At 41.1% G+C, this 576,716-nt stretch overlaps 29 protein-coding genes across 52 annotated transcripts; 12 read left to right on the top strand and 17 right to left on the bottom strand.

Annotated features, from left to right (window-relative positions):
- Positions 1–8,376: 8,376 nt before the first annotated feature.
- Positions 8,377–11,088, bottom strand: edn1 (endothelin 1). Its single transcript, XM_054606229.1, has 5 exons — positions 10,926–11,088; positions 10,534–10,705; positions 10,094–10,243; positions 9,728–9,832; positions 8,377–9,149 (listed from the first exon to the last, which is right to left on the bottom strand). The coding sequence occupies exons 1-5, from the start codon at positions 11,065–11,067 to the stop codon at positions 9,011–9,013; spliced, it is 708 nt and encodes a 235-aa protein (XP_054462204.1). The 5' UTR covers positions 11,068–11,088; the 3' UTR covers positions 8,377–9,010.
- Positions 11,089–19,199: 8,111 nt separating this feature from the next.
- On the bottom strand, positions 19,200–86,797 carry hivep1 (HIVEP zinc finger 1). 6 transcript variants are annotated; one of them, XM_054605808.1, is made up of 10 exons: positions 86,705–86,797; positions 80,892–81,001; positions 69,573–69,699; positions 32,331–32,384; positions 23,795–29,574; positions 23,559–23,692; positions 23,270–23,445; positions 22,398–22,499; positions 21,176–21,708; positions 19,200–20,916 (listed from the first exon to the last, which is right to left on the bottom strand). In XM_054605808.1, exons 3-10 carry the CDS (start codon positions 69,610–69,612, stop codon positions 19,792–19,794), a joined length of 7,944 nt encoding a protein of 2,647 aa, XP_054461783.1. In that variant the 5' UTR covers positions 69,613–69,699; positions 80,892–81,001; positions 86,705–86,797; the 3' UTR covers positions 19,200–19,791. The 6 variants fall into 6 exon arrangements, with proteins under 6 accessions (XP_054461783.1, XP_054461788.1, XP_054461784.1 ...); XM_054605813.1 differs by lacking the exons at positions 80,892–81,001; positions 86,705–86,797 and adding an exon at positions 73,112–73,173; XM_054605809.1 differs by lacking the exons at positions 80,892–81,001; positions 86,705–86,797 and adding an exon at positions 72,126–72,270.
- Positions 86,798–97,672: 10,875 nt separating this feature from the next.
- On the bottom strand, positions 97,673–113,254 carry tmem170b (transmembrane protein 170B). The gene is made up of 3 exons (XM_054606430.1): positions 112,766–113,254; positions 105,085–105,255; positions 97,673–101,707 (listed from the first exon to the last, which is right to left on the bottom strand). Exons 1-3 carry the CDS (start codon positions 112,926–112,928, stop codon positions 101,577–101,579), a joined length of 465 nt encoding a protein of 154 aa, XP_054462405.1. The 5' UTR covers positions 112,929–113,254; the 3' UTR covers positions 97,673–101,576.
- A 46,424-nt stretch (positions 113,255–159,678) lies between these two features.
- nedd9 (neural precursor cell expressed, developmentally down-regulated 9) lies at positions 159,679–187,861 on the top strand. Its single transcript, XM_054605855.1, is given in 9 exon segments — positions 159,679–159,884; positions 172,236–172,649; positions 182,595–182,693; positions 183,792–183,917; positions 185,025–185,133; positions 185,136–185,178; positions 185,180–186,200; positions 186,499–186,588; positions 186,882–187,861. Coding segments are annotated over 9 exon segments (2,481 nt in total). The 5' UTR covers positions 159,679–159,872; the 3' UTR covers positions 187,449–187,861.
- A 5,589-nt stretch (positions 187,862–193,450) lies between these two features.
- smim13 (small integral membrane protein 13) lies at positions 193,451–196,631 on the bottom strand. Its single transcript, XM_054606427.1, has 2 exons — positions 196,105–196,631; positions 193,451–194,773 (listed from the first exon to the last, which is right to left on the bottom strand). Exons 1-2 carry the CDS (start codon positions 196,178–196,180, stop codon positions 194,583–194,585), a joined length of 267 nt encoding a protein of 88 aa, XP_054462402.1. The 5' UTR covers positions 196,181–196,631; the 3' UTR covers positions 193,451–194,582.
- Positions 196,632–200,850: 4,219 nt separating this feature from the next.
- zc3h12ab (zinc finger CCCH-type containing 12Ab) lies at positions 200,851–210,659 on the bottom strand. Its single transcript, XM_054606377.1, has 6 exons — positions 210,594–210,659; positions 207,924–208,465; positions 204,890–205,029; positions 203,310–203,544; positions 203,125–203,225; positions 200,851–202,592 (listed from the first exon to the last, which is right to left on the bottom strand). The coding sequence occupies exons 2-6, from the start codon at positions 208,445–208,447 to the stop codon at positions 201,625–201,627; spliced, it is 1,968 nt and encodes a 655-aa protein (XP_054462352.1). The 5' UTR covers positions 208,448–208,465; positions 210,594–210,659; the 3' UTR covers positions 200,851–201,624.
- Positions 210,660–218,919: 8,260 nt separating this feature from the next.
- On the bottom strand, positions 218,920–220,993 carry LOC129097666 (1-phosphatidylinositol phosphodiesterase-like). Its single transcript, XM_054606574.1, has 4 exons — positions 220,947–220,993; positions 219,557–219,906; positions 219,080–219,256; positions 218,920–218,936 (listed from the first exon to the last, which is right to left on the bottom strand). Exons 1-4 carry the CDS (start codon positions 220,991–220,993, stop codon positions 218,920–218,922), a joined length of 591 nt encoding a protein of 196 aa, XP_054462549.1.
- Positions 220,994–221,173: 180 nt separating this feature from the next.
- oscp1a (organic solute carrier partner 1a) lies at positions 221,174–226,949 on the top strand. Of its 2 annotated transcripts, XM_054606495.1 has the most exons (11): positions 221,174–221,285; positions 221,464–221,493; positions 223,054–223,208; positions 223,536–223,703; positions 223,905–223,985; positions 224,109–224,212; positions 225,242–225,370; positions 225,482–225,536; positions 226,241–226,386; positions 226,476–226,536; positions 226,827–226,949. In XM_054606495.1, exons 1-11 carry the CDS (start codon positions 221,174–221,176, stop codon positions 226,947–226,949), a joined length of 1,164 nt encoding a protein of 387 aa, XP_054462470.1. The 2 variants fall into 2 exon arrangements, with proteins under 2 accessions (XP_054462470.1, XP_054462471.1); XM_054606496.1 differs by lacking the exon at positions 221,464–221,493.
- Positions 226,950–227,985: 1,036 nt separating this feature from the next.
- Positions 227,986–230,383, top strand: lsm10 (LSM10, U7 small nuclear RNA associated). Its single transcript, XM_054606459.1, has 2 exons — positions 227,986–228,153; positions 228,985–230,383. The coding sequence occupies exon 2, from the start codon at positions 229,024–229,026 to the stop codon at positions 229,438–229,440; it is 417 nt and encodes a 138-aa protein (XP_054462434.1). The 5' UTR covers positions 227,986–228,153; positions 228,985–229,023; the 3' UTR covers positions 229,441–230,383.
- Positions 230,384–232,354: 1,971 nt separating this feature from the next.
- On the top strand, positions 232,355–239,865 carry eva1bb (eva-1 homolog Bb (C. elegans)). The gene is made up of 3 exons (XM_054606423.1): positions 232,355–232,584; positions 236,463–236,609; positions 237,357–239,865. The coding sequence occupies exons 2-3, from the start codon at positions 236,543–236,545 to the stop codon at positions 237,791–237,793; spliced, it is 504 nt and encodes a 167-aa protein (XP_054462398.1). The 5' UTR covers positions 232,355–232,584; positions 236,463–236,542; the 3' UTR covers positions 237,794–239,865.
- Positions 239,866–240,378: 513 nt separating this feature from the next.
- Positions 240,379–257,699, bottom strand: thrap3b (thyroid hormone receptor associated protein 3b). The gene is given in 12 exon segments (XM_054606392.1): positions 240,379–241,987; positions 242,267–242,416; positions 242,913–243,141; positions 244,111–244,286; positions 244,944–245,019; positions 245,177–245,288; positions 245,483–245,649; positions 246,150–246,767; positions 247,306–247,958; positions 247,961–248,138; positions 253,755–253,909; positions 257,240–257,699. Coding segments are annotated over 11 exon segments (2,709 nt in total). The 5' UTR covers positions 253,877–253,909; positions 257,240–257,699; the 3' UTR covers positions 240,379–241,759.
- Positions 253,393–495,841, top strand: cldn35 (claudin 35). Of its 2 annotated transcripts, XM_054606418.1 has the most exons (2): positions 253,393–253,456; positions 495,165–495,841. In XM_054606418.1, the coding sequence occupies exon 2, from the start codon at positions 495,167–495,169 to the stop codon at positions 495,839–495,841; it is 675 nt and encodes a 224-aa protein (XP_054462393.1). In that variant the 5' UTR covers positions 253,393–253,456; positions 495,165–495,166. The 2 variants fall into 2 exon arrangements, with proteins under 2 accessions (XP_054462393.1, XP_054462392.1); XM_054606417.1 differs by lacking the exon at positions 253,393–253,456 and having other exon boundaries at positions 495,152–495,841.
- LOC129097516 (MAP7 domain-containing protein 1-like) lies at positions 265,453–305,767 on the bottom strand. Of its 5 annotated transcripts, XM_054606406.1 has the most exons (18): positions 305,424–305,767; positions 289,829–290,044; positions 286,411–286,479; positions 286,164–286,184; positions 283,564–283,727; positions 282,029–282,137; positions 281,137–281,241; positions 275,719–275,838; positions 274,991–275,139; positions 273,871–274,013; positions 273,119–273,360; positions 271,672–272,026; positions 270,946–271,126; positions 267,245–267,349; positions 267,085–267,135; positions 266,934–266,988; positions 266,605–266,856; positions 265,453–266,022 (listed from the first exon to the last, which is right to left on the bottom strand). In XM_054606406.1, the coding sequence occupies exons 1-18, from the start codon at positions 305,488–305,490 to the stop codon at positions 266,012–266,014; spliced, it is 2,415 nt and encodes an 804-aa protein (XP_054462381.1). In that variant the 5' UTR covers positions 305,491–305,767; the 3' UTR covers positions 265,453–266,011. The 5 variants fall into 5 exon arrangements, with proteins under 5 accessions (XP_054462381.1, XP_054462377.1, XP_054462378.1 ...); XM_054606402.1 differs by lacking the exon at positions 281,137–281,241; XM_054606403.1 differs by lacking the exon at positions 281,137–281,241 and having other exon boundaries at positions 266,605–266,853.
- On the bottom strand, positions 311,393–314,771 carry stpg1 (sperm-tail PG-rich repeat containing 1). Its single transcript, XM_054606411.1, has 8 exons — positions 314,684–314,771; positions 314,478–314,602; positions 314,295–314,396; positions 313,795–313,974; positions 313,590–313,698; positions 313,324–313,492; positions 313,034–313,224; positions 311,393–311,619 (listed from the first exon to the last, which is right to left on the bottom strand). Exons 1-8 carry the CDS (start codon positions 314,712–314,714, stop codon positions 311,546–311,548), a joined length of 981 nt encoding a protein of 326 aa, XP_054462386.1. The 5' UTR covers positions 314,715–314,771; the 3' UTR covers positions 311,393–311,545.
- Positions 314,862–321,992, top strand: meaf6 (MYST/Esa1-associated factor 6). 2 transcript variants are annotated; one of them, XM_054606421.1, is made up of 7 exons: positions 314,862–315,017; positions 315,769–315,884; positions 316,651–316,738; positions 316,843–316,888; positions 316,992–317,184; positions 321,130–321,163; positions 321,535–321,992. In XM_054606421.1, exons 1-7 carry the CDS (start codon positions 314,928–314,930, stop codon positions 321,547–321,549), a joined length of 582 nt encoding a protein of 193 aa, XP_054462396.1. In that variant the 5' UTR covers positions 314,862–314,927; the 3' UTR covers positions 321,550–321,992. The 2 variants fall into 2 exon arrangements, with proteins under 2 accessions (XP_054462396.1, XP_054462397.1); XM_054606422.1 differs by having other exon boundaries at positions 316,992–317,197; positions 321,535–321,986.
- Positions 328,733–346,097, bottom strand: LOC129097523 (four and a half LIM domains protein 3-like). 2 transcript variants are annotated; one of them, XM_054606414.1, is made up of 6 exons: positions 345,963–346,097; positions 334,484–334,655; positions 332,770–332,944; positions 331,728–331,897; positions 330,707–330,893; positions 328,733–329,378 (listed from the first exon to the last, which is right to left on the bottom strand). In XM_054606414.1, exons 2-6 carry the CDS (start codon positions 334,637–334,639, stop codon positions 329,227–329,229), a joined length of 840 nt encoding a protein of 279 aa, XP_054462389.1. In that variant the 5' UTR covers positions 334,640–334,655; positions 345,963–346,097; the 3' UTR covers positions 328,733–329,226. The 2 variants fall into 2 exon arrangements, with proteins under 2 accessions (XP_054462389.1, XP_054462390.1); XM_054606415.1 differs by lacking the exon at positions 345,963–346,097 and having other exon boundaries at positions 334,484–334,671.
- On the bottom strand, positions 348,624–353,102 carry rragcb (Ras-related GTP binding Cb). The gene is made up of 7 exons (XM_054606410.1): positions 352,921–353,102; positions 351,553–351,756; positions 351,257–351,456; positions 350,394–350,508; positions 350,165–350,307; positions 349,928–350,076; positions 348,624–349,592 (listed from the first exon to the last, which is right to left on the bottom strand). The coding sequence occupies exons 1-7, from the start codon at positions 353,098–353,100 to the stop codon at positions 349,450–349,452; spliced, it is 1,134 nt and encodes a 377-aa protein (XP_054462385.1). The 5' UTR covers positions 353,101–353,102; the 3' UTR covers positions 348,624–349,449.
- ppt1 (palmitoyl-protein thioesterase 1 (ceroid-lipofuscinosis, neuronal 1, infantile)) lies at positions 353,441–359,581 on the top strand. The gene is made up of 10 exons (XM_054606412.1): positions 353,441–353,525; positions 354,744–354,866; positions 355,687–355,796; positions 356,760–356,887; positions 357,162–357,232; positions 357,717–357,819; positions 357,925–358,015; positions 358,420–358,518; positions 358,606–358,677; positions 359,099–359,581. Exons 2-10 carry the CDS (start codon positions 354,752–354,754, stop codon positions 359,219–359,221), a joined length of 912 nt encoding a protein of 303 aa, XP_054462387.1. The 5' UTR covers positions 353,441–353,525; positions 354,744–354,751; the 3' UTR covers positions 359,222–359,581.
- Positions 359,967–374,264, bottom strand: cap1 (CAP, adenylate cyclase-associated protein 1 (yeast)). Its single transcript, XM_054606407.1, has 13 exons — positions 374,145–374,264; positions 368,810–368,914; positions 368,379–368,479; positions 367,815–367,892; positions 366,677–366,820; positions 365,737–365,822; positions 364,885–364,990; positions 363,720–363,909; positions 363,170–363,351; positions 362,912–363,035; positions 362,197–362,279; positions 361,799–361,942; positions 359,967–360,873 (listed from the first exon to the last, which is right to left on the bottom strand). The coding sequence occupies exons 2-13, from the start codon at positions 368,910–368,912 to the stop codon at positions 360,790–360,792; spliced, it is 1,425 nt and encodes a 474-aa protein (XP_054462382.1). The 5' UTR covers positions 368,913–368,914; positions 374,145–374,264; the 3' UTR covers positions 359,967–360,789.
- kiaa0319l (KIAA0319-like ortholog) lies at positions 375,636–398,309 on the bottom strand. 3 transcript variants are annotated; one of them, XM_054606389.1, is made up of 27 exons: positions 398,233–398,309; positions 398,054–398,111; positions 397,700–397,844; positions 395,862–396,480; positions 393,738–393,917; positions 392,738–392,851; positions 389,869–390,137; positions 389,658–389,747; positions 389,079–389,316; positions 387,558–387,656; positions 387,015–387,112; positions 386,744–386,831; positions 384,891–384,983; positions 384,590–384,722; positions 384,145–384,250; positions 383,853–383,975; positions 383,620–383,743; positions 382,050–382,182; positions 381,668–381,816; positions 381,058–381,209; positions 380,778–380,916; positions 380,160–380,319; positions 379,808–379,950; positions 379,162–379,284; positions 378,881–378,971; positions 378,415–378,506; positions 375,636–378,052 (listed from the first exon to the last, which is right to left on the bottom strand). In XM_054606389.1, exons 6-27 carry the CDS (start codon positions 392,829–392,831, stop codon positions 377,856–377,858), a joined length of 2,934 nt encoding a protein of 977 aa, XP_054462364.1. In that variant the 5' UTR covers positions 392,832–392,851; positions 393,738–393,917; positions 395,862–396,480; positions 397,700–397,844; positions 398,054–398,111; positions 398,233–398,309; the 3' UTR covers positions 375,636–377,855. The 3 variants fall into 3 exon arrangements, with proteins under 3 accessions (XP_054462364.1, XP_054462365.1, XP_054462366.1); XM_054606390.1 differs by lacking the exon at positions 398,233–398,309 and having other exon boundaries at positions 398,054–398,211; XM_054606391.1 differs by lacking the exon at positions 398,233–398,309 and having other exon boundaries at positions 398,037–398,072.
- ncdn (neurochondrin) lies at positions 398,369–403,413 on the top strand. 2 transcript variants are annotated; one of them, XM_054606400.1, is made up of 8 exons: positions 398,369–398,431; positions 398,643–398,860; positions 399,392–400,460; positions 400,696–400,865; positions 401,668–401,906; positions 402,019–402,234; positions 402,348–402,490; positions 402,918–403,413. In XM_054606400.1, exons 2-8 carry the CDS (start codon positions 398,654–398,656, stop codon positions 403,334–403,336), a joined length of 2,463 nt encoding a protein of 820 aa, XP_054462375.1. In that variant the 5' UTR covers positions 398,369–398,431; positions 398,643–398,653; the 3' UTR covers positions 403,337–403,413. The 2 variants fall into 2 exon arrangements, with proteins under 2 accessions (XP_054462375.1, XP_054462376.1); XM_054606401.1 differs by lacking the exon at positions 398,369–398,431 and adding an exon at positions 398,485–398,557.
- Positions 404,920–416,319, top strand: tfap2e (transcription factor AP-2 epsilon). 2 transcript variants are annotated; one of them, XM_054606408.1, is made up of 7 exons: positions 404,920–404,958; positions 407,194–407,634; positions 409,697–409,751; positions 412,762–412,993; positions 414,456–414,574; positions 415,078–415,216; positions 416,058–416,319. In XM_054606408.1, the coding sequence occupies exons 1-7, from the start codon at positions 404,920–404,922 to the stop codon at positions 416,317–416,319; spliced, it is 1,287 nt and encodes a 428-aa protein (XP_054462383.1). The 2 variants fall into 2 exon arrangements, with proteins under 2 accessions (XP_054462383.1, XP_054462384.1); XM_054606409.1 differs by lacking the exon at positions 404,920–404,958 and adding an exon at positions 405,821–405,847.
- On the bottom strand, positions 420,722–431,566 carry psmb2 (proteasome 20S subunit beta 2). The gene is made up of 6 exons (XM_054606420.1): positions 431,356–431,566; positions 430,681–430,803; positions 430,448–430,518; positions 422,280–422,442; positions 421,711–421,760; positions 420,722–420,947 (listed from the first exon to the last, which is right to left on the bottom strand). The coding sequence occupies exons 1-6, from the start codon at positions 431,444–431,446 to the stop codon at positions 420,846–420,848; spliced, it is 600 nt and encodes a 199-aa protein (XP_054462395.1). The 5' UTR covers positions 431,447–431,566; the 3' UTR covers positions 420,722–420,845.
- cdca5 (cell division cycle associated 5) lies at positions 431,706–433,316 on the top strand. The gene has a single exon (XM_054606416.1). It carries the CDS (start codon positions 431,729–431,731, stop codon positions 432,527–432,529), a length of 801 nt encoding a protein of 266 aa, XP_054462391.1. The 5' UTR covers positions 431,706–431,728; the 3' UTR covers positions 432,530–433,316.
- On the bottom strand, positions 445,529–448,540 carry LOC129097531 (uncharacterized). Its single transcript, XM_054606424.1, is given in 3 exon segments — positions 445,529–446,408; positions 446,410–447,046; positions 448,438–448,540. Coding segments are annotated over 3 exon segments (1,107 nt in total). The 5' UTR covers positions 448,443–448,540; the 3' UTR covers positions 445,529–445,943.
- Positions 454,677–466,311, bottom strand: LOC129097510 (claspin). The gene is given in 25 exon segments (XM_054606388.1): positions 454,677–455,229; positions 456,002–456,163; positions 456,426–456,502; positions 457,307–457,436; positions 457,631–457,761; positions 458,190–458,311; positions 458,438–458,599; positions 458,709–458,854; positions 458,938–459,037; positions 459,230–459,263; positions 459,376–459,907; positions 460,312–460,511; positions 460,696–460,757; positions 460,992–461,066; positions 461,068–461,174; positions 461,270–461,433; positions 461,566–461,754; positions 461,845–462,428; positions 462,735–462,837; positions 462,996–463,068; positions 463,163–463,228; positions 463,463–463,609; positions 464,054–464,475; positions 465,005–465,122; positions 466,060–466,311. Coding segments are annotated over 25 exon segments (4,059 nt in total). The 5' UTR covers positions 466,087–466,311; the 3' UTR covers positions 454,677–455,103.
- Positions 467,657–491,844, top strand: ago4 (argonaute RISC component 4). 7 transcript variants are annotated; one of them, XM_054606399.1, is made up of 19 exons: positions 467,657–467,846; positions 474,216–474,387; positions 474,668–474,788; positions 475,788–475,969; positions 477,023–477,159; positions 478,082–478,216; positions 479,044–479,131; positions 479,355–479,502; positions 479,692–479,811; positions 480,241–480,369; positions 482,928–483,061; positions 484,406–484,590; positions 484,692–484,851; positions 485,276–485,447; positions 485,658–485,801; positions 486,115–486,249; positions 486,358–486,459; positions 487,238–487,437; positions 487,688–491,844. In XM_054606399.1, exons 1-19 carry the CDS (start codon positions 467,828–467,830, stop codon positions 487,794–487,796), a joined length of 2,592 nt encoding a protein of 863 aa, XP_054462374.1. In that variant the 5' UTR covers positions 467,657–467,827; the 3' UTR covers positions 487,797–491,844. The 7 variants fall into 7 exon arrangements, with proteins under 7 accessions (XP_054462374.1, XP_054462373.1, XP_054462371.1 ...); XM_054606398.1 differs by having other exon boundaries at positions 485,634–485,801; XM_054606396.1 differs by having other exon boundaries at positions 482,913–483,061; positions 485,634–485,801.
- A 739-nt stretch (positions 495,842–496,580) lies between the features above and the next one.
- On the bottom strand, positions 496,581–498,403 carry c19h1orf109 (c19h1orf109 homolog (H. sapiens)). Its single transcript, XM_054606419.1, has 4 exons — positions 497,954–498,403; positions 497,331–497,510; positions 497,106–497,224; positions 496,581–496,668 (listed from the first exon to the last, which is right to left on the bottom strand). Exons 1-4 carry the CDS (start codon positions 498,220–498,222, stop codon positions 496,628–496,630), a joined length of 609 nt encoding a protein of 202 aa, XP_054462394.1. The 5' UTR covers positions 498,223–498,403; the 3' UTR covers positions 496,581–496,627.
- Positions 498,404–498,482: 79 nt separating this feature from the next.
- cdca8 (cell division cycle associated 8) lies at positions 498,483–503,064 on the top strand. Its single transcript, XM_054606376.1, has 11 exons — positions 498,483–498,604; positions 498,902–498,994; positions 499,579–499,707; positions 499,850–499,890; positions 500,030–500,105; positions 500,848–500,915; positions 501,079–501,161; positions 501,250–501,348; positions 501,883–502,012; positions 502,125–502,211; positions 502,341–503,064. Exons 2-11 carry the CDS (start codon positions 498,904–498,906, stop codon positions 502,374–502,376), a joined length of 840 nt encoding a protein of 279 aa, XP_054462351.1. The 5' UTR covers positions 498,483–498,604; positions 498,902–498,903; the 3' UTR covers positions 502,377–503,064.
- Positions 503,065–576,716: the final 73,652 nt, after the last annotated feature.

Here is a 576,716-nt window from a genome sequence, read left to right as displayed (position 1 = left end):
AAAGTTTTGATTGTAAAAAACGTGTTAAGTGGAATTTAGACCCTGGAGTTCCTCCTTAAAATATTTTGACATATCTTTTACGTGATAGTGCGAGTAAACGGACTGAAATTAATTTTGTTGCTTAAAGGGTTTCATTTTATAAGGTCTTTGGGCTTACTTGCTTTTTCTTAAATGTGTGTTTGCCGCTAGTTATAGGCCATTATGTGTTTTTGCCTTTGCTGTAATTGCTCCACACTGTACCAAACACACTCTGTGATCCACAATCTCTCACGTGATGGGGCCACCGGACCTGTCAGAGCACCGGTGCAGACTGTGCAGCTGCACTGGAGACTCAGTCTGGTGGACATGAGGGGCCTCAGTGCGGACTGACAGATGCTTTGGGAAATGGGACAAAGTCTTGCAGAAGATGTGTCTGGAATGTGTTCCAGCAACAAGGAGAGAAAAAAAAGAGTGATAACTTTAATAACCAAACCAAATGAAGGTTACGGTAACAGTGCGGTAATCTCACAGTTTATCAGTGATGTAAGCGTTTAACCCCTCAGCCTTGGAGATAATTTTCAAGGATATTGGCCAAGCTATGGATATCATTTACCTCAGTATGTGTGGTAATTTAGTTTAGTAATTTACTTAAGGTAACTGGGATCAAGGTTATGGGTCATGTCTTCTTCATAAACATCCTCATATGTGGTAAAGAATTATGTGAGCTCAATTACAATTACATTTTTTTGTGGCAAATTGATAAACATAAAGTAACAGTTTTCTTTGATTGATTTGTATTTCAAAAGGTAAGGAGGTCAAGAAGTAGTTCATTTTTGTATTCATAGTAATTGCAGATGTAAAATAGTGACTATCAATATGATATCTGTAATACAAAATTATTGAGCATTTAGACTATTGTCTTAACCTAACTTACTATACTTTTTTCTCGTCTTGATCTTCTTATAAAACTCTCTCTATGGGTTATTTGCATTAAGGGGGTCACAAGCTAAAAAGGTTGGTAACAACTGGTGTAAAAGACCATATTTTTACATGACCTTTATAATTTTAAGGGAATACTCTCCAAATAGGACCAGAAATCCACCATGCACAGCAGATCACCTTGGACACTACCAAACTGAGTGTCGGCCATGGCTCTTTGCACAGACCTGTCGGCCTGCGCTGCTCTGCACTTTGAAGAATAAGAATGTTTACATCCCATGTTGCATCCCATGTAGTACCAGTGCACACATGTCAACAGTCCTCTCATTCCTGTGAGCTCCCGTATTTATAGACGACATTCTGCAGCTCGTCCCGTATTGTTGTTACTCCCTTATTTCCCGCCTCGAGATGGGATTAAATCTCTGAACTTCCACTGAACTACATCAATCCAATTTAACACAAGAAACACGATACATGTTGAAGGCTGCAGCAGCCAGCTGATTTGTTCGGTTAATTCTACTTCAAACATTGCAGCAAACCTGTGATGGTAAAATAAAGTCGCTACCTGTTGCAACATAGGCTTGGAGAAACTTCAGACTCTTTCAAACATCATTAATTACAAGCAAAAATGTCAGTATGTTATGTAATCTGATCGGCCCAGTCACTCCTTGAAAAATGATTGAATGATGATTGTTTCCATTTTAACTGATTTTCATGAGACTAGATCAACAGAAATGTGAAAAAACACTACTGTATTCATGAGGTTATAAAAATATCTTCAGAGATATTAGTGATATGAGTGCAGAGTTGAATCATATTGGGCAGCAGCATGTTTTATTGTTTCGGCTGTGACTGCGGTCAGATCAAGCCACATTTTTTTCTATTGTGTTGACAATAGAAAGGAATGTAAAATTCCAATCCTCGACATGAACAATTGTCCTGGCACGACCGTATACAATGAAAGGCTGAGATAAAGATGACGATGATGGAGCATATAAAAAGACTTGACACAATGAGTCAAACCCAGAAGTTTATTATTACTTCGCAGTCATCCTGTCAAAACAGCAACCCGGACTCTTGGTGCTGGTGTCCCAGCCCAGGTTGGCTGCTTACTGGCAGCTAGACGGCAGAGAGGCGCTTGATACTCGCCCGGTCATTCATGTTTTAACAGACTAGGTTAGGTGTGTTTAGGGGGAGTGTGAGCCATATTGGCACTGCGAGATTGAAGGAATAGCTCTAACATTTTAGGAGATCCAATTATTTCAATGTCTGTGGGTACAGTGCGGAAGTCAGGACGTGTTTAGCCTAGCTAGCATTATGACTGTAAACGGGTGGAAACAGTCGACCTTGCTTTGTCCAAAGTCAAAAAAATATAAGATAAAACAAAAAAGCACAACACAACAACGAATTTGCTTCCTTTCTGAGAGTCAGATGAGAAGATATAATTCTCATGTCTGTTCACTACATTTGGAGCTAAAGTCATGGCGTGTTAAGCCTAGCCTAGCATTAAGACTGGAAGCAGCAGGAAACCATTGGCCTGGTTGGTAAAGAAAATACAGCAAAAAATATATAATTATTTTTGTTTTAACATGACTGATTGTGTACAGATTAAAGAAGCAATGTAACAGTTTGTTAATTAGTCAGCTTTAATGGGTTTTAGTAGGTGTTTTTATTTCACTTTAAACTGAGCCGGAATAGCTAAACGCTGGAAACCATGGAAAACAAGTGGTGTCCAAGGGTTAAAAAAATTGCACAAGTTTCCTAATTAACACGTTAAATCATACATATCTAAATAAAAAAAAAGACTATTGTGGACTCTCTTTTTGGCCAGGAGCAAGCAGTGACCAAGCTAAGCTGTAGCTAATCATCCCTCCAGCTCCCGCTTTATACTTAACGTACAGGTATTGTTCTTATCTTATCTTATTCTGCTTATGAAATTGTATAACTATTACTTTAAAACAACATGGCTACTGTATATTAGTTGCATTATTATCAAGGTTTTTACCCCAGGTGTCTAACTCAGATTCTGGTGCTTTTTGTGATTTAAGTTTCCCAGTTACATGTTATATGCTAGGTTGAACCTATTGTATTTCCAACATGTTGGAACCCGAAGCTATTTACTGCACAGTAACCTATAGAATTTTAAAAGAACGTTGGCTTTTTACAGTCAGGATGTGTTATGAAACGGTTTGTGTGCTAATGGATAAGCTGCTCCAGATAAAATTGCTTGAACAACTCAAACATTTAACACTCAAAAAAACATTGTTGTTTCAAACTCACTTATTCTAAAGACTGATGCATTGCTTTGATATTTTACATGCATTAACAAATGCAAACTGAGATACTGGCAATGATCTCTGATGAAATGGCCTTTTTTGAAGTGATTTGCACACAAAGGAAAAGGCTTCCCTGCTTCATACACACCGTCAATGTCTATCAACATTGACCTTATGCATCCTTCAGAAAGGATTTTCATCCCGTGTTGATGGAGGCTGAGCAAGAAAAAAAAGAGAGTGAAAGAATAAGAGCTTAATCTCCTAGCAATGTAAACAAACACAGTGTTAAGAAAAGCAAAACAGACAGGAATATTCTTATTAACATGTGTTACCTTGCATGCTGCTGTAATTAAGAGTCCCCATTTCTTATCTATTTTTACTTGAATTTTATCCTTGGAAACCCAAAGCAGATTGATATCTGTCTGTTGGCTTAGAATGTTTTTTTCAGATACTGTAATGTTTATTTTTGGTCAAATATATCAGCACATATTTTGTTGACAATTATAGTAGTGAGAAAATATGGGTCAAAAATCTTCAAGCAGAAAGGGACATTCATATCAGTGGTACTTTATCACTGGACTAAGATAGCCTTGAGCAGTTTGATTCTATATAAAATTAAGCCTCAGGACAAAGAGACAAAGAGTCTACAGCCACGCTAGGCTGTACTTGGACACAGTGGTGCTTTGAGCCAAAAACTGCATGATCACAATAACAAGCCAACATGTTTATGTTTAGCAGCTGTAATGTTTACCAATTTTCAATATCTTGGTTTGGCGTATTAGCACGCTAACATATGGTTATTATCAGCACTAAATACAAAGTACAGCTGAGGCTGATTGGGAATATGGTTTGTTTAGAAGTTATTGAAAACAAAAATAGTGGACAATTTTCTTTTTCATTTTATGATAATGCTAGATATAAAAGAGAGCCAACAAGTCATTAGGATTTATCCTCTGCGGACTTTGGATATCTTTAGCAAATCTAATGGAAGTCCATCCGATGGTTGACAAGGTATTTCACCCTGAGCCACACTTTGTTGCTAAAAGAGAATTATGTTCTTGTGGCAATCCATCTAATGATTGTTGAGATGTTTCATCACCAAAACGGTGGAATGAATGACCAACATTACCATCCTTAGAGAAACACTGCTAGCATGACTAAAAATAGAAGTTAATAAAGCTGTTTTAAAGCTTTGACTGAGGTTAAACTGTACTCCTTCATAACACACCCGCAGGCCTTTTCCCGTCAGACGTTGATGAATGTTCGACAGGGTGAATTACTCCATCTGGAATGCTCTAAGACTAACACCTGTTAGGCGCTTCAACAAAAATGCAAATAATTACATCAAGTTCCAAATAGATGCATTCTTCCCCATGCTTTTATTATGTGTGTACATCAAGTGTATATAGTTGGCATGTAACGTGTTTACATTTGACCGAGTTAATTTTGGACCATAGAGTTCAAACTGTGACCTGTTCCTGAAACTTGGTGTATAATTCTTTCTTCTCTGCATTCTGAACATTCCCTCCAAAATGTGCATATTTTCTCACTCTCTTTGACTTCACACTTCAAACTGCAGCAATGTTAAATAAAGCCAGGGAAGAGCAGAAGCATTCATGTCTGCCAGCAAAGCATTTTTGAAATATCTCGGGGATAATTCCTGTAATGTGTTTGAGTATTTGTTGTGCTCCTGGCAGGCAGGCAGGGAGTTACTGGGTTGGGTTGGACTAAAAGCGGGATTACAGGCTGACAAAGTGCTGAGAGATACCTGCAGATTCCCATAATAAGCTCTCTGAGAAGTGTGTCATCCCCTCTCGCCCAAATGTTATGACAAATCAAATTCAACCACAAAGGAGAGTCTCTCAAGTTGCCAGTCTTGACTTTCTCTTGCAAAACTCAACACTAACAGGGCAACCTCCTCCAACCCAACCAACCCAACCCCCCACCACTCCTCAGGTGAACCTCCCTAACAAGTTCCCCCGTGGTGCTCAATCCTTCAGCTGACTCCTGGTGATATTTTTCAGCCAAATCCTGAGTTTGACTCGGGCTGCCACTTGAATCATTCCCCCCTGGGTCGAGTTGCAAAAGGGTTTCGTGACATGCTTTGGCACAGCAAGTGTTGGTTGGGTTACAGGGCGTGTGGAGGTAGAGTCGAGCATGCTCCAGTCCGCCCCGCCCAGATGTTCCTCTCAGCGTCCTATTGTTCGACTCCTGAGCTGGAGAATTCCTGTTAAGTTGTGGAGATTCCTCGCTGCGTATGGGGTATTATGTTCGCGCTCACACTATTCAATAGACTAATGAGTTATTCCAAAACTAATGCCACAGGGGAGTTCCTTGCGTAGATGCTGCATAGTTTAGAAGGTTAGTGCCATTGTGTTTGGTCCTGGGCCCGGCTGCATGCTGTTAACCTCTTCAGTGTGCAGGTACATGAAGGCCTCTCCTTTCCAGCAACGATACTGCGGCACTGAGAGCTTAATAAAGCCACGGCTGGCTCGTGACGTAAAGGGCATGGGATGAGTTTGAAGATAAGAGTGAAAGAGCCATGTCACAGAGGCAAACATGCAGCAGACGTTTTGATAAAGGTGATCTGATAAACTATGGAGTCAGTGTGCTAATAGGGCTGTAGTGATATGGATTTTCAATAGAAGTTGGGTAGAATAATAATGTGAGAGGTGGAAAGCACAATTTGGTACCCCCGTATAATAACATCAATCAGTATTATTGCTCTTTTTGTTTTCCTTATTTAGCAAAATGGGACTATCACTGGATTTTGTTGCGCAACCGTGTTGTACAATGACAATAAATTAATCTTGAACCTACCTTCTACTTTAATATTTACATTAAATACCACTTTATACTTCTACTCCACTACATTTCAGACATAGATATTGTTGTTTTTTTACTCAATTGCAGTTATTTGAAAGCTTTAACTACTTTTAAGATTCTGATTTTACATTAAAAAAGCATATGATGAGCTTATAGAACATGCATTTTATCATTTAAACTACTCAACAGTATATAGAATGCTTCTAGTTAACTCTTTTGGATCAATTCTAACATTAAAATGCTGCTTTGGTAACAAAATCCAATATATAACACATAATATGATAGGTTAGGGTTATGGATCATTCTTCTGCATAATGAGTACTTTTACTTTTGATCCTTTAACAACATTTTGCTGACAATATTTGCATTTTACATGTACAGGAGTATTTACAGTGGCATTGTCAGCTTTTACTTAATAATCTGATTACTTTTGGTCTCAAACATGTTGTGAGTCATCTTAACATCATGCATCGTGTTCTTAAACCTGAGAGAGAAATATATGTAGAGAAATGTTGTAATACAGCCTCTTTTAAATTGGAAAGCCTCCCTTTTGTGGCTCAGTTTAACTTGTAATGTAACATGCTGTGGACCAATAACTTTAAGCATTATGCTGACTCCTTTTTGAGTCAATGTCCTTTCCAACCCCAAGAGAGCAGATTTGCCTGCACGAACAGGCTGTTTGTTTGGCTTCAAAGACTGTACCTGCATCGCAGGGTTTAAATCCACAACACATTTCTTACGCATCAAAATTAACTTTCTCTCTGTTGTTCTCAAATTGTCTGCAGTCCTGACTGTCTTCAATTTGTTTTGCAAGCAAAAAGTATGTCCTGTCTGGAAAATATGACGACATTATTATTATTATGATTGGACTCTGCACGCAGGAGGACACAACTTATTTTCTTTCAATAAGCCCGAGGCACAGAATCCACCGTGGATTTGTTTGCTAAATGGGCTGTATAGATAAGTCTCTCCAACCCATTTGCATTGGATTGTTCAGCGCTGCCAGAACAAGCAGCTCTGCGATGAGTGATGGAGGCGACGTTTAGGCGCTCCGATGTTTGAACTGAATCCAAGAACAACTTGTCTGACATTCATATTTACAGCCGAGAGGGGACAGTACTTTAATCTCCTCTTGGTTTTTAAAAAAGTGCTAGTGATGGTAAAAACTTTAAAGAATACCTACTTTAATCGCTGATCCTCAGAGTTTAAGTTAAGTCTTATTTTCTAATCCATGCTCACTGATGAGTTGTATTAAAAGATTTTTGAGAGAAATTAATTTTTTTACATGGATTACATGCCTGTCTATAAGTAAAGTTGGCATTTTCCTTATATAAGGTTTTCTTTTTGACAGCAGCTGAATTATCCTGATGAGTAATTTACTGAAATGAAAGTTGATTTATGAGCCGAGATTACATTAATCTCGTTAGCTCCAGAAGGATTGGTTTCAGGAGAAAAACAGATGCAAAGGCTGGAGGAGTGGTGAAGGGTGATTACGGGACAGCAGCTGTAAATAGCGGCCTTTATCTGCAATAACCGTCAGAGGTGAGCCGAGAGGCCAGGACAGGTGGTTAAGAGCATAACATAAGAGTGACTCAGGCTTTGTTGAATTCTGCTGAGTCACTTCTCGGTTGTAAAAGCTCAGTTTGAAGGGTGATGGATATCTAAGGAGATCATAACAGAGCTGAAAACAAACTGTGCTGGATGTGTCTTTGAAATCTAAGCTGCTGAAAGAAACCTTAAATCTACTTCAGCTGATTCAGTGTATTCTCTGGTTTGGCAGCAGGGTTAGTGGGGTTTTATTGCTCTTTGCCTCGTTGTCTTCCACAGCAACACTCTCTTGTTATCACATCTGAGTCTGTCTCTCTCTTCATCCCCATCTCTCACACTTTGACTTACTCCTTTCTCTTTCACTTTTAGAGTTTATTTACCAATTTAAAATCGTCTTTTGGTACTAAATGTCATTGTTCACAGAAGATTTGTGGCGTCAGTTCCCTCTATTCCAGATTATCTTCAAATTCAGATAGATAAACAGCTTTTTCTCACGTCAGGGATCTACTTTAGCTTCAGAGATCCACTTCACTGCACATAAAACAATAACGATGGAGTTGATCTGTTGTTCTTTTAAATAAGGGTATACAAATTTTATTTCAGTTTGGCCAAACTTTGGCACCTCGGTGACAAAACATTTCATAGAAATGACAAACTCAAATATGTGACGGACCAATATGGCCATCAAATAACAATGTGAACAAAATAAATAAATAAAACACGTAAATAGCATATTAAGTGGAAAATTATTAAATTATGACACATGCAGAGAATTATGTGATAACATCAGCATGACAAAACTCCTAGCAGCTACTGTACAGCATAGCTACAATGACTTCACATACAAGACAAGCTTTTAGGTAAAATGTAGCAAATATTTTCAGTCGGTTGGAAAAAAGTCTTGTGTAGAACAGTGACATAAGGCACATGATCCACTCTATAACACAGTATATCTTGTATAACAGTCTGCTTATGCAGCTGTATAATGCCATTTTGAAATTTTGAAATACAATAAGCAGGACTGCCTTCTTCCATATACGGCAGTGATTTTTATTTTCTGTAACAGAGGGATTTATGTGAAATCCTTCCAGTAATATCAAGTTTTTGAAATGCTATTTGTTGTTTTTCTTCTGAGTCCAAAGGCTCTGACCGTGACACCTGCAAGATGAATGTCTTGATAGTGCAGACTGAGGCCAAGTCCTCCGTTCAGCTTATCTCCCTTCACCTGAACTCCCTCTATTGTCTTTGACTCCGTTCGTCTGTCTCATGAAGTGCGACACAGTCCAGCTCTGACGCCGCAGCCACAGAGCCGACACGGAGGACGCTGGCCAAGCTCATTTGGGCTCTCCATTGTCCTTCCACGGGGCTCCCCACTGGCTTCTAGAGAAGGGCTAATGAAACCCCCCTTCAGCATAACAAGGTGCGAAGCTCATCTGTCATCTTTAGGAGGCCTTGCTCTCGCCCTCCCAAGCTCTTGCCCTGTGGTGCTGCCTCGCCCTCCACTTCTTGAGCAGCAGACGGGTTCTTAAGGCAGCCCTGATTGCTAGAGGTGACACCCGTTTCTTGTTGCTGTTCCTCACCCTGTACACAAAGACGGAAAACAATTAGTCACCCAAACCATCGATTTCACAAGTTATGCAAAATGCAAGCCTATGTAGCTGAGTGGACATCAGCTGTCAGTCACTCACATTTAAACGGCTAAGCATGTCAAGTGTCACACAGAACACCCTTTTAAGTGGTTTCAGCAGATTGTTGTGTATTTTTCCTATTATTAATGTGTCAAAGTGCAGACGAAGGGCGCCGCAGCTTTGAGAGGTGTTGCCACACTCATGTACCATCATGTTTCAGAGAGGAGCTCTAATGCCCACATTACTCTCACTCCTAAGTGATGGAAAGTGATGCACTGATTTCTCTACAATCTTAGAGGTTTTATAGAAGTCATTATGGCTCAGTCCTCGTGAAGGGATTTCCTTGCTTGAGGGTAATTCCTGAAATTCCTCATGCTGCCTGTTTTTTTTTTGTTTTTTTATCTCTCTGGCTAACCATGCAAAATAATATGTATCCTGAGATAGCCTCAGTGTTGCGTGAGTTTATAATTACCATGTCCATTTATTTTTGCAAACACACTTTGAGATATTGAGTGTAAGCGGTCGTCTTACCTGTTAATCGTGCCCGTGTCTGCTGCCGGCTTGTGTTTGCACTGCGCCTCGGCACAGCCGTCGCCCTCGGCGGAGCGGATCACCGTGTCTGGGGACGTTTCATACCTGAGAGCGCATAAAACAAAACACACGGTGAGAAGCGGGATCACATTTCATTGGCAGGTCAAACAGTTTCGACGCCATCACGGGACATTTAAGAAGCGTGTTCTCACATGAGGTGGAAACGCGCACAAGAATTTACAGACTCGGGCGATTCCTAGTATCGCTGACAGTAAATGATACGTGATGTGTGGATTATAATTGTTATTGCCTGTGCACGAGATGTTATGGAAGCTGTTGTGAAAAATGCAAGTTGCTTATAGTTACCTGAGGTGGTTTTCCAGCCGGCAGAAGTTTCGACATGCGTTGTCGTTTTGGCGGAGACACTGGCAGCGAGGATCGCTGCTGGTTGCCATGGAGTCCGAGGCCGCGCGCTTCGTTCTGGGAGCGTTGCCCAGTCCGTACGAGACCACGCGCCTGGAATGCAAAAGTGACATAATTCAGGTTAAAAACGTTATGAACGAATGGAGACCGATTGTTTGATTTTCAACCCTTGATAAAATAAGCAAACTGTAGGATATTTAAAAAAAACAACAACAGATTGCGTCCAATCTCCTCAAAATCTCAACCTTTAATATATGCTAATTAAACTTTTATCCAATACATCTAAAAAAGTAATCAATTTTTTAATTTTGCCCCAAATGAAGTGTCCTATTCACTATGAGGACTTCTGTAGAAAAGTATGTAATCTGTTGACGTTGACTTACTCGGGAGTGTTGACCCATATGATGTCCAGGTGGCAGAAGTAGACGCACTCATTGTCCTCGAAAGACGCGCAGGAGCAGCGTTTGTTCCGCACATGGCGCAGCGGCTTGGTGTCGGTGGAGGCAGTGGATGTCTCTCCAGCAGTGGATGTCTCTCCAGCTGGCGCCGATAGCACTGTAATTAAAACATCGTTATCAAAACACCGCTTATCATGTCAGCATAATTGCAGCAAGAGTTTGTTTTGATACTTTGCAGGTAAAATAATTGAAGTAATACAGATATTACAATATTATTAGTATGTGCCTACAATGCATTGGACTTGAGAAATGCAGAGGTTAAATAGGTAAAAAAAATCAATTGTTTGTCTGTTGGAGAAAGAACATGCGAAATTTACCTGTGCACATAAACCAGGAGAGCATCACTGACAACGCGGAAATCAAAATGTATATATCCATAACTCCAGGCTCTTCTAATTCGAAAAAGAAATTTTGCTCAAGAAAAATGATTAATCCTCCAGTAGTGGACAAAATAACCATCCAGTGTATCAGTCCTATACGCAAAATGTTTCGGTGATTGTCCTCAAGAGATTCACGCAGGAGCGCAGATGCGTTAGTCTGGAGTCTCTCTGTCAATGTGGCCCCACATGTGCAGCCCTCTGACTTTATACATGAGCTTCCCTCCTCCTCCTCCTCCTCCTCCTCCTCCTCCTGCAGCGACGCGAGGTTTTATCATCTTGGCTTGTACCCAGACACTGGTGTTTGTTAGTGGTTGGCCGCTGACAATCAGCCGTGTAGACCAAGCTGAGGACTTAGATTTAGCCTTGGTTCCGAGTTTGTGGATGGAGGAGACGCCGGGTGATTGAATAAAACCTGCGCTCTTGTTGGATTTTGTTGGATGAGTTGCGCTTCTGAGTCAGCAGGTGGCAGTCACGCGATAGGATTAATGTCCCCGTTTGACTGAAGAGCACTGGAACTCTCAATGGAAATGATTGTATATGTTCAATGTAAAGCAGCAGCGTAGAAAGTATAGATATTAAGTGCTTGACTGAATTACTACTCAATAAGTGCTGAAAACTACTCAAGGGAAGTTTTGATTTCGAATAACCCAGTATGGCTGGAATATTTTTCAAGGAAGACAAACCATATCGTAGATAGAACAATACAAAAACATTGATAACAATGAGGCAACAAAAAAACAGGGCAATTTAACAAAGCAGTCACTTACGGTAAGATTTACAGTATTGAGTTTGTACAGGAATACCACATTCCTTGATTTAAAAGCTTAAATCAGATCAGAGAGGAGGTAGGAATATATATAATATTTTTCTCATTTAATTTTTTTTTTATATAAATATATTTTTTTATCACATTGTGCTAACAAATACATTTAGTGGAGTAAATGTACAATATCTGCTTCTGAATTGTAGTGGAGTAGAAGTATACAGTGTACAAGTAGCAGAGAACTGAAGCACTTAAATTGTACTTATGTACAATACTTGAGTAAATGTATAAGCTACCTTCCACCAGAAGTAGTATTTCTTTTCTTTACGTGATAAAACTGGGTCCAAAGCAAACTGAAATAGCACAAGTTGTTTGTCGTCTGTTATTCTTGCTTTATGAAAACAGAGTACCGTATTTTCCGCACTATAAGGCGCACTTAAAAGCCTTTAATTTTCTCAAAAAACGACAGTGCGCCTTATAATCCGGAGCGCCTTATATATGGATTAATTCTGGTTGTGATTACTGACCTCGAAGCGATTTTGTGTGGTACACGGCGCTCTGTCAAAATGTTTTAGTAGACTTAGTAAAGTACAAAGTCGCACCGCAGCAGCATCACGGCCACCGTAGTCAGGAGCGTCGCGGAGTAATACATACTGTGCTTCACCATAATATTACAGTGTGTGTATATAAGGACCAACATGGCTCCTGTCAAGAGACACGCTTACGACGCGGACTTCAAACTCAAGGCTGTCAGTCACGCAGTAGAACATGGGAATAGAGCAGCTGCGAGAGAATTCAACATTAATGAATCAATGGTACGGAAGTGGAGGAAGTTTGACTGACTGACTGTTTTGTTTCGCTTAATGCGCCTTATAGTCCGGTGCGCCTTATATATGAAAAAAGATCGAAAATAGACCATTCATTGACAGTGCGCCTTATAATCCAGTGCGCCCTATAGTGCGGAAAATACGGTACCTTACTTCAATATGAACATCAAATATGTGCTGAAGTGAAACCTTGTACATTTTCTTGATTACATCAATTAAGGTACTTCTCATAAGATATTTCCATTCGAAGGCAGCAATCCCGTGTCGGATATTGAACTTTGAGATTCAGTCAACTCCGCGTACATACACTGCTGCAGACAAAGTAGTCCCCTGGGAGAAGGGGATTTTGCCCTTTGAATTTTTTATTCTAACTCTCCAGTCCAGATAATGAAAAGTTTTCCTTTTGGAGATTAAATATTTCAACAGGTTATTAAAAACCACCAGCCATTGCTTGAACTACAGATGTGTATGTATAACAATCTATATTTATAGTGTAGGATGTGAACAGTTTTACTGATTTTGTGTTGTCTTACATCATCCGTGGGCCATGAATATAAGGTCCTGTTTGCGCTGTACCTTGTGCTCCTCAACCACTGTTTTATTAAATGGTGAATAATTACAGACGAAGTACGTCCCAAAGAGTGTTAATCTAGTGGTTTTTGTGGAAACAAAAGGGGCTAATCAACTTCCCTAAATTACATATTTAGAGAAACTTTGCTGTTAGGCAGTGTGCTATAGAATTTACCTTGTTTGTGTGCGTGCATGCATGCTCAAAGTGGAAAAGTCATGGGTAAAGTATGCTGACATTCTGCAGGTCTGAGGCCCCTAATCAGAGGCTGGTGTGACAGAGTTTCCACTGGTCAGAGGAATAGCTTGTGCTAATGGCAGGAGGAGAAATAAACAACTAGTATAATAGGATTAGAGGCGGGACACTCGAGTTTAGCCAGTTTAATCATGTAGCTGCTGTGATGTTACCTTACAGAGATTTCTTCTGAGTTGTACATTGTTTTCTCAGCACCAGCAGAATATGACCTCTAGGGGTCTCTGTTTGCTTTGCTATAGCTTCCCCCTACAGGTTTCAGTCAGACCTGCGCAAGGAGGGGATAAAATGATGGGGTCTGTTCTATACTGTAAATGGATGAGTCACCTTCTGAATGGGGTGGAACAAGGAGGATGTCTCTGTAAAGCCTCTGGAGATGAGTGAGAAGTTTCCATCATTGATGGCCAGATTATGTTTGGTCCTGGTCTTTTGAGAGCTCTTTCTCTTTCATTTATTTATCAAGTGCCTCTGGTTTGAGTGGCAACTAGTGGCTTTTAATTAGGTGATATCATTATGATTATGAGAGGGTCACAAGCTTTTCTTCTAATGAGGATTTAATATCAGAAAGATCTCATAAAAAGTATAGTTTATTATAAAAGATGTCATAGTTTAATTTGTATTAAAAGTCATGATAAAGTGTGTTATAAAAAAATCATAGTATAGTATTCCAGAAAATGTCATAGCATATGTCAGAAAAATGTCATAATATAGAATATTAAAAAAAAGTAATTTTATAGTTTGTCATTAAGTCATGAGGTATTTTAATGGTAGAGAAAATGACGTTGAGTCGTAGCCTGACTGCTGCACACCCGTCTCCACTCCTGCATTTCAACACAGACACAAGCAAGTGAGAGAGTCTGCAGCCTAACTGGAGACATGGTGGAAGAAGCGGTTGTTACCATCATAGTTTAGTATGTCATAAATGTCAATAAAAAACGTATAGTATAGTGTGTTGAAAAAAGGCATAAAAAAAGTCAGAATAGAATGTCATAACAAGTTATTCATTAGTCTGCCATAAAAATGTCATAAAGTCATATGTCATTGAGAAGCATAAGTTAAGTATCTCATAAAAACTGTCATAGCAGTCTGTCATAGAAAAGTATGTAGAATAAAGTAAAGTTACAATATAGTATACCCTAAAAATCTCAATAATTTAGTTTAAGTATAGTACGCATTGTCTAGCAGCAGGTCACTTTGTCCGACTCTTGTGAATATTAAAATATGTTTGTTCACCTTCTGTTTTTGCAGCTCCATTCAAAGAGCATCTTGATCTTAATTGTGCTGTACGGTTTATAATGTTATTTATCCTCAATCTCTTTGTCATTCTTAAATGTTTCTCCAGGTGTCAGAATTGACAGGTTGCAGGGTGGAGATTGATTTGCTGGTTGGGAATACACTTCAGAACCGGTCAGTATGGAACATGTTTATAACCCCAAAAATATGTAAGTTGTATTAGTGAGCCATGTAGTTGCCTACATTCTTTTCTTTGTTTTGCAGGATCTGGCTTGCGTCACGAGCCACACCTGAGCCCAGTGTGGTTACGGATTTTAAAGCTCACCACCTTTCAACGGAGTCATCATCTTTTGTGCGGCTATTGTTTTGTTTGCTGCAGACATTTTTACACAACCATGCTCACATGAAGGATTAACCACTGATGTTTGATCTGTTCATTACTTTGTAAATAGACATGTTCATTTCTTACTTCTAAACTCATCTGGTCTCCCATTTCTGAGGCAGCCGAAGAGCCAAGTGGTTATGGAATCATAGCAGTGACATAATAAAGAGGAATAAATACATTAACAAAAAAAGGAAATATGAAGAGAACAATTAAGAGAATAAATGCATTTGTAAACAAAGACAAATTACAAACTATTAAAAAATAAGCATAAGCATTTCCATTGAATTATGTTAGAGAAGGGTCTCTACAGTTTTGCATGTAACATGACACGACACCTGAGATAACCTCCGGGATTGACATACTTAATGCATCTAAAAAGTAAAAAAAAAAAAAATCATAGTCAAAAAAATGTTCAAAGCATAGTAATTTAAAATTAAAAGGTCAGGTTTTTCCTGTTTTAATTTAATTTGCCAATTGTCTGTAAGTCTTTCTATGTTGCTCTTTAGAGTTTCTGTTATCTCATTATTCTACCTGCTTGTTAATTTCCTGCCTTCTGGACTGTTTTCTGAGTGTTTTGAAATTAAAGTGTCTTCATTGCTTCAGCCTAACTCTGAATTTGTATTTGGGTCCATCTCATCTGTTCTGCTTAAGCAAAAAAAAAAGTCATAGTATACTATGTCCAAGAAAGTTCATAGTATAGTTTGTTGAAAAAAGGTCATGGTATAGAATGTCAAAGTAAAAAAAGTCAAAGGCATAGTATGACGAAAAAAAGTCAGTATAGCAAATAAAAAAATAAATAAAAAAACAGTGATGGTAAAGGATGTTGCACATAAGGTAAAATAATTATAATATAGTATGTCCAAATGAATCATGAAAGTCTTAGTATTGTATGTCAAAAAAGTCATAGCATCGCATGTCAGAAAAATAAATTATATGTTGACCAAAGTCATAGTAAAGTATGTAAAAAATTATAATAAATAAATAAAAATATAGTACGTCGAAATTAATCTAATAAAGTATGACATAAAAAGTCATTTAAAAAACCCATAGCATAGTATGTCAAAAATAAACCATGGTCATAGTATTAAATGTCATAAAAAAAGTCATAGTATGGTATGTTAAAAAAAAGTTTTAAAAAGTCATTGAATAGTCTGTCCAAAAAAAGTCATAATATAGGATACCAAAAAAGTCATTGTATAATATGTCAAAATGAATCATAAAAGGCATAGTACAGCATGTCGAAAAAACTAAATCATAGTACAGTACGTCTAAATCAATCAACTAAGTCATAGAATAGCAGGTCTAAAAAAGTCTAAGAAAGTCATAGAATAGCATATCGATAAAATATATAGTATAGTATGTCAAAAAAAATGTTTAAGTTATCAACCCAACAACCCAGTGAGCACTAGACGGGATTTCAACGTTGAAATCTGTTTGAAAACTGGGTGAAATTGGGTCTAAACGTCTATAGATGTTATTTCGCCGTCTTTTCAACCGGCTAAAACACGGTTACAACTTCAACACGTAAGGCTGTAAGAGAGACGATATTAACATATTATATATATTATAGTATTTATGTAAAGTATTCAACTGGCGAAATGTGGTCTACATGTAGACGTGATTTAAACGCTTTTAATGTTTCACATAAAAAGGCATAAATACGTAACTATAAACGTTTTGCTGCCAACAAGATTCTCACAGGACAATCTTAACAGAGCAGTTTACATTGTGTCTGTACATTCATGTAAAATACGAGTGAGCGCCTACTGCTGGAACACACATGCGCAGGAACTTAGGCTCAGACTGCGTCTCCAACTTTGAAAGTAGCACCGGGCGGGAGACTCGGCCGAAAAAACCACCGAACTGATGCATAAAGAAAGAAAGAAATCGCCTTCACAGATGGCCCGCAAACTCTGAGAACGAACAAAGGTGTTTATGCTCAACACGCTGTTCATTATTCTCCGAAACGCTAGCGGGCTTACAAACAAAACGTACTTTGGAGACGCTACCGACAACGTGCCAAAAACGATCTTTGTTAAATCCCCTGAGATGTCAATAGAGCTTTTATCAGTTGACAGTTTTTGACAGTTACGTCAGAAAAGCCTGGATCAGGCTTAAGGTGCCTTCGCATCGGGCATTATAACGTTATTTCTGCTATGCACACCTTAAGCTGGCCTCACTACACTTTAAGCTTAGTTTAATATCACCGCAGTGAAGCTGGTGCGAAGTGCGTGTGCATAAAAATTAGGTAATCACAGCCTGCAAGTTTAAATTAAGCGTGCTCGAAGGCTTAGCAAGTGGTTGAGGCGCCTTGTTGTGCACTTTCAAACTTCTGAAACTAGGCAGGCACATTTTGAAAGCCATATCAAATTGTTTACAAAACATTCAACCTTAGTTTCTTTAAAATGCATGAAATGCTTGACTTCTTTCTTTAGAGGGCTTCTACAAAGGAAACGAACTAGTCCATGAATAAGATATACCAGTTTACAGTTCCTGACAATGCCCCCTCAGCATTAAGGCGGTTGATTTATGTCGCCTTGTCGGTTACACGCTGTCCTCCTGCCTGTTGACAGTACAGTTTGTTCGTACGCCCCCTGGCGTTTTGGAAAAAGATTGCAAGGAACAGGGCGTTGAGCGTGAACGTCTTATTGCGTGCTCGGAGCTAGCGCGCGCCATTTGCGCTACTTTGACACGTTCGAGTAGACTCAAAGCTAATGTTAAACTCGCGTGCACGGTGAAGCACCCAAACCTGGTAACCTACCTGCAGCCTCGGACGTCAGCGCTAACACCGGGGGCGACAAGGAATGGCCGAGCCCCCAAACGTCAAGGCCCGGCGAAGAGACTGCAACAAAACAGGGAGACAAACGAGCTAGACTAAGAAAAACTATTTATATGCAGAAACATACGTTAGACAACGCGAAAGTTATCAGGAATGAAGTGCATGTATGGGTGTGTGGCGGTGTGTAGGAAGAAACGGTGTCATGCCGGTGGGCAGAAGGATCTCCACCAGAGAGCGAGGCTTCAGAAAGACGGAGCAACACCGGCTCAGGTGTGGCTCGTGCAGCTGATGACACTCCATCCAGGTCTGCAACAGACAGCCAAAAGCAAAGCAACAGGGACACCCAGTGTATGGGAGGAGGAGGGGTCGTCTCAATAGTGTGTAAAAAAATATATAAGTATAGTATGTCAACATTTAGTTAAAAGATAAGATGTAGAATGTCAAAAAGTCATAAAAGTGTCATAGTTTTTTTTTGTCGGAAAAGTCATTCTAGTATGTTGTGTGTGATAAAAATTCCGTGGTATAGTATGTCTAAAAAGTAATGAAAAATTCAAAATGTCATAAAATACCTATAGTTTATAGTGTTCTAAAGTCATAAAATAGTCGTAGTGTATCATCAAATTCATTAAACATACATAGAATAATATGTCGAAAAAGCTATAGTACAGTATGTCTTAAAACAAGTCATAAAGTTATAGTATAGTGTGTCTTAAAAGTAATAGTAGAATATAATTAAAAAGTCAAAGTATATAGTATGGCTAAAAGTCATAGAGAGTCATAGTAACGTAAGTTTAAAAAGTCATTAAAATTTTATTTTACAAATTTAGTTAGTTCTGCAACTAACCATTACTTTTACTATGGATTAATCTACCTAGTGCTGGCTTGATCAATGATTTCTTTTGGGGTCTGTAAAATGTCAGCAAATTGTACAAAAAATTATGCCTATCACAATTTACCAGAGCTCAGGTTGATGTTTTCAAATATTTGATTAGTCAAACCAACACCAAATATATTCTGTTTATCATTATATATGACCTTCGCCCACTGACAGCTGAGATCGGCACCCCTGTGACCCTTAACTGGATAAGCAGGTTACGGAAAATGGATGGATGGATGAATAAAGAAACCAGAAAAACATTTGAAGCTGAACCAGGGAAGGTTTGCCATTTTTTATCAAAAATGTTGGCAATTAATTTTCTGTTGATTGATTATTTGTCTCAGGTCAAATTCTAATGTTTTGATTTGGAAAATGTGACACCAACGTAATTAAATGTGTAATAAACGGCAGAATAGATAATAAACAGATGTTTCAGATGGACATACTAAACAGGATCGACCTTAGTCCACCTTAAAATATGTAGCGTTTAACTGACAAAAATACAGTCACACCAATTTAATGTTTGTAAACAAATTTTTACTGATACAGTTAAGAATATTGATACAGCAATGTAAAGCTACCATAATGCACATACCTATGGACTTATGAATCATAATGGGCACTAGATGGATTATAATAAATAGTTGAACACAACATCTGTACACAGAAACATTGCCCAATAATCCATAGAAATGTACATATACCAGTACAACATTTATAATTCCATAAATTTAATTTACGAATGACAAATCCTCCAAAATTAAATTGATATCCTCCATTTGTATGCCTCTCTTTACTTCTATTTTTTGAAATAAACACAAGCAATTACTGAATTTATAAGGAATTATGTACAGGTTCCTAAACAAGAAACTCCATAAAGGCACAATTGTCTATACAACATTTACAAAAAAAGAAATTGTCTGGAGCTGACAAAAAAAGTAAAAATAAAAATGATTGGTCATTATTATAATTTTTATGATTGCACATACAATATGAATGTCAGCATCTGTGCTTTGAAAGGTGATTTGCAACAAAACAAACCCCCTGTAAAGTGTTTTCAGTCTTACAAAGTGACAAGAATTACAAAAAGAGAACAAGAAGAGCTTCCGTGTGGGGTTTTCAGGTGGCAATGACCAGTCTGTCTTCATCATCACTGGATACCTCATTATAGTCATCATTTACCCTTTGCCAGCTGGTCACTGGCGGTGGTCTACGAGGTGCAGGATCACTAGCTCCTTCAACCGGTGACTCCTTAGCACAGTCTGCTCTTCTCTCAGGGGCCGGTGATCGATGCTGCCGCGGGGATTTATCCCTTTCTTGCCTCTCAATGGTCTGTGTGAGCTCTGCTCTGCTGCTAACCCCAGGGCTAGCTCGGCTGCCTGAGGTCACTTCTGGACAGCTGCTGACCTTAAAAGGGCTGGGCGGTGAGGCAGACATGCAGCTCCGTAAATGACCAAGCCAATGTTCACTTTGAGAAGGCTGAGGTCCAGGAGCTTCAGGGCTGCCCTGCCTCTCTGACAGCCCAGGGAGAGGACTAAGGGTGGAGAGAGGACTGAGAGAAGGAATGATGGCCGGCAGGGCGATGTTAACTATCTGCAGACCTGGGACGTGTGTCTGGTGGCCGGTGCTGCTTTGGGAGGTGGGGTTGGCAGTTAACACCTGCAGCCCGAGGGTGGCATTGAGGGTGAGCCCTTGCTGGGGCAGCAGCTGGGTGGATGCCAGGCCTGTGTTGGTGAGCCCCATGAGGTTTAGTGTCTCCAGACCCACTTGTTGTATTGTTTGAGCCTGCAGGCCACTGACCTGCCCTAAGGGGAAGCAGGGCACAACACTACTGATTGGTTCCTGGACCACGAGTGGCTGGGTTTGCAACCTGTCTGGATGGGGTGGAGTGTTGGGCGCTGGTAAAGGGCTTGTGTTTCTGTGAATGACGCTCACTGCCGGGATGGTGAGCTGGACGGGGCCAGCCTGGATCGGTACAAAGGTGGAGTAAGCTGCCAGGCCAGCGGGCACCAGCTGGATTCCCCCAACCGGGACCATGCTGTAAGAGGAGCGAGATGGCTGCTGGGAGTGCAGGGGCAGGTGACTGAACAGGTGCGTCTGGGTCTCTGTTCCTGATGTTTGGGATAGACCCTGTGAGGGAAAGTGCACGAAGCCTTGAGAAGCATAAGAGGAAGTCTGAGTGCTGCGGTTCACGGGTACGCCCGATTCGCTGGTTGCCACAGCAGGAGGTGCAGAGGAGGTTTCCTATGGAAAGAGAGAAAATTCAATATTCAGTCTTATTTCTTGAGGCCCAGAACTTTTTAAGAGGTTAAAGTGAAATGTCATCAACCATCAATCCTTATCAGAATCAACAAGACTATTCACCTTTTTTTCCCCAGAGCATTCACAGAAGCTTTGTGGAAGTGCTTCTCATGCAGGATTCAAAGTAAGGGTATTGATAGGAAAGGAAAGAGGCAGACAGGGATGGGTGGAAAAAGACACAACGAGAATACATGGCTCTCACCTGGACTAGCTTGGAGCCCCTGCTTGGCACCGGGGGACTAGGGGGCACATCAAAGTCAGGGTAGTCGATGGACATCTGCCTGCAAGGAGACACTGGGCTCATCATGTGCACGGACTCTGTGTCTGAGGTGTAGGAGTCTGATGTGGCGGCAACAGGCGGAGGAGAGTAAGGGAGGGGCATTGAGCTGCAGCAGGACCCAGAGATGGATATCTGCTTGCTCAGGGACACGGGGCTCATCATGGGGACGGATTCGGAGTATAATGCGTAGGACTCAGAGGCAGGAGGCCGGGAGAGAGGTAGGGAGACTGAGCAGATGGACATCTTGGCTAGGAGGGCGCTAGGAGGGACTTCAGTCTCTTTGGAAGGGATGTGCTGAGGGCTGGCAGAGACAGAAGGGTTGGTAGACAGTCCAGACTCTGCCTGGCTGTCCTCCTCTTCCTCCTCGTTGTCGTCATTCTCCTCATCATCAGGGCCATCGGAGTCGTCACCATCTGAATCTTGGCGGTCAGCACTGCCCACCTGACTCGGGTCTCCTGTAGATGATAGAATATGTAAGAAGTAAGTCTATTCTTGGTATTCTGCAGAACAAATGAGTCACCAGATCTGATATGAAAATGTGTGTTGCACCACTTTTATTCATTAAAGATCTTCTGTTATCATGTAGGTTTCTTCCACACAGTGAGAAAACCCACCACTAAGAATACAATTGGGTGACGTTTTTTGCTGCTGCAGTGTTTCACACCCCGGACCCCCACACGCCCCTGAGCTCTATCACACGCAGAGGAGGAAAAACAAATATGCTCTTAAGAGACCGGGACACAGAATGCTTTCAGGGAGGTTCTCTCTCTCTCTCTCTTTTTTCTAAAATTAGACACAGCAATTTCCTCTTTCTAAACGCTGTGCATGCCGCCCACACGTGCTTTGAGTTAACAGAGGAAGAAGCTGCATTTAGAATTTCTAATTAGAACATGGCAAAGCTATTGATCGACATAGCAACAGAGCACAAGTGGGGACAATCTGTGTTTTATATCTCATGACACGAACAGGAGAATTATTCAATGAAGGGCGATTGTGTCGTTGGAAACCAAATCAAATGGGGAAGACAAGACATATCTGTATTAAGTAACTTTCTTACTGTAAATAAAACCTTAAATTTAAGCTTTTGAGCACACAGCGATTGATCTGTTTCTTCCTCTTGGCTAAGACCAGTGAAGCACTGTACCTGAGTCCTCGGCATCCTGATCCTCAATGAAACCCTCAGGAACCCCCATCTCCAGGCACTTCTTACTGTGGGCCTTGGATTTCATGTGCTTGGTCAGATTCCCTGCAAGAAGAGAGCCAGTGAGGTTTTTACGGGTGGGTAGAGCTCGAACAATAGCACAGAAGGAGTTTATGTAAGAGTATGCGGTCTTTGGGCAAGCTGTATGTAGAGGGTGAGTAACTGATAAAGACATTTTTAAATGAACGTGGGTTGCTCTGACACCAAGTACTGTTCTGCAGTGTGCCGTGGGTAGGCAAGTTCGATAAAGAGTAGTGAATCATACTGTCTTGGTTTAAGAGATGGTGAAACAACATCTTCAATTTTATAAAAAAGAAGATGTTGAACTGTAGAAGTTCAAGGATATTTAAAATATGAATCGTGGTAAAAACTAAGTGTATGTTCAGATATGAGATTAGTGTCCGTAAATGTTATTAACATGTTAGGTACCTTATTCATCATGGTGTATATGTATTCAGTAACATATAACCACATACAGCGCAGTATGTTAAAAGACAACGCAATTCAATGAATTGTAATGAAACATTACTTTTTGAGAAATCACATAGATGGTTAACCTCTGGATCATTATATGTACTATATTTACATGACCTTCTAGAATGTTTTTTAATGTATTGGTTTTTTTTTATGTTGTAGAATTGATAATGTGAAGGTCCAGACACTTCACTGTATTCAAACAAGTTCAAACTTCCCAGTTGATGGAAAAATGTATTAAAAAAAACATCTCTAACCATGTCATGACATATGTACACAAGTAAACGATCAGTGGCTTTAGATTTGTAGATTCAAACACTCATCAACTACTGAGCACTAACCTTTTGTCTTGAAAGAGAAGTTGCAGTGGACACAGTGGTATGGCCGGACATCTGAGTGGGTGCGGATGTGTTTGCGTAGCATGCTTGGCTTCTTGCAGCGGATCCCACATTCCTCACAGATGTATTTACCGCGTCCACGTCCGCGTACGTAAATATACTCCTCATTAGATTTGTATCTGTGGGGTTGCAATAGAACCATGAAGGACAAATGAGACAAACATAAAACCAAGCATATACGATTTATTTATTGTAATATAATATAAAATAAATTAAACGTTCAGAATCATACCCGCCATCGAATATTTTGACCCTTCTTGGTTCTGTCTTAGATGCCATGTCCTTGTCTGACTCGTTGCTGGCCTGAGTTTCTGGTTGCACTTTACTTCTGCTTTCAACTGATATAGAATTCTGGGTAATTGGCACCTGCAGAGAGAAGAGGTGATTGATGTGTTTATTGATTTCATTTAAGTAAAAAGTCAACAGTATATGAGAAACATAAAAATATCAATTTTTATTAGATCTTACCTTGGGCATGACATCTTTCAGCTTGCCTGAGTAAGACAAGATGTCAGATTTCCCGTTAGTTGTTATGGCTGAAGTGTAGTGTATTTTCTTCGAGTTCTGCTTGGAGTCAAACAGAGACATGACCACCTTGGTGGGTAACCCAAGCAGGTTATGGTTGTTGGGGCTGACAGTCCAGACGGCATAGGCTGAAGTCTTCAGGTCAGTCTGTGGAACATGAAGAGGTTTCCTTTTCATCAGAAAACACCATGTGAAAGTGGTGGCAGTCTTCAAGCTGGGGAAAGACAGGCGGTGACTGTCTCTGGTGTTAACCACAGACACAGATGTGGTCAGTTTCACCTGACCACCGTGGAAGCTGGAGGGCCTAATAGGAGATTTGGCAGGAGTCCATCTCTGTTCCTCAGCTTTCTCTTGGGGTTTCAGAGTGTTATTAGCTGGCATGGAGGTGCCCTGGCTACCAGGTGTATTGTTAAGGGCAGGGCCTACTTCCTCATGAATAACAGTGCTTGTGTCTTTATTTAGCCCAGCACTGTCAGGTGACATGGGCTTAACGTCATCAGTAGCCTGTGAGTCCTTCTCCCCATCTGTTTTAACCTGCGGCAGAGGTGGGGCCTCAGTTTCAATGGGACTGTCCACTGGTTCAGTTGTGCAAACCTGCCTAACAAGAGTTAACTTCCGCTGTCGGGTAACCTCTGACATCTTAGAATTAAGATAATTGACTGATCTGCCGTCAGTAAGACAGGCCACGCCATGCTCATCTTTAGCCCGTTTTTGGTGCTTTTCCATATAGATGTCCAAGCTGTTGGCAGGTGACAGCATTCGTTTACTTGAAGCGGTGGGTTCCTGCTGTGGGCATAGAGTCACTGATGCCAGTTTCTGTGTGCAATGTAAAGACCCAAGAGAAGGTGCTTGTTCCCCAGTTTGGTTATGAGTGCTAACTGTTTGAGTCCTGTCCTTCCTTGTAGTTGGTACAGCATGAGTATCACTCTCTACACTGTGAGTGGATGAGGGGCTATTTTTATTGGACACAGAGGGAGCAGGGTGCATCTGCTCATGAGTGATTAGGATCTGTGGCAATGGTATAACACCCGCTTGGGTCTGATCAAATTGGTCCCTTCGCTGTTGACTTGACGAAACAACAGTATGTTTCTTAATCTCAGAGGCCTGTTGATTGGGTTGACCAACATATACGTTTTGGAGTACGTCTGACGTGCTCAAAATTGGATTAGCAATAGGTATTGTTAAAACTGGCAAGGCTATCTTTGTGCCCTGTGTGCTGGAGAATGAAAATGTTTGGCTTGCTCTCAGAGCGGGACACTGCAGTTGGTATTTGGGCACAAAACTTCTTTCTTTCTTTTCTTCAGTGTCGGCTGGTTTGTTTTGGACATTCTCACGACAAACTAAGATCTGGCTCAGAGGTGGTTGCATCTTTTGGCATATTTGAACCCTTGATGTTTGATGCCAAGGGTGTGGAAGGCCATGGACTTGAGGCTGCTGAGTTGGGCTACCCAAATGAATGCTTTGCACAACCTGCTCATTCTTTTGCAAAGGTGCGTCTCCAGTGTGCAGGATAAAAGGTTGAGCCATGTTGCGCCTATTGGCAATATGAATCTGTTGGGATCTATTCTGAGTTAAAGAGCTAACATTTGTAATGGAAGGTTTATCTAGAGGAATGACAGCTTTCCGAATAGGTTGCTGATTCTCGGGGCTTATCTTTAAAGACATTTGAGGAACTAATGGCCCCCGCCTTCTTTCAATAAGTGGCACCTGGGAAACTTGGGGGATTTGTCCACTTTTTGGCTGGCCAGCAGGGGACAGAGATCTGCTGGGGGAAACGTTGCCACAGTCAAAGGACTTGCTACGGTAGTCGCATGAAATCTCCACAGATGGCTGAGTGCAAGTGATCTGTTCAGATGCAGCACGCCTCATCATACCAGGCACACCAAGGGTGTTGAAGGCTGCTGGCAAACCTTTAGGCTCTGGAACTTTGCTGACACACTCCCCTCTGGAAGGACTCTCTGACCTAGATGGCTCATCTCTGTCAAAAGAGGCTGAGATGCTGGAACAACGAGAAAGACTACTGTCCCTGCTGAGGCTTCGCGAGAGGCTGGACTCAAAACTGGATTCACCTGATGAGTGATCCATCTGAGCAAGACGAATTCTTTTCTTTTTTGGTGGAAGTTTCTCTGCTGGTAACTTTGACAAGCTCTCACTTCTCTGAGGCCAGCTGAACTGATCTGCAGGCTTATCTGATTGCTCAGTAGTCTGTGTTTCATGTTCTCTGTCGGAATCCTCTGTGACCAAAATCTCAGGAACTTGGATGTTATTTTGACGGACCAGACGAGACTGATGGACAGGAGTAGAGTTGTCGCCAACTGCTGCTACTGTGCCATCAGTACATTGTTCCTTCCTTTCTTTTCCATAGTCAGCATTCTTGGGTTGGGACATTTTTTCATGGTAGCTGTCAGCTGAGATATTTACTATTGCATCAGTTTTGAGTTTGTTGAGGGGATCCTTGTCTAAAATATCAACAGGAGAAGCCCTGTCAAAAGATTCAGTTTCAAATGAATTGGGTCTGCTGAGAGAGTTGGTGTGTCTGATGACTGAAGTGCCACTGCCTTGCCTTTGCAAGTCTCCTTTAGGAGGGGTGCTGATCTGGGTCTCTCGTATTGGTGAGAGTCTGGAATCTGAAGTATTAATACCTCTGGCTAATAGCTGAATCTGAGGTAGCTTTGACTGATTGTTTTTTGGCTGTACATCTACTATTACAGCATGCTGAGAAAAAGTCTGACTTGCCAAAGCTGTCGGTAGCTCAAAACTAACTGAACAAGGTGGATTGGTGTCAGTTGGAGATTGATCATCCTCATCTCCAACACTTTTCATTTTCCTTCTCTTCCTAATTGATGTCTGCTGATCAAGTATTCCTGAGCCAATAGTTGATCTAGGGACTATGGGCTGCGTTATGTTAACGTGAAAAACATCTTGATCAGTTTCTTTGACTGCGATTGGCTTGTTTTTTGGACCATGAAGCTCAGAGCAATAGAATTTCTTGTGAGTTTCAAAATTTTCTAACTTTCTGTACCGATTACGACAAGTTTCACACTCATACATCGTGCCTTTGTTCTGCTGAGGCTTTCTGTTTCTATCCTGACTGTGCTCAAAAGATCTGCTTCTTTGCATCAGCTCTGTGGAACTGCTTGGACCATGATAGCCCTCATCCATGGAGCGAACAGTAGGGAGGCCATGCCCCTCACTTGTGGTAAAGTCTTCCACTGCTTTTTGTCTGACTAAGGTACGAGAATGTATTGCTGGATTTGGGGTTGATGGGGCTGATGAAAACACATCATCATTATACAAACTCATTTTGTCATCAAATGACTGACAAATTCGCAGAGGGTGGGGGAGGGGGGCAACATTAAGAGGAAGGGCAGAGTGTCCTGGTGTTGTAGGCATAGAGTTACTTCTTGTTATTGGTAAACAATCCATTGGTGGGTATTGAGAAGGTACAGAGAGAAGAAATACTGGCTTTGATTTATCTGTAGGAGTGAATGGGGACTTGGGGATGTCGGAGCTGGAACTTGACCTTCTTCCTATTGGTTTAAGATCAAATTGAAAGGAGTCTTTGAATATGTATGATTTAGGAGAGTCTATGCTCCCTCTCCTTGAGAGAGATGTCCTCCTGGGCTTTACACTGTCCAGCTGCTTGTTGTCAACTACTGCTTCATTATCAGATATCAACTTTGAAATCCTTTCTTCCAGAGAGAGTGCTTTGGCTTCTAATGGTGGACGCATCTGTCCTTCTGTGGCTCGTTGCTTTTGCTCAGATGCTACATGCATTACTGTTGCAACCACAGGAGGGACATTGGGAAGGGTATTCTTTGCAATGTCAATATCCGGTGGAGTTATCTTAACAAATGGGCTGGGTGGACTCATTGCCTGGTCAGCACTTTCAGAACGTGAGAAGTAGCCGGAATCTGTACTTCCCAAACTCCGAGGGCTTAGTAGACACTTGACCTGCTGCTGTTGAGAAAAGTCTGTTGCTTGTTGCCTCTGAAGCTGAGCGTGTCCACCTAACAGTGGAGACTTGCACTGTTGGTCTTCATCTTCACTAACAGTATCTAGTGAGGGATTTGTACCATCCACTTCTTTAAGAGACGACAGGACTGTGATGCTTGATCTCATATTAGCCGTCTGGAACTCTCGTTGCCGTTGTGCAGCTGCTTGCTCAGGTGCTGCACATGTAACTCTTGGGCTATCTGCCCTTAGAGGGGAGACATTAACTGGGTATACAACAACTTTTGGAAGTGCCGCTGTCACTTTGGGCTCATGCGCCCTCTGACCTGGAGCTGGTTTAATTGACTCAAACACAGCTAATGAGTCGGCTTCCCCTTGGCTTGCTTGGGTTGTACCTACACTCTGTAAACTATTTTCAGACAAAGCTGCCACGCTACTCTGTGATGAGTCAGGGTCCAGGTCTGCAGTGCTACCATCCTCATCACTGTCACCACTCTCCTCGGCCTCTGAATGTGTTCCTAGGGCTTTGTCCGATTCTTGAGAGAGTGAGCCCCCTCCAGATTCAGAGCGTGCAATGAGACCCAGTTTTATAGCATGAGCATGTGATTTCTTATGCTTGTACAAGTTGCTCTTGGTTTTGAATGAGAAGCCACAAGTAACACAGGGGTATGGTCTTTCTCCTGTGTGAGACCTGATGTGTTTGAGCAGCACGCTGGGTTTTGCACATGCCCGCTTGCAGTATTCACAAACGTACTTCCCAGGCTTCTTAGACTTTTGGTCCTTTGAAGCCTGATCGCTACCAAAATTCATTACAGAGGTCATCTGAACTTGGTTGCTGCAAGGTGTAACTGGGACCTGAATGGTGCTAGGAACACTGGCTGAGAGGGACTGGCATGTGTGCACAACTGGTGGTTGGCTTTGTGGCAAAGCATTGGAGCCTGAGGGAATAGGTGCATGGGTTATAGTTGATGGTCCAGTATTAAAGCTCATGTGCAAGCTAGGCTTTTCTGGCATAAAATGTGGTGTAGCAAGTGGAGAGGACTGCATGGGGGTACCCTGTGTTGATGTCTGCACATTTCCCTGTAGTGGTGCTGCAATGCCAATGAAGTTGCCTTGCTTGTCAATATAATAAGTCTGCATATGGGAAGATTGGTTGTGGAGACCAATATTGACAGCTGGCATTGTTGTTAATTCGCAGCTAGATTGAGCATTAAGGGTGGAAGCTGTTTTTCCGATGGCTGCGACCTGTGAGGAGTTTTTCCTCTCGGCCAGTGTACTAAAGTCAGGCTCCATGGCCTTAAGTAGAACATCAAGTGAAGCACTGCTGTGGTAAGGATCTCCCTCAAAGCTGGGTTCTCTGCTCTTGCTCTCTTTAGACTGAGACACTTTAATCAATGAGCCCTCCTCGCCAGCAGTGGGCTCAAGTGATGGTGGCCTAGAAGTCGTTTCTTCCTGCTTCAGCCTTTCAGCGTCGGTGGAAGGTGACCCCTTGTGAGGGGATGGTGCAACTGGTTGGGCATATTGTGGGTCTCCTTTCCCACTGGGTGATGTTGAAGGATTGTGGGAAGGACGGTTGGAGGAGGGGCGACAAATAGAAGGTGTAGTTTCCTTGGACGCTGCTCTCTGGAGTGTAGTTTCAGATGTTTTCAACTGAAGGGGCTTCTTCACCGGTGATTTCGGAATTTTCTCAAGCCGATTCTCTGCAACAACCTTTTTCCTCTTCAGGCCTTTTATGTTATCTGCATTTCTCCGACTGCTTTCAGATATCCCTATGGGAGAAGGAAACAGAAAAGCACAGTTGGTACAACAACACCATCTTTCTCCAAACTTTCCCCAACACTCCACCATATGGGCAGAGTGAGCTCAAAAGTCCCCTCTGAGAAAATTAATTCTATTTCATTCATTAAATTATTGAAATGAAGAACATTTCATTGGCTCATGAAACTAATGGCAGTTAATAAAACCCTAGAGAGTGTAGATAATTCTTGCATATTATATTAAATTGAGGGATCAGAATTTCTTTTCATTTAGTTATTTGGTTTAAAAGTAATGCTTATTTTCAAATTGGTAAATAAGTGGAGAAGTGAGATCGCACCAAAACCCAAAGCTTTGGCACTTGTGTTTTTCTGACTAGTCAATTACATAACTGTCATTTAAACATCAGTGATATTCAATTTTCATTCCTAATTTGATTCATTACAGTTTAGCACGTGAAAGAAAACAATGGTTGCAGTTTATTTCCCAGATAATGAATAAACAACATTTGATTTTATCTGCCATTCATGTGTAATTTCTATACTGCTTTCTCACCTTTTTCTTCATACATTACATATCTTTGTTAGACCAAAAAACAAAAGGTATTAATTAAATTACTACAGTATTTGCCTCCTATTAGACTACCTTCATTTTACTCCTCACTTACTTGAATATTTTTAATAAGAATTCTCCTCCATGTAAACTGTGCCACCTCTGGTGACCATTAGAGGTTTACACTGCTGATCTTTCAGACTGAATCAAAACTAATATTTATGTTTGAGGGCTTTGTTATAGAGCCATGCAGTCATACTGGAAACCAGCGAAGAGCAAACAATTATGGAGCAAAACAATTACATCATTGATGTTTAACATGCATAACTGTTATATAAAGCAAGAACTTGTACTCAACAGTCAACACTGAAGTGTTTTAACTCAAAAGATACAGAGCATAACCTTTAACATTCAGTTTCTGAAAAGCTTTCACTAAAGCGTAACCCTTTTATATTAATTCATTGTTTTTATCCATAACTTCTTTTGTTGAAATTGGATGGGGAAATTTCATTTTTATAATTTAAACAAATCAGCCATACTTGTATTTAATTTCCTGTGTGAGTAATACCACAGAGGCCCACGCTTCATAACATAAGACCGTCGACAAACAGAGGCTTGGGTGATCAGAAAATGCAAGTGCTTTCAAAACTGCATTCCAATAATAAAGCAGCACTGTTTTTAAAAGGGCACACCCATACCATGCAGTCCCATAATTTGTCGAGCGGTGATTCAGCCGTGTGTTTTTTAGGACATGTTGCATAAGATTAGCAGTGCCCTGTCACAGTTTCCTGGCCTGTGTAGGTATTTCCCAAGATGAGGTCACGGTTCCTTCAAGGTCTCTAGTATAATTAGATTGAGGAACGCCTTGTCTTTACATAAGTTAATCCATTCTCCACACAAACATGCAAACATTTCAAAGCTGCACACAACCAATGTGACACGCTCTCAAAGCAAACCCTGTGATCTTAAATAACTTGCCAGAAACCCATTTGTATCAACTGCTACTGAAAGACATGGGAAAAGGATTAGTTCTTGCTACCCACGACTAGGACAAGTCTGCTGAAGAGATTCTATGACTTCACAACAACTTTTCCATCATAAAAAAAAAAGTACTTTGCAAACAAACAACATTTGTCACTGTCTGTCATCAACTGTAACTCAGAAAATGTTAAGGCTTATCGTCGGAAAAAATAATATTTCAACCGATCAGCCAATTCTGTCGGTTCTCATGTCATTTTCTTTCCCTCTCTATTTATTCGATAACCGTGTGAAGTTTATGATTTTTATATACGATAAAGACAGTGGCTGAATGATCCACGTGTGAAAGAGCTTCTGACAGAATTAAGGTAATTTTAAAGGTGGTTGTCAAAGGGATTAATGCTTGACTGGCCGGCACAGACATCAGTACCTGCTGTACATTGAGAGGGGGATTGAGATATTCTTATTTGGACTCTTTCTATTTAGTGTCTCCACCTAATCTCAATCACAGTGGATGATTCGATCAAAGCTTGCATGTCCCGCAAATAAGATGGGTGTTTTTTAAAAAGGACAATGCCATGGTGTTGAGTTAAGCTCGGCTTAAACAGATACCTTGAAGCCGCTTCGGCTCAAACAAACTGGCTTTTCTATTTGAATGCAGTTACACAACGACCCACTTAAAAGAAGAAAATGTTCCTCACGTGTTGTTATAATGTCATTGCTGTAGTATTCTCTTTATGCAAAGATTGCTGTGTATATACTGTTTCTCAATATTATAAAATACAAAGGGATAAAAAAAAAATTCTGGATAAAGATTGCTTTCTGTGAAGCAAAACATTTAACTGTAGCGGTATCATTTAACTTTCTGCAGCATTTTTTAGTCAAAAATAGAATTATGACAGGTCACTGTTAAATATTCACTCTGGAATGGAGAAGCCAAATAAACTTATATATTGCAAATAGTGTCATTAAATTACAACCAAATAAAAAGAAAAACTATACTGCAAAGATAAACAGACCATATACTGCGTACTTTATGCACCACTAATAAAAAAAACACTTTACATTCCAGACCAGTGAATTAATTATTTTGAGCTTTTAGTGAAAAACCCAAAGCAGGTGATTTATAGATTTTGAACCAGCATATGTTGAACACGAAAACAAAACAACAAAAACAAACTTTCTTAAATGAATGTCATTATTTAGTTCTCATTCAAAGTCTTGATAAAACACCTCTTACCTTTCTGTGAGCCTTTGGGGTCTTTAAGCTCTTTCTGTGCCTCTTCGATTTTATCTGCAAGACAAGAACAGAAACATTTTCAGCACAAATGCACGCGGACTCTCGCTCCACAGAGAAAGGCAGTGCAGAATGTAACTAATGGAGACTGGGGATGCTTCCCACACGGCTGTAGCAGGACGAAGGTCTTTCAAATGAAAAACAGATATTCTTCCATAGCTGAGAGAGAGAGAGAGAGAGAGAGAGAGAGAGAGAGAGAGAGAGAGAGAGAGAGAGAGAGAGAGAACAAACTATTCCATTATGGAAACTACTGTAATTATGAAGGGGGGCAAGCCCTGTGTGCACACACAATAACACAACCATGCAAGCACACCCACTTACAGCGTTGAGTATGTATGATGCACGGGTTAAGTTTGCAAACAAGTCAATGTGGTGGGTTCGTTCTCATAATCACAGAGCGAGCCCTAACCCACGGACCAATTTGCATATTTAAATACCATTGACACCCCTCTGGGAAGTTCTTCTACGTCAAAATCATCACCCACAATCCAGCAGGTGAGGGACCTGTTTCTGTACAACCATATGGATGTGTGGGAGGTGATGCGGTATTAAGTTTGTGTTACTTTAATCAATATTAATTACATACGCTGGCTCGTGGCGTGTAATGTGGCGTGAATGGCTTATACACAGTGGAATAGAGGGGATCACTACTACAGGCTGTGGGAGTGTGGACATCGCGAGTGTGCAAGTGCATGTCCAAGGCTCATTTGTTTCAGTCTTTAATAGAAAAATATATATCTTTTTAGTTAAAACAACAGGCAGAGTTGTGACTGTTACAAATACCTCGGTTATAAAAATAATATTTCAGTGCAAACTTTTGTTTTAACGGTTTGTCTTTTTATTATTTGAGGGAAATCTGGTGCACCATTGTTGTATTTTCTTCCTATTTTTATCTTGACTTTCTATTATGTGAAACATATTCTGGGACGTGCATTTCTGCGAGACAGAGCAAAGTGTGACTGTGCAAAATCCCAAAAGCTACGTGTAAATTAGTTTAAACCAACCTGCTTTTTTGTGTTAATGAGGGAAAAACAAAAACGGTGAGCATTCGGTAACTAGATGAAAAAAAACGAAAAACTCCGTAGCTCCTGTGCCCTGTGCATGTTATTACTGTGTGAGACGAATCCTCGAAGACCAATGCTAAAAAAATTGCCCTAGATTGCACAGAGGGTGAAAAAGGATGTTCTTCTGTGGTTCCCAAAAATCGCAGTGCTATGCCGGGAACACTCGGAGGAGGGGGGTTGGACACAAGCGGGCCACAGAAGAGGTCAGTGGATTATGTCATCATATATGTGTGTGTGTGTGTGTGTGTGTGTGTGTGTGTGTGTGTGTGTGTGTGTGTGTGTGTGTGTGTGTGTGTGTGTGTGTGTGTGTGTGTGTGTTACTATAGACACACCCTTCTCCATCTCTCTCTCTGTATCCAAGGCACACGCCACAGATTACATAATGCGTCCCCACCCCGCAAAACAAAGGCACCCTGCCAGCAGAAACACGGCAACCGAGGCTCATGAGGAGAGAGGGCAGAGTGTTTGTGTGTGTCTTTGACAGAGAGGTATGTGTTTGTGTGTTTTGATCTATTTACATATGAATGACCATGTGAACGCCCTCCTACAAAAAGGAATCAGGTAGGTTGTGTTTTTCCTGGCGGCGACGCAGAGAGGACCCAGTAGCTTCCCTCGTGGGTTGCCTAAGCTCGACCTCACAGCTTCCTCAAGCAAACGCCTGTTATTGCAAAACCAATTTCGGATAATAAATGCTTATTTTAGTGGTTAGAAGACTTGGAGTTTTGTTTTTTTTGCGAGCATTTTAGCATGCTTCTTTGTTTGCTCAGCCTGATACATATGTCTCGCATTAGACCGCACTGGCAAACGGAGGCGCAAATGATTACTGCCCAACAAAAATCTTATTAGTGGTTGTGTATGGTAGGAGACCATACAGTGTAAGCCACTAAAGATCGGATTGCATTTCTTACATAACTAGCCACAGAGAAGACCCCTGGTGCTGAATGACACTGATGAAGTGAAGATCTGGAGCATGGAAAAGAACAGGAAACACCCAAATCAGTGGAAAGGGACGAGGCAGTGTTGGCCTCCAAAAAATATTCCATGCGCAGCGCCCGAGTTATTAAGACAGCAGGGAATGATTACAGGGTCGCTCATATTTCCCTCATTATGGCTGTTGGGGTTGCCGAGGTGGTCTGGGTGACATTGCACTACATATTTCACTGTGAGGCTTTGAGACTGTCATCATGCCGTCTCATAATCTGTGTAATTGTCCTGTAACCACGGGAAAACAATAGGAGGAATGTACACACATGTCTCCAGTGATGAAAAGCAGAGCACATTGATGAAAACATCGAACTCGTAATCTGAGGGGAAACACAGATTGAGGGTTCCAAACACATAAAAAAAAGACCCGCTTAATAATATTAATAACTAAACTGTGTGATATCAAACAAAACAGAAAAATATGAACAATACTGTGCTTTACATTCTACAGATAAGCTTGATCCAACCAATACATGTCGTGAACATTCACCAAGAATCTGCAAAGCACATTGACGGGTTTAAGTGGGCTGTAAGCAAAAAATTAATTTGTGAAGCATCTGACTGTCTTTCATAATTCAGTAGAAGACGAGTCAATACACTTGAACATGTGGCTGTGATGTTACATCTTCATCTACAGCTGACACATCTTGTTGAGCCATCTTTCCTTCCTTTATCTACCCACTGAACTCCCTAATAACTCTCATAACGCAGCGCTGTTAGAGTCCTACAAATGTGGGACCGGTATGGCCGATTACATCTGAAATGCAGATCGAGGTTTGTCGGTCTCAAAGTGTCAGACTTGTGATCTTTGATCTGAGCAACGTGACGTCTTATGGATATGCGAGGATCGGGCTGCGAGGGGCCGCAGCGGGAGGGTATGTCAATTAAGCAGCAGTTTGTGGGCGAGGGAGTCGGCCTCCTCGCTGGTCGCTGTCAAGACAACCACGAATCTTTGATGCAACAACCCCCCCAGCATCTCCTCCTCTCTCTGCGCTGTCGAATGGGAAATGTGATTACTTGCGCCCGGAGGAGGCCAGAGTGACGTCGACGCACAGGAAACGTGCACGCTTTTGGATCCGGAAGCCCACCTGATGTTAATTCACAAACCGTCAGCTGTGGCCTGGGGGGGGCGCACAGTGGGAGGGGAAGCCCATCTCAAGTCCATTAAGGCGTCTGACAGACAATTATCAGTGAAGACGTGGTCGCGGATACAAACACATGCTAATGAGCTGGAGCGCCGACTCGCCTCTAAATGGAAAATGGACCCAATAAACCGAACTTCTGTGCCGAACTAGACCGCTGCCTGTCTGATGAATAACAATATTACATTACAGCAAAGTCGCCACCCCCACCCACCCGGAGCAGCCCAGGCACAACTGCACCGGATCCCCCCCCGATAGCCCCCTTCTGCCTGTTGGCCGACAAATAACCAGCAGGCTCCACACAGCCTCCGACCCCCCCCCTCTATCACTGCCAGCCTGCAACACATCCGTATTTTGCTCGACAGCCTGCCCTGCTGGGCCTCCACATGCCAAATGGCGGCCATCAACGCAGCTTTTCACAGAGTCCATATGCACGGTGTTCACGTCTTTCAGATGGACCCGACGGCTTGGCTCCAGCTCTCCCTGCTAGCATCAAAGATATATATTTCAGGGCGGGGGGAGGTTGTTTTGGAAAACATGGCATCTGTGAGGGTTTTGGTGTCATCAGTATGCGTGACACAACACCAGTCTACCAGCAACAAGCCAGAGCAATGCCAACACTGCCACAAATCACTTTATCTCACCATTTAAAAATATTTGAAGACAAACGGCAGTGTAAAAAGGTCGTGTGCCTGTTAGTGTGGAGCAAGCTGTCAATTAAACACACAACATACACCGATAGCAGGTTGATGTCTGGGTGCACCGCCAGCTGGATGCTGCACAGGGTGGCAAAGCAAACAAATGCAGTGTTTGGAGGGGAAGAGGGAGAGGAGGAGGAGGAGGAGGAGGAGGAGGAGGAGATGCCTCAGCAGGCTCAAGATGACGAGATGGGAGTCGGCAGCTGCCCCCTTCTTCCCCGTCACTGTGCGGGAGGGTGGATGGAGATGGAGATTATGTAACTGGAGCACCTCCACTAGCACGTCGTGCACATCCCGGCCGAGTGCAAACACACACACGTCAAACACGCACACGTCTCAAAATGTTTTCTGATATTGTGTAGCTCAGCAGATAATAGATAGTAGATATAAATGTTAATAGCAGCCCCCTAAAAATGTTGTTTAAGACCTTAAAATGAATCTGCAACAATTCTGACATGGAAAAAAATGCAATGCTATTGTTGGTTTTATATTATAATAAGTTGTATAACTGTTGCTAAGGCAAAACATAAAGTATGAAGGCAAGAATTTATTTTCTAGCCCAAATAATGAATTAATCCAATATTTGGCATCATTTAATCATTATAAAAAAATAGGACAGAACAGGTAGTCAGACAATTAATTGCTGTTGGTGGAGCTGAAAACTCAACATTAGAGCAGACACGATTCGTCAGATAATTGTTCACTAAATCAACAGAAAATTAATCTGCAACAGTTTTGTTGTTGATTAATGGTAAAAGTTATTTATCATCCAAAAATCTGCTGCTTCCAACCTCTCCAATGTAAAGAATTATTGCTGTACTTTGTCTTAAATTACAGTAAACGGAGGTTTTGAACCGTTGTTCTGACAAAACAGGCGTTCTGAAGATATCATGTTGAGCTCTGGGAACTTGTGATGGGCATTTTATAGATACAATCTATTAATTATAGTATAGTACTAAAGGCTTCTTCTGTATAATTACATCAGTATCACTCCCTGAAAGAAAATGCAAAACAGGCTTCATAAGACAATAACTCTATTCTTAAACCTCTCCCTCTTATAATGATGACAACAACAGCTGGGCGATGCGTGAGCTTGGCAGAATTCACTGTCACCTTTCAAAGGATGTGTGTTGATCTTATCTCAGCTTTTTTCTCCTTTCCTGCGGCCTGCGGAGGAGACGCAGCGTTTCTGCAGCTCTCAGCAGCTGACCCATGCAATAAGCGGCCATAAGGGTCACAGTCAGCATCTGACACATTCTTTATCGTCACGGACACGCCCGCACAGAGAGAGACGGCCTTGAGGGAGACAAACCGGTCTGAAAGCAGAGCCCAGACTGAGAGACTCACAAGCGCTACAGGAAGTGCTCCCAGACGATGATGCGCAGCAGAGGAATCCCCCCCACCAACGTCCATACCGAGAGTGTCCCATTACCCTGCAGTCCATCATCATCAGCTGGCTTAGAGGGGAGCACAAAGTGACTTCCCTCCCTCTCCCGCCTCACATTAGCCGGACCGAGAGCAGGAGTGGCTCGCTCTATCAAATGTAATCGACACGAAAATGGACAGAGATAGAGAAGATGAAAGACGGAGACCAAGGAGACGGGTGTAGAGGCAAAGATGGAGCTGGAAATCAAGGCTCGAGACAACAGAAATGTGCTCATAGTGGTGCTAAACCAAGGGGATTTTCATAATCAATTAGTTGTTGAACTCTGTGTTCGTGTTATATTGGTATAAATCGTATTTACGAAGAAAAGCGAGTATGAAAACATTTCACACGAGCCTCCTGGTTGTAACTTTCTGACAGCAATAATATCTCCAACAGCAAAATGGCTTCACACGGGTTTGTTTGTAGCTGGTTACAATTCTTAATAAACAGATTCCAGATATTTCAGCCAAAAAAGGAGTTAATTTAGGATATTTAAATGAAGTAACTAAAAGGTTAGGAAAGTATTTTATCAGGAAAAATATTTCAAGTTTCTCCAATGTGAAGATTTTTTAACGGTTTCTTGTTGTTGTAAATTGAATATATTAGAGTTTTGGATGAAAAAGAATCCACCACATTTGAAAACATCATCTTGGACAGTTTTAGATAAAGGGTTACAAAATAATTAATAATTTCTTTACGTCCAATGAGATGTATTTTAACGTCTTTCTTTTGTCTGATCAACAGTCCACAGAAAACTACATATTCAGCTTGAGAGACTGAAACTAGCAAATATTTAGCATATTTGCTTGATAAGTGACTTGAAACAATGAATCAATTATCAAAATAGCTGTCAAATTTGGTCCTGCACTGGCAGGCTTTAAGGACTCTTCTTGGTCGTTGGAGGAGTGAGACAAAGCTTGTTTTTGATGAATTATTCATTATCATTGAAGGACATTTACTCTTTTGAATCTTTAATTTCAAAGATTAATAATTTACCAAGGGATGTTTTATGACGTCTGGTCTCGTTTACATATATAAACAGAGAAAGATAACAGAATGAAAATATTCCTATACTTTTGTTTATCGTTATGGAAAACTTCAGACCGTTTCTGATTTGAATACAACATTTTAAACTGTATTTTATAAACCTGTTCTTTTGGAGCTCCTTCTGCTCAGACAACATTTAACAATTAAGAAAAATGAAAAAACATTTATGAAAACATAATTATATTAAGGTGAGGTACACACAGGTATTGCATCTGCACAAGAAACAATTATTTTAACGTGATACCCGTCCTTCAATACAGATAAAGAGCAACAAGGTAACAGGAGGAGGAAGAGGAGGGTTTGGTATGTCTGAAAAACAAGCCTAAAACAAAGCATTCAAGCACATCCAGCTCTCTCTGCAGCCTGGAGATCAGCTGCTGACTGCTGAGCATCCAGGTGGAGGGAGGGAGGGAGGCAGCGGTCGAGCCTCCCTCAACTGGTGGAGATGTTAAATGAGAATGACGGAGCCAGAGGCAGGTATGAGTTAAAAAACACACCGCCTTAACTAGAGCTTCAGGCGGGCAACATCAATAATGCATGTCTATAAAAAAAGAGGAAGAAATGCTGATCTTGTACACAAACAAGGTGTTCAGCTATAAGCAGAAATGTGGCTTTACTTGTTCCTGTTGCCCGTCCCGTTTTCTCAAATAAAAACAACAATTATTAGAGGACAAGTACTCGTTACTCCTTCACTCGTAATACTTCGAGACGAGGCTGCGAACGTGCAGCAAACAAATGAAATATTTATCTCACACTCGCGTACACACACACACACACACAGACAAAGACAGTGGTTTGGTATCTGCACAGCGCTGCTGCCCCCGCAGGAAACTGTAGGTGGAAGAAGCAGCAGACTGGAGGCCACTGATTATTGGGACTGCGTGGGCACCCTTGTGAAAAATTGATATAACGAGAACTCCGCTGGGTGGGTAGAAAAGTGTACGTGTGTCTGTGTGTAAGGAAGGGGTGTGAATGGTGCAGGCGGGGAGGAACGTGAATATTACCCCTTTTTTACTCTTTTCAGTCCACACCCATACACACACACACACACACAAACACTTAAACCCCCCCCAAAAAAAAAATCTGCCCGCACCGAAATAGACAAGAAAGAGCCAGTCTCCAAACACAATGCAGCGAGAAAGCGCCAAGGAACACTAAATAATGAGTTCCTTCCCTCGCAGTCCCAAATCATGGAAGGTGTACAGTCTGTTTTATTCAGAATGTAGTGAAATAAAATCACAAACTGAAGAATCTGCAACTACTGTCATTGTCATAATCTCATAATCTCTAATAGTCTTTTATCAATTCATTATTTAACCTGCTATCTTCTTACAAATTACCGGGGTAATTTTTTATGATAATTCAAAGAAATACAGGAAGTGTAAAAAAAATAAAATCACTCTTAGGTTAAACTTGTTATAATTACTCGAAATATGCATTATGAATGATATCGAGCCAAAAGGGTTAGGATATACTGATTTAGTCAACACGGGGTCAGAAAAGGTAAAATTGCTTCACATAATTTCCCAGAATCCAAAGTGACTTCTTCTATGTGTTTTTTTTTTTATCTGATTAAGCGGTCCAGAAACCCAAGGACGTTCAGTGAACTAGCATTTTAAACAGAGCTAAGTGGTATTCAGATCCTTTACTTAAGTATAAGTACACATGCCACATACCGCAAAATACTCCACTACATGATAAAGTTTTGCATTAAAAATGTAATGTTAGCTAAAGTAAAAATACTCAATAGTTCTGGTGAGGGTTATGCTATTATATTATATTATCAGAATGTCATTACTGATGGGTTAATGTTTAAGTAGCATTTTACAGTCATTTTATATTTTTTGATATAGGGCTGTAACCAATGAGTATTGTCACTATATAATTATATGTAGATTGTTTTTTTCATCAATTCAATATTTCTTTGGTTTGTAAGACATCAGAAAATAATGAAAAATGCCCCAAATGATTCAATTGACTGTAATTGAATACCAAAAAAGCCGCTTATTTTAACATTTAAAGATATACGACTTATCAAAATAGATGAAATGTAGTGGGGTGGATGTATAAAGTAGAGGATGATGAAACTTCCCAAGTGAAGTAAAGTACTACTGCTTACTGTTTCAGATAAGATGTGAAACGACGTCATTGAAATTCAGCAGCGAGTCCCTCGACTGTACACAAACGCCTACTTCTTTCTTTCTGTCTTTGCAGAGGCAAAATAAAAAGGAAGTAAAACAAGCTGCATGTCAAACTTCATCCAGTCAGCGTCTCGAGTTCCCCCTCTGGGTTGTGAGGTGCTGTGACACAGAACTAACCGAGCTCAGCGACTGACGGCCGGTGTGTGAACGGGCCTCATGGGACAGGAAGCACGTTTCGTTTTTATTTCAGAGCGAAAGACTCATTTTGCACACATACACTAAGCTCCGTGTGTCAGCTGAAGAATATTAAGGAGAAAAAGTCGGTCTCAACAATTTTACCACCCAATTTTACTTTTAATATACTTATTTATGTTTTATGTTTCTTGACTGTAATGACTTGGATACTCTATGAAACTCGCTAAATACTACTTCATTCATGTTTATTTGGCTGTTTTAAAAAAAAAATTATAAATAAGATTTGTTCTACAGTTCTATGACAACTGGATAATTCTATTTGCTGAGGAAAACATTGGGATACTGTTAAAAGCTCCAGAACACTGAATGGACATCGATGTTGATTTGCCAGCTACTTCTTTCCAAGGTCAAGAAGGACTTTCAATCTCCATCAGAGTGATTAGCTTTGGAGTTCGACCAACAAACTAGCAATTTTAAAGGAATAGTTTGACATTTTGGGAAACTTTCAAGTGGGAGTTAGAAGAAAAATATTGACACCGCTCTCATATGTACAGATAATGTGGAGCGACTTAACTTAGCATAAAGACTGGAAACAGGTGGAAAAAGCTAGCATGACTCCGTCTAAAGGTAGGAAAACACACAGTCTGCCAGCAGCTTTAAAGCTCAGTAATTACCATGTTAAATCTTGTTTGTTTGTAGGGCGATTTCTTTGGCGGGAGCAGTTGCCAAGCAACCAGCAGAGACTCGAGGAAGTAACTAGTCCCAATGAGGACACTTTGTTTTTTAACAGATTAAAGTAACAGGACATAACACGTTAATTAGTGAGTTTAGGAGGTGCTGATTTTTATACCTCTAGACAGCGCCAGGCTAGTTGTTTCTATCTCTTTCCAGTCTTTATGCTAAGCTAAGCTAATCACTGTTGGCTCCAGCTTCCTATTTACACGACTCTCGGCAATAAAGTGAGTAAGTATTTCTCAGAATGTCAAACTATTCTTTAAATAGAAGTCACCTTGAACAAAACTATTAATAGAATGTTCTTAAGAAAACAATTTGTAGATTAAAAAGGACAATGAAAGTAATTGTTAGTTGCAGCCTAGTTAATTAATAAACTATTTGCCCTAAGGTTGCCATACACACAAAAGTTAAGCACTTAAAGGTGCAAGAACTGAGAATTGGAGCATCGGTTGCATCTCAACGGCTATCGACAGGTTGACGGTGAACCGGCAGCTTATAGCTAACAGTGCTAACTACGACGAAAGAGCTGACAGAGCAAATAATGTTTACATGATGTTTCTGCACCTAAGCTATAGTTATTTGCTGCTATACTGATGTTAAATAGAAAGTTAAATGCAGCTCTCTTAACAGCTACAACAACCACACAGTCTCAGAGAATGGAGAGCTCTACAGTAACAAATAACAGTAAAAATCAAACTTCATCACAAACTTAAACCCAGGACTTATACGTCAGTCTGTTTTCAACAGAGCAGCCTGGCTCCCCGAAGGTCCTGTCAAATCAAAATCGAAAGCTGCCCTCAGTTGAAAGAACTTGTTGGTTACCGCGGCGCTACGGCTGAGTGACAGCACACTGACTGCTTCCTGTCTTTGTCGAGAGCCGTCTCACTCTCTACAAAGTGAAGGTGGTGTTTTGCTGTGGATTTTTATTATATTCGAATAACACCACACACAAACAGAACTCCTGCGGCACACACATCTGACCTCACTCTGACACAGACGTCCCATTCAGCCACTTTATAACGGTAAATAATGCAGGATATGTCACAGGTTCTAAGTGCTTCACAACAGCCTATAGGACAAAATGTTCATCTCTTACCCTGCTGATGTTTCGTGGAACAAACACTCAGACGCTCCTTTTGTTCGGGGGAACAAAAGAAAACATGGAGAAAGAACAACAAGTGCACACACTCACTCATACACACTCGCTCCAGTGTCAACACAAGTAGTCACAAGTCTGTGTTTCCGCCCTATCAGCTGTGACTTTGCAGCGGTGTAGGGCGGTTTCCTACGAATAATGTGACGAGGAGGGGAATTCCTGTAAGGCCCAGAAAGAGGGGGGGGGGGGAGGTTGAGGAGAGGTGAGGAGAAGGGGGGGAGGGGAGGGGAGGGCCTGCCCAAACAGAACAGGCCGGGTGACGTCACTTAAACCGGCTTTGGCAAACTTCAGGGGATCCTTCTCTCTCGCTCTCCCTCCCTCTTTCTGTTTGTGCTGGGGAGGAATCCAATGTGCCCTGCCAAATATTGGTTGCCCAACAGCTTACTCACAGGGTGAGGAAGATTATATATATATATATATATATATATATATATATATATATATATATATATAAAAAAAATCTTATATATAAAATCTTCCTCACCCTGTGAGTAAGTTATGTATATATATTGTTATTAATTTCCTTCCTTAATTGGATTGATTCGAATTTGATCTAATCCAAAACCCATGGCCTGTCCTATAGAGTTTCCCATGTCTGGCCTTAAAAGCAGCAAACCACTTATGTTCTTCATCTCTACCGAGGAAATACGTGGAAAACGGAGACACCCAGCAGCAATATTGTTCTTCTTTATAACTCCAAAGAAGAAAAATATTTATGTGAGTGGGCGAAAACAAAACAACAGTCAGGAAGTGACTATGAAAACTGCAGAATTTCTTTAAAGTCAACAATAAATTGTGCTACTTATTTGAAGCTCTTGGGGGGGGGGGGGGGGGGGGCTAAATTACATAAGCATTTCTCTGAGTGAGGCTCGACTGTAAGTTTGACCTCGCTGCACTGGGAAAAAAAGGAAGCTCTGTCAGCTTTGTTTTTCGATTAGTCATTTTTGGGAATTCTGAGGGTTTTACAGTTTGGCCGCAAAAGAGGTTCTGAAAATCAGATGAATATTTACACAGGGGCCAGGTTCAACAAACAGCGTGACCAAGCAGTTTCTGCAGTGTCATTGCCGGGGTACAGATGGTAAATACTTCACAGGCAAAGACTCTCAAGAATCAACATCACGCTCTGTAATTAGACCGGCCAACGAAACAGCATAGAGTTGGTGTTGGCGGAAAAAATAAGCGCAGAGTCACTGAGACAGCCTCTACTGTTCTTAAAAATGACCTAAGGAAGGGATCACTGTGCCAACGCTGCCCATGTAAGTGTTGGTGTCGGTGCGGGGAGCGGTGGAGGACGCACCGCCTCGTCCCTGTGGGAACAATCTGAGTTAATGACAGCTTAGCCCGTGATAATGCAACAGAGCCTGAATGAAGTAATCCAGCTAGTAACCTCTAATGCTCTGCCCTCTTTGCGTGCCGGGTGTCCATTGGGTTAAAGATGTCTGCAAACACACACATCCTGTGTTGTCAGCTTGAAAACAGTTGTGAATTGGAAAAAATCTATCCTCTATGCATACAACCAGACGCCCACGCTGACCCCTTCATACCCTGAATACCAAACTGAAACCAATCTTTTCACTTGGCTTTATCTTGAAAAATGAAAGCGTACAGTCGCGATCTGAACCGCATTAAGCTGCACTCAAAGGCCACATTCACATGTCCCTTTGTTCATCGGAAATGAGAGATTTTGGGGTGAAAAAAGACTGTCAAGCTGCAGTCTGAAACTGGTGCGGTTGGGATGCTTGCACTTTTGAGTAGTTCCATTTTAAGGCTACTTTAAACTTCTACTCCACCATATTTAAATCAGTACATAGTAAAGTAAACAGAAAGTAAATGGTAACTTTTCAAATTAAGATTTCACAAAGAAACAGCTGCAACAGTTAAATGCTGTTTGCACATTGATTCATCAGTAGTAATCTAATAATGTCATATATAGAAGAATATATCAGTCCAATGTGTACTGATACTTAAGTTTCAAAAGAAGCCTCCATTCCACTGATAATACTTGTGTACTTTTACTTCAGCACGATATTGACAGCAGGAATTTCTACTTGTTGAATATTTTTCCATAAAAGTATTAGTACTTTAACTTAAGTAAAGGATCTGAATACTTGTTCCACAGCTGCTAAAATTCCAGAGAAGCCGGGACGCGACCACTTACCATCAGAGACACATTTATAGCTCACATGCATTGACGCAACCGTGAGTCCAATCAGAGGAATCTCACACATATCTGGCCAATAAGTTTCATCCGGTTGACAGATGTTGCTCTTGAATCTCAGAATCTAATCACAGCGCCATCCTCGCTACAGTTGGGGGACACTATTGCAGCCGCCAAGCGTTCTAGGAAAAGAGACAACTCTTAATTAGATCTGGAGCTTATGAGGCTGAGCGCAGCAACAGGCAGCGGGTGTAACAAAAGGCAGTGAGCCTGCACAGGAAATAAGGATCGAAACGGTATGTGAGGTCATTGATCATGTTATAAAACAGCAGTGGTATCCTGCTCAGGATCAGCTTCTATGTCTTGGCTGCCTCTCACCCATTCTCTTCCTCCGTCTCCCTCCTCCTTTCTGCTGGTTTGGTTGCAAAACAGCCATCAGCCTCCCCATCCGCTGCCTCCCACTGCTCACTCCTTAAGGGGAGGAGCTGAGATGTTAATGAAGGCTGTTGTGATGTCAGTCTAGTCTAAGTGTTCATGGAAACACGTGAGACACGTCGACAGAATGAATCCATTATGATTTCATCCAAACAAATGTCCTTTTTTGTCTTGTCTTAATTGTGAATTGAAGACATAATTGTTATTTCAGGCTGCAGCCGGTTTAGAGATGAAATCATTAATTCATTAGTCAAAAAGCAGGTACTTTGATAGTCGATTAATAACTGTACAGTGTGCTGAATTGTGTTTCTGCCATACAGTGTAATAACAGTGTATTGTTACAGTGTGTTTCTGCCATACAGTGTAATAACAGTGTATTGATACAGTGTGTTTCTGCCATACAGTGTAATAACAGTGTATTGTTAGTGTGGTTCGGCCATACAGTGTTGTTACAGTGTGTTGTTGCAGTGTGTTTCTGCCACACAGTACTGTTACGGTGTGTTGTTACATTGTGGTTCTGCCATACAGTGTGTTGTTACAGTATGTTGTTACAGTGTGTTGTTACAGTATGTTGTTACAGTGTGTTGTTACAGTGGATTGTTACAGTGTTGTTACAATGTTTTGTAAAAGTGTGTTTCTGCCATAAAGTGTTATTACAGCATATTGTTACTGTGTGTCGTCACAGTGTGGTTCTGCCATACAGTGAACAGTTTGGTTTTGCAGTGTGTTTCTGTAATGCAGTGTGTTGTTGCAGCACGTTTCTTCATATGATGTGTTGTTACAGTGTATTTCTGCCATACAGTGTGTGCTGTGTTTTGTTGCAGGGTGTTTCTGCCTTACAGTGTTGTTACAGTGCGTTTCTGCCATGAATTGCGTTGTTACAATGTGTTTCTCTCATGCAGTGTGTTGTTACAGTGCGTTGTTACAGTGCGTTGTTACAGTGTGTTGTTACAGTATGCAGTTGGCTTGCCTGCAGAGACCGGTGGCCGGCTCTGCAGACTCCCACAGGGCTCTCCTGCAGCTGCTCTGAGGCTCTCTCTGGTTTCTCTCTCTGTGGATGCCGCCAGACAACCATCTGCTTTTAAAGCTCATTTAGCACATACACGCTCTCGTATATGCATGGCTGGTACAGCATGTAAACACAGAGGGACATGTTTCAACAGTGGTCATAACAGACAGCCATGTGTATGTCAACCAGTGAAGCGTTAAGTGTCAGAAATTAACCCTTTGAGGGACTCAACCTGTGAAAAAACAACCAAAACATTGAATTCTTACGGAAACACATCACTAAGCAATATTGCCTTTTACAGAAACAAGCCTGAATGTCTGTAGGTGGCGAGCATGGTCTACAAAAACTGTAAAATAAGCCATTATACTGTCATCATCTTACAGTTACCAAAGTTACCGTCTTAATCAATTCATTGTTTGGTCAATAGAATGTAAAATGCCTTGCAGAATTAACTAAATCTAAAATTGATGTCCCTGAATAACTGGCTTTGACCAATCTCCAGTCCAAAACCTCCAATCAATTGATTTACTACCACAACTTAAATATAAAAAAGCAGGTTTTGACTGTCTGTCGAACCACAAACATTCTGCGTATTACAGAAACGTAAAAGCAACTTTTGACCTTTGATATAGTTCTGATGGATACGGTTGCAGCGTCTTCTTCTGTGGTGTTATGTTGCCACCCACCTCCTCGCCATTCCCTGCTGTTACTCTGTGCTTTCCTCTGCCATCATCAGTGGGCAGGAGGTAACATTACATAACCACACGGAGCTCGAGAGACATGGCGTTCCCTCACTGTCTTTTTATGTTCCTCCTCCTCCTCCTCCTCCTCCTCTAAATCCCCAATTTCCCCACCTAGACTTCCCGTTCTCCTCCCTCCCTTCTGCCACTTCCCATCAACCTCATCCCCCGATTTAAAATGTTCTCCCTCACAGTCTCTTTCCTGCTTCTACTTCCCACCCCCCTCTCCTCCGATACGATCACATCAGAGTTTAAAAACAGAACAAGGACGAGGAAACCAACAACATGTCTGTGTCTTATAAAACCAAACTGTTCTACTCACATCTATTTGAGCATGAGAATACCACTGTCTGTCCTAATTACAGCTGCAACTAACTATCATTTTTATTATGATCATTTTATTAATCATTAAGCCAATAAAACACACCTCACAACTTCCTTGAGCCCAAGATAACCTCCTAAAATAGCTTGTTTTGTTGTAAGACCAATAGAAGCAACCAAGCTCCACATTTAAGACACTGGAACCATGACATGATGAGTAAATGGTTAAACGATAGTAAAAATAGTTGCAGCTCTGACAACATTGTTTTTCTCCAAGATAATGATCAAGTTTCCGAACAAATTTCCAGAAAATCTACAAAAACAAAAAGGACTGGTTATGTCAATATTGGGAGTTGGTTCATCGAGATAAACAGCTGGGGACGCTAATTCTCCACTTGGACAATCGGAGAAGTAGAATAGGATGCAACGAGAAGCCGAATCTAAAAGATGGAATGGAAATTTGGCCTTTGTTTTTGTTTCATTTACTAATTTGAGGAACATCAAGGTCTCCTGATTGCTCCACACAGATCTGATGTGTTTGGCTCGTCACTGGATTTTTAAGTCACATGCATCATGTACGTCAAAATGCCTGTTCCCATTTTTATTGATACGTCAACTTTTCAACCTTGGCTGAGCATGAAAACAATATATTTTATATATATATATATATATAAAATATATATATATATAAAAATATATATATATATAAAATATATTTTATATATATATATATATAAATATATTTTATATATATATATAAAAAATATATTTTATATATATATATATATATATATAAAAAATATATATATATAAAAATATTTTATTTTATATATATATATATATATAATATATATTTTTACTCTTAATTTCTGCTGTTTTAACGCTGTTTGTTTAAAGTGCAAATCGAAAATACCCTAAATAACAGTGGAAACTTAATGAGCAAATGCGTCAAACAGGGAATCCCGCACCACTGGAAGATTAACGGAGGCCGCTATTAGGGACGTTTCCAGGAGAGCTAATGAGATGATGCACTTAAAAGAGCCTAATGAAATTAGGGCGGAATTTAAAAGGAAAGCAAATTAACAAAAGGATGTTTTCAAATGAATAGTTTGCTCAGGATGAGTTCATTTATCGGCACTCATAGCTGACCTCACTGTGTTCCTCCTCTATAATAGCTACATCTATTCTTACATGAGGCTGTCCAGCGTTGGGGGGTAGGGGGGGAGCTAAGTGAGTCTGATGATCTCATGGTGTGTTGAAGAACAAGTCAGAAGTGTCTAAATTCTGCTCTGCTCTATCTCTGGGCCGAGCTGTTGCGTAACACCGGCAGCTCATCCACAGGCTTATCCTGTCCTCATGTTGTACGTCAGCTGCTGCAGCCTAGACGCCGCGGAACTACACGCCGCCGCAGATGAGCGCATGTTGGTGCTGGAGGGGTTTTAGGAGCCCTGAACCCCCCTGACCGTAGTCACATCTCAGAGGAGATGTAAATAAAAAAGACGAAGGACAGGCAGCCGGAAATGTTTTGGGCTGGTGTGGAATGCAATTCTGCTTTTTGACAAAAAAAAAAAGAATAACCTTCAGAAACTGAAGAACCTAGTAGTATAACTCAGATTATTTTCTGCTAAATATAAACTGTAAAATAAACACAGCTGATGCAATTAGTTTGTTTAATTGATTAGTCGATTGTTTTGATAAGGGTTTGAAGGGAAAAATGCCAACCATTTCATGGTTCCAGCTTCTCAAATGTGAGTTTTTAGCTCGTCTTACATTAAAGTTAACTGCATAAATATATACGTATCTTTTTGATATGTCTTGTACAAGCACACTGAATTTAAGAGACACTATTTTCTGACTTTAAAGACTCTTATTTGTATTAATAAATTGTCAGAGTAATCAATGATCAAAACAATAGTTTGTTTCAGCCCTACAGTAAGTGAAAAATTCTGGTCAATATAAATACAAGTTTCCCATCACAGCAGGGTCAACCCCTCATAAAAAACAACGCAAACAGCGAGGCAGGAAGGGGAACACTAACAAAAAATGAAGGAGAACTGAAACGAGGTAATGACATAAGAACGAGAAAAAGAGGAGGAAGATATTTTCAGACCGTATGACTGAGCGAAAAAGCAACAAAGCAAAAACGCCTGCATCGAGGGATAAAACACAACCCCCCCCCCGAGCTCTCGCAGCACACAATACCTGTTAGCAGGGAGAAGTCGAACCAAAGAAAGTCGACACTTTCTCAGAAAGAGTAGCTGCTGGTTTTCCCTCCCGGAGTCAGTTGTGCTTACAGGAGGAGGGGGGAACACCTGACATTCCCGACCCAGACAGACAGACACTTTCCCAACTAATAACCGCTGACATTCCTCTGCCTCTCTTGTCTCCCGGAGAAAAAAAAAGAAAAAAGTAAAAAGACTAGTGAAATGCCACAGCCGAGTGTCTGGCCGCAGTCTGTCCTCACACACACACACACACACGTTAACTACACAGCTGTGGCGCTGTGCTTTCACTTCTCACTTCTGCCTGCTTTTCTCCACTGTCAGTGTAGCAACCACGCTTCTTCCTCCTCCCTGCCTGCCTTTGTGTTCCTTCTCGGCCCCCCCTCCTCTCCTCTCCTCCCTCCTCTTCCTTTTTTTTTCTTTCCTTCTTTTAAAAATCCCTACCCTTAAATCAGGGAAAGCCCTCCCTGCCGAGCAGCAGGGCTCTCTCTCTCCAATAAAAAAAAAAGGAAAAGAAAATCAAAACAAAGCAGGATAGATCTAAAAAAAACGGCACTAATTCCTCTGTAACTCACACACGCGCTGTCAACATCAGATTAGCAGCTAACCTACTTGTGGCGTACAACCTCCCACGCCCCCGCAGAGGCTATAAATACTCCTCTATCCGTATCTGTGCATTGATCCCATCGGAGCAGGGCCAGCCGCGACGGCGGGACTAATGAGGGCGCTAATGGGAAGAAGGTGTGTGGAGCGACCTGCACCGCCGCCACATCAGCACTGCGAGAGAGGGACTGCATGGATGCAAGTCATGATTATGTTTATATTTTAACTTTCATTATTACTTAATCTGCATTATTTTTTATAAAGCAACAGCCCAAAACACAAAGACACATATGAAAAAAAAAATGCCACCTCACTGCTAGAAATAAAAATGAATTTACCAAATCATTAAACTGACCGAAAAATGTATAGTTTCCCCTCTAGTGTACACAAGGCGTCCACTTTATCAGGTACACCTGCACCATCTACTACGTCATATTGAAAAGTCATGTGAATCCAACAGCAACATTGCCAACAATAGACAAAAACAACTTGAAATAGTTAAAGTAAGGCAGCTTTGGTATTGACAAAATCCCAAAATCTGATGACCGCTGAGACCTCCATGTTAGTCATGCCTTGCACATGAAAAAAAAGAAATAATAATAATAATGGGCTGTTCTAAACAATGCCTGGATTTCATTTTACAAGGCACACCTGAACCAGAGACTGAGTCACGCATCGACGCCCTGCAGGTTCTCACACACACACGCACACGCATTCTGACTCTCTCACACAGTTTCACTTGGCGGTGGCTTCCTTATTATTCATTTTAAAATGTGTTTTTGGGGGTAGCCGGCAGCTTTGTTTAGCGCTTCGACTGAAATCAACCAGAATGCGAGGTCTAAAAATATCAACGGTGGATTTTTTTTTAACTCGCTCTCTCCTCTGTTGGAGGAGGAAAGTCGCGGCTAAGAATCCCCCAGAGTCCCTCCCACCCGTGAGGCATCGTGGAGCTCAGAACCCCCCGTTCCCTCCCCTCCCCTCCCAACATCTCTCCCCATGGCAACAGCGGCTAAAGGAAGAGATGGCCCGCGTTACGCAAGAGGATGAAGCTCTGCCAGCAGGCAGGCACCCCTTCCTCCTTCTCCTCCTTCTCCTCCTTCTCCTCCTCCTCCCTCTCACACATATTTTCACAGCCTCCCTATTAACCCTCTTTACGTTTGCCCCTATAATCGCTCTCCCAACCCTGACATCATTCCCCCCTCTCTTTCACGCTCCCTTTCACACCCTCAACTCTGGCGCTCAGCCAGCTTCCCCTTCCCCATCCTTGACCGCCGGTTTGCCCCCCTTCACATTTTCTCTCTGTCTCTCTTCACCCTCTCTCCTCCAGTCTTCTTCCGAGGCATTTATTTTGATCCGTGGCTGCAGAAACACTGTGAAGCTGCTGCTGCGGCACGGCTGATCTGCTTTCCATTAAAAAAAAAAAAAAAAAAAAAAAAAAAAATAGCTATTTCTACGGTCAACTGAACTGCTTTGTTTGATGGAGGCTTGATGTGACCGCCTGACCCTGCTGAGGGGAGCGCAGTTTCCCCATCATAAGGCCGTCCTCACGTTTTCAGGGTTTCTGCAAGGTTCACCAAGTTTAAAACTTTGAATATCTTTTATAATACAACATATCGTGAAATGTAATATACTTTGTAACTCTAGAAGTGATACTTTAATTAATAGAAAATTTTTCCTTCAAAACGTATTTGCTGTTGCTGAACATAAAAGGTATTTGGAAGACACAGGGTTGCCTCGGACAACTCATCGACTCCTCACACCTGACTGCAACTTGTCACTCCGCTCCTGCAACAAGCCAAAAGGTGACGGCCGACAACCTCCTGACCTCGCTCTAAATATCTGTGTGCGTACGTCTTTAAAATATTGACACGACCTCGCCCCCCGATGACTCACACTCTGTTCAGGGAGCTTTCAATCTTTCACCATCGACCCGTCAGAATCCATGGGGTCGTTGGGCAGCCAAGGACGAACTCCTCACCCCCCCCCCCCCCTTTTCCACCTGACACCGACGGACACTTCTGGCCGTGCAGCGCTCACTCCCTACCACTCCCCCTCCTCATACCTCGCTCGATACATTAGTAAACACACAAAGATGAAACAAACATGTTTCCCGCCAATGGCGAGCAGCGAAAAAACAAAGAGAGTTTATGAATGAACAGGCTTTGTGACAGAAGGCTGGGCCCCTTCTGTTTTTTTTTAAGAGGCCCTACAGAGGGAAGTTGTTTACAGACATGCGAAGGGTCGGCTGATTCCTTTAAAAGGCCAACAGTCTAAAGTTAAATTGCTTTCAACTCCATCATTCAGCATCCCGCCTTCTGCTCACAGACTACTGGAGACTGTGTGTCCTCACGCTGAGTTTACATGAATGGATGCAGGAGTCGCTTATTCTCTGACAAGATAGTCCAAGATTCCATTGAAAATTCAATTTAGGCCATATTTTCTTCAGACAAAGTTTTTGAAAGACAGCATTCAAGGATTTTTTTAGTTAAATTTTGTAAAAAATTTTGGGGGGTAATTGTTTACTGTTTAAGTCATATATCAAGTAGAGACAGCCTAACATCAGCTGGTTTCAGCTTCTCAAATGTGAAGATTTGGTTTTTTTTTCTGTTTTATAACATTGTAAATTGATTATTTAGGAGTTTTGGGCCAATGGTCGAACAAAATCAAACATTTGAAGATGTCCCTTGGACTCTGGGAAACAATCAGAGATGGTTTTTTTCTGACATTTTACAACAAAAAAATATAGTTGGTTAGTGAAAAAATAATGATATAAAAAAAAGTACTTAAAAAATGTGGGTCAAGTACAGACCTTGAGTCACAACATGGTAAGCTTAGCTTATCATAAAGTCTGGAAGCAAGGGGAAACAACTAGCCTTGTTCTGTCCAAAACGCTTACAAACATTTCTCAATTTCACACTCAACTATCACGTCTGTAAGTAAGAGCCGACAAGATGTTTTCGTAGCACCGCCATCAGAAACTATTGTCTCAGCAGTGTTGTGTCAACAAACACACAGTATCCGCCACTGCACGCCACAAAAAGGCGCGCTGCAATTTTCTCTAATCATTTCAAATTGCTTGTTTTGCAGCTAAACGGGCAGCGCTTCTTCAAGTTTCCCCTCCGAGCTTCTCCACAGATCACTGAGTGTTTAAGAGGGGAGGAGGACGGCCTGATCTCTACAGAGTGCTGTGTGGAGACTTTTAAGACAGTAAAGTAACATGTTGAATGGTGCCACAGAGAAGATGGCGGGCGTCCCACGTGGCAGAGAAACTGCAACTGTCAGTGCTGATAAATGCAGCCCACGGCCTGACCTTAAGGGAACCACACAGCTAACCTCTAACCTTCTCACCCATCTGCCCACCTGCCCTCCACATCTGGTGGGCACAGCCGCAGAGGACTCTCATGAAGGTCCCCTGAAGGCTGACTAGACTCTACAAACCGAAACTTAAATGGAATTTATACCCTTAAATCTGGCGGAATGTGTGTAATCAGTGAAGAAAGTACATGTCCCAGATGCCGTGAGCAGAATTAAGACGCTGACATTGAATTAATTATGAGCTGTTGTGTCGCTGCGGCAAAACTGCTTCCGCTCATGCTAATAGCGGAGCGGCTTCATGAGCGTGAGGGGAAATCGGAGTCAGCAGCTCTCCTGACGATGGACGGCCTTATGAATCAATGCATGATCTGAGCGCAGCCCCAGACTGGACGCCGACTTTGAAAAGAGAGCAGAGAGGGGGATTCACAGAGGAGGTTTTGTACCAGTAGGAATGTCTGAGTGTTCCTTCAGGGCTTTGTCACCCGGAGGACGGGAGGGGAAACACCAGATCTGAAGTGACGTCGGCACATTTCCACCATTTTCTCCCTCAAACCTCACCGCCCAGCTCTCTGCCTGATACTCGGGTTGAATTGACAGTATGGCTGCCATCTCTTCTTCTTAAAGCGACTTATTTTTATTTCCGGTCAAACCTTCTCTGACAACATGATTGTGACATCAGTCGTCAACTTTGAAACCCTTTTTAGACGTGTGACATCGCTGGCTTCTTCTATCTGTTGAGGTGCTGGCTTTCTGTCATTTAGACATACGCGTCTTAAACGTTTATGAAACACTTGGTCAAGTTGGTAAAGTTGGTGCAAGTACAACGGAAACAAACTTAGCGTATACATCAAGACGTACATGAAGAATGCGATATAAACATCGACTAAAAATGACCAAAAATGTCTTGGTTGTGCGCCTCCGCCAACCAGTCAAGTTGCATTTTACATCCATGTCAGTCCAAAAATGTCATGACTGCATCATTTCCTATTAGACATTTGAGCAGATCAGTAATAATAAGCATATGAATTCGTAATTTGTTGGAATTTGTTTGACTGGATCTTTTTGATTACGTCATCTCTTTGCGTCATCTTCTAGCTGTTTATCGCTCCAAATCTGATGCAATTTCGCGTTGATTTTTTCATTTATCAGTGAGAGATTTCTGCTGCCCATTTCATTAACAACATGCACGAGCACTGAAATGACAGGACGTTAAATTGTCAGTCACGTTTCATTTATATCAGCTCTCATGCCGTTATGTTGCCTGAGGTTTTATTTGTAAAAAAGTTAGTAAGAAACCTTCCCAGAGCCCAAAGGTGACTTATTCAAAATATATTCTGTTGACAATTATATGAGATGAAAAAGAAGCAGCAAATCCTCACATTTAAGAGGCTGGAAATGGAGAATGTTTTCACAATTTTTTGAGTAATAGTTTCCACTTATTTTCCTAATTGATTAATCAACTAATCGTTTCAGCTGGAGGGGAAAACTTGTCTCTGTACTATAATAATAATCCCAACTTTCCCTGCTCTTTACTATTCGCTGTGCATTTGCATCTGCTCGTCTTTTTTTACCAGTCTCCCTGAGCTTTTCTCCCCCCCCCAGAATGCTCCTCTGCCCTCCTCCGTCTTGTTACCCCTCCCTGCACATTCGTGGGAGGTTCCAGCAGTAGGACACAAGGAACAGCACCTGCAGACCGAGACTCATGCTGCTCTGTTTCCCTGGCAACCCCTACATCGGGCTTTGCGTGTGCAAACCATTAAGCAATGCCAGCTCTGCACACACACACACACACACACGCACACGCACACACACACGCACACACACACACGCAGCTGCTTGCACACACACACACACACACACACACACACACACACTGAAAAGCGCCCCCACACAACAAACCTTTAAAGGGTTTCCGGCTAACAGACGTTCCCCTATTCTTTTTTTTTTTTTTTTTTTTTTTTTATATATTTGAGTTTTTCCAGAGCTTTTTTAAAATTCTATGTTTTTTTTAACTCCTGCAGCTTAACTGGCGTCACCTTTTTTCCCCACAATCATAAAAAACCGGCCCCCTGAGTTTCAGCAGCCCCTCGTCCAAACAGAGGCAGGTTTGTCGGGGCACCACTCTGCAGATGACATACATCCTCCGTGCGTATAGCAGCTCTCCGCCCACGTCTGTGTGTCGTGAGCACATCTCCGAAATAATGTGACGTCCGGCCTCGCCAGCGCCGGGAGAATTTCTTCCACTATCCTGGGTCCCTGCGCTGACGTGGGCAGAGGCAAATCCTGCAGGCCCCCACCCTGTTTTCCCCCTCCCATAACTCGTCACTCCCGCTCAGACACTCACACCTCCCCGAGTAGTAAACATCAATGCCGCTCAACAAAGTTTCCAGGAAGTGGCTCTGCGGGGGGGGGGGGTCACTGTTCGTTAGCTCCAATTTAACTCGGCTTCTCTGAACCCTTCACTAATGCTTTGCTCTGAGAAGTTTAAGCCCAATAATTTGATTTATTGGGCAGCAGAGGAAGACACACACACAAGAAGGCCGTAAACAGCCGGGTCATCTGTCTCCAGGGGGTCGTACGTAAAAGGCCGAGTGGGTGACGACACACACAAACACACTCACACAAACACACACACACACACACACAAAAACACACACCTGCTGCAGCTGTGGAAGTCGGAGCAGCGACAGGTAAACAGGCCTTGCCAGGCTGTTAATGAATGACACCCCGATCATTCGTAGGACATTTTGTCTCGCATGGAAGTGCATCTCTGCCTCCACAGAGAGACGCTCGCAGCACAAGATGAGAAGGTGCACGACTTAACGAAGGGAGAAACTCACACAGGCGCCAACGCACATTCACAAGACCTTCTCTGCACAAGCAGGCGGGTGGTGTTGGCTGTGGTATTAGTCACCAGCGTCTGATAAAAGAGGCAGAGTTTGACAGACATTCAAACTGAGAGTCTGCACACAGCGAATGGTTTTGGGTGAGGTGGGAGGAAGAAACACCAAAGTGGGAGGGAATTCAAATCATGTCTTTGTTTCGTGTGAAAGTAAACTGTAGATCTTATGGTCTGAAAAATTTTTGTTTTGTCAGACCGACAGTCTAAACTCAAAATGCAAAAAATTGCATCGCTTGGTCACCACACAGAGGCTCACGAGTGAAAATGAATGAATCAAAGGGCTAAAAGTGAATTATGACTTTATATTTGATGGAAAATGGTTTGAATAGTGATCATTTATTCAGTTACAGTCACATTAGGATTAACTGGATGACCTTTGCAGTGCAGAAAATAAAGGACCCCATTAGGATTAACAGATTCTTCAATATTCGGACTTTGGTTCAACACTTTTTAGGGTTGGGAGACAAATGTCAGCTCACAACAGAGGAAAAACATAGAAGAGTACTGTGGTGGATTTTCATTTAAATAAATGTCATGTTATTACTATCACTGAAGGAGGTAACACAATGGTGACCCACTGATGAAAAGCATTGCAATAGTTATATGTTTGCAGTACTATGAGCTGAGTGTCTGTGGTGGCATTCCCGTGGAAAAATGCTGTATAACAGTTTTTGTTACACACAAAAGAATTAATCAATTCTGAAAAACAGCATGTTACTATGGAATATCAGTCACAGCCCAAGAAGACTCCAGGCGGCTAAACTCAAAGCCCATTTCATTTGCTTTAAGTCAAATACAAACTCTGGAAGAAAGACTAGAATCAAGGAAACACTTATTAAAAATGAAATGTCTGGCAGTGCTACTCAACTAAAACATGCACACTCCTGGTGGGGATACAACTTACGACTATCAATGAATGCTGATTATTATCATCAACTAATCGATTCATTGATTTGTCTACAAAACACAGAGAAGAAGTACTCAAGTATTTCACTTGAGTAGAAGTAAATAAAGTCTAATAAAAGTTTAACTCATGCATTGAAAATCTAACTGAAATAAAAGTACATAGGTGGTAACATCAAAATGTACTTAAAGAACCAAAACAATAAAAATTACTTCATTAATTGTAACTTAGTTTTCCATTGATCAAATAATTGACTAATTGTAGCGGCTTTGGTTTCCTATAATTCATTCGGGGAACAAGTACAAGGTGTGTTGTCTCGCCAGCTAATTAGGTGATTAAATGATTCCAATAATAAAATGTAAATATTTCTTAATTAATTTCTCCTCAACAACTTATATTTCTTAATTTACAGCGAGCGGCACATTGTAAAAGCTTTAGTCATTAGTTAGCCTTATCAACAGGTTGCCGTCTGAAAATCCTCACAAATTAGCCAACTCACAAATTGGTTTCCTCTAAACCAGATGTTGCCAGGTGTTGGGGCAGTTCCTCTCTCACCTACTGCGGTAAACTTGTTAACCCGAGGGGCTGATTTGTCACGGGGCGACCGCTGTTCACTTAGAAATCTTGCATGTTGATGAAAAACACCCCCACTTGTGAGATACACCTCACAATTAAGAGTTCACGCAACATAAAAGAGAAAGGGCACGAACTCCTGAAAATCATCGATAATGTATTTTGCAGAATGTCTGACCGATTGAAACCAGTGCACACAGGGAAAAAGGATTAAAGCTTATGCTTTTATTCCTCCATTGACAAGAGGGAATAGACATTATCACAAATTTCAGGATGGCAAAGTGAGCCATTTCTTTCACCATATTCAATTTCATTCGCACAAAAAATGGCCATAAAAGTTCCTCCCTACCCGTCACCAGAGCCGCCTCTCTGTCAAAGGGAAAGCCTCTCCGTTGGTTACCAATAACTCAAACAGACATCCCTGAACTAGTTTCGGCCCGTCTGTTGTAGTTACTGTTGCTAAAACCCGGGTTTATTCCTGCCTCTGGGAGAGAAGTTCCCTTTGTGTGAGCCTCGCTGCGTTCAAACACACTGTAATTTGAAGGGACCGTACGGAAACACTGGTTTGGCTGCCTGAGCATGACACAACATGTAAAAATCCATTCGACCGGGCCAAGGCGTTAACTCTTTCTCTGCACCTCTGAGGCTTTTACTTAACACAAATGTGTTTTTTATTAGTATTAACCAGTGATACTCAACTCACGGCATGGTGGGTTTCCCACCAACAACTTCATAATTCAAAATGAAAGGAAATGGATTCATAATGGGAAATGTTTTTTATACTTTTTATGAAAATAAGATGCCAGAGTGCATACAAAAGCATGGAAATAAACTCAAACTTGTTTATATTTAAAAAAAAAAAATAAAAAAAAAAGATTAACTGTCCACTGTCATTTCTGCCAAAGTGTCCCCTGAGCAGGGCAAAGCCGGTTGAGTATCTATGATCTAAACAGCACAGTAGAGTCACGCTGAAAGGATAGAAGCACCTTTGGACATATTTGTATAAACATTCTAAGTTTCAGGGCGTATTCCACGGCAACGGTACACTGTGTTTCTAGGAAATGAGGAACCTACCAAGCTAGGCTAACTAGCTTACACACTGAAAGTTGGTGGACTACTCAGATTTTTTACCTTATAAGTAGAAAGACCCCAGTGCAGCAATACAAGTAAAAGTCCTGCATTTAAAATGTTACTTGACAGGGATCTGTATGACATTCACAACATTGATACAGCAGCAGACATCTATCTGCTATATATATATATATATATATATATATATATATATATATATATACAGTGGGTACAGTGGGGAAAGTATTCAGACCCCTTTAAATTTTTCACCCTTTGTTTCATTGCAGCCATTTGCTAAAATCGAAAAAGTTCTTCTTTTTTTTTCTTATTAATGTACACTCAGCAACCCATCTTGACAGAAAAAAACAGAAATGTAGAAATTTTTGCAAATTTATTAAAAAAGAAAAACTGAAATATCACATGGTGATATTCAGACCCTTTGCTCAGTATTGAGTAGAAGCACCCTTTTGAGCTAGTACAGCCATGAGTCTTCTTGGGAATGATGCAACAAGTTTCTCACACCTGGATTTGGGGATCCTCTGCCATTCTTCCTTGCAGAACCTCTCCAGTTCTGTCAGGTTGGATGGTGAACGTTGGTGGACAGCCATTTTCAGGTCTCTCCAGAGATGCTCAATTGGGTTTAGGTCAGGGCTCTGGCTGGGCCAGTCAAGAATGGTCACAGACTTGTTCCGAAGCCACTCCTTTGTTATTTTAGCTGTGTGCTTCGGGTCATTGTCTTGTTGGAAGGTGAACCTTCGGCCCAGTCTGAGGTCCTGAGCACTCTGGAGGAGGTTTTCTTCCAGGATATCTCTGTACTTGGCCGCATTCATCTTTCCTTCAATTGCAACCAGTCGTCCTGTCCCTGCAGCTGAAAAACACCCCCATAGCATGATGCTGCCACCACCATGTTTCACTGTTGGGATTGTATTGGGCAGGTGATGAGCAGTGCCTGGTTTTCTCCACACATACCGCTTAGAATTAACGCCAAAAAGTTCAATCTTGGTCTCATCAGACCAGAGAATCTTATTTCTCATAGTTTGGGAGTCCTCCATGTGTTTTTTGGCAAACTATGCGGGCTTTCATATGTCTTGCACTGAGGAGAGGCTTCCGTCGGGCCACTCTGCCATAAAGCCCCGACTGGTGGAGGGCTGCAGTGATAGTTGACTTTGTGGAACTTTCTCCCATCTCCCTACTGCATCTCTGGAGCTCAGCCACAGTGATCTTTGGGTTCTTCTTTACCTCTCTCACCAAGACTCTTCTCCCACTATTGCTCAGTTTGGCTGGACGGCCAGGTCTAGGAAGAGTTCTGGTCATCCCATACTTCTTCCATTTAAGGATTATGGAGGCCACTGTGCTCTTAGGAACCTTGAGTGCTGCAGAAATTCTTTTGTAACCTTGGCCAGATCTGTGCCTTGCCACAATTCTGTCTCTGAGCTCCTTGGGCAGTTCCTTCGACCTCATGATTCTCATTTGTTCTGACATGCACTGTGAGCTGTAAGGTCTTATATAGACAGGTGTGTGCCTTTCCTAATCAAGTCCAATCAGTTTAATTAAACACAGCTGGACTCCAATGAAGGAGTAGAACCATCTCAAGGAGGATCAGAAGAAATGGACAGCATGTGAGTTAAATATGAGTGTCACAGCAAAGGGTCTGAATACTTATGACCATGTGATATTTCAGTTTTTCTTTTTTAATAAATTTGCAAAAATTTCTACATTTCTGTTTTTTCCTGTCAAGATGGGTTGCTGAGTGTACATTAATGCGAAAAAAAATGAACTTTTTCGATTTTAGCAAATGGCTGCAATGAAACAAAGAGTGAAAAATTTAAAGGGGTCTGAATACTTTCCGTACCCACTGTATATATATAAAAATGAGGACTTTTTCGATATACACACAAACAGCGTATATATATAGTAATACAACATGTATTACTGTCGTAAATATATAGTAATATAACATGTATTACTGTCGTAAATATATAGTAATACAACATGTATTACTATATATTTCCTAATTTTTTGTGCGTTTCAAGTGTCGATTTTCCGCTTGTTGAATGCATACGGTCTTTCTAAAATAAACTTCCTTCTTTACAGGAAACAGCGTAGTTAGGTTTCAGCAACAAAAGTACTTGGTTAGGATTGTGGTTTGAGTAAAAATAACTACAGAAGAGATGGTGGTGTGCTGGGTGAAAGAATATTTTTTTGTTTGAAGAAACGTACCAAGTCACTGACAGATAAACGGACAATGTAACATATGTTAAGTAGACAGCGTGAAGGTCACAGATGGGACAAACAACAGCATCGGCTGGTCAACCATCTGTGTGTCAGCTAGAATTAAGGTGGCATTACGGCCATTGCTTTCATGCAGGAACAGACATTACACCAGTCAAAATGAATATAATAGTCCAAACATAAACTTTAGGGTACTTTAGGGTGCCTGCAGAAAAGTTAAATATGCCAATTTCTTAGCATGAATACATTTTGAATAGGGCTCATGATGTACAGTGTGTTTTCTACAAAGCCAAAGGTTGCTGCAGCAGAGGTGTGATATGCAGGAGACCCTGACTGAGGGTCCGACGGTGGGATTAAAAGGGATTGGAAAGGAACTTCATAGCAGGTTGAAGACAAAGCACAAGGCCGTGCTGACAGAAGAGCTGTCACAAACCTTTCTGACCTTCATTTTTGAGACACTTTGAGGGGTCAAATGAAGCTCAAAACCAGTGTCAGAGAAGCCTGACTCACAATGCTGCTTTAAAAGCAACAAACAAACAGCTCCGTGTCCGGCGTTAAGGCCATCTCCGGGTTATCGGATAACTCGGACTAGTGCAGTTCATTCTGACCCTGGATGTTTAACCAAGGCACAGTCGATCATTAACAGGAAACTGTTGTCTCTTTGCTGTAAATTACCGAGGCGGTGAAGAAAGCAACATGGAAATTTGTCCTGTCAAATTGTGGCTCGAGAAGGCAATTTTGCGCCTGCTAAGAGCACAATGAAACCCAACACAGCCAGTGTTGATGCAATAAAACGCGCAAACTTTATTTCTGTGCATAAACATCCTCGTCAGTTGTCAAGGATGTCGGGGGGGATCTCCGTCTCCATGTATCGGCTTTATGGGTGTAAACATTTTCCACCTTGTTAAACGTACCCCCCCACACACACACACACACACACACACACACACACACACACACACACACACACACACACACACACACACACACACACACACACACACACACACACACACACACACACACACACACACACACACACACACACACCTTTCACTGCAGTTGTTCACCATTTATCACGCAGCATGTTCTCCACTAAAGACCTGTTGGGCTCTGGTTCGAGGAGCCTTTTTATAAAGACAGGAGGAATGCAAGAGTCAGTTCTATAAACACTGGTGTTGCTAACAAGTCTAGGCATTTTCAGGGGCACGCTGAAACGCCAACGCCACAGACGCATGACAAACACCACGTACAGTCTCGGTGGAGACACCGGTATGGAAGAAGTATCCAGATCCTTCTCACACACTGAAAATACTCCAGCACAAGTAAAATTAAGGAACAACACTGCTGCATTAACGTGTATGTTGCAAATTAACTCCTTTATATACTGTTTGATTTACAGGTATTCATCATATTCTATAAGATCATCAAATTTATGTATCGTTGCTGTCCCTGTGAGAACAACGTATCTCTAAAAAGAAAAACTGTCCTCAGCCCAAACCCTGTCCTCAGCTCTGTGACGATGTGTTTTTTAGCGGAACCAAGATGCTTTTAAAAGAGTTTATTTAGCTGAAGAGGTTAGAGATCTGGAGATACAGGGTTTTACCAGACAGGAAGGAGATGAAATACTGTCATCTTAAAACAAACTAAATCTGTCAGACAAATGTAGTGGAGTAAAAAATGTACAATATTTACGTTTGAGATGTAGTCGAGTAAAAAGTGCAATATTTAAATCTGAGACGTAGTCCAGTAAAAAGTGCAATATTTAAATCTGAGATGTAGTTGAGTAAAAAGTACAATATTTACCTCTGAGATGTAGTACAGTTAAAAGTACAATATTTACCTCGGAGATGTAGAGGAGCATGAGTATAAAAATGTATAAAACCTGTAAGTACCTCAAATATGTACTTAAGTGCATTATTTAAGTACTTATTTTCTTTCAATCAGGGGAAGACACTACGAGCAGGAGGAGAGAGAGAAACTACAGTCACTGAATGTGTACAGACGGAGAGTGAAAGCAGCAGAGAGGTTCATGAACTGCACTCATTTTGAAAGCGGTGGGTTTTAACTGCGGGTCACATTTTTCCGTTGTGACTAACTAACTAACCAGGCCACACATCCTACAGCATGCTGCACAACAACCACTATGCAGATTTAAAGCACTTGAGAAGTGAGCTCCAGGTGTGCACCACAGGAGAAATAATTATTTAATGTATTACACTTATCTTGACTTCTGCTTGCTTTGCCCAACCAATGGTACAAATCTCAAAATTATTAAAAGCAGGGAAAAAAATCTTCACATTTGGGAAGCTGGCACTAAGAGATGTTTGGCATTTTCGCCTGAAAAATTACTAAAACAATTGTAAAGATGTTGCAAATTCATTTTCAAGTACAGACAGATCTACTCACTTAGAAACACAGAGAGTCCTGTCAGAGGAACTCCACTGTTCAGTGTGAATAAACTAACTTTTTTTTGTTGGTTTTACACTTTCTACTGTGTTCCATTAAGAAACCCTAATATTTTATGACCTCACAGTTTGCCTGGGAGCTTATTATAAGAAGAGTATTATGAGAGTAGGAGAGTATTGTGTGTCTTTCTGCTGCTGTCCACAGAGAGAGACTGAGTATGTCTGAAGGGGAAACTACTGTGTGTCTCTGCTTAGAGACCAGCTGTGGGACAAAAGTAAGCAGGGACTGGGAGGGGGTGGGGGGGGGGGGGGGGGGGGGGAGTTCCTAACTTCCTGCATTGCTGCTCACAAACTGCGTCATAGGACATGCAAACACCAGGAGCTCATGAGCTGTATGATGACAGCTCCAAGGCGGGTTAGAAATTGGTGTCAGTGTTAGCTGCAAAAATGTTTGCAGCACACGCCAAATTTGAAGAAATTCCCAACATGAAAAAAGAGAGCCCATAACAACGCATTTCTTTTGTTTCTCTGTTAACAGTGTGTGGTGGTTTATTATCTTTCAGAATTAGAATACAGCCAAAATGTTCTCCCAAAGCAGCCCCCAAAGATTCATCAAAACAGACTCAAAGTTCCTTCCTCTCTGCCCTTTGTATTGATCCGTTCATGTTATTTCTGCATTGGAAAACAGAGTATTTCTTGTTAGGGCAGGTGATAAATCAATTTTATGATTGGGCAACTTTTTAGCAGAATCACATTGTGATGACAGCATCACAATTAAGCTTTCTAAAAATAATAATTCCTGGCAAGTTGTAATTATAAGCTGTTTTTGGTTATAATTGTGCTTATTCAATGAACTTCAAATAATAAAAAAAAAAGGAAAAGAAAGCCACCATGAAACTCACCATGAAACTATTGTTGAATAGTTTTGAATATCCGTTTCCTTTCACTACTAATCTGGCCTTAAATACAACTCTAATAACTAATTATGTTTTTTTTGCTTATTGATCAACAGCTCTCTTCCACAATGCCAACAGAAACCAATCATTAAAAGCTTCTTAATGTCAAAGTTTATTGCTGTTGTATTGGATAATATAAGATTGTAACTACTGATCAGAGGATTTACTTTTTGTATTCAATAAAGTTCACACTGGCTTTTTTGGAAATGCTGGTTTAAAATGATATGTTGTATAATATGAAATAATATTCAAAGTGCAAATATACACTCTGAGCAAAAGTGAAGACAAAATCTTATCATAAAAGTTCTCAGACTGCAGCTTTCCAGACAGCATGCTTGTACTCGTACCCTCCTACGCCTGCAAGAACGCAGCGCCGCCTTAAATTCACCTGATAGCCGGGTCGGGACCGTGTCAATAAAACAACTCGTTCTTTGTGTCCCCCGACAGGACCAAGTGTGTCAAGTCAAGTTTCAGACGGCCGAGAGGGAAAAATGTTAATGTGGTTTCTTTTATACCAGCGTCAGACTGCTGCCAAGCCTCTGAGGCAGAAAGGCCCGAGAAGAGCTGAGGCTTCCCATCATCCAGCCAAAACTGTGTGCTGAGGTAAAAACAGCGTTTACGTCGGTGCTGAGATTAATTGCTGCTATAAAGCGAAAAAAATACAATGTTAAAGTCTCATTTGGCTTCAAGTGCAGAGATTTTTTTTAAATCTATCCTCAGGCATTGAGCTTGATTAGCCAATGAGAGGGCTTTAGGGCAGTCTGATGAGAGTTCCCAGGAAAAAAAACATTCTCTATAGCAGGGTCCAAGCATGTGATAGCATGCAAAGCAATGATCACTTCCTGTCTGATGAAGGAAAAGCCTTGAGTTCAGTACGGGGAGGAGAGGTGATCAACTGGGTCAAAGGGAAAAACAAGAAGCCAAACAAATACCTCAGCAAGTTATCAGAAGATGAGGAAGTGAACTGGGTACTCCCCACAACATGTTGAGTAATTTCTCCAGAACTGGAGACGGCAAGTTACATCAAGATTGAGCTAGCACCTCTAAGACACTGTGCTGTGTTTGAATGAGAGACAGTTGCTGCTTCTACTGCCTTTAGATTTAATTATTTACACAATTTAAAACAATGTAAATGAAGGCGGGGGGAGGCCTCAAAGAGAGACAAATTGATGACAAAAAGACGCAACAAGATGCTAAAGAGACACAGCATGAACATAAAGAGACAAAAACAACCACAAAGTGACCCAAAAGGGCAACAGAGACAAACAAAACGACCACAAAGAGGCACAACACAACGACAAAGAGACTTAAAATGACTACAAAGAGACACAAAAAGCACAATAACAAACTACCATAAAGAGACACAAAACATCCACCAAGACAAACAGAACAACTAAAAAACACACTGGAAAAACAACCAAGAGTAAAAAAAGACAAAAAACAACCACAAAGGGATGCAATACGGCTACAAAGAGACACAAAACAACTAAAAGAGGGGCAAAATGGCTACAATTAGACACATAATGCACAACCACCACAAAGAGACACAACACAACCACAGAGATACGTAAACCCACAACAACAGATACACAAAAAGCACCATGATAAAAAACACTCATAAATAGACACAAAACGACCACAAATGATGAGGTTGATTTGTGTCTCTCTGTATCGGGGGTCTTTAACCTATGTTGGAGGGGCGGGGCTTCTACATGTCTCTGCTCAGGGGCGTGTTGTCTCATAATCTGTCTGTAGCTGTATTTCATTTATTTGTCATTCATCTATTACACTGAATAAACAATGTCACTATGAATAAAGTACAGTTTATTATTGCAGAGAACCAGGGTTTTCAATATCAGCACACTTAGACAAATTTTACAAATGCCACCTTCTTTAAAAGTCTCAAAACCAGCCCCTGAATTTAGGATCTTCAACCCCAATCACATTACTGTTGATTATACTCCTTTCACGTCCACATCTTTTACCCTCAAGTATAAAAATCCCAAAACACTGCAGCAGCTGCAGCTCCATTGTCTGCACCACGAGAGAAGAGGGAACAGGCACCAATAAAAATAGAATCACGTTTTATTTTGACGCTGTTTCTATCGTCCTCTGTCGGGCGATGTAATGCACTGTTCTAAAACTTAATTATTTATGTTGTTTGGCCAGTGAAAATAAAAGCACAGGAAGTGTTTATATGATGAATAAACAGAGGGACTCTGGCCGGCCGCTCACAGACATGAGGAAATCTGTCGTGTGGATCTGCTGCTGGGGAATGGCAGTGATGCACATTTTCACACCCAGCGTGTAACGCTGCAAATTCGTGGATCTGTGAACTGCAAACGTCTGTTGACACGTAAATCTGTCAATTCTCAACATAACACGAAATCCCTCAAGCCAGTTGGTCGACTGTGTTAGCATGGGGAGATGCTGGAGCTTCACCATGTCAGCCTTGTTATATTCAATATGTTGTTCTACTGCATTTTGTTATGTTTTGCAGTTGATTTCCAAGCGTCTTCTGCTGCACGACAATACGTCTTGTCTCAAAACTGTCTTTTTTTAGAAAAAGGAATATGATGATATTCTATGAGAATAAAAAAGAAAACCACCTATCCTATATTAAAAGACCCATGCCCACACAACACTCTTACTTTACTATGAATAACAATTAGTGCTCAATATGATTTTTCAACAGAAAGTGAAATTACATCGACTCCTTCTCACTCATTGAAAAATAAGAATCATAATCTATCCAAATGCAAGTTGAATTTCTGAAAACAAGATGTCTTACGTTAGAGACACTACCTTGCCATCAGTGGATGAACATGAAAACATCCTTCTGGTGTCACACTACACTGGCATCATTCTGCACAGTGAAGGTCAAACATCAAGGAGACATAACATCAAGGATTCACACGTTTTCAGGTGGAGAAAAAGTATCTCCACCTAGTCTCTGGATAATGTTGGAATTTGCCCTGTTACTGTTCCTCTTCACAAACTTAAAGCCTTTACCTTTTAATCAGGGAAACAATCAAAACTGAACCATTTTCACACACTAAATCAAAATAAAAAGCAGCTAAATTGAGAGCAAATGGTCCAACCGTGTTTGTGAGACTGAATCTATTCTCATATCGAGTTTTATTTAAAAGTTTAAATGCAAAGATTCGTTGCAGACGGTGGTTTATATTTTTGATTAGATCAGATGAGATTTTGTTTAAATCAGATTACAACACTGCTAGATAGGCAGTGCCTTCGGGAGCCATTTGGGGCTCAGTCAGGCCCCGACACATTCTCTCTGTTGTTGTCAAAAGAAGTCAGATTGAATAGATGTCTATGAGAGAATGACCCTATCTCTCACTTGATTTATTACCTCATTAAACATTGTAAACATGAGTTTATGGTCTCAATCTCTAGTTTCAAGTCTTCTTCAATACAACATGATGTTCATTTAGTAAAATATGGTCCATTGAGAGTCAATAGACCATAAAGCAGGGAATGCTTTCAGACGGCTACCTTGTGATGGTCAGGTAGCTACCATGGCGTTTTCCAATCTGGTCAACTTTAACCCTTACACATTGGGTTATCAGTTCATGTTACATTTAACATTTTGGGATGTCTAAATCCTTGTACAGTTGTACTTTGCTGAACTTACTCGTGTCACTTCTTGTTGCAAAAAGTCAAGATGGCAAAGGCAAAAATGCAGAACTTGAGGGCTTTAAAAAAACAGCAGCCCACAAACCAATGGGGGATGTCACGGTGACTACGTCCTCTTCTTATATGTAGTCTACGGGTTCAGTGTCTTGCATAAGGAGACTTTGACAGGCGTTCTGGAGGAGCCAGGAACGGGAACACAGATCTTCAGATTAGTGGACGACCTGCTCTACCTCCTGAGCCTAAGCCACCCATTCTGATTATTGGTGGTATGTTCTTAATGTTATACAAGTTTATCTAAAATTTGATTCTAAAAATAGCAAAATATCAACTCCGCTAACAGTATTGCAACAACCTTGTGTTATATTGAATTGTAACCTCTGTATGATGAGCATTGTATCGCCAGATACAGTCCGATCAACAAGGCATAGTAAAATGTAGGCAGTGTAGGTGTAACGCTCCATAAGAACTCCGATCTCAAGCCCAACTGGTTTAGTATAGAGAAAGCCAAAATTCACAAGATCTTCGTTGTCCTGTGAAAAGCTGGCATCTCCAAAAAGAAAAACAGCTCTGTAAAGATAATCTATTGGATCTTTCATTTCTTTTCGTTGTGGGTAGGTTACAAATTATGATTTCTCTCCTAACGCATAAAAAGGCAGTTAATGTGAAACATTAAAAATCACCAAATTAAGAGCAACATCACTGGACAGCATCATGACGTGTGGTCCAAAAACAAACAGACAAACTACAACTGGCAGGGCCGAGCATCAGCATACCAGTGTTGGCAAGTAGTTTATCATAGTTGGCATGAATAAATCCTGCAATATGTGGCATAATTTAAAAAAGAAAAGAAATCACCCACCACAACGACAGAGACCGTAACCGCCTGCTCTTACAAAAAGTCTTCCCGTAACCGTATTTCAGGACACGTAGGAAGGAAACGATCACACTATTTCTAAGATAAACATCTCAGACCAACAAGATGAAATGACCTCATCACTTTGCTGTCAGAAGAGATGACTGAGCAGTTCCTCTTTAGGCCGACCAACAAATCCACCAGCTGACAGGAAACGCAGGACGCAGCAGAATTAACTCACCTTTTAAGTTCTTCGGGTTGTTCTGTTTGGTGCGCGGCATCTTTCCGCCCTCAGTTCACAGGTGCATCTTGGGGAACCTCTGACGTTGGACCTCGAGAAGAGTTGCCTCCTGAGCCTCAGGGTTCATCTCCAGAGAAAAGACACACACATATGTATATGTTAAGTCAGAATCAGCTAAACATGAACTCCCACAGATCAATAAGGTACTAATGCTGGCCTCGCGGCATGTGGAGCCCTCTGCTCTCACTCGGCAGCAGTCTGGGAGTCCACGACGGAGTCGCTGATGCAGTTTATTCCCCAAACAGGTGTCACAAAACAAGGTTTCATTTCAAGCCTCTGCTCTCTGAGCAATAACGTGCAGTGCAGCTCGGGCTACTGTCCGTGGGAGGAGGTGTGAATATGTCTCCCCCCATATCAATATAACCTCTGCAGCAGCTGCCATCTGCCACTCTGATCTCGAACAAAAGGCGAAGGATCGACCGTTGTTTACGACTGATGTGACATGTCAGTGGTTGTTACAGGGGTGCCCACTCTCCACTTTCACGAATGTTTGGTGAGGATGACGGAGGATGCAAACGATGAGGCCCCTTGTGCTGGTGACAAATGCTTTAGGGGTGGAGGGGGCAGCTGAGGTGGCCAATCTGAGGTTACTATCTGAGAGAGAGAAACCTCCCTGTTGAAGCTCACTGCAGAGAGAGGCAGAGCGTCAAAAGACTGAACCCACCTGTCACTGGGGGGGTTGTTTGCACTCAGATGGCCTTTAGCAAAAAGGAGAGATCAGAACCTCAATGTAAGTTTCATGGAAATTCTGAATGGCAAAAAAAAAGGGGTGGGTTGTTGAAGTGAAATGTTACCAACATGTCAAAAGCCTACAGAGCTACAGCAGCACCAGCGCAGTGACAGAACAAAAAGCTCAACTCTGCATAGACAGATGATCACAACATCACCAGTAAAAATCTGATATAATCATATTTTGCATCACCTCCACCATGTCCCCCAATAAATACACCTCTACCTCGCGCCTGGAGCGATGCACGTTGCAGAAAGATTCAGGGATCAGCCTTTGTCCCCCCCTCTCACCATTATTACATAACACTTACAACCGGATGATGATTTTTTTTTTGCTCCATACAGTTGGTACATGTGGCGCTATGGCAATGACATCACCTCACGGCGGATTTCGGTATATAGAGTCGCGAGCGTGCGTGCGCGTGTATGTGTGCACGGCGGCTGCAGCAGGTCCCAACGAAAAACACATCCAGGTCACACGATTAGAAACGCGCGTCTCACCTGTGATGCGCAATTCGGTTGCGGTTCAGGGATCGACGACGCGGATGATGAGGCGGAGGCGGAGGAGGAGGAGGAGAGAGACGTGCACATGTTTTTTTCTCTCTGGCGCGTCTGTCAGTCGGTCTGCAAGTCTGTCTGTGTATTTGCGCGCGCGCGTGCATGTGCGCGCACCGATATTTGAGGAAACACCCTGATACCGACGCGAGGATATAAAGGAAAACAATAACATACCGGTGACTCAATGCTGCGCTGTAACGCTATGTCCTAACACGGGCAGGCTGGAATGCACTTACAGGTGACTAATGAGGATCCTCGTTCACACCTGAGGATCGACCAGAGCCATATTATGTTAAAAGAAAAAAAAGAAAGCTGGGCAGCAGCAGCGGGCGGGAACGCCAGCACAGTCACGCATTGTCTTGCAGTGTGTGATATAAGCAATAAGATTAAATAGCAGAAAATAGAAATATAGAGTGATGCTGCACAGATTTTGTTTTTTATTCAGTAAAGTGAGATGAGCGCCTGGGTTCATCTGGTGCGAACGTGACAGTAACAGCAGGAGGAAAATAAATAATAGGGATTTAACCTCCTGCAATGAAGTCAGCAAAAACAACGCGTGGGAATAGCGTATTCTGTGCCTGTTGCAACACGTGAACGCCCTGTGCGAGAGGGAGGAGTCAGGGAAAACCCCTCGCTGGCTCTGCAACGGCCGCTCGAATGGGACACTTCCACCGTATCCAAACAAACACCCGCCGCGGCAGAAAAGACCTTTCCGCCGCCGCGAACACATGCACAGTTTTGTCACAAGCAACTGGGGATGACAGTGACCACGCAAACACACTAGAGGGGGGGGGACGGGACAGAAATAGCTCGTGGCTTACCTAAGGTGCAAATAAAAAAAATTGAGCAACAAAGAGCGACCGTGTAGAGAAGCACCACCGCCGGGGAGCTCAAGTTGCCTCCTCAAGAGCACTGTTTGCTGCAGAAGTCCAAAACAACACTGCGCCAAAAAAAAAAAAAGGCGCCGGCTTCCTACGTGAACAAACTACACTTCACAGACGCGTTAAAGTTCACAGCAGGCTACACACCGGACGAGTCACACACAGCGGACACCGATAAAAGCATGTCCGACTTCTCTCGGGCTGCAGCTACCGACAGCGACCTATATCACATTGACAGAACCCCGCCACCGGGCAGCGGCTCCCGGCTCCAAAAAACACAGAAAAACAAATCAAGCGCACTCAAACTGGATTTATTAATACTCACAGGTGCAGGGTTGTAACACACCTTTTAGTGTAAGGAGGAGGTGGGGGGGTTACGGCTCAGTATTTTCTCCCTTCACCTTCTCTCTCACTTTCTATTGCAGGAAACAGACAGGCCCACTGACGTCAACGGGGGTCCCGTCTCCGCCTCCCAGCCACGGGGGTGTCCTCTGCGAGCAGCAGGGGGCTCCCGACGGCCGGTGCGCCACAGCAAGGCCTATGACACTAGAGCCAACATTTCACCCGCGTGTTTTCTTCTGTATTCGTTAAGCTACAGCTCCTCCTTCCCTCGCGGCAGCACTGTATTAATCGTCTCGTGTCGCTTCTAGAGGAGCCGCAGGTCTTGTCGTTTGTCGTAACGCCCCCTGGCGGACCCCTACCCGCTCTCTCTTCTGCGCATACTTTAGGACTGACGGTTTTCCCGGAGGTTCCTTGTTGTCAGGTCACGTTGTGCCCCTCCGCCACTACCGACCGGGCTTTCCCATGCACAAACCCGCAGCAGACTCACAACAGTGGGTCCTTTTTGCAACGGGGCCGGTGCCCGCGGGGATAAATAAGAAAACAAGGATGACCTCTTTGACCTACATTGGTGCTAAACCACTTAAACTACTGCAACTCACGTCCTTGACCAGTTCATTTTTACCAGCTTGGCCTTATTTGCAATAAGGGTGATTAAGAAAGGTAAACTCAGGTGTATTTGATTTGAGTTTCCCTGGTAGTCTTACAACCCAGGCACATTTATGGAATAGTATTAGTTTAATTCTAATAAGGGGAAGTAACTAACCAGTAGAATTAGATCTACTAGTGTAATTAAAAGTACATTGCACAGTTCATTTTGTACTTAAAAAAATGTAAATATAGCATATTGTATTGTTTTTCAAGAGACCAAAAATAAATAGAAGACACAAAAACATCAAACATAAAAACGGAGGCGTGTGGAGGCAATAGAAATGCTCTGAATTTCGAATTTAGCACCTTTAAGATACACACCTTTCTGAGACATGTGTAAGGTCGCATTACTTTATTGTCCCCTGATTCTCTGCAGAATAAACCGTGGACCTCCACTCTGTCTGCTGTGCTTGCTACCCTGCCTCTGCTATACTAGTACCAGCTGGTTTTCCATTATCAATCCACCTACATTTACAGCCAATCAGAACACTTCATTTTAGACTTAATTTGCATAAAACGGTAACATGTATGGTACTGTATATCTGTGTGAAGGAATAATTGACTGTCACAAACCAGTCTCACGCACAGACAAAACACCATGGACTGAAATTACTGTAAACATATATTAAATTTAAAAAACTTTAAAAAACTTTAAAAAAACTATCAAACAAATTTCCATAAGAAAAGTGTGCTAGCTAATGTCACCTTTGCATGTTAGCTAGCTATGAGCTAAGCTAGCTACTGTAAGTAGCACACAAACAAATAAGACACACTGGGAACAGCTTACAAACATAGCTACAAGTTTTAGGTTTGATTGTTTCATGTGCTGAAAAGTGTTTTTCAGTTTCACTGCCAATATTACACAAAAGCAAGTTTGTTTGTGAGCCCATCCCTGAAGAGGCTAGGAGGCATTGATTCTTTGTTTTATGAACAAAATAATAGAAGTTTAAAAATAACAAATGCTTATTTACATTAGCCAAAAAAGGAAAATTAATTTGAATACCTTACCTTTTGTTGACAGCTCTCAAATTGAGTGGCAGGTGATTTCAGCTTATGTTTCCCAAATATGCTAAGGCTGCCATCAGTAATGTTTTGTATTATACCCCACTATTTTTGTATTTTGATCAGAATCGACAAGCCGATAGGTCTAACTCTATTTAAGATAAGATAAGATAATCCTTTATTAGTCCCGTAGCGGGGAAATTTGCAACTTTGAGTAGGCTACACATAGAGTCAAATGACCTTTGTGAATTCACACTCACAGTTACACTTGTGTTTCCCCCACATTAACTCATATTTTCCACAGTAGCTTTATCTTAGTAAGCCGTTTAGGCCGTTGGCTCAGCGCTAGCAAAGAGCAAATGAGGGAAATTTAACTTCTTGCCCAGTTTCACCATGCTTCCAATAAACATGTGAATATACCATGAAACAAGGTTGCCCCACAATGAAACATGTTTTCACAACCCACAGTCGAAGAGAAGTCTTTAAAAAAAAGACAATTTCCCATTTAAACATCTGGAATAGTTTGATTATACTCTTATATATATCTTATCATATTCAATTTTCTTGATACCTTCATGTCACTGGCAGCAGAAGAAACCAGTTGCCTGGGTGAGGACACCGTGTTGTTATTTTTATCCCCTTGTCTGTAGTCCTCTAATCACCGTCAGCGTGAGTTGGTCCAGCAACGATGACACGTCACGGAGACGAAAAAGGTCATGCTATTTTTTGCACACATAGTCAGAAATAGCTCTCAAACAAATGCTTGAATGAATCTAAAGATTTCACCCAGCAACCATGTTCCTTGTAAAGAAATGTGTACGCAGAGCATGTGCATGAGAAAAGCATTGCAGTATAATTAGCATACACTTGACAGGCCATTTTAATTAAAAACAGGCTCATTTTATTGATTGAATGTTTCGGTGTGAGATGAGACGACCAATTGGACTGGACACGCATTTTTTAAAAGGTGCAAATATTTCACATGAAGCGGCAGTTGCTGCAAAAGCGGTCTCCGAGAGACACAACTGCTGCAGTGAGGCAGATCTACCCATTAATAAGTGATTGTGTGACATCCTCCCACCTTCATATCACAGGCTTCCTGCTGACTTCCTGCTTTATGACTCACCTGTTTCAACTGCAACAACTTAAAATGGCAGATTTGAATAGTGGAACTTTATTTTTGCAAGTAGAGCCAGCGATCTGAACATTGATGCAGCATTTCTGCCTGTTTGGGGATTTATTTTTTGTATACACAAGCACAGGGTGTTGATGTGCATGTAAAGTATTTTTTTTCTCAAATACAACAAAGCTTTCTGGCAATTAAAATGATCTAAAATGGCAATGAGACATTGCTCTGTGCGTTCACTGCTGTCTGTACGCCCACATAAAAATTGAGATGTTTTAGTTTTTTTCAGCACAGGATGAAAAAGGCAAAGGAGGGGGAGGGAGTGTGTGTGTGTGTGTGTGTGTGTGTGTGTGTGTGTGTGTGTGTGTGTGTGTGTGTGTGTGTGTGTGTGTGTGTGTGTTTGATGTGAAAACCTTTTTACATAACTACTTTTTTCCTGAGAAGACAACTTGTTTGGTTTGACCTAATGCAATGCAGAAAGTAGAACAACTGCTTCATCCCTCAGCTGCCACTCTGTTAGCCAAAGTCAATGCGAGTACCGATGAGATCTGAGTTTTTTGTGGTTGGAGCTGGACTAGATCCATTTATGTCTTTAGGGTTCAGCAGAAATGCGGTTTTGCTCTGGAAGTGTTTGTAGATTTATTGTAATGAGGTCTGGAGGGGATGAAGAGGTGCTGCGCTTCTCTTCTAATATTTCACCTCTTGGAGAAAATATCTGGCTTTCCATTTCTGCATGGCACATTTCGCAGTTTGCAATAATAACAAAGGCAGATAACACTTAAAATTTGTGGTAATTTCTGAAACAATTGATCTTTGATTTCAAACCAAAGTCGACAGAAGCAGGCTTCTTATTGCTTGGCAAGCGGCAACCTCCGGTTCTAAAAATACCTTATATCGTTCTCTTGAATACCTATGTTGAATACACTTCCTGTAAGTCGCTTTGGATAAAAGCGTCTGCTAAATGACTGTAATGTAATGTAAAAAGTGTAGCCAATGCAGAAGTGCCTTAAACTTGCATTCTTTCTATTGGCCATCAGGAGGAGACTCCTCCGGTTGTAAAAGAAGTCTGATTGTATATAACCCTATAAGAAAATTACTCTACTTTATCTGTTAACTTAGAAAACATTGTGAACATGAGTTCATGGTCTCAATCTCTAGTTTCAAGTACTCTCCATTACAGTAATGCATACAGGTCTCTACCGCGGTGTCGTCCGGTCCAGGAGTTGTCATTGTATGCGTCTTACAACTTTAACCCTTTCACAGTGTGGTTTCAATAAATGAAAGTTGAAAGTAACATACTGTTTGCTGAAAAAGTGTCTGATTCAGCAAATGCTTTTAGCTCCACCCTCTTTTGTCACTTCTGGTTGCAAAAAAACAAGATGTCAACAGCCAAAAGCTGAATTCAAGGCTTCAAAACGTCACGGTGACATCATCCACGTCTTATATTCAGTCTATGATGCCACACTGTTTTTTCCACGGTTCATCATTACCATTTATGTTTCTGTCCACTGTGTACACATCACATCTGTTGCTCCATCGAAGGTTTCGTTCTTTATTTCATCCTCAAAGAATTCTTTGGGAAGTTTTATCTGAATTGGCACGGTATTGCAGTCCAAAGTTAAAAAACTTGTTATTTGAAAGAATTTACAACCGGATATAGTACGCAATAGATGCTACTTGCATTACTAGAATAATTACATGAATTACCAGACACAAAATAATTGTATTTCATGTATTTTGTTCCATCACCATATAGCATCAAAATATCATTGATGTTTTGTTCTGCCGTCCTGCCATTCCTTCAAACTGTTATTTGTGTCTTTTTCCCTGTGCCGTCCAGAAGGTGTTGTCTATCTGCCCGATTCCCTTTGAATGCAGCATTGGACTTTTGTCCGTGCAGCAACATAATCACAGTCATATTAGAGAAGGGGACTTCCTCAACGGCCCCCAAAGCAGTGTTAGTGTACGGCAGCCGGGGCTATTAATATCTTGTAGTGGTTACAGAAAATAAGCACAGCTGCCCAGCAGAGCTGTCTTCCCCGAACAATAGCCTCTTATGTGAAGGGGAAGGCGCTGCTGTTTGTGTCCTTCTGCAACCAATATTCATGGGGGGTTCTTGTGCTGTTCTTTTTCCTAATCTTTGTTTCCCACTGCATCAAAGATAGATATTTATTGAACGCGACCTTGTAAAGAAAGACAGTATTCTCGAGGGAATGCCTGAGTGTCCTATTTCTCTTGGCACACAGTGAGGCGTTTTGGATAAAGATTTATGTTGCTAAAGTATTTATAGGGCGGCATCCTTTCATCTCACTTTTTCTTTTTTCTTTCCTCCGTTCACTTCCTATTGCTGCAGATTTACAAGGAACTGGCCACAAACACCCTGCATAAACACAGCACAATGGTTTTGACACCCAAGCTGTCCCATGGAGATAAGCTCTACCTTATACCACATATCACACCAGACAGCTTTCCCTTTAAACACGATACAGAATGCAGAATCAGAGCACCCAACACCCCAACAAACTATATATATATCTGGGTTTTCATTTTAGAGGTACCACGCATGGTCGTGAATGGTAAATTATGAGGCTAAAATGTCCTCTGCTCTGAATGTAAATTGTATAATTAAAAGGTTGTTATTAATCATCAGTGCAACAAAGGGTTTATATAGACTTTAAAATGTCACTGCTGTAAACTGGATTGAGCAAAACGTCTGTTTCTGTGTTTTCTCCACGGGACAGATACAAGACATTGCTGGATGCTTTGTTTACACCGCACCATATGATGTTACATAACTGAGGCTGTTGACACACACACACACACACACACACACACACACACACACACACACACACACACACACACACACACACACACACACACACACACACACACACACACACACACACACACACACACACATTACAGTCACCAGGAGGAGGAAGGATCTCCACTATGATGATGATCCACCCCGGTGTTGTTTCATGAACAAATTAACCACATTTTATTTCCTCGCACTCAAACAATGCTGTTATTTATGGCCTCGCGTCAAAGCGCATGCAAGCTCTCACCCAGGTTAGCCGCCACCCACAATGTGCGCGTCGTCAGCAGCTGAATGGCAACAGTGTGAGTTGGTTTTCATTACTCTGTGAGAGCAATCAGCTCCACTAGTTGAATGCAAGGTCAGGGAGGCACTCCTGCCTCCCCAAGACTCACAATAACAACCCCAGGCATCCCCACGCAAGAGCTGTCTCTTTGTGTTGAAGGGTACGCCGCTGAGTGCTCGCTCAGCTCTCGACGCCGTCTCAGAGCTCCATTCACACGCCATCTGACAGTCCATTGAACCGGCCTCTGGACCAGGAGGCAGAAATAGGATCTGGGCCTTCCCCCTGCCACTGTATCTGTCACTAAACTGATCAATTAAAAGCCTTTTTTTGTCCCATTGGGCAGTTATTCCACCCATTTCCAGTTTCAAAAGAAAGCAGTCCCAAAGTATGAAAGTGACAACTTTTTACATATTTCATATAATGGCATGCCACTCAAATTACAACTGTAGCTTAAAGAAAGTACACTCTTAGAGAGGGGGGGGACAAAATCTGTAACTTGACTTGTCACTTTGGTTCACACTGAAATATCTCATCAGCTACTTGATGATTTACCACTAAGTTTTGTACAGACATTCAGGGTTTCCAGAGGATAAATCCTTCTCACTTTAGTGATGCACACACTTTTCACCAAGCCCCACCAGTAGGTCAAACATTTCCCATATTGTGTTAAGTTTCTCAACATCTTATGAACGGATTGCATTGAAGTTTTGTACCGACATTCATGGTTTCCAGAAGATGGATCCTACTCACATTGGTGATCCCCCGGCTTTTCATAAAGCCCCACCAGTGGGTCCAACTTTTCACATAGTCAGTTGAATTTCTCAACATCTACTTAATGAGTTGCCAGGAAGTTGTGTATGGACATTCATGGTTACCAGAGGATGATCCCTAATTACTTTAATGATCCCTTGAAGTTTCCTCTACCACCTAAACTTCAGTGTAGAATTTTCAGTTTTACAATGCAATGATCAAATACCCGCAAAACAAATGGCATTCCCATCAGCCTCAGTTGCAGCCTTTGTTTAGTCAGAATTGTCAAATGTAAGCATGCTAGGCTAAGCGTACACCATACTTAGATGGCAAACAGGGTTAGCATCATACCTGCTAAACATTAGCATGTTAGCATTGTCAGGACGTTAATATTTAAAGCAAAGCACCATTATACCGACGTGCAGCTGCTCAGAAGTGTTTTTTTTTCATTTTGTATTACTGCTTCCAGTGTGCAATGTTCAGCTAATTAAATCAGGTGTGGAAACGGTATGTGTGCATAATCTGTCCACATGTGCACTGCATGTTTCAGTGCCAGGGAGAGCATTTTCACATGCATATAAAAAAGGGAAACCATGAACTCTCAAGGTCTTGCAGACATCTTCCGGCACATCGGGATCGTGAATATTGTCCCAAAAGCATGAAGCCAGGCACAGATCCAGAGATGCTTATCATTAAGATAAAAAAAGTAGTGTGTATTATGTGTTTGTGTGCGTGTGTGAGCAGCCGTGATTGTCGGCCCTTCAAGTGAGAACATTTGACAGTATTCCCATGTCATCCATCATGGCTGCACAGAGCTGTGCAGTGAATACATGATGGAAAGTCAGCTGACTTCGTTTCACCTCTAGGCAAAAGCAGCACAGCGCAAGATGATACAAACAGTGAATACTTGTGTGTGACTGTGCGGAAAAAAAGCTGACATTTAGACCTATTTCATATGGAGCTTTTGTTTGTGTAAATCTTCTTGGTTAAAGCTGGAATCCACTCAAGCTAAAGCCACTTTTAAGGCCCGACTTTAAGCACAGTACCGTATGTGGATTTGATGTTTAATCAGTGGAGCAGAAGTGGAACATTTCTACGCCTGACACTAATCACTGCCGAGGAAAATCACTTTGCCCGATGCCAGCTTTAAAACGCAGCATTTCTTCTCGGGAAAAAAAGTATGGCTGAGGTAAACACCATTTCTTTGCCCTGGCGGCTCCATCCAGCTCTCAATGCCCTGCGAAGTGAGCCCTTAGGAAAAATAAATTCCCCCGTTTTTCCGTCACTGTTCCCATGTGACCTACATATTGTCCAGAGGTGGAAAGATTTTTTTTTTATTTAAACCACTCTTTAAAGCAAGTCCAACTTCCTTGCCCTGCATTGAGTCACTGCCACAGATTTGGTGCCAGTAAAATGTTTTACTACAGTCCAGCTGAGTTTCCATTCAGCTGCAGACACAAAACCTGCAGACCGGCGTGTAACTCCAAGTCCAGAGTTGAGATGACATCCCCAGCGGCATCACTGCGTATGGGATGTGGGCTGAGCGAGGCCAGACTGAAAAACCCTGGATCCTGAAGGAGGGACTGTTTTTTTTTTCGGGGAAGAAGCCTGGTGTTGTGTCAACATTTCCAGTGACGTTACCACAGAAGGGAAAAATCCCTGCTGTTGGGAAGGCCGCACTGTGCTAATAAGGGAAAATGCTTTGAGTGGCTGCTTATATGACAGTAAATGCAATATTATGAGAGGGGAAATTCAATAATTCCATTCCGGGGTGGAGTACAAAATAAATATTAAAGCTTTATTCTGTATTACTGTTGCTAAAAATATGCATAGCAGTGCTTAAAATCCATGTGGTAGCTATGGTTGAGGATTTGGAAGGTTTAAACCACCTGGACTGGGTAGTATTAGAATAAAAAGGTGTGTAAAGTCCTTATAAGTTAAAATACTACTTTCAAACAAGTGATTTACTACATCATGTTGCACCAATAAAACTTGTGTCTTAGCTAGTAAAGACTTAGTGATGTGTAAATCTGTTACAATTTAGTGGACAAGCAAAATGCTGAGCTTAAAGGGGAAGTTCACCCAGATAATCAATCAAACATATTTGTTTTCTTACCTGTACTGCTAATAATCCATCAATTGTTTTGGTGCAAGTTGCTTAGTTTTGGAGATATCAGCCGTAGTGATGTCGGTCTTCTCTCGAATAGAATGGGACTAGATGGCACCCTGCAAAAAAAAAAAAAAAAAAAAAAAAACTTTAGAAAAACTCATGAATGTTTCTTTCCAGAATTGCAAACTAATTCTAAAACAATATTACTTGTGAATCTTAAACTTAAATTGAAGTGCTGACGATTCAGAGCTCTTTGCCATTGTCTGTAATGAACGTTGTCGTTCATACCACATTGCATTGTGTGTATATTTAGGCCGGCCCTGTCCAGTGTTTGCCAACTGTAATATCTCACAATAGTAATAAATTGGTGTACTATTGCTACTTAGTCATACTAAGTTTTCGGACATACTAAAAGAATCTCACCAACTGTAGAAGCGTATTTAAGAGCATGTTAGTATGGAATTCTGCACGTAATCTATGTGTTTTAGTAGTATTCATAAAGAATGAGTGAAATATCCAATTCTGCTAACCGAACTGGCGATACTTAATCATTTAGTCCAAAGATATTTTGAAACTTTTAATTTTTAGAGTCATAAATGTCCTAGAGTTGAAGATGGAGTAACACAAATTCTTGAGATCACTTTTTTTTCAAAAAAGATTGTAGATTACTTGTGGGAATACTGAAGTGAAACTGCCATGTGTCTCACTTCTTCTTTTTTTTTTTTAAAAACAGCACATGAGAAAAGTAATGTATTTCTAACTTTATACCTCGAATGTGACACAGCACCTACAAGTTGTCAAGACCCATCAATGAGTCGCGTGCATTATTCTGAATTCACTAATTATGTAACATTTTTGAAACATGGTCTATTCCATCCTTTTAAATTAAAGTATTCACGGTCTGTTTCCACTTGTTTGCACTCTGAATGCCTGGAAAACATTTGCGGGAAGAAGACGGGAAAAAAAGAAGGAAAAAAAATGGAGGGGAAAGAATCATGTCAGCTGTATTGTTTCTACTTTTAGATGCTTCACTGGAAAAGGAAAAAAATAAAAAGAGGACAGGAAACAAAGAAACACAGTGGGTTTGCTCAGGAATAAATGCTGCATTAGCCTGAAGAGAGGGAGGAGGAGCCGGATGCAGCTCCCCATGGTACTTCATACATCAGCTGATTTATGAGTTACACGCAGCACTTAATATCTGCTGTCCCTGTGAGCCGCGGGCCCCCGTGGACCCTGGGGAACGTCAAAAGTAGTGCCACGCCTGAGGCAGAGACGAAAGAGAGCCTGAGGTCAGTGTGTTGGGGGGGGGGGGGACGGACTCCAGCATCCAATATATTGATCTATTAATTGTTGTCTGAGTGCTGCGAGGTAAATGTTTCACGCTCGACTTGGAGATCTACATCGTGTGTGACGCTTTTCACCTCACACATCCCCACTGATGAACATTTAAGGGTTTGTGCTACAATGTGGCCCAATTCCAATTCTAGATATTTTACCTCTGTCAGCATCTAAAACCCATCATTTATTATATCTTCAACTGTGCAGTACTGCCTCAACAGTACAATCATTTTGTGCAAACCTTTAATTGGCCATCAACACTGCATTCATTTATAATGTACATTTCAATTAATATTCTTTTTTATTTATACTATTTTGCATTTTTACACACTTCACTTTCAGCATTATTATTTATATATTGTAGTAAACAGAATTTAAATATTTTTGTATTATTTTTACATATGTATTGTTGTTGTATTATAGTAGGGAAGTGACACCTTAAAGAAAGGGTGCTTCTTCTGCTTTGGGTGTTACTATAAATGGAGTCATCAATGAGTGGGAGGATGTAGGGGCCCCGGATTGGAATTGGGGCTAAAATTCTGGTTTACTTACTTAGTTTTTAGGTTTTGGATGGATATCAATCCTATTGATTATGATGACAATAGTCATCAACAAATCAATGGCTGAGATCCGGGAAACACTGTGATATTGATTGAAAAAGATGTCCGATTGGGCAAAAACACATCTGCAGTCAAACAATCTAACAGGTTGGAAACAAGTCAAATCTTAACCGTTCTATTTGGAAGTAAAATCCAACGCACCCAGATGGTAATTTAGCTAAGTACTAAAGGCAAAACAATATAATGCCTTTACTTTACTTTACAAATAGGTTTGGCTAAACTTTGGGGTTTCTTCATAACAACTTATCTTTTAAAAAGGGAATAGTTCTACATTTTTGGAAATATGCTGATTCACTTTCTTGTCATGTGCGAATGATGTCAGTCTTCTCTTCGGACTCTCGACAAGAAAGCAAATAAGCATGTATTCATTAGACGTATTAGGTCAGACGGACTTAAGAATTCTAAAACACCAAATTATTTAAGTGCCATGATTATATGCTCCTTTATTTGTCTTGTTTATTTTCAGCTTGTTGATTTCTTTTAATTGACTGGTTAAACTGGTTTGTTTCGCTTTGGTTTCATCCCTTAAACTACTGTCATCTGACATCAACAGGAGGAAATTAAAGTATCGTGGTTACCTGTTGTTGAGATTCCCTAAAGAGCGTGTGAAACTAGGGTACTTCTTACTTACTACTACTACTATCAAGGTCACGCAGAATACCTCAACAACTTTCTTTAATACTGTGGATATCAAACTAGATGAAATGAAACAAAAGTGTATCATATTTTATCTCCTTTGGGAAGATGTTCTTCAAATGATCAAATCAGAAACTTCTTTCACTTCTGCTACAGCCAGATCTGATCACTGTGGACTGAAGAGGGGATAATAAATGGTGTAAGTGTTTTAGCTGTAATCAAAATCAAATGCAGGCTTTCCCCAGTGCTGCTGCTCTCTCACATCATCACTGCTCTCCTGATACTACAGCTGGAAGCAGCTCCGGCTTTCAGTTTCTCTCTGATAGACAGACAAGTCTTCTCATTGGAAAATGTACATTGTTTCAGGATGATGCATCATTCATACTGGGTTGTGTAAATGGTAATGAATGAGGGCTGTGACTGCAGTGGACTATCATGAATCATACAGTTGTTACTGTGTTTTTAGCTCTCTAGTGCCCCCTGTGGACAAAACAAGAAACACATTTTAGCCAGCACACCTCGACACATTATTTCGTTGTTATATTTATAAAGAGATGATTTCCAGTCACTTATATGATAAAAACATACTTGATTTATGAAAAACAAATCTCTTATTTTTTGCGGTATGCACAACACTTTTTTTCATTCTAAGTGCTTTAGTGGTTTAAGGTTAAGTACATTTGCTCAAGTACTGTAAATCTAACCTTAAATTTTAAATTTGTGGAATTAGTGTTTTACTCGTATTTTAGTTCCCGGCTACTTTATATTTCTACACTCTATTTCAGTTGAAATTGTACTTTATCGATTATGTTTTTTCAAAAAATTATAATGATCCTATAAAATAAAACTAAATACTAATATTCACTAAATTAAGCCACCTGACAGTTTGTAAAATGAGTCAAATTAGCTCTTTGATGCTTAACATTTTTTTGGTCAGAAATAAAGTGAATTAAAAACTGCAATACCCTTAATTTTTATACTAAAAAAGGGTCAACTGAATACATGCGTGCAGGCAGTTCTCATTCACTGGTTGTACTTATACCTCTGAAAAGTATCACAATGTAATCGTGAGCCAGGAAGTATTGTAATGTAGGGTAGAGAACGAAGAATCCACATTAGGAAGAGGTCAAGGTGGCTGGATAGGTTAAATAAAGACAGGACAAGAGACGGCTGTTCATGTCCCGTCTGAAACAGAATTATCATTGACTTATTTACCTCACTTGTGTAAAGTAACTCAGGAACTTAACCATGAATTAGTTAATAAACACACTTATTTTAACCCAAACCACAATATTTTACTAAACTTAAGTAGTTTTGTTGAGTTAACAGGCTCTGATCTGATCGCTTGTGTTGCTCGAACATTCTTAGGAGAACGCCTTAAAAAAATCATAACAACTATCCTTAAGATATTATGCAAACCGTTAAGAGGATACATTCATCATGTATAATCCCCCTCAGTTTGTAGCATTTCAGCATCACGTCACAACATTTTGTGATTGGGCTCATCCTCATACACTGTCATTTTTGGCCACAGCTATTTTGAGCAAAAACAAACTCTAAAATATGACTGTGCACCACCTGCTCAGTGTTTAACGGCAGAAAGACACCGTTTGTGACTAGCTTTGTTGACAAAGTCAAGGATCTGGCAGCTAAAGAGTCTCAGGAGTTGGTGGAGACCAAAACAGGGCTTAAAGAGAGTGAATATTGGGCCTGTGTTGGACAGGTGGACACAAACACGACTCTTAGTGAACAATAAGGTTCTCTGTGTCTGCTGGATGTTAAATTAGATACTTAGAAGGTACTAAAAGTAAGTTAATGCTGGTTTAAAATGAATTGAAATTGACTATGGTTGAAGTGAAGAAACACCATCCTCCTCCAACTCCTGGGAGATTTCTCAGCTTCTTCATGTCTCCACTTCTGCTCCACCACTGTGACAATCTGATTTTTGTCTTCACTTCCTGTCGTATTTGATAAGTGCTCTGCGCCTCAGCCTCCGGGCCGACTGTCAGTTCACACTCACCACGGCAACCGACCATTTTCTTTAAAACTCAAGTCTGATTCTCAGGTCCGTCCATGCAGGATGGAGCATCAAATTCAAACCCAAACAACACTGGTGATGTTTTCAGGGGGCTGGCTGGGGTTTAAGAGCTACTCTTCAGTCGAGTCCCACACTGATGAATTATACATGCCTCGCATCACACCTCCCACGCTCCAGCTTACGTAACGTCAGCCACGCGTGGAGAAGCGTACGAGTATGTGTGTGTCTATGTGGATGTATTTATATCCCGACTGGGATTGAGGGAACGGTGACTCATTCTCTATGCTCTTTATTTTTACCCCACAATCCGCCCACCCACCCATCACCTATTTCTAAGAAGAAGAAATGAAAGAGTATTGGTTTAGACATTTCCCAACTGCACGTTGTTGTTGTAATATCACTGCATCCTCTTTGCCCCAAAGCGAAGACAGTTTTTCCTCCAAGAATGATGTTGAAAATAAATATAATAGGGTCAATTAGCCTCCTGTAAATAAACAATGCTGCAGGGTGAAATAGTGAGAGCAAATGGAATGATTTTCCAGGAAGGTCCTCTTCAATCTTTGCTCCTCTTTAGAAACATTTGTAGTATTGATTGGCAATACTGAAATGTCCCTACTGACAATATTCATTTAAGAAAAGAAACGATATACGAAATTATTAACCAAGAAAAAATATGAGAGGGATGTAAATAACTATCATAAGTGGCCTTGATGTATAAGTTATATTTTACAAATGGGCATGCAGAGATCAATAAATCAGATCAATCAGATCGTTCATCACTGTGAGCAGAATTTCTTCTATAAAAAGTTTTTAAAAATAAGGATTAATTTGTTAAATGATGTATTAATTAATAAATGAAATGCATCTACTTCCAGGCCAGAAATCATCGTGATCACAATATTAATGAACTTTTATGTTTTTAAAGCTCACCAAACATTGAACTTTGAACATTTAGGACAACTATTAAACTTACATCTATGGTTCCATCATATGGTTGAAACCCCCCAGTACAGCCTAAATGGACTTTGTCAAGAAATTGTTCTGTCAACATTATGATAACATCACAAGAAGTGTTCCCTTAGCTGAGTTATACGATTCCAATCAAAAGTCAAACACCTACGGTCACAAACAGACTCAACAGACTCACGGAATGCTCAGATTAATTTAAAGAAAACATAATATTTTACCTCAAATGAACCATGGACATGTTGTTAATGGGCTGTGGAGGTCTTGACGGTACAAAACAAAAGAAAATTATGCAGGGTGGGTGTCGGCCGCAGAAAGAGAGACAACGGAGGAGGCACATGGGCAGTCTCACAGCCTAAATGGGCCCAGGTGAGTTTAATCAGCTGACCAGCCTCCAGTGTCATCCAATGATCTACTGCGGCCGGGCAGGAGGACCTCAAAGGGAGTGGGAGGGGCGTCACTTTATATATAGTCATTCAGTGATGACAACAATACCAGATTAAGATTAATTTCTGTTTTTTTTGCAGAAGGTTTTGTTAAGATTTTTGCCAAGCCTACTGTAATGTGAAAAAACATACCTAAAGGGGTATTTTGATTTGTACTTTTATAAAGTGGGATGTCTGCAAGAAACAGATTTAAAACCAAATTAAACTGAGCTTCACAACTATAGCCATTTTAACTGCCTCTGATTATGAGTAAACATTTTGGAGGGACTAAATTGGAGGATTTTCCCTTTGATTGAGTACAATCTTTTTTTCTTTTTTTCTTTTAACATGAATGCTGTACATTTGCAAAATTCTTTTTTAAAGTTTGCACAAATATGTGTTAATACCTCTAAGGATTCCTTCAATTAAAAAATAATTCCACTTCCAAATAAACCCTTAGCTTGCCATAATTTCAGATTTCATAAAATGATTTCTATATCTGTGATCGCATGATAAATTTAGTGTAAAACTACCTGTATATAAAAAGGAAAGCAAACACAGTAAAGTATTCTCAATCTCCTCCCTACACTGCCTCCAAAAGGTACTGATCATGTTTGGTGCATAGTCAGTATTTAGACTTCTTTCAGCACAAATCCAGCAGTATATTTTACGACATAGTGCTACACCCGCCTGCCGGCACATCACTGTCACATTCCTGCTTAGTGCCGCTGCGCTAATCAGAATTTAACTCCAAAACAACACCGGTGGAAAGGTCAGCGTCCCAGCCGGCGGACTGAGAGTGATGGCCGGGGATAAATAGGTGCTCTCATACCTCCCATCACTGAGGGGAAGTCACAGGATGGCTGACGAAGCCCAAATCAGCAGCGACATCTCAGCGGTGGCTTGTTATCGCCACCGACCCTGTGTGCTCCTTCTAAATGTCAGGGCCCCGACCTGGCAGGAAGGCTGAGGTCTGGGCACGCAGGTCTGGAGGGGACCTGATAGGCGTCCACCATTGTCCCCTCCATCTTGAACAATGCCATCCTCCCTGTCTGTGGCATTTGACTTGTCAGCCATGGGCTACACAAAGGCTGGGCCAAAAGGGTGGCCAGGGGTGGCAAGTCTACCCCCAGAATCTGATTGGCCACAGTGATAGGTGGTTTTCAGTATCAAGGGTGGATTACTGAGTGGGCCACAGAGGCCCAAAAGAGATGCAAAACAAGCACAAATGAACACAAAACGACCATAAAATGATGCAAAGGAGACAGAAAACTACCACACAGAGAGCCAAAATGACCAAAAAGAGATGCAAAGGAGACGGAAAACTACCCTTAAAAAAATACAAACCGACCATAAAGGGATGCAAAAGAGACAGAAAACTAACACAAAAAGACGCAAAATGACCATAAAGAGATGCAAAGGAGACGGAACTACCACATAGAGAGCCAATACGACTACAAAAAGATGCAAAGGAGAAGGAAAACTTCCCTAAAAAGACACAAACCTACCATAAAGACATTCCAAAGAGATGGAAAACAACCACAAAGAGACACAAAACAATCTTAAATTGATGCAAAAAAAATCAAAACAACCAGAGAGATGCAAAATGACCACAAGGAGACACAGAACAGCCAAAAAGAAATGCTAAATGACCACAAAGAGTTACAAAAATACCAAAGAGATACAAAACGACCGAAAAACCAAAAAACACGAAACGACCACAAACTGATGAAAAGCAGCTAAAAAGATTTGCAAAGTTTACATTACATTACATTACAGTCATTTAGCAGACGCTTTTATCCAAAGCGACTTACAGGAAGTGTATTCAACATAGGTATTCAAGAGAACTACTAGTCACCAGAAGTCATAAGTGCATCTCCTTTCTTAAACAAGCATCTAAAAGCATAAATCAGAGCAAAAGTATAGTGCAGAAGCAGATTACTACGAAAACAATAATTGCAACAAACTAATACGAATACAATAGGTGCTACAAACTAATACGAATAGGATAAGTGCAGCGAACTGATACGAATACAATAAGTGCAACAACTAATACGAATGCAATAAGTGCTACGGGGAAGGCTCAGGGTAGTACTTCATGAAGAGGTGAGTTTTCAGCCTGCGCCGAAAGATGGGCAGTGACTCTGCTGTCCTGACGTCAGTGGGGAGTTCATTCCACCACTGAGGGGCCAGGACAGAAAGAAGCTGTGACCGGGTGGATCGGCCGCAGGGACCTCTGAGCGACGGGGCAACCAATCGCCCCGAGGCAGCAGAGCGAAGTGGTCGGGCGGGGGTGTAGGGCTTGACCATGGCCTGGAGATAGGAAGGAGCTGTTCCTTTCACTGCCCTGTAGGCTAGCACCAGAGTCTTAAACTGGATGCGAGCTCTTACAGGGAGCCAGTGTAGAGAACGGAGAAGGGAAGTTGTGTGGGAGAACTTGGGGCGATTGAACACCAGACGTGCTGCAGCTTTCTGGACAAGCTCCAGAGGTCTGATGGCCGACGCCGGGGCTCCGGCGTCGGCCATCAGACACCGGAGTGATTGCAGAGATGCAAAATGACCACAAAGACACACAAAAAGACCATGCAGAGAAGGAAAACTCCCTCAAAGAGACCCAAAACAAACACAAAATAAATGGTGATGTGGGAGTCTTGCTCTTATGTAGAAGGGCCTTTAACATTTCTGTGTCCAGGGGCCCATACTGTCCACGGCTGAAGACTATATGGAATAAAAATAGCAGCTATTTATTGATTTGTTATACCAAATTAAAACCGTCTATGATGTACAATTTATTTTTTCCAAGAAGCAGAGTCTTCAGACCCCCCACCTTCCCAACTTTCCCATCCCGCCCCTGTTACATAACTGTTCTGGTAGGATGTCACATTAGAGGAGAACAGTCCTGAAGAACCGGGACAACAAACCTCTTTTACAGTGGTGATCCATTATTGATGAAGGTGAAGCTTGTTTAAACCACCAGACACTCTGCAGCTTCTAACCGAGCACCTTACACAACAGAGCGGTGGAGCGGATGGAGGAGGAAGCCCTTCAGTCTTGTGTCTGAAAAGCATCCGACATGCTCGCTGTGCGGCGCACAATGCTATCTCAGCCGCGAGACGTGTTCCGTCTTATCATCACACTGTGTAAAAACGTGTCATCCTCAAACAGACACAGTCACATCTGATCTGGTAGAGATTCTTATCAAGGCGTCGAAATCCCTTTTGTCCATCTGGAAAAGAAAGTGAGCAGAGTTCTGTCAGAAAGGAAGCAAAAGGCTCTTCAAAGCATATTCTTCTCAAAGGATCGATGACATTTGCCTAAAGGTTTTAAAGTGATTAGAACTGCTGGTTCAAATCCCAGCAAAAGCAACACAAGTATACATTTTTAACTTCACATGTCCCTCCTGGAACATACTGTTAATTTCAAATGTCTGCTGCCTGCTGTTCTCTTTTCAAAATGCTATTTTATGAGCTCATCCTGTCTGAAAAATATATATCATATCGCTGTCTGTTTTCCAAGAAAACAGGCTAATGGAGAAAATAGGCCGGTCTATGGGCCTATTGTTTGTTGTCTGGATGCGTTGATGGCAAATGGCTTTCCCCATTGTGGATTAATACAAGTTTTCTAATCTAATCTAAATAAGAACGCACAACGTACGAGCTCAACATGCAGTTGAATGTGAGTGCGAAGCTGTGATTGACTGTGTAAGCGGTCCAGGAGAACCCTGTCTCTCTGAGCCGTGATGGACTCTGGTCCTCCGGGACCCCGCACGCATGATAAGAGGGTACATCTGTAGATAATGGATGTTCGAGAAGAGGGATAATTACCTGTCAGTCAACTGTAACATCTGCTTTACAGGGATGTGACTTGGTTGTCAGAGGTGGAAGAAGTTATCAGATCTTTTATGTATGTAAAAGCAGCAATACTGCTGTAAAGCAATATTCTGTTATAAGTAAAAGTACTGCATTAACAACTTCTCTTAAGTAAAAGTACAGAAGTATAAGAATCAAAACATACTTGAAGTATTGAAAGTAAAAGTACTCATTTTGCAGAATGGCACATATCAGCGCAACGTATATCATATCATTGGATTACAATTTTTTGTCACATGACTATGTAAGCATCATTTATGTTGCAGCTGGTAAAAGTGGAGTTCATTTTAATTAGGCTACTTTATTAACAGCTAAGTAGCAGTATATTTTGTATTAATAATCTGAACCTTTAAAGTAACATGTTACCACAGCTGTCAAATAAATGTAGTGGAGTCAAAAGTACAATATTTCCCTTTAGAAGTGTAGTAAAAGTACAAAGTATATTATGGAAATATTCAAGGAAAGTGCAGATACCTCAAAATTGTTCTGATGTACAGCACTTTTTAGTTCTGGATATAATAATAAAATAAAACCAGTACGCCCCCTGCAGACCAATCTCCCTGTTCTTCTTTCCAGTCATTCCTCCAGTTGGTTCCTCAGAGCAGCCCATCACTCCAGCTGTGCCACAGGTGAACATCAGGCTATTGCCTCGATTTACGGGTTATCATCACTGCTTGGATCGCACATTGACCGGCTAAAATGAGTGATGGTCTTCAGGTCCCGGTGGCTCGGAGGATGAATCACCGCGGGGGGATCCCAGTGGGTGATGTCTGGATGGACCAGCAGCCTCAGAGTGAGCAATGTGATGCTGCTCTCTTGTGGCCTATATGCAGAACAACAATTGATGCTGCAGCTCTGAGGGACTGCAGCTGTCCGAGTCCATTCGTTATTCTAGAAAGCTGTTGTACAGTAACATTTATAATCTCTACAGATCTCAACATAATCTCTTATTCTGCTGTCGAGGTCTTGTTTGACTAAGAATCTGCTGCCATTCTAAAGCTTGTTGTAAAGACATCGATAGAAGAAGAAGTTGAGGATCAAATTGTGTTTTGATCTTTAGCAGGTGCGGTGAAGAAGATGAAATTATGGGGCAGATGTTAGTGTTAGAGCTTTAAACAATGAAGTCATGCATAAATAATTGAAAAGACAATGGCATTTCTTGGATGGAGAAAATGTTCATGTTATGTTCTTCTGCTGTTGATTTAAACCCTTTCAATGGAAGTACACAAGCACCTCTCTTTGCAAAAAAGACAAAGAAAGAGAAAATAATAAAATATATATAACATGCTATATAAAGTACTTGGTTTTAATAGTGAACCCTTATTCAATTCCAGTTATTAATTAACAAACTTGTATTTTTTATTATTATTTGTGTATCATTTGTCATTTTTTCTAATTTTGACATGTTAGCATGTTTAATATTTGCAAACATGCAGCAATAAACACAATGTAAGTCTGAGGCTGATGTGAATGTCAATAACTTTGAAAGTATTTGGACATTAATAGAAGTATTGGATGGGTTGAATCTGATTGTGGCACTTGTAAGGGGATCACTAAAGTTCTGAGGAAGGGGAAGGTGCAGGTCTCTAAACAAATGTCATGCCAATCCATTTAATAGTTGATGAGATATTTCAGTCTGGACCAAAGTGTTGGACAGACAGACTCCAGTTCCATCCTTACAACCATGCTGTTAGGATGACAAAAGATTACTGAAGAATGTTGGTATGTAAAAAGGTCCTGCCCTCATTTCTTCAAAGTTAACCAGGTCTGATTTTTAGGATTTTCCTGGTTTCTCGCTCATTCATCAGAGTTCACAGTCCTTCCTGTCTGGTGCCGGAGTCAGAGGTCCGGAGAATCAAGGGGTGTTTGCTGATGTTTGTCACACTGTCCCTCGCATGCGACCACTGTTGTTAGAGACAATAGTCCCCTCGTCAGAAAGTAATCAATGACAATAGAGGATCCCAGCAGGAGATCCTGCATTGTTCTTACCGGGGAGTGTGACAATGGATAGAAGGCGGCTATTTTGCCTCATCATCATCCTCATCATCATTTAATATCAGAGAACAAAACCTGCCAGAAACGAGAAGAGGAGGGGCCTTTGAAATAAGTTGTATTAATTCCGATCACATTTCTTGTAATTGGATTTCAGTTACTTGAAGTTTACTTTGTCTCTAAAATCGACTAATATGTGCGTAGAAATGGGGAAGGTAAGTGTGCACTCAAAATGATCACCTGGTTCACGACATGTAAGAAAATATTAAACATCAACTGCTGTTTTTTTCTAAATAAACCCAAAACTATTACAAAATTGAACTGTTTTATTACTTTGAGATCTTGAAACTGTCAGTGATTACATACCAACTGATATCCTCCTGCACTTCCAATTCAACTGATATTTTAACTTCTTATCACTTACAGTATACATTAACCGACATTTCATCTGCGTTTATCTCTTACTCCTTAAATTACATTTCAAAAGTTTTTTTACCACTTGAAATGTTCATCTTTGAACATCAACAGTAACAAAAACTTTTCTTCAGCTACTCAGATTCCCAAACGTTCCACTGTTCATGCGCAATTAACTTTGGATGGTCTTATACTTCAACTGGCATTTCAACTTCTTACAATGTTCACACTTTAACTGTCTTCCAGAGCCTTTCCAGTTTAACTGAAAATACATTTACCACTCCAACACTAACATTTAAACTGCTATCATCTTTTACTCTTTATAATTCAACACAACTATCATCTTAAATGACATTTCAGCTCCTTTCAGCGCTCTCAGGTCCTCATATTTGAACAACCAAAAAAATCTCCTCAGCCCTTTTCTCAAAAATCCCCCGTTCATACACATTTTACTCCAACTGCTATGAGTGCCTACACTTCAATCAACACTTGAACTGATAGCTTGAACTGGCACTAATTTCTTTCAATGGAAATCTGTAGCTTAATGTATCACCGACACTTTACCTTCACCCTGACATTACCTTTCAAATGTTACAATTCAACTAATACTCACTTGCTTACTCTTTGACCATTGACATTTCTCTGAGAACTTTCATTTTAACTGCTATTATCAAAACTTGTATTTCAGCTGTCACTTCAACATCATCTGTTGAAGTATTCCAGCTATTACAAAAGATTCAACAGCAAATTTATTTTCTTATTTTTAAACTTCACACTCACCCTCATATGTAATCCATCAAAATAATCATTATCAGGCCAAAAACTGCAAATGGTTTCTTTGAAATCCCTTCAACAAATCTAAATTTGGAGCTACTGGAAATTTTTGGCATTCTTTCGACCGTAAACACACACCCACCCTTGCTCCGATTTCATTGTGTTGACACTGTAGGAGAATATGTTCCAGGTTTAGGATATTACAGGAGAGTGAGGAAACCCAGACAGCGATCACAGCTTCATCCAGGCGGCAGGCGCTGTTTGTTGTCTGTGCTCTTATATACTGCACATTATGAGCAACTGGAGTGAAGTCAGCGAGTACAAAGGAGGGTCAATAATGTGAAGTGATCCGCCTGCTCAAAAGACTTGGCCCGGGTCCAGCCATTGTTGAAGGGTGCTTTTTTTTTTTTTTTTTCAAAGCAAGCATGCGATCCCCTTGTCTGCAGTCACGCTCAACTCTTTGAGTATTTCCTGTGGAGGAATCAATAAGACAATAGCAGCGAGTGGCCCTGCAGTCAGCATGAAGGGGGGCAGCTCTGAGAAGTAAGGGGCCCCTTCTCACTGTATGATTGAATACTTCAATATGCAAAGTGGATGTAAACAAACTGTAAACAATATAATTTCCAGAACACCAAGGAAACTTTTCCAGATGGTTTTGCACTGAGACTTATCTATGACCCTGAGATCCAATCATCAAATAACATCTTTATATCACCAAAACTTTCTTTTAAAACAAAGCAAAGACACATGGCTTCCAGCTGATCACATCAACATCTAGAAGATGTTATCTGCAGTGATTTAGACACTTTCACTACCTAACAAATAACTGCAATTCTGTTCTACCTACATGTATCTGACTCTCAAAGTGTCAGCAGGGAAAGGACCCAAATCCATGTTTCCAGATGGCTGGAAAGCAAGGCATTAGGCAACATCGACAATGTGACCAAAAAGCAGTTGAGAAAAAGGGCCGGTAATACAGCTTGCTGCAGGGCTAAAGTGGAAACAGGTGAGCAGGTGATTGAGAGTCAAGTGACTGGTACAGGTGGGAGAGTCTGAGGCCCTCTTGTGGATGGATGGAGAATGGCAATGCAAAGGGCTTGGAGTGTGGCTGAAGTCATTATATTGGCATTGGCATGGAAGGCATGCACATTTTCTTTTTCAGCATAGAAATTCAGAACTATTTTATTACATTATGTCGGATAAGCGAAATATTATATTTAGGTTTGCCTAGACAAATCAAACATCGTTAACTCGTTTTTTGGAGTAACCTATGGGTTTACAACAGTCAGATAGGCTTAACCAATAATAAACATTATTAAGTGCAACAACAACTCTTCACTTATAGTAACTGGGCTAATACTCTAGTCAAACCATGACACTGACCTTTGCCATAAACTAACTGGTTCATGACTCTGAAGAAAGTTTCCAAATCAATTTTAATAACACTGAATCTGACCAAAAGTAAACAAAGTTAGCCTCGTGGATTAGCTATTTTGGATATATGCACAAATATCTTTGTGCTGTTAAACTAGCTCTTTCACCAGCCAACTAGCAATATGACAAACATTGATTACTTATGGTTTCATAATAAGCTTTCTCTACAAAAGAGGTAAACAGTCATAACTGATATTATTAAAACACCTCTGACTAGCTAGTTTGGCTAGCTACCCGCTAGCTTGATTAGCTAGCTGATTGTTAGCTACAATAGCTAATTCAGGGGGCTGCGGTATAAAATGATAAGTAGTTACTGTTTGTTATTACTTCGGATCAATAGGTAGATGGCTAGTTGGCTAGCTGGGCTGTTTGCCTTATAAGTAGTTCCCTGTGCGGTAAGAAGAAAGAGCTAATCCAGGGGGATAACTTTCTAAATTTGGATTAAGAGAAAAAACATTTGTAAAATTAGGACAATTTTAGGATCCTCGTGCTACTTGTGTTTCCTGAGTCACTAAAGGGGCTGTTAATACAAAGTTAGCATGACCGGTAATCTGGTTGAAAGTTACCAGAATTTTCTTTGAGGGAAAATAAGGAATGCACGCACTAATGCATAGATAAATGATAGGTTGCAGTCATTTTAGTTGATTTAAGCTCAGTAAATAGCATACATATCATTGTCTCCGCTGTACATTGTCTTCCTAGTTTACCAAACCATCACGAACACCCATAAATCTCAAAGCCACATTCCTTGGTCTTTTTATGAAACACTTCCTGCCCTCAGAGCAGCAACTGACCTCTGATTAGCTCCACTCAGCCTTTTCTATCTCATTGGTTATAAAAAAAATCACCGTCAAAATAAGCTGCTGTGCGGGAACCAGGAGTAACAGTCACAGGCTCTGCTCACCGCCATTAAATAATAAAATAACAAAAAACAAGGTGATAACAACTCGAGACCTTTGTCCTTTTAAATCCACAAGCATGCTGATTAAATTCCATTACAGTTATTCATATCCCTCCCTCCTCCTCCACCTGTCAGCATTATAAACATATCACATTGGACAACTGGCTGTGCTGAGGTTTGGGTTTGTTAGCCTTGAAAAAAAGCCTTGGAAAAAGCAGCCGGCGGTCAAAGATCTTTCAAGCCAGGGGAGGAAAGCACATCACACGGGTGGAAAAGCAACAAAATGTCAAGTCAGATAAGAGAAATTGAGACTGGGTCTGAATTGTTTTTTGTTCAGTCATGGAGTCTTTGGTACAATCAGAAATGTTTTAGGAGGGCCTGCCCCATGTCGTTGAGGCATCACGTACTTAAAGCTTTTTTTGGGAATGATACAACAAAACCAAAACAGCCAATTTCCTGCAACAAAGCCCAACTTTTTCTCCTCTAAAAGCGGTTTGTTCATGAGAGCACGTACAGCGAAGTGAACTGAGTGGCTCTTAGCTGTGCCAGGAGGGGCTGGTGATCTGCGTCTGCCCTCGGTGCCACCGGACGGCGAGCCACGAGCAGAGACGACACTCCCGACCCCCGAGGACAATAGTAACAGAGACGCAGGGAATAATGACGCCTTTCACCAACTGGGCTTTGTGTGGCAGCTTGATGCCGCCTCTGATTGCATTCACAAAGAGGGGGCGAACACATTAGCGTCGAACACTACTAAGTTTGTGTCTTTACTTTCACAGTCAATCAGCCAATTTGGATTCATGCCGGATTAAATCACTTGCAAGAGCAATGATAAATGGGCTCTTTCTTTCTCTGTGTTGGGAAAGTCAAATACTTTGAGTGTTTAGTTAGTACACAGAAAAACTGTCAGAGAATATTCACTGTAACTTATAAAGATAAAGAGTGTCAGAGTATATGTTAATGATAGATCATTAGACAAATGACTCCCAAAATCAACACGTGTCAACTTTAAATGAATCAGCTCTAATAAACAACGGAGAAAATCTGCAGCATTCCTAATTTGACGGCTTATTTTAGGTCGCCATCCTGACAGATTTACCAGCGTTTGGATAAACTGCAGTTCCGTCCACCAAAACTGTCTAACAGAACTTAAATTACTCTGTGAATGTGGACTTTGATTAAAAACTTTGGCAGTGAGTTTAACTAAGGTGGGACAGCTTTTTCTGTCAGCTAATGATGTATTTCCATGTGCTTTCACCCCTTTAACTAATGGTTGGAAAGAAGAGAAACATAGAGAGTGATGGCAAACCTTGGGGGAACACGGGACGCCGATGCAGATCTGTGAAAGGCGGTTAAGAAAGGACACTCCTGAGTCTGTAATACTGCAAAAAGATTTTTTTAATCCAACTGACCGTTGAGTATATACAGGAGGAACAATTTGTACATAAATAGGCAATAGTTATAAATATCAGCGGTTTGGCTGGTACAAAAACTTTAAAAAAGAACATATTGTACATTATCTACAAGTGCCACTTGTTTTTGTACAACATTGTCTCTTGTTGGATTGTCCGTAGAGTCCCATTCACACGTTGTCTGAGCTGCACTGCACATGCGGGTACACAGTTAAGTGTCAGAAGGGGGGGTGTGGCATTTGGACGACAGTAGACTGAGGAGAGGGGGGTGGCAGCTGTAGTTAGAAGCCTATGAGAGAGACAGGATTACTGAGCTCGGTGCAATGGCATTTTTAAAAAGTCTAGAGGGGATTAGTAGTTGGTGGGTGTCTCCTCAGATGTTGCAGTCTCACGGCCACTTAGCAAGGCGGCTGAATCACAGAACCTGTGGCGGGAAAACCACAGTATCCGTCGTCATCATGAGTGATCCCATCGACCCCGTCACAAAAATATCCAGTGGTTACTCCAGTCATGTCTCTTGCAGTTTCATTGGCAGAAATAAAATACAAAAAAAAGTAATTACTAAAACAAAAAATAAAAAGGTTTCCAACTCATTATGTAAGACAGTGAGCTGCCCCTCCGAACACGGCGTCACTTGTCCTCTCACTCATTCTGACGCTTCAGGGGGATTCGGCTGAAGAATTTTGGACAACCCTCCCCCATTCTCAATTTAAAATAAAATAAATTCTATACACACAACAAATACACAGTGATGACACTCACGTGTCTCCTATTGGGCCGCACACTCACGTACATACTGACATGCAACAACTGCATCGCAAGAAAAACATATTCACAGAGATTTTCGTCGCCGTGACAGCAGGTCATCAGCAGCAACTCACATTTGGTCCCTGAAATTGAGCTAAAACATTCAAAGAAGGTAGTGTGGACAATGTGCAGAGCGTTTAGTGGATTGGGGGGGGGACGACACCTCAGATGACGTCACTCTAATTTTACACTTAAATTTTGGGGGGATATTAGAATAGAGAACTTTTTTTTATGTCAAATGTCCTTACTCCCAATACTCTGCAGCACTTTCATCCTTTTCAAAATCCACAATCTTTTTCTAGGCATTCAGGCTGCCACTTAATTTCTGTGCAATATCGCCCTCTTGTGTGCTGAGCTGGTACTGACGGTGAGCTGCGTCTATTAGATAACTCATATGATCCCTCATATGAACATTATTACCTTTAGATCTGCAAAATCACACACCACTCAACGACACAAACATCCTCTTCCTCTTTGTCAAATTCATATAAACTTTGCAAGTTGCAGCGCCAAGCCTGCGGCGGGTCCAGCCAACTTGCAATAAACCGTGGCTGTGATATCAATCAAACAACACAGAGATGATAAATAAAGCTAGAACGTTAGAGGTACTTTGGCATCACAACTGGACTCCTCTCACCCTGCTGCACACAAAAGCATCTGTTTGAATTTTAGGAGAGAATCATGGGTATTAAGCTTAAATTAAAAACAGTGTATCTTTCTAATCCCAGTGAAAGAACTCAAACTAATTTCTATCAACACGATAAAACCACTTCAAAACACATTCTTTTTTACTTTGCTTTACCAAAACAAGATCAGTCTATCGTTACTGGTTTCTGAGTATAATAACTGCGAGTACTGGATTGGGTCACACCAGGAGGGGTATCAGCGCACGCTGTGCTAAAAACAAGGCAGATTCATATCAGTGCAATATGCAAAGACAAACTTAAGGAACATGGGTTAATAAACAACACGGAGAAAAGAGGAAGCCATAGAAAAATGGCAGTCTTGAGCAGCAGAATCCGTCCGACCTTCACCGGGGAGGGATGGCTTTCCACGGGGAAATTCACACTGTAGCAGACAATGAACATCTGCACCAGACACATAACAGTTTGTCTGAAAATGTGACTCCGGAGCAGCAAAACAACCCCCCATCTTTCTTTAAACCTGAATAAGAGGAAGCTAATCTTCAGCTAACGGGACCTAAATCAAACCTGCTCAGTGCTAACGCTTCTGAGGGCTCATCCAGGCCGACTCTGCCTGCTTTAAAGGAACATTTCATCGCTTGTTCTCTTTCCCACTGAGAGGTAGACGAGAAAATTGACACCAGTCTCAAGTCTGTACGAGCAGCTGTGGCTCCGTGCAAGGAGATCCTTAAACCAAAGAGGTTGATACGCCTCTCATCATGTCCACGTGTCCAAGTGTCCTTGAGCGAGACACTGAACTTCAAGTTGCATCCCCGGTTGCTTTACAGTTGCCCACTGCTCATAAAATGCTAAGGATGGGTTTCATGCAGTGGTCAAATTTCATGTATGTACTGACATGACGAGTGAGTTAAAGTTTTCCCCAAAAAAATATGTAGTTGGAAGCATCAGCCAGTTAGCTTAGCTTAGCACAGAGATTGGAAACAGGGGGAAACAGTTAGCCTGGGTCTGCCTCCCAGAAAATGTTGGGTACTGAACTTGGTACTTTTCAGGTAACGGACTGAAATACGTCAGCACCACCAGGTACCGATTCACGTTAAATCTATCGGTGCCAAATTTTGGTACCTGAGAGAGTGTCTGGGTGAGAGAGCATGAGCAGCTGTGTGCTCAACTATGTTGATTTCGAGAAGTTCAGACTCTTTTGGACTATTTTAGAGAGAGTAAAGTAACGAAAAAAAGTATCGTAGGGTACAGCTACCTAAACCTGATCAAATGTAATCGGTACCCTACCCTACTACCAGGACCTCTTTAGCGCACTGATAAATACCTTGACATCTCGATTTTTTTAAACAAACTGTAAATACGGCAATTTGCTGATTTAATAGGGGTTATTAGTTGGCTTGCAACAGTTGTTGCACCCAGCGGACAAACAGTCAGGTACATAAAACAAGGACAGAACGGCTAAACACTTATTTTAGACTTAACAAACGAGATGAATGACATGTTAATGACGGATATTTAGAGGTTCTAGTAGGAATATTTTTTACTGCCATTGGAGAAAGACAGGCTAGCTTTTCCCCTCTGTTTCCAATCCTTATGCTAAGCTAACTCTCTGCTTGGTATTTATCGCACAGACATGAGAGCGGCATCTCCGCATCTAACTCTCAGCAAGAAATCAACGAGGCTTTTTACTGAATATGTCGAAATATTCCTTTAACTCCAATCCTGTTTTCTCATTGGCACGCATCGAATCAATATTTCAGAACAAACAGAGCACCGATGCTGGTTTTTCTCCTCCACGTCTACTGATTTCTCACAACATTAGGCGTAGGGCGTCTCAAACATTTACAAAGTGCAAAATTCCAAAGCTGCGTCTCAGACAGAGCAGTTTAAAAAAAAACAATTAAGGAGAAGGAATGGACGTTGTGAGGAACTAGAGGTGAGGCTGATGTTCAATACTGAAGAAACATGGCGTTTTTTGCTGATGATCAAACGTCGGTTGTCACAACCTGAACACATTGCCCAACTTTTGTTCGAGATCATCATTACAGGTCGCCACTCTGCTGTTTCTTTTTCTTTTTAAAAAGAGGTGCATTCACCCCTCCCCCCCAAAAGGTGCAACAGAAAGCCTTCAAGAGTCAGTGGCCATAAAAGGCATCTGGATGTCCCAGAAAAGGCTGTTGGCACGAAGAAGTGATGCAACTCTAGAAACACCCAAAGAACATGGCTTTCAAGTCCAGGAGCTGAGGATGGCGCCGACTCTGCCTCGGCGTTCAAGCTCCTGCCATCCAGCCCCCAAAAGGTCCAGAGCATTTTCTGCCTCCTCTTCCGTCTGCGAACCACCCAAAAAGTCTCAGATTGGCTCATATTGGTTCGCTCTCGCCTCAGCGTCTGTGCTGCAGCTCTTCCAGTGAAGGTTCCGCCTCACAGAGTGGCGAGGACGCGCGAGAAGGATATGATGACGGAGAGGGCGGTCTGGCCCACGCCCAACACCAGGGCCTCCAGCGGAGCCATGTCCTTCCCTGCCACGCGGTACACCCCCGCCACCGCCGCGCCTGAGGGAGGAATAAAAGCACACGTTGTGAGCGAACAGACAGGCAGACACACAAACACAGGCTGTCGTCACCATTACCGCAGATTGTCCAACGGGGACAAACACATCAGTCCTCATCTTTTCAGCCTCCCGCCGGGAGTCAAGAGCTCGGCGCAAATGTCACTCTTCCATCCATCCATTCATTTTCCGTAACCTGCTTATCCAGTTAAGGGTCGCAGGGGTGCTGGAGCCGATCTCAGCTGTCAATGGGTGAAGGCAGGGTACACCCTGGACAGGTCGCCAGTCTGTCGCAGGGCTGACATATAGAGACAAACAACCATCACACTCACATCCACACCTACGGGCAATTTAGAGTCTTCAATGCACCTAAGCTGCATGTCTTTGGACTGTGGGAGGAAGCCGGAGAACCCGGAGAGAACCCACGCTGACACGGGGAGAACATGCAAACTCCTCACAGAAGGTTGTCCAGCCCGGGAATTGAACCCAGGCCCCTCTTGTTGTGAGGCGACAGTGCTAACCACTACACCACCACTCTTTGTGTTTGAATATTTGCTAAAAGATGTTTGAAGCATTTATGTGAAGACTTTATTCAACGCGCAGCCACACACTGTGTTCATGCTTAATCTCACAATATGCTGTTTGTGCCGTCGTCATGGAAACACAGCAGACAGCGACAAAAGGAACTTTTTTTTTTATGAATCTCTGTTTAGTTTTGAACCAAAATCAGGCCACTGTGTTTTGGTCCTGGTTTCGAAGCAGAGGGATACATTTGGATTTAAAGTTGTTATAATCAGCTTCACACTATGAGCAATAGGGCCAAACATAAACACACTGTATTTTTTTTGCCTGGGCTCCTTTTTTTAACTGTAATTTAAAGTGCCCTAGTAAAGTATATTTTTTATCCAGTCAGGATTAGGAATATGTAATTATTTATTTATTGTCTAACTTGTTCTCATTATTTTATTAATGAACTTCTTCTTTTGTGTGAAATAAATGTCTTTTTTTTACTCCTCTCTTTTCTGTTCCTGTGAAATATTAAGATATTCTTATTTAACTCTGACGTGTTCACACATTTATCCAATTATATGCCACTTGATAAAACAATTCTTCAGCATTAGCTCAAGGGCATTTAATAAAGCCTGAGTTGATGTGCACCAGTGCATGCTGGTGTTAATGTAGTTTCTCGCTCATCAACACACACGCCTCTCGAGGATATGAATGTACCTTAAAACCACTAATCGCTTGATTGCCGCAATTTGGGACACAAAAATCGCTCTCCTTCTCTGAGCCTTAACACTTAAAATCTAAACATAGACTGACACACATTATGTTCATTCTGACTTACACTCAGAGGTTATCCTTATCTCCAATGTCCATCACAGATAAACATTCGTAAATGCCTTGGAATCATAGTTTTTTATTCAGTATCGAAATACTCACGTGACGGTGGTCTGAGCGTCAATGGGAAATTGTAAACAGTAACCGCTAGTTGCTAATTCGGCACACTTTTTTTTGGTACTAATTTGACAAAATGTAAACAAACGTAGGCCTTTAAAAGCCCTAAAAGACCTTTAGTAACTAAACTTCACCTACATCATCTGTGTCACACAAAAGAAGGTTAAAAACTGCAATTTTGCTGCCACTTTAAAATCAAAATGTGATGGAAATTATGGGTTTTCTTTGCTTATGTTACCAATCTGATCAGAACACACCCATACAGTCCTGGCTAGACAGCTTAGCTTAATTTGAAGTAAAACTAAACATTTAAAACCAAGTATTCAGGAGCTTTGAAGGTTGATGGTTCTTCTCTCTAACTCTACATAACCTTTCCCGGTGCTCACATGGTGTGTGCTCACAGTCAATAGTCTGCTCTCCCTGATTGCTCCGCATTAATAATAAAGCACCCTTCTATTTTAGGGGGCCATCTTGCATCCATGATGGAGAGTGATTCATTCATTCAGCCCGGATAGGTTTGGGTCTATTTACACACGCACTGTGATCACACCACGCTACAGTGAGTGGAAGGTAATGAAAGACGAAGCAAGGCTTCGATAACATCTGGTGCATCTGGTAACAGACAGACACAATATGGAGTGTGTTCAGATAAACAAATACAAACAAAAAGGTGACCAGAGAGCAGGCAGCCAGATGATGCAGGGCAAAAAGCTAGAACTTTACTATTAACTATATTTATCTGTTATTTTGTGCCATAATTCTATATTATAAATTTGCGACTTTCAGTGGTGTCATATCAATTTTAATTTAAACCAATTAAATCCTTTTCTAAAACCGACTTTACATGTTACTTTGCTGATATGTGCCTTATCATAATACATATTGTAAAGTTTATCAATACCAGAAACATATTCTTATTAATCTTCTTTATCTTGATATTCATTTTTATCCAACGTGTTTATTAGGCCACATATGCTACAGTATCTGGGATTATGATTACTATGACGTTGTGCTGGGTACTGAACCTCAACACTATTTTGGTACCAGCCAAACTCTGGCATGAAAGGTCTGATCATAACTTTGTTTACTCATTCTTTATACCCACACAAAGTTTTTTGTTGGCTGCTTGTCTTTAGACAACATTTATCATATGAGAACTTTGACTTCTTTTTGTCAGATGCTTTCTCGGTCAATAGAAGGCGTACTGAGAAATCTATTGCTTCACTGGACTCCATTTACCATCAACACTGATCGAACAGCAACATAAAAGGTGGCTAGTTTTTCCTTGTTATGGACATATTTAGAAAAGAACAGTCAAATTTGTTGCACAAGAGGCCGAAATATCCTGACTTTTAAGCCTAGTGTGGTTCAAGGTCCATTACAGCAATCAATGTCATCTTGTTGTCAGACTTTCACTCCTCAGACTAAGAGTAGTGCTTGCTGTTACAAGTAAACTGAATCACTGGAGCACCTCTAAGGCCCCTTTCATTTCAATTCATATCATGATTGAGTGGTGCATTAAGTATTAACATTAATTAATTAAATTACTACAAACTAATTAGTCAGGGCCACTGGGGGTCTGGGCCTGGTTTGCCCTATTTGTAATCCAGCCTTTGCAGGTGTCATGGTGGCACCAGTTTTCTAAACATTTCCCTTAAACTATCATTATATTTTCCAAAGCGAAGCATTGAATCGAGCCAAAAGCAATGAGAGAGTTGCTACATCAAGAAAAGAGTAAGGTAAACATGAAAACAGGGTCTGAAATCTCCCTGTCAACTCCTGTCTGTTTGACAGGAGTTGACCTCCTTCCCTCCCTGTCGCATCCTATCTCATCCAGGCTGAAGTCCGTAAAACAAAAATAATTAAAAAAGGATTAACAAACAAATGAAAACAAAAAATGTGTGGAACTATAACTGGACTTACTGGTGATGACGCCTCCGGAGAGGGAGGCCAGGAAACCGACGCTGACCAGCACCAGGGTGATGAGGCGGCCCCTCTTGTGGCGCTGCAGCATGACCAACATGAGCAGCCCCACCGCCCCGTGGACGAAGAGCGAGGAGAAGAGACACCACAGGAACACCCAGTACCACATCTCTGGGGGGGGGCAAAAGGCATCAGATTCACAATGTGAAAAAGACTATGCGACTGTTTTCATAGTTTATATTCCATCAGATTAATGTGTTTACACTTTCATAAATGCTGAAATGCTATGGTCAAAAACAGTGGTGGAATGCTACCGAGTCCATTACTTAACTAGTATACGAAAAAGTTGAAATTCTGAGCATATCTATTGCCTATGCACGGCTCTCAACACGGCGACGGCTGAGCGGCTCGCAGCTATCGGTGCTAACGGTGCTAACGGCGCAAGCGACTGCAAAGGTGCAGACATTACTCCTCTCCACTATTATCTTTTAATAGCTAAGAATTGTTTGCTGCTAAACATATGCTCTGAATGTTGAACAGAGAACCTTTAAGTGCAATGTTTAAGTACTTGAGTATTAAATTTTCTTTGCTACTTTGTAATTTTTCTCATAACTTTTTACCCATCAAGCTGTAAAGATTAGTCAATGAATCGATCAAAAGAAAATGAATCAAGCTACTATTTTGACAATTGCTGAATTGTTTAAGTCATTTTTAATGCAAAATTATGCTGGTGGAAGGGAGAGTCTAATCAAAGATGATGTGCTTCTACATTATGGGAAACATAGGATCCAGTTCTTGCAGCGCTTGGCCCACACTAGGGACCAGAAGTGAGGATATCTAGTCCACCACTGCTTAGATTTTGAAAAATGTTATTTATCTAATCTGTCTCTCCTGAATCCCTCGACTTTATAAGTGCAGTGCTACAACACTGCAGTGCTCCTTTAAGAAAAGGCGGTGTGAAAATGAATGATCCCTAAGGATTTCCATTACATTTAAGAATGGGATAAATATTCCTCTCTGGATAAGGAAAGATGTCCTTGTCATGCAAATTCATAGATTTCATTGCTCAGAAAGAATGCAATCCTGCTTCGTGGGCCACGATTTATACATAACAGACTTTGGTTTGAGAGCGTATTGCAGCTACATGATCAGGATGCACGGATGCTCTTGGAGTTGCACGAGTCTGTGAGGGAGGATTTCAATCTATAGCTGCCACAATCTAAATCAGGGCTCATTGAGGAGGCAGCTGACCTTGGTAATGGACCTGAGGTCGCGAGGAGTGAGATTTTAGACGAGCAGTAAATCTGATCCGAAACAACGGCTTATGGTTGCGTTTTGCGAAGTGTAGATGAATAACTATTCATTTGCAGTGCTCGTTCAGTTGCAAAACTAAAATATGCTTATTAGCAAACTGCAGACAATCATGTAATCATGCACCAAACAAAGCGTTATCGCTGAGAATGCATCACTGTGCTGCCTTAATAACTGATTTTATAAGAAAAGAAAAATCTCTTTAAAAGCTGGACCAAAACCTCCGAGGTCAGCCCCATTCAAAATCCCTCTCATCCTCCTCTCCCTCTCTCTTTCTTCCTAACAAACCAGCTTTACATAAAGAGCTCCAGCCCTCATCGCACTTTGCCAGTGAGGGGTCTCGCTTTGAACCAATGGCACTTATGGGAGCAAGAAGAGGCCAGCTGGCCGCCAGATTATTCTGGAAGAAAAAGGCGTCGACTAAAGGACAAAGAACCACCAAATAAAAGCCAGAGCCTGTTTTGTTTGGATGATGGGATATCAACAGGAAGTGTGACATTGTTGTGCGGTGTCAACATCTGTAGACTCTGTAGTTCTATTACAAAGTATTTCTCAGCATACCCATCTAACCTTGTTGTTTCACAGTCCACTGAGCGCCCACTTCTACATATTGATCTGGCCGTTAGCTGCCGAGCTGGGTGGAGAGAGACACGGGACGGCACGGGGACACAACGGCTCTCTGTCCAGTGTGACTGTGCACGCCGTTTAGAGCGCGCTGCTGCATCACTGTTTTCTCTCCACAATCCATCGCCTTCCAGCGAGCAAGAGAGGAGGAGGGAGAGGTAACGAAGGGACACGAGAGTCAGAGCGATTGATTCTTTTAATTATGCGGAAATCAATCGAGGTCCAACATCATCAAGGATGTCCTTGTCGTTTAAATGTGTCTCGGAGGAGGGTGGAGGGGATATGAACACTAAGAAATCTTGCTGATTTAAAAAGGATCTATACAAAGTTTGCTTGTATCCGGTTTCACTTGTGGGCAACAAACTGCTACAAATACCAAACAGAGGCATCCCGCCCTGCTCCATCAGGATCCCTCATCCAGTCCAGGCTGCACAGGCCGGGGCATCTGTCGGCCAACTTAAGCCCCAACAGATTAACACAATGCTCAGCACAGGAGCATGCAGGGCCACGGGAGGACAGGTCCCACAAACCCCACCTCCGTCATGCCCCGAGACCAGCACCACGAGCACTGACTTAAAGACAGTATTTAGATACTTATTTACTTGACTATTTTCATCTGTGAACTTTTATAGTTCTACTCAGCTTCATTTCAAATGCAAATCTGACACTTCTAGCTATTAGGGGTGCTTTTCAAATTAAGTTTTCACAAAAAAAAAAAAATATATATGATAAGATTATATATTGCATTGTCAAAAATGAAAGTGACCCCCCCAAGCAGAAAACATTTTTTGTTGTTTAAATTAGTTATTTTTAACATTATTAGTTACTGAAAAGTATTATCAGCAAAATGTACCTAAAGAATGAAAAGTAAAAGTACTCGTTCTGCAGTCTTGTCCAGTGATTCCCAACCTCAGCGATGAGGCCTCCTCCAAAGAGCCACTAACTAAATCTTAGGGGTCGTGAGATGATTATTGGGGGAGGAAAGACGAATATTTTTTTCTATTTGGGAATCTGGTTTTGTTTATAATACTTTTGTACTTTCACTACTGGATGCAGGACTCCAAGTTGTAAAGAAGTATTATGACCAGGGGTCTCAAACTCGCGGCCCGTGGGCCAATTGCGGCCCGCTAGACGATATTTTGTGGCCCCCACCTTAATATGAAAGTTTAATGTTAGTGCGGCCCGCGAGTTTTATATGAATGGCACTTTACAGTGTTGTGTGCGGAGCTGAACGAACCTACCAATCACGGTGGGGTATATGGCTCTCGGGGGCGGGACATCGACCGGGCTTGATGCAAGCAGAGAAACATTCTCAATGAGTGACAGTTACAGCAGCGTTGCCATGGAGAGTTTTCTTCCGTGCCTGGCTGGCTGCCTCGTTTCTATTCGTCCCAGCGCGCTGCGTTCACAACACCTCCAAAAAAAAGTTTTTTAAGTTGCTGCCCAGCGGGACATTATACGTATATATGTCTCTCTCTGACAAAATAAATCAAAGTGATGCGTACGCGGCGAGATAAAAGAAAAGTAAGAAAATAATGTAGCCTAATGTGGTCTGCAGTCACATACCGACACCTGTCCGTCGGCAATAACAGTCCCCGATAACCCGGACCAATTATAGGGTCGCACCGTTATTTGGGGGTCATTATTTTTTTATTTGCATTGCCTCACACGATGAACACTACATATATTTCTATATGATGTCATAAACACGGCTAAACACGACAGTGACACCAAGTGGAATTAAAATATATTCCACAGCCCCAAACATGTCTTTTTCAAAGCCTGCAGTGAAGAGAAAGGTTGGTGATGAGCACAGACAATTCCAGGAAAAGTGGGAGATGCAATATTTCTTTGTTGAGCACAGGGGCACCCCGACGTGTCTTATTTGCACAGAGAAAGTTGCAGTGCACAAGGAATACAATTTGAAACGTCATTACACAACTAGACATGCTGAGGAGTATGCAAAATACCAGGGAGATGAGAGAGCCAACCGGGTTGCAAATCTTAAAACATGTCTACTGAGGCAACAAGATTTCTTCAAGAAAGCAACCAAAGAGAATAATGCAGCAGTTGAAGCTAGCTACGTGGTTAGTGAGATGATTGCTAAGGCGGGAAAGCCATTCACAGAAGGTGAATTCGTCAAAAAGGGCATATTACAGGCTGCAAGTATAGTCTGTCCGGAAAAGAAAGGTCAGTTTAGCAACATCAGCCTTTCTGCCAACACCGTAGCAGAGCGCATTTCTGACCTGTCAAGTAACATTTATGATCAACTGTGTGAGAAAGCCAAATATTTCAGTGTATACTCAGTCGCTCTTGATGAGACAACAGACATCAGAGACACTGCCCAGCTCGCAATGTATGTCCGTGGTATTGATGACAATTTTGAAGTGATAGAGGAGTTGCTCACAGTAATTCCAATGCATGGCCAGACCACTGCTCAGGAGATATTTCACCAGCTGTGTGATGCCATTGAGAATGCTGGTTTGCCATGGAAGAGGTTTGTTGGAATAACAACCGATGGAGACATTAAGGTACTTTTACTTAAAGGGACAGTGCGTAGGATTTAGCGGTATGGGTCCCTTTCAAAGACTGCAGTAACGTGAGCCACGGAATACAAAACCATGGTTACCACTGTAGAAACATGGTGATGCAACATGGCGGACTCTGTGAAGAGAACCCGCCCCCCTTTGTATTGATACGAAGGGATCATTCTAAGCCAACGACAACACAAGAATTCTTAGTTTCACACAATTATACATCATTGAAAACATAGTTATCATTACTCTATTCCATTATATATCCCTGTAATGCTACACACTGGCCCTTTAAATAAGTGATCTGAACATATCATTCACCATTGCTGAGCACAACCAGCGATGGGCGGGGTCTGACACTGACAACCACTGAGAACCAAATGTCACTAAAATCTGTCTTTGGTGGACAAACCAGTAACAGTCAAACTGGCTGTTCCCCTTTAAACCAGCATTTTAATGACTTGGTTAAAGGGATTTCTGTTTGATTTTTTGATTAATTACAAGTTTGACCTTATGTGATAAAACTAAATTAACAACTCGAGAGAGAAAGAGAAAGTCGGCAGGTTGAAATGTTTCATTGAAGAAACACGGCTCGTTGTTTACTCCGGCTGACAGAAACGACTCTTGGCAGGTGATTTTTTTCACACTTTAGCAAAAACGCTGGAAGCCGAGGCCAACATTTAATTTCAGGGGACAGCGGCGCAGGTGGTCACAGCTCAGAGGCAGCACCTACGGGGTGAGAGAGGCGCTCGACTCAAGTGCTGTGTCATGTTCAGAGGTACGAGACAACGCAGTCAGAGCACGGCATTAACTTTTGCTGATCCGCAACTACAGAACAAGATCTGCTTTAGAGCTCACCTGTCAACAGTGAAGCATAAATAAAAATAAATAAAAAACATGGGATCATGTTTTTTTTGGTAGCCTGATAGGAGGTCAGAGTTTCTGCACGAACACACACGGGCCGCTGCAGAACATGACCAAGTCCAAAGTGGCAGGACTGCAGGAGCTCTGCAGGGGTGTTGAGTTCCTCCACCAGGAGGATGAATGATGGATTTGTCCGGGTGCAGGGAGACAGAGAGAGATGGGATGTGGTCGGCTGGTAGTGCTGAAGCTTTTATTTAACCGTCTTCATCTCTTTGTCCTGAACACTTCACGTGAATCCAGTAGTCCCAGCTCGAGTTCTAGGTTTTGAACCTCCCTGCTCAAAGATCTGAGACTTAACAAAATCACTAAATCTTTTTTTTTAAAAAGCCTTTCATTAATGTAAGCCCATTTTTCCATTTACACTACGGTGTTTGTGTTTTATTTGTTTATTTTAGTTTTTTTATTATCTTCTTTGTAATTTTATTTGCTGAATTTTTATTATTTTTATTTATGTATTTCCTTTGCAGGTAAGTGATGTTTGCTCTGATGCCATAGTTTGCGCTGTTAGCTACAAGCCGAAGGCTCAAACGTCATCATGTTGAGAACCATAGATAGGCTGTGATTTCACTTTAAGCACCTTTAAAGACTGGAAACATTAAAAAAACAAAACTATATCTGCATGTTATCTAGCCATTAGCAGATAGAGTTTTCATAATGTGGGTAAACCAACTCGTTAAGGTTGACCCTATAAAACAAAAAGCTTGCAGATAGAAGTCTGTTTTCTACAGAATACTGCAGTTCATAAAGCATACTATTTTCCTGTTTATGGTTTGCTGAAGTGAAACTGCTGGAAAGCACACAAATCATAAACAGGAAATCCATTTGTTTAAGCGACCGCCCCAGGGGGCGTAAAGACAGGGCCAAGGGGTTGACGTTTATCAAAAGTTTCCATCTGCTTCTGGAGTGTATTGCTCTGGCACACTCTCTCCTCCCTTGACCTGTATCTCATGTAGCGGGAGGTCGTTTTTCACCTTGCTGGTGAACCGTAGGGGGGTTGAGGGGGGAATCTGGTGGCAGTTTTCCTGCGACCCACTAAAAGGTCACTAAAGTCTGGGCTCCTCGCAGCTTTTCTGCACTTGCTGCTGCCGCTTCCGCAAACTTCTACATTCACCGCAGCTTCCTGCTGAGTCAGCATCATCACAACTACCTTCTTTTTTTCCGCTCTTTGCTTGATGTGTTTCTCAACACAGGATGTCAGCTGCATTTCACAAGATGGGTCTGTGCCAACTCGGCTGTGACCGCATGTGCGCCTCCCCTTCTCTCTCGCCCCTGCAGGGAGGGATTGGAGAATGTCTTGTGAATCTTGTGTTTATGTGTGGCGGGGCAGTCCTGTTGTTCCTGTGTACATCACCCCTTTTCACCCTACATACGTTTAGCAGGGAGAAAAAATTAAATGTTGTTCTTGCTGAGGAAGTTCGGCATGCCTGTAGAGGAAGAGATAAAATGCCCACCCACTGCTTTTACTTGTTCCTACTTTGTTTGTTTTATATTAAATGTGGACCGTGTTTCGACCCCCAGATTGTCTCCCTTGAGGCTCCTTAGCACAGCTTCTCAAGAAAAGGTGTGGATCATCATCTTTGCCCGAGTAGGAACATTATAGGTCAATTAGGCCCATATGAAATAAAAAGCATAGGGGATCAGGAAATCAGCTTGCAAGCATTTTCCCTTGTTTGGCAACCCTGAAGAAAGCCCCCGTCATGCACCCTTCAGCTATCAGCCCATCGTGATGCTCCAACCACAAATTTGCAGCGTATTAATACCCATACATTACAGCTTGGCTCTGCCATTCAAAAGCACATTGAGAAAAGCGCAGATTTTAACTCAACCTCACTATTCCTGAAGTCTAGACCATCCCTTGTCCCAGACAGACTGCCCATGGAGTTGAGGATGCTGCCTCTAATTGCCCCTTGATTACTGGACTGCAAGACAAAGGGAGGAGGAGGTGGGGGGGAGAAGGGAGGGAGGTGGGCGACACTTCATTTACTACACAGCAGGAAGCATTCTAGCAGCAGAAAGATTAATTAGCCGCATATTGTGATTACTCTCGTAGCATCCACTGATTCCGCACGCGTGGACAGAGGAGTGGCATTTTTTTTGTGCCCGTGCTCATACCCCCCCCCTCCCTTCCCCGGGAACAGCTCTGCCCTTTCTGCTCACTAAGCATGAGAGGCAAAAATATATCACAATATTCATGTGTATTCGCCTTTACTAATGGACGCCGACATAACTGCATACGATGGTCGCGTGAACACATGAAGCAGAATAACGGCACCTTTCGTCCCGCATACCTGCGAAGTGCTGCAGCGTCGTGCCTTGCACCCAAAGGCTCAGCACTTGCTGCACCGACAGATTAACGGAATAATCCCTGTTCGTTGTCATGTTTCCGCCGCCGCCGCCCGGGTTCGCGCCCCTCTTTATCGAATAGTTGTACTTGGCTTTAGACGAAGGCATGGAGGACACCGGGGTGGCATGGGGTGTGAGGCGGCTCTCCCCGGCGCGGCTCGCCTCTACCGGTGCCTCTGCTTCGGCTTGACGTCCGTCTCCGCTCCGGGAAGGGAAGGGCCGCTGGCTGGTCGGTTCATCCTCGGTGGTGTCGGTGTCGGTGTCGGCTGCGCGGAGGCCATGACGGGGGATGGCAGCGGGAGCGCAGGCAGGCAGACGCACGGGCGGCTCGTCCTACATCGGCTAGCCCGGCTACATAACCCTTAAAGGGCCAGTCGCCTGCTTTTGTGGAGGGAGGGTTACCGTTTACGTCGACACATCTCCGGCTGACTGACGTCGCTGCGTGATTGGTGAACAAACGAGAGGACGGTGGCGTTCGCACGGATAAATGTTACGTAGCAACGTAATCACATCACTGCACATGGGATGAAATGATTATCTCCAGTAACACATTTGGTTGTGACTTGTTTAAAACAATATATAAATTAATTGTATCGTTTTACCCCCAACAGCTAGCTAGCTAGGAGTTCACAAATCAAACAACGTGGTTGCTAAGCGACAGAAAAGACCCAGCCTTTTTACCTAAGTGGCACGAGCTTTTCCAACTGCAGTAAAGAGAACCAGAATCCTCAGCCAATCAGAACTACGGCCACACATGTAGCCTACAACACAGCATTAGTTATACATATCGGTACGTAAACATAAAAAAGTGAATATACAATGTAAGCTGTGTGATGTCGTTTGATTTGTTGCTGAAAAAAAGTTCCACATCAAAATCAAATGACGTGTGGTACCTGCTACTACCGGGGCGTTGCCCATGACGACGGAGAGATGCAGGAGCTATCCGCGGTGCTGATTGGCTCACCACAAAACGCCTGATATAATAATAAATAATATGATAGGATGGATGAGAGCAAGGCACAAATTAATGGTGATTCTTAGTGGCAGGTTTTGGATTTAAAAAACACAAAACATGATGTACCAAATGTTTGAATTGAAGTATGAAAAGCCTAAATGTTTAAAAAAAAATCCAGATTTATTTCTAAGATGAGGTGGACTACACAGTAGATCTCACAGAGCACATACCTGAAGACTAACAGTGAGAATTGAATTGCCCTGTAAACCCCCAATAGGATTAAGACAGAATCTGTGAACAGATGAAAGCTATTTTAAATAGTGTGAAGCTTTACACTTGTCCGACATCTTTTTTCTCACACGGGGTTGAGCGTCAGAAAAGAAAATGAAAATGTAGATGTGGGAAGGCAGTGAGGGAGCCTGGGTGTTATGTAGACACTGAATGTTCTGGAACACATTTCTCCGAGGAGTGCAGTATTTTAAGAAGTGTCCCAGTTCAGAGGTATGAGGGCGAGGAAACGTCTGACATTTGACATCTTAGCATCTTAAATGCAAAGGTTAACAGAGTTGAATTTAATAGGCTGCTGGATCATGAGGGAATTCATGCACACTCACATCTCACTATAAGTTCAGCTCTTGAGGCAGTAACGTGTAAACAACCGCTTAGTAGTGCAGTGTATCAGTAAGCTGCAAAAAGGTATTGTTAAAGGAAGAAACAGGCAGTTTTTGCACCTTAATTACAAATTACATGTACTTTTTTTTAATGTCTTTTCCAACATGCCAGAGAGTCACAATCTTCCATTTTCATTTTTGTTATGTATAGGCCTATATATCAGGGGTTGATTTGTAACAAAACAAATCAAAGAAACAGATCAAGGCAACAAATAACAACATTTAAAATTATATTACCTGGAAAATCCTTTTAAACAGAGATATCTGTTTTGGCAAATGAACCCTTCATATTTTTCTCAAGCACATCTGCTAATTTATATGCATACTATACAGAAATTGAATGAAGATAATGAATGTGTTTAAAGGCAAAAAGTGCAAGTACAAAACAATCCAATGTATATGCTTGTATCCCTAGAAGATTACTTAAACAATAAATTATATTTTATATTAGTGATATATGTGTGCAGGTTATACACAGGAGATGCATTGCTCTCTGCCCTTAGGGCTTGAAAGAGACTGAGTAGTCTGAGGAAAAAGTTCAGGCAAGATATTAAAGAAAGATGGGAAAAAAACTACTTTTTTCCCTTTAAACTTGAAAGCACTGAGACGAGCTGTGTTGTTGTCAAGCGTCACTCCGTGTGGTCATCAGCAAAGCCTGCTCCAGTCTCTTATTGTAACTATGATTCACACGACCGTCATAATTCAATTCAATGACGACTCAGCACCAGGTATTCAACATGTAGCCTGAGCATCACACAGCACAAAGAATAAATGGAATACTGAGCATTATACTGTAACTCCTGCTTTGTATTTTAAAGTTCTGCCTTAGATATGTGTGCAGTGTTCTTTACAAAACACAACAAAAGGTCAGAAAGATGTCTCACCTCACTCTGTGGTTCACTGACAGCTGGACTTTGGGGTAAAAACCACCAGACAAGACAGCAACGAGTCACTGAAGCCAATGTTTGGTTTGCAAAGTAAATGTCAACCTTTGTTTCCTGTAAAAGCTCAACCTTCTCAAGAATCCACAACCAACCCACAGTTGACCACCATGAAGTTCTTTAGAAAGCGTTTATCTTTTGTGTTCACATGAGTCCATACTCAGAGTTGAGACCATTTTGTTATAGAACGGTTTGATCAGAGCAAACCAGAATCAAAATATTATCTAAAAAACATACATCAATCCTGGAAAATGTCCATGTGTCAGGATACCTGTTTCTATGTAGTTGAGCTGCTGCAACACCCGAATTTCCCCCATGGGGATCAATAAAGGAATATAATAATAATACCAATCAACTTGTTGTAACTATTTGAGTAAATGGACAGAGGATCAATGCTTCCCTTAAAAAAATTATGTCAGTTAAAAAAAAACATACATTTGAGAACAAATTCAGAAAAGGAAGATGTGTTGTGATTGGCATGGCAATGTATATGATCAAATTCCCTTTTCTCAATGGAGCGCTATAAGAACAAGCCCGTCCATATTTGCCTCTGAGTCGAATTTCAAGTTATAGGACTTTTTTTCCCTAATAAGATAAAGTTCTAATATAAAGCTATGTGAGTTTTGCTTTTATGCAAACAGTATTTTTTTATTTTCATTTAATTATATGTTTATATGTTGTAAGTGTAGCGTGAAGGGACAACAATCTTTATTTCATTGTTTCAGCTGTAAATAGAATAACCTTGTAACCTTGTATACATTGGAAGGTTTTGTTTTATTTGATGCGAAGTGCTGATTGGGACTCAATCACAGACAGTTGGTCTTGTATTTATTTCTTTATATTGCTACTTTCCGTTTATCACTCTTTTTTTGGTTTCATTAAAAAAAAAAAAAAAAAGGTTCGCACCACAAGCTAAAAGCCCTGCAGCCTTTCTGATCTATTAATTTTGCAGTTCCACCAAAGGGGCTAAAATAAATTCTCAAAGGTTAAGTTGTGATGTGGAGGGTCGGCGGGGTGAAATGGACCGTGTTGAGGGAGGCGGAGTACGTGGGTGGGGGAAGATGAAGGAGCGGACACATCAATGGTCATGGCAGTGGGATGAAAGAGCCCTTTGACTCCCCCACAGCTTCACTGCATCTTTGGATTAATCTCAACTGTGTTGATGCATAAATCTGAGATCAATAGATGCATTTACTTGAAGTTAACTGTTAGCTAATAACCACAAATACAAGCTGTGAAATATAATTTTTCCCCCTCATCCCCAAGAGTACCCAGCTTTGTATATTGTAGGAGGGGATTTTTAGCACGTGGAAAACAAAATAATTTGTTATTAGCATATCAAATGCAGTCTGTGTCGTGTGTAGATTTAATGATGCTAGAATCAAGGTCAAATAAGAATTAGGTCAAAACATAATTAATGATCCTTGCTGATTAAAATGTCATGTAAAATGCTTTGAAATGTAATCCCAATTGGAAAACGGCTCGCTTTGATGGATTAGATGATTCCTCCAGTTGGCCAGTAGGTGGATTCCTTCTCCCATTTTTCCAGTGTCTCCTTGCCTGTAGTTTTCCATAATAGTGCGGGCTTTTCTTCTCCAAAAACATGTTAAGATGCCAACAAAAGGAAAGACAAACTATATTTTCGCGGGTTAGAAAGCGATTAAAGTGACAATGTATGACTTATTGCACATTGGCTTGATGAAAAATGTTGGTATTTGACTCGAGTCACTGCTACGGTCATTATGTCCATGTGTCACCGAGCAAAGGCTCCACCACATCTGTCACTGCATACTTTTGAACTGTCAGGCCCTGCTTTTGAAAATCTGCAAATCCCCTTCTCCCATGACGGGACCTTGACAAATGGTTTTGTCTCAAATGGGTTTTTTTTGGGGGGGGAGGGGGCAATACGAGACGTCACTGTATTCAGATCCATGCTGGCATTGTGCTCACCCACAGAGTCGGCCCGGGGTTCTGTACGGACCTGCAGCGTTTTGGACCCATTATCTGAGGGGGCTTTTTTGATCTCACGTATACATTGAGCCTTTTGTGTCCATTGTTGCCTCGGTGCAACTGGATCTGCGACGTGAGATATCTATTCATCAGTGGGTGCTGTGGTCTTTCTCTCATTCAGTCTCACACCAGGTTTTTTTTTTCACCCTCCTCAGGCAGATGGCCTTGACTCAGGTGAGTTACCAGCAGAGCCCCCTTGTCTGGCTAACATCCCTGTCACAGTGAGGACATTAACTGGAACCGACCAGTTGGTGATGACTCAAGGTACTGCTGCCTTAAGGTTACACAAAGACACACAGTCGCCTTCCAGCTGTGTCATCTTTTTCATTCATAGGAAAAAGTTTGATTAAATCATTTGAGGGGCAATTTGAGGCAAGTTTGCAAACACAAAAATGTACAAACAATCCATTCACATGCATAAAAAGACAAACGCATCTAAAAACACAGATGGTAAACAAAAGATGGAAAACACAATGGTTAGGAACAGCGGTAAATCCGTATGCTAAAACGTGCCAAGTGCAACTGCATTTATCAATCTATACACAGAAAAAACTAACCTACTCTCACCACAACTGTTCACAAGACAGATCTTCCTTCTGTTGGTTTTATACTGAGGCAATCTAAAACTCAATCCTGACTGCATTCACATTCGAATACGTCATCATTACGGCAAATAAGCGCATCTGCTTTCTTGCTGAGATTTTAAATATCATTGTTATATATTGTAAACCTATCCTTTAAAAGGGAAACACCACTTATATTAAGAATTCCAATAATTTCAATCTATATTTTTTTAACATGAGCTTTTTTCTCTCAGAGCTAGAAAGTCTCAAACTTGTGATGTGAGCAAGTATAGAAACTGGAGCTGCTCCATAGACAATGAATGGGATAATTACTTTTGTTAATTTGTCTTGATGCAAACACCACAAATTTGAGTTTTAGCGCTGTAGTTTTTGGATTTGGGCGGGAGTTGTTCATTTCACTAATATTTTTGGACTGTCATTTACATTACATTACAGTCATTTAGCAGACGCTTTTATCCAAAGCGACTTACAGTCAGTAGTATATTACATATCATTCACCCATTCACACACTGATGACAGGCTACCATGCAAGGTGCCACCATCAGACTCTAACTAACATTCATGCAACATCCAGTCCACACCGATGGCAAGCCTTCGGGAGCAACTTGGGGTTAAGTGTCTTGCCCAAGGACACATCGACTGCTGAAGCCGGGTATCGAACCACCGACCCTCTGATTGGAGAACTACCTTGCTCTCCACTACGCCACAGCCGCCCCATAGAGCTTAAGAATAACATGCATGCATTTTGCATATGGGCATAGTTCCCCTTTAAAGGTGTTTAGTGAGAAATTGGGAGCATTTCTATTGCCTCCACAGGATTCTCAACATTGAGATGGCTGAGCCGGCAGCCTGAAACTAACAGTGCCGGTAGTGCTAACAGTGTTTACCTAAGGGGGACTGGAGAGCGGGTGCTAGGCCCACCTGACGACGATGTCGGTCGGGACAGCGTTATCAGATGTATGAGAGCAGTGCAGAGAGGTGGCCGTGAGCTAACCAGTGGGACAAACTGACATACACTAACATATATGGCTAGCTATGTCAACAAAGCCCAGAGAAGCTTAGATAAAAACCCTCACAGAGAGGGAGTGACTTCATCCTCTGCTCAGGTAGACATTACTCCACTATATCTTAACATAGATAATAGTTGTTTACTGCTATATTGATGCTCCCAGTGTCAAACTTAGCACATTTAAGGGGATACTTTTGGAGCTGAGGTAACCAACTCCTTGAAATTCATGTAATTAAAAAAATGGGCTGTAAACCAGCAAATGAATGTAGAACTCAAAACATTTTCGATAAAATATATTTTCAATGTTGTCATTCTTATGTCATTAAATTTAAGTGAAAGTAGAGCCCTGAGCCCTTTTTCACAATAAAATCTGTATTTTCGCTTAATCTCAGGATGTCATCAAGCACATCACACTTCCCAGTGAGCACTAGACGGGATTTCAACGTTGAAATCTGGTTGAAAACTGGGTGAAATTGGGTCTAAACGTCTATAGACGTAATTTCGCCATCTTTTCTTTTCTTCAACATGTCACAAAACACCATTTGGTTGATAATGTGTTCTGTTGTAACATAAAGCTGCAAGAGAGACGATATTAACATATTATATATATTATAGTATTTATGTAAAGTGTTCAACTGGTCGACGAAATGTGGTCTACATGTAGACGTTAACTCACGCTAACTACATACTTTGTAAGTACTTGAACTACTGGATTCCAGTTATTCAAAGCGAAATTAGCATCATTAATGTAATTTTAAGCTGCTCACGATGCAGGCGAGGCTGCTAGCTTGTAGCGTTAGCATGTTAGCTTGCAGCGTACTGCTACATGGACCAACAGTTAACATTAATATGTGTGTAAGTTAATGTTGGCGACTGCGTTTTTTTGTTTTTTTTTTTTTCTAATTCTTGTTTAATTTACAGACATCCATCTGAAATATGGCAGATCATCTGAAACTGTTCTAAAGTGGTTCAAAAGTGAAAGTTTATTCAACGTCTATTTGTAGACGTCTATTAGACGTTCATGTTTAGACCATATTTCACCGGGATTTGCAATATTGGCTTTCAACTGAGAAATGTGGATGTGGTTTCATAGTAAGCCTCTAAAATGATGATATAACATTAGCACAACGTAGAGAATGAACAAATGCACTATTGCAAATCACGTTGAAATGTGGTCTAAACGTGAACGTCTAATCAACGTCTACAAATAGTCGTTGAATAAACTTTCCCTTTTGAACCACTTTTCAACGTCTTTTCAACGTCGGCCATAGTCGTCTTTTCAACGGAAAAATGCTCACTGGGTTACATCATGGGTCCATTTAATTGATCTGACTGACTGGAGAGAGACAAAACGACACTGGCACAAGTAGTACCAACTGTAACTATATTGTTTGGTGCAGTGGTACACAAATCAGAAGTCATACAGAGTTCACGAGGGGCCAGCGCTCTGATTCCCTTTTGTAGAGAGAACAAGGAGTTCCCAGAGACCCACGGGCTGGATTGTTGTAGCTCACCTTTGATGGCTCACCAGAGGCAGGTGTTCACATCAGAGTTCAAACAACCGTTGTGTTTGAAGTGGCACGAGTTCTACCGAGGGAGCGAATGACGGTTTGATCTCTCTTTTGGCTGCACCTGAGAGACCTGGCGCTTGACCACAACTAACGGCTACACCTGCATTGGACACAATCTGCTCCCAGGATGTCTTCATCTTTTATCATCCATCTTTATCTTCAAATGGAAAAACTCCAAACCTCTTGCACATTCCTGTGCTGCTTTTGGCACTCATTTTTTCAACAACAAAATACCCCCCTTTCAGATATTTCTGTTTTTTAGCTCCTTTTGTGTCCTGGGAAATGACAACATAACGACAAAGTGATTAACAGCCATGTATTGGTTATTTATTGCAGCGGGTAGTAAAACTCAGGGTTTATGTGATTAAAGGGATCTCGTCTCTTTGAAGGGTTACGTCAAAACAAGTGTTGAGTGACCACTGATGCCACTGTTCGACTGTGAAACCCGGAGTGAGATCCATATTGCTTCAGGCGATGTTATTCCGATGAAAGACAACAAGCTATGGCTCAAGACCAGAGCAGCGTGGATGAGTCACGACGGAGAGGAGGAGCCGCTACATGTCACTGCACGTGGGTGGATCCGGTCTTTCATTGCGAGAAACTTCTCCTCGGGGGCACAGATTTTCTGTTTCAGTCAATGTCAAAAACAGGGAGTTAATCATTACTGGATCAGTGTAATTTACTTGTCTACATTAATAACTTTTTTAACTTTGATGGGGTTTTTATTTATTGCAGAGGAACCACAACATAACATTCTGACGGCAAAGAGGCAAAGAGCTAAAATATTATGACTAGAAGTTGAGTATGTTTATTTAAAAGTGCATACTCACAAAACAATACTAAGTGTCTACAAACAGGCTAGCGGCTCTGTGAGGCTGCATAAGGAACTTGTAGGCTACTGCTTTGAGCTGAATGCTAACATTAGCATGCTAACAATAACAATGCTTGCATGCTGATATTTAGCAGATACAAGGTTGACCATGTTAACATCTTAGTTTAGCATGTTAATAAGCTAATATTAGCTAAGTACAGTTTGCAGATATTCGGTTTTAAACCAAAGTATTGGGAAAATTTAAGTTATCATAATTCCCAGACAAATTAAAAAACAATCCATCGAACATAGTTCAGACATTTCACTAAAACATACAAGACTGAGAGTCGACAGCTGTGCTAGGGAGCTTAATGCTAACATGTAACATGCTGATGTTTAGCAGGGATAATGTAAGGAATGTTTACCATGTTAGGATTGGGTGTTAGCATGCTATCATTTGCTAGTGAGCACTAAACCAATAGTAATTGGGACATTTCACTAAAAAACCTCATGGTGGCGCTAGAGGAAACCAGAGTCATTGGTCATTGACCAAAATCACGGACTGACCGAAAAAACCCAAAAATTTTAAATAAGATGGCAAGTTTGTAAATAGAAGTCATAAACGTCTCGAGACATGTCAAAGTTTTAAAAATGGACATGTATACCATTTAAAAAACACTAATACGACAAAGGCAGCATAGTCTGCCATGTAAACTGCAGTGTATTCATACAAGGAAGCAGCCAAAGTCTGAAACTTCACTTATTCTAACTTAACTCTCCCCTAGAGGCCTATATCCATCCCAGGGTCACTATAACTTGTCTGGAAGCGGGGGTTAAGGGGGTTGGGTGGATGTATGCCAGCAGTATGTGGGTGATGCAGACAAGCTTAACACCAAACTTTCCAGGAGCATAAATGTTCCCGGCACGTTTGAGTCAGTCAAGCAGCCAAAAACCATCCGGTCCCAACAGGCCTATCAGCGTCTGGGATCTGGCCTTGCAGATCCCTCTGTAGGCGGGGGGGAACTCAATGGCCCATATAAACTGCTGTGTAGATTGCACTCAGGGCACTGGGCTGTTGCACCACTGCCCAGGTTAGCTATGAAATGTGACGAACTGTCAATGCTCTACGAATGGGAATGAGGCCTTTATGGTTTCTGCTCATTAGACGTCTACGGTTTGTGACGAAAGGCTCTCAAGCTACCGGCAAAGACCTCCAACGAGATAAGAGCTGTAATGTTTTTGTTGTAGGAGTCTAGAAGAAGAAGAGATTTCGATGACAAATACCTCAGCAGCATCCTTATAAGAATGTGGCCGAATCTTATCTACCGGATAAACTCAGTGGATACTACACAAAAGGTACTTGGAGGTACTTTATCACAAACACAAGCTCCTGTCTAGACTACTACTTTTTATGAATTTCCAGACTTTCAGTGTCTTCACTACAACTGCTCCAGGGTTTTCCACCTTGCAGCGGTTCTGTACATGAATGAATGGATTTTCAAATGTATTAGTAAGATTTTTCCTCTGAGACCCAGCCTTAATAGGATTTTGTTGTTTGATCAAGATTTACTAGAGGAAACGTCTATAATAGAGAGTAAAATCTAGCATCGTCTTCCTGATACATACAGTCATTGAATTTACATATATTATTTTATATTCTGGATTGAGGTGATTGAAGGTAAAGTACTACACACATTTGTATGGCATCTCTTTGGCAAGAAACTTTTTTTTAACCTTTTTCAATTCAATGTCAATTCAACTTGAGAAAAAGTCCTAAGAGTCTCACTGTCTCAGAGATGCCATCCTTACTGATAAACCCCTCTATCATCACAAAGAGACAAAAAACTTGATCACATAACTTTCTGTCTAACTTTTACAACAAGATGAAGAGAGTTTCTCTTTCAGAGTGACTGCGTATAACACTGTGGGTGTGCAGCTTATCCAATCAGGAGTAGTACAATGTATGACTCCATGCAAATATTTATTCTTAGCTGCCTTGAATGAGTCATGCTTAAAGCCAGCAGTGGTGAGTGTAAACAAAATTTATGTTATTCCTCAGAGCTGTTATGTCATCGGTGGAGATTTGGATCCTCCTGAACTATTTGTGTGTCACTATTCCCATAATCGGCTCCAGTCATTCCCGCAACACATGGATACAATCAGAAACCTTACCTGAACGCTTCTTGGCTTATTTTCCCCTGCAATATCCAGCAGAATCTCAACAGTGATTGACCAATCGTATCTTAGCAACCATAAGTGGCCTGCCAAGCACAGGTTAGATTAGATAAATAAACCTGCTCAAAGATTTTAAGCTAACATTAGCAGCTCTGTCTTGCTCTTTGCTCCAGCAAAAAGTGCCTACGTAACACACCGGTTAGTCCTCAACCTCAAAATCCTTTTCTGAAGTTAAGGATACGGTTGGGAAATGCGTACATTAAAGCATAGATATAGCCTCTGTGTTGCCTGCAACCAATGCTGTCATTGAGGGACATGGTAGCTATAGCTTCAGGTTGTGTCCATAATCCTCACAAAATAACTTTCGATATGTGTCTGTATTTTATTATGGATTGTCCACCAGCCGACACTGATCGTTTTAACTGCCCGACAGCATGGCGTAAGTAATGGCAAGCAGAAAATTAAGTTTTTATTTTTATTTTCCAGATGAGCTCACTAGGTAGAGGTGAATGAGTGAAGGATATCAGACACAGCCTCAGTCTTTGAGCATTAGCCTACATCGTGTATTTAGCTAACATGATCATTAAAGACCCTTTTACTTGCTTTAACTTTCAAAACAATTCAGATAAAAACATTAAAAAGGCAGACAGAGGATTTTCCACCAATTTTACCATAAGCATTAGCGTACATGGTGTATTCAGCTAACATGCTCATTTAAGACCCTTTTATCTTCTATTTGTTTAGGAATAAATCAGCTGAGAACATTCAAAGTCAGACGGAGACTGAGTTTTCCACCATTTGTACCGTTAGCATTAACGTACGACAGCTAGCTACAGCCGAAGCCCTCAAACAGCAGTCGTTAGCTGGAAATGAGACGCTGTTTTTGTTAACCTGTGTGTCAGGAAAGACCCAGAGTTACTAAGAATTGTGATAGGTGTGTGGTCACACACATCATTGCATAGGCGTGCAACAGACTAGCACAAACATTCGGAGTCATATTGAAACAGATGGGCTGTCTGGGAAATATTCCTCTGAATTATTTAAAAACTACTGATCTGTTTTTTTGACGCCTGGGCAGTTTAATCAAAAGGGGAGCGGGGGGGTGTCTAATTCCAGGTGAGGCAAGGACTTGTTCAAGCACGAAAGAGGAAAGCACCGCTATTAATTATTAAAAAAAATTCAAGAACGGCAGAAGAAAAACAACAAGGTATGGATGTCAGAGATGATTTTTTATTTTATTTTTTTGAACAATTCAAGAATAAAGAATTCATGCTTTTTGTATCTGAAAATCTCATTAGAAAAAGTACAAAAACACACACAAAAGACTAATTTATACTGAAAAAAGAGTTCAAGATGAATTTCGGAACCACTTGTTTTTTTTCTTCCTGACATAGATGTTATTGAAGCTGTTATGTTTTTTCTGAGTAAGGTGTCTACTTCTGAGATCAAATTACACTTTAACCTGGATTTTATGAGACTTGAGTGCATATTTGGAGATAATAAAACTTTGAAACCGCACTACAGTGGGCTCCTTTGTTACCGAGAAACCTCCATTCACCAGTGTTTTTTCCAGCCCTGAGAGGCATGTGCTAACTGGACAAACACCCACACTGCTGTCGCCTCCACATTACGCTGCTACACAAGCCGGCATTGCATAACTTAGCTCACCCCAGAATTTCCCAATACCTGCTCAAAGTCAGGGGCATGATTTACACATTTAGCCTTTTGTTGCATTTGTCTTTGTGACGCTGAATGAGCGATTGCCGCTAGTTAAACATATAGTTCTTCTTTGTGGTTTTTGTGCCCAGAGAGCTGATCTCATTGGGCCCTGAGCGGTAATTACAGGGCACCACCACTCGCTGACATGGATACGCTGCAAACAATAAACAATGCTCCCCCTCAGATCCATTGCTGTCCTTTTGTTTCTCTCTTGTAAATTCACAATAAACAATTATTAATTAAAGTTGTGTTTGATGAAGTTATTTCATATAAACTAGTTACATGTTTTACAGGTAAAAGAAAAACAGTAGTTACCAAAAATGCTATTTTTAGTTCTAATGACATCCATGTGCTATGAATAGCAGTCTGAGTATTTCATAACACACGGAAAGTACTCAGAAGTTGTTGAGTGTTGAGAGAGTCACAGAGATATATGTGTCAGTTTCCTGAGCTACAACATGGCTTCGGTATTTTTCAAATCCAAACATCTGGATTAAGTTTAGTTAGCTTTAACCCACTCATAACCATATTTTAGTCTCATTATCTGTCTTTTCGAATTGTTTCCTCTGCCTCTATCTGATTTGTATGCTTCTGTTTTGGCCAGGTCTCCCTTGAATAAAAAGGTTTCTAAGCACTATATTTACCCGCTTCAATAATGGTTAAATAAAGCAAGAATAGAAAAACAAGTGGGACGTGTCCAAAATCCTATTTTTAGAACTATTTTGGACGATAAATGGATTAACTTCTTTTTCTTACCTGAGGAAGATGATCCAATTTAATCCAGTGTTTACAACAACATTTGCTATCTTCTCTCCTAAGCTGCATCACAGTTAAATACCCGTTCACTGTCAGTCAACATAATTTCCTTTAAAGGAGAAGGGATCTTTGTCCATTCATGTTTTCTAGTGTCTTCAAATATTTATTAGGCCCCCTTCTCGCTTTGCCCTTTATTTGTATGCATGTGGTGGTAGCTGAAAGTTCGGCGGTCATTATGCATCTTGGCCGAGCGACATGATGGGTCACAGCTCAGCGGTGGAGCTTTAAATAAGGGAGGAAAGGGGGAGGCCTGCCGAGGATGGCTGCTTCATCCTCCATCTGCATTACCTGCAGCTCTCGCGGCTGCTCTCTCTCGCGGCTGCTCTGTCGCTTACAGACCCTCCTCGTCTTTCATCAGCAAAGAGCAAAAAAGTACCGATGGATGCCTCCGCCTGAGCTTGAGGCCATAACGGGATCTAGCACAAAAGGACAAGGCACACTGGGCTTTTACAGTCTCCCTTGGAGAGTATAAGAAACCCACAGGCTTCTTTGATCGGGTTTGGACAGGAGGCAGCGTCCCGGGGGCTCAAAATGAAACGGAGGGTTGGAAAATATTTTTTTTCCTGTGTATACATGTGCGAGAATAGAAAAATTCCTCGGCATTAAAACGTCCCGCTTCACCATCTGATATGTTTAGCAGAGTTGCCCTCAGAATGCAGAGCATTTTCTTGATCTGGGCTGAGCTAAAGGGGAAGGCATGCGGGCCTGATCCAGGGGTCACCACACTTAAAAGCTGATGTGGACACCAGCCGAGTCAAGTGAAGACACTGACTCAAGTGAGCTCGTACTCATCTGTGCTTGTGTGTCTCCAAAACCCAATGGGTGAGGTCACAATGACTACGTCCACTTCTTATATACAGTCTATGATGGAAACACTCAAAATTGGCATTGCTTCTTTAGTGACAAAGTTCATTCAAAATTTGTTAGCAAAATGCCCACAGTGACTTTGAACCTTGGGGATTTTTACCCAGCAACAGCGTCATGTTTAACATAGCACCAGTACAGTAACTATGTACCCAGATGCCCATAATAACAGGGTTCCCATCATAAATCGCCCCCTCTCCCTCCCGTTCAGAGAGGGATCCACCCCCTGCGGCTCACCAGCCTGGCAGCCCATCTTAACTCCACGACACTCCTGAACCCCAAGCCGCAGAGCTTTCACCAGTGAGGCCCCATGGAAAAATTTAACTGGACACTCCGAGGAAGCCCAGCTTTGTGGGCCTGGCAAGGGAATATGATTGGATAAACACACAGAAAAGCCTCAGAAATCGGCTCACTCAGTTAGTGCCCGGTGGTGAGGTGACGAGAGGCAGGCAGTGAGGTTTCTATTCAGTACTCTGTGTGTTTGTGGAGGGTGGTTGGATCTGCAGGGCACATACTGTTCCTGGAAGCATCGGTGGGTCTTCAAAGTCCAGAGTTTCACAGAAGATGGAAAAGGACGTTTATTACCAGAGTGGAGCGGGCGCAGGCAGCAGTGACATCCTCCCGTCACTGTTTATTAAAAACAGGCCTAATTATCCGGCCCAGTCCGCCTGCCAGAGCTATTTCTGTCTGCGACAAGCAGGTGACTTGTGTTACGGCAAACTGGGTCATGTGTTCGTACGTCATCCGCCTTCTAACCCATGTGTGCCCCCGCTTGTTTTTCAATTAAAGGCCAATCATTACTGTGTTATTCTGTAACCAGCAGACATCATCCGGGCGCTGCACTACGGTGCCAGTATGTGTGTGTGTGTGTGTGACAGCACACTTTATTGTAAAACAAGTTACTAGAAGTCCTGAGGGACACTGCCGGATGCTTTGAACTATATTGGTAGTTGTGAGAAAGAGCCACAGAAAGCACATTTACATTTATTCTTTAATTAAATTATCTTTTGAAATAGTAATATCATGGAAATATTCACTCAGTTGTCAGTTTGTTAGGTATACATAATTCAAACGAATGCAGTCAAATAAACATCATAAACCCTAAACAAGGTGTTGATTAAACTTAATTGTTTTTTCCGATGATGCAGTTTGTGGTGATGTTAAATTATGTTGAATCCTACAACGAGGTCTGTATTATAGTGAATAATAATGGAAACACCTGTGAGTAAGACCCGAGACAGTTCAACAGAACGACATACGGTGAACAAACATTTATGTTTCAATATATAGTAAATACAGCGGTTTTATCACTGTTTCTCTGTTTTTATCAGTTTAAGTAAAAAAGCGCATATATGAAGTGTTACAAAGACATGCACAGCTGCATCGATCCCCTCCAAGCTTGTCGCCATTTTCATGGGAGTTTATCTCTTGCTATTTTTGCCATTGGCTCTGGCACTGGAGGATTACAGCTTTATTCTTCATCCAACTTCAATAGGATATTATATTGGATATGAAGGTTGCTTTTCTTTCCATTCAACATTCTGGGTCTCTTTGGTCCTTTCCCTGCTCATGATCATTTTATATCTATTTGTGTTTTTTTGTCTCTTTATAGTCGTTTTGTGTCTCTTTGTAGTCATTTTGCGTTTCTTTACAGTGGTTTTATGTTGAAGCTCTGTATGTACGTACCATGAAAGCAGGTGTACTGTCTGCTGATTGGTGAATATAGTACATTTATATCAACTGATAACCACCTTTAAAAAATATTATAATGTATGTAACAAAGTTATTGCTGAAGTTAAAATTTCGCATTAGACCCTATCTTACAGAGCAAATATATTCGTGAATGTAATTTTGACAAAAAACACTGGAGAACACTGAAGAAATTGTGCCTTTAATTACGTATTCCCAAACTGTGTATATATATATATATATTTGGTATAAATTGTTATAAAAATAGCAATTTGGATGGGAACTCTTCCTTTGTCTCCAGCCGTAGTAGTAAAATAAACTCATCAGTCTCCCAAATTATCTGCAGTGCCAAGAAGAAAATTTCTGCTATCTGTTCCTCATCAGTTTTCTTTTTCTTCTCTCACTCTAATGAACTCATTTGCATGTTATTATCCCACCGTCTTCCATGAGAGGGAATTGAATTTGAAATGCAAATCGTAGACGTAATTACCACTTGGCTGCACGGCGACAATCCAGCTCAGTTTGCATCGCTAATGGCATCATCCAGAAGAAGCGGGATGGAGAATTTATTTTGTATTTATCTACACATTCTCCATGTTTCTTCCTTTGTTTGTTTTTTATTCCATTTTTATGCTTCTCTCTCTCTGAGATTAATTGTTTGCCCACGGAGGAAAGCTCATTAACTAGTCGTTATCCTGCCTTTGTCAAAGTAAACCTTGTGAGTGTCTCTTAACAGATTGGTGTGAGAGTTAACGTTTCCTCCAGACTGAATGCTGTCAAAGCGAAGCAGATGTCAGCATCACACTCGCTGTAATCACAAATAAATCAAAAATGCATATGGTGGCTCGTCGTGAAGTCATTTTGGTGATTTAAAGTTTGAAAACAACAGAAGACATGAGGAAAGTTTACTAATTAAAAAATGTTGCAGTGGCAAGTTGTGATTTTCATCATACGATTCCATTGTAAGATCACATGATTACAGTGTCAACAAACTGTGTCTGCTGATTAAAAGCTCTGAAAAAAGAAAGGCTAATAAATGTTGTGATTATTTTCACCAAAGGGATGATTATGTTACTTTTATAACTTAGTATTTAAATTCAGTAAATGAGGTCACTCAACTCTATTTGGGATTTAAGGTACCGGGAGTACAAGACTCTTAAAAGAGTCATTAGGGAATTTTATTCAAAGGATCGCTATGCACAAAACTATAGTTTAAACTGACTATAACAAAAGAAAATCATCCCACTGAGAGGCTTGCATAAACGTACATTTATTGAAGTATTGTACTAGAGTAAAAACTTGACTTGAGTATTATCCACGTTATGCTACTTTATACCTCTTCTCCACTACATTTCAGATTAAAACATTTAAAATTGTACCTTAGCTGCTTTGCAGATTTAGATTATTTATACTAGATATATATAAACTAATAAAGAATGATGTACTATTATAGATTAAGTTACCCAGCACTATACAGTATAGGGTCATTCAAATGAGCTCCAACTTCACCAGTTTAAATATTAAAGTGATGAACACATATGGTCAGCACACATTAATGAGTTAATGAACACTAATTGATGAACACATTAATGAATACTTTTAAGTTTAGTACGTTACTTTTGGTACTTTTACTAGGACGGCCAGTGGGGACAACGGGAGGGGGCGTCACACTGGTTTGCCTATTTTACCAAATTAATTTAGAGCTCCATTTTTAAGCACAACAAGAAAATATCCACTCACCTAAAAATAAAACTTTCTGCATGGCTAACAGGATTACATTTCTATATTTATAAGTATTACAGAAGATCACCTTTATTGTTTAAATGGGTTCCTGAACTTTTATCTACCTGGGATCAATTAATTGAAAACATTTTGTACAGCCTTGAAAAAAAAATGAAAATGCAGTAAGCCCACATTTGCATACAAAAGATATAATCATTTGTAGGGATCGTATACATTTGTTGCTGATTAACGAGAGAGAAGGAACTGCATAACTTAAGTTATATTTATAGATGTTCTCACAGTTGTTTATCACAGATGTCACTTGTGTCTCGACTTTTAGTTAAACCACTAATAGAGCCGACATGTGTGTCAGTGTTTGTGACAGCGATGAGACTCCGTCCGTGTTTAGACAGGCTTGTCAGGAGTCTAGCAGTAAAGCTGATGGCTGGTTTTTGCTTTTTCAGGTGGAGCCACACAGACAGTCGCTGAGGTTAGACAGAGACGGAGGCCTCCTGCACCCACTGCTGCTTCCTGTACCGCCTCCGCTGTCCCAGTGGAGCTTAACATTATCAATACATCTTCTCAAACTCAGCATTTAGTCCTGAGTAGGCCACCTGGCAGATCGCAAAGTAAACAGATGATTTTAAATTACATTTTACAGAGATAACCCAATATATATATCATTATAACAAAATGTTTTACTAATAAATATAGGCTGAATAACCAAATAATGCCGGTTAGGTTAGCCTAATAATCTCTTTCTTCTAAACTATATGCCAAGTCAGGACATACAGCCTAAAATCACAAAATGAAATGGCTACTAATTATGAAACACAACTCTCCATATCTACATTTAAAAAGCCAAAATACTATTTTGTTTGTGAGTAATGTTACAGCTTGTGAAGCTACAAAGAAGTAATGTTTGTAGAGCTAAAGTTATTTGTCAGTTAATCATTTAATTGATTGAAAAAAAATCTCCGAAGTCATTTTATTTAAGATAAAACGCCACAAATTTCAATGCCTTTAGCTTCAGTTTTGGTTACTAATCCGATTGCTGATTTTCTTAGTCCCCTATAATAATAAAATAAATAACGTTGGGTTTTGGACTTTTGGTGAAACAAAATAAGAAATTTGAAGACTTCAACTTGGTCTCTGTCTGACACAATCAATTGAGGGGATAAAATGTTTTATTAATCAATAATGAATATAATCATTAGTTGCAGTCCTACACAATTGATTGCTTTTGCTTGGTAGGCACAACAGATGTTTCCTAGCCAACAAATCATCACTACAGTCTGTACTAGTTAGAGCATTTATTAGTGTTGTTTTGTTGTAAGTTTTCATGGTTCAACCCAATTTAGTAAATTGGAAACTAGCCAGATGCCAGTAAGAACCAAGGAATGACTTCTACACACAAACCTGGTAATGGAAATAAGAATAGCTGGTGCAACTCAGTCCAGTTGTGTTGGTTCATGACAGTATTTTAAATACTTTCTGTTGGATGGACCATAACAAAGATGATGAAAAGACTCCCGATATTAATGTTTCATCTTCTGACACTTAATATATTTCCATCAGTTACCCCACGGGGCTCGCTGCTGTTTCCATGCACATCCCGCTCCGTGTTGAATCCCTGATGAATCAGACCTAGACTCAGTAAATCTCCCAGTGACGCTTTGGCTCGCCTTTTGTCAAATGATAAACTGCACACGAGTAATGTCTCCTGGAGTAAGTGGCAGTCTGTGAGCACCGAACTGAGAGGCTGCATGATGAGGTAACGCTTGTATGCACAGTTATTGTTGGAAAGGAACCATAGGACCATCAGAGAGCCGAGACTGCAATGACCCGATGAGCTGAAACTTGTGCTGCAATTATTCTCTATATTTTTGCATTGCTGTAGGACATGTCATTAAAACAAACAATGCCACAAAAGAGTTGTCACAGCTGTGTAATTTAGGCTGTTAAACTTGTTATTACAGGTAAAGTTTGTTAAGGTTAATGTTTAGCTTTGCTCAAGATTCCAAAACAAGTTTATGATTTGATATGTAGAAGATACACAGCTTTTGTCAACATTCGTCACATCAGTTCAGATAAAAAAGTGAATTTAAGAGCTATTATTTCTGTAAAGGAGTTACAGCTGCATTGATTCCATTCACGCTTGTTGTCATTTTCATGTTTTTCTCTTACCATTTTTGGCACATTATTTTCCCACACAGGAAGATTACATCCGTCATATTTCGCCTCATTGTAGTCACTCTGCAGCTCTTTGTAGTCGCCATGGGCTTCTTTTTAGTTGCTTTGTGCCTTTGCTGTTGTTTTGTGTATCTTTGTAGTTGATGTCTGTCTCTTTGTAGTTGCCATTAGTCTCTATGTAGTTTTTTGTGTGTCTTTGTAGTGGTTTTGCTCCTCTTTGAAGCCAAATGACGGCTCTTTGTGGTTCTTTCATGATTTTTATGGTAACTTTGTGTCTCATAATGGTTTTGTGTCTCTTTGTGGTCCTTCTGTATCTTGTGATCATTTTGCATCTTCCTTTAGTCGTTTTGTATCTGTGGTCATTTGGCGTCTCTGTGAGGCCATTTTGCATCTATCGTAGTCGCTTTGTCTCGTGATCACTTTGTGTTTCTTTGCATCTGATTGTTGTTTTGACATGATCGCCTGTTTGTTTTTCTGTTGCCATTGTCTTCCATTGGCTGTAACACAAGATGATATCATTCTTATTGTTAATCGCATCTACACATTTTAGGTTGTTTGTCCGACCAAGGAAAGCATCTATCAATGACCGCAAGATGGAAAATAATCAGCGCATTAGAGATCACGTCTAAATCCGCAACTGTTACTGTTTGTTTACACATTAAAACATGTTCATTAGTGAGCTTTAGAGTTGCAGGTAGGTGGGTTTTTTAACTTTTGAGAGAGAGCCGTCTCCAGTCTTTATGCTAAGCTAGGCTAATCACCTCCTGTCTCATCTAGCTCTGGGAAAGAAAGCAAATATTACACCACAACTATACCAGTAGAAGCAAGTACATCCTCAGCTTAAAAACATTGCAAAATGGCTGATTTGTGCAATTTTACAGGATTTGATGGTATCAAGTCCAATTTCTGAAGTTGTTATCCCTTGTTGTAATTTACCTGTAAGCACGTTGACAAAGCATAAAGCAAAAGAGCAGCTAGTGCATTAATCTCTTTCTCGTGCGACTGTGGCCTCACCCTGCTGAACTTTTCAGTGTGACGCATGAAAAGCAACGATTTAAACCTCATTTGGGGTGAAGGGCTGAAAAACCTCATGAGCAAACAAACTTTGTACATTCATCATCAACACGGCTGTGCTAGAATTCACATCTGAGTGACGTTGGTGCAAAAGGGTTCGACTGAACTCTCCTGAGGCACAGAAAGAACAAATGCACAGGGTTTTTTCTTCTTCTTCTTTTAAACAGGAGACGTTCCCTCAAAAAATCACTTGCTGTCAGCTCACCGTCCCTCAGCAGCTCTGAGAACACGTTGTGCTGTCAGTCTGTATGCGGATGAATCCCCTGGGATTTTCCGGAAGACAAGATGAGTGTGAGATACGTGGTGAGTGCAAAGGTCAGAGGTCGGCAGTGGTGCCGCAGGTTATGGGGTTTGAACTTAAACTATATACCCGCGCTGCCTCGCAGACGCCACAGATTCAGTCATGCGAGCACACAGATGGCTGCAGAGCAACACGTAAACATGAGGTTAAGCTGTTTTAGTCATGGACAATAAAGTCAGAGGTGTTTAATGAGAATCTATATTTATATCTATTTTTGTGCCTCCTGTTCATGTACAGATCATGATACTAGGCCCCTGAGCAAAAACATATGTCCTACATAGGAGCAAGACATCCTGACCAAAAACAGACACAGAACAACTTGACTTTGTGGTTGTGTTGCATAGTTGTGCCCATTTGGCATCTTTTTGTGTTAATTCTTTTTACGTCTTTGTCCTAGTTTTTGTCTGTTTGTGGTCATTTGATGTCACTTTATAGTCGATTTCAATTTCGTTGTTGTCATTTGGCATCTCTCGTTAATTTTGCATCTTTCCGAGGTCGTTTTTTGTGTATCTTAATACCTGTTTTGCATCTCTTTGAGGGCATTTTGTGTGTCTTTGTAATCATTTTCCTTTTTTGTATTTAAGCGTTTCTTTGAGGTCATTTTTTCTTCTTTCAGCAGTCTATTTGTGTCTCTTTTGGGCTGTTTTGTGTCTTTGTGTTGCCATTTTACCTTTTGTTGTCTTCTTGCATCTCTTTCAGTGACATTTTGCAGGTGAAGCGCAGGGGGCCCCCTGACCACTTGGGCCCGTGCCCAGTTGTCCCATAATCCACCCATGATCATAATACTTACCGGCTTTAAAGCTGCCCATGCTTTATGGTTGTATCCATAAGGGTGTAAATGAGTCATCAAACGACGTGCTATTCACCTCAACGACCCCTTTTTTCTTTCGTTCGGCCTCATGAGTCAACACCTCATTGATCCGTACGGTGACGTATGTCATGCTCATTCATTGTGTCCCCTCCACTGTCCCCAAGGACTCCCTTTAACAAGGTGGGGGAATACCTGATCTCCCTTGTGCTTTAAGTGGTTAACTCTCAGGTTACTCTCTCCGTTGGGGGTGAGGCTTTTTCCCACAGTACATTCTGTCCTCCATGAAACATTGGAAACTGAACACTCCTTTCTCCTCAATCCAGGCTGAAGAGATCGAAGCACGCAGGGAGATCATCTTTCAGCTCCCACGTCTGACTCCGGGTTTATCATGAGAGAGCCACGCCAGGTTCAGGCTTGCCAGCTCTCTACTGTACCTCAGGTAGTTTAATACATGACCTTTGCTGAACTTCTTCTTCTTCTTCATGTCACACGCCCACTTTTTGACAGCCTGAGGTGTTATCCTAATAATTAAAGCAGAGATCCTACAGAAAAGTGCAGTATTAAATGACAAAGTGACTAATGAAGAGAAGCCCTTCTTGCTCTTTGTATCTACAGTAAAACTAGATCACAGCTGATACTGGATTAAAGCCAATATAAATTTACTAAAGATCATCAATAGGGTTTGGCGATAAAACCATCTTGAAAATGTTCACAACAAAACTTTCCACCACAAATATGATAAATTGGTGGGATTTATTTTGGAAAGTTGTTTTCTAATCCTTTTTCCGTTGATTTGGATGTCACAACACCATTATATGACTCTTATACTTTCAGAATTGTATCAATTCGGTCTGATAACGTTTTGAGAGTTTATAAGAAGGTCTAGACAATTGTATCCCCATCACATCTAAACGAACAGACTCACATATGATTGAATAACATAAACCATAATTAACCTACTGGTTTCTTTAGGGTTCTGTCCTAAGAAGAATACTCTTAAAACTGTATATTATATTTTTATAATGATAATTAAATATATATCATGGAAATTATCAAATTCAATTAGTATTAAAAAATCATGACATTTTGGAAATGTTACCAGTAAAAAAAATGTATTGCTATTTGGGGCGATCATTTTACTTAACACATATTTTTGGGGAAATTATACCTTAAGTTTAGTCTTTATATTGTTGAAATGGACATACATTATGATAGTTTGGTTAATCAAATAAAAATGTCAATAAACTTTTCCTGGAAAAAATTTTTTACAATAAAAAAACATAAACTTTGCCAAAACATGAACTAACACTGACCATCTTTTTTGAGTTCTAACAACTGCATTTCTCAGTCTTACTTTGCGGAACTAAATGTCAGTTGGCAGTTTAATAAGGATTTGTTTGTTAGGGAACTCTGTCTTAGGTCAAGAATTAACTCAAACTGAATGAGCCCAATGAGCTCACGATCCAAGCGCAGTCCTGGAGGGGGCAACAATATATTTCACTGCACAATGTGGAGATATATTGAGTGGCAAAATGGCAACACAGCGTTGTATGCTATCGAGCAGCAAATTTGTACTTTTGTCCCTTTCATGTATTCATTTATTTACAGTCGTAATTCAAACTTCAACACTAAGTGAGTGTTAACCTGCACCACATTTAAGCTTCAAAAGTGTAGATATCTTGTAATCCATAATTCACAATCTAAATATATCAAACAAGATTGTTTTGTACCCTTCGAGACCACCACATCCAACAAAAAACTGTCAAAATTGATGGATTTCTGGTTGAACCACAGCTGGTCTTCAGCTCAGTTCAGTCTGTCACGGTTCAACAGGTGTTTTTACCATCAGACGTTACCGTCTCAACACCAACACACTGCTTCCTTCCACCCACTCTAAAAACTCAGCTTCAGCCTCCCTCTGTGTGTGCTGTTATCAGAGCTTCCCTGTTCTTTGTTAACATAGCCCGGGCGAACATATGTGCTTTTTAGTGCATGTTAGTGGATGTGAGCATGCTGCTCTTACAGCCGACACAGCTGATAACACCATCCCGTTCGTTGCGGAAGCGTAGCGCCAACCCTCCCGTTCCCCCTAAAACTAAGCTCTGTGAGCTCTGTTGCCATTGTTCGCACTGTTAGCGCTGTTATCACCGTTAGCTGCTAGCTGACCGCTAAACCGTCGCCATGTTGAGAGCGGTGTGGGGGTAGTAGATACTTTGAATACCGTATTGAGGACTTTGGAGTGTATCCAATTTATGTTACATTTTAGGCCTACCATAGGCCTCCACTACATCTCAGAGACAATTATTATACTTAAAAATGTACAATCTCTTTATTAAATGTGAAGCATTGTTTAGATTTAAGGCCCATCAAGTGTTTTCAGTCATTAGACTTACTCAGGTTAGAGTTATGCAAAGCTATGAAATGTAAGTTCAGGTCCTCTTAGTTTTATTGTGGGGCAATAAAACTAAGATAATGAATTAAAAAAATGTATCATCTTGTCTGCATAGGGTAAATATAAATACAATATATAGGGATGGTAAGTATTATGTAGTTTTACTCAAGTAGAATGTCAAAAGAAGGACTTATCCTTGCACACTTTTATTTACTGGTGCATTGTTACTTTGACTAAAAGATCTGAGTACTTCTCCCACTACTGACTGGAAGACAACGTTTGATGCTAAGGAGGTATTCATGACTCATAAACTTACATCCAGGGATATAGCACCATGTAAACCAAACTTCACTTAGTTTATCTGACTTTAAATATTGACTAAAGACTAGTATGCCTTGCCGAGGTTTGAGTTAATTTAAGTCAACAATAGGACATTTTAACCAAACCAACTGTGGGAATAGGAAGGACATTTAAGTTTCCATTTGGATGCTTTTGCTTCTTAGATTAGAACTGTGCTGATAATGTAACCACCTTTTATTTCCCACTACATGAAGGCTGACGTTGCATGTAATGGATTTACAACATCCGCTCTGCTACTTTTTCTGTACTAACGCCCTGCTGGCATTGCACCAAAAGTCTGGTTCTTGAAATAAAGCAGGAATCTTATGCTTCAGCACAATGGGGATGTTTTATTTTCCGGTGGAGATGCATACGCAGTTTATGTGGGTTTTTTGTGTGTGTGCGTGTGTGTGCGTGCGTGTGTGTGTGTGTGTGTGTGTGTGTGTGTGTGTGTGTGTGTGTGTGTGTGTGTGTGTGTGTGCGTGCTTACGCATGCATTCACAGGTGAATGTATGCACACACCAGAAGCCAGACCAGAAACAAGACACTGTTAAGGGAAGTGGATGACTGGAAGTGAATATTTAACACCAGTATGCGACTCTGTGAGTTCTGTCGCAGATCAGAGAGTGCGATCCAGAGATGGGTTGAGTAGAAGCTTTCTTTGTTGTGGAGTCGGTTAAATTTCAAGCTGCAATAACGTACTTCAGATTTTCGCAAAATCAGAGCACTTTATTTTGAGGACAAATTGAAAATAAGTGTTAGTTCAATAAGTTTTCATCTAAATCTTAAACCTACAATTCACAAACTTATAGGCTTCAGTTACCCGGCGGGGCTCTGCAGCATTATTCCATCCTACTCCTATGAAAACAATGATACCACACACTCCCACCACCAGGCACAGAGCCATGCAATGGATTGCTATTGTACCTCAGACACTACAAACTGGTTTCCAGCATGAACTCATTCTGGATGAACATAAGGATTCTTGGTTACCCTCTTTAAGTGTGTTTTGTTGCTGCTGATGGGGGCTGCTGGGAGGGCAGAGGAGTACATGGGAAACAAGCTTGTTAATTCAACCTACAGCAGGCTTTCTATGGGCTTCTCTCATACAGACAAAAGGAGGTGAAAACAAAAAAAACAACTGGCTTCTTCTTTGGTTTTGTTAAGCAGTAAAACCAACCAGTCAATGAAGCACATTCCTCACAGTGTGAACAGGAGTATTGACATGTTAGTCAAAGCTCAGACGATAGATAGGAAACCATACCTTGTCTTTTGGTTCATGTTGGTACTTTCATACGTGTTTTTCCACATTTGAATTAAGATAAGCTATATTACTGGTTCAATGAACCCCTTATTGAAAGAGTCTGTTGTGTTTTTGCTGTGTTTTTATCTAAAACCTAAAAGACAAGAACAACAGTGTAAATGCTGGATAAAACTGCTCTAATGTTAGCCGTAAACGTTGGCATGTCCGGCGAACTAGCTCACAACCTACAGCACTTATTGAGTGTAACTTGTGATGCCGAGGAGAACCTCAACTACAATAGTTTGTTGGGCAGCAGGTTACTTTGAGAGGACTAGCAAATCCACTGTGTGCTATCTGCCAGTCCTGGAAGCTATCAGGATAACATTGGCAGCAATGCTAACATTCGTCGAACACATCAGACAGGTTTTCATCCAAATGTATTGCAAATGTAAACCGAATTTTGAGAAATTCACAACAAGAAAATGTGAATAAATGCTTGTTTCAATCCACTGCTGTTATGCCGATATTAGAATTTGGTTCCATTCTTCAATTAGGCACCATTATAACATTGCAAAATAAGAGGGCGTAAAAAGATGTAATTTAAAAAAGTGCCAGTTGAACCTTAAACTGTGAAAAAGGATGTAGAAAACTGGATGTAACTCTGACATTTCTGGTTGTGCCAAGTGTAAAAACTTTTTTGCAACATTTCAAGATTCTTTGCAAATTTTCAGGTGGATGTAAACACACCTAGCTAGAGTTGTCCTTCATCCTAAAAACCTTGTCTCTTGCAGCATAACCCTGAATAGCAAACAGGGTTCTGTACCAGGCTGAGCTTACATTTTTATTATAACTAATGACGTTAACGTAATTAGCTTGCTAGCTACAGTTGATCCAAATGTTGCGTCAATAAAAAATTGGCAGTTGCTGACTAGCAGCTGCTTAAGTCTTCTACATTTAAAAAAGATGTTGACAATAGTTTAGACTGCAAAATCACTAAATGTGATTTTAATTAAAATGTTTCTTTTTGCTACTCTCCAGCTCCCAACTGATTTATTTGTGACATTCAGGGTTGACACTCTCCTGACTTTATCAGATCTAAAAGGCCAAGGTCAGTTGATCGTCTGGATGATAAATCTGTAAACAGTCTGGCTGTTTATTTTACACTGAAACCAGCTTTGGGATGTTTCCTAAACAACATGCATAGATTGGCGATGCACCACTAGTAGGAGGGAGATAGGCAGTATCTCTTCTTGACATGTGTAACCTTAAAATAGAGCTTAACGGACAGGGGATTTAACATTATAATCCAGAATAAGGGTACAGATTTAACGCTATGCTGCATCATGAAAAGTGTTATCCTGATTGGATGAATTGTTTTGGTCAACTTTAAAATCAGCTGTTGCGTCCAAGGAGCTACAGCATGAAGTCGTCACCCCTTCGGCCTTCTGCCGGTTTGTTGACAGTGAAAACGCGTTTGTTGACCTCAGTTTTCCCCCGGGTGCTCTTCATGTTGTCTGGGATAAAGACTGAGCACCAGGAAAGCCAGGCCAGTGACCTCAGCTGCCGGCCTGAGGCTGGAGGGATTTCCCAGTGTATAAACAATGGTGTGATCCCTTTGGGTTCACAAGTACACACATATATTATGTCTACGGCCCACGTGTCCAAGCACAGAGGATGAGTGAAAAAGGATTCCAACTTCTTTTTTTTCCAGCCATATTTTCCCAATGATTCTGGTTTGTTTATATTTAGGTTTGAGCCAAAAAGCCTCTTTATGCTTCCCAGTGTCGGTGATATTAACATTTACTAGAGAGAAACAGCAACAATTAGCTTCTTTTCTCTGTTTTACATTTTTGCAAATTCAAAATCGTAAGGATGAACGGCTCAAAACAAGGGCCACAAAGCTGAAAAGACTATAGATTTACTATGAATACAGTGTATAAACTGTCCGAGTGCTTGGATGAATAGTGAAGGGGTATGTATTAAAGCTACTTTATATACATGAAGTGGGTGGTTGTGTAGAGTTTATGCATGTATACATATCTATGTTCTGCACAGCTTACTTGGATTTACATTCAGCAAGGATAGTTTTGATGATTTTATATTTTTCCTACTGTCAACAAAACCCATCAAAACATCAAAACTCAAATATTTTTTCAGTTCAATAGATAGACTATTAATTGACAACTATTTTGATTATCAATCACTCGTTTCAGTCAAACTAAAGTACTGAACATTTCTTGGTTCCAGCCTCCCAATTACAATGATTTTCGTTTTTTCTTTATCTTTATATGATAGTTGGTCAGACAAGACAAGACATTTGAAGCTATAAGCTTAGGCTATTTTGACAATTGTTTGATATTATATAAACCAGATTATCAGCAGATCAGTTCATATTGAGAATAATAGCTGCAGACAACAGTTATGTTTGCACAAAAAACAATTTCATCCCAGTCATTTCGTCAAATGTGATGATCATGTTTTTTTTTCCTTTATCGTCTCGTTTCATTGTGCCCGAGTTGCATTGTGTCTGTTTTCTGTCAATCAACTGCTGCCTGCACAAAGAAACTGCCAGGATGTGTGGTGTCTTTGTTTTGCTGGAACAAGAAGTTAATTTCAAGCTCGGTTTGACACAACAAAAAGAAAAAAAAGATAAGAAATATGTTAATATAAGAAAAGCCTGCTTTTTATATAAGGCAACAGATTGGGGAGACTGTAAACTAAACGTAGATGGAAGTTAACGGTCGATAAGCGAAGAGCAGACCTTGACATTTTGATGCTGAGACAGCTCGGTAAAACAAAGCTGCATCTGTTCTTCTGCAGAGGCGGATGTGAGAGCAGCGGGGGAGCAGGTATGAATCCCTGCAGGCCTCCACGCTCTCTCACTCTGCTCCCCTCCTGTTAAACCTCTGACCAATATTTTATTGATTTCTGTGACAAGGTAGAGAACAGGCTTTCAAAGGCATCTCATCCTCAGAGCTCTAACCTAAATGCAGCAGCGGTGGAAAAGGCTGGAGGTTGTCGTGCCGGTGGGACTCTGCGGTCTGGCTGTGCTTCCCCGTCTGGTAAAGGAAACAGCTGCCGTGACCCACTTCTCTGCTCCATGTGAAGCTCCTCTCTGGATCTGATGTCTATTGTGTCTCATCTTTATGATCTCTTGCAGTTTTGGCCTCAGCTAAAAGTGTCTGCACATAAAGGGCAGAATCTGATCGATATACTGTCAAAAGTGTTGGAATATAACTAAGTACATTTACTTCAATACCGTAGGTTTGTAAAATTTTGAAGTACTTTACTTGAGAATTTCCATTTTAAGCTACTTTATATTTCCACTTCATTTTTGGAGGCAAGTCCATCACAATATAACTAACATTTATTTGGCAGCTAAAGTTACTTTGCAGAATTCAGACTATTAATACAAAACTTAAAGGGGACATATCCTGCTCATTTTCAGGTTCATACTTGTATTCGGAGTTTCATCTAGAACATGTTTATATGCTTTAATGTTCAAGCTACACATTATTTTCATCATGCTGTCTGTCTAAATAAACCTGTATTCAACCTCTGTCCGGAACGCTCCGTTTTAGCGCCTGTCCCTTTTAAGTGACATATGTGGAGACATGTTTTCTGATTTAGGTAGCCCACAAAAACTGACTGGGTTGTCTTAAATCCCAGTTTGAGGTTTGGTAGGCACTCCAGATACCTAGATGTATGTGCACAAACAACTGAAAAAGTGTTTTATGATATGGCCCCTTTTAAATCACCTATTAAATTATGATATATTATGATTTAAGCTATCCAGCAGTATATGAATTACCTTCCGCAACACCTTTACCAGCTGCAATAACTTAATTGGAATTGTCAACATAGAAACCATTAAAAGGTTCACCAGTCAGTGTGAGTGTACAGCTTGTGACTGGTCAATCAATACAGTGAAGAAAAGAGAAGCATGAGCTAACGCAAAGTACAAGGTTTATAAAATTGTACAAGGTGTGACCATCTTAAGAGCAGCTGGCTAGTGTATGCATATGAGAAAAAAAGGATATATCCAACTTTTAATTAAGGGTTATTCTCAAAAGACTTCAAATACTGTGAATAGCAGATTCAAAGAAAAACAATAAAACTCAAAAGTGCATTCAGAAAGTTGAAAAGTCTGGTTCCAATGCCTCCTACTTGGCCTAACTGGTTGGAAGCCATAATAAAACTCAAACATATTTTCTTCCTCATAATAAGGTTAGTTTACACACACACACACACACACACACACACACACACACACACACACACACACACACACACACACACACACACACACACACACACACACACACACACACACACACACACACACACACACACACACACACACACACACACACACACACACACACACACACACACACCTGTGTTAATAAAAACAAGCTCCTGGTGCAGTCTGATTACATCACTTAACTACAATTCTCGTAAAATGCCCAAAAATGTTTCCTAAGGATCCAGTGAACCTCAAGATTCCTGCTTTCTTAAGACGGCGCAAAGGAGAAACACAACCAGTCATGAGACATTAGAAACCAATCACAGAAAACACAGAGTGAGAGATTTTCTTTAAAATGACATCAACGACAACAGCTGTGGTTTACTCTTGTTTTTCATCTGTGTCAGCTGATTACCAAACAGCCTAAACTTCTGCCAGATTACTAACAAGCGACGAAGACTTTTGTTTGACTTCGACGTCATACTGCTGTGTGACGTCTTTATTTTTATCTCATATTTCTGCAAAGAGCACTTTGTGTTTCTTGCATATGTCCTCCCCTTCCCCTGCAGAATTTCTTTTGAGATCCACTTAAACGTTCAGCAATTCCTTGTGGAGCACGGTAATGAAAGGGTTCAAGTTGCTCTTGTGTTCATTCATTGGAGACGTGGTACGGCAAACAAACAAGGAGAGTGAAAGGCTAACCCTGTTGTTTGGAGTCGACTACATCCTGTACAGTATAATCCCTCATCGGAGGTCTTTTGTTGGGCAGGGCTGAGCTGACTGCAGGGCGTGGTGGTTTTACTGTACCATACCTCGACAGAGCTGTCAGGGTGAAATACAACTCACACAAAAACCCAAGAGAAAGAGGAGATGGGAGCAACAGGGAGGCTGATATGAGCCAGTCTGAAAACCCGAAATAAAGGCTTGGTTGTTTTGTCCCGAAAACACCACATAGCATTATAGCACAGACAAATAAAAAGGCCTGCGGTCGACAAGCTTAAATCATATTCATAGCTCTTAAACAAAATCAGGTCGTTTCATAATGGGAGTGTTGTATCCCAGATGACAGAGGAATCCAGCCTCAGCGCGACAGTGATTTACCGTTAACGCCCCTGCAGGCTGGAAACGGGGCGAAGGACGGCAGTGATGAGTGCGAGAACAGCTCAGCAGACGGGTCGTTATAACAGGACGCGGTCACACATCCAGCTGCACAGTTGCATAATGTGAGAATAGGAAATTCTGCTGATAAACTGTCTATTGTTCCAAAGTGCCAAAATAAACAGAACATGGGCTTGTCCGCCGGCTGGTCCGAAACAACAGCTACACTGGCTACACGAGATGGATGTAGCGAGGTCCCGTGTGCCAGACACAATTGTAAGTCACTTTGTGTCCAATGAGAATGCTGTTATTTATTTTGAGTGTCATTTAATTGCTATGAGGTCTGTACTGACTGCAATGTAAACACATCTGCGTGAATATGGATTTGAAACCAGGAGACTGGTGTCCAAAAATGTCGTTGTCGGGTTTTATAAAGTTAGGTTTTAGAGGTTCTTTCATAGGTTGTTTAAGCACGTATTTTACACACAAATACCCATGAGATTTTTCCTAAACCCTCCAAAACTAAGTGGTTTTGTTGCCTAAACCTAACTGCCGTTACCTTGGTTTTGTTGCCTTAACATTACTGCAATAGTTTCAAAGTAAAGTAGTGGTGTTAAATTAACCTAAAATGGATAAAAATCACGCATAAAATAACATTGCATGACATCAGGTTGTATTATGAGATCTTATGAGAACAATGAATGGATTTCAGTCAGAAAAAGAATATAAAGCGAATGGTTATACAGTTAGATTGAAGGAAAAGGCTCCGTCTTACAAAGAATCTGATTGAATATGATTGGACGTTACATATCAGCTGGAGGCCACACAGCCGAAGAATAAGCCGGTGATTGTGAGGCATGAATGAAGCAGCAATCAGCTTACGTCAGAACATTTGTACCCATGTGAAAAAAACTTGAAGCTGACAAGAAGAAGAAAGCTAATTTGACCTTTTAAATCATTTAACATGTATTTTGGGCCCAAGTTTCTGCAGTTGGAGTCATCTGAGACTCAGGCCCCTTGCTGCTGAGAACGGCTGCCAACTGCCATTCAGCAGGAACCCACCTTTTGTACATCAGTACGTGTAATATTGATGAGTAAAGTCAAGTTATTTTATCTACAGTATATAGACCAAAAATGTTACAATCTGTAATATGTGATACTTTCTGTCACCTGTTTTAACAGGTTACAGTGTATCAGACTTTAGATTTGGGGTGTCGTGATTTACAGGTATGGATGATATCGATTATATTTAAAAATGTTGATATCATGTTATTTTGTTTATTTTTAGAAAGCTTGTCTCGAATAAAGAAATAAAAAGTACAGACGGTAAATATAGTTTGCAGTCTTTTACATCTAATCATCTCACAGTCCTCGAGGGGTTTCGTTAGTGTGCCCTCACGACTCTTTCCGTTCACAAACAAACACCCTCGCTTAAAGCGCAACGTGGCCTCCTCACAGTTACTGTTGATAACAAGATGAAATGTGGTCTTGGTAAGGGGGTGAAGTCGGACTCAGTTCAGCAGCAGCCTCTGGGGGGGGGGGGGGGCCTCATGCAGGCGGGTTATTCCAGGCCAGGATTGGCGCTGGATCCCCTGCAGCGGCCGAAGGAGTCGGTATCCTGCCCTGTTTCCATTCCAGACGTCCGCTCGGGGACCGGCTCTTGTGGAATTGGTTTAGCCCCAGGTAGCGGTGGATGAGGAATCCATACTTTCAGCTAAATAGGGAAATCATCACCACTGCTCAGCACAATAACCTCACCATCAGCGGTGAAAACCAGACGTGTACGGCTCAGACAAAAGGCTGGCTGTTTGCTCCTTTTGTGCCTTTTTATGCAGCTTCTTCCATCACAAAAAAAACTTGGAACTTTTATATAGTTTTTATTGCAGTTGAACTGGAATGAGCTTTGGCTAAAGATGCAGACCAAATGGCACATGATTTAAATTTCCACACGCTGTATTTCGTGCACGACTAAACAGCATCTCCCAGGATCACGACCCATCACGTCTCTGACTCAAGCTCCAGTTGTTTCCTTCACGACTTTGGAATATGAAATGATTTACAGCGAGGCACATTTTTACACCCGCATTGAAACTCCACCGAGCCAGAGGAATATAAATATAAACATCACTTAAAAGTTCCTGCGTCCAGATGCACTCAAATAGCGGAAAACAAATGGCTGGTTAGGTCAGGCACCAAGCCTCCTCCTGCACATTCTTTCACCAAATGGGTTTCTCATCTGTCTCTTCTGCAGCATCTGTTGCTTGGAAATGTGAATACAGCATCAATCTGAGGTGGTAAAAGTTTCTGGAAATGTTCTCGCTCCGTGTGAGGGTGCAGGGACCTGCCGGGCATTCGTTCTGTAAACGGATAGTTAGGAATTTCATAAGGGAAAGAAATCATATGAAAAAATGTGATTGTGGTGACTTGTTATAAAAGCCTTTTTTCTATTTTTGGAAAAGATTCAAAGTTTGCAGAAAGAATATATAAAAACATACTAATGCGAACTATTGTGGAGCAACATTTCTGTCACAAACCAGCTTTAAACTGGGAATATGAAACTTTATGCTCAACACGGGACATGTCCATAATTGATGATCCATAATTGATGTATTGATGCATCTGTAAAATGACCCAAATAAAACCTACTAGAAATATAGAATACTGGAGAAGCAATACAAAATGTGTATCAACAACAGAAGTTTAAATAAAGGAGGAAGAATCAAACAATACTGGACCAAATGCTTAAAAGAGAGCGATATTTTCAGGCTGACAATCACACATTCTTTATTCATACAACTGTTTTCCATGGACCTCAATTATGGCTGAATGCTCTTACTGCTTGTATTGCTTTAATATCTTTTCAGACACACTACCTACCAGTTGATGAACTGATGGAAACCACTTTTTGCTGATTGCTTTCCTTCTGATTGGCCAGTGCTGATAGTCTGATTTTACTAGAGTCTAGAGTTATGTGGTCTGTCAGCCCGTTCTCATTCCCAGGGTGTCAAATACCAACTCTTTGTCACGGCCCTCGCCGTCTGATGCCTGCGCACAAGGCAGCTTTTAGTGTCTGTATGAGACGCACTGGGCCTTCAATGCAAACCCTCTGTATTAATAGACGCTCAGAGAAAATACTTTGATGGTGTGATGACCTTGTATAAAGACAGAAAAAAAACCCACTCGGGACAGATGGGTCAAACAAACACAGGACTTTCAACCAGAAAACCGGATGTTCGTGTCCCAAAGCTATATAGAATTTTGTGTTCTCCATACTTATGATACAATGTTTACACCTTAATTAGTTTACATACTTATTTGAAGCGAAAACATGATCTTCCTAAACCTGACTTAGTGGTTCTGTTGCCTCAGCCTAATGAAGTTATAGTTTGATGCAGTGGGCTACCCAGTACGTTAGAGAGGGACAACATGCGTCCTGACCAAGCATCAAGATGCGACGAGTTGCGACGCATCATTGGTCTTATTACATAAACCTTCACTTTGTTTTATTTAAATCTTTACATCACAGTCCAGTACAAACCACGTGTCTCCAAATTTGGCGATTTTGAATTTTTCACAACACAATTAACAACCCAGTTGGACTGTCAGAATATAGCGTCTTCACAAAGCAAAAAACACTTTTGACGGTTTGGATATATATTATTTTCCACAAGGACGGGAAATGAATTTATCTTTTTGGCATCCGAAGAACCTCTTTTAGTAAATTGCATTATTTCTACAGGACGGTAATGCTCAACTTGCAAACAAATCTGATGTTTTAAGTAAAGCTGGGAACTAAAGAACAAACTGTTCCACTTCTTTGGTTTTGCTTTATTTTAATTTATAAAATTCTGGTCAATTCTGGTATTTTGCGGATCAGAAACATTGCTCAACTCTGCAAAACACTAGATATATTCAGTCTGAAGGCCTGTGTATATCTTCTGTATTTGTGGCTGCCTTTTATTCAGATTGAGTCTGACTGCTTACAGGGGGAAGTGACATTGAGACGAAACCACTCCGGATGACCGAGAGCAGAAACTGGATCAGACTGCTGACCACAAGTTTGGCTGCTTTTGTGAGTCAGGCAGAGAGAAACAGAGAGCAGAGGATTTTCAGGTGATGGTAGGCATATTGGAGGCCCTCAACTGATTGACTTCCTAAATGTAGACTTCAGCCGCCTTTAAAAGACTTCTGCGCAGACGCTGAGGTTTCTCCTCGCTGAAACTTCAGATTGATTATTGTGTGCTAACAATCGCTGCCTTGTTGTAAACATCTGTTTTGCATGCTAGCTAATGTGCTAGTGGCTTGTAGACAAATGTTTTCATGGCAGTCACTCGCACAAAAACAGAAAGAGGGGTCAGAGAGAGAGCATGTATGAGATATCCTCCTTCAGTTTAAGTCAGATGCAGGATATCCATTCCACTGTTGTCTCCTAGTCATCTCTCCCACAAAACCAATTAAAATGTATGTTAAGCAAAAATGTTATGCTAGCGCACACAATCATGGACTGAACTAAATTCAAGTATTTTGGGACATTTTTGGTTTTGGTCTACAGCACTCATTTCAGATTGGTTCGAGCAAAACAATACATAGTGGCCTCTATCTCCAACAACAAATCAGCTAACTTGGACACAAAGTCAGGCCGAACGAAATTAGTCGTTATAGTCAGATTATCAGCCAACCAGGTATCTTAAATGTAGCTAAAGTCTAGTGCTTTGGATTAAGCTAGGGCTAAAGTTAAGATAACTCACAGTGACCAAAACCTCAAAACATGTAACTTCTGACAGTACCACTCTGTAGTACTGTGATAGTACTTTGTCTTTATATCAGGCCACTTTCTTTTCTGCGTTTTATGCCATGCTAGCGATGTGGTTTTAGGAATGCTAATGTTTTAAGAATGCTAATGTTGGTCCAAACGCAACATCTCAGCTATCAGAAGAATTTCTCTGAAATGTATTTAAACAGCATCCATGACCTTCCGATAATTAATCCAAATTGCACAGACTGTTCCACTAGCGCCGCCATGAGGTTTGGTCTTAGTGAGATGTCTCGTACACTATTGGTGTGTGTTAATTAGCATTTTTAACCATGTCCTGGTTTTCAACACAACTAGAATAACAATAATATTATTCTTGTTTTCAGCGCTAGACGTTTTTCACTAATATAAAAACACTAATTTGTCTATTTGTGTGTACATCAATCAATGTTTTGCTGTCAAGGCTGTTACTATGACGCTTGAAGCTTTTTCTTAAAGAACCAGTCAGTATGCTAACCGTTGTAGAGTAAAGTAAAAGTCCTGCATTCCATTTTTTTACTTTAGTGAAGGAACAAAAGTATCAGCATCAAAATATGCTTTAAGTTACTACAAGGAACTGTCATTTTAAATATTTGGGTGGTGGACAAAAGTGGTAGTGTTTCCAAGCACTCTTTAGATTTAATTTAAGCATTTCACTGCCAAGCAGCCTTTTGAGAATTGATCTCAAATGTATTATCAATAGAGTGATATATTATAGTAATCTAGAGTAATACACAATTTGTTTGTTGATTATATTTGGTATTATTAATCTAAATCTGCCAAATAACTAGTAGAGTAGAACGAGTAGAAGTATAAAAAAAGAATTTAAAGTACGAATACCTCAAAATTGTACTTTTGTACAGTAGAATGAATACACGTAGTTACACACTTAATTTTTTCATTTGACCGATAGCCGCTACCGTGTGACCTTCAGGGTGGTGCCAGACATGCGTTCAAAGCCTACAACACGTTGATGTAATCGGTTTGTTTCCATTTCACATTGAACAAACAGCACCGTCAATACCAGAGAAGTCCCATCATGTCTCCTCCACCCACGGGCCAACCACCAAGTCCAGATGTGAGCCAAGCGCTCACTTTACTTTTTCAGGCCGCAGATCCCGGGCAGAGCTCCGCGTCCTGACAACAGCAACCAGAGTGCAATCAGAGCAGTCAGAACCCGTTCGCAACGGCCACAATTAGATTTGTAGCGCTCCAGACTCGGTGTTGAGCAATCCGCCAGCCCAGACTACACCCTGCTATGAGTTCATTAAGAAACTACCCACACTACACCCATTCATCTCAGTCAGCAGGGTATGCGGGAAACCAGAACCCCATTTCCAATGCACCGCCTGCCTTACCAGAGGCACACACTCACACAAAGACCCCAGCACGGATGGCTTGCATTGTATCACCGGCTTTCCTTCCTGCGTATTCACATATTCTACCCAGCCCCTTCTGGTATGATTGTGCTTTGTGTTTGGTTATAGGTTTAACTTAAGAAAACATGTACATGCAGGTATGAAAACAGAGGAGCGAAGCCATTGTGAACACGAGAAGTGCTGGCTATATAAAGGTGGATGTGTACAGCTCAGTCAGAAGAAGCTAAAAGTAGGTCAGTTGGCAGAGAGACGTTTATCTCGCAACAAAAATGGTGGGTAACTGGACCGGAGGCGGAGTTAAAGGTCAGGAATCCCTCTTAAAATAGTGTTTGTTTTTTGCATATTTAAACCGGAGTGCACTCTGGAGCACCGTATTTCTAAAGCCGGAGGCCAACCGTGTGTGTGAGAGGGGGGGGGGGGGGCTATTGCCCTGCTTAGATCCTTCACTTCCCAGAATTCCCACCCGCATCGCCCCTGCCCGCAGAGCACAAAAAGGATGGATGGATCCTCTCCATAAATAACCAGCAGAGCAAAGCCAAAACCACTATGTTTTTCTCCCCCCATGCTTTGTTTCAAAGGCCCTGGACACTCCAGAAAGTAGCTGTCCAAATGTGCTGGATCTGTCACACGGGCAGAGAAACCTCTGGCACACATTTCAGTAAAAAGGGAAAATAAAAAAGCATGGAATCATTAGTCGACCAGTCCATCAACACAAAATGAATTAACAATTTTGAGAATAGATTATGGGATTAGGTTATTTAAAGAAAAAACAAACAATATTTTGTTCAAACTTCTCAAATTAGATTTTTCTTTAGTTTTTGTCTGTTTCATCTTACTGAAAATGAATATTTTAGGGGTTGGACAAAACATTAGCCCAAAGCAACATTAAATATGTTGTTTCCGGATTTGGGAACTTGTGTTTGATATTAAATATGTATGTAAGACATGATAAAATGAGTAATCAATGAATAAATACACACAAAATAGTCCGCTCATTCAGACCAAAGCAAGAACCAATAACATCACTAGCTCTGCCCCATTTGTCTTTGTTGACGGTGTGATTAAAAGTGGCATTGTGACATATAACAGTCAATGTGAAATATAAACAGACTTTGGAAAAAGGAAGAATTAAGCTACTGGGGGAAAAAAAATCTGTTAATGCTGAAAGAAGCAGACATAATTATAATTTCATTGTATCAAGCTGAGTTAAAAAAAACGTTATTATTTAAATTATATCATATAAATATATAAAGTGATCATATGAATAATGTCTTTTTTTATTTAGTTTTGGATTCTTTAGGTCTCCATACAGTAATTGCGATGGCTGTTTTTATAAACTATTTTTTGCTATTTTTGTTGCTTTAAATTATTTTATTATTTTATTTCTTAATTTACTGTTTCAACTAATTCTTTAATACTGTTTTGGTACCTCTTAAAATATTATAAAAATGTATTAAGTTTAGTATTTTTTTTAATGTTGCTTTATTTTCATTGGTTTAGATTCATAATTACCACCTGACTGCAGTTCCCTTCAGCTCTACGGAGCGTTTTACACCTTTCAAACTGTTGTTTTGGTTTTACAGCCAATAATTTGATTGCTTTGGTGCACTCTCACTGCTAGTAATGTTGTTTACAACTGCAGGCTAAAAGATCCCAAATTAATACTGTATTTAACTTTTGTATTTAACCAACTAATTCTTCATGTGGTTTTATGTTCCTCCCCTTTCTTCTAGACCAACCTGGAGTCATACTGTTACAATAAACTAAACATTTAATTGATTGATCAGAAAAATAACTGACTGAACTAATGGTTATGCTGCACCTCTTTACAGACAAAGACCAAAAAAAAAAAAAAAACAGCCCCATCGCCTCATGCTTGGCTTAAAGTGTCTCATTTCACTCCCACAATGCCACAGCTTGAAAGCGCCCTGGGATTAGTGGTCTGATTAAAGCTGCGTGTGCTCACACGTCCCCGTAACACACCACATACAGTAAACACACACACATAACCCTCCAATCAGACAGAGGCGGCGGCGAGGGGGGGGGTTCAATACACTCAGTCTGTCACCTTGCCAACCGGAGGTCTTATCATACTTCCAACCAGGCGGAGAAGCAGAAATGTGAGTGTCAACACGTTATCAGGCATCATCACCCTCAAATCACAGCCCAGACTCCTGCACCAGTGGTTCCCCAACCTTTACTGTCTGAGGCCCCCACAGCCCCCTACAGATCCACCCAAATACCTCCATCCACACAGGCCTTTATGTTCAAGTGTGTCGCTGTGGAAAGGATTCTAACTGCATGTTATTTATACTTAATAATGTGGAGATGTATTTTTACAATATTATCTGAATTTCAGCTCTTTCTTTTTAAAACAGCTTTTATATTATTTTGTCATACATTTATTGTTAATTTTTCTATTCTATACGTAACTATGTTTCTTGGTTTTTGCAGTACTTGCTTTCCTTTTTATTTTCCCTTACATTTATTGATAGTCACCAGAACTGAGTTCAACGTATCCTCATACAACGGATTGTATGATACCTTACAGAAAAATATTTAGTTTTTTTCCTGAGAATGTTCAGCCACACTAGCAATCACTGTGGTGTTTAAGCAACAATACCGCTTTGTCAGGTTTAGGAAAAGATTGTTAGGTTAAATAATTACGGATGTTATGTGACAAAAAAGTCAACATTTGGTTTAAAGATTAATTCAGAAGTAGCGTTACTTGAGTACAGAAGTTACGTGACAAATAAGTCAACATTCTGGTTAAAGATACTGCAGAAGTAAAGTTACTTAAGTTCTGAAGTTACGTGACAAAAAAGTCAAAGTTTTGATTAAATAAACTATGGAAGTGACACCGCTCGGGTACAGAAGTTACGTGACAAATAAGTCAGCGATTGGGTTAGAATAATGGCAGCCGTAGCATTACTTAAGTATGATAGTTAGGTGATATATAAGTCAACATTTGGGTAAAATTTTCTGCATAAGTAACTTTACTTAAGTACGATAGTTAGGTGACAAATAAGTCAGAGTTTTGGTTTAAATAACCTCAGATGTGATGTTACTTAAGTACGAAAGCTACATGACGAAGAAGTACCTGTTTGGGTTAAAATAACTGCAGAAGTATCATTATTATAAGTACGGAATATGTCAACGTTTGGGTTAAGATAAGTACGGAAGTGGCATTAATTAAGTGGCATTTCTTAAGTACGGACGTTACGTGACAAATAAGTCAGAATAAATTCTTATTTTTGATAGTTTTTACAAAATATGTGTGCGTACAAGTCCGTCTGAAGATTTCCTGCTGTAAACTGACTGTGAGCTCCTGTGGATTGAGTGACACATGTACCGGCTCATTGTTCAGTGGAGTGGATGATTGGGAGCAAGACCGGAGCCTATACTGTGTCAATATCATAAGCATGACCTCGGTGTCCTCACATTTTAAAGTGGAAAAAGGGTGTTTTTCACCTCTCCTGTTCCCACTAATAAAGCTCTGCTATATGCAGAGATCTGTATGTCGTCTGAATTTTAAAACTGCTCTTGACACTGAAGCATTATCCTGCAGTAGCTGGTGACAGGATGATGAACAGTTGGCTCTGCAGCAGAATACAAGACCAATCCAGAGGCAAATTACTCACAGGGGAAGGTGCGCCCGGGCAATGTACACAGAATGAACAAGTGAGAGAGGGATGAAAAAAAACTGAACATTGAACTCTGGATTTTAAAAGATGGCCTTGGCATCCAGTTGAGAGTAATTCACGTTCACAGTGAGCGTTTACGTGTGCAGCACAATCTAAGTCTAATTCAGACTTTTATGGCCTTGTTTTTCAACGAGCGCAGATCACTTATATCGCTGCCGAGCTGAAGGCCAAATAAAGCAAAGCTTTTAGCCGCGCACAAGGAGCTATTCAGGTCATTGAAATACAACTGTGACAATCAGACGTAAATGAAACCCTTCATGTCAGTGAGGTTGGTCAGACTGGAGCCTTGGAGCTGGTTGCTAAAGGCTACGGAGCTTATAGTGCTGCGACTGTTGACTCTGATGTGTGCTTGATTCAGCTAATGATGCAGAAGGGAATTAATCTACTGAAATGTTGGAGCAGTGTGACTAAGGACATTAAGCACACACATAATATGAGCAGAGAGAGCGATTTGGAGGTGGAGATTGTCAGATCATTTACTTCGTATCGTTTCATCAGGCTCAGTGCTATGATTTGTAGTCACTGGTTATGTACAATAGCTGGTGTGTAGTCATCAAAGGAAAAGTTAAAGATTTTAGGAAGTACGCTTCTTCGCTTTCGCTCGAGTTAAATGAGAAGATTGACATCAAAGTATTGAGCTATAGCCAGGGAACTATTAGCCTAGCTTAGCATTAAGACTTGTAGCAAAACAAATACTGAATTGTTGTTTTTCGTATTTGACAATGGACTAAACTAAAAAGATTGTTATATTTATAGTTATTTAGTAAGTTTAGTAGTCATATCACCATTAAAACTGCCAAACATGAAGTGTTTTGTCCACTGTCATGACTCTTTAATGTTAGAGTGTCATTCTTCATTGTAGACCAATGGAAACACCAACATGAGCCGGAAGTGCATCATTTTTATTTTGTGAGTGTGTGTGTGTGTGTGTGTGTGTGTGTGTGTGTGTGTGTGTGTGTGTGTGTGTGTGTGTGTGTGTGTGTGTGAGTATGTGTATCTGTCTGTCTGTCCACTGCTTATCACGCATTTACTGGATTAATCAGCCTGGTATATTTAATGCTCATGTATGATGCTGTACACAAAACAAAATTCAACAACTGCTTCAGTAACAAAAGCAACTCCTGGCAATCGGCTAGGCTACAAAACAAGCCTTTTCTAGTCCCTTGCAGGCCACATGTTGGCCTTTGTTGTGGCTCAAAGACTGACATTCAGTGAAAAGTTTGGTCTTATTTTGAACTGGAGTATCTGCAGATTAACCCATACCCGATATATTATGATCCACTAAAGTTAGACACGAAACTAGTTGAATAAATTCCACTTTTTAATCTTTATCAACATCTTGACTGTAAGAGAGAACAATTAAGTGACGTATGACTCTTCTGTGTTTGTTTGTGTTTGAAGGGAGATGCAAACCTGGTTGAGATCTGAACTCTACTAAATGCACTTTTCTAGCTTTCTAGATGACACCATCTCAGCTGCAGATGCACTTGGATGGCATTGACACACACACCAGAGACCTTAAGGAGCCTATTTGACTTAATATACCAGTAATTTGGACAGAGTTTTGGTCCCGAGGCACGAAGCGGACTCGTGCCAAAGAAAACCTCTTTTTCTGACGGTCTTCAGTCTGCTGCTGGTTTAAACTGTGAATGATGTTAATAGTGTAACATACTTATTACATCATGATTGTTTCTGTGGATTTCACAATCTTTCAAACAGGTAGTTACTCACTGCCAGTAAAAGTATAGAATAAGATACAGAATCAGGCAGTGACACTGAAGGATAGTGTTTCTGAGAACACCTATTTCTTCCATGCCGTCCTGGGCGCACCTTTAGATCACTCTTTTCCAAAGAACAGGACAAGAAAATACCTGTAAATACCAAGTCTGCAAAGGGAAACAGTGTTTAGTCAGAGGTACTCTGACTTGATCTGACCCTGTTGCGTAACTACAAACCAATTTACATGTGTTTTAGAGATTTCCATGATTTTTTAGAGCCTCCACTCAACTACAATGACGATAAGTACACATTTGGTTTGCGTTGCTTGCAGCATTGGAAGAAATTCCCAATCTTGGTCCAGTGCCAACATTCAGAGTTAATCTTAGTAGTATTAGTAGTGGTGTGTCATTAAGGTGTGGAGGTCGGGCTGGTGGATGCATGTGCGGCAATTCTGACTTACATGCAGGAAATAAGAGTTTGTTCACCATGTTTTTAATTAGATATTCTCAATTCGGAGCAGATCAATTGCTTTCTCGTGGCTTTTAGCAATGCGACGGCTGAGCCGGCGGCTAGAAGCTAACAATGTGGACAGAGCTAACAGAGTTTCCCTGAGGGGGAACCGGAGGGTTGGCGCTCCGCAACGTCGGTCGGGATGCTCTTATAAGCTGTAGCCACAGTGAAGAGTGGCGGCCATGAGCTAGCCACTGGGGCACCCTCACATGGACTAAAAGCATGTCTGGCTATGTCAACAAGGCCCAGAGAAGCTCGGCCTAAAACACCAACAGAGAGAGACGGAGCTCAATCTCTGCTCGGGTCGTCATTGCTCCACTAAATCTTTAGTTTGATTCTAAATAAACATTCTGAATAACGTATGTAGAACCTTAAATATGGATATTCCTGTATACTCTGGATATTCCACATAACGAGCTGTCAACAGCTTCTTTCAGATTTTTTTTGCTGCTGAATTGCTAAAACTAACTTTTTAGTCTACATTGTTTTGGTGTGGTGGCAGAAATCCAAGTTGCAGACATCTGAAAACAAATAAAACCAAAACTTTCTGCATGGATAATAACCCTTTAAACTTCTATAAGTTTAGGGTACAAAAGGCAAAAAAACATCACGACCACAACTGTGTGTCAGACTCATATTTTCTCACTATTCTTCTTCTCTTGAGTGTTTTGCGCATTCCTCTCTGCTGCTGCTTGGCCACAAGACTTCATGAGGTCACAGGGCACAAAGAGGGAGACACTGAGGACGAGGGGTGGGGGGGGAAGCTCGCCTGTATGAGCACAGGCCCTGAAGTTTAGGGTTGTGGTATTCCCGTAAATCTGCCTGGGCTGGTTTGCGAGAGTTTGAGGGACGGTGTTTCACACGGCAGCGGTGAGGGGCCACCTCTCTGCCTCGGCCTGGAACAGAGGAGCTGTTGTCGCCTCCTGCTTCTGTCCATCCAACGCAACAGCAGCAAAGATCTCAGCCTCAGGGCAACGCAGCCTTATGATCTCCACTTATGGAAGATGTATGGCTGCTCTGCCCTCTGCCAATCCTGCAGTCAGATCTGCTGGGGGGGCGCTTATGTAACCCAAACATCACAGACACCTGGCGGAGATGAAAGGCGGGCGGCTCATTTTTCACTCATGCCACTGTCGGCTATTTCCGTGCTGAAATGCGCCATAATGCCACTGAGAGACCTCTGGGTTTTTTTTTTTCTGCTCATGTAATACAGTAGGTGTGAGACCACCAAACACAGCCGGGCTGTGGGTTGCAGTTGCCATGGCAACCGGGGCTCGCCGCTCAGATGCCAATACAAATCTCTCCCGCTGGCCAGTGATTGTTTGACTTCTCCGCCGAGATTCAAAAGGAGGATTTTGGGGGGGTAACCGAAGCCTGCAAGAGGCTTTCTGAGTCTCTCATTTCTACCAGCGACGGGCCAACAATGCGTGTCAGGCTCGAGTTGAAACCAGCCGAAATGACACGCCGCCAGAGACTGAAGACTAATGGACTCATTCAATGCTGCCAAATGTTGTGAAAAGGGGATAAACAACCTTTTTCGGTTGGGGGGGACTTATTTCAGGCTGTTTTCTTTCAGTGCGCTGATATAAACAGATGGGAAAATGAATTGTTTGTCATAGGAAACAGGTGCTCACATGCACATAATCACATGCCATGCGCAGAAAAGAATAGCCCCCTCCTCATTCCAGTACCCACTTGTGGCCCTGAGAAGGGGCTCCAGCTGGGCATGGTGTATGTTACACAAACGAGTGTTTTGAGTGCCCTTGCAAGAGGCATTCATCTGAGGATGTGACTGTTCAGAGGGGGACAATGAGGGCCGATAGGGCCCCTGTGATTGTGATAAATGAGCCGCCACAAATTAGAGTGTTCGGAAACACATGAGAGGCAGGCTAATTACAGGAGATCTCTGCCTATTTAGAGAAAACAGTCGGCGTAACAAACAGACGGACGCACGTCGGGCCTGCATGTGTGCAAGATGTTAGAAGTGACTTCTTTTTCAGTGATTTCATTTGCTTCCTGACATGCAGATCTTCAGTACAATAACCAATACTGTGCAGAGACGAGCTGTGTGCAATGAGGAGGTGTTAGCAGGGCGATGCACAGAGACGAAGGCTTTCCTGCCGGTTTGACAAAGAACAGCTCGGGCGTGTACTTGTCACCTCCGGTAGATTCTGAGCTGAGTGTGAGGAGGTGACATCTCTGCAATCGTCTGTGAAGTCTTCTCTCAAGTAAGGGTGAGCGGTAAAGATAACCTGTAAATTACTGTAAAATAACATCTAAATTACTGTAAAATAACATCTAAATTACTGTAAAACAACCTGTACTGTCTTTGAGAAGGGATAAGTTTAGAATTGTTAAGTATCATATCAGGAATTCATTGGGAAATTGTGTTTGGTATTGTACAGAGAGATTGAATATTAAGAGATTAATTAGGAGACATAAAAAATGACTAGTTTTTTGTGCAACCAGTGTTTTAAATCATGTAGCTAAAGCTGAGTTATTGATTGTTATTTAAGTTCTTGTTGGTGACATCCAAGGTTTGCAAACACGAGTGTTCAGGATGTTCACGAGGCTACAGCGAGAGAGAGAAAAAGTTATATGTATTTATTTATACTTTGCATAGCAGGATGATTGTTTTGGTGGAGCTGTGCTACTGGGTGATGTCACTTTCTTCTGAAGCGAGAATATCTCTGTGCAGAAGAACATAACGCAACATAATCACACTTCCTTTACAAGTTTGTGTTCCACTGCTTCTCAGAAAAACAACCAAAACAGAAACAGAGCTATAAGAACTTCTTTGTCTGCAATCAAAAAATTACTGTAGCCAATGTATGTTTGGCATTCAAAGTAAATCATACATTATTTTTCGTGATGTAAAGTAACCAACAATACCACTTGTGTATATAAATATGCAAGGGGACCCCTTAAAATAAAATCCTTGTAAAAGTGTTACATATTTAATTGGCGTTAAACATAGATAAACTTAGAAAGCTTTTTACATTACAGCTGCTGAACCTGCCTAAGAATGATCCCTTTTATACGTTTTTATCAGTATCAAAGTATTCCAGTGAAAGTTTTCTGTACATCCATGTGTTCATTACAACCAAGAACATCCAATAGTTAATTCGGCACAATTTCAATGGTGCTTATACAACATACAATATACAACAATTAAAAAATGTAGAGCATGATTCTTCCCCAAAGAACTAAAACAAAGAAAACCGAAGATATTAACTTTTTTAAACTGTTGCATTATAAACATTTCTATATTTTTAAATTACCTACTGAACCACCGTTGAAAAAAATATATATATATTAATATATATATATTTTTATAGGAATATCGCCTTTTTCTTTAAAATATACTTAATTGTGGCCTAATAATGACGTCAGATTTGTAACAGAGCAGTTCGCGCGGGGGGAGGGGGGGCGGAGACAGAACGTTTCCTCCGGCCAATCGGCGGCTGTTTATGCAAATTAGCTGGTCCGACCCGTTAATATGGTGAAGAGCGATCCGGTGTAGAGAGGAGCAGAGAGACGCGGTGCGGATTCAGAGAGAGAGATTCCTACGTGCGTGTTTCTCCGTCCACGAAGCTCTGGATGGCTTGTTGACCGCGCGGAAGAACACTTATTCCTAATGTGCGCTCTTTGACGCGATAAAGCGGATATTTTCACTCACTTTTACCCCGGAGTCACACAGAGAAGAGCTACAAGATGAAATACAAAGTAAGTGATTGGGGGTCGCTACTTTCTTTCTCTCTCGTGTCATAATGAATGCTGGGAACAATTGTAACTTAAAACGAAACTGAGTATTCTACGTGGCGTGCTAAGACTGTGAAACTTCTCCACTTCTGTTTTTTGTATGGGGGTAATTATAAAAAAAAGTTATTTGAATAAGTGCATCCGGGTTTGTTTCGAAAATCGATTTTGGTTGTTAAAAAAAGGATGCTGTCACTTTTCTCTGTACATGTTTGTGGTTTATCGATGTGTAAATGTCTTATTATGAGGCTGAATCTTTCTGTAGTGTGTGTGCATCACATCTAGCTTTAGGCTACGTTTATTACAGGGGTGTAAATATAGTTTAAAAACCGCCCTCCCCCTCCTCCCCCCTTTAAGAAGAAATAGGTTCAGATGCAAATATAGGTTACTTCAGATTCTTCCACCAGTGTCCCTGCTGCTGAGACTGTTAAGATATTGAAAAAACACTTCACTTCTGAGAGTCAAGTTGCCACCTAGTAGGAATTAAAAAAGCACGTTTACCTCAGCATGGCTTTGTAGTGCCAGATATGTCCACTTCAATGACACTACTTGTTGTTGCCGGCTTTTGTTAATTGTTCTTATGAGGTTAGTTCTTAACAATGTGGCTCAAGTCTTCATGTCCTTCAAATCAAAAGCTGTTTTGTTAGGGTGGCTTCTTACAAGGATTGTCACTATCTATGACTGTACTGTGTTTTTTGTTTACTCAGTTTGGTCTTTTTTATTTTATTTTTTATTTTTTTTATAAAATGGGTCATCAATTTACAATCAGTGGTCTTAAAATATAAAAGATTTGAAAATCTTTTGAGCAAATCCTCAAAAGTGATATGCTTAGAGTGGGAAATGTTAGTCTTTATTGTTGAAAAAAATTACTTAAACCATGTATCAGCTGTCAAAACAGTAGTTTTCTGTCAATAGACTAATTGATTGAGTGTTTAATTGTTTTAGCTCTAGATATACTGTGATTTCTCAACGTTATTGTGTAAAAGTATAAGTCAGGGCGGGGGTTTATCCTGCGAGTTCAATGACGAAAACATCATCACAATGAGGCAACAATCCTGTCAGCACAACCTCATACAATTATAGATGCTGCTGATTTGTATCATTAACTGTGCTGTCATATTATCCACTTCTGGCTGAGATCATCTGATGCTTTCACTTAAAAAAAGAAGGAATCACATCCTGACGAAATCTCTGATTGCCCTTTACTTCAGCACGTGACCAATCAGAGACTCTGTTTGTGTCCGTAGCCGTCAGTCATTGAGGTTTGTTTTGTGATCGGCTTGACGTCAGCTTCAGGAAGATTTGGATTGACTTGTTGTGGAAAGTCTTTTTATAAGCTTTTAAGACTTATTTGTGAAACACCGGCCATTTAGCGAGAGACTTGGCACCTTGAACTGCTGCAGTTAAGCGTCATCTCCTCTACACTTAAGTCTTAAGTCTGCCTCGCCATATTTGGGAGGCAAAAACTGTGCGAAGTGTTTGGGTGATTCAGAGGTTGTTGGGTTTTTTTCTTCAGGGCAGTGGCTGTTTGCTGAAGTGTGAAGTAGCTGCTTTGGCTCAGACATTAAACTTGACACAGTTGGACTCTCTTTACTTCGGCGTCCACTGGGCCTTGTGTCGCTCTTTAGCAGGGTGCGGTTGTGTGATTGGAGGGTGTGTGTGTGTGTGCGTCATGGTCCAAACTGAGTCACTGTCCACTGTGAAGCACACAGCTCAAAGAGCGGAGCGAGATGGGAGCAGTCAGAGGGAGATGATGGTGTTTTTTCGGGCATGAGGCCAGTGAGCGTTACAAGGATTTCAGGGAAGGAAACAACCTCAATCACTGTTTGCATCTGGAACTAGAGAGAGAGATCGATCAGTGGATGTAAATAAAAGTGATCAACCCCGGCGTTTCCAAGCTGCTATGTTGTCTGTAGGGAACGAGATCTCTGACGTAAAAACTGCGTCTGCACCTCTCTTTGTTTGCCTCGGGCGAGATAAGGGAAAAGCACAGAAATCATGCATAGAGCTCTTTGCTTATGATAAACATATCTGCATTATGCAACACAGCCAGAGGAAAGAGGGTAATTGCATGACACATTGTGGTCGTGGTGTTTCTGGCACGTCAGCCTCTCACGGATCCTTGTTTGAAATCTGTTAAATAGAGTTCACCGTGTCCCCCTCTCAGATGAATTATTCACAGATATATTAAGCGCCACTTTCCCTCACAGAGTGGTAATGTTTCAACAGGAGCTTTTAACGAGAGCGGTTGGGCGCCTCGTCACGTGTCCTGAGGTGCGGTGCTCTGGCCAGATGCCCCCCCCCTCCCTCCTGTTTTCCAACTAGTGTTCAGGTGTGAATGAGAAGGTTTGTCTTCCATAGGTCACCTAATGCGTATAATCCCCCCCCCGATGAGTTTGCAGACAGACGGATCTCTTACAGGGTCAGTGAGGCCCAGAGGTTTTAAAGGTATAGTTAAACATTTGGAGAAAATGCCCTTTTTTTGTGGTGTACACAGCAATAGGCTACAAGTCACTTTCAATGGAAGCAGGTGACACAAAGCTACAAACAGACACTTTAGATTAACCGAACAGAATGGAGTGTTATAAATCTTCTCATCTGACTCTACACAGGAAAGACAATGAGCATATTTCCCAAAATGTCAAAATGTTCCTTTGATGCTTCACAGCACAACTTTCTGGGGAAAAATCGGAAGGAAAAACAACACATACATTCTCACCCAGAGACTTCCACAACCTTTAAACTCATTCCTTCGTAGCTGACGTAACTGTTGCAGAAATAGCTTCACAACCACAGTGAGGAGTGATTAGGTGAACCCCCATTCTAGCCAGTGTGTGTGTGTGTGTGTGTGTGTGTGTGTGTGTGTGTGTGTGTTTTCTTTAGTGTTTCTTTTTCATGGGTTCAGGCTCCAGGCATTGGTCCAAAAAAGCAGAGAGGGCTGGAGGAGAGCAGAGCAGACATTGTTCTGAGAGGGAGGAGGAGGAGGAGGATCTGTGATGCTGAAAGGGCCTGCAGAAAATAAAAGAAAGAGGAAGTTGTGTGGGGGGGACGAGAGGGCAAACAGAGTTGGATGTATTGGCTGGTGGTGGTGTTTGGGGAGGGGGGGATGGGAGCCTGGAGGTCGAGGAGCGCCCCGTGAGAATGAGAGCATTCCGGGGCGACCGTGCGTGGGAAGGTTGTTGGGAAGATGCACATGATTGTTTCAAGGTGGCCCTTTACATCGTTAATGAGTCTGGCAACGCCGGGACACTCACTGCGTGGTGCAGGAGGAGACACTGGTGTTCTCGGGAAAGAAACCCAGGCAAACAATGTCTTTGGAGAAACCTCTGCAAGTTTTACACACATGTTGTTAAATAGCTTTTCCAGGCTTTTCCACAAGCTCTCCATCTCATTATGAGATTGAATTCAACGCAGACCATTTCCTAAACCACAATAGTCATGCTATTCTCATGCTATGACGTGGAGTTTTCGCCACATTTAAGTGCAGAGGGTCTTCATGTTTGCTCCCTGTGAGAGATTTTCAGTGAGTGTGAAGAGCTTCTCCCCCAGACAGAGTTAATAGCGACCCCTTACAACCCCCCCAGCCCCTCCTGCTGCGTCACCGTGAGCTAGCCATTAACATTTGAAAACGGTTAGAGGGAAGACAGACTACATATGTGTGCTCACTTCTGCCACAGAGAAAGAGAGACAGACTATGCAACATCAACCACAATATAATCATTTCCATGCTTGACCTTTGGCGGAAATCATTCTCGCCACCCCCCCTTCCTTCCTCCCCTCTTGAGGAATGCCACTTATTTCGCAGGGTCATCTCTCAAGATTCAGTGGGGCCTCTTGTCGGCTCGGTTCGAGGGTCCGGCCTCATGGCAGATAAGGCAAGGCAGCGGAGAAAAGTGTTTAACTCCACTGTACTAGCACAGCCTGTAGTTACTTGTTTGTGCAACTTAACTGGCTGAACATATAAGGCAAGTTTGGCAATTGATTAGTTGTTGCAGTCATTTTTCTCTGGTTCCAGCTCCTCAAATGTGAGCATTTGCAGTTTTTCTTTGTTATATACAAAATTGAACTATATATTGTTGGATTTTTGAGTGTTGTTTTGACAAAAACAAGCACATTTAAGATGCTACATTGGGCTATATTGTGCATTTGTTTTACAACTTTCTGTATAAATGATGTTTATGCATCTAAGCCTATTCCAGGAATAGGGTTCAACTGATTTCTTAACTTCTGCATATTTATTTCGATGACTCATTTCATGGTGGAAAATGGTAAAGTGTATTTTCTTGTGTTCCCACTTTCCTCCTTGAGCCATAGTTTTGTGATTTCCAACATTGCTGTGGTTTTGGCGAAGCTTCTCTTGGTATATAAGTTTGAATCTGATCCTTCTGTATTACAAACGATATTTCTCTGTGTGATTGTTGAAGGCTGGTGCAACTAAAAATAAGCTGTAGTAACAGTCAATCAGTGACTTAAGTTATTTTTAAGCAAGAACTCCTAATATTCTCTGATTCAAGCTTATTAAATGTCAGGTAATGGGTTTTGGACTGTTTGTCGGACAAAACAAGATCATTAAAGACATCTCCTTGGGTTCTGAGAGGTTTTCATGGCCATGTTTCACGAATGAATTAATATAAAAAAATTCTCCCCAAATACATATTAAATGAAGATTAGCAATAGTTGCAGCATGGTCAACCGTTGACAGGAATAAATAAACTACAAAATCCAAAAGCACATCCCCAAAAGCTCTAATGTGCTAAAAAAAAAGGTGAATAATAAACAAAAGATTCTCCTTTTATCTCAGATACCCTTCCTGTCTCAAAGGGGGAAGATGGCAGCCTCCGTTGTTTGTCTCTTTGTGTCTGTGAGATCTTTGCGTGGCGTGAAATTGGGAAGACACTGGAGTGAATCTCCATCCCATTGGCTATTCCTGTATGTAAAAACCATTCAATGTGGCCCTGCAGAGATACCATGAGACATATTTCACATCTTGGCTAATGCCCCCCGGAGGGATTAGCCCTCGTCTCCGGGGGTTACCACCACGCATTCGTGTACCCTCTTTTGGCATCAATGCCGAGCTTGGAAATAATCCATCCCTCCGCTCTGCCAACGCTGAGCGCCTCTTGGCTGGGGCCCCATGAATACCAAACATACTGTTGGTTTTTTGTGTGTTGCTGATACTTTCCTGACCCCTGTAGGTGCAGTAAATTGTCTTTTGTAGATCAGAGGTCAGCGTCAGCATCCAAACAAAAGCCCCTAAAGCGTTCAGAAATTCATAGCGTTGCTCAAAGACACTTCATCAGCATAGATGCGGGCCAACACGGCTCCTCAAATTGAAGGACAGTTTCCCTTCCTGCGGCTTTTCTCCATTCGCACAGTCCGGAATGATTCGGCAGAATATGAGCGGCAACGTTGCACAATATGTTTCTCCAGCAGCCTTTCCAGCTCGCAAAATTCGATTCACTTTTTGAGAGAATATCTCCAGTGTGGCTTTCACGTCTAATTATAGGTTGTACTTGGCGTTCAGGACCAGAGCGAGAGAAGACGAGGTCAGTGGAAGCCCGGATCTCTTTGGGTCCGGCAGGAGGCAGGAAGTGCTGCAGGCTAAGGAGGAGGGCGTCATGTTGAGTTACCTTGTAGTTTAAGTGACAGTAAAGAAATAAAACGTCTATGATGACTGGACAGAGTGAGGAGGTGAAGAGTCATTTGAAGGTGGCTGACGGCCCACGTAGTATTGCATCATGGTTTTTACCTCTTTAACTGGCTGGGGTTAGGCAACTAAGGATGATGGATCTCTTGACTCTCACGGGACTCGAAGTGCTCAACTTTTGATAAGCTGGAACTAGCAAATGAGTTTTTTTGCTAAAAAATTACCCTGAAAAGATTAATCAATTATCAAAATAGTTCTTTATTCAATTTCTGTCAACCGACCAATCTAGGAAACGACTAATAATTTCAGCTGTAGAAGAAATACTCCAGTAAAATAACCGAGTTTTGCTACCAAAACAGTAACACAATATATTTTTAACGACTACTTAACGAATTAAATAATATACATTTCTGAGAACAAGTCAGGGATGACTTAACTGCAAAGTTAAGACAGCTATCGTGACTGGTTAGCGCTAGGGATGCCGGCTTGCATGCTAGCTGTTAGCTTCACAGCTATAAGATAAGATAATCATTTATTAGTCCCGCAGCGGGGAAATTTAAGTTATAGTACAACAAGTAGCCCCGCGAGTAGTCTCTACTTCACCAAACTTCTAGCATGAATATTTGTCGCCAATTCTGTTATGAGCAGGCCTGTCATAAAAAGATATTGCTCAAAAGTATCTTTATCTAAACGTAAGCTGCCATACAAGGATTTACAAACTTAATTTTGGTTTGTTTCCAGGGAAACTCATCAATAGAACGACTCAGTTTTAGTAATGCATATTCACTGACTAAACAAATATCTCAGCTCTCAAACAGAGATGTTTTGAGCATAAGGGGTTTCGTCACAGCTTGCAGTTAGACACAACCCCGGCACATCACATCCTGCCGCAGAGAAAGTCGCTGTGCTTTTGCTGTCGAGAAGTTTCAGGGTGTGGAGATTTCCTCGCAGCGTTGCAGCAGCTCGTGAATCACAAACGAGAGCAGAGGGGAAAGGGGTGAGTGTCATATTTACACTGGGGATACAATAGTCTTTTATGCAGAGTGAATGGAGCTGCTTCTATCAGCCTGGAGGGGCTTGGTGTGCTGTGTCTTGACGTCTGTGGCGTAATGAAAATCTTCAGTCACAAAACTAAGAATTGTGCTTTTCAGCTCAATGGAAAAGAAACAAAACAACATGACATGAGTTCTATTTTCTAATCAATGACTATGCTGAACGCAATGAAGCTGAAATAATCCATTGATTGTTTGTTAATTCCAACTCTATTCGTGCTTCTGTAACTGTGTCAAAACTATTGATTTACAGCTGCCTGCATAAGATACATCAGTCAGTCATTGTGTGGCAGCAGTGCATGTGTTGGATCTCGTTTCCCTGACTGAAAATCTGAGCTCCATTAAGTTGTGACATTTTCCGCAAGACTCTCTTTCAGAAAAAAAGTAGAGGTGAAGTTTCACAGAGCCTGCTGTGTAATTATGTTAATACACGGCCCACTGGCTTGGGCTGTAATCAGAGGGTCAACCTTCCTGAAAACTGTCCAAATGAAGAAATTACCATGTGCTGTGTGCTCTGAACCGCTTCCCATGAGCCCTTCCTACCCAGAGCCCTTCACACGGCCCATTTATTTGAACTGGCTCTCACCCGCACTCTGAGGAACGGCTCGTAAAAAGTCATCAGGTCCTCATTACCGTCATTACTATAATTATTTTCTATATTTAACCATGTGAAATGAGGCCAAATGAGTGTGCTGGTTCACCCCTCTTCAGCGAACCAGCCAGGGGACACGCGTCATGGTTGGTACGCCCTAAATGCAATGTTTCTCACAGTCGGCGTACCATTTTTTTTTTGGAAGCAGGTTGTGTTTGTTTGGGTTGAAAACATCCTCTTCTCTTTGAAAGTAGGACCGCTCCCGTTGCCATGGGGACGCTATGTCTCTGCTATGTGGTGTGGGTTCTGCTTTTGGCCGCAGTAGCGGGGGGAATTTAAGTATTGTTGCGCTTGTTTAGCCAAAGCCACCTTCATTATTATTAGATTGATGTGTACCCCAAAGAGGCAGAGCCAAAACCACCCAGAGAGCTCTGACTGAAGGTGGGACCCTTTCAGCAGTCCGGTGAAGTTACATAAGGTTTTCCTTTTTTTATTTTTGGATGGTCATCGCAGGCTTTCCACACAGGACATTTATACTGTTTGTGTCAGGCGAGACGCTGGTGGAAACAGGAAAAAAAAAAGCCTTGTTGGTGTAGATTTGTGTGAGTCAGAGAGTGGAGGGGTTCAGACAGCTGGGTCTTCAGGCTGTGCGTCGAGCTCCAGGTGCAGCTAAGCTTCGCACGTTTCCTCGCTTTCTGATGACAAAAAACATACGAGGCCGTGAGAGCCTCTCTGTAACCAGATGTTTCTGTAACCTTGTTGACCTGAGAGACCCCGAAATAAAAAAAGAACATGTTTACAGGAGTTTTACACTTCTTTTGATCTTTCATACTTATTAATGTCTTCTTGACCTGCTCTGTTTTTTCAGGCCAAAGTTTGTCAAGCTTCATCTTTAACATCTTTAGAGTCAAAACTATTAGTTGTTTATTGATTAGTTGATCGACAGGGAAAAAACATTCCAGTCATTTCTAAACAAAAATAGTGAAAAAGTACTTTTGCCTCTGGGAATATTTCCATTTTTGTTTGACATTGCATAGACAAAACTATTCATTGGAAAAATAATATGCAGATCAGTTGACAATTAAATATTCATGAGTCGCAGCTCAAGATGAAAATTCTCACATTTTGAGATCCGAGAATATTTGCCATTTAACTGTTTAAAATAGTTACAGATGTATTTCTTCGTAAAACGAATAAGCCGATAAATGGACGAATCGTCGCAACTCTAAATCAAAACAAATTTTTGAAGCTTCAAATAACATTAAGACATTTCACTGGCTCCAGAGGAGAATAATAATAATAATAAATATGGCAAAAAAAAAACCTGTAAAGTAAAAACATAAAAATAAAAGAAGTAAAAGAAGTAAAATCACAATAGACTTTAAGAAGAAATGTAAGTGTAATATTGAAATATATCATTTATTTTATATAATATTACAAATAAAGTTATATCCTGAGACATGGTTATCAATAGGTTGTATGAAGCATATTTACATTAGGAAGCAGCAGACTGCCTCTCGCCTCGCCGACTTATAACGGATAACTTCCTGGAAGCTCGTCCGTGGGTGAAGCAGAAGGGGCCCTCCCAGCCTGCCCACTGACAAATGGCAAACACGTGTGTTTATAGGAGGATCAATGGCGAGCGTGGAGTCACCGTGTTGTGAATAACCAATGTTTACACCAGAGATCTGACGCCCGCTCTAATAGCCAGTTTCACCTGCTGCGATTACACGCAACTGACTGAAGCAGTGTGTCACTTCAAACAGAAAGAATCTATGTGTATCTGTTAGCCTTTACAGCTAACTACAGGTTTGTTCATTGTGATTAGTGGGGGTGATGTTTTCTGTTCCACATCACCCATCAGGTTTAAACGTCTCATCTGGCTGTAGTTTGACTCATCGTTTATAAGAGGTGCTATCGAAGTGATCATGTATGTTTACTTCCCCACAAGCTCTGCAACAATAAAACTACTCCACAGTGAGTATGAAGTTTGTGAAAATGTGTCAAACTCTTCCTTTTTTGGATCATTGTAGTGGCCAAATTCACATCAAACGAATGCATTTTTAACTCAAACAGATGCTAGACTTTGAGGCTGAAGTTGTTTGCTCATGGACTTCAGAAAGTTTGAGCTTTTTAGCAAGGTGTTAGCAACCCTAATAGACCTTCAAGGTCTGACATCAATGTTGTGATGGTTATAGTATTTGTTTGTTAACATTGGCTTTATTTCCTCATAATGGCGGTTGTAAAACCGCCACTATGAGGAAATAAAAAAAAATATATATTTCTGCCAAATCATTTTTTAGTTTGAGATTAAAAGAAATGACTCATCTTATTTAAATATGAAGTACAAATGTATTAAAGTGGAAACTTTGACAAAATACAAAAAAAATGACCATAAAGCATTGTTATTACACCAAGCTCCAGTAACAGGAAACTAAACACTCAAAAAGTAGAGAAACATCTTTGATAATTTGACAAAAACACATGCTGCATTTAGAACAAAAAACAAGCAATAAATGCAATTGATATAGATGTTTTCTTAGGCTGCACGTGCGTTGAGCTTAATGCGTAATTTTCTGCAGAGGACTTTTTAAACATACGTTTTAAGAAGTTTAAGTAATCAGTTTATGCAGTTGTCAGTACCATTTTTCAATGTCTGTGAATTAGTGCACATGTAACGTTCTTGATTTGGCAGCTGGTTGCATCACTGTAATTAGCAGAGACAAAAGGAGCGTTATAACACGTGCCGATGTTCTGGTGTTTGAGAGGTGATTTAATTTCTCTTCTGAGCATCAAACACAAAGCAGCTAACCACAGCAGGACAAGAACCGCTCGTACCAGCAGGTTTGTTTTGCAGTAGCAGGTACGAGTGATTTGGGAGATAATGTGCCATTGCTAAATTTCTCATACTTGATCCATACGGTCTTCCTTTCATCGGATTTGAATATTTCGTTTACCTTTTTAAATTTACTGAAGCGTTTTTTAGATGTTATGATTATTTTAGCACATTTCAACATGACAACTTCTACATTTCAGTGTTGTTTCAGGAAAATGATCTTGATGCAGATCAGTTATTCTGTCTATTATTATCCTCTGTTGGACCTGACAGTGTAACCTCACCTACCACATAGCTCATAGAGTGTCACGTCCCCTTGACGCCGTCTCATATGACGCGTGGACCACTTTGCTCTAGTTTTTCTTAAGTGTTTAACCTACATTACTGGTTTATTTTGCATCCCATTACACCACCAGTTACGCTGTTAAACTTGTTATCTTTTGGTCTGCAGGACTTATAGCTCTGTAGTGTGAAACTGTTTTGTTTCTCTACCATTTTTGTGAGTGAAACTTGCACACAATCAGAACAGAGCTGGCAGCCTTACATGGCAATTTTTGCCATGGATTATGCTAAAGACTCACAAATGATAAATCATTAAGGATTAAACATTTGGTGAAACCGACTCGTACAAACAGACGGCACAGAGGAGTTCATGATAGGAATGTTCTTGCGTGAGGCCCCATGTCTCGAATATATATTCAAACTCTTAATTGGAGCTGCAGTTGCAATCACAGCAATCAGCATTTTCTTTCCCTCCTGGATACCTCTGCCAGCCTCGATCAAATTAATGCGACGAGCAAACATCCAGGTCCGTTCCCATTGGGCGACGTCGACCTCCGGGGGTCACAGCGGAACTTGCCGCAGCTAGCTGGTGGCAGGGGGGTGATTGTGAGGATGTAATTGTGCGACTGGTGTTGCTGGCTAATGGCCCTGACAGTGCTCTCAGACAATAGCCAGGGAGGCCAGGCCCGCCGCAAGAGATAACGACATTAGTGGCAGAGAGAGTTTCACATGGGAACTGCATGAATCAGGCTGGGTAGGAAAGAGGAAGGCCAACAAGGGTTCCAGAAAGGCTCAAAGTGGGCTTCCTCATTTCCATACTGAGCTACTAAAGAGTGAGGCGTTAATGACAGACCAATAAAAATAAAAAAAAGTATTAGAAAGATAAGTGAAACTGCATGTTACTTTTCTTTTGAGAAGCTGGATTTGATGCTTAACAACAGTTGAAGTCAGTTTCTCGTCTACATGTTTCTGATAATCCTTGCTCTGTCAAAATATATTGCTTTTTGTTCCAAATGTACATGTAGCTTGTAGTCCGATTAGGAATCAAATTGTACTCTGCTGATTTCATCTGATACCAGGAAATTTAATCCAAGCTGTGAGAGACGTAGCAGTGTGGTTTCAACCCTTCTGTCTATCTGTAGCTTTAGTTTCATTATAAGATTTTAGCCATTTTATTGCAGAAGCAATAAATGTCAACAAAAGATGTGCTTGTTTTTTTACTATCTTTACAAAGCCCATCTGACGAAGTGGGTGGTGCTGCAAAAATAAATTTAGTTGAGTTGTTCGCACGAAACAAACAGAAAACCGAACTCTCTCCTCTCCCTCAGTATCTTACGTTAAGGTGCCCTTGAGCAAGGCTCTTAATCCACTAATTGTATTTATAGAGCTTACATATGAAATACAGGACTGTTGTTGTGCTTGGCAGTTTGTCATTATGAGAGTACCAAGCAGCCGAAATCGAGTGTTCATACTCAATTAACTTCTTCCATGGATGAATAAAGGCTAAAGGGAAAGGACTGATGTATTTACTGAGGCAATTAGTCTTTAAATGCCCCTCTCAGACACAGAAGTGGCACACTCTGGGGGTTTTCCTATCTCCAAAATCTGTGGTCTTGAGTCATTATCCCTCAGCCCTCACTGGCCCTTTAGATAACTGTGCCCCGGAGCTAAGAGAGCAAGCTGAGAAAATCCCATCAAGTTCAGATTGGTTTGAAAAGGCATCTGGTGTGGAGCTGTGGGCTAATGGGATCCTGCATGGTAATTTGAAGCGAAGAGAAAAGTTCACCAGCATGTCATTAGCCAAAGCGTTTTTAAACTGTATAGAAGTATCGCAGAATAACAGCTTATTTCAGTTAAAATGAAGCAACGTTTTTTTCGTCTAAAGAACGTCTACTCTTTCTTTCTGCAGAACCTGATGGCCAAAGCGTTATACGACAACATGCCGGAGTCCCCCGAGGAGCTTGCCTTCCGCAAAGGGGACATCCTCACCGTCATCGAGCAGAACACGGGAGGCCTGGAGGGCTGGTGGCTCTGCTCTCTGCACGGCCGCCAAGGCATCGCCCCTGGCAACCGCCTAAAGCTGCTGATCGGACCCATGTTCGAGGCCCAGTCGCCGGCCGCCGCTGCCCAGTCGCCCCCTCAGAGCTCGGCCTATCAGCAGAAGGCTGGTTCAGCGGGGGCTCAGGGGATCTACCAGGTGCCACCGTCCCTTCAGAGTCCACAACAGCAGAGTCAACAGAGCATCTACCAAGTCCCCCCTGGACAAGACGTTTACCAAGTCCCACCAAGGAGTACTCTAGCTGCTGATAACACCCCAAGCAAGGTGAGACAGAAAGAGGGCTTACATTGTCCTTAGGCTGCAATTAATGACAATTTTCATCATCAGTGAACCTGTCCAATCTGAACAGAATTCCAATCTTTCACCATGGACCAGCTGATTGCACTGATTAGCTTTCGTTTAAGTAGAGGGGACGAACTCATCAGTAAAACCACCTGCTGAGAGGTTTGGTTGGAAGGAAATCCTGTAGACTATTGGCTCTTTAGTCAATAAAATGTGGGAAAAACAGCTTACAAACGCTTGTTTTGTCCTTCAACAGTCCAAAACCTATAAATATTAAATTTACAATGATATCAAATGAAAATTAGCAGCAAATCCTCACTTTTGAAAGGCTGTAAGTGTGGCAAAATGCCTTGATAAACTTCAGCCAATCGTTTAAGCTTACATTTCTCCAAAGGGTTTTGGCTGCCATCATACATGTGATAATGTATTCATTGTCACAAAGTAGTCGAGTACAAACTTTTAAAAACCAAATGCCAAGTGCTACAGATAAATAGAAAAATAAGAAATGAACTGGTTTTACAGAAAGGAACAAAATGGTGACTGATGTGTTCGCTGACCTCTGGAGACAGTTTTTGGGATCAGAGCGGATTTAAAATGTAAACTCTGGTGAATATGGCCTTTACTGGCAAATGTAGGGTATTCGATGTGAAGGGACATTGCATTTACCCCGTGACCTGTTATCCTGCCAGTCTGCCACGACTCTCATCACTGTGATTGCACAAACAGGGAGCAGAGAGTCCGGAGAGATTGTGGGTCTGCGATGTGAAATGTGGACAGGGTGTGCCGGGCCTGGTGCTTACCACAGAGCAGGGTAGTGTTTTTGTGCAGGGTTTTGCATTTGGCTTTATATGTATACTGGCACACAGTGTGTAGCAGAGCCAGTCTAAGCCTCAGATGGGCAGTGAATATGGGAACTTGTGGAAAAGCAAACAGCACAGAGCTGTTTTTTGGATTTTGGTGGAGCCCAGCTGCCTGAAAGTAGTGTTGTTTTTTACTCTTGAATGCTAAACACAGGGTGGCTGGCAAACCCATTACACCTGGCATGGCCCTATTCAGGAAATAATCCTCCAAGCAGGGTTTCCATTGTGTAAGTCTTGTATTTTTACCTCCTGGATGATATATCATTTGGATATGGACGGCAAAATATTACATGGAGTGCCCTCCTGATTAGTAAACAGAATACTAATTAGAGCTGTATCAAGTAGTTTGAAGCTTCATTCATAATGTTTACATTGATATTCCAAATCAAGATGCTAATGCTGGTTACTTTTTTTTTGTCCATTCATTGAGTTGAAACACACTATTTCTGCACAGTTGCAGATAAAGATCAGGCTACACTCACTATTATACTGTTTGTAGAACTAAATTCCAGTTGGGCCTGCGTAGGATGGCTTTCAACTCGCTTGATTCAAACATTTCCAATAACTCCAGAGCGTTGTAAAGTCTAAAATTCAAAATGTATTGGAAAAAAGATGGATCTAATCAATTCCAAAATTCAAAACATGATTTTATCTAACAAAATAGTCTGCTTCAATCCATATTTGTTGGCATTTAGCCCTCAAAAACTTGGTTTTCACAGCCAGCCCATGCATTAAGGCGCCATTGTGGCTTTTTTTGTTTCTGACTTATGTGATCCAGAGATTTCCAATACCTCCTCGTCTCGAAGTCGATGGGTTTAAGAGCTTTACAAAATCCAATGGAAAAAATCCCTATGGCTTTTTGTTGAGGGAACCAGTGCAACACAAACTTCCAGGTTGGCCAACAAAAATATATGTCAGCCAATGTTAGCCAACACATTAGCTAACAATACCTACTACTTATGGTGAGGGTTAGCCATCAAAAAGGGACTGGATGTTATAGCTAACATTAACTTACAGAAGCTAACATTAGCTGCCATAAGTGATGCCTAGGTCAAAATGGTTTACGGTAGCTGGAGTTAGGAAAGTTAAGATAGTTATTGCTTTATAACTGACATTACTGACATAGTTTGCTGAAGTTGACTCCTCTCTTTTTGTGCTGCTGTTAGACTACGTTTCATTATCTCCTATTATCCATACATTTTAATTTGTGGTCATTGTTCAGCAAAATTTGCATAGTCTTGGTTTAAAATAACGCACCAGTTAAACAAATTTTAGCCCAGTGGTCCTTCATTACAAAATGGAGTCATTGGCAGGTGCGTGCTTAAACAGGAAGGAAAATTGTTGCTGTTCATTCAACCACTTAACTAGTTTTAGCACCTCAGACCAGATCATCCCTCCAGGAGACGGATAGTAATTACATGCTGGATGAGCTTTAGAAATCCCAAGGGTGTTTTTCTTTTATCCAATCAGCTCCAGCCATCATAGAAATGAGCTAAGGTATGCATTTTCAGTAGGTGAATCGGCAGCAGGCGCCGAAGGCTTAGAGGACTTTGTGCGATTGACTGTGCGATAGAGTCAGTCAGGCCCGAGAGGAGAGACCTGCCAATCAACCTGCACACTGTCAACCAACACCTCTCGTTACCACTAACGAGCCTCGGGGGTTACGCCAGGAATGGAATTAAAAAGGCTTCGGTGACAACATGGAAAATCAAATGACAGTGTGCATTGGGCTGTAATCATGTTATTGGAGAGATTAAATTAAATCTTGGACGTATAACGCTCCCTCTAATCTGTGGTTATCAAAGTGCTGCAATTTTCGGCGGTGGTTCCTGTCTATTAAATAGAATTTTTTTTACTGTGTCAGTGTATTGCCGGAGTTCAGACAGGGCTCTGTTGTTTTCCAGTGACGTATCTGCCTGTTGGACAGAAGCACCATCAGCCTCTGTGGCCACAGTCGGTCCTGTTAAAGCCAAAAAGTTCTATCTGTAGTTAAAGGTTAATAGAGCGGAAATTGAAGGAGCTATTTTTGGCGCCCATGGTTAAATTTTTTTTTTGCATAGACAATGTTGATTTTTGCCTACAAAGGCTATGATGGACATGAATCGACTGTTTGAAGAAACTCTGAGCAGTAATTTAGCTCTTTGGTAAAACGTCAAAGATACATACATAAAAACTATAAACTAGGAGACTGACTTAAACGGTTAGCATTAAGGTATAAGAAAACTGATGATGCATTAACCTGTTTTAGTAAGTTTACTCTTAATAAACAACCATTTCTCTCTTTGAGGTAATGGATACATTTCGGCTTCTATGAAAGTTAGTCAACTTTAAACCTGACAACTCTTTTTTCAAAACGTTGATTTGATGTCCTGCATTTATTAGGATGGTTCTTTTCAATATACAATATTTCAATTTTTTAATTCATGAATGTTTAAGCAGGTTGACATTCAAATGTGACTCCAACCACTTATAGGGCAAGTTGACCTCAACACATCCCTCATTTAATTTTTCATTAACAAAAAATCTTGTTTTTTGGGAACAAATGTAAAACATCTGGGACATAAAGCATGGTTTGTAAGAGAAGAGTTGTGCTACTTAATCAATTTTGGTGACGTTTACAGGGTGGTGTTTTGCTGTGACAAAGCTTTTGCAATTTGTTTAAGCTTTTTCTCCATAGCAACAGTGACAACAGTGGCTAAGGTTTAATACCTAGTTTTACCAAACTAATGGCCTAAAAGCTAGAATAAGTCAAACTGATGACCACAATAAAAGGTTAGAATAATCCGAGAGTCTTTAAAGTGGCTCCTTCCTCTTTAAAATTCTATCAGCACGGTCATTCCGCCTCACAGTATTTGAGGAGATCATGTCTGTTGACATGAAATCCAAACCGTGACCTTTGCTCCCTCAAAACACCAAACTGTTTACTACTGCTCGTTCTTGCACAGCAGTATTGATGACAGGCTAAGGAGTGATGACCCACCCTGCAGGCGTCTAAATCTGCCAATGGAGCTGAAGGGAAAAAAACATCCATTTTCTTGTTGTCAAGTGACACTCACTTGCTTCCCAAAATGATTATGGAGACTGATGTGGGCTTCCTAGACTGATAATCCCCTCTCATGTAACCCTAAAGCCTCCCAGCAGAGATCGGCCCCTGCATGTCCTTCGCCATGTGTGTAGAGTCATGCATGCATGCGCTCCCTCCGCGGGTTTGCATGCCAACCCGACAGTGCAAATCCAGAGTAGCGACTGGTTTGCTTTCTTTTGATGTGGCGTGGGGCTCTGGTGTATAAAGGCACACTGAGGTTTTGGAGCTCCATTCCTCTCTGGCTTTTTGATGCTGCGGCCTTGTCCTTGGGTGACCCTCCTGGGAGGGTGAGCCACACATCCCCCCCAACCCCCCTCCCTCCTTCAAGGCCTCCAAGCTGGGACCTTGTTGCCCAGATGCCTGGAGCTCCCAGACACACAAAGAGCCTCCTCACATGGTGAAGCCTTGTACCGCCTTTTATCATTCTGCTCTTAAAGTCCCATCTTTCATCTCAGTCTACTGCTCTTGATTTTCCGTCTTCTGCGCTGAAAGGTGTGTCTGTTTCACGCCCTCGGTTTTCCTCTGACTCGGGCGCTGAGGTCACGGTGCTCAAAGACGGGTTGGGTTCAGAGTTCAAAGATCTCCGCCCAGCTTCTTATCTGCTCCTACCAGACGGCCTTTTCATTCCCTACTTCCTGACTTCATGAGGTCTGCTCCTTGTACGGGCATTTCCTCCATTTGCTGTGTCGTACCCATAGATCCAATCTGCTCATTGGTGCCATAAAGGGGCAGGGGTGCAACAAAAGGATTGATAAACTCCCACACAACTCGAGGAAGTGGACCTGATGGCCGTGTGGGTGTGCCATCTACCTTCATAAAAAGTTCCCTTTTGGATGTAACCAGGTTATGTGAAATGAATGGCTTGTTTGTTTGCCTGGGACATATTTTCTCGGCCTAATCATGCGCACGACAATCCCAGCACCAGATAAGTGAGTTATTTCTTCCTGGAGCAAGCCAGCTCCTTCAGACAACCCGTCTGCTCGCCATTGTCACAGTTGTGATGAATCGCGGGCCCATGAGGCTTGACCGGAGGGGGTGAGGTTATAAATCAGTTGTCCCGAAAGTAATCTGCTCTCTGCGGTGTCTGCATACTGAGGACCCTCTCTCCTTGAAAGTTTTAAAGCAGAAAGTGTGATAAAGTAGCAAAGTAGGAGGTAAGCTGAAAGTTAATTTTTAGCTGAAGAGATGGCAAAGCTCAAGTTTACTTTCAAATCGCCTCTTTTATCCAACCAACTGAAAGAGAATAAGTTTTACATCATAGGAGACAAAGAAAACCAGGAAATGTTTACATTTAAAAGCAAAAAGCAAGCACATTTTGTGGGGCATGTTTAGCCACACTATGGAAGGCACCGCCGGTCAAACTTTGAATTTGTCAAATGCTTTGGTTCGGGACTAAATACCTGCAAAACTAACTGTAACTTAGCTAATGTTAGCTAGTTAACATGCTAAACATGATGGTGAACATGGTAGCATTATACCTGCTAAACATCTGCATGTTAGCTTTGTCATTGAAGGCCTGCTAGTGTTAGCATTAATCCCAAAGTACTGCCTTGCAGAAGTAAAGTAGACTCTTAGTCTTGCTGCCTTTAGAGATTTATTCTAAAGGCTCATTCAAGACTTTCCTCATTTCACATTATCCTCTTATTTTCTTAGGCCCGTCTCATGATATAGTTTTCTTAGAAAGTAAACGCCTGAATGTCAGACGCATCTTTTAACAGTACTTCTCTTCAGATAATCATGCCACCGGATTAAGAAGCCGCTTTGATCAGAGAGGATGAACGATGAAAAATCAACGTGTTCTCTCTCTTTTTTTTTTTAATGCTCCTCATTAAGCCCGCTGTCTGTTTGGGTTTAGCCACTCTGATGCGTAACGGAGAGGCGTCTTGAAAGCCTCACAGGACTCACGAGTTAATTACCTGCATTAATTAGTTTGGCTCTTTAATAGGCTGGTGGCTGAGGAACATAGTCGTGGCCCAAAACACTGTGCTGTGATTCAGCAAAGCAGACAAGGGCAGGTTACTGCAGAGCAGAAACACACCCGCCGTTTAGGAGATGCAGTCATACACAAAATACCACTCTTACCTAATGTATAAGTGATAGTGTGCTTAGATTGGTGCTCTTGGGTGGTGCTCATTAAAAAGGTGAGCCTTCGCTGACAGAGCGGATGGATGAGAGAACAGGAAAGGAGATGAGGAGGTGTGAAGTAGGAGATGGAGACGGTGACAGCAACATCGTTGCTGTCACCGTCTCCATCTCTCCATCTCTCTTTATAAGCTGACCGTTGTTTGTTTGTGTCAAAAGGCCATTAGTGTGTGTGTGTGTGTGTGTGTGTGTGTGTGTGTGTGTGTGTGTGTGTGTGTGTGTGTGTGTGTGTGTGTGTGTGTGTGTGTGTGTGTGTGTGTGTGTGTGTGTGTGTGTGACCTATGAAAAGGTGTGAAATGATGATTTCCTGTTAAACACACGCAAAGTGCCTTAACTCACCCACGGACAATCGTGCAAAGGTTAAGGCTGATATGATTGAAAACTTAATGATAATTTAATACTCAAAGCTTTCATTTAACCATAGATTTATTTTACTATGGCAAAGCAGGCATGCCACCACTAAAGTACCGCACTGATGTCCGGAGCGATGAACTGCATCCACTGCTCTGCATTACAGAAGACCAAAGTATTCAAAACTGCTTTTACAGAATTGTCAATTTGACGACGGAAAGTTCCCCAGGAACACGAGTAGCATTTTTTTATGGCTCCTTTCAACAACAAGACAAGTGCTTTATATGAAATATATAAAAAAAGATGAAAAAAGAAACAATAAAAGTCACAAATAGGTTTTTAAAGAGTTAAATAGAATAATATAGATAAAAGTAAGTCCTTTCACAGGAGATTAAAACTGAATTAATGAGTAGTCCCAAACTGAAGTTGATAAAAGGCAGAGGCAACGTTTTGAGCCTCGATTTAAAAAGACCTACAAGCAGCGGGAGATCAGTAGCAGATCAGAAATTCAATTTGTCTCTTTACTAACCAATAGAAGTATTTTAAAATCAATTTGACACACAGGATGCCTAGACTAAAATGTTTACACTGCCCATCAGAACGTAAATCTAAGAGAGCATATAACAAACTCATGAGGTAGTTGGTGACGCTGTGACGACGCCTCTCAAATGACTCCCAAGTAAAGCTTAACAGTCCTACGTGCCAAAACCTGAGCCGGCCAGGACGCTAAGTAAACACTGCATTGTTGAAAGAGCCATGACTCACTCACCAAACCGGCATAGGAGCGTTAACAAGGCATCTTATTTGGCTCCTTGGGGCACTACTTTAAACCCGATCCCTCTTTAGTCACTCATTGTGATCTTCCTCCTCTGTGAAGGAATCCTAGGAGCCCATCACCTGAGTGGGAGCGATATCACGCTCTCAAAAAGGGCTGCCATCATTGGACGCGGTAAATGTTTACCCGCCGGCATTTTATGGCAGCGCCGAGCGGCCTCGGAGCGACAGCCTGCCGGGTAAACAGACGGGCGGAGATGGGAAAAATAAATGAGCAGTGAGCATCTGGCAGCTGGCTGAGAGGAGCCGACTGATGGGACGAGTGCCACTCAAAGCCATGACATGTACCTGCGAGAAAGGTCAGCGAGGGCTTTGACGGACACCTCGCTGCCATCTGCATGTGACCTAGTCTCTCCCCCCTCCCCCTTTATCATCAGCACACAGGCTCAACCCGCAGGGACAGCAGCCGGGTTGAAGTGACCTTTTACCGAGCATCACTTTGTTGTTGCTCAGTGAAAAGCTGGCTTTCTATCTGCTGTGTCTGCTGACATGTTCCAAGAAGTTCTAACATCCCTTTATTTTGTTTTGAACCCCATTTTGCAAACAATAAAAAAATAAAAATGTAAATAATCATGTAAAACGCAGTTCTCCTTGAAATCATAGGAAAAAAAGACTCCTTAAAAATGCAGAAATTATGATGTTTTTTAAGTTTTCCTTAACATAATGCAGTGATAGTTCTCTGTAGATTTATGGGTATATTGCAAAAAGGAACTGCTAATGGCTAATTAGACAATTTTTTAATGGTGATAATTTGCTAAAATGTTAAAAAATATGGGTTTTAAAAGAACTCAAGCAACTGTAATTTACTGACTCCATGGGAAAAATAATTACCGTTTCACCCCCAAAGCACCCAAAATATAGGAACTGTACTTACAAAACTTAAGAATATGATTATCATCCAAATCAACATAAGACAAACATCAGTCTCCAACATAAAAAAAAACTAACTTTTTCCCTGTTGCACCGTGCACTTTTGAGGGTCAGAGGGGGGAGCAGTTTGTACATTCATGAGCAAATTATATTAATGAAGTTTCCATCACTTCACTTACACTATAGAGTAGATAAAACATATTTTATTTCAGAATGTAAACAGCCTGAAGTGTTTGGAGCGACAGTGCGTGAGAACAGCCCCGAAGCAGCGAAGCTATTTATTCCTTCGGTGGTTTATTTCAGACCCGTTCTTTAAAGCCCACGGTGTACGTTTCAGCTGTGACCCCACAGGCCCTGTTGGGATGATGTACGCACGGACAGGAATGCCAACAATGGACACCTTAAATCACCACAGGCCTGCTCAGATTGGACTTATGAGAACCATATGGACTACTGTTAAGTCAGACTCTGGCTCAGATGAATGGCATTCCTTTCCATACTAGGCGACGTGCTCTCATTTTCCGTTCCTCTCGCTTTCCACCTCTGTTGCTTTTTTTTTTTCTTCATAAATCTCTTTTACAAACCCCCCCTCCCCTTCCACCTCCTCCGTCTCTCCATCTCTGCTTCCTCAGAAACATTAATCCCAGTCGGAGTTGGCTGAGGTTACAGCTCCTACTGCTCGCGCTCAGATAAATGTAGAGAGATCGTATTCTGATATTAACTTGGCTATACGGCGAGTCATGAGTGGATACTGGGATTTAAGTCTTATACCTCCCCGGAGACTCTCCCCTCTGCCAGGAAGCCGTGCGTATGGTTCCTATTTTGAGCCCCATTAATGAACCCCGGTGTGGCGATAGTGGTGCGCGGGGGCAGAAGAGGAGCATTGGGCTCAGGGAGGGACATTCCCAGCATTCCTCCGTCTGTCTGACGCAGCAAGGAGGTCTGCTTTTAGGGGGAGAGTGGGGGAGGGATGGAAACACTGGGATTAGGAGGTGTAAAGAGACTGATTAGCACTGACGGGAAAAGAGGAGGGAAAATGTGGTAAAAAGAAAATTATACGGGGACTAAAATGTCATGGGCAGTGTGTTTGTGTTTGTTTTTTCAAGCAGTAATCCGTAGCCTGTCTGCACCACGGTGTAAAATGTTTTAAAGGTGTGTTAAATCCGACAGCACAGAGCGCCAGGGTTGTTCATCACTACCAATGACCCGATGAGTACTTCACCAGGTTTAAAAGCTCACAATCCAGCCAGTGCTACGATAAAACTCTGTCTCACGTTTAATCAGTAAAACGTTCCTTGAGGTTTCAAGTTCCTTACCGTTTTCTCAAAGCACAGCTGAAGTTTTACTTTTGCTCGGAGTTAAAAAAAAAAATTGCTCAACTCAGCTGCGTCAGTTTTATGATTTTGTTTTAGTTTTTATTAGTTGAACAGCAGGATTGAGATATTCTGTTTGTTTTCCAGTAGAGCACTTGGCTGAAATAGTAGTTCTATATTCACAGTGAACTCTTTTGTCAGGATTTTCTGCTTTATGTTGTTGTAAATTGAATATTTTTGGCTTTTGGACTGTTGGTCAGAAAAAACAAGACCTCACTTGGGGCTCTGAGAAACAGACAGTGTATTGACAAAACAAGTAATAAGTTCTTAATAATTTTTTTCACTTTTACTAGACAGTGTAGAGCTGTCAGAAGGATTGTGTTTGTCTTGAGCACTGCTGTGTCCCAGGTGTCGTTTTCTTTTAGACAGCAGTTCTGATTGTTTGTGGCTCCCCCCTTCTGTGATCGGACAGGTGGTGACCCCGACCAGAGTGGGACAGTCCTACACCTTCAGCCCCGGCCAGCACAACCAGCAGGACCTCTATGATGTCCCACCCAGTAGATCACAGGGGGTAAGTGTCTCATATTCCCACAGCACAAACTGTTTACCAGTATTTACTCTACCTACCAGTACAAAAATGGGGATAACCACCAGTGTACATTGTTGGTAGATTTCAGAGAGATTGAAGTGGAATCTGTGGTAGCTGAAATCATCAATACATCTAAAAACCCCTAAAGGACTCAATTGTAAACATAAACCTTAAAATCAAAATAAAATGTTCAAGTCAAAATTTTGCATCATAAATGCCAAACTGCTACTAAAAAAAAATTTAATAAATCAAGCATAGTACTACGTTTTAGATATTTTAATGGGTTTTAAGAAATCCACATGTTTCCATTAATATCTGAATATTAAAAAGAAATCAGTTAGCAGGTTCTTGAGACTTTCTTTTTGAGTTGTATAATCCATCACAGTTTACATTAAAGTTGTATTATCAACAAAAATGAATGCATATTTGAGGTTCACGGTGGCAGATTACAAAACTCAAACATGTTTCATGAGTTTCAAAGATATTCCTAACAAACAGAAATGAATGGAAGGCAATGGTAAGAAAAAATACATCCAAAAATGTCAAAGTGTAAAGCAGGCAAAGACTCAGATGTGGCCCTTTAAATTAGTTACAGTTTTCTGGATATAAATAAGGAAAATGTCACAGATGCAACTTTTGCTCTATCGACTACGGTTTATCACAAAATAGTAACAAAAAAGGGCTCAGCAGCCAACACAGGAGGAATAGTTTTTGACAGATGCAGTGTTAAGTTTTGCATTCGTCAGAATGAGACCGCTGTTTCTTTGATCTTCAGCAAGTTCCGTATCTTACATACCCCACATCCTGTTCTCTGCACTGACGTTATTTTCTGAGAAAGGATTCTTGACTAATACTTTTCTCCTTTCATCTTGTCTGCTGCCGATAAACCTTGCAGCGCTGTAGCTCATCGAAAAAAGCTACTTTTAATGTTGCATGATGCATTATTTAAAAGCATAGGAAGTGTAGCGTCTACAAAATAAAAGACTGCATTTCACCTTAAACAAATAAGAAATGACTAGTTCTCGTGGTCAGAACTGGTACTACAAGTCAACTGGTGTTTATGGTCTGCTCATGTTTCAGGTGTACGATATTCCTCCTGGTCAGATGTTTCCCGGCGCCAGAAACCAGGGAGTTTATGATGTTCCTCCGTCTCAGATGGACCCCAGGACGCAAGGCGTTTACGACATACCTCCTTCCTCTCAAGGGGTAAGTGGATCTTCCACCACAATGATCAGTCAGACATTTCAGTCCAACAAAGTGTGACTTGAGGAAGTGGTAGCTGCTGAAGTTATTTATTGACACAGTCGCTGGTATTTCTCTTAATTGTCTGCGATAAATGGATAATATGTCAAATGTTATACTTAAGACGTTCTTGTGGCGGCACTAAATGACGGCTTTGCCTGCCAGCAGAGTTTAACCAAAAGCTCCGCAAGGTTTTGCATCTGAGCTCGAAAGAAAGTCAAGGCTGTAGCTCTTCTCTTTCCAGACCCTCTTAGATTTCAGCAGACCTCCAGCCCCGACCAGGCAGAGAGCCACAGGCTTGTTTGTAATAACTTGATTCGTAATTACAGTTTCAGTGGGGCTTGTCTCGCTATAACAAATGCATTTTAAAATTGATGGAAATCACTTACATGCCGCAGTTTTATCTGCTCCCATTGGGCTCTGTGCCGCGTACTTCAAAAACTCTGCTCGGTCAACTAGCGGCAGGTTTAGGCGTCCAAAGTCGGACTAAAACTGTAGCTTCTAATGCCTGGATGTCTAAATTATTCCTAAATTAATACAGACACACAAAAAAAGCTCTGCTCTGTCTGTGGCTTCTGTCTCTACTACAGAAAAAATATGAAAGTTATTTCAAAATAAGATTTGCATTAGCCAGGTTACTACAGTGTCCTTTGGTTACCTGAGTAACCTGACTACTAAGGTGCATCATGTTCCTGATCTACAAGGAAAGATGGGTCATTAAATTCTGAACACTCAAAATCAACCACAGCGTAGAGCCTTTAGTTGAGCAGAATTTAACCACATTCAGGTGCTTCAGCTACTCGAAAGAAACAGGCAGGTTTACTGGTCTGTTTTTTTCTAAAAGAATAGCCCTTATTTCTGATTGGTTCTCTGGAAGAACGATGGAATGAAATTTGAGTAACCTTTTAGAAATGGGAACCTTCAGTTATTTTTCTAAAACCAGGGACAGAACACTTTGTTTGCAATGTGAAGTACAAAACTTCTTACGAGTCTATGTGAGTTTTTTATGACCCAATAAATAACATACAAACTCAGATTGTGAATTTACACCAACGCTTGTCCTCCCTGCAGGTCTACTCGGTGCCGCCCTGCAGGACTAACCCCGCCCTCCAGGAGGGGAACTACGACTTCCCACAGCCTCTCAAGCACAAGCAGGAGGGCATCTACGACGTACCGCCCCCGCCCTCACCAAACCCACTCAGAATCCCCAGTCGCATTACGACTTCCCCCGCCACAGAGCCCCCCGCCCATCACAAACACCCGAACGTCAACGGCAATGAAGGCATTTACGACGTGCCTCCGCCCGCCCTTCATTCGGGGGCGGGATCACAGAGCGATGTGTACGACATCCCCCGGGGCATGCAAGCGGCGCCGCCGCACAGGGCCTCGCCGGCGGACAGAGACGGAAGCAAAGGCATCTACGACATCCCCGCTCAGGACCCCCGCACCGTCGGTGACGTGACTGACGGTGTGAACCGCCTGTCCTTCTCCAGCACCGGCAGCACGCGCAGCAGCATGTCCACCTCCTCGTCCTCCACGGGCTCCGGCTCCGAGGGACGCCTCGCTCTGGACGTGGATGCGGCCGTGCAGCGGCTGTACCGCCTGCAGCAGGCCGTTGACGCCTCGGTCGGTGCTTTGCATTCGATGGCAGCCTCCCCTCACTGGAGGACTTTCCCCTTCATGGAGCGCCACGCTAATGACATTCGTACGGTGCTAGACCGGGTCCGCGCTGCTCTCGGGGACTTCGTTGTGTTTGGCAGAGGGGCTGCGGCGAACGCCACGGCTCTGTCGGAATCCAGCCTGCACAGTAAGCTGAGGCGGCAGCTTGGACGCCTGGAGGACTCGCAGCAGATCCTCCTGCAGGTCTACCAGGTCCTGGAGAGCTGCAGCTGGGCCCTGAACGCGCTGGCGTCCGCCAGCAAGCACCACAACAAGAGCGACGACCTGGACCGCTTCGTCATGGTGTCCAGGACGGTGCCTGACGACGCCAAGCAGCTGTCCTCCACGATAAGCAGCAGCGCCGAGCTTCTGTTCAGGCGGACGCACCTGGACGGGACGTTCTCTCTCGGGAGCACGCCAGAGGAGAACGCCGTCCACCCGCTCACCTCACCCTCCTCTGACAACGACAACTACGGGGGACAGACCAAGCCCTTCCCCGTACCCTCCGGCCAGGACAAAGACAACATGAACAACAGCGAGAAGTGTGTCAAAAGCTGGATGGAGGACTACGATTACGTACACCTGCAGGTAAATCCTCGTTTGTAGTGTTTCCTCTAAAAAATATAACATTTTGATGATGCAAGTCTCAGGCTCTGGTTCACTTAGGCTTTTCTGTGGACCAGAATGTATTTTTAAATACTAAAACTAGACTCAACTATAAATATAGCCTCTAAAACAAAGATTTTGAGCAAAAATGTCCTTTTTGATCATTCCACTGACTTTATACTACAGAATTTAATTCATGTAGGATGTATGAGAAAATTCAAACCCGAGCTGTGTGAGTACCTCTGAGTGCCTCTTCTCACCTCCTCGTCTTCCTCCACAGGGCAAAGAAGACTTTGAGCGTCAGCAGAAGGAGCTGTTGGACAAAGAAAACATTATCAAGCAAAGTCAAGTCCAGCTGGGCCAGGAGCAGGTGAGGCTCTCTCTCTCTTTCTACTTTGTCACAGACATTGTTGCACTGGGACCTCCATTATCACATCTTTCATATTTATGTGTCAACACCGTCGAATACAAACAGATGTTGACCTTCAGGGTCTCATGGGGGACTTTGTGGGACAGAAGTCGAATAGAGAGGCAAACATTTGGAGCCTTTTTGACTGTTGGGATTAGGCCTGCAGCTACTTTTACTCAGGTTAAAGAAGCGGGTACTTCTTTCACGAGCAAGGTCGTAAAAAATAATCTTTGACTCCTCTCGCCCACTCGCAGATCAACCAGTTCAAGAAGTTGGAGCAGGACGTGATCAAACCGGTGGAGAACGACGTCTCGCAGTGGATCTCCCACCAGCACGCAGGCACGACCCCGCCCCCCCACCACCACCACCATCACCTCATCACCTCGGACTTGCCCTCCGCCCCCTCCGCCCATGTGTGCGCCCGGGACCGCCAGCTGCTCGGCTTCTACTCCGAGCAGTGCGGACAGCACTTTGCCACACTCCTGGGTGCCGTGGACGCTTTCTTCGACTGCGTCGGTGCCGGGCAGCCCCCGCGCATCTTCGTCGCGCACAGCAAGTTCGTCATCCTGAGTGCCCACAAGCTGGTCTTCATCGGGGACACGCTGTCCAGGCAGGCCTCGGCGCCCGAGGTGGCCAACCGCGTGATGAACTCCAGCAATGTGCTGTGTGACTTGTTGAAGACGGTGGTGGCGGCCACGAAAACGGCCGCCCTGAACTACCCAAACACGGCCGCCATCCAGGAGATGGTGGACAGAGTCACTGACCTTTCGCATCACGCACAGCAGTTCAAAGAACAGTTGCTGCAACTGGCCAATTTGTGACTTTCACCCAGGAGACAGACTCAAAAGTGTACATTAATGTAGTACAAATATATATTTACAATATATATATATATTGCTCATCTTTAAGTTTTGGATGTTGTAAATAGTGTCCGTTCTGTAAATATATGCTCTATTTTTGTGTAGATTGTTTTATATTACGGTATGAATATATATGTGTAGGTGCAGTATTGGCGTCTCTGTAGGATTATGTAGACTTTTTTCGTAACATTCCTGTCGCATATTACGAAGCACCTTATGAGATGTCCTGTGTTTTTTCAGTGTAGTGTTGTGTCTTACTGCTGAGTGTGACAGTAAATCTCCTTGTAAATCACGTTGATGTCGATGTACTGTGTGTGTGTGTGTGTGTGTGTATGTGGAGCTCTCCACAGAGTAAAGGATTGTTCTTAGCCACGTGACTGCATCCTTCATTTTTTCTGACATAACAGATTTGTTGTAGCTGAAGAGAAATTCTCAAGAAAATCAAATGATAAAGTCAGAGGAAGGTATTGTTTGTGGTATAGTTTTACTTTGTGTAAAAAAAAAAATATTGGATGTTACGAAAGGCTAGTAGGCTTTGGAGATCAATACTGATTTTCTTTTGGGATGAATATCCATAGAGTTATAATCTAAAAAATAACTGCCTCCATGCTGACATTTGTTTCCTCACAGAAATGTATTCATGTCAGAGTGAACACTTTTAGATTGAGGCAATTATGGTACACTGAAATTAAGTATAATATGCTTTTTGCTAGAGCATAATGAAGACCATGCAATAAAGCTGAAAACTCTTGCAAAACAAATCACACAAGTGGAAAAAGTAGTCTGACAACAAAAAAGAAACACTCAAGGTCTACAAACTTTTTTTACCCAGAGCTGTTTTTACATGATTTTCCTTGAATGGAGGTATGAACTCTCACACTGAAATATAAGTCTTGTATGTACAGCGTTTGCTTGGTTCTCATGTCAAGCTTTTGGAAAAACCTAGTAAGTAGATCTTGAGTTGAGATCTTTTTTTGTCAAATTGTGGTCTTCATCCACAGATAGTTATAGCTTAGTGTGATGTCAAGCTCCAGAGGAAAATGGTTTTTTTTAGATTTCCAAGGTCAAGAATGACTTTCACGCTCACATATTAGGAGCTTGTAGGTTTAGTTTTCGTGGTGCTCTCAAACACATTTCATGGTCTTCATCAGCGAGTGGAGTTTACGCAGTTGTCAAGCTAGGATTTCCATGGTCAAGAATTAACTTTAATGCTTGTGGTCTTCGCCAGCTAAACTCCATTAGCTGATGAATATCTCAAGTTATGGTTGAAAGCCCCGGAAAAACTAACCAAAAATATGGAAAAACATGGAAATGAAAAAAAAAATGCTGAATGTTTTTGAAAGACAATCTGTAGATGAAGACCACAAGAAGCAGTTAAAAGCTTCAGGAAAACTAAACATGATCTTTTTTTTATTTGATCATTAAGGACAAAAAAACATGACCTTGAGTTAGTCTTTTCAGTTTGAGTGCATCATTTCTGGGCCAAGAGATTGACATGAAGTTAACTTATGGATAGAGGGGAGTGATTTCGATTGCAAATATCACTACTAGACTCCTTAAAGATGATGTACTTAATATCTTTGTGTTAATATTCTTTGATACATTTTTGTTGCAGCCAGGAAGTAAACAGCTCTGGTAAAGTGACCGCTTACACTAAACATGTGACACTACACATATTTCATTTAGACCCTTTATTTTTCAGTATTTGACGGAAATGTGACAATGCATCATCCAGTACCATTTTTAAAGCCTTGCAACTGAAAACTTTATTTGTACAGTCACAAGGGTATTTTAAGAAGAGGATCAGTTAAAGAGTGCCTGTGCCAAATAATTCTTCACTTTGCATGGGTAACATTCAATATGACACATGGAGAAAAATGAAAGGCGAGTAAAGGCCGAGAGGCTGCTAGATATGTTCTCTGGACCGTGAGAAACGTGTTCCTCAGAGTGACCCGAACGACGCATTATCTCTGCTTCAAAGTGGAGAGAATTGATCAAATGCACACAATCAGCCTCTTGGGAACACGAAGTGCAAGGCTTGGGGTGTGAGCGGCTACAGTGACTGCAGGATACAACCTAAAAACACTGCTCACTTGCCCCTCTTTCATTATATATAGTCTCCCCCCGTCGAGAAGAGGCGGCTTTATAGGCAGATTGATTGTGTGAAGAAGAGGCGACCGCAGTGAAACTTCAGCTTCCAATCAGAAAATCTCATTAAGAGAAAAAAGATCCTCACAGACTGGCACTTACGAGCGACCCAACTGTTTTTGTTATTCGCTGCATCCCACTAGGAGCTCTCCGGGGAGATGAGCAAGAAAGGAATTTGCAATGACTTTTTAAAAAAAAAAAAACACAAAGTGCAGACAGACACAGTAAATCAAGAGACTTCAGGTCTGCTTTATAAATCTGTTTCAGGTTTTCTTCCTAATCTGCTCCGCAATGAGAGCAGGAACCACAGACCCAAAATATCCTTTTTCAGGGTTTATCCCAGATTATTCTAAATCTCAAATTTAAAGTGACAAACACATTAATCCCTTTATTACTATAATCCAGTAACACATTATTTAGAAATGGCCCCTTCTGTGTAATGAGTACTTTTTGAACTGTTAGTATACTTATTTTTTACACTTTTACTTGAGTAACATTAAGCAGGACTTTTACCTCAGTATTTTTAAAAATAAAAAGACCTGAATACTTCTTCCTCCACTGAATCTGGAGGACACAACAAGTGAGGAAAAACAGCTTTTGGCTGGAGGATAGCTGCACTTATTCTAGTCCTGGCAGCTCTAACAGATCCACTCAGGTCTTGTGTGGCTTCTGTGTGTTTTGTCACCAGGGGCAGCGTGCCAAACATCTCATAAATCACAGTCTTCGGTTAACCACAATTGCAAGAGGTACTACAGAGAGCTGAGGCTGCGTTCTTTTCACTGAATATCCTGGAGCTGGTCCTCTCCAAGCTCCCCGATGAGATACCGTCTCGCCGGGCCGAGAGACAGCCAACAGGTGTTGGGACTGCTGAGGTGGAAGTTTAGCAGTGAAGAGATCTAAAAGTCAGCTGCTCACCTGTCTGCCGAGTAAACAAACGGTGAAAGGTCATCGGAGAGGTAATGTGTAATACTGGCAGCCAGCAACAGGAGCAAAGCTTCACTCCTGCCGTTTATACATATGTATATAAAGAGAGAGAGTTAGAGGAGCACTGGAGAGTCTATGTCATTTCCTTGGTTCACCACAATCATTTCCTGTAAAGTATTTGCAGGCTCTGAAATTACAGCTTGGTAGCTCAGCAGGGCCTATTTTTCTCCTTCCTGAAGAAGCTGCAGGCAGAGACGTAACATCATTAGGACGAATTAAAACTTCCAGCAAAGGTTCGGTCTCAAAGTCAATTTACTGTAAGGTTTCTTAATTTTCTGCACGTGTTTCCAGTAGAAGAGAGACGTCTCGGTCGAGTGCATTCTCAACATTTGACTCGCACCGCAGTGAAATGTATCAATCACCGCACTTTAAAACGATGAAAATGCATGTCTTCTTTGCATGTAATTAGATTTGATGTCCTTGCAGTGGTGGATGAAGTACAGAAGTCGTACTAGCACAGGGTAGAAATACTCAAGTAAAAGTAAAAGTCCTGCATTCAAAAATGTGTAAAAGTATCATCATCAAAATATACTTCAAGTACTCATCATGAGAATCGGACCTGGGTCAGAGTGGCATATTAGTGGATTATAAATATTGATGCATTCACTGTAGTAGAGTAGAAGTATAATGTTGCAAATTACACATTACACCAGAATTGTACTTAAGTAAATATATTTAGCTGCTGTGCTTTTGGAACATTTTTGTTGGCTTTCTTACTGCAAATTAAAGTTAAAACTGCAGTAGAGGATCAGTTTGTTGTTGCAGTTGTGAGTGAAATAATCATTTGAGTTTCAAAAGAGCTGACTGACGCAGAAAAGGGTCTTAAAAAAAAAAATGTCAATACATCTAAACTTTAAAAAGTGTCCTCAATGCAACATTTCAGGCTCAACACTTCCCAATCACTGCAACCTGGTGTTTTTGTTATGTACGAGCACATTTAGGAATAAGATAATTACCCCTGGGGCTGAAATGGATTAAGCCTTGTCAAAGACTAAAATAGTCTTTTAAAAAGCTAGACCGTCTCAAATTACATTATACATACAGTAGATTAACTCACTGCATTGACTTCTGGGGGGGCATTTATGGCAGCAATCAGCCAGCGGAGCTTAAAGGACACAGGGAGTCGAGGAGTCAGAGCATGCGTTGTTTTGTTTTTTGCAGTGTATTTTGGGACTTTAAATCATCTGTTTCTGTCTATGATTTTCACTCAAAAACAAAACGTGTGTTCCAATATTTTAAGGCAACTTACACCAATTAAAACATAAAATATTTTAATTCATTTTTCGTCTTCACACCTGTGGGTCATAAAAAAAAGGTAAAAGTAGTGTTTTATTTCAGATTAGTTTTGAGTTAAAAACACACACACAAAAAATAATAATAATAATAATAATAAACCCAGATGTATCACAGATTCATACACAAATACTGAATAGACTACAGACCATAATGATCATGTACATTCTTGCTCAGTCGTTAAATGTTAACGGCTCCTGTTTTCTAGCAGTGAAACACTGCTACCTAGTGTTTGAACTGAGCTTTGACACTTCACCATTTATCTCATAAAGTGGCCTTTTTATCTGTTCGTCTGTAGGATTTACTCGTGTACTTTAGTTTCTTTGAGTTGCTCATGCTTTACGGAGTAGATTTACATGTTCTGAAACTTAATACTTCTACTCCACGACAGGTCAGGGGCAAATACTATACATTTTCTCCACTGTGTAATTTGACATCATTCTGGTTTAACTTTACAAAGACTAACCAAGAAATACATTAAATTATCACCGTGTTACCCGGCGATATACAAGGTAATATAAACAGTGCATTCAGGAAGAATTGAAACCCCTCAAGTCTTTTTTGTTACGTTGCAGCGTTACGCTAAAATGGTTGTAATTTATTTCATTTTCTTTATTTCCCGCTCCGCTCGTCAATCTACACTGACTACTACCGTGTAGTGTCAAAGAGGATTTTTGCAAATTAATTTAAAAGGAAACAATTTAAATATCACATTGACATATGCATTTGTGATATTCCCCCCTAAGTATTCAGACGCTTAATTTAGTGAAGTGAAGCAGAGGTCTTTGGCAGAGATTCCAGACAGTTTTGCACACCTGGATTTAGGGATCGTCTCATCTGCTGATCCTCTCCAGCTCCGTACGGTTGGGCGGCCATTTTCAGATCTACCCAGAGATGAACGATGGGTTCAAGTCCCCGGTTTCCTGGCTGGGCCATTGATCAATATTTAGTGATGGTTGTGGCCTTCTGGAAGTTTCTCGGCTCTTCACGCTCACTTTGGCCGGTCGGTCAGCTCCAAGAGGAGTCCTGGATGTTCCAAACTTCTTCCATTAAAACAAATATGGAGGCCACCGTTTCCTTAAGAACCTCTCCCAGATTTGTGCCTCGACACAACCCCTGTCTCTGACGCTGCTCTGATGTGCATCTTCAGCCGTGTGGCTGTGACATCAACAGGTGTGTATGCCTTTAAAGACCACGTCCTATCAGTTGGATTCAACACAGGTGCGCTCCATTCAAGATGAAGAAACGTCCCGAAGATGATCAGGAGAAATGGGAGACCCCCAGGGTTAAATTTCACGTTTTCATAAAATAAATGTCAAAATGTGCATAAAATCCTGTTTTCATTTTTATTTTTTTATCATACAACTGCAACGAAACAAAAATGTAAATTTGTCTGAATAATTTCAGTGTAGTTTGAGCCAGTTTTTTTTAAAGTATTTTTGTGTTTATGTTTATTTCACAGGGAATTTATAGCCACTATTTAAAAAAAAAAAAAGTACTTTGCACCATCAATCCCATTTTCAAACAAACACACAGACTCATTATATTCATGACATTATTTATTTGAAGCTACTGCTCCACTGAAGAAGAAAAGAACTGCTGATAAAAAATAAAAAGTTGCAACAGTTACATGAGTTTTGTGGAAGGGAGAATAATACATAAATATTGATTAGGTCAGCATTGATTTGCCCTGTAGTGATAAACCAAGTTACCGTGGGCTGTACAAAAAGGAGGCCATGTGGCAAACAGTGGATGCCATCTAGACAGGCACTGGTGCAGACGGAGGCACGGGGAACAGGAGAGGGCTGCTCCATTGCTCCTAGAGAGGAGCTAACATTGTGTTTTATACACCAACATTTCCTTAAAACGTTCTCCTTCCTCCTCTTCAAGTATAAATCTATAAAATTAAAATAAAAAAGGGTGAAGGAGAAGTAGCAAGAAAAAAGGTCACATTTTACACAACTGGAATAAAGTTATTTGCCCTCGTCGTCTTGGAGGCTTTGGGCGTTATCTACTAGGCAGACAGTTTTCCACCTCGTGGATGGTAGTCCATAACTATAATGTGCGAGAAACAACAAAATGACAGCCTAAACATTTCTTTCATTTCACTGTTAAAGAAAAGATAATGGTCAGTTGTACAAATCGCCGTTTCAGTTTGTCTTCAGTTGTTCTTTTTGAAATGATGCAGACGAGCTCTTTCTTTTTTTAACATTTATCTGCCTTACGTTGTACAAAGTAGGACTTCATTCTGTTAAAAACACAAGATTAAAACACGTACTTTAAAGAGAGATAACACGTCTCTCTTTGTGTGATGGAGCATCTTCACACTCCATGTGGGCGGCAGGAAGCAGCATGGCCGCTCGTGAGAGCCAGCTTGTCACTATTGCAGGAAAAACAGGAGGACCAGACTCGCTGCTCAAGACATAATTAAACATATGAACAGGTGACAGTAATGGCTTTTCCCTTTGAAACCAGGAGATCTGCCTGGTCAGTTTAAAGTGTCTTGGTGAAGAGGAGGGCTGACTACTGAGTGTCCACAAGGTCCTTGTGTAGTGTAGAACACACAGGGGTCGTTGGGAATACCTTCTGATGATCACACACGGTGTTTGTAGAGGGCTGAAGGGCAGTCGCTGTGAGATAGGGGTCAGGAGGGAATACGCAGTAGGTCATCTATGAAGTGCTTTCCGGAGAGGCGACTCTTTGGCGTGCGGTCCTAGGCCGATTTCGCGTTGGGGCGCTCGCTGTGCGTTCACTCTTGGTTTCGGACGGCTGCGGTTCGGCCTGAGGGGTGCTGGCGTCCCCAATGAGTTCACGCAGGAACTTGAACTTGGACAAGAAGAGCTGCCAGACTACATACCAACCTGAGAGGCAGAGAAGGGATTTTTTTATTTTATTACAAGCATAATAAAGGAACTCTTAAAAACACAGGCGCTCATGTAGTAATATTACATTTAATCACAGAGGTAAGCATGTTTTCTCTGCTAAATAAATGTCCTCCAATCTTTGAAAACCCCAAATGGTCATTTAATACTTACCACTGTTTTGAAGGTATTTCAAGAATCTTAAAATACTGTAAATCTAAATTTTTTGTACCTTGTGTATGTTTTTGTTTATGTATTTGTTGATATATTCTGCATACCTATTTATATATGTATCTCTTTTCTTATTCTATTTTCTTTCTTTCTTTCTTTTTTCAAAGGCCTCCTGTGGACAGCTGTTGTAATGTTTGCTACAAACACAATGCATCTGGTCTTTGTGCATAAGTGTATGTGACAATTCTAATGTGATGTCCATATCAAAATACACTAAATTGATACTCTTCTCATCACCTGGATGAAAAAACCTTCTGGCCTCTGAAAGATAAACAAGACTTTTTCACCCCTTTTCCAAACTGTCTTAATCCAAACAAAGATGGCAGCCTCCTTACTGAACTTGTACAATGTAAAGCATAAATTAATACATAAATTATAATGATACAATTATAATATATAACACTGACCGGGGTCAATCTGAATAAGAAGTACTAGTACTTTTGATACTAATATTTCTACAGTGTGGTACTGTGCTACTTTTACATAAGTAAATAATTTAAATGCAAAAGAGTTTTTGAGAATTCTGTAAATATCTTCAAAATAATGTTAAGTAGTTCAAAGATAATAAATAGCTAGCTTATCTCTGGATCTGGTACCAGTAATGGTTGTACATAAGAGGTACAAACTGGAGCTAGGTGAGCCCCCACATTTCATATCTACAATCTGTCCCTGCTCCACCTACACCTGATTATCTGGATCAGGCGTTTTCCAGCCAGTGTACCCAGTTAAAAAGATAATCAGGTGCAGGCAGAGGAGTGAGAGATGGAAAACAAACAGTGCAAGGGGCGTTAGAGGAGCAGTCATGGTTATGTTCTGACTTCTGACTCCTCCTCTGCGCAGGATAAAAATAGCAACTCCTTACTGGTTAAAGACACTTAATACTCTCAGACATGTCATACAAGGAATAGTTGGACATTTAGAGGGAATGTGTTCTATTAGGAGATCAGCCAATGTATCAGCTAATGGAGCCTGTGATAAGATAGCAAGTGCGTGCCATGAACAACAAAATCAACTGATGACAACAGTTAAGTTCACTGAGCTACAAAGTGGCTAAGGGGGTTAGCTTAATATGTGTAAGTAGACATTTTATTCAAACTCACCGAACAGCATGAAGAGCAGCGCACACACAAGTGTGGCCACAATGACCAGCAGTGTGAGCCCGACACTTTGCCACATCTTAGCTGGACTCTTGATGGCCACACCAGCATAAGGAGGTGGCTGCGTTGTATTTTCTGTTTCACACAGAAAGAAATACGTAGCTGGCTAGCTCGGTTAGCCTCCTGGCAGCTGAGTTAGATGGCTGGCCTTAGACCAGAGAGAGAGAAAAACAAACAGCAGCACATCGCACACCAGCTTGGTTGCTAGCTTCGGGCTAGCTAGCTAAGTTAGTTAGCTAGCTGGTTAACAAACGGAGTCGCAGTAGTTTCACAGACGTGCTGTAGCATTAGCTAACGTTAGCTTGTCACAGCAGTGTAATGTCCGTCTTCTGTGTGCTACATAACTGCAATATGGTTTTGATAGTTATGACATAGACAGAGCAGCAGATACAGTAACTGGGTTAAGACAACAAATTCAGCGTCATGAAACCGATTCAAACTGCGCCTGCGCAAGTTTCATTTGACTCCTGGGTAGTGAAGTTTATTTGAGATTTTCCTTTAGTTTTAACTCTGCGTCCTCACTATCTTCTCCTTTTAGAGTAACTGGAGTGCAAAAAGCAGTAATGTTCAGAGTAATATACAGAATAAACAGCATATATATAGTTTGACACAGTATTAACCTACTGAGGACAAGTTTTAGATAGCGTTGTCACCGCTTTATTAGGCGCTGTAGCCATTATATTTTAGATCATTTTGAAATGTTTTCTTCTTTTTTTTAACAAATAAAATTGATCTGATCTCTGACTTGCAAATACTACCTCTGCTTTTTGTTAAATAGATGGAATATCAGAATTTTAGCATTACAGAATCAGAGTCATACATACAACATAGAGTCACTTAAAGAGGTAGACAAGATGAAATAACAATAAAAGGTAATAAAACTTAATTCTATCAAATCTGAATATTTGTGTAGCACATTTCAACAGCAAGGCAATACAAAGTGCTTTACATATCAACTTTACTGTAAAATGCATGAAAGCACTATTGCATTTATTAAAAATTCCAGCAGGAGGAGTCAACATCAAACATCTGTAATGCGGTGAATAGTTTCCAAGTAGAACATCCCTTTATCCCTTTTCTAGGAAAGCTGTTTTGTGGGCCAAGCTGTTGTTTTCCTGTATTCTGACATTTCACACATAAGCAACAAAAGGTTTTCCATTCAAAATGTTCTCATTATCAGGTCAGGATCTTTTGAACTGGACTGTGAGAAGTCATACAGGAAGCTCCCACCATTTTTCTTTCACTCCCTGCATTTAATCAGCATTTAAATGTAGTGTTCAGTGGATAAAGTAGTCAAGAAGTATCTTATCTGGAGTTACAAGTGTTTCAAGTGGTGGAAGAAACATTCAGAGCATTCTTAAGTAAAAGTAGAAACACAGTAGTCTAACAAATACTCCACTAAAAGTAAAAGTCCTGAATTCAGAATGTCACTGAAGTAAAAGTACAAAGTACAAGTACTCTAATGCAGAAATGCTATTGTATTAAATTATTCTGATTTAATCCATTTTAGATACTTTATATACCACTGGGCAGATGTAGGACCAACACATTGTTTTGCAAGTCACAAGTAAGGCTCAAGTCTTTGCACTCAAGTCCCAAGTCAAGTGTCAAGTCCTAAACAAGTCATAATGTTTTCTTCACAAGAACAGAGTAATGATGTATGAAATTTACAAAAATTCTGGATGTTTTAGAAATGAATGCAACTTAACTTTATTATAAAAAATCTCCTTCTTAATAAGTGTCGACTTGCAGGGTATGAATAACATTAAAATGTATTCCTGAAATTAATTGATGCGTAGTCAAAAGTCTTTTCCAAGTCGAGTCTAAAGTCTTCAAAATACTTTGTGTTTCAAATAAATGCATTTGAGTAAAAGTACAATATATCCCTCTGAAAAGTTGTGGTGAGGAAGAAAGCAGCAAAAAAAAGGAAGTTCTCGATAAAAGGACAAGAACATCATTTATACTTGAGGCCTTTCCAAGTAAACAACACTTCTGAGGAATTACAGGAAGTAAGGATAACTTTTTATAACTTTAAATATGTACCAGTCAATTTAAAAACTGAGTTTTCAGGTTCATGTCACCCTGTCGTTCACACTCATTCCTCTTTGAATTCTAGGAAGAGCAAGTCGGGACTAGTGCGCTTTTGCAGTGGAGTGTTGCCTTATAAGTACACCGGCGTCAGTATTTGCATATTATGCTACGGCTCAGTGAAACTCTTCAAGACGCCATTTCAAACACGTGTAATTAGAATAGTGTGTCTAGCCAAGGCATGTCAGTTCAGCCCAGATGACTGACAGACCTGCGGTGTCTTTTCTTTGTTTGGTAATAGGGATTTCACCTACTAGATGACTATAATAAGGGTTTGGAGCATTAGTTTCATTACGATAATAACTGCACGATGCATGCAAATTTAGAATGATCAACCTTTAGCAGCTAAGGACACTAACACGACTCCAAATGAATGAAAGTTGTTTGTCACCAATTTTTGCTATATCAACTTAAAAATGTTGTGTTCATATCTTTCTGCTGCCCACAAGTGACTTAACAATTAGTTATTGCAGGTTTTGAAAACAGAAAGAGCTGGCCTGGTTTAAAAAAATGTGCAACAGATCTTTTCTGATGCAGAAAGATTAGTATCCTCAAAGTTCAGCAGGAACCTCTATCAGATTAAACATAGGTGGTTTCCCCTAGCTCCATTTCTGTGAAAGAAGTTCAGTTTCTCTTATTCATTTTCAACTATAGCTAGGAAATCAATGTTGTGGTGTTTTCAATCTTTACATGGGCCGATATGCACTCATACATTTTTATCAAACACTACTTTTTGCTTTGGTGGCCTAATTTACACACAAGGATGGGTAAGATCTTACAGAACAGTGTGCTAAAATTTTTCCTTATTCCACATCCTGAGTCTTGTATGTGCATGTCCCCGTAATGCACACCGGCAGTCAGTGTGTTAGTATGCTTTCAGTCAATATCAAATTGCAACATAAGCAGGGAAAGTACAGTAAAAGCACATTAAAGGACACCTGTTTCCATGGTTACGTCGTGACTCTCACTGAAAGAGTTTCTTCTTTTCCTCCAGCAGCTTGTTGTGCTTGTTAAATGTCCTGTGTCTTAACATGCTCACTGTGTAGCAATATATGATGCAAACACTTCATAATGGATAATTGGATAACTTGGATGAGCACTTGGAAGTGCAACTTTTTTTTGATATTATCTAATCCGACAAGACTGATCATTATCTGATCTTCTTGTAAACTCGTTTGACCCTATTTAGTTTCGGTTTCTCGTAGCTGCTCACAATGTTTGTTTTAACCTGCACCACTGATGACTTTTTGATCTTATGTGTTCAAACTGCATAGAGATGTTTTACAGAACATACAGCACGTACACATCAGTGCTGCAAACACAACAAAACTATTTAGCATATATCCTCCTTTACTAAGTACATTTACTCACTGTGTTAAGAATTGTTGGCTTCAAAAAATTAATTGGCTTAAAATCACATCTACATTTTTGTGACCTGAGGGCCACTGTATGTTCTTATTCATAGTGGAAAGGGAGGGGTGAGCAGTGAGGTTTCCACTAAATCCAACACACCTCTAAGTGTTTCCATTTTATACCACCTTGTACTTCTACCTAGAAAGAAATATTGTACGTTTTACTTCACATATACACTTACATATTTAGCTGTAGACCTGTATTATTTTTTTCCTACAAAACACGTAATGACATTATAGAATATGATCCATTGTTATTGATTTAACCACCCAACAGTGTAAAAATTGTTAAAATTATCTTTTTGACCGACTACAGTGAAATGCTACTTACTTTAATGCATCAGTATTAATAATCCATTCATACATGTACTATACAATGGTACAACACAGTGAAGAACTTTTACTGGCAATAAAGTATTTAATATTGAAGTATTGATCCAAAAGCTTTCCCCACTCCCGTAGCTATATAGTAAATTGAATTACCTTTCAAACAGTATTTCAAATTATTGATACCTGTGCAGACAAACGTGTGAAAAAGTTGAATTAAAAAAAGTTGAGTCAGAGTCAGTGGGGCTGAAGGCTACAAGTTTGAAAATGAAGAAAATATGGGGCTGTTTAGTTTGAAAGAAGTGAGACCTCTGTAGCCCGCTGCTCATCTCTGATTGAGGCTAGCAGCTCAAGGCTACATCAGCCGTCTGTAGCCTAACACACCTGATCACAGACCAAACTGTCAGCGCTAGAGTTGCATTGTGGGAAATTAGGCAACAGGTTCTGATAAGCCAGAAAATTCACATTTTAAAAAAGACGATATCTCTAGTTCTGCTGATTAGATTTTTCTTTTCTCTTTCTTTTAAACAGACTGTTGATTGAACAAGCAGTTTGAAGCCATACCTGTGGGCTTTAAGCCATTTTCACTATTAACTGACATTTTTTGAGCAAGCAATGAACTGTTTTATCAGGAAATAATTCACAGCACTAGGCACAAAATACGCTTCTGGCATGAAAACATTTATCAGAGTAAATTCTGGGTGGGAAATTAAAGTTTGATGGATGTGATGAACAGGATCTACTTGTGCAGACAGGACTGGAGTTAAGGAATTCACAGCTCACACACACACACACACACAGAGTCAAGAAACAGTTTGCCATAAATCACCATAACACGTAGTTACGAATGTTTTTTGCTCGACATAATGTTTATTGCTTAATTTGCATTAAAGTAAATAGTATAAAACAAATGTAGATAAACACTAACACATTTGGTTAAAGTATCCCTGAAGCTCTACTAACTGTTGTGGTTTTATCTTTGGTCTGATCCGAAAGAGCTGAACTGTTACAAAACATCATCATTTATGTCACAGAAAAAGTACACCTATACTTCTATAAACAGAAATACATGTACAGCAAGTAAGTGCTCTAGTGGGGCAAATTGGACAAAGTGACGCAAAAATACACAAACTAAACAAAACTAGGAATATAAAGCATTATATGGAAAGTATTTCCCCTCCAATATTTAAAAACAATAACTTTTCATCATGACTCTTTTAACTCTGCACTAGCTGGCAGTAAAAGCATAAACGTGCACGGTGCCAATATGACACAAAAAGACATTATAGGCATAGTAAAACTAGATTTAATGGCAGAACAGTTAAACCTGAATGCATTAGACTGTACAGGTTTACCCAGTGGATTCTGAGTGTACCATAAGATTAACAAAGAGTTACCCTTTTTTCCCTTTTTTTTCCTTTTTACATTTTTAAATAAAGATACAATTTGTATCAACTACATATCGCCTCACATTTGATCCAGTTCACTGAGGCAACTAACAATGTAACATAGTTTAAAATAAGGCACTCAAATACAGCAAGGTGGATACCACAATACATAAATACACAAACTCATGTTTATCATTTCAGTCTTTCCACTGAAACACGTGGGTTTAGACCGCCCACTGGACGTCGTCTCATCTCTGCGAGCTGTTCTGACTCTGCAGCTTGAGGATCTCAGCAACCAGCAGCTGTGGATCCATCAGTTTAGGAAACATGTTCATGGCCACGTCCACCAAGTGGACGCTGAAGATAGCAAGGAGCTTCTTCCGGACGACCTCCCTCTCCTCCCCGCCGGGACTCGTACCCCGAGGAGGCTCCCATTGAGAGCGCTCCCCTGGCAGGCTGCAGACCCCCGGGGGATAAGCCCCGAATGGATCGGACCAGTGCTGCTGCTGGTGGGGGTGCTGGTGGTGGACTCTGCTGCGCTGGAAATCTGTAGGCTGACTGTACGCAGACACGCCGACTGGGTATGCACCGTAGCTAGCGTAATGAGGCGGGTAGGGAATCATATCAGAGTTTTGGCTGCTGACAAGCCCGAGGCTGTGATGTTGGTTGGGGTGCTGGAAAGCTGGCGTGGTCCCCCGAGAGGAAGGACCATGTGAGCAGCAGCTGCACGGAGGGCAGTATTGTTGTCTCACTCTGTGGGTGTGCTGGGAGCTCCCGTACATCGCCCCGTACTGGTGTTCACACAAACTCCAAGGAGCCTCCGTTGGCTGACTGTCTATGGAACCTAAACCAGAGTCAAGCTGCTCCTGAGAGACACTGTGCCGCCCTGAGCCGTGGTCAGAAGACGGGTTCTGGCCGGTGTTCTCCTTCCTAGATGTGGCCCTCTTGCTGGATCGGTGACTCGCCTTCACTTGTTCATGTTTATGGTCGCTCTTTAAGGAGCCACTCTCATGTCCCAGAGTCAGTTTCTTTGCCATGTCTTCAAGTTGCGAGAGGCTCTGTCCAGGCACGGGAGTAGAGCGAGCTGAGGACTGTTTCTGAGTTATGGACGGGTGCTTGGCGTTCTCCCGAAGCTCATCGGCAACCAAGCGGTTGGACTGTTTGGCTCGCTCAGGATGGTCGAATTTACATTTGATTCCGTAAGTACATTTCTTTCCTGAAAGAAGTACAAAACACAAATATTTTAGCAGCTCTGATAATTCTCAAACAAAACTAATAGTCTACAGCCGCTCTGTGAGGACAGCACAGTGGCACTTTGAGCTACATGCTAACGTTAGCCAGCTAACCTAAATGTTCTGCTTTATGCAACAAATTTTGATTAAAATGAGCAATAAACATAAATATTAAAAAGTCAAAAATTTGCTCAGTTTTCTTCATTTCAAAGCATAATACCAAAAGAGCACTGGAATGGGTCCCAAATAGTCAGTGTGTTGCCTACAATAACAAGTCCTTCCTGGAGCAACGGTGCACACTAGAGCTAAATGCTAACGTTAGTATGCTAACATTCTCACAATGACAATGCTAGAATGTTGATGATAGATAATTATGATGAATATAATGTTCACCGTGTTAGTTTAGCATTATACATGTAGTATATTAGCTAAAAAAATAAGGATAGCGTTTCCTCCACATCTCCTTTAAAAACAAAACCATGTGACAACAATAACATGTTAAATAAGTTTTCTCACCATAAGGACATTGCTGTTTTTTCAGATTCTTTGGAAACCTCCGCAGGAAGTTCTCCAGAGTGGGTCCATGGCGGCCCAGAGGATCATCAGGAGGCATGAACCTGCGTTAGGTTGAAGTTCAAACATTAGCCCAAAAGAACAACTTAACACAACGGAGGCCTCTGTATTAAGAAGGCAGAACTCACTTGTTATTGACGAAGGAGTACATGAGCAGCCTCTCCTCGATGAAGCGTTTCCACTCCGGCTTCTCTCCCTGCAGGTCCCGGTACATGTCGTTGGACACGATGATGCCGTCAGACTCGTAGCCTAGCTTGACGATGAAGCAGTCGTCATTACAGACCACACGTTTGCCCGCGACCCGTCTCGATGGCGTGAACACCAGGATCTTCTTCCTCTCCAGGTCTCGCAGAATGTGCTGATCTGTAAACCAAACATGAACGCAGAGTTAAACTTCCATTTACTTAATTTTTGACTACTTGAGGGCAGCAGAAACGTCACCTTTTAAGTTTTAATCATATCAACTTGAGCTTGTTAGCAAACAGCTGCTAATTTGCAAATCCAGCCGTTACGGAGCAACGTCATCATTCATTTGGAGTCGTGTTTTTGTCCAATATTTACTCTGTTTTAGCTCTGATTTTGGTCTCTACCAACTGCTAAATGCTCCACTATGTTCATCAGCTAGTCTCTAAATGTGTCTATCAGCTGATTTTCTGAGAATGATGCGATAAGAGCACTAAGAGCATCTTAAAACAGTAACATTTACAGATTGGACAGATAAACAATGAGCTGAAATTCAATATAAAGCTCCTTAACGCAGCGAAACTGAAGATTCAGTTCATAATTGTCTGTAGGTTCATCACCAAGAGAGACCCGTTTCAAATTGTTATGTTGTTTTCACATTGTCATTGGAAAGAAATATTGATTATAGCCACTTTAAGTCAATCATTGCACGTCATTCACAATCTTAATCTTTTTTCAGGAAGCTACTCTTCCATTTTAATTTGGGTTATTTCCCAGCAGACAGATTCGACCTGGTTAAATATTAACAAAAGGCCCCAAAACCACTTCCTGCAACAAAACAATTCATCAGCGTAATCTGTTCATCTACATAAAGCAAACAAGCAGTACGACGTCATAAGCGGCTTCCAGATGTAGGTTAACCCAAAACTGTCAGAATCACTGAAAGTTTGAATAGTTATCTATTGATATAACAACAAATGGAAAAACCCAGCATTGAGATTACAGATAAAGCTCACGTATTTAGCATTTGAGGGAAAATAAAAACCTACATGGGGTATTTCCCATTTTAAGCAGTAGAGCTCACTCTGTTGCGTCAGAGCAAAAATCCTGCTCTCTCTCAGCATTTGATTTTGCCTCTGGCTTTTAAGGTCTATGCAAATAAAAAAATATTTCAAATGAGGCTGCAGCTTACAAATATTTCCATTTTTTATAAAAGAAATAAAATAGTGAGAAAGGACCTTTAAAAACTCCCAGAACACAAGATATTCAAATAAGTGAAACAGCCTAAAACACAAATATATGGTTGTGGCGCCGTCGTGGTAACACCACAGGAGTGTATTCAAAACCACCTCTGTTGCAGTTCCCGTTAAGTTGGTGTCTCCAGGACCACACCGATGACTCACACATTCACAAGGTGAAAACAATAATACCCGCTAGTTAAGCTCATTATGCTCATTACACTTAATTCCCTTCATTACCGGCCGCACCTCGAAGTATAAACGAGCATGAATTCCCACCATCTTACCTGTGATGGGAACATCTGGCCGGGGCTGCTCCTTCCTCCACGAGGGAACAAACACGGTGATTTCAGTGTGGCCTCTGTCCACGAAGAAGTTCACTGCCAGTTGGATTCCCAGACAAGAGAAAACTTCCTTGTTCCCGTGGCTGAATGAATCAACAGAAACCAGATAACACAGGGATGAGAAACTAGAAAACGTTTTAGTGTCTCTGTTAGTTCAGAACAAAGACTGAGGATCCCTTTATGATTCCCCTCTTTGATGTTCAAACTACCCCACAACTATTATGAGTATATACACACTATTTGCTCATAATTTGAGGCTCACAATAGAACAACCCACTTGTCTCAAACAGGTCGAGTTGATGATCCAGTCATGGGCATTTTACCAGCTAAAGAACGGTTTTCATTAGTCGATTAACTGTTTGGCCTGTAACTTGTGAGGAAATGTGGGAAAAAAAAATGTCTATTGTAATCTCTCAAAGCCCAACATGAAAAGAAGAATTAAAGATATTGAATTTATTCAATATACATGAATGTGTTTCAGTTCGATAACCTTTGACTCCCCCAGCTTTGATTATGGCTTAGCTAAGCACAAAGAAGGGAAACAGTTAGCCTGGCTCACTTCGGAAGTAACAAAAGCACCCTCTGAAGTTCACTAATTAACACGTTTTTTCTTTAATTTGTGCATAATTACAAGTTGTGGTTTCACAGAGAAGTATGTGTTAAACAATGTATTAGCTTGCCCAAAAACTATTGATTCTGTCATTTGTGGTTGTTTGGCGACAGTTTCATCATCATCCACTTCTAGAAATCTGTACCAGCAGCAAACAGTGATAAAAAAAGCCTCTACCCTGAGGAATAGTTACAGATCTTGTATATGTAAATAACTGCATAAGTATTTACTTGAACACTACAGTGCTCGGAGCGCTCGGGGGAGTTTTTGAAAGTGTCAAAGCCAAGACAAACGAGGAACAAGGAAAGCTTATTGGAGAGCTCTGCTCTGAAATGCTGCTGAGCCTGTTCCTGTTGACATGACGTCTTCCCACAAAAGCAGCGCTGGTTTTTGAGGGAACAGGAACGCACTCATATATGTTCCGATTTGCATACTCAAGCAGTCTGTTGACAGCATGCATGAACGGGCAAGCCTGCCTGGGAAACAAAAAAATAGAAAAAGAAAAGAGGGGCGTGTATACTCTGACTCTCCCATTTGATCTGTTCCTCAAACTGTGTGTGCATGAAAAGGTAGGAGAAGCTGAATGAGGGAAAAAGGCAGTGTTCCCAAACTGATGAGTCCAAGCGACGCCGGAACCCCGAGCAGATAACAACAGTTCCTGCTCCTCTTTTAAACTTCTGATGGAAAATCTGACACGATACTTCAAAGAGTGTGGGAGAGTCCACAGCTCACATACCGAGAGTATAAAAAAACAAATGTAGTCGTGTTTGCAAAACTGCTGCAATGTCCTCTGAGTGAAATAACATTTATGTTGAACGATCCCGCGGCCGATGCGCAATGCAAATAAGAGCGACGTACCGCTACTACTTCTGAGCCCCGACCAGTTTGTCACACAATGTGTCCTCTGTGTGGTCTCTGAAAGGGTTATCAGGTTTATTGTTATTAGCTGTTGCTAGAGGCAACATGAGCTTCACATTTGTGGTTCTGAGCAAGATATGTCGACAACTGTTGGATTGATCTTACAAACATCCATGTCCCCCCTCAGGAGCTTAACTTTGGTCTACGACCAAATACTCCCATCAGCCTTAGCTGTACTTTGTGTTCAGTGCTAATTAACAGCCATTAGCATACATTAGCGCTGCTATTGTAAGCAGGTTAGCAAGTTAAGTTAGCATTTAGCTCAAAGCATCGCTGTGGCTATATATTTTTTATTACTTATCCTTAATTATTATTATAAGTCGTACTAGTTGTTGTAATAGTAGATATTGATAATAACATGTTCAACCTAATTACACATTTATTCATGTGTAAATTCCGTTTTTTTAGTTAGCAGGTGTAGCACCGTTTCAGTAAAATGTGCCACTGTGCTACTTTTCCTCTGTGAAAGGGGAACAGAACAGAGAACAGCATCTTTATAACATAAACACCCACTACATAATGACATTAATAACAAAAATAGGATCAATATGAGTCAGCGGTTGGAAACAAACAAACAGCGAATCACCGTCTGACTTCCGATGAAATTAAATGTCTAAAGACTTCTGGTGTGACTTTCACTGGTGTCGCTCGTTTAAGGGGCCTCGTGTGTAAAAGAGACTTTGATGTTGGTGTGTGTATGCCCCCCCTCACTCAGGGAGAAATTATTAGTTGACTGTGGGACAGATTATGATATTAACTTTAAGAGGAAATAACTAGAACTTAAGAGCTTTCCTTAATCAAACAAAGTAACAAAAAGGTTTTACTCCTCCCTGTCCTTGAGCAGTAAGTAGGTGTGTACATTTCAAAGCAGCAGACAGGTCTTTATCCCAGCTAACAATTATTTTCATTATCAATTCATCTGCTGGTTATTGCCTCAATCACTTGATTGGATAATTGGTCTATAAAACCAAAGAACAAAATACTACAGAATATGTTTTATAATAAACTCAACAAGTCTGAGGTGAAATTATCAAATGCCAACCAACAGTCCAAAACCCCAAAATATTTAGTTTAAAATGATATTAGAGCTACAGCTTGATCTGTTGATTATTTTCCAAATTAAGTGATTGATCGTCCTTAAAATTAAAAATGTCTTCAAATGTCTTGTTTTGTCCAACCTTAAGATTTAAACTCAAAGATATACAGATTACTGTTGTGTGCCACAGTATAAAGTTTCACATTTCAGAGGAAATTTTAAATTATTGAAATTCAAACATAGTATCCAATAATTTTTATTATTTATTTATTACTAATCGCTCAGGCAGTCAATTATGTAAAACAGAGAAAAGCAGCTAATTGTCCCATTAGAGAAGCTATAAATTAGTGTTTTTTTATCGATGAACAAAATAGCCGATGGACTAATCAATCATTTCAGCTGTAGTTTCTCACCTCATGGCCACGTTGCTTCCATCTATAACAATGGGTCTCAGCACGTCCTCATCCGCGCTGCCCTCCTCTCTGCTCTGAGGAGACGATACAGTAAGAGGCAGCTGCATGGTGGGGCCCATGGCCTGGAGGTCCCCTCTGGGCACCAGCACCGACACCGTGGTCACCGGCCCCTGCTCGGCCCCCCTGCCGGCCTCCCGGCTGGCCCCGATCCTCACCAGCTCCCCCAGGAGTTTATCTGTGTCCATGTTGGGGCCAAACATCTGCTGAACAGCCTGAACCTGAGCCGTGGAGTACCCGAGCTTGTGGAAGAAGTCCAGCTGGGCCTCAAGGTGCTGGGGGCCCGGGGAGGGGTCGGGTTGGCCGGGGTGCATTCTCTCACACAGGGGACGGGAGCAGTTTGGAGCCACGAGGAGTGGAGGAAAGATCCATGCAGTAGGGTCAGAGACTGGGCGGTTCAGACGGGTGGTGTTGGGGATTTTACTCCACGGGTGAACAGATGTGCAGAGAGCATTATCAGCGATCATCTCTTCAGCTTCCACCTCCTGGAAAATACATGTTATAAAGGACTGTGATTATGTTCAATTTAGAGGTATTAGTACTTTATACTTCTACTCCACTCTGTTTTAGAAGCCAGTATTGTACTTTTTACTCCACTACATTTGTTTAGATAGTTACTAAACACTATGCAGATTCAGATTATTAATAGAGAATATAAATCAACAAATACAATAAGATATATTATTATGGATTAAGCTACCCAGCAGTAGATAAAGTAGTTCTAATGAGCCCCACCTTTACCAGCTGCAAAATTAAAGTGATGACCAAATTAATGCACTTATAATAATAATAATAATAATTATTATTATTATTATTATTATTATTATTATTATTATTCAGAGCAGAAACAATTAATCCATCAACAAACATGTCGATTGACAGTAAATTAATATGCAAATATTTCAATAACCGGTTGTTAGTTGGATAAAACAAGAACTCCTTGCAAAATTATACTATTATATTTTATATTTTATAAAGAAAGCTTGATTAATAATCTGCAAATAAACCATTGCTTAAAACAATAATTAGTAACATTATTCTTTCTTTAATAGACTTGAATTTGATCCCTCTAACTTACTTTGTTACTATTTGTTACTATTTTATGTATAACTTGTTTTTCTTCTTTAAATCTTAAACATATTTTATTTTGTATAATATCAGATTATTACTTATTTTCAGGGCTGCAACCAAGGATTATTTTTGTTATTGATTAATCTGCATATTATTTTGGGGATTAATTGAGTCATTGCTATGTCTATAAAATGTGAATCATAGTTTCAGAAATCTAAATGTCTTGTTTTGTCCTATCATCAGTCCAAAATCCCCCAAAAATACTTTACAATGATTTAAAATAGAGAAAAGCAGCGACACTCACATTTGACAGGCCCGACCAGGTAAAATCTGCGTGATTCATATGATTCATAGTTTATCAAATTAGTGGCAGATAATCAATAAATCTACTTAATCTATTAGTCCTATCATCTATATCTTTACTTAAACAGAGATTAGTTTGGCATCCTCTCAAAATCAAAATGTATTAAATAACAGTGAAACTCATTGATGGAAGGTTACAAAGTAAATAGTTTGAGTTACTTGTACTTCACTTCATTAGCCTCATTTTCTCCTACTCAATACTTCTTCTCCATTACAATTCAGAGGGAAATATTGTACTTCTTACTCCACTGCAGGTATTTGATAATAATTCCTTTACTGATTCAGATTAATAATACAAAATAATATCAACAAATTCATTATGTTGTGTAATTTTAAGTTAAGATAAGAAGACATGAGACTCTATTGATGAATACACAAGCTACCTGGCATATTAAGTTCATTAAATTTAGCTCAACTTTATTATCGAATTGTATAATAAATGTGATTCTGAACTGGGCCAGTCTGCATGAGTTTTACTTGAGTAAAATTTTGAATGCAGGACGTTTACCTGTACTTTTATTTAGGTTAAAGATCTGCTGGGCTTCTTTCTTCCACCACTAGTAAGACTTCTCATTTAGTGGTGGATTCGTTGTAAACACAACCGGTGTTACTCGTAGAACTGCGGGCGATCCACCCGGTCACAGCTTCTTTCTGTCCTGGCCCCTCAGTGGTGGAATGAACTCCCCACTGACGTCAGGACAGCAGAGTCGCTGCCCATCTTTCGGCGCAGGCTGAAAACTCACCTCTTCATGAAGTACTACCCTGAGCCTTCCTCGTAGCACTTATTGCATTCGTATTAGTTTGTTGCACTTATTGTATTCGTATCAGTTCACTGCACTTATTGTATTCGTATTAGTTTGTTGCACTTATTGCATTCGTATTAGTTTGTTACACTTATTGTTTTCGTAGTAATTTGCTTCTGCACTATACTTTTGATCTGGTTTATGCTTTTAGATGCTTGTTTAAGAAAGGAGATGCACTTATGACTTCTGGTGACTAGTAGTTCTCTTGAATACCTGTGTTGAATACACTTATTGTAAGTCGCTTTGGATAAAAGCGTCTGCTAAATGACTGTAATGTAATGTAATGTAATGTAATGTAGAACTCAGTTTCAAAAGTCGCTACTTTTGTTTTCGCCTCTAAATTAAGACTTAAAAACGACAGGAATCACAAACTTACCTTTTAAAACCTCAAACGAGCGGTTGAATGTGTCTTTCCGCTGATATTCCCATGTGAACAGTCTTGTCACCGCGGCAGAAATGTAGTGACGGGACGCCTCTTGTCTGAGTGGGTGAGCCGGTAACAAGGAAGTTGGGTTTTTCCTTTTCCTGACATCAGCAAACAGCGCAGCAAAAAGACGACCGACGTGGAGATTTGGGCGAGTGACATGCGCTGATACACCAGTAGAAATGTGACCTGAGATTACTTCACAGATCAGATTACTGCCATCGATTCCACATGATCATGAGGGCAATTAAGAATAGGCTGGGCATACATTTAAGAGAAGTGTTAAAAAATGAAACCAACAATACCAGTCCAGAAACATCTATTTCTCAAAATTTGGTGAAGAATGGCCCATTTTAAACTAATACATTCCCAGCACTTTGGATTATAAATATTGATGCAAGACTCATACTTCAGCTGCAAGGTCGAGCTGCTTCTGAACTTGCAGTGTAACTAACAAATGTTGTCAGATACATTCTGTGAAGTAAAAAATACTATATTGGCTTGTTGTGGAGTAGAAGCATAAAGTACCATGGATTGAAAATACAAAGTATTAGTATCAACATATACAAAGTACCAAAACTCACTAGGCAGAATGTCTAAATTCAGAATATTGTATATTAAATTATTGGATAATGATTATCTGAGGTGGAATGTAATTAAGTACATCTACATAAGTACTGTAGCCTAAATAAGTAAAATTTTGAGGTACTTGTACCTTACTTGAGTATTTCCATTTTATGCTGTTTTATACTTCTACTCCACTACATTTTGGAGGTGAAAACTGTACATTTTTACCCCACTATATTCATTTTACACGATGATTACTTTTTACACATCAAACATATGCTTATATAATGCAGTACTACACTTCTGGTATACAACAAATCTAAAATTGACCTGTATTCATTAATGATAAAAACAGAATAATCAAAGATCCATAATAATAAAACATTGTGAGAGAAGCCGTTCTGCAGAATAAGTATTTTTTTTCTTTTGACACAAGTAAATTTTGCTAATAAATTACTATAGTTCTGTAACATTTTGAGTTAAAATCCTTTATTGTAGTGGAGTAGTGTGAGACTAATTCTACTTTAAATTAAATAAAGGATCTGAGCACTTCTTCGACCTTTATCAATGCATGTACATCAAGGTGGGGCTAGTTTTAATTATTTTACATAAATGCTTGGTAGCTTTTCGATTTCCCCTTGGGGATCAATAAAAGCCTTCTCTTAACCTGCAATTTGTTGGTTGTATAAATATACAACTACAAATACCAATATTCTTGTAGTATGATATCTAGAGACAACTTCACAAAACTCAGTTGATTTACAGTTTTCACAGGACAAGGCCACGTTTTTGATGGGCAAAGTGCTCAGCATTCTTCCTGTCAGGAATTTTAGAAACATGTGATATATATATGTGGCACGCGTTTGCTTCAGGTCTGCTATACATCACTCGCTTCAAAGTACATTTATGCAGGAAAGAAAGAAAAATAACTGAGAAGAATGTTGAAAAGAAAATGTCAGGTTCGAGTTTGATGTCAGCATTCTAAATTAGGATTCTGAGGGAACAGACATTTTTTATTTTAAGTCATAATTCTGAAATAGTTACTATTTCTTACTGTACACTAAATGGTCTATTTAAAGTTATCTTTGAATTTGTTTTTCTCACAGCCCTACTTATATTCCCTACCTCTGTACGGAAAGTATATTCAAGTTTAAGTGTCATTATTTGTTTTGTTACTATATTGCTTAGAAAAACTCCAAGGACCATTAAACTAATCAAAGAAAAAGGTATCTCACAAGTCCTTTGAGCCACACTGAAACAAAAGTGTTGTCACTGAGGAATGTTCTCAGTAAGGCAATAACATACTGGTTATATACTTTGGCCGTGTTGACATCGTTGTACAGGAATCCTAAGATGAACAATGAATGATGTGATGTGAATATAAAGTAGTATCTATTTATTGTAGACTGACTCAAATATTAAGTAATTTAAATTGTTCTTTTTTGTGTGTTCTGTGATATGTTGTTTTGATAGTTTTAATTTTTTTGCTGTCTTTAGAGAGGATTTATAAACATTGTTTAAGTATTCTTTACCAATACAGTATAGTACAGTATTGTTTCTATTAATGCACGTTAATGAAAGCCAGCAAATTACATGACCAGATAAAAGCCTTTATTAAAATCTTCAGGACAAAGCACAATTGTCTGGTTTTCTTTTCCAGAAGTTTAGAAAAGAATATTATTTCCTTTAATGTTAGATTTCCTCCTCGATTTACCCTCGTTGACAGTTACGCCTTCTCCATTGTGGTCCTGGTTTGTGCTTTATTTTAAGAGGAATGTTAGGGAGCACAGCTGGATATGACTCAGGAACTGTTGAAGGCAGAGTGGCTGGTGTAGTTTGAAGCTTTGGTCTGTTGTTTGAGTGTTCATCTTTATTCGTGGCGTCGGACTCAGGTGTGACATTCAAGTCATGAGCAGGTGATTGGGGATTGATTGTAGTAGATTCAGCTTCAAGCCCTGCTGCAGGTGTGGTGTGTGAATTAGGTGTTTGTTGTGAGTCTCGTCCAGACGTTGCTGGTTCAGAGGATGGTTTAGGATCCTGCCCAGGTGTTGGTAGTTCTGTTTCAGGCTCTGGCTCACGTGTTGGTTCAGAATCCTGCCCAGACGTCAGGGATTCTGTTTCAGGTGGTGGATCAGAGGATGGTTGAAGCTCCTGTCCAGATGTTGGTAAATCTATTGCAGGCTCTGGTTCAGGCGTTGGTTCATAATCTTGCCCAGATGTTGGAGATTCTGTTGCAGGTGCCTGTTCAGATGATGGTTCAGTATGCTGTCCAGATGTTGGTACTTCTATTGCAGGCTCTGGTTCAGGTGTTTGTTCAGAATCTTGCCCAGATGTTGGTAAATCTGTTGCAAGCTCTATTTCAATTGTTGATTCAGAATCTTGCCCAGATGTTGGTGATTCTGTTGCAGGTGCTTGTTCAGAGGATGGTTCAGCATCCTGCTCAGATGTTGGTAGTTCTGTTGCAGGCTCTGGTTCAGGTGTTGGTCCAGAATCTTGCCCAGATGTTGGAGATTCTGTTGCAGGTGCTTGTTCAGGTGTTGGTTCTGAATCTTGCCCAGATGTTGGTAAATCTGTTCCAGGCTCTGGTTCAGGTGTTGTTTCAGAATCTTGCCCAAATGTTGGAATTTCTGTTGCAGGTGCTGGTTCAGAGGATGGTTCAGCATCCTGCTCAGATGGTGGTAGTTCTGTTGCAGGTTCTGTTTCATGTGTTATTTCAGAATCCTGCCCAGATGTTGTTGATTCTGTAGCTGGTGCTGGTTCAGTCGATGGTTCAGGATCCTGTCCAGGCTCCTGTCCAGGTGTTGGTAGTTCTGTTTCAGGCTCTGGTTCACGTGTTGGTTCAGAATCCTGCCCAGACGTTGGTGATTCTGTTGCAAGTGCTGGGTCAGAGGATGGTTCAGGATCTTGTCCAGATGTTGGTAAATCTGTTGCAGGCTCTGGTTCATGTGTTGGTTCAGAATCCTGTCCAGATGTTGGTAAATCTGTTGCAGGCTCTGGTTCAGAAGTTGGTCCAGAAGCTTGCCCAGATGTTGGAGATTCTGTTGCAGGTGCTTGTTCAGAGGATGGTTCAGCATCCTGCTCAGATGGTGGTAGTTCTGTTGCAGGCTCTGGTTCAGGTGTTGGTCCAGAATCTTGCCCCAATGTTGGAGATTCTGTTGCAGGTGCTTGTTCAGAGGATGGTTCAGGATCCTGCCCAGATGTTGGTAATTCTGTTGCAGGCTCTGGTTCAGGTGTTGGTTCTGAATCTTGCCCAGATGTTGGGAAATCTGTTGCAGGCTCTGGTTCAGGTGTTGTTTCAGAATCTTGCCCAGATGTTGGAAATTCTGTTTCAAGTGCTGGTTCAGAGGATGGTTCAGGCTCCTGCCCAGATGTTGGTAATTCTGTTGCAGGCTCTGGTTCAGGCGTTGGTTCTGAATCCTGCCCAGATGTTGGTAAATCTGTTGCAGGCTCTGGGTCAGGTGTTGTTTTAGAATCTTGCCCAGATTCTGTTGCAGGTGCTGGTTCAGAGGATGTTGCATCCTGGATGCTGGTTCTGTTGCAGGTTCTGTTTCATGGTTCAGGATCCTGCCCAGATGTTGGTGATTCTGTTCCAGGTGCTGGTTCAGACGATGGTTCAGGCTCCTGTCCAGGCTGATTCTGTTCCAGGCTCCTGTCCAGGCTCCTGTCCAGGCTCCTGTCCAGGTGTTGGTAATTCTGTTTCAGGCTCTGGTTCACGTGTTGGTTCAGAATCCTGCCCAGACGTTGGTGATTCTGTTGCAGGCTCTGGTTCAGAAGTTGGTCCAGAATCTTGCCCAGATGTTGGAGATTCTGTTGCAGGTGCTTGTTCAGAGGATGGTTCAGCATCCTGCTCAGATGGTGGTAGTTCTGTTGCAGGCTCTGGTTCAGGTGTTGGTCCAGAATCTTGCCCCAATGTTGGAGATTCTGTTGCAGGTGCTTGTTCAGAGGATGGTTCAGGATCCTGCCCAGATGTTGGTAATTCTGTTGCAGGCTCTGGTTCAGGTGTTGGTTCTGAATCTTGCCCAGATGTTGGGAAATCTGTTGCAGGCTCTGGTTCAGGTGTTGTTTCAGAATCTTGCCCAGATGTTGGAAATTCTGTTTCAAGTGCTGGTTCAGAGGATGGTTCAGGCTCCTGCCCAGATGTTGGTAATTCTGTTGCAGGCTCTGGTTCAGGCGTTGGTTCTGAATCCTGCCCAGATGTTGGTAAATCTGTTGCAGGCTCTGGGTCAGGTGTTGTTTTAGAATCTTGCCCAACTGTTTGAAATTCTGTTGCAGGTGCTGGTTCAGAGGATGGTTCAGCATCCTGCTCAGATGGTGGTAGTTCTGTTGCAGGTTCTGTTTCATGTGTTATTTCAGAATCCTGCCCAGATGTTGGTGATTCTGTAGCCGGTGCTGGTTCAGACGATGGTTCAGGATCCTGCCCAGATGTTGGGGATTCTGTTCCAGGTGCTGGTTCGGACGATGGTTCAGGCTCCTGTCCAGGCTCCTGTCCAGGCTCCTGTCCAGGTGTTGGTAGTTCTGTTTCAGGCTCTGGTTCACGTGTTGGTTCAGAATCCTGCCCAGACGTTGGTGATTCTGTTGCAAGTGCTGGGTCAGAGGATGGTTCAGGATCTTGTCCAGATGTTGGTAAATCTGTTGCAGGCTCTGGTTCACGTGTTGGTTCAGAATCCTGTCCAGATGTTGGTAAATCTGTTGCAGGCTGTGGTTCAGAAGTTGGTCCAGAATCTTGCCCAGATGTTGGAGATTCTGTTGCAGGTGCTTGTTCAGAGGATGGTTCAGCATCCTGCTCAGATGGTGGTAGTTCTGTTGCAGGCTCTGGTTCAGGTGTTGTTTCAGAATCTTGCCCAGATGTTGGTGATTCTGTTGCAGGTGCTGGTTCAGGTGATGGTTCAGGATCCTGCCCAGATGTTGGGGATTCTGTTGCAGGTGCTGGTTCAGAGGATGGTTCAGGCTCCTGCTCAGATGATGGTAGTTCTGTCCAGGCTCCTGCAGAATCCTGTCCAGATGTTGGTAATTCTGTTTCAGGCTCTGGTTCACGTGTTGGTTCAGAATCCTGCCCAGACGTTGGTGATTCTGTTGCAAGTGCTGGGTCAGAGGATGGTTCAGGATCTTGTCCAGATGTTGGTAAATCTGTTGCAGGCTCTGGTTCACGTGTTGGTTCAGAATCCTGTCCAGATGTTGGTAAATCTGTTGCAGGCTGTGGTTCAAGTGTTGGTCAGAATCTTGCCCAGATGTTGGGATTCTGTTGCAGGTGCTGGTTCAGAGGATGGTTCAGCATCCTGCTCAGATGGTGGTAGTTCTGTTGCAGGCTCTGGTTCAGGTGTTGGTTCAGAATCTTGCCCAGATGTTGGTAGATTCTGTTTCAGGTGCTGGTTCAGAGGATGGTTCAGGCTCCTGCCCAGATGTTGGTAATTCTGTTGCAGGCTCTGGTTCAGGCGTTGGTTCTGAATCCTGCCCAGATGTTGGTAAATTTGTTGCAGGCTCTGGGTCAGGTGTTGTTTTAGAATCTTGCCCAACTGTTTGAAATTCTGTTGCAGGTGCCGGTTCAGAGGATGGTTCAGCATCCTGCTCAGATGATGGTAGTTCTGTTGCAGGTTCTGTTTCATGTGTTATTTCAGAATCCTGCCCAGATGTTGGTGATTCTGTAGCCGGTGCTGGTTCAGACGATGGTTCAGGATCCTGCCCAGATGTTGGGGATTCTGTTCCAGGTGCTGGTTCGGATGATGGTTCAGGCTCCTGTCCAGGCTCCTGTCCAGGCTCTTGTCCAGGTGTTGTTAGTTCTGTTTCAGGCTCTGGTTCACGTGTTGGTTCAGAATCCTGCCCAGACGTTGGTGATTCTGTTGCAAGTGCTGGGTCAGAGGATGGTTCAGGATCCTGTCCAGATGTTGGTAAATCTGTTGCCGGCTCTGGTTCAAGTGTTGGGTCAGAATCATGCCGAGACGTCTGGGATTCTATTTCAGGTGGTGGTTCAGAGGATGGTTCAAGCTCCTGTCCAGATGTTGGTGAATCTATTGCAGGCTCTGGTTCAGGCATTGGTTCAGAATCTTGCCCAGATGTTGGAGATTCTGTTGCAGGTGCTGGTTCAGAGGATGGTTCAGCATCCTGCTCAGATGGTGGTAGTTCTGTTGCAGGCTCTGTTTCAGGTGTTGGCTCTGAATCTTGCCCAGATGTTGGAGATTCTGTTGCAGGTGCTTGTTCAGAGGATGGTTCAGGATCCTGCCCAGATGTTGATAATTCTGTTGCAGGCTCTGGTTCAGGTGTTGGCTCTGAATCTTGCCCAGATGTTGGTAAATATGTTACAGGCTCTGGTTCAGGTGTTATTTCAGAATCTTGCCCAGATGTTGGTAAATCTGTTGCAGGCTCTGGTTCGGGAGTTGTTTCAGGCTCCTGCCCAGATGTTGATAATTCACTTGCAGGCTGTGGTTCAGGTGTCGGTTCTGAATCTTGCCCAGATGTCGGTAAATCTGTTGCAGGCTCTGGTTCAGTTGTTGTTTCAGAATCTTGCCCAGATGTTGGAGATTCTGTTGCAGGTGCTGGTTCAGTCGATGGTTCAGGATCCTGTCCAGATGTTGGTAAATCTATTGAAGGCTCTGGTTTAGATGTTGACTCTGAATCTTTCCCAGATGTTGGTAAATTTGTTACATGCTCTGGTTCAGGTGTTGTTTCAGAATCTTGCCCAGATGTTGAAGATTCTGTTGGAGGTGCTGGTTCAGTTGATGGTTCAGTCGATGGTTCAGGCTCCTGTCCAGATGTTGGTAATTCTGTTGCAGGCTCTGGTTCAGGTGTTGGTTCTGAATCTTGCCCAGATGTTGGTGATTCTGTTACAGGTGCTGGTTCAGAGGATGGCCCAGAATCCTGCCCAGATGTTGGTGATTCTGTTACAGGTGCTGGTTCAGTCGATGGTTCAGGATCCTTTCCAGATGTTGGAAATTCTGTTGCAGGTGCCTGCTCAGAGGATGGTTCAGGATCCTGCCCAGATGTTGGTAATTCTGTTGCAGGCTCTGGTTTAGATGTTGACTCCGAATCTTTCCCAGATGTTGGTAAATTTGTTACATGCTCTGGTTCAGGTGTTGTTTCAGAATCTTGCCCAGATGTTGAAGATTCTGTTGGAGGTGCTGGTTCAGTTGATGGTTCAGTCGATGGTTCAGTCGATGGTTCAGGCTCCTGTCCAGATGTTGGTAAATGGGTTGCAGCCTCTGGTTCAGGTGTTGTTTCAGAATCTTGCCCAGATGTTGGAGATTCTGTTTCAGGTGCTGGTTCAGAGGATGGTTCAGGATCCTGCCCAGATGCTGGTAATTCTGTTGCAGGCTCTGGTTCAGGTGTTGGCTCTGAATCTTGTCCAGATGTTGGTAAATCTGTTGCAGGCTCTGGTACAGATGTTGGCTCAGAATCCTGCCCAGATGTTGGTAAATCTGTTACAGGCTCTGGTTCGGGTGTTCTTTCAGAATCTTGCCCAACTGTTTGAAATTCTGTTGCAGGTGCTGGTTCAGAGGATGGTTCAGCATCCTGCTCAGATGGTGGTAGTTCTGTTGCAGGTTCTGTTTTATGTGTTATTTCAGAATCCTGCCCAGATGTTGGTGATTCTGTAGCCGGTGCTGGTTCAGTCGATGGTTCAGGATCCTGCCCAGATGTTGGAAATTCTGTTGCAGGTGCTGGTTCAGAGGATTTTTCAGGCTCCTGCCCAGATGTTGATAATTCTGTTGCAGGCTCTGGTTCAGATGTTGGAGATTCCTTTGCAGATGCTGGTTCAGAGGATGTTTCAGAATCCTGCCCAGATGTTGCTGATTCTGTAATGGGTCCTGGTTCAGAGGACGGTTCGATTGTTGTTTGAGGCATCGCTCCATCATTTTTTTGTCCTTTTTCTTCTGCTTTACCACAACTGCATGTTTTGAGTTGAATGATGTTTTGAATAAGATCAGCACTTGGGAAGTTCATGCTCAAGACACCTAAGCAACCTTGATTTAAGGAGCTATTCTTATGCTGCACCACAAAGTTATAAAGCTGCTTGTTTACTTTTTTGGCAAACATTTTAGGACTTTTAATTCTTGATGCTGCAGTGTCAGTCAGTACAATGTGATGTTCACAGATGTGTGGCCTGATTCGCTTTATTTTCCCTTCCAAAGGGTTTAGCTTTTCATTTTCAAAGAAAAACGATTCATGGTTTTCTGTTCCAGCACTGAACGTGTTACCCTGGAGAAAAACAATTTTTCCCCTTGCCTGTTGCATGTTTGGTACTGACAACATAGTCCATATTTTATCATTGTACTTTTCAATTAACTGCTTCATCAGTTCTTTAACTTTTCTTTTGTATAACCCATGTAATGTCACTTTCAACAGCACAGTGTCACTACTATCTTTTAAGAAATCTAAAATGATTGGTAGGACTTCATCCAATCGAATGTGTTGCCAAAACATCCAGTGTCTATCCTGGACATAAATGTGTTTTTGGTTGGGGAGCCAAATCCCAGCGTGCACATCAAAATACCGGATTCCCACATTAAGTTGGTCTTCTAAGGTCCAAATTTGACATTTAACAAGTGGTCCTCCATGTAATGATAAGCTTTCGTGTGTTCCTGGAATGGCGATAGCAGATACTGGAGTATTCTCAGGTATATCCTTCATCCAGTTCAGGTTATAAAATTTGCGATCTAGGATTGAGTTATCATTGAAACCTGTCCATGAGCTTGAACAGAAGGTTATTCTGGTGGGAAGAAGACACGTTACACATTATATTTGCTAATTTGATTAATTCAACAGCAGAAGCAATTCAAACAGTTCTTTAACAACAGGCAAATACTTTTCTTTTTTTAAATATGTTAAAATATGAATAAAATACTTGCTAAATATTTAGCTGTCCATACTGAGAAAAGGGAGATATGGTGAGACAAAATTTCAACAGAATATGATTACCAATGATATGTTTGACTTACATAGAGAGAAGCCAGATGCAAAGATGGATCCTCATAATTGTATTCATATTCCGGTGAGCTAAATCAGGATTTATTCAGTTCTCTTTCCCAAATGTTTACATTTCGTCTCAACTGACAATTTGTAAAACATTTCACAAGAAAAGCTCCTGCCCGAGGACATGACTTGGACAAACAGGCAATTGTCTCCCTTGTGAGCGAGCAGCCGTAACAGCGAGCATAAAGATAAACTTTAATTTGCATGTTCCTACTCTCTAATCTTTTATCTTGAATGGCAGGGAGAGTGAGAGAGAAAGAGACAAAGATGTGTGGGCATTGTTAAAGAGGTGAACAGATCATAAAACAGTTTAGTTAGTAAAATTTGACTCAGGGAAGAGTCAGTTTAGATAACCTTTAGAAGCACTGCATGTAGAACCTTTGACCTTGATCTTTGAGCTAAACTTAATTATTTTAATGTAAGATTTTAGGAAATATTTAACAAATATTAGTATGCAATATCTGTGTGAACAACTACAGTATATGGCCAAAACGTTAGTGTAGAGCAAGTTAATACTCATGGTTTTGGAATGATCACATACTTTGTTCAAGTTATCGCTTCATGAAGAAGACATTATTTGGTTTATTAAGCATTACTTTATGTTTGCATCATGCTGTAAATTATTGTCAACAAGCCTATAAAGCACAAGCTCTTGTGAGATACATAAATTGAACATATACACTGAGCCATTTACCTTCCGTGGTTGGTTGTGCTTATCTGTTACGTCATCCTTATCCTGTCCAATAAGCTTGTGTTGGGTGCATGCTGATCCTCTACCTCACCACCTGTTGCCTCTTAGTGGGACAGGTTATCTGCAGAGGCATGATCAGATAAGACTTAACATGGACAATTTGTTTACAGGGACAACTGAAAACAAGAAACAATCAGATAATGCCTTTTAAATGACAAGAGTGCCTTTGATCTGACAGGAGCTCAACTGCTTCCAACGCCTACTTCTGCACCAGCTTTTGCCTGCGAGTTAATCCCTTCTTTGACTTTTCAAGATGTCTGTGAGAACTCTCCCCCTGGTTTTCATTAATCTGGGTGGAGAGATGCTTTACATACTGGACCAACGCCTACAAGCTCACAACACGTCTGAGGACAATTCAGAGAAAGGTATAGATGTCTAGAGAACTGACAGGCTTGGTAGATGTGTTACGTGCATAGCTTCCAGTCATTGTCCTGCTGACAAGGTGTAGTCTTGCCGTCCCATGTTCAAAATTTTTTTGCATCTCAACAACTCCAAAATGACAAGTCTATTATCTTTCTCTTCTTACTTGGGACTTGAATGCAGGAGTGTGGTCAGAAAATGACAGAAAAAGAGGTATCCATGTCATAGTTAGCATACTATTGTATAGTTGGCTCCCTGTGTTGCGGTAGCAGTGGTTGAAGAAGTACTCAGATCTTTAGCAAGTATGTATAGTTAGTTACTTTCCACCATTGTCCTGTAGTGTCTACTATTAGCTGTAATGAGTTGAAGTCAATTGTATGATACATTAGTGGGCCTATAGTCTCTAGAGAATACCCTTATCAACACAGTGACATCATCTTTGGTTAAAAGGGAGTTACGACAAGAATCTGACTTTGTGGTATCTCTTTTACCATATGAAATATGAAATATTTCTGCCATGTAAATGTAATCTTTTGTGAAAACAGCATGTAAAATTGTCATAGAAAGACAAACAATTTGACAGCTAACTAGCCATAAAGCTATATCAAGTGTCACCTAGCTTGCAACGTCTAGCTAAAGCTTAATTTACTATCTAGTTAACTATAATTGTAATGCTGAACAAAGGAAACATTTTGATGAGCCAACATGTTGGTCATTCTTTGTTTTATTTCACATAACTAAACAAGGCACTAGCTAATCCAATCATGATGGAGAAAAACATAGCTTAACTCATGGGTAACTGCTTTAGCAGAGTAACTCAGCTTTTAACTCCACTAGAATTAATGTGATTTGGTGGGATTAAGCAACCTTTAAAGTGGCCCTATTATGCTTTTCCATTTTTTCCCTCTCCTTTAGTGTGTTATATATATTTTTGTACATGTAAAAGGTCCGTAGAGTGTAAAACTTGAAGTCCACGCCTAAAAGGAGTTACCCTCCCCCGCAGACACACTGCTCCTTAGCTGCCTGAAACGGCTCGATTTAATTATTTCCTTCTCTTCCATAACTTTATGAGGTCATAATGTTACAGAAGTGACGTAAAACTCCTTCCGGCTAGTTTGGCTCGCCCTCAAACAACAAAAGAGAGAGACGGAGCTGAAACTCCGGTGGAAGAGTTTTTTGAAATGTGAAATGTTGACCAATCACAATAGAGCGGGCTAGCTGACCAATCAGGGCAGACTTTGCTTTCTGGAGGGAGGAGCAAGCGCTACAATGGAGCGTTTCAGAGAGAGGGTGAGAAGAGGTGCTGCAGGACAGCCAGGATGAGAAAAACAAGGCAGATTATGAGAATGTAAACATGTTGTAACTGTAACTTGAGATAAAAATACGCACCCGGAATATAGCATGATAGGTCCTGTTTGAATTACATAACTTAATGAATTAAAGTCTAGGTAAACCTATTACTGATTCCCATAAACTGTAAATGGTAATGCTTAATAAAGTGTACTTTATTATATACTCTTTAAAATCACAGAAAGGTGAAAAGAACCTGTACTGGTAGATATAGCCTACCACCCCTATAGACTGTCCAAAGTCAGCATGTAGCAGTTGCGTTTTTGTATATATTCTTAAAACTTGTTGAGGAAAACCTGGGTGTAGAAACACTGGCTCATAGCTGCATTAACATCAAAACAAGCCCTACTGTGCCGTCTCATTCCATGACCCAAAATAGCAAATTTAATCACCTTTCTGTTTCTGTCTCTTCCCCACTCAAAGTCATGAATGACATTGTTGGGGCCATGTTTAGTAAAGACTTTATGGATGAACTTCTCAAACCGCAGCAGCTGTATTCTCACAGGACACTGAAAACAGTGCTAACTCGGTTAGCGCACGCCTCCATCATGAGGCTGAACCCGGCCAGCATGGACAGGGTATGTACAAGAAAAATAAAAATATGTTTTTGAGTAAATTTGACATTTTTGTGTTAACAGTGTTTTTACACTGAAGATTAATTTGAAGGCCTGCCCAACACTGTTGAATTTTTGGTTTATGTTCCAGCATTTGAAATGGTTAAATGACACTTGAAGTTTAACTGCAAGGCTCAAAATTAGTCCACTGTCAAGTGTTCATTTTTGTGTCTTAAGTCCAAATCTTAAATTTATGGCTTTTAAACTAGTTTAAAGTAGAAAAATTGTCAGTTTGTTTGAAGCAGCAATTTCTTAAAGTTTACACCTTCCTATTTTTTTTTTCTCCTGCAGCTTTACGAGCTGATGGTCATGGCGTTCAAATATCAGGTCTTCCTTTGTCCACGGCCTAAAGACTTGCTGCTCATCACATACAATCACATAGATACAATCAGGGAATTTGTAAGACACACTCCTGTGGTTGTGAACCAAGTGGACGAGACACATAGGAAGATCATTGAGGTATATTGAGAGCGTTTATTATAGTCAACCTTTAAATATGATATTCCATTACTGATCCTTGAACCCATTACCCCAGGATACAGTAGCCTATGTTCATACAGTCTGTACATTAAGTTAGTGTATACTGTCTGGATTCCAGCTGTCAGTTTCTATCACCTGGATCTTGTGTGATCAGTTTTTGTTCTTCTTGATGCATGCTAGGTATACTCATCTTTGCCAGAGGGTGAATTCCAGCTTCTCAGACAAACACTGCTAATATTTTTTCAAGACATGCATGTTCGGGTAAGTCCTCTGTTGTTTTTAACTCATCCGTCCATACAAGTGAAATTAAAATATAACCGTATTTAAAATAGATTTCAATTAGTATTTTTAAAATATTATTATTATTTTATTTCCCCCTCTTAGGTGTCAATTTTCCTCAAAAACAAAGTCCAGAATCACAATGGACGTTTTGCCCTGTTGACATCAGGCCCAGTGCCTCATGGGATAGATGTTCCAGGGCTTATTAGGTAGGCAGCTAACAAACATGTCATTGAATATGTTCTGACTGGTAGAAAATCAGTTGAACTACTGTATATTAGCATGTACATGCTGGCACACAGATTTTTCCACTAGCATTCAAAAACTGCTGAAATTGTGTGACAAATACATATTGCCATGATATTTGGTCCAGACATTCAAGTTCCCCAGAGGAGGAATCCTAATGACTTTTGGGATCCTCTGACTTTACATCAAGCACCACCAACAAGTCAAAGGCTTTAATTATCCAGGATTGGAATAAAATTGGGCTTAGACGTTCATGTCCCCCCAATGACTTTAACTTTACATTCATTGCCATTTGTCCAATGATGATCCTATCAGCTTTAGCTGTACTTTGTTTGATGACAATTAGCTAATGTTAGCATGCTAACACGCTAAACTAAGATGGTGAACATGGTACAGATTATACCTGCTAAACGTCAACTCATTATCATTCTAAGCATGTTAGCACATGAACATTTGGATTAAGCTCAAAGCCTTATTGGGGCTGTAGATCTTTGTTGCTTCAATAACAGCTTTTTTTACTTTTGAACAGCAGATACTCGTTTTTTTTTTATTTATTTTTTTACAAACAAACAGTGGCTAACCGAGGCTAGCTAGAAAAGCAATTTGTGCTTCTCAAGTTAAGGCTGGTCTTTACAACACAATTAAACTGATGGTTATTTCTGTGCTTCTCTACTTGGAAATTGTATCATTTTATTTCTGAATAATCTGTTATTTCAATTTGATCTAGTGTATATGGAAATTTATGAACTAGCAACTTGCCAACAATTTCTTTGACCAGCACAGGCCTAGCTAAAGTATAGCCAACTTTTTAGCAAGGTTGCTGGGCATCATTTACACACAGACAATATACTGGCATCTAATGTGGCTGGAAATGACAAGCTGATATGTCTTCATTTAAGATTTTCTTGTGTTGAGTCTCTTATAAATTATAACAGTTTATAAGAAAGATCTCAATATTCCAGAGTGTCATCATCTGCTTCCCGTTTCCACAGGATGTTTGACAGGAAGGGCAGAGAAGTGAGACGTGGCGAGTTCCCCACAGGAGGAAGTTACACCAGCCCCATCAGACAGGGATGCTTTGAACTGCATGGGGACAGAGTAATCAGACTGGGCATTAACATGTACGTGTGAACTGTATTGATACTACACCACATAGTTTATATGAATGATAAAATAGTGGATTAGAAGATGACACTGCTGTATTTTGTGTTTTGTGTTGAATAAAAAAAAAGGTACACTGGGAACCATCCAGAGGAGACACACACATCCAAGTCTCATTCTGTCAAGGTAACAACCCTATTTCTGACACTTCAATAGCAGGAAAAAATCCAGTTGTAATTAAACTACTAAAGTTTTTATATTGATATTATGCATATTATATTATGTGTTCATTTTTCCATAGCTGCACAGTTCTATAGGCAGCACTTCACCTACATTAAAATTAATTTAAATACATTTTACAGAAGAATAGCTCTGCTTAAAGAAAGTAGAAGCTTCAACACATGCTCCCATTGATGGCTTTCTATGATATTTGGTATGGTATGCCACATCACCTTCATAAATGGCAGCAAGCTACTATATAGTCCTCCAGTACATTTTTTACATAAATATATAAGTGCAATGCCAGTTTATTTAAGTACTTATTTAATTACTTAAAGTACAATGTTGAGGTACTTGTACTTTACGTAATATACTCTTGCATTTCAAAAAAACAAATATTCTACTTTTTACTGCACTGCATTTGTATGAGCTTTAGTTACTAGTTTCTTTATATATATATTATTAATATTGAAATTATATAACATTTAATTAATTAATTTAATTATTAATTAATACTGTAAGTACATTTTGCTGAAAAATTATACTTTTTCCTTCACAGCACAATTCACATTTTGCTTTTGATTATGCATCACAGAGAGTATACTCCAGACTTGAGACCTGCTCTCTATTCATGTATAACCTTCCTGTACATCCACACCATCCTGCTGCAGAAGGATGACGTTCCCAACCTGCTGGCCAAGGAGGAGCTGAACCTGCTGGCTCGTCTGATGGGCAGCATGAAGGCCGAGAACATGCCAGAAACTGAAACTGGCTTTCGGATCAACCTGTTTACTACAGACCAAGAGGAGGAGGACGCGTGAGTGCTTTTTTTTTTTTTTTGCTTTACTCATTCTCTGCTTTTTAAAATAACAATATTTACCATGATACTTTTATTTTGGTTAAAAGGGGAGCTTCAGGTGGAGCTGAGCAGTCGTTGTTCGGAGTGATAAATATTCAAGCTATGCAGGTAGGATGATGTAATACTGTAGACTGTCAACAAGCCAGCTTATAGTCACAAACTCACTGAAAGTTCATCAATGTTGGGCAAATTTTAAATCCTTTAAATCCTTTTGGTAGATTAGGAGTATAGTACTGCATCATATCATACAAGCATATGAGATTTTATATGTAAAAGGTAACTTGTAACTGTAATTGTCAAATAAATGTAGTGGACTAAAAAAGACCAGGAGATTCATTCCCACTTTTCTTTTATAGACTGCAGTTTTAATTTTACGTCTGGGTTTTTGTTTGATTCAGGACGAACATGTTGCGACTCAGCTGGCTCAAATCGCCGGACAGTTTGCCGAAGGAGAGGAGCAGCCGGAAAATCTCAGCAGCAGCAAAGGAGACGACCTGCTGGCCATGATGGACGACCTCTGACCCAGTTGTGTTGTTTAAACTGGTTTAATTTATCGTTTCAACTTTACTGCCTAACTCTTTACCTCAGGTCAAATGACTTTAACTGTCACTGTGAGCTTTGATTTAACCTGTAAAATATGCAGTTGTTGGTGTATTCTGTTCGACACCTGGCTGTTTAACATTGAGGAAGGTTAGCGAGTACAATAACTATACAAGGACTCATGCTGTTTTATATTATTAGCACTTGAAAAAGTGCCACATGAATGCAGTTTTGTTTGTGTTCTACTTTTAAATACAATGTAAGACTAAATAAGCCTGATGCAGTGATCTTGATAAAGAGTGGAGAGACAGAAGATTTATATTGGTTTGCTTTTATTATTTTTTAAAGATGATTCAATTTTTAATTTATTGACCAAATTCCCTTAGGATCTGGCCATTAAGGGAAATATGGTGCATGCAAATCAAGTTTATCAAAGGATATCTGAAATACATGTGTACTTGGGGTTAGATTAGGCATACAGTACTGTGTCATATCATACAAGAATATGAGCTTTTTTAAAATGTATAAATACATTGGATGCATTATAAATAACTTACAGAAAATATTATTAAATATGTAGTAGGTCACATTATGATTGTATTTATCCCTTGTATTTATTTATTAGGAATTTGAGTGTTCTATATATCTGTTTTTTCCTTGAAAAAAGAATATCTATTGCTGTTTATACATGATCCTTCTGATCATAATTAAGAAACTTGATTATTCTGTTCATATATTTATTCAATTTTCATAATTCTGTCTTTTATGTTTCTTGAACTATGTTTACAGGACACTTATGTAAAAGAGTTTTAAACTTGATTAAACAAATGTATTTACATATATGGGGATGTATAATTAACATGCAATGAAAACATGTTTTTACAGATAAATACAATTGTGTCATATAGAGAGTTTAAGCATCTATATTATTGTGGACATTCATACATTTAGGATAACAATTTATACTGAACCGTTTATAAGTGATTTCTGAAGCTGCCTGAAGAGAGCGATGTTGTTCTACGTTGACGCAAATCTGCGACGCACAGTGAAACGTCATCACGCTGCGCTTCCTGGTTCGGACTTGTTGCGGGAAAAACAACTTGTTGAAATGTTTGAACGGTTTATCGCCACTTGCAAAGATTGTGGTGAGGGGTTTATCAGGATATAAGGATTTAACTCATTCAGGTATGTTCAACACACAATGTCCTAGAGTATTATATGTAACATTTGCTCTCTGGAGATGCTGGCGTCCTTGATTGGTCCCTGCTAAAGCTAACAGTTGAAGTATGCTACCAGCATAAACCAAGTTTCTCTGTCTAACAATAAAACAGCTTATTTTGAGGTAAAGATGCATGAATATGAAAATGACTATCTGCTGTAGTAACCTTCATACTTTTATACCAATATCATAAATAAGACAGAAACCGTTATGTTGTATTTCGAGTATATGCCCATTAGAGTAGCGAAGGCGATTTGTTATAAGGGATGTAAATTCCTGCCCTGTTTCTACTTGGAAACCTCCTGTAGCCTACCTTTCAGTAGCTGTGCATCTCTGCTGACGGATTCTTAATTAGTGCTCTTCCTAAGTCTGTGGCTACAATATATATCAAATTAAGCAAAGACAGCGCTATCGTCAGTTACACCTTGCAAATGCCTAATTAGAGGGATAAAGCGGATATTTTCTATTTGATCATGGTACTATTAAACCTAAACCAAGTCCTGGCTTGTATTTTCAAATTAACTTTTTTTTTTTATAACAGAAAGTCTAAAAATGAAGGATGTTCTGAGCACCTCTCAGCTCTAACCTTTAGTTGTTTTGATTAGAACTTTTCATATTTTCCAGTTTTTGGTTTTGATTCAGAGGAGTTAGTTTAAAATGTATTATGGTCATCATATTTAGACAAATAACATGCACCCTGTGGACAAACAACACTAAAATATGTTACACTGTAAATAGGAATTTACAGCGTTGTTAATGAATTGTATGGTAACAGCTAATCTTCTGCTTGTCTGCAGGTATCCCCTGTCCTCTGGAGATCCCCTACATCAGCGTCCATGGAGTCAGAGGGCACTGAATTCACGCCAGCGGGCCCGGCGCCTGTAGCTGAAGTCTTCAACTCCATCAGGGAGCGCGCAATCGCAGAGAATAGCATGGTCGTCCTGCTGCAGGGTCTGCAGGGAGAGGTAACCACGGTGGACCTGAGGAACGAGAGCACGGCGCGGGGACGCGTGGTCAACGTGGACGCCTTCATGAACGTACGTCTGGCGGACGTGCTGTACAGAGACAGTCGGGGCAAGCTCACCAAGCTGCAGGACATGTTCATCACAGGCAGGAACGTTCGCTACGTCCACATCCCGGACCACGTGGACATCATGAAGACCATAGAGAGCCAGCTGGCCAAGATCCACCGTGTCCGCAACTTTGCCAGTCATGGAGGGGGCAGAAAAGAGTACGCAAAGAAAACCAAATAACTTTTCTTTTTTGTTGAAGGATACAAAAGAAACTCAGATGAGAACTGCTTGTGCAAGACTACTCCAATAATACTTGGGGTCAAAAAGCAAGTTTATCTTGTGATTGGGGGACTGGCATCACACTCGATCAGTAGTTTCCAACCTGAGGGGTCACACTATGATTCAAGGGATAAGAATGAAAAGAATATGTCAGCAGTACACAAATACTTTCTTTCTGTCATTTTTTTTTTGTTGGTGTAAAACATGGACACTTCACTTGATCAGGCCTCTAAAAGTCATTCAAATGAATCTTAAAAGGGAAAATCTCTCGTTTGAGCTGCACTCATGTGCGCACCAAGACCCCAACCTGTGATGACTTCGGGTCATGAGATGAAAAGGTTGGGTGTTACATCCTCACCGTTTCTATGACTGCAAATAACAATTGTTTTCATTATGAATTCTTCTTGAATAATTGATGTATCTTTTTTTCTATAGAATGTTGCAAAACTGTGAAAAATTATGAAATTCCCAGAGTTATCTGACCAAAACCCAAAGATATAGACTTCATAGTGGTTTGCAAACAGATGCAGCAAATACTGACATTTTGTAAAGCTGGAGAATATTTTGGAATTCTTGCTTTAAAAATAATTATTTAAACATTTAATCATTTATGAAAATAGTTTCATATTCATTTTCTTTCAAGCTGATTGTTGCAGCCCTAAAAACAACATGAGCTTCTTTGATGAACCACTGGACTAGCTAATGAGTTGAACACTTTCCTTGTGTTTTGGTAGTTGGGTTTGAAGTTTGTAACTAACACAAAATAGCCTTTTCTTTTTAAATACATTCAGGAGTTATGAATAAAGATGCTCCCAATTAACTTGGCCCCTCAAAAATGTCTCTGTTTCAGCACACAACTGCTTTATTAAAATGAAATGGAACATATTACAATTAACAGAGAGCGGGTGTGGCCCAGAGTGTCAGTGTGTTTTGCTCTTGAGCACCACAAAGCCCATCTGTCTGTTGGTGAAGAAGTTAATAACTGCCCACATGCAGGAAAACATTAGTCACCATCAATGCCAGTCTGGTGGAGGGAAAAACAAGCAGGCATGTTTCCACAGCGTCCACCTCGCAAACATCTCTGCTGCATGCATCAGAGGGCTGTCACTCTCTCCTGTGATCTGGTGGTGTGACACCCCAAGCCTGGCAGGACGGGACTCTCGTTTAGCCAATGGAAACGAGCGGAGCGGGGTGAAAGGAAGAGAGTGTTTCACTTGGAAACTGCCGTCCCAGTGTTCTCCCGATACAAAAATACGATTGGGAATTTGAGGAATTTGCAAAGGGGTATGTTATTCCTACACAGTGTCAGGAAGAGGACAGGCCTGACATAACACAGGCGGAGGCAGCTGGTGCAGATAAACCCACAGCTGTAGATAGATGTTATTGCATTAAATTAAGGAATACGCACACAGGAATGTCCCTCGGCGGTTGGGTCATTGTTTTGGCTGCGGCCTCTGTGTGTTTTTAGGGACATGTTTTTCTCTTGACTGCTTTAAAACCGACATGGAGAGCATCTGAATGACAGCAGCCCACATAATGACTGCTTACTGCTGGGCTAAAAAACACGGCCAAGCGCCACATCAACACTCACTACACTCAGAATAGCACTTTACAGAGGCTCAACCGCAAACACAATTATTTTACAGGACACAACACGGCTTGGTCCAGTGTCACAGACTCCACCTGTGGTCAAAGGAGTACTCAGATGTTTTACTTTAGTACAAGTACCAATACAACAATGTCAATACAATCCATGCTTTCATTTTCTGTCTAAGTAAAAGAACAGAAATATTATCAGCAAAATGTACTTAAAGCATTAAAAGTAAATGTACTTCACACAAGTACTGCACATAAGTACAATTCTGAGGTAGTTCAATTTAATATTTGTAGTTTACTTCTTCTCCACTACGTTTGTGAGGAAAATATTGTACTTTTTACTCCACTACATTTATTTGCAGATGCAGATTAATACTACAAAAATAAAATCAACAAAAAATGATGATATAATTGTAATTTACTATTGTTACTTATACTATAATAAGACTTTATTGATCCCCAGGAGAAAATTGAAAATATACCAAACAGCATTAAGTAAATTACCCCCAGCCGCAACATTAAATATGTTAATGTTAATGATTGATTGCTTGATGATTGAGATGGGAACCAGTACTATTACTTTAAAAAAAAATATATACTACTACTTTTGTATTTCTACAAAATGTTCAATGCAATACAAGTATTTTTGCAATGTAGTATTGCTACATCTAAGTTAATACTTCACCACAGAATGTAGTGGAGTAGAGGTATAAATCAGCAGCAAATGGAAAATTGTACTTAATAACAGTACAGGAGTAAATGTACTTAATGACTTTCAACCTCCACTAAACAGCAGCACCTGCTGGCTTCACTGTTTGCTTAATAAACTCTGTTAGAGACACAAACTGCACTGCTGAGGTATTTTTTTTCCAAACCTCGCTCAACGCTGAAATTAAAACACAAAGAGCTCAATTAATCCGCGAGCCCCCAAAGGCATCACGGCCCTGTGCCCACAGCAGCCCATGCTATTTCCTGTCCCACCCTCCTGGCTAAACAGTGAACAGACCTCACTGTGGTGCGTTTGTGGCCGGCTGAGGAGAGATCACCTCCCTCTGGTCAGTGGTGTGGCTCAAATCTGCACAGAAGCAGAATAACTCACAGTAAAGGGGGATTTCTTTACAACTTAAGAGTGGTCTGCCTGCATTTTGGGAGCTTTTATTTTGGAGCCAGATGCCAGTGGCACACGCATGAGTTTCACTTATCTCTCAGGACAGAGGAAACACCTCCTTCTTAACATGTGAGTGGACCGTCTCTGGCTGGTCCTCCTCCTCTGAAGGATGACAGGGAGTGGATCATAGTGGAGGGCTGCTCCCTCTCCTGCAGCTACATCAGCTCCTCTGTCACAAACACTGAGGGACCAACAAACTTGCACTGCTCCTCCGTCCAAATGATGGGATCTTATGTAAGTGTTGGCTAAAAGAACGGCTCCAAATTTGGATCTAAATTCTTTGTTTTTCTAGTGGAAAGTTTTTTGTTAGTCAAGCCTTGCAGCTCTCATCCAGGACCAAGGTGAGTGATGACTTCAGATGATGTTTTACCTTTCACTTTTCTTCCTCGAACATTTTAAGTTTTCATGTAAATAAAGCTTTTATTGCACATTTCAGGTTTCCTGTTTTAACTACATATACTGTAGTAACTGCTGTCAGGCAATAAACAGGGCAACAAACTAGTTTATTAGTAGGGTCTGCACTATGTTCTCTACAATACCGCAGACCATAAAATCCTTTATAGATGCAGAAGCTACAACATGCTCAAATCATCAACACTTTGTAAATAAAATTGAAGAGAAATTTTGATTTGATTTGTATATTTTTATACTTATTTGAGCCCACTTTATCACTTTCTTGTGTGCTTGATGGAAATATTTTGACAGCAACTCCCTGTCTGAGAGACAGAACACATTTGGTGGACTACTGTAAAATAACAAGTCTCATTTTCAATGGTTTCAGGTTTCATCTTTTGACTTAAATAGGATTATCTAAGCAGGAAGTGTGGGAGGGTTGAACGGGAGTGCATTTTATGGGGTTACATAAACAGCTACAGCTGCCGGGCCTTTGCACGTGTATAGTTAAGTCGAGAAGTTATTGGACTTGTCTGGAAATGTTAGGTGTTAAATCTGTCTGCCCCGGGACTGCGGCTGTATAAAATGGACATTTGTCTCCCTCTGGTATTTCTGTTGTGCTTCCAGCTCGAGCAAACTTCACCACAAACTGCCTGCCTCAGGCAGGGATGAAGGTCTGTGGAGCTCTGCATAGAAATATGTCTTTTAGTGTTATTCTCTTAGTGCGACAACAGAAGAAGAGTTTGAGCGTACCATAATAGTGTTGTTTGAACAAATAGACGACCGTGGCATTGTAACTCCATCTTATCCTGAAAACTTCTTCTCCTAAAATGAAAAAGAAAAGAAATCTGCCAAGTCAGTGAGATGATTTCAACCTGTTTTAACAGAAATCAACTTGTTTCAAGAAGTTTCTGGAAATCAGAGGTTAAAACATGAAGCGGTGCGACAGGTCACTGCCCTAGAATCAAGAAAAATGTAACTTAATTTTGCAACTAAACGACGTATAGAAAATATTTGTACTGCACACAAGATTTAAAGAAATTACGCTTTTTTATTGAGAGTTGGATTGGAAGATCGATACCTTTCTCAACACGTGAAGATTTAGCTAGCAGCTAATTAGCATAGCTTAGCTTAAAGCTTGTAAACGGGGAAAAAAAAGAGACCTGGCTCTCTCCAACTGTAACAAAATCTGCATAAATCTCACAAATTAACACGTTATATCATGTTTGTTAAATTTGTACAAAAACGAAAAGTACAAACAAGTTTGATAAACGATGTGATCGGTTAGCATGCAGAAGTACTGGTTGCAAAGGCCAGTCTTTAATTAGAAAGCAAACACTGTTTGACTTTACTTGATCTGAAGCGGACACTAAATTGCCCACTTATGTTGTTAGGGTCTGGGGGCCGCAAATTGAGGGTGCAAATGGAGTCCTGCTTCTTCTGTCTGCGAGTTAAATGTCGAACAGAAGGCAGTGCTGGTTGAGAGCCACCGGTTCCCATGAGTCAGCTGCCACCATAGAGACTACAGCTGTAATTGCCCCCTTAAAAAGCAAAAAAAGCCTTTGAGAGTTCACAGGGTCTGCCAAGACTCACCAGGATAAAGATCAGGGTGGGAAAGTGACTCAAGCCCCCCTCTTTAAATGGAGGCGATTGGAGCAGGGCGGGATTTCGTTTTCTCCCTGGAGAGAAAGCACCAGAAAGAAAAACATTTGGCTCCCACGCACACTGTTGTTGTAATGACAGGGAATGTGTGGGGGTGGGACATATCTGTCATCATGTTTACATCAAGCTTTACTGTAACTTTGAGACCATCCGTGACAACCCCCCACTTCAACCTCATCTAACCCTCAGTCTATCACTCTCTTAAAGGAACAGTTCACCCAAATCCTGAAAAATAACCCATGTATGGACTATTTTCAGTTCTAATGTGGTCTTTCGATAATCAAAAAGTAAGCAGGGCAGACATGTTACTGTTGAAATATTAGGGACGGCAATGGTCCAGACTGAAATATCTCAACAGATAGCCTATTTCCATGAAATTGGTTCAGACATTAAACGTTTTCACCACAGGAGAAGAGTTTTCCTCACTTTTCCTGTAGTGCCACCAAAATATTGAATTTGTCCAATACGTTTAAAAGTAACTACACCCCCATCACCCTCAGCTGTACCTTGAGCTTAGTGCTTATGTGCGATCGTATCATGCTAAGACGTTAAACTCAGATGATTAACATGGTTAACATTATACCTGCTAAATATCAACACAAAATAATCTGCTAATGCTTTATAGATCAGTAATAATCAATTTAAAAGATGGGTTGAATGCCCATGAGCAACATGTGCTAATACATGGAGGAGAGAACGAGGACAAACAGGTCGTCCAGCGGAGTGGAGCCACAAGCCAGACTCCGGATTGTGTGCACAACCTTTACGTGTCCACAAATCTCGCTCCCTAGCATGAGCGCGGCTTTGCATTTCCGCGACATCATTAAAGGAAGGTACAGAAATCGGATTTGCGGGTTGTGTTGAGGTACACTGACCATGGAGGAGGAGGAAATGGCTGCTTGTTTTGCAGCTGTATCAGCCTACGCATTTCCTCGTGTTACAGGATCAGTTCCATTAGTGTGAGCAGCACATTTAACAATAGCAAGTTGAGATGGGAGTAAAATGGCCTCTAACAACTCAGCTACCAAAACCTGATGCTGAATAGGTTTTCCAGAGGATGTGAGAAATCCTCTCAGTTTCCATAACTGACCAAAATCATGAGCAACGCCAAAAGCATATCTGGAATTTGATTAAACAGTAGCAACTTTATCTTTGGCTAGAATGCAGGCTCTAGTGAGAGCACACAGTTCTGCGGCCTGAGCTGAAGAACAATTAAGTAGCTCTCGCGCTTCTAACACTTCCCAGTCATTCACTACTGCATAGCCTGCAAGATGTTTGTTATCAGATGGTCTACAAGCAGACCCATCAGTGTAAACTTTTGGGTTGCCAGGTTGTGAACAGCATAAAACGTTATAGACACTCATTTATCAAGAAAAATAAATAGTATCACTTGCTTAACGGAAAAGGGGCAGCAAGGCACTTGGATCATCATCCATGAATTAATTTACAACACCAGACGTGATGGATTATTGACACAAATCAATCAATTAATAAATTATTTTCTTACTAACATGTCTTACATGTGTACATGCACTGCAACTTAATGGCTTATTTACATCTGCACGACTACCAAGTAGAAATGACAAATGGCAGAAATGGTTCTAAATGAATGTCTAAAACTGATCTATAAAGCATCTGATGGACCATAAATACAGCCATTAGTTTCAAACCCTGCATAAAAAGTGCCTTACCATCACTCAAAACTCAGAGACAGACATTTCAAACTAAATGCAAAAGAAACCAAACGAAAGTTCACGTTTTGTAAATAGCTACAGTTTCCGAGGAAATCTCTCATGTGACTTGTTTTCTGTGGGAGAAAAAAAAGAACGAAAAAAACATTTGCGTGACACCGGAAAAGAGCCTCCCCAGGCTCTGATGTCATAAATATAAACATCCTCAGCAGACACAGAGGGCCTCATGTTGCTGTCCTGACCGCAGGCCTGAGTGTAAAACACTTACGAGGAACACAATGTACTTGTCTACTGACCTCTGACACCAGTTTAGATCACAGGAATGATGGGAAGGAACACATTTTGTCAGGCTTTTGGCATCTTTTTGGATGAGCTCAGACTTTCCTATTGGGATTATGGTGACACTATTTCATATATTATATCAGATTGAAACATTGATGCACTAACTGTCTTCTTGTGTATTTCTGTGACAGGATCTGTCGTTGCCGTTGAAGTTCAGTGTGCAACAGAAAGTACTGGAGATGGTAGATATTTGAACCCACTGTGAACCAGGATGGAGCCTGTTAAGAGAGACATGGAGCTGCTCAGCAACAGCATGGCGACCTACGCTCACATCAAAGGTGAAGACCTCAGTGTGTCTCTAACTATGGTTCTTAACCTGGGGATCTGGGCTCCATCAGTGGGGCACAGCATGGATCAAAGGGGTCACAAGATAATTACCAGTGTTGGAAATATCCCTAAAAATGTTTGTGTCAAAGTTTAACTTTTGACTGGCTTGGGATGCTCGAAAACTCACGAAAGTTGGCACACACATTAGAAACGACAAAAATTGGAAAAGTTAAGCAAATTTGGCTTGTGCGTGGCAAGCTGGCTCCATAGCGCCCCCAAATAGCACACCAAGTTTGGAATAAAGTTCCTTTTTATGTTCTTGAAAAGAAAAAGACAACTTGTGGTTAACAAAGGCCAGACTTTTTCTAGGATCAGCAACTTACTTGAGTCTGGCAAACTCACAGTAACAAGACAACAAGTTGAACTGTTTACACTTTGGTTTCTGTACAGATTAAACAAACAATATACAATGTGTTGATAAGTGAGATTAAAAGATGCTGTTAGTCTTTTTTTTAATCTTTTGTTACCATGAAAAATCCCTAGTAAATGTAAATTGCTGTAAGACAAATGTAATTGAATAAAAAGTACAATATATTCCCTTTGAAATGTAGTGGAGTACAAGTAGCATAACATTTAAATATCCAAGTAACCTACAAGTACCTCAATATGTAAAGTACACTACTTGAGTAAATGTTCTTAGCACTTACAGTTGTTGACGACATATTGAACTCGTCCATTGTGTTTCTCTGCCCTCATAGCAAATCCAGAGACCTTCGCCCTCTACTTCATGATGGGCGTCTGTCTCGGCCTGCTCATGGCGCTGTGCCTCCTGGTGGCCGGCATCGCCTGCAGGACTCGCCGCCACAAAAGACCTCCCCCCTCCCCCGAGAGGAGAAAGCTGAAAGAGTCCAGTGGGGAAGAGGACGAGGATGAAGAAGAGGAGGAGGAGGGCATCGCGGAGGAGGATGGGGAGGAGACAGATATCCCTAAATTGACACTGGGGCCCATGAGCAATCGCAGCAGCCAGTCTACCGGGACTCTGAGGAGCGTGAATGTGTTCGCGTCGGCGGAGGAGCTGGAGAAGGCGCGACGTCTGGAGGAGAGGGAACGAATCGTCAGGGAGATCTGGAGGAACGGACAGCCGGACATTCTGGTCACAGGGACGGGGACTATTGGACGAGTGCATTACCACTAGCTTATCACTTTGACTGCCCTGAAAATCCACCTCACTGACTGTAAATGGCAGGACAGACACAGCACATTGATAGAGACATTTTGATTTGTGTGGCAACCCAAAGTGTCAAATATTAAAGTAAAGGTGTGTAGTAAATTGATTGGGGTACTGAGGAGGGCTGTTTCACCAAAGCTCTCCCCAGGGTCATTAATGTTTGAACCCTGCTCTTGATTCACAAACAGTGTTAATTGAGTCCAGCTAGTTTAATCATGTGACCCGTTATTTAAATCTCAAACTCTTGACTTGACTTATAATGTGCACCACCAATGTGCACATTAATAAAACACTGATACAGAGACATAACTGTGTTCCCCTGCATAAGTGGAGAAAAAGTGAATTTTCACACAATTCCTAGATAAATAAGACATTACGAAATAATGTATCATACTATAAATACAATCAAAACGTGCAATATATTCACGTTATTTACACATCCAATACATTTTTTTAAACTCTGCTTTAAGTTTTGAAAATGTTATTTAATCTTAATTGATCAAGAAAAACCTGTTCCTCCAGATTGAAAGCATTGTCAGTCTTTGGGGGGAAATAAAATAATTAAAATTAAATTGTCCTTATATAAACTCTCATTTCCATTTTACTGATTCCATATTCAACATCTTAGGTCTTTGCCATAGCTTTCTGTTATATTGACATGGGGCAGATTTTGTATGCAGCATAATTTGGCTCCATCTGTATTTTACCATATCTCTGCAATGTGAAAAAATTTAAGTTTAACCACTTTTTTACAATCAAGAACGGGATATATTTATCATTTGGTGTAGCAGTGTCCATTTGTGATTGTTTATGTGTCAAACAATACATTTATTTGCAGTTTTTTAGCGATAATTAAGAGGAGAAAATAGTTAGCATCTGTATGAGAACTATGTAGTGTTAGCTAGCTAGAGCCAGGAGTCGGTTAGTTAGCTTAGCTTAGCTTAGCTTAGCACAAACAAATGGTAGAAATCGCTGATTTTTAATCTCTGTTTGATGGTAACAAAATTCACCTATCGGCCGAAGGTTAAAAAGTACAACTTTTACTGTGTCACTGACGTTAGCGGTGACGTTGCCAGGCAACCCCGGGAGACCTACCGGTCCAGTCCTAAGAATAGTCCGGCTCCAAACAATGCTATTCCAGACATGGTTCCAGTCTCTTATCTTGTATGATAGCAAATTTCTATATTTATGTTTTTTACTGTGCTAATTGTTCCATTCATATGTTTTAGTAATCTATTAATTATTTTTCAATATTTGAAATTGCTTGATTTGTATGACCAACAGTCCTGCAAATATTTGTTTTAAAGCGATATAAAAGAGGGAAAACACCATATTTGAAAAACTTGAATCAAGATTGTTTGGACTTTTATTTGAAAAATAAGGCTTAAACAATCATCAAAACATAAACATAACTTCAGTTATCAAAAAAGAGGATTGGTTTTCTGTTAATCAACTAATCATTTAATAATAATAATTTCTGCCTTTTCTTTTTATTATAGAAAATATTCTGTATATTAATCCATAAGGAAAATAGTGATACGGTCCAGCCCTGGTGTTAAACTGCTCCAACAGAGGCAGCTTCACGGTGGGCTAATCTTAGCAGAGAAGTTGGTTTCCCACAGAAACCCTCCAGTCTTTTTCCCAGCCTTTAAATTGGCTTGTGTCTCTGACCCCATCACTTCCTGTGTTTCCCTTTCCACAATTCCCATTACGCTCCCTCCTAGTTTTAGCTGCAACACTGCAGCTCTCTCTGCTGAAGACATGTCTGTTTACTGGCTATGAAAGAGCCATTCACCTAAGCCGTTCTGTAGATATTACCAATGCTGAGCTTCTCCAAGCGATGTCCCAGGAGACAGTCTATTTTCTGTTGGCAGGATTTTCCTCCTCTGTCCATGAAAAGGTTCTCTATGTTATAACTGCAGGAGCTTGTGTCGAGTGTCCGTTAAGCGGCACTGAATGGAGATTGTTGTAGGATTTAAGAGAAAACAACTCAAGAAACTGACAAAATGAAACATTCACGACCTTATGGTTTGTGCTAATTCTGGAACAAATCATTTATTGACAATTGTTTGTGGTCGTCGGCCCTCTATAACAGCTTAAAAAACACATTTTACATTGTCACCTAAATTAAAGTAGAAATACCAGAATTTCCAGGCATTGATCACAAAGAAATAAACTGTATCTATAATCCTGGAAAATTATAATGGGCTTCTTTTTACTACTTTCTGGTATTTTATAGACAAAGAATAAAATACAATTGACAGATTTATTGATAATGAAAGTAATCATTAAAAGGCTTTATGGTTATTTTGTCCTTGTACAACCCAAGTTTGAGGCCAAAAGTTACTGCTTTACTACTTACATATTGGATGATAAGGTCAAGAATTTTGGATGATTTTGCAATTATTAATATTTTTTACACATACTATAGTGGAGTATGTGAGAACCCAGAAAATCAGGAGGTAAATCCCAAACCATTTAACACAGTGAGCTGTCTAATATTCTACAAAAGGCTCAGTTGTACAACTTAACAATCACACTCACAGAGTTGCCCTGAATCAAAGAAAGATTTATTGAAAATTAAAAGACAAAGAACTCCAAAGCTCTTGAGAACAGTACAAAAGTATTCAGCTTCAGATTAAACAAAAAAAAGTCCTACAGTTCTGTTGAGTACATGCAGTATGTACAGTCAAAATGGGACAAAGCAGCACAGTGAGATTCACGAAACTACGTCGCGTCAATTCCTCTTAAAAACACACTTTCATTGATGCCTTTGACAAAATGTTTTGTCACTTTCTCTTCACTTTTTCATGTTTACGTTCTCTGAAAGGATATGAAACCCTTTTTTCTTTTTTTTCTGCTAGAGGATTTACTACAACTGTTGTATTTAAAAAAATTAATCATATTCAGTTTTAATGTTTTTCCTTCCCCTGGATGTTGAGATTACAATAATTTAGGTTTTATAGTTCTATACATGTATTTTAATAACTATACTTTTTTGTTTTTTATTAAAAATCTAAACAAAAGGTAGCCACTTACCTAAGTTGATATGACAGTGGCAGAGAACCTATATGTTTATCTGTCTAAATCCAAAATTATGGGGGTTTTGGTGCAAAATTCTTTATAATTTACACTTCTTTTAAACTGAAAACATCCACAATCAATGAGAATATACTGGAACAAACAACCATTAAAAATGTCTTCACTTCTAATGAGAAATACAGGTGCAGTGGCACTACATGAAAAAGCTCGGATAATTTAAGTGACAAACATCGATCGTTCGGGGGGGTCATGAAACGATTTTTCATGTCTGATAATTTGAATATCTTGAGCCCTGAGCCCACTACCGATTGGTCCCAAGGAGCGAGGTATGAATCGAACGCTTCATGCAGTAACATCAAAGATTTATCACAGCCCCAAATAACATAGAAAGAAAGAACAAGAAGGTGGAAATCATCTAATGCCTTCCTACACTGAAACAGGTACAGTTGTACCTCTTGTAGCCGGGGCTGTACCCTCTAACAGATTACACATGTATTGTTATTAATATGTCATTTCTAAGGCACAAATGCTTTTCTTTTGTCATATTTTTAAAGAATATCCATCGTTGTTGCCTCAGTATTTTCTCCCTTAAAACGATACAATTGAGTCAACCGGCTGCAAACAAAACAAAAACAATCACCTTTACATAAAAATAAAAAAAAACACACACTCTGAAATGAAGCTCACATAGAAAACGTAACAGAGTGCTGCTCCTCATTCCAGTCAGTTCTTTCTTCACCTAAACCGTGAGAAGGCTCAAACTCACTGAACACGTTTTTTTTTGTTTTTTTTTACTATAAATGACAAGATGACCTGGAGGGGAAAATAGAGAGAACAACCCCTTCATCATCGGCGTAACCGTATTTGTAGAAGATGATGGAGCGAGCTTCTCTACTGCTTCTGGGCGGAGGTGTCTCCGGCGCCCTTGGTGTCTTTGCGCTCTACTTCTGCGGTGTCGTCTCCCAGCTCCCCCTCCTGTCCTCCCTGGAACATGTCGTGGGTCCACTTCGGGCTGCTGCCCCCCTTGCGGTAGACGAAGCGTCCCCGGCGAGGCGGGAAGGAACCACGGCCTCTTCCGCGGGTGTCTACCCAGGTTTTCTCTCCGTCACGATCATCATGCTGGATGGGGACATAGGCAACTTTTAAGGTCAAATCAGAAGTCCTTTGCACAGCAGAAAAATTAAGCCAGGGGCTGGTCTTGCCCCGCACCCCAAAACTCTACAGGACCGACTGAAACCGCAGCGTGGACAGCAGCTTAACTAAATTTAGCCATTATTCTCACTAATATTTCATTATATGACTTCTACTCTGTCATGTCATATTGTCTCCTGTGAAAAAGGAGCATGCTGTGAGAGCCTTGCCATGCCACAAAATCAATTAGTAGCTCCAGAGGCTCACCAGGTAATACTTCCTGCTCTTGGGAGTGTATTCAGGGTCCCACTCCTCCTCTGGAGGACGCACTGCAGGATTTACATTTGCAGGGTTTCCATTGCTGTTGTTGCCCGGAAAATTTCCCCTGCTCCACCCTCTCCCTCTGACTCTGGGGAACTGAAATCAAAACAACAAGGTGGATTTAAATTTGCAGTCAAAGGACCAACACATGTTCCACAATAAGATGGACGATTATTTTACTATTAGCATTAATATTTGATATTTTTGGTCCAAGTCAGAATTAAAAAATAAATCGACCCAGGGGCAATGAGAACGACAAAACACACAAATTAAAAAAGCCATACTGATGGAAATCAGGCATTTGTTTTAGTGATGAGGTGAAGTTCCACTGATTTACGCTACATTACCTTAATAAAAATCAGGTAGTGCATGGAATATGTATGAGAGAGTGTCATCATCATTATCATCATCATCATCATCATCATCCACATTATGTTCCTTAGCATTAGGAGGAAGGAACAGAGCAGAGAAGCGTAGTCTACTGTGACGCCATTAGGACAAAGAATTGCAAGAAGATGAGATGTCAGTACGTCAGTGACAAAAGAACACCAATACAGCAGGAGAGGTAAACGAGGCACGGACAGGAACTTACAAATCCACGGCCTCTGCCTCGCTCTGCGTTGTGGCCCTCATAGTGGCCCCTGTCTCCGGACCCGCTGTAGTCACGTGGAGGGTATCGCATCTGATTGTAGCCCTCCTCTGATTGCTCCATCCCCTCTCCTCCCATGAACTCTTTACCTCTGTAAGGTGGAGGGTAGGGGGATGGAGAGGATGAGGAGGAAGAGGAGGACGGAGAGCGATCCCGCTTCTTCTTACCCTTCCTGCGAGCACAATACAAACAAGGTTGGATGTGAGTCTCGAAAAAAATGTGTCAATACAGTTTGAAGTTATGATGTGCAGGTTTTGTAAACTGGTTACTACGGTTACGGGAGACATGACTTGTTTTCACCTATTCCTTCTTCACAAAAAAACACAACCCCCTACATTTTCAGTTAAAAAAGATGTGCTTTGTACGCCTCTTCTTTGCCATTATGTTTTTTGCACTAGCCCCTCCACCAATACTTAACCAAAGCTTTAATGAGAAAACAGCCAGTGAAAGATAAAAGGAAAAGACAGAAAAATAGCCTCCAGCAGTGCTTTAACAGTGCTGTATGTTCTATATTAGGTGAATGCTAATCAACTTTTCCTGCTGTTTCATATTAAGGTTATACGCTCCACATACTGTGAACATTTGCACAATCTTTGGTCTATTATTTGCACATTCCATTCTCTAAACACTCTTCAGCTCTTTTCATTTAAAAACATATATTTAACATATTTCCCATTGCTGATTAATGACTCGATTTTTACTGTTTTTCCTTTTCTCTTACTATGGTCATTGTTATGCACTAAAACGCCAAGGCAAATTCCTTGTATGTAAAAACCTACTTTGCAATTAATTGATTTCTGATTTCCTAGTTGAACAATGGTATTTGTCACTTATCTTTCAACAAATGTAGTCTATATAAGAAATTTACTGTAGAAATGGATGGGAACAAAGCCAACTGTGTGCCTACATATACGCAGTAGAGTGTTCAGATGATATTATTAATGTGTGGGCAAAGAACAAAAAAGGAAGAGGTAATTGTTTATTCTGCTCTGCTGCTGTAAATCCTCCAACATGGCAACATATTTACAATAGCAACAACTCCTCCAAACATTGTGTTCCCTATTGCCTTGTTGTTGATTTGAAGACAGGACTGTAACAACCTGTCCTCGGGGGATAAACGGAGACAACAGACTGAACGTACTTGGATTTCTTGTGGTGTTTCCCAGATTTCTCAGAGGACTTCTCTCTGCTCGCTCCTCGGGAGCCTCCGGGGCTCCTGCCTCCTTCACGCTTGGACTCCTTCCCAGCGAACCTCTTACGCCTTTCAATATCCAGGCGAAGGTCCATCACGTCGCCTTTGAACTTTTTACTTGGATCCTGCTGAAATATATGCTTATTAGCAATGAAACCAGCTGCTTGTAATACTGATGGACAGATTCAGAAATGCTATAAAATGTTTGCTAAACATGACACACAAATTAAATCACTGCATTACAAATAAAGATGAACAACATCTTTTAAGCATTGTGTTCCCTCTAGTGGTTAAGACAAAATACTTACATTACACATGACATTACTGTGATGGATATAAATGCAGTAAAGCAAATGAAGAGTAATACAAAATATTCCTAAGAATAACTTTTCACAATGTAATATAAAATTGGTGGAAACCAGCAGCATGCATGTAGCTTATTAAAATAAATTGAATTGTACAGTTCTTTTCGTAGCTTGATTTTTGTCTTTTTAAGAAAAATACTTACAAGGTAAAGGCACTGATAAGCGTCCCTTGAGAGGCTTGGACTCGGGATCTTAATTCACTTCCTTTTAGCCTTTGCTTGGGCTCGTACATACCCAATCAATAACCATATCTCATAGGCTGGGGGGGCTTGCTCGGCACTTACAAAACACAATTGGGCTCTTTTGATTTAGAAATATGCATCCTTTGAAAGAAAAGCACAAAGCTGAACACTGCTGCTTTTGGTCGTCTCAAATTTGCTTGTTCCAAATACGTCAAATTTCAAAATGGCGGGTCACCTTGTAGCTGGTCTCCTCCATATCCTCAAACAGGTGAGAGTGCCTCTTAAAAGCACTGGGGGAAACATCGATTCTCCTGAGAGAGGAGGAGAAAACGCTGTCATTAACATGTTATTCATTTTATAAGCCTAAAACCCTTCAGGTCAGATAATTAGATGTCGTAGGTACCTACCTAAATTTCCCCGCTGCGGGACTAATAAAGGATTATCTTATCTTATCTTATCTTATCTTACCTGTGGATTTCTGGGCTCTTCCTTGGCTTCATCATTTCTACCTCTGCAGCTTTTCTTTGGTACATGGCAAACCGCTCACTTAAAGTCATGTCTGAGGATTGGAAGTGTTGCGCTGCGAATAAAGAACAAAAAAATATTATTATTATTATTATAGTTATTCTAAGATACAGCAGCACCAGCTGTGGTAAATAACATATAATCAAGTTATGAAATGTCCGCTGGATCTCATTAACTGTCCAAACTCCTGTTGTCTTGTCCTCTTGAGTCGGCAGAGGTGGGACACAACCAGCACAGATCATACTTTACCTTTGATGTAGTGCACGATTGAGACTATGTGCTGAGCAAACAGCTCAGAGGGGCTGCGACGGAGCTGGGACGACTGAACGTGCTGGAAAATGGAACGAAACTCCGGATCTTTCTTAGTGGGATTCAGCAGCTCTCGGGGCATGAGGCGCTCTTTAGACAGGGAGGAGCTGAAGGAACAGAAGAGGTGAGGGAACATTGGACATTGAGAAGTAAAAACATTTACCGTATTGGCTCAAATGTAGTGGATTCTTGGGAAAAGTTTTTCTGCCACAGAGGGAATAAATTCCTGACGAGTGAAAACGATCAAAAGCAATCAAAAGCTTATTCCAATGTATTTCCTGCAGAAAAGATCTGGGGATGGAGTCATCTGTAAAGCCAACAATTATTAGAGCAACGAAAGGTCATGATAGCAAACTCAGACTAAATCCGAAGAAAATCATTCTGACTGTTATGAGAGTATGTGATTGATGTAAAAGATTAACATTTTATTTAATTGGAGTATGTCATGTATCCTTTGTAGAAGATAAAAGGCTGCAAGGACGAAGATCTGTTTTTAAAATAGTTTACCTTAAAAAAAGTTTTATAAAAATACCCTCTGAACAGAAACAGAGAGGTTCCAGTAATATGGAAATATTACAGTGTTGAGTATATGATCTGTTATAAATACCTGGGCATTTCATCTAGAGAACCGATTTTGTGTTCAAAGTCGTCCCTTGACGCGGACATGTGTCGTACAGGTGACTCCTCACGACGAGGGAAAGCACCGGGAAACAGCGGGCGCTCCTTCTCTCTGGAGGTCGCTGGAGGGGACGGACTCCTTCTGGACTTCTCCTTGTCTTTCTTCTCCTTCTTCTTGGACTTCTCCTCTTTCTTGGAGCTGTGCTTGCGGCTTCGGTAGAACTCCTCCTCCATGTGGTCAAGGGGCTCTGCCTCTTCGGCATCTCTGCGGCTTTTCTCTTTAACCGACGGGTAGGACGTTGAGTAGCTCGGCTCGTCCCCCCATTTCCCGAAAATGTCCCGAGCGGTGAGGGTGGTTTTGACCTCCCCGTCTTCATCAATGTCCCTCTCTTTCAGCCCGTGAGACTTGAGGAACTCCTCCTCTCCAGCGTCAAAGAAGGGCAGGGTCTTGTCTTCCTTGGAGTCGCTTAAAGAAGCGGACGAGATGTTGAACAAGTCTCCAGACTTGCTTGCTTTCTCTAGCTCTCTGTCTGTGGTGCTCTGTTCTTTATCACGACCGTTCTCCTTTTCAGCAGCCTGCTTTTTGTTTTTGTTCTCAGCCAAGAACCTGAAACAGAGAACCAGACTGAGCTTTAGTACCTGCGATGCCAGCAACACAACTAATATGCTCGTTGTAATAGCAACATTCCAGACTGAGATCAACAATGTAGGAGGGAGAACAAGACAACATATTATCACAGTTTCATAAAAAAAGAAAACAAGAACTTTAAATCATCACGGCCAGCTCCCCAAAATGGCATATCCCTTGCAATAGATAAACCTTTAATTTCCTACCAATTAAAAAACAAAAAAAGCTCTTCCCTGAAGCAAATTTTGCAGACCAGTAAACACATTGCAATAATCATACTCACGTAATCATCTCCGTCCTAAGTAAGTTGGATTTAAAAAAACTTCATCAACAGCCGGCTACATTCTCAACGCACTTAAAATCTGGAGTCTTATGTTTTCCCTTTTTAACCTGTATTCCTCCATGGATCTTTGAATAAAAGCTAAACGTGTTTGAAAGGAAAATAACGTTCATAATTTGTCCGAAAAAACCTCACCATTTAATAACATTAAAATAACTGTCAATGGAATAGACCTACTTTTTGAATGCAGCAGAGATCACACTCTTATCTTCACATTTGGCCTCTTCCTTTGAGAAGAACCCAAAGCCGCTGAAGGAGGCAGTTTGTCCGGATTTCGTGGGGCTCTTTGCTGGAGGGGACACAGTGCCGATGGTTTTCCACATAGGACCTCCACTCCCGGGCCCTTTGCTGTCAGAACTAGTGGAGCCACCCTCTTTTTTAGAGTCTGGGCTGATTCGTTTTGGACTGGTGTCATAGTCAATCCATTTACCTCCAGATGCCTTCTCGATGGCACTGCCATCTGCTGCCAGACCTGATTTCTCTGCTTGACCTTCTAACTTGTCCTTAGCATCCTTGGAGCCGGGCTTACCCTTGCCGCTACGATGATGAGGCGATGAGGATCGGGACCGCGAGGAGTAGCTGGAGTGCTTGGAGCGTCGAGATCCCCGAGAGGACGAGCGGTCTGAGTAGTGGGAGCGGCTCCTGCTGCCTGAGCGCTTCTTGGGTGTGCGGGAGCGTGAGCGGCCCCTCCTGGGGCTGTGCGCGTGGTGGTCCTGGTCGTGGTGGCGATCGTGCCAGCCTCCACCGCCACCACCACCACCGCCGCCGCCTCCTCCGCCACCGCCGCCGCCCTGCCAGTTGGACTTATAGCCGTAGCCGCCGCCCGCCTCCTCCCCCTGTTCTGGTAATGGCTGCGTGGGTAATAGCCTCGGTTTCTGGCGCGGTAGTGGTAGGGCCTCCGGTAGCCTCGGTTGTAGCCTCGGAACCCTCCTCTGTTGTTCTGATAGTCCCTGGAAGGATAGTTTCTGTAGGACGGAGAGTGAGAGCGAGAGCGGGAACGAGACCTGGAGCTGGATGAGAGAGGAGAGAGAGGACGACGGAAGAAAAATGAAGTTATTGATGGCAAAGCATTTCTCGTGGCCAAAATTTCAACCTTGCAAGTCCAGAGGGGTCTGCACATTTAAGCAACAGACTGTGGCCAGAATTCCACTTCTCTCATGGAGAATGCAAAGACCCGGAACAAAAGACTGAATGAACACCAGAAACTGACAACATCAGTCGTCTGTGAACATCAGACAACAAGCAGTCACATCATCGACAAGGATGCTTCATATACAGCCACTTTTCACCTGATTGAAACTCAATACTTGGATCATACGATAGCAGCTAGGGCTGTCCACGACCAAAGAAATCCTTAGACGTCTAACATATGCGATTTTGCCGACTGATTGATTGGTTGATTTAAATAACAGAACTGTAGATCTAAGCTTGTAGAACAAAGAATCAAACAAAAGCAACACTTTAAATCCTTTGTTTACCGGAGAGTCCTCAAGAAAACAGTGTAAAAAAATAAATAACAGGGTGGCCTTATTAACAACAAAAAAATGTACATGATAACTGAGTAACTCCATCAACTGAGGAAAGCCAAGAAATGTGTTTGATAGATTTACAAATCCTGTAGTAAAGGGGTCCTCTTGAAATTGATCTTAGTTGCTTGGTTTTTGTAGTTGCTCCAATGCATGTGGTCTGGTGCTGTGGGAAAATGTTATTTATTGTTATATACAATTTTTTGGTCTTGTATATTCCTGTTTTCTTATTTTGTTTTCATTATTTTGTTCTCCCCTCTAGACATCTTGTAGAGACACATAGTGGTTACACTTTGCATTTGTCACCTGTGGGTTTATTGGTTTCTAGCTCAGGTGTTTGCAATCATCTTGTGTTTACTTAAGAGGAAACTGTGTGCTGAGGGCTACACCCTGGAGAAGGTTGTTTGTGCCGCCAAGCGTGTTTAATAACCCAGATCTTAACATGTACAAGAATTGACTATGTTTTAAGGATTTCACCATGAAATAACCATCTGATGACAAGAAGAGTGCCTTGGACCTTCTTTTTTTAACTTCTGTGTTGCCTACCAAAAAGCCCTCTGGACCTCTTCTTTCTAATTTGAAAATAAAATGCAATTGCCTAATTCGATACTAAAGGAGGGCTGCACGGTGGTGTAGTGGTTAGCACTGTCGCCTCACAGCAAGAGGGGCCTGGGTTCAATTCCCGGGCTGGACAACCTTCTGTGTGGAGTTTGCATGTTCTCCCTGTGTCAGCGTGGGTTCTCTCCGGGTTCTCCGGCTTCCTCCCACAGTCTAAAGACATGCAGCTTAGGTGCATTGAAGACTCTAAATTGCCCGTAGGTGTGGATGTGAGTGTGAGTGGTTGTTTGTCTCTATATGTCAGCCCTGCGACAGACTGGCGACCTGTCCAGGGTGTACCCTGCCTTCGCCCATTGACAGCTGAGATCGGCTCCAGCACCCTTGCGACCCTTAACTGGATAAGCAGGTTACGGAAAATGGATGGATGGATACTAAAGGATTTATTTCAGGAATAAAATTGATAAAAAGATTTTATTGGCCAGGTTCTTTCTTGTTATTAAAGCTGAAATAATTACTGAATTAAGTGATTAGTCTTTTGACAGAAATAAATACTCAGCAACTTATTTAATGATTGATTAATTGTTTGTCATTTTTAAGCAGAAATGTTCACTGATTCAAGATTTTCAAATGTGAGTATTTGTTTTTTTCTATAATAATAAATTCAATAACTGTGTTTTAACTGTTGCTCGGATAAATTAAGCAAGTTGATGACGTCTCCTTCTTACGGGTTAATGGCAAAACATTGAATCAAGTTATCCAGAATATAATAAGAAGTTCAGTGTAAAATAATAATTATTGCAGCCTTATAATATATTTTCTAATTACAAGAGAAGGTTTTGAAAGATAGGACTGATACTTCAGTTATCTGACCAGCACATGGAGTCTATGACAACTTCTGAAATCCATCTCAAAATCTTTATTTATATTTATTTGAGATTAAATAATATCAGAAAAACTTTTTATAGACCCCCAGGTGTACACAATGGCCCCTGGGGGTCCCAAAACGGTGTACTGAGTAGCCTTGAGAAGAGACAGAGGCCCACTACTGCCCACTGTCAATAGGGGGCGATGTAAGCTAAGGGATGAATGGGAAGGAACTCCAAAGAGCACATCGTCATAAATGTGAACAAAAACTTAAATTACATACAGAATATCACACAAGGGTTTACTGTGCCAAGAATACATTCTTAAACAGTTTTAACAACCCCCTTCACTGAGGACAAATACCTCTAAAGTGAGAACAATCCAACAGTGTGAAAACACATGATGACAGACGGCAAGTATTACTTATTATGACATGATATTCGCAAATTAAATCAAAATAACACCTACAAAACAGCAAATTGTAGTGTCACCTTTGAAAGACTACAGGCCATCCAAGCACAAACTTTCTCTTCCAGAGAAATGTTAAGTGGCATGTAAATTCAGGGATATGAGAAATGTGACGTTGACTGACACAATGTTAACAATGTACCTGCCCCCAATGGCTTGTAAAGCCACAGACAAAACCATAAGGTTTACAAGTACATGCCAGCAACATATTTAACCCTTTGTACCTTTTCATTGGAGCAGAGCAGTCCTGGACAGAAGATAGTGTAGTCCCGCAAGCAGGACAGTCTGTGTGGCTTTAATTTATGTTACTCAGAGGGTACACCCAGGACACAACCTGCTCTAATCCACAGAGGGAGGAGGCAGTGGAGGGGGAGGGAGATACAACTAGGCCAAGAGTACTTGCTCTCTTCTCCCTTTACCATTTGACAATCATTGACATGCAGTGTAGCAATGCTGTTTTCACAGAAAAACATCCAGTCCAACAACCCACCGTCTGTGAAAGCGCATTAACCCTCGAGCTCCGAACACACACATGGACTGACAACAACAACAACAAGGCAGCCAGCGTTGGAAGCACTTCCTAATTTAAAACACTAACTAAATAAATACATCATATTGGATATATGGGTTGACATCTTAAAACTGTAACACAAGTCACAAATATAGGACTGAAGATTCCTAACAAAAAAGAAGACAAGCTGATGCAAACAGCTTGAGGGTTGTCAGCCTTCTCTCTCAAACAGGAAACACATTTATGCAAATTAAGCGCCAACCTAGAACAAGTCAGTAAAAGAAGAGCAATAAGGAAATAACTTCAAGTTGAATTTAACTAGAATTAAAAGATCAGCACTCCTGGGCTAATGTAGCCTCCAGCCTTTAGCATGCATGAGGATTGGGCTACAGAGGTTTGGTAACCTCACCTCTTTCTAACTCCACACCCCAAGGTTATTGTCATTTTCAAACTAGTAGTATTCAACCAACAATGACACTAGTAATTTATCAGATGAAACACAGTTCCCTCTGAGCCACTTTGCAAGACCTTTTTGGGGGGCACTAGTTGGACTTGTGTTTTCAATGTAGAGTTAAAATGATCCTTTTAGTTAAAGATAGCACAGGAGTGCTGTATCACTGATGTGAAATGGCTCTCATGATGAAGAATATGGTGAGTAAACACACAACTGTAACTTGAGCTGGCTATTTCCTTATGCTTTGTACTGTGGAGCCAGATATTAGTACATTAGTGTTCTACAGCTGATGTTTGTGTTGTTAATTCTGACTAATAGCACAGAGTTAAAACTGCAGCCTGCATATCATAAAAATCTACGAAGACACCCATTTGTAAAATCAATTTAAACAGAACAAATGTCAGTTAAAACAGGGATCAAATAGCCCTTACTTTCACCAAGTCAAAGCATATGAATACTAACAGTAATGAATTACCTTAGTCATAATACAAAACTGTAATAGTAGTTGTAATAACTGTGCAACTGTACTTGTTAAATATGAGTGGAACCTTTACTGAATATTCACAACATACAGTGGGTACGGAAAGTATTCAGACCCCTTTAAATTTTTCACCCTTTGTTTCATTGCAGCCATTTGCTAAAATCGAAAAAGTTCATTTTTTTTCGCATTAATGTACACTCAGCAACCCATCTTGACAGAAAAAAACAGAAATGTAGAAATTTTTGCAAATTTATTAAAAAAGAAAAACTGAAATATCACATGGTCATAAGTATTCAGACCCTTTGCTCAGTATTGAGTAGAAGCACCCTTTTGAGCTAGTACAGCCATGAGTCTTCTTGGGAATGATGCAACAAGTTTCTCACACCTGGATTTGGGGATCCTCTGCCATTCTTCCTTGCAGATCCTCTCCAGTTCTGTCAGGTTGGATGGTGAACGTTGGTGGACAGCCATTTTCAGGTCTCTCCAGAGATGCTCAATTGGGTTTAGGTCAGGGCTCTGGCTGGGCCAGTCAAGAATGGTCACAGACTTGTTCCTTGGAACAAGTCTGTGACCATTCTTGTCTTGTTGGAAGGTGAACCGTCGGCCCAGTCTGAGGTCCTGAGCACTCTGGAGGAGGTTTTCTTCCAGGATATCTCTGTACTTGGCCGCATTCATCTTTCCTTCAATTGCAACCAGTCGTCCTGTCCCTGCAGCTGAAAAACACCCCCATAGCATGATGCTGCCACCACCATGTTTCACTGTTGGGATTGTATTGGGCAGGTGATGAGCAGTGCCTGGTTTTCTCCACACATACCGCTTAGAATTAACGCCAAAAAGTTCAATCTTGGTCTCATCAGACCAGAGAATCTTATTTCTCATAGTTTGGGAGTCCTCCATGTGTTTTTTGGCAAACTCTATGCGGGCTTTCATACGTCTTGCACTGAGGAGAGGCTTCCGTCGGGCCACTCTGCCATAAAGCCCCGACTGGTGGAGGGCTGCAGTGATAGTTGACTTTGTGGAACTTTCTCCCATCTCCCTACTGCATCTCTGGAGCTCAGCCACAGTGATCTTTGGGTTCTTCTTTACCTCTCTCACCAAGGCTCTTCTCCCACGATTGCTCAGTTTGGCTGGACGGCCAGGTCTAGGAAGAGTTCTGGTCATCCCATACTTCTTCCATTTAAGGATTATGGAGGCCACTGTGCTCTTAGGAACCTTGAGTGCTGCAGAAATTATTTTGTAACCTTGGCCAGATCTGTGCCTTGCCACAATTCTGTCTCTGAGCTCCTTGGGCAGTTCCTTCGACCTCATGATTCTCATTTGTTCTGACATGCACTGTGAGCTGTAAGGTCTTATATAGACAGGTGTGTGCCTTTCCTAATCAAGTCCAATCAGTTTAATTAAACACAGCTGGACTCCAATGAAGGAGTAGAACCATCTCAAGGAGGATCAGAAGAAATGGACAGCATGTGAGTTAAATATGAGTGTCACAGCAAAGGGTCTGAATACTTATGACCATGTGATATTTCAGTTTTTCTTTTTTAATAAATTTGCAAAAATTTCTACATTTCTGTTTTTTTCTGTCAAGATGGGTTGCTGAGTGTACATTAATGCGAAAAAAAATGAACTTTTTCGATTTTAGCAAATGGCTGCAATGAAACAAAGAGTGAAAAATTTAAAGGGGTCTGAATACTTTCCGTACCCACTGCACACTTGGAAAAATGAAAATGATTTATGGCAATGTGAGAAACAGAAGACTGGATTTACCTATAGCGACGCTTTCTTGATCTTGAGCGGGAGCGGCTCCTAGAGTGAGACCTGGAGTAGGATCGGGATTTGGACCTCGATCTGGAGCGGGACCGAGCTGGGGAATCCGGAGCCTTTGACATCTTTGCACTTAGACCAGTCTAATGATTCTTTTCCTTAAAAACAAAACAAGAAAACAAGTGAATTTGATTGGATTTACTTGATGTTCACAAGGGGAAGAATGAAACAGATACAGATAAATTGAGCAATTATTCTGTAAAAAAAAAAAAGAAATGTTAAAATATCTTCCATATTGATCAGGATTATGCAGCTACAGATTAGGCTCATTTGCATGGCAAATGGAGGAGTTCAGGTGGCAGTAGATGGGGGATGGTAATACAAATCTGTGGTCAAGTTGGACAGTTTCCAGCAGCCTTCTAAGAAACTACAGGAAGTCACAGAAATATTCACATCCTGTTACATATATCTGCAGGCTAATTTTAGTTTGCAGAACATATTCTGACTTTACTCTAGAAACCTGGGCCGCATCGATCTTGAGGTAAATGTTGCCCACTTGTTCATGACATCTGATCAAGTATCAGGATCAAGTCGGACACAAATGTAACCGCCATTCATTGTGCTGCACGCTAGTGATCGATTCAGCGCAGTCCTAGCTCATCTCGAACGAGCCTGATGTCTAGACCTGCTGGGACTGGACAGAGTACATGACACCTTGTCCCCCGTCAACAAGACCCCTTGCACCCAGCTGCTTTAGAGCCTGCCATCAGCAGCCCCTAAAGCCCCACGTGACCTTGAACTGTCAAAACCAATGCAGTGGTAACACACAGAGGCCAACAGGTTAGCTTTAAGACTATAGCAGACAGCCGTAGCAGCATGTGAACATGGACACATGAATCTGCAGCGATGTGAAACAGGTTGAGCTTCTGTGCAGCAAGATGTGAAACCTACTGCTGAAGAGAAGTGAGGTCTGGCTCAACGTCAAAATCTATCAACCCTTCCAATGACAGGTTGGACCAACAATCAGCTCTGTGGGTAACTGTATGAAAGTCAGGCTATGGCGAGAAGCTTGCCCTGTGTGTGATACTCAAAAATAGATATACTGTACTACGCTGGGGCTAAGGGGTTAAGAGCTGTAAGTGAACCACAACATCCCTGGATTGAAACTGGCCGGATTTTCAGTTCTTTCCCCCTCCCTACCCCATCCTCTCTTTACTATTGCGTATAATAAAAGCCATAAAATGTCAGATAAAAAGATTCAAGATAATGTTATAACATTTTAAAACTCCTATCCGAAAAGTACCATGTTACTTTTTTGTACTATGTTTTCCATTGATTGCCCAGCCCTAACTTTGAAGTAAACAAACAGTGCTTCAGTTAAGTGACATTGACCCCTTAGCAAACTACTGAATCAACACTAACCGAAAAATGACAACCACATGTGCAAAACGGCATCACTTATTTCATTTTTTTGGCTGAATGCTGTGCAATGGCTCTTTTTTACTATGTTCGAAGGGACAACAGTTGCTACGTGTAAAATACGTGTACGCTATGTCTTCATACAGGGTTTACTCTGCCTCTACAAATCTAAAGCAGGCCACTCAAGTGTTTTATTGGCCACCAAAGGCCCTCATTGCTAACTTCAAACTTTCAATACCATAATTAAGGTATTTTCTTTGAATGCCTGTCACGCTGCTTGTTGGGTAGGCTATCACAATCACTTTAGTCCTGTGTTATGCAAGGGAGGAAAAAACACTCTTGCATCAAGAAAGGTCATTCATGCTTATCATTTCAACTGTAAAGTCAACATTGTGAGTTGTATAGGTGAAATTCTCACAAGTAGGTTTCACCAAGTCAAACTAAGATAGTAGCCTAAAAACAAATAGAGAGACCTTATGATAGCTTCAGCAATATGGGAGAGAATTAGGGCTTTTAAGAGTTTATATTCATAGTGTCATCTCTGAATCTGTTCTTCCCTAGAAAACCTCAAGTATGGCGCCCTGAAGGACGACAACAGGAAGGTGCATCAGTGAGTTGACTTTCACCGCATTATCTTCTGTGTGCTACAGAAGCCCAGCCCTCCCCTTGACACATAATGAAATTGAAAGTGAGCATGAATTATTTCGGATTCTTCCATTTCATCACTAGCATTGATCTTTGACAGTCTGTACAGCTTTAAGTCCTGCTATCATCTATTACAATAATTGTAAATTTAAATATGCAACATTTGACTCTCCTGTTTCTGTTGCTTTAACTCATATTATCATGGGTTGATGTTAAAAGGCGGGTATGCACCATCCAACCAAAGACAGACACATAATATATATATATATAAAATTGTGGAGGAAATATCTGGGAAACTTGCAAACTGGAAAGGCCCAAGACCGAAGCCAAATACAGGGTTAGAGTTGCACCAGTCAAAGCAAATAAAGTTGGGTTTAAGTTAAGTTTTTTTATTATAATGTCGTTATTCACTAAAGTTAAGGTCAAGCCCTTAAGGGATAAAGATGTAGAAATTCCATCTTTATCCCTGAAAGTTATATCATAAAACGTAGCTGCCAAGAAATAATATCAGATAGCTGTTTAATACAACTACTACCAGTGGTGGAATGTAACTATAACTGAATACATTTACCCATGTGCTGTAGTTGATTACAACGTTGAGGTGCTTGTACTTTACTTGAGTATTTGCATTTCATGGTACTTTACACTTCTACTCCACTGCATTTTGGAAGCCGATATTGTGCTTCGATTTCATAAAAAGATTTCTAAACATTGGTGACTAGCCAGTTTCTTATTATTAAAGAAAAGGTAAATCAATAAAAAAAATTCTGATTCATTATTATCGATTAAGCTAACCTCTCGTCTACCAACTGCAATATTAACGTGATGTACCTAAATACACCAATAATTATAATCCCGTCACAAAACGATGAAACACACGATAATGATATAGGTCACTCTGCACACTTTGTACTTTTAGTTTTGGTTTTTTGGGGACTTTAATTTGTGTACGATTATGAAGGCATGACTTTCAACGCTACGTTACTTGTAACAGAGTATTTCTTACACTGTCGTTTTGCTACTTTTAATTAAATAAAGATATCTGAATACTTCCTCCGCCACTGGATATGCATGTCACGAACACTGTGCGCAGGGTTCAAAGGTCAGCTCGGTCATTGTTGGAGTAAATTTAGCTAACGATAGTGAACTGCGTTAATAATCACCATTTAAGGCTTTGTGCAATGTGACATGAGATTACCTGTGCACCGCCACATCAACAGCAAATATAACAAACTACAAACATAACAATGTAACATACGTGTAGTTAGCTCTGCTGAACGTCCAGCTGCGGGTCACAGCTCTGTCATCAATACTGAGGTCCAATACAGCGAGTCAAGCTATCGATACTGAAGCACGTCGTTAACATCAGCAAACAGTCTCTGACTTCAACGATCAGCCGAGCAACAAAAGGAAGTTACAATTACCTGTTTCCACGTTTTCACAAGACTGGACAAGGCTCGTATTTGTGACTAAATGTTTGCAGGAGTAGCGTTGGAGTAGCTAAGCGTAGAGGCCAGGCTGCTCGTCTGTCCCTCCTTCCTGGTTCACCTCCCTGGTTTCACTGTAACGTTACGGGTGTTAGCGGATGTTAGCAGCCTAGCTTGTTAGCAGCGGAGCCGTTACCACCTAACGCTAGGCCACCAAAGACAGACGCACTGCGCCTTTAGAGGAGGGTCGGCGCTCGGACTGCCACGACAGGCGCCATCAGATATATATGTGGATGCTTCTGTGTGTGTTTCCACTGTGCTAAATGTAAGCTTTGGCGGCATCGAGCTCTAACGATCGAGAGACACCGTTAGCTCACGATGCTAGCTTTGCTACGCTCTAATCACGCGAGACTTTGTGAGTCATGAAGCGTTGATGTCCGGGAGGCGAAGCTATGGAGAGAGGCAGGGTCAACTTTCCAACGTTAAGGAAGTATCTGCGGCTCTATTGTTCTCGCTGTAACACCTGTCGCACAGGTACATATCTTGATTATCATGCCTTGGCCCCCCTGTTCTCCATCCTACCTGTGTAATTGATTAAACACAAATGCCCTACTTTAGGAATAGGCAGCAGTAGTGGGGGAAGTAGGCTACTAGATTTGTAAAAACATTGCAAGGAACAAGGAAAAGTACTGCATTCAGAATACTGAATTACAAAAGCATTGGCATCAAATTATATTTAAAATTTCAAAAATAGAAGTAGGCTTCTAATTATGCAGAATAGCCCGACTAACGACTTAGTTTATATACTGCAAGGAAGCCTAACCTATAATAATATATCATAGTTAAATTGTTTATATTTGGTATTAATAATCTGAATCTGCAAAGTAAGTAATGTAGTCAGGTAAATCTAGAGGAGTGAAAAGTGCAATATTTGCCACTGAAATGTAGGGGAGTATCATAAAATGGAAGTACTCAAAGGCTACAAGTACCTCAAAATTGTACTATAGTGCAGTACTTAGTTATAGTCCACAATTGGGAATATGCACCAGTGCACATTCAATAGCTGGAATATTGATGGTAAAAAACAAACAGTTTTTGCCATACAGCCCTCTACAATACAATACAGTTTATAATGTGTGTACTGGACAAAAGCCCAGGAACTCTGTTTAAATTGACTATTAACAGCCAGATCTACCTCGTTGGAAACAAATTATGTCCTGATCACATTTTTTGTGCAGCCAACAACTTTCTGAGGGCTTTAAATTTAAACATTTATTCCTACATAATATTCACAGTTCATACTTACAATACAGTTAAGTTAGTTTAACAAATTAAACATTTGACTCTGCTTTAAGGATTGTGTATTATTGAGGTATATTCTCATATTCCCAAACAAAGTGCCAAATTACCAGTTTACATCTCTGATTTGGTTCATGGTAATCAAAGAATATAGAACTTCCTGCTGCACTTACATGACAAAATGACTTTGGTTTTCCACTTTAATAGCGCCATGCACAAATCTACATTATACTTATATGTGGTAAGAGGCCATCCTTTATGTCTTCATTTTTTTTGATACCTCCTTTTTGGTTTTCTGATGGAAGAAACTGTTTCAAACAGTTTTTCTTAGAACACCAGAGACACATTTACAGAAATGTATTGATGGGGTTTGTCCCTGTCAATAAATAAGTGAAATGATAATAATTGTCAGGATCCTCTCACACTGACTTTTACTTTTGGGTTTATTACATTATTGAAAGACTTCTGACTTTTCACAGCTTCAGAAATGTCTTTTGTGTGTTGGCTTGGCGTTGGTGTCTGTAGGGTCTTTGCTGTTTGCGGTGTTGTGGACTATTTTTATCAGACTAAAAGCTGCGTAACCCTCTTATCACAGAGTATTCCACCCTGGACACCACTCAGGTCATAATAGGCCTCGGTCAAAAACATACACTTAGATACTAAAGTCTGTTTCATCTCACTGACATGTTTCCTGTTTTCTTCCTATGGGATGACAGTTACGTTTACGTGTATATTCAAAGGTAAGGAATTTGTGGCAAGTTTTGGTGAGATGCTTTGAATCAAAATATAGAAAATAAGACAATTCAAATAAGAGCACAAACTGAATCACTGGCTTCCCTGACCATAAAACGTCTTGTTATTGGGTCGTGTACCATCTGTTCACCCTAAGAGCACCTTTAATCCCACATAGTGACGAGGAAATCAATACTCAACAACCAGATTGGAGTGTCGTCTCAAATTTTCCCTCTAATACACAACATTAACTTTATTGTTTTAGTACTTTTTGAACACTTAATCCCCACTTTTAATCCCTTTTATTTACACACAGATATTCAGAGATTGCAAAATCCGAGTGCACAAAATAGGTTAATACATGTAGAACAAGTAATTGATGCAGTGCAGTAATAGTTTACTGTTTTAAGCCAATATTGTGTAACAATCTCATACTTCCTTCATCAAAGTCAGTTAATTTATACTACTGTCCATATCTGATCTATAGTGTATACAGTATTATCCATATCAAACCCCTGTTTTTGTGTCTCACTATTGCCATTTCTTGTACTAATACGTGCACTGTATATATACTTTTTCATACTGTATATATCTTGTTCATTCTATAATTGTATAAATTGCACTTTACTGCTTTTTGCACTTCTGGTTGGATGCTAGTTGAATTTAATCCAAAACTTGAAAATGAGGTGCACCACAGCCCTGAAGACTGCTGTCAAAGTTCATGCACTGGGAGGAGGTGCAGCTGCAGCCTCAAAATCAAACTGTCTGTCCATTGTTCCTTGTGATAATAACATGTCATCTGGTCCACAGTCTGCATAAAAGACCTGGTTTGAATTCCTACAACCCCGCACGGCACGCTGTGATCAAGTCGCTCCTCGTTGACCTGGTTAAGATATGCAAACAGTTCCTATTCACTGTCATTTTCCTTCACAGCACAGGTGCTGGACACTTAGACGTGCCAAAGTTAAAATTAACCCGCCCGACAAATCCCTCCTTTGGCCACAATGTGAGGGCAGCCATGGCTCCTTGTCTGTCACTCACTGTTACGAGCTGTTTATGTGGCCTCGCAGGAGGTTTGAATTGCAAGTGGCAGAGGACAACTCGGACCAGTGAGCTCATGAGATGAAAGTGAAATAAGAGTCAGTGAGATTAAAGGGATTATGGCAGCAACATGAAACGTGGAGCATTTTGTGTCATCATTCAAAATAGAGCAAACAAGCAACAAGCAAGAAAACAACTACAGCAAAAGAAGCAAAACAAAATTAAATAATATTATTCTTATCAATTACTGATAAGATATATTTATGAACATCTTTATTTCTCTTAATTAGAACAAGCCACCTTTTTCCTATTATTGAAGCAAAATTGTATCAAAAGTATCAAAGAGACCAATACATCTTATAGAAAGCTTTGAGGGCTGTAAATAAGTACTGCTTTCAGTGGTGGAAGAAGTAATCAATTATTTTATTTAAGTAAAAGTAGAAATATCAAAGTATATTCCATTTAATGAGTAAAAGTCTTGAATTCAAAATATTATATTAATAAAAAAACACAGGGTTTTGAATGATCAAACTCTAAAAAAAGTAGAGTATCAAAAATAAAAGTACTCATAATGCAGAACGGCTCATTTAAAAGTGTTAAAGCATATTAGAACAGTCTGTCATTATCACTAATGAATACATTTAGGAACGTTTTAATGTTGTATAGTTTGTCAAAATGGACACAAGTTAAGATACATTAAATGCTGCAATAGTACTGAATCATATCATAAGTACAGTACTTGAGTAAATGTACACTAGCATTCCACCACTGATAGCTTTGAATGTCTTTCAGTGTTAATGTCTCTATTTGATTGTCTTCTGTTGGCATTTTGTTCTGAGGCTTCTACTATGAAGCATTTAATTCAATCAGGAATAGAACATTAGACCTATAAACCTACATCTCAAATTACAAAAAACACAGCAGGACAAAACATGTAAGACATGTGCACACGTGTGTGTGAGAGAGAGAGAGAGAGAGATAAAATAAAATAAAAGGCTCACCTTGCAGGGGAGAGTGAGAATGAACAGAGACGAGCGAGACGTCTCTCTGCTTCCTCGTTTATAGAAACTCATGAGGAAGAAACCTCAGCGATGTGCCACTGAGAACGAAGCACCCACCACTGTCTGACAACCACTTGGTGAAATCACATCTCAATTATAAATAGTTGACCCTCTGGAAGTGTTTTTGATTGACATTGTTGTTTGAAGTGATGATCTGTGAGTTACAGTATGCGTTTGCTTCCACACGTTAAGATGCCTGCGGGGTCTGCTGCTGATTCCTCAGGGAAATGTATAAAAGGTAACGTTGTATTTGATGAGTACACACAGACGGATTAAAGGTCCAACATCATTTATATGATCACATCTCATTTGTCGTGTGAGGGATGGGCAGGTTGAGTCACTCAGCTACATGACATACATTTTGAACTTTGTATCCTGTTACTTTTGGCTGGAGTCCAGTGTAAATGTAAGCAGCGAGTAGCCAAGCTTTATGTTACGCCTCGGCCCTGTTTGCAGATCACAGATGTTTTTAGCCAACCTGACTAAATTCTATGCACTGTATGATAAAATATGCTTTATCTCTATCTTTTGCTGGTGCTATGATTTGTTGCTATTGTCCTGTCATGTGTTGGATGCTGCTTCTTGACCTCTTCTCGCCTCACTTGTAAAAAGAGGTTTTAATCTCAATGTTATTTCCTGGTTTAATGAAGGTTATATATAGAGAAAGAGAGACACTGGCACTCTTCTGTAAGGCTGCTATCTCTGCTTTCACTTGGATTGGGCAATAAACCAACAGTGTCAATGTGGGACCAGAGATAGCAGCCTGACAGAAGCTAGAGAAGCCATACAAGACCTCACATTGTAGTGTACAAACACTGATGCTTTTCATATCACAGTCATAAAAAGGTTTTGCACAAAACAAACTGATCAGAAACCCTGAAGAGCAACAGGATAACATAACTGTCATCTGCTATTTTTCTGATCTTACCCAGAACTGGTAACCATGCTAACATTTGCTAATTAACACTAAGCACAAAGTACGGCTGAGGCTGATGGGAATGTCATTAGTTTTGAGAGTTTTTGGTCATAAACCAACGTACCTGACTGCTTAAGATTTTGGCCTGATAATGGCACTAGAGGGAAAGTTGAGGGGTCATCAAAGTTATTACAATTCATCCTGACCATTTAGTCAGGTTTAGGAAAAACATCATAGTTGGGCATGAAATAAGTAAGTAAAAAAAGTAAAATACGTAAACAAATCTTTTTCTGTGGGATTAGATTGACTAACTCGTTATGTTTCATCCTCTGGAACATGAATCTCTGCATCCAGTTTCAAGGCAATCCATCTAATAGTTGCTAAGACTGAAAAAAACAAAATGTCAACCGCATGGTGTCACTGAAAGTGAGAAGGCCTCCACAGTCAGTAGGATTCATCCTCTGGGGAAGATGAAGTGTGTTCTATATTTTATGTCAATCCATCTGATAGTTGTTGAGATATTTCAGTCTGGACCAAAGTGGTGGGCCAACCGACAGTCATGGCCATCAATAATGGAAGAACTACTGCAGTGTTGAATCCGTCTCATGCAACCAGGGTAACGTTACCATGTAAACATCCACTGATTGGACAAACAATGCGAACACAATAGAACCATGAATTGCATAGACAGAGAAATAAAAGGGGTCTCATTACGCACAGCATGGACTGACTCTTTGTATGCAGCGCTGCATTGTTAGGTGAGAAAGCTTTCTAATTACAAAGTCCCCACCCAAACCAAAGCAAACAGAGACAGACAACATGTCCGCTCTGCAGGTTTCTGTCCAGAATCACATTTCGGTGCGAAACGGCGGAGCAGTCACCTTGAACCCAGCTCCAGTGTATTTTGTTAGTCATTCGATATGCTAGCGACCCTATGACAGATGCACTGTGACCAAAACTCACCGGCCAAGGGAGCATTGAGAGTCCTGTTTGAGGACAACGTTACCCGGAGCTGATGGGAAAACAGCAGAGACCACAAGGCTTCTAATATTTGATTGCTAGAGAGTGCATTATAGCAAGTGGACAGAAAGTTGCATGCGCACACCTTTGATCCCTTGGCTGGACTTCACCTCAGAGCTGAATTGGGTCAGTTCTCTGCTCTGTGTAACATAAAGCCACAGCCAAATAAGCTCAGGCTGAAAACAGAGGCAGCCTGTTGAAATATAGCCCTCTTTTTAACTATTTCATACAAAAAATCCCATTTCCCAGAAACACGTTCCCATCTCTCTACACTTCAACTATGAAAAAAATAAAAATAAAGATAAAAATGTCTCTCAGTCACTTGGTGCTGTGTGAACATCTAAAAAGCTGTTTGTTACTGTACGTAAATCAGGTGAAATGGGGTTCACACATGGCTCTGGTCATGACAAAAGGAAATGCGATTTATCAAATTGAAAGCCGGAGTGAAGACACAACAATCCCTCCAGAATATTTCAGGTGTCATGGCTTTCATTTCCTGGTTTCGGAATCCAGTATCCATTTGACCGCATATTTGCATTTGTTTTGGTAGAGCCATTCTCATATTTACCTTTGTTTAGGAATCTTGCTTATTTATTTGGAAATGTTCACCTCTGGGTTCACATTATATCACAGGTTTAATCATCTAAATCTTAAGAGAGCTGCCCCAAATTTTACAAATAAAACGATAGATTTAATCTTCATTGGGAATCAGCAGATGAAAACAGATGTTTAAAGTCTGAGAAAATAATAGAAAGCTTGCATTTATACTGTGGCATTGACTTTTAAAGACGGTATTTACTGTGAGTGGTGGGGAGGGTCTAATGAAGAGATGCAATTGTAGAACGGGGAATGTAGTATCTAATGTTTTTGTAGTTTGATCTAATCTAGAGGTAAGAGTCAGGATATCTCGGCCTCTGCTGCTTATTATTTTAATTGAATGGGTCTCTTAAAATTTCACTGACTTTATACAAAAGCAATAACGATTGTAAACCCCTTGTGCAGTTATAAACATTTCATTGAAATCATCTTTGCTGCCACCTTCTGGTCTCTCCGTACAATATTAGTCTGTAATGCAGCTGAAGGACAGTGAGCTCAGGGCCTGCACTTATTACTGATGGATGTTCATTTGTTTTTCCATAAAGTCAAACAAGACGATACCTGAAACAATTCAAGGGAGGCTGATTTTACATTCATTACTTTGGATTACCAGGCTAAATTTAAAATTGAACTCGCAAAATTGCACATTTTCAATTCAACTAGTTGAAATCTTAATTAAGTCGCTCTAAAATGAACCTTTTCTGCAGATCCACATTGCCATACATATGCTGTAAATCAAGCTGAGGATGATTTGCCATTGAGTTCCTATTAAAACACTGCCTGATCTTAGGCCAAAGTTTACAATACATAATCAGTAAACAGTTCTTCTTAAAAAAGACGTGTTCAAAATCAACTAAAATAAATCTCGACTTTACTAAACTATTACTTTTTTATTACTGTGATGAAAAAAAAACTTATTTGAAAAAATGCTGCTATAAACATGAAGTCATGGGCAAAATTGAAACTTCTGCGTTTGAGAAGTTTAAAGGACAAATGTCTGTTCGGTGGAACTACTAACAACTCATAGACATTTGAAATGAGAAACATGGGGCATCAACCAGATAGTTTTATTGTAAGAGATAACAAGACAAGAAGGTTGAAAACGACCAGCTTCACTTTTAACCATGGGTTGCATTTTATTAGCTCATCATATGTGTATTATGTAAAATATTAATCTGAAAAGAAACTACTAACGAAAGCTGTCATAAATGGAGTGGAATAAAAAACACTATAGTTATTTCGGAGATGTGGAGTACTAGAGGTATTAAGGGGCATGAAATAGAACCTCCAGACGGTACTTAAGTACCATACTTAAGTGAATGTAATACTGTCTCGTGTCCTTATGATGCAAAAGCATCTATAAAGTTTGTTTATACACTAACTGCGCAGCTTTAATACAAAATCTGATACAATTAACTGATAAAAATCCGAACTTTAATATGAATTTACAGCATTAGTTGTTTAAAATTTCTGCAGGAGGTAGGATATCTAATGTTTCCTAATAATAATAATAATAATAAACATAAATGCAGGAGCCCAGTCCCTTTCATAAAGCTTTATTTCACAGATCCCCTGTAACAGGAGGCCTAGGCAGCCAGGCTTATTATACATTTACATACACTGTCTGCTGCCATTCCTTACAACGCTCCTCATGTTAAATAACTCAACAATTCAAGACGAAAACAACAAAAACACACACGCACACACACACACACACACACACTGTTCAACTTAAGATAACAATAACAATATCGCAACGACGGTAATAAGAACAACCATTGTCAAATATTATGTATTTTCTAAAATTTGTTACACAGTCAGTCATCTTTAAGGTGCACCATAAAATCTGCATGTGACATTTCAATAAAACTTGACAGATGCTGCACCAGGACACGCGGTGGAGACAGAGAATACTTGTTGCATGTTTGTATATTTTCGGATGAGAGCTCCTCCTCGTCCTCCTGCGACAGACTGTATGATGGGAATTCAGGGCAGTTCATTGTTTGTTTGGCACACGATTTTTCATAAGCCGCTGCGGTGGGGCATGAATCTCAAAGCTCGAGCTGAGACATAAGGCGCGTCTCCATGGAGATGTGTGGGGACTCACAGGACTTCTGCAGGGAAAGAACAGAAGAGGTGAGACGGAGCGATTCTACGTTTAAAGGAAACTTTGAAGGAAACTTTAAATGCGACACTGCCTGTCTGACCTTGATAAATTCAGAGCAAAGACTTCCTAGTTGCACATTCCATGAAAGACTGACGTGCTTGACTTATTTGATCTATGACAGTGATTCCCAATTTAGGGTTTAAGGACCCTCAAAGCGGTCCCTAAGATTACTATGAGGGGTCACAGATAACACAAAAAAAATATTTTTTTCTCTAATTTCTGCCATTTATTTATCATTAAAAATATAGAATATGTTTATCTGTTTAGGCTGGATGAACTCACAGTCCTTAAACTGTGATTAGGCTTATTATAAGGAACACTGATGTAGGATTGGACCTTAAGATTGGATGCGGACAGAAAGATGCCATGAGACAAAGGTATTCTATGGACCTCAGGATCAATGATCGCAGAGAAATTTGAACATTTATCCTCTTTTAAAGTCTGAACTTTGATGTAAGCTTAATGCACTGTTGGATGTATGTAAGACTCTGCTGTATGATCACAGTCTCATCCGGTGTATTCACTTTACCTGCGACATGCTGAGGCTTCATAGGGCCTGTTTTCATCAGGAAGGGCTCACTGCCCTCGAACGGCAGGATGGGCTCGCCGACCAGCCCGCTCTGAGACTGCGTCGGGTTTCCACCGCTGCTCAGCTGGATGATCTGCTTGAAGTCAGCCGCCTCTCCGTTGGCCGAGACGCCATTCTGGTGGGCTGCAGGCTGGACACCGTTTACAACAGGACCAGATACCTTTGCATCTGGACTCTGCTGGTTTCCAGCTGCTGCAGAAAGATAATATCATTGAGCAGATAAATAAATTAGTTTTTTTTCTATATGGCATAGCGACTGTGACACTTACCCTTACTGAGCTCTGTGTCCTTGCCGTTGATCTGCGGAGCAGCTTTGACATCCTTCTGGGATAATAAAGAACAAAAAAGAGTTTTGTTACATCAAAAAGTCAAGAGGAAGTTCTGATTTTTTCACGCTTGTTTAAAGGGAATAACACAAACCTTTTCTCCTGCATCGCTCTTCCGGGTCCTCTTCATGATCTCCTCGAGGCGCTGTGCAGATCAGACAGAGAGATCAGTTAGTTAGATGTGTTTTTGAGGGAGGGAGTACTGGGATGAACTCCAGTGTGAACTCTCTGAACTTGTTGTTTTTCCTCCTCACCTTCTTCCTCTCCAGCCGCTCCTGCTCCTCTTTCTGGAAGTGTTTCTCCCTCTCCAGGCGCTGACGCTCGGCCTCCTCGCGAGCTTTGGCTTCAGCATCCTCCCTCTGGAAAAAAAGCAAAACATGAATGTGATGCTGACGAAAATAACATTTCCAGACTAAATACAAATGATCTAGCTAATGAAAAAAGTCCCACTTGCAGCTACAAAAAGACAGGAAACAAAAGGATGTCAGTCATATAATAATAATAATAATTAAGCCTTTATTAGTCCCACAACGGGGAAATTACAATTCTCTGCATTTGACCCATCCGGGAGGAGCAGTGGGCTGCTAAGAAGCGCCCGGGGAACAACTACCGGTTAGGTGTCTTGCTCAAGGACACCTCGGCATGTTGACTGTAGAGGGGTTCGAACCACCAACCTTGTGGTTACGGGACGAGCGCTCTACCTCGTGTACCACAGCCGCGAATCGACAACATTTTATGTAAATGTTCTGTCACACACACCAGATGCTCTGGTGATGATTCCCACAGAGACTCACAGCTGAATATGTAAAAGACATGCTCAATGGTGCAAATGTACCCAAAAGCCCAAACTGTGTCCCCCTACTTTTCTTGCAACAAGAAAAAAATGTATTTGTTGTTGTGTATTTGCATGTTTTTCTTGTGAGACATGAACAAGTACAGATTGTGCAAAGTCATTTTCCCTCCAGGGACAATATCGTCCATCTATCTATATAATACACATTCATGTGTAAACTTGAGTTTAAATTAATAACATTCACATAGTTTTTCTTATATATGAATAGAATGCATTAGGACAAATATATATTTTGATATAGTGAACTAGAAGAACTCAATTTCCACATCACTTCAAAATGTTACATGACAAAGAGAGTTCTTGAGAAACACATTGGTTACTAGGGGGCACCATTATAACCAGGTGTTAACTGTCATTGTATTACAGTCTGATGAGCTTTGAATTTTTTCCTGTATGTAACATTATTTGCCAATGGTGCAATCAGTCCTCAATCTGCTGTCATTTCACTTCTGTGTGTCATTTTATCACTACATCATTAAGCGGACCTGTATTTGCCAGATCCCCTGTCAGTGTCACACAGAAAGGATGGCAACCTGCTACTCCGTCATCATGTCGGCACCCTCTTCTCCTGTTGCATCTGGTTGTTTACTCATAATATTTGAATGCAGGACTTTACTTGTAGTGGGGTATTTTTACCGTGTGGTGTTACTTTTAGTAAAGGGTCATTTTGGTACCTGGACCTTATTTTCCCATGTTGTTGTGTCTAAGTGACTAATGGACATGAAATTGGTCCAGTATTGACGGAGAACACGAAAGAGGACAGACGCTAAACGGGCTGAAATGCTATCACTCAGGGCAACTCTTCACTGTCGCTGTACTGGTTTTTGCCACTGAGAAACTCAGATTGTTATTATAAAAGTCTGACAACGTTATGGCAAGGGCCGTACAGAGAAAAAACACTTGAACTGCTATGTTTGTTATTGTCTCACTCTGACAAGTCTCAATCTGAAATCACGTGTTGCCTCCACATTGTCGTAATCATCTAAATATTGAGCTGTGCCATTGAAAATCTTTTCGAACACAAGAAAATCTGACAACACCGGCACTCCTGTCTACCAACTCTCACACTTGTTTTCACCTTTGTCTTCTGGCAAAAAGTCACTTGACAGGATAACAAAAATCAAGCGAAAGGTAAAGAGAAAGTATTTCATTTCTCTGTAGGGTCCTTTCTAAAATGTTGTCAGACAATTCCAATAACAATATGAGCCTGTCAGTGGCAAAAACAAGCACATTTAGTGCACGTACATTGACAATACTGGACCAATATCATAAATTGTTGTCCCCCATTTGCCACTTAGACACAAAAACATGGCAAAATAGGAAAATAGTAGAAAAATACCAACATTACCCTTAAAGTTAAGATTCTGAGCACTTTTTCCACCACTGGTGTTCACAATGTGTGTGTATGTACTGTAACGTAGAACAACTCCTGTCCACCGGGGGCAGCACATGTTCAGTCTGTTCTGCAGTCTGTTCTGCAGCCCTCAGGCCAGAGTTGATATTATATGAGCAGCTCCATTACTTGCTTCACTGGGCATTTAGATTTAGCACCAACCAAACAGATGTGTTAAAGTCAGCAATGAACACAAGAGTTATAATATGTGCATAAATCACATCTGTCGACTGTTAAATCTGCTGTTTTCCCACGTTTAACCACAGCGCTGACTGACTTTTGACTGCAGCAATTTAGCTGAGGACAAAAATCTTAAATAGTCAAGCACATTTTCAGTTTCAGTTGCAGTGAGAGCTCTTTAAAAAATGTGAGGCCACTCTGGTCTGGAGCTGTCAGGGTGGAACAATGGTCCGATTGAAGGGGGGAGACGGGGAGCGGAGCGTGGCCGAGTGCTTCAGGCGTGGCGTTCACTGACGCTGCTTAACCGACCATCAGCCCACTGCAGAGCCAAGTGTACGAGACGGAGGCAACACAGGCCTGTCACTATCTCCCCGATCACAATGGCTCCCCTCAGCCTCCGCTCGTCACCATTATGGAGGTCACCAGCTGGCATCTGCCCGAGCCAGACTAGGGGCCTCTGACTAACAGGGCGCACAAATCGTCCGTGACAGCAGCACATATTCTCCTCCTTTAATCTGCCCAGATGCCAGACAGCCAGTGAGCCAGTCAGTCAGTCAGTCAGTCAGTCAGTCAGGGGGTCAGTGAGCCCGATGTTTGGGCTCACGTACAGTATCAAACCCCCCCAACAGCTCAGGCATCCTCCTATGCATTAATCTGCCCAGATGGTAAATGGGTTTACTGCATGCGGGGGATCAAAGGGATTCATGTTGGTTAATGGAAAATTAGAGGGGTTTTCAGTTCATACAGTATTTACAGTTAACCAGGACTCATCATGTGTCTCACTGCAGAGATGTCTGGCCTGGTTAGCATGGGTTGAGAGTTTGATTCCCACACGATATCAGCAAGTTCAAGGAAATGGAAGAATTTTAAAGTAATCTTTCACTGAAGTCATGGGGTTCTGAGTATAACACTGGTCCAAATCACAGATAACAGCTTTGTGTTTATGCACAATCTTATCTAGTCAAAAAATCAGGAAAACCACTGAATAAAGCAGTTTCCGGATAAAGATATGTGTTTCTTCGACACTGTTCGGCGGACACAGGTTAGCCCAGGGTGGCTGTGAACCTAGCTGGTAACGCTTGATCAGCTTGTTTCTCTGATAACTTGAGATCCAGACGTCCGACGACAAAAAATCATCATGTGGTTAAAGTGTATGACGCAATTGACGTGACCAAATTAAACAGATTGCTACCTTGATCAAAATTACGGATATCTCGTGGTTTGAATATTGTTGGATACATTTGGGATAATGTGAGTTAACAACTCAATTAAATATATAAAATAGGTCTAGTCGTTTTTAGACATTTCTATGCAGAAAAGTTAAATATTATACCCCCAAGTGCAGGTACAGGTACATACTATTTAATTGGTCATCAACCAGTTCCCCTGCTTCATGTACTTAAAACTCAGATTGCCTTGCAGCCCAAACATGTTCCTGGTTACGACAAAGTAAAACAGCTACTACAACTGTTTTGTGACGACTTTCAATCCCACCCACCGGATAACACGTATGATAACTGGTCACTGACCTGTTTCTGCAGCTTCTCGTTCTCCTCCTGCTCCGCCTTGGCTTTCTCCTGCGCCTCCTTCTCCTCCTGAGCTTGCTGGGCTTCGTCCCTGAGACGCTGCTGCTCAGCCATGAATCGGGCCTCCTCCTCTCTGCGCTTATTCTCCTCCGCCTCCCGGGCCATCGCCTCCTCCCGAAGGATCCTGAGAAGACGCGTCCGTGTTACATATACAGCGCAAACATGTTATGTATCCGGACAAAGATCATTGTGGGGTTAGAAACCTTCAGTTCTTCCACATTTCTCAGAAGTCATTCTTCATCCCTGAGGCTAGAACAAGCGTACAGTCATCCCATGGTGTGACACATACAGTCGCAGGCCTGAGGCCGCTAAACTTATTGAAACAGCAAAAATATCCTTCTGTTAGAAAAACATGTTAGTAATGCTTAGTTGCAACAACTTTTCTGTTGCAATTTTCATGGAAGGTCAATTTTTTTCCTGCAATTGCTGCAAATTACATAGAAATTATTAGGAAATTATGGACGTGTAAAATCTTCACCAAATCATATATTTTTTGGTCGTTTTTTTTTGTTGAAGCAACCTTACAATGTGACGCAATACAATGCAAGTTTAGAAAAGTGATTATTTTTTTTTTTTTTCATTGCAGGACTGTTGTGTTGAATTACATCATGTTGAAAGGCATGAAAAGACATTTCATGTCAAACCCATCAAAGTCAGAATGCAACTGACCTGTTCCTGTTCTCCTGCTCCAGGCGCTCCTGCTCCTCTCTCTCCCGTTGCTCCCGGGCTTGCTTGCGTTTCTCTGCCAGGACGCGAGCTGCCTCCTCCGGGTCGTTGGTGCCCGCTGACGGCCTGCTGGCCGGAGCGGCCGGCCCGGTGGTGGAAGCAGCAGCTGCTGTGGTGGCGACGGCGGGCGCAGCAGAAGGAGCAGGTTTACTGGTAGTGGCTGCAGCAGGAGAAGCAGCCGAGGCAGCAGGCTTTATGTTTGAAGCAGCTGGAGTTTCCTCTGATGCAACCACCGGGCTGAGGGAAGGAGGTGTAACCGCTGCAGAGGACACCACGATGGCAGGAACGCTACTGGAGTCTATCAGAGAGAAGACAAAGAGAGGGCAGCAGAGGATTATATTTCTAAAGACACATAAGAAAAGAAGCAAACATCTGGTTTACCAACATGCGTGTAAAAAAATCTGAGGAATAAGATGAGAGAAAAGTCGCTAGAAACTGCCAAATGATACTTTAAATATTTATTAAGTAACTATGATTCAACATTGAATTTCCATTTTCATAAAGAAAAGAGGCTCTGCACTTCATGACGCACTGACAGTTTGGAAAATCCTGTGGAGAGTTTTTCCTCAGTGGAAACTTCTTGCTGTCTGTTGCGTGCGGCGTTGTAAATATGAATAGAGCAGTTCAAATAATTGGCAGGGAGAGCAGATGACTTTTCAAGATCCCACAGTCATTTCAAGTTTTACTTGACATCCCAATGACTCCTACAGTTACTGTACCATCAATACCACCGTAGTGCCATTAATAAAATGAAAACGTTTCTATTTTGTGACATTTTTTTTTTCAAATTTATTATTACAGTTAGATTTAACTGTTTGATATGGAAAAAATAATTGATCAATATCAGGGAATTAAATAGTTACCTGCTTAATCTTGTGACATAAATGGATCCTGCTAATAATTCAGAAAATTTTTGGGACTTATAATAATAAAACACAGTTTTTGTTTCTGGGAACTCAATATAAAATTTAACCTGAATGATGTTGATGATCACAACGGCACGTTTGCCTGTATTTTTACTTAAAAAGTGGAGCTCCAGGTGACATCTGCAGATATTCCCCATGTTATCTCGCTTTTGGGACGGATACACTGGGGGAGGACTGATGTGAGTGAATGTTAATGGCATAGAGAGAAGTTTTAATTGATCTGTGTGAACAGTTTTCAATGTCTCCAACATAGCTGTTAATCTGCCCTAGAAACTATGTGGAATAATGAATAAAAAAGTGAAACGCATAATTGTGGCTTTACCACTCCAGTTACAGAGCAGACAGTAGAGGCCAGAGCTGGTAAAAATCTGGCACACAAACTCTGCAGTAATCACACGAATGTCGGCCAAAACCTCTAGGTCACCTTGAAACCTGCATATGGTCTCCATGGTAACCACACTCACTCTTTTTCTCCTCTGGAGCGTTGGGCTGCTTGGTTTCTTGGCCCGTTTCCACAGCGACCGCGGCGACCGTCTGGGGTTGCACCCTGGCGGGCGTCTGGGCCCGTTTGGGTCGGGTCTTGGTGCTGGGGGTAGGCGTCTTCTTTCCCGCGGGGGTCTTTGAGTTCACTGCCGGCACCAGGGGGGACAGGGGCCGACTTTTGGGGGCGGCGGGTGACGGAGGTCTGTTTTTGGGCTTCGGAGTGCTGATGAGAAGAGAGGCGGTGGAGGTGGAGGTGAAACATAAGTCAAAAAGAGAGGTTTGGCACAGTAGATCAGGTTTCATAGCAGTGCAGGGGAAGGTAATGCCAGTGCACTACATAAAGCTCATAACTAGGTCATGTGGAAGATATGAGTGACTCCATCTGAAACTCCATGAATCTTTGGCTGCAGGGAGATGTAACATGAGAGTAAGGGAGGCAGTGAGACATCTTTTTTTCCTCCCTGTGCATCGGTCAGAGAAAAAACCCTCTCTGTCTGACACTAACAGACCTGCTGTTGGCTGACTGAACGGAGTCCAGCAGAGTCCCTTTCAGTGGTTAGATTATACAACCTTGGACCATCTGTGAGACATTAAACTGCTCCGAGGATAAAACACCAGAACCCATGAGCTCCCTCTCTTTCTAAGCCGCTCTCCTGCTTTAACTAAGTCCACAATAAAGAATGTGTTTATCATTTTTCGGGTTATAATATGGGATACATTGGTTGTATGATACCTGGTCTCTGGCCTGGATCTCTGGGTCATGGTGCTGGGTGATGTTGTCTGTCTCCTCTTCGGCACTTTGTCTTTTGTGATAGAGTTCTTCTCTTTTTCATTCTCCCTCTCCTTGTCTCTTTTCTCTTTCTTCTTTTTGTCCAGCTTGAAGGAAGACGTGACACAAATAACCAGTTATGACCTCAGGCTGAGGCTGATATATACACTGTGTATCAGATGAAGGCCTTTTGTTCAATGTCAGTATGTTAAAGAGGCTCTTTCAAAAACAGTATTTAAGACCAGCAGCTACTTTGCTCATATCTGTGCTATTTGAAATATAAATCGTAAAGTTATGGCTCTTTAAAATATTAAATACTAAAGATGGTGAACATGTTACTGCAGCTAACAAGGAGCGACATTCTCATTATTGTATTTGTGTCCATCTGACAAATGTAAGTCCAATATTCCCCCCCTTTGAGCTCTGTTTTTGGTCTCCACCACAAATATCTGTCTCTTTAGCTGCTAATTGCTCCACTGTGTCCACCAGCTAGTCTCTAACTGTGTCTGTCTGCTGCCTTGCGCTAGTGTACAGTGTGGGTTTTTTAAAGATTTTTAGAGCTCCCATGAAAGCTGCGATAGTTTGTCACTACAAGCGACACTTTTCATATTAAACTAATATAACCCATTGTTTATATAAAGTGCAGATTTAAAGTCAAAATTTAAGTTTCTATGTTTGTTTAATATATTTGATAATAAGAATAATATTAATAATAATACTTTATATATTACATTAGTCTGTTATTCATACAGACTATGTAGCTCAAAGTGCTGTATAATTAAAAATAAATAATCTTCTTTTTACAGTAAAAATAAATAAAAGTGGTTGGATGAAAGCATGCATTTTGCAATTACATTTTAAGTGTAATTAAAACGTTTCAAAAGATATATAAAAACTGGAAAACATTTTACATTGAAAATTAAAAGAATATTTAAAAAAACTGTTGATGGAGCATCAGTAACGATTTCGTTAGCTTGATTTAATTAGTTTAATCCTAACCATTACATTACAAAAATCCACAGCAAAAACAATGCATATATGTAAAGGAGGGTTGTGTACATTAGAGGTCAACATGTTTGCCTACCGGTGTGGAGTTTCGCCGGCGTGGGCGCTGGGTGATGTCCGGTGTGCTGGCGGAGGAAACCCTCCAGCGCTCTGCGTTCTGGTGTGGGTGGTGATGGGAGCAGGCGTTCAGCGGGCTGGCGGAGACTGAACGGGAGCAGTGGTGAGAGTCTGAGTAACACATGAACATGCAGAGAGCGGCAGCAGGGCCGACTGTCAGGGGCCCCCACACACATACACCATGCAGAGGGATAATAACAAGCCTCTCACTGAGGACACCACATGCTATGAAAAAATGACTCGACAATAAATGTATTGTTATCCGTTAGTGCCTTTTGTAGTTCTATTCTTTACAGCAGCAAATACCCCATTTTCAAATCGTTAATAGCATCTTTTTCTTCAAACAAACCAAATATCACCACAGGGTGTTATATACACATATGGATACATAGAGATAAAGTGAGACAGAGTGAGAGAGAGGGGAGAGGAAGAAGACTGAAACAAGTTATCTACAAAGCAAGATGCCGAAGAGGGAGGGGAGAAGCTGATTTCATATATAAAGACTGAAAGCAAGAACAGTAATGAAAGATTTAGTTCTGAATGTTTGGGGTCAAACTAACTCTTTTCCTCACATAAATTGTCCTTAAACAGAGTAGTGCTCTTCCCTCCCTGCACCCTGCAATGATGTGCAGAAAAAACAGGAAGGCAGGTACATTTAGTAGAAACATCCAGATTTGCTCTTCTACTCACGAGAGTCGCTGTTGTTGAGGAGGGTGGCGGCGCTACGGCTGCGGGCCAGGAAGGACAGCGTCGGCGTCATGAGCCGCTCCACGATCCGGCTCTCCCAGGGGCTCAGACGCAGGCTGCGGGCTGACACAAGAGGGCACTGTCAGTGTCGGGTTACTGTCGGTGCTGCACCACAGGTACTCACCAATAAAACACATCTCCTGCATACTTCAGACAGGTGAACACACTCAGGACGTGTAGCGCTCCTCATTGATGACACTGCAGCACATCCTCTCTTCACACACACACACACACACACACACACACACACACACACACACACACACACACACACACACACACACACACACACACACACACACACACACACACACACACACACACACACACACACACACACTGTCTGATGCAGAGGGGAGTTTTGAGCTGCATTCATGTGCTGCTGGAAGTTGGAAAGTCTGTGGAAATGTTACCAGGTTATGACATAAAAAAAGGTTAAAATTTAACCTTTGTCAGTGGCAAAATGAACACCATTATAACTTATGTTTACATAGCAAAACAAACCTTCATAACTTTTTAATAAGCAAGAAGCAGCATGTGTCTTCTGGTTTTGATTTTTCTGTCAAAATTTAATAAAAAGCCAACTGGCCTGGATTACACAGATCTTGATTTATTTATCAGGTGGTGGAGCCCAGCAACCAACATGTTTTTAGAAGTGAGCCTAGTGGCAAACTTGAGAGTCAGGAAAAAGGAGGATATTAATTGTCCCTAATTATATAAATGTCAGAAGAAAACCTAGTTATCTTACATACAGTAGTAATGTACTTGCCAGAGGCTAGCAGGCCTCGCTTGACGATTAAATGTTGGTTGCTACATTTAGGAAAAGATCATGGTTTGGGTTGAAATCAAGAGCGTTTGCTACATAGCCTATGTTACTTACATGACGTAAATTAAGTAATTTACGCACACCTCAAACTCCAGTCTGCCAATCAGAGACTCTTTCAGACTCAAAGATACAGAGATATCATACAGGATGAATGACTGAACGTTAGCCCATCACACACAGTACCAGACATCAGATAACAACAAACAGCGGGACAAATCCAAGTTAATTCAATTACTTACCACTCAAAATCACATCATGTAAAAGCCAGAGTGGCTGTTTGACTTGACCCAAATCAAACCCAATGCAGTGCAAAGTCAGTTTCTGGTGAGTTCAGCATTAGCACAACACACAGTACTATGACTTTAACACCATCCTAGTATTAAACAGCGTTAATCTCACTTTTATTGAGTGTCATGTGATGTAAACTCAGTATGTATGACGTCCAGCAACATCAGAATATCATCCAATGCTTTGTAATGATGGGTGGAAACACACAGACCCATAAGTCATTCTCTCATGAGTAAAGCAAACTTAATGTCAGAGAATCAAGTTGCTTTCATTTGGACGTCAGCACCATCTTTGATTCTGGCAGAATCAAATCAGTCTTGTTAGAAACTAGAGATGCCTGTGTATTAATTTTACAAAGACAAATACTGGAGAATCCCAAAAGGAAGCAGATGGAGAAAAAGATGATGAATGATGCAGAGTGAGAACTCAGATTTAGAGACTCTTCACACAGAATATCATGTAGACGACGCTAAAACTTCTTCTTTTTCATCAGTAAATGAAATAAATAAACAAATGTTTGAAGCATTTACCTCAAATAATTTAAACCTAAAACGTGCAGACAGTACAGGGAAATAGTGCATTTGTAGTACTGTGCTGTTTTGGGTTTGAGGTACATTGCTCTAGTATTATAGAGTAAATGTACTTTAGTTACTAATTTCTAGTTATTAGTTACTAAAATCTGAATCATTTTAGTTCAAATGAGCTGAACCTCAACTACTTCATCAGTGATAATAATCTAATACCATAATAATACAACACTGACAGCTGTAATGAGGCTGCAAGAGTATTTTTTCTTTTGATACTATGTACATATTAAGACGATACTAAATTATAAAGAGGACTTTGCCTGTGAGTATTCTAATTATATAGCTGCTCCACAATATAAATATTCATATAATTTAACGTTTTGGGAAATTCACTCATTTGCTTCCCTGCCAAGAGTTAGATAAGTATATCTATTTAATGTGTTATATCTCTAGTGTTAATATCACGCTACAACTAGCAGGCATTTAGCTTAGCTTAGCATGAACACTGGACACAGACTCCAGGAATTCACAATACTCTTCTCTTTATTGCATATCAAACAAACGATTAAAGTGTTAATTAAGAGGAGAGATTTGGTAACGTTTTGGACAAAGCCAGGTCTAGCTTTTCCCCCTTTTTCCAGTCTCTATGCTAAGCTAAGCTAGCTGGATGCTGCCTGTGGCGTCATATTTACTGTACAAACATGAGAGTGGTATCAATCAATTCTTACACAGTCCACAAAATATTGAACTATTCTTTAAAGTCAAAGATCTTTTTTGGTTTTGTTCTCTTTAAATGTCCTGTCCTGCTCCTTTAAAACAGAAAACACGTGAATGCGCACAAGACAACAACATACAGGTGGACTCAGAACGCACCATCTCAACATGAGAGTTACTGCATTACAACAGACAGTCCAGGATTTTCTTTCTTTCATGGCAAAAGCTGACAACACGCTGTGAAAAGATGTATTTCTTAGTGACAACTCGAACCATGTGTACTGCTTCTTCTCAATGCTCTATTGTGGCGTATCACTCTGTTGGTATGCATGACGGCTACAAACACGTACCACACAAACACATGAGAATAGTGCAATCACAACAACGCAAATTTTGACGTATTTTGTGCGCTTTTACATCCCTCATATCACAGACTGGCCCTTCTTATGCAACAGTCACCTCTGCTCTACGTTGGACAGATCATTTTCACAACATGTTTTATGACTAACTGATAACGTCACTACCTCCCGTTGCTAGGGAACAGTGGTTTCTCCCCTCCCACTTCTTCTTCCAATGCGGCAAGAGGAGTCTGAGCAGGGCTGCTGCCTGGTGATCGTCTGTTCACCAGCAGGTAGATTGATGCCTGGATCTATAAACATCACCCCCACCCCACCGCTACACTATTAATGCTACACTGATGCAGAGCACCTCCCAAGGCCAGAAACACGACCACTGATATCGACTTAAATATGATTCAGCTCCTATTCCTTTCATGTTCCTGCAGTATGGGGGCATCCGTGTTATTAGTGGTTTTAAGCAGGAAAATCTGAATCTCTATTGTGGCGACGGGGGGAGCCGAGAGCCAAACTGCTGATTGCACTGTGGGTGATACAATCTGGTAATGACACAAGTTATGAAGCGTGACGAAATCTGAAATGAAGACAGTACTGCTTATGTACATGTGGAAACTGAGTAGTCTGATGAAATGAGTTTGACATAACAAGTTCATTTAAATATTTACCATAATACGACAGCGTGTTGCTGCTGCCACGACAAAAAGAAATATCTGCTCAGTTTCTTCTTAAAATGGGAGAACGTCTTTGTTTTGAGGAGATCCTTTTTTGTGGAATAACAAGATATTTTTCATGTTGTTTTGACATATTTTTCAATTTTTTAGTATGTACAGTAGTATTGCAATGGCGGAGGGTTCGTTTAGTTGAATATGTCAGTCTAGTCTGCCTGACTCATCGATCCTTTATCTGTCTTAGGTTTGTGCAAGTTAAAATCTTTGTCCCCGACCATGGCCATGAAATGTCAGTAGCTTCCACAGACCACTCTAGACAATGCTTGTGATTCCACCAAACGTGGCGCATTATGTTTCAGTAGTGGCTCTCAGTGTGCTGCACATTGATAAATCAATGGTCAGTGGCGCTGAAGCAGCTGACAGATTTGTAATAGCAACTTTCAACTTTCAGTCCCCCCTAATAAAAATGATGACGTTGCCTACTGAGTACATACCAAAATTATTCTGGTCTTACAAAACATATCACTTTATCTAATATATCGTATCTTTTATCTTATATCTTATATATATACATAACAAAACCTTCCTGTTAAAACAACATATGGAGGTTTTTAGCCAAGCTTTTAGCAGCATGGCTCTATGGATGGTCATGTAGGTCTGTCGGTCAACCACTATGGTCCAGACTAAAGTATCTCAACATCTTTTGGATTGATTGTCATGAAATGTACAAACATTCATGTTCCCCAGAGGATGAATCCCAATGACTTTGGTGATCCTCTTGTGCCACCATGAGTTTAACATTCGCGGCTTTGAGAAAAATGTTTCACAACTGGATAGTTGTTTTTTTAAATGCTTTGGTTTCGAACTGAAAGCAAGACAGTGCTACTTTTGGAAGAAGCAATAATATAAAATATTTTTTACAAATGAAATGATGAATTCATACGTGATAAAACCCATCGCATTATCCTGTAATTATGTGGCTTGTGACCACAGTGACTGGTGTTCAGCAACAGTTACATAGTCTCGGCTAATGTTAGCATGCTAAACCAAGGTGGTGAACATCATACCTTTTTAACATCAGCATGTTAGCATAGTTAGTCTCTTTGCATGCTGACGTAAGCATTTATCTCAAAGCACCGCTTGTTTTAACAACATGTCAACTTACTCTGTTCTGTCGATAAATTCTCGTTTTAACCATATGTATGTGTAATTACAGAAAGTTCATGATTCAACAAGTTTCTTTTCAAAGCAAAATTACTTTGTATGAAGAAATAACGAGAAAATGTGTCACATAAAAAACATCTTGTTAAAAAGTTAAAAAGGATTGTGTTACAAAGATACATTTCATATGACAAAAAACTGAGAAAAATATGCTTTTTTTCTTGGCGGCAGCAATGCGCTGCTGTAAATAACTAATGAGGAAAGAGAGGTTTATCTCCATGGAAACAGGCTAAATGTCTACATAGAACCACCAAAATATAATACAATACATTTAGTTGCTGTTCATTTGCAACAGTCACACTATAATATCCACCACCAGTACCACCACCACACCAAACCACCAACAGTAAAGTGGAGGGGAGCAACCAATAAAGACAAGATGTGAACTTAAAAAACCTTTAAAACAGAAGCACACATATCACGAAATATGGCTCAGTGATGTTGTGGTGAAAGGGCGGGCTGATCAAAAATGCAGAGGAGAATCAAATCAATGAAAACCACCAACTGAAATCAAACACCACGATGCATACGAGACCGTGACAAGCGAGGGGGGAGTAGGTGGTAAATGACCAGTCACCAAGCACAGGCAGGCAGGCAGTCCACCAGAGACGACAGTTACAATAGTAAAAGAAGAAAACCAACCAAAAAAAACCAGATTAGGGTAGGAGGAGTGGGGGGAGGGGGAGGGGGGGGATGAGTAGGAAGGTAGAGGGAGGGAAGAGGAAGAGGCCTGGTGGACATTGACGCCGGGTCGTCCTTACTTCTGTTGGGGGAGTTCCAGAGCGTGGCAGAGGACTTGGACAGCCTGTTGTTAATCACAGGGTCCACCTGTCTCGGCAAGTTGACCGTGGAGGCCGAGCATCTGCCTGCACCGGAGAGAACGCAACAGACAACAACTGTTCACAAGGCGGCCGGGGTGCAGGCGGCCCCAGCTGAGGACTGATAAGAGATACGGGGGGTTGCGGACTCCCCTCGGTCTGGATCTGAAGGACATCAGGGACTCACCATTCTCTGAGGTTCTCAATAACATTAAGGAGGAGATTAATCTGGACTCAGACTTGGGGGGGAATGGGGAGGAACTTTGAGGAAAGCGTGGGAAGGTTGTGGTAAAGTTAGAAATCACATAACTACTTTGCTTTTTTTTTCAGCTGCAAGAAATCAGCATTACACACACACGTTCACACACACATTCAGAATCTTTCACACTCTGAAGGAGAGAAACTTGTCTTGACCTCAGTGTCACGGGTCCAAAAGAGGCAGCCCGTCACGTGTTTCGCCGTCGGAAAAGGGGAATAAGCTCACAGCTCTCTGTAAAACACTGTTCACACTGCTGATCTAATGAAACACGTTCATGACAGCTACCTTGCTGCTCATCTCTCTGCCTCTGTGAACACTTTTAAACTGGAACCTCAAAACCAATTTCCGCCTAAAAAAAACAAAGCTCATTCCACTGAGGAATTACAAAGACTTTAATTACTGAATAAGGTTTTCTTCCTCTGGTACCCCGCCTTTATGACCCTACACAAGTTATTTCCTTGAATTGCATCAGTTGGACCAGTGAGTCACAGTCTTTGCAACGTTGCTCAACGTGAAGGTTTGAGTTACAGTGAGGATGTGATATATTCTTCTCTTTGTGGTTCATTTGAAACTTACTTTCTCTGCGAGAGGTCTGGTTGAGTCCACCCGCCCAGGACCACCTCTGCTGGCGGATCTCGGCCCACGTCTTCTTCGTCGACCTCTTGATAGCTGACTCATATCTCTCCTGGAGGGACCAGGCAGTCGAAACAGAGTCACAAACTCACACACATAAGTTCGTTTGACAGTTTAAAGGAATAGTAAAGAGATTTGGGGAAATACACTGATTGGCTTTCTTGTGGTAAGCACTGTAAATGTGAAGTTTCATCCAGCAGCCAGTTAGCTTAGCTTAGCATAAAGACTAGATACAGGGCAAAACAGCTAGCCTTTCTCTGGACAAGGTTATCAAAATCCACCTACCAGTAACTTTAAAGCTTGCTAATCAACATGTTATATATAAATTGTTTAATCCGTACAAAGACAACGTTTGTTGTTTTATGGGGTATAAATCTGGTCAACTAAGGGGAGGTGATTAGCTTAGTTTAGCAGTCACACCAGACGCAGGGGAAAGTGCTGGCCTGGCTCTGTCCAAACTTTAAAAAACATATTAGGAGCTCTAAAGCTCACTAGTAATATAATACAACAATTTTCTAACAACAACATGTAGTTTGTCCGGCCACCACTTATGTGTGGCTCCTCTGCCCTTAGACTGGCAACCTCACAGGGACAACAAGACTCCAGAGAGTCACTGCTCTCGGCTGTTGTTAGCCAAGACATTGGTGCCATTTTTATTGTTACATTTCTGTTTGAATACGGTTGGAACAAACAAGATAATACGTGTTAAGTAATACGTTTTTTAGGAGGTAGGTGTATTTTTGAAGTTTGAACAGAGCCAGACTAAACTGAAGCCGCCTACTGCCACACTTGATGCTAAGCTAGGCTAATATCCAGCTGGCTGTAGCTCCAGACATGAGATTGGTATTGATATTCTCATTTAACTTTTGACGACAAAGAAAACAATTCCTTAAATTGTTACATAAAATTAACAAGAAGGGAAGTAACTTTTTGGTAAAAATGCTCACAACTCATAGGCATGAGCAACTTGTGACAAAGAGACAAAAGAAGACACTGTTTCTTTTTTAGAGGTCAAAAAGTAGTCAAAAGGTTTAGGAACCACTGCTTTGATCAATAACTGTGAACTCAAATTACAGCCAATGAAAAATCGGAACTTATGACCGCTGGAAAATTTGCTGTACGCAGCCAACACTTGGCATCACAACTCATATTCAAGATTGGATTAAATCCCTTATACACAGGCAATTTTCCATTGTTCAAAAACTATACTAAGCATTAGGCTTGCATAAACACTGGCATGCCGTTGACTTTTCCACCCTGACTTCAACTGACACAAAGTATTTTGGAGAGCAGGAGACCCTTCTGTCTCTGGCTATATAAGAAATCTATCTGTGTTATCAACTACAACCATATGAGCTCAGTGTTAACAATTAAAACATGCTTTGAAATTGCATCAATGGGTTAAACCATAATTTGTTCATGATTCCATGTTTGGTTGGTTTTGAGCTACTACATCCTGATACATTGTATTTACTCACCTTGTTCTTTTCTAGTTTCTGTCTCTGTTTCTCCTCCAGCAGAGCTCGGCGTTTCTCAGTTTTCAGCCTCTGGTCCTCCAACTTCCTCCTGCGATCCTCCAGCTGGCTCTCCCTCAGACGCCGGGCCTTCTCCTCCTTCTCCAGCCACTGGGCCTTTTTCGCTGCTGCAGGGTTACCACAGAGAGAGGGGTTAACATCCAGACAGAAAAGCCGGAGAGAGAGACACGAGAAAGTTAGAAAACAAAAGGTTGCTGGGAATCACATTTGTCTGAGATCTTTTAAATTCTGTGGTTATCTGGTGTTTCGTTAGAAGATGCTACAATGATGATTTCATTATCTTGAAAATAATAAACTTATCCTATATGGCACCTTTCCTAAACCATGTGCTATAGTAAGAGTCCACTCAAACCCACAAGCCTCATGGTGGCGCTGAAGGAAAATCTAGGAGAACACCCAAGTCATTATGGTTCATCCTCTGGGAGCCATGAATGTCTGTACCAAATGTTGTGCCAATCCATCTGTTAAATCTGGAGCTATTTCACTTGATAAATCTAAACTGAGCCACTAGAAAAGTCAGAGAAGCAATAAAATCATAAGACTCATCCTCTGCATACTATGAATATCTGAACCAAATTTCAAGGCAATCCATTTAATAGTTGTCGAGATATTCCACTCAAACCCATTAACCTCATGGTGGCGCTGGAGGAAAATTCAGGAGGTCACCAAAGTAATTAGGATTCTTCCTCTGGGAACTATGAATGTCCATGAAAACGATCAAGTTAAAGTTAAATTGGAGATATTTCACTAGATAAATAAAAAAAATAGCTGCAAAAAAAGCGTCAGGAAAGCACTCAAATCATGGGATTCATCCTCTGGAGACCATAATTATATGTACCAAATTTCAATCCATTTAATCGCATTCAAAATATGTAGGTCAGTGATGGAGAGACCGACAAACAATACCATCACTAGAGCCACGCCGCTAACGTGAATAAAACTTAAACTGTATTAAAAGGGACAATCAGCAGTTACATAAAAGCCAATCTATGTGAAATATAGTAATTCTACAGCAATTTAAAGAAACTCCCCTCCTTTTGTAGGTTATTCCGAAATAGATTCTTCAATTCAGACAGTAGTAATCACTTGAACTCTAGTCAAACACAATGGGTGAAGCAGATGGAAGACACTGTGTTCATTACACTATAATCCTGATAACAGTAAATAAGCAGAGGTGCCCTGCTGTGTTTTACAGCAGCCTCCAGCAGACGCCTGTTTCTCTCTGCACATTCACTGCTGTGGCTCATTTCTTGGTGGTACAATTAAACAGCAATTAGTCCTTGTAAATGAAACCTTCTGTATGCTGGACAGCCGCTGTGCGTCTTATAGCTTTGATTCATATCTTTCTTATCATTTGCATTTAAGCCTGTTTACACAACTTTTTTAGCATGGTGAAGAGTTTTAACAATGGATGATGATGAGGGTGGGTTACATGCTGCATCCAACCAAAATAATGGCATGACATGTTTCAATATTATCTCGTATTGCTGGGAGTCAGACGGCATTAGAGATACTTTTTAGTGGATTAAGCTCTGCGAGGATGTAGCACTGTTGTGAGGCAAAGAAATGCTTTGTATTTAGTTCAGAATTCTGCAGCTCATCTTCACTAATGAGTCACACAAGTCTGAGCCACATCGACAATGAGAAAGCCTTCTTCACTCCTCCATAAATCCAATTATGTCTGCATTCTGTGCAGCAGGATTAAAAAACAGTCTGTATAATGTTAGCACGCTTTTCACATTCTCATTTTTGCAGAGTTTGCACAAAGTACTAAGTGCACCGTTGCTGTTACTTAACAACGCTCAGTTCTTCCCAATATGTTCAGACAGATTTGTTGCAAATGTAAAGTACAAATCATGTTTTGTTACCCACATGTAATTATGTGCATACGGTTCTGAACAAATAAAGTTTTACCATATAATTACAGAAAAAAAGCAGTCTGCAGGAAACTTATCTCAGATCAACTGAAGCCGAGTGAACCTCAGATATTATCGATAAAAAAAGCGAAACTCCGCTTTGACTGTGCTGCAGCATGACCACATTATTGATGCTAATGAAAGTAGTAATTAAATCTAATCTGTCTAAGAGGCCTGGTCTCAGTTTATGGTAATGACTGCTCATTTTTCACGCCCCGGGCTCAGAGGGACGTCTCTGCAGGAAAACGCCCATCTAGCCCTGCTCTGATTGGCTGCCTTCATCCACAGGGAGAAGACTCTGTGTTTGAAGAGTAGATATATTCTTTCATGTTTTGGGGCTAAAGCAATATTTTCGTAACAGAAACGTCTCATTCTGCAGCCACAAAGCACAACCATAACTATAGGAATGGAACATGCAGAAAAAGTATAATTTAAACAAAACATGAGCGGAAAAATTCAAGTATAAAACTTTCCACTGAGTGAAGACAGAAAACCAAAATAAAAGCACAACCGATTCATGGAGGGAAAAAGAAAGGGCGTGACTTTTATTCCCATCACAAGTTTGAAAATTCCCAGATGGCATGACGGCTGTGGATGCCGAGGGTTTTAGTGAAGCCCCTTCCTTACCTTGCAGCTGAGTTTGCTGTTCTGAAAGCCATGCAAGGGGAGAAACAGTAAGAGACAACAATAACCGTCAGTCAGACTGACAGAGGAAAGATGAGTTTATACTACGTTAAGAATAGAAGAAGTGCATGCATCATGTTTGGTAAAACAAATTACAGCTTAATGCATCACCAGCAGAGTTCTTTTTAAGGAATATTTTGTTCAAAGTCAAATAAAGCTAAATATATTTGATTGTATTATCAGTTCTTACCAATATATCGGGCTCTTTCCTCCCTCCGCTCCTTGGCAAGTTTCTGTCGTTGCTCTGAGCTCATCGAATCTGCAAGGAAAAAGAAAATATAAAGCTTTCAGTTTAATCTTTCATCTTAACCCTGCAATATCTGATATTGTTTGGCCGTTTAGGCGATCACTAATTTACCCATCCAGCAGTCAAAGCTAGTCCAAGCTATATTTGTTAAAATGTTCTTTACATCCCGACAGCAATCAATAAATCTGGTATCTGTGGCTCTTGCAGCCAGGACTGTAACAGGCAGCAACCTCCGGGTCTCAGAAGTGAAGCCAATGCAAAGGTGCATTAAACCTGCATTCTTTCTAATAGTCATCAGGGGGCAACTCCACTGGTTGCAAAAATAAGTTTAAGTCTATGACAAAATTACTCTACTTCTCACTTGATTTATTCCCTCAGTAAACATTGTAAACATGAGTTTATGGTCTCAATCGCTGGTTTTAAGTCTTCTTCATTACAGCATGATGTTCATTTAGCAAGTTATGGTCCATTTAGAGTCAAATAGACCATAAGCACAATGCTTTAGAGCGTGGCTACCTTGTGATTGACAGGTTGCTACAAGGGCGTTGTCCTGTCTGGGAGTTGTCTGTGTTTTTTGTCTGAGAACTTTAACCCTTTCACCATGTGTATTCAGTTCATATAAGTTTATTGTAACATTTCGATCGCCTAGAAAATATCTTATTCAGCGTTGAATTGTACTTAAATCCATCCTCTTGTGTCCCTTATGGTTGCAACAAAACAAGATGGCGACGGCCAAAATACCAAACTCTAGGCTTCAAAAGCGTAGTCTGCAAACCAATAGGTGACAACATGGTAACTAAGTGCTAACAGTACTAAAAATAGTCATGTTGGTTGTTTACGTTCTTAATGATCATTTTGGGGGAAGGGTTTTTGGAAGGAAGCCTGAAGGGACGGTCTGCTGGTGTTGCACACTTGGCAACCTTCTTGGTAGATAAAGGGATTTTTGGAGCTAGTGTTGCGAGCTACTTTCATTAGAAAAGAGTTGGCAACACACAGCTAGGTTTTCAGTTTGATAATTTTTTACATCTAGCTTTCTTTTGTTGGTTTTCAAACACACGCTTTAAGGAGTAACAATATCATTCATTTGGAGTCTTGTATGTCCATCTGATGAATGTATGAGTCCAATATTAACTCTCCTTTTAGCTTTGTTTTTGGTCTCCAACTACTCCTGAGGGAAATATCTGTCTCTTTAGCTGCTAAATGATTCACTATGGTCACTAGATAGTAGCTAACTGTGTCTATCTACTGTTTGGTGCTGAGCTGGTGTCACAAAGACAATAAAACGCTCAGTAGAGCTAAGGAGAAATGCTTCCGACATCCCAAAGGAGCCTGGAGCAGAACCTCTGTTCAATTGCATCAAAGCGAGCCAGTTGATGCGGCTCGAGCATCTGATTAGGATGCACTATAGAGGTTTTCCAGGAAGGAATCCGACTGAGAGGAGACCCCAGGCAGACCCAGAACACGCAGAGGGGGATTACATATCCCATCTGGCCTGGGAATGTCTTGGGATCCCGCAGGAGTAGCTGGAGAAGAAGCTGCCGGCTGCTGCCTAGGCTACAGATTTGTGGTGGTCACAGTATTGAAAATGTATTTTAAAACAGAAATGCGTCACTTATGAAACAATGTCCCTATTATTTTGAATAATCCACAATTCCACTAACAGTTTTTAGTGGAATAGAGAAATAGCGCACTGAAAAACAGCTGACAGGATGTTCTGTTGATATTCCGGGTAACAGGGACACTGTTTCCTTGTTGCGGCAGACGTATTCACATGTCATTTTTCAAAACTGTGAGCACCAACAACAAGATATGATTGCCTTCCATTACATTGGGGTGTTGGAAGAGGTCTCAGAGAAAATGTCAAAACGCTTGTGCAGCTCAGTTATGATGAACAACTGCTTTTCAGCCTTCTCATCTGCAGCCATAATCTGCACGAATCCTGATCGATTTAAAACACGCAGCGGTGTAACACGAGGATTTGTGCGTCTCTCCCCAACATGAAACAGTCTGTGAAAAGCCACGACTGAAGAACCGTAACACACCGTTGATAAACCAGGACCCCTGGGGTGCCGTCTCCTTTTGTGGCGCTTCGTGCTATGTAATATGTATGCCGCACATCCTCAACCAATCACAGAGGGCCCTGCAGCACTTCAGTACCGTCTCCATGGCAACCTGAATTTCCTCCCCGCCTTTCTCAGAGTTTCCTACGCGGCCGCACACTTCAGTCTTTATAAAATGCAGTACGCTATGAAGTGCAGAGAAAAACAAATCTCATTGATATGGAGGTGTCTTCACCCCCCCCTCCACCTCCACCATCAGTCTTCTTCCACACTATACATCTCGTCTCCCCCATTGCAAATTTGGCATTCAGCCACTACCATCTGTCTGGCCGGAATGACTCAATATACATTAAAACTTCCATGAGGAAAAAAAACAGTATGCGAAAACTATGCATGAATACTTTTAGATTTAACATGTGATAAACTTTGTCTTTGAAGGTCAAAAATAAAACATGGAGGATAAAAAAACACCCTACAGTTGCATACTTTTAATGCCTTTTAAAGTGTTTTTCATCAACGTTTTTCCTGAGATTGTGGGAGTCGTTTTTCAGTGTTTAATGTGGAGCAACTGAATGATTGAGACGGAGCAGGATTGATGAAGAGTAAAACAAATGGGCCCACAAGCCGTCACATGGCCAGCAGCAGCGGGTGAAAAGTCTGACTCCACATTTTACAACTAATTCTGTGGAAAAAAAGGGTAAAAATTGCAGCATTTTCATGTCTGCTTCCAATTTCCAACAGTTGTAATTGTAGCTTTTGATTATTTTCCATTACAACACCACATTACAACAACACCGATGACCTTTCATTGTGTCAATCGAATGAGCACCATTATCTCCCTGCTGCATCTCTCTGCCTTAATTACCTTTTTATACCTTCCACCCAGAATCCTATCTGATCCCAGCTATCTGCCTGACGCCTGCAATTGAAGCACACAAGTGCCAGTTCTGCACAGTAGACACTAGCCCCTTTTGTATTTTATTGCCTGTATGTGGCATAAAAAAAGTAGCTTTTAGTTTAAAATAACAACAGAAGTGTGGTGCTGGCCTTTTCTAAAATAAATTCACTTTCTGGCCCATAGTGTGTGGACTGCCCTGTGGAGGTTAATGCTACAGCATAAAATTGAATGTTAGACCGCAGATTGAATTGGTCCACAAAGCAAAGTCTGCACACGGACACCTGACCAACACCTTTCAAAAACATCTTGTGAAGTGGAGGCTCATGCTTCACTGCCTAAACCTAACAAATGTGATGGTTTAAAGTGAGGCACTGACTCTATGATTCAGATATTGAACAACTACCTTTCTTGGGCTGAGGGCTGCTACTGCTGCCCGGGGTGGAGAGCCCCACATCCGTCTTTGAGGAGACATCTGTCTTGGTTGGGGTCTCTGTTATGGGGCTGGAGTCTGTTTTAGGAGAGAGGTCTGTGACGGCTGAGTCGTCTGAGGTCAGGATATCCTTCCCCAAAGACTTGTCCCCGTTCTGGATGGACTGCGTCCCCGTCTGCAGAGGAAGAGCTGGAGGACGGACAAAAAAAACAAATTAATGGATTGGCAAGATACCCCAGGTGTTCCGTTTCGTTACCCGGTATGTCATAACGTTAAATCACAATGATAATCAATGTAAATTAAGTTTGCTTTGTGCTGTCGAGGATGCTTTTTGTCCAATGTCTGACGTCTTGTTTCATCATTAGTGGACAGTCTCCAAGTGACGTTTCCAATAAACGTGAGCGACTGTCTTTCTGAATCCACTGCCACCAAACCGAGAAGTCCCTTTGCGACTTAATTAACTCTCTCATCATTATAAATTATTAACATCTCTTTCACACGCAATTCACACACATCAGTCGATCCGCTGCGAGACGCGGTGCTCTCCCCCTTCGTCCCTGAAGGTTTTTAGTCCTGCAGAGAAAAGGCCTCCTGTCAGCAGCCTTAAACACACCATTAATAGGTGAGACACAAGCGTGGGAATAAATCTCTTAAGGTTATCTTTTGATCAGTGTAAGCCAAAGCAACAGATTCACAGTGTTTTCAAAAAAAGCTAAGAGAGGGTAAGATACACATAATCAAATGCTAGTTTAAGGCAATTTTGGGGAAAAAATGCCAAACACATGTTGGAATAAGCTTCTTCAATAATGATTTGTTGCTTTTCTCTGTTTTAAATGCTTGTAAATTGTATATGTTTGGGATACTGGACTGTTGGTCGGACAACACAAGCAATTTGAAGACGTCGAATTAGAGTCTGGGACATTTTAATGGGCATTTATAAAGGTGGGTGACAAATTGAACAAAATAATGGTAAAAACGTGGCTCTGTGGTACTGCATGAATTGAAAATTGAATAAGACATGTAAAGATGGTCGGTCTCCCCTTTAACCTACAGGTTAATCGATACTGAAAATAACCAATACTTCATGTTTTATGTAACACACAGGCCTCTGGGCCTCCTAACATGAGCACCATTGATGGCTCCATACAGATCCGGTCATGAGGCCAGACTTCCTGACCTCTGACCCTCACGGAGGGCCACAAAGAGGCAGCTAAAAAAAATAACCACAAAACACATCCTGTTTTAATCCCGGCTCTGACTTTGTTTTCATACTCCTGCCGGTACTATCACTGAGTTTGGCTGCTGCTTGTCCAACTCCCCCCCTTTGTCCCTTGCTGGCTGTCACACTGGAGAAGTCTGTGACAAACTGAGCAGAGGCCCTATGACGCATGGAGGGGGGGGGGACTGGAGCAGGAAGAAGAAGAAGGGACAATTTGTGCACTTCTACAAGGACACATGGAGAGTGAGAAAAGAGATTCATAGAGAAAGGAGAGCCGGAGGACAATGAGAGAGTGGAAAAAATGGTGCGGCAGGCTGTTTTTATAACGACGGAGGAGGAAAATGAAAGCATGGGATTTGAAAAGACAAAAAAAGGCGTAGAGATAAAGACAGTAACAGCCAGGCCCAGAGCTGGGGAAAATAATGAGACATGAGCTCAGAGGTAGGAAGGTGAGAGGCTGCAGGCTCCAGGCCAGCTCTCCACTCCAGTCAGCCGGCGACGGGCAGATGGTCCAAACGCTCACCGAACCACATAAATCACAGATTAACACTGGGCTCCTCTCCAGCTCCCCCCACTGTACTTCAACGAGGAGCTTAAATGCACAGGCTGCATTATAGAATACTAATGGAGGAATGATGGGATGTGAATTAGAGCCCGGCGTGTGTTCAGACAAGAGAGTAAGAAAAAAAGATGCAGGCTGGCCCTGCTTCTACCTGATGTTGATAAGTGGATTTGGCAAAAAGAGGATCTCAGTGCTCCTCCTCACTTGAGAAGATTACGTGTTCACCAAGCGTGGCTGACTTCTTGAATTTGAACAGTTTACCAGCCTTATATGGCTTTTAGAGACAACGTAAAAAGATTATGACGCCTAAGACCAATAGAATCCCTAGAACTGGAAATATTCTTAGGAAACAAAGGTTGTAGAAGACTGACAAGACAGGTCAAACTTATTCAAAAAAGGACATTAACTAGTGGTTCTGATTATACTGCCAACATAACACTGTCAGGATTAAAAAACACGTACGCATAAAACCAGATATGTAAAATCAGAGCTATTGTAAAGCTTGGCAACATTCCAAAAAATTTAAATGAGTTAACTGTTATCTTAATTTCATTTTTATCCAAACATTTTCTTATCATTTTATTGATGCTTTTATTTACTGGATTTGTATTTCCTGTTTTGTAAATCTTTAATGGTGTGTATATAAAAAAAAAAGAAGATGAAAGTTTATGAGTGCGATTGATAAATAAAAATATAGTAAATAAACTTTATTGTACTGTGTATTGATGGCTGGGGATTATCGCCAAATGGCTTATATGTGCGTGTAAACCAGGTACCGCTGTGATGATCTGCATAAAAACACAAAAAAACAGGGGACAAGATCTCTCATATGACTCTAGTTTATGCTGCTGAGTTAACTCTAACTAGTTATTACCATAAGCCCGGCATGGGTGTGGCTTTTGTGTGTTTTCTTGCACATAAACAGCGCTGACTGTAAGAGAGGAGTAATGACAGCAGTTATGTAAAAGCAAAATTACAGTATAAACTCACAAGCATAAAACACAGCTTTAATGCTGCAGTCTTACTTGGTATGGAATGACCAGTTGCTTATGGTGGCTAGCTAACTTTAGACATCTTTAGACAGACATACTGCTGAGTAACTAGCATTACTGAGTCATTTCACGGACCTTGTCACTCATTTCTCTACTTGTGCTACTGTTAAACTACACGATGTATATATTAGCATTTAGCATTTTGTGAGTGTCATTTGTGGCCACAATGTCAGCTGTTGGTTTGACTTTAAGTGGTGGACAAAGGAGAACAGAAACAGGACCTAAAACATTAGTGAACAACATTAAAAGAAAGATGACACCAACTGACTGTATTTTTGCCACATGTTTTGATTCCATTTATTAATCTAGATCAGAGGGTTTTTCAAAGTGAGGTAAAAGTATTGGTTCAGGTGAAATGGGCAGGTGCATTCAGGTTTACTAAAAACAAGAGGATTTCAGTTATTGTAGTTCTTCCGCGCATCAACACAACTCATGGAGGCAGTAAAGGTACTTAAAAACTACATTTTTGTCAAAAATCTCAAGATATGCCATACATTATTAAATTCATGTGTGGCTTATACTTTACGAAGATATCATAATCTTCACAAAAAATAATAGCCATAAATCTGCTCAGAAATCATAGAAAAAAGACGCCACTTACAAATCCAGAACCTGCCCGAGAATCATCGCGTTTTTTAGGTAAGTGATAGTTTTCTGTACATCCATGAGTACTTTACGAACAGGAACTGCTAACAGTTTATTCAGCATACTTTTGGTGACTTGGTAATTAAATACAGGGTAAAAAAAACTGGGCTCAAGATGTAGCAGCATTTAGCTTCCTATATCAACAACAACATTATACTTGCTGTTTACATCCCTCCGAAAGCATCATGGGAACTGTACTTCCAAATATAATAGCAACTACTTATTACTTGTGAAAACTAAAATCATAATATGGGATAATACCTTAATATGAACATGGATCCATAATATTAATACACATGGCTCCATGCATACAGCCTTGCAGAAATTCATGTCTTATCGCACATGATCAGCCATCCATGTGACAGGCTCCATTTAACACAGAAACACAGATTCAGCATGATGTCGCCCCGTCACTCCCCCCTCCCTCCGTCCCTCAGAGCTCCTCGTCCCTCCACAGCCATCTCAGGTTTCTGTGCCACTGTGACAGACTCTGGGTTTATAAATAGCGTTAAGCACCATACTGAGAATGTCGGCCATAAAAGGGGCTGGCTTCTGTCGAGGCACCTTGGGACGGCACGGTGACCACAAACCGCAGCATGTGGTACACCAGATTTCCCGCACAGGCAGGACAAACTTAATTTTGCTTGTGTGCGGGCCACATCAGCTGGTAAAATCCAACTCCATCTGGCATAAAAATGTTTTTATCCAATAACAGAATAAAACAGAGGCAGGCGTCCAAATGAGAGTTGGTAATCTGCGGACTAGTGGACTGCATTTACCAGAATTCCTTTTTGATGAAAGGCCCCTGAGAACAGGTGTGACAGCTGTGGGTTGTATGTGCATGTAGTGGGACTGATAGACAGTGATGTGGGAAAAAATGAAGCTTTGAAAACAAACAACTAAATGGTTTCAAAAATGTGAGATATGTTACATTTCTGAAATAAATTCCAGTGGACCTTCCCTTTAATTTAACAGCCAGATAAGAGGTTGTGTATTAAGAGTACTTACATTTTGTATGAGGGGTATCCCTCACAATGTGCATGATGGAAATAAAGATGGCATCGGACAGGTAAGTGGGGCCTTAGGCCAACCAATCACATATATTTTTATTTTCTCTCTACATTCAGTCTGGCTTTTACTGCTACAGCACAGACATTCTAACTAAAAGAAACTTTGGGGTAAATTAATATTTTCTATGTGTTTGCAAACTATTTCAATCTATTATGGGTGGTCAAAACAAGTCTACTTGAGCTCAGTTTTTTAGAGGCAAAAGCTCATCCAGACAAGAAAAAAAAATGAACCTATATTATTTTTTACTTCAATATCTATGTCCCTGGTTCAAATCCAACTGGGGACCTTTTTGCATGACATTACCCCTCTTTCCCCCTTTATTTCCTGTCACCTCTCTACTGTCTACTTCCAAATGGGGAGGCTGTGGCACATGAGGTAGAGCGCTTGACCCGCAACCACAAGGTCGGTGGTTCAAACCCCTCTACAAGCAACGTGCCGAGGTGTCATTGAGCGAGACACCTAACCCCAAAATTACTCCCCGGGCGCTTCATTGCAGCCCACTGCTCCTCTGGGATGGGTCAAATGCAGAGAACTGACTAATAAAGGCTTAATTATTATAAAAATAAATGCAGAATCTCCCCAAAATTACTGATTACATTAACAATGCCTCTGTTCTATTCAACTGCCACAGTAAACATAAAGTCATGGTTTGTCCATGACCTCAAAAACCAAGGCAGCTAAATTCAATTCGGAGCCATCGTTGATTTCTTTATGGTTATTACCATTTTTTGGGTTATTACCATTTTTTGACTTGTGCTGTTAATATCAAAACATACCAACATCAACACATACCACCCGAAAAATGAGATCTTTCTGGAAGCCCCAATGTGTTTCTATCATTTTGGCCAACCCATTTAGATCATTGAGGCTGGGCTAAGTTATATAATATTATAACCTTCATGAACTGTTTTGGTTAGACTGCATTAGTTTACTATACTATACTATACTATACTATACTATACTATACTATACTATATTATATTTAAGAGCTAGTATGAGTTTATTCTGATTGTAGTTACAGTTAATATAAAGAATATTTAAAGTGAAGCTTCTCTTTAATCAGTCATTTTTAAATGTGGAGGGGAGCTGATTCCCATGCTGTGTGAAGCAGGTCAGACCCTATTGTTTGGAGTTATGTGCATGAGAGAGCCAGTATGTGAACACATATGTGTGTGTGTGTGTGTGTGTGTGTGTGTGTGTGTGTGTGTGTGTGTGTGTGTGTGTGTGTGTGTGTGTGTGTGTGTGTGTGTGTGTGTGTGTGTGTGTGTTACTCAATGATGAGTGGGACATGTTGGATCTGGGTCAGGCCAACCTCAGGAATCTCTGGCATCCACATTCCTTTTACACGCGTTTATAAAGCAAATTACATTTTGTATGTGTCTGCATTGTCTGCATGTGCCAAAGACTCACGGATTCAAATCATCCAAAAAAGAGAAGAGATTAAATAGTGTATGTGTATTCAAAGCAATGGGACAATATCCGATTGATTTCGCTTCCACAAAATGCACAAACTGAGATTGAGTGACTCATTTTGAGACATAAATTCTCATTTCACAACCTTCTGCAGGACGTATCTGACTGCTTACACATTTGCGAAGAGCACATGTGGCCTTGATGGACGCCTCCACAACCTCTTCCTCTGTGGATAGAAAAGAAAAACGGAAACGCTCTTGGGCAACAAGCATCCACGCCCCAGGGAAAAGCAGAGGAAGAACATTCCTGGGACATTGGTGGTGCTGAGAGCAACAACAGCCAAAACAGACGCCTCAAGTTAGGATGTCTGGAGAGCTATAACCATTGAGTGTGTGTGAAATGTTCACATAATTTAATTCCTAAGTACATATTCAGGTCTTACACCTTTAAAACTTTAACAAATGTATCTATTGTCCACTCTACTAAACTGAAAACCCGCCATTCCATCTCATGACAAACAAGAAGCACTGAGTAAGCCAAAAGGTCACTGGTGCAAACTCAAGCATGCATGATTTAAAAAAGGCCCAAAACAAAATGTCAAACACACAACTTCCTCTGAGGGGACAGGAAAACTACAAGACTCACGAAACAAATGCTGCGCGAACCTTTGAAGTCCTCAGATTCTCCCATTACGCTGTGATAGTCCACCAGAACCAACAGCTGTGTTTGCAACAAGTACCATGTGGCAGAGACAAGCAAGAGCAACATGCACAGCTACTAATCACTGTCACAGAAGAAAAATGTGGCTTCTTTGTGCTGATGATAGAAGAGAAACCTTCATTTTTACGGTTAGGTTTCAATTACAGACCCCTATGTGTCAGCTGTTATGGACAATGCTGCGTTTTTATCTTTGGAGTCTGGCTAGAAGTGAACATAGCAGACGGTTCGCTAAAACTATGAGTCTTTAGATGTAGACAAAATAAGGCTCCTCATTTCTACCCAACAACCGAGGATTAAGTCGCCAGAAATGACAACCATTAGCTAGCATAAGTTAATGCTCAGGATAAAACTCAGTAATGTGATTGATAACCTACTCTCTGACTTTTTAATGTTTCCAATCGTCTGGTTTTAAATGGTAACCCCCAACCTCCAAATGCTTGCTACATACATGATATGATGTGATAAACTAGTTAGCCGGACATGCTAACGATTGCAGCTTACTTAGATAAACATAAATAAATCGGCTTGTTAAGATGAGGCTTAAAAGCTACAGAGGTTTAGTTACTGTGTCTGTGTTGTGTGTTTTACAGCTGATTTATTTGGTTTCAGAGTGACATTGGCTTTGTTGTTGCTCTAGCTTAGAGGAGCTAACTGGCTAACTTTGGTAGCAGTTGTTAGGGCTTGTTAGGCAGAGAGTGTGTGGTTGGCTGACATCTGATGGTCATGAAATGTAATGTTAAGAAATAAAACTTAACAGGAAATGTGTCATCAGGAAAAACGTTGATAATAAATGATGAAATAACAGGTCATAATAATGAGTTGGGTATGAATAATTCCTTCAGTTATTTCACAAATGAAGGGGTTAATTTATGAATTTCATGCATTTCATTCATAAGATGATTTCAAAAAATGTATTTTGTGTTACCATACTTCACACAGATTGAATTTGAGTGGCTACAGATATCTCAGAAACAAATATCTAGGTAACTGAAAAAATATCTCTTAAATACTAACCCATATGACATGTTCTGCATCCACACAACCAAAAATTGGACTGATCAGGACACAAGACACTGGTGTATAATAGTAAACACCAGTGTGAAGAACCATTTTCTCCTTATCTTAAACCCTCCCCTGTCTCTGAATACAGTGCAAAAACAGGACAAGCTATTAAAAGTTAATAGTACTAAAAAAAGTTTGGGTCTGAACATGAGAGCTGGCGAGAATGGCGAGGGGCAGGCAACAGGATGTTACTCCACTGCTAACAGGAGGGATCTCCAGATGCTTTTAACCACAGAGAAGTGGGTTACCCAGTCACAAAGACGCACAACAGAGCCAGGCATGAATCATATATGGAAAATCTATTATTCACTTCTTCCTCCTTCTCTATTAACTTGCTCAGGGTTGATACTAAAACATAAAGTCAAAGGTGATGCAGCGTGAAAGGGAAGATTTCTGAACCATTTTAAAAGGCGGCGGGCTGAGAGAAGCTTTTCTTCAAAATGAGGAGAAAATAGCTTAGGCGTGGTTTGTTGTGACTGAGGCTGCGGCCTCTTAGTTTCACTTCTTCAGCCATGACCTCATCATTAGGTCATTATCTCGAAGACATAGCAACAATAAGCAAGACACATGATGTAAATAAGCACAAGGTCTTTATGGCACTTTAAGGCACACAGAAGGAAGTTATAACGATAAAGCAGGAACAGACTCAGTCATTCACACACTGTATGTCTCAGGGTAACTAACAGAAGTATGGCTAATCATTTTAGATGAAAAAGAAGAAACTATGTCAATGTTACATAAAAACTAACTCTTAGTTGTCTTTTTTGTGATGGAAACTTCAGAATCAAGTGTATATAGACCACAGCTGCCCCACCACACTCACCCACTTGTTTTGGACCCATATGTAGGGCATAACTGTATCTGGCTGACTAATGTTGACCTGGCAGCGTGATGAGGTGTGATGACGGACTAAATTTAATCTCAGCAGAGGTCTGGTTTCAGTGCTGCGTCACACCAGGCCAACAAACGACGCTGAGAAAGCTGGAAAAAATAAATACATTCACAACAAAGAGGTAGATATTTAGCAAAATACTGTACTCTAATAGCAAGCTGAGAAGCTATTATGACGAATACGGGGAATGTAGAATGAGAAGGATACATGATGAATGGCTGGGAATTGTTGAAGTTCATATCAAATTAATTTAATCAATTACATTTTTGAGTTTTTGAAAGTGTAAAATATGTATAAAAAATGGTGTAAATAAAGCTATGCAACATGTACATTTTGGGCCAAACTAAAAGTACATTTGAACTCAGTAGGAATAATATACTGCATTTCTTTTGAATGCTATCATTCAATGCAATTCAATAAAAAAGTTAAAGTGTTTCTTTTTTAAAGCACCTTTTGCTTCCAATATTGATAGGAGGACCCTTCCAATTCAGGAGGCGACTGTAAAACATTTAACTTCTTTCATTTCTTAAATGTCATGAAGACAAGGATTCAATACCTTCTTTCACTAAATTCAACAGGACGGGGGTGTTGCAGCATCAGCTCTGTAGTGTTTTGCTTCAAAAACATCAGATGTTGAATTGTGCTGGAGAGAAAATCAATAATGCCCCACCAGGGTCAGATGTGATTTGCTCGAGTTCTGACAATAAAAGTCTTTCAACCAAGAGGGTTTGTAATAGTCTGCTAGATTTGATGAAAACCTGACCAGCGGCAGCCGAAATGTGCCGGCATCTTGCTGCAGCCAAGCTTTTCAAGGAGCATTTAAGGAGCATGAAAAGGGCACAGCGAGCTAGGTCACTGCTACTCCTGTGGGGTATATGGAAGAAGCAGAGTGGCGTCGACAAAGAAGACTGCAGAGGTAATCAACTGACTGGCGCAGCATGGGACACTGCGTTTTTAACTGGTTCAACGCTGCTCATCTGCCTTTCAAAAATAGCTGTGGAGAGAGCAGAAATCCACATGGAGACGGATTGAAAAGAAAGAGAGAAAACATCTGACAACAACACATGACAACACATCCTTAAACAACCATGAACAAGTGTCAGATCTGTCTCAAGTCAAAATGGCTGATCATGTAAATATTTTTATTTTTTGTTATTATAAGGTTTGTTGTCCTGTCTTCCAGGTTGCAGTCATACAGCATTCATCCGCCATCATCTGCATTCTAATATTAGTGCCTGTGGGTCCTGTGACTGTGAGATGGTGAGTGACACGTGTGTGTGTGTGTGTGTGCGTGCGTGCGTGCGTGCGTGCGTGCGTGCGTGCGTGTGTGGGTGTTTGCGTGTGTGTGGGCTTGAGTTTAAGTGGGCATGGACGTCAAACGTAGCTACATCGTGGCCGTTATCTCACACACACACACACTTGAGCACACATACACTTCAAAGCAGGATGACGTGGAGGGGGTACATCTGTTAGTGATTCTCCTGAGGTTTGAGTAACACATCAACAAAAACATCCAGTTCATACTGCAAGGCAGCATGGGTAAAGGACGACAAGTACAGGACAGGAACCAAACTGCTACAGCTGCATTGCCGATACAAAAATCTTGCTATTTTAAGGGGGTTTCCTAAAGGAATCAACACGTTCATGTATCATCTCCTTCGAAGAAGGACATTTGAGCCCACAAGGTCTCCTTAACAGCAAGCACAGCAAAAACAAGCTCCTGTTTATCAGGGATAAGATGAATTCATCTGCATTATTTTGAGCAGTTACACTTGAATTGAACAGCCCAACGCCAAGGGAAGTAAAATCTGAGTATGCTGCAGAATTTTGAAAAAGGAGGGAGGGAGAGAGGGGAGTGCCTCTGGGTCAGCTTGAAAGGCCCTGAGGACGCAAGGAGTACTGTAGTACTCGGTGTAATACATCAGAGAGAATCGTCATCTTGAATATTTAAGCTACATTCAAGAGCAGAGTTGCTCGTAGCTTTAGAGCAGAGTGAAGCTTCTGAACAAAGTGTGGCTGCAGCACCAGGTAGTGCAACTAGCAATCATTTTCATCTTCAGTTATTCAGCAAATTTTGATTGGTCTGTAAAATTGGAGGAAATGGAGAAACATGTCTATCACAATTTCCCAGAACCCAATGTAAAATCTGTATATTACTAGTTTTATCAGACCAGAAGTTTAGAACCTATACATATTCACATAAGACAAAGGAAAAGCAGCATATCTTAATAATAAAGAAGCTGGAATATTTGGCATCTTTGCTTGAATAATGACTTAAATGAATGACTAGAAAATATTATTTTATTTGAATTGATTTTATCTAAAAATGTGACTGGTAAACACTTAATCTACCTAAACATGTATGTAAAGCTAATAGTCGGAAACATTTCAACAGAGGTTTCACAAAGTCACTGTTTTTTTGACTGGTAGCTAGAGAGCTAGCAGTTCACCTCCTGGGCCCTGCTACGAGTGCCGGACCATGGCAGCCCCATCACTCTGTCTCTCCACAACAATAATGCATGTCTGTAGGTCTTATGTGCGTATTTCATGAAGTATGCCTTCTTCTTCATTTGCAAGTCCCAAGTCTAATTTGCAGCAAGGGTAAAGGACGACAAGTACAGGACAGGAACCAAACGGCTACAGCTGCATTGCCGATACAAAAATCTTGCTATTTTAAGGGGGTTGTTTCCTAAAGGAATCAACACGTTCCTGTAACAAGTCAAGTCCCAAGTCTGATTTGTTGTCAAGTCCTAAACAATCATTGTTTGTCTGTCAGCTGGTCTGCTGTAGAAAACATACATTTGTTGTCTTTTTTTCATCAGATCAAGTCCAAAGTTGAGCCTAAAGTTTTAAGTCAACATACTGGTGAGTCCACAGTGACTTGAGTCTGAATCAGCCCTAGAAGCTTTTACTTTACAAAACGAAAACATCCTCTGGTGCACAATCAGGAAGTGATGTGTTTTGCTTTTCCTGACGCAGCAGTGGATCATGTGGAATAAACAGAAGAAGAAATAGCCTTAGCACTAACAGCTACGAAGCCTACTGAGTGGTATTTGGGAAGTGCAAGGCAAAAAGCATCACGATTGATTGACAATGACGTCAATTTTGGATTTACTGTGAAGCGTTTGGAGCATGTGTACATATTGTTGAACCATAAAGAGTTTAGCGCTCTGATTTCTCTTATTACTGCCTCCACATTAGCACTAAAATAGTCACAGGTGTGTAGGTGTTGCTACAATGACTCTAATCTATAAAATGTGATTTGACATTTCCTTTTATGACTAAGCTCTGCCTTACACCGTTCCCTAACAGGATTATGCCGCAAACAGGATCAACATCCCATTCAATAATTCGGATTTCTTTTGAATACCCGATATGATGGGAAATATGGGTAAAAATGTGCAGAGCTCAGGAGGCTACATCCTTCTTCGTCTTTATACTCGGCAACAGAATGGAGCACTTCCTCTCCTTTCCTGTGCGAGCTGTTGGCCTCAGAGCTTTGATTTATAGCATCTGGTCACAGGGGCTGCGGACGTGGAGTGTGTGGGGGGGGTCTCTTCCTCCTCCTCCCTTATTCCTCAAGGATCCACTCCAACCCCTGCCTAAACCTCGACTCCCCGTCCAGTTTCTCAGTCATTCTAGCCGATCCACGCACAAGCATTCTAGCCCCCAGGACTAAGACAACACACAGTCGGCAGAGCTGTGAGAACTTGAGCTCCATCGCACTGCAGGAGCTAACAGGAGCTTTGACTCTAGTTTAAGTTTGTCCCTCCTTTCCGAACGGAAACTGTATCAGAAAACTCTAACCTGCTGTTAGCTTGTAAACTAAGGTTAGCTAACGGTCAAGTGAACGTTTATCGAAGATAAAATGACAACATTCTCTGGTTTTAGCTTCTCAAATGTGTGGATTTGCTGCTTATATATGTTTCCTAATTGAATGTCTTGTGGTTTTTGGACTGCTGGTCAGACATTACAAGCAATTATAAGACAACTGTGAAAATAATTCTTAGCTGCACTCTAGATGTAAGTAGTTCAGCTCTATTTACTCTATGGGAACACCAGACCAAGTCACTTTTTCTCAGAGAGTAACTGTGGAGGATGACTGATGATAGTGGCAAATTAAAAGTGGGTGGAAGGAAGGTTTCTGGGCCAGAATCTACATTTCCAGCCTGGCTGTGTGATGTTGATCGTGTGCCAAGAACATAACGTCAGCATGACTGGGAAGCTCGCAGGGCCAAAGAGAGGCCACGTCTCATGATCACTTCCACAGAGGAGCATTCAACTCCACACTGAGACTGGAAGAGAAGGCACAGTGACAACTGCAGATAACCTAACAACTGTACAATTCAAACTCCTTTAAGGTGAACTTGCAGTTTTTTTCTGTGTCAGAGCCGCACAAAAAGCCGGTGCCACTCCTATTGTGGGCCGTAAACAAAGAGTCTTTGAACATGTCGTGTCTTGGGGAGTCTTGGTTTGGCTCCAGGGCTCGCCGAGTTAGTAAGAAAGGCCGCCGCTAGCTGCGTTTCCTCTAAGAAAAAAACTCTATTCTGCTCTGTAACACCAGCAGACAGGAAAACAGACTCTGATTGAGTGTCGTAATGTTGCTAGGTGACTGGTTTCAGGGTGTGTGAGGGATGGCAGGAGATATATGAGGTCATGAGAGATGAATGTATGCATCTATGTGTTAGGGATTGGGATGGTCTACATGCATTAAAGGGCTAAACCAAATGTCTGCCAACCTCAGACCAGAATAAATCACTTTAAAATGGGATTATGATCCCCTCTCACAGCTCTGAAGGCAAATTTATGGCTGTAAAAAGCAAACAGACCTTAGTTAGGGTTTTCTTTCTTTCTGCCGTTCTTTTTTTAACAATAATGAGACTCACAGCTCTCCGAAAGGCGTCAGAGAGAAAGAATGTTACTGTTTATCTACCGCCACTGCCTTTTTCGGCATCTAGCATTCCAGATAACGTCACATGTTAAACAACCCTGCTGCATGCTGAGGCTCCAACTGCAACCAAAACAAGCTTTGTTTTCCACCTTAGATCCCTTTTCGATGGGCGAACCTGCTCAGGAACAATCCAAGAATGTTGAGTATTTCAATAAACGCACTTTGTTTCCAGCAGAAATTACACTTCTAAAGAAGATGTAACACAGAAGTTTCACGATTAAGCACCTAAAGACAGCTTCAAAGTTGACAAGTATGCCTCAAAAACATACACAGGATGCTATTTCCCTCCTTTTGACCACTGAACAAGCAGCATCCATTCCAATGATACTCAAAGTTCACAAATTATAAATTCAAAAGCACAAAGAGTCACAATTCTATGATCGTAAACCATTTTCAGATCAAAATATCACTGCAGCAATAGATGTATATTTTAACACAAGTGCATAAAAACAGAAAGAAAAAGGAAAACCCTTATAATATGATGTTTCTGCCTTTGCACAAGTTTTTATTTTTATATTTTCAATATTATGCATGTTGAGGGGTCTCTATTAGAGCTAGAACAATACATTAACCACATTATTGCATGTATATACGTATATATATATATATATATATATATATTATATATATATATTCAAGGTACATATTGGCCAATAATTAACAGGAAATTGCACTGCAGAAACGTCAAACAGTGTCACAGTTACAAAATTTGACTCCCAGAGAGCCATCTTGGTCCCAGTATAAAAGAGAAACACAAATACAAGGTATCCATATCAAGATTGTTCGTTTATGTTATGTGTTTATGTAAAAAAAAAAACGATGGCGGATATGTCTTTATCGAACTCCCAAATATTGGCATAAGAATTGGCTTTGAAAATTCCAGTATCTGTATGCCTGATGTTATTCTTCATCTTGCAGCAGCCTATGCACATGCAGTAGCCTATAGACACCCACACATGCAGGGAGCAGGCACAATGACAGCCTGCCTTTGCTTTGATAAAAAGCTGCAGCAAACGTTTCTCCTTCCATCCAATGGGCTTCACGTCTAGTGAAAATAAGGGAGGGGGTTGGGCTGCCAATGAACAGAAAGTCACCTTCTGCCAGTACACAGGTCAAGGGGAGATGTATACATACATATATAATACTGGAATACTAGCCTTATTAAACTGTGCATATATCCTTTTTTCTAAGCTTTTGAAAGAATATTTCAGGATTTTGCTGGTACATTTCATGTTATTTTTACATTATTAAATCATCATAGCATGTACATTAGAAGAGGAAAATGGGACTCACAAATTTTAGCCTATAATTATAAGGATTTCACTGAAATAAAATCTTCACCAGGCTCCTGGATCAGCCACAAAGAGGCTGGTCAGTGTGAAAGAGCATGAGTTGGAGATACAGATGTTGACATCAGTCACTATCTGTGCTGCTTACTTGATCTTAAGCAAGACCCTGACAGAGATTAAAGAGTTTTCCTGCATGGGATCTGTTTAGTATCTCACTAATATTGTGTGGTAAGAATGTTTTTTTTCTTTTTGCCTTCAGTTGCACTAGTTGGCCTCATTGTATATATCTGGGCCATTTTTCACCCCTGTGCACCACTGACGTGTTTGGTAATGGGAGACCACAGCTCAGTGCAGCATTTCCAGGATCTCTTGCTGGTTAGGACCCGCCTGTTAGAGGGAGATGCAGACAGCCCGCTGTTTGAGTGTGGGGGAATTACAGCAGGGTTGCCAGGACGGACAGACATCCCATCTTTTAAGATTTGAAGTGGGAGGAATCTGATGTGTTGCATTGCTGCAGCTGAATCTCAAATGTTCAGTGCCCAGAAGGGCTGGAAAATACCGACACACTTTTATTATGATTGGTAGGATAAAAAGATTAAAGGGGAAAAAATCACATAATAATGAAAAACACAACCATCACAACCCTCTATGACTCTACAGTAACGTTATTGGCTTTAGTTTAATATACTCACATTTGTCTGTTAGCGTCAGCTTCTCCTCGAAATTATGTCCGAGCTCTTTATAATCCATTGTTTCCATTCAGGCGGATCGATTCCCAGTCGCTGTCATTCCTTAGAGTCGCACAAGTACAGGAGATGAAACTCCCGGTACAGATCGCCCAAACACGCCCTTTGTAAATCCAACCGGAATAGAAGAAAAAGTGACCAAAACAATAATGTGGAAATAAAAACAGGATCCGAAAAATAAACGATTTGGAATGTCAGAAATGTTGAATTACAATAAACTGTTGTCAGTGTCTTGTTAAAATAAGAGTCCAATCCTTAGTGGAAAATTTACAGTATGAGAATAAAAAGCTTCAGCGAGTCCTGTGAGCCGCAGGACCGGAGTCAAGTTGCGATGACTAATAAAACCACTTCCGGTTAGAATTTTAAGAATAAAATGATGTTATTTCAAGTTGCTGCGTGCTGATGTTGCAATGGAACGACCAGTTAGTTTTCACTTCTTATCAATATAAGTTATTTGCCGGAATTCCCAGAAATATATCCCCTTTTCCCCAGAGTCATATCCGTTTGAATCTCAAAACCACGCTGGGGTTTGAGATTAACTTTTTTCCACAAAAAATGATTTCAAAGTTAGGAATTATATTTTTTATAATTTTCACATACAATAAGTAACAAACCATTGGAAACCATATATCAAAAGTCTGATCACTATATTCAAAAGGTCTGATGACAAATATGTTGTTGCAGCTTGATATAGCCTATGTGTAGGATATCAAACACAAATACTTCTTTTGAGTGTATTGTTTAAATTTTGGGTTTGCAGTCCTTTGGTAGGTAACAATTAGAAAATACAAACAATGATGTAGGTCTAAAGCACTAAACAGACAGGACAGATAATACAAAAGTATTAGTAAGAACATGGTATTCTTTTTTTAAATAACTGTATTTAATTCTGATAGCAACACTGCTCAATTTCCGGTAGGAGTCTCGTTCTCCCGTGTGTTAACTTGACGACGCCGATCGCGACGAAAAACCGCATGCCGGACAACTCGACTGTACCAACTTTTTTGCAAGGGACAAAACTAATTTACCAAAACACGAGCACAAATTATCTATCGAAGACGAATTAAAAATGCAAAACAACACATTTAATTTACCGATAGAACTTACTCATCGGTTTTGGCCTCAGTAACTGTACAAAAAGTGTTGGACACTGCGAGTGGTTTGATCCATCAGATGATTTCCAGCAGCTGAAAACAACCCTGCTGCCTGGGACGAGGTGAATTGACAGCGTATGAAACGGACTGCATGTGTAATTATAGTAATTAATTAACGGGTTGTAACAGTCAATGGTATTCTTCACGCTACGGACAAGATATACATTAGTAAAAAATACTAAAATATTATTGCTTTGCAATAGGCCTTGGTTAGCAAATATCACTGGAAAATTACTGGAATACTAATAAAGAAAGAATGAAAGAAAGTGTCAGTGTCTCTGTAAACCTTCCAATAAACGGACAAACAATCATATATACATTGTAGAAAAAAGCATATTATGTTTAGGGATATACTGTATAAGCACAAGATATTGCACACTGCATGCTTTAATCATCATTTTCCACATTGACAATTTTATCTTCGTATGATAAAAGTGACTTCGATAGAGTTGAGAAGGAGTTTCATTCATTTTTAAAAAGAGGCATTTTATAAATAGTCCAGAATCACACCCACTTTCCTTTTTTTTGGTAATTTGAATAAAAAATTCTGATTAATTATAGATGAGGTCATCTGTGTTCATCCAGTTTTTCTTGAATCTGCAGGACATAAAGGATTGCGCTGAATAGGAACATACGTAAAAAAAAAAGATAATACATTTTCCCTCAAAAGCTAATTTTGAGACTCATTTAGAGCATAGATACAATATGATGTTAGAGCTCTGCTTAATGCTAAAAGGCCAAATGTATGTGGGCTTTACCACTACCACAGAGGGTTTTAACCCTGAGATAAAATATGCATGACCCACTTAGCACTGTGAAGACACTTAGGACTTCATAGACCTCTGGACTCTTGCTTATTGAGGCTTATGCTAGAGACGTATTTCCTTTCTCTCATATTTCAGCCTAAATTAAAATATTTCCAATTAAAAATCTTAATTTCACATGACCAAAAACTAGCCATCTGAATAAAAAAACTTCAGCTGACTTATAGCTTCTTTTATTTTGAAGTATTCTTATAAACATGGTACGGATGCTAAAGATAGCCTGTGATGTACTGAAACACTACTAATCAATCCACTGGCTGCGCTGTGACACATGAAGGGGAAAGAGAAGCAGCTCCAACAGGGGTAATGGAATCTGAACTGGTGGTGTCTGTGAGGGAGAAGACGGCTCTGTTGTTGAGTCTGGATTCTCTGGTATAAAAAAAAGATCTGTTGATGCATTAATGGGACTTGCAAGCGCAGGAAATGCAATACAGCGAGTGAGGAGAGGCAGGCAGTGCTCAATAAACCTCAGATATGTTGTTCATCTGCTTAAGAGTTGTCCCTTCTGAACACACACAAATTATACATAGACACAATGGACCAATATACCATATACTTTCTACCGTATTTGTTGCTGCGTCTCCAAATTTCTGCAAGAAAAATCTGATGGCAGACAGATTGAGGGGCCCTTGATGACACTGGTCACACTGTAAACTTGTGTTTTTTTTTTTTACTACTGTAAGTCATGTGTTAGATCAGAGAAGGGATAAGATGTTGTTATTCTCAAGGCTATAACTTTAAAAATAAATAAATTACTTAATTGATCCGGACAAATCTTGATCGGTGAAGGGACTCTTTGTTGCTCTGCTGACCGTTTTCATTCAAACAAAGATTGCAGTGAAATTAATAGACTACAGCAAAACCTTTAAGTGCCTCTGAGGTCTCATCCTCCCTCCTCTGCAGCAGTTTGAATTTGCTGTTGATGTTTAGCAGGTAGAATGTTACTTTAGCATGATAGCATGCAAACATTTGCTAATTAGCTCTCAATATGAAGTACAGCTGAGGCTCATGGGAATTAGTTTTGCAGGTATTTTAGCATAAACTAAAGTAGGCCGGACTAAGTACATTTTTGACCTTATGATGGTGAACGATTAAATACTAATGGTTCACTGACATCATTAATATTCATCTTCTTGGCACCATGAATGTCTGTGCCAAATGTCATCGTGATCCATCCAGTAGTAGTGACAAAAATTGTCAATCTGTTGAGGACATTAGACAAAAAGTCAGGAGGTCACCAAAGTCAGGAAGATTACTCCTCTGGGGACCATGAATGCCTGTGTGAATATCACGTCAATCGTTAGTTGTTGAGTTATTTCGGTCCATGTTGACATCTCCTCCGCCACAAGCATGGCTTAAAAAGCTAATTGTGATAGACAGACATGACTGGAAAATCCTTATACGCTTTGCCCTGGTTTTTCTTTTACTTCATATTCTCAAGGATTCCATAAATACACCGTTTCATGCAAGACCCATAAAAATGACGGCAGAATGAATTGTGCCTTCAATCCAATGATGTGCTGCCAAGCAATAGATGGCTGATGCAGGCAGCGTCACTTTAGCAAGCTAAATTGGTTTAATTGGATCTCTCAGACTATTATTGGTGTAATTTAGAGCCAAATCTAACCTCATATACGAGGTAAGAGCACTTATGAATAAGGTACGACATTTAATCAGCTAAGATCCATGAGGAACTGATTGGATCAGCATGTATCCTTCAACTTTTCCTACAACAAAGTACTATCTCAATGAGACTCCCTTTGAAGATGTGCATGTCCACACTCGCCTGCACCGGATTGAAACATGGGGAGGTTCAGAGAGCCTCCCATTAACCCATAGAGGCATGTAGTTAATTGCCCCTCCTACACACTACCACAAAGGCAACGACTAACCTAAAAAGCCTGCAGTTACACTTAAAACATTTGTCTGGATCTTCCCTGCGTGTTTGACCAGGCGGGGGAAAGACATCTCTGTCTGCAAAAGGGAGTTATAAAATGTGCCTCTTATTGTAAAAACCCCACATGTGCACAATGGTTTGGGTTTTATAGGGTGAACACACATATTTGGAGAGCACACTGCTGAAGTCAGAGTCTGAATATAACTACAGCTGCCACAGTGTGGGAGTGAAGCATGTCTGCAGTTGGTGCGGTTATCGAGTGCAGAGCCACAGAAAAATCTCCAACTGATTTCCTTGCGAGCAGATGACACTGTGGTTTGAACTGGATAGCGTCTTCTGTCTGTGCAGATGGAGAAAAAAGCTTGAGGTATAAATAAACAACTCTTTGGCACCGTGTTGTTGTTTGAATCTGTAATTTCCAGAGAGCAGATTCCTCTCCCAGAGATTAATTTCCATGTCAGCAGCTGCGTCTGATGAACCCAAAATGCCACGCCAATGTTGAAAACATTTTCAGAGCTCTGGAAAGCTTTTTTGCTTTGTGGCAGAGAGATAGATGAGAAGATAGATACCACTTCCATGTCAATATGGCAAATACAGAGCTACAGTTAGCAGTTGGCTAGCTTAGCATAAATACTGGAAACAGGGCAAAACAGCAAGTCTGGCTCAGTCTACAGGTAACAAAAAACACACAATATCACCTCTAAGATTCACTAATTTAAACATTACACCTTGTTTGTTTATTACGTGCACAAACTGAAGTGTAAATGCACGTGGCAGACATAAGCAAAATTAACATTTGCCTCCCATTTGCTTCCCTTTTATGCAAGCCAAATGGGAAAAAAAACACTATTTTTCGTTAAACTGCATTTGGGCATGTGTGACCTACCTTACAAATAAAAAATTGCAGTTGCCAGGCATCCTGCATCAAATTACTGTGCCTGGTCAAAAAACAATAGTTATTTTGTACACTTTTATTTTGTCCTTTTAATACTCAGTTTTTTTCCCGATCAAACAAAAAAGGTATTAGATGTACTGAGTGACCTTTAAGAGGAGCTGGTAGGCTTATTTGTATTACTATAAGTATTCCTGTTGTTTCCAGTCTTAAGCCAAGCTAAGCAAACCGGCTGCTGTTCATACCAACAATAACTTTAACGTACAATTCTTTGGCCATTTGGGGGCAGGGGAAACAAGTTGACATGTCGTCACCTTTAAAGTTGTTATGGCAAATTTAATTTGCAAAAAAGTTGCATATTATTTACACATCCAGCAGTTACAGAGTAATATTATTGTTCACGTTGTGTTTGTGTCCACCTGATAAATGTAACTCTTTTAGCTCTGTTTTTGGTCTCCACCATCTCCTGAGGCAAAACATCTGTCTCTTTAAGCTGCTCAATACTCCAATAATTTCACCAGTTAGTCTCTAACTGTGTTTATCTGAAGTTTGCTGCTGACCAGGTAGTTTACAGTAGGATTTTTAGAGCTTTTGTCTATGAAAATGATTCCGTGAGAGTGAATCAAAACAGTAAAGTTTTGGGGCCAACAGCTAAACAATGAACTCACAACTAACTCACTGTGGGGTCAGAAAAGTGTTGTAGCAACTGTTCCAACAAAATAACATCTGATAAAGGCGGATGTCTGATGTGTCCATTTGTCTTTGGGGTTAAACACCACCCCCTGCCTCATGCCCAGTCAGTCACATTGCTCACATACAGTCGCACTCCACCCCTCTGTCTGCCCTCTAGCAGTTGGCACAGGGTTGTCATCCTAAGAACTCAGCTGTTACCATAGCGCACCACTGACTGGACCAGCAGCTGTCGGGGACTGCAGCAACACCTACTTCTATGTCATCTACAGATTAGAGCATCGGGATATCGAGGTGAGAATAAAACATATGGCTTTTCAAAAGATTTGCATTCCCTTACATCACCACTCTGGAAAAAGTTTATGATTCATCTTCCAAGATCTGTACTTAATATCATCGGCCTATTTCAACATAGAAATAGAGACTAAATGGTTGCAAACATTTAATATTCACCCTTTTTTACCAACAATACTGAACAAATATGTCAGCGATACATAAACCCCTGTACATTTTAACACAGAGACACATACCGTGCATGGAAGCATTTTGATACAGATAGTTCATGTTTGTGAAAAATGTACATATCTGCTGTGCAGGTTTCCTTAAAAGCTTTATACGGGAAGCCAGACTCTGGAGTCATTGTAGAAGAAGGACTGCTTTGGCAAAATCTGTGGATCATAGAAACCTGGACAAAAGGAGAGAAAGTATAACTTAAAGCTATCATACTTGCAATCATATCACATAACTAAGACTACACACGTCTTTGACCAACAGCCAGAGCAAGTAATGTCTGACAAAAGGACAACCTGAACTACTCCCACCCAAAAAAGAAGTTGTGCATGATTTCTAGTTATGCCTGGAGTTTAAATCAAGTTGACCTTTATATAACAGGACAGCGACCAGTTGCAGCTCTCTTGCTTCAGGCGATAAGAGACAGAGATCAATGTTCAACAAGCAAGAGGTCTGGTCTCCTGCTAAAATCCCAAAAGCCCAGGAGGAGCATTCCTTGTTTAAATGTGTCACAGCTTGAAGTAGGTGGTGAAATGACCCATTCAGCTCCAGGCTAAAAGGCACATTTTTTTGTGCCACTTGTGTCAATCTCCTTCTCAAGGTCACTTCTTGGCTTAAAAAATGTATGTATTGCACATTCTCTTTTTTTTATGATAACTATGGCAATTTAAATATTCAAATTAAATTCAATAAAAAAACCATTTCATTTGATGTATTGGTGACATCATCTGTGAGGTTTATGGTGTAACAGACAGCAAATTTTGGCTTACTGTTGGACATCACCATAACACAGGTGAAAGTGCGACAACAAAACTTTGCTTCAGTCAACCCTCACTAAACTTTCTGACTATATATCAAGAGGCATAACCAATAATGTAAATCATATACAAAAGCTTATTAACAAATAAACAGTGGCAAACGGTGTTTTTTCCAGCGTCTTCTCTGACTTTATAAAGTTTAATACAACCATACTTAATATGTACGTATGTGTCTTAACCATATAACAGCAAAGTCTAAATTGTAGCACGATGGATCATTTTGCTTGTAAAGTAAGGGGGGGTTAGGAAAAATCCCAGGCAGCTTTGAGGAGTTACTTTATGGTGAAATGTTCTCATTCAATTTTTATGTGCGGCAACTTTTCCTTACCCTGCCTCATTTACATATACTTAAGTCAGCACTTCCCAACATTTACCACGCTCAATTTCAACAGCTCACAGTGTAGGGATGCAAATTTAATGCAAATTTAAAGCTTTTAAAATGAGCATGTGATTACGAAGAACAAATTAGTGCAGGGAAATTATGGCATTTCCCACCACAACCACCTTGCTGCAGAAGTCAGTATCTCAGCTTATTGTGTATAAATTGTATATAATGTTTGGTCTATGAAGAAACATTTTCTCTGGATAGAAACCAGAACCTGGTGTTTATTGTTCATTGTGTGTTAGAGACTCAAAAGGTTTTCTGTATCTGCACTGGAAATATTTGTCTAGTAATTCACAGAAAGAAGAAAATACTTAGGTGCCAATAATGTCTTGTTAAACACAAAGTATTAATGTTTTATGTCATGGATTTGCTTTTTTAGGCATTACCTGGACCTGGCCTCATGTCGGCCTGTGAGTTTTGGGTTATCCTTTCAGTTCTGGATGCAAATGCAGCTGTGGGCATGGGATGCTTAGACATGCCATTATAATCCCCGATGTCATACTGCCCAGGGCCTGGCAGGGGAGGGTCCTTAGGAACAATCAGAGCCGGTGCTGATAGTGCCAAATAATATCCTCTCCTTCAAACACAGTTCACAGGATTCACATTTTTAGACAATTGAAAAGGAATAACTGGGGGGACACATTACCAAAGCGATAAATAATATGTGTTTACTCACGGCAGGATGGTCCTCTTCACGGGTGCAGGGGTCTGATGGGGACTATAGGCTCCGGGGCCTGGTACCCGGTTGTCAACCTGAGGGGGGATTCTCTGAGTTTTTGATTTGAAGGGGGACAAGACTGCCTTGGTGCCGTGCTGGAGTAAATGGCCGCTCACCTCATAGTGGCCTTCAACAAATTTATGATGCAAGTTTAAAATACATAAAATGCATACATTAAAAGGACATTATGCATGACTTCCCATAGAGAACTTAGAGGTAATTACACGGGGATGGAGCATTTTTGTTTGGGTTAAAAGGGTCGCGTCCAGTTTTTGACAGGAAAGCTGATGTACCAACCACTGAGGACAAGCTCTTTCTAGTATCACAACTGACCTGTCCATACAGAAGAAACAAAAATAAAGGCTGCACATTAACTACAGGATGCAAAACACAATCTTTAAAATCAACTTGCATTATTCACATACATACATCGTATTGATTCGGGGCTGGAGTTTTGTGCTTTGGACCATCCAGCTGCACAGCCACAGGCAACCTGAACACTCTGGAGACTCCAATACTGTAGTTATTCTTGTTTATGAAGGTGCTCTGCAGGTTGTATGCATTTGGTCCTGGGAGGCCTCTCCGCGGGTTACTGGAGGTCCTGGCAGTCTATTGGAGGGGATGATATGATAAATAATTCTCCAGTTTTAAAAGCATATTTGGTGTATTGACAGGCAATCAGCCGAATCTAAACTTTTGTGGATTTTAGTTGACACATTTTACAAGACTCTCTTGTTGGGAAATAGGATTTTGTGGATATTTATGTTAAATTAAGTAAACACTTAAATGAATAACAGATAGAATAAAATATGAAGGCTTCAAATTAGTATGACATTGTCTTTGACTTGACCTCTGTATCTTTAAAATACCGGCTACGGCCCTGCTTAGCATGCACCTGAAATCAGTGCGAATGACTTAAGAAGCCTGACCTTGGATGCAACAAAACCTGTGGTGCCTTTCTTCGAGAAGGAAGGACATTTGACTTCAGTGCTGGAAATAAATCCATAGCTGCCTGGTCCTGGATTTTCATTCTGAAACAAACACACATCATCATGTTTATTTTGCATTGTTTTTTGGCTTATACTTTATAGTGATGTTGGGCGAGTCCCTACCAGACACACTTGTGAAGGGAATCTCCTAGCTTGAGATGCAAACCCCTTCTTCTCGTGATTTGTTATCACCACTCTTTGGTATTTTGTTGGCATTGACGATGAAACGGAAGTGGCCGAAATCTTATCTGCATTTAAATAAATAAAAAATGATTATGATATAATATTTCTTAGCTCAACAATGAGATAAAGTTTTCACCCAGACTCACTTTTATTTAATCCTCGGTACATGTTGCCCATGCTTCAGTTGGTTATCACGTAGAAAGTCAGTAAATCTGGAGCCATGTGACGGTCCTCACATGTGTCGTTGTCATGGCGACGTAAACACAGAGCGCGGCTCGAGCTGGCGTCCTGTCGCGGTCCTTCAGCGCCACCTGTCGGCGAGGTGGTGGTCCAACAGGCGCCTTATACCAGCCCGCCTCTGTTTTGTTTCTACAGATAGCTCCATCCATCATGGCGATGCATGCGAAGGCGACTCCACCACAGATCCCGGACACCCGCCGGGAGCTCGCTGAGCTGGTGAAAAGGAAACAAGAGCTCGCTGTGAGTCCACGTCACCGCACCTCTCTCAAAGACACATGCTGCAGAAGACGGGGTGTTTTAGCATGTAAAACGACAGGAAGCTCTAACTTTAGTCTCAGCGTTTGCTAGCTGGGGCCTTGCTAAATGCTAAGCTAATGGTAGCAGTTGCTAACGTTAGCTAGCTCTTGCCGTTCACTAGAGTGGTGCTGGTAGCTCTTGCTAACTCGGCTAGCTCGCTAATGTTACTGTTAAGACAATGCGGTAGGAAACGTGGCGTTATTATCTATTGTCCACCGATGCAAGGGTGACCTTTATGGGAATCTTTAGTTACACTCAAGCGTCGCTAGCTTTTTAAGATACATTTTATTTTAAAGTAATACCGTTTGTGCTGCAGCGAATATGCTAACTAGTTAGCATAGCTTCAATTTAGCCGCCGCCCGGTTGGCGGAGTTCTCGCGTTACGTTGTTTTTGTGGGCGCATGATACACCTGTGGTTACGTAAGACTGGCGTTCATTTAACAACACAGGGGAGATGCATGGTGACAGCACAAGTCATACTAGAACAAGTGCAGCGAGTAAACTATTGTATTTAGTAGTTAGACTTGTCTCTTCATCTTTATTCTGCTTGCAGTGAGATAACTCATCTCTGGATGCTTGACATAAAATAGCGAAATGAAAACAAGACTCTGTCAAACACTCTCACACATTTGTTCATCTGTGCACATAATCTACTAATTTCTCATAAATAATTAAAGTTTTTATCTGTTTTTAGGAGACACTGGTGAACTTAGAAAGACAAATATATGCATTTGAAGGCAGCTATCTAGAAGACACTCAGATGTATGGCAACATCATCAGAGGATGGGACCGATACCTAACCAACCAAAAGTAAGTAGATCAGTTACATTACTGTCGGACTGTCTGCATAACTCTTTATCAAGTGTATGTGTAGAAGAGAAGAAATAATTTGACCGCTATTACAAAAGCCACAAAATATCTATAAAAAAAACAAAAGTACTTGTGTATTTGCTTTTCATTACTTAACTGGAAATCACTTTTTTTTTTCTTTTTCTCTTAAGTTGTGTTTTAAAATAAAAACTGTCGATCTGTTGATCACAGTGTCACCGAATTAATGAGCAGGTGCGTGGTGGGAACGTAGGGCTATCCAACTACTTAAAGGTCTTATTGATGACAATTTTATACAAATATTTAATATGTATCTGTGTTTATATATTTGTGTGTGTGGTTGTTTTAAACTTCCCAACATTTCCAGTAACCCCAGGGTGTTGTCAAGTCCAAATGTTAAAATGTATTGGAAAAACATTTAGGAAATCCCAACATGTTTTTATCTAATGAAATATTGTACTTCAATATATATTTTTGGGCATTTAGCCTTTCAAAAACAACATCACGGTGGATAAAAACTATTCTCCTGCTTGCCGCTGTGTTCAATTCAGAGTTTATAAGGGAGCAGAAAAAGCAAGCAAATAAATATTGTGAACATTTCAATACAGAATCGATGCATCATCTGATCCGCTCTTCTGATTGGCCTTCATAACAACCACCAAACAAAATATTCAGAATGAATATTGGCCGATTGATGGCAGCACCCTTAATCAATAGCATTTTAACCATATTTCTGATATTCTAACAGGAACTCCAATAGTAAGACTGATAGAAGGAATAGGAAATTCAAGGAAGCAGAGCGTTTATTCAGCAAGTCATCGGTCACATCGGTTGCAGTAAGTCCCTCTCTCCCTGGATTTTTTCACACAATACTTACTCATTTGCGGCATGACAAAACAATAACTACTAATGTAACTACCCTCTCTGTTTTGATTTGCAGGCAGTTTGTGCACTCGGTGGGATACCAGATCACATGAATGAAAAACGTGAGTTGTTTTATCATTTTTTCAAGCCAAGCAGCCAGTTTCTCCCTCATAGTCTTTGGTACTTTCTGACACTGAATTTGTGCTGTCGTTTGGGTCCCGTCAGGTGAGGCAGGCAGCGGCACGGAAAGTGACGCCTCTCCAGATCTCCAGAACCAAGAGAACGAGCCGAGCCAGGAGGACACAGAGGATGTGGACTCAACGCTGCAAGACCTAAAGCCTCAGAAAGCAGCCTCCTCTTCCTCCTCAGGCAGCCATCACGGGAGCCACAAGAAGAGGAAGAACAAAAACAGACACAGGTACACGATGAAGGTACAAGAAGCAGTGTGTCATCATGCCGTTTGAACTCTGCTTCTTTTGCATTCTGATTTCGCTGTTAATTGACATCCAATTTCAGGAGTCTATTAATAACTGATCAGTATGTTTACATGCACACAAGAAACCAGGTACTATTATTATTTTTAAAAAAATCTACAGCGGCAACAGTTATTTTAACAGCAGCAAAGTCACAATATAAACTCATAATTTCTCATTGGAAACAAATCTAAAATGGCAATGAAATAAATCGTCTTCCTGAGTGAAGTTTGTGAAGAACGCAGATATCAGTCAGTATCGCTATTTCTGCCTTTTTTCTCCTCCCTGTGCTGATGTGATTCACTGTCTACGGTACCGCTGGTAGAAAAGAGGAGGGCTGCTTTGTTTTCAGTCAGCAGATAAGAACAAACAAAGTTAGACAGTAAAGAAAGCTCTTGTTTTAGTTTGTTTGTAGCTGAGCAAGCACTCTGTGCTTGTGTAAACGTAGCCGTGATGGGTGAGGGTCTGCTGACAGAGCAGACTGAAATATCACTTTTCTACGCGTTCATGCTTGTTGAACAGGTGCATTGATAAATTATTGTCTGTTTACTAGCGAAGATTTTATTGCGCTTACAGGAACGAGCGTAGTAATCGTGATTACCTTCACTTAACCTGCTTCACTTCACCGTCTTTACTGCGAGACTTTCTGCTTTGCTCCTGGTTTGTTTGTGTATTTGTGTGTGTGTGTGTGTGTGTGTGTGTGTGTGTAGTTGGTGGAGCTCTACCCTGACACAAAGAGCAGAGGAGAAGCGCGCTGCAGCGTGATAACAAGTTACACCAAAATGTTCTGAAAGTACAGATAAAATAACAGATAACAATGTAGCTTATCAATGTTGTGGTCTATAATAAATTAGCAACAGTGCCTGTTTAATACTGGGATTAGGTACCCATCCGTAAACAGGCCATTTCCTCCCTACCTGATCTTATTTTGTTAACATGGCAAAGTCATTTTAAACGTCTTTTTGATGTAAGATGCTTCTTTCTGATTCAAATTCAGACATTTACTGATAACAGTCTGAACGTTATGTAGAAATACATCAGATAATAACCCGGTTAATTTAAGGCAGTGGCTCCTAACGTCTTTGGCTTCTGACCTGATGAAATTAAGCTGTCTACTTGTGACCAGGGTTTACGCTAGATTTTTTTAAATGGCCAATATGGCCATATATTTCCCAGAATTCCATATAAAGCCATATAATATAACTACTGCACATATGTGTTAAATAGCCATATAAAGAACTACATTTAAACGGCTATAAAACACTAACGCTATTATCCAAATTCCCAAAATCTTTTTTTATAAAAAAGCTCAACATTTGAATTCTGCAAAGCTTTTTATCATTCATTGTGTATACGCCAGGTATTTCTGCACGGTTGCAGATAAAGATTAGGCTGCGCTAATATCATCAAGATGTGTAGAATCATGAAGTTTTGGTTGCGTAGTATTGTTTGTGATTCGTGTGATCCAAATATTTCCAACAACTCCAGAGCTTTATAAATTTCTATTATTGAAAAACATTTCTTATGTAATGCAATTTTCTGCTTCCAACCATATTTAGCTTATGGCTTTAGTATAACCCTTTGTTGTTCCAGGGAAAACAATATTATAATAATTTTTGTTACAATGTAGTATACCTTTTGAATTTCTTGAAACTTTCATAGTTTGTGGGATCTGACATTTCATTAAACTCCAACTTAAGAGCATGTAAACGCACTGATTGTTTATTGGTCAGTCTAGTTTTGTTGATTTAATTGTCAATGTTGTTAGTTGAACGAACTGTTCACTGTTTGTTAAGCTGAAGCATACAGATCCCTCTGTTTGATTATAGCAGCTGGTCTGCAAGGCTCCAGACACATTTGTTTTGCCACCGTCCCAAAAATAATTTCAACCGCTCTGAAGTCACTAAGCCATCAAAAATTCTGAATGTAGTCATCTAAATGTCGTCTATGTCTATGTCGTCATAAAAACACACAATTCAAATGATTAAGAAATAAAATATTTAATTTTTATTGATTAAAACAAATCCTGTCATTAGTATTTTTAATGATTTATTATAAGCCGCTTAAAGTAATTGTAAACGGGTCATAATTCATCATGTATATTTATTTATGTATTTGTGAAAACATCTCCTTCAAACAACTGTATTTATTTAAGTTTCTTACCATCTCTGCATTTTATGGACAGACTCTTTTTTTTTAATTTTAATTTTTCTCATGGGCAGTTCAAAACCAGTATGTCTCTAATGTTTAGAAACTGTGGCGATTATTAAAAGTGGCAATGTGAAGCGCCACTACGAGACAAAGCACAAAACTTCTGAGCACATACCCACTTAAATCCAAAATGAAGGTACAGAAAAATAAACCTTACAGACCAATCTTAAGACATCAAATCACTGCCCAACAGTGATGTAAATGAGAGGGGAATAGAGCTGAAACAAGTGGTTCCAAGAACCACAGGTATAGTCCCTGCACACAATCTTCTCTTTTTAGAAGATGAAAATAATATAATATCCTGGCATTTTTGGTTGATATCAATTCACACCTGAATGAACTGAATTTAAAGCTGAAGGGCAATTCAGCCCTTTTTTTAAGATGAACACATAACGCTTTCTGTTATGTAACTAATGAGTCAAATGAGAAAACAACATTTATTTATCACTAGAGGATGTTTTATTTATAATTCATCCAGTACAATTTGAAAACTGACAAAAAATATTGTTGACTTCATACAGATGTTGATACAGCTGCAAGACTACTTCAATATATATGGGACTAAGTCATAGTGCTAGTGATGTTCCTGACCTTGAGATAAGGAAGTTCTATCAAACTTGACCTTGTTGAATTTTAATTGAATACCCCTGCCATTGAAGTGACTGCTACTAGCTCTCCTCCTGTCAATTTATACACAGATTGGTTGTTTACATTGTAGCATAGCATTATCACAGATCGGTGACTAGAAAGCATAAAAGCCAATGTCCTGATCACATATTATTGAATATTGGCGGACAAAAATCGTCAGTAAAACATTTTTTTTCCACACTGATGGTTAATGTTAAACCATGTAATTAGTCCGCGGTTCAGATACGTGCCGAACCTCGAGGGGTTATCCGTTTGGATCAACAATGGTCCATAACACTTCTACTACTTAATGTCAACCGTTTTTCCCTTGACTCATGCTTCACTGTTCTAACAACATATTAACACAGCAGGTGCTCCACCTAACACACTGTGTCGGAGTTGTTCTCTCACTCTGTAAAGTCTGGACTGCAGTATTCAGTAGACTGTAGGGCTGTAGACTCAGGTGGGTGAACTAACAGTTGCTGCTCTCTTCCTTTCCCTAATGCCGCCCCCTCACCCAAGTCCTTCTGCCATGTTTGATTATGACTTTGAGTAAGTCTGAATTTTACTTCCTGCTCCTGTGGTCTTTACGTCCTGCCTGCTGTAAACCCCATCCTCAGCTTTTCCTCCGTGTTCCCTGCTCTCTGTCTGCTTCTGTTAACCTAGACTATGACTTTAAGCCTGTTAGTTATTCAGTCATACTGCATGTCCAACACTTCCGTCATTTGAATGCATATCAACATCCAGCACTGTGATCTCCATTAGATTTTCTTGCTTGTAATATTGGGTATTTTCATATCTTTCTGGCCCCAGAGTGTACTTCCCCAACTCCAGCAATTGAAGAAAACATTGCTGGTTTGTCAGATGTTTGGCTGGCTACAGATTTGTGCACAAACAAGAACAAACACTTGGTCATTTAGTGTTCTTGTAATAAGCTTGTCTTTAGGCTTCTTCTTTGTGATATAGTGGTGATATCGCTTCTTGCCATAATTCCCATCAAAACCAGGCTTATGATCAATAAATAATGCAGCCTTTCTTTGTTTTTGTTGCAGATTTGACATGAAGGTTAACAAGAAACCACGAGCTGTAAGTCTATTTCTTTTTGTTTTATTTATACAGTAATACTGTTATTTGGCCTAAAGTTAATGATTTTATTGATTAGCCATACAACTGGCTATTCATTTCTATATTAATTGTTTTGTCTATACACCTGAATTTCCCCCATGGGGATCAATAAAGGAATATCTAATCTATACAATGTCAGAAAATAGTGAAGCAGTCCAAAGTGGCATCTTCATCTTTTGCTTAAAAATCAACTGACTCAAACCATTATTTCAAAATCAAACTAGTTGCTGAATAATTTTCCGGCACTCGATTGATCTTATCATTGCAGCTCTGACTGGGCTCGCTGCCTTTATTTCAATAATCGTTATTATTATTCGTCCCGTGTCCTGCAGGACTATTCAACTTAACAAAGACGACTGGAACACCTGGACACACGAGGAGGAAACCTGTAGAGAAACACAAGATTTCTGGACTTCATGAACTTTGTATGCCTTTTTTTCTTTTTTTTTTTTTTTTCTCATATTGTCATATTTCCGCCTGTGCTGTGTGTATTGCTTGACACATCCCCCCCCTGTCACCTATCTCTGGTCAAGGTTAAGATTTTGACCTACCAAGTAGAAATATGGTGTTGCATGTTACTTGAGGCCTGAGGAGGCCCACAGCTAGTAACACACCATTTTGTATAGTGTTAAAAAAAAGATTGTATTTATTATGTAGTTAATTCCCCATTGTAAGAATGTTTGTTTTTTTTGTTTGTTTTTTTAGCATCACATAGACGTATGACCCCTGAATAACCCTGATTCTTTTATTACATGGTTGTTTTGCAAAAAATTAAATCAAATACAAGCAAAGAGTATGTTTTGGTTGTTTAATTAAAAGGCAGTGCTTTGCATCACTCATCATAGCGGCTGGTAAGTCCTTGCTGCCTGTAATAACCCTAAATCTTTGTTGTTACTTCTGTCAATCACTGGCAGATGCATGCCTGTGAAAAATGTAAATTGACCAAGTTGGATTGAGTTCCCACACATATGGTCCATGAAAAGTTGTATTATGGAATAGTTTAGACCAATAATCACTATAATCAGTGTTGCCCTACCTAATATAGAGAAAAGCCAGCACACTCTCTTCTGTCTGTTTGTTTTATGAAAATAGTTACTAAGCTAAACACGAAGGACAAACTGTTGACAGCATCATGGTATTTACACAACGTTCTCTGGGTTTTGTCATTCATACATTTGAAAAAACTACTGCTGTTTTAACAAACCGGTGAATTAAACACATGGAAGTTGGTTTTTTTATAGTGTTTGGTCAACAAATGTTTGTAAAAATTACAGCTTTTAACATCTTTAATCTACAGGTAGCCAGCATGAAGTATACCAATTTTTCACTAGGCTGCGCCAAAACACATGGTTGGCTATTCAACTGTGAATAACAATGACATACACAGTCAAGGAAAGTTTTATACTTTTGATACTACTTTTGATATTACCTGTACTACTACTTATTAATCTCAAATGTTTTTGTGTGAGTGCCAGAGTGTTGGAGATAATCGGCTATAGAGATGTATGCCTTCTCTCCAATACAATGGGACTCAACGACAATAAGCCTCCAGCTTGCCGTTGCTCTATCTTACTGTATTTGGATGTTTTACATCTCCCTTAGAGTAACTCAAAACTTGGTAGTAGTTGAATCTTGCAGTGACTAGCACATTAGTCACAACTGGCCCGAACAGTCACCACATGGAGGGATGGAGAGGAACCAGATCTGCTGACAAACACCCATGATGGAGAGGCTGACTGGGAAGAGTTCATCCCTGGAATGCACTCCTCGGTTTCAGGCTCCATCCCAGAGTCCCATTTCATCTGGTATGAATGACACCATGCTCTAGCAGGCAGCCAGTGTTATCACAGTTTTTTCTAGCTATATTGCAACATCAATGGAATGTGTTGCATTGAGTTCCATTTTGTACAGGATTTGTGTTCCCTAGACAAATGAATACTAATAACACTGGAGATTTCATGAACTGTACAGAATCTATCCCATAGCTTCTCCATAGTGTCAGTGAGGTTGAGTGATTGTTTTTTAAGGCTAATATCTCATTGGATGGGATGCCATGTAATTTGGTAGATATTCAGGTCAAAGTTTTCACTAATTATTGAAATGCAGTTTTTCAATCTACCAGATGGATTGGCATAGCATTGTTTTATAGACATGGATAGCTTAAAGCTAATCTTAAATACTTAATTCTGTTTTCAGCATCAGCATGAGGTTGAACTTTTTTGCTTGCCATGACATTTTAATCGGACATTCATTTCCCCCCCCTAACTCAATTGTTAAAACATTAATATTTCATCTAGCGCTCCCATTAGGTCAAATTTAAAATTTGTCAAATGCTTTGGTTTATGACCAAATACCTGCAAAACTAATGACATTAGCATCAGTCTCTGCTGTAGTTTGTGTTTATTGCAAATGTTAGCATGCTAAAATGATAACTTAACATGTCATCCATGGTTGTCATTACACCCACTAAACATCAGAATGTTAGAATGGTCAATTGTGAGCAAGTCAGCAAGTTAGCTTTTTAAGCGCACAGCCTCATAGAGCTGCCAGCATGGCTGCAGAATGTTAATACTATATTTGACCCTTTTCACTACTTTATTGCTCTAACAGAGGGTTGTGAATGTTTTTTTCCCTCGAGTAGATTTAACACAGGCCTTCACTTCTTTAACTAGGTTGGTGATTCATAACTTATGACAGTACATTGAACATTTATACAGGTTCGGAGACCCACTGCACATTTTTCTCCCAGCGGTGTTGTTTCCTTGTCTCCTCCCTCAGCCATCCAGATAGTGCGGAGACTGTGATTGAGACCAGGTCTCATGTCAGCCCATGACTCACTCACAAGTCACATTCAACATCGCCAACTACGTAATGCAATCTGGCTGGAAACTCACACTCACACCAGAATACATTCCACATGTTTTAACCTTGGGGTGTATGAGTAATGAGGCATGAATGTACAATGTGTGTTTGCCACTTAACAGCAAATCTTTGTTTCATTTCCTGTCGCATAAGGACAGGGGTGGGATTTTAATTTAAAGTGAGGGGGGCACAGTTATTAGTAAAGGCACAAAACCTCAAAAGGACTTAAGTTTTTCAAGTTGTCATAGGTAGAATTTTTGCACAGAAACCTTTTTAGAAGAAATTTGTACTTTAAAGTAATATATGATGGTATGTTGACACAGTTCAGGCCATCACAATGAAAAAGAAACGGTGTACAAAAAACAACAGCGATTCAATTTTACTCTATTCACTGTTGTTTTTTGTACACTGTTTCTTTGTACAATATTTTTCAGTGAAAAAAGTAATCGTATAGTATGCCCAAAAAAGTTAAATAAAAGTCATAGTACAGGTTTTCCAAAAAGTGAAAGGACTTTTCAAGACAAGGAAGTAGTATGAAAAAAAAGTTAAAGTAAAAGTCATAGTAAAGTATGTTGAAAAAACGTTGCAGTCACAGCAGAAGTAATAATATAGTGTGACTTTTTTTTATACGTTGTTTAATATGCTACAGCTGTAAGGATTTTCCGATAATATATATCATAAACTTTACCGTGGCTTTTTTATGGTCAATATTTTATCATTCTATCACTGTCATTTTTTTAATAGAATACTACACTTTGATATACTATACATTTTTATGAAGTTATCTAATATCCAATGTTTTTTGACCTACTATATATATTTTTTAGCACACTATATGATAGAATTTTATGACTTTAATTAAATTAAACATCATACTATTTACTGACATTTTGTTTTACTATCGTTTCACTCCACTAGGGGTCCCTTTGCTCTTTTCTTTATTTTTATTTTGTAAATAAATATATTAGTTCATCGCCTGTCTTGTCAACCATCTTTGTCGCAGCTGTGTTTTAATATTAGATATATTATACTATGCTCTTTACATACTATATAATGTTTGGTATTTTTGACATACTACACCATGCTATATGATGACTTTATTCGACACACTGTACTGTTACATTTTTCTTTACTTTTTCGAAATACTAAACTACGACTTTTATTGACAAACTATGACTTTTTAACGACATACTATTCTTTGATTTAAAAAAAATTCAACACACTAAGATGACTTTTTTCGACATTATATACTGGACAGACTATACTACCATGTTTTGGACCTTTTCTTGAAATACTATATTATAAAAAAGGTTAGCTTTTTTCAACATAGAAATAACATACAATGACATTTTTCGACTTTTATTGAACATAAAATGCTATGACCTTTGTTTACTGTGACTTTTTTCTATATTCTATACTATCATTTTAAAATTTTAAAATTTAGCCATTTTCTTTTGACAGACTATACTTTGATGTTTCTTTATCTTTTTCAATATTTTATTCTATGACTTTTTTCAACATACTATACTGTGACTTTTTTGCCTATAACCTATAATATTATATATTTATGTCTTTTATCTAAATATTATACAACTTTTTAAAATACATTATAGGATGACCTTTTTATGACTTTTTTCGACCTACTATCCTATGACCTTTTACAACACACTATACCACACCTTTTTTTCACTTTTTTGACATACTATACTTTGAAGTTTTTTACCTCTTTCGACACACTAAACTATGACTTTTTTCACTTTTAAATAAAAAAACTATACTATGACATTTTTTACCTTTTTCAACATATTATACATGAAAATTTTCAACATACGGTACTATGACTTCTTTCGACATGCTATAACTTTTGTCGACATAAAATGTTAGGATTTTTTTGACAAATATTACAATGACTTATTTGACTTTTTTTGACACACTATACAATACATTTGTATTACTTTTTTCAACATACTATACAATGACTTTTTTGAAATACAGTACTATGACTTTTTTGACATACAATACTATGACTTTCTTTTTTTTTCGACATACTATACTATGACATTTTTTGACACACCGTACTATGATTTCTTTGACTTTTACTGACATACTAATACAGTACTGTGACTTTTGTCAATATACTATGTTATGACTTTTCGACATACTATACTATGACTTTTGTAGACATACTATCTTATGACTTTTGTCGACATACTATAAAATGACTTTTGTCAACATTCTATACTATGACTTTTGTCGACATACTATGTTAGGACTTTTGTCGACATACTATGTTATGACTTTTGTCGACATACTATACTATGACTTTTGTCGACATACTATGTTATGACTTTTGTCGACATACTATGTTATGACTTTTTTTGACATACTGTAACATAACTTTTGCGACATTATATAGTGAGACATTTTTATGATTTTTACATACTATATTACGACTTCTTTCGACATACTATAAGGACTTATGTCGACAAACTATGTTATGACTATATTTGAAATACTGTGCTTAATATATATGACGATAATAAAATTACGTTTTTTCTGACATACGATAATTTCATTTTTTAAATAACTTTTTTCGACATATTACTACTTGACCTTCATGGTTTTCGACGTACTATATCATGATTTAATATTACTTTGTTTCACATACTATACTTTTTTTTTTTGACATACCACACTATGACTTCTTATTTACTTGGTTTTTCACTACCATAATATGAGTTTTTATCAGTCATAAAAACTCATAGTATAGGACAAATATGAACAAATATATTTCAAATGTAATGTAGGCTTCAACCTAATACACAGTCAGGTTCCACTACTTTATCATTCAGTAGGAAATGAAACCGGGTAAATGATTCATTATTGGACAATAATGAATACAACTTTGTGTCAACTTTGGACACTGCTAAGGTAGCGTTTCTGATGAGCTGCTGCCTGAATGAATTGGTTTCGCTGTTTTTGGTCGATCCAGTCAATTAAATACCTGAGGAATAATAACAATATTGGTCAAGAACAAAATATCTGTTATATTGAAATATGTGTACATTGATATTTAAAATGACATATACCATGGTGAGTATAACAGCTTTGAAAGAATAAACAGGAGCAACCAGGTAAAAAAAATAATATGATAATCCACAGACATCTCTGTCAACAGTTTTCACTTCAACTATCTTCAACCAAATAAATAGTCTCCATGTAAACTGAAAATGCTTACACCAGGGTAAATCCCTCAGAAACAGAGAATGTATTGAGTGAATTCCTGTTGATGCTACAAACAGTCATCTAAGGACTTGAGGATATATGCAGAGAAAATACAGACGAAGCTGCAGGATCTCAAAGGAGGCGTTTAGCCCCCCTTTCCTTCTCCTGTGGTCAGTCAGTCAGAGTAATGTCGTCTAATTACTTTAACAGCCTCCACCAGCAGGATCCAGCTGAGGCTGAGTCCCTGGCCACTGAGCGGGATGACGTGAAATCTGAAATATTCACTGAGGAGCTTCAACCCCATCCCTTCTCCTCCTCCTCCTCTTCCTCCTCCTGGGACCAAACAAGACTTGTTCGCCTACATCCCCGCAAACAAGGTCAAACATATTTCAGGAAGAGTCATGGGAAAAGCTCAAACAAATAACAGCACCACATGGCGCTTTTATTTTTCATCTGGAGTTGATCTTGTGATAAGATTTTAACGGGGCATAAAGAACATGCTTGTTGCAGCAAGTCAACACTTTTACACTGAGTCATAAAAGATGATCAAAAGCAGGAAGTAACACAAGAGTATTTCAGTTCTGGTCAGCTACATTTCACATTTTATGAGCGAGCACCAGGCGCCTGGTGAGAGTGGGCAGCCATATATTCACATTAGCACCTGTCAGGGCCAAGTCCATTTATTTCCATCTTTTTCTTACTGTGAACATAATATATTTTTGTATTTGACTAAATACTCTGAACTTTAAAGGCCACTTACTAACTTTGTCTGGATTTTCTTTTTTTTAATTGTCAAACTGTTTTCCAGGTCAAAAATGAACTTTTTTTTAGTAAAACTGTCCTTTATTTCTGTCAAATTAAAATAGTTTTGTGACACTTTAAAGGCAAGAAAGAGCGGGTCCAAGGTATTTCATTTAGCATCAAGACCATAGAAACAAAAGTACTATCGTCCTGTTCAACCAGTGTGTCCTAAGCTACATCATCTTGGTTTTCTGTCCCCCTCCTGACATAGACGCTACCCTGGCACAGCTGCCATATAAACACAATCAGAGTAAATCAGCACAGAGGTTCTGAACTGTAAATATTTACGTAGATTATGTGAGTAATATAGCGGAAAGTCTGCATGGGACTACCCACAGAAAACCATCTTTGGGAAACAGGGTGAGGGTTTTTCAAAGGAACCTTCTCCGTGATTGTTTTAAAGAAATTGTAAAGATAGTTTAATATAGTATGATTTTTCATTAAGTATCAGCAAAAGGAATATTTAGTTTCAGCTGCTTGATACTCCTCACGAGAGATGTTACGACTTTTGTATGGCCTGATAATTTGTCTCATATTGAGAAAGTAAAGCAAATTGCAAAATTATGAGATGTATTGTGTGTGTCAATGTTCAGAGAGACAAATAATCCATTGATTAATTAATTTATACATTATCCTTTTTTATCACATTTATTATTATTGTACGTACGCCAGTAATGACTGTTTTAAGCTGAAAAGAAAACTAAATATACAGTACATTCTCAACAAATGATTTTACATACAGTGAGTAGTGGGAGAAGATAAGCTTTATATAAGTTGGAATATTCTCCAAAAATAGAAATACGTTTGCCAAGCGTTGGTCATAACATTCAAAATACACAAATCTGTATGTGTGTTGTATATTTCATTTAGTCTTTGGTTTTTAAAACATTTAAAATATCAAAAAACAAATTCATAGACATACATCACAGGATATTTCTGCAGAATTTATACAAACATTTCAATGTGCTAAAGGCTGATGAGAGGTTTGGGTTGTAAATACTGAGCTTTGCATCAGCTTCACACTGTGAGTGAATTAGTTATATTGCAATGTTCGTGTGCAGGCTGAAGTTTAGAAAAAAAATGCTTTGCCGGTGTTTCATATTTGCTGCAGGTGTTGCCGGTGTGGTTAGTGGCGGTCAGTCATCGTTGTTGCAGTCTGTACACAGAATCTGGTCGCGGTCGGGGAAGAAGCCGGAGCCCACCAGCGACACCGAGCAGCGTGAACACTTAAAGCACGGCTGGTGCCACTGCCGGTCCTCGAAAGACACGTACTTCCCATCTCCAAACCCTGTGAGGCACAAATACAAAACATCAGAACTAACTAATGAATGAATGAATGAATGAATGAAAATGTAATAGGAGCCTTGCAGGATTGCGGAAATAACATACATGTATTCAAGATGACATCAGCAGTTGGCAGTAACAATAAGAAAGCAATGCCAGTTCTGTCAACCTGCTGGTATTCCAGTTCATAGCTGTGGTCAAAGGCGTCTAATTAAAGTTCTCATTTAACTCAGGAATGTCAAGTTTCTTTGCCACTACTAGAAAGACGTGATAAGGAGAGGATAATGGATCTTGCTTGTTTTAACTGTATTTTCTGTCTTTTCTTTACAGGGGACATGTCATGAAAAACTCACATACTTTGTCAGTGTTTGTGCTCATACATGTGGGTATCTGGAGTGGCTACCAACCAGAATCAGAAATCATGTGATTCAACAAGCCATTCATATTTGTCTCCCCTTCCTTTGTCACATGCAGGTTCATTAAAATATACCACTTCCCATCTGAGAATCTCAACCCACGAATTGAGAACTACCTTTGCAAAGGTGCACCATCCTTTTTCTTGCTAACTACATTCCGGAGGATGCTTAAGGCGCTAAAACTGAGCTTTTCAAACAGAGAGTTAATACAGGTATATTGGGACAGACTGTATGAGAGAAATAATGTGTTTGAACATTAAAGCATGTAAACAGGTTCCAGTAGAAATAAAAATATGAAAAGAATGAACCTGAAAGTGAGCGTTATATGTCCATTTCATTTTCTTGTTTCTCTGATGTATGTGATTATAACATCAAGTTTTTGTTAATAGAAAATTGGACAATCTTGGTGAAAACGCAGTTTTCATTGTTAGTGGCAGGGCCCGCCATTACTAAGTGGGATTCAAATTGTTTTAATACACATTCAATATTCATAGGAAACATGTAATACAGTATCAAAGCTGTATTAAGTTACTGCTAATCACAAAAAACATTTTCTACTGCTGCGATTTCACAATGAAAGCTTGACAACACGGCGTGGCTTTTATTGTGAAGTAATTTCTTTGGACAACAGGAGGAAACTACACAACACAAAAACAGAGGATATATGCAAACATGCAAATCACAAAGAAAGGATCAGAGCCAAGATTTACAACCTGACTCACCTTACTGCCTACACCTGTTTGTCAACAATAATTGTTTTGACAGTTTATTGATAGTAGATAGTTGAAACATACAGACAGGAATCACAAAGAGAAAATTGAACATGATAAACGACCCTAGACAGAATAGAACCAGAGATATTGTGCCCTTAACCAACAGACAACAACACCTCGCTGGTCTTCTACTTTCCACTGACCTGTGATGGCCGTATTGCAGCCGGCACACTTTTTGGCATACAGGCTGCTGAAGCACTTGACACAGTACGGACTCTCCCCCTGCGAGGTGAAGGGTTGGCCAGCCAGCGGAGCCTTGCAGCCCGTGCAGAGAAAACACTCTTTGTGCCACACCTCGTCCTTGTAGGTCACCCCTCCTTTAGTCAGAGCCTGAAGAACACATACACAAACTGTATCAGTAAAATGTAAAACTTCTTATACATTGTATCACATTAATCCTATAATCTAACACCTGGATGTTTAAAACATGTTCAATTTCATCAACTCAGAATAAGTTTAAATGAAACTCAGAATAAGTGGAAAATAAAACCACACATGGCCAGTATTCCCTGACATATTATGGTGTGGACTGCCAGCTAAAGTATTGTGAAAGAGCTCACGTAACATTCAAATGATAAAAATATAAAATAAAATAGTCATTATATCTAATTTATAAAGTCTAAATTAGTCTAAGTGAGTGGATTTTTCCTCCCACATTCAAGTAATTCAATTACACTTTTCAATAATTTAATTAATTATGTTTCTCTATATTTTTTCCACTGTATCAGATTACGGCTTCGTGACCTTTTTTTCACATTTCTTTATCTTATTTGGGATATTTTTATAATATTTTTTTATCTTAGAGTTTCTGTGCTCTCTGTATTTGCTAAATAAAAAGAGAAAAATAGGTAGTGGATGATGACTTTTAACCACCTGTTTAATGCTGAAAGGATCAGTTGACAATTCAATAAGTAGATCAACATAATTGATTAATTGTTAAAGTCATCTACAAAGCAAAAACCCTCAACAGTGTCTGGTTCTGGTGGCTGCTTTTCAATGAAAGCATTTTAAATAAAAGATCTATCTTTACCTATATCTTTTAGTTTTGGACTGATACACAAGACATATGTCACCATGAGCTCTGGGAAACAGAGATGGATGGATTATTTTCGACTCAATGATGAATTGGAAATGTTCTCTACGGATTAATTAAGATAAGTTCACCTTTTTGCAGTGGCTGCACTGAGGAGCCACCCTGCCCTCGTAGCACGGCACACAGTAGTAGTTGTTGTTGTCTGGGATGAAGGCCTCGGCACCTATCGGCTTCTCACAGCCGTGACACACAAAACAGTCCTCGTGCCACGTGGAGCCGCCATACTCCAACATCTTTGATCCTGTCAGAGAAAAAATGTCTGTGATTGTTAGTTGATGTCTTCCTTGACATTTGCAGACCTGTGTGTCACTTGGGGCATTCCTCTGATCTCTGCCCTACTGTGCTGTCGCCATTAGCTGGAAAGAAACCCGATAGCGTTTCACACAGCGAAACACTGAGAAGACCAAAAGTGATGATTCAGTGTGACGGCTAAACCTGTTTTTACACAGCCCTCCTGCTCGGTACAATTACTTCAGCTTATCTTGCATCAAAACAATTTGACAAGCTGTGGCAAAGCAATGTTCTCGCTGGCATCCAAACACAGCTTTTTTATTTATTTTACAGTTTTAACCATTTCATATGTGGCTGTTTTCTTTGCTAAGAAACACATGCAGCCGGTCATGCCTCTGAGCTCCTTTAATCATTGGCTCTGTTTTATGACTTTCGGGACCTGAACTCCAAACCAAATGCGTGACTGTGTTTTGAACTTGAACTTGGCCGTGCTTTTAAAGGCATTCCAGGCTGAGCAAAAACTGAAGAAAAGGACTGCTCAGTTCAGAAAATAACTGGTGAGTTATAAGATCCCACACAACCCACAGGCCGGGTAATTTTCAGTCATCCGACACCACTGCTGCACTCGTGTCGTCACAGCGGCCAGAGTCTAAAAACCCTGCTGGGAGATATTTTCAACGGAGCAAGGAAACAATCATCCTGTCACATCTAAGCTGTCACACCCCGGAACACAACAGCTCGTTAGCCTCTTTATCCGTGCAAAGACAGGGTGTGAACTTTATGGCTATTTGAGCGATTACTCAATGATCTGTCCCCGAGGAGGTTTGTGAACTTGAGTGTTGGAGGAACAAAAGTGATGCAGCCGGTCTTCGGCGTCAATACCTGGCATGACCGTCTTGTCGCAGGACACACACTTGGAGGAATACTCGTTGCAGTAGCAGTCGCTGCACACCAGCGCGTCCTCCTGGCTGGTGAAGGGCTCATCGGCCAGAGAGCGGTCGCAGCGGAAACAGCGGAAACAGTGCGCGTGGTAATGTCTGTTCTCATAGAAGAGCTCCTGGAGGAAGAGGAGGAGAAGGATGTAAGGGAAATTACTCTGATCATGTACAATGTAATCATGTTATCTTCCCTTACGTGTGAACATGCTGAATCCTTTACAATGTAACCTTTGACTGAATTAATCCTGGCCTGATTTCCTAAACTAAGGCATTGTTCTTGTTTAAAAAAATCTTGTTTAAAAAGATGAAATTCATAAGTAATAAATGCTCCCCCATCTGCTTGGAGGTGAGAGGTCACGGGCGACCACAGGACTCAGTTCTCCGTATTTTGGATGTTTACATGGGAGCCTCAGTCAAGCCTAAAGTTTCCTTCTTTCCACGACATCCCGCTGTCCTCAGAACAGTGGAGTTGAGCATGAGAGAAGTTTTTTTTTTACTTAAAAAATCAGATGAACCCACTCTGTGATTGTTTTTCTTCCAACAGCTGCTTGTGTTCCAGTTCATCTGCAGTTCAGGCGAGCTCTGTGATAAATGGCCTCATTGAACGGTGGGTGAAAAACTTATTTTTGAGGCGTGGAGTTTCACAGTAAAAGAAACAACTAACGCAGAGGGACGGAGAAGGATGAAGGATGACTGTTGTTATGTCTCCTGCAAGGGAGGGACGGCCAAAGCAAGCCGGAGCATAATTTACTGCAGACCCTCACAGGGAGTCCATAATTCACAGGACACTTGTGGCCTCATGGCGTCTGTGGGAGTTTTCTTCAGGACAGTGTTTTTAATTTTCACTGACTAAGTATTAACGCAGTTTAAAGGGGATTACAGGCAATTTGGTGCTCTGGAAGGAGAGTTTTCCAGGAATGCCAGCTGGTTTGTATAAGCAGTTAGAAAATGTATCATAATGCAGTCAGACAGATACAATTTAAGAGGTGGCAGAAGTACTCAGCATTCACAGTGTTATAATCATTGAAAAGTACTTTAAGTATCAACAACAAAAGTAGTTGTTACAGAGGCAGTATGGTCCCTAATATTATTATTTATTATTAATATATTATAATTTTGAATATAATTTGATCATTATTAGTGATGCATTATCATCTAGCAGCATTTTAGTGAACTATTTCATATACTCTTTGGCAGTTTTATTTTAAACATACATGATATTGATAGACATGATAGAGCTGACACAACTACTTGATCAATAGAAAATTAATTGGCAACTATTTTGATGGTTGATTTAATTACATTTTTCAATGAAATGCCAACTACTCTCCGGTTTCAGCTGAGGATTTGTTGCTTTTCTGTTTAAAGCCATTTTAAAATGAATATCTTTGGTTTTGGACTTGAACAAAAGTGAAAATTATATGTTTCATTAATAAAATGATCGTCAGATTTATTGACAAGGAAAACAATTAATTGCAATCTCAATCTAAATCAGTAACCATAGGTTTCAAATAAGTGTTGTGTAAAAAGTACAATATTTCCCTCTGAACTGTATTGGAGTAGAAGTAGAAAACTACAAATACTTCATCACTGTACTTCAGTACAGCAGTTGAGTAGATGTACTAGTTACTTTCCACCCATGTACAAGTAGAGCTTACCTTGGCATTATGTCCGATGATTTCTTTACATTCCTGGCAGGTGTTGGCATACAAGCGGTCGTAGCAGGGGATGCAGTGAGGGTTGTCCTCCACCTGGATGTACTTGCGGCCGCACAGGGACTCGTTGCAGTTTTTGCAGTCGAACCGGTCACTCATGATGTCTTTCTTCTGGCTGAAATAATTCACAGGTCCAGTTTAGCATTTGCTATCAGCAAGAAGACAGCACAGGAAGGAGGAGTGAGATTAGTAAAACAGGGAGAGAGAAAGCAGGAAGAAGGGAGGCTGGCAGTTTTTGAATATACAGCTCGGAAATAAAGACCAACAGCCAAGTCAAAAATTGGGAGTAAAATAAACAAACATTTTGGAGCACTAGAGAGCGCTTAAAGACACTAAACCCACAACTTAAAAATATAATAGATAACTAAAAACACATTAAAGGTAAAGGGTATTACAGGACATAAAATCAAACATTAAAAATGTGAGGTTTGGGTCTTTAACATACACAATTATGGATGTACTGAAGTTTATTTAGGACTTTGGAAGATATACCATCAATAATGCTATTGCAGGAGTCAAGTCTGGATGTGGTGAAAACATGCATCAAGTTTTAGGGGATGGGTTCAAAAGGAGAGTTTGCTATCAAAAATCAGTTAAGTTTGCAAGAGTTGGCTTGCATCCACAGCAAAATTTTGACGGCGCAGGGTGGAGTGAGTTGCAGTGACTGTGTATAAAGTGGAGATGTGGCGTTGGAAATCATCGGCATAGCAGTGGAATTGGAGACCGTGAAGACGGATGATGTTAACAAAGGGAAGACATGAAGGGCAATTAACTGTGGAGGACCAGGCATTGAACCCTGGGGGATGCCTTGGGATGAAGAAGTGGTAGTGGAGCAGGAGCATATTTTGTATATTCGTTTATTGATATTTTATATTTAAACTTTTTATATTTGCACACCTTCCTACTTGGCACTGAAACTGCAGCACAACAATTTCCTTGGGTTGAACAAAGTTTTTGACGAAGAATATTGTGGTTGATGGTTAGAAGAGCAGCAGTGCGGTTGAGGAGGATGAAAATGTTGATTTGACCAGAGTCTGAGAGGAGGAAGAGATTTTTGGAGACTTTGAAAAAGTGGTGAATCCTTTTTTGGATGAACTTTCAACATGGAATGGATGGTTTACCAAAATACACCATACTGCAGTCAACAGTTATGCATTGTTCAAAAATGTTCCAGTATTTCCTGCAAGCAGAGAAAAGGCTGAATGAACACTTTAACTTGGATTTGATTTATTGTAAAGGCCTGTAATGATATAATCGCTTATCCTGTTTCATCATTACTCACTAATAAGTGAAAGCTTATGAGGCTCTGGCTCTCCCTCCCCCTCATTCTTGTACGAAACCCCCTGCGGCGGTTTGGCATTGAGAAAGAACAACTAAACAATATTAATTGTTGTGAGCTGAATTGAAACAGTGCTCTCTATTTCAAAGGCTCTCTCCAGGGCTTTTTCATCTTTGTTTGGCCCGTGTTTAAACTGCAATACCACTCGTTTATCAAGTTACTGCTTTTAGTAACTCATTTTACTTTACTCCTTTTGTCCACAACTCTCTCTCAAATCAGAATTTCTTTTGGTGTCAGTAGCAACATATCAAACTTATAGATGTTTTATTGCTGCAACTTAAGCTTTTGGTTTCGTCCAAACTAATTACTCTGATCTTGACAATGTACTGTAGTCCATGACAGCTGTGGACATTTCAATGATAATTAGGGCTCCTCACAGTCATGTTTACTTTTTCACCCCAATCACTTTGCATACAGCTCTTTCAGATCTTTCTTCTTAATTGGATCCCAATTTGGCTGGTTTTTTTTTAATGAGTGGGTTGACTCTTAACTACAAATACATTATCACCAAGGACACTTTTTAATTTAGCAGTATTTCCTCCAAAAGCACAACTTTTTCAAACGTTTTACTGGACTGCACTTTCTCAGAAAATTCATTAAATGGGGTTAATTGTGTCCTATATCTAAATTTGCCTCATTATGGAGCTTTTTATGTTCTTACTTTCCTAAGTGCCTGCCACTAAAATACTGGGGAAATAGGGTTGATTGCCAAAAAATAACTCCATTTCAACTCCAATCATGTGTTTGTCTTCATATTTGCCCTGAAGATGCTTAGTAAAAATAAAAATAGCAACTGAAAGGAAGTAGTATTTAATTGTATGAGAAGAGAATTAAATAATCATAAGGTTTCTCTTTTTTACAAACATGCTTTGATACAGATTTAGGATAAATATGACATGAAAGGAGATGCTTATGATTGATTTTGCTAAAGAATTTCTAGCCTTGAGGAGTGTAATTCAGAGTCACACGCCAGCGAGCAAGACATAAGAATGAGAAAACAACAGGGTCCAATTTGTCGATACTCAGCAAGCATGTTTTTATCATAATCAAATCATAATTTGAGGGTCGAAAGATGTTGATGTGTCTTGTTTAGTTATATTTGTAAAGTTTGTGCACTTTATTTCAAAGCATAGTTAAGCCCTTCATCACACTGATAAATGTAGTCATTGTAATGCTGTTGAATAAACAGCTTTATGTAACCTAGACTTCTCTGTTTCAAACTGGATATCTGGACAACTTTAGACACACTGTAGTTGGTCAAATGGTCTCACTTATTTGGAGCCTCTTAAAAACAAGATGATGCATCTCAAGAGTCAGTTTACCATGAGAAGTAGCATCCTGTACTTAATTTGAATAAATTACTTGATTGGGAGCTCATGGAGCAGAGGAAGGACAGGTGGAAGTAAGGCTTGGCACACTGACAATAACATCATCCCACCATTATTACTGAACACAGTGAAGAATTAGCAGTGTATGTGACCCCATGTTCTGCAGCGGCGAAGGGAAATGAGCGAGGAAATGAAGTGTGGGAGGTTAAAATACCCTCCTGTGGAACAGTTAATTCAGGGCAGGCATGGCTCAGAAAAGATATATACAGTGTGGATGAAGATTATGGATAAGGAGAGGTCTCTATGGGTATATGTCCATGCTCAGGATCACAGCGTCTGGAACATTTACAAAGGCAGACACTTAAATATTTCACTTGGAAACAGTAATTGTTTATAATTTTTTTCCCCCCTATTTTGGTCACAGAGGGGCTTTGACATGTTTTTATAGTGTCAGAAAACGGGAGGTGGGTTCAACAAAGTGCAGCAGAGAAATTTCCCTGAGGGATGGAGGAATGAGTTAAGGTCCCAACCGCCCCCCACCTCTGGAAGACGTCACCGGCTCGGTCTAAACCATGAGAGGACCCAGGGCTCGGTGCAAACTAATGAAGGTCACTTGTTTTCCCAGAAACACATATTTTTTTGTGGTTTTGTTATGAAGCTTGTGAGAATTAAATCACATCGCTCATGATGATGGTTTCCCGCTCCACACATTTACATTTACAGGTAATCATGGTCGGCAACATCCAAGTAATTTCATCTGGCCTGCTAAAGGAGTCATCGTGAAAGTGCAGTTTACATTCCTCGTGTCTGACTGCTATCAAACATTTTGTTTCTAATAACCAATGATGCAGCAATTTCAGATAAACATAAAAAGGATAAACACAGGCTGCTCTCGGTCATGTCCTAAAGTCGTTGCCAGAAGCAGAAACTCCCTCTCCACCGCAGCTCTTTTGGAGACTTTTTCTCCCAATGCCATGTTAGCACAGCACTGAGGACATCCCTCATGCATCCCTGCCTGCAGATAACAGCACCGCTTCCTCTTGCAGGGCATCAAGCTGGGTCAACAAAACAAGGAGGACCATAACCAAACTGAGGGATAACATCACATCCTATGTCTGTTTTCTGTCAGATTTGCTGTCTGGATGGGGAAATCAGCACAACTTCCCTCCTAAATGTCTAAAGAGGTTCGGGTTTCTATTCTCGTCCATCCATGTCTACGATGAATGCAGTGACAGAACAATGGCTTTCCTTCCGGACATAGTCTTCCCAGTTTTTAGCTTTATGTTTCTCTTCCTGAGCCACAACATCTGTGAACACATTCTGTGGTCTCCAGCTGTCGTCTGTCATCAAATTCTCTTTTAGGCCTCCAATAGGGAACTCATTTGGGACTCGTGCCAAAACACAAAGGCATCTCATTAAAAATCCATCAATGTTGAAACCAATATTTTAGGACAGTCCATTATAACTTTATAGTCAGCTATAAAATAGGGAAATATGTTGGGACTCTTACTGTAGAAACAGTTGAGTGAGAAACTGATCATTAAGCATGGAGCAGCATTAGCTTAGCATAAAGACTGAAAGCTTTGTCCAAAGTAAAAAAAAAAAAGTTATATCTTTAATCCAAACAGAGACATTAATTAATTAGTGAGCTTTTAGAGGTGCTGGTAGGTGGCCGGAAGAATCCATACTTCTGCTGCTCAAGCCCATCTGCTTCAAAGTGCAACGTGTTCTGAGATGCTCTTTTGCATACTGCTGTTGTTTTCTCATTCATTTAGCAGGGTCGTCCTCAGATTTTTTTAACAATCAGAAGTGGGGCTAGCCTGACGTTACAAAAAGTTGAGCACCCCTGGTGACCACATCTACATGCCTTAATGCTTTGAGACGCTGCCACATGATTGGTTGATTTGACATTGCCATTAAAGAGCTGTTAAACCATAGACTGTATATAAAAAGTGGACGTAGTTATCGTGACACCAATGATTGGTTTGTGGATTGCCGTTATGAAGCATTGAGTTCAGCAATTTCACCGTCGCCATCTTGGATTACGGACATCTAAATGTTGATGTTTTTTTGCAACCGATGAACGAAGGTTACCATATTTGGAAATTGCGGAGGAGTGACATAGTCACGCTGGATACTGCTCTGGTAGCGACAGTGACATCTCAAACACAGTAAGCCCGCCCTAAAGCAAACTCTGCTTTATGGTTTATTTGGCTCTAAATGGACCATAATTTACTAAATAAACATCACACTGTATTGAAAAAGACTTGAAACTAACGATTGAGACCATAACCTCCTGTTTACAATGTTTACTGAGGGAATAAATCAGTCGAGAAGTAGAGTCATTTTCTCATAGACTTCCGTACAATCAAACTTCTTTTTGCAACCTGAGGAGTTGCCCTCCTCAGATCAGTAGAGAGAATGAAACTTTTAAGACACTTCCGCATCGGCTTCACTGGCAGAACCGGAGGTTGCTGCTTGTGTTGAACATGTATACCTAAAACAGTGTTTGAAATTGCGTCTTGTAAAAATGTATTATCTCGTTTTAAGGTCACAACCGACTGCATGTAAACATCTGTTAAAAACCTGCTCATTTGACACCCTCCACATTGTCTGACACCAACTGTCTGAATCACTGAGTCACGCGTAGTCAGCGGTCTGTTTAGGAGGCGTTCACGTTACTTAACAGGTGTCCTTCTGGATAACACCCAAGACTACTTGTCGCCCCTGTTCTTCTCCTCCTCAAAGGGAGACATTAAACCAAACACTCATCAGTCCTGTCTAAGTACTCCTTCTCTTTAGTAGCACGGCTGCTGAAACTATTTAAGCCCACAATTCACCTTGATGAGTGGACATGTTGAATTCCTTTACTGATACACTGACCGTCCCGGTGAGAGATTTACAGGAGCCCTTTGTAGTGGCAGCCAAATGGCAACTGTCTCCCAGGATCGGGCCTCCTGTCTCATGTCCCTGCATGGCTCGCTGCTGTTATTTTACACCTCAACAACCTGGACAGTTTCTTACGACGACAGCCAGAAACTCTCTGCAGGCCAGTGGAGCTGCTGCCGCTGGGTGTTAGTGTTTATTTTCCCCCCGTTGAGGAATTTAGACTTCAAGTCTGAGGTTTACAAACCAGATTATTCCATGATGAAAACCTCTGTCACACGTAATAAAGTCCAGTGGAACAAAATGTCTAGGTAAGTGTTAAATCTGTCAGACACACAAAATACTAATTCATGCGTTAGAAAACAGCCTCAGTGCCTTTTTTGGAGGGAGGATTACATTCCCTGTACACCTCTTTGTTCTTTTTGAGATTTTTTTCATATATTATTAAACTCACAATCAGTGTTATCTCCTTTAATGAAACAACTACTACAGATCTGAGCCTTTCTCCTCAGTTAAAACAGGGATGCTGCTAAAAGAGTGAAATTTTAACCATGATCTATGACTGACAATGCCGGTCCATCTGTCTTTCTGCGACTTAAGTCCAGACTGAAATATAACCAACGCTTGGATGGATTGTCATGAAATATTGTAAAGACATTCATAGTCCCCAGATAATGTATCCTAATGAATTTGAAGATCTTTTGACTTATATTCTAGCGCCATCATGGTACCTTTCATTGTGTTGCAGCCTTATGGCCACTAAATTTATTTTTCCCCCCTTTACACTAAGTACCCCACTATGACAAAACTGAAATAACACGTTGACATAACTATTCAGACCCTTTCCTGTGACACTAGAGCTTTAGTTACTTTAAATAGTTGTGATTGTTAACAAGTGAAATGAGATAGAAACTAAGTATAGCTTCTTTATTTTCTAATTAGGCTATTTAAGCGTTCGTATTAGGGTTTCATTAAGATGTTTGCAGGCATGTTGCCAGTGGTTTGTTGAAACTTCTGCACATCTTTTCACAAAGTTGGAGATTTTGACGCATTGTCCCATATTCTAAATATATTTGACTGGGATATACCAGGAGGAGGCTGTTTTTTTCCAATTCGGTTGATCATAAACGATAAGTGCAGCCTTAAAGGCTCTTAGTCGTGTTTTTTTCCCCAATGCTTTAACTTACAATCACTGCTTTCTCGTTTGCTGCAATACTCATTTAATGACCCAAACCATGCACCCATTCCGTTAAAACAGGAAGGCGTGTAACAAAGTTGGCTTTTTAATTTCCACCCCACTTTACTGTTTATTCCCCCTGAAATGGATTAGGGTACTTTAACGGCCCCTGAAGCTCAGAACAGTCTTCATATTGTGCGTCTCCCTGAGTTACATAACCTGGATTTAGGGAGTTGAATGGGAATATTGACAGTGGCACAATACTGTGTAGAACATGGCAACAACAGAGGAGCCCTGCAGCATCGGAAGGAAAGTGACACTCTCATGGCTGCAGCTGTAAACTGTCGCAGAAAAAATAGAAAAGCAAAGAAAAAACAAGGCTGGTCTCTTATGGCTGTCAGATGACTGCGCTCCCTTTCATCCCCAGTACAAAGACGCTCAATGTGGTGCAGCTTCCTGTAGATCACAAAGCTAGTTTCAGCTGAACGACGCACACAAATCAACATGAACACACATTGTACATTTTGTTGTCGCCGATTAAAGATCTCATCAGGATGAGGTGCTCCTTCTTGCCGTTTTAAGCAATGACAATGTTCTGATGTGTAACATATTTCGGTTGCTTGAATATGAAAAATCACCTCCTTATAAGGACAAATTAGTGTCAAACATTCAAGTGTTCTGCAATGAGGCTGTGCTTCATTTTACATGATTATGTAATTAATTACTCTTAATTGCACTAAACCATAACATGAACAGTATCCCTGGATATTAATGACACATAACTGTTACCGTTTTTTAGGGGAGTTTTTCCTGTGCCGATGTGAGGGAAGGACAGAGGATGTCGCATGTGCACAGATTGTAAAGCCCTCTGAGGCAAATTTGTAATTTGTGATTCTGGGCTATACAAAATAAACTGAATTGAATTGAACTGAATTAAGTCCATAACATTAGGGAGTAAGCACCTTTAAAGACAGAATATGTGTCTGGTTTTGTTTTATGAGTCTCCAGGCAGCTGCTTGTTTATCCAGTGAAACAATGTGGGCTGCAGCTGCAGTTTCTCCTCTGATGCTGTCGACAGAACTGACAAACAGATCTCAGTCTGACAACAAGTAAACAAGTCACCACCACGCCAAGTCTTCATCACACAGTGACCTGACACTTTAGGTTCTTAGGATGGGGGTTGCGAGATGATTACAAAATAGGATTGCAAATTTGGTTTCTTGCTATTGAGCTTTCAGCTGCCAAGTAACAATCGCTATCCACAGAGGAAGACTGTAAGATGTTGTTAAAGCTCTGGGAAAAAAGCTAGAAAGTGGACTCATAAATCATTTTTTGTCAAACTTCAGTTTCCAAGGTCAAGACAAATCTCTCATGCTCATTATGTTCTCCATATTTGTAAATTTTTTGCATGTTGCAGCTGAAAATTAACTGTAATTGAGTAATTTGAAGTGTACCTGAACGGAAAACTGTGTCCATTTTCCCTATAACCATATTAGATCAGGAAATTTCTTCAGAAAATTATTCAGAATTTACAGATTTTTGAAAAGAGATATAAAAGTAAACATTACTTGGGGTTGCAAGCAAAAACATTTGGGAAATCACTGACCTAAAGGACACACGAACAACACTAAGAGTCTGTAGCCATGCTGACAGCTCTGTCAGGCTGTACTTTCAGCAAAATGCTAATGTGATCATGCTAACAAGCTCACCATGAAAATGCGAACATGCTTACTGTGTTCACCATCAATAATCAGCATTTAGTAATTAGCTCAAAACACTAAGAACAGCTGAGGCTGATGGGAATGTCGTTAGGTTTACAGGTCATAAATCAAAAGCATGGACAGATTTTGACCCGATGTTGGCGCTAGAGGGAAAGACCAGGATCATTAGAATTAATCTTCTGGGGAACATGAATGTGTTTAAAGAATTTCATATCAACGCAAGCAATAGTTGTTGAGATATTTCAGTTTGGACTAAAGTGGTGGACCGACTGAGATTGCCATCCAGGGCCGAGTGTGGCTGAAAATATATGTGAAACGTCTAAATGTTTATGCGCATGACGAAAGAATAAAAGTAGTAGAGGCAGATTAAAAAGATTGTAATCAAGTGCGGTCATGAAGTCTCTTAAAATGAAGTACTTTAGTTAAAGTTACTTTTGGCAGCGTAGTTGTTGCCCTTGGATTGAGCTCGCAGGCAAACGCTGACCGAAGCAAATAAACAGTCGGCCTGATCTTTAAAAAAACGACAACTATAGTCCAAGACTAACACACAAATAAACATATTATCTGGAATTGGGCAGTTCAAGTCGTGTGGGTTAATGGTAACAGACGTTTGTTTTCTGAGAGACTCGGTCTGCTGTCCCTGTTTTATGTTCGCTGCTGGAATTATTTGACTTTGGGAAGGCAGAGGATTGGTTTCAAACTGTTGCACCTGCAGAAAACACAGACAGATGATTTTAGAGTTTTGAGCAACTGGAGATATAAATACAAATGCATTTACTCAAAACTGAAGTGGAAACCGTTCTCCAGACATATCTGTGATCTTTTCCCTGACTCACTGAAGGAGCAGTTAGACATCTGAGGTAATGGCTTATCTGCTTTCTTGCCCAGAGTTATAGGAGAAGATTAACATGTCTCTTTAAGGTCTGTATGGTACAAATTAAGCTACAGCCAGCAGCCAGTTAGCTTAGCTTAGCATAGAGACTGGAAACAGGGGGAAACAGCTAGCCTGGCTCTGTACCAAGGCAACAAAATCAGCCTACCAGAATCTCTGATACTCATTGGATCTCCTTTTTTTAATTGGAACGAAAACAGAAATGTGAAAATGAAAAATTTTCCTTTTTTGAGGGAGTTGAGGAGATGTGGGACATGACCGCTTCTAGCTATTGCTCGCCGATAATAGTTTCAGCATGTAACACCATAATTGCTATTTCTACATTTCTGTTTGTGTAAGGATTAAACATACAAGATAGAACGTCTCAATTAGAAAGCTTCAAGCACTCTTTTTTGGGTCACTTTCCTCTTTGCTTTCAGGCTTTACACTAAACTAAGCTAATCTACAGCTCCATCCCTTAAACAAAATGTATTTTTCACAATTAAAAACGAATATTTAAGATGTTGATTAGTGTGCTACAGCGGTGCTGTCTTTAAACAGAGCCAGTCTAGCTGTTTCCCCACTGTTTCCAGTCTTAATGCTAGGCTAAGCTAACCGACTGCTAGCTGCAGCTTTATATTTAGTGTACAGACATGAGAGACAAGAATCTTTTCGTTTCACTCTCAGCAAGACAGCAAATGATCACATTTCCAACACTTGCCATGTGCAGCCGAAACAAGAAACGGAAAAGGCTGCGACGTGAGTGAGACTGACTCATGATGAGACTCTTTGTCTGTCTGTCAGATTTTTATGACCGTCAGTCACAATCCAAAATTTATTTTGTGTCTGGCTCGTCTCCACTGATTGTACACATGCAGGCCCAACCTTCGCCCAACGCAAGAATCTCAGAGGAATGTGACTGTGGTCAAAACGTGGCAAAATCTTGCGGCTGAGAAGAAGAAGAAGAAAAAAAAGCAAAAAAAATGTTTTCTTTGGACCTTCTGTTTTCTACAAAAAAAGACAAATGTCAGGAATTCCTTTGTGTGGGAAACAAAAAAATAGCTCCCTCCAACCAGAGCTGCATTGTTTCAATGAATGTATTCATTTCACCCAAATGGATTGGAACGTGATGGTGGTATGTATGGGGATGGTGTGCGGTGATGGAAAGTATGAGCAGTGCCAGAGCAGGAGGTGGGTGTGTTGGGGGGGGGGGGGGGGCTTACTGAGTCTCTAGAAGTAAATGTGTAATCTGAAGGAGACATGACATCACTCTAACTCCACAAGACTGAATGACTTTTTAACATGCCTACATATGAATAAAAGAAACAATTGCATGCCATATCGCGCTTTAATTGTCCAGATGTGAAGATTTTGTGCACACGAGCCAATTTAAGAAAAAATAAAGCAAGGGATTGGTTCCTCAAAGGTCCACATGTTCTTCTCATAAATCCTACTTGAAATACGGGCCGCTGCACTTATTCACAGTATCAATTACTCACTTTGGACCCCGTTCAGGCCCCAATAACACTCTAAAGAAAGGACTTCCTTTCTGGTCCATCCTGGATGTGGGGGGTCAAATATTTGGTTTAGAATGCACTATTAAGTCATCCTTTATAATGTCTTTACTAACGCTCTATAGATCAATTATTTATCATAACTAATAGATCATTCTCGGTTGCCAGGTTGTGAAAAGTGTTTGTCCTTTCGATTCGGGAATGATGTAGTTACACATGTTGGTAACATTAATAAATGCTGGAGATAATCAGTTTTTGAATTAGCAATCAAGTCTGCAGTTATACACGTTATTTACTCATTAATACATTCGTTTTAGTTTCGGTTCTCTGCAGCCCTTTTCTATCTGTTAAACCGTGGAAAACATATTCCAAAATTAATTTAAAGCTTCATTAACGCAGCTTTATTTGGCCAGGTGAGGACTGGTGAGGATCTGTGCGCTCCTCAGTGGAGCAGACGTCAGCGCTTCAGGAGATTACAACAATGTTAACTCACCATAACACACTTTAAATATAGGTATCATCTACTGTGTTACGCTACAAAGCTGTAAGCAGCACAGATCTACAAAGCGTCTGAATTTAAACGTACCTCTCTTTGCGGAGCAGCAGCCTCTGGAGATGCTCACAGGAGTCTCTACAGGATCCGGGCTGCTCGTCGGCTCGTGCTGCTCTGGAGTATAAAATGACAGATAATTAAATCCTCCGTGAAACTGTTTCAACTGACGGGTTTCCACAGACTGAAGCATCTGGTGCGTAAAAAGCCAAAAGCATTCCATCAAACACCGCCCCTTTCTTCTCTCCACTCCCTCCTGTCTTTCTTTCACCTTGTGGGGAGTTCAAGCCAAAAGAAGGTGTTTTTTTTTGGATGTAATAGAATATTTTAAATACACAGTAGCCTTTGGCCTCCAGCTGCTGCTGTAAACCACTTTTTTTACCTCTCTAAAAATGGAAAATCCTTATAATAATCTAATTTAATGTGTTCTACCCAAGTCATTTGGGGACTTGAAAATTGCAGTTGTAGAAAGGTTTCCTTCACTTAACTACCTCAACACCCCCACTCAAATTTATTTATAAGCAGTACATTACACAATATAAAACACACTATATATTAGTTGTAACCAAGGCATTGTAAAGTTTTTATTAATGTATTCATCAACAAATATAACTTATCGTATGAAGAGTTTGTGCATAGACTGTAGATGAATGATTGATAACACAAGATGGCCCTTTACACACAATATCAAATCTTAGTGTGTTATAAAGCACTTAAGTTTATATGTGTTATACATGATTTACTGTGTGTTTATAGATGCTATTAACATTATCAAACTGTTTTTACATGTGCAAATATTGAAAAATAGAAGTTTGACATTGATAATATAACAGATGACTACATAACAACTCCACATTTTGTATTCTTAAAAATATGTTATGCCTGTTAACAGCTACATGTGTAATGTATGCACAAGTTATAAACAATGTATTAGTTGCTTATATATACTGCTTACGAAGGTTGAACGGGGGGTTGAAATACATTTTTATCATACAGCTTCCTTTCCCTGTAACTACCAGCCATCACACATGGATGAGGATGACCAGCAGCAGCTTTAAACCCTCCACACTTTCTGTATTGTCTTTCACTCTCAAGTCTAACCTTTCTTGACTTTATAGTTTTATCGGCTACATTACATTTTGTGTGGTGAGGAGCAAACTGCGAGGTCCCGGGAAAAAAATGGAGATATCATTTTCTCTCTCATTGACCTCTATTTTCCACAGCGGTGAGCAGGAGGTCTGGGGACGATTAGAGGCTTCAGCTCTGGCTCCATCCTGCCACTACCCATTAAGTCAGGATGTCCACACTACAGGAAGTGATGATGCCTTTCCATTCACGTGTGTGTGGCACTTTTTAGCTTATTGCAGGAGCAGTTGACGGGCTGTTAGATCTCAGAGATCATGGTGAAGGACTAGTTGAAAATATTGATTTATTTGAATTATTACACAAGCTTGAGAGAGGCTGAACTTTTCTATTTTATACTGAAATGTCAAACATTTACATGTAAATATGCTGCCACCTGCTGGTAAAACCTGTTAGTTACAACATTTCAACTCTGGGTGGATGCTAAAACACAGTGATAGATTTAAAACACATGAAGCTAAAAGTCTAAGAAATAACTTTTATTATCACAATATTTAACAAAATTTTTGGGGTGATACATTTTTGTGTCTTTAAACCTGTCCATATTATGGAAGCCTAGTGATGCTACTATTAAGTGTTTTGCCATAATTATGAGACAATACTTCTGAGGAAATTAGGTAATGCCTCAATATTAGGACTTAGAATCTCAAAAGTATGATAGTTGCTAATATGTCATAATTATGCCATAATATTGCATATTATGTGAGGATAAAACACTTCAAAATGTAAAATGTCTGTGCTTTGTATAGCTTTATAATCGTGTATAGTAAAAAAAGTTTTTATAATAAACTACCTAGTCATGAGAAAATATATCATAAGGGAAAAAATTAAGTGATGGATTTTTAACTCATAATTATGAGAAAACCTCAAAAAATCATAGTTATAAGGAAAGTTTCGGAAACGTAACTATTTGACAGGTTTGCATTATTGTGATAAAAAAACAGGTGATTTTTAAATAACCTTGTGTCCAATACAAATAAGATAATGCTTTTGTAAATATTACTTTTATATCTCATGAGAAACTCTCAGAATTATGATAAAAATGTGTCTTTTCTTTTTATGATTTTGGGTCTCGTAATTGTGAGATAGTGCCTTACCAATATGACTTTGTACTGCATACATTTAAGAAACTCTCAGAATTATGAGAGACTGAGCCTAACTGTAATGATTATGGGACACATTTCCTTATATTTAACAAATTTCCAATCTCAATAGGTGCTCACAATTCTTTGTATCTCACACATAAGAAACTTTCACAAAATAAGGAAATAAAATTGACATGACAGTATCTCATGGTTATGTGATAATACATCATAACTGGCAGAATTAAAGCAGTAATAAATAATAAAAAGCTAATATTTAAATACCATATCTTATATGTATAACAAAGTATCTCATAGTTATGACAAAGTATATATACATTTTTAAATATAGAATATTTTAAAAGAAACTCAAAACTATGGCATACTATCTTATAAGTACTTTCTTAACTTGTGAGACAATTATACTAATTATTAAAAAAAAGTTCATAACTGTGACTCAGAAAAATAGGAAACATATTTTATTAAAGAATTATGTACAATAATTATAAATCCCTGAAATATTATTCAAGGCTTGCACCAAGAAAGCAAAACAAACCGCTACAAACTGAGTCCCTGTAAAGCAAATTTGGTCAAAACGTTCATCACAAGCTACAAAAAGTTGAGCGTCGCAGACGTGGCAGGTTTGTCCGTGTGAAAAGCATCATCTATTATTTCCAGACTCCATTAAAACCAACATGCTGTTATTAAACCAAGGCTCTAATGGTGTAACTGGCACAGTACTGGTCTGACGGGGATCCTGAGCAGAGCTCCGGCCGCTGGTCACATGAGTCATTATCAACAGAAGAAACACATAAGGACAAACACTGTGCTTTCTTTTTCATACTGGCTATTAGATCCACTTACATGACTTAATATTTCAAAGTTTAATGAGCAGGAACATGAAAGAAGTTTGTACTGTTGATTATAGTTTGTGGAAATTCAGTTTTAGCTTCACTCAATGGAGCTTTTTGTTCATATTGACGGTAAGTGCTTAAACTGGATCAGAAGGCTCTTAGGAGTATATTTAAATGTTGCAGAGTACACAGAATAAACTGGCCAAGAAGGTAAACACAGCTGACATTTAAATACCGATAAATGTGCGGAAAGAAGGAACCACTATTTTGTTTTTTGTTGTTTTTTGGCGTAAGCTCAGTTCATCAGCTCTAACTGATTCACATTCAGTTGCACACAGTAAGGCAATGTGTGTTTGACAGGAGGCATGTGCGCTTTCATGTGATCCCTCCAAGTCGCAGAGCTCTCCAGGTTAATTAAAGAATAACACACACACCTTCTGCCCTCTAAACAGCACTTCCGTTCAGCCCCGCGTACTTTAGGCCTGTCAGGTTGTTGCTGGAGGAGCGGACGTCTTGTGGTGGGTTGCCAACTTCAAACACTTCGTGGATGGCTTTTCGAAAACAATGGAAGTTGTACTCTATCAAACCTGCAAAGAGGACAAAAAAGTCATTTAAAGCATTTAATTTCAAAAGGTGAAAGGAAATCTTGCTAAGTAAAATAAAGTGTCCAAAACTCTACACGCCGGCTAAACGTGGGTGTAAAAAACACCAGTTCAGTGAGGACAGAAAGCCAAAACAGATAGAAAAATATGTTCCATTAAAGTTTTGCCAGCTTAGAAGTCAGCTCATAACTCATTTTTAACTTTAGCCACTTTAGAGTTGGCAGCTTCACGCTTCAATCAGACATTTAGGACATCCTATGTAATCAAAGCCCGATCTACTGATGCCAACTCAACTGTTTACAAAATCCCAAACTACTCACCTTTCCTCTCAAAGCTCTCCTCTCTGAGGATGCAGACGAGAGCGAGGAACTTAGTGACCTCTTTCAAATAAAGCACTGTGGTGTTGTTGAGCTTGATGATTGCCATAGACTCCTTGTCATAGGCACAGCCACTACCATCCGCCATCAGCCTGCCAAGAAGAAGAAGACAGAGAGGAACCTTTAAAACTTTCAACTAAATGATACAATCACTGCCAACACAAATATAATTCTTCTCACCCGTATATGCAGGAGACATCAATGACAACATCTATCATATCACAGCAGAGTTCGTAGGACTGCATGTCCACAGGAGAACTGTCTGTGGCGATGTAAATCTTGCTAACAACATCAAACAGGAACGCTTTCTCGATCCCAGAGTGCTGTAAAACACAAAGGTTGTTAATACGAGACGGTGCTAGAAGGACACACTTATTTCTGTAATTAAACGTAACAAAAATGAACATACCGATATGAAAATGTTCAAAAGGTTCTCCAACGTTGGTAACTGAGGAATGAGCTTCTGGACAACTTTACTGAAGGCCTCAAATATGGAGTGGTCGTAGATGCTGGTTAGGTAGAAGCTTAGGAGGGAAAGTAGGAGAGGAGAGTAAGGACACAAAAATACAGTGTCAACAAACAAGTCTCGGCTAACACTGCAAGATGAAATATACTAATCCAACAGTTTCACAGTGAACATAAACTTAACGCTATACCTGAAATGTCTGACATCACCAATTATACAATATCGAAATTCATTTAAAAGTTCATTAACTGATTTAAGACCACTTGAGGGAAGCAGGACAAACCAAAAAAAAAAAAAAATCAACAAATAACAGTTTATGCAGACAATTTTTTAAATAAAAGCATTGTGCCTTTTAGTGCATGTTGTCGTGCACTGCGCTCATACAGCAGTTACAGCTGATAACACCTCACCGACCTATGGCTTTGTCACGGAAGTGTAGTGTCCACCCTCCAATTCCCCCTCTGTTAAAGACTGTTTGCTATGTCAACACTGTTGCACTGTTAGCACCGTTGCGGCTGCAAGCGACCGGCTAAGCCATCGTCATGTTGAGAGCCGTGTGGAGGCTATAGAAATGCTTTTAATTTCAAATTTAGATACAGAAGGTACAGAAGGTAATGTCACACGCTGATAGCGAAATTACCATCTATCTAGTGTTTTAGTAGAGCACATACAACTTCCATCCTGTTAGACAACAATCATAAAAGTTATATTACTAGAACATCCTAGAACACTACCTTCTAGGAGTGATCTGCAGCTACATCTTGCAGCTACAGTATCTAATCTGTGCAGACGTGTCAGACACTCACCTGAGGTGAAGCTTCTCCAGACCGGCGTCGGCAAGATCATCGTTGGCCCGCTGATGAATGTCTCTTTGTGTCTCTATTTTGTGGTCGTCTGACAGACCGTCTACTTTATGGATGAACACCTCAAAGTTGATGTCTGGATTCACTTTGTAGGCTCTGGATACGGTGAGATGTAACCGCCCGAGGGCCTCGACGTAGTCATCCTAACAACAAGGAAAAGTCCTGTGTTAATTCATCTCGCACAGGAAGCCTTTAAAAATGACATTCTTCTTCTTGGGTTTAAACTAATGTCATCCTACCTGAGCATCAATGACAAAGATCAAAGCGCCGGTCCCGTTAAAGATCATCTCGCTGTCAAACGAGGGGTCGAAGAAGTCCACCTGGCCAGGAAAGTCCCAGATCTGGAAGTTGACAAAGGAGGTGCTGGAGATGTCGTCCTTGTAGATTTTGTTGGTGCTCTCTAGAAACAGTGTTTCGTTGGGTGACATCTTGTGGAAAACAACCTGGTGAGAGGAGCAGGAGGATTATTGTTTTGGCCAATGTTGTTATACCTATTTCATGTCTCCCTGTTGATCCATGCTGTTCCTGAAGTTCCCCCCATTTGTCCTGTTTCTGTAACGCGACAGTCATCCCCAAAATAGATAAATAAATCTTTGCTCTTGCCTGCAGTGCTATTTATCAACCTAGATTGTTTTTATGTGTTGCCGAATGTTGGAAATATCAACCATAGAAATGTGGTGCTTCTCTCCATTACAATGGAACTATATGGCACTCAGCTTGTGGTGCTCAAAACACCACAAAAAAATACATTTGAAAGACTCAACAGTAATGTCTCTTTCTATAAATCATGAACTGGTTACTGAAATGAATCCACAGACCTTGTTGTGAGCAGTTTCATGTAGGAACTTGAAAGAGACAATGTTGCTGACAATGTATGCTGTTAACAAATCACGATGAAGAAAGGTTTGTTGGTCATGATTACAGCCAGCTTATCAATTACAGCTAAGCAAAACTAATGCAACAGTCCTCCAATAAATCCTGACTTTATGAAGGTTATCAAGTTCAGATTTAGAGTTGTTGATTCAATTTTACTGTAATTTGAGATGCAGTGGAACTGTATCAGGAAGTGTTTATAATATTTCAACCACCCCGTTAATATCGATGGAGATAAATAAAATACTGGAAAACACCTTTCAGCATTTAATTATCTACATGGTATGTTTCTAGATTTAACACTGGATGTGTGAATGTTTATTAACATGGAATTATTCTGGACTGCTGGTTTTGCACATTACCATAGCACTACCCTTTGCACTACCCTCATTCCCACTTTATCAAAGTGTTGCACTGTAACTTATATTGCTCATAATACCCTAACAGGAATTTCCTGCGGGATTAATAAAGTTATTTACTATCATTGCACATACTGTACATGTCTCTTCACAGCAAAACAACTACAGCCTCCAAAATGATAATTCAATTGAATCAACAGATTCTAAACACATTTAACATCCAATCCTTTGTAAAGGAGGGATGTATTTGAGGACTGTTTTATCAGCTCTGGGCAGGTTGACCTAATAAACAGATAGCTATGCTTTGCATTGCTTTATCTCACATCCCTGCGATTTACCAGCTCCCTTTGTGGTGGTGGGTTTCAGGTAGTTTACCTTCTGAATAGAAGACTTGCCACTCCGCCTCAGTCCCATCAGCAGTATCCTCGGTTTGTCAGCTGAGGTGGAGCTCTCCTCCATGTCTGGCTCCTCCACCCCGTAGCCAAAACTTTTAGGAAATGACCCCACAACATCGTAACTCTCTGTTAGCGCAGGCTCATCATACTGAATGGACATCCTGTACTTCACTAGCGAGCCTGCTGTCTCTGTTATTTAGTAACACTGTCGTTAAAAGCCGGTCAGCATTTAAATGTTTATATAAGTGGCTAAATAATCCCTACAGGAATGTTGTTTATTTTCACGACGAGCTAGCATGGCTAGCTAATTAGCTAGCGGCTGTAAGCGCGGTGTTAATATGTTAAAATGCCACGTGAGGCCGTAACGTCACCCCACGAGATTTAAGATGAGAGTTACCAAGAGCTCAATTAACCATGATATCGGAAAATATATAATTATTTAAGTCCAGAAAACAGGCAGGGTCACTACAACACGGTTAGTCACAAGTTAGACGTTTCATCCTCTTAAATCTGATTGGCTGTTCGCTCAAAGCAGAGTCATGTGACTAGCAGTCCCACGAAACAGAAGCAGGAAGAACACAAACAGTGAGTAATGTTTTTGGACATTTAACGTTACTGGTATACTGTTTTAGAACACTAATAAGGCTTTACATGCTTTTTTAAATATGAGTGTGGTTTTTAACATTATCCATAGCATGAATCTACATCTGCATGTTTCAGAATGCATCTAATTATTGATTCATTCCATGTTAATGTTCATTGATTCGTTTACGTTAGTTATCTTGCTCGAGCTCTCTTCCCGCATGACTCTGCACTGATTAAAAGTATTTTTGGGGTTAATTCATTTTTTTCAGCCTTGTTGTTTTCCTGAAATATCTGCGACAGTCTCTGTGCAGTAATGACTACTTAAGAGCATTGTAAATACCAGGAAGTGATTCAGCTTAGTTTCTGTTCTCACTGCCATTGTTACTGTATTTATCCATTTAACTTTATATTGATGTATATTATTAGGACAAACAGAGACCAATACAAGTAACAAGGTTGACAAAAACTGCATTCACACATCTATTTTTAAGTGATTGCTTAATACAAAAGTATGATGTATTAAACTAAAATCAACAAGAAGTATTGATTTTGATTGAATATTGATTGATAGGATCTTTCAATAATACGATAAGTTAAACTTTGATTGATCCCCACAGGGGGAATTTGGTTGTTCCAGCAGCAGCACAAGAACAGCAATACAGATAAATAGAAAAAGGAAAACAATAATTAAATAATAAGATGTATATTAAATAACTAAAATAAGAATAGAAACAAAAGAAATAGAAAACTATGCAGAGCATATGGGGAGCATATGGAACTGCAATAGCAGCACGGTTTACAGCCATCTTTTCTTATTAAGTTAACAGTGTACACAGCACTGATACATTGATTAAATAATGGTACTTAGTGTTTGTCTGTATTAATATATATATTTTTATAATGCATGTATTGGACTTGAAATATTTTACAAGATGAAAGATAGTAATATAAGTAAGATAACAATCTTTATACATGTTCAAACTGAACAAAGTGCTATTGGATATTATTCCAATGGCACATTATTAAATTGCATGTACAGAAAATAAACCATAAACCATGTGGGTAACTGGGGTTAAGTTAATCTGTGATGGCTCTAGTTGTTTAGGTCTTGCAGAGTTATGGCTTGATAAAATAATAGAAAGTGAAGAAGGAGGAAAGGTAATTATGTATTTCGCAACACAACAATGCACACTTTGACCCCCTCTATGTTTGTTTCAGGATCCAGGATGACAGCGGCCCTCCTGTGTTTCCTGCTGGCTGGTCCAGTGCTGCTGGTTGCTGGAAGCCCAGTTTATAAATCCAACAATGATACCGTACCACTGGTGCTGTGGCATGGGATGGGTGAGTGACCGTGTGGCCAGTCCTTATACTGAAAAGCGAAAAAAAAAGCCATTACATTTACCTTAAGGGAGTTATCTAACTTCTGAACTTGAACTTCTGAACAAATCCGTTTTTTAGGACTAGAACTATTTATTTAACCCTTTAACATCCTTTACTGTGATGACATTTTCTGCACTATATAATGCACATGTTACACTGATAACTGGAAGGATCCTCATTTTAATTGCATACTGGTTGGGAAAATACAGTCAGGGGAAGTGAAAAGAACCCAAACACTTTCTCTTCTCCTTTAACAACCAGGTATCTGTGTTTTATATGTTTAGCAGACGTTAATGTAAGCCATATATTTCAGATAGAGAGCTTGTGTTTATGCACATCCTTCTTTAATAAGACTGCCGTAGATCTATATATTTTATTTCTGTCAATTAATCCAATTAAAAGACAAACACAAACAATTACTCAAACAAGAATAAATACTGCACTTGGGGGGACTATTTTCAGCAGTGGATTAATACACATGTGTTGCTCTTCTGAGGACAGCACAACTATGTATTTGGGACTCAAAATAAACAACAGTGCCCACGTTAATGTTAATGGTTGAACATGTCCCCCAGTCCAATAGTGTGGCTCTTTTTATACGTTTAGTATTTTGGTGGAGCTCTAAGGCACAGATGAATAAGATATATCAGGCTTTGGCTACAATGACTGTACTTGGTTTTAACAAACACCACATGTTCTACATACATCACCACCTTACAGTGAGTCAAGTTTAGCTAAATGGTTGAAATGATAATAAAGTAAATGTTCATGTGTCCACCAGGCGACAGCTGTTGTAACCCGCTCAGCATGGGGAGTATAAAGAAGATGATTGAGGAGGAGGTCTCTGGCATTTATGTGCTCTCGCTGATGATCGGGAAGAATGTGGTTCAGGTACTTTTGAACTGAAAGACTTACATAATCCTAGCTAGTGCCAAACCTCTTATGAAGGAAAAGGTTAACGTTGTGTCTAGTTACTCGTTAATTCTAAAATGGTTACTTTGCTGGAGAAAATAGGATCTGCGCTATTTTTATTGTCCTTTTTAACAGAAACGAAGCTTTACACAAACAATAAACAGTGGCCAAAAGAAATAAACCTCTGACATGGATCCATGACATACTGTATGAAATACAGAGCACATGATATATATCTGATATACTCCTACATAATTGCACACTCACACACTGTCACAGTCGTCAGTGATGCATCAAATAAAAAAAAGGAAAAATAAATAATAATTTTAAATGTTTAATCATTTTTGAGATAAAACATAGACCTTTTATATTATTTTTCTGTTTTGCGCATGTATTTTGTAATGAAAAAAGGCAGAGCTCCATTCATATATATGCTTCATTCATGTTTTGTTTTTTATGTTTCTCGAGCTAAAAGGCAATACTTTAAGTTCAGTAACAAAAAAAAATCATTATTCAATTTCTGCAAAGGTACATACATTAATTTACTGCCATTCTACTTTTCCTCTTGCACTAACACATAATACGTATGAACATATGACATGTTGACATATGACATATGACATGTTTAGCCAGAATATCACATGTGAACCAAACAGTCATACAGCAGCTGTGATTGATACATCCACATGACGGGCAAGGATTCCTATTCTGTGATATTTGCAGTGCCGTTGGCACAAGTTACATCAGGAGAGTAGCTCTTTTACAACTCCACTATGTCATTTCTCAGTGTTAATATTCATAGCAAACCGGCACAACTCTGCTTTGATGTATCGTAACACCGTGACTGTATCTCTCAGCTCTTCTCCTCATGGACGGTTCTCGTTTTTACTTCTTTTAATCCGCCTGTCATGCTTTGAGCTTTTCATGTTTCTCCTCCTGCAGGACACAGAAAATGGCTTTTTCATGGATGTGAATGAGCAGGTGTCCATGGTGTGCAGTCAGCTGGCCCAGGACCCAAAGTTGAAGGGAGGATACAATGCCATGGGCTTCTCCCAGGGAGGACAGTTTCTGTATGTAACTACTGTTCTGGACACTGAATGGTTTCGTTATGTGAATGTGGTAGAAATTGGACGTCTTTGCTTGTATGGTTTCCCTTCTTGCCTGATTTTCCTGCAGAGTGAGTGAAATACCGATGTCTCAGAGAATAGTGTGATATGAAATGTTGAGCTTTGAGTCCAGGGCTTTATTCTCAGTTTGCGGCCTCTGTTGCATGTTTTCAGTTTCATTTTTCATGACAACAATGAGGAAGCTTGTGTTGATTCTTCCTGCTTCCTCTCTCCACAGAAGAGCCGTGGCTCAGCGCTGCCCCTCTCCACCAATGAAAAACTTGATCTCCATCGGGGGCCAGCACCAAGGTAACATTATTCAAAAACCGAAACGCCACGATTAAGAATGCATCAATGAACCTCACTGTTGCACTGGATGACATGTTCCTTCATCATAATGAACGTGGGCACTGTAGTTTATTTTTTATTCCACATACACCGTCCTGCGTTATTAAATACTCACTAGAGCACCATAATGTGTATTAATCCGCGGTTGAAAATACCATTTGTGGAAAAATACATTGCCCAACTGTTTAATGGAATTATTTAGCCTATTTTAGGAATTCAATTATATATTGTTGTGACTACTTTTTAAATATTTTCATCCACACTTGGAACAAATGGGCTTGGTTTTTAGTTCCAAAGATACAAAGAATTGCCATGAAGAGGTTGGAAGAGATAGTTTTAGTCTTTTCATGGGACTTGTTGGCAATAAGACTTAGTATAGTGTAGATTATGAATCATCATCACAAACTGTCTTGACAAAATAATGTGTGTGTTTTTCAATCCTCAGGAGTGTACGGGCTGCCCAGGTGTCCCGGAGAAAGCTCCAACATCTGTGACATGATACGCAAAGCTCTGAACAATGGAGCTTACACCGACTTGGTTCAAAAGCAGTGCGTTTCTTATGATGCCGATGTGTTTAGTGTTCTTGCTATTGTGTGGTTATCGTCACTGCTGTTGCTGTAGCACTGACTGGATGTTGTGTTTGTGGTTATCAGCTTGGTTCAGGCCCAGTACTGGCACGACCCCTTAAACGATGGCCTGTACAAGAAGCACAGCCTCTTTCTGGCCGACATCAATCAGGAGAGGGTCAGTATGCATTGCAGAAAATTCTGAAAGCTAATGCAGTTTGCATTGATGCACAATTCATCACGGTTAGTTAGTCATTGGGGGACCAGCTTGTAAGCATTTGCTATTGTGGGGAATTAATACCTTTTTATTCTGGAAAAAAGTAGTTTTGAAAAAATAAACGCATGTTTAGGTCCATCTGTTTTTTCGCGGGTTATTTAAAGGGGACATTACATGCTCATTTTCAGGTTCATACTTTTGGGCATGAATATATACCTACACATTATATAGTTCAGTTGAGAGGTTGTTCAAACTCCTTGTGAACATTGCTGCACATTCAAATATTTATATTTTTTAAGTCTGAATCTAGTCTAGGCCATAATCATATTACTCAATATAGATTTTTATTAATCTTTTTTTTAAAGGCTGTAAATGAGACTTACAGGAAGAATCTTCAGCTGCTGGACAAGTTCGTCATGGTCAAGTTCCTGCAGGACACGGTGGTGGATCCTGTCGATACAGAGGTACTGAACACACACACTCTAAATGGTAACCTCTATATGCCTGTTTCACTGAATACAATCACAAACGGTCTTATTTTTTTGCGGTAGTGGTTCGGCTTCCTGAAAACGGGCCAGGCCAAAGAGACTGAAACTCTACAGGAGAGCGTTCTCTACAAAGAGGTAACGTGTTTATTGTTTATGAGGAAATAGTATGATTGGGCACTGAGGATTGCAGTGTTGGAAGAAGTACTCAAATCTTTCACTTAAGTAAAAGTAGCAATACTAAAGTGTAAAAGTACTCTGCTGCAGGTCAAAATATACTTAAAGCAGAATGGCACATTACTGAATAATAGATTTATAATTATTGATGCATTAATGTGTGCATCACTTTAATGTTACAGCTGGTAAAGGTGGGTCTAATTAAACCACTGTGTATATTCTCATAATTTATTGTTTGACATTTTATCCTTGCTCTTAAAGTTAAAAAGATTTAAAGTTAGCTAATTCTTCCAGACACTGTGGTACAGTATCCTACACCAAGGACTGCCTTTAGACTTGAGTTTCTGAGGATGTGAAGCTGAATGTCTGTCTCCACATGTAGGACCGTCTGGGCCTGGCAGCGATGGACAAAGCTGGAAAGCTAGCTTTTCTGGCAAGCCAAGGAGACCACCTGCAGTTCACAAGAGAGTGGTTCCATGCAAACCTGCTGCCTTATTTGCACTGAAACACTTCAGTCAGTCATAGAGGAGTAAATCTAACTAGACTTCACCAACTATTCTGTTTCAGGAGTAATAAACTTCCAGTCAATAATAAAAGCTTGCTAACTTGAGCAGGAATGCAAAAAGCACATCATTCATTCCTTTTGCACTGATCACTTGTAGTATTTTGTTTTGTTATGGTAACTTTAGCAGCAATCTTTTTTAACTGCATTGCCAATACAGTTATTTCCCCTGTTAGGTGTTCTGATTAGGTGATATAGTTGTCAGAAATGTTGAATTGAGACTTTTTTGTTCTTATGTATGTTATTTAAATGAATGTGTACAGATTTCATTTTAAATCCAATAAAGACAAACAGAGAGATGCTTTTTATTGCAACATTTTTTAATGATGTCTCCAGTACTAATGAGCAGAATTCAGATGTTTGGACCCAAAAAAATTTGAGGTAAAAAGAATAAAAGAGACAACATAAAAGAAAATTCAGCGAAGAGCTTCAAGAGCTGAAGACAACCAGAGTGCCGACGCAAGCTATGAGCGAGTGGAGAGACGGCGATTGGCTAATATTTTAAGACTTTTTCGGTAATTGTGAATATCTACAGAGATGGTCAGAGCAGATATTTCCAACCTAGAGACTGAGGTGTAGGTGAAGCTCTTAACAGTGATTCTGCCTTCAATCTTTCTCTTCCACGTTGTATCAACATCTCTTTGCTCTTTATCGCAAACATTTTCTTACATGTCTCCTTTATGTGGAATGTATTTATTTTTTTTATTTTTTTTTAATACTTGGGAATGTCCTATGTGTGGGTTAAATGGAAATCACATGGAATGATCATCTTCCTGCTATTTTAAATGTTCCAACGTCATCTAGATGGAGTTTCATGATGTGCACACAACTTGTTTTTACACCTTTTTCTGTGAGAAGGCTGAGTTTTCTAATTTTTTTTCATATTATTATCCACTATGAATGTTAATATTATTATAGTCATGATCAGCAGAGGTGATATGGATGCCATTATCCTCTTTGTTTGACAAGTGCTTCACCAGTGGATTGCATATAATGGAACAGAAACCTACCAGCCTCTCCTGACCAGGAAGAGGAGAAACTATAGCCTGTAGCATCGTTAGCGTATAGCCTGATTGGCTTGCAGAGGAATCACTATGCCTGTTCTCATGTTGGCTATTCTACATGTTAAATTTAGCGTAGCATTATCCAGATAGATACAAGTCATTGTACAGAGCATCCCAGCTATTGGCAAAACTCATGAATGTTTTTGAAAAGTGCTCACAGGAAAAAATAATTTGAATGACAAGCCGCTCCCTGCTGATTGGCTGGAGGATATTGCTCCAGATAAAAGCGAGCAGTCCTCTCATTGGCTGATGGAAGGGGACAGCTTAAGCTGTGATTGGCTGATAAAAGGAAGGAGGGAGAGAGATATAACGGATGAGGTCCAAATATCAAGTCTACAGTGTGAGAATTAACTGGTGGGGCGGTCGATCAGTCAGGAAGGCATTTGCAAAAAAAAAGGGGTGGGGGTGGTGTTGAGGAGGGGCGGCCATTTCATATGCTGCCCGCGTCTATCCGGCGATCTCAGTACATGTGGTAACAAGCTTCTTGCCGTCCCAGACGGTCTTGAACTGCTCAGGAACAGGGAGCTCAATCTGAGAGATGGGAGAGAAGTCACATTGAAAACCCAGTTTTAAATGTTTTAGCGCCATCGAGGATATGGCTGGAGAGACTCTACATTTTTCTTATTCCAAATATAACTCATGAAAAGACCATAACCAAGAATGAATTTGTATTTCAGCACTTTCCCACTTCCCTAACCCGTCTGTGGCTCTTAGATCCAAAATCTTTGGTTTCTACATGTACATAGTATTTTTGTTTTTTAAAAAGGGAAATTTCCTAAAACAGCTGTAGTTTTCAGCAAATGTTGCTCAAACAGGAAGTAATGCATTTGCTGGGGACTACTTTCATGTGATGCACAACGGCCCAAAAATCTTTTTTCCAAAACACAAATCATTAGGAACGGAGAGGCTCTAAATCTGTTTCAGAGTATCACAAACAACCCAAAATTACATCAGGACCTGATCCATTCAAGAAAATGTGTCTAAAAATGTATAAGCCATGCAGACGATATGTGAGGAGCAAACAGGAAGTCAGCTGGAGACCAACTCTAATGAGCATGCTCTTTGGGCCCCCTGGTGAATTTTTTTTTTCCCCCCTTCATATGCACCCAATTTAACTTTTACAGTAGGAAAGGGGGCGCCATCTTAGAAGATGGTATCTAGTGCTCCTTAATACATCTATGGTATTAGCAGGACGTTGTTTGTGGGGTTGACTGAAAACTTTGGTGCCTACGGTTGAAGGAACATGACACCCATTGAAACACTGTGGCTCATTAATGTGTTTTATAGTTTTGGGACAAAAATGGAGCTGTATAGCAGAGGGGAATACAATACTGTATATTAGGTTTTGATACAAAGACAATGGTCATTGTGCCATCAATTCATTTTGGGTTTTGGTCATTTTATGGGATTCGTGGACTGTAACAATCGAGTCAAATTTTCCTCCTGAAATACTCACATATTCTCCGTCTTCGTTGGGTACCAAGACGTTCATCTCTGAGCTCTTGGCGCTGACGATCTCGCAGCTCAGTGAATCTTTGCTCAGGTAGACATGGCAGCCGTCCGTCTTGTTGATGGAGATAGTGGGGACCTTACCCATGACCTGGATACAAAACCGCAACAAAGAATCATGTAATAGCTGCTGATTAACTGTATTGTTGTTAAGAAAAGCTGGATTCCTCTCTGCCATATCTGATGGGACACACGTTTCTCTGCACTGCGGCCAAAAATTGAGCAGCCTGCAGTGTGCAACTACATGAATACAAAGCAGGGCTTAGCAGGGCCAGTAAAATAGCATTCTGCTATTACACTGCATGGTTGTTACAGGATTTTTTTGATTTATTTTTAAAAACACACCTGGATCTTGATATCCCTGCAGTTGATGATCTCTACGATGCCCACGACATGATCAAACACCAGGCCCAGTTTCTTACAGTTGTCTGATGGAGAGAAACAAACACATACTTAGAGGTCAGACGTCAGCATGTCATACAACCGGCCAGAGTCTGTCTTTGGTAAATAAATATGATCTGTTCTACCATCTATCACACTGGCCTTCAATATAATATCATTTTTTAAAAATGTAATAATCCAAATTACCTGCACTCATTGTCCGACTTCTTTGTCAAACACGTATTGGTTACCAACACTGTACAATTATTTCATCATGAACGGATAGAGTGTCAGTGCTACAGACCTAAAAGAGCCATTGTGGATTTTGTTACTCATTTTATCATTATTTGTCCTATTTCTATTTGGGGGATAATCACGCTATAGACTTTGGAGAATAGGTTGCAGGCTACAACTGTGGTTTTGAAAGCCTATATTTGTTTACTTCTTTGGAAATTGGCAGCATTAAAAGTCGGCAGAATTAGCCATTAGCAGTTCATGTTTGCAAATGTACCAATGGATGTAGAGACAACTCTCACTCTATCACTTTGTCACAACAAAAAACTTAAAAATCGTTCTAAATTCTTAAGCTACAAGTTATGTGTACTATAGGATTTATTTATCTCAAACATCTGGCTCAGAAGATTCTGACCAGTGAGGTTAACCACCTTTTAACCCTTACCTAAAGTGATGGAGTTGATTTTGTTCTTGACCTGCAGGGTGCTCTTGTTACACTTGTAAGCATAAACCACTTGTTTCAGCTCAGTGTCGTTGATCACCAGGTCCTGTGCTCCCTCTTGGTTCTCCTGCAGACGGAAAGAAGAAAAAAAAAAAAAAAAGTTGATGAGAGAATATGAGATGGAGTTACTATAAAAGGCTAGCTATTAAATAAAAATGTAAAAAGGTAATTCAGGTTCAACGACTCATTCTGGTAACTTACCACTTTCCACTTCTTGCCATCCAGCTCAAACACAGGGGGCAGCGTACGGGTCGGGGTGGCCGCCGCAGCAGGTCGGGGAGTGGGGGAGGCGAAAGGTTTTGGCCCAGAACGTACGGGAGCGCTCCCACTCCTCAGTGTAGGATTCTTGTGGGTCTTCTGGTTGTCGCTCACATGCTTCAGGCCTGGATAGGTCAAGAAAAGAGGGAAACGCTTTGTAAGTCCCACAGTAGGACATGTCTCTAAATCCTCAGCTATGAAATGGTCTGTGATATTTGGTTTCTGAGCCTCACAGTCATCTAGAGCAATTAAGTGCATTTCAGTTCAATATTATTTATACTTGTCCTTCACTAAAATTCAAAAGGAAATATATGATTTCTGACTCCACACTGCACTTCAATTACTAAACATCTTTAAGAAAACTGAAATTGAACAAAAATGTAATATGATAGTTAAAGATTAAACTAAAATATTGTGCATCATACTATGAAAACTATGACCGTAAAGAAAGATAAAAAAAAAAACATCAACTCCTCTGATGCTCGTCACCTACCCCTGGTGATGTCCGCTCCCTGGTTGAGAGAGGCGAATAAAGCGTTACGGTTGGTATCGCCAGCATCTCCGCCGCCACCGCCAGACGATGCGCTCAAGTCCATGGGGGGAGGAGGAGGTCCAGGGGGAGGTGGGGGACATCCACCAGCAGGAGCCCTGGGGGGAGCTGCAGAGGCTGAAGCCATGGGACCCTGAGGTGGACAGAAAAATCTGAAATACTGCAACTGAGGCCAACTAATGTCACGGCATAAGATTCAACTGAGTTGTGCTTAGAAAAAGTAACAATTAAAAGAAATCATAACCAGATAGCAGTGAATACAAGTAGGAATTATTTACTTGTTCCCCTTAGAAACATAAGAATAAACGCCATTAACAGTTTTACGACTTAAAAATAGTTAGTTGGTTACGAGTAGATCCTGGATGTCTGCAGTACAGAGAGAGGTTAGGAGCAAACCTTCTGCGATGTTCAATATATCGCACGTAATATCGTAAAAATAAAACTTCTCACTGGAAAGTAGGTTAGTTGATTTACAAGTCAGAACAGTGTAGTTTTAACCTTCTAATTTTGATTGAATAGAACATTTGATTGGGCGTCAAAACAAATATGGAGATGGCCTTGATTTTGTTTGCATCACTTTTCATGCATCTTCATTGTATGCATTTTCCATGTGAGATGATTTCAAAGTCGCTCCTATACTAGCTTCAGCTCCAGCAAAAAAAAAAAAAAAAAAGTGAAAAAGGGACTTGGAGACACTGCCGCTTTCATTCAAAGGGACCGCCAAAATCATCACAAAGTAGCTGTGACTATATACCATGTAATGTGAAGAATTTGAAACCACAATGTGACTACCATGGCTATGTTACCTTTGAACAGATGTAGCATATCTAAGTATAACAGGAAAGGGGAAAGTTGACCGAGTTTATGACGAGTACCAAGCTTGCTCAACTGTACTGGAGCACAGAGCAAAGAGGGGGCGGGACTTAAAAATGGTTAACTTGCTCCTCTTGCCATAAACATATGTGATTAATCATTCGAGCACTTGACAGTTGCCCTTAAAAGGTTACATTTACACTTCACTGGTGGGTGTAAGTGGCTTGATAAATATGGTGTTATTGATATAACTTTTCTCCGTTGGCTCTTAGAGGGTTTTTCTTATGAGACTCACGCTCTTGCTCCAGGTCAGCCCGGTGGTGTGGTGCTGTTTGACATAGTTTTGCAGCTCAGTCCAGATGGAGACGTAGGCCTTCACCCAGTCCACATGTGTCTTGTCCCTGTGAGGAAGAGATGGAAAATGGCAATTCATATCTCAGCATTTTATTTTTCCTCCTCTAGATTTTTATTGTTTTTTTTCATCTGTCCTGTGTCCCACAGGAAATCAGACAATGTATGAGAACCTCCACACACAGAAACAAAACCAGAGATTAACTACTTAAAATAACATTTTCTAAACCAGCTTAACCACTAAGTCCAGATCTCACATTGTATAAACTTTGGATCCAATGCCTTGTATTTGTATACAGCATTCAATGCAGCAGAGAGCCCACTGACACATGGGGTGTTTCTGTGTAACTGCTCAGCATAAACTGGGTGATTTTATTCTCATTAATGTCTACGTTCCAACTTGACTTTAAATCTGACTCTAACTCTGCTCATTAACACAAAAGCTTTGAGTTCAGGTCTAAATACAGGAAGTCTGGCAGTAGCATGCGTCAGCGTGTCACGTGGAAGTGCTGACTCAGTAGAACTGAACTTTAAGAAAAAAAAAAAAAAAGAAGCCTGGAGGAAGGACAGATGGATGACAGATGGGTTGAGCAAGCTGCTTGGCTGCATATGAAAGTTAATCTGACCATTTTAGTTATCGAAACGTTACATCATTTATAAAACAAATGACGGCTTTGTTTTTTTGTTTTTATTTTTATAAAAGAAATTGCAAAAGGAGGCCCACTAGATTGTTGTCATAAATTTAAAATGAATGTGTTGCCAGCTTAACTGCAGAACATAATATAGCTTTACTTACTTTTCCTTGTATTCCTTGAGCACACGGTTGGTGTAGAACATGGCAGCATCCTGCATCTCTTTAACATAGGGGCATGGTTTAGGAGCCTGGGACACAAAGAAGAAAGGTAAACATAAAATGCATCCATGTCTTAACTGAGATTAAATTAAATACTATTGTTTGAGTGTGAGTTTTTGCATAAAGAAGGCAGAGAAAGCATGCCCTGCTCTCTCCAAAGTAAAAAAAGTAAAGCTTACAAATTAAAGAAATACTTTGACTTCAGCAAATATGCTCATCAGTTCTTGTGGAAGTTTGGAGAAATTGGAAGAAGTACAGAAGGTGGCACACTAAATATGAAGCTACAGCCAAATGACTATTGGCTTAGCATAAAGACTGAAAGCAGGGGGAAACAGCTAGTCTGGCTCTGTAAAAGTAACAAAAGAAATTGCCTTTATGCTTTGTTTTTTTTCCTGGATCAAACATTCAAGATGTAGAATGTTAACTATAGTTGCTGGTAGGGAGTTGAATATCGGATACCGTTGGACAGAGCCAGGCTAGCTTTTCCCCTCTGCTAAGCTAACCAGCTGCTGGCTCTAGCTTTATATTTGGCATACAAACATGAGTAGTAGTGATCTACTCAACTCCAAAGAATGAATGCATCCCTCATGTTTCTATGAAAACCTGATGTTTTATTCACAAAAATCAAAAACACCAACAAACAAAGAGTTAATCATCTAAACTGTAACAGTAAAGCTCTGTTGCTGGCTGCCATGTTACAGCCAAGAAACTGTCGCTCACCAGACAGCGATGACAGAATCAAAGAGCGGATTGTTTCCGGCCATTATACACTCATTTATCTGCGCGCACGCACACACAAACACAATCACTCGCTGTAACACACAAACAACGTTCCAAAAAGCTTCCCATCCTGCCCATTAACCACTGCCATCCCCAGTCTCACCATGGCAACCCATCCCAGGGCGGGCACGCTCTCGCTCACAGCAGAAAGGTGGTTGAACTGTGGCGAGGTGCGGTTCTGCTCACGGAACCCCTGCACCTGCTGGATGGCTTTGGACACCGGCTGCAGGAGAGTCGTCAAAACCGCCTAAACAGGAGAGAGACATAAAGTTTCACTGTTAAAAAGGAATAACATTAACTAGCACATTTGATAGATTGTTTGCAAGTTTGAGCTCTATATTTATAGATTCAGTAAACAGTTTTCTTTTAATCTGGGGAGCTTTTGTGAACTGGTTACAAATGAAAAGCTCCTTTACAAAAGAACTGTGATTGGTCAACTTGGGCTGCTTGTATATTCTCAAATAAGTTCCTAGAACTGAAGAAATATTCTACTTTTCAGAAACAAATATCTAGCAAAGCCATCCCCATAAATAACAATGTAAACAAAGTTATCCTTTGTAGTAACAGTACGTCTCAAAGAATATGATCTCAGAACATCTAATTCTGCCTTCTGAGAAAAGAGCAACTGCTGTTCCTCCTTTTACACAGAGTTATTTCACCAATGCAAGAAATCTGCATATGAATGACATCCACTTTGGTTATATGAAAAAGTAGCACATGATTACAAATAGTTTTGATTCAACAGTTTGTTTGGACAGAATTGGGTCAACAACCAAACTTCAACCATACTGTACATGAAGCAAACCACTGGATCACTTGACAGTTATGTCTCAAGCCTGAAAGTGACAGGCACAAAAGATACATTTCACAAAGTTCTTTAAAATTGTACCAACATAGCGCTGTTACTCAGGGATGGGAGAAATGACAATTGCCTCTGATGCAATCCTAAAATCAAAGAAATATTCTTAACAAATATACCTTTGCTTTACCTTGGAGAACTTGGCTCCTGTTAACCCTTTGTATAAATCTAGCTGGAATGTAAATGTAAATATATAACAAAATAACATATAATAAATATAATAGGGCTTGAAACAGGGAGAAACAACACCATGACAGACAAAAGATTGAATGGGTTGCATGCATGAAAGACAAGAGATGAGCATAATGAATTATTCGAAGTTGATAAATCAATGCCGTTTGTTTAACTAAAGCAATTAAGCAACTGAGTGTGTTTAACTCACATCAGAGGGCTTCTGGGAGGAGGAGGCGGTTACGAGGAGTTGTCTCTGACTGGAGAATGCCTGCTTCATCATGTCTGCCTGGAAGAGAAGAGAGAGAGTTCATAATGTCATAACTGAAATAGAGAACAAACGATCATCCTGGTGTTCCTGCATGCCTTAGACCTTTTTACTAACAATTACATACAAACGAATGACAGACCTGCAAACTGCAAGTTTTGTAATTTAAAAAAAATAAAAATCTATAAAAATGCTACTCTTCATCAGCAGTAATCTAAGATATGTGTAATTTGTAGTAAATATGTAAAAAAACACAGACACTGACTGATCCCTTTCATGGTGTTACAGAGTGAGCTTGATGCTATAAATCCCTGTTAGGAGCTGGCGTTAACATGCATCTTGTATGATCCGATCACAAGTGGACATCTCTTAGCAGAGGTGTGTATGCACCCATCGAGCTTTGATCGCTCAGACCACATTCAGGTGGTGGTCGCGGCCGCATATGGACACATGGTTTTAGCAGTGTGTCGGACATGGCCTAGCTGTCACATCTAAAATGTAACTTACATGTTTCTGCACATCGCCCCCAATCTTCTGGCTGAGGGAGACGTACTGAGCCAGAGGACCATTGATGATCTGGTCATAGGCCTCCACGAACGCCGATACAGCTGCAGAGAAGAAAAACCAGGCATAAAAATGTATTTAAATATTTTGAAAGACCACGATATTGTTGATTGATGAAAAAAATAGTGATAGTGCAGCTACAATACAATGATGGCAAAGGGATTTGTTGATTTTATTTGTTGCGATAGCACTTATGTGAGATTTGCATTAACAAGTTTATCTGATTTCTAAACTAACAATTGTGAAAGATCAAAAGCCTAACAGTTCCCTTTAGGCTCAGCTTTGGTATCTTCATGTAAATACTTGGTTTATTGGACTTATGCATCATAGAAGTACTCTATGATATCTCACAATAATGACACTTGATCATTTACCTCCCCCAGCAGAATCTCCACCGCTGTCACCAGGTCCTGACATGGACTCCAGGCGACCAACCGCCACCTCCAGCCGCTGCACCAGACTCGCCAACTCAGCCATACCTGTGAAGGAGGTAGAGCAGTTATTGAATAGTAAAAAAATAAAATAATATTAGAATATGAATATTCTATTATGAAAAACAAAACAAAAAAAACATCTGTCGGCGTCGCGCGCACTGAATGCACCGCATGATGGGAGTCGAACAACGTCACTTTAATTTATTGACAACCCCACTGTCATTCAATACAGACATCATGGGATATTTGTACAATTTAAACAGCTTTCTATGCAGATCACGAGTCACTAAAAGCGTAGAAGAAACTTGTGGGGTCTCCGTCAGACGTGGGTGTAACGGAGTCAATGTGGACTGATACATTTAAAATAGTTTACCTGTTACCTGACACATGCGAGTCATGGACGGAAAAAAAGGCTTCTTAGAATGCTTTCGGTGGGGATCGGTTGAACGAGGAATAATTCAACAACAACCATAATGATTATTGCAGAGAACCTGGTCACAGAAAGATGACACCATGTCCTAACAGCAAGCGTACATTACAGCCAAAAGCTAGTAGGAAACTTTCATCCCTGGCGATCTCCCTCCAGCAAGCTTCCACCTTATTCACGTTTTTGTAGTGAAATGAGGAGGTATTGTACAGATAATTCCTCATTGACACTTGACCAATCAGCCCTTCCTTGTCCATTGCCAGGCTTTCAAAGCAAGCGACAAGAAAAAAAAAGTCAGCTCAGAACGGAGCGTTGAGCTGTGCAGTGAGGCGTTGCTCGCTGCCAGTTGGGACATGGTACCCAAATTAAATATATAGTCCAAACCTATGTGTTTTTTAAGAACGGTAATTACAAGTCATTTTTCACCAATTGTGACAGACCTAGGAGGAAGGTGGAAGCAGAGATGAGGCAGAAGCTAGAAGGTTTACTGGTTCCTGATCACACCATTAAGCAGCCATAGTTCATTCAAATCCCTTTTTTGTATTAGCAGCATTGTTATCTGCAACTACACGTGCTTCTTTTTATGTTTGCCCTAGTGTTTATATTTGAATCATCAAGACACATTGGTACTTTCTGTTCTAGTAGCCCTCTAATTGGGAACTGAATTTCTCATGGGACACAAGGTGAAGGCAAATGCTGCAATTAGAACTAAGCTACTTTGTTAGGATAACAAACAGCTTGGCTGTGGATGCTGGCTTTTCCTTTGGATGATTTAGTCCTACGCTTGATAATCAGATGTCAGGCTGCCCCAGATAAAAGTAACATTTTTGGAGATTCGTGGTGTCATCAAGTTTTGGGTCATAAATCCAAAGCAGTGATCTTACGTCGCACTGTTAGACACATCCACTGATGGCCCATTGATATTTTATTCTTTCCAGTTACAACCCGCTATTAATTCATTGTATAATTGACTAATCTCTGCAGCTGTAATGGTCACACAGCTTGTGACGAGATATCTACTGACTTCTCGTCAGCACCTTCATCTGTGAATTCTGACCAGGTGATTTATTTCCTTGAATTTTGTTCGTATAGGTTCTTTTTCCCCAGAGGTCTAAAAATGTCTTCTCCTTGATTTTCTTAATCATCTTAAGACCCCAATTTCTGGGACCACAGAGTCATCTTGCACGGTGTGAAAAAACTGAAAAAAAAAACAAAAAACTGCCAAGTTGCAATCATCACACAGCATGTTGAAGAAACTACACACACTGGAACTCACTTAACTGTCTCCAAAGTTTTTTTGTACACACAAAGTACTCCAGAATTCTAATTCCACCAAACTTTAACATGTGAATTTGCAATTTTGCAGAAACCTTGGTAGCAGAGTGGTTGCATGCCATGTCACTGCAATGTTGCAGGTTCAAATCCAGCCATTGGACCATTGTTGCATGTCTACACCTGTTTCTGTCGCCCAATATACACTGTGATCTGTCAAATGAAGGCTAAAAATGCCAGAAAAAGTCACATTCCACCTTTAGAGTGGTTGAGTAACGAAAAAGACGAATGGGTGTGTTGTAAGCAGGTCAGGGCTCGCTGAGGTATGTAGATCATTACAAGTCACTGCCGACTCTCTGCAGAGCGCAGTCCTGGCCTGTTATCCCAACTATGTCATTTGCAGATGCTTGTATGTTTCACAACACAATAATAAAAATTAAAAAATGTTGGCCAACAGCTACAGTCTAAACTTAGGAAGCACTTACAGAGGGAAAAAAGATGGAAACCACTGTGATAAACAAAACAGTGGCAATGTGTGCCAACATGCAACCTGATTACCCTAACTTACCCATTTAAGTACATGATTAACCAACTTCAATCAAGGTCTAGCATAATCTTACACTTACACACCTAATGAGAAAAGCTAACATTACATAAGACGGCTGTAACCTGACGCTGCCTACACCTGTGTGACTGAGGGCGCCTCCAGTCTCAGGTACTTACACTTGGCTGACGGTGAATAGATGCACACAGACCACTCTCACTGATGAGCCCACGGAAGGTAAACCTGCAGTGTCACTTTCACTACAGAGAGGCTGAACTAAATCTTTAGATATCTAATGACCGAAAGAGCACTTAGAGCTTTTGGCTGTGATCGATGATGAAACTAGAGGCACTTTCCTGTTTGTAATACAAGGGAAAGACGTTGTAGTTTCAGTACCAGTTGCCACTTAATTTGGATACATAAAAGCAGAGATGGGTATCAAACCTCAATATTTTTTGGTAGCGAAATGTCTGGTCAAATTTGTAATCTTGTTTACTTACTCTTTCATCAGATAGTTCCTGCTTTAAATCAGAAAAAAAGGCCAATTTGACATGGTTTTATTTTAATGTGCTTCTTGTGTTCAGACAAAAGGCAACATTTGAAAAATTTGACAAAGGGTTTTTGTAGAAAAAAAACTTTTCTTTCTCAAAATAGGTAACCAGAAAAATGTGAAATGAAACACTATCCGACATTCAATGCAAGCTTTTGGAACCAAAATCATAATTTTGTGTACCTTTTGTTGGATCAGATTGCTTCAGATTTGAATGAAATAACTGAAGTCATATCAACAGTGTTTCAACAGCATTATATTACTATGAGCCAAAAAGTTGACTGGAGCTACTGAAGGAGAGGCGGCGATAACTTTTCACATTTTAAACACAAAAAGAACAAATCCCTCATGATGGCCAGCAAAGTACTACTCTTACAGCAGATGAGTCAGACTGTTTCTAAATGCCTCAACTTCCCTTTTTCTGCCTCATTCATTCAGACCAAGCTGTATATTAATTTCTCCACAAGACGTGAAGATAAAATTAGATCATAGCAAGACACATAACATTTCTACCCTTGACCCAGATGTTCAGGGCTGCTACAGCTTTAACGCTATACCTGCAGGTATCAGTTATGTTTCCTGGTCTTGGCTGAGATATGACTCATAAGCAACACAGGAAGGGAGTGGCCCCTAAAAGGTGTATGCTATGTGGGAGCAAAAACAAGTACCTAAATGGACAAGTTGCTTTAAAAAACAACAACGGTACAGCATATGACAAACTGTTTATAATGACACTAACAAACTTTATCCGGTTCAGTTTAGATGCTGGAAAACATTTTCTAAAGTGCTCTAAAGCAAAGTGACTGCATATATTCAAGCAAATTGCTGACCATCGAGGAAACTCCACTGTCAAGAAAGTAAAATAAACTTTCCAGAGACGCAAGTGCAGATATAGCAATGATTAAAGATAGGGATCATGCCTTTCAAAACATTTCCTAAGATCTAAGCACTATAAAAAGGCAAAACTGGGGCTAAACGGTAACATCATAGGAGGAGCATGAAACTAAGGCAGTCCTTTAAAGTGGAATTTAAGAAAATGGGTTAGATGTGCATAAGCTTGGACCCTCATAGTTAAAAAGGAGTAGTCTGGTGATAACACTTATTTTATTGTCAACAATACCGACAGACCAAGACCAAAACGCTTGTATTCTACTGTGTATCCAATTCCTCAGTATTCAGACGTTTGAATATATCCTTTCAGACATCTAGAGCTCTGAAGGTACATTTACCGATTCTGCATTATAGCTCTTGCTGATCTTCCTCCAACATGTAAAATCCTGTCAACTGAATTCATAGCCCTACTTTTCTAGCCTTATGGCACAAATGCTCTGCACGAAGCACCATCAGCATGTAGGGACAGGGAAGTAGGTTAGGCCTATGTGAGGGTTTCTCTGCCTGGGGGCCAGACGTTCAGACATAAAGGAGTGTGTGTGTGTGTGTGTGTGTGTGTGTGTGTGTGTGTGTGTGTGTGTGTGTGTGTGTGTGTGTGTGTGTAGCCTTTTCTGGCCATTTGCATGGCATAAAGCAAAACCATACAGTTCATATCTTCTTTGTCGCAGAGAAAAAAGACCAAAGCAATGCTGAGGCGCTCCCTTCTTCGTTGGGCCCAGGGCTCCAACAAAGCAAAGTTCAAAGCCGCTGATGTTAATGAGATCACTGGGGTTTCAATCAGACGGCCTAGGATGCTAACTCGGCTAAAGCCAGCTAGCGGAGGGTGTTATAATCCCACTAACCAACACACCGCGAGCTACAAGGCAAGCCTCTGTTAACGGGGAGACGTCGAGGAGACAGTTTGACAGCTTGAGCAAACATACGTTTCCCTAAATAACGCAATCTTGTTCTGGACGGTTGCCTAATCGATGAGGAAGCAGTCTGCGGGGCTTACAAAATGTGTCAAAACACCACTGGCGACAACGAGAAAGCGAACAAACATGTTTATTTAAGACACTGAGCCTCGTCTGAGTCAACATGAACACAGATTATCTAGTTATTAGTTCGCCCCAATGGTACCCGTTATTCCTCCCTCCCTGTTGTGGAGTGACTGCAGTCATTTTTCGGCATTTCCTGGATTTATTTTCCTCACACACAGACACACACGAACACACACACACACGCGCGCGCGCACGCGCACGCACACACCCCTCCCTGTGTCGGCTATTGTAACTGAGAAGACAAAAAAATAAGTTTCCACATTTCAGAGAGCCAACGTCTCTGATCACAGAAAGAAGAAGTTTACCGAACGGACGCATGTATTTGAAAAATGCACGTCCGTCACCGGTTAAGCGGTACATGACGTGTTATGGACCCTCGGCTAGCCGGGTGTGTTAGCATCACAGCGAACTCAATCATTCCTCAATGGCTCGTTGCAGCTGGAAGAAGAAAGCGTCGCCTCGCGCTGCTGTCTATTCCGCTTCTTCACGCTTTAGCGAAACCTTTAAATGCGCAATAAAACCCCACATCGCAACAACTGCACGACACTTACCTGGTAAACTGGTCAAGCAGTGATTCGGTCGTGTATGTCACCGTGGGATTGTGCGGGCTTGCAGAGCAGACGACTGGGCTGTTTTTTTTTCTTCCTGTATGTCGGTAAATTTACCCAGCTGTCACCGCGCCGCGTTTCCGCCCTTGTTCGCGCAACTAATTCCTTTCCCATATAAGGAGTGTGAGAGGCAGAGGGCAGCTTTATGTTAGAAAAAAAGACGAAACAACTGCTCTCCTTCCTCATGATATGTCAGAAGGCCATGCAGCAGAGATATGTCATTGTGGTATTCCTTTCCCCAAAAAGACACAAATATCTCATATAAATACAGAATCTCCATCTACAGGCATGTGCTGTTTGCATGATTACTGAAGCATCGTAGGGGCATGCTTGCACATGTGTGCTGGGCTGTCCTGGCCCCTGGTGTGAGGATGGTTAAGTAGTTTCAGTCACAGTACCTTTTTTTGAACATGAATGTAATGTTCAAAAACAGTTGCACATTAAGAACATATGCATTTAACAGTTCAAACCTGCACGCAAGCACAATTAATGGTGCTTTCCATTCCAAAAACGTATTTATTCTGCACAAAATGTTTACTATTATAATCAAATAAACTTTCAATTAGTTCTACTATTATGCAAATTATCATTTATTCTGTAAAAGAAAATCTAATATTTGGGCCTATCATATTTTCCAGAGCTCAATTTGACATCTTCATTTAACAATTATATAAAAAAGTGAGATGCAGCAAATCTTGAATTTTTAGACGCAGAAACAATGAATGTACAATGACTTAAACGATTTAGCAATTGTCAAAATAGTTGACAAATATCTTTTTCTGTGATTCACCTCATCGAATTATAAACTAGCAGGTCTGTTACACATTAAATGACTAAAGCAGCTTATTTAACCATCAATTCTTATGAACGCTCTCATCTCGCAGATTGTGTGAATGGAGCAGACAAGGGAAACCACAGAGCTTCACGGGTTTATAAAAATCTCTGAGAAGAACTATAAGGGACGTGTGTGAATGCGATGATGGCTTATATCAGGGTCAGTGGGTTGTGTCAGTTAGTGGGTTATTAGTCGGTGTGTAATGTGCATCCCATGAAGGTGGGCGTTTAGTTGTATAGTACACTACAATGCCCTTAAAGTGCAGGAAAGATGAAGGAAATACTGAAGATGGTGCACGTGCATTGAGGCACATCAACAAACAAAGCATCTTCAACAGTCAAGGCCATGTGTCATGTCATAATTTACATCAGTAGAATAAGAAAAATTTGCTTGGAATTATGATCTCAGCTAAATTTCAGGCTACTACTGTAGCTTCAAAATAAAGTTACAGGACCTAAAAAAGTGAAGTCCCATAACATTTTAAATTTACAGGAAAATCTTTCTACATCAAATCACATGGTCCTTTTTGTTTTTGATCCGTGCATGCTGGCAGTGGAAGGTAAGGACAAATGGGAAATAGAAAAAATGCAGAAAACCTGTTGTTCTTTCCAAAAACTCAAGAGCAAACTGAAACATTTTATTTTAATTTACAGATTATCCAGTTGCATCAGGTCTGGTCACAGAGAAGGAAAGAAGCGGGTAATCCTTCACTAAAAGCTTATCTAAACATTTTTAATCAAACTCCCTTCACTTAACAGTTGCTCCCTATTTTCTCTGCCTGCCTTCACAGTGGACTCTGTCAGAGTCGAGGTCAACTCACTTACTTCTATAAATCCCCTAAGGGACTGGCAAATGTTGTACGCGTAACAGAAGAAATGCAGAATTTTGTCAAATGGGTTTAGAATTATCCTTGGAATAAGAGTAAAAACTTGGCTATTACTCCAAAAGCCATTTACTTTGATGTGCAAATACATGAGAAGAATAGAACATTACTTGTCGGGTGCCCTTGATTTTAGTTTGCCTCGCACAAATTGGCAAAATCTGATAGATACATTTAGCAAATCTAAATGAGATCCCTGGCTTGATTTGCAACAAACTAGTGCAGCAGAACTGACATCAGCATGAGATGACTTAACAGTACAAAATAAGACAGTTTTTGCAAATAAATCTAAGCGATTGCTTATTTCACAGAGCACAAGTTAAAGTGAATCAACGGCATACCCCTTTTCACATTCAACAGAAAAAAACTAAAGAAAAGGTGACTCAATATGTGGACTTGCAGGCCAGTTTCACATGCAATGGAAGTCATTTGGTTAAAGTTTTCGCTCAGTGCAGAAACACCCGTCATTAACAATGATGCACAGGAGAAATAGATGTATGGATCTTCTGTGTTCTTAAGCCTTCCTTTGAGTCCAGATTCCCCCTCAGATTAACTTTCTGCTGAGTATACTCCCTCCTTTTCATTTCAAGCCTACAGGTATGTTTCGATTACTGAGGTCCCATTGGAATTGAGCTGCATTCATGTTTGCGAAAATATATCCTTTCCTTTCATCTTTAAAGCCAAGGAAATGAAATATTTTGTACATTTTGAATGCAGTCAAGTTGTCTTTTTTGTGGCTGAACCTTTCCAACTTTAACCATCACAGAGCTCCCTTGTAAACCAATAAGAGAGGAAATAAGTCTGAAGCTGACAGACATGAAATCAAAGTGCATCAACATCTAATCACAGCCTTCAGGTTGTTAAAAAACAAACATACAAAAAACTAAGTGGTCTTCATGGTTCAAGCAGTTGTTGAGTTAATTAATATTGAGGTGAATAAGGAAGCTGTCCCATTTGTTGTGTTGTGAACATCTCATTATCTTCTACACCCTTCGAGACCAAACTCATTAAACGTTGTGTATTCCAGGGTTTGTCCCAGCGACTTCATCGACAGAGAAACCTTCAAAATAAAAGCGTGTTGTTTTTTTTAAAGGATCTCCTGCCTCTGACCACCCTCACTTACAACATTGTGACTCCTCACTTACCTTGTGTTAACAATAGAAATAAAAACATATAAACTGCTCTGAAGAAACATCTTTTGAGAGAGCAGCCAGAATAAATCAACACATACATAAAAACATGCAGCTCTTCATGCAAATGTTCTTTTTTCTTCTTATTTGTTTTCCATTGCTGTTGGTGGCTCCCGTTTTGGTTGTGTTTTTTCTTTCTGACGATTCACCAGGTTTGCCACTAACAACAACTATCAGTGCACAGTTAACCATTGGCTTTTATATGGCAGTTTGGTAGCATCATGTTGACTTGGAACAGTGTGAATAGGACATCTTTGTGTGAGTACATGCATGTCTACAAGAGGCAAGGTGTGAGCGTGTCCAGTGGCTGGTTTTCGTGTCATCGAAAGTCAGGTGTCACTCAGGCTACTTCATGAGCCATCAGTTAGAGGGGTAACAATACATTCTCCATGTCTCTGTGTTCAATAATAGGGGTCTATGGTATATTTTTACACCATTCAAAACACAGTGATCACTCCTATTTTTCAGCAAAATGGTAGCTTGTTTTCCTCCTATAGTGGCTCAGTGTGGGTGCAGGGAAATGTCAGTACAGTGGTGTTTTCTATTTCTGTGACAGTGGGACAATATGTTCGTCCTCTCTTTCCCTTCCTTAATCCAGATATCACACAGTCTGTCTTCATGGATGAGTGGTGTGAGGTTTCTGTGTTGAAGAACAACAAAAGGGAAACAGCAAGAGTGAGGAACAGTGGGTCCGTGACGGCTGGACGAGGGGTGTGAGGCGAGCAGCGAGCTCCCCCCCTCCTCTCTTGCTATAGCAGCTCCTCCCTTTGCTTCTTGGCCCTCACCGGCCCCTGGCCGTTCCTCAGGGAGCCGTTCTGGGGCCGCAGGAGATGCCCGCGCTCCTGCTCCGTCCACGGGACCCCGCCCTGCCCGTCCTCACTGTCCAGGTCAGAGTCTGAATGCATGAGGGCGGAAGAGGTGGGAGCAGGCACCGGCTTCATGCGGGCTGGCAGGGGGCAGGCGGTGGAGGAGAAGGAGGAAAGAAGGATGTCATATTAATGCGGTGTCAAACCTGAACTGAGCAGAATATTCAATTTAGTCCTTTACTTATACAGGTAATCGATCTAGAATACTAAATACACACCAGCTTTCCACATCCTATAAGCAAAGCATCACTCACTCCAATTTACCGCCGTCATGTACGATTTCTGTTCATTTCTGGTACGTTGCAAAAAACTGTAAACTACATGAGTGTTGGTGATATTTTATGTATGTATGTATGTATGTGTGTGTGTGTGTGTGTGTGTGTGTGTGTGTGTGTGTGTGTGTGTGTGTGTGTGTGTGTGTGTGTGAGAGAGAGAGACTTACCAGCTCTATGTGGTTGTAGCTCCAGACTGTCTTGCTCATCAGCTTCTAGCATTTTATACCTGCTTTTGCTTCTGCGCACTTTGCTCTTACGCCTTTCAGGGAATTAAAAAAAAACACACCAAATATTATTAGATAAAACTAATTTTAACATGCAACAAAAGATAGATAGAAAGATGAATAGATGGATAGATTCGAAAAGGAGTGGGCATAAGTAAAGACCAACAAGGTCCTACCCCTTTCTACAACTAAAATAACTTAGATGATGAACTCAATGTTTATCACACATACACATAAATAAGCTTCTTCTTTTTCTTAAATGGATTTATATAAGTACTCTACTTCATTTCTTCATCCTACTCATTCCATAAATTCCCCCACAAATTCATGACAAATGGTCTGTCTGAGAAGTCCAAGAGTTTAATGGAAATAATTCATAAACTGTATGTGCCAAAAGACATTAACTCACCTGTTGCAGCAACACACCATCCCCCAGACAATTGTCGCTATAGCAACTACAATCATGAAGGATGCTATGGTCACATAGAGAACGCTCCACTCTGAAAACAAGATATTTTTTTGATCAAAAGCAAAGTTTGTTATTACCATGTACTGACATACATAATACAAGAATACATGAGGTGATCAAGCCTTATGAGCTCAATGCAGTGTTTGGAGAAAAAAAATCTCTACATTACATCTGATGCACTTACCAACTTAAATATTAAATTATGATTTATCTCATCTCACCACAATTGCTCTCTGCATCTCCAAGCTGAGCTCTGATGAAGTTCTCCATCCAGAACGGGTGGCAGACACAGCGTCGTGTGAAAGTGTCACATTCGCCGTGACTCGAGCAGTTCAGCTGACAGACTGAAGAAGGAGAGCGGCACAGCAGAGTGTAAAGTAAAGGAAACTTTCCACATACTTATCATAGATCGTAAACAGGTGCACTGAATAAAATAAAAGTGAACAAGTTTTAAGAGAGACGCAAGAGAAAAAGAGTCAGGCAGGAGAAGATGCAACGTGTTGCGACAGCACAAAAATCTTAGAGATTTGACCTTTGAGTCCATTCAATCCTTCTCATTATCTGACAAAAGAAGTCAAGAGGTTAAAAGCAGCTCTGTTCATGACCTGCCTGTGGCATCTGGCTTAAAGTGAACATCAAGCAAAAATGTTGAGTGTAAAAAACACATTCTGAAAAGACAAATTCATGATTCTAGCTGCAAAGCTGTTCTTACACTGCTTTTAAACTAATATACTGTATAATCCAATTATTAATTCATGTCCACCAGTAGTAACACTTAATTCTGCTTACAACATACATTCTCTTTCTCAATACTCTTTTTCCTTTGTTGTGTGTGTCTCTTACAAACTATATTTGACAAGTACTCACTGACTGTATCCACTCGTCGGGCCTTGTAGATTAGAAAGTCATTCTTCTGTTTGCGCAGTTTGTTGCGTAGGCTAAGTGCAACGCTGCGGCCTGACAGAGGAGGGCGCCCTGGACCGCCTGACACCAGGAAGACCAAACGAGTACTGAAGAGGGAGGAAGTAGTGAGAAATTGCTTTCATATTTAAATAGTGACGTCCACTAATCGAGCCAAATGAGGAAAGTCTCATTCCAGGTTTTTTTTTATAGTGGTGCGTTTCATTACCAGTTTTTTTTTTTTATACAAAAATCAATTTCAGGCCAGAAATAAAACTTAACAGAGTCTAGAATCAAAAAAAGATAGAGTACAACTCACCTGTGCTCATTAAACGCACTGATCTCTCGAACAATGATGTCGCTGTCGAGCACGCCCAGCAAAACCCCCACCTGGCGCAGCAGCATGTCGCGCTGGCGGTGGGACACCTGGGATACAGAGACCTCCAGCACCAACTCCACCAGGTCACGCTCCCATATGTCTGATAAACACAGAGAAAAAAAAAAAAAAAGAAAGGTGAGATGGGAGATTAAAGTACAGAACAAGACTGGCGAGAAATAAATAGTAATGAGGAGAAAACCATGAGACTGATTGCAAGACCCGTCTGACACTCTGCAATCTGGGAAAGAGGCCAGAGCACCAAGTGACAGATTAGTTTCTGGCTGCGTTTGTGTCTGTGTGCCGTATGCTGCACACTGACCTGCTCAACCTTTTGCTGTCGGTTGTTGAGTCTCCTGCGGTGTGGAAAACATTTTCATCCACAGACTTTGTCAAGGCAAAAATAAACTCCAAATCATCCTAAGAGGGCCGTGATGAAATGCTGTAATTTACCTTCTGATGTCCCCACTCTGAAAACGTTCAGTATGTGGCAGTGGACTCAGCAAACACAATAATATAAAAAGAGTAATAGAAGAAGTTCTCTTAGTTTTTTCACTTCACCTGGTTTGACCTCCAATGTGCCCCTGTCTATGTTGATCTGTCCCTTACTGTCCGTTACAGTCAGGGTGAAGCTGTACTTCCCCTCCACCAGGTTTCCCAGAAACAGCACCGCCTGGTGGTCAGAGTTGTTCAGTACTTCCTATTGGAACAAAAAGAGAAGGAAGTGTTACAATGTTTCTGTTGTGTAAGAGTTTAAATGTGTTGTAAGGTCAAGGTGGAATTTCCTCTAGTTTTTTATTCTGCCCACTATTTTTTATATTCAGCCAAAGGCCAGTCTCACCCCTGCAGCAGGGCTGCTATCATCTCTGGTCCACAGGTAGCTGACTCCACCTTTGTCGTCAGTGGAGTGAGATCCATCTAGAGTGCCGGTTCTGACAGGCAGAGCGATGGGTGGACTCGACACAACATGAGCTACTGGCGGCTGGTCCAGTTCTGGTGGGAAAAAAATAATTATGCAAGAATTCAGACACATTAATGGGATTATGACATGGATAATATAATATATGGATTTAAGAGTTGGCATTAGAATATATATACACAGATATGTGTGAATGTGCATACACAGTGTGTATAACTATGTGTGATTATGAACATCTGATTGTGGGTGTTGATGTGTATAATCATGTGTATATAGAATTAGTATGCAAGCTTACTTGTGTCGTACAGTATTTCTAAAATTGTTTTGTTAATTACGAAATATATTTAGGACTAATAAAACAATATTAAGTTTGAAGACAGGGCAATGACTTCTACTTTAAAACACACACAGAAATCTACTTAAATTGCTTCAAAAAGGGGAAATGATTCCTTAATTATGAATTCAAAACAACATCTATAATTCTCATCATCCTACTCGAACCTCAGCTAATTATTTATTACTGTCTCCTGACCTTCTCTGACAATGACCGTCACAGCGTCGCTACTCTCCAGGTTCCTCTCATCAGTTACAGTCAGGGTGAACTCATAGGTGCCATCCTCAAGACCGGTCACCGTGGCAACAGCACTGTCTGCATTCTCAATCTTCACACCATCAGGACCCCTGATGGAGGGACAGATGGACAGGAACAAAAAGAGAGTGTGAGGAAGAGAATGTACTGCAGAAGCGTCCTTGATGACACTGTAGCAGAGTTTGTTTTAAAAATCTGTTTCTTTTGTACATTTGAATACATACAATACATTTGAATGACTGCGTTTCAGATATTGCATCAACTAGGATCCTGCAGCCAATGCAAACCTCCTGCACACTTATGTGCACGAGTGTGTCTGACTCACTTGGTTTGTTTCCAGTGGTATGTGGCTATCTTCTGGTCATCTTTGCTCTTACTGCCATCCAGCGTGGTTCTATCAACCGGCAGCGTCAGCTCTTTCTCCGGTCCTGCATCTGCTACTGGTGGCTTATTGTTTTCTGGGGGATGGAGAGAGAGATAAAACTAAAAATAGATCTCCATTGTACAAATTCACATGACAGATACAGTAGTAAGTGGGATAATGGCTGTCAAAACTGTATGGTGGTCCTTAAATGCTTAAATGGAAACCAGATGAAGCACTTCTTCCATGACCTATGCAAGCTTACAAAGCACATCCTCCTTTAACAATAGTGCAAATCAATGGAGTGCATATGGACAAATATCAACGATGACGGCCTTTGTAGGTAAAAATAAATAGTAATCCCACGGATAAAGGAGGGGGGTAAAATTTCCAAGAAAATACTCAGAATTTCCAAGATTTAAATGGCAAATTTACGAGAAAAAAAAGAAACCTAACTTTTTTTCATAAGAATATTTTCTGAGATTATTCAGCCACAGATTTGCAAGAAACACTCTTAATGTTGCTCTTACAGTAGTGTTCCTAAGGTAAAATGGCCCCTGGCCAAGGGAAGGTCCTGATAGATACATATACTTATTTTCTTCCATGCTCTTTCTGTGTTCTTTAATAAAGATAAATAAATACTGATATAATTCATATATGTTGCACTAAGGGGCAGGTTCCTGCAGTGTTTAACATTGGCATCCATTGTGTGATGAGGTTGATCCAGCCTTGCATAGTGAAGCGATACTATCACAATAATGGCTCCAATACACCTTTGTTATTATTTCAATCAAAAGTGAGAAAGAAAAGGATTGACAAGGAAACAAAACCTTATTGATAAATAATAAAATCTTAAAAAATACATTAATAACAAATACCATCTCAGAAAATATAATATAAAAAGTAGTGTTTCTTTCACATATCATAACTCAAATTGTTGACATAGTCTGACCGTCTGACAGTTCCTGTTCAAACCCTACAAGAGTGTGTGTTTGCAGTCTGCAGTTTACACCAGGTGCTTATCAGGTTAAGTGTACCACCCATTTACCAGGGCAAAATGCTGTTGACCAAAGCTTAAGCAAAGATAATTTCCTAGCAGCAGCTTAAGTACTGACATCAGCTTCACACGTTCTATAGGCCATGTATGAAGCTACATTTTGCACTGTTGCTTAGTATGCTCTTCACACTTGATGTGTATATTTGTATACAACCTGTGGAAGAGAGGGAAAGCAAACAGGAGCTGGGTCACAGGGCATATTGAAAGCAGGACGAATGTCGAGATAAGGAGTTTAATTCTAGTCTGTCTTTAAGTGGGGCATACCTGCACACAGCTGAACAAATAGGCTTAAAAAACACGAGTTAATGACTATCAAATTAAGTACTAAAAAAGAGTGACAGTAGTAAGGAACTGTCATTAATGCCCTTAGCAGCTGAATACCCAAATATTCCTCTCAACGTTTCAATGAGGACAAAATATTCAAAAGTGCTGAGGTGGCATTAGCAAGAGCTCTTCTTTTGCCCTCCAGCTGTTTACCTGGCTGCACAATGACGGTGACCTGCGCAGTTTCCTGCTGTCCAGCGGAGTCCATCACAGTCAGCTGGAAGGTGTAGTCTCCCTCCTGCATGGCCGATAGCTGCAAGATCGGCGTCCGTACGCCCTAAAAGAGCACAAAAGATGCCACTGTTAGCCGGGATTATTTTAATCCAGGGAAAAATAAACTGATACATATGAGAGTTAACTACGTGCATAGTCCTCCAGTATCTCACCTGCATCTCCACCACCTTGTCTTTGCTTTCAGGGCTGAGAGACCACTCATAGGAAAGGGAGTCATGGTCGTCGGTGCTTTGGTTGCCGTACAGAGTGATGGAGTTGTGTGGCAACTGGATGACCTGGATGAAGTAAGTGGAAAGACCAGTTATTGGTTACCAGGGGTATAGTGGTTTGGTTGAAAAAAAAGCATTTTGATTTAAGTAAGATTCTTCGCATTCATAAGAGTACAAAAAATGGTGGATTGGTGCATTTAAGGACAGAGCCATGACGATAGAAAATACTTCGGACCTGGTTCGGGCCGGCATTGGCTACAGGCCGGTAGTCCTTGGCTTTGTTGACCAAAAGGGTGGCCTGTGTTGAGTTAGTGGCTCCATCTGAATCCGTCACTGTCAAACTGTGAAAGGACATTGATCAGGTTAATATCTAAACTGTATGGCAAACAGGAATCTAATAATTACACACAACTTAAATAAAAACCCAGGTCTTCAAAATGATACTCTTGATTTACATTTTTAGAAACTTTAAGCCAAGTGTTCCTCTGCTCTTAATGTTATACTTATGACAGACATACTGTATATAGAGAAAAGTGGCCCATTAAAATCTCATTTTTGACATTATTATCTACCTATTTATCTTTGTAAATTCTGGAGTGTGATGTTTGCAATGTATTTTCTAAAAACAAATGAGAAGCATTTGGACCTCTCAAAGTTAAAACAATGTCAAAACCATGTACATGAATGTGTAGTTCCCGTGCACCAGGTTGGTGAGGGTGAGAACGGGTGTGTCAGTAGAGACTTTCTCCTCCCTCAGGGGACCTTTAACCTCTTCCCAGTGCCACACCACCACCTTGTCATCATCTGTGCTCTCTGTAAGGAGGAGAAAAGGAAGGAGGACACAGAGGAGGAGGAGGGGTATGTATTAAATGTGTTCCATAGGATGAGAGCAAAAGTTAACATATTCTATCTACACGGTCTTTCTCTAGAAGTGATGTCAAATATGTTTGTGTAAGTGTATGCGCCGTGTTGGACACTTACGGCTGCCGTCGATGACCGTGGAGCTCGTTGGCAAGGAGATCTCCTGGAACTTTGGGGACACTATGGCAACAGGAGGCTTGTTTACCCGCGGCTCTGTCAGGTGGAAAGCAAGACATTAAGTCGCTTTACTGGAGCCGAGCGTCAGCCATTTGGGACTGAGGCAGTCTGTAGTGACATCCGACTTAATTTAATCAACATGAGGCAGACCTGTGGACCTATACCTGATCATTTACATCTGACAGACACTTAGGGAAGACAATACCATCAAACATTAGTCATGCACTTCTGAAGACCTACTGCAGCAGAAAAGCCATGCAACATATTATTGCTTAGCGTAATTGGAATTAGCAAGGGGACAATTAGACATCGCTATTATCAATCCGCAAATATCCATGGAAGAAAGCTCAGTACAGATAACTACATGCAGGCACTGGTTAAAATAAAAAACATGTCACATCTCAAACGTTTTTTTATATACCTTTTAAAAAATATATTTTTTTATAGAAACTTAGAAAAACATGACAGCATCAATATCAAAACCTAATGCACAAAGCAGTTACAACAAAACTTGATAATTTTTTAAGGCTGTAGGTTGTACTGTTGTTACAAAATAACTTGTTAAGTTGCTTTGCGTCAGTGCTACTATGAGTTAGATGTTTCTTTTTACAGAGGCATTCCCATGTTTGCCTTATGTCTTGTCCCATGTTTTGCCTCAAGGGGCTTTAAAATCTGCACAGCATATGACACTCGCTATCCTTAGACACTCGATTCAGACAGGAAAGAAAAGAAAAATGGAAGAAAAGAAAATAGGAAAATTACAGTTTCCATCCAAATCCAACCACTCTGGCTAGATTGTTCACATTTATGTCTGAAGTGATATCTGACATAAGTCTGAATGGATTTCTGCCCTGAAACACATCACATGCAACCAATAACATGACATGACATGCATGGGGGACTGCCCATCGGTCCGATAATACACACTGGAGTGGTTGGAGTCCAGATACTGCTCAGTTTAACAGATCTGGGTTCCCTGTTATCCAGATGATACTCCTATGAAGTTGTTAAACCTATTATCCTTCTAGAATTTATTATTTTTTTAAGACTCATGAAGAGACACAAACTCATTCTTCAAAACATCATTTTTAGCTCCATGTAAAGATTCTCACCAAAAACTTTCCCAGATAATACTCACCTGCCTTAACTACGCAGTTTACACATTTTTATGATTTATTTTATCACAGTACTGCTGAGCCAAAAATTATGCAAAAGTTGGCAGAAGAACTCAGTATATAGAAATATGAAATTATTTTCTGCAGGTAAAAAACAGTATCAGTGTCTGATAACCAATGATGCACTGCCATTCTTCTGTAGAATGACTCCAACACCGTATGGTTAGTGATCTGATATGCATGGGATTAAGGACCACATGTGAAAGCCAAAAATAAATAAATAAATCAGATTTGAGGCACATCTGCTTGTAATGTGAATGTAGCTAAATATTACAAATTCTGTGATGGCAAGAAAATGTAATCTTGACAACATATCCCAAACACAGGAAAACTGATAACAAACGAGGCAGAGGAATCACAAGTATGCCCTTATGAACAAGGACTGGAAGACATTTTACAGGACATCTGCCACAAAAATATCCTTCGAGTTGAATAGAGCTCAGAAATCAAAAACACCAACATTGTGAGTTTATCAAATTGTTATTTACTTCGAGGCGTGTTGTGTTTGGTGGTATTACATGTCTGCAGCAACGTTGGTTTGTTTTGAAATGGGGCACATACACTGCAAACTACTTCTGAGATCGCCACAATATGAACGAGGTTTGTGATGTTCGTCCTCACCTGGCTTGACTGTGACATTGACGTAACCTTCACCATGGGCCCCCTCCATTTTCACCATCACCTCAAACTCATACAGGCCCACAGTCAGCTGGGAGAGAGAGGGAGAGAAAGAGCGAGTTAAGCAAGCAAAAAGAGGAAGTGATCTTTTTGAGATGATCTGTGTCCTTTACTACTGAAACCTTCTGTTTATACATGCAATAGAGCTCCAGCTGCATGTTATTTTTAGCAGGACATGAATATGAATATGAAATATGAAAGTTGTGATCTGTACCTTGCTGAGTTTTAGTGTCTCGCTGTGCTTCCCTTCCATCTCCCCACTGTAATCTTTGGGATGTGTTATCAGACGCCAGTCGAATTCATAGTTTGTCCCTGTAAAGAAGCAGCAACATTAAAACAAAACCGTTCGTGCCTTTAATTACAATCTATCAGATAAGGATCATTTCCAGATGAGAGATTTTTGGGATCGTCGGAGCGTGTCGAGGAGAGATCAGTGGATTAACAAAATGATGACGTGCATCCCTCTTGGCAACTGTGTAATCTTCCCTTTCCAGTTTGGATTTGGAACACTCAGGCGAGTGTTAGGGGACATACAGTGAGCTGATGGTGACTCAGTAATACAACCGTAAAGCAAGTTGTTTGTTCTTCATGGTTCTACGTTACTGAATATAAAAAATAACACGACATGCTAAATCCATCCACATCTGTAATACAATTCTGCTACAAATTAATGATATTTCTGCAGAAAACTGCTGATATGACAAGTTTAAAAAGGTAATGAACTTCAATAGTTTATCAAATATTTCCATAGTTTTACCTGGCGGGGGCGTTGACACCACGAAGGCGTTGAGCTCGACCTCGTTGCGGGGCAAAGTGACCTCCACACTCTTTCCTGCTGACACCACCAGCTCCCTCACTGTCGTGGAAAAAACAGGATCAGAGATGATGCCAAAAGTACAACCGACACACAGGAACTGCTCGGAGAGCTGAGTATTCAACAGGAGAGGAATAAATAATCCTAATCCTCTTGGAAGTTTACACATGAAGTGCATTGTAACAAATTATTTTATTACTCCATTATAATCTATTGGGTAGAGAAAAGAAAAAAGGTCTTCGAGATGCATGTACTTGTGGGTGTAAGTGTGTGAGGGGGATGTTTTGGGGATCCGGTTGGAGAAATGATGTGCAGTTGTATTAACAGCGAGAAGTAAAATATCTGTACGTGGTTATTTACTTAAACGGCTATGCATCTAGAAAACGAAAAACACTGAAAACGAAAAAGAATGCAGCAGAGGAGGAAATATCCTGACTTTTAAAACCTAGTATGACTCAAGCTGCAAAAAATGCTATATGATGCAGTGCAGAGGCAGATTACTCGAAAACAATAATTGCAACAGACTAATATGAATATAGTAAGTGCTACACTCCTTGTGTTTTTATTTACCAAACCCTCCCTTCCTTCCTTGTAAACAACAACCATATGCCATCCATTCCACATTCCACTTATTGCATCGTCAGGTTTATTTTCTCAGACTTGACAAAACTCTCAAATGCTGAGTACTCCTCCACATGACTAGTAAGCTATCAATGTGTAATATCAGTTTCTCTTTCAATCAAACTGTGAATGGGAGATGGTTCCCTTCTGAATCACGGGCTCTTGCTGTTTATACAGCAAGAGCTGTATAAACAGCATATATGTCTTAGCTTCTCAAGGCTCTCTTGGCTTTCGTTGAGCTTTACATTTAAACCAGCTCAGTCTTTTTGTTTGCCCTTGTGACAGTATTGTTAGTTTAAAAAGGCTAAAAAGGGCTACAGATATTGAATATTCTGTCAGTTGTCTGTTTGTGAATAAATGTCAGCTGTACTGTCTTTCAGGAAGGAGAAACGGATCACACCAGTAATTCCTGTTTGTAGAAGCCCGGCTTGTCTCAGCACATTCCTATTGCTTATAACAATTTGGCGTCAAAGCCACAGCACATGTTGCCTTCATCTGGGCAAATAACATCTGAGCAGCCTGCCATAAAATTTGGGGGCAAAATACGTCTTCATTTTATTGAACATCGGCTGAAGCGAAAAAAGACGGCACAGTGAAAGATAATTTGATAATTCTCTATGCGTGTGACAGAGGAGTGCAAGCTTAAAAACAGACCAAGATGTATTTAACCAGTTTTAGTGAAGAAAGGACCTGAGAGTCGTGTGAAATCTCCCTCCAAGGCTGCAAAACCCACAGTGCTGCTACATTATTTAGCAGTTCGTAATTAATAAATGAAGACAAGATGTATTACTGAACGAGCTGAAAATAGGCGACACCGACCGCAGCAGACAGCAGCTTCCTTACCAGCCGGTGTTGGCATCGTGATGATTGTAGTCGCCGTCGTTACTGGCGTGCTGGCATTACTGCTATTGGAAGACGCGGCAGTATCGACAATGTCCGTTGAGTTCTGCTGTGATGGAGCTGGAGCGACGTCTGCACTCGCGTTGGCTAACTGGCTCAGGTTCTTTTGGGCTGTTTGAGGAAGCGCGATGTGGCTGGGTCCTGTTGGAGCTGGGTTATTCGCTTCCACTTTGGAGTTTTCCTGTAGAAACATTTAAAGATTGAAGGTTTTGAACAATCAAAAAAGCAAAGAGCAGATTTGAGGCAGAATTTGGGGAAACTTCAAGGAGACAAATTCTTCATACTTCCAGGTGTATTTATTTATTTATATACTCCCTGAATCTACCATTACTCTCCTATCTGAGTAGTGTGATTGTAAGAATGAGGGTGGGCAGTATTTAAGGAGGAACGACAAAGAAAGGGGAAGAACATTGCCCGAATTATTTTAGTTATTCACGGAAAGCCAACGTATTGACAGCAGCTGCTTCAAGGAAACAAGATCAATGAAAAGTTTGAAAAATAAGCAATATCCTGTGAAGTTACCGCGGTGGTTAGTTGTCCAGCCTGCGGCTTGTGGCTTCCTGCATGCTGTGCCTGTAGAGCTCTTCTACGTCTTGCTGTGACGACGGGACTCTGTAAGTAAAGTAAGAAGAAAATATTTATATATATATATATATATATATATATATATATATTACTATATACACACACATCGAACTCTGCCGATACCATCTAATGCAAGCGCTCTCTATACCTTTGAGAGCAGCTGTAGGAGGCCAAGGGACTCCTGGTGGGGCTGGGGCAGAATGGAGATGGGGCAGCCCGTATTCTGCTTGCAGCGGAGGAGAACACATTGCCCGCCGAGGCTCCACACGGCGTTGCAGCTCGGATTCAGGCAGCAGGACTCCCAACATGTCGCCCCGCCTCTACCCTTGGCCAGAGAGTGCCAACCCAGGCTGATGACGCTGCTCCAGTGGATCCCCAGCACCCCACCAGTCACCCGGCAGAGATTGGCTGACACACCTGGATGGAGAAAGAGACAACGAGAAAAACAATTGTGTAATTTGATGATATTGAAAACTTAAAGTCACTGTAAGAGACCTTTTGCAACATGTTCATAGTTAAAAGAAAAGGATGGAAGTTGGTCATGAACTGGTTTCCTGGGAGAGACATTCTCGAAAGTGTTTTGTTTATCGTGCAGTTTGATCAAAAGGATCTGCCAAATGGCGACATCATGGATCCGCTACCGGGCAGCGCTTCCCAGGCTTTTCCACGATTTCCCTTGTTGATATCAATCAGGTCATTGTTGGGTGCTCTTGGCATTGTCGCAGGCAAACGGGCAAAGTGAAACCCACAGTGAGACTTTTCACGGATCAGGCTTTGACTGGACATTTTCTCAGAAAAGCAGACATGCTGGCGCAATTTGAGCAGTCAGCCAAGTCAGCAGCAGAGAGAGGAAGTGAGGCTTTTCCCTGACAAAACAAGACACTGATTAAAACCCAAAGCACAGAGTGCAGTACGCACGAAACTCCACCCTCTGAGCCACACCATATCAGACTCATATCAGCAGTGCAGTGAGCTGGTACAGTTTGCTGTACAGGCTATAAAACAAAGACTGTAAAAGTAACAACGGGAAGAAATGGGAGGTTTTATTTCACCACATTTAAATTAGTGTCCACACAGAGACAGAAGCCGTATTAGCCTTGAATAACAGTCCAGGTCGGAGGAAAATTGCTGAGGAATTCTGTGAAGTTTGTCGGGCGGTTCTGAATGGTTGACACACAGAAGCAGATCAAATAGTTTGTCCACACATACACATACCTAAGTGTATAATCATATACTGCAAATATGCAAATATTGGTCATTATCAACTGTCATTTATTAGCAGCCAGTTTTCTCCACTACATTTGACAATATGCTGTCAATGAATGCAGCACAAGTACTAGTTATTCTACCTTTGCTTTACATTGCATCACAAAAATGTGAAGTTACTTTTCTGTGTAGATGCATTCAGCTAGTCGATATGTTTATCTCAATATTGGAACAAGGTTTGTCTATCATTAACACCATCCAATGGAATCTCAAAACCTTCCCTAAGATCCTGGTTAATTTTCTGGTGGTAACAGCGAACAATTGTTGAGTAGTTCTTTGTCAAAACCGTTTATAGTGCAGCCAAACAAATATGTGTTCCATGATCAAAAGACGTCAGTCAATAATAGGCCTCTTCAATTATTCCGTGAGCAACTGTGATCTGATTTCATGATGCACACAACAGGAGGTGGAGAGTAAAAGCAGATGGTTACCTTGCTAAAAAAGTTGGCTCCTGCAACTATTCATCTAAAATCTCACTGTGGCTTCTCCCTCTTGTTCAACTGATTTAAATTAATACTTAAAACTGATCTGCTGCAAAAAAATGACCAACATTGATTTGTTCACAAATTTATTGATGAGTGATTGCGGTCAGTGCTTACCTCAGTGATAAATACATTGCATGTACTTTGACTACCTCACAACAAAAGCCCAATCTGTGTTTCACCAGTGATGTGAACTAGCAGTAGTAGGAAATGTTGGGTTAGCATTAGCATTAACTAAATACAGCTCTGATATGGCTGTAGGGCAGTGAACAGTAAACAGTGAGCATGCACCGTTTCCTGTGGATCCCTCGTGAGCAGGTCGACAATGTGAAAGGAAGACTCCTCCACCAACAATAAAAACAGCTAATAGAGTTGTATTTACATCATGTAAAATAATTGAACGGCTATATGCTGAAAAACTGCCAACAGTAAAGAGTGTGGAAAAAAGGGTTTAAATTCATTCAAATCTAAAAGATTTATAAAATGCAATACAAGCATTTGGACACTGGTGTTCTGTAAAGCCAAGTAGCAACAATATTTCTAGATCTTTTAAAAGATATGATCGAGCTGAGTGCAAGGTTGCTCAGTTGAGAGATTGTCCTGCTGACGGCAAGGCCATCAACAGTAATGGTGGCCTCAAAAGAAAAACTGAAAACTGAAAAACACAGATCATCCGACCGTCTCAGACAGTGCTGTACCCGTAACTGTTGCTCCCATGGCAACAAGGCTGACTTTATGGGACATCAGTGTAAAGTCTGGAAAAACACAGGTCTTATAAAAAAACACCCCCACACACACAAAGGCACTATAGATTGTTTGGGAAGGGCTCTTAGGCCTCTGTTTGGTCATCCCACCCCTTGTCCACTCTTCTTCTGTCCCCAACCCCTCAACTCACACACCCACACACACATACACAATGTCCACTCACAGAGCCCCTATTGTCCTGCTTCACATTGTAACCCACTGAGCGGAGTGGCATCAGAAACAAGGCACACATACAGAAACAAGACACACCAACCCCAACCCCCCACGCACACACGCACACGCACGGTGCCAACTGTCCTCTATCTATCCGCCTCAGATCAGTAAACACCACATGTGCATCATACGATTCTAAGGAGGATGAAGACCAGCCCTGAGTAATCAAAGGTGTGTCAATTTACAGTTCAGATGAGTGCCGAGATGAGGCACAGTAGTGAGATGTCTCATCAGTTCCCTGTCAACAGCTGTGGTTTTCACGGTTGTGTACAGGGGGATGGTTTGTTTTACCTGTCGGAGACGCCAAGAGCAAGAGGTAGGTCAGCGGTAGGAGGAGGAGGTGAGGTAAGCTCCAGGTGAGCAGCTTGTGGTGTGCAAAGGACATTTTGCACAGGGACCAAGGGTCTAGAAAAAAAGAAAATAGAACTATGTTAGTGTGCTTTAACATTCTCTCTATATTCATTCAACACAAGTGGACCACCATAATAATATCTTAAAAACAAAACATTAAAAAGGAATAGTGAGACATTTTTGGAAATACACTTGCTTGCTTTTTTTGCAGCGAGTTAGAGGAGTAGGTCTTTACCGCTCTTATGCCTGTACGCTAAATATGTAGATAAGGTCAGCAGGCAATTAGCTTAGTATAGCACCAAAAGTGGAAACAAAAAGGTAAACAGCAAGCCTGTCTTTGTCTAAAGGTAACGTAACCCATAGCTTGTCCAAAAAATAGTCAGCACAACCCCCTGTAAAACCACGTTGTGTATACACTTCAGTTTTTGTATGGATTTCACAAACTAGATTAACACATGTTAATCAGTGAGCTTTAGAGCTGCTGATAGGTCAATTTGGTTATCTTTGGACAGAGCCAGGCTAGCTGTTTCCCACGGTTTCCAGTCTTTATGCTGGCCATATATTTCCCATAAAGAGATGAGAGTGGTGTCAATCTTCTCATTTAACCATCAGCAAGAAAGCAAATAAATGTATTTCCAAAATTATGGAAGTATTCATTTAAAATTGCAAGGTGTACAAGAACCCTTACTGAGATGCTGACAAAAGTATCATTAAGTTAACTAATATATTTTTTGAGGAAAGCACTGATATATTGGGAACATTAATTCCTTCAGTGTCCTACAGCATCTCATCAACCATAACATTCTAGTCTGCCTCACAGAAAAGAAACCAAATGAACTGAATCTGCGGATGTTTTTTTTTTTTCAAATATTAGCCCAAAAGTAATCATGCATACCTTCTTAAATAAAAAATGTAAACCTTCAAAACACGCCATGTTTACCTTTCTCCCGGCCAGGCGCTGGAAGAAAAGATGCAGGAAGAGAGAGGGAGCGAGGAGTTATGTTGGCAGCCAGGTGCTGTGAGGCGACGGGTGAAGACGGGTCAACACCAGCACTCTGAGTAACAGATCCAACATGGCCGCCTCCGGGACCTTCACAGGCTCAGCTGCTCAAACACCTCACTAAAGAGTGCAAAGATAAAGTGAGTAATTGAGTTAACAAGTGGATCTATGATGCTCATATTGGGTTATATTGTTTTACAAGATTATATCGTATAAATTAATGATTTAAAACAAAATGTCATTAAAAACGAACAGGAATTGTTATGATGTTTTTGTTTTACACATGAAAAGGGCCATACCGCCCCTTCTGATTATTCAGGTTTTTCCTCCATCTCTACCTTGGTTACAGACAACAGTGCTTCAGCTTTTTATAGTAGCACTCTAAGAATTTGGACAACCTATGACACATCGACTTGATAACAAAAGTTTATGCAAATGAAACTCAACCGCTTCAACTGGACTTACTCTGATGATCAATTAATAGGAATCTTACTTCAATCCATTTCGGTTTACAATAACACACATGTAACATATTGGATCTAAACATCAAAATATGATGATGATAAACAGAAAGAACACACGGAGGAAGAAGGGAATGAATTCCGGCTGCTGCCTTCTGGAAGTACGACACAGGAAGAAAAGTCCCGATTGAGCGTGGAAGCACAAATGCAACAAGTCTGTTTCATTAAGCAACATTTTTGCTAATATCCTGTTGACAGTGACTCCAATGGAGCTCGATCATGACTCACAATCCTGTGAGCTCCCTCCTTCCCACTAAAAGTTCAAGCAACACAGAAGCCTAAATCCATGAGATGAGTACATTTACATACTTTAATGACAGGTGCCTATTCCCTTTAAGCCAAAGGCATATCGCAACACATTATGCAAAAAACACATTAGAGGATCGCTGTAGACACACAAAGAAAAGCTCTTATCTCTTTCCTGTGCAACCATAGCAGCCATAATACTCTATACGCAACAGTTTTATATCACATTTGCATCCCTCACTGGTCCTCCATACTTTTCTGTGAGCTATTTGAGGCACTCGTAAGTCACTATTGGTAAAAATAGATTGGACACAGGTCAGCCCCATGTGGGATATACGAGTTGAACCTAAACTCCCTTAATGTAAAAGGGATACAAGTTCCCTCACATAAAAACGTTATCCAATTTGATAGCACTGCAGAAAATGTAACATAGGTTCAATTTTGCTCAAGACACAGTCACAGGCCATCCAGACCCCTGTGGTAGCTTCCTAACACTTAATGCCCCTTCCTACAGGAAGTCTGATGAGGAAGTTTCTCATTTCAAAGTAATTAGTCATGATAATGAATTCATGCTGGAGAATAATTACCTTGGCGAATGACTCACACAAAAAAGGAGCCAGATGCAGATTGACGTCCTCGTGTTAACATAATGTTCTTCCGCTAATGGGAAACTGTTGTCTTGAGGTACAAAAGTAAATTGTCCTTTTCAAACAAAGTAACATTTTAGGAAGGGAGACTTGTGATTTGATGAGAAACGTATGGAGTGCAGTAGGAGTAAAAGAGCCCTACTGCACTTTTTCCCCTTGCAAATTATCATGCAAGTTATTCCAGCAGAATGGGCTAAAAACAAATAAAAAGAGGAGGAGGAGGGAACAGCAAAAGTCCCGGGACACTGTGTTCAAGACAAGCCCCTTCCACCACAACGTCCCACCAGAAGACTACTATGGTGCAATATAGCAATGAATCAAGCAGCTCTCACAAGCATCTGCTCTGCAGACAGTCTGTAGATGTTAGCTGAATACTAGGTTTCCATATGTTTGGAAATAATGTTACTCTATCTCTATTGGTCAGTTTTTAAAGACATGCAGATGGGGATACTTTTACTTCTTTGTAGTAAAGATTTTAAGAAAGCACATGACTTCAGTAAACATTCATTTTTCCATTTTTTTAACCTGAAAACATGCACATTTGTTACAACTATATTACATCTGTTACAACTATATTGCATCTGTTGTGATCACCAGGCACGGATCACAAGCTCTCACACACTCTCGTAACATGAACTTTTGACACTAACCTGTATGGTGAACCTCCATATGTGAATCTGCATTCCTGCATATAGACGCTCGAGCCCCAGCAGTGTCCTTCAGTGCTGTTATGAACAGTTCAGTGAATCCCAAATCCACAAACAGTCATTAGTCCTCCTGCGCTTGTTTTCCTCTTTAGGTAGGCGACCAAATCAGGAAAAAAAGGCTCCAGGGTAAAAATAATCCAGACAAAAAATGTGTGGGATTTGGTCACGTTTTTTCCTCCTCAATCTACAACACTGTATATGTTTTTTACTACGCAACAAATGCCCACAGGCTGGTGTTGACTGAGCAGCACCAGTAATGATCAGGTGCACCTGGTCACCTGGGCTGATGACAGCTCAGCCATTATAGACATTTCAATGGCTACTTTTCCCTTGAGAAGCTTCTGCAAAACAATGATCTCTGTGACCAAAACCCCCCTTATATCTGGAGAGGTTCTCTCCCTGTCCCTCTCTCTCTCTCTCTCTTTTTGGCTGTTTCTTCCTCCTCTTCCTCTCTCACAGCAGTCAATAGCACGCTTGTTAGCTCAGTGTTGGTTTCCAGGCACACAGGTTGGTGGAGCTTTCTCTGTAATGACACCAAGTCCCACGCAGTTTCTTCTGGTTGCTTCAGGGAAGGAAAATCAAGATTTGAATTCTGTAGTTAGTACAATAATAGCAATAATAACCCTGCCATTCTGATGTGACAACTACAGTAACATCCTTACAGCAAAACCTATTTTTATCATGGAACAATTTTAAAATTCATGAAATACAAGTATCAAAGAAATACCAAAAACCCCTGTACATAGGCATATTAAAATAAAAAAGATAGGATTAACAATGAGGCCACTCCCTAAACCATACAACTGCATATAACATCAGATTGTATACAAATGCATGGTATTAGACCCTAACTTCTTATAGATTGTTTCCCTTTGTACAGAGGTTATTTTTGCCTAATAATCTTATTCATTATTTTTTGATTCATTGTATTTATTTTGACTTGTATGAGCTGTTGGCAAAATATATTTTAAAGATTTTTTTGTTGCTTTTAACTTTTTTTTTAGATTTTACCCATTCCTTTTGGTTATTGCTGTCCCTTATTGTTGACACTTTTTTCTAATTGATGGTTTTCATTCTGTTAACTGATGGATGAGTCTGTCTTTATCGTGCTGCAAGTCAAATTTCCCATGCAATACAACAAACAATATAAAACAAACTCCAGAATCATGAAAAAAATCATGAAAACAATTGTCAGTAAAGCTTTACTCTATTAGAATGATTAATTATTGCAGAGTAGGGATCGATTGACTGATTAAAGTGCAAATAAGTGCCTGGTTGACAGCATGAATGGGGAGGCCTGTCACTCAAATGAAATGCATGAGTAAACCCAGTGCTGGGATAACATCTCTAAAACATTTCATCCAAAATGGAGGGCTCGTGCATTATGCATCTTACCAGGTTTATTCAAAACGCAAATGTCTCTGGCTGTCAGATAATTCAATAAAGGCGGAGAGCGACAGCCGGCTCGATATCACACACAAGTACAAACGAGGGACGTTTTGGGTCAATGATATGACACTTGGTTCGTTTTTCGGTCTTCGTTTCGTTTTCTCAAATCACGCAGACGTGTAAGTACCAACATACAGGTTAAGGTAGAACACCAGAAGGTATTTCACCTTCTGCGCATCCGGGCTCACTCCTGTTCAAGACACCTTGAGGCTAACAGCTGCTGGCGTCTCTATATCACTACACACAGTGCGAGGACACGGGTTCCTCCTGCAGCGTTTTTCAATGGCAATTTGCACGACATACTTTGAGGCAAAAACTGTCCACGGACTTACAGTTCCAGTAAAGTGACAGTCCCTCCGGTCGCTATGGTGTGTTGTGTTGTGTTGTGTCGACGTCGTTGTTGTTGTCGTTGTCCCTCGTAGAGTTAATTAGGTCAGCGGTCCTCTCTCATGTACAGCTGATGTGACTGTGAAACCACTGTCAAGATAAAGATAAGTGATAAGTTACATTTCCGGTGGCTGGGTTTTCAAAATAAAACACTCAGTGACACAGCCGCTGCACCGTTTGGCATCCGACAGAAGCACAGTGATTCAAAGCAGCGATATTTTATGCAAGTAATATGTTTTGAACCCAATAAAGTAAGACAGGTTATATGACTCAGACACCTACTCCGATATGAGTTGTACCTGTGCTGCTGCGTCTTAAACTGAAGACTGCTTCCGCCGTGCGCCACCTGCCGACAAGCTGTCAAAGGCGAACACGTTAAGCTCGAGGTAAACCGTTGACTTGCCTAGCTTTAGTAATGTCCCTGGTATATTGTAATAAAATAAATAAAAAAATAAAAATTACAAATGTCTTCTCTGACCTCAAAAAGTAATGCGGCGTCGCTTCTCCGACGTTTCAACGCGGGCCAAAATGGCGTCCCCGCCTTCCAACTATCTCTCTTCCGATTGGTTCTTCGTCATTCTTGGACCGTTTTCATTGGTTTCTTGACGCTATATTGACATTTTACTTCCGGAAAGTACTCACGAGTTGTTGCCGCGCGTGAAAGGGCTGTCATCAAAGTAAGTTATTTTACAAACGTTTACAACTTCAGATTGAACTGTCGCATTGTTCCCTACCGTTACTTAGACTGACTCAGCAAACCAACTAAGTATCATTACGTTAGGCTGCTGTTGTTGCCGTCAACGGTGTGGAGACAATTATCTCATTTTCAGTTTGATTTTCTATCACTTTGCTTGCTTTTTTTAAAAAATTCCTCTCTTGGTTACGCAGCTGCTAAGGTCATGATGGCTGACAGCACCGACGTTGCACTGGCCATGATCACTCAGCCTCCTGTAAAAGAGGAGCAGGGCGGAGGAGAAGGTGGAGGAGGCTCAGAGAGGGATGCAGGAGGTGGTTTGACTGATGCCCAGATGGAGGTGTTAGAGAGATGTCTTCATGCACTCAGGCAGGCTCAAAACGACAGCCACATTCTGGCAGCTCTTCTGCTGGTAAGTGTCTCCCTGCTGAAATAATAATTCACTGTACTCACTCTTTCACTGGTTCTTATGATATTGTTTTTTACCAACAATTTGCATTAAAAATGAATACATTGGTATCTAGACAAATATATATACTTTCAAATCATTTATGAATCCATGTAAGAAAAAAACAAGGAGGAGGAAATTCAATCTGCTCAATATTTGATTAAATGCAGCTAAAGATACAAAAAATGTTGGACTGGTTGCTACTGGTAACTGATGACCCCCCTCCTTTTTTCTGTTTGTTAAGTTTAATTTAACCATAAGTGGGGCAGGAACTACACATTGTAAAATGACCATAAAGTTGAACCTCGCCAATCAACATTAATACAAACTGAACATGACAACTTTCACAAAGGTAGAATTAATAGCATAGGTTCTGTATTATTTTTGTAACTGAGTGTTTAAATATAAAGGGATGTGTAAAGAGACCAAGTATCAGACCTCAGCATTGACAGGTGGGTGTTTTGTGTTTTTTTTTCTCCCCCTCTCTGTCCTCAGATAACTCGCTTGTGCCCAGCAAGCCAGCTAGACAAACCCACCTTGAGGCGCATCTTCGAGGCGGTTGGCCTGAACCTTCCGGCTCGGCTTTTGGTGACGGCGGTCAAAGGGAACGACAACTCCGGCTTGCCCCCGCAGGAGCTCCTCTCACTGGGCACAGCTCTGTTGGCCGCCCTGAGCACAGACCCAGAAATGGCCTGCCATCCGCAGCTCCTCACCACCATCCCGCTCTTGCTGGGCATTTTGGCAAATGGTCCTGTGACGCGGCAGAAACGGGAAGCCCAGGAACAGAGCCAAGATGGAGAGGTGGGGCGGGGTCTGGATAGTGAAATCCAGTCACAGGAGAGTACAAACACGGAAAGTGATGCTGCTAATGTGGCAAAAGCAGCTGAGGGCCAGACAAGCAAGCAGAAGGCTGATGACAGCAATGAAGAAAACGGAGAGACAACGTCTCAAGAACCCTCCCCCTCCACCAAGCTGGATGAGGCTGTGGCTGCTGACTGCTACCAGGTTCTCACAGCCGTGTGTGCCCTATCCAGAGGTCCCGACCAGCTGCTGAGCAGGAATGCCATTCCTTTCCTGTGCCAGGCAGTGGAGCAAAACCAGACTTTCAGCCGCGAGAGGGGGCTTACCCTGCTTGGTCTCCTCCTCTCGGGTAAAACCAAGGACAAGGTGTGGAGTAAAAACCCTGCAGAACTCCTCACTCTGTTGGTCAGACTCTCCAAAGACTTCTGCCAAGCAACAGGCCAGAAAAAGCTGGACATGTGCACCCAGTTGGTGCAGTTTCTCCCCCCGATGGGAGTGTCCATGGAGAGTGAGGAGCTGAAGGGAGTCTTGTCCCGCGTATGGGGGGCATTGAGACCCATGATGCAGGCCAAGTTGACTCCGAGACAGATCGGGCCGATCCTGGTCCTCAGTGCCTGCCTGCTGGATTTGAACGGGTGGGAGCTGGTGGGGCCGCCGAAGTTCTGCTGCCTGCTGGTGAACCGAGCTTGCGTGGAGGTCAGAATGGGTCTGGAGGAACCGCCTGGTAACGACCTGAGCCCAGAGCTGCAGCACACACTGACAGGTAGTGACATCACATCTGCCTGTTCTGACTGTTTATGTTTGTTTGTTTGTTTATGCCTACCTCTCCATTTTCCTGAGTTACTAAACGGCTAATAGTTCTGTTGATGTTTTACCTTGGTGTCCTCAATGGAAGCTACGTCCCTTTTATTAAAAACTGTTGTGAGACCGTGTGGCTGAAATTGGATTACACATGCTTTACCTCCTTCGTTACTTAAACCCGGTCCTCTTCTTCCCAGGCTGTTACCGAATCATGGAGGCCGCCATAGAGCAGGCCTGCTGTCTGGGAGTGTCCCAGACCACTGAACCTCCTCAGAGCTCAATCCCTTCAATCAGCCTGCAGCAGAGCAGGCAGGTCCTCGGGGTGCTGGAGGAAGCCTTCTCCGCTGTAATGTACCACCTGCAGCAGGTGAGAGGCTGACGTTTGAGCTTAAATTTACTGTAAGTGACTATCTGCAAAACTAAACTTAGTCACCGAGAGGCTAAGTAGGGGAGACTAACCTGCGGACGCGCTGTCTTTCAATGAATCACAAATCCAGTAGATACATTTGGTAGTTTTATTCGCAGGAAACAAACAAACACGTGTGCTCAATAACACACATTCAAAAATGTTCTGAATAGTCGAAAGCGTCCAAACAACAGTAAATAGCGATAATTAGCGGTCAGCAAAAAATAAGACTCCCTCTCTCAACCCTCTCCTTCCATTCACCAAACTAAACTAGTGAACAGCTGATATCCCCATGCAATCCCCAACACCACGTGACTCATTACCGTAAGTGACCAAAAAAGGTGTACAAATTTGCACAGGCTAATCCTGGCTCCTACATTTACCATTCGCTGTATGGTATTGTATTATCAATAAGCTACTTGTAGATTAATCAAGTAGACTATAAACATAAAAAACAAATGATCTTCTTAAAAAGTAATTCATTTCTGCTGTCATTTTCTAAAAAACAACAACTATTCAATATGATATTGTAATGGATGTTGTTTCACTGTTTTCTGCTGTTTCATAAACTAAACAATTAATCAAGAAGAATATCCGGCAGATTTATTGATAATAAGTTATTGTTAGTTACATTTTATATTTAAATGTTGCTATGAGAGAATGTAACAATAGGAAAGCAATTGCTTGTTTCTTTCCATGGCAAGACAACAATAAGCGTAGATACCCTGACAGATGATTTTCTGGTTTCTTCCTGTTTTCGTAGGTGGACCCAAGTCGCTATGGTGACCCTTTTATCTTTGCCACGTTCCGCTCTCTGTGCTCATGGCTGGCCGAGGAGACTTCCTGTCTGAAGGAGGAGGTGACCGGACTGTTGCCGTTCCTGATCGGCTACTCCCGGAGCCACCTGCAGGGTGAGAACCCGGAGCAGGGCCTCTCCGACTGGATGGCCGAGGTGTCCGTCAGAGAGGAGAGGGGTGCGTGGACGGGCAGAGAAGCTTTGAGGTAGAGATGATGATGCTTATCAGAGGGAATCAATGTACTGCATTCCTTAGATTCTGTAGTCATCTGACAGTACATGCCTTTTATTCCCTTACCTCTTCCTCCTCCTCTCAAGGTACCTCCTCCCAGCTCTGTGTCACTTGTCAGCAGAGGAAGGTCCTAGGAAGGTGCTGCTCACCCTCGACACCCCGGCCCTGCTGGTGGACTTCCTGTCGCGGTGCTGGACTGCCCTCAAGGGGAAAAGTGGGGTGGCATCGGCCAGGGATCCCAGCATGGAGACAGCCTGCTCAGCACTCCTCAACTTCACCGTTACGGAGCCAGAGAGAGTCAGGTAGCCCGTTTACAACAGACAAAAACTCCCCTGAATGATCTGCTGTTTCATTTATATCAATACAAAGATTTATCCCCACTCATACTAACAGTTTCTTTTCCTTTGATGACCAGGAAGGACCCGTGTTTCAGAACGCTGGAGGCCCTTCTGAGTGAAGCACTTCCTGTTTTGGTGCACAAGCCCCACCTGCTGGTCCTAGCAGCAAATTACTGCACATTGGGACTGATGATCGGCAGACTCAAAGCGGCTCCTTCAGGTGAAAATGTTTTCTTGTATTTTGGTTGATCACACACTTTGTTTATCAGTAGTGTTTGCCATTAACTCCAGGGATTCATTACGTACAAATACATTGTGGGGCAACCTACAACTTTGTTTTCGTGCTTCTGTTTTTATTCAGTGTACATTAACAATGTCTCCATTCTCTTCAAATGCCCCAGCAAGCCCTGTGACAGTAGGCTGACATTCACAAAAAGGTCATGTCTGTGAAACTGACAAACCCAAGTGAATTTCAGCCATAGCTAAAGTTATTAGTTCCCCTTGTGCGTTTGCTTCCATAACTGCTTTGTAAAAGGCCCATGGGAATGCAGATCATGTGTGCTCTATGTTGGACAGTAAAGTTGCTGTACACAAGATAAGGCCCGTAAAAGGCTCTACTAACGACGAATACCATTTCTATTTTCCAGGCTCAGTTGAAGCCGGCCAGAAGCGTCTCTTCTCCGCGGCTCTCCGGTTCCTCCGCAGCGCCCTGGACTCCGGCTCCAGCCCCGGTCCGGTCAAGGTGAGCCGTGGCTGGGACGAGAGCTGGGACGAGGCCGCGGAGCTCTGGAGGTTGTGTCTGCAGGCTCTGGGAGGCTGCGTGAGAGCTCAGCCCTGGATCGCCGCCCTGGTCAGAGAGGAAGGTTGGCTCAAACACACACTGGCCATGCTGGGTCAGTGCAGCGCTCTACCCGACCAGCACACGCAGGAGGCGCTGGAGGAAGCTCTGTGCGCCATGGCAGACCAGTGTCCAGTCTGTAAAAGGGAGATCGGAGACGTGATGAGAACTGATAAAGGAGCTCTGATCCGCATGAGGAAACTGAAGAAGTCAGTGGGAGTGAAGTGAAACTGCTGCAGACAGATAATGTGCTGTTAAAAGGAGTATTTTTAAAAATGAAATAATAAAGGAGGGCTGTTACTGAAGCCAAACTTGTGTGTTTATTCCTTGTACCAATCTTCCATGAATAATGCGTAAACCTGACACTGTCTCCTACATGTCAAGTATGAAATGTTAATGTTGTTAATAAAGAACTATTTTGTTAGAAAACCTACCACAGCCTCTTTTTGCTCATGTTTTCATGCATCTTCTTTTTCTGTTGTTGCTTTGAACATTGTATTTATTTTACCCACATACTAGTTGAACACTAAAGTTTAATTGTGACAGTTTATCTTAAGGGGCTGACAGAAGCAGTCAAAGAGACATTAACTAATTGTTGTGTTGGACTAAAACAAAAATGTAGATTATTGCTGGACGTCATCCTTTAACTCACAAGTCTTCATATTGAACCTGTAAGTGAAGATGTGAGTCTTTATGCTCTTTCAATGCCGACCATTAAAATGACATGTCATTTCTGCATTGTCCTACCAACACTGTTAATAGTGTTATTTTTACATAGCTGAGACTCAGTCTTATCAGGTCATAGGCACAATCTTTTAACATTCAAGCTGCATAGCAATGCCAGGAATACATGTATGCAGTTGCATATTTATTTTCTTGGATTTTATCATGTCAGAACTTGAGATGTTTTGGTTTTGAAGTCTCAAGTAACTCAAGTCCAAGTATCAAGCCAGAGGTTTTTACCAAGTTTTTATAAATTGAATAATATAAAACATGTTAAAATCTTACAAACTATAGGATTACAGTCTGAGCCTATAGTCTCAACAGGCTTCTGCCACAAGATGGCGCAGTGAGACTGGTTTGGATCTAATGTACCTTGAAGTTCTTGACACACTCTTTACCTTCATCTATGCGTAAAACTTCAAGGTTTTTTTTCTCTTTAGTTGGATTTTTCTCCTAGTTTTGTATCCTGGTTCAAACTCAGGAGAGTAATAGTTTGGTCCTTTTATGCTTTGAAATTTTGGAGATAGTAGATGATAATGGAATAAGAAAAGAAATGCAGAATTTAAATACAATAGGTATTTTAGTTATTAACACATGGCATTTCCTAAAGAGGAACTAGAAGTTGCAGAAAAGTGACTCCTGTCAATTAAATATTTAATTTTGGTTAATATTTATTTTTTCTGCAAATATTTGGCTAGAATATTTTATGTACATAAATTTACCCCCCAAAAAACACTATAAGAATTATGTTTCAAAGGAAGAAAATCACCTTTCAGTTCATGTCGGGAATCCTTTTCTATGTGATTATCTTCCCTGTTCGCCATTTCATCTCTGATCATGAAGTCACGCTAAAGCCGTTAAAAAAAGTTGTGTTACCCTCTCCGCGACTCTTGTCACCTCCCGCCCTCTTTCTCTTTGTATCCGCCACCCCCCCTCCCCAACATCCATCCATACAAACTCCTGCATCATCCCTCAAACTAACTCACTCCTCTCCGCACCTTCAGCCCGTCTCTTCTCCATCCAGTGCGTCACATTAACCCCTCAGCTGCAGCGTGACAGCCACACTGAGAGCCACCGGCACCACCACCATGCTCTGGAAATCCCGAACCAAGACCGACCTCCTGCAGGTAAAAGAAACACCGCAGAGTTTGTTTTTTTAGTTTTTTTAATGGTGCATTTCATCTCTCAGCAGTTTTAGGCCTGTTTGTGTAGGAGTCCATCATTATTGCACAAAAGGCTACACACTGTGGGCCTGTTGGCTTTTTTTTAAGGGAAGCTGAATCCAGAAAATTCAGAAAAAAATTCAGAAAATCCAGAAAATGTGTCGAGAAAAATTGCATCATTGAATATAAGATCCAAGATTTTCTGACTACATAGCCCTGGATACTCGTGCGTAAAAGCGAATCATTCAGACATTAAAAGTGAGAAAATATGATTTTCCAGTTGAAATGTGATTTCTGTTACAATTCTTCTTTAATAAACACATGAAAACACTGATATTTCATAGTCCTTCTCGGTGCGTAAAATCAAGAATATGACTTGATGCCGTTTCTTAACACGAAAAAAACAACAACAATAAATGTTAAAGTACGTTGTGTGCGTTTGAACGAACGGTGGCTAATTGAATGAAAATATCTCTTTAAGAGAAGTGGACCCTGTCGACCCCTCCCCTCATTCTGCCGAGTGCGCGCAAAGCCTATAAGTAGTGCGCTCATGGAGAGTCTGGAGGACTCCGTGTGTGTGTGTGTATCTGACAGAAGCGTCTCATCCGTGCGTAAAGAGCTCCGTCAAACGAAGAGAGAGAGAGAGAGAGAGAGAGAGAGAGAGAGAGAGAGAGAGAAGGGAAAAGTAAATAACGTCTTTGAATTTAATGGACCGGTGAAAAAACAGCTTGGATTATATCTCGGAGCATTTGGTGGCATCTTTCAGTCGTTGGACACTCGCGCATCCTGTTGAATATTAAATTTGGGGTTAGCCAGAGTGGTCCAGATGTTAATCCACACCTATTCGGCTATGGTAAGTTTGATAAAGAATTCGTTTTTAAGCTTTTTTTTTTTTGGACTGCTGATGTTTGTTCATTGCTAACTCAATTTTAGGAAAGAGTTTATTGTATGTGCAAAGTGCCGGACTGAACATCAAAGTGTGTTTCACTTAAAAAACAAAACAGCTCGGTTCGGGTGAATAAGGTCCAGAAAAAAAAGACGTTATGATTCAATCAATACGCTGCAATTTTTAAACAACTGTCAGCTTTTTCAGATGGGAATTTTTTTTTTTGTATTATTATTTTGGCTGACAACTAAATACATTTGTGATAAATGTGGTTTGCTCTTTGCTCTGCAGTAGAATCAAGTCCCAATGAGGCTCTCTGACACACGGTTTAGTGTCGCGGCGCCGCGCATCTGTCCACGGAGATGCTCTTTGTCTGCACAGTGTCACAGCGAGTGAGACCGGCTGACAGTAAAGTGTCCACTCGCTGCACAAACTGTGACATGCCGAGACACAGCAGCGGCCCGTCTTTCTGGAGGAGTGTTATCAGGTTTAACAGCCTCTAACAATAACTGTGTTGGACTGAACTGACGGACACGCGGTCCTGCACGGTGACGGATGACAGATATGTGTGCTTTTAAAAGCCGTCTGCCCGGCACATAATGGACATTGTTCCACCACAGAGGCATTGATCTGGCTGACCCAAAAAAAAAAAAAATCCAATTTGACCAGGATGTGTGTTAGCAGAAATATAGGCTAGTGGACTACATATGTTTGGCGCATGCTGGCATCTCGTTTAACACGATGGGGTTAAACTTGTAAAGTCAAGTATTAAATCACATTTGGCTTGCTGCGCCTCGGAAGCCGGAATTAAAGCCTCTTTCAATTTTCAGTGATGGGGTCAGTGTGGTTTTGTTGACACGGTGACGGATTGTTTACAGATGTCATCCACAACCCCCCCTCCCGGAGCAACGTGTGGTTGTGCATTACCTGTCCTTTGTGCAGCTTCTTGGTGGCCGTGACCTTCTTGACACTGTTCAGCAGCGGTGCCAAGGGCGTCTTCTGCCCGTGCGCATCACTCCCAATGCGCATTTCTGTTTCCAGCCGTCTAATAAAAAAAAAAAAATGGAGATGCATTTATTTACGAGTTATAGCTGTTTTGTGTTGAATTAAAATTGTCTTTATATTTTTTTTTTTTAAAGTTTGCGTCAGTTTAAAAAGAAAAAAAAAATACATTTCCCGGAGCTCATAACTTTTGGAATGTAACATTTGATGTAATAGTCAGTGGCGTGTTGCACCTTTGGGAGAACAGTTTGATAAGAAGGAGTGTGAGCTGCTGCTGCTGTAAAGCAAACTTTTGTTTTCATTTTCCACAGGACCGCGCGGACGGACTCAGCGGCTCTTCGCCGAGTGGGCGCCTCTCCCAGCTCTCCTCCCTGAACCAGGCCGCCTACTCCTCGGCTCCCCCGCTCTGCCACACTCCGGCCTCTGACTTCCAGCCTCCGTACTTCCCTCCCCCTTACCCCCAGTCCTCCCTGCCATACTCCCAGAGCCAGGACTCATATTCCCACCTGTCAGACCCCTACACTTCCATCAACTCCATCCATCAGCATCAGCAAGTGGCATGGCACTCGCAGAGGTCGCGCTCCGACGACGGGGGACTCCTTTCACAGTCGCACCGGGCTCTGAGCCTCGACCACCGGCGGGAGTATGCAGCTGTCCCCCGGCTGCTGCACGGTCTCGGAGAAGGCGCTGCCGCCCTCGGGGACGGTCCTCTTGGGATGCACATGGGACATCACGGCCTGGACGATCTTCAGGTGCTTTTTTATTTTATTTACTCGTTTTGGCTTTCCATTCTGTGGTTGCGTTAGCGTTGGCGTTGCTGCGCCGTGCGTAAAAGTCCCAAATCAGTGCGCACAGACATGAACTCTTTATAAGCAAAATCTCCATTGGGCCTCTTTGTTTCCTTATTTTTCTTTTTTCCGTAGCCATTATAATAATTATATATACTATACCTAAAACATACTTAAATACACCCTTCAGGCAATGTATCTTCCATGTCCTTCAAACGATAATTCATGAAAAAATAGCTCACGTTAATCGAATATATTTTTCAGTAAACACTTTTAATTAACGGCTACTACATACTATTAATCATGTTTATTCATTTGGGATGTTTAACCTTTTATTTATCTTTTATTTGAAAATAAAACTCATCTTATTTTACATAAATTTCCCTCAAAAAAAAAAAATCACGAGCAGTTTTGGTGTCTGATTTAGAAAAAGTAGGACACAGTTGTACGTCGCAAACAAAAAACTAAACTCCATTGTAGGATGCTGTTGGAGTGAAATAAAATATACTATATATAATATTCATTTTCTCTTCAAAATTCGTTCATAAATGAATGAAAAAGCTACATTAGATAAGTGTCGTCCATTTTGTCAAGAGTGAATTTTAGATGGCCTGTTGAGTAGGTTTTTTTCTGACATGATTTGTCATTTTAAGAGTTTTTGAGACGTGAGATGTGATTCGAGTTGATCTGAAAATGTACGCTGAAGTTGATCTTAACGACTATAAATTATATTGTAAATATAAAGTATGGAAAACGTTAATATGTACATAACCTATACAAATTTGTTCCATTTTTTTTTTGAGAATTAACTTCCAGAAAAAAAGCGTTTCTTGTCACATTTGTCCGTCCTATTATTGGTCAGGACATTCAGTATCAGCCGATGTCTCGCACAAAGACAAAGTAATTCTACAGCCTTTGCCTTCTGCATGTTTTGTTTTTTTTTTTTTTAAGGGGGGGGGGGGGGGTGGTGGGAGAAGAATAGTTTCTATGGTTTATAGAGCAGTCAGCTTCCCTGCAGCAGGTGCAGCTGCAGACGCTGTTTGTTGCCTCCTCGCAGAAAAACACACCGAGACCAATTGATGTGCACGGTCATTAATAGAAAAGAAACGTCGAGAGGAGCGCCACGCAGCCAAGGAGTCAACCCGGGCATGTTGCTGTTAAACGCTCCCACTTGACAAGGACCTTTATTTGATTAATGGATTATATCCTTCGCGTTTGAATCCTCTTATAAATTCACCACAAAGGAGACATCCGAGAATCGCCCTGCAAGACAATTTCATCCTCAGTGAATGAAAAGATCAAACAATCTGCAAAGACTTTTAATTTATTATTTCAAAAGGTGTACCAAGGGTGGCTGTTTTTGATCATTATTCAATCATTTCTTTTTCACATATCACTTTTTCCCTAAATATGCCTACAGTAGAAAGACTTTACATATTGAAAATAATTCAAATCTCCACGCAAAAAATATAAGAATTAAACTGATCTTTAGTTATTTGAAACAGTGTAAATGTCGACAGTATTTTTTTCTTTTAATTGTATTTTTTTAAATTAATAAGTAGATTTGTTTTACTGAAAAATGAAGAGGCAACTTTATAGTCCACCCAAAATATTTTCATCCAAACCCTAAACTCACAAATAACATAAAAATATAGATTAATATAATTCAACTAATTTAAAAAAAATCCCTTTTTTCCCCCAAGATGTGTAGAAATACGTATGAACTGTTTAAAATCATCTGTTATAACTTCCATGATTTACGGTCTCTCCTGCTCTCCATTCTGCACAAAGAAAGTGAATCCAATAAGAGTAACAGATTTCATTATTTACTCGGATATGGATAGTTGTTCATATATGTGCTGTGAGGGAAAACCTATAACACTGGACCGTCCATCTTGCTTTGGCCTGAGAGAGAAAAGCAATGTGTGTGTGTGTGTGTGTGTATAACTGTGTGTATATATAAGTGTGTGTATTGGCTGTGAGGCCTGTGGATAAATGATAGTGACTGTCTGTCTGTCTGACACAGGGAATGGAGGAAGGATCAGCCCTGGGCATCCTCGACCACTCTGTCATTAAAAAAGGTAAGAGGTGGGAGAGAGCTCTATGTGTGTGTGTGTGTGTGTGTGTGTGTGTGTGTGTTTTTGCGTGTATGTGTGTGTGTGTGTGTGTGTGTGGCAGAGAGAAGCGAAAGATTGAGTGTGTGTGTGTGCACATTTGTGTCTAAGTGTGCACCTATATAATTGTGCTATACATGCTGAAGGGGGTTTTGTGTTTAGGGGCACTCCAACACCAGTCTCTCTCTCTCTCGCTCCCTCTCTGTCACACACACACACATACACACGTACACACACACACACACACACACACACACACACACACACACACACACACACACACACACACACACACACACACACTATAAATAATTCTGTTTTGCTATTTCATTTGAAGTCAAGAAGTCCTCTAATACTCAGCTGCAGACTTCACCCCAAAGGCACACATTCTTAATGAACTGTTCATGGTCATATGAGAGAGAGAGAGAGAGAGAGAGAGAGAGAGAGATAGAGAAAAGAGAGAGGGATTAGAGTGAAGAGGAGAGGAGAAGTGGGGCAAAGAAGAAAAGGGAGGGGAACATGATAAAAGAGGAGTTGTGGGGAAATTTGCAGAGTGTGATCACTGTAATGTTACCGACTCTGAGTTGCAGGAGACACAAGGGCACGATTAGAAAATTCAAGTTGGATTTGTCGCTGGCGGAGTGTGATACTGGGAAAACTTCGCTCTGTCAAAAAAAAATACATTAATAACCTGAAATGATAGACGGGCCTGTTGGGTTGTGTAGTGCTGCAGCAACAAAAACAAAACAAAATAAAATATAATTATCTATAAAGATGACACCCAGTGTGTTAGAAAAATGACTGACAGTAAATACAGAATACAACCTAACATACAAAGTGGATGCTTTCCATTTTAGAGAATTTCCTTTTAAATTTAAAATGTATTTTGGCCTCCTAATTCTAAACATCCAAACCCCTCACTGGCCTTCATCTCTTTGTGCAATAAAGTTTTCACAAAAACAAGGATTTCTTCCCCCAAATCAAGTCCCCCTAAGAAGAGGAGGAGGCTCCCACTGTGGGTTTCCAGCTCGCTTCAAGCCGCTGCAAACCAGCAGTGATTTGATGAAATGACAGCGATTCCACTTGTTTGCCAAACGCTTCGAATTGATCAATTACCACAGCGAGACTCTCCACGGCAAGCACTTATACCAGATAGCAGAGCAAACCTAAAGCCTTCATGAATAAGAAAATCCAATAGGGAGAAGGGAACGACACAGGGTATATAGGAGAGAAAGAGGGGGAAGATGAAGAGTGGGAGGCACAAGAAAAAGAGTCAAAGATGATAAGAGAGAGAGAGAGAGAGGGAGGGAGGAAGGGACAGAGAGATGAGATGACAGAGGAGAGAGAGAGAGAGTAGGAGCTTTGGAGGAGGCTCTGCTGCTCCATGGCCTCGCTGGCTGGCTGATCGGCTGCTTGTGAATGAGAGGGATTTAGGAGATTTTTTCTCTTTCAGTCTGCGCCGCACAGCAGGGCGTCGTAGAGAGGCCACCCGCCGCCCACAGAGAGAGAGAGGGGAGAGCCGGCGTCCCACTGTACAGTAGTACAGATGACATGGTGTTTTTAAAGAGAGAGAGAAAGGAAACTTGAAGAGCCATCAGGACTGGATATAACATTGAAAAAAAGAGAGAGAGAGGGGGGGGGTGTAGGCATATGTTGCATATTCTTGTCAACACCTTTATTGGCTTTATTCATTTCCTAGCTCACCTTAAAGGACTGCTTCTCCCAAATTAAAAGAGAAAAACTTTATTACCTTTTTTCTTTTATGGTGTCCAGTCATACTGATAGTTGTCCAGATGTATGCCCCGACACTTAAACAATGGAGGAGACTGGGATGTTATTTTTTTTGGTGGTGACAGCATGGGAAGTTTTGGTACGCCAACACATTTTCTTTACAAATACAGTTTTCAATTAACATCAGATGAATGTTAATATAAGTACTATTTCCTTAACAGACAGCTGTTCCAAAGAACACTGTTCACAGATAAGTTTTTTTTTCTTTTTCTAGAAAGACATTTAGTGGATATTTTTGAGCAATACAAATAAAATCCTGTTCACCTCCATTCAGGGCAGAAATTGAAGACATGGGCATCTCAAAACCTGGACACATCAACCAAATGTATCTGCATTGGCCGAAAATAACACCTTAAAACAATGAAGTGGAGCTCTACTTTATCTTTGTATCCTTGTGAATTAATCTGGTCCTCATAGCAGTAGATCCGCTAACACAAAAAGCAGTTGATTCCTCTCAATTCAGAGGATTTCTGCCCACACATCTGCAGATTTAGTGGATTTAGGATTTAAGATTAAGACTCCAAAGCTAATTTAATCAACACCAATTAGCTCCTTAAAACATGACAAAACAAAGATTGAAAAGCCAAACATAAATCATAGACGTAAATCATAAACGTAAATCATTGTTAGGAAGTGAAAGACCCTCCAAATCAAGGAGACGCTTCTTACAAAGGCCACGTTTCTTCCCAAATCTTTAACTCCTAAAGTGTTTGGCCCCCCTCCTCCTCCTCCTCCTGCTCCAAAACAAGACAGAAAAACTCACATTAAAAGTTCACCACAGTGTAGAAAAGTGAGTGCGAACTGATCTCTTCAAGGTGTGAAATATAGCTATTTGAGAATGCGCCGTCAAAATGTGACCACCTGCAGTTTGAACAGGAGAATCAACAAGCAGCACTCCAGAATTAGAGCTGTCGACCCGGGGAGAACGTTACACTGAATAGATTCATCGGGATCATTCACACAACACCACTGTCGCTGCAGCAGACATATGTTTTTAGACTGTTGATCTCTATTCATTCTTGATTTCTTACCTCCCCCTCTCTTCTTGTTGCCGTTAAACCTTTTATAGCTCTGATTTTCAGATTTTTGTCAGACTTAAATAAGGCAAATAGTCAAAAAGTAAGTAAAGTTTGCATGTCTAAACTTTCCTTTTCCCTCCTCTCTACCTCCTCCATTTCTCCATCAGTTCCCATCCCGTCCAAGCTGAACGGGTCGTCCCTGTCCATCCTGTCCCTGGGTAAGGACGGCCTGGGGATGGGAGCCGTGTCCAACCCAGCCGAGGTGTTCTGTTCGGTCCCGGGTCGCCTCTCGCTGCTCAGCTCCACCTCCAAGTACAAGGTGACGGTCGGGGAGGTGCAGCGACGCCTCTCCCCGCCTGAGTGCCTCAACGCCTCTCTGCTGGGTGGAGTCCTCCGCAGGTGAGAGGGAGAGACCCTTTGTTATTTGTACTAAAGTAGCTGTGAGTAGGTTTCAGATCCAAAGACACACTGACCTGCAGCAATCGTAATTGGAAAATTTGGCATTAAATTAAAACAAAGGCCTTCAAAGAGGATTTTTGGCCCTCCACCGGCCTTTTACATTGTATTTTAAATTGTGTTGCTTTACTGCACAGAGGTGCTTCTTTATGGCACAAAACAGGAAAGTGTGTTGGGATTCCAGTGAAAAATAAGCTTTCAGGATGTTAAGGGAGTTCAGGGAAATATTTAAATGCTCTTTGGTCAAATAAAAGAAAAAAGGATAAAAATAAGAATCACCATTTATAAAAAAAAATGTAATGTTAACTTACAACAACCTTAACAAATCCGCTGTCTATAAATACTACACATTGCACCTTTAAGTGAAGTACTGAGACTACTTCCTCATATTATATTTGTGAGTATAGATTGTAGTTTTTAGTTTATAGAAAATGCTTTAAATCACATGACAGGGCCTCTCGGGGTATAGACCAACACCAACCACGAACGCCATCTTCCTAAAGCTTTTCAGAATAAGAGCGCTTCAACTTAACTATGGGGCCTGAGCTGAGGAACCTAAATGGGTCATGGGACTAAATCACAAGAGAGGCAATGTGTTTTAATGAAGCACAGCCTCGGGGCAAGAGAACAACTTTATGATTGGGGTTGCAGGCTGAAATACTTTAAGAGGACATAATTAAAAGATCTAAAGGGTATTAAATATCGAAAACCTCCCCATCAGAGAGATACAGCGACCCCACTGATACTACATCACTGCCTGTCATTTTGATGACTATTTTACATTATACTTATACTATAGATTAACCACCAAGTATATAAAGTAGTAAAAATGAGCTCAGCCTCAACCAACTACAACAGCAAAGTGCTGCTTCCACATAAACACAATACAATCCCTATAATACATTAATGTAACAATATAACACTCACAGGGGCCATTTCCGACATACATTTTTTTAAAAAATGTTTATTTTTAATTTATTTCAATCTTTCTGTTAATGCTGTAAGATTTTGAATACAGGACTTTTTTTCACACTATGGTACTGCTACTTTTACTTCTCCAAATACATGAGTCATATAAATACTTATATTTCTGTACTAATATTTATTAAATGTGTATGATATAAATATTTAAGAATAAGGAAAGGGCTGAGAACAGGCAAAGGAAAGTAAGGCAACAACCAAAAACAGTGAAAGAATACAAGACACTATCAGTGTTGACAGGGAACATACTGTAGGGTGATTTCAGCCTCACATTCACTTACATAAACGCATGCATACGCACACATACTCAGCCACAGACACGCAAACACACCGCTACAGAACTCTCTCTCACACACACACACACACACACACACAAGGACCATCTCCTAAAAACTGCTCTCTCTGTCTCCCTGTCCCCCCTCAGGGCGAAGTCAAAGAATGGTGGCCGCTGTCTGAGAGAGCGTCTGGAAAAGATTGGCCTCAACCTGCCCGCCGGGCGACGCAAGGCAGCCAACGTCACTCTCCTAACATCTCTAGTGGAGGGTAGGGGAAAACACACACACACACAAAAACACACACACACACACACACACACATACATATACACATAGAGTGACCTGCATACATCCTGACAGATAGAGACACATATTCACATAGAAATATCCTCGCATGAGCAGGCATGAATAAACAAGTCACAGTGCGGGTGGCTGCATGTGTGGATGGTGTCATTTGAAAAAAGCTGCGGCTGCTTCGCGGAGCCAAAGAGCAGTGAACTGTTTGAGTGGTGAAAGTGAGAAAAATGGCTGCAGAGCTTGTCTCCTGACCCGATCCGACCCGGGCCTCTACATGGGTCTTTTAAATGTGTGTCGTTTAAAAGCATATATGTGGATAATTATCTGACATGAAATCCACTCTGAAGCAATGACCTTTGGTTGAACGAACACATAAGAGCTTTCCCGTTTTTGTAGTTAAGACTCAGATTTAACAGAAACACTCTCCTCCTCCTCCTCCTCCTCCTCCTCCTCCTCCTCCTCCTCCTCCTCCAGGTGAGGCCGTCCATCTGGCGAGGGACTTTGGTTATGTGTGTGAGACAGAGTTTCCAGCCAGAGCCACAGCCGAGTATCTGTGCAGGCAGAGCGAGCCGGACCAGCTCCCAACACGGCGCAGCATGCTGCTCGCCACCAAGTGAGTGTTTCATCCATCCTCCCGCTGCACATTTTAAAGAAGCACTCCGCCGACTTTGGGGAATCTGAGTTTTTCCATATAATATCACTTGGGTAATTGTATCGAGGGCTTGGAGACTGTAAATGTATAACAAAATAACAAATGTGCTACAAACGTTATGAGTGCTCACCAAACAAAGAGGGTTTCAGAAAAGGTGCTGTTAAGCTGCATTATGGGAAGTGTAGGATCCATTGTTTTTGCACTTTTAACCCCACTGGGGAGTAGAGGTCAAGACATTTTGTCCTCTGCTGCTTCTATTGTGGGTTTTGCAACTTTAAAAAAGTGCAATACTTAATTGCTGGAGTGCCTCTTTAAGAGTCTAACAGTTTTTTGCAGAACAACTGTTAAATGCTTCAGTTATATCAATTTCTTTCATGAAATACAAACTGTGTGCTATTTTTATGTAAGATTTACCAGAAAAGCAATAACATTTTGGCCCTTATCCGAACACAGCAGTTTTGATTTCAGAATTTAATGTCTCTGCCTGTTTTTTGTACGCCCGCTTTCAATGTAAAATTGGAGATTTCCGAAACCATGTAAGGTCGTACAGTTGTAAACAGTATGTACTTAATTATTATATCAGGTGTGATGAACACAAAGCCAAAACTATGTCAAGAATTAGGGCCTAGCTGGACTTCTTTGAGCCCCCCAGACTTCAGTCGCCAATTTGCTGAGGATGTTAAAATCTTACTCTGGCACATAATTCAGGTCTCAATCACTGAAAAGGTAAAATGTATTCCATGTAAAGTTGTGTTCCATCTGCCACAATAAGAAACTAACAGTTTGTCTTTTTTCTTCTCAGGGAGATCTGTAAGGAGTTTGTGGACATGATGTCCCAGGACCGCTCTCCACTGGGCGGCAGTCGACCCAACCCCTGCCTGGAACCCGGCGTCCAGGGGAGCCTCACCCACTTCAGCCTGCTCACCCACGGCTTCGGCACTCCCGCCATCTGCGCAGCACTCTCCGCCTTCCAGAGCTACCTGATGGAGGCCATCAAAATGCTGGACAAGGGAGAAGGTGGTGGTAAGGGCCACCACGAAAAGGAGATGAAGCACCGCAAATAGAAAAAAGGGAGGACAGACGAGGCGTGCTGACGGACGGATGGATGAGAGGTGGAAAGGAGGAGAAAAAGAGGAGGGGGGAGGGAAAAGTGACTGAGTGCTGCCCCTTTGCGTCTTCACCTTCGCCCTCAGGACAAAAACTGAGACTTTTACCTCCCGGGAAAAACCTCTGCGGCCCCCTCTGGTGGAGGAGGCGTGGGGGCCGTGATGATATCTGTACTGTATCGTGTCTCCACAACCACCTCACTCAACATGACGCATGGACCTCTCTTCTCAGTAGCTGGTTTGTGTCATGATGGCGTCTACAAAGCACCTCTTCAGGATGAGTTCCTACATGTGGCTGTATTTATTTCCTCCCCCCATTTTTCATTTTATTTTTGGTAAACATGTCACCTCTATCTGTGTTTAGAAACCCCTGCCATCAGTCACTCTCTCTCTCACACACACATAACTTGTACACATTTTTTTGGACTGAACTCATCTGGGAAGTGTCGTAAAGCCATATCCGAGACAACCACCTGCTCTTTGCTCCTCTTGAACTTTGGGAGACTTTTAACTCCACCTGATTGGACAAGCGCAGCCTCCACATGTAGTTCTTCTTAGTGGGTGGTCATTGGGAAACTGAGTTCTCTAACAGGGGGGTAAGGAGGAGTCGAAGGCAGCTAAAGGAGATTTGGTTTATTTTATTTTGAAGTACTGCGTGTTGGTAACTTAAGGAAATAACACAAATCATTTTGTACTTTCTGTGTATGTTTATTATTAATGTTATTACTGTTGTTATTATTATTGTATTACTGCATAAATGTAATATATTATTAAAGAATTAACTGATTAATTTAGTTTCATGGCTGTGTTTTTATCTTTTCATCTGGGATATCAGAACAATAAAAAAATAATGGTAACGTTAAATCACAACTGCCGAATTCAACTTACTTTTAAATCCAAAGATGACGATGGGCTTTTATTGTGCTCTCATTGTAAATGCTTCCTCTTTCCATTTGTCGCAATAATGATATTTTTTATTGATCCCTGTAGGCCAGAGTCTATTGTGACTTCAACAGGAAGGTCATAGCGAGGGCTGAAACCAACACTTAATTTCGTTATCGACTGATGTGTCAATTTCTTTTAGGTTAATTGCTTAGTCTATAAAATGACTTAAAATAGTAAAAAATGTCTGTGACAGCTTCCCAGAGCTCAACATGATATCTTTAATTTGGTTGAGTTATCTGACTAACTGCAAAACCAAAAGATATTGAATTTATAATCATTTTTAACATAAAAAAAACAACAGTAAATGTTTGACATTTCATTTTTTTGTGCAGATGATGTACCCTCACAACTTTTGTGATTTTACCTTTATTGCCACCATGAGGTTGAGATTAGTGCTTCTAAGAGAAATGGCTTTTGAACTTTTGAATGGATTGCCATTCAAATTTGGCAAACATCCATGCTCCCCTCAGGAGGAATTGTATTAACTTTAAATCTAGGTCACCATCAGGTCAGGCCTGATGGTGGACTTGACCAATTTGGATTGGTGGATTTGACCACATTTTTGCAATAATTTAGTTTATGAACAAAAACCTAGAAAATTCGGATATACTTCATGTTTTGTGCTGAAATGTGAGCCTGCTTATATGCTAACCTAAGATGCTAAACATGGTAAACCTGCTAATTAGAAGAATGTTAGCATTTTCATTGTGAGCATGTTAGCACACTGAGGTTAGCATTTATCTCAAAGCCTAAGTGCAGCCTCACAGAGCCGCTAGCATGGCCGTTGCTCTTAAATCTTGTTCCTCTATAAATGACTTATACTAATAGTTGATTCAATAAGTGTTCTCTCTATCTACTAAACAATAAAATCGACTAATTGTTTTGGTATCTGTGTAGCGCAGGGCTGCAGCTTGCTAACACAAGAGTCTGAATAAGTGGATCATACATGCATCATGCTCACACATTTTCAGTGTTCACCCCAAGGGGCCACTCAAACAAAAAACAAAAAGAAGTCAGGGCCCCTCTACGCGCGCAGGGCTCCACCAGGGCCTCCGTCGAGACGGCGGCGTCACAGCTGCAGCCCTGAACGCCATACCTGGGAGAGCGGTGGCGGCGGTGCGACCCCCAGCGCCCAACAAGCCACACACACACACACACACACACACACACACACACACACACACACACACCTCAGTTTCCCCCTCAACCCATCTGTTCCACATTTCTCCCACCGACTGCCACTCACCTCCCCTCCCACAGTCCTTCACTTTATTTAACCAGGACGAGATACTCAACACAATTACTGCTTTCCAGGGACCGCACACGTACACGTGTCGTCTGCTCGTTCACGCTCCAACATCACTCACTTCTACCTGCCTGTGTCTCCCTTTCTCTCCTCCCATCTCATTACCCTCCTGTGTCAACCCCCCACCCCCCACCCCCACCGCTCATCCCTTCATCTCCCACTCTGTAACCTAACTCCCCCCCCCCCATCCCCATCCCCATCCCCATCCTCCTCTCCCCCTCTCCTCTCCCTCTATCTGACACTCAGCGGGGCCGCTCTCCATCTCTCCCTGTGCCTTCAGGCAAAACATATGCTGCTCTTCCCGTCAGATTCCGGTGTGTTTGAGAGAGGAGGGATTGTTTAATGTTTATTAATCACCTGTCTGTGGTGGAGACGGTGATAGAGCCACACACACACACACACACACACACACACACACACACACACACTCGTGTACACATGGGCTGTCTCACTCACACACATACACACACCCGCTCAGCTGGATGTTACCAACGGGACCTGGTTGTTCCATTTACAGCTGTATATGCGTACGCCTGTTTACTGTAACACTCGCTGTATACAGTCAAAATCTATTTCAGCCGCTACTTTTTTAGCAAATCAGTAATATTGATGTTTTTTTCCCCCTTAGACCATCCTAAAGGCCCATTCTTGATCTTTCATGGACAATTTCAGTAAGAAATACATTTAAAATTCATTGTCTTTAGCATCAAAATGTTGTTTTACAATTTGAATCTGATGCCTGACAAAGGTCTTCAACGAACACGTTCCATTTTAATTAATCATAGTGCTGACAGTATGCAGGGCTTCAATGCTTTCTTTAGAATTTTGTATTTTTTTTATAACCACCAGGTCTATTTACCAACACAGACATTTAAGATTTGGTTTATTTTTGGCACAATAGCCCCCTGATGGTAAATTAGTTATTTAAAAGCCTGATTACTGACATATCACCTTAAATACAGACGCTCTGAAATAATGTGGAGTGGTTTTCATAAAGTTAGCACATTACCTTGTGCTGGCTTTGTTATTCACCTGAGTTGTTACTGTCATTTTCAGAGCAAATGGTCTGTAAGGGTAAAAGTGCAACTGTTAACGGTTTTCAATCGAAGACAAAAAGGTTATTTCTTTATGTCAACACACCTTCTGTACAAATTGTGATAGTCTTAAAGTCAAAAGGTCATTGTTGACTTAGTGAGTGTTAGTTATATTACTTAAAAAACATAAATAAATATATAATTCTAGTAGCTTTTTCCAGAGCTGTCAACCGAGGGTGGAACCTCTGTATGGTTAAAGGTGATCATGTATGAACAGCAAATGCATTGTACTTCATCATAATCTGCAAAAGAGTTTAAAGAACTTAAGCTTTAAACTTAACTTAACTTAAGCATAATTTACAGGATGTAAACACGCAGGATCACTGTTATCCATCTACACAGACAGGTTAAAGCTCAACTTTATTGTAATTCAGAATGTGTTGTGTATTGGTTGTTCGTGAAATTAGGTGACAATTTTGTTCAGGTTATGTTTATTTATCTACTGACACTGTGTCTGAGAGGTTTTAATACAGCTCTATGGTAATTTTTCAAGGCATATTTTGATTAGTTTTTTATCGACTACATGGATATAGTAATATTATTAACTTCAGTGTTTAGTGTTGGTAAGTCAGAATCCAGCTACCTGGTTTTGAATTTACAGTGGCTAGCATCTATAAACCTATGCTAAATTAAATAAGTAATTTCCCTGAGAGGGATTCATAAAATATGCTTTCTTCTGCTTCTTATTGTTGAGAATTAATAAATAATAGAGTTTTAGAACGCCATTTAAACTAAACATGATTGTTTTTACTTCTGCGTTAAATTCTACCAATATGTCCATATAGTTTGGTCATTCAGGGAACAAAACTATGAGAAAACTACTTTTCCTATTTCTAAGTCACACCATGTGCATGCGTGTTTTATTACACGTGTACAAGCATGAGCAAGTGTACATTACCCACACACACACTCACTGAGTACAAGTGCAAAAGTACACAGCCAGGAGGCTGTTCTCTTTCTATGTGCAGATGAGTAGACTAGAGAGCAACGAGAAAGCACCACAGGGACAGAGAGCTTGTATCTCAACTGTGTGTCACTTTTTATTGGAACAGAAAGAGCAAGGAGGTCAGCGGTACAAAAAAAAAAAAGGGAAAGAAAGAAAACGAGGGCGTGAGGGTTGGTAGTTAAGCATTGAGCGGTCACTTTGTGCCGGAGGTGATCTTCTCCAGGTCATGGATGCCCTCCTTGTCAATCACCCGGACGGTGAAGGAGGGGAGGTTCATGATGAAGCGCTTCCTCAGCTGGAGGAGAGAGAAAAGAGACAAGAAATATTAAGATAAAGGCACGAAGAAGCAGACTGGATGTAGAATCAAATAAAGCAGAAAAATAAGGGAGAAGCAGACTGATAAAAACAAAGTGGGATACAGACTATAAAAGGCTTAATGCCTGTGACACAAAACAGATACACTTCACTTTTATCAAATGCATCAACCCGCAATGACTGAGAAACTCCACAGGACCCCCAGGGTGTCTTTTTCCTCTAGCCTGCTTAGTGAAGAAGTCCACAAACAGCTATTTATAAAAAATAAAAAATAAAATCACACAAATCTCCCACTCTTTTTATATGTTGTAAACTTATTAGCTTGATCTGTAACGATTGAAGCGTTGCAGCTTCAAGCACGTAAAAAAAATCTGTGAATCGATAAATAAAAACGATGCCGATTTCCTCCCACGGAGCCTACGTGAAAAACTATTTTAGTTCACTAAATTTCAGCCCGGTGAAGACAGTTTGGCCGGCAGCCGTCCTCTCAGCTCTGCGAGGTCCGAGTTAAGGTCAGTGTGGATCGAGCGGACGTGCCGCCTTTGATGTGGACTCCCAGAAATAAGAGCGGAGCTATGTGAGAGTGAATCGTCTAGGTTCCTGTAAGTAAACTAAGGCCACTTTTTGCAGAGCCAAGTTGCTACCCGAAAGGCTGTGTAACTTAATTAACAATTAAATTAGATGCTTATTGTTCCAATTCATAATTATGAAAAAACAGAGCGAGTAAAACTTCTTGAACTCACTTCCTCAATGCACTTCTTCAGCAGATCCAGGGCCTCATCTCGGGTCAAATCTAGAACAAAACCGAGGAAAAAAAGAAGAAAATGAGAATGCTGAAAAAGGAAGAACTGGGCGAATGAGAGAGACATAAATTAGATTAAAATGAAGAGGGAAACGGCTTTTATTAACTGAGAAATTAAGTGGATGTAGAGCGTGGTATTGGGAGAAAGGGGGGACTAAGACGACATGTGAGGAAAGATAATGAGTTCAAATTGCTAAAAGCATCTGATGCAAGTTTGTCAGATTTATCGGAGATATTTTCACTGCAAACCACAGTGGAGTTAACACACAAAGTGTTGTCTTGTTTCTACATAAATCATTTACCATTAAGGAAAATCATTTTATGTCACAGTGACATGAGTCTGTCCCGTGACCAGAGTGTGAATCCACTCCATGGTCTCTGCAGTGAACGCTCTACAGACTTGCATCACATTCTTTATTTCTCTCTCTCTCTCGTCTTTCCAGTCAGTCTCACAGGAACAATAAAGTGAGGGAAAAAAAAAATATGCACAAGGTTTTTCTCTGCACTGACCTGGTCTGTAGTGCTGGTCGAGAATGGAGAGGGTGAGGAAGGCTCCGTAGCCGTGGGCGGCGAAGGGGGCCTTGGCCAGGGAAGACAGGTAGTCCATGTAATAGAGGCCGGGCCCGTCGGCGTCGTCGTAGCCCGCCAGCAACAGGTTCACGTGGTAGGGAGTCTGCAGACAGAGGGGGGTTTAACAATCAGATTTTGAGTAGTTTTCATTGTGACAAGTAAAATTCAGTCAGTTCATTTGTTTGCGCTATTGTGAGATCTGAGCTAATGTTGGCTCAAGCCTGCTCTTTTCCACCAAAAACATGCGTACTTTGACCAATATTTGAATGTTCGGATTTGAATGATTTAAAAAACCTACATAAAAGATAAAAAATAAATGGACCCGTATCTTCACTTTAATTTTAAGGCCATAACATTCCCATCAGCGGTTGTATGGCAACAACGGCGTCACTGACGGGATCAAGACGTCTTACCACATGAAAAGCACAACTTCTCTTTCTTAAATATTTGTGATCATTAGTTGATTATTAACTTTCCAGCTCAGCAGAGACGTGCAGCGAAGCACACGGCATAAACGGCAGAAAAAGCAGAAAAAGAGGGAGAGCGCCAAGGGAGGGGTGGCTGGAGAGTGACGGAGGGAGAGAAGAGGTGAAAGGGCGTCACAGGACAGACTAGGTGAACGTGTGTGGGTTGGCGTGTTACGAGGGGGGAATCAGGGTGTCACTGGCAGTGTGACATCTGCTGGGAGTCAGCACCCTCGGTTGCTCCCTCCTTCTTCATCCCTTCTTTACATCCCTCCCCTCCCCCCCTCTCTCCTCTCCGCCGCCTTCACCCTGTGCCCTGGAGTAGCGCCAGGGCTCATTAAAAACTTCTAAAGTCGTTTCTCTTGCCCCTTCCTCCCCCCCCCCCTTCTCTTTTTAAATTACATCTTTTACGCTTCAAGCTTCTTCTCCCTTCTCTTCCTCCAAAACACTAATTTTCTCTCTTCGTTGTTGCAAGCCACTGTTCCTCATTTTAAAAAATCCCTTTAAAGCTAGACTATTTTTTTCAAAAACAACTTGTGGCCTAAATTCTCGACGGAGCTAGAAACAGTTTGGGGTTTTTGGGGTTCAATGCAACAAGGAGAATATAATGCCGCATTCGCCGTGGTGCAGTGAGGCAAAACGTGACTCATGTGTCGCCAGGCGAGTTGCGATCCGAACACCTGCCCTCTGGTTTCAATTCATCTCTGAGCCAACCTGCTCATTTCTGTGACTTGTGTGTTAGCGCTGTGGTTGCCACCAGGGCAATGATGATCGTTACGCTCCCTATGGAACCAGCTTTAGTCTTTGTGTTAACGACGGTTTTGAACACACACACACACACACACACACACACACACACACACACACACACACACACACACACACACACACACACACACACACACACACACACACACACACACACACACACACACACACACACACACACACACACACACACGAGAGAAAGTGTTTGTTAGTATGCACAACGGGCGTGAATCTCAGGATGAATATCTAAGTGTGTGTGTGTGTGTGTGTGTGTGTGTGTGTGTGTGTGTGTGTGTGTGTGTGTGTGTGTGTGTGCTTTAACTCCTCCGCGAGCCTGCGAAAGCCCCAGTGGCATCACCCCCCATCCCCCCGCCCACTAGACACCTGTCTCGCTGGTTACAATGTAACAATAATATGGACTTGGCATCAAAATAACCTTCCCATGTCAGCTCAGAGGGAGGCCGGCACCTTGTTAACCCAGCCACCTGAACTCACACCCACGTTCACATACAAACAATACACTTCATATGTTTTATTCCCCCCCCGCTGAGACGCTTGCTCTGAGCAGAATAAGGCGACCGTTGCGCCGCAAAACACATGCTTCACCTGTGCGTTGCTACCGTCACCTTCGGCAGACACAAACCCGTTACACCGGTTTGTTTGTTTTCTACTGGGGTATAGTTTCTGGAAAGACATTCTGGAAAATACTTTTATTTGCATTCTTGCCAAGAATTATAAGATTGATACCACTGTACGGTAAGGTGAAAAATTAGCTGGAGCCAGCAGCTGCTTAGCTTAGCTTAGCAGAGAGACTGGAAACCGGGGGGAAATGGTAGCCAGGTACTGTCCGCAAACTCCAGCAAAAAGAAAACATGTAGCTTTTAAAATGTGTTTTTTGAATGGATTAAACAAACGAGATATAACGTATTAATTAGGCCTACAACTAACAGTTATTTTTCTTATCAGAAATCTGAGAAAAAAAATGTCAATTCTATTTTCCAACACCTCAAGTGATGTCATCAAATGTCTTCTTTTGAACTACCAACAGTACAGTACAAAAGTACTCAATTAACTATAATTTTAAGACGAGGAGAAACCATAATCTGTTTGGCATTTTTGCTTAAAAGCGATTGCTGATTAATTTCCTGTCAATCCATTAATTGCTTCAGCTGAGGTTAGAGGTGCTGGTAGGCAGGTTTTGTTAACATTGGACGGAGCCATGCTAGCGGTTTCCCCCCCGTTTCCAGTCTTGATGCTAAGCTAAGCTAACTGGCTTCTGGCGGTAGCCTCATACTAAGTTTATTGACTTGAGAGTGGTTTTCATCTCCTCATTGAACTCTTGTCAAGAAGACAAATACGCAAAATCCCCAAAATGTTGCATCATTCCTTTAAGACATCAGCAGTGTAGAGCAAAAAAAATGGTTTAGTATGACACAAATTCACGTCGGGCCTCTAAAAATCATCCCGAACTCATCCCCCAAACTCCCCTCTTCCACGTTCCAACACTCCCTCCTACCTCCCATCTCTTCCTCCCTCCCTCGTTATTTTTTGCACCCTGCCCCGGGGCGTGTTCCCTTTATTGGCATTTCTCCTCAATCTGCTGTATTAATTGTTCATCTGTGCAGGAGCAGGGGAGCCTCGTGCAATATGGCGGCAGTAATTATTTGTACCCATTGTGTGCCCGCGCTACAAAAATTTTTACAAACCCATATGGGGCCAGCTGTAGATCACCACCCGCGCAGAGGCTAACTGTTGCTGCGGCCTCGTGCAAAAGTCGAAAGAAATGAACAGCTCGAACTTTACGGGGTCGACGAAAAATCTTACTGGTTCAGCGCTCTGCAGAGCAAACACCTACATGTATACAAAAACTGATGACTGTAGGGCTTTTAGGCTTCAACATGATCTGAAAATGTGATATTTATAAACCATCTGCCTCCCCTGAGTTTTGCTGTATCTATTTAACCTCTTGTCTCAGACTCCTAAACCTGTTTATTCAATATCAATTTAATCTGTTTTTTATTTGCAAATATTACAGGACATCAGACAGGAAGCTAAAAAAAAACGGAGGCAGAGCAGCGGCTGCGTTTATATGTCCCTAAAACTTTGTTTCGCTCTGTGAATAGTATCATTACCGATATGATGCATGCAGCAGAGTCCAGGCCTCAGGTGATTATGCTTACTGCTTGAATTTCTCTTTTTCTCCTCTCTAAAGCTTGAGTGAATGCAGTACTCCAGAGGTTAGCGGAGTTGTTTTTCTGGACGGCAGGCTGGTAAGCAAACACACCGTCGTATACGAACAGGGGTTACGCTGACTCTGCGCCAACATGCTCCGCTGGCTTTAGCTAAATACACCTCCCAGAGGTCTGCAGCCACCGGGGTATGACATCTCTCAGACTAAAGGACTCATCTGTAATTTATCCTGCAGGAATACGGCCATCAGAATTAACAATATAACACAGATTCATTCATCAGACAGTGTCTCGATGTGCCAGTGGGTTCACGTGATGATTTTTTTGGGGGGGTGGGTCAGATTATTTAAAGATGGTAAAAAATAATAAACATTTGATATACAAAAGCAGATCATTATCTTTCCTTTCTGTCTGGGCTAAACTTTAATCTGCCATGATTTAATCAGATTAATTAAAATAGATTCCAATGAATGCAGCCAGTTCCCCAGACAAGAGCTGAGCGTAGTCCTGGACTACAGGCGCTTCACAGTACATACATCTACATTAAAATTAGTTTTTGTAAAGGCATGGGCTTAATCTATGTTCTTGGATTTTTTTTTTGTTTCTAAAAGTTTCAGCTTCACAATTGTTTTAATCATTTTTGAAATTATTTTGTTGTCCTTAACGCATACTACATTACCGAAGAGTTAATTTTCCTTGAAATTACAGTAGAAGTGTTAATAGGTGTACACAGTTCAGTAGAATACATTTTTGTTCTTATTAACATGTTATAAAATGATTGATTTCATTGCGCGAGATGGAATGGTATGTCCAAGCAATCGACAGAAAATGTATCTCGACGTTATTAGTCGCCTAATATTTTTTGAAAGCCAAATTGCAAAGAAATGTACCGCTCCTGATTCTGGGTGAACAAAATAAGAACTTTGGGTAACCTTGGGCTCTGTGAAATGTTAATGCCATTTTTCGAATGTTTTGTGGGGCTTTGTAAACCAAACGATTAATCTATTGATGTATCTATTGGTTAGAATGTAAAACATTTTGTAGTTAAGGTTGGAATGAAACAATTGTGCTAAACTGTTAAAGTAACGCTCACACCTCAGACACCTCTTCAGGGAGAATCCTTTCTGACCCAAATACGACACAGAAAGGGGTCAGATTCCATCTCCTGCATGTTTGTGAAAGAAACGTTGATATTAACCGTTCAACACACATTACATATTCTGCATACTCAAGATGGTCTGGGGCGGGAGAATATAAAAAAGCCCTGTTTATACAACATCATTTGCAAATGTCCATGCACTCTGGAGGTTGATGAATGTGAGGGGAGCGTAGCTGGAGGAAGGTGTGGGATGCAGAGGAGAAACTGCTATTGCTTCAGTTTCTGAGCACTCCTGAGAACGCGGCATTAGTAAATCCTGCACTCATAAAACCAAATTCATCACCGTGAGGCACGAAAAAAAAAATAACGATACAGTCGCCGCTCATGGCAAGACATGAATATAAATGTCATCCTCCACAACATGTGCAACCTTGACAAAATAAAAAAATAAATAAATACCCATCCCGATCCTATAGGTCCCTGCTGTGCGCACACACATTGTGTCTGTGCGTTATGTTGTTGACTCCTACTCGTTCTCACACTCAAAGTCTGTGGTGTTGTCTGCTGGGCCTGGTTGCTTCCCCATGGGACCCCCACACCTCCTCCCCCCTCCTCCTCCTCCTGCTCTACCCTATCCCCCGTTCGATGTGTCCCACATTCCCTTCTCTGCCACACTAATTGTTTTTTGTAATTATTTTCACCCTTCTGCTATTGTGACAGGCAGCGGCTGCACTGCTCTTAACAAATTAGTGCGAGCGATGCTTAACGCGCGGGTTACGAGAAGCAGAATTGACTGTAGCAGAGTGCGTCCTTAGATCTAAAAGGCACACGTACCACCGCCCACACAAACACTAACGTGTACTACAAGGTGAAACAGATGTAAAAATGTATGTAGGGCTGAAACAATTAGTCAATCCGCAGAATGATAACACAGCTCTGTTTTGATAATGGATTTAAGACATTAAGCAATGAAGTGAAACACTACCTTGTTCTAGCTTCTCAAGTGCGAGAATTTGCTGCTTTTCCAGTTCTATATGACAGTATTTAACCTCTTTAGGCGTCATCTTGGGCTGTGGGAAATGATGATAGCCCCTTTTCACAACATTCTGAACCAAACAATAGATAAATATAGAAAGATTAATGGCAGATTGATTAAAAATGACAGTAGTTGTTAGCTGCAGCCTCACAAATGTTGTTTTTGTTTGGTCAGATTGACGTGTCGAAGGTCAACGCCGTGGTATTTGGATAATATACCCAGAGCAGTGGTGCAGTTGGGGTCGGAGACAGATAATGCAGGCTCAGGTGTTGTCATGAAGTCTCAAAGGGGGGAAACCTCCGTCACAACTCACAACAAGCTGACAAATGTACCTGGCTCTGTCAAAATGCATCTACTGGCTCTGTTCAGATGGCTCAAGCTGATACGGGCACAAACAGAGGTGTAATTAAAAAGGTGAGGCTTAATTCCCACTAGGACATAACAGGAGAGACCCGTTCTAGGAGAGACAGTTGGGTTTGAGTGTTTTTTATTTTATTTTTTAATTTCAAGCAGGAAATATATAAAAATGTATTTTATAATAAATAAATAAAAAATAGGAAATGTATTCCTGATAAGGGTGAGTAAACCACATATGGTCACTGGCACTGCCATTTGAAGTGAGTACTGCTTTAAATGAATTAATTTGTGATTCTATCACTCGTTCCCTACAGCCAAATGAGATTGTAAATGCTAACAGAGGAAGGTAATTAAGTTAAAATAGAAATTAAAATATTTATAGGCATGTTCACTCATTACTCAACGATGAATATGCTTAATTCAGAGGGTGACCGCTGGTACCGGGGATTAATTAGCTATTGTTTTGTTAACTGAGGGAATACACACAGATACAGGTGAGTTTGAAAAAGGTTTGTTTTAGCGCATAGGGATTAAAAAAATATGTACACCAGAAGCATAAAAGATGGAGCCGGTCAGAGGATACAGAAAAGTGCAGCAGATGGTGCAGGTTGAATTTACATTCGTGTTGACACCACAAGGCTGTTCAGCTTGTTTTCTGTGAATATCAATGTGTGGTTTTGCTTTCAAAGACAATATTTAAATTTCACACAATCCTATCTGACAGTGTAGTACTTATTGCATTCGTATTAGTTGTTGCACTTATTGTATTCGTATCAGCTCGCTGCACTTATTGCATTCGTATTAGTTGTTGCACTTATCCTATTCGCATTAGTTTGTAGCACCTACTGTATTCGTATTAGTTTGTTGCAATTATTGTTTTCGTAGTAATTTGCTTCTGCACTATACTTTTGCTCTGGTTTATGCTTTTAGATGCTTGTTTAAGAAAGGAGATGCACTTATGACTTCTGGTGACTAGTAGTTCTCTTGAATACCTATGTTGAATACACTTCCTGTAAGTCGCTTTGGATAAAAGCGTCTGCTAAATGACTGTAATGTAATGTAAATGTAATGTAGTAAAAGTAATTGTATAAAATAATAATCTTAAAGGACTGATTTGCTTTGGTTTGTTTTGGCAAAGTAGCTGTAGTTTTGTATTTAAGTTAAATTAAAAGTGTCTAGGTGTTCAATATATAGCTTTTCTTTCGGGGTCAAAATTATTTAAAATGTCAATAATACATTTGGTGTCTGAATTATACTTTGATTTTGTCTCTTTAAGGTGTCATTATTGAATGAAAGAAGAAAACATCAATAAAGCGGAGTATATATTTGTTAATAAGTGTAGATAAAAAATAAAAAAAAATAGGTGCATATCAACTGACCAAAGAGCTTATTTTTTTAGAACAGAAACACAATGTTATAATTTTATTGTCTATCTGCTGTGAGGAGCCAAAGTTGAGCTAACGTTACCAGGTAGCCTCACAAAAAGGCATCATCTGTAATGTTATTGTGCACAGAGATGAGGTTGAAACAAGAACATGTGCCCCATCAACCCAAACAATTACTTTGTTAATGATAGTAGTCATACCTCTCATCAAACTGTTCCCTTAAACAGACTAAATCCCCCCAGGGCATGACAAAGCAGCTCTCAAAACATAAACGTTACTCCCACTGCTTTATGGGAAGCTGACCACTGCGTTTAGATAAGACCAGTGCTGACAGGAACAAATGATTTCAAACAAACACAAATAAGTAAGTAATGCAAGCTAGTACAAACGCATAACTTTCTACACTTTGCAATGCAGTCATTTTATGCTTTGGCTATGCAAGCTTGATTGCTTAATCTTTTTTTTAAAGACACTTTTTTTGATAAGTCAAAAATGGATCACATCGGTGTCAGGTCTGAACCTCACACAAACTTAGACGGCTAAATACAATTTGTATGAACATGAACAACTGATCTGAATTTGTAAACTTGTAGTTTGAACCATTATATTCCAACACAATTTAATTGTATCACTAGCCTTGATGGTGTAGTGAGAAGTCTACACTGTGCCCACAAAGATGGTTTGCCACTCGGTTAAGTTAGACAAACCAGGATCTTTTTCTTGAAAATACACAAGGACAGCTTTAATCTTAAATGGATTTGTTTGACATACATGTTCTCTTATAGACTTGTGTGTTATTATGATAGTTACCCTGCTCCGAAGGTAGTCTGCAAGATTCTTTCGCGTGAAGTTCGCTGCTGCTGATGGACTCAGTTCATAACCTAAAATAAAATATGAGGCAAAGAAAACGTCAGTAAGACACAAAGTTGTATGTGTTCTTCTATATGGCATCATTACTACATATTTTGGAGTTGAAGTGGAGACCTCTGAGGAGGAGGAAGGAGAGTTTTACCACACAATCATCATCTTTAAAAGGTCCTTACCGTTCCTCATTTTGTAGAGCTGAACATTTTTCTGGATGTACTCTGCAAACTGGGCTGTGTCTCCCGCTTCTCCAACACACAGCAACAAGATCTTCTCACTAAGTTTGAACATCTTGTCGGTGTCTGAAAAACGTGGAACATAATTTATTCATCGTCGTTGTGTTCACGTATTACTTAAGTGGCGATCTACTGACTGCCAGAGTGAGACCCGTTAGATCAGTAATCTCTTTCACTTTCACTGTCAGAGGTAAGCTTGGGCTGCTCATGCTAACCTTGCTAGCTGTAGATTGATATTCAAAAAGATAAAAATGGAGTAAACGTAATAGTAGAACGTGAAAATAATCCTAAGCATTATTTTGTGAGTTAAAGTTATGGAAAGAAAAGTATCCAAAGTGATAAAAAACACAAAGCGAGAGATGCATCCGCGACTTTAAATGATCGCAGCTAACATTGCGGTTAGCTTTGCTAGCTCAAGTCACGTTCGGAATAAGTGGTTACATGTTGATGGTAGGGACGTTACACATCACACATTCATTTACCAAACAAGTAAACAACTTAAGCACTATGCATCAGTAACACGTGCTGGTTTAATGTGCACAACCGCTATGAAAACAGGTCTCGTTAGCAGGTTTAGCTCAATCAACCGGCTAACGCTAAGCTAACGCGTTGTCATACCGTGTTTCATCTGAATGATGCTGCTGGCTGCAACATTATCGGCGGCGACGAGGACGAAGTCGGGCCCCTGTATCCCAATTAAATATTCCATGTTGGAAAACAGATATGAGCTGAGGGATTTCTACAATAACCAGAGATAGCAGACGTCTCTTAACCCCTGCTCCACAGATTACACAGCAAAAGTTTGAGACCGGTGTCGCAGGCTGTTGACGTCACCGGAAAACGGCGTTGCCTGCTTACCACGCGACTCGGGCGGGCGATTTGAGATTTGAGCGGACTGCTGTTGTTTTTGTGACCGGCGTGGCGATACTACGCTGCCGATTGGTGAGGAAATACAAGGATATACGTTTCTTTCATCAGAAAAGGGGGCAATATGAACGAAGGGGCGCTTCAAAACATAATGGCGGGATCTCATAATCTCAACAGCTCACAGAGAAGAAGGTCGCCGCGTTTGAGCTCTCCTCCTCAAGCTAACCTTAAGACTGACAACAAAATGGCGCTGACCTCGGCTGCTGTTAAACGCTCCATCACTGTGAGGAAAATAGCACCAAGGAAAACAGTCGCCCCGTCGGAACACAACAAGGAGAACACGCCGAGACGGTCGGCGTCGGAAAGCAGCACGCAGAAGAATCCGCAGGTCTCCACCCCGGCTCTGCTCCCCGGCCGCGGGGGCTCCTCCTCGGCCAAGAAGAAGAAGAAGAAGGCCGCTGTTCTGTCACCGATCCTCCCTTCCACACCACCGGCCCCGTCTCACCCCAAACAGCCTGCTGCGGATCCGGAGGACGCGGTGTGGTCGCAGAAGGTGCGCCGCTCCTACAGCAGGCTCAGCGAGCAGTCCTTCAGCAGCCCCGACTCCCGGCACAACTTGTTCGGATTCGATAAGATGAAAACACCCGAGGTGGCCCCGAGAGGCCAGAGATCCAAGACGGGTCTGGAGGTGTCTTGTGGATCCTTGACCGGTCTGAACTCATTCACGTCGCTGCTTGAGGCTGATGACTGTGGTTCAGTTTCCCTTGAGCCGGACACAAACATCCCTGGAGTGACTTTGGTGAAGGAGAAGAGGATGAGGAGGAAGAAGGTCCAGCAGATCGGAACCACAGAGCTGGACGCACTGGCTGCCGAGATGAACGCAGAGTTTGAGGAGGCAGAGGAGTTTGAGTTGCTTGTGGAGTAAATAATGGGACTGAAAGACCGAAGGAATCTCCTCCAGCATGACATGTTTGTCTCTGACATGCTGGGAAACCCTGACTCTGGGAGGACAACAATCATCTGTGTGCCTCATACTCAGAACGAGTCTCTGTATATTTCCTGCTCTAGATATTGTACATGTTGATGCTCTGGAGTTTCATACGTTTGGTTTTTCTTTTAAATGCTCTTAATGTGATTGTTTAGGATATTATTATGTTGTCAAATGATCAGTACATGGACGAGTCAAATCTAATGCATGTTCTTTCATTGGTTAGTATTGACACTTTATACATATTTTGTTTACTCTACAAATATCTTACAATTGTCATGTTAAAGGTCCAACTTGGAATAACAAAACGTTTTTTTGCAAGTTTGTTTTTAAATGGTCTTTGACTGTTTTAAATTTACTTTTGAGTCCCAAACTGGTAGATCAGGCACATGATACCTAACGGGGGAAATATTCGACAGTTTAATATGGATCGTAATCACGTGGGATAGCTGTGGTTTGTAAACTTTAAAACATTATCTGCAGGCATAGCAAGATATCACAAGACAAATTGAATAGACTGACTTGGCATTTTGTATTTCTTGATAATATTTGTATCACTGGAAAACAACAGATGTGTAGGCAACAGTTAAGAGATCTGTAACCCTTTTTATAATGTTTTACATCCACATTTAATTGGTGTCCAATTTCAGAGATCATCTGACAGTTTTTATGTTGTTCTTACACTAATCTTTTCATGCGTCATCTGTACATAATTAAACATAAAGGAACATTTTTTAAATTTGGCTTGTGTATTAATGGTTAATAAATAATTAACCAATGAAATCACCAGAATTGAATTAAGACTTTCAGGGTCATTCGGTCACAATACTGTCCATTTTGCCAAAACAGCACATTTTGACATTTCGTCAATGTTTTCAGCGATGGTTTTAGTACCGTCAATGTTAATTCAACCATAACATAAATTTGCATTTTTTAAATATCACCACATTATTTGGAAAAGTTGATTATCCTCTAAATCTGGGCCCAATAACAATATAATATCCATACTATGACATGTCTGTTAAGAGACAATGCCATTCAGTAATCTGCTTATAAAATCATTGAAAGGTATTTGAGCTATAACATGGGACTTTTGGACAGCTATCAGTTGGGGGGAGAAGACTGCACTAGTTACTGATCATCTTAACCTGCACAGGGCCCTAATAAGGTTTTATCCAAGCATGCTGACTAACAACACATTCCCATACACAGCGTTGGTCCCCAGTGACTCTGATGAGGCGGACTGAATGAGTGAGTGGGCGATCTGTCTGGATTTAATGAGAATGGTGGACAGGTAAAACGTTTTCCTCTAGAGTCTCTTAAAGGTGTAAGTGGATGTGTTGCATAATTTGCACTAACGAGATGGAAGGGGGTTTTGGGGGGTTGTTAACTGTCATGTCTGCCACTGACTGCAACCTTCTCACACGTCCAACCTGGTACTCTGGTAGTTTAATTGATTCTTCATCACAGTTCTTTCAAAGGGGATTCAACATTATGGAACAAAAATATATAATATTCCTACTTAAGAGCATGGTTTCTTAATGTAATAGTGTAAACCAAGCAGTAAAGATCTCATATATTTTTACATTTCTCTATAAAAATCATGTATTATAAAGGGATAGAAGCAAACCATAGTGATGGTTATTGAATGACAAAATATTGGGTGGGCTCTGACTAAAACGTTCTTGTGGCACTATAGTACTGTGGTTTAATCGTAAAAGTGCCAAATGTGATGATCGGTACCATTCTAAAACATTGTATTCTATAAGATTTTGCCACTATTTAGACTTAAAATCCAGAGGAAACGTTCTTTATTTAAGTGGTAAAAGGGGGTTTTATAGGAAAACATTGAAATATGGTGATATTTCATAAAGTTAGCTATCTAAAAAAGTATTGTTTTGGTAAAACTCAGCCCTATGGCAACATAATTGCTCTTCCATTCACTATCAATCAATGAAATGTAGGAATTTTATTTCTCTTTACACCAATAAAAGAGTCGCAGCTGTCTTGTAGCAAGGTTCGGGCGCCACTTGATTCAAGCTGGTGTTAAAGTTTACTTCCCAGATGCTCTGTACTCAAGTTATTAGTGTATAATCATTGCTGTTTTTATAACGCCTAATTAAAATACTGCCACAGCTGTCACAGCAATATGATATTAGGGTGGAATAAATAAACCCTGAAGATCTGTATTTGAATTCAAAGAAGTGATCCAGAGCCGTTTGCAGAGGAGGCTGACAAGTATATCTTCATCTCTGAATACACTGTGAAGATAGTTGTTTACATCTGCTGAGAGCACGTACACAAATCTGATAGTATTTGTGAGTGTGTGCGAGGAAGACAGACACAGAGGGATAATGAATGTGTGGCAGCGAGCGAGTAAATCCACAATTTGCTCACGCATTTTAGGGTGTGCAGAGCGTGCTCTGTTTACTTCCTCAGGTGCCATTTCATGTTCATTTGCCATTTCAGCTCCCTGGGAGAGGAGACATGTTTTAACTTCTTTTTTTTTTGTTTTTTTTGCAGAGCACAACACATAGTGGCTCGTCTTTTTGTATATTTTTTAACAATGTATTCATGACTGCTTGTCACTTCGACTGGAAGTTACAAACAGAGTGAAGCAGCAGTGTTTTTTTGAGCTGCCACTGCCAGAAACACTTATTGATTTACAATGCTGCTGCTGCTGCTTTTGAGGCTGTTCAATGCCGAATTTTTGGAAGGTTGGATATTTTACACTCATATTCATGTGTTTTTTTCTTTGCTCTTCTTACCCCCTCCCCTCTCTCTCTCTCTCTCTCTCTCCCTCTCACCTCCCCCCCCATCCCCCCCCATCCCCACATTTCACTCACGGCAGTTGTCGCTGGTTCAGCTTGACTGCTTCGTTAGGGCTCATCATTTGCATTCAGATTAATTATCTAATTACCGACAAATGTCCGGCGGCCACCCCACACTCCGGCTCGTCAGCTCTCAGCCTGTAATTATTTTAATCATTTACTTTCATCTGGAGCGTTCTTGCCATTCTCCTGTGTTTAGAGGCCATTCTTAATTACCCTGCCAAGACACTCTTTTCATGAGAGGGAGGGGAGGAGAGGGGTTGGTTGGAGGGAGAAGGGAGCAATTGGGTGAGGGAAGGAGCGTGCATGTGTGTGTGTGTGTGTGTGTGTGTGTGTGTGTGTGTGTGTGTGTGTGTGTGTGTGTGTGTGTGTGTGTGTGTGAAAGACCAATGGGGACATGATCCAGAGGCTTTGACAGCACAGAGGAAGCTCCATACTCTGCTGGATGCTCTTTCCTCTCTCTTCTTTTTTTCCTTCTCTCTTTTCTCTCTTGCACTCTCTGCATACACCCCCTCAACCTCTCTCTCTCTCTCTCTCTCTCTCTCTCCCCCCAACCAACTTCCTCATCTCTCCTCTCACCCACCCCTCACCGCCTCCTCCTCAACGCCCGCTTCCCCCACGTTATACTTCCTCCTTTTTTTTTTTCTCCCTTTATCGCAAGCACACACAGGAATCGCCCGTGGGCCTCAGTGCTCTGACTGCTAATACACTGACACACACTTACACACACACACACACACACACACACACACACACACACACACACACACACACACACACACACACACACACACACACACACACACACACACACACACACACACAGAAAACAGGCAGACAAGAGAGAGTCATGCACCCTGTTTGTGGCACTCATCAGGATGCACACATCTCTCCACTATCTGCCTGGAAAATCTATACGGCTCTGCTTCTGTCTCTTTGTCTGTCTCCCTCCGTCCCTCCATCCGTCAGACCTGCATGGCTGCACCCTGTCTGTCTGTCTGCTGCCTGTCTGTCTCTCTTCCTCTCCACATCCTCCTCTTCTTCTCTGGACAGGCCTGCTGCTCCCCGTCCTCGATGAGGGACGACGGGTCATCTCTTACTCCCCCTCCTCCTCCACGTGTGACCGCTCCATAATGATGCTCTCACTCACCCCTTAAGCCACTCATCCTCCTCTCTCCCCCCTGACTGCTCTTGTTAAGAGAAGCGAGAGAGAGGGAGAGGGAGATACAAGCTCTGTAATTGGGCTCTTGAATATTTAAGTCACTGGGGATGAAAGTTTAATGAAAAGATGATTATCTACCAGTTTATCACACCACTGTTTCATATTTCATTTTCACATCCTAGTAGCGAGCCGCAATGTCCGTCTTGGCAGCCGTGGATGCAGAGGCCTGCCAGCCAGTGTGTGTTGGAAGTGCTGAGCAAAACAGAGGAGAGGGTGTGAGGGGGAGACACACTAAGGTCATGATACACAGGAGACACTTTAAGGAGGCATAGATGAGACATTTTGTAACGCTTAAGTCCAAGAGCGCTCTTTATTTCTGACTCTTTTAACAGCTATTTCTACTAAAAGTAAAGTAGCTTATTCCATCATATGAGTTATGATCCATTGCGTGGTGGCAAATACTAAGCAAAAAGGGGAAAAGATGAATAGAAGACAAATGTTATGTCTTTATTATAGTGCCAAACATTCAAACAACATGCTGAATGGACATTATGTTGACACTTTGGAAACATTTTCAAGTTTGTTTTTCAGGTTGATTTGGTCACATTAGTCCCTATTTCTCTCAACTAAGAGCAAAGTTGTTCACATACATTGTCCCATGAATGGTCGTCATGGGACTACGTCATGTTGCTGTGTCCATGGCATCTATGGTCTGAGTTATGATCCAGTAAATGTTGGAAAATACTGAGCAAGAAGAGACACTTTTGTCAAGACTATAAGGCCAAAGAGAGTCTCTAATTTCTCACTTTTTTGTGTTATTTTATTTTGTTTCTTCTTTATTACAAACATTTTTTATTATTTTCCATGTGTTATCATTTGTTCCCTCTAAGAGCAATGTTTCTCCAATGCATTGTCCAAATTATTGTCAAATATTGTGCAACAGCTGCACTGTACATTTTAGAAAAATGTTAAGGCCACAATAAAGAGGAGAAACATTAAGTAGATGCAAAAGGAACATTTTGTCAACTCTCACAACAGCAGTGTGTTTAATTTATTTATTTTTTATGTTGATTTGGTTACATAAAGAGCAATGTGCTCATTAATCTTTATGATTCTAGATACCTGTTTGTATGTGCACTGAACTATAATCCAGTGTGTGATGGAAAAGTCTGTACAAGACGGAAAGATGTGAAGAAGGTAAATGCTAAAGCAGTTAGACATAGTACACGTTTAGAGCAGGACTATGTAGCAGCCACTGTGGGCATAAATGTCAATTACAAGATGCTAAATGCTAAAATATGTCAGTGTATATGTAGTTTAACAGTAGCACAAGAAGACAAGGGTCATAAAGTCAGCAAATCAGTAACCTTTCTAAAATTATGTTAGCTACCAACAGCTAATGTTAGCTACCACTATTTAACATTAGCTAACATTAGCAACCTTAATCTAGTGGTCATACCAGAACACATAAGGACCTATATGTACTGGAATCTAGTGTTTTATTGCACATGAATTGAACGTTTTGTAATAGGAAGAACACACTACCAGGAATAAATGAATACAATCTGATTGCTAATAGTACTTCAATTTAAACATAAAGTGTCCAAATTGACAAATCATAAAATAAAATAAATTCAAAGTACAGAAGACACGACCTGAGTGTCATCAGTGGTGGCTGTGACTGTGCCTATATCTTCAAATGATTAGTTCATTTTGGGCTATAAATCTGAACTTTTGTTGCCGTCCTTGCATAGAAACACGTACAGAAGCTACTTTTCTCTGTTAATACATTAATTAAGAGATACATTCAGTGCCAGTGCTTTGGCTTAAAGCATCAGATGGTGACTTATCATCCCATTCTGTCAATTCCACGAACGCCCTAAAGACCGTTCAATAAAAAAAAAGCACAAGGACACTTTTTCCTTTATTTAATCGTGCGGGATAAACAGACGGCTGTTTGTTATTCATTCTCATTATTCATAATGGTGCCGACATTAATCCCTTTTTTTGCTGGAAGATGGTGTGAAAAAGCCGCGTCGTGCCGCACTCTTGCCAAACCCCAGCGGAATAGCAGGGACTGCGGAGTTGTGAGGGGGGGATTACGGACCCACACATAGCCTTAGGCCACAGTTTGCAAAGAAGGGACACAGTTTGGACGACAGAGATTAGAGACCAAGGTATGGTGCAAGAGGGCCATTTTCCAGGCAAAGACAAGCCTGCGTTGGTCAACACCGGGGATAACTATCTTCTTCGATAAAAAATGAATTCTGGTTCAGGTTTTTTTGTTTTATTTTGAAGGCATGACAATTAAGATAAGAGGTGATGCCTCCATGAGAGACCAATGTGACAAAAGCCTTTACGATTTGCATTCCTTGTGTTATTTGATTAATTTTTTTTTTTGGCAAAGTTGCAGAGATAAATTCATGAGCTGCATTATTAAACAGCCCCAGCTTCATCTACAGGCCACCATATGTTGATGTGTGCGCTTCAAAAAATACTGAAATCCAATAACCTGTATGAAAGAAGCCTCTGGGGACCCAAGTGAGACGGAGTTAAAGTGTGTGTTAACCCTGCCTCACGAGTTACTTGGCATTCGCTTAGTCCCGTAAAAACGGTGGGGATCCGTATCATTCTCGCTGCTTATCGGTCTTAATCCACGATTTCACGGCGCTGAGGCGGGGGAGCGACCCGAGACGCTCGTCGCTTTTGGTGGACAGGGTGTCACCGTTTAGCCCCATCTCGGAGGTGGGGGGGGGGGGGGAACAAAAAACCTGGGGAGAGAAGCTCCATCACTGGGGTCGGGATTCGGGGGTGGTGGGGGGGTGGAGAGAAGAAGGGGGAAAAAAAAAAAGAGCAAGTTAAATGGAAGTGACAATCTGCAAACATTCCTGCCGGCAGCTGCTCTAGCATTCTCCATAGTTCACCACCCCTCTGCATGGTCACCCCCCCCCCCCGACCCACGACCCACGACCCCCCCGTGCCCGGCACACGCACCTGCCGCTCCCAGCCTCGCTTTCACCGACAGCCAGATAATCTATGGGCGGGTCCGGGGGCCGGGGCTCCCTCAATGCGCTCTTGAGAAAACCCCTTATGCGTGAAAGAGCTCCCTTTCTCCGTCTTTTGTCCAACACCGTTTTATGGGACAACATTGGGCATTATGAGGTTTGGGGGATTTTTCACGGGACTCTATAGAAGGGTATAATCCTTTCAGGCACGAGACGAATAAAAAAGTTTTAACCTGCTGTTTTCATATTTATTAGCTGGTTAAAGCAGACGAGGCAGCTGAACCATCAGCAAAACACACCCACACACACGCACACACACACACACACACACCCTCCCACTTCTCTCACACACACACACACACACACACACACACACACACACACACACACACACACACACACACACACACACACACACACACACACACACACACACACACAAGTCCTGGAATCAAGCACTGCTACGTTTTGAGAGGGGGCCCCTTAATGGACCTGATTGCTTTAGTGAAGAGAGTCAAGTGGGTGACTGACACTGAGGTCACCAGGGCCTTAAATACTGCGTGGGTCTGTTTCAGACAACAGGTTGCGTCCACACATTATTAGACGTTTTGGTTGATAAAAGTTTCACATTTTGAAAGAGGATTTGACCTGTTTTTGTCTTCTCTGTCAATTAAAGTTGTGACGATGTTTAGGTCTTGTCCATGGTTTTCAATTATGGCTCAAATTAAACCAATTGAGAGCAATTTGATTTTCTAAATCTGTTGCTGATGAGACTGTAATTTATTTAAATTCAATGACTTGGCTCTGCAGGAATGAGCAAAAATGCAAAAATGATGATTATTAACTAAATACAGAGAAACATTTAATGAAACGAAAATTGTAAATACATTCCCCTTCCGTGTAATTAATATGGGAAATTTCAAAACACCTTTTTTTGGTTGTTGGTCTTTTGAGATCAAACTCTCTTTTTCAGGAGTTTAAGCCAAATTAACAGCTTGATTATTGTATTCAAACCAACCAACACAGTAACTACATTTACCAAAAAAGACCAACAATCACACATTTTCCAAACATTGAAATGCCCACACTTGTCCTTAGAAAATGCCTGTGACTTTTTATTCAAAGAGATTTGATAAAACTATGGTTTATATGAGTTTCTTTCACTTCAGAAAAATAACAGAAATTGAAAATGCATTTAATATAAATAAATATATAAAATATTTTTTCACCAAATCTCAACCCAAAAAAAGCTGTTTAATGTGATTTGTAGTCTCTATCTATCTATCTATCTATCTATCTATCTATCTATCTATCTATCTATCTATCTATCTATCTATCTATCTATCTATCTATCTATCTATCTATCTATCTATCTATCTATCTATCTATCTATCTATCTATGTGTTGTGTTGTTTCTCTTCTGACGACAGGTCTTTCTATCCAGTTCATCATACACAGGCCTCGGGGCCGCAGCCTCCCCCCTCCACCCTTCATCCCTCCCTACTCCTCTACCTCCCTCCCTCCTCCTCCTCCCCTCCACCACCACCACCCCCTTTCTGTCAAAGCTGATTGTTTCCACGCCAGCAGAGTGCTGCGGGCGAACACACTGTCACACTACATCAGGCAGAGGCAGGAAGGGGGAGAGGGAGAGCATGATAGGGTGTATATGTATATCTGTGCTCAGAAAGCTCCACAGAGCAGCTAAAGCCGAGGCTTTCGGCGGGGGTCCCCGAACTTTTTCATGTCAAGGGCATCCTCATACAAAACCCTCATACAGCCCTCCACTTGTGTCCCGAGGAATCTGAATCTGAGAGAGAGATAAGAACTGTAAATGTGACAGCAGGAGGAATTAAAGCTTTACAAGGCCATGAATGTGCAAAATAGCAAGCACTGCTTTCATTAACTGGCAGAGGTGAGGTGAATTTAGGCAAAGGGCATTAAGTTTTGCTATTTTTTTATATGAGGAGAAGCATTTTAAACGTTAACCCAGCACTAACGGCAAGTTGGACCCGTAGAGTTATCTTAACAAGCTCAACCTGACCACTATCACAAATGTTAGTTGTACCAAAGGGTGTGAAAATGACATTTAAACCCACAAAGAATACAATCTAGTGACATGTAAGTTTTAAATAAGCTAGTTTAGGTAAGTAACACAACAGTTTCAACTGACATGGGTTTGTTTTTCCAGTTAACCCAGTATGGAGTTGTTGGGTCATTTTGGACCCAGAGCTTTTTAGTGTGTGTGTAGCCAAACATATATGGCTCAGACACACAGAACTTTATTTCAAATTCTAGTTGGCATCCCAGAGTTACTAGATGGTTCCAAATATGTTGAATATTTCTTTCAGTGTGAACATTATAGTTTCAATGAAGAGCTGGAACAATCTGATACAGAATGTATATGTTCTGTAGTGTCAGACGGTGAGGAAGAAGAAGGCTTTTCCAGCCTTAAAGATACAGTTTGGGATTTTTAAAAGGGTAAAGTGGTTCATAGAGGGGCAGCATAACACTAGACCCTAAGAACTATTTTCAAAATAATCATTTTGTTTGTTAAAAAGTCTACAAAAAAAAATTGTAAACACAGGGGAAATTATATAATTTATATATATTTATATAATAATAATTTAAAAAATATATATATATTTTTTTTTTCCTTGTTTCAATTGAATATTTGGTCCCAAGAGAATTAAGCAAAAATTAGTGGAACATCTTTAAGAAAAATCGAATATTGAAATATGCTTTTTATACGACCTGATTTCAGTTCATGAACCGCTGCATTATATCATTCAACATGTAGTGACAAACAATCTATCACCTCCCAGTGGGAACCCTCTCCATGATCCCAGGTGGTCCTCCTGTTAAGTGCACCACTGCTGGATGAGGCGCTCATGCGCACAGCGCCGCCCCCTGGTGTCAGAACACAGGAACAGCAGCAGCTGCTCTGAGCCGACAGAGTCTGTGATGGAGTGTCTCCCCCTAGTGGACTCCGTTCAGCGCTGTTTTATCACAAAGAAGCCTCTGCGTAGGTCCTCCGGGTCAGTCATGAATCAATGAAAAAAAAACACAATTTCTCATGGATGATTATATTTTCTCTGCATGCTTTCAGCAGGAAATGTCCGGAAAGATTGTTTAGTTGCTGACAGCACGTGAAGTGTGAGAACAGTTGTGTCAGGTCACAGGTCAGGTCAACTCTGAGAGATGAATTCTGGTTTTAAATATTACTTTTCTAAATCATGTGTAATTGGTTAAAACACATTTCTCTAAAGAAGTTTATTTCAGTTGTTTTTTTTCCTGATTGAAGAAAGCCAGGAACAGCTCGGCCTCTTCATCCCTGTATGCATTTCTTCTAAGAACTGGTGTTTAAGGGGAAGGCAATAAACAACTCCTTTTTTTCCTGCTCCTGTTCTACCATGGAATATGTATTTTTTGTTTGTTTGTTGTTTTTAGTTTTTTATTTAAATATCAAGGTATAAATAAGGGATGAGTGTTTTTATCCCTAAGTATTGTGCAGAATTATAGTTTATTTCAAATGATGAAATAGTCTTAATTTATTAATTCAGTCTCTACTTCTTTCTGTTCTTAATTGTCGGTAATAAAAGATGTATGACGGTAGACTTATTATCAGGCCTATGCCATTTAGTAGTAGTAGTAGGTCAGGTGAATGTCTCTGTAAATGAAATCCCTGGAAATATATTATAAGAATGTCAAGTTTTAGTTATTTCAGGGTTAAAAAAAATATATTTAAATAATTTCCAGACATTAAAACCTAAGAATGTTGAGAAGAAAGTGAAACAGAGAAAAGCACAGATTGTCTGATGGCCCCTCCACGTCGCCATGGGGGGGCCACAAGGCGCAGCTGCGCGCACCTCTCTGCTCTCCAGGAAGTTTTGCATTGAAGAAAACCCAACATATCTGTTATGTTTCGTGTGTCGTTTTCCTCTCATTATTTATTGCTGACTAAATTAAAAGGTGTGCAGAGAGAGACAGAGGCCGCAGCGGGGGTCCCAGCGGTCACACCTGTTTGTTCACATCACATGGATATAAATATGTAGACACATGTTAAAGGCTCGACTTTCTGTTCGTTTTCTGTGTAAACGTCGGTAGCACTTTTTATACAAAGCATCCTTTATATGTTCGATGTAGGCTAACTGGTGGTTTTATTGTCGATTAACACATTTGAATACTTTATAGATCAGCCGTAAGCCATTAACCAGAGCAAATGTTTACATGTTGTGATAAATGATAAAGAAAAGACGTTCACTGTGTTTTTTCTAAAGTTCGTCAGATTATCCTCCGTTTGACCCCTGACCTTTTGGAAAAATGCTGCTAAAGAGCATCCGGCCAACAAACCGTTTATTTATGCAACTTTAAACATCAGCAACTTTATTGTAGAGATGAACATCTGGAAGACTTGTTAACTTTTATGCTGTCAGGTTATTAGAAAATGATAAACACGTGACTCTTCTTTATTGGCATCCATGGCTGCCAGATGTAATTACTTTTTTCAAAGATGTGATTTAGATTTTATTAAATGGCAAATTAAAAGTCGATTTTAATCATGTCTAATAACAGAGCAATGAACTATTGGTAAATGATTTATAGACCATGCATTAAATGATTAATAACACCCTATAAGCTCTGTATAAACACTGTATAATGAGTGTCTTATTAGAAAGAAAGACCGATATTGGTATCGGTTGACTTGTTTATTTAAACTGGGGAAATATGCCTATACCACCAGGGGTTTATTACTGACATTAATACTGTCTTTGCTCTTAGAATTATTCAGACACTTTTTCCTGAGGTGAAACCGATCAGACCATCTTTAAAGCAGCTTTCAGGCTCATTTATCTCTTCGTGCGCTTTGTTTGGATGAATCCCTCCTAACTACCCTGAAATCACGTCTCGGTGGTTTACAAACCCCTCCATCAAAGGCCTGTTTGTTCCACCTCAATGTCCTTTTTTTTTTTTTAAAGAGGTGGCTTCTTGCGCGTTGCTTACTTGTCACTACTCCGGTGTAAACATGTTATCCTCGCGCATTGACGCCCCTCAAAGCCTCCAACCTTCAGCCAGCGAACACGGGATCAATATGGAAATCGACTCCGACTCTCTCCGCGACGCCTGCGTCCAGGAGAGGCGATAAGCTTCAGAAAATAAACCCGAGTTAGTTAGTTAGGAGGCATAGCCGGGGATTATCCCAAACGTGCCGCGGGGTTTGGCTCTCCTGCGCGCAACCGGACCGGCGTCTGTTCACCGCGGCCGGATAGGACCTGCAGGGCCCCGGGGCGCAGACATGAAGGGGGGGGGGGGGGGCTCAGGATGGAGATTACAGGGTGGCAATGCGGCTGGTATCTCTCTGACACACACACACACACACACACACACACACACACACACACACACACACACACACACACACACACACACACACACACACACACACAGAGATTCGCGCATGCACACGGAAGGAGGTGAGATGATCTCGGAGTGCCCGCGGCAGCAGCAGCCAGCCATGCCCCGTAAAGATTGAGGCCTGAGCCTCACACGGCTATCACACTCCCCGCAGAACACACACACAATCCCGACCCCGTGAGATGAGCCGATACAAAACAACTTTGTTCGGCTGACAAATAGGCAATTGTTCGGTAAAAAGGTCATTTGCCCCGGAGGAGGGCTCCAGAACAGCAAGTACAGCTCCAGAAGATAACTGTCCTTTTTTTAGTCATATCTGCACTGAGGGAGCTTTGATAGACCTGCTCCGTGAAATCAACATGCTGATCTGTTATGAAAGGAAGCCTCTGGGCTCTTAAAGTGCTAACTATCAGAAATATCTATTAATAAATCTGACTAAGACCCTCTTTCATTGGGTCAGATCTTATGAACGTGCAAACAAACAGACAACACGAATAAATCTGATATATCATATAACTTTATTCTTTGAATTTAACTATCATCTCTCTATATACAGCATGATCTCAGAGTACAAATTATCTCAAACAGTTACATCTACACAATATTCTATTTTTGGTACAGTATTTTCAACGCACAGGTCAAGACAAAAAACAACAGCGTACAGACATACAGATATTTTTGATATAAACATCTTAATCTCGCATTAAAGTGTTCTGGTTTTGGTGTTGATACATTTATGTATTGATGCTCTGGGGGAGACATCAGTAAAGAAAATCATGACAATCAGCAACATGAGTGTGAAGCTTAAAGATGTCTGCCAAGAAGATTGGAGACTGTTTTTTTTTATTCAGGCAAAATGTCTTCAGGATGGAAGCAAGCAGAACCAAAAAATTTTGTTTCGGAACCACTTCCTGTTTCAGATCCTCCCCTTCTCTCTCTCTTTACGATTGGACGATGGCGGTGGCAGCAGGGGGCGTGGCATTGGCCACGGAAGCGGCGGCGCCCATGCGCAGCAGCTCCTTCCTCTGCGTGAGGATGACGTCGAAGCTGGACTGCAGTCGGTTCTGCTGCTCCTGGATGCGGCCCTGCAGGGTGCGGACCCATCGGATCAGCGCCAGGCGGCGGTACATGGTCAGCTGCACCTGGTGCTTCTCCATCTCCTGGGCCTTGAAGCGCTCGCGGTCTCGCAGCGTCCAAACCGCGTCCATCAGCTCCGGCATCTCGCCTTCCGAGTCTGAAGACCGGTCGTCGCCTTCCTCCTCGGCTCCTTCCTCCAGAAGATTTCCCAGGTTACTTCCTGTCAGCGACTTTCGGCTGAAGCTTCTGCGTCTCCCCCGCCGGTTCTTGGTTGTCGTTTCTGGTCGGGTCGCTTTCCTGGTGGTTGGATTTTGGTTCCCCGACCCCAATGCGGTCCCAGCCTCCCATGAGCTTCCCTTCGCCCCCACTGTCCATGTTGAGGGAGGACATGCTGCCATTGGAGCGGTTGCTGAACTCGGACTCAGAGTCGCTGTCGCCCCATTCGTCTCCGTCCTCCAGCAGCGCAACGTCTTCCTCTTCCTCCCTTCCCCTGCTGCTTTTTCTCCTCTGCATCTCCATCTGCTTCTCCTCAATATGGCTCATCATCACCCTCCTCTCCTCCTCCTGCATCCTACCCTCCTCTGCTCCGTCGGGGGGCACTCGGCCATAACCGTCGTCCCCACACTCGATTTCCGGCAGGGGCTCCAGGGGGCTCCAGCAGGGCAGGCGGGAGCGCGGCGACAGTACCCCCGAGTTGTGGTGATAACCAGAGGACGACGAGGAGTTGGGAGGGTCGCGACCCAGCGGGCCCAAGTTGCGGGGCCGCACCGGGTTTCGGTTCTCGTCCCCTCCTCCTCCGGTGCCCTGGTTGTCTTTGCCCGACAGGAAGTTGAAATTGCCATCTTTGTCACCCTTCCTGTTTCGCAGCGAGGAGGAGGAGCCATTGCTGGAGCCTCCTTTACCCCCGTAGGCTGAGTTCAGAGGTTGGTCCCGATGGTGAAGCATCGCTGACCTAGACTGAGCCTCACTGGAACGACAAGGGACAGAACATTAGAGTACCTAAAGAACCCCAGATTCAAGTTTTTTGTTGTTGAAATAAAGAACCAGGTCACTAAGGTTTCAAAAAATGTTGAATGTTACCCAGAGAAACAATGATGTCTAGCGTTCAAACAAGTGTTTTTAATCTGTGTTTTTAGTGTGGAAACTTCAACATCAGAGTTATATTAGCATCTTCTTGAAAGCAACAATTGAACAGATTCACAGTGTCCTCTTAACAATGGCTCTGTCTTGCTGTTGTTTGTATCACAAGTTTAATTTCCAGACAAAACGCATCTTATCAATTTTATGCCTTTGCAGAGTAAACTTTTTAATCTTGGATGACAGCACTTTCCGGAAGCTCAAGAGTTCCCAAAACAAGTCAAGCCTTCAGCTGCACTATAACATCCAACGATAAAGTGACTTTGACAGACCCTTTTTCCAGCCTCTGCCAGTTGATTTTGTGTGCAAGCATGAATCAAAACCAGCAGCTGCATAAAAGATACACAAACAAGTCATCGGCAGTTGACACAGCTATGGCACACATTGGAAATTGTAGCTGCAAAAAAAACAAAAACCCTAAAAAAACAATTGGAAGTACATGGATGAGACACACACACACACGGGTCGCACCAAACTCCTTGTTTATAATGTCTAGAACTACAGGCTGGTCTGCACACTCCACTTCTATTAGCATCAAATATTTATATGTCTCCTCCGAATGGAAATTACTCTAATCCTGACTTCAGGCTGCTGTCAATCAATCCCCCTCTCCTCTCCTCATCTATGCACGCGCGTTCACGAGGTGCTGAAGGACAGCGACCGTGGCTCAGTCGGGAGCGCGCGTGCGGCAGGCGCGGACTGATGCTTGCCGGTCACGAGGGGGAAGAAAATCTGATTCCCCTTGTAAAAAAAAAAATAAAAAAAAAATATCAACATTTTTCTCGCTCCAGCGCTGAATGTTAAATGCAAAATGATAAATGACGTCATAAAATAATGCGCAGTCTGTTTGGGAAAATATTTGCGTTAATATATATCTGTATGCAAAAACATAAAAAATAGGATACAATGAATACCAAAGGAGTCCTGCTGCCGGGTGGCTGATTCTTATCTGTGCTAAAAGATGCCCGTTTTTGCAGAAAACACGAAAAAGGCGACCAATGGCGTTCAGCGGCTGCATGTTTACTGCTTAGTGATGAATGCAAGGTTTTAAAAAAAAAAAAGACACGCACACAAAACACGACACGTTTTCATCCGGTACAATAATAATAATTTAAAAAAAAAGATTCGGTATTTCCACTTAACGTGATGAAAACTAGATGAAAACGCGGAGAAGAAACGGAATGTTTTTTTCATGTACGTCGGGCGTTATGTAACGCTCACCCCATATCAGTGCTGTCTCCTCGGCGGCCCAAAACACCCTCCTGTCATCTGCTAAAGCCAAAGGACCGACCTGCAGCCGCGTGACTACATTAGCACCGCGTTCTGGTTCCTTCTTACCTTTTTTAGCTGGTTTTCCGTGCGGTGTCGAAGCTGGACACTGCCCCTCCTCCTCCTCCTCTTCCTCCGACCCTCCTATGTGATGTTTATTTTCCTCTTCCTCTCCCCTCCTCCTCCTCCCCTCCTCTCACTGCCTCTGTGATTCTGGGTATAAAAAAGAAAGACAAAAAACACGGGAGTGGCTGGCTAATGGCATTTCCTGCACTGGGCTGGGACTGCAGGAAAAGGGAAGCCGTGGAGAATAGAAACAATGTGAGGACAGAGATGGCTGTCATGTTATTTGGGGGTATTTTCTTATTGCACAGCAACAGGACTCTATGGATCTATCACAACCCTAACAGCCACATGATATCATCATGTTGAGCTGATGGCAAAGTTGAGAGTGAAGTCTTGTTCCATTGTCACTTTAGCCCTCTAGCAAAAAACACACAGCCAGTTTTATAATACTTATATATTGAGCCTTTATAGGGTTTATAGCCTGTGTATAATTACAACGAACACATAAAGTGGTTGAAACTCTTTTCTTTAACCCTTTTAGCATCTATAAATAGTATACAGGAATACAGCGGGTAAAAAAAGTATTGTACACGTCACCATTTTTCTCAGTAAATATATTTCTAAAGGTGCTATTGACATGAAATGTTCACCAGATGTCGGTAACAACCCAAGTAATCCATACATACAAAGAAAACCAAACAAATAAGTTCAGAAAATAAGTTATGTGTAATAAAATGGAATGGCACAGGGAAAAAGTATTGAACACGCTTACTGAAAGTTATTTAATACTTCATACAAAAGCCTTTGTTGGTAATGACAGCTTCAAGACGCCTCCTGTATGGAGAAACTAGTTGCATGCATTGCTCAGGTGTGATTTTGGCCCATTCTTCCACACAAACAGTCTTCAAATCTTGAAGGTTCCTTGGGCCTCTTCTATGAACTCTGATCTTTAGTTCTTTCCATAGATTTGCTATTGGATTCAAGTCAGGTGATTGGCTGGGCCATTCTAGCAGCTTTATTTTCTTTCTCTGAAACCAATTGAGCGTTTCCTTGGCTGTGTGTTTGGGATCATTGTCTTGCTGAAATGTCCACCCTCGTTTCATCTTCATCATCCTGGTAGATGGCAGCAATTTTTTTATCAAGAATGTCTCGGTACATTTTTCCATTCATCCTTCCTTCAATTATATGAAGTTTGCCAGTGCCGTATGCTGAAAATCAGCCCCACACCATGATGTTCCCACCTCCAAACTTCACTGTTGGTATGGTGTTTTTGGGGTGATGTGCAGTGCCATTTGACCTCCAAACATGGTGTGTATTATGGCATCCAAAGAGTTCAATTTTGGTCTCATCTGACCAGACTATATTCTCCCAGTATTTCACAGGCTTGTCTAAATGTTGTGCAGCAAACTTTTAACGAGCTTCAACATGCTTTTTCTTCAGCAATGGAGTCTTGCGTGGTGAGCGTGCATACAGGCCACGGCGGTTGAGTGCATTACTTATTGTTTTCTTTGAAACAATTGCACCTGCTAATTCCAGGTCTTTCTGAAGCTCTGCACAAGTGGTCCTTGGCTCTTGGACAACTTTTCTGATAATTCTTTTCACTCCTCTGTCAGAAATCTTGTGAGGAGCACCTGGTCCTGGCCGGTTTATGGTGAAATTATGTTCTTTCCATTTCCGGATTATGGCCCCAACAGTGCTCACTGGAACATTCAGAAGTTTAGAAATCCTTCTGTAACCAATGCCATCAGTATGTTTTGCAACATAAGGTTGCGAAGGTCTTGAGAGAGCTCTTTGCTTTTACCCATCATGAGATGTTTCTTGTGTGACACCTTGGTAATGAGACACCTTTTTAAAGGCCATCAGTTGGGACTGAACCAGCTGATATTAATTTGCACTGACAAGGGGCAGGATTGCTTTCTAATTACTGATAGATTTCAGCTGGTGTCTTGGCTTTCCATGCCTTTTTGCACCTCCCTTTCTTCATGTGTTCAATACTTTTTCCCTGTGTCATTCCATTTTATTACACATAACTTATTCTCTGAACTTATTTGTTCGGTTTTCTTTGTATGTATGGATTACTTGGGTTGTTTCTGACATCTGGTGAAAATGTCATGTCAATAGCACCTTTAGAAATATATTTACTGAGAAAAATGGTTATGTGTTCAATACTTATTTTACCCGCTGTATACGTGCCTTATAAATGCCCACAATGGGTTATAGTGACTGACAAACACATAAATGTTTAAATTGTTTAATTCTGAATAAGGGGTAAGTATAGGTTACATATAGCCTTTGCTTGAATGGTATTTAAATGACTATATGTGAATGTGAAGTAGGCCCGAGATACATGTTAAAATATTGGTCGAAATAGTTATGAAATTGAATGAAATTCAAACTTAATCAATTTTGAGCCTGGTTTTATGATATAATGTCTCTTGTATTCTATGTGAGCTTGCAAGGTGGGTTTTAGTACATGTTCTGCCTGGTTTTTGTTTTATGATTTCTGTATTTTTTGATGTTTTATTCACTGTATCGTCAAGTCTGTATGTGTTGTGTGTTTCACCTTATAAGGAATAAGGTATATCCCCAAAGGAACTATAAAATTAAAGATCCCTTCCAGACACAAAAAACCTTCTAGTATCAAACTTTGCACATTCATCAGTCAAGAGGAGTAACAAGAAGGAAAGCACATCCAGCTGCATTTTCACATGCACATAGGGTTGCACTCATTTGGGAAGAAACTTTAAAGTCGATGAAGTTAGCAAATGCTGCTTCTTTTCGTTGTTTGAGCATTCTTTTCACATGAAGTGATATAATATTCAGATACTTCCAGCAGAGTGAAAAGCGTTAAAAGTGGGGAGTTTTTTGTGCAGGAATGCAAAAGTTCCCAGCATGAATTAAGTATTAAGTACAAGATTATTTTTATGTGAGGAGATAGTATATGTGCATTAAGTAACACAGTCAGTCTGCAATAGGGACTTTCAACAATCAGGCAAGGGGAAACAGTGGACGACTTTCAAGCTTTAGTAACCTTGTAGGGACAAAACTCACTCACCCCATCTGATGTTTAGGGATTTTGTTTTCTTAAATCCTAACATATCTACAAGTTCAGGTGTGTTTAAGGCTTTGAAACTGCTACCCAGAATGCAACACTGACAGACAACGTCATATCTCCGAGGACTGTTGCAGTGTTTTTTCAAACTGGTGGTGACTGACTGGTGGAGCTTTTTGCGTTTGTCAATCTCAGATGTAAGGGCACGGCAGGCGAGTGTGTTTTCTAGAGGTGTGTGTGTGTGTGTGTGTGTGTGTGTGTGTGTGTGTGTGTGTGTGTGTGTGTGTGTGTGTGTGTGTGTGTGTGTGTGTGTGTGTGTGTGTGTGTGTGTGTGTGTGTGTGTGTGTGTGTGTGTGTGTGTGTGTGTGTGGTATTACATCAGACAGACTTAACAAGTGTTCACTGTCTCCCTCCACCCTGCTCTCATCCCCCTGACATGTCGTCGCTGGCGGCAGAGAAAAAAAAAAACCTTACGTCCTCCTCCTTCTTATCATGCACAACACACACACACACACACACACACACACACACACACACACACACACACACACACACACACACACACACACACACACACACACACACACACACACACACACACACACACACACACACACACACAGTTCTATCCGTATCTGCCCCCCTCCCTCTCCTTCAACAACATCCCCATTCAAGTGCATCAGCTCCAGGCATCCTTCCTCCCTCCCCTCTCTCCCTCCCTTCCCACCCCCTCCCCATCGTTCACTAGTAGCCTAAGCACATAAAAAATACATCAAACACAGCCGTCCGCCCAAGGCCTCGTCACACGCAAAATCATCTCTCCCTCCATCTCTCTCTTAAAAAGAAAAAGCCGAGTTACAAAAGACAACTACAGAGGACACTGATAAGAGGAGCGATAGACTGAACTCTGAGGACTGAGGGTCATCAGTGAGGCCTCCTGTGGTGGTGGTGGGGGGCAGATTATTGTAATGTTTAAACCAACCACATCTCCCACCTTTGACACACACACACATGGGAAAGAATTAAAAAACAAAAAAAATAGGGAGCATGACTTACCTTGTGCATAATAAGACCTTGTTTGAATTGTACACAGCCTGCAGCGCCCTGACCCACTTCCCTCAGTTCAGCTCCACATCTACTCCAGCACCAGTCCCGGCTGTGACAGGGGCCGAGGGCGGCCAGCAGCACCCAAGGGCCACACTGTCAGATCCCCGGCGCTGAGATGCACAGAGACTGTAAAGAGAAAAGGCCTGCCGGACCTCCAGCTCACAGCCAGCGCTCTCATCAACAACAACAACAACAACAAAAAATCACCCAAATCAGCCGAGACGTGCTAAATTAAACCGCCAGTCCAGCACACGTTTTGATTTTTTTCTGGACTAATTATACACTTTTATTTTAGGCATGGATGTGAGCAGACACGCACGTACAGTGCACACGTCACGACACAGGCACTGCACACACCCGTTGGGTGCTACAGCTCATGTTTCTCTTCAATTATTCCACCCTCTGCCCTCTCTCCTACTCATAATCGGAATAAAGCCAGATCTGTGTCCTCTAGATATTTAGAAGCCAGGCCTCGGTGCCAAAACATGTAACCTTCCTCCTCTCTCAAGTGGAGAGTGAATAGGGAGATCAGAGGGTGGGGGTGGGAGCTTGGCTTTACCGCATTGACCTCATAATTTCCTCTCAGGGGTTAGACAAAGTTGTGAGATTGAGTTCGGAGAAGCGGGTGAGGAGAAAGAGAAGAGGGAATTTCTAAAAAAAAAAATCACAGACACTATTCCTATTAAATTCTAATTAGGATTGATTTCTTGACCCTGCACACAGGCCCTCAGGATTTGGAATCAAGTCTTTATCTCGGTTAATTGCATTGTAATGGCTCAAAAATAGACAGAGGCAGCTTCACACTAAATCATATCATTCATTTGCCCAAAACTTGTTGGCTCTTGAGATCTCTCAGAAATCCAGAGATGTTCTGAGACCTTTTAGAATCTGACACCAGTAATCAGAGCCGAGGCAGACAAACGTCGACAAAGGTACGACTGTAAAGGCTGCTTCGACAGCACTGGGATTAAGCCGGCCTGCCTGCAGGTACAGCAGCCCGCTGTGGGCGGGGCCCACCATGGGGTTCATTCCAGAGCCTCCTGGCATTGGCCCCTAATGATGTGTAATGGGCCCTTCTGCGCCCATTCCTAACCCCGGGACCTCTTCCTAATCACCGTGGCTACTAATGAGATGGAGAGACATGAAAGGGCTCGTTAGAGGACCCTCCCTTTAATGCCGGCCTATTATTAGCCACTTACCAAATCATTAGTCTCTAAACTGCGATTATGCTTTAAAGCTGGGAGACAAAGTGAAAGTAAGAGTGAAAGATTTACAGCGAAGGACAGGTGGAGAAGTGGAGCTATACGGCCTCGTCAAAACCTTAATGTTTTCCCACGAACAATCAGGAATGAATGCTGAGAAACACTAGATGTTTGTCTGTTTTCTGCTGTGTATTATGATCTCAAACAGTCTTTTATACTGGTAACCAGTGGCCTTTGGCATGCAGTCTTTAGAACATGCTGGAAGACACTCACTTCTGTCCATTTAAAGTCAAGAGGCGGCATTAGGACGTCTGCCATGAATGAAGACCGTCTTATCCACAAGATGACTGATAACTAAGTGTATTTGAGGCTAGGTGGTGTTCAAAATTGGCAATGAATCTTCACAAATACATTTTTGTTTCTTCATAAAAAGTGTTGCAAGAAGGAAAATCCTACAAAGTTATTGGTTTTGCAGTAATCTTGTCATAAACCAAAGTATTAGATTAATAAAATGTTTATCTGATGGTGGCGCCTAATGACAAATCAGATGATCACCTAACTTATTAGAGGTCATCCTGATATCCTTGGATCATGGACATCTGTGCCAAATTTAATGTTAGCCCTTAAATGAGTTGCACAAACACACACCTGACCACCTGATACCGACAGCCGGTCTGACAACAGAAGACAAAAGCAATGTCTTAAAATACACTTTTATTTACAATGTAAAACAAATAAGTTTAAAATCATCAAAAAACTCCCTAATCATTAAAAAACAAATCAATCCTATTTACATGATAAAACATTTTTAAATAGACCTCTGTCAGAAAGTCCAGATTAAGTCAAGTAAGGTGTGACAGATGAATGCTTCCGTTGGCGTGACCACAAGCCCAACTAGAGAGGTGATCGTGAGGAAGAAGAGATGCCTCAGTGGTGTGTTTAAGTTTGCCATTTTAAGGCAATGTGTAAACATGTACGTACACACACACACACACGCACACACACACACACACACACACGCACATCTATATTTGAGTCTCAAGAGCGATGCAGAAGGCACCTCGGCACGCAACCGTCCCTTTACCACCCACTTCATTTTTGAGGTCTTACTGGCTTGTGAAATACTGGATATGAGGTCCATTCAGGCTTTTAACTGCTGATGATTATCCTTCAGCTGGTAGTGTTACCACCTCAGTGGTCCAGGAAGTTGAAGATGCTCCTCTGGGGGCCTTTAGTCTGTCCTGCAGGTCTGTTCTCCCTGCACACCCTCTTTGCTGCTGGGTTCACCGCTTCCACAGGCCCCCTCTTCTTCATCGTCTGAGGATCAAAAACATTGAAAGTTATACATTTATTTTGTGGTTAAACTATAATTAATGCAGTATAAAAAAAAAAAACAACTTCATAAAATGTAGTTCATGATGAATATTGTGGTAAATCCGGCTTTGAAAAAATAGCTTTTGTGCTCAATAGGATCTAATGGAACCAGTGGGCTTTGGCTCCACCTAGTGTCTTAAATCTAGAAGTCATCCAAAACGATACGTTCACCCGTCACACTCATATGACTATCACACCGAGTAATCTCTGCCCACAATCTTTGGAAAGTATTTTGTTTTTGTGCTCATTTCAGAACACGGAGTTCAAAACACAAAACCAGACTGGGTGGATGGGGAAGATCAAAGTGGGCAAAGTTCAGGGGCGGTGATTTAATCTTTTCATAAAAAATAAAATCAGCTGGAAAATATGACTGAGCATGTTTTTTATTAGCTACCAAACAGTTTTTTCTATGAAAAACACTGAAGATATTTAAAGAACACAGGAGAGTCAGCTGTATGAGCTTATTGTTTTCAAGACCAGTGGTGAGGCAAATTGTGCTCATGTAGTCGGGCGGCCCCGTTTCACCTGTTTTGCAACAATGCACGCTACGATTTGCAACAAGACATCTTCATTTCGAAACATTTATCCAATCAAAACAAAGCATTCATCATTCTGGCGATACATGCACGAGGGGGCCAGAGGGGACAGCACCCCGAAAATAGAGCATCCTTCTGTCCCTCCTCCAACACCTGGACAAGTATAAGGTTAGACTCACCTGTTTCTTGGGAGCGTCTGAGGTCGACTTGTCCTTCTCAGGAGACAGAGTCTGGAACAGGAAGCCTCTGCTGTTTCTGGGAGCCAGAGGATTCCCCTCTGAGATAGAAGCCAGCTTCTGGAGGACGGAGTGAGGCTGACTCAGAAGTGACCCTCTCCTCACCTGGAAGCAAATCAATAAAACAACAAGTCTTACCTTGAACTTTGACAGACACAAGGAAAATGAAAAAAAAAAAAAAAAATGATATCCAAGGCTAATGGTAAACATCAACTCACGTCTCTTCCTCGTTTTTTAAAAACTTTTTCAGTGAGGTTACATTTAGTAATCGTAACACATGACATAATCATGCTGAGAAAAAGTTTATTTTGTTTGTTGAACAGATCAGATATGCACAAAATGAAAAATTTAAATTCAATGAACCTACCTGTGAGGGTTGCGAGGGTCTCTGGAAGGGGTTGAGAGCCGGTGTCTTCTTCTCTGGCTGTGGTGCCACAGAGGGCTCTGGTATGAAAAGGGTGAAAGTTAGACAGTGAAATATTCATATTCCTCAAATGTTTTCACACTGACGTAGAAGACTTTATCTCTGCCTTGAAAGATGCTAAATAATTACGTTTAAATCATCCAAATTATTTCAAAGGAGTGTTAAAAAAAAAAAAAGAAGAAAATTCATGTGTTCAGTTGACTTAATGACCTTTAAATCCAACTAATATCCTGTTGCACAGCCCACTTTGTCATTTGAATGTGAGTTAACAAAATGGCCAGTAACAAACTCCATAATTATTACATGTAGAAACTCAGTTTTAGTTACATTTCTTTTTCTCCAGGAACTCAAGAATGCCACAACTTTGTGGAAATAAATGTTCCAAAGTAAGTTGACAGGATTGGCAGAAGTTTCCCCCTCGTCAGGGTAAGTTTAGTTTGCTGGGACACGTGTCAGTGTTTTGGTGCAATCAGAGTGTGTGTGTGTGTGTGTGTGTGTGTGTGTGTGTGTGTGTGTGTGTGTGTGTGTGTGTGTGTGTGTGTCTCTGCATTATCTGTAAAGCTCTGTAGCACATCAGGTGATCAAAAAGCATTTATCAGAGGCTCTAAGATAAGACTTTTTTTCTCTGCTAAAATCTGGAAACTGTTAATCACACCTTCATCCATTCACAGAAAATGCTCCCAAACTTTGGAATGATCCGTCAGGTGATTGTGTTTTCTACCTATTTACGATAGAAGTCTATTTCTGTAGTTATCATTGGACAACAGCATGTTTAAGTGTTTTATTTAAGGTCATGAATTATTTTGCACGGCCTATCAACCGACCTTTTCTCTGCAGAGTCTTGGCGGTCAGTTTCTTGGCCAGCTTCATAAATTGACTGTCTTCCTCTCCGATCTTCTCATCCTCTGCATCCTCTGCATCCATATCTTCCCCTTTCTTGGCTTTCTGTTGAGACTGTGAGAGGAGACAGAGAAACGGTAATGAAGACAACATAACAACATCCCCTTTGTATGTTTACAGGGACAACTCTCTTCTAAGACTGCGTTGAATTTACATAAAATTGCATTTTAAAATCAGTCAATACTATAAAAAGGTATTTCTATTAATGGCTCCTCACAATGACCTGTGAGTAATGACTGTAAAGCTACCTGTTCTCTGAGCCACTGTTCTCTCTCCAGTCTCTCTTTCCTCCTCTGGACCTCGGACAGGTCCACTTCTTCATCTTCCTCCTCCTCTTCCCCACCTTCTGCTCCCGTCCTGTCTGCGCCAAATTCATCATCTGGGAGGAAAAATTCAAAAGGAAACTCTAAATGGCTTGTTGGAACAACTTTGAAGGAAGCTTAGTTAAGTTTGTAGAATCTAAAAACAGAAGATGATGATTCCCCCCCACACAAACACACACACTGAGTTTTGATTAATTTAGTCTTTTCATATTTGGTGTTATTCCTTCATGTATGTATTATCAATTCTGGTGTATCTGGAATTCTGCATATCTAAGGTTATAGCCTGATAGCTAATCACAAAACTATAAACATTCTCTATGTGCGTTTCTGTTGATCCAAGTGTACAGCATTTAATAAAAATTTGCAAAACTTTAAATGAACAGCTATTAATCCTGGTGTTCAGACACTTGGGTTAGGTCTTCTTTTACTGTCTGAAAACCCCATCAAATTCTAGTTTAATTACCAGTTTATGATATGAACTCACCAATATTTTTCCAACGGAAGCGGCGAGCTCGTCCCGGGCCGTCAGAGTGTAGGTCGCCGTCAGCGAGGTAGCGCTCCTGATAGAGCCTCAGACGCCGCTTGTCATCGTCCATTACCTGCTTCCTGTAGGAACAATGCCGGTAGGACGAAGGTTTACGTTTTCATTTCTGAAGCAAGACATCCAGCTTGCATTATTAAGACCTGAGCATCTCTCATTCAGGCAGTTCGAGCTCGGGACGTTATACTCACATGTGGATCTTGTTGACCTGGTCCTGCAGCTCTTCGTCAGAGGGAAGCTCCTCGAGAAGCTCCTCCTCCTCGTATTCGCTCTCTCCGTCTCCGTCCTCGTCGTCGCTGCCCATGTCACTGCCGGACAGCTCAGCCTCCGACTCCAGGTAGTCGGTCAAACGCCTGTGAGCAGGAGACAGGAAAACGATTAACATCTGTGCTACAGCGTGGATTATCTGATAAAAATGATTTTACAATATTGTCAAACACCAACTTTAAATTCTACACTTACATTTTCTTCTTCTTCTTCTTCTTAACCCGCTGTGATGCGAAGACACCCTGCATCTCCTCCTCTTCTACGTCATTGTCATCGTCCTCACCAGCATCTGCCTCATCCTCCTCTCCAACGTTTTCCTCTCCACCATCCTCATCCTCCTCCTACAAACCCCACAATCCACTTGTCATTTCCATCATTAAGACATACATCCAGCATGTCATTTAAACCACAGAGACAATCTTACCTGTTCACTGTGACTTTCCACATCTGACAGAAGGCGGAACTCGCTGTCCTCTTCCTCCTCCTCCTCCTCTTGCTGCTCTTCCTCCTCTGACTTATTTTTACTTTATACAGAGAAATCACAATGAGAATCTTACATTGCACATTAATATCAGAATTAATTTATCTTTAATCAAGAGGACTGAAGTAGTGAGTAGAAAAGAGGAAATATGGACACAAGGAGAGAAGTTTTGTAAAGAATTACAAAAAGTAATCAACTTTTACATCAAATATTTTGGGAGGTCTTTAAACTTTACCTGTCTTGTGCTGGAGAGGCCGTGTGAGCATAACCTGAAATTGGCAGCAAGCGAGACAAATCTTAATATTGTGTTACTGGAAGTAAAAACAAGTCAAAACAAAAGACTGAAGTACAGTACAGGTGATGTAGCAAAAACTAATTTACCTGGACTAGGAAACTTCCCTGAACACAGGCCCAGGAGCTGATCCATGGTATTATCAGACTCTTCATCCCGTCCTCTGTCCTCTCTCTTGTCCGTTACCTTCCGCTCGTCTCCTGCCTGTGTCTGTGGAAACGCTCCGGAGCACAACCCCAGCAGCTCGTCCTCCTGCGACACCCCGAGGCCTCCTGCTCTGCTTGAGCCGCTGTGCGCTGTCCCGAAAACCCCCGAGCACAACCCCAACAGCTCCCCCATGTTGGCATCCATCGCATTCTCATCCAGGCTGTCCAGGATCAGCTGTCTCTTGTGGGATCGAGGCGCACCGGGTCGCGACCCCACGTTGAGGAAGCCGTCCGCATCTAGCAGCTGAGAGTGGGTGTCGTCCTCCAGGGAGAAGCGGCCTTGGGAGTCTCCTCCGGGACCTGAAGCCGCTCCGCCCAGGGGCCCCGAATCTGCTCCTGGGGATGGAGGCGCATACAGGTCCTGGGAGTCCTCAGCGGGGAGGCAGAGAGACGGCTCGGAGAGTTTGCCTGAGCTCTGATGGAGAGGGAAAAAAAAGTTACAGGTTACTGAGTGACAACATTATGTATAAATGGAAATTTTACTTTGTTTAATAGTTGCCTTTCCCTATTTTCACGAACAAAGTAATCCCGTTTATCTTGAGTTTTTGTATAAACTTAAAGCTTCCTTACTTTCCTGCACAGGCTCTCGTTTATTTCTCGTTAAGTCATGTAAATGTGAATATAAGTTGTTTACAAGAATGTCTATGAGTGCATATCGTATCTTTATTGTGTATTTCATGAACAAACAAATAAATAAATGAATTCATGACACTAAAATTGTACACATACATTGATTTAATCCTATGCATTTTTAGGAGAAATCAAACCCCTGGTGATGACATTTTGGTTGTCTAAGTATTGAGCATTTTTATATCTTACTTTGGAGGCAGAGCCGAGGAAGCTGGGCCTGAAGAGGCAGGGGGAAGGGGAGCGGAACATGGAGGAGTTGGAGTTGGAGACGCTCCTCCCTGCGGAGCGCTGGTGACTGACAGGCTGGTAGGAGGTTATCATGGATCCCGCCAGCTCAAAGCTGCTGTTGTGGCTGTTGTCCTTCACCAGAGACAGAGAGTCGTACTCTTCTGGAGACGGGAAGGACGAAGGAGAGCGTGAGAAAAGACCACCGAGCGTCGTGTCAAAAGGAGCACTTTCAAGCTGATTCAAATACATTGTTATCAATCTATTTAAATCATTATCTCTCATTAATAACTAATGATAACTATACTTTTGTCTGATTTGAGCTCAACAGTCTCTCACTCTACCCACCCATCTTATTGCTGTTGCTGTTACTGTCCTGTCCAGAAGGACCAGACCTTCTTACACCATCACTGAAAAGGAGAGCAGTGCATACAATTATGAAGCTACAACAATTAGAAATAGTTTCAAGTTTTTAGTGGCTTAGAAATGCCAAAACGCCACTATTTCATGTATTATACGGCAATGCTTAAGTAAGTGACACTAACTGATAATTTCAAAGTGCATTCTCTAGAGTCACTTACAAAGTTACAATGTTAAAACCATAAAAAAACACACACACACACACACTCCAAAACTGCACTTACCCGGTACGAGAGCAGGAGTTGCCGGGGAACAGCATGAGTGTGCTGTCTGTATTGATCAGGTCGGAGTGTCGGTTTTGCCACAGGAGAAGGACTCCTGATACTCTGGGCAACACTGCCATCCTCATCTTCATGCTCCTTATCTTCTTCCTCGCCACCATCACCTCCGAGTAAGTCATCTACGTTCTGGTGGAGAAAAATGAAGATGAAAAGTTTGGGCTTTACGTGAGAACAAGCAAATGAATTGCTCCAAAGTAGCTAAGACACAAACATCCCCTTACCTCTTCCTCCTCAGACTCATCTGTCATCTCATCCTCCTCCTCTTCCTCATCCCCACACTCTTCGTTGTCAAGGCGATTCAGCTCGGCCTTGCGCGCCCTCTCCTCCTGCCTCCGTTGGGCCATGGCGAGCTGCAGGCGCTGCTTCAGAGTCAGCAGCTTCTCTCCTGTGAAACGAGGAGACAGAGGAGGTTAGTGATGTCGCTGAAAAGAGGCCTGCGATACGCCTGTCACACTTAACTCATGTCCCAGAAACCCTTGCCTCTTTGCACATCACATCACGTGCATTATATCCACACCTGGTTTGGTTGCCACAGGCTCCTCTGCTCCCTCTTTAACGGCGACAGTGACTGACTCGGTTTTCAGCTCCTCCTGGCCAGATGGGGCGCTGTCTTTGCGGACGATGTTGACCTGCATGGTTCGCTCTCCCTGAGGGCGTGCCGGTGCCTTGGCGTGACGGAGGTAACGCACTTTCAGGGCCTCCACACCTGATTGAAGAAGAGAGGTGATGCATGTAATAGCAGACAAGTTGATTCAGATTTATTACAGGTTGTCTTCCTAAAAGAATTGGCGCTCACCAGAGTTGAGCGACGAAGGCTCGAGCTGAACGAAGGCCCCGTCATCTGGACACAATTTAGCGACAGGTAGGGGGTGCAGTCCAAGCCTCTTCAGTCTGGCCAACTTGTCCATTTTGGGTTTGGTTGGTTGCTGTGCTGAGGGCTCTGCTGCGGCCGAATCAGAGCTTCCACAGTGGGCTGCTAAAGGCTCCACCGAAGCCCCAGACACAGGCTCTTTCTGCGGGGACAACTCTGTAGTCTTGTTTTGCTCTGCTGGTGCAGGAGGTGTTTCTTCTCCAGAATCAGAAGCAGGTCTCACCGCTCCATCTGCTGTGACCGACTCCTGCAGACTCTCGGAGAGGTAAAGCATCGGTCCGGATTCCTGGTCGGGATCTTGGCTCGCCGTTGCCTCTCTGGCCTGGCTGAGGCTCTCTTGCTGCGGGGACGAGGTGGCGGCGGGGTGAGATATGGGCTGGATCTGAGTGGACGACAGATCTAGAGAGGGAGAGGAGTCCTGCTCTGTGGATGGCTGCAGAGGCTCACTGGGAGGAGGAGGTGGAGGAGCCGATGGCGTCTCCAACATCATGGCTGAATACTTTGTGGATCTGAAGGAAATAAGATTGATTTTTATTAATGAATTTGTTCATCAAGGAAGCCTTGAAACTCAAGTGAGAATTGATTGGATGTTGATTGTGTGTTTAAATGACAGGAATGATTGCCATACTTGACATTTACTTAATTAAATGTGAAATTAAACTTGTCCAGCAATTAAATGGTGGCTTTGGTAGGTCACTTGTCTTTCACAAAATGAGACTTCTCTGGTAAAATTGTGATTACACATAGTAATTGTTGGCCAATGCAGCTATCTGTTGCTCTGAAGCATGTGTGTTATGCGTTAAGTTTGTCTTTACTTCAATAACGCCATGGCAGGACCCTCCGGCCGGGTTCTCTTCCTGAAGAACTGGTCGATGGTCTTCGGCTCAGGGAGGTGGTAGGGCAGGCCAAGTGTGGACTCTACAAAGACAGACGAACGCGTCAAAGATGCAGTCTCTGTAGCACGGAAGACATTAGACTCCCCTTTTTAAGTCTGAATCACAGGTATGAAATCATGAATAATCATCAGAAAACACTTCAAACGTTGCCACAATAGAAGTTGTTTGTTGTAAACTGACCTCTGACCAGCCTCTGAGACTCGCTGTGGAGCTGCTTCATTGCCTCTTTGCTGGCGCGCGCAGCTTTCCTCTCCTGAAAACGTTACATGTTGAGAATGAAAACAGCTTTGTTTGGGTATTCATTTTAAAGCATTTAGAATAAAGTCAAGTATTTTGCCACTACATACCACACGTTGGGGTTTCTCTGCTGGGTCTTCATCTTCCTCCTCTTCCTCCTCATCCAGGAAAGGATCCTGCAGTAATATTTAAAACACTGATTACACAAAAGCCTGTCTGGACAACAGCTGTCATCACCTCAGCATTTCACCTAAGTGTAATTAGCAACCTCTTCTCCCAGTGTAATATGCATCAGCTGTGCAGTGATAACAACAACAACAAGCAAGGGCTTAAACTCCTGCTGACAGCTTTTACATATAAACACAGTGCTTGTTCTGATCTTTAATATCCCCAAGTCATCTTTTTTGTACCTTGTGTTTTTTCATCTTTTGTTTGACAGCAGCTCGGATGGCCTCCAGAGACTCTTCCTCATCCTCATCGTCCAGACCAGTGTCAAACAGGTCTGTGTCGCCCAGCAGACACCCACTGTCATTCAGAGCCCGAGGGAGAGGCGTGTTCTGGGGAAATGGGTGCAAAAGTTGTTTAAATTATAAAATATGATTAACATTATGGATTCTTATTCGAGAACAACCGTTTGATTCTGATTCTGCGTCGTTTAACATTTAATTTGACATCTAAAATGTTTAACTTTGTGTAGATGTTAATTTATTTGATTGGATAATTTTGGTTCTCCAGATAATAATAAACACATTTTGCCATATCACCATTTACATAAAGAATAATTCCAATAGATACAAATATGAGAATGTGAAATATGAAGAAAACATTTGACATGTACAGCAGTATGTACTCTATATACAACACATGGTTTATGTGCTGTTTCCAAACTTATCATGACATAGAAGTGAAGTAGTGTTTTTTTCTCCAAACATCTCCAGACTAGAATCTCACCATTAGAAGTAGAAAACACTACAGAGAGAAAAAGGCTGAGCTTCACTAACCTCATTCATTTCAGAGAGCCTCTCCTTTTTCTTCAGTTTTTCCACAGCTTTGCTCTGCTTCTCCTTCTTCTCCCGATGCCTCTTGCTCTTCTCTCTCTTCTTCCGTTCCTTCGGTGATTTCACCTCCTCCTGTTGCTCCTCCATTCCTCCACTTTGCTCCTGCTCAGGCTCGCTGTCTTCACTGTCAACCGGAGCGCGGCTTATTCTCTTGCTCTTCTTCTGCACCCCCCTCTCTTTCCTCTCATCCTTCTCGCCTGCCTCTTCGGCCTCCATCTCCTCCGCGCTGGAAGCGGATAAGACCAGCGCTTCGGCCATGTGTACACTGTTCTCCGCAGCGGCCTCCTCTTCCTCACTGTCACTGTCCCTAATGGCGTTACGGTGAGGCTTTCTGTGAACTTTGATGGCTTCATCGTCGTCAGATTCTAAAAATGAAATAACAATTTAGAAAACAGGGCATTTTCCATCTCATCTGAAATAATAATAAAAAAAAGTTTCTGCTGGTGTTCTGTGCTTGATCTTACTTTTATTTGCTCTAGTTTTAATAAATAATAAATGTAACCTTACTCTCTCCACCCTTACTTTTTTGATTTTAAAACGCACTTAAAGTAAATGTGATTCTTCAAAACAAGATAAATAATTATTCTCTTTAATCTGTATGTGCAGCCATGTCATTGAGGCACTTTTTTTAAACGTCGCATTTATTTTTTCACACCTTAATAGAATTTACATGGGGCAATTTGTCGTCAGGGGAATATTGTGGATCACATAATGCCATTCAAAAAGTAATTTCACTGATACACCTATTGTAAGCTTTGTGATTAAGTGGCCGCTAAAAACAAACTGTATAATGTAAGTGTAACAAGTTCACCACAATTGTCCCTCATTTACACAGCCAAAGTGTCTCCTGCCCCGTCTCAAGCAGGATTATCATCCATTGTTGTGTTACTTCACCTGGTAGCTCTTCTCTTTTGTTAGCTGTCTCAGTGACCATTTCCTCTGCTGGGGAGCCCATCCCGCTGTCTGAATCACTCTCCGTTGCTGTTTGGGCCACAACCAGGAGCCCCTCAGCCTGGGTACAATAACACAAAAACAGTTTTCACCCATTGTGAAGTGCATTTTCTGTAGTCTGGGGGAAATGCAGTCAGTTTGGGCTGATGTCTGTTTACTGGGTAAAAATAAATAAAATGTTGCTCATTATTCAATGTTACACACTCTCAATCTAAGGCACACCCTACCAAACTCTAGTTTTCATGGTTGCTTGTTGTGCTCTGTGTAGTTCTACTGTAACCATACTTTAATGAAATCCAAGTAGTGCTAGGTATCAATGGCATGGTTAAAGTGGCAGACTGCAAACATTGACGTCCAACTCGCTGCACAACCGTTTCAAAGATGCCAAAGTTAAACCGTGTGGCTGTATTTGTCAAAAAGCTAACGAAAACATAGTTTCTCTGCTAAGTTAACATTGATTATGCCACACGAGTGTGTGACTTTAATCAGCCCGATGGATGTTAAATTACATTAGTGGCACATTGTTATAAACCAAACAATGAGCACGTACGATAGCTGATGTAACGTTAGCGGTCTCTCTTCCTTTCTACGACTGTAGTTAACTTAGCTCGCTAATGTTACACGCAATACATATGAAAAACACTTACAGGCACAAGTGATTGATCTACGGGATGCCCACGTACCATAAACTGCTTAGATATAAGATTTTAACAGTGTAGGTTAAGTAAAATGACAAACTAACATGCATGTAATCAATGTGAGCAGGCCAAGACTACAACCTCAATCCCTGCTGGCTAAACCTAAACTAGCGAGCTAGCTCACTGGCTAACGCTAACTAGATCCGCAATGAGCACATTTGTCTCTGTGCTCCTGATCTTGCCCGTCGTTTCCCGTTAAAGTTACTCATGACCGACAACATATATGCCAGACTCATTCTTTTCCTATAAATAACGTTAGATGTCCAAATAAGCCACCGATCTCTGAAAGCATGTCCTCACCTGTTGTTGAGAAACGACCAGGCTCATCTTTGTCCGCCGAGCTAGTTGACGCTCTTCAGTGAAGTGAAGCAGCCGAGACAACGCTTCGTCGACTGTCCGCGGACACAACAGACGTGGAAAAGCAAGTGTCTGCGTGACAAAGGCTGTTTCAGGAAGTTAAAGCATAATTAAAAAGCTTTTATGTGGGCTGTTTCTCTTCCTCCCGCCTGTTCCATACACACCGAATTGAAATTTTGATCTTTCGCGCGCCGTGACAGCTGGCCCGCAGTTTTTCGTCACCGAGTTGTCAATCGCTCTCTTCTCGCAATCCTATTGGACGATATGGTCCGTTTGTACCCGCCCACTGTGACGACACGGCTTGGTGTGAGCTGATTTTAAATCCCGGGAATGCTCGGGCGGGTGGGGTTCCAGGCAAGCATGCGCGAGAGCTTTCGACCTGATATTCCTAAAATGATCCTACTCTCTGAATGTGTACATTACAAAATAAGAGTTCCCTACTGTGAAATATACATTAACAGTTTGGCTCATCAACAGATGAGCACTTTGTGCACATTCAGGGTGATGTCTGCATCGTGCATCACTGTGAATATACTGATTTATCTATATGGACACTCTCTTAGCTCTGGGCAATAATGTTATATTACTATTAAACTAAATTTCAGCAAAACAGTTATTATTCAGTTTTTGAGATAAAGACTTTACATCCAGAATATTTAATGGTTTTAATGCATTAATTGATATAGATTAAACTACCCAAGAAATAGTTCAAAATAGCTCCCTCTAGGCTAACTCTATAAAATAATAAAACACGTATAAAAACTAAGTACATTTTGCTGACAATACTTACAGCTTTACTGCTACTTCAGAAAGATTTTGAACGCATGATTCTTTTCTTGTAATGGAGTATTTTTACACGGTTGTGTAACTACTCAAGTAAAGCATCTGATTCAGCGGTGAAACAAATACTCTTTTCTTTGAGTAAAAGCAGCATTGCCAGTGTTGAAGTAAAAGTCCTGCATTAAAATTTTACCAAAGTAAAAGTTCAGAAGAATAACCTTCAAAACATATACAAGATTCCAAAAGTAAAAGGAGTCATGACAGAGAATAGCCCAAATTATAGATATACTACCGTATATTATTGGATATATAATGGTATATTATCTATCAATGTGAAAGGGCCAATTGAAATTACTTTAAATACTGCTAGTTAGTTAAATTTAAAATAACGCGTTATAATTTATTCGTATCTTGCATTAAATGGAATCACTAAAGTTGCCTAATTCAGTAGGCTATTTACTAATTGACTTTATTAATAGAGTGATTCAGTAATTACTCAATTAATTAACAATAATTACTTCTACTAGGATCAAAGTACAATATTTGATTGAATATGCTTTACATCGTTTAAATACATATATACATATATATTTTCATATATATACATATATATTGTCATATTGTCTTATATTGTCTATTCATGAGGTTAACTGTATTCTATCATCCCGCATCTGCCATAGGGTACAGCAAATTACGCATGCGCACAGCGGGCTCTACGACTTCTAACCAGCGCATGCGCACTTACAAATCCCCAGAACCATCAGCAGCGGCGGTAGCTCAGGTCAGTTAGTTCAGTCAGCAGTCGTCCACGCATCTATCTATATTCCCTTTTCTTAAATTAGCCCCTTTAAGCTTCGCGATACCGCCCCCAATTTCAGCGTCGGTACGGAGCCGTCAGGCCGGGACAGAGACGGAGAGAGAGGCCACGGCCATGGAAGCGCTCGGACCCGGTAAGAAATATGAGAAAATAGAGAGCGAGCAGCGGGGAGAGCGAGCCGTGTGTGGGGCGCGTGTGCACAAGTGTCGCATCACTGGGGGCCGCGGCTGCAGCGAGGCCTCGAAGCTCTGACGGGAAAACAAACCGAGGCCCAGCCCGTGTGTGTGTATGTGTGTGGGACTTTATTTACACCGAGTGGGAGCCACGTTTTGTGCCTGTACAAGGAGAGTTTGTGTTTAAAATTGGTTAACCAGAAATGTCTGCGCGGTTTTATTTATCTGAAGCACGCACTGCTCGTCGTGTCGGGGCTGGCATTGTGTGAGTGGGGATTTAACTAGGACCTTCCTTCCTTCCTTCCGCGTCGTGGTGTGTTTACGTTGTTTGCTCACGATATGTTTCGCTTTAGCCACATAAATGGACCTCATTCCCACAACGAGGTCACACGATACCGTCGAAATTTGTCAAAATGTCCAACCTGTGTCATAAAATGTCCTGCTTAACCATCTACATTTGTACCATCGCCATCAGGAACAGTGCGTCTCTTCGGGCTGCCCTCCGTCCAAGATGACAGCGATGGGTGGGAAAGAAAATAAACGCCAATAAAACGCATGTTACTGGCGACAAATGAGCCGACGAGCTTGTTTTGTGACATGTAACGTTAGTATACTGGTTTTATGCAAGACTGTCACTGGTTCACTTGCCATGCGTCTGTTGGAGCACAGCAGGGATGGATGGCGCTTTTATCGATCAGATCTGCAGGCCAGCTCCATATTATTCTCCTATATGATAACAAAGGCACTTACACAGCAGCGATGCAGTGATCTAATGACAAAGTATGCAAAGAGAAACCAGCCATACTCCTGCACATCCAGCGATACAACGCTTTTTTTTATTGGCCAAAATGTGTGTTTACCTCCCATTCTCCCCCCCCACACACATAGACAAACTGTTCCTCATTTTGTATGTGAAATGCGCCTATGCATACATGAAGCATTGAGTGCAGCTCGCAGAGCAGACATTTTTTTTTTTTGCCTCAGTGAAGAAATTGTTTATTTTTGTTGAATCGTTGACACACATTGCTCACATGTTCTTGAAGAAAGGTGGTGTCATTAAGACCCAGATGCATTTATTAAAGGTGGAAATTAGCTTAGATAAATGTTGAATGCAGGCATGGCGATAACAGTATTGTACAATCATACACATGTGTGTGCGTGTGTGACACACACAATCAGTGCAAGCCATCAAGCTCTCATTTCTGATAACGGCAGCTGTTGCATTTGCTAAATTCACCTGGTACTTCTAGGATTTCCACAAGCCAGCTACATTTCTAAAGGAGGACTAGTATTTGATAAATGTTTACCATGCAAAGGAGAGTATGGATTTAGGCTTTCTGCAGCAGACATTATTTCACATTAATTATGATAAGTAGGGACACATCATTGTGGGGGCTGTGTCCAATACCGATGTCATCTTTATAGAGAGGAAGAGAGACAGAGGAGGCAACTGATGTGCAAAACAAGTTAAGCGTCTTAGATTTCCTAACTGTATTAAGTTGTGTACACTTTGACAAGAGCAGTTTCAATTCTGCAACCGGCTAACTGATTCAAGACTGATGCCCTAGTTTCTTTTTTCAATGCAGATTGACAAACTACCAATAACATCTAGCATTGCATAGAATGTGCCACTTGAGAAATTAGTGTTCACATTGCAAATTTAAATTGTAAAAAATGAGCTACTTCTGGTTCAGTTGTTGGGGATTTCTTCAGAAACATTTCTAGCATTTGCTTCAGTGTGGCTGGAATTCTTTATGTTGGTGTGAATTGAGCCCAAAACGAGCCCCACTCAAATTGAAATTTGAATAACTTGAGCTTGAAATTCCAGATTATCCTGAAACATACGACTCCACTGCATGCAGAGACGGGTGCAAAAACAGCCTTGAGGGAAATTAATGACTACAATTTGTGGTAAAATGGTGGAACAATTGATGATGATTTCAGCGTGATTTATTACACATAAACTAGATATGTGGGTTATTTCAGCATTTGCACTGATTGGATCTTAACTCATTAGTGGAAGTCAATATCAGTTGCTCCTAAAGCAACAGCTAAGAATTAAACTTCTCCACACTGGGTGGGTATTTCCTTCCTGTGAATGATTTTTCACAGTCCAGTGTAGTACCATAATCCAGGTGATTTTGAACATGTGGGCGTCTGCGTGCTCCCCGCTCAGTGCTGTTAGTCTCTGACTCATCACCAGGCCGAGCCATCATCCTCATGCTTAGCTTAAACCCAGCTGTCTCTCTCCTTGATCACACTGTGGTTACCAGGGACATGCATAGCTTTGCTAGGCTCTACAGTGCACAGGTAGTAAACCCTCTCTCATCAAATGTGAGTACACCACACACTCAATCTGATGTTTCTTTAAACGTTAGATCAGCGTAGATTGACAGGCAGGCAATAATCTTTGTACCGTGTTGTGTTGCCCCTTGAAAATGTTGGTGGTCAGTTTGTGCTGGAAGACGCATGTGAACGAGCAGACATATTTGTTTGGCTCCAGTGCAACTGTCATTTTCTGCGCCAGGGAAAGCTAATTTCACTTCCTCTGTGACTCAAAGTAGCTGCAGCTCTGTCTCACTTGGAGCAGAGGCATACAATTACGCAGGAAGTTTGCTTGAAGTTTTTTAAGTAGATGACTAAATGCCACTTTGGAATGAAGGGTCTCTTTGTGATATCCATTAAGAAAATTATAAACATAATTCTGTCAAACAAAACAAAAAAGGATTCAAATACCTGTTCAGATCAAATTAGTGCTCTTCAATAATGCATGACAAGGCTGTTAAAGGGAAGTATAATTGGCATAAAAATGTACACTTTTATTAAAATATGCTTGTGACAAAGATAGAGGGGCGTATTCAGGAAAGAAATCACTAGAGAGAGGGGTGTTTTCAGATGGATGCAATGTTCTTCTGCATATTTGTAGCATTCATTTAATTACTCTGAAAATGTTGGATGGTCAAGTGATTTTCCTCCTGATCTTTTTTTCTTTTTCTTTTTTTTTTCTCTCATATTAGAAGCTGTTGGTGAATTTTTAATGTCTGCTTGCCTGTGTCCATCTTCCCCCACATGACTAAAATATCCTCAGTTGCATGAATGTAGTCCAACGTTTACCCCAAGCTTAACTCTAGTTCCCTATTTGCATACAACTTACCCATGCTTGGTTGCTTTTGCTTCTGGAGTTTTGTATTGATGTCATTTAGTTAGAGCTAAAAATATCAGTTGATACTTTGATGGCTATTGGATAGAGCAAAAATAGTGAGAAAATGACAAACATTCTCTGGTTTCACCTTCTCATCTATTTTGATTTTTCATAGACCAAACAGTTAATCATGAAACAACAATCCTAAATTGCAGCAAACATTTATTATCTTTTCTACTGTGTGCTGTTTCGGTTTTATCAGCTGCTTGTTTTTGTATCCATTGTCTTTCACTTGTTTCATTTTGTTTGTGCTCCTAAACTGATCTGAGACGGTGCTGAATAAAGAAAAACGGAAAACCCAATCAGTTGAAATTATGCTAGAAACAAATTTAGAGCTGAAACAAAACCTTTATTTTTCCACCAGTTGAGTGCGGAAAAATAATCTGCAACAGTTTTGATTATCAAACCAATCATTTCAGTCATTATTATTTTTAAGGCGAAACAGATGAACATCTGAAATCTTTTTTTCGTCATATGTGATAGTGCACAGAATATATGGCTTTTGGACTGTTGGCTCAGACAAACAAGAAATTTGAAGACATTAATTTGGGCTCAAGGACATTTTAACCAACATTTTATATCTGAACAATCAATCCACTAATCAAGAAATTTAAATAATTGTTAGTTACAGCAAAACCCTCAGTTCGTGGTGTTTGCTGTGGTTAGTAAACTAGTTGTGGAGGAAGGATGAGTCCAGGCATTTCATGTTGAGACACACTCCTATCTAAGTGTGGTAGTGTGGCAGCTGAGGAGGCTAAATATAGGTACATCTCTGGTTTTGGTGGAAGAGGAAGACATCAAACTCACTGCGCTGCTCAGCACCAGAGTAAAACCCTTTCTGTATTGCCTTTACATACACCCAATGAGCAGAGAAAACCAAAGTACAATGTCATATAATTCAATACACCGGGTATCTGCCGGTCTTAAAGTCTTCAATGGCATTTAATGTTGGATCCTTTTTAAACAAAGGCCGTAGAAGAGAATAAATTAGTTTTTGTTACTAATTTGGTTGCCCTATTACATAATTCGATGCCATATCATCCCTACTGGCTTTTCGTTGTACTTTCATAATTTGGATGATACTGTAATGTATATGCATTTAATATATTAGTCAATCTTCAGAATATTTTTAATAAATGGCTAGTCATTTAAGTTGTTTTTGAGGTATTTTCTGACATTTTATAGCCTGAAGAATTAATCCAACATGTCAGATTAATGGGTAATGAAAATGAAATTTGAAATGGATGTTAAATTGCATTCTATATGGTATTAAAAGGCCTTGACCTCCCTCAGAAACCTTGAGTACAGCAGTCCTGCAATATGCAGTAGCTCTGTGAAAGCTCAACTTGTGTCAAAGAAGTTTTGACTTAACTCTGAGGTAAATTTTTTGTGGTCATACTTTGCGGATGTGGTGTTGTATACAACTGCATTTTATTCAAGTTACTTTGTCGACCCCCATGTACCTTAAACCATGGACATGTTTTTCTGCTTTTAAAGCCTTCTTGAGAACACTTGAACCAAAATGGAGGCAAAAAGGAATGCGCTTATATTGAATTACAATGCACTTGGAATGCCTTAGTGTGCTTTTGATACATAATGTGTATAGGAGCACTTGGTATGCCTTTTGTTGCCATCGGTAACGAGGCCAGCAGGACAAAGTAGAGTGAATCATCAGATGGTTTGAATCCAAGTCGTGACAAAGAAAAACAGCCGTGCAACAAATAGCTTCTCGTTGGAGACTGTATCACGAGCATAATGAAGATGCGGAAAAGCTGAATGATAGCATAGTATATAATCAAGCTAATGGTTTTGTTTAGTGCGATGGAGATGGAGGGGTTCGGGTAGTGGGGAGCAGGGAGGTGAATTGGGGCCCAGGCTAGATGAGGGCACGTTAGGAAGCGTGTTTTCAGGAAGCGATGGGGAGGGTCCCGATTGTCCATGCTCTCGCGCTTCACTTGCTAACTGGAGCGTGTGGGTGCATGGAGTTCAGGAGGACCCCCGCAGTCCCTTAGCTGTCAGTTAACAAAAGCTTTAAGCAGTCTCCTCCAACCTCCTTCAATACCACCAACACAATGTTATTTTAATATTGTTTGTGTATATATATATTTTGAGAATGCTTTCAGTGCTGGTACAGAGTGATGCATGGCCAGCCAAATAAACAGATCCATTAAGATTGTGACAGATACAGCAGGCGTCACTGTTACATCTTCCATCAACTTAAATGTGAATAAGTGGTGTTGATGTGTGAGATAGCGGTGTCATTATCAGGTTCACTAAGATGAAGCCTGCGGTCTTAAACCATTTAAGACTATATGTTCCTCTATTGCCTGCAGCTTTTTACGCAACAATGCAAGACTCCCAGGCTGCACACCTGTGTAAAGCACGTGCACATACTGCATGTAATGTGTATGTGAGTGAGATGCATGTGTGTGGCGTGCACTGTGTGTAACGGTAATCCCAGACCCTCTGCGTGGCACCCCTCCATATGGCCCCGCTGCTGTCTGTCTGAGAGGAGCTCGGTCTTTGTTTCTGCGTGAGGGGTGGGTGCCCTGTGTGTCTGGGTGGAGCTGGGGGCGGGCCGAAGGATAATTGGAGGTCATTGTTTTCGCCAGCCCCTTGTTGACCCATGTAGGTCAGGGGCCATAGTTACGGATCAATCAATCTGCGTATGTGTGCCGAGGCCATTTCGGTGCATTCAAGCAGGTGTCACTGATGAGATAGTTTGCAACAAGCTCGGCGTTACACCGCCCACATTCATCTCTGAAATCTGACATTTAATGCAAAGATAAGCGCACACACTGTCACTGTCGCCACCTTTGTTCATATTCAAAATAAATGCCAAACATGGTTTATCTGAAGTTGGGTTCTTTTGTGGCGAGGAATCCATGCATTTCTTTCAAGAGGCGGGTAGTTTAAAACCCTCACTGAGAGGAGGACACCGACCAACGTTGCAGGAATTCAACATTTTAGAATTAAGAAAGTTATTGATATTCTTATGCAAAGTAGTGACTCGCATGTCAATAACTTCACTTAGGATCCCCATTGGTTATCACTGAAGTAATAACTATTCTTCCTGGTCTCTAAGATGGTGGTTAATCACAGTCACTTTCCTCTCTGCTCTCTCCAGGCCCGCCCGCCCCTCCCTCTCTGTTTCAGCCTCCGCGGCGTCCCGGCCTCGGCACGGTGGGGAAACCCATCCGGCTCCTTGCCAACCACTTCCAGGTGCAGATTCCCAAGATTGATGTCTATCACTATGATATCGACATCAAGCCTGAGAAACGGCCTCGGAGGGTCAACAGGTAAATCCTCACAACAGGTTTGATCAGTGAATGCACATGGGGAAGGGGAAGTGTCGTCTAAGATGTTGATCATTTTGAGATGCCATTTGCATCTGTAGCTTTCATAAACTCGGAATGCCCGAGGAGAAAATTGTCTCCTTGGGACAACAAGTTTTAGATGATAATAAATAGTTAAATTGGTAAAAGGAAGTATTTTGTTTTATTGCAATGAAGTCACCAGAAATAAGTTACTGGTACGCCTGTGTTTTTGTCTCAACCCGCTTTTGTCCCTGTCTTCTAGGGAAGTGGTGGACACCATGGTGCGGCACTTCAAGATGCAGATCTTTGGAGACCGACAGCCTGGCTACGACGGGAAGAGGAACATGTACACAGCACATCCACTGCCAATTGGGAGAGATAGGGTTGGTATTTCAAACACTTGAACCTCGTGTCATCAGCTTGTACAAACATTCATTTGTGCGTCTTTAAGGGAGAATTTGTTTCAATTTAAGAAAGTAAGCCCAATGATTTGTTCGTATTACGGTGCGAGGTGGCGGGGATGTAAATGCTTTACTGTAATTAGTGTTTGTGGTTCTGTTAGTGGAAGGATGCCAGCTGGATCAGTCTGGAAGGTCTAGATCAGGAATGTGAGACCCGTACTGATGAACTAGGACCTCTAATGGATGATAGAGCCCCAGGCTTCTGAATGCTCTTACAATTCCTTACCTGTTCTGTTTATTTCAACCTAGTCTTGTTTTTTTTTAAATGTATTGTTTTTCCTCCATTGAAGTCGAGTTAAATAAAGTGGTGATGTGTGATTTAAAAAATGGCTTTGATAAGAATGTCATTGGACAGTTTGCGAATGATGCTAATGTTTGTTAATGATAAATAATGTTGTTTTAATTTGGTCTGCTTTCCCTAAGAAGAAGAAGAAAAGTTTACCTTCAAACAATAATATTCAATCATGAATACAGAGATCAATACTAATATCTGTTTTGAATGTGTCAAGTTAGGGGGATATTATTGTTTATAATAATATGCATGTGTGGAAAACTTTAAATGTATTCTTAAAAGCAAATGGTTGGGAATACTTTCACTTTTCTCCTCCTTAAACCAAATTTACACTGGATTTAACGACATTTATTCCACTTCTTGGCTTCTGGCTTACACCTGCGGACTGTTTTGTCTGATGTAAGGTTTTAATGCTGATTAGTCCTTTGAAAGACCAACCAATTTAATGCGTGTTGTGCTCTGTATTTCAACCTACTTTGCCCTCTGGTGTTTTATTGCCTTTTATCTCTCCCGTCACCTGTTCTTCAATCCATTTCCCTCCGCTTATCTTTTGTTTCTTCCTCCCCCTTTGTCCTCTTCCACTCCCTCTGTGTCCTCATCCACCCCCCTCCCCCTCTCTCCATGTCTAGGTGGATCTGGAGGTGACTCTGCCTGGCGAGGGGAAAGATCAGACGTTCAAGGTGTCTTTGCAGTGGGTGTCTGTGGTCAGTCTTCAGATGCTGCTGGAAGCCCTGTCGGGTCACCTTAACGAGGTCCCAGAAGATTCGGTTCAGGCTCTGGATGTCATCACGCGGCACCTGCCTTCCATGAGGTACCGACACTCACCACCTCTGCCTCCTCACAAACACACCACCCTCGTCTCTTTCAAATCTGCTGACAGAGTTATTGCTTTTCATCTTTTATTCGTCTGTATTACTTAATTTCCTGCTGCTGTGTGTCTTTGTGCTCAAATCATATTAAAATTCCCGAACACTAAAGGTTCATTCTTTTAAACGTCGTACTTCAAACAGTAACCTGTACTTATACAAGTCATTCGTTTCATACATACATCATCCCAATCCTGGTCGTCATCCAGATGCCGTCATATAGCAACAATTCTATGATAATTACTGTCCTGTTTTCTGCCTAGCAGAAGACTAAACTTTAACAACATTTTCCCTCCATCTCTGCAACACTTTGCCAATATTGTCAGACTCTCATTTTGATAAGGTCATCTTCATTTTTTTGCATAGCTTTGCAGTGCAGGCAGAATAGCAACTATACCTGCAGGATAGGAACTAGACTTTTGTCATTTGAAGGGGCGTGCACCCACATCAGGGTTTGTAGAACAGCCAGGAGGAACACTCTGAAATGACCTGTGATTGGCCAGAGAATCACGTCAAGGGCTAGATTTTCTAAAGCCAGGAGTAGGTGCAGAAGTCTTCTATCTGACCGCTTGAATTACAATATTTTGAAAGGTTATTATGGATTTTTCTGCCCCATGATGCCAAAAATGAACTGCCCATTACCTACCAGCTTTAAAGGCACATTTCCCTCCACTTTATTTATACCTCTTTTTGTTTATTTGCAAACCTCTTGCAAACATACAATGTGTCTCTTAAATGGTTCTCCACTTCTTTCACTGTCTAATCTCATTCAGAAACCAAAAAGTATTTTTGAGTTCTTGCTATATTTCATGTATGTGTCTTACTTTTTAGCCAAAATATTTCCCGTAATACAAATTTGAAACTTAATCTTGTGAACATTTGATTAATTGGGTCTATCTATTGATGATCTATTATGGGTGGTCAAGACAAGCCTACTTGTTTGACTCTGTTGATTGGTTTGGGTCTGTTATTCAGCTTCTATGTCTTTGTGTGCTCAGGTATACTCCTGTGGGGCGTTCGTTTTTCTCCCCTCCGGAGGGCTATTATCATCCTCTGGGTGGAGGCAGGGAGGTGTGGTTTGGTTTCCATCAGTCCGTCCGTCCTGCCATGTGGAACATGATGCTCAACATCGACGGTAAGATTTGAGTGGAACTAGTTGCCTTCACCTGTGATTTAAAATGTGCTTTGAATACATTCATTCAGAAGCATTCTGTATGGGGCTGATATTTGATGTGGGTGTTAACTGACTGAATGTTATGATGTTCTTATGCTACCCAGCAAGACTAAATGTATTTGTATGCACAAATTCACTGTGTGGAAAACCAACCAAATTTTAGTTTCACTTCCACCATCAGCTACTGTTTCCTCCTATGCCTGGACTGTAACAGTTGACTTTACAATAGACCACTAAAAACTGCCATTATGGAAACTTGGTAGAAAATGTCATCTCTGCTGACGTAATCGTTACATACAGCCTTACTGCCTTGAAACTCCTCTATTACTCAAATTGAACTTCTGGGATTGTATTCCATTGTAAACAATGCATCCCCTTGCATATATATATATATTTTTTTTAAACTTTGGGTTGTTGGCAACCGTTTAGTCAGTTAAAATTGTAAAACTCATTATTTCACAAGACATTTTGGCACTAAAACCAGTTCCTATATCTATTAAAGGTGAAGAAAGTAGGTGAGATGTCCCCCACTGAGACCTAAAACACAAACTGTATTACTCTATAATACAGGGACTTACTCTTCATTTAAAGTACTTGATTACTGGGCTGAGATGGTTTGCCCACTAGATAGATGGTTTGTTTGTATCCACTCTGTAACATTAAGGAGACTTGTTCTTTTGAGCAGAGAAATTTAGCGCTGTGAATGAGATCAGGACATCCATTATGGCTGCATGAATGTGCTTTACAGCTCCCTTTGTTACTCTCCAGTTCCACAGTTTGACCAGACTCTACATGTGATGTACCAAATCCAGGCGTGCTTGCAATTATTGATTCGTTGGACTGATTTGCTGAATACTGTATACATATCTGTTCTAACCCTCAGTGTCAGCCACAGCTTTCTACCGTGCTCAGCCTGTGATTGAGTTCATGTGTGAGGTGCTAGATATACAGAACATCAACGAACAAACCAAACCACTGACTGACTCGCAGCGCGTCAAATTCACCAAGGAAATAAGAGGTAAGCACTCAATACCAGGGCACACACGCATACACATCTCTATCTATCCCGATATTACCAACAAGGACAAAAGGGGCCAATGTTAACAGACATGCATACCTACTGTGACTCACTGTGTATCAGATATTTCCATGCAGAGATTACAGATAGGTGCTGGCCTGCAGGGCACATGCATGTTTGTTTTTATGCACAGTGCAAGAACTAAAGAAGCTGCACCCACTCACATATAATCATGCTACACACACACACACACACACACACACACACACCACTAAGCCTACACCAATGCTGCTCACTTGTTCTTAGCCTCAGGGTGACATAGGATCGCGTTTCAGAAATAAGAAAATATGTCCATGAGATTCACAATAGTACTAAGAACGGGTCTCCTGAATACAGATTTTATATATAACTCTCCGATATTTTTTGAATGTAAGAAAATACAGCTATTCCAAGCAACTCCAGTTTCTCTTTGTCTTCACTCTTGTCATTGTAAATACAAAAAGAACCACAAAATAAACTTGCAGGAAAAATGGGATTTTTTTTAGATAGTGTGGAATTTCAGCTGCATATTTTCTACGGTAGACTCATGTAAGCTTTCTGTTTTGGACCGAGTCGTGACAAATGTGTATAGGGAAGCTGCAGAGAGCTGAAACACTCTGACCACAATTGACTGCCATGTCAGCATTTGTCTTTATCGTGGCCTGAAAACTTCAGTAGAGGAACATGAGAGTACGATTCCAACGTGCTAAATTTAAAGATCTCGTCATATTTGAAATTCGAAAGTAGGCACTGCCTCTGAACGTTGTTTCTTATATGTTTTTAAACAGGGTTGAAAGTTGAGGTAACACACTGTGGTCAAATGAAGAGGAAGTACCGTGTGTGCAACGTGACACGCAGACCTGCCAGCCACCAGACGTAAGTGTCTACACTTGTCAGCTTGTTCACCGTCATATGTCAGCAATGGCAACACTGCAGTGTACTAAAATCAACTAAGTAGTCATAACATTGTAAGATCTTGTAAACATACAATGAACCCTGTAAAGATACAATGAATGAATGAATCCTGTTTTGTGTTTTTGTTTTATATTCTCATGTGGACTTTCTGTGTGCTTCATTCACATTTTCCATTTATTCACAGGTTCCCCTTACAACTTGAGAACGGCCAAGCCATGGAGTGCACAGTAGCACAGTATTTCAAGCAGAAGTACAATCTGCAGCTCAAATATCCACATTTACCCTGCCTGCAAGTGGGGCAGGAACAGAAGCACACCTACCTTCCCCTGGAGGTGAGAAGGAGCCTGTTTTGATGTTTGAAATATGAAATCTCATTATTTTAGTTGAGGGTTTGGTAACATTCTCCCTTTTTAGTTTCCTGCTGTGGTCCCTCCCATCTGATCTATTTTAATTTGACTTAAAACCTAGGATCCTTGTATTTGCTCTTGTACTCATCTGAAATGTTTCTTCCTGCTCGGTAGGTCTGTAACATAGTAGCAGGCCAGCGCTGTATCAAGAAGCTGACAGACAACCAGACGTCCACCATGATCAAAGCTACAGCCCGCTCAGCCCCCGACAGACAGGAAGAGATCAGCCGACTGGTGAGTGCTCAAAGGACATTTGCTTGATTTTTCTTTCAGGACTTGTAGTTGTTTAAGTTCTAGACACCCATGTGAGCTCATGCCTAGTCCACACACACACACAGGTATTTTTTTCAAAGTGTTTTGTTCTTCGTTTACACCCCGACCCGGTTTTGGGTCACTTAAAATGGAGCTTTTGTAAAACTCTGGCCAGGGTGAAGATCAGAAACTCTGTAGACGGAGAAAACTGAGTTTTTTGCTTGTAACTTCAGAGTGAGCAACGTTATTAACTTTTTTCACAAATGAGGCGACTTGTCATGTAACTGCGGCATAAACGCATCCATGAACGAAGAAAGTGGCCGAATAACCTTTTTTTGCTCTTTTTTTATTTTCACTTCTCCAGCAACCCTGGTCCAATTCGTCTCCTTAACGTTCTCCTTGTTTCCTCAGGTCAAAAGTAACAGCATGGTCGGGGGCCCGGATCCTTACCTGAAGGAGTTTGGCATTGTGGTACACAATGACATGACAGAAGTGACAGGGCGTGTGCTCCCAGCGCCCATGCTGCAGTATGGGGGCCGGGTGAGTACAGACACAGGGCGGGACTGTGGCAGGGTGAGTACTGGACGGGGGCTGCACTCTGGGGTTGCAAGCATGACAGGTCGAACAGGGTGGGGGGCATCAGAGTGAATGCTGGGAAAATGGAGGGGGGAGATCCAGGTTTGCAGAGGTCACTTACTGGAAGGGTGAAGGAATTTATGATGTTTTATTTTTGATGATTTATTGAACAGTGGATTTCCGAGCAAATTTGAGATGGATGAATATTGAAATACTTAATTAAAAATTAAAAATGACCTTACTATTGAGTAAAAACACAAATGTGCAAAAGGGGAGAGGCTTTCGTAGGCACCCCTGGTTACTGAAGATATTTTCTCCATAGATCACCTCTACTGCTTGGACAGTCATCACATTTCCCTGAGTTGAATCATCAGTACAAAAGATGAACTACTCTGTTAGAAGATTTGTTGCTACTTTCTAAAAAGTTGCACGTACAAGTATGTGTACTTATGAACATGAGGTGTGAAGTTAACGACTCCCAAGGTGCATTTCTGTAAGAAACATCCAATCACAGACCCAGAGTTTCTGTTATGTGTGAAGCTAATGGCCAGCAAAAGTTTAAGATTACAGTGTTGTAGCGTAATTCATCAAAAATTGAGCCAGTGAGTTAATTTGTGCAGATTTTATTATCACTACATCCCTGATTTGCTCCTCTGATTGCTTCTTCTCCATGGCAACGGCGGCTGATGCTCATTGATTTGTAGTATTTGGAGAGCTGTCCACTATGCCAAACAGATGGAGAAACAGGATTTCTTCCTCATTTTTTTTCAATGTGTTAAATTGAGGTAGCCATTAAAAGGAACGCTTCAATTGGGAATACAGATTCTATGGAAAAAACACCCTCGAAACCAGCGCCTACTGTATTATGCAACTCTCTTTACAGTTTATTAATTCAGGTGGTGACGCGATAACAGCATTCAACTTAATTATAGGCAGACCTGGAACTTGCCCTGTGTTACACTCCTGTGGTGCATCTCTGCAGTCTGTTAAGTGCACCTCTTTTAAATACTCTTTCCCTTCACTGACAGTTTCTAAGTATGTAGCTATTGCGCTGCATGTGCAATAGATAGAGGCTTTGTTTTTTATTGACAATAATCTGTAAGTGAAGGAATGGAGATGAGTAGTAAGTGACCGCAGACTGCTGAGATTCCCCCACTGAATCTCAAATCAGAATCTGCATTCAACTTGTCAACAGAAAACATAAATCTGCATTTTTATCTGGACACACCTTTTGACTGATAAGAGAGAGAGAGAGAGAGGCTGACTTGAGATTCAAGGATTTTGTGTAAGGGGGGATGAATGGATGTGCTGCGAACAGGAGGACGATAAGACTCGTAGCCACCCAGCATTATAGTAAAACCTGTCTGAAAGATTTACTTTTTAAAGCCCGTTTGACTTTTATTCCCATCTGAAAATGAAAAGATTCATATAAATACTAAAGGTGCTGGAATACAACAACCCATTCAGAGGCAGCGTTCAATGATTCCTCTAAGACAAGATGAAACTTTATGGATCCCTATGGGGAAATTGGTTCAGTGTATGGGCCAGCTTTTCCCTTTTATACTCTCTGCTAAATCTACAATTGTTTTTTCACAGAATTACAGCAGATTGTTGCTCTTATATTCCAGTGCCAAGCTTAAATCCCACTATTGGCTGCCTGAACTATACGTTGGTTAATTTACCCAAGATCCTATTACAACACTCTCTTTCTGAAAGGCTTGGAGACTTGCCTGCTGGGATATCGAGTCTAATCGGCTTCCAGAGAAATGCCCTTAAATGTAGACTGAAAGCTTTTCCCATTTCCGTGATCACTTGTGATGAATGAAATGAACACAAATTCATTATAAAATGGCATGGTTGGACACACAGTTGTATCAAAGTATTCACAAAATGAACACTACCTGAAGGGACTGTATGTACAACATGTGAGATGGGAGAAGCAGCAGTCTATTTCCTGTGTAACATTCACTGTGATGGAGTTTTGATATTATTGAAAACAACCCGTAATCATTTATTAGTTAGTTTCAATCCTGTGTCTATGTTTAATATATTTGAGACAATCTTGTAATGAGACGGAGATGCTCTTAACTTTTTCTGGCACACCACACTCAGGTAGTTCATTGTGGTCGCTTGTTTTGTAGAATAAAAACTCTTAATGGCCTTTGGCAAATCTTGTTAACTTAATGGAAAGCCACTGCCCTTTGAGTTTGTATTCACAACCTCTCGAAGTAGGAGCACTCACCTAATGACGTGTCTTCTAGAAGATACAATACTCTTGTTCGCTGTTCATGACAGGAAGTTATAAAACCATGACATTTATGTGGAATAAATAAATTAACATTTATGTCTGCGAAATAAGTCTTGCGATGCTATGAATAGACTGTGTATGTCATGCACAGATTATTGCTTTAGGTTTGTCTGTATATGATATGTGCATCAAAGTGTGCGTAGGGCTGTAGTATCGTCTGTATTGGCTCATCCAACCGGGGGGTTGACTAAGAAGACAGGGACTCTCTCCGCAGAATAAAACCGTGGCCACGCCCAACCAGGGCGTGTGGGACATGAGGGGGAAGCAGTTCTACGCCGGCATCGAGATCAAGGTCTGGGCCGTGGCCTGCTTCGCCCCACAGAAACAGTGTCGAGAGGACCTGCTCAAGTGAGTCAACTGTTGTGATGTTGTTTGCGGCTTTTCATAATGAGATCTTTCCCAGAAATGTACACGAGAAGGGCCAAGCATGCAGCATGGCACTATAGAGTGGTGCAGGAATGAGTCCTAAAACCCGGTAATGAGTCAGCGTTTTTAGCACTCACAGTTCCATATTCTCCAAGTCAATGTTTTTGTTTATTAATGGGTTTTTGATTAGATGCCTGAAATAAGGTATGTGGTTAACACAAGCTTAGGAGTCGTTAATGATTTTATCGAAGATATAAAATGTATCAGTAAACAACCCTCTCAAATTTCAAAGCGAAATCTTGAAGATTTTAAGTATCTTAAAAGAGGCTGTTGCCAGCAAGTGGCTTAATGAGACTAATCAACTTAATCACGCCATCTTGTCTGCCTTTACAGACTTGTGTACACTCTCACTTATGCGACTGGGGCATAGTTTATTTATAGCCTAACTATAGCTTTTAACTTCTGGCAATTGCATTAACGCTGCAAAAATCCTAAAAGTGGTGTTCATTTGTGAACATGATCATGCTTAACATCGTCAAAGTATCAGTAACGTGTCTTTGCCACAAAGCCTATTTTCTACAAAAATCCAATGAAAAAATCCTTTTTGCCTTTTTCTTGAGGGAACCAGTGTGATGCTAACTTACTGGTTGACCTACAAAAATGTCATCCCTGCACCGCACTATGGATTGAAATGTCTGTTGGTCCACCACTTTGGTCCAGACTTAAATATTTTCAACAACTATTGGATGGATTGGCACATATCTCTGTACAAACATTCCTCGTTGACAGATGATGTATTCTAATGACTTATGTGAGCCTCTGACTTTTCCTGTAGCGACACCATAAGGTTTATATTTGTGGTTTTGAACGAAAAAACCTTTGCACTGATTGTCATGACATAAAGTTTTCCCCTCAGAATGATTAGTAATAACCTTGTTGAACCCTTAACTTTCCATCAGCACCACCATTCGGCCATATTTTGAATTTATCCATTACTTGAGTTTATGACCGACTATCACTTTAGTATCATCATCAGCCTCATCTGTACTTTGTGTTTAGTGCTGGTTAGCATGCAAACACTAAAACAAGATTGTGACCATGGTCAACATGACACCAGCCAAAGGATATGTTAGCACTGTAAACATGTTTGCTTGCTGATTTGCGCATTTAGCTCACAGCTGAAGTACAGCCTCTCAAAGCTGCATGTGTGGTAGACTCTTAGTCTTAATTACAACCTGCAGTTACAATGGTCTTGCATACATATAATAAATGTCTTTCTCCCTGCCACTGATGACATCTGATGAGTGTTCAATCCTTTTCAAATAGGAGCTTCACTGACCAGCTGCGAAAGATCTCCAAGGATGCTGGGATGCCCATTCAAGGCCAGCCATGTTTCTGTAAATACGCCCAAGGAGCCGACAGTGTGGAGCCCATGTTCAAACACCTCAAGATGTCTTATGTAGGTCTGCAGCTGATTGTGGTCATCCTGCCCGGCAAAACGCCAGTCTATGGTAAGAAATTGACAAATGACAATTACTCTACAGCAAATTAGGCAGGTTTTAAACAGCATTTTTGTGATATTTATCTTGGTTATCTCCGTATTTGTCCACAGCTGAGGTGAAGCGGGTGGGTGACACTCTCCTTGGCATGGCAACCCAGTGTGTGCAGGTGAAGAATGTAGTGAAGACGTCCCCTCAGACCCTCTCCAACCTGTGCCTCAAGATAAACGCCAAGCTGGGAGGCATCAACAACGTCCTGGTGCCTCATCAGAGGTCGGCATGGATTTGAATGTTATTGACGGTTCAGATTCTTTCTGAATGCATGTATTCTGTTAATCCTGTAGTGAAGAGCAATCAAAGTGTTAATAATATACAGCATCTTTTATTAATATTTTTGTGTGGAGCTTAGATTCTGAGAATCAAATTCAGTTGTTTTTTCTTTGTATAATGATATTTAAATCTTTTTTCTCATAATTTTCCTCATATTGTATTTCTAAACCAAGAACAGTGCTAAGAAATAGGGTGTACAGGCCTGTAACACAAAGTCCCTTCTCTTTTCTTATATAAGACGAGGCGAGATAAACCTTTTATTTATCCCGAGGGAAATTGCTATTCAGCAGTTGCAATAAAAAGCGGGCAGAGGGGAAATATAAATGTCCAAGATAACAATAACTTTTATGTCCTGTTCTTGGTTCAGGCCCTCTGTGTTCCAGCAGCCCGTCATCTTCCTGGGTGCAGACGTCACACATCCTCCAGCAGGTGATGGGAAGAAGCCGTCCATCGCAGCGGTGGTGGGCAGCATGGACGGCCACCCCAGCCGATACTGCGCCACGGTGCGAGTCCAGACGTCTAGACAGGACATATCCCAGGTAACAACACTGTGTGTGCACTTATTAGAGAAAGGGACATTTTGATTTTCATCGTTCCTTTAAAATGCATCACTTTGGCACGATCTGGTCTGAATTTATAATGCTGTTACTAACAATGAATGTAAATATTTCCATTTTCAGTTGTTCACCTTTGATCTGAAGTTTACTCTAAGTTTTTGTTAACAGTGCCCTACTCCTCCACCCAATCAGGAGCAGCTCTTCAGCCAGGAGGTAATCCAAGATTTAACCAATATGGTGCGAGAGCTGCTCATCCAGTTCTACAAGTCCACTCGCTTCAAGCCCACACGAATCATCTATTATCGTGGCGGTGTGTCTGAGGGACAAATGAAACAGGTGAGAGCTTTGAGGTGTTTGCGAGTCCCAAGGGTGACCTACTAGGCAGGAATGGCAACTATGATTCATTTTGAGAGGAGGCTGTCAAAATCTGTATGTACTTTGGATTTGCACCTTATTGTTGTCTTAGACTTTTATATTGCACCCTTTATATTTTCACACATTTCACTTTGAATTGCAACTGCTGCACAGCAGTTTCCCTTAGCACAAATACAGTTTTATCTGAAAATGATATGCAATAGTAGTATATCAAGCCAACGCGTTGCAAAGGATACCTCTCAAGTTTGTGTGTGTCTTTTGTTTGTATATTCAGGTGGCGTGGCCGGAGCTGATAGCCATCAGGAAGGCCTGTATCAGTCTGGAGGAGGATTACAGGCCGGGCATTACCTACATTGTAGTTCAGAAACGTCACCACACTCGTCTCTTCTGCTCTGACAAAGCTGAGCGGGTCAGTAGGAGTTCACCCTTCTAAGATGTTTGGTATTTAATTGCGTTCTATTGTGCAACGCTGTATTGTGCGAGTCTTGACTGTAATCTGACTGGTCGTCTGCTGCAGGTGGGGAAGAGTGGTAACGTCCCAGCAGGCACCACGGTGGACAGCACCATCACACACCCGTCCGAGTTCGACTTCTACCTGTGCAGCCATGCTGGGATCCAGGTAAGGGTCACACCAGTTCATAGTTGAGGTTTTCACAAAAAAAAAGCTGTCCAGCTCACTCCAGTTCTCCAAGTCAATTTTGCAGTTTGGAAATGGTGGATGGATTTGGCACATGCACACAAGGAAATTATAAATTGTGGTTAAAGCCGATTATTATTTCAGTGCAAATTGTCTTCAAGGGTACAGCAATATTTTTTTTTTCCTGTGGTTAACACGGTAATGATGCTTAAAGACAATAATTGGCCTGATTTGGATGAGTCTTCGAACCATCAGAAGGTTTGGCTCATAATTAAAGTGACACACTTCCCACAAATCTCTTCAGTATGAGACACTAGTTCCCTATAAATTCCAAAGATGGCTGTAAAATGTGGCAGCAGACAGACCCTTCCAGTGGTTTGTGCATATTACAACATTTGCTTCCTGCGCTTCAATTTGTCAGGAAAACTGCTCTGTCTTAGCTCACCTATTATTATTTCTTTAAAGAATTTCTGTATACAAATAGAACAAATTGGTTTGTCAGTTAAGCCAATAAGTGAGCAAGTATAGAGTGGGCCAGAAGCAGTGTATTTAGATGGTGTGTTAGTCCGAAGGGTGAATTTAAAAAATAAAAGAAAAAGAAAGTTCATGTACTTTATCTGACAAGATCTGCAGTTGGGACCAAATGAAACTATTCTTTTTTTTTTTTTTTTTTTTTGTGCCACCAAGTAAATAAAGGGCACTTCATCAAACTAGATGAAATAATCAGTATTGACATGTACCATGTTACGTCCTCCCTCAGGGAACCAGTCGTCCGTCTCACTACCACGTCCTGTGGGACGACAACTGTTTCACTGCCGATGAACTGCAGCTCCTCACCTACCAGCTGTGCCACACCTATGTCCGCTGCACGCGCTCCGTCTCCATCCCAGCACCGGCCTACTATGCCAGGCTAGTGGCTTTCCGAGCCCGCTATCACCTGGTGGACAAAGACCATGACAGGTGAGGAAACCGTCAATATCTGTGGGTCGTGTTCTAGAAGGACATTTCAATGGGATAGTGTTTTTATTTTATTATTATTATAATGTTTTCCAGTTTGGATGCGTTTGTTGGATAGAGATTGGACCTCTGACCTACCATAACACCTCTCCTGATTCTTGCTTTCATCGCTGTGCCCTCCGTCTCCTGCATTTTTGTGACGTGATTTCATTCCTGACAGTCAAACTAAACTCTGCCTCTCTCTGTCTTGCAGTGCTGAAGGAAGCCACGTGTCGGGCCAGAGTAACGGCCGGGACCCCCAGGCGTTGGCCAAGGCAGTTCAGATCCACTATGATACCCAGCACACCATGTACTTCGCCTGAGCTAGCGAGCATGTCAGCCAGTCCACCCGCGGATTCCCTTTCTTCTTCTTCTGTCTTCTTAATCTATTATTTGCCAGTCTCTCTCTTCTTCTCCCACATCTTTCTCTCTGTCTTTGTAGTTTTGTCTCTTTCTCTTCACAATCACTCTACATTTTCTGAATCTGCACCAAAGCGGCTCTCGGACAAGGGGGGGGGACCTGCTGTGTCTCAAAATGTCCAGCAGGTTTTTTATTTTTATTTCAAGGAACAATCACCAACCAGCGTTCCCAATCGAGCCGCCTCTCAAACCAGCAATCCAGCACTGCAAACCCCCGAGGGGTTTCCAATGCACAAAAGGAGAAAAATTATTTAAAAAAAACACGAAAAAACAAAAACAAACCATACACACACCTACTACAAGTTGAGCCATTATTTTTTGAGTTTGTTTTTGTTTTTTCTATGTGAATGTCTGCACTCTTGTGTTTGTAAGATACACTGAGCAAGGGAGTGGACTGGCACAATGTGTGTCAGTCAGCGCAGCTCTTAAGCTCTCCCAGCTAAGCAGGACTCTTATCTACTTTTACCTCAAAGCCCCTTTGGGCAAAATCTGTCACAAGGTCTTGGGTTTATTGGGTGGTCTGGTGGGAACTCTACATGAAGAGATGGAGGGGAGTCGACCTTTTTGAGAATGATATATATTTTTTTCCTTTTTATGAGCGTGTGTTTTAACCTTTTTCTCCTTTACGGTCTTTAACAAGCGAGGTGACCTGGGTGTCCATGCCCATTACTGTTTTCCTCCCATCTTAGCGAACAATATACGCATGTCTGAACGTGTGCGTGCGCATCTCTGTATATACATGTACTGCTGTATGAGTGTGTGTTTGTTTGTGTGTGCGTGTGTGTGTGCGTGTGTGTGTTTCATGGCAGGCCACTGAATTGTAAAGGGAAATCAAGGCGATAACTGCTGTAAATGCCTCAGATTTGTTGTTTTTATATTCACACATACAGTACATATAAGCATATATTTACATCTATAGAGCAACTTTGAGACATATGACTTAAACAGGCCTCATAGAGGCAGGTGTGGGTTTTTGTAGCGGCCCTGGGTCACTTGTTAATTGAAATGCTTTGAGTTACATTTTTTTAATGGTTGGGGATTTGCACATTTGGGAGCCAAATGCTCCTTTTGTGCCTCAAAACATCATTGGATCCCAGAAAAAGGCAACTAAATTAATTTCATTAGCAAGTGAAGTCAGGTCTGACTGTGTAGCAGTGGTGACCGTGGTCTGGCCTGGGACTGGCTCAGCATTGGGACCTGTTGAATGGCTGAAGGCATTAAACACAGAGTATGGTCTTTATCAGCCTTGCTGTCTGTGTGAAGAGCAGGATCTTATTTTTCTTTGGACCTGATTATCTGAAAGATTATATGATGACACTGCTGGACATTGCTTTTTTTCTTTTTTCTTTTATTTCTTTTTTTGGTTGTAGAAGTAGTATCAAGGGCCGGAAACCAACGTAGTTTTTTGAGGTCTCCTTTGCTAATATTGGCCAATTCATTGCACTGACCCGGGACGCTAGGCAAGCAACAGAGGGCACTCTCAATCTCTCTTACCTTTATGCATTTATACATACGAATCAACAAAGCAGATTTGTAAAAGTTTAATATAAGATGTTTTGTGGTTATCTTCAAAAAAAAAAAAAAAAAAGAAGCTGTTTAGAATAAGTAGTTTACCATGGATGTTGTTGTTGTCGTTATCGTTGTCAATGTTGTTACTATCGTGATGAAATTTTATGGTCGGCGGCAGAGCCAGTGATATAGTTACTAGTGCGACTTCAGGAATAGACATCGTTGTTGAGCTGCAGGTTAGGGCGTAGAGCTTTGGGTTTGGAAATTATTTTGTAGCATTCTGGCTAACGGTGAGAAGAAGTAGGCCCCAGGATGGATGAATTCACGCTTCCTCTGTAGGGTTTTCGATGCGAGTGAAATGTAGCGTATCACTTAGCTGGTATCGGTTGGTTTTGATCAGAGAGATGGAGACAATCAGGGATTGTAATCAGAATGAACCTAGATTAAGGGATTTGTTTAAAAAAATGGTTTGCGATAGGCAATGAGTTTGAATTTTTAGACTTTTTAAAAATGGTTTCTATTACTCTGTGTGTATTTGAAGTATACCCACCTTAAGGTCTCTGCTATTTGACGGTGTTTGTTTCATATTTTTATGCATTTTTAACACTGGATTAAATGAATTGACAATAAGCATAAGCACTGCCCATGGACCTTCCCCCTCCCTTGTGCGAACGGTCACCATGGAAACCGTGGCGGCATCGACGATGTGCTGTGGCGACGGTTGCACCAGTTGTGCCCCCCTTCAGTTGCGGTCGGGTGAAGAGTTTTGGAGAAACAGTCGACGTGCACGCCTCATCAGGAGGGGACAGCTCATGGAAACCCTTTTGTAATAAACCACCCGTAAAGCAGCAGGTTTACTATGAATGAGTTTGAGCGCCGGCCTGTTGAAGGCGTGGGCGTTGGCGGCGGACAGGAGCAGGAAATGAGGAAGGACGAGTCGGGGGGCGGGGGTGGATTGGGAGGGTGTTGTCCAGGCATGGCATGCAATAAGTTTTAGTCTTTGTTGAAAGGGGGCGGATCAGTTTTTAAAAACGTGCACTAGATTCACCAAGCCAAGTGGGCTGTGATCCAACATTCATGTGGCATCTTAAGACGGAGAATGATTTGACTTTTTAAACTCACGAAAATATTTGATCATAAACTCCAGTCAGATAAATGATCACTCCCTTTTGTTTGTAACATGACATTGCAAAGCAATATTTACCCAGTTGTAGTTTTCAAATGTGGAAAAACAAAGCTATAATTCTACTCATTGTGGTTGTTGGTCTCTCACTATTGTGTATCTGTACTTTATTTTTTTCTTTATATTTTTTTCTTTGTCTTATTTGCTTGTATCAATCAGTGGGAATGTGCATTTGGTGGAATAGTTACGTAGGCTTTAGACAATTTTCTTTAAAGTAACAAAATGTAGACTTTGCTCGCCTGCATGCCAGAGTATTGTCCTTTTTTAAAAAAGAAAAAAAAAAAAAAAACTTTTTGGGAATCATATTTATTATGAGAAAGAGAAAATATAAACGCTTTTTTTTTTTCTGGGGGGTAAATGTTTATCAATTTAGTGGGACTGTTTTAGGCTAGCAATATTTGTCAAGTCTCTCTTAAGATGCATTTTAAAGATTCCTACACAAATGTCAGTGATTTGGGAGGTACAAGCTCTTCTCTGAGGCGAGGTGGGGTCGGCTCTTTGCGTCGTGTCCAAATTCAAACGAGGTACTTTCTTCAAACGCGGGCCGTTAAAGACCGAACCCCCTCTCCTCTTTGCCAGGTTATCGCAGCGAGTATCCATTTTGTCTCCTCGTTCCTGGTTTGTACCTTTGGCCACGCCTCTTGGTGGGGGGGAGCTCTCCCGTACCCATGGCAACTCTGCTGACCCCTCACAAATGCACTTCCTCTTTGTGAAGGGGGTCCCCATGGCATCAAGGGAGCAGTATTACCTCTTTTTAACCTTTTTAAAAAAATCGATCCATAATTCTTTCTGTGCCCCGATAGAGAGAGCATGAATTATTTTAAAATTCCTCTCACTTTGATATATTGTTATATCTTAACGGATTTGTAATTTGACATTGTGTATTGTGTATGTTCATATATTTCTTTTGTTTTCCCTCTTTGGTTCGTTTTTTTGGGGGGGGTTTGTTATAGCTCTGCTCTGTTCAATTTTTTTTGTTTTCTGCTAGTGGTCTCTGAAGTGTCTGACAGCAATAGAATCATAGAATTGGAACATTCCAATTCTGTGAATGAACGGAACCCTTTCTGACCGGTTATGGGGGGCGGGGCATGTTCTTGCTCCGCCCCCCAAACAGAGAGCCATTCACTCGCTGTTATTGCTATTTTGTGACATGTTCAAATTCTTTCTTTCTTTTATTTTTTTTAATTTTTTTTTAGCCTGCAGGGAATTCTTGTGTTAATGTGCAAAGTAATAAATTGGTATTTTATGCCTATAACGTAGCCGGTGTGTTCTCGTCATTGTATGTCCTTATTGAACAATTGACACCAAGGTCTCTGTGTGCATGTGTCCTGTCACTAGATGGCCTTCTTCACCAGGGACGGTAAACAGGATCACACGATTACTGAGAACAGTAAAACATTAATGATCTATCCATTCCTTCACCTTGATGGTCATCTTAGATCAGCTGAACGAGGCATTAAGCTCTCTTATTGTCTTTATAGACCTGCGTTCTGTCCATGTTTACAAACATAGATGCAGTCATGCTGAACTTCCTTTTTAACTTGGCCCACATCAAGAGCGGTTAAGAATTCATCCTTCTCTTTACACTGAGTTAATGAAGGGACCTGAGGATCTGTGGGCTATACTCAACTAGAACACTTGTATATTGGATATACTGTCACTCGAGGCCTTATCTAGACATGTAAAATGCAAAAATTGTAATTAATGAAGCTGCCAGTACCTGGGCTAAACAAATGAAGGAATAGGCTGCTCTGTATTCCTTTAATAATAAATGTCTTTAGTGTGTTGTCAGTCTGTAACAAAAGTCCACTGAATTTACAAAGTATTCAAATGATCCACTTACATTTTTATTTTTTATTACACCATGCTTTTTTTTTGTTGCCTTTTATAACAAAGAGATGTATAGAAATGGACTGAAAAGGGGGGGAGAGAGGACAACATGGAACAAAGGGCCACGGGGCACCCCTCTTCTTATTGGTTCATTACCATAAGTGCACTTACACACAGATGTCTCGGGCTGATAAAGTGTAAGATCCCTACTTAGTATCGATGGAAATGTAAGAGAAGCAGTGACAAAGGGAAGCTGAGGTTCAGTGAAATAGAGGAGCAATGGACCACAAAGAGAGTGTGTATGTTTTTAACATAGTTGTATTTATGATCAATATGAATTGTACTGATGTTGGGAACAACTGTGGCGGATCTTCTGTTCTATTATTTTCAAAAAACATTTAAGAAGTGTATTTTTTTTGTCCCCTCCCCCCTCTCCTGGTGCCTCAGGTGAAAGAGGTCATGCAGTCAGCTGGTACGGCCTCTTTGGAACAAGAGAATTCCAAGGAATTTACAATAATTACAATATTGTTGTATGTAAAATGTCATTAAACCTAACTGCATTACCCCCGTGGTGATGATAATGTATTCTTATGAATATAAGGCTGCATGGCATTAAATGAAGTGTCTGTTCATCCATTCACACTCGACGGCCATCATTGGTATGTGTCACCTTCCTCTGCTTCCCTTTTTGTGTATCATCCCCTCTGTTCTCCTGTTTCCTGTGTCCTGGCTGGTTGTCATGACCACCGTTACCAAGGAGAGTGGAGGCTACAGAAGAAAGGAAACCCGAACCTCGGATCTTGATGCCGTGATATTTAATTCATCGGCACACCGAGGTTCAGTGTAATGCAGGTGGAGCGAGAGAGCTCTCGGGTAGAAGGGACATTTCAGAATATGAAGACAAAAGAGGGGCTGTCAGATCCTTCTGTTACAGCCACAGTCTAGTGGCTGTAGTAGTCTTTTTTTTTACTCCTCTAGTTGTTATGCAATAACTGATATAGACCAGTCAGTTGCTGTTTCAGCCACAATTTTGTGAAATTTACTGAAATGAACCCAAACAAACTAGATTAAAGCACAGTCACCTGTTAGAATGCAGGGTTTTGTTATTTCCTTTGTCCTTATGACAACAATAGAATTTTTTTTTTTTTTTTTTTTAACCTGTGGCTTCTCAGCATTTCAGTCGTTATGAGACAAAACAAAAAACTATGCCCCCTTTAGTGAAACAGTTTCTCCCTTTCATTGCAGACAAAACAAGAGTAAGTGAAAGGTAATTTTTTGTGAAAGCTCCTTTAAAACACATGCCAGTTTGTGCGGTCAAAGCAATACAAAGTGTCTAATCCCCATTGTAGAGCCCCCCCCCATGTTGTCTTTGTGTTAACTGATCCACCTACGGACAGCGCTCCATCCTCGGCTATCCCTCCCTCCTACCTCTTTTGTTATCTCACCCTCTTTTGCCCTCTCCCTCCCTCCCGCATTTTTTTTTTTTTTTTTTCTATCCTGGGGTTCAGTGTTGCTCTCGTAGGTTTGACTGTCAACAGTGGTGCTGGAGATCGGAGGCGGTGAGCAGATGCTCTACTCACCTACAAGTCTCACTGTACGGCCCTGATTTGTTATATACGCCCTTGTTTGGAAACCAAGACTGACCCATTTGGGCTGCGTTGCTACCGAAGGACGCGGTTGGGGGCAGGGTGAAGCCGAGCTGCAGCTGAAGTGGCCTCGTCAAAGGCTTGGACCCCAGCGCCGTTCATCTACAACAAGGAGATACTTCAGCTGGCAGCAGCAGTGTGTGATGACCAGTTTTGCAGGCTGTTTTCCTCTGGAAACCTGTGCTTTTTTTTGAATTAGAGACAGACTTAAAAGCCAGTCTCCTGCAAAATGTTATGTTGATTCTTAGGGGAACAAAAACAACCTGGAATAACCTCTTTTTATTGACTCTCAAACAGCCGATTGTTCATCTCATGATGATTCCAAACATTGGATCTATTTCGTCCAAGAGGTAAAAAGCCTCCAATTTTGTTCCACGTGATCGGCCTTTTCCAACCTTGCTGTGACAGGATACACTCATAGCTGCATCAGTGGCCTAGAATCCAAGTATCAGGTTATATCAGGGCTCATCCATCTCGGTAAGGCTACACCATACCAGGAGTGTGACACTGAAGCACACTGCAGCTCAACATTTGGCCTGCTGGATTTGAACCAGAGCTGAAGGCAAAGAAACACTTCCACTGGAAAAAAAACTAAACCAAAAGGCTGGCTGGGATCCATTTCATCCACAAAACCGATCGATCCCACTACTGCCGGCTGCCACAGGTGGCTGCACAGCTATCGGCTGCTCAATAATGCATTGACTCGAAACAAGGGATGAAAAGGAGGAGAGAGTGCCTCTGATCCTTTGAAAAAGTGCATGACTTGAGAGAGAGAAAGTGGGTGATTGTTTCTGGGTAACAGTGATTTGGGAGTGAAAACAAGTGAGCAGATGTTGAAGAGGAAAAGGAAAAGAGAAGAGAATGGCTGCTGACAAAGTGGCATTGGGGCAAAGGCCTTAGGAAGCGTGTCCAATCCGGACAGGAAGGGGACAAGTAAACCAAAGTAGACTTTGAATACCACAAAGAAGGATAACAAAAGAAATAAGAGACGACTGTAGTGGACAAAGACCTGTTATCCCTCAGAGGTTGGCCTTAAAAAAAAAAAAAAAAAAAAATATATATATATATATATATACACACATCTGTCATCATGGTGAACACAGGCATGCAGCTGATCAGCTTCACCTGCGCGGTGACCGGCTGGATCATGGCGATCGCCGTCACGGCGCTGCCTCAGTGGAAGGTCTCGGCCTTCATCGGCAGCAACATCCTGACCTCGGAGATCAAGTGGGAGGGCATCTGGATGAACTGCATCTACCAGACCACCGGCCACATGCAGTGCAAGACCTACGACTCCATGCTGGCCTTGCCTCCTGACATCCAGGCGGCCCGCGCCCTCATGTGCCTGGCCATCTTCATGGGCTGGCTCTCCTGCACCGTGTCCTGCTGCGGCATGAAGTGCACCACCTGCGCCGGCGACGACCGCCGCGCCAAGGCCGGCATCGCGCTCTCCGGCGGGGTCCTGTTCATCCTCACCGGCCTGTGCGTGCTGATTCCCGTCTCCTGGACCGCCAACACCGTCATCCAGGATTTCTACAACCCCAACGTGCCGCTGATGCACAAGAGAGAGCTGGGTCAGGCCATCTATCTGGGCTGGGCGTCCGCGGTCATTCTCATGATCAGCGGAGCCGTGTTGAGCAGCACCTGCCCCCTCATGGAGAGGAGCGGCAGGTACCGCCGCGGCTACATAGGCCGAAGCTTCGCTAACTCGCCCGCTTCAGCACCGGATCCCCCGAAACCCATCACATCTAACAGTGTTCCATTAAAGGAGTACGTATAGGAAGAGGAGGAAGGAACACCAGCAAGGCGGAGAGGGAACAAGTTAAAGAGTTGACGCTGTTAAAAACTCTTCTTTCCTAAATTTACTCAAGTTTTAAGTCTGAGAATTTTAAGCTTTAAAATGAAATATATATATTTATTAATATATCCAACCTGTATATCTCTTTGTAATGTTTAAATGTGTCTTTGGTATTTTTATGTTTGTTTGCTTCACTTTGATTTACAGTAGTGCCTGAGGAAAGCCCATAGACTTTAAGGTCAAATCAAGTTTGACTGTCATGATGGCTTTAATGATGGCTTGTGTTGTGAGGATTGCAGTGATTTATTCAGAAGTTGTTCTCCGACAAATGTCGTTACCACTTAATTTGTCACATAAAGCCTCGACTTGATTGTGCCTGCACTTAAAGTATGAAATAAAACCAGTTTGTTACAGTGTGCTTCACCAACTATGTTGTGTAACAGTCTTTGTCCATTTGGTTTTGGTCCATTTTGACCGTCACAGACAAAGATGCCGTCAATCGAGTTTGAAATGACGCCACAAGGTCCTTTTTAAATGTTGTCATTTCCTCCTCATGTTCAAAGTCCGTATAAAGTCTGGTTTAGGACACACCTCCCGTCCAAGAACGCGTCCAGGACATTTATTTGACAAAATAAAAAATCCAATCCTGTCCATGAGGAACACGTCCATATATTTTTATGCATGTTTGCTCTTCTCTTCCAGCCTCTTCATATCAAATGAAGTCAGAATCAGAAGCTTAGAGTTCCACCTGTGTCGATTTTGCTCTCTTCATTGGGACTCTGTAAAGAAGGACACTTTGCAAAGTGTATCTGAAAGAAGACAGAGAGGCAATTAGTTCACCTACAAATCTCTTGAACCCCCACTCCCCCACTGCTACCACTGACAGATAATGAAACAACAGCCTTTATAGATTTGGCAGAGCGTTGGCCTCCGGTCAGCTTGTATTAAAAACATAAGTTATATAAAGTGACATTAGATCAAATTAAAATAGCTTTGCTCGGGTAGGTAATATATCAATGACGTTTCTGGCATTTTTGCCTTTGGATTCTAAAAAAGGTTACTGATGTCCAACTTCCTGCTGCTCCACAATACAGGACTCTTCATAGTTTGGCCTTTTATCTATGGCAATACACAAATCTACCAAAAACTAAATGGGCTAAGAAACAATGTACCTTTTCAATACTTTATAGTGGCCAAACTATTTTAGTGTGGTGTATAACAAACTACTGTTTTAAACTCAATTTACCTGTGATCTGCTCCTCTGCACTGGGACATTCCAAGGATTTCCATCTTTTGGGAGCAGATTCTAAAAGAGAGAGATCATCTGCCCTCAGAGTCAGCAGCAGAGACTTCCTCCTCAGATATCTGAACACATGAATTTAGGTGAAAATATATATATATATTAAAAAAAAAAAAAAAAAAAAGACCCCAAACGTACCCCTAAACCAATGCAAACATGAACAAAGGATACTGTTGCCGGTAGTGACGCTCGGCATTCTGCAGCCACTCCAGCATGTCGGACACTGACGGGGCGGTTGCCGAGCGCTCGGTTACGGTGACGAGATCCAGACTGTCTGCGTTCTGCTCGTAAAGCTGGAAGACTGCAGAGACCTGGTTACTGACGGAATCCCTCACGGACTGTAGAGAAGACCTGAGGGAAAGAGATGGGATGGATGCCATGGGTCAAAATCCAAAATCTAGTTTTGACTGTTAGTCTTTTCAGTCATCTGCACTATACCTCTACATGGCATGGTATTAAAATAATTTCTACATTTGTGCCTTACGATGCCAGCAAAATAGTAGCAGCATACCTAAGTTCAACAGTGACATCAGCCACTAAAAGAGAATAGCATGCCGTCAGCCACTTTGGAACTCAGATTAACTTGGAATATAGGGGGGTCGGTAGAGGCCCATAGCTCCTATCTGCCCAGAGCCCCTCTAGCAGGTTGAGCTGGCCCTGCATGCCCGCTGTTAAAACGAGTGTTATTAAGCAACCACAGTCTGCTAGATGCCAAAAGAAGTGTAGGTCTCTGTGCATCATCACTGCAGTCTGACAGTATTTATTTGTGATGCACCATTCACCCAGTTACTTACATCTTCTCATTGAGTTTTCCCAGCACTGTATCCGTGGCTTGAGAGAGCTTGAAACGCAGACGCTCCTCCAGGTCAGGAAAGTCTCTGAGCGGCGTGTTGGAGATTTGTACGTTGGACAGCGCTCGCGACTGCTCCGCCAAGTTCCCGAGAGACACCATCAGAGGGCTGCAGTCTGCCAACACACTAATCCATACTTTCTGGTTGTTTTCAAGACTCTGGAAGCTTTTCCTCAGCGCTTGATGAAGTGGTATTAGCCCCGGTTTGGACATCTCAGGTGTTGTTTTCAGTTGACCACAAAAACAAATCCGCGTATGCACAATAAACAGATCTTTTTAATTTCAATTATTTTAGTCCGTTTTGGATCAACGGACTCCTTTCACACGTCAAACCCTTTAAAAATCCCGATATTAGTCGCTGCTAATAACATCTCTTTCTACCATGCTGCTTTGCCTGAACCTACTTCCGTCCTCCTGATGTCAACACTGACGTCAGTTGCTACAATTGGTCGAGAACCATATTACGTGACGTAAAGCAAACGCGCGTTGTGATTGGCTAACTGTTGGTCCGGCCCCTCCCCGCGCGGACATTTGAAAACGGCTTTGTGGAGAAAGAGAGAGTATCCGACGAAGAAAAAAAAGAAAACATATACAGGTAATTTAAGTAATTGTTTGAAAAAAATATGTATCACCAAAAATATGTATCACCAACTGACAATAAAGCAAGTCAGTCAAACTGCGAGGCAAGCTGGGTGTCTTACCAGCTAGTCGACAAAGTGACGTTAGCTTTAACTGTTAGCTTGCTAATGCTAGTTAGCTCGACTACCAGCTAGCCGCATGTCTACACAGCTACGTTCGTTATATTATAAAGCGACTGCTTTTTTATCCCGGTGACATTAGTGTCTCGTGTTGTTAACCTTGGGTAAATGCAATTCGCTTTCTTTGCATGTAGACATGGCTCCCAGGAAAAGGACGACCAAGCAACGGAAGAACAACCCCAAAACGGCCAAGCTCGAGGCTTTTCTGGAAGACTTCGACAGCGAAGGTGATTTATGTTTCTCTCGTTTTCTCTCCACTGCAGTCTCTTCAGCATACATGGAGCTTTGTAACGCATTGATCTGTTCAAATACAATTATATAATTGACTTTATTAGCAATTCACACTGACCACCAATCCCAAGCAAGCCCGCTGTATGTTGCTAGTTACAGTCTCGTGAGGACCATACCAGTGGTGTCATATTATTACAGATCTTGACATATTTTAGATGCGACATATGGACACTGGATGAATATTGTATGATTATAATGATATGCATACATACACATTCATTATAAAAGAATGTGACCAAGATATGTAATGAGCCTTGCACTATACAGTTAAAATAAAAGTACTCTCTGGTTGATTGACAGTAATGACAGTAGTGTCTCCTTTGACCTTACAGTACTGCTAACTTAACAACATATGTGCCGATACTGATGTAGGTTGTCTGAAATCGGCTGAAAGTATCCATTGGGCTTATATATATATACATATATATAATTGTCTTATCATTGCTGATGCTTCATCATGTGAGCCAATTTGAACTACTACTGGGTTGTGTAATCTAAAATTGTTGCTATGTTTTCACAGTGAAGACCAGAGTTGGACAAATGAAAGAGAAGATCAACCAGCTGCTCAAAGATGTTGACAACAGCTACAACATGGCCATAATTAAGCTCCCCAAGGCTGTCAGACAAATGACCTGGTTGGAGCATTTCAGTGAGTTGACACAATGAAACCCAAATCAGATTGTGTCCACCGGTGTTACGTATATTGTGTAAAAGGAGAAACTGTTACCTATATTGTTTTTTATCTTTTTAAACATCATTAAATGAAAAGCATTTGCCCCTTCTCTCTGTAGTGTCTGAGAAACCAAAGTCTCCAGAAGTGGATAATATAAAGGTGAGTTGATTATCTTTCTCATTATCTCATCTCATATCATGTACCATGATTCACAGTGTGTCATGCATTTCAGAATCTATTTGGCTTGTGTATGCCCAAACATCCCTTCAGTTCTTGATTCATGTCTATCTGTCAACAGAGAGAAGAGGAAGCTGCTATTGTTGAAAGCGTTGTGGCCGAGGACCACGCAGTCCTTCTGAAATCAGTCAAGAAAAGTATGTCTAAACTGCTTTTTGAGTTTTCTTTTAATTCACTCTCAGTTATGAGATTTTGGGCTATTTCGCTTCCATAACATCTTTCAGACTAGGGGAAAAACATTTAAAATACACATTTTCTGTTTGCATCTGTAGATTCCTCCTAAATTAAACTCCACTTCAGCAGTACTTACATACACCAAACTTGCCAGTTTCATTCCTATCTATATTCTGGAGCTTTTTTCATATATTATTCATAGCAAGCATTTCCTTCCAAAATCACATTTTCTTATGGCTCTTGACATTAATTTCTGATTTATGGAGTCATACAAAGAGGTATCCAAAATCCCGTCAGTAGAAACCTTTGACTGTAATACATCAACATAAAAAAATTATTTGCACCTTGGTTTATCCAATATTAAAATTTTTGTTCTGGAAATGTATTCAAAGATAATGCCTTGTTTGCATATTTAAACATAGCATTTCAGAAAACTGGAAATATATAAATACAATTGTGCTTAATGTAAGTAATGATCTGGCGAGGTTTCATGGTGGCATCTATTAGATCTTTTTTTTTCAGCCTATTCAACTGGGGTGTCTCCCCTAAAGTATTATTAATTCAAACCTGTCTATCAACAAAGTGTTGCTGCTGATGCTACTTTAAACGGGTCTAGATTGAACAAATTCTTTTACTCCAGTCAAGAATTTAAGGTTTGGAAAAGGAAGTGGATCTCATCCTGTTTATTTTGTCTCCAACTCCCAGCATCAAAGAAAAAAGCTGGAGCCAAATCCAGTTCAGGGGATGAAAACACCCCGAGTACAACACGGAAGGTAATGTATAACTTTATTTTTTCTCCATTCAAACATGCATAAGAGAAAAAAAACACTGCAGAAAGTTTTAGAGCAACATTGATGATAAACATACAGGGCAGATGATTGCTGTGGGTCATTTGTGGGCAGCCACTTTATGTTTACCTAATTGTTCCTAATTCAGGGGAAAGCAACCAGGAAACCTCCAACGACATCAAAAAGAGCGAAGGCGCTGACAGTCAGCAAGCAGAACACCTCCGTCAGACGGTGAGACTTTTCTTTCCTTATCTATTCACTCCTTTTTGCAAGTTCAGCAGCTCGATGATTTCAGACTAACATGTCCGTCTGGTTTCAGATCAAGCAGGAAGGCAATGGTGACTCCTGCCAGGAGTATGATGGACTCTTCTATGATGATGGGCCCCACTCCCCTCATCACCCCGCGCTTCGACCCAAGGTGAGCAGGAATTCTAGTTACAGCTCCGTGAAAATGCGACAACTTTTCTTGATCTGACAAATGATGTTTCTTTCCCTGTAAAGTAATGCAGCTCATATCAGTTTATTTGCACCAATATATTTCTGGTAGTCTGATTGTTAAGGTTAAACGTCACCACCCAAATGAAGCGATGAATAAAAACCAGAGAGCAACATGGGAAACTGTCTCTTTAAATATAAGCTAGTGCATGTTTAAATTCCTGTGCAATTTGTGCTCTTAACTGTTAAGCTGATTGTGATATTATGAAAACACAGCGGGCAAATAAATGCCCAAAGCTATTGCATGAAATCTCTGGATGATTTTTAAAGCACTTTGCGTTTTATAGCCCTGATCTGCAAGTGCATTTGGCAGCTATCTCTCTAATTTGAGATAAATGCAGCTGTAATGGGGCAACTACGGCAATTTTTACTCTCCTTCATCTTCTGTTTAAATCGCTAAGATTTTTCATGCTGCGTGGGGTTTGTGGCACTCACCATTCAGGCTTTGTTTCCTCAGGCTTCCTAAGACCCCCGCTGTGAGGATTCCCCGCCACAAAGAGAGAGTTTATAGCATTTCCGTCAACGGCTCTCCCATCGCAGCAGGAAATGAGGACATCGTCATCAACGTCCCAATCGGCAACGGAGAGGTACGATATGAGTTACCAGTTAGGCTGCTACTTCTTGTGTTTTATTTATTACATGACTTCTGAAAAAACAGGAGAACTTACCAACCAAATGTCTTGTAATGTGTTGATCCAGAGCGTCCAGCTATTGGCCAGTCAGATGGACTCAGTGGACCTGTCTCTGCTGGATGAAACCGCTCTGAGGAGCATTCGGCTGCTGCAGGTATGTTCATCACTTTTGTTGTATCACTGTGGCCGTGTTTTGCTTCACGATTAAGTGCTGGATTAGATGTGAAATATTTGCAAATACATTTATTTTCATCGTTGTTTTTGATTTTTCACTTCTTGACAGAACCGTCTCACAACCCTGTGTGGAACAGCAGAGTGACCTAACCGTCTGCTGTCGACTTGTACATTACTTTTAAAAAAATGTTCTCTTTATTTCAAAGCTTTGCGTCCCCTGTGGTATGGTGTGCTGTTTTTTTGCTTATAGGTGAGATAGACGTGGGTTCACATGTTTTTATTTTACCAATTTATTGATTTCCAGTCTTTTATGGCCAGTCAGACATGTAAAGTTTGGATTTTATTTGTCCTGCAAGCCTTGTAAGACAGTTAACTCTGCAAAAATGATATACTGTTCATTCTTTGATTTGTAAGTACACTCTAATCTTACATTTTTAATTGACTTTCATTTTGTCATTATTGATGCACAATCCTCCATGTACATAGATCACTCTTTGTCTGCAAAACTGATAAATGATATTAGCCCAGAGCTCTACATGTGTGTGAAATGGTTTATTTGGGACTGCAAAATGTTGGTTGATAAAGAGCGTTGGTGGGTTGCTTTACCACAAATCCAGCCACAATGCTTTAAAAATGATGCAATAATAATGTTTTGGTGGAATTTACAGACTGTCTTCACCAAGCTGTACCTTTGCATGGTGTCCAATAGGTGGCAGCATTTCTCCATAGAGGTTTTACTTGTCTGGCTCAGCCAGAGCTCCTGTTGTAACATGTCCTCAGTATTAAAGCTGTGGACATAAGACCAAAATATTCAAGCAAAACCCGTTTCAATTCTTATTTATCCTGCTGATGATCACTCACAATCTTAGTATTCAGTTTTAAAATGCTTAAAGGCGTTAATATAGTTTTGCGTCAATGTACATCATTATATATTTAAGGAAAAACAATAAAACTCTTGTGCTGCAGTACTCCGCTGATCTTTGTTTAGCTCATGGCGACAGACGTGGTTGATAGAGTGGCTCTGCATTGTTGCTACCATAGCAGTTCTTTTTCTTCTATAGCTCGACAAACTCTTGCTTTTGCTTATGTAGGAAGTTCCTCTTGTCCTTTCGCAACTTTGTTTACACAGAGGGGATGTCGGTGGGGGTCACGTGACTGGCTGTTGGCAGGAAGTGGCAGCTTGTCCTGCTGCTGGCACACAAACCTGCACTCTGACCTTCGGGGACATCATAACGCTGCCAATTAAGAGGCTCGTTAGGCCTGATGAGCTCGTTAGGCCTTCCACCTGGGATGATCTGGGTCAGACCGGGCCTCACCTTGGGGCCCAGACGGACAAGTAGAACTCTTCGCTATTCCCGCTGGATCCTTGTGCATCATATGCTACCAAGCCACGGCACGGGGAACTCTGTGCCCCCAGCTGAAAGCCCGTCCCATCCATCTGTATCCATCTTAAGCGCTTCATCATCTGCTGTCTCTCGCTGTGCAAACTGTGTTGCAGAGGTAAAAAAAAAAAACTGCATTCCCACAAACGACAGATGTTGTGGTCAGCGGTGCGTGCAGTTCAGCTCCCTCGTTAGCGGAGCACCGAGCCCTCGCACACCTGCTCTAGATATCATACAATATTCCTACTTTTGCCTCAAAATGGATTGGATCCTTTTCATTTTTTCTCTCCATTCTCTAGGCGGGTGGAAAATTGCCATTTTGCACGGATGGCTCGGTTTTCAGTAAGCACGCAGGCAGTGGCGCAGTGACAGGTGCGGTATGGATGGGGCGGATTTTGAGGTCACAGAGCAATGCCGCTACATAAATCATCCGCCGAGATGTTCAGGATGAGGGACTGGAGCCTGAGATAGTGGAAGGGAGACACAGTACAGAGATGCTTCAACAGTCGCTCAAGAAGCTCTGTATTTTCGGCTTAAAGCAGTCCAAAGAAAAGGAGAGATTTAAAGTGCGAACTCGGTTCAGAAAAGCAGCCTTTAAAGTTGTCAGGGCACCCCTCGTGGCGTAAACCTGTTAAATGTTACTCAAAGAGAACTACTTACTACAAACACGTTAAAAAAATGCAAATATGAGCAAAATGATCACAAAGAGACATCAAAACCAACTGCATACAAAACATCAACACAAAGAGGCTATTTAACTATAACGTCTTTGTGTCTCGCTCTTATGTAGTAGTGGTGGGGCCTTATGCATGTCTGTGCTCAGGGGCCCATTGTCTCATAATCCACCCATTGCTACCGTATCTCCAATTTGGCAGTTGAGCCACAGATGTTTCAACAGACCTCAAGCAAAATCGCTGCAAAGCCAACATCATTGGCAGTTACATTTTAAATCAAATCTGATAAAGCAATTGATGGAGCTAATTTAAAAGGAGCTAGACACTGTTTCCATCTTGCTTCCCTTGGTAATGAAGTGCTTTAAATATGCAGAAAAAAGTTGCTAATTTAGGTTAGTTATATTTCTAGCTTGGAATCATGCTTAAACAGGTTTTATTGTTCCATATATAATATTTGTATGCCCACTCGAGAAGGAAAGGCTAGTTTTGGGTCCGGTTCGCATCCTCCACTTTTCCTACTCTGTTTATGTTTTAGTCTATACGCCATCTTATGTCGCAACTAAGCTTTGCGTAGCCGAGTTTATCCCCTCCAAACCAGTTGATGGTTAGCACCTGGTTCGCATTTCTTTTTCTGCAACATTTAGCAGAAACGGGACTAGTAGGATCTTTTTTTTTCGGCAAAGTATTTCAAAGTTGTGTTTGCAGGTCGTTCCGAGTGCCAAAACCAATCAATAGATACTTCTTTAGGCTGCGTTAGAGTTCCATGAACCTTTTCTTTACCCGTCCTTTCGTCCCCCTTGTTCCACAATAAGCCCCACCCCCCCACCAATCCCATCGCTCAGCCCCTAACCCCAGCCTTTCACCTTTACCTTCACCCTCCCCCACAGTCTCCCTTATTCTGTATTTCTGAAATCTGTTATCATTAACACATGTGTCTGACACACGTATTCCTCAACAAAGCTGTTCCCTCCCCAAACTGCTGGAGCGGGTGGTTAATTGAGCCCCCAGACCTGGGGAAGCTGCCAAATTTGCTGCCAAGACGAATGAACCTGGTAGAGGCATGTTCTTCTCGCGAAATTAATTCTCTGGTGCGTCGAGGCCTCCTATAAATCCCATCCGTCAAGTGCCCCGCTAATCAATTTATTCATGTGCCCACACCTCCGTCTGCCGCTGTCTCTCACTCAATTCGCACTTAGCCAGTCCGGGGTCGAGACTCATCTTTTGCTTATTCGGTTTGTCGGCGCAGAAACTCCCCAAAAAAGATGTCGGTGAATGCTTTGTTCTGTCTGCTTTAGTGATGGAGAGTTAGGAGGACACAAGCTGACGGGAAAGTGAAGTGGCAGACGGGAGGAAGAGTTAAATGGGACTGAGCGGCCCCCGCATGATGCATTCTGGGCATGTGTTCGTCTGGTGGCCAGCAGGGTCCTGATGGCGTTTTGATGGGCGGCCCCTCTGTCGCTTAGGCACCCCTGACGATGGGCGAGGTGGAAAGGAACATCTGCTGCCAAAAAAAATAAATCCTTTTAGAAATGAAACCCGGCAACTAACAGGCTAATCTGAGGAGAGGCAGCAGGTTAATGCCATTTTGCTGATTGCACAGGGACGAACTTTTGTTGGTGGCAGACGTTTGTCTATGAGGGACATGGCCACATTTGTTTGTTTGCGCAGGGTGACCAGAAGAAGAACAGACATTAAACCTTTTATGTGTTCCAAGAAAGAGGTATTTTCTTGATTTGTGTGATTGTTAGGCTTGTGCACAATAGTGTGGTGCAGAATGGGAGGGTAGGTCTTAGTTCGGACTACTGAGCCATGTTGTAGTATGAAGTCCCTTCCGCACAAAGAAATTGGTTGATGCCCTTTATTTGCGGTGCGAAAGCTCAGACAAATCGACCTCATTCAGGAAAAAATGACATTGCTTTTTGCACGAGTAATATTCACGTTTTATGTGAATGTATTCATTGCCAAATTCAAATCCAACAGTTCACCAAAATACATAACGTACACATTAATCGCACAAAAAAAAAGTTCCCAGTGTATAAAGGCTTTAAGTGTAACAGATGAAAGTAGTTAAATGTTTTTTTTAAATGACAAATGAAATGCTGCAGAAAGTTGGTGTCTGCACTCTAAATGTGCCAATTGGTACTTAATGTACAAAGTGACAACAGTTGAAATTGTGGTCGAAGTTGTAAGCACTGAAAGCAGTTAAACTCTCAGTTTTTAGGAGTTAAACGGCACAGTTTTGTTGATTGTTTTCCCATATCAAATTGTATATCGATGCTGGACATTTAGATTTATTATCTGTCCCTTTCTCTTTGCGTACTTTGTTTCTGTCCATGAACAGTCAAGGGCGCAAACAAACTTACACTTTCTTAACAGGTCGAACTAATGCCGGCATGCAGAGGGTTTTGATGTGGAAAAGCATTAACAATGGAGGCATTTATTGAGCTTTGTGCTGTCATTCATTCCTATGCTGCACCTGTCCTGGGCAGGTTGAAAACAAGCTTATTTCTTATTTGGTTAGAGGAATATGAGATGCAAATATTAGGAAGGGCGATGGAGCAGGGGATGAAATAAAGTGAATTCTCACCCCATTCATTACCTCCATCAAAGACAGAAAAGGAAAGTGACCATAAAATGAACGCTGGAGCGGTGGCCGGGATTGCCTTTGAGAAATAATTAAAGCCTCTTTGCGATGCTCCCCAGCCTCCGGGAAAAATCCCCGTCTTCTGTACGGTCTGCAATTGATGTTGGTTTACCAGCCCCTCGGTATAAAGCAGACCTTCGATAAACTATATCACCCTATTTGTGAGAGTAATACAGCCCAGTGCGGTCCTCAATTAGGTATAAATGACACAGCAAATTGGAAAAATTAGGTGGAGAGGGAGGGATAATTTGCTCCAAAACAGGCTAAAACCAATTCATTAGGAGACCAGGAAGGAGACAGAGGGTCCGTTTCTGTCCTCCAACAGAAAATCCCACTTTAAGTTGAGATGCCTTAGCGTTCACCTTGCCACAGGCTGTGTTTGCAGGCTGATATTATCACTTAGTATGACTCATATGTGATAAATGGTGTGCGGGGTTACAGGTTGCATTTATGCGGGATGTGTGAGGAGGACAGCTAATGGAGCCTTCCTGGTTAATGCTTTATGTTTACCAATCAGATGAATCTTAATCATAGTAGAAGAGGATAACAATCCCCCAATTAAATATGAGTGGCAAACACTGTCTGTAGCATTTTCAGATAATACAAATAAATGACGAGCAATATGCGGCTAATGCCACTGACAGCAGAGACGGTATGGGTGGCTGGATGGGTGACAGGTGGGTCTCTGCTTGAAGTATCCTATTGCTTTGCTGCAAGGGCAATTTAGAAGGCTTACTAAATTAACACAGTAGTACAATGTAAAATATTAATAAGCAGATGAAATCAGTACATAGCCTGTTGTTACTCAGTTTGTCACAGTTACGTCCACCATTTTGGTCTGGACTGTGATATCATCCATGTTTTTGTCCGTGGGATCTTTTTTTTTTTGTATATTCATGATCTTGTGAGGATGAATCCTACTGACTTTGGACGATCCCCTGACATGTCCTCTAGCCCCACAATGAGGTTGACATTTGTGGTTAGAGTGACATATCTTGGCACTCAATGGAGGATTTACCATGAAATTTATTTAAAGTCCCCCAACGATAAATTGTAATGACTTTGATGATCCTCTGACTTGCTCTGTAGTGCCACAAGCAGGTTGAAAGTTTTGGTTCATGATAACATGTTTCGACAACTATCAGATGGAGAGCCGTGACATTTGGCACAGACATTCATGATCCCTAGAGGTTGAATTGTAATCAATTGTCATTGGGAGCATGTTAGCTTGCTGATGTACAACAAGGCACAGCGGTGCTGCTAGCTTAGCTGTTAACCTTTTAGTCTTGTTTTCCCTCAGGCACATTGGAAGATAAATGGACAGCTTCTGCAAAATAAAACAGTGCCTTATTTTCAGTCAATAGTTGAGTTGTTGTCCCACCTTCATGCACCTTAAATCACTTCTTCAGTTTGTGCAGTGTTTCAGTGTGGAAACCAACAAAAAGCCAAGCTGACAGTTTTTGAGGGCACACTTACTGGTATTTTAAGTGACAGTCCAGCAAGAGGAACTGAGTTGACACTCTCTAGTTTATTCAAGAATACGTTCACAGATGTCATTTCTGTTGTTATTTAAAGTTATTTTAAAAAAATGCTTAAAGTGTTGTTGTCACCTAAACCTTGATATTGCCATTCAGCTTTGGCTTTTGCTCTGGATATGACTTTCATCGGTCCCTCATTTTATGAGATGTGCTTACAACCCATATGCCTTAACTATACAACCCATATGTTGTGTTCTATTCTTTATCACCCTGCAAAGACACCTGCTTTTTAAACTTCCTGCAGTCACTTGACGCTTTGCTAAGCCCGCCCCCTGCTGCTACTCCGTCAAGCTGTCAGAGCTACCATGGAGCCCACACTGCCACTAACTGCACTCCCAGGAGAAATATTATCCAACTTTTGAAAAAAAGGGAATTCTGAGAGAAGCAGACAGAAGGGTCTACGATATGTGTTTAAAGGATATATAAAGGATGTCAAACTGACTCAGCAGTGAAAATAGGTTAAAAAGATACAGATAGAAGCTAAAGCCTACAGATCACAGTGTAAAAGTGAACCACCACATCCCCTGGTGATCTATGCAGAAGATAACGAAATTAGGGAACAGCACCGTTCCTGTAAAGCATGATAGGTCTCACTGTTACAATCCTTAAAAGCATGTGTAGACATTCAGTAGCTAGCATAGCAAAAAGGCGCCAACGCTAATTAATTATGTGCTATCGTACTCTGCTAATGTAAAGTTTCTATGTAGAAGCGTAATGTTGGTAATTAATATTACTCTCTATCATTTAAATGTGCAGTGAATCATTTCTATTAATTCTCTTTGCTTTTGAATGGTCTGCTGATGGTCGGGCTGGTCTCCATTACCAGTTATGTGTATGTTTAAATGTCATGCTCCGCATAAGGCAGCATCTAATTCCATGTAATTGAGAGTGCATGGTAATTGTAATAGTAGACAGGGGGAACACCAGAGCCTTTTCATTAAAAGCTGCTCACACGGCGGAGAAGGAGACCAAACTGAAGCCAAAGATGGAGGAATGGCTGACAGCACTTCTGCTGCTGAAGGACTGCATCAGGCAACTTTCAAAAGTCCATTTCTGTAACGCCCTTTTGAAAGTTTTGTATTGGTACGAGTCATCTGTCAATAAATAAATCCCTCCTCAAGATGGAAGGAGTTGTTTGACTTTTTTAACTTTGGGAGTTTTCAGCAGAACATGGTGCACTTATTGATTCAGCCTCTTCCTTCGTAACGGTGGTTGGTCTACTGAGAGAGAGAGAGAGAGAGAGAAAGTGCAGGAGATGGGATTTCAATGCACAACAACTCTGTACTCTTTGAAGGGTCGGTTTTATTACAAGACACAGATAATCTAAAAAACTGTCTAAATACAAACCCAAATTAAGTTTTTGTAATTTGAGTGAACTTTTGGTTTTTGCAGACATTTAGCATGTTAAATATCTGGACCTGTCGAGGATTATGCCAGGGAGCTACAGCCAATGAGAATGCAGACACAGGTTGTGGGGAAACCTGGTGGAGGGGTCGCCTGTGACAATAGGAACTTTACTGTACAGGTTGCATGTGCACCAGGGACGAAAGTTGATGTTGCACCCAGAGTGTTGGATATTTGCATGAATAAACATATCATAAAACAGTGACTTCTCTACATAGGGGCAATAGTGAAGACTTGTGAATACACGCTATCATGTGAACATGAGTGCCGACGACAAACATCAACAAGCAAGACTACGCCATGACACAAAGATATTGTGGTTTGTGACAGTGTTGTAGTCAAGACCACCTAAACCGAGACCAATCCATGACCAGAGTGTGTCGAGACCAAGGCTTTGAGGGGTTGAGACCCAGTCAAGACCAAGACCAGACCAGTGGATCTATAAAAATACACAGAAAACAATTGAAGATTTAATTCATTATTCACCTCTTTAATTGCCACATATACAGTAAATGTGTGTTCGTATGGGAGTACTATGACAACTGTCGTGATAAACTAATCAATAACCTTGCAGTTGTGATCTTGACCAGTTTTGAAATAAAATCCAGTGTCCTTTTTGTCCGAGACGGAGACAAGACAGAGTAAAAAAAGGTGATTGATTCAGAGACGAAGCCTTTAAAAGGTGGTCTTGAGACCGATCTCAAATCCTACAAAACTTCTGTGTGTCCTCCTGACCCCAGGCGACTTGAAGACTCGCGGTTACAGGACAGAAAGTTGTGTAGAGTGAACCGCACAGCGACCTGACGACTGTGAAAGTATCGTACTGTGAACTTTGCTTTAGTCATGTCACGCTGTTAATATAAAAAATATTGATTAGAGTGGTTTTAGCACATTCGCGTGTGTAATAGGTGCCACAAGTAAGATAGCAGTCCTTTACACACACACACACACACACACACACACACACACACACACACACACACACACACACACACACACACACACACACACACACACACACACACACACACACACACACACACACACACACACACACACACACACACACACACACACACACACACACACACACAGTGAGTATAGGCTGCTGGCCCATCACTCCTCTGATGTGTCTGCGGTCTCTGAGCAGGAATCCAGAGCCGAGGAGTGCGTGTAGAGCGAAGTGAGTAAAATGCTGACACCAGGGGTGCTGTTAGCAGAAAACCCTGTCCCTCTGTCATGCATCACAGAGCTGTCGACCTTCAGACCCCCGGCGTCTGTCTGCTCAGCCGCACAAACGTGCAAAGTGTCTTTAAGTGCTCGGCTCAAGTCTCTAGTAGCAGGTGGTGGCCATTTCCTCGCCCTGTTTTGGGAGCGAGAAAAACACAGTAAAAGAAGCACATCGTGCCTGTTACAGTTGGTTGCTGAGTTGCAGAATTTCCCCCTTCCTGTATAATCAGAACATCACATTAACGTCGATGGGTTGGGTGCATTCATTTGAGTATTCTCTTCTATGTGGCCTCTAACAAGAGGAAGGACAGCCACTGCTGATGGGACAGATTAAGAGAATCTCAGTTGAGCGAATTAAACAAAAGAGTTTGAAACCTGCTTCAAGTCAACGTTTGAACATGTGCATGATATTTGTAGTCATGCGTAGCTCTTGTACTTTGTCTTCGAATGATTTCCCCCTCTCCCACATGCGCCTGCTGTTTCTTTAACAAACAATGCAGCTACAGATTCCAGCACTGCTGGTCATTTGCATCGTGATTGGTTTTTCTTTTGACATTACGGCGGCAAGAGAGCAGAGTCAGTGTTCCCCCGGTGCGTCGTGTGAGTGCGAGGTGTGCTTTTCTGAAGTTTTAACGGCGATCATCGCTACGCAGGGCTTATTCAAACCGACTGAGTGAGGCTACAGCGTGGTTGCACCTGCCAAGAGCTTCAGCAATACAGCAGCTCAGCAGGTTTAACACAGATTATTGCTGGTACCATGCCCTTTTTCTCCATTTTCCATGTTCTCCTTTTACAAGAACCGACAGCTGACATGGTCTGCCACGTAAAAAACAAGTTTCATATTCTTGCAGCGGAACCCAAAAGATTAAAAAAAAGGAGTGAAATAAGTAATTATTTTTTTCATTTCAATTTTGCTTTTGGGAAGGCGGGTTCTGTAGAACACTGATGTGATTTAAATTGACTGAGGGTGGTGTGGAGTCTCAGGTGTCTCCTGCTCTGAGACTGCTCGTCCTTCTGCCTCAGCACTTTAAATTAATTCTACAGCTGAATCCATTTTAAAGCATATTGTGTACCTCTGTCTATTTCAGGAGTCACATGCCCTCAGATCTCATAGAATGCAGGCATTGTGGTTTAAACCTTAAGAATGCTGCGCCCTCACGGTTCCTCGTTTCTCCTTCTCTTAACAAAAGAGAGGGATGCAGACGTATGCAGTGTCATATGGCAATCTGCAAATATATGATCCAATAAAGAAGTCTCAGTGCAACGCCCCTCCTCTCTGTCTGTCTGTCCGTGTTGTTGTTTTTTTATGGGGCAGCTGCTTTTGCAGTAATTAAAGCTGCGACTTACTGCCTTGACTGTTAGTCTCGCTTTCTCTTTTCCAATGATGGGCTCAAGATTGAAAGCTAAAAGATTGAGAAGTTTGACTTGTTACACACTCCTACATGTGCAACGAAATCAGCTTCAACCTGGAAAAGCAAAGGCTTACAGTTTAACATCCCCTGTGTGTCCTATCCTGTCCAGGTTTTTATTCTGAGTCATAGACTGTATGTAAGAAGTGGATGTAGTCACAGTGACATCACTCATCAGTTTGTGGACTGATGTCTTGAAGCCTCTAGTTCCGCATTATGGCTGTTGCCATTTTAGTTTTTGGCCATTACCATCTTGTTCTTGTGACACAAGAGGGAGGAGCTAAGTCCAACCGAACTCTGAATAAGAATTATTTTGGCGACCAAAACACTCACAACTCTCATGAACTGATCAAAAAAGTTGCCACCTGCTAAAACCTACCCTGCTTTATGGTCTATTTGACTCTCAATGAACCATATTTACTCAATGAACATCATGCTGTATCGAAGAAGACTTGAAACTAGAGATTGAGACCATAACCTCATGTTTACAATGTTTACAGAAGTTATAAATCAAGTGTGAAGTAGAGTCATTTTAAGGAGTAGTCAAATCTCTTACGAGTTTGACTTTTCAGTGACTTTGCTCGTGAGTGACAGGGTCGTTCCACTTGCGCATAAAAGCACTGCGTCAGAAAAAATGTGACCAAGTATCAAGGCCAAGTCGAGAAATAAATCACTGCCATATTATCCTATAACTGCTAATAAGTCACAAATAAAAATAAAAAAAGTAATTTCGGGGAGCATTCATGTGTGCCGGCAGAAATTATTTAAACCACTTGAGGTCTTGATGTTACAGAAAAGGAATTTTTCTGAGAGCTGGGGAAGTATTTGTGTATTGATTCTGGGCTGAGCCCGATGGCAGTTTTAATGCTCGATCGATACGTGTCAGGGCTACTGTATGTGAACAGGCAACATTAAGTGTCAGATGGAGGTAATGAGAGGAAACTGTCTGCTGTCAGATATGACCTTATTGCCAGGCCCAGTTAAGATAGGTCAACGTGTCTGCAGGTTATGAGTTTAGTTGTAATCATTAACTGTACAGCCTGTAGGGGAGAAACACGCAAAATACACCTTCATTATACGACTTATTCACACATAATCTATAGCGTATCTTTACTTTTTTATACGTTGACTTTAGTTCTGAGGATAATAAAAAATATAAGCAGTTTTTTGGAATATAATAAGGAATACTAAGATATTTCATATGCTATATTCTTTACTTGGCTCCTATCCTTATTTGTCCCCAATCCCCTGATATCTTGGTGGCTATATTACACAGCTGAGTCTATCTTTGAAGGAATCAAGGCAATAAAGGCTGTATTTACCCTTATCTGGAGCAGAACCCCCCCCAAAAAATCCCACAGTATAATACAGACCTAGACACTTTGAACAGGCAGCGCACAAAGGGTTCCTGGTCCTGTCTGCTGGCAGGATTTTGGTCTTATTTTCCTTTATTATTAAAAAGTCTCATTCTTTGTCACTGTGCATTGTACGTTATTGGAGCTTCTTGGAGGGAATCATCTCCCGTGAGCTGGAGAAGCTAATGGTGGGAAAGAATCGAGGAAGGGAGGAATGAAACTTCATGTTTCTAAATCAGGGCTTGCCTTTGACCACTTAATAATGAAAAGCAATTACAGGCAGGCTTATCCAGGGAGTCTTTTTATTTATCAAAGAACCCCAGTAGTCCTGGATGTGTAATGCACGTTGTCAAGGATAGTTTTGAGCATTGCTTTGTGTTTTGTAGTTCCACTGACTTCAGTGTCAGTTTGTTAAAAAGAAATCGAGCAATGTTTCTGTCTTTTTACAGAGAACCAGAGAGACAGTCATGTTTCATTTTATCAATGGGAATAATATTTTAAAAAAGAACGTTACCGTAACATACATTTTTTATGAAATTTGACCTCTGTCTTTAACCCGTTCTTAGTTTTTTAGGAGCAGCGGTTCAGAGTCTCACTCAACCTTTGGTATATGGTTAATAACTTATTACAGCCTCAATGCTTTACAGTTGTTCGTAAATAAGACTAAGATAATTTAAGAATTTGCACAAAACAAGTATATAAATATAAACCAAAGGATTTAATGAATTGATTAATATTAATGATGAAAAGTCAGGGAATCACAAAAGTGAATACAGTTCATCCTAGAGACGTGTAAATTCAAAGTCAACAAATGTTAGCCTCATGGTGGCGTTAAAAGGCAAAGTCACTGAATCTCAAAAGTCAGTAGGTTTCATCCTCTGGGGACCATGAATGTCTTTAGAAGATTTCATGGCAATCCATGAAAAATAGTTGTTGAGATATTTCAGTGTGTACCAAAGTGGTGAACCTACTGACTGATCAACATTTCTGTCTTTGTAGCCTAGCTGTTAGATGCTAGCTGCAGTTTCTTTTAAATTACTGTGAAATAAGACAACCCAGTCAGTTTAATGTGGGTTGCCTCGATCAGAAAGCATGTGCTTCAACAAGCCAATAAGATTTGGCTCCTCTTCCAATGTCACATGCAGGCTCATTAGAATACACCGCCACCTCTGCAAAGGTGCAGGTTTTAAAATGGAACGTTTCAGATAGACGGTGAATACAGGTATATTCAGACACAGTATGAGATGATAATGTGTTATTTGAACAATAAAATATGTAAACATGTTCTAGTACAACAAACATGTTCAAGTATGAACCTGAAAATCATTATGATATGTCCCCTCATTGTTCTTTGTATAGTGCTCTATAGTGCCTCCAACTGTTGATGTTTAGAAAGTCAACCGCGTTATGCACTGTGAGGATGCTACTGGACACTACAGTAAGATCAGGGAGCAGATCTTCAATTAAGACTGGCAGCCAGCCTGTGTGTATCACCTGTCTATAGCCTGGAGAATAGATTGTCTTTAGTCATTAACAAAAATGCGATAACTCCACCTGGCATTGTGTTAAACTATGCCATTCCTGCTGTTTTAACTGCGAACCCCTCGCTGCGTTGCGTAAATATTTAATCCTACCGTGAACGAAGCCTGGGGTCAAAAAATTCTGGGATGAGTGATTTACGGCAGACGGAGCTTTTGGCAAATTGTGATGATACGGGGTGACCTTGTTGCTCTTGGCATTCCCACACAGAGATAAATACATTAAAAAGGGAAAAAGCCACCCGATTCGTGTGACAGCCACCTCTGCGTTTCCTGCGAGGTGTGATGGATGGTGCGAAGCCCTTCGCAGCGTGTCTTTCTTTCGCGAGCTTTCCACGGCGGGCTCTCTGGCGAGGAGCTAGCGGCGAGGCGGCATGCTGGGATGAAGGTCATTTGAAACTGAAGTGTCTAATTCACTGTGTGAAACGCGAGTCACACTGAACCCTTGTCAACACAGCAATGAGGATGTAAAAACGCTCAGAGCGGCCCGCCGTCGAAGACTCAGGCTGCAGGAAATAGAGACAACACCCCACGCCGATGTTCATCCGGCGTGTCTCCCTCGCGGCGGCAACACGCTTCACTTTCTAGGTTACGCCTCTTGGACTCAAACACACACTTTACCTTGATGGGGCCCATTCTCTGTGAAGTCTCTGCAATATAAATAGAGACGATGGTAGTATTCTGTCCCACCAGAGGTCCAAATATAACCTGCAATTTGGTCCCTTGGAAATATCTGTTATTCTAGCCTTTTATTGTCCTTGGACTGTTTCCGTGAATATACAGCCCATATTCTTCTCCTGTTTCAAGCCAGGATGACTGGGATCTGCGCCCTTCATGTAAATATCCCCCCGTGACGTGGTTTCAGAACAAAGAGGAGCCGTATCTGGTGAGCTACCCTTGCTCCGAGCCTCGGGTTGAGACATTCCCAATGGGGCCAATCTATCACCATGTGATTTATAGGCTCTACAGAGTGGGGGTGTAAGAGAGAAGAGGAGAGAGAGAGGAAGTGAAGGAGTGTAAGTAGGAATGGAGGTAGATGAAGCAGGAAAAAGACAGAAAGAGAGAGAGGGATACAAACTAGAGGGAGAGAGCTAAATGGAATGCACAGATGCATAGTGTAGAGGTAATAATTAAAAGTAAACACGCATACATTATTGTGTTGTTAACGATGAGCTTCATTACAAATGGATTAACATTTAAGAGTGGAAGAAAAAGGCGTAACTGTAAATGAAAGCTGCTCCTGGCGAAGCGCCACACACACCTCATTTCAACAAAGTTTAATAGCCAAAGGTGGGCTGATTAGTTTTATCACAGCAACAGTTGCAGTTTTAATTGCACATTGGGTTAAAATGCACTAATAGGGTTATAATTAATAACATTATATATGTCAGTTTTGTTCGTTTAGATGTGATGTGCATACTCAGCGCTAAGGTGTTAATGAGGGGGGTTGTACCTTTTGCATTTCAGGGTTGTTGTTTTTTCAGGGGTGGGGTTGTTTTATGTCTGCTGACAGGAGATCTCAGAGTTTGTGGAAATGCTGTTGCAAGAAATAACTGTCCTTAATTGTAAAACATTATTATTTTACATACATCCATTATTATTGTTATTAGGCTCCTAAAAAGTATGTTACATAGATGATACCGCATTGTGAATTACATTTCGAGGCATTATGTTTGCTTCTGACGACAAATAAGTATCAAACGAGTAAGCAGAAGTCTGTTCAGCGAAGAGATCTGAGTGGTCAATGGGTATACAGGTGTGAACCAAGCACTTTTTTTGTTTTCTTTAGTTTGAATTTTGTGGCCATTTTAAGCAAAACCATGATGTTTTTTACCAATCCTAACCAAGCAGTTTTGTGATGTTTTGAATAACGGTAACCACGTGGTCCGTATTTCAGGAGAAAATACATTTCCCTTAGTTGCCTTTCCCTAGTTAAGTTATATGGTAATGTAATGGTTACTTTTTTTAGTTTTATATCTTCACCAGTGGTTGATCTAAACATTTATTTAGGCAAGAGTGCATCTGTATATATTTCTGTTATCATTATGTTTGTGTAGTCTACCCAGTTACTTCAAGCATCCCTGATTCCTCATGCATGTTAATGGAAAAAACATATGACAGGTGAGTTAAAAGCTGCACTCAATGTTTTAAAAGTCCTTTCTTATCATTTTGTGATTGAAGTAAAATCAAATCAAATCAAATTATGAACTAGAGGCTCCTAAATGAGTTTTTAAAACTGACTTTGAATATGAACCAAGTGATAAAATGATGTAATATAAAAAGTCCTGTCTGCACTCAGTACTGTATATCTGTCTATACCTGTGGACTTATGCTGCCGTCCTTCCCTCTTGACCTCCCAGACAGAGCGCAGACCGCCCCTGCTGTGACCCAGAATGATGACGGCGAGGCTATCAGTCCCTGTCAGGCCACACAGTCAGGCCAGCTCCCACTAAATCCCAGTCAATCACTCGCCTCTGTATCACACACTCCCAGATGGCAGTCACCACAGCGCTGTCCCAATCCATCATGTGTCTGATTCTGCCAGGCAGTAGGTGTTAAAGGTTTCGTCGGGGTGGGCTTTGCACTGCTCTGCAAACACACAAATCTGCCAGAGAACAGGTTAGAGGTTACTCTGCCTACAGCTAGTAGCCTTTGACCTCGCCCAGTTCACTGTCCATTACTCAAAACTACTGCTCACTGGGCTATATAACCTCCCTTCACCCCTGATGTTACAACCCCTCTCAGCTATTTCTACATGCCCTTCTAAATGCCTGTACCATTCACACACACTGCTTATTAAAATAACATAGTGGGGTAATGTCAGGTAAAGGCTGGAAAAGTATATGTTCTGATAGAGAGGGAGGTAAACACAAGCTGCAGATAAACTGCATTCTAAGACTATTTTAGTGCATCTTGTAAGCCAGTTTCAGCTGTTTAGACAACCCAAAATAATAATACATAATATTAGCTTTGGTTACGAATTCCAACTATAGTTTTAAAAGTCGCAACAAATATCTTTATAAATGATGAACAAATAATTGAATAATAATTCATTTAATGAAGGTGTCCCTTCATTGTAAAATGTTGCATTTTCTGAATGGATTTTGGTCTGGATGCTCTAGTGCTCTTACAGGAGCCAAGTTTTACGTCCTTTGGACGCATATTGATGAAATGAAGAAATGAAGCAGATCAAACCATGAAATATCTTCACTTTTCTGCATCATGTGCCTGCAATTTGTCTTTGGTGGAGGCGTATATACACCAGCCATATGGATGTATAATAACCTGGCAACCCAGAAGTTGTTCTTATCAATGAATTGCTGATAACTAATTTATAAAGCTTTAGTAAATCATGCAGGAACCATCAATAGCGACAAACTATAAATCCTTAATTTGTAGGTATGTAAAATTAGGAAGTGATAGCTTTTGTAATGTTGGCATACATGAATAACAACAGATGGAGGTTTTTGTACTCTGCATGCATCTTTATGTGCATTTATTTCACCCAAATGCCACATGTATATGGAGGAAAGTTTCCTAAAAATGAATGAAATCCATTCAATCAACCCACACAGAAAGCCTACATGCAAACATCCATGCATGCACTCATGAGATTTTCCATCAATGCCTCCTATAATTTACCCCAGTATGATGGTCCCTTTCAGACACCAGGCAATTTATTATTTTAATAAACAACCAACCTGACCCTGTTGTCCCGATCCTCTCTCCTGGCCCAGTTCACCTGTGGTGCCTGCATACAAACACAGGAAGTAAATCATCTGTGAGTGAATAAGGTTGGGGAACGATGGCCTTTCAACTTTCTATGACCTTTTTTTTATTATGAGGTTTGTTTTGAGGGTGTCCTCATGGGAACTCAACGTCCTCTGAGCACGAATTAAATACAGTTTCCCAATAACAACGAGAAGGGGTGTATGGAGAGATGTGGGGGAACTTTATCATTAATTATGCTGGAGAATTTTACAGGCGTCAGCAAAATGTCTACGTTCCTGTCATCTCATTACCGTCCAGCTATTGCTGCAACTTCCTCCAGATTTCTATCCTGTTCTGTTTGCAAATTCAGATTATTAATACAAAATATAAATCAATTATGATGCATTATCATAGATTAAGATACCCACCAGTGTAAAAAGTCATTAAAAGAGCTTTACTTAGTGGCAACATTAAAGTGATGGAAACATGAATGCACTGATTGATATCCAGTGATATAATATACATACAATTCATGAAATGAGCCATTCTGCAGAAAAAGTACCTTAACTTTTGGAACTTCAAGTATATCTTTATGCTATATACTTTTACTCAAGTAAGATTTGAATGCAGGACTTTTAATTCTATTTCTACACTGTAATATTGCTATTTTTTACTTGAGTAAAATATCTTAGTAGGCTTCTTTTTCCACCACAAACAATTCTTGAAGGTAGGATTTGTTGCAGGAATATTGTATTTGACTGCATTCATTGTTTCTAGGTGTACCTAATAAACTGGGAACTGAGTGTATCTTGGCCCCTGGGGTTCTAGAGTTGGCCAAAAGAAGGCCAGCACTCCGTAATATCAAAAATAGTAGACATAACAACTAACAAATCCTCTTACCAGAAAACTTCCCCAGTTTTAATGTTGTCTCTTCAAAAGAGTAAAACAGCGCCCTCTAGAGTATGACGGCTGGTACATGTATGGCAGCCTGTGAGGTCAAAAGCGATATTGCGCTTTTTTACTCATCAACATGCAATCATGTTTAGAGGAGGATAGGAAGCCAGGTGAAGTTGATTAAACATCACCGTATGTAATAATACAGCGTTAAATAAACCGGGTACGGTCTCCACCATTACATTGCGACACAGTAAGTGGATTATAATTATCTGGAAATCATATTTGATTCTTACAGCAAAAAAAAAAAAAGTTAATTTAACATTTAATGAACGTTTATTTAAACAATTTCGAGAGTTAGCTTTAGATAGCTAGTTCTCCACCTTTGCTAACGTTAATTCACGGTTAGCGTGGTTCTGCTGGATTAGTTAGCTAGCTAGCTAGCAAGAAGAGGACTGTCAGCAATGGACTATCACCAAAGCAAGTAGTGCACTGGGACATTAAATAACATGGATATGGTAAACTTCATCTCCATAAAGGAAATGACAACTGGGTATCGACGGCAAATAAAGTAAGTTAAGGATAAATGTTGGTTGCAAGCAGGTTTTGTTAATGAGTGTAAATGTTCTGCATTAGCTGTATGTATTTGATGTCATATTTTGAACTTATGCCTCCTTGGCTGGACACTGACATGTCACTGTTGTGTTATTGCTGCTAACAGTTGAGGACATATGCTGTTGATGTGATTTAGAATATTATATTATTTGTATATTGTATTATCTCTATTTTTGCTTTTCTTGGTGTTCACAGTCACCAGTTGACTATGTTTGGAGACTGTGGAAGACTTTCTTGAGACCAGTTTTTCATTCCTGTTTTTGTTTTAAGGGTGAGCATTATAGGATGTTGGCTTTAATAAGTAGGACTATTTTGTATGCTGGGCATATAACTAATGGGTAAGTCATGTATGACGATGTGAAGATATTTCTTAAACCCATACAGATCTGTAGTGTTCTGTAACAGCTTTGCAGTACTGTATGTACATTTGTTTTCTTAGCCGATAGATACCGATGTGTTAGTCATGTATTTTTTTCAGGCCGCAAAAATAATGTTTTATATATATACTTTTTTTTTTGTTGACAAATCTTACTTGGCTTGCCCAGATTCTTTCTTTTACTGAACCATGTCATTGCTATAATAAGCGGTAATGGTAAATGATCTGGCCTCTGGTCTGATCCCTGAGTTTTAAATGGCATACTGTTTTCCCCCTCTTTTTATTGTACAGTTCTGCAGTCAAATCTAAATACTTCACATACAGCATCACCTACACAGAAGACATTGTATTATAAGTTCAAGATCTGAATCAGAAACAAAAGTATGAGTCAGTTAGAGACACAGTGTATGAGCTTAAAGTGCAATGAGGATGAGTTGCTGATGTTCAGTTTTCAGAGGCCATGACAGAGCGTGGGACTTTTTTTTTTTTCATGTACAATAATATAACTTTCACGTCATTATACTAATGTGGCTCTGTAAACAACAGATGTGACTTGTTGGAAGTAGTGTTCTCGAGGGGTTTCCGTTGCTTACAGATGCAGAAGAATAAACTGTCTTTTCTCTTATTTTGCCTCTTTTATGATCAGAGAAAAAAACAAAAGGCACAGAATGTTTGAAGTCTGATTAATTGGCACAAAAACAAGATAATACATACTCGAGTGAGAACAAGCTTAACAAACTGCCTAACAGAACAGAAAGGCCTCCGAGGGGGAAGAGAAAGAGAAGACAAAGCTTTGTCTCCTCAATGTATTGATTTGATACAAAAGGACTCACAATTTGTCTGTTTGCCTGCAGTGCATTTTTTTGCTGCCTGTCTGTCTCCTGAACTATTCACAGCGTAGCGCTCATCGGCCTTACTGCAGCCCCTGAGCCCGCACTGCATGTCTCACTTCAGATTCTCTCCGTTCTCCGTTCTCTTCCTGTGAAATAACCTCTGACAGCCGACTGTCTGTTACTGTACAAAAAGAGAACACCATTCAAAAAAAATCCCAATAGCTAATCCACTTCCTTCCACCTGAGTCCTGCCTGCCTGTCTGACCTCGGCCTTTTGATCTGCATCGGTGCAAGAGCTTCCCCCAAACCTCAGCAGTGCTTGTCTGTCTGTCTGTCTGTCTGTCTGTCTGTCTGTCTGTCTGTCTGTCTGTAACGACTAGTAGACGTGATGAACTCTCTTGATTTTAAGATGCCTCTCTATTCCTATGAGAACGTCTCTGCATTGATGCAGTGACGGAACATGATCGGGAGATTGGTTTAATTTCAGCTCCGTGTCTTTACTGTGCTCTGTTGTCATTTACCGTCTGTTGCTCTTGTTTCCGAGGGCGGGGCTTACACACACTCATTGTGTGCGGAGCTGAGACTGACTGTTGTCAATGATGTTGGGCTGAAAAAAAAACGTGCGTGCGATTCAACTGTGGTGTTGTTCTGTGGGGAGATGCATTTGCTTGAAACAAGTAAGAGAATAAGAGTCATGTGTAAGGACAAGTAACTATCTAAAGTCTGCAAGCAGCTAAGCTAACTCATGCAGTATAAAATGCCATAGCGATTCAGGGCCTGTCTGAGAGCTGCTATGTCAAAACCTTATTATTGGAGATAACAACACACTTGTAATGCACTGCAGATGGGTTCGTGTTTGGTTTATGTACTGAGATGGCTGTTACAGATACTGGTAAAGATGCAGCTTTTTACATGGCTGAAGTCTTAGTTCGATTTATCTGACTGCTGTATTCGGTCTTTAACAAGTAGACATGTATAGTGTATATAGTAGAACATTGAGCATGTTTCTGAAATGCTTCAAGAGGCACCAAACTCTCTGCCGGCTACTCGACCAACTCCTCACCTGTGCCTTGACTTACCACTGAAATAACCTTCTGTCTGTCAGTGGCTATTTTACCCACAAATTCTTATTAGCAAATACATTCCTCTGCACCTGAACAACACTCGCCTGCCTGACCCCCCCGTCATATTGAGCCGCCTACACATTTGCCATCTTGACTTCTTCAGGCTGTCAGTGGATGGACTGACACACGGGCGGTGGAGGTGACAGCTTTCCGCTCGTCTCTACTTCTTCCTTCCATCACAGTAAGGAGGGCAGAGGGCAGCCGCACCGGAATCTGCACTGTTGATAAATAAGGAGGTCTGCTTGTCTTTCTATCCGCTCACTCGCAACCCACCTGAGGACATATGTATCTACTTATCTGCCCGTCAAGATATCTCATGCTGCTCTTGACGTTCGTCAGACAGACGGCACGTTTGCTATTTCTGTATCTCAAATGTCCAGTGTGTAGGATTTAGGTTACCTTGCACGGCAGCTGGATTCTCGCTGGGTCAAGAGATCACACGGAAATCCATCTTGTAAGACTTCAAGTAATTAGTTTGTGTCTGGTAAGCCAGAGCACGGACCAATCAGCATCCTGTGAGGAGATACTGATGCTATGCTGTTAGCTCCGTTATTTTTACCGATCAGGACTGTGCTGCCTGCTAACAGCTAACTTTATCTAGCTCTCCTTTTTGCCAATTGTTGTTCACAACCTGATTTTTGATGACCTGCCAATTTTACATAGCACTGAAGAGCACTGACACACTGCCCAATAATAATTTCATTAATATTCAATAATATTACTTTTCCTGCTGCAGTCTTTTGTTGAGATTCAGGAAGTTTTATAGATTCAACCCCCATACTTCACATTTCATCTGTTTTATAAAACCTCAAATGTTGCAGTCAGTGTTGCTCGATAGTACAGTCTACATTCTTTATCCCAACTCCCAAACAACACTCCTCTTATCCATCAACCCCTTCCTCCTCCTCTCTCCTTCCTTCCTCCTTCCCCCACTTTTCCTCTTTTCTTTCGTCACCTCCAGACTACTTATTTACTAATGATGTGCTGCGAATGCTTACTCTTGTGGTTTTGATGCTGCACTCTCCACCTCCCCTCTTCACCTTGCTCCTCTCCATATCCTCATCCCCCAGCAGCCCCCTCATCCCGTTCCCAACCTCTGACTCCACCTCTCCCGACCCCCTCAAGGTGAAACCTGAGTGGCTTTAATTGGCCGGTATCAATTAAATTCAGAAAGCACATGAACTCACGGGGGACAAGTAAATGGAGTCCGCTCCAGCTAGTTATCTCTGCTTCCTCCTCCTTCGCCTCCTTGGACCCCAGGACCTCGGTTCATCCTCCGACATGGTATTGATGCCTCTCGCTCTCCAGCCAAATCTTCCCTTTCATTACATGGCCATCTATTTCTCTCTCCGTCTGTCTCTCTCCATTTCCCCCTATCTCTCTCTTCTCTATCCATTCCTGCCGCCACTTTTAAATAGATCCCTGCGGCAGTGACTGAGCCACACACGGCCTTCATCATGGGACCAAGAGGAGGCTAATGCCTTTTTAATGAGGCCTCGGCCACAATGTGACACAGTAAAGTGGCAGGAATCGGCGGCTGGTGAGCCCTTGGTCCAGGGTATTTATCACCTAAAACCCTCTGATCCACTGCGCCTGTGGGAGGGAGAGAGAGGTAGGGGGAGAGAGGTAGGCAGTGAGTGGGAGGCAAGCAGAGGTTGAGGAGGAAAGAAAGTTACCAAAAAAGAAGGATAGAAGGTTAAAAGAAATGGAAGAGAGGAAGTTGAGCAAGTGGATGGGAAGAGAAAACAAAGTATATGGAAATCTGTCGCCAAGAAATAAACTGTATTATTAAAAAGAGAAAAAGGCAAAAAAAACAAAGAGTAAGATAACCAGAAAAAGGATGTGGAAGTATATTAACTGGCGCTCCTTATTTTATGCTTCTCCCCGTCATCTTAAGTGGCTCGTACCTGTTTAGCATCCCATCTCCGATGGCCCTAAGAAGCCGCATAATGTGAAATCATGATAATAACCATAATGCCTCGACAGTAATTAATATTCCTCCGCACATATTGCTGCAGAGTCCTACAGAAAGGCACTGAGAGTGGTTTGCCTCCAGTTAGGGGAACTCGCATTATTATATTCCCACTTCATTCAATATTAATGCCCATTGGGCCCAGTATTCTAATATGAGTTCTGGTGAAATGGCCTTAAGTGGCTGAATAGCAAATAAGATAGATTAGCAACATAAGAAAACCACCTATTTTATTATTAACGCAGATGATTGAAAGAAATGGGTAAAGGCGTGAAATCAAAGAACCTCTGAAATATGAACTTGTGGGATCTCCTTAAAGTGCGCTCGCTTAGGACTTCAATGACGGCCTATTATTGCTCTGCACCACATAAAAAGAATGCGAGGTCCAATAAAATGGCCGTTGTAAAACTCGCCCATTGAAATTCCTTGCTTCAATCTTACCACACTGCTGCTCTGAGCTCTGAAGCGATGCCATACGTTCTCTCACACAACCTGCTGCCTGTGAAGTTATTATCGGTCATTATGGTTCCTCAGAGGTACAGAAGCTTTGTATTCTTTGCAGAGATATTTTTTTCATTTTGTGATACTATGGATGTCACTTTTATTTTTAAGGAACAGCCATTCAGTGTATTTGCATTCTATAATTGCCTCATGTGTAGCTGGAGTGTGGACCAACTGATCTGAGCCATTCAAGACGGGACCAAACTGGGTGGGCTGGGTCCGGACAGTTATTTACAAAAGATTTTGGGGTTTGTGTATGCTAAATTTAATACATTTGATATAGTGCTTGAAGTTCTTTTTTGTGAAAATATAGCTTATAATGTAAGCCGAAGCACATACTTGGTGCTTCAGCTTACATTATCTGTATCGGGCTCGGATGGGTTCCGACATAAATACTGAATGTCTGTCGGATTCGGGTCGGGCTCCGATACTTCTCACTGGGACTTGGGTTCGGACAGAAATATGCTGCCGAGCTACTGGATGTGATGTGAATGACAAATGCTGGTTCTTGGCATGCAGGAAAAGAGAGTAGTTTTTGTTGACTGTCTCAGTCTTCTTTTATTAAAACAAGATGATGCAATCTACAGTACACTCTCAGACTATGGTTTGTTTGGGTTTGGGGCTGCACTGCGAACTGACGCGAGTTGCTCTTCTTCTGATGTGTTTCTGACATAGTAGCTGCTAAAGGCCATATAGAATCAACCAGGAACCATCTCTTAGCATTATAGCTTCTAAAGCTATGTTTTTATTAATATCTATAGCCCACAGGCAGTCCTTTGTTCACCCAAAAATCGACACACTCTTTAACTTGTAGTATAGGTAGTACCCTCTAACCCTGTAACTTATTTATCAGGTATTATTAAAGTACCTGTCTTACATGAGCGCTTTAAATTGTTACCGTTATATCCTCTTAACTACTAAAGTTCAAAGCTCCTCTCTAAAGATATTATTTTGATAACACCTTTGTCAATTTACTGCAGTTTTCTAACTGATAAGCTTTAAAACAAACCTCAATGATAAACCTTATAAAAGTAACATTTCTAGTGAGGACATATAGAAACTTTGCTAAACAAGCAATGCACCATGCTGCTGCTGAGAGAGATGCAATTGGAGCAGAAAAGGCCATGAGGGCAGAGAAATTGCTTGTGACAGGAAAGTTGTCGGTGCAAATCTCAATCCGAAATGACTCAGCAGCTACCATCAGGGTGCCCTTGAGCAAAACAGTGAGGCTGCCGGTGGTCTGCAGTAGACTGCTGTGATTATATTAAAAAGAACCCAGGTGTTAAAGTTTGTAACGTGAGGCTGGGAAACTTCTCACCAGACAAAAAAACAATGGAGAAAATATATAAAACGTGAAGTGTATTTATCTGTGCAGATGAAGCCGTCCCAGAGGTCCCACTTTTCACAGGACTATCGCACTGCCGCTGCTGAACTGTTGCTCCAGCCTCCATCCGGGACTCTGTGCTTCATCTGTGTTACACAACAGACGAGGAGTATTCTGTTTTACATTCACAAGGGATAGTAAGATGGACGAGATAAGGCTGATGCGCCCATGGGGAAGATCCGTCTCCGGCCTATAGACTGCATTTGCTTCAGCAAAAGTTTTAAGCAAGGTGATGCCACAAGAGGAATGGTGTAATGCTGTTCGGTGTGAAAAAGAAACCATACCAGTGACTCTCCCAGTCAGATACCAGCTGAGCTGTTAGACGGTGTTAGTATTGGTTTTAGGATACAAAGATATGCCCTTCAGTTCCCTGCCGCAAGCGTATGTTCCAGACAGTCATTAATGTTGTATGAGACTGTGTAGGGCCCGGGGAGAGGAGAGGAGAGGAGAGGAGAGGAGAGGAGGACGGGAGGAAGTAAAGAAAAGGAGGACAGCATAGGAGGAGAAAGAGGATAGGAGAAAGTGAAAGAGCAACAAAAGTTGGCTGCAGTAGAAGTTAAGACACTCGATTAAACAGACTCCGGGCCAGGAGTTGCGCTAATATGAATGCAACGTGCCTTTAATATCTTTAATAAGACAGTTTTTATGTGCATACATAAGCAGTAACTTCAGTGGTTTATGTTGTTTTGGGATTAAAAGACGTGAACTTGGCTTCAGTTCAGAAACTAATGAAATGTTTAGCGAGATGAGAGAGTCACAGTGTGTCTCCTCCTGAATCAAAGGGATCTGGGGTTTTGATCAGCTCTGGACTGCTGTAATGAGCGTCTGAGATTAAGAAACATCGCTCTCCGCGCGTACATGGTTGTGAACGAGGACATCAAAGTAATGATCTGCCTTGAATGACCATGTATACTGCATGCTGTAGGTTTAATCAGGCACTCAGAGGCACAATAAGTTCTGCTTGTAAATTAAAACAACGCTATTTACATTCATTTACAGTTCCTTGCAGCTCGTGGATTTCACAACAAGCTGTCTGTTGTAACCGTGGAGGGCATGAATTTATCACAATTTGTTCAGGTGCTCAGAGCCTGCTACTGAGTAGGTTTTTTTTTTTTAATTATTTTTTTTTATTCTTCCTGGAAGTGGGACATATTTTGAGAATCCCTGAAATCTGTTTGGACAAAGACCGTAATACTTTTTGAGAATCATTGCCTTTTTGCTTGTTCTTTCTTGCAAATTCTGCAACTACAGTAACAACTATTTTCTAGATTCAGATACATTTTTTGTCAGAATTTTTTGAAAGAACTCTCCAAACAAAAACTATATTTGGTATATTATCACGTAAAGAAAAGCAGCAGATTGTTTAAACTCAGCCAATACTAAATATTCCTCCTGAATCTAATTTGTTGTCATCCCTAATTCATCTAATATTTACCTTTTAATGTATTCTGACTCTGCTTGCCTCATTATTCTAAATTAATTGCTGGGAAACCAGGAGGAAAAAAACCACATCCAGAGGCAGAAAAACCACCAGTCTTGGCAACAAACAGCGTTTCTCTCCGGGCTGATGCGGGGCAGTGATGAATACGACGGCTTCCCTGTCATTAATCAGACCGCAGCCTGTCTCTCTCTGGGATGGCCCCACGTCCAAAACGCCCTGGCCCCCCCTGGAGGGGCCTCGGAGGGGGGCTCAGCAGAGACTGCAGAGCTCCCTTTTTTTTTCCTACTCCTTGCTCCCTCTCCCTCCCTCCGTCCTCCTCCACCTGACAGCTATCACCCCCATCCTGCAGTCCCTCTGGTGACGAGGCTCTCCCTCAGAGGAGAGGCTAAAAAGGGCCTGGTAGTGAAGCTGGGGAGGTTGGGGGGAAGAAAAGGTGGACAAAATAAAGAGGGAAAAAATTGGAAAAGTAGGAAGAAAGAGTTTAAGGAGATAGGGATGGAAAGGGGGAGGAAATGAAGATGGGGAAAAAAAACCTTAAAAAAAAAAACATGGAGCAGGGGGATATCATCATCCCCCCCCCGCAACTCACCCCCTCCATCCCTGTTTGCTCCCACCGACAGAACATACTGGCCTGTCTTTAACAAGGCGCCTGTCCTTGGGAGATTTCTCTCATCATCAATCAACTGCAGCTGGGGAGTCACACGGGGCAGAGAGCGGTCGAGAGAGATTGAAAGTATGAGAGAAAGGCAGCCAGAGAGAGAGGGAGTGAGATGGAAAGAAGGAGAGGGAAAAAGAGAAGGAGAAAGAGAGAGATAAAGAGGAGGATGAAATTGATTTAATTAAGAGATGGAGGAAGCAGTGAATGAGGTGAAGGAATACATTTCAGAAAATTCTCTCAGCTGTGCCTCTGTCCGTGTCATACACCGCTGACAACAGACTCATTGAATATGAAACAGCCACTACATGCAGGCCCGCGGTGCAGCAACACAGTGTGACAGAGCACAGTGCACCATCAAGGCCAACTGTGTTGTTTTCAGGGGACTTTTTGTTCCTCAGATATGCCAGGTAAAAGTTTACACGTTGATTTATCGCCCCGATAGCAGTTCTGGTCTCTAATCTTTTGTTGTTGTTGTGTTTGCTCATGTTTGATGGCAGAGACCAAAAGAGAATCCAAGTTTAACATCCTCTTACTGACAGGCAGGTGGAATTAATTTCAGTGCAGATGAAAAATTGCCCCAGCATTCACAATACGTAACATGTTCAGAGAGATTGTTCAGGTTTTGGAGAATTTAACTTTACTCCCCCAGTGTCACAGAAAACGTAACTCATGTCTGTTCCATATTTCTGCACGCAACAATGGTACCTTTTGCATATTTTAGCAGAATAACTGTACATAAATCTGTGTTTTACATTTAGTTAAGTCAATAATATCACTATGAAATAGCAGTGAATCAAACATGCTTTAATCAAATACAGTCAATCAATCAACTCCGATTCAGAAGCAGCGTATGCACACGCACACACACACCAGATTCTCTCCGTCTCCATTAATCTCAAGGTTCCTCTGCTCTGACTGACAGCTTGAAAATTACCACTGGAGAGAGAAAACAGACCACTGTGTGTTTGTGCGTGCGTGTGTGTGTGAGTGGTCGGTGCCAGTGGGTTTAGTTGATGGAGACATGCCTCTGAGTATTTGTGAGTGTGATGAGTGTCATAAGAATCAGAAACACTTCATTCACCAAGAACAACAGAGCTGGTGCGGATGTAATTGACAATAGTGATGCATTTTGAATGGATTTCTCACGTTGTGTAGCCATACATTATGTGTGCCTTTCATCTGTTCTATATGTGTTGTTATTGCATCTATTTAACGATACTGGATTATTCATCCCATTTGTATGTGAAAGCATAACATAAACACATGTTTTTTTGTCAAGGGATACAGCATTACTGGCAAGCTAATATCTTCCACCGAACAACAAATCGGTCATGCTCTCTTGTGTATGCCTGTGCGTGCGTGTGCGTGCGTGCGTGCGTGTGTGTGTGAGATCCAGACCCTCCACCCACCAGTGCATGCTAATCAGCAGCCATAATGTCCCGTCAAGGGAAATGCAAGATAAATCAGTTTGGGTTTGACTTTGTAGTGAGACAGAGTGCTCTGGGAGGCTGGGCGGTAAAGAGAGACACATATATACACCCACACAGCTCTAAATACAGACGCGTGTTGTAAAGTGTGAAAAATCCCCCCCCCTTTATTGGCACTGTACCACCTATATATCCATGCCTTCACAGCCCTCTCTTTTCTCTGTTCCCCCCTCTGTCTCCTCACACCGCTCTCCCTTGTTTGTCCATGCCGGTCTGTACTTAAACCAAGCCGTGCGCTGCCTCTCATCTCACCGTCTGTGTGTGACTCTACCTTTTGCCAACAAGCTCAGGCTGGAGTCCAAATACACGTGACGTGACTCACAGCGCCAATGAGCTACGGCCGTGTTCCTGAAAGCCTTGTTTCAGACCACATGATCTGCAAATGGAGGTAGTGACAAGCTGTGAAGATGAGATATACCGGTCACCAACCAGAGAGGGCACATACAGACAGACACGTGTATGCACAGCTTCCTTTTTTCTATAACACACAAACACACATGCGCACACACGTGCTCTGACACACACTTGCCAAAGGGTTGAAAAACTGATGAAATTGAATGCCAACTCTCAGAAGCTTTTTCTTTTTTTTTTTCTCATCTTCGGTTTGGCCAGAGCATGTCACAACTCCTGCGCACTGCCTTCTGCGAGTTCATATTCATGACAGCCCAGACTAATTGCTGAGATAATTAGATTAGGGAAGGCTGTGTTAAAAATAAAAGCCTCGTGTTTCTCAGTACTTTTTTTGCCTCGATGGGTAGGAGGTGTTTGAAGGCAACATCCATGGAGGCCGACCAAGTGCTGGGCCGCTCGCCTCTTTCTTCTCCTCTTGCTGCAGGGAGAATGGCACTAAAGAGAAACTTCATTTCACGGAGCATGTTCTGCTCGGTTTCCTTAGAGAAGCAGGAGGTCAGAGTTCAAAAAGTCCACTCTTTTTTTGGGGGGACATTTTGAAGCGAGGATGTACAGTCTCAAGGAAAGATTTTGATGATATCTAACAGCAACCCGCCTCCAAGGGGAAAGACATTTCACTTTCCCTGTGATATAATCTCTTGTTTTTTTTTTTTTCTTGTCTTGCGTGCGTGCGTGCGTGTGTGTGTGTGCGTGTGTGTGTGGCCATAGTGTAGCAGTATTTGTGTGGGTTGTTATGTGGTTCCTGTTTTTTATGAGTGTCTCTGTGAAATCCACATACAGACTATAACAACAGATATCATATTAAAACCACAAACTCTGCAGTCTCTGTTACAAAACTGCAAATCAAACTGGGCCTTTTTACATATTTTTGTACATTATTAGTCTCAACAGCATTTTACTACCACATCTGAGTTTTGGCAAACAGTCATTTTCCAGCTGAGGCACTGTAAGTCTCTATTAGCTTTTCAAAAACCTTCAATTTTAAATCTCAAACCTTGAGTTTGACCTCAGGTAAACACACAACCCTGGAATGCCCTTTTACTTGCATGTGCACATAATTATTTTTCTTCTGGGGAGAAAGAGAGATACCACATGCAGCAAAAGTATCTTGCGACTTAACTACTAAGCTAACAGGATGAAATAAGTAGTATTTAAAAACGTGAAAACGGTTTGTATTTGCAAGTTTCCCAATTGGAAAAAATAAATAAATGTAAATGTCTCTTTTTCGCTCAACAGAAGAAAGCAGCAGAAATCGAAGCTACAGGCAGCAGAAAGCAGGTTTTTGTCTTCAACAAGCGGAGCGAAGTGGCCACCATGTATGCTTTGCTTCAATGCCCGGCACTCTTCCTGAAAGACTTGGTATGTCTATTAAATGCAAACGGAATGCAACAGTTTGAACTTTGTAAGGGCAGCTGCACTTTCTAAAATGAAACGCAGTCCTAATTTAAAATGTCTGAATCTCACGCCAAAAGGTGGCTCCAAAAACTTTAAAAGCTCTTTCACCAAAAACGGTGGGTGTCAGATGATGTAACTTATTTGTCTGCTTGATAATTTTTTGCCGTCAGTAGAGAACACGGATAAGTAGGCAGTTTGTTGATACAGAAAAATGCGATTGTATAAAGATTGTATAAAGAAAACAAACCAACTTTCTCATACAAACTGCTTTCTGTGTGCGAAAACCCAAAACACAGGCAAATCGTAACGCAGCATGATAAACTAAACCTGACCTTTTCAAAGATGAATTTCCATGCATAAATAGAATGATTCCATAAAATAACTGTTGATAGAAACATTGCTTGATTTAATTATTTCCTTGCAGTCAAAAGGACCGATTGTCTTTTAGGAAAGAACCCAGGTATTTATAAGTTTAAACTTTGTTATGCACCTTATTATTTACAGTAACAACCTGATACACCTCTTCAGCTGGCTTCTTTCACCTTGACCTTGTAGTAAAACACATTATCCTAAAATCTTTGGAAGTTGTGAATCAATTCAGAATATACAAATCTAGATCCTTACATGAATCGATTCCCCCCCCCCCCCCCCCCCACCCCTAGTCGACACTGTGTGTTCCCCTGCTAGGTACTAGTGTGCTCCCCTGCATACATGACGGAGCCCCGTCTCAGTATCTACTCCGTTTTCTTTCTTCAGGTGCGAAGGCATCTGGATCGATTGTGCGAGTCTCGTACTTGATGCCGGGTGATTGATGGTGTAAAGGTGATTTATTAGTCATGTTCGAGGAGCAGGCAGCAGGGGGAAAGCTATTTTGTCCCTGTCTTTTGAGGGCCTTCCTGTTGTTTTTCATTTTGTGCGCTCTCTTTCCAGGCACAGCTCTCTCTCTCTCTTTTGCTGTTTTATTGTCGCCCTGCAGTGTCCTTTTAGATCAGGCTGTGAAATCGCCTCGTAGCAGGCATCGCTACACGTCAGATGTCTCGCCCTCATGCTACAAGAGTGTCATTCTATAGATACGGACTAAAAATTGCTATAGGCAGACATGCAGCAGCATTCTCTGTAGTGTTTTCGTCTCACTCCCTTCTTTGCCCTTGTCTTGTTCTCTCCGTCTGACTGGAGGCCTAATAGCTTGCTAATCATAGGCTTCAATAGGTAACCCTGGAATGAGCAATTTCTATTGAATCCGATTTGATGTGGAAGAAGTCAAGAGGGAGAAAGGGATGAAGAGAGAGAAAAGCAACAGGTTACCAGCACTCCTCTCATTCCTCTTGTATCACACAAACACTGAGGGCCTGGGTCTAAATGGACTGTGGCTACTCATGAGTGGCACTGTGAGAGGAAGGCTGGGGAGAGTCACATATGTTCACACTTCAATATCCAAGATGTTTTAAAATAGCTTTGTGATACTGCAGTAAGTGTATTTCTCATTAACCACACTCTTACAAGCATGTGTTTAACACATTCCATACACTTTTGCCCTTGTGCTTTTGGTGTTGGAAAGGTTAAATATTAGCCACCTTGCTCTTTAAAAACTGAACATGGTTCTTAAACTTAATTCAGCTTCCGATAGCTTGACTCCCATTGACCTGTTACTAACTGGTCAGCCGGCATACACCTTTGTCACTTGTAGCTGTTTGGCAGATTAAGTTAAAAACAGCCAAAATGTCCGTTGGGTTATATGCCAAATAAATAAATAAATTATCTGCATATTAACTAGCCTAATGGGATGCTCAGTGAGATGCAGTGCTGACAGCAATCCGTGTTTTTAGCTGTTTGAAATTCTTCAGAGCCTGTGTGGGGAAATCTGTCCTGACTGGGCAAAGCTGGAAAAGTTTGTCATGTGTAACCGATGAAAAATGATCTTGGTGGTAATCAATTAACGGTTAACCCGTTGACATCCCTAGACTAAACCAATGATGGTGAGAGTTTACAGCTTACAACTAGCTCCTACCTTTTTTTTTATTTTTTATTACAGATTACAGATGAGTATCTTTCCCTCTAGAGTGATATGTTACACATCTCAACATGTGAACAACGATCCATTTCATGACTGATAGATTTAAGGCTCCGGTGGTTTGATATTGCTGAGTTTCAGTGTGTGATGTGACAAATCTGTGGAATGATGTGATGTGATTCAATAGAGCACAAATAGTTCCACTTTAATTCTACATTTTTACATCTGTTGCAGGGAAAAAAAAAAAAATCCCGTAAACATAAATCAACACAGTGCAGTTAAGCGAGAGAAAAATTCAAATGGGCTCCTTCGCATTCTATTTGCAATGCCATCTATTATACTGGATGTTTCTCAGCAGATAGAAGAGAATCATTTAACTTAATATTTTCAAACAGTCTATTTTATACTGTATGCAAATGATTTGCAGCAGAGTTAACTTATACAGTTCTAAAACAATATATTAACTGCCTGTGTGGCACCAACTTTTCCACTGGGACTCTTCTGGAGACTGCCCATGCATGACAATAAACACAAGCTGGTAAAGGAAGAAGAGAGTCAATACATTTGTGATGTTTTGGATGAGAGGTGACTATCTATCGTGCAAAAGATTAGTCTTCCTTTTCCTATCCTAATCAGCTTTTGACCTTAGCACTGGCCAATCATCACAGCCACTAAGCAAAGACTGTCCTGTAAGGAAGTTAAAGTCAGAAATCACTGGCAGGTCATCCTCATGTAGCTCAGAGTGCTCCTATAGTTTGGTCTAGATTGGGAGCAATCAGTGAAGATGGCTGTGCGTTCTTCCTCACCGAGGAGTGTGGCTTCCACTCCATTTGACGAGCACCATGGCTGATTCAGACTGGAAGATCAGCGCCTCAGACCCTCTGTGCTTCCTGCAGTGAACACAACAGGCTGCTGCTCCCAAAGAAGTCCCAGTGGGATTTCAGACACTGTTGAGCTCCGGCTGCAGTAGTGCGGTAGAGCTTCCTCGAGAGGCCAGATTTACAATGTAGTGACACCTTCATGTTGTTTACAACGAGAGGACAGCATTACAAGCTGATCTGCATCTCCCACATAATCAATTATTTATCTCTTCACTTTATCATACGGTTGAAAATGGACTGTACTCTATGCCCTGGCCCTATTGTTGAACCTGTTCACTATCTATGCCATTATATGGAAATAAAAATACTATGTGATGCAGTGTTGTTACACTAGTTGTTCTGAACAGTTCAGAACTATTTGAGAATAGAACACAAAACAATAGTTCGATAAACATTTCCAATGCCATGTTGCCATCACTGGATCCAGTTTAGAGCCTGAATGATGCTAGGTTTTTCATGTTAATCGCCATATTTTATAATTAGTAAACACAGATAACAATACATTGATGAATAGTTATGTTTTTGACAATAACAAACATAAGGATTGCATAGATTTTTCTTAAAAGAATTGTGATCAAAACATTTACTCTAGTGGAATATTTAGCTGAAAAATAAACTTGGCATTACTCGCTGGACAATTGCTCCGCTGTTTTTAAATTACCTGAAACATAACACATTTCTGAACAGTAATTTAGTGTTATGTATTGTTGATGTATCTGCTATAAGCTAATGAAGACCAATATAGATTGACCAGCTGATTAATGCTCTAGATCTAATTTAGCTTAATCACAACAGCTTTCAGTTTGAACATCAAAAACAGTTATGCTTTTACTAAATCTTGGATGTTACATTATATAAACTATCAATATCATGCATGATACTGCTAGAGAGATTCAGAAGCTGAGTAAACTCTACTTCACAAATAAAAGGCGGAAAACAAATTGAGGAAAAGGATGCGGTGAGGTCACACGCTCATTGGCATTTTTGGTTTTTGCAGGACAAGTGGAGTTTCTCATCGGGAAAGACTCGGTAGGTAGGCAGCTCGACAGTTGTGAGTAAGTGTATGGAGGAGAGGGGGGGAGAGAAATTGGAGCGTTGATTCAGAGTATTTGAAGTGAAATGGAAGTGGTGCAGTGTTACCTGCAGGGAGCCTCGCAGGAACTAAAAGAAGCAGTGCATGTGCAGTGATGTTGAAAGGTTTTCAATGTAGTGAGTTCCAGGGACCCACAGGGTGGTCATCTGAGTGGGCCCCCAATAAAATGTATGTTTTTTGAAAAAGTGTAATGTTAAACTTGTTGCTGATATACGGTTATAATTACGGTTATATTAATGTATGTTAAGTGTTCTCCTAGGATTTTTCTTAGCAGCGGTGCTGAAGTGTGAGATTACTGTGCGCCGCAGGAAGATATTTAGCACGTCCGTTGACATGAGAAGAGCTCTAGATACATACGTACTAGCTGTAGATGTTGAATTGTGTTGAATAGCAATCAAGACCATAGAAAAATATGCACTTATCTGACACATAAAATAATACAAGGACGTTGAATCATATCAAATATAAAATCTAAATTATGCAAAAACGTGTCGGTGTAAAAACCTCAATGAATGAGTCTCATCTTGCCCGGGAGCGTATTTATCCTCCTGGGTCGTGCTGGGTGATATGATCAAAAATTTGTTTCTATGTTTTTTAAGATTCTGGAGGTTTCACAGTATATCACTGTATTTTCTATATGTATTTATTTTTTGTATGTCTGGGCCTTTTATATATGCTATACTGTGGCTTATTCTACTGTGAAGGGGAATATAGATGTTAAAATCATTTACTATCATTATGTATATACTGAAGGCAACAATAGAGTTATATCAGAATGCATGAAACAGTTGCAGAATGTAAACAATTTTTATTGTCCAAAATTGCAACATAGTAAAAAAAGAACTTAAAATAAATAAGTTAGATATGCCAACAGCTATTATTATTTGAATTGTGTGTTTTAATGCAAATAACAACGATAGATGACAATAAGTAAAGTCAAGGATAACATTTTGAATTTATTACGTTCAGCATTGACTGTTGAAATACATTTTCGGGACGGTGGTGAAAAAGTTTGTCTGGAGCCTTGCTATCAATTATAGTTTAAGAAAGAAAATTGGAAACGGCAGGTCAGACTTGGATATTGGAAATCTTATTTGGCCAAGAAAATTGCAATTCTGGAAAGTTCTGTTTATCAGTATAAAAATAAAGAAATCTGCCACACAAAGCAATTCTACATGCCATAAATCAAGAGCTTCAGTGATATTTAGATTGTAAGAGCAGAATAAAGAAAAAGAGGTATACTTGCTGTTTCAAGCTTTCAGTTTTCCTTTTAAAAGCATCATCAGGAGCAGGTGGAGGTGTGAGGAAACTACACCAGGTGGGCCAGCTGATCGCTCAGATGCATCAACACCCAGCCCGCTCAATGTACTGTTAACAACGTAAACTTCTCAGCAGGCAACGAGCTGTTTCCATGAGAGTATCGATCATTCATTTTCTCTCTTATAAAGCGTTTAAGTCTGTGACATCATCAGCCTAATTGATGCAACTCGGTAATCGGCTGGCCCACCTGGTGTTCGTTAGCTGTCGTTTCCCCACACCTGTACCTGCTCCCACTGAGGACGATCATCATTGGGGCAAATCTGGGGACATTTTCCTCTCCCATCTTTTTCATATTTTGTGCCCTGTCTCCACTCTCAACTGGAAATCACTGAGCATGTATATTCAAATCTTTTAACCGACATACCGAGTTGTTTTTTTCAGGGATTTAATTAAATTGTATAGAGATAATGTTATGAAACCCGTCTCTATTTAAAAATCAGATGCACTGTATATCCTCGTATTTCATCCACCGACACAGTTTGTGCCTTCAACTCCTTGGTCCAGTCTTTAGTTACCCCACTTTACACTCCCATTTCTCTGTATCTCTTACCTTACGTTGCGTTTCTTTTATTCCCTTTCACAGTCTCTCATTTAAACTGCCTCTGTCTCTGCTTGTTGCTGTTTATGTGTGATTTAAACCGAAAAGCTAATGCAGCAGAAGACGTGACTGCATCCAACAGCCTAACTTATTATTCTGGGCTGCACTCGTGTGGCAAGACATTTTTCTTCATTGTCCTGAGTCTTTTGTTATACTCCTCTCCTTTATCATTATTTCATTCGGCTCTGCCCATTCAGCTCTCAGTTTCTTATACCTTTACTGTAATTCCCCATCACTGCTGCACCTCTGCACCTCGTCTTCCTGCCCCTCTGCCTTTGGAAGGCACTCTCACATCTCCCTCATTCACTTCCGTCCTTTTTTTTTTGTTTCATTTCCAGCTGTCAGTCAGAAGGTAGATCATCTCTCAGTCAGTGCTGGCAAGAAACCTTGAAAGTCTCTATTGTAAGAGCGGTTTGTGCTTTTATGAAACAGATTTGACTGCTTAGTGACTGACTCTACTCCAGAATGGCATAGAGCAAACAAGCATGGGACTACTTTATTGCTCCACAGAGGCAGCTGTTGAAAGACTGCAGCGTATATTTGGCTTCATCTCCTCCAAAATATATCTGTATGATGAATATTTTTTCTGTGGGATGAAAAGGTTCCAGATTATGTGATCCCAGTAGTTTCTCAGTAATGACAGAATTGCAGGAATAGCAACAGAAGCATTTGCAGACACAAATTATTTAATCTTTGACCTTTGTGACTCTTTGTATCAGGATGTAGTTTGCTCGGGGACCTATAGAGGGCGCCATTTAACTACACAGTGTCAGACAAGCATGACCTGGCACTATGAAACCACATGATGCGCCTCAGTCTCTCTCTTACACACACACACACACACACACACACACACACACACACACACACACACACACACAACACACACACACACACACACACACACACACACACACACACACACATATATTCAGACGACTATACCTGCCATGCCCTGGGTAGCCAACCTCCTTCTCTCAGGAAAGGAGTGATGAGCAGGGGGAGAAAAAGTGATGAGAGGCGGTCGGGTGAGTGATGAGCACGGGGAGAGATTGGCTCGCTGGCAGATGATTCGAAGATCATTCTGCCCCCCGAAATAGCTCTCCAGTTACAAAGGTTGTCTGAAAGCATCAATAAGTAATGAAGGACCAGTGGCCCTGGCTTTGTGGATGTATACATGCACATAGTGTGCGTTTGTGTGTGTGTGTGTGTGTGTGTGTGTGTGTGTGTGTGTGTGTAAACTTTGCTGAAGGTTTTTGTGATGAATGTATGTTTGGTAGGCGTGTGGTGTGTGTGTTGCTCTGGGTGTTGCACTTGTGAAAATATCTTCCATCTAATTGGATTTAATACTTTCTGTTTTGTGCCTTCGATGTGTTCATTAGCGCATATGACATTCAGGTGAATGAACCTGTCTCTATATCTAATCCGATTTTATACATGTGTGTGTGTGTGTGTGTGTGTGTGTGTGTGTGTGTGTGTGTGTGTGTGTGTGTGTGTGTGTGTGTGTGTGTGTGTGTGTGTGTGTGTGTGTGTGTGTGTGTGTGTGTGTGTGTGTGTGTGAGTGTGAGAGAGAGAGACAGCTTGTGTAAATGTCATGTTCTTGATATGAATAATTTTCGGAGCTGTCCCTGACTCCCGTTTTGAAAAGCAGTTTTCTCAGGTGTATCTTCTGAGGAAAGTGATGCGAAGATGTATTAAAGGCCCAATTCCTAATCTAAATGTAAATAATAGAGGTCACGTAGACCACCAAGAAGCCTTGCCATCACTTTGAATATGATCGACAGGTCCTTTCAATATTTGTCCAAGGAAAACTTGTTAAGTCGAGGTTGTGAGCCACCGAAATCCTCACGCATCTCTTGTCATGATCACTTGAGTCAGTAGAAGACGTCCTAAACCACAACCCCACTCATTAAAAACATATTTGCTGTGTGAAATAACACCTCTGCTCTCTTGATTACGCTGTAAAAGGTTTGGCTTACTAATGATTTTAAACAGAGTAAAATGGGTATTAATACCTTTTGATTGGGATCAGCTGAGAAACGATCAAATCGTGGATTTTTCACATATAACTCACAATCTTTAATTTAGTTTTGTATGTGAATATATTGATGTATTTGGTCAGTAAAGTCACAGATTAGGGCTTTGAAGTATAATGAATTATTTATTTGTGCTTATGGAAATGTTTTCACATGACATTATGTGGTTTGGGTGGAATGGGTCCATTTGTGTAGCTTAGAAACTTAAGCGGTTCACACTTGCAGCTTCTGGACGTCAAGCTGCCTTATATGTATTCTGCAATATGAAAGTAACTCCCATTCATTCTGCTACATCGTTTATTGTGTCTCCATCTGTGTTACTTTGTGTTTGTAATGTTTTGGCTCTGACACCGGTAAGGGCATCAAATCAGACAATGCTATTTGTTGTTCACGAGCAATAGCAAACTAGATATTTGTTTTTTAATTTGGAGGATTTTTGAGACGAGTAGGACAGAATCAGCACATCACACAATGTTAAAAAAATCCCACTGAGTCCATGTTACGGCTTCCATATGTAGACTGGAGTTGACAAAGCCTTCTTCATCAAAAAAGAGGAAAAATAATTGCGACTTGTGTGCCAACAAATCCCCAGCTGAGTGAGTGAGGAGTTTCACACTGTTCCCCTTTACATTCATGCGCTGCCAGAGCTCCAACAGTCTGTAGGTCTTTTGTGTAGTGGCCATTTTGCATTTATCCCTAGTAAACACTCAGTTTAATTTGACTGGGGACTCAGCGTGGCACAAATTAAATCAACTCCCTGTGTACAGTCATTTATTTTTCGAAGGACAGAATGAGCGGCCGGTGAGAATAATGCGAGTAGATCGTAAATCTGCCGCCAAACCTGACTGCGGAGCAGATAGCTGGTGCAAAACCAGAATGATGTAACCTCTATAAACTGTCATGTTCCTTTGTCCTTTAGTGCATAAAGAGACTTCATCTAAATCTACGGGGCCTGGCAGCAGGGTGTGTTTTGCAGACTCTTTTTAGTTCTGATCGCTCAATAGGCCAGAGCACCTGGACGGCACTAATAGATACAAGGCTATAATTTGTCCTCAGAGTTAATCAGCCCTGAGTGAGGGAGAAGAGGAAGGAGGGTGAGGGTGTGAGTGAGGGAGGTGAAAAAATGTATAGATTTAGTAAGTGGGGAAGGGAAGGAGGAGGGAACCCCTGATGTTCTACAGGGAGAGGATGGCTCCAAAGAAAAAACCAGAGGAGAGAATAAATCAAGACAAATCATGCGTGGCCAGTAATAAGCCATTTTTCTTTTAATAAATGACCTCCACGCACTACATAAATATTATCTTACCCACACAAGTGTCACTTCCACTTTATCTCCTGGCAGCAAGAGACACACAGAGAGGAAGAGGAAAGGGAGAAAGTTGTAGCGTTTGCAGTATCTGCAGTAAAAAGGATGAAGGGATACGGGGTAGATGTATCTACATGTGTGTGATAAGGATTCTGGGATAGGAATACATGATATCAGGCAGACAATGACCCATTTCAACAGATGTGGGGGGACGGAAATGAAAGGGATGACAGGTAAGGCAATTTATCAAATGTTCTGATGTTTAGTAACAACCGATTCTGCATCTGGAAGGTTTAAATCAAAATCTAGCACTTTTTGCCTTTTCTCACAGAGATTGATGATGTGTATGACGGGCTTTGTGTCTTTGTCCTTCCTGCCCTATAACATTTGCTTGCCAAGCGGGTCTTGAGACTTTTCAAAGAGTCACAGTTCAACGTCTAGTGTGATCTATGGTCACAAGTCCTTTTTGTCTGACATATCAGTCCTTTTCTTAACGAGCTTAATTCGTTTGTAGTCCGGTTCAAATGATGTCATTGCCCTGGCAGATTTTTTTTATCTCCGCCATGGGGCATGCAATTTGTTGTGTGTGCATGCTCGTGTGAGTGACTGTGCACCTCTGTGTCTGTCCACGGCTAATCTCACATTCTGTTGCAGCAAACTGCATGATATTTTGGGTGTCTAGTTATTGCTGCATGCTCAACGACCTTTCGTGGTTGAGGTGACTCACACTTTCTCAAAGCCTGTTTTATACTCCCACTGACTGCCTGCTGACCAGGCAGTTTGGTAAGTTTAATTGCCTTTTCAGATTGTATGAAATGTATGACTACCTGCATACGTCGCAGCTTGTTTTTGAGTTGGCTTTATGACTCCTTCCAGTCCATTGGTCTAGACAGTGGGGTTAGCCAATTGTCGTTTGTATTTATTCCATTGTACAACACAGCAGTGGTCGTTGCAGACACACCTGGAGGTCTGCACTCTACTGAACGCACCATTCTACTTCTTAAAAAATAAGGTCTTCAGAACTTAATTATACAGAAAGTGTAGTTTTTTTGCAGAATAATTTGGCGTAATGACCATCTGCAAAGACATTATTTTTTATCCTGAAGTTATACTGTACAAAATGTGAATGTTTTAGGATAAGCGTCACACAAGCATAGTTCAAATGGTCCAATATCCAGAAAAGTGTGTGTTTCTTGCATGTGTTTGCCAAGGGGCATTCTTTTTTTGGACGCATGTGAGTTTCAAATGTGCCTTCATGTGAGGATTTTGTCAGGGAATGAAATTATTTCATTCATGGTTCCCACTTGTAAGGCAAGCATATTGGGCACGTGTGTGTGTGTGCATGTGTGATTGCGTACAGTAAAGACTCCACGAACAGACTGACATGTTCCTCATCATCCACGTCCTCCGGGGCAGTTCTCAGCATTAGTCCTGCACTGTCTCGTAGAGTCTCACCACTGAGCCTGAGGGGGGGAAATGCTTCATTGTTCACCACGATAGAATCAAAACACACAATAATGATTCCCTGTCAGGGTTCCCATTGTCTCTGTGATGTTCTCTTAATGCCCCCACAACGCTGTGAGTGTTCTCGTCCCGAGGCAGACAGGAAGGGCAGGCGAGGCTGCAGAGCTCCAGATTGTATCATCTTACGTTGAGGATTACATGTAATGCAATTACTGTAACATGGTTTCAAATATTATGACTGAAATCGGCTGCAAATACTGGAAAAACAGCATGATAATCAAATGTAGGTGTTGTCCCATGATTCCTGCAATGATGTTAGACGGAGCAGAAGCAGGAGGCCTTAGGAGAGATTGTGGAACAAATACAGAACTCAGGAATCACAATGAGAGGAGACTATTTCGTTTACTTAGTGAGTGCTCGGAAAAATTAAATCACCAGGTTGTGTTTGTCGTCATTTGTCAGAATGTTATGAGGCCATTACAAGCAAAGTTTTTGAGCTTCTGTTCATGATTCACCCTGTAATAAAAGCTTTTTTTCACATGCCCAGTGAGGCTTTAAGCATCACTGCCTGAGTTGTAACTGGTTGCATTTAATAGGATTACACTAATTTAATATCAATACTTAAGGAACACTGGCCTGTAACAGGCTTTCACAGATTAGAAATAGCGTTTAATATTCAAGCTGAAGAGTTCAGAGAATGTTGCCGCTAAAGGCCACACTATGCCGATTATTATCTTGAATAATAGAAAATAGCGAATAAAGGCCCATTATAATTTCAGGAAGCCTCAGGCGACATGTTGAAATTGCTTTTTTTTTGTCTGACCAACATTCTACAACCTAAAGGCTTTCAGTGAACTTTCAAATTTGAAAAAAAACCCAAAACGTTTGAAGAACGTTGCATCCCTAGAAATCTGTGGCTTTCTTGCTTTAAAAGAAAGCCAATAAATCTATTTACTAAAATAGCTGGTGATTGATGAAAAAAAAAGAATCTACTAATTGATTCACCGACTAATTGTTTTAGCTTCAACATGTAACAACAACAACATATAACCCTAAGAAAAGGGAGATTTCTTGTGTTATGGCACGTGTAATATATACAGTAACATGAGATCACATGATCAGTTTTTCTTTTTTAATAAATTTGCAAAAATTTCTACATTTCTGTTTTTTTCTGTCAAGATGGGTTGACAAGCTGAAAGCATGAAAGCATCTGTTGATCTTACTTAAATCAGAATCTGCTCTTTGGGTAATCTGACTTCTGATCAGTCTGTCATTGTGACCTGAACAACACACGAGCCATGGGAAGACAGAGTAAGAAAACATAAAAGAGCCGGCAGATTGAAAAGCAACACAGCCACGGGAGACCTGTAACGGACGTTTTCAGGCCAAGACAGGTATGCCCAGAGGTGTGGTCTCAAAATGTCAGATCCATGGATATCAAAAATAGCAATGAAATGACAAGTGTGGCAAAAAATATAATAAAAACAACAACTGACAAACGGAGCAACAGGAGAGAGGAAAGAAAGAAAGAACAAAAAGTAAAAGTAGGAAGAATCAGAGAGCGGGACCGAACTACTAAGTTTAAGCTATCATGTCTAACTCTTGTCTTCCAAGAGCAACATAAAGTGAGTCGGACTAAACTTTAAACGACTCCATCCTCTTTTTTTTTTTTTCTTCTAGTCAGTCCCCATCCGGTCTTGATACATTAGTCCCCATCCGGTCTTGATACATTAGAAGTCAAAGAAGTAGAACAAGGGGAAAGAGAGTCAAAGACTGAGAGTCTGAGAGCCCATTGAAATTGCTGCACTCTATTTCACCCTCTTCACTGCTCGTCCTTGCCTCCCGTTTCGTTTTGGATGTCTGTTTCATTTTTCTTCTTCTTCTTCTTCATATACATATCTCTCTCCTCTCCCTCTCCGCTCTTCAGGTGCCGGATTTTGTCTCCCCTCCTCGCCTTCTCAATTTTCCTCTTTCAATCTCTCTCTCTCTCCGCGCCACAATTCCCACTTTTTTTTTTTTTTTTTTAATTCTTTCTACTCCACACATTTTCCCTCTCTACCCATGTGAGATTGGGCATTTTCTTCCATGAGTGTGCTCCATAAGTGGCACTGTGTGTGTTTGTGTGTGTGCGTGCAGTTCAGCCATGTGTGTCTAGAAGCCATCTCACAGCTGGCTCTATTCAAAACAATATTCAGCAGCAGGGTAATTTCATCAGTCGCTCTGTGGTCCAGGGGTCAACACTGATTCATACCCATTTTCCATCTCTCCAGTCTTTCTCATACGCTATCACACCTCCACACATGCCTTAATGCATGCAGAGACACACACACACACACACACACACACACACACACACACACACACACACACACACACACACACACACACACACACACACACACACACACACACACACACTCCTATATCAGAACCTATATGAATATGTAATGGTAATGCAAGGGCGCAGTTTTCAATTTCACTTTCAGGAGTATGACCTGCTCAAATCATTACAACATTAGTCATCACTAGTGAGAGCTGAGTGTTTTTAATGGGATATACTGTTCATTCATGTATATCACAGCATATGCTATGTTGCCCTGTGGTACTCAACATTAGCATTGGTCCTCTGTTATTGTGTTCATTGAAACATTAGATTCTCTGAATTAAACCCCCCCCCCAAACAAATCAAAACTTTTCTGAATCAGAATCTTTCTCTTGGTAAATTTAAGTCACCACTCTCCGTAATTCAGATTATCTAGACTAGTGGTTTCCAACCTTGGAGTCAGGACTGCAGAGAAACTCTCCTTAGAGGGAAACTTTGCCACCTTTCATGTGGATGTCCAACCGGTGCTGATGGTAAATTTAGTCCACTGAAGATATTCACTCCCCGGTCCGTGCTATATTGATCTCTCCTGCTGAAGTGCTTTGCCAGATGTGCCCGCATGTACCAGGATGCATTGCGTGCATGCCCCAAATTGGTTACCTCTGATTTATAATCAAAATGAACCCAGGAAATGCTTATGAAGGAAATATACTTACACATAAACTGAAAAATCCAACTGTACATCTTCTACATTCCAGTTTCTCTCCTACACTGAACTAAGACGGCCCTAATTGTCTTGTTGACTCATCGTAAACCACACTTCACTGTAACCACTATATCTTTACATAGATAACAGTTGTTTGTGATATATTGATGTTCAGAATGTTGAATACAGCTCCTTTAACGATTCCTACAGTTCATTTCTGTCTGTGAACACACCACTGTACTGTATGGCTACACATTCTAGTCAAGCCAGCTTCTTTTTTATATTCATATTTGATTCGAACAAAATAGTTTTGATTAACAAGTTGCCATTTGCTTAGTGTGTACATTTTACAATGGGTAGTGTGTGTGTGTGTGTGTGTGTGTGTGTGTGTGTGTGTGTGTGTGTGTGTGTGTGTGTGTGTGAGTGTGATTGATTGTGTGTGTGTTTGTGTGTGTGTGATATTATTGTGTGTGTGTGTGATGTGTGTGTGTGTGTGTGTGTGTTCAGCTGAGAGGTTGAGTCCCTGCCGAGTGGAGAGTCGTCTTCAGTGTTTGACAAATATTCGCAAAATAATTGATGACCAAACACAAGAATTGCATTGATCGCACCGACAGGGGACGTGCTTATTAGACCGGCTACTTCGCAAAACACCAGTTGCAGCTACATAAATAATTTAATGTAGAACCAATACAGGCTGGATGAGAAATGTAATTAAAAACCTGCTCCACCTTACAATAATCATGTTTTTTTTCACCCCTTAAATAAGAGTGCCTTTATGTGTTTAGTAAAACAATTCATTAAGCATCAAAGTGGCATTTCCTGATGGACCCTATAGTGAAGGTATCAATAGATAATTAAGTTATGGTCAGTCAGGTGTTAAATATTAATAGCTATTTACTGACTGCATGGGCTAAAATGCAGAAGAAGCCTAATTCTCCTTTTACAGTAAATCACTACATGCTGACAATAAAGCATGTAAACTGCAATATGCAATAGTTAGGATCAGTATATATGATGGAATACTGACATTAGAATGTGCCAGAGGAACCAAATTCTAATTTTTCAAATGAAACAATCTGAAACCCTGTATTAAGGGTTAAGAAGTGGCTCATGTTGCTCACTTTTTGTGACTAATGAGTCACTACTATAGCAGAAGAAAGATGCGCCTGTGTCCAAGCAGTACTCACCTGCTGCTTGTCAAAAGTCACCCCAAGCTCTAATTTTTCCTTGAGTTGAGAACCAGGGTTCATAACTTTTTACCACCATGTTAGGGAAAGTGCAATACTCATTTAATATGGCAGCCTCCTTCCCTCAGAAAGATTAATTTACTGCTGATTTGCTTTTAGAAATCTTTATCACTGTCACGGTGGCCTTTCAACAGAGCCATTCAGCACCAGTGCCGTCCTCTGTCCGCTGCCAAATGTCTGTCTCTAAAACGTTCTAATTCAAATCCATGCGAGCAATCTGGCCTGCTGGTATTTTGTATCGACCTTTTTAACAAGAGATTCATCACAGATCACTTTTCTCTGCACAGAATCACCCATGGGAGGCTGGTTCAGTCCTACAGATACAGCCACTCTGATCATGCTTCATACCGTGATTACAGCATGTCACGCCTTTATACTTCTGAAATATGGCTTTAGCGATGTAACGTTACCCTCCCGTTGTAAGTATTAAGTAAGGACTATCATGAGACTGGACACCAGCACATGACAGTGACCACTATGTGTCCTGCTCTTCCCTTAGTGTAAGCAGTGTTAAAAAATATGGTATTTTAATGTTGAAAACTAACAAAGCAAGTTTAAATTCTCAGTTTTGACACAATATTCCTGCTACCTTGTGATTTCATTACATTTGCACCTAACCAGGCATTAGGTGTTGTTAAAAAAATAAATATATATATATATAATTAATTTAATCTCAAAATTCTAAAGAATGTCCATTCTAACTTCCCGAAGAGCAAGGTGACATCTTGTGGCACATTTGCACTAAAATGATAAACAGTTATCAAAATAGTTGCAGATTCATTTTCTCAACTAATTGCTTTTTTTCTTCATCTCTATATTATATTTGTTTGCAGGACCAAGCTGTTACAGTATAGCTTTTCACAGTGTGAATTCACGAGTGAGTAGTTTCTACATCATGAGTGATAGTTCCTCACAAACCCAGTAAAAACAGTATTTGTACCCCGCTCACTGGCTCAGATCCCATCGCAGTGTGTGTCCCACACAGGTTGTCTGGCTCATCAGATCATATTCTCATAGCAATGCACCTTGTGCATTTTACAATATGCTGATAAGATATCAAGGACGGATCACAATTTAAGGAAACGCTATCTGTGTGTCATTTGTTCTAAAGCGAAAAGTAAAAAGTGTATTTTGGGGGTAGAAACTGAACAGGATATCAGATTGTGCCGTTGTTATCTGTGTTGTTTATTTTTCTCAAAAAGAGATAACGTAGATGCGTTTTAATTTGGATTTAGTCCAAACAGCCAAGTCGGCTAAAACTTTAAGGCCGTGTTAAGCCTGATGAATACCAACTCCAGATGTGTGGGTGTGCTGCTGAATGTGATTGTATGAAAATGAAATGCAGGGACCAGGAAGACCAGTTTGAGAGCTTTTTAGAAACCTTTATAACACTGAAAACTGTAAACTGCTGCAACTCTCAATCTCATCAAATGTGAATTAAATATCGTAACTGTGTACATTTGCATTTGCACATATTTAAAGGGCCAATGCAGTGACTTGGAATGTTGCTGCAATAAAGGTCGAAACATAATCACGATTTTTTTCTGCCGTATGATTTCTTTGAAAAGCCTTCTTTAAGTGAATAGATACAGTTTTTTTCCTATTCAATACAAAGCTATTGGCAGCCTAGTCGAGACGTGTGGTTGGGTGATTACAGACTAATTTCCATTACATTTTACAGCGTGTGTCAGCCTACTCAAACTGAGCCATATATGCTGGTCCTTTCAGTTCAGCACCTCAGGGTATTAGATCATCTCAGCACATTTTTTTCTGCATGGATTTTCTGCAAACCCGAACTCATCTGAGTAATACAGCTGGTCTATCTGGGCTTGTGATGGATCTCATACGGACTAAATCTATCGTACGAGTGTCAGCTGCGCATGTACTGCCTATGTTTTCTCCTGACAGTACATATGTTCACTGTCATACGGACTCTGGGTCAGCGTACAGTGTGTAAATGATGCGCATACATGAGACAGAGGCTATGTTATTATCAGCCTCTCCATGTTCAGCCTAGGCGTGTAGATCCTTTCAAAAAAGGTTTATTGCAGAATATGAATTCTACAAGCTGGTGGTGTTGATCTCCTTGCCAGTAGATACATGATCTAATCAGATAAGTCAGGTCAAAGCTCTGTGTGTGTGTTTGTGTGTGTGTGAGTGTGTGAGTGTGTGTGAGTGTGTGTGAGTGGGGAGAAAAGAGGGGAAACAGGCAACTTAAGAAGAAAACTGGTTTAGGAGGAGGAAGAAGCAGAAATGGAATTGAAAGCAGGGGTTGAAGGATGAAGAGCAACAGAAGATGAAGAGCTAAAGGAGGGAGGAGAGGGAAAATGAAGGTAAATGGAGATGAAAGTGGGTGACCAGGAGAAGCCAGAAAAAGAGCATTATGAAAATCAATATCCATTTCAAGCTGACTTTTCAACATTTCAATGTTCTTCAGAGATGAGGGAGCTTCAGCTGTGGAGAGAAGAAGCTAGTAAGAAGGATCTAAGCTGTAGGTTCATATTTTATAATACAGCTTCTCATCTTCAGGATTCAACTGAAAAGACTTCAACACACCTGACATTTTATACGGAGAAAATGAAAATAACTTTTACTTCCATAACCATGGATGCCCAAAATCCACCCCACGCTGCACTACTTTATTAGAGCTGGCCTTGAAGCACTGGAAAACCTAATAAACGTCGGTGAAACGGAAAAAAGCATCAATAATATGCTTCATGAACATACAGAAATCTACCATTTGTATCAAAATGAACTGTAAGGGATTTAAAGGAAAGGGAAACTGAGGCAACAGGAAGAGAAAATTAAGCATTGGAATTATCACCTCATGGTTGTATGGCTCAGTCTGCCAGACAACCTGTGTGGGACACACACTGCGATGGGATCTGAGCCAGTGAGCGGGGTACGAATACTGTCTTTACTGTATTCGTAAACTATCACTCATGATGTCGAAACTACTCACTCGTGAATTCACACTGTGAAAGGCTATACTGTAACAGCTTGGCCCTGCAAACAAATATAATATAGAGATTAAAAAAATAAAGCAATTAGTTGATACACAGAAAATGAATCTGCAACTATTTTGATAACTGGTTTGTGTGAAATTGTCATGACTAACATATCAATTCTTAAATGATTGCCAAAATTGTGTTTATCCTTAAGGAAAGGGAAACCTTGGATGTCAGTGCCAAATTTGGCTTTGGTGAGGTCATGGTGACCTTGACCTTTGACCTCCAAAATTGAATCCATTCATTTCTTGAGTGCGAGTGGACATTAGTGCTTAATCTGAAGAAATGTCCTCCAGGCGTATCTGAGATATTGCGTCCACAAGCCAGGACCAGACAGACATCCGGACGGACAACCTGAAAACATAATGCCTCATGCTGCAGCAGTAAGAAGGAACTCAAAGATAATGGAGGTAAATGGAAGAAGCATGTAGCATATAGGTGGAGCAACAATGGTGGAATGAGATGAAAGCAGATGAAAGGAAGATGAGGAGGAGGAGGAGGAGGAGGAGGAGGGCGTATGTATGTGTTCTCTCCCAGCTCATGACTTCCCCTCTCCACGAGGAGGTCAGCGCCATCATCATGTGTGGAGGAGAGGAGGGTCACAGATATGAGGGAAGGGGCCCCTCTCCATAATGGATTGATATAGACCACCCCCACCACCCCGCTTTTCTCTCCCCTCCCATCATTTCTCTCCCCTCTCCATCACCTCCTCCCCTCCATCTCATCTCTCCATCTCCCAGACAGTCGTTCATCTTCCGCCGTGTGCCGCCGCTCCCATTTGTTCTCTCTTGACATGGCCTTTTACCTCAGATCCAATTCCCACCATTTTAATCGAGACAAAATCACATTACGGTGGGCTGCTGTTTCTGCCGGCCCGCCTGCACCAGTGTGTGTGCTCGTGTGTGTGTGTGTGTGTGTGTGTGTGTGTGTGTGTGTGTGTGTGTGTGTGTGTGTGTGTGTGTGTGTGTGTGTGTGTGTGTGTGTGTGTGTGTGTGTGTGTGTGTGTGTGTGTGTGTGTGTGTGTGTGTGTGTGTGTCACCATCTTGTGTTTGTGTGTGTCCCACCATCTTGTGTTTGTGATAGGGTGTGTCTACCGGCTGCTTAAATACATCTTTTGTGCTTTTTAATCTGTAAGAGTGTACCTTTTGGTGAACTCGTGTTTATGAGCATTCTAGACGGGTACAGAAGAAACGGTAAACAACATTTAGTATATTATGATGTTAATAATTTCTCTATTCTAAACAGTTTTGAGTTATAATCACCTTTTGCTTTTTGACTTTTTTCGCCTTGTTTTCTTTCTGCATGCGCTTTGAAAACAATGGAAAATTAATTTAACATGTCATGCCAATAAAAAAGAAAAAAAGAAAAGAGAAATTGAATTGAAAAAGCGAGAGAATCTGTCACCCATTTTATGTCTCTGAGAGATAGAATTGGCTCCATGCATGATGGCATTCTGCAGTGTGAATGTTATCTGATTGGCTGCAAAATCTGTGTGTGCCTCGTGGCAAACACCGTGCGTTTGTGTTCATGTGCATATCAGTTTTTCTTTGGTGTGTGTTGTTTATCTCTTCTGGTCCCACATCCCCGACTATTCTTTGGCAGTCGGCTCAACGGAGGGAGGAAGAGAAAGGGCAGGTGGAGCGGGACAGAAAAGGGGAATAGAGAGAGATGAGTCTCTGGAGCAATCACTCTTCTGCTTGTGAGAGAGGAGACACTGATATCACTGAGTTTATCAGAGGAAGACACTGTTCCCTCTCTCTCTCTTGACCACCTGTTTCTCTCTTCACCTCTAGCCGTCTCTCATAAAGCCTCCCTCGCTGTCTGTCAGTATCCTCAGCATCTCTGTTAAGTGTCTGAGACATGTTGTACTTCTTTTGTTTTTAGCAAAATCATCCTTATCAGAATACAGACTTTTGTGTTTATCCATTTAGGATTGGTTGTCGATACCGTCTTTAGTAATTGCCTTGTAAAACCTTAGTACTTTTATATATGAATCTGAAATTGTATACTCTTCTGGTTAAGATTTGTGGGAAGCAGGAAATTATGACTTTATTTTGTTTTACATTGAAGCTACTTAAAGTTCAATCTAAAAAGCTCCTTACATTTATGTGCAATTTTATTAAAAAAAAAAAAAAATAAATCCCCATAAATTTATTTCAATGTCCTATATTTTCATGAAGCTAAATTGATTAAAGTTACTGTCAGGACATTTAACCTGTTTATGGAACAGTTTCAGTGTAATTTGATGCCTCAATAGGACTTACATATGTCAACAAGACCATCAGCGATACTGTTGGCTCTCTCTATTTAGTTATTTTTATTGCTTGTCTGGGTCGGATTCAACGCCAAATCGGATATAATCATGCAGGTTCACTAGAAACTCCTTCAGCTCAGACTCCAGCGAGGCCTCCAGCAGAAACCAGCCGACCGCATACAGCTCGACTGAGCTGCCACTTTCCACCTCCAGTCCGAAGCTCCAGAGGGAGGAGGAGAGCTCCGTGCTCTGCAGCAGCGACTCCTCCTCTGGCCGAGAGCAGAGCTTTGCCTCGCTCCTCCGCCTGTCTCCGCTGGGAGCAAACATCGACACCACGCTGCTGGAGACCCTGGCCTATTTTGCTGGATTTTAGCCGGAGGGAAGGTGAAGCATGGAAGAACCAGAACCAGGAGTGAGTGGGTCAGACTGTCGGACCCTGCTTCAGTAAAATGAGTTTTTTCTAAAGGGACTTTCGGAAACACAAGCACTTTCGTCCACAGGGAGCGCCAAATTCTACACAAAATGGAAATTTTCTGGAGTAGCTTTAAGTAATGTATGCTTGTACATTTAATAGTAAAAGTTTTCTCGTCAATTAAAGCCAACGGTTGTGTGATTTTTACATAAGAAGTTGCTTAAGGAATACCTCACCATTAAAAAGACCATTTGTATATCAAATACTCACTTTGTGTTACCTTGAATTTTTGCATGCGTGATGCGAGTAAGTGTTTAAGAAAGAAAAATATTGGCAAAAATGCATGTGTTTGGGGACCACTGAGTGTAGTTTTTGATAAACAAGACTTTGATATAGTTTTGCTGTCGTTAAACCTGGCCTCCATTTACTCCATTTACAAATAATGAAGGACTTACTCTGTTGTCTTTCTTTTCAGATGTTTCGTTCACCGTGGTGGCATGTGGAAAAAAACAAATCATTCAAGAATCCAGGGTAACACGGGGTGAGTAATTGATAAACAAATGGTCATGTGATGTTCCAAGTATTCCATGAAGCATTATAGAGGAACGTAATATCGGTAGGCCCAAAACAGCTATTACAAAAAGGGCTTAAGAAGAATGGAAAAATGTTACCACTTGCTTTGTGAACTTTTTTGTTTTATTCAAAGGGTTCAGACTCAAACATTATGGGACTTTTCTTCCTCCGACACAGTTTGTAGCGCATCGTATCTCCCTCTTTGTATGGAAAAGGACCAGATAAAGTGACATGAAGGAGTGTCCTGCTGTTGCGGTTAGTTGAGTTGTGATAACATAGAAGATGTAGTCTGTCTGAAACATGGACACTCTGCAGGGTGTAATGCACAGATTCATCTCTCAGCTGAAAGAGGGATAGATAATGATGCCGAGCGCAGCGCTGTGAGAGGTCTCAGAAGACTCAGCGCTATCTTTAGTGCTCATTTCATCCATTTTACACGTTACGCATGTCTGCCCCTTACTACTTTAAAAACCATGAAGGCAGAAGGAGCTAAATGAGGACACAGACAAAAGGATGTCCTCTTGTTGTGATTAGTCTCGTCCTGACTACTGAGACTATCTGTGCTACACTCCCACTGCCTCTACGCCGGTCCGAACAATAGATAATATCTTTTTACTGACTGAAGTGGAGACAGAGGGATGGATGAACAGAGAACGAGTGTACCCCCGTTGTGTTTACACAGTAGATGTCTGCAGCACCTTCTCTCTGTCTCTGTAAGTTTAAAGCATTGATAACATCTGCATATCAAAAGACAGCGCGACAGAAGTATGATACAGACGGAAAGAACGAGAGTCCTCTTCTTGTACTTGTAGCGGTGTCCTCCAGCTGAGGCAGACCGTCAGAGCGGGCTGGATATTTTGTAATTGGATAAGAGCTTTAAGCCCTGAGTCCAGATAAGAGCCGGTTATGTAAGATTAATTTAGTGATACAGCTCTTCAAGAAAATTGGGGAGATTGAAATGAAAAAATAAATAAATTCAAAGTGCCCCAGAAATGACCGCATTTAATTCACCCTCACTAAAATAGCAACTCATCTCCTAGTTACTGCAGCTTTTTCATAACATCTCTTGCATAATGCAAAACGGGGAGATGGTGAAATCATCAAGAAATGTGGCTCCTACATGTGCAGAACACCTGCTCCTGCAAAATGACTTATGAAACAACATTCAAGAGTACAAATAGAGGAAGAAATTTAGACATAGAAAAAATATAAAACCAGATTTCAAAAATTGAATAGAATAAATAATATGTTGCTTTTTCTGTAGTCCTTCATTCAATGTCATCTCATCACATCTCTCTTGTACTCCTTCGGGCAACCTTACTGAACTCCTGTTCCTCTAATGTACCTCTGCAGGCTTTGCTGGTGCCATAATAGTGTGTGTGTGTGTGTGTGTGTGTGTGTGTGTGTGTGTGTGTGTGTGTGTGTGTGTGTGTGTGTGTGTGTGTGTGTGTGTGTGTGTGTGTGTGTGTGTGTGTGTGTGTGTGTGTGTGTGTGTGTGTGTGTGTGTGTGTGTGTGTGTGTGTAAAAATGGGTTTGCGAGTATGAAGGGTGTTAGTAGGACGGTGTGTGAGTGAGAAAAAGGCGACAGACCGGGTGAGGAAGTAAGAGCCCTTGTCGAGGGTTGTTAGAGTTACTGTTTGTGATAATGAGTCTTCGTACGAGTGTGTGTGTGTGTGTGTGTGTGGTTCATGTGTGTGCAGTACGCATGTGAAACCCGAGTGCATCTAACCCATTTCTGTGAGTGTCTTATTTTTTTGGGAGTTGCTCTCTAGCCTCCATAGTTTGCACTTTGTGTTAAACTAAACTTAAAATGAATTGTTAACTTTGTGAGGACTGTCTCTTTGTCCCCAGAGGAAAAACGCTCAGACACATATGCATTACCTGAAAACATGAACACATATAATACAATCCAAACTATATGCCACTCTAGATAATAGAAGTAAGTGAGACAATGTCGTCGCTGTCTGGGGGAAACCTCATATCTCCATATTTTGTAATTTTTGTTTTTTTTATCCATAAATCGATTCCATTGGTCAGCCTTTACCTCTGACTGTGGGTTTTAAAAATATTTTGTCAATGAAAAATATTAAAAAGAGCTTGTGATTGAATCTCATAATTCCATTGGCCCCTCAAACTGTCGGTAAAACCACATAGCTCCACCCGCCTTGTTCAGCAGAGCTGAAGGGAAATTGTGACGAGTTGATTTCATCTGACTTCGACTGAGGCGATGGTTGCAGCAGTTTCATTGTGAACCAGAAATATTTTTAAACTACTTAAAAGCAGTCTTCCCGTGGGATTCAACTCAACCAATGTGGGAGGACAGCATGTACGTTTCTGACCATAAATAAGACACAATACCAACTTTGATGACGCAGTGCTCAATTATTTAAAAACAGGTTTTTTTTTCATCTCTTGAAAAGTAACCGCTTTGGACATACACAGGGTTTCTGCCTGAAAAAAGACGATGTTTTTCTGTAATTTGGGAGAAAATAAGGTACAACACATTGTCCTCACATGTGACAAGATCAAGTGTGATCTCCTATAACTGTGTGTGTGTGTGTGTGTGTGTGTGTGTGTGTGTGTGTGTGTGTGTGTGTGTGTGTGTGTGTGTGTGTGTGTGTGTGTGTGTGTGTGTGTGTGTGTGTGTGTGTGTGTGTGTGTGTGTGTGTGTGTGGCGGTACTCCAGGCCCTCCCACGAGGTGGCAATGAGAGTGAATGAGCACTTCCTCCTCCACGGTGTCCGAGGGGACTAGCATCTGTCAGCCTGATGCACTCTCGACCGGTACAAACTCCATTACCCAGTGTCCTGCTTCTCTGTCTCTGTCAGCAAACCTTGTAGCACCCACACCGGGGTGTTCACACACACATACAGATAACTGAGACCAGAACACACATACACGGACACCTGGGCCGAGCACGTTGGCTACACCTACGCAATATGGGCGCTATGATATGATGTATTTATACACATGTTCAACAAACACACACACACACACACACACACATATTGTGCAGACAAAGAGACAAAAATAAAAACATTTAGGACCTCCATCAGAACTCTTGACGTAGAGATTACCCAGAGATTACCCTCTCCCTGCTGTCCATCCATCTCTGTGATTCTCTTTCACTCATTCAGTCACTCATTCACTTGCTGGGCAGTACTCACACCCACACACACACACACACACACACACACACACACACACACACACACACACACACACACACACACACACACACACACACACACACACACACACACACACACACACACACCAACCACACTCCCACACACATTACCTTGACGAGCTCATTGAAGCCCCTCTCTCCCTCTCTATATTTCCAGGAGGGCTCACCATAATGGCTGCACAACTCCGGAGAGCTTTTCTACAGCCTCTCGTGTGGCTCTCTCATTAATGAACACCTAACTCCCTCATTTTCAAAAAGCTCAAATTCAGTGTTTTTACATTCAACGAGTTTGAAGCCCTTTATGCTCGCCAACTGCATGGTTTGGAATGTATAGAAAGTGTGTCTAGTGCAAAAGTCTTCCACGAACTGCAGAGAGTAGAGTGAGACTTATCAGATTTCTTTCAGATATTGAGATGTGGAGTGAATTATATCTGACTCTGCATCCAGCAACATGGTCAGAAACTGATTGGGCCACAGGATTAAAATGACATTTAAAAATAAGCACAGTATACACCCAATAAAAACGAGTACATTTTTTCATTGGCTTACATTTGGGATGTAAAAATATGTTTTTTAGGAAAGCTAATGAGAATTTTTTTTTTTCGTTAGTTTGTTCTTTGTGTGAAAAAGGATTAGCTATTTTAATCTACTAGTTTAAATATAAAAAAAACCTTCCTAGAAAGGAGCTGATATGAGACTGTAGATTCTTAGAAAGGTTTTTAACAAAAGACCACAAACATAATTTTTTACTGATAATACTACATGGAAAAAGGAGACGATTGATTGATTTCACATAATTGTAAGTGTGACCGAGAGTCTTTTACGGTGATTTAAGAGCTTCTCAAGCCGGTCTCAGGCAAATCAACAACCGCTTATAGATTCAATCTAATTTACCAAACTTAATCAACTGTATCAGAACTTTGTCACAATTGTCCCAATAATTAGTACCTAATACCTTCGCTCTTTCCAGGAAACGTATTGGACTTTCTTAGGAAATTACCTGTAAAATAAATCACTACTAACTGCCCTTTAAAGAAAAGTATCTTCCCTGGCAGGTACTGTCCTTCTATAGTAAAATCATTGAGAGCACCTGGGATTAAAGTTGGGTTTCATTTGTCACGCCGATGCCATGACTATGTACCACAACATTAGTGGCATTGGAAGACACTAAAAACAAGCCTGCAAGTTATTTTTAGTCTGCCTAATTGTTAAAAATCAGTTTGACCTTTTTGCAGTATATCCATCCATTTTGGCTGTAAAATGACTCCAAAGAAGGCCATATCCAGCGTTTTTAATCCACTGGGTCTGACAAAGACAAACATCAGAATCCGTCAAACAGTGACAGATGACTCGTCCAATTGTGTGCTTGCATTTATTTCTGCTTATTTCTGCTTCTCTATGACAGACAGTCCCTCCTTCGATGTGGTGCAGTGAAACTAAAAGGCTGACACAAAAAGCCTTCAGCCGCTGACAGTTACTGTACACCACGGGAATGAAAATTAAAAGTAATTTATATAATAAGTGGACGATGGTGTTGAAATGGAACTCTGCTTCAGAACCTTTTTTTTTCCCGACTTCTTGCCTCTGTCTCTTTTGTCTGCCGTCTCTCTGTTTTCATTTTGTCAGTGGAATGAGATATTATATCGCCCATATTCTTCTAAAGGGCTTCAGATAAGTGTGTGAGTGTGGTGAATTGCATTGAATTAACTACCTGAGTAAAATGAATTGGGGCATGATTCTCATTATGGCGCTTCTCTCTCTCTCTCTCTTCTCTCTCTCTCTCTCTCCATCTCTGTCTCTAACTCACCCTGCTTCCATTTTCATAGTCCGTATCATATTAAAACATTTAACAAAGATTATAGGGCTTATGATAATAACCTGAGAACCACAGCATCTATGTCCTTGCAATAAAATTATAACTTGGGTATATGCAGCACTTTAAAGAATAGATAAACATCTGTATTTTACATTTAAGGATTCCTCCGTATCCATTAAGGTTTGTTATAAATATTACAGTGCCAGATTTAGCCCTCTAAAGAAAGTGGTTTCCAACCATTTAAAATCCACAACTACTGCTACTGATTTAATGACAAATGTCTTATGCTCTGCATTGATACATCTAAATGTATCAATGCAGAGCATAATACAACGATATGTTGCCAGGGCTGTCACATATAGACAGAAAACCATTCACGCTCACATTCACACCTACCTATCTAACCTAAGCGTCATGTTTTGGGCGGTGTGGGGGAATCCGTAGCAGCCCGATAGAACCCACGCTGACACGGGGAGAACAGGTAAACTCCACACAGGAAGGCCGTAGGCCCGGGATGGAACCCGGGAGTTGTCTTTCTGTAAGGTGACAGTGCTAGCCACAGCACCAGCGTGCAGCAAGATGGAATGCAGCGGGACTCAAGCCGTTCACCTCTGACGGTGTAGGGAGGTCCGTGGCATTCCATCTCAGGGAGCCTGGGAGACCCAGCTCAATACATTTGTGTTTTTCATTCCTATATATAAACCCTCTAATCTTACGTCATGATATCATCTGTGATGTCATCGCAATTTACAAAGCAACAAGTCACATCATACCCACAGATTTAGCCCTCTGATAATAACAAAATTCCACTCAGTACAGCTGGCTGAAACTAAAGTTGTCTAATACAACACGTACGTTTTTGTTGAAGCTGATTAGTTTATGGGCGTTTTTTGGAGGCAACAGTTTGTGGTGCTGTCGAATTTTATTACATAATACTGACAGGTGTTTATTTATTTATCCTCAGCTTTAGTAAGATGTGCCTGTAACCTGGCAACTGGCTAATTTATTTACAATATCTCAACCAGAGTCGCACCGACTTTCTCATAAATCAATATTTACTTAAGTTATAAAGGACAAATAAAAAAAGTTCAGACTTAAATTGCATTAGAGGCCGTCCATATGTTGTATCTAAAATGGTGTGGACATTTTCTCCAAGGTGCTTTACTAAACTTAATAAAGTCTAAACAGAGGTGATATATTGTCCTGCACAGTAAATTATTCACAGTAGGTTTACTGCTCTATTTGGCATTTTCAGTTTGGCTAACCTTACAATCTGATGATGTGACATCATTGGACAGAGAGGGTGAAGCAAGTGAAATAGTTTGTGGGACAGATCCTTAAGTTCTGGATAGCCATACACTACACTGAATAACTTCACCATATATGTACCGTAGACTGATATTTATGGAAGACAGAAAATATATCTGACGGCTCTGTTCGGTTGTTCCTCGTGCACATGACATGCAGTGTAGCCTGCAGTGTTCTAAAAGATTATACTACTTTTATCACTTGGCGAAGCCACGCTCCTGGAAGATAGGTGCTTTGGAACGCCTGTGTGCCGCAATGGGTTCACTTTTGCTTTTGAGCTCGCCTTGGATTTATGGATTCACAAAATGCTGCATGTGAATGATGACTTATTCTGTGTTCATTAAGCAGCTTGGGTATCGATAACACAATTGTAGTGTCTAAGGTTGGTCTAACAGTTGGAGAACTCGAGTGACAGCAACTAACTTTAATGGGAACACAATATGCTTTTTTGGGAAAATGGACTGTAAAAAAACAAAAAAAACACTCATTATATCTAACCAGATTTGTTTTTGTTGCAAACATTGTCAATGGGTCATTATAGTTAAAGTGACACTGGAATAACATTTCTGCTAGTTGTATCTTGTGTTGTGTCTTGAAAATGAAATACTCTTAATCAAAAGTATGTAAATATGTTCAGTAACAGGAGGACTTTGGCTGACATTGAAATAGAGTGGTTAAAAAGCAAGCTAATCTGTGTATCCTGTTCATTTTACAACAAAATAACTTTGATTGAGGATCTTATTTAGAGCAATTTACAAAGCAATGAGTCTGAATTTCAGCTCAAGGACACTTTAACAAGACATAAATGGTCACGGATGAACACTGAAAATTCTGTTTGTTTAGACACTGTCGTGGATATAAGATATAAGATATAAGATACTGTTCACTTAAATCCAAACACCAATCACAGAGGGATAATTAGTTAAGTCTCACCGTCTTGCCTTAAATGAAACTTTAGACACTTATTTGCTCTTGCTGAGATCGGACTTTTACATTTTTTAGTTATGGGATGGTCTCTGCTGCCTCCTCCCTCCCTGTTTAGCCTGTTTATGTCATGACCTATTTGTAGTGATGATCAGTGACTCAGTAAGGGCCATTTATCTGCCCGGGCTCTGTAACTACAAAGCAGGATCCTCTGACACCCGCTGCCACTGTTGTCCACTAGTCCACACACATGCACATGACACACACTCCTCTTATTATACGAAACCATGAATGCATTCATGAACACCTATATTCCATGCATATGTGCAAAGATAAACACTGCATGAATATATGCATGTATGCAGAAACTGCACACACACACTAACAGTGTGGATATACCGTACACACACACACACACACATACACACACACTTATTGTTGTCCGCTGAGTGGTAGGGTGACAGAAACAGATTGGTCCTGGCTAGCACTTTAGGGAGGAGTGGCCATTCATCAGCCTGACCTCGTTGTGGGACCGACACACTTAATACAATGTGTCCTGTACACACACACACACACACACACACACACACACACACACACACACACACACACACACACACACACACACACACACACACTTACAAATACACTTTTAAACTCGCATACGTGCACAAGAGTGTAAGTTTGGTTTCAAAGGACGGGTTGACACAATGTTATTCAACAAAATGTATTTAAATACATTTATTTTAATATGGAAAATACCACATAATGATGAGATTGTGCCTTTTTATAATAAATGTAGTAAAACTAAATTTAAATCTAAATGAGTGAACTAACAGCCCTGTAACTTTAATACAATGAAGTTGTTCAGCTTCACTAAAATAGCACTTAGCTTTACTACCTTAGCTTTTTTTCTTCAGCCAGCTCCCGACAAAAGAGTCCAACAACAATCTGGCTCTGCTCCTTTGAACGTCATGCAGTCGTTTCAGGTATTGTTGGTTTTCAGGATGGTCCTGCGGATTTGGAGCTAGTCATGGTTAAACGTTGTGTAATAGTGAAACTCGTTACCTGGAGTTGGAAGGAGCTATACTTTTCTAAAACATTACGTTTCTTCATAAAAACATTAGCAGAGTACGTTAGCACATCATTAACTAGCGTTAGCGCCTCTATGATGTGCTAGCTACTGAAGATGCACTGAATGTCTACACATGCTGCTTTTGCTTTTTAATGATTGTAACAGTGAATGAAGATCTACCCAGCTTTACAGAAACAATGTTCTTCCCATAATGTCATAATCTTCTGTCTCGATCACCAGTGGATGCGATGGTTCACTTTTACCCTGTGATCTGTAGGCTTTAGCCTCTATCTGTATCTTTAACCTGTTTTTACTGCTGAATCAGTCTGACATCCTAAATGTATCCTTCAAAAGACCCTTCTGTCTGCTTCTATCTTTTTTTTTTATTTTTACAAAAGTTAGATAATATTTCTCTTGGGAGTGCAGTTAGTGACAGTGTGGGCTCCATGGTAGCTCTGGCGGCTTGACGGAGTAGAGGCAGGGGGCGGGGCATAGCGAATGGTCAATACAGACTTCCTTTTAGTGTAATATTAACTGTAAATGAATACGTAGATTAAATTATTTAGAAGAAATTAGAAGGGGCAGTAGGTAGCTTTAAAAGATTTAATTTTGAAAATGGAGGTAGGCATGTTCTTCCAATCCCGAATGGAGGTTATGGCCTTGCATTCTGAAGTATGGCCTTTCCCCTCCTCCCAGAACCAATCTCACTCATTTGTCTGTGCATTTATTTTTAATTCCTTTGTTTTTCACCTGTCCTTCTCTCTCACTCGCTCCGACTCGACCAGCAGCTAACAATAATGATGTTGGCATCGCGGGGACGAGACACTTCATTGTCCTCTCGCCCACCCTCATCGGCCTGTTCCCTATTTCCATCTTTATTCATTTAAGCCTGTTCCTTCTCTTCCCTCAAGATGCGTATTAATACTAATGACTGTGTGGTGCAAATTCATTGAGGTACACAGAGAGAGAGAGAGAGAGACACACACACACAGTGCACCGGTCCAGCTGATGGGATGGGAAGAGGGAGGCAATGATTGACTGGTACAACGCTAGCGAGGATCAGAGGGAGAGAACAAGGGGATGAGGGATGGATGGAGGGCGGAGGAGAAGAGGAGAGATCAACATGGCACTAATTGTTTCCTCTGCACCCCCGCTGAGTCTCGATCAACCATTCATCACCCTGCCGCGATTGGTCCAGCGCCGACACTTTGGCAAATGAGGCCCTCCTCTTGCTCCATCCGTTAAGACAGCGGCAACATATGTAGGTGTGTGTTTTATCCCGAGAGGAAGACGGATCATGTGTGCAAACGTTCCCGCTAGTGTATGACACACAAAGAGATAATGGCGTGTTTGTTGGCGGATGAGTTTCTCTCTTCCTGTTGGTGAAAAAAATAAATAAAAAATCCAAACACATCTTTCATTTTTCTTCTCATTGGGGGCAACACCATCAATCAGCTGTGGTAAATCAAGTGGAAAATCATCGGCAAGAGCTTTCTGCATGACGCTGACGCCGATACGCACTCTTGTATGAAAGGCAAGCAGACATCAGGTGGAGAATTAAGCTCTAAGCCACGCCACTGTAGAACACGGCCTCGGCTCTCATTGCTTTTATTAAACGGCGGTAAGGAAGCATCCTAATGAGCAATTGAAAATTAGCTTAGCTCCAGCTCCATGGCTGCCAGCTGCGACAGCTCGGGAAATGAAAATGTGAAAATCAAATCACTAATAACAGCTGCTGCCATAACTTTACCTCCAACATTACTGCTTTCATACACTTTGCTAAGTCCTATTTTAGAGGCTAATCACATATAAAGCATCTAAAAATGAAAGGCAAGTGTTGGGTAATGCTCCACAATCAGGGCTCAACACTTTTAAAAGGGCTTTGCAGGCTGGCAACCAGTTTTGAGCTTTTGATTGCCGAAACTGAAAATATGGTTGGCATTTTTACCCTTCTTATATATTCAGTAAGAAAGATACTATGTTATGTACTATGTCATACATCAACTTGATAATGAAAATGAAACATCAAAGAATAAAAGCCTTATTACAGTAACCAAATAAAACCAGACTTAAATGTTTTAGATGATACTTAATAGAATTTAATAGAAATAGAACGTTTTATTCTTTGTTGTCCCTATTTTTTATGTGTAAGAAAGTGTCATCAGTGGCAACCAAAGACCAAAAAGTGGTTGCCAATTTCTCATCCAACTTGGCAACCATTACCGTTACGACCCTGATTATGTAAAAATGCCCTCTCTTAATGGCACTAAAAGAATGTATTTTATTTGGCTGTAATTTTACATCAAAATCCTATTAGATTTACTTTGACAAAATAATTCCACTTACTTAGTTTTCCGGAAGCTTTCAGAAACAAGGCCATGGGATGTGGCTGAAAGCTTTGGATACGTCAGTAAGGTTGACCTCCTTATTTCCAAAAATAAAAATAAATAAATCTTCAAGCACAACTGGTACGCAAACGTCGTTGCAGTGAATTCCTTTTGTTACATGTCGGCTTGACATAAATTACAAATACATATCATATTTTTGAATAATACTTCCCACTTTGTTTGGACCTTTGTTGTGCACTGAAGAGCCTGAGTTTGATTGATAGCAGAATATAATTCACCAGTCATTTTGAAATAGATTGCTACAACAAATACAAGTGTGCAGTGATCCAAGCAGCCGTGTTTTTGTGTCTGAATCCAAATGTGCAGGCATCCCTGATAAACAATTATTTATATTTTTATGTAGAGCGGTGTAAAATCACACATATATGAATATTATAATCTGCAGTGTTAGACGGGCAAAGATTGTTTCGTATCCAGTTGAGAAAGAATAAATATATCTGACATCCTACAATATACTACTGTAGATATCTAGATAAAGCAGCAAACCCTGCACATATCTTGCATAAACTGCAAATGTCAACCATGTCAAAAATATCGTGGAGTTACTGGGTGGTTACAGGAAGTTGAATTTATATCTATGGAAATGATGGAGATCGTAAGTCATGTCTCAAGACACGTTTTTTTCCCCTGCTGCCCCGCTTCCTCACAAACATGGTGTGAGGTAATCATGGTACATAATCAAAGTCTGCAGGAGCTCAGTCCAAGGGTAGACATTTGGGTGTCTTCTTTATACCTTAACCCCCACCTTTCTACTTTCAAAAAGGATCTTAGTTAAAAATATGATAAAAGGAAATGAAGAAATGTGATAACATATCATGACATTCTATCAGTGGCTTCCAAGACCAAAATGCACTAAAAATAATGTTTAAAAAGAAATAGAAAAAGCATTTCTGAACCAAAAGTGGCTTATAAAGGACACTACAAACATAATGAAGTACAAATGTAGTATTTTCATAGTGGCCAAACGGTGGCATAGCAATTTCCGGGTTCGTCACGTGATGCCATGGGGCCCAAAAATACTTTTTCCATAGACTTGCATTGGGAAAAAAGACGTATATAATTCATCGGATAATTTGGGGAGATAAAGCAACTTCCCAGGATGAAAACTTCAATGCCCCTAATTTAAAACATTCGGTCCTAAAAGCTGACATTAATAGCTGAATGCAGAGTTATTTTTCTTCCTCTGTTCTTGTGAATGAGTCTGAGAACTCATAAGAAGTAACAGAGCACCACCCTCTACACCAGCGGTTCTTAAGCTTATTGGAGGTACTGAACCCTGCGAGCTTCATCAGTGCATTCACCGAACCCTTCGTAATTGGAAAAATAAAATATGATTTCTTCAAAACATAGGTATATATTTTATTAGTGCACAAAATGAACCATGCATCAGTTGCACACAAAATCACTGTGTGCAAAGAACAAAACCAACAAAACATGAATTTCACACAAAAACATAACTCAATCAATGATTTGCGATCAGGTACGCAACTTCGTACGATGCTGTGAGGATCGGTTTGTCGACAAACAAAACATGAATTTCACACAAAAACATAACTCCGTGAATATTTACTGCAAATCAATGTGACTTTTGCTGTTGCCTTTCAGATACAAGTTCAGAAATGCGCGGCTTCACCTTGGCAAGTGCCACTCTCATATCATTTTCGCAGCAAAGTCTGTTCCTTTTCTTAGTTTTCATGTCCACCATCCTCGAAAAGGATTGCTCACAAAGATACGTTGTAACAAACGGTGTGAGTATCTCAAGGGCTTTCTTGGCAATACGAGAGTATGGTACGATTTGGTGACACCAAAACGTTGAGAGCGTTGTTGTTCCGAAGAGTTGCTGTTGAAGCTGGCTCTGCTGAAGTTCAATGATTTCGTCGAGGCATTCATCGTTTACATCTGCTGTCATCTGCTGAACGCAGCATAAGTTTTAGCTTTCTCCGTGCTTTTTGGGCTACCCAAGCCACCGTACAGTTATGCTGCGTTCACACCGAACGGGGCGCTCGGTGTGAACGCACCTTAAGGAATAGACGGTCATTCATTTTTAAAGCGGCGGCTCACTTGACCGCAGTGTGTGTCTGCCGAACCCATTCGATCGAACCCAGGTTAAGAACCACTGCTCTACACTGTATCCAGTTCTCCTCATACATCCATGGACTCCGCCAGTCAAAACCTGGATCTATTCTCCAGGGCCGACAATTAGAGCTCACCCTCTCACATGCTATTCCTGACACCAACATCATCACACGCCCGTACACATGAGACGCCTCCCAACCTTTTTTTCATCTTTTCAACGTAAAGTGCACCCCCTCCGTGTTTCCCTGCGATCCAGCCTTAACTTAATTTGCAGCGTTCTAAATTAATTACGGCACATACAGAGAGGAGTTTATTTATTTATTTATTTATCGCTCCAACATCTAAGAAATTGCATTAGATGGGATGAGGTGTGCCCCTTGGGAGCCTTTTCTTCCAAAAGCTGGTTGATTGTTTAGAATGTATTCTAGATTGGGTTACATGGCAGTTTAAAAAAAATAAATGCTTGGATTATCTGCAACGAGTAGAACGTATAGACAAGAGCCGTTGGCAAGAAATACAGTGGCATCATGGGGGATTGCGAGTCCCTTTGACTGTCAGGATTGTTTTGATAATCACACTGCGCCTATATCGGCAGACTTTTTTGATGGTATAAGTCTCAGTGATGCCTGCGGTGGTTCTGCGCCCCGTTTCTGCAAACGCACAGGAAGGAATGTAAATGACGGCACGCACGCTGTATGATTGGTTATCTGTGCGACGCCTGTATATGTAGATGAATCAATAATGCCTTGTGATGCGATGCCTCGTGTTTGAATGTAGCGCTCCTGGCTTCGCCTTTTGTTAGTTTCCTGCTGCGGCGCAGAGGGCGTACAGCACTGAAAGGGAGGACAATGAGCTTATCACACCAACTGATCTTTCCTTTTTCCCATAATCCACTTTGTCTCTCCTCCTTGCTCTGATCTCACTCCCTTTGCCAAGACTGAGTAACCTTGGTGCTGCTGTGTTCCTGTCTGTCAAAGAGTCCGAATGAATTTCCTTATTTATCTCTATGTGCCAATGTTGCCTTCTCCTTTTGGATTTCTTGTCTTTTATGCCTTGCAGGTTAACAAGCATCAAGGCATTAAAGAGAGATTTAGTCTTTTACAACCATGTTTAACTCACATTATCTTCGCTGTTGGCTATGATACTATTTTATTTATTATTTTTGTTCTTTCCTCCATCAGATTTCGTTATAATCCAAGGCTCTTCAGTCCTATGGTGCTCCATCTTTTTGAATTATTTAATCAAGTTTCGTCTCGGACTGCAACTAACAATTACTTTATTATTGATTAATCTGTCGATTCTTCATTAATCAGTTAGGCCAGAAAGTAGAGAAAATCCCCACATATTCAACTTGTTTTATCCCACAAACAGTTCAAAACAGGAAAACCAATATTCAGTGTATCATCATATATGGCAAAGAAAAGCACCAAATCATCATGTTTTAGAAGCAGGGAACCAGGGAATTCAATAGACTAATCGTTTCCTCACCGAATATTTAGAAAAAAAGATGACTGAATAATGAAAATCTGCCAAAAGTGCCGGGATAAATCCTTTTTTAATAAGGTGTCGTTTTCATTAGTGGAGTGATGGTCCTTTTTTTAATCTGCAGACACCGACACATTTCTAACACACATAATGGAAAAACAGTAATCATGCTGGTTGAATTTTATTAACCCACCGGCAGAATTCTTCACTAGTTTTGAAGAAGATAACATCCTAAGCCTGAATACCAGATGGAATGACTTTTCTTGGTGGACATTTTTTTTTTTTGCAGTGCACGGAGGGCGGCATCCTTGACGTGTCCTTGAGTTTAACAGTGATGATGTAGATTTATGTGTGCCTCTCAGGCACATGGCCGAGGCTATCATGTCATAAATTAGTGGCCGGTCACAGAAAATAGATGATGCAGTGATAGAGAGAGGGGGGAGAGAGAGAGAGAGAGAGAGAGGAGGGGGGGAGGAGAGGGGGAGCTTTGTGTACACATGCTGTTGGTTTATTATAATCACGTCTTTATCCACCTGCTCCATGTTGTCCTGCCATTTCTTTGTCTCTCCCACCTCAACCCCTCCTTGTTCTCTCTCCCTTCCTCCCTCCTTTCCCTCTCTCTGCCTTTCCCCTCCCCTCTGACCTCTCCTCTCCGCTGCGTTTGAAGGTGTCTTTATCCAGAGATAAAACTGTAGCATTGACCCATCACACCTGAGAGGCTCTTTATTGGCTTTGTCAGCATTATAAGGCCGCCGGAAAAAAAAAAGACGGACGTTCCGCGAAGCGATGAAGGAAGAGAAAGATGAAAGAGGAAAACAGGGTGGAAGGAAATTAAACGTAAAGAGGTGAAGGGTGGGACCGGTCCGGGCATTGGCACACGATTGCATCAGTGCGCGTTAACACAAGTATGTTTATATATGTGTGTGTGTGTGTGTGTGGGGGGGGATTGATTTAGGGAGATGGCAACAGCAGCAGGGGACAGATGCGGCGTGCTGCGGCTGTATTTGTATTTGGCAACCCGCAATAGATAAAGCAAATGTAGCGTGCTAGCACGCACACTGAAGTCAGGAGGGTTAAATATAATAACCAGCCACAGAGGGAGGCTACACAAAGATAAAAAATAAAAAAAACTATTCCGCTCCATTCCTTACACGCAACTGTACTATTTTCAATTTAATCCCAAATCCTCATCCTGTGATTGTTTTTGTTCATTGTCCCGTCTTTTTGTGCTCAGATGCAGCTGAATTTAGCCATGCTCTGCTTCCATTACAGCTTTTTAACTCGGGAACAGGAAGTGTGGGTGTGTGTTTGTGTGTGTGTGTGTGTGTGGATTCAAAAAGTCAGTGAATGTGTTGATACTGAATACTAGTTAATTTAAGCAAGTGGAGCAGAGACGCAACTCTCTTCATCGCCTTTTCTATGTGTTTCAATGCAGGCGTGCGCCTACAGTTAGATGAAGATACCTCTAGTTCCCTTTTTGTGTTTTTCTCCCTTGTTATGATTCCCACACACCAGACATCTCTTCTTCTTCTTCTTCTTCTTCTTCTTCTTCTTCTTCTTCTTCTTCTTCTTCTTCTTCTTCTTCTTCTTCTTCTTTTACTCTGTCATTCTCTCTCTCTCTGCCAGCTGTAAGAGATAATTATTTCCAAACAAGCGGTCCCCTGGGTGAGGCCGTATTATCCAAAGCTGCCTTCATTAAAAATTCCCGCAGCTGCGTGGACGTCTTCGCACTGCGGTGAGGGGGAAAGGAGACGAGATGGAAAGGGTGACAAGAAGCAGAGACACAAAAAGAAAGAGAAATGCATCAGTGTTACCTGAGCTGGGACTTGTTTGTGTCCCGAATGAGACGGCAACGCTAAAAAATTGGTTTATCAAGTACAGCAGCTCCGGCATATGGCGTACATGTGTCTAATGGGAGCCATCAATACTTTGAGGCATTGTTGATGTCCTTTGTCTCCCGTAATCGTTCCAAATGTCCTTGTGTGCTAGCTGCAATTACACTCTAACACACACAAATCCAGCATAGGCATGCACAGCAGCACAGAAACAACCTATTCTGCAGGTAGATTTATGACTAATCCGAAATGACAAGATAAAATGTAAATTATGCGTATATATAACAGCCAGGCCTGCAGCCATGCACGCACACGCGCACACACACGCACACACACACACACACACACGCACACACACACACACACACACACACACACACACACACACACACACACACACACACACACACCAGCTCACGTCCATGAGAGCAGCAAGAGGACTGAGCTATTTACATAATAGAGTTGGACAATGCATAGCGTAAAGGTAATGCATTCCCTTCTTATGTCAGCATAACCTCAAATACAGCACGAGTCAGTGACGCGGGGCAAGAGATTGCCGTGTCTGAATCGATTTGCATGGAGAAGGTCTGAGTGGGGTTGAACATGAGGCAGAGCAGGGGTTCATACGAAGCTGCTGTGAGGGTGCCATGCCGAACATTTTCACCGTGATTATACATCTTATTATATAACAGCTATTACTGTTACTGCAATCAACCACAGAAAACCTGAAATCATTTTTTGGCCATTGGGGGATAGTGGAAACAAGCTGTAAACACTGACTAATGATCATCTTTTAGGTTGATTTACACATCCAGCAGATACAGAATTGCATTAACATTAATTTCGAGACATGTTTTCTGTCCACATGGCACTCTCTTTTACCTTTGTGTTTGGTCTCCACCAACTCCCGAGGGGAATATTTGACTTTTCAGCTGCTAAATGCTGCACTTTGTTCACAAGCTAGTAGCTAGTCTTGTGTAGTGTTTTTTCATTTTTTTCACTGAAAACAGCTGCGTGCTACATTCGGATACAAATCTGATGTGTATGTGATATAAGGGACCGACCATGGTCATGGTTAAAATAAAACTACGTTGCTTGTGGGCAGGAAACAGGAAACGAACAGTGGACTTCCATGTTTGACATTTTTATTGTTCTATTCCGCCAAGGGTTGCACAATATACCGTTTTAGCATTGACATTGGGAAAAGAACTGCAGGGTTTTTGCCCAACCTAAGCATTTAAAATATTTTTTACTTAAGTTTTTAAGACTAAAATGTGTAATATAAGTAGCAATCACCTCAAGGAATGACCCTTTAATGTTACTATTGTGTGATCGAGAAAGAAGGAGTTCCCGTGTCTTGCTTGCCACCTGCTGATTAAATTTACTTATCCCTAAATGTTATTGACAACTTCTTACCAAGCTCACTCAAGGTGGACTGACCTTTTAAGGTGGACCAGCTATTTTCAATTTAGTGACAAGCCGCTCCTTCTTTGTTTCTGACCTCCTGGAATCCTTCTAGACACCACCTCCATTCACAGATGACCTCTTTTGTTTTAGGGTAGTCAACATGCATTATTAATATCATGACATGTCAGATCATTGACTTTAGCTTGGTTTAATGGAAGAGTATTATATGAATACAATGGTGCTATGGTGAGTCAACCAGTCTATTCATCTACCTAATTTCCCAGCGCTCACCTGCTTCTGTGTTTGGTGCATTAGAACCAATTATAGATCATTTAAGATCAAGGAAGGAAGTGATGCCGTCGCTTTTCTCGGAAAGACACGTCTCCAGATTTCTGAAGGACACTGGCATCACATGGGGGCAGCAGCAGCAGCAGCCCAGCTTACAGTAAAATCCATTGTATCCTCCAGACTTTGTTAGCAGATTTCAATGACAACCCAAGGTCATCTCTTGCCCTGAGATCTGACAGGGTTCATATCTTCAGAGAGGAGGAGGAAAACGTCAGAAGCTCAAGGCAGGAGATTTTGCTGAGCGTACAAAAACCACTGGATCAGGAATCGGATCAGCTGGGAGTTTCCAAGGACAATGATTCTGTTTGACAAAACTACAATATGCTCAATTTAAATCCTTGGTAAATCTGGACTACATGCATAAAGTACAGCAAGTAAAAATGCTGCATTGAATTTTTCATATGAGAATTTAAAATAGAGGAGGAAACAGTGTCATGCTTCCTCAGAACTCAATAGGGTGTCACCTGATGTGGTTTACTTTCATGGCAGGAATTATTTTCTGAACGTAGGTGACTTTTATTCAAATGCTGGATATCTCACTTTGGAATGAATCCTGCTTCATTTGCAAATTGTTGGTGATTTTATTCAAATATCCTTCCCTAGTCGGAAAGAAAAAATAACTAACCACACACATGCAGACACAGGCAAATTGAACTGATAGTGAACTTGAAATATCCTTTGTATTGTAAATAGGTTGGAGGTGGAGGTTTCACCGCCAAAGACAAATGCTGCAGCTGCTTTTTCAAGACGCGTTCAAGCTTTCAGTCTTCCCCTCTCACTCACTAAACTCTTTCACCAACTTTCTCTTCGCATCTTGAAGACTTTCACATTCCCCAAAACTCAACCGAGTAGCTTTGAATGAATGTTAAAAAGTTTTGGGGTGATTATCTCATTGTTCAAACTTATGAAAAAGTCTGCAGCACAGTGCACTCCCATGCTGGGCTTCAGGAGTTTACTTTAGCATATGTTCTGTTCAACCTACACCGATTTCAATTCTGTCGCAGAAGCCAGGAATTCCCAGTTTGTGATTCATAGTTGTGACTTGATGTGCACCGCGGCTGTCCAGATGGGAGAGTGCAGGGAAGAGGTCGAGGCAAACTTTATTTATACAGCACATCTCATGCACAAGGGAAAATCCAATGTGCTCTACATGGAAATTCTAAGTAAAGACAAACAAGAACAATGGAACAAACAAGGGAAAAGGTACATTGTTGCTTTTTAGTCCCGTCTGGTTCTTTTACTCACTGACTTTTTACAAACAAGGACAGCGACAGAGATCCACCATCTCAAGCGACCTCGGTTATGGTTGTTTGGTCCACACCAGGGTTCAAATGACACCTTTTAGACCGTACTAACCAGGCAAACGGAATTGAGTTAGTTTTAACCAAACCAGATGGGTACAGAGTGAAAGCAAATTTTAGATGCAATACTATTGTCAAAAACAAAACAAAAAAGGAACAAGATACATTTTTTGAGGGTGCTTTTAAAAAGAGTTAGTCTGAGTACATCTGACGTCCTAAGGATGATGAATATTTCTAAAGGCCAAAAGGTTAACAGCTGTTTCTGGTTGCCATAGTGAGGGTCGAGACAAAAGGATGTTTGTGTGTTTAGCCTTTTAACCATTTAGCATCACGGCTCTTCTGATCAGAATGCTGGAAATCAAACTGAGGTTTATTTTAAGGATCATGTTGTCAGTTAAACTGTGCAGCTTCTCCCTCCTATTGTGCCGGTGAAAGTATTTGGGACTGAAAGCTTAGAGTCAAGTGTTTGCAATGGTTTTACAGTAAGTGTGCAGATGTTTATTGTATCCGGAACCTTCTTGTTTTGAGGTAGCGTGAGATAGTTTAGCCCCCTTTTGATCTGGCCAAGGATAACTGTTCCTCAGATATGTAGCATGTATGAGAGTAGAGTTAATCTTGAAGATGACAGAGGCATTATTGCTTTTTAAAGCTTCTGTTTTACTTTAAACCTGCTCAGTGTGATCTAATATGATCTAAAATAAGAAATCTGCCAATTTTATTATTAAAGTTTGATAAAAACACAAATAGCCCAATCAGTATTGTTTTGAACCACTTGGAACTTAAATTACTTCCACTGATAGGAGACTGGAGTAGATGATGTTTGACTCTGTACAACCACTCCACTGAGATAGTTCAGTGTTTTACTGGTAAGATGATGAGAGGTTTTACAATTTACCTTTTTCTTTATTGAAGGAAAGAAATTCCTTACCCATCCTGCGTTCCGTATATAAGGAAACAACGGTGAAACAACCTGAAGACATCACAGTGTGTACAATGGAAGGAGAATTGAGTGGATTTATCTCCCACTCTTCGCACAGATGGAGGAGAATGGTGCAGCGGGGGCCACCAGGGCCTCCCCTCATCCTCCTTCTCTTCAGAGAGCAGGGAGAGACATCTACTGCAGATGAGAAAAGAGGAGTGACCGTAAGATGAGGGGTAGCATGGGTGAGGAGGGGGAGGAGAGGGGAGGTGTGAGACAACAAGACAGGAAAAACAAGGGAAGAGAGGGGCGAGAAGGGAATATGAAAAAGCAAGGTGTGGGGGAAAAAAAGCAGTGAGATGCCAAGGCAGAGCGGTGAGATTGAGTGAAGAGGGGAAAAGGGGAACAAGAGAGTAAATAGTAGAAGAGGGGCAGGCCGAGAGAGGTGAAGAGAGGGGGGAGGAGAGGAGGAAGACAGGCAAACAGTGGACGAGACAAGCTGGGAATAGAGAGGAGAGAGGCGTTTAAAGAGGTGGACGAGGTGTGGATAAGCAAGGAGGAGGAGGAGGAGGGGGAGGATGGTTTGTGGGGGATCGGGAGGCAGACAGAGTGTGTGTGTGTGTGTGTGTGTGTGTGTGTGTGTGTGTGTGTGTGTGTGTGTGTGTGTGTGTGTGTGTGTGTGTGTGAGTGTGCTGTGGAGAAAGAGAGTCCGACACAGAAGGGTATTGCTGCATAAGCAGTCTGTCCAGCTGTCCCGCCTCCGAAAACCGACGGAGACGAGTGATGTCAGGACTCTCCTCTTCAACATCTCTCTCTCTGCTCACACTTACTGCTTCCTTTCTCTTTTCTCTTTCTCTTTCTCTCTCTCTCTCTCTCTCGTTCCTCTACAGTTAGTCTATTCCTCGCTCGACCACTGCCTTTCCTTTCTCATCTGTTTTACTACCCACCCCTCTCTCTTCCCCCCACCTCTCCTCTTTCTGTTTATTGGTTTATTCATGCAACGTTCAGATGTCTAGCAGTTGGGATCAAAGCTGAAAAACGAGGTCTGCATGCTCATGAATGTGAGCGTGTGAGTGTGTGAGGGTGTATATTGAACATACACACTCTGTGTTTTTTATTATATGCCTCATGGTATGTGTCTACAGTGTCTCATACTGTATCTCCATTCATTTATTGTGTGTGTGAATGTCATGAGTAAAGTGAGACATTTGCTCATCCGTTAAGGTGTTCCCATGGTGTCGTATAGCAGAGGGAGCGGGATGGCGAATAGGAAGTAGCAGTTGACCAGATAGACATGTACTGCACCATGCAGGGACATTAAATTGGTTCTGGGATGGGGGACGGTGCTGATTTCCTATTGAGCCTCGCTTTTAGGAGCGGGAGAGAGAGAGAGAGAGAGAGAGAGAGAGAGAGGATGAGAGAAGGATCCCGTACCCATGGATCTCCATATAATATTTGCAGGACACAAGAATACAACATTTTAACAAAAGTGCTCTTTGTGAAGCAACAGACTGGAAGTATGCTTGAGGCCAGGCAACAATCCTCGGGTCAAATGTCTCTCTCTCTCCTTTTGTGCTAAAAGATGAGATGAGATGAAACTTTAATAATCCCTGAGGATAAATTGTTTCTTTACAGCAGCAAAGACCACAAAGTAAGAATACAAACAATCAGAGCTCTGTGAAGACAGTACAGCAAGCATTAGATCGTCCCTGTCTGACCAAAACCTCGTATCTCTGCAATGTCAAAAAAAACAAACTCCTCACCATTAGTCATCATCATTGTAAACGGAATTAAATAGGCAGATTATCCCTATGAATGTAATAACATATTTCAAATAACTAATATCCCAAAATTACATTTAAAGGAATGATTGCTTCTTTTTTTTGTCTTTAATTGACCCTAATAGAGTTTATCAACATAGTAATTGAATATGATAAACTCAAGCTGAAATGAGGCAAAATAAAAGTGTGAAACTGGTGCAATAAGGCAGATGGATAGGAGGAAATGCTGTTGTGATATTTGGGTACTTAGATCATTTATGAGTTGGTGAATAAACATGCTAAATGTTGTGGTTTTCTTGACACCTCAAAGCTGTGAATATTAACTGTAATTTGTTTATGCTGATAATTTGTACTAATAATAATAATAATTCAGTATTCGACTTGTTGATCTGGTTAGATAAATGAACATCTTGACTATGAATTGCACCCAGAAACAGGCTCCACCACAGCTGAAGATCATGCTTTGAAATACATCAAACACACACAACACACACACACACACACACACACACACACACACACACACACACACACACACACACACACACACACACACACACACACACACACACACACACTGCACACCCAAACCCTCCTCCTCCTTCTCTCTATCTGCTGTGTTCTCATCCATGCTGAAACGCTGACCGTGGCCGGCTGTGTTTACTGTTATTTTCTAGACCAGTGGCGTTCACTTTCATTCAGTAGCCGAGCACGGGATGAAGTGTTTTTCTCCAGTGTGTGTGTGTGTGTGTGTGTGTGTGTGTGTGTGCCACCGTCTTCTCTTCTTCTGTGTCTCTGTCTGCATGTGTGTGTGTGTGAGACATTTAATGTGTCACTAAGTATACATTAGACATACGTGTAAATTAATGTATTATTAAGTAATGTACGTAGATGTGTTTCTGTGTGTGTGTGTGTGTGTGTGTGTGTGTGTGTGTGTGTGTGTGTGTGTGTGTGTGTGTGTGTGTGTGTGTGTGTGTGTGTGTGTGTGTGTGTGTGTGTGCAGCAGTATAGGGTGTTTGTGGGCTGACACAGTATAGGGTTTTGGGGCTGACACTTCCAATAAACATCAGCATTAAGGCAGAACCGGGCAGGAGAGTGGAACACCCATCTTCCTCTCTCCCATTTCTTTCTCTCCCCTCTCCTCCCCTCTCCCGTTCTTTCTCAGTGTTGTTTCACCTCTCTTTCTCCACCTCCCTCCATCATCTCCCTCTTTCTACCCCCTCCTCCCATGTTCAGGAGATCCAGAAATGTCTTTAGCAGTATACACAGGGTGGTACTTATTGTGCCGCTCTCTGTGGCTGCAGAGGCCTTTATGTGTCAGGAGAGGTTACTGATAGAGTTACGGCCTGTTCCGGTCCACATGTCTGCTAGCTTAGCTTAGCTCCCCCGGGTCTTCCTTATCGCC

This window comes from Anoplopoma fimbria, chromosome 10 (assembly GCF_027596085.1).
Source record: "Anoplopoma fimbria isolate UVic2021 breed Golden Eagle Sablefish chromosome 10, Afim_UVic_2022, whole genome shotgun sequence".
Taxonomy (NCBI): domain Eukaryota; kingdom Metazoa; phylum Chordata; class Actinopteri; order Perciformes; family Anoplopomatidae; genus Anoplopoma; species Anoplopoma fimbria.
Note: the sequence above shows the minus strand (reverse complement) of the source record. Positions and strands in the feature narration are given on the sequence as shown.

What these genes read in the sequence shown, in the direction of transcription:
- edn1 (XM_054606229.1), bottom strand. Translation starts at nt 11,067, where the DNA reads ATGGTTATTTTGTCCACTACTGGAGGATTAATCATTTTTCTTGAGCAA. An exon ending in ATATGGGTCAACACTCCCGA is followed by an intron (nt 10,244 to 10,533) that starts GTAAGTCAACGT and finishes TTTGCATTCCAG; the next exon opens with GCGCGTGGTCTCGTACGGAC. An exon ending in GACACGGGCACGATTAACAG is followed by an intron (nt 9,150 to 9,727) that starts GTAAGACGACCG and finishes CTTTGTGTACAG; the next exon opens with GGTGAGGAACAGCAACAAGA.
- hivep1 (XM_054605808.1), bottom strand. Translation starts at nt 69,612, where the DNA reads ATGCCGCGCACCAAACAGAACAACCCGAAGAACTTAAAAG. An exon ending in CCCCAAAGGCTCACAGAAAG is followed by an intron (nt 29,575 to 32,330) that starts GTAAGAGGTGTT and finishes CTTCTCCCATAG; the next exon opens with GGATATCTGAAAGCAGTCGG. An exon ending in TGAAAGATGTCATGCCCAAG is followed by an intron (nt 23,693 to 23,794) that starts GTAAGATCTAAT and finishes TTCTCTCTGCAG; the next exon opens with GTGCCAATTACCCAGAATTC.
- tmem170b (XM_054606430.1), bottom strand. Translation starts at nt 112,928, where the DNA reads ATGCCTTCGTCTAAAGCCAAGTACAACTATTCGATAAAGAGGGGCGCG. An exon ending in GACGCTGCAGCACTTCGCAG is followed by an intron (nt 105,256 to 112,765) that starts GTATGCGGGACG and finishes GCCCCCCCCCAG; the next exon opens with AGATGTGGTACTGGGTGTTC. An exon ending in CTCCGGAGGCGTCATCACCA is followed by an intron (nt 101,708 to 105,084) that starts GTAAGTCCAGTT and finishes TTCCTCCCTCAG; the next exon opens with GCGCGGCGGTGGCGGGGGTG.
- smim13 (XM_054606427.1), bottom strand. Translation starts at nt 196,180, where the DNA reads ATGTGGCAAAGTGTCGGGCTCACACTGCTGGTCATTGTGGCCACACTT. An exon ending in GCTGCTCTTCATGCTGTTCG is followed by an intron (nt 194,774 to 196,104) that starts GTGAGTTTGAAT and finishes TCTGCCTCTCAG; the next exon opens with GTTGGTATGTAGTCTGGCAG.
- zc3h12ab (XM_054606377.1), bottom strand. Translation starts at nt 208,447, where the DNA reads ATGATCGCTGATAATGCTCTCTGCACATCTGTTCACCCGTGGAGTAAA. An exon ending in GCCAGATGTTCCCATCACAG is followed by an intron (nt 203,545 to 204,889) that starts GTAAGATGGTGG and finishes TTTGGTTTACAG; the next exon opens with ATCAGCACATTCTGCGAGAC. An exon ending in AAAACAGCAATGTCCTTATG is followed by an intron (nt 202,593 to 203,124) that starts GTGAGAAAACTT and finishes TACTTCTTTCAG; the next exon opens with GAAAGAAATGTACTTACGGA.
- LOC129097666 (XM_054606574.1), bottom strand. Translation starts at nt 220,993, where the DNA reads ATGCCTCTGCAGATAACCTGTCCCACTAAGAGGCAACAGGTGGTGAG. An exon ending in AAGAGGCAACAGGTGGTGAG is followed by an intron (nt 219,907 to 220,946) that starts GTAGAGGATCAG and finishes TCTTCCCACCAG; the next exon opens with AATAACCTTCTGTTCAAGCT. An exon ending in TTTAGATTTCTTAAAAGATA is followed by an intron (nt 219,257 to 219,556) that starts GTAGTGACACTG and finishes CTGACACTGCAG; the next exon opens with CATCAAGAATTAAAAGTCCT.
- oscp1a (XM_054606495.1), top strand. Translation starts at nt 221,174, where the DNA reads ATGTCTGTGAGAACTCTCCCCCTGGTTTTCATTAATCTGGGTGGAGAG. An exon ending in AGAAAATGACAGAAAAAGAG is followed by an intron (nt 221,494 to 223,053) that starts GTATCCATGTCA and finishes CCCCACTCAAAG; the next exon opens with TCATGAATGACATTGTTGGG. An exon ending in TAAATATTCAAGCTATGCAG is followed by an intron (nt 226,537 to 226,826) that starts GTAGGATGATGT and finishes TGTTTGATTCAG; the next exon opens with GACGAACATGTTGCGACTCA.
- lsm10 (XM_054606459.1), top strand. Translation starts at nt 229,024, where the DNA reads ATGGAGTCAGAGGGCACTGAATTCACGCCAGCGGGCCCGGCGCCTGTA.
- eva1bb (XM_054606423.1), top strand. Translation starts at nt 236,543, where the DNA reads ATGGAGCCTGTTAAGAGAGACATGGAGCTGCTCAGCAACAGCATGGCG. An exon ending in GACCTACGCTCACATCAAAG is followed by an intron (nt 236,610 to 237,356) that starts GTGAAGACCTCA and finishes CTGCCCTCATAG; the next exon opens with CAAATCCAGAGACCTTCGCC.
- LOC129097516 (XM_054606406.1), bottom strand. Translation starts at nt 305,490, where the DNA reads ATGGAAACAATGGATTATAAAGAGCTCGGACATAATTTCGAGGAGAAG. An exon ending in CCTCAACAACAGCGACTCTC is followed by an intron (nt 275,140 to 275,718) that starts GTGAGTAGAAGA and finishes TGTGTTACTCAG; the next exon opens with ACTCTCACCACTGCTCCCGT. An exon ending in GAGCAGGAGAACAGGAACAG is followed by an intron (nt 271,127 to 271,671) that starts GTCAGTTGCATT and finishes GCGTCTTCTCAG; the next exon opens with GATCCTTCGGGAGGAGGCGA.
- stpg1 (XM_054606411.1), bottom strand. Translation starts at nt 314,714, where the DNA reads ATGGGCAACATGTACCGAGGATTAAATAAAA. An exon ending in CAGGTTTTGTTGCATCCAAG is followed by an intron (nt 313,975 to 314,294) that starts GTCAGGCTTCTT and finishes CCCCTCCAATAG; the next exon opens with ACTGCCAGGACCTCCAGTAA. An exon ending in GTGAAGAGGACCATCCTGCC is followed by an intron (nt 313,225 to 313,323) that starts GTGAGTAAACAC and finishes CTGTGTTTGAAG; the next exon opens with GAGAGGATATTATTTGGCAC.
- meaf6 (XM_054606421.1), top strand. Translation starts at nt 314,928, where the DNA reads ATGGCGATGCATGCGAAGGCGACTCCACCACAGATCCCGGACACCCGC. An exon ending in CGATACCTAACCAACCAAAA is followed by an intron (nt 315,885 to 316,650) that starts GTAAGTAGATCA and finishes ATATTCTAACAG; the next exon opens with GAACTCCAATAGTAAGACTG. An exon ending in CATCGGTCACATCGGTTGCA is followed by an intron (nt 316,739 to 316,842) that starts GTAAGTCCCTCT and finishes TTTGATTTGCAG; the next exon opens with GCAGTTTGTGCACTCGGTGG.
- LOC129097523 (XM_054606414.1), bottom strand. Translation starts at nt 334,639, where the DNA reads ATGAGTGACCGGTTCGACTGCAAAAACTGCAACGAGTCCCTGTGCGGC. An exon ending in TCATCGGACATAATGCCAAG is followed by an intron (nt 332,945 to 334,483) that starts GTAAGCTCTACT and finishes CTCTTCCTCCAG; the next exon opens with GAGCTCTTCTATGAGAACAG. An exon ending in CGACAAGACGGTCATGCCAG is followed by an intron (nt 331,898 to 332,769) that starts GTATTGACGCCG and finishes TTTCTCTGACAG; the next exon opens with GATCAAAGATGTTGGAGTAT.
- rragcb (XM_054606410.1), bottom strand. Translation starts at nt 353,100, where the DNA reads ATGTCCATTCAGTATGATGAGCCTGCGCTAACAGAGAGTTACGATGTT. An exon ending in TCTTTGTCATTGATGCTCAG is followed by an intron (nt 351,457 to 351,552) that starts GTAGGATGACAT and finishes CCTTGTTGTTAG; the next exon opens with GATGACTACGTCGAGGCCCT. An exon ending in TTTTGAACATTTTCATATCG is followed by an intron (nt 350,308 to 350,393) that starts GTATGTTCATTT and finishes TGTGTTTTACAG; the next exon opens with CACTCTGGGATCGAGAAAGC.
- ppt1 (XM_054606412.1), top strand. Translation starts at nt 354,752, where the DNA reads ATGACAGCGGCCCTCCTGTGTTTCCTGCTGGCTGGTCCAGTGCTGCTG. An exon ending in TGGATCCTGTCGATACAGAG is followed by an intron (nt 358,519 to 358,605) that starts GTACTGAACACA and finishes TTTTTGCGGTAG; the next exon opens with TGGTTCGGCTTCCTGAAAAC. An exon ending in AGAGCGTTCTCTACAAAGAG is followed by an intron (nt 358,678 to 359,098) that starts GTAACGTGTTTA and finishes CTCCACATGTAG; the next exon opens with GACCGTCTGGGCCTGGCAGC.
- cap1 (XM_054606407.1), bottom strand. Translation starts at nt 368,912, where the DNA reads ATGGCTGAGTTGGCGAGTCTGGTGCAGCGGCTGGAGGTGGCGGTTGGT. An exon ending in CCTCCCAGAAGCCCTCTGAT is followed by an intron (nt 366,821 to 367,814) that starts GTGAGTTAAACA and finishes TCTCCTGTTTAG; the next exon opens with GCGGTTTTGACGACTCTCCT. An exon ending in AATCAACTCCATCACTTTAG is followed by an intron (nt 362,280 to 362,911) that starts GTAAGGGTTAAA and finishes TCTCTCCATCAG; the next exon opens with ACAACTGTAAGAAACTGGGC.
- kiaa0319l (XM_054606389.1), bottom strand. Translation starts at nt 392,831, where the DNA reads ATGTCCTTTGCACACCACAAGCTGCTCACCTGGAGCTTACCTCACCTC. An exon ending in TCCTACAGCTGCTCTCAAAG is followed by an intron (nt 389,748 to 389,868) that starts GTATAGAGAGCG and finishes CTTTACTTACAG; the next exon opens with AGTCCCGTCGTCACAGCAAG. An exon ending in CCGACGAGTGGATACAGTCA is followed by an intron (nt 379,285 to 379,807) that starts GTGAGTACTTGT and finishes CTCCTTCTTCAG; the next exon opens with TCTGTCAGCTGAACTGCTCG.
- ncdn (XM_054606400.1), top strand. Translation starts at nt 398,654, where the DNA reads ATGATGGCTGACAGCACCGACGTTGCACTGGCCATGATCACTCAGCCT. An exon ending in TAATGTACCACCTGCAGCAG is followed by an intron (nt 400,866 to 401,667) that starts GTGAGAGGCTGA and finishes CTGTTTTCGTAG; the next exon opens with GTGGACCCAAGTCGCTATGG. An exon ending in ACGGGCAGAGAAGCTTTGAG is followed by an intron (nt 401,907 to 402,018) that starts GTAGAGATGATG and finishes CCTCCTCTCAAG; the next exon opens with GTACCTCCTCCCAGCTCTGT.
- tfap2e (XM_054606408.1), top strand. Translation starts at nt 404,920, where the DNA reads ATGCTCTGGAAATCCCGAACCAAGACCGACCTCCTGCAG. An exon ending in CCAAGACCGACCTCCTGCAG is followed by an intron (nt 404,959 to 407,193) that starts GTAAAAGAAACA and finishes CATTTTCCACAG; the next exon opens with GACCGCGCGGACGGACTCAG. An exon ending in CTGGGTGGAGTCCTCCGCAG is followed by an intron (nt 412,994 to 414,455) that starts GTGAGAGGGAGA and finishes GTCCCCCCTCAG; the next exon opens with GGCGAAGTCAAAGAATGGTG.
- psmb2 (XM_054606420.1), bottom strand. Translation starts at nt 431,446, where the DNA reads ATGGAATATTTAATTGGGATACAGGGGCCCGACTTCGTCCTCGTCGCC. An exon ending in CATCATTCAGATGAAACACG is followed by an intron (nt 430,804 to 431,355) that starts GTATGACAACGC and finishes CACGTTTTTCAG; the next exon opens with ACACCGACAAGATGTTCAAA. An exon ending in CAGACTACCTTCGGAGCAGG is followed by an intron (nt 422,443 to 430,447) that starts GTAACTATCATA and finishes CTCTGTCTGCAG; the next exon opens with ACTCCCTACCACGTGAACCT.
- cdca5 (XM_054606416.1), top strand. Translation starts at nt 431,729, where the DNA reads ATGAACGAAGGGGCGCTTCAAAACATAATGGCGGGATCTCATAATCTC.
- ago4 (XM_054606393.1), top strand. An exon ending in AGGAAGAGATCAGCCGACTG is followed by an intron (nt 479,812 to 480,240) that starts GTGAGTGCTCAA and finishes TTGTTTCCTCAG; the next exon opens with GTCAAAAGTAACAGCATGGT. An exon ending in CTAGACAGGACATATCCCAG is followed by an intron (nt 485,448 to 485,633) that starts GTAACAACACTG and finishes TTTTGTTAACAG; the next exon opens with TGCCCTACTCCTCCACCCAA.
- cldn35 (XM_054606417.1), top strand. Translation starts at nt 495,152, where the DNA reads ATGGTGAACACAGGCATGCAGCTGATCAGCTTCACCTGCGCGGTGACC.
- c19h1orf109 (XM_054606419.1), bottom strand. Translation starts at nt 498,222, where the DNA reads ATGTCCAAACCGGGGCTAATACCACTTCATCAAGCGCTGAGGAAAAGC. An exon ending in GGAAAACTCAATGAGAAGAT is followed by an intron (nt 497,511 to 497,953) that starts GTAAGTAACTGG and finishes TCTTTCCCTCAG; the next exon opens with GTCTTCTCTACAGTCCGTGA. An exon ending in GAGCGTCACTACCGGCAACA is followed by an intron (nt 497,225 to 497,330) that starts GTATCCTTTGTT and finishes TCATGTGTTCAG; the next exon opens with ATATCTGAGGAGGAAGTCTC.
- cdca8 (XM_054606376.1), top strand. Translation starts at nt 498,904, where the DNA reads ATGGCTCCCAGGAAAAGGACGACCAAGCAACGGAAGAACAACCCCAAA. An exon ending in GACCTGGTTGGAGCATTTCA is followed by an intron (nt 499,708 to 499,849) that starts GTGAGTTGACAC and finishes TTCTCTCTGTAG; the next exon opens with TGTCTGAGAAACCAAAGTCT. An exon ending in CAGAAGTGGATAATATAAAG is followed by an intron (nt 499,891 to 500,029) that starts GTGAGTTGATTA and finishes ATCTGTCAACAG; the next exon opens with AGAGAAGAGGAAGCTGCTAT.